General features: G+C 44.0%; 7 protein-coding genes across 22 annotated transcripts; 2 read left to right on the top strand and 5 right to left on the bottom strand.

The window, feature by feature from the left end:
• Positions 1-447: 447 nt before the first annotated feature.
• PTBP3 (polypyrimidine tract binding protein 3) lies at positions 448-58,571 on the bottom strand. 13 transcript variants are annotated; one of them, XM_075446884.1, is made up of 18 exons: positions 58,500-58,571; positions 56,622-57,663; positions 55,053-55,145; positions 54,056-54,105; positions 50,106-50,139; positions 32,838-32,913; positions 30,717-30,886; positions 29,685-29,831; positions 26,318-26,482; positions 22,434-22,544; positions 19,283-19,457; positions 16,077-16,148; positions 15,125-15,264; positions 10,802-10,835; positions 9,074-9,166; positions 8,325-8,541; positions 7,202-7,279; positions 1,431-6,544 (listed from the first exon to the last, which is right to left on the bottom strand). In XM_075446884.1, exons 6-18 carry the CDS (start codon positions 32,860-32,862, stop codon positions 6,412-6,414), a joined length of 1,560 nt encoding a protein of 519 aa, XP_075302999.1. In that variant the 5' UTR covers positions 32,863-32,913; positions 50,106-50,139; positions 54,056-54,105; positions 55,053-55,145; positions 56,622-57,663; positions 58,500-58,571; the 3' UTR covers positions 1,431-6,411. The 13 variants fall into 13 exon arrangements, with proteins under 13 accessions (XP_075303006.1, XP_075302999.1, XP_075302997.1 ...); XM_075446882.1 differs by lacking the exon at positions 54,056-54,105 and having other exon boundaries at positions 56,622-56,734; positions 57,465-57,663; XM_075446885.1 differs by lacking the exon at positions 54,056-54,105 and having other exon boundaries at positions 56,622-56,734; positions 57,478-57,663.
• A 34,853-nt stretch (positions 58,572-93,424) lies between these two features.
• Positions 93,425-112,027, bottom strand: HSDL2 (hydroxysteroid dehydrogenase like 2). Of its 2 annotated transcripts, XM_075411164.1 has the most exons (11): positions 111,945-112,027; positions 107,471-107,634; positions 106,970-107,068; positions 106,730-106,844; positions 103,916-104,019; positions 102,857-102,955; positions 97,718-97,912; positions 97,175-97,246; positions 95,477-95,665; positions 94,832-94,960; positions 93,425-93,724 (listed from the first exon to the last, which is right to left on the bottom strand). In XM_075411164.1, exons 1-11 carry the CDS (start codon positions 111,959-111,961, stop codon positions 93,612-93,614), a joined length of 1,296 nt encoding a protein of 431 aa, XP_075267279.1. In that variant the 5' UTR covers positions 111,962-112,027; the 3' UTR covers positions 93,425-93,611. The 2 variants fall into 2 exon arrangements, with proteins under 2 accessions (XP_075267279.1, XP_075267280.1); XM_075411165.1 differs by lacking the exon at positions 106,970-107,068.
• A 13,591-nt stretch (positions 112,028-125,618) lies between these two features.
• KIAA1958 (KIAA1958 ortholog) lies at positions 125,619-201,007 on the top strand. Of its 2 annotated transcripts, none has more exons than XM_075447186.1 (3): positions 125,619-125,800; positions 163,232-164,500; positions 186,990-201,007. In XM_075447186.1, the coding sequence occupies exons 2-3, from the start codon at positions 163,345-163,347 to the stop codon at positions 188,033-188,035; spliced, it is 2,202 nt and encodes a 733-aa protein (XP_075303301.1). In that variant the 5' UTR covers positions 125,619-125,800; positions 163,232-163,344; the 3' UTR covers positions 188,036-201,007. The 2 variants fall into 2 exon arrangements, with proteins under 2 accessions (XP_075303301.1, XP_075303302.1); XM_075447187.1 differs by lacking the exon at positions 125,619-125,800 and adding an exon at positions 126,675-126,755.
• A 34,323-nt stretch (positions 201,008-235,330) lies between these two features.
• Positions 235,331-248,270, bottom strand: INIP (INTS3 and NABP interacting protein). 2 transcript variants are annotated; one of them, XM_075446894.1, is made up of 6 exons: positions 248,177-248,270; positions 247,801-247,977; positions 247,290-247,376; positions 240,396-240,498; positions 237,782-237,872; positions 235,331-236,006 (listed from the first exon to the last, which is right to left on the bottom strand). In XM_075446894.1, exons 3-6 carry the CDS (start codon positions 247,312-247,314, stop codon positions 235,911-235,913), a joined length of 315 nt encoding a protein of 104 aa, XP_075303009.1. In that variant the 5' UTR covers positions 247,315-247,376; positions 247,801-247,977; positions 248,177-248,270; the 3' UTR covers positions 235,331-235,910. The 2 variants fall into 2 exon arrangements, with proteins under 2 accessions (XP_075303009.1, XP_075303010.1); XM_075446895.1 differs by having other exon boundaries at positions 247,860-247,977.
• Positions 248,271-260,037: 11,767 nt separating this feature from the next.
• SNX30 (sorting nexin family member 30) lies at positions 260,038-314,273 on the top strand. Its single transcript, XM_075411225.1, has 9 exons — positions 260,038-260,247; positions 281,169-281,357; positions 287,500-287,610; positions 292,693-292,851; positions 295,172-295,367; positions 296,001-296,200; positions 302,391-302,477; positions 307,305-307,457; positions 309,070-314,273. Exons 1-9 carry the CDS (start codon positions 260,086-260,088, stop codon positions 309,127-309,129), a joined length of 1,317 nt encoding a protein of 438 aa, XP_075267340.1. The 5' UTR covers positions 260,038-260,085; the 3' UTR covers positions 309,130-314,273.
• Positions 314,274-315,297: 1,024 nt separating this feature from the next.
• Positions 315,298-322,073, bottom strand: SLC46A2 (solute carrier family 46 member 2). The gene is made up of 4 exons (XM_009941194.2): positions 320,990-322,073; positions 319,290-319,373; positions 317,245-317,401; positions 315,298-315,742 (listed from the first exon to the last, which is right to left on the bottom strand). The coding sequence occupies exons 1-4, from the start codon at positions 322,056-322,058 to the stop codon at positions 315,685-315,687; spliced, it is 1,368 nt and encodes a 455-aa protein (XP_009939496.1). The 5' UTR covers positions 322,059-322,073; the 3' UTR covers positions 315,298-315,684.
• Positions 322,074-334,633: 12,560 nt separating this feature from the next.
• LOC104335458 (PALM2-AKAP2 fusion protein) lies at positions 334,634-565,221 on the bottom strand. Its single transcript, XM_075447212.1, is given in 13 exon segments — positions 334,634-338,285; positions 344,872-344,910; positions 348,338-348,516; positions 357,288-359,679; positions 452,708-452,790; positions 485,539-486,243; positions 491,013-491,114; positions 499,624-499,645; positions 500,231-500,345; positions 549,711-549,841; positions 564,844-564,924; positions 565,061-565,131; positions 565,134-565,221. Coding segments are annotated over 13 exon segments (4,101 nt in total). The 3' UTR covers positions 334,634-338,192.
• Positions 565,222-576,716: the final 11,495 nt, after the last annotated feature.

Below are 576,716 nucleotides of genomic sequence, written 5' to 3'. Positions count from 1 at the left end.
AGCTACTTTTTACGTTTTTTTTAAATATTTGTGCAAATGATACGAACTTGAATCATAAGGCTAGAAAAGAGTACAGCACGGTGAAAGGGAAAACAGAAGAATTCTCACTGATGAGGCCCCAAGGCTTGAAGTCTCTCATCCCCATCTCAAAGAATAACACAGTCTTCAACTGCTGTATTGGCTCAGGGTTGTAGAACAGATTTTCATCCTACTGAAAATGAGAATTTCTACACAAAGTTTAAGTGCTGCTGAACTTCAGCGCTTGTGGAAGATGTGCATTAGTCATCTTAAAATAGTTATGACATGAAAAGATTTTGCTTAGATGGCCAGGTCTAAAAGGAAAAAAAAAACCCCAACCAGAAAATAAGACAATTATTATCTGCCCAATTAAAAACCCAAAGCAAGAGACAAGAACACGGGAAGATTCAAGATACTACAGCTGTAATGACATTTATTACAAGGCATGCCACAACAACTAAACTTAGGGAAAGAGGTATAGATACCGAGTAATCAGGAAATACAATAACCTAAAAGAAACACAATATACTGTAGCATGAACAAAATCAAATTAACCATGCACTACATAGTCAGAAAATAGGTTTCTTTAATATTACATCTTCTTTTCAGTTTTGAGTCAACAGACATGGAATCCTTTTTATGCAATGCCAAAAGATACTTTACAAATAAAAGCTGTTGCTTATTAAAATACACAAGACAATTGTTTTTTAATATAAAGACATTCTACACTTCCATTTGTTCCCCAAAACACATTTTGCAAGGTTTAAAAAGACCCAAAACATGATGTTACAAATATTTACAGGATTTTCTTGTGTTAGATGAATATTTTTGTAAACTGAAAGGGAACTTTTATGAACAGATCATGTAAAACAAGGGAATGTCAACAATTCTTACACATTCTTTGAGTGTCTTGAATACAGTACTAGAAGTAGTCCGTTAACCTTTTGCCTTATCTGACACCATTTGTTTCACATTACAATCTCATTTTCATCCACCAAGATGGTTTCATCCACCAAGAGTCGTCTCAGGTAAAGGCCACTTTGCACTTTTTTTTTGGGGGGGGGTTCCCATCAGAAAGGAGCATGAGAGAAAACACAGGTTTTCCACAAAATGTCTCAGTAAAACCAGGAGAGCCAGTCTTTGGTCAGAGTGAAGTGGCGTTCTGATGCAAGAATCGGCATGGTTAGCAACCTTGGTCTTGTACTGCTGCAGTTCTAGTGTGAACTTTTGCAGAAAGTGGATAACATATTCAAAAAGAATTGGAAAGTGCTTAAAATGAACGAAGTACACAGGCGATAGCTTTCCACTCATGAATAATGCACAGTGTCCAAGAACTGAAAAACAACTTACAGTGACGACATCAGTCATCAGTCTGCTAATGTAAAGGCTTTCTTCATCGGTCAAGGGCCTTCACCTTCGGAAGCATTGAATTTCCTTGGGACTTCTCCAGGCACAACATGTTATTACTAATTGAATTTGGAAATATCTGGGTTATGCTTGGATTCCTGCATATTGCAGTACAAAAGAAAAAAACATGCAATGGTAAAGGCAAAGGGATAATTAAATCTGTATTGAAACAGCTGTAATTCACTTCTTGTATAGTTAGAGGACAACATTCATTTTTAACAATATAAATATACAATTTCCAGGGGAAAAAAATATTTATTATACTTAAGACAGCAATAGATATGAAAAAACCCTATACGTAAAACTACTGAAGGCACATAAACTTTGGTCCAATTTTGTTCCCATCCTCCATCCCTCCACCAATAAAACCCTGAAGTTAAATACCTCAGAAATTTTCCATTCTCTTACAACTCCTAGCTGTTAATATTTGTTTTGAAAAGAGCAAGAAAACAGTCTCGTATATAGCAGACAAATCTTCAGAAGACAAAGTTAATTCAAAGAAAAAATTCTGTGCGATCTGACCAGTATCCTTTCAGCACAATGGTAACAACACTAAGTCTGCTCTAGTTAACAACATACCAGGCCAAAAGGTAAAGGCAAAACAATGTTTTCTGTAAGCAGTTGACCTCTCATTTGAAAAACAGCAGTATGAGCTAACAGTATACAATGACAAATAGTAGGTCCACAGCTCTTGTAAAAAGAGAACTCCTCATGTTTCTGCTGACATCAGTTGGAGGAGTGCAAGATATTTGATCACACAAGCCACACTAGCAGTATTATCAGCAAAGGTGAGTAGTTTTCTCAGCATACAAACACAAGTTTGCCATCTGTAATCAGAAAATGTCATACAAAGGCAAATCTCCTCAGATATGTGGAATATCTCAAGTGTAAAAAGGACCTCAGTCTATCAGTGCACAAAAAAGTGCAACTGACAGAGCCAGGAGACAAGGCAAACAAGTCAAATTATGAATCAAAGATTCAGAACTTTGTTCTGATGTTGAAAGACATTTGAAGAAATTCAAAGATGCAAAAGTTTTATCATTATGCAACAAATCACAGGTCATTTGAAAAGGCACTAAGCTGCTCCTGGGTTGTTAAAAAGGCCTTACTACACTTTGAACCAAGTGTGCATCCACCAGAAAAAAATGGAGCTAGAGGTAACCCAGAGGTGATTTGTGGACTTGACACATATATAGGCAGGGAACTCTATCCTTAACCATTTCCAGTACCTGTTGTCAGGATATAACCACTAGTGTTTCAAAGCATAAGTTCCAGGTTACACTATGCACATTACCAGCTATTTAATGGATTGTTTAAACAGAAATTAAGAACCTGTATTAAAGAAATTATGAACCTAACTCTAACATTTTAAGGCCACAGTACAGAGAAGACGGAGCCAGAATCTTCCTGGGAGTTGCAGGGTTAACAGGACAAAAGGCAACAGACATACAATGCAGTATGTTTAAAGCCTAATTACGTATTAGGGAAAAAAAAATCACAATGAGGGCACTCAAGCATCGGAACAGTGAGAAGAACAGAGAATTTGTGAAATCTCCATTCTTGGAAATACTGAAAGCCTGACTGGTCAATTCTCTGAGCAATGGCTCAAAGCTGGCTCTAATCTGAGTGATAGGTAGGATTAAGGCATCCAGAAATTCCTTTCCAACCTACATCATTGTACAATTCTGCAGAATAACCCCATTTTTCCCAAATCCTGCTCTTTTCAACAGATATCAAGGGGTCTGCTCATAGACGGTTTAGAGAATCAAGAACTGAGATGCAACTGTACTTTTGCAGCCAGGCACTAATAAATCAAGCACTAAGTATAAGAACGATGTCTTTTGTCCTGATCCTTCACTAACAATGCATTATGACAAACAAAGGGTCATGGTTTTGCTTTTAATTATTCAAGGCAGAATACTGAATGAGATAAAGTAGCCTTAACTAGTGCCTTCATTCTGCTACGGAAACATTAAGATGTACTGTTAGTTTTGACGCTTGTCTGCTCTGCTTGTAAAAGCAGCACCTTTAAGATATACACAATCTAAAAGTAGCTTGATAAGACTATTTCAACTTCAGAAGCAGAACAACAAAGGAGAATTAAAAAAATATATGATAAACATATTGCAAAACCAAAAAGCAAATATTATAAATATCCACCACCCAGATTTTTCTTAAATGAAAAAAATTGTAAATCTCTGCTAACTTAAACTGTAGGCATCTACATTTCAAACTGCAGTCCAGAGCTGACATTAACTATACTCTAACATTAAGTTAAAACCGATAAATTATTCCTTTATCGTTTTGAGAGAATGTCAGAGGTCCTCTTCCCTTTATCTTTGATTAAGCTTTCCCACATTCTGCTATCAGAGTCAATAAATTAAAATGCATGTGATTCGCATGTTTGCATACACATATAACATATTACACAGTCAGTATACATATACTGCTCCTGATATTATATGTGCCAATATTAGCTCTCACATTTAAGGTTCCTTTTTCCAATGTTAGAGTTACATTCAGATCTAATATGATTCCTCTACTCTGTAGGTGCAATTAAGAAAAGTGACAAAGCATATTTTAAGGATAGTGGCCTAGTAGTATCAAACTGATTTATGTGCAGTAAGCAAGTAACATTCCCAGTCCAGCAAGATGCAATTTAACTGCTATCTATGTGACTGCTAACGAGGTAAAACATAGACATGAGTTAGAATTAAGTATATTTCTGAAAAGTGGCCTATGGAAATGAACAAGCCTGCTTACATCTGCACTTTGCTAAAATCATAAGCATGTAACTTTTTAATATGGTGCTCTTGGACCACACAATTATTTATTTTCATGAATTTAAGAAAAAAAAAAAAGGTTTCAAACTTCACCAAACTGAATTAGCTATTTCAGAAGGGGGAAAATGGAAAGGCTATCTCAAATCCCAAACATAATATTGTCTATTATTTCTAAGCCAACTTAACTTTCCAGTAAATAGTACATTCCGAATATTTCTGTATTTATTTGTGTTGTACAGCACTTCTTATAGCTACATACGTATTTAGTCAGCATTTTATCTACTGTCAAATAGCACACTTCTGTTGCAGTGTAAAGGTCTGCCACCATTTTTACTATGATTGGCTGCTGCACCTCTAATTAATTTACATAAATTAAAAGAAGGCAAGCTAGTATGTTGCTGATTTTGTAAAAATAATTCAGAGAGAAAACTTTAAAAAGCTTGCTCCAGGATATTCAATTCATACAGGAAAAAATAAAGTGAATGAGTGGCAAAACATTACAGCAGAAACAAATTCTGTACTAGTTAGAAATAAATAAATGCTGTGTTTGAGACGAATACCTCTTTAAAAAGTAAATACTAGAAAGAAAAAGATCATAAAATTAAATTTAACTTTTTAAAATACAATCAGAAGTCACTAAAGCTCATCTGTACTTTCAACACCAAAACTAACTGCATCACAGCTCATTCTCCAAAGAGAAATGGGCACTCAGCATCAAACATTTTTTCACACTTACAAAGGAAAGAATGATAGCTCTTTATTTCTTGAAGTTTAATACTGACAAAAAGATGCAGGTACCCAAAAGAGAATATTCTGATACAGCCAATGTCTCTCAAAAAGTTAGATGAAGTCCAGAAACTGGAGAGAATTTGCTTTTTTGCCTTTCTATAAATGTATATTTTTTTTAGTGCATTTTTAGTGGGTGCAAGATTTTTTTCAGTCAAGTACTGGTATGAGACAATTGCAACCAGGTAAATTTGAAGAATACCCACACAATTACGCAATGAATTAAAACCTCATATCCACCTCTATCCAATCTCCATACCAAAGCACAAGAGACTAGAATTCAGAGTATTACTTAATCGAAAATAATATTTTGAAGTATCAAGGAAAACATTTCTAAAAACACGAAGAAGATAATTTTCACAAAGCACACAATAAATTTTTCAAGGTACTTCAAATAAAACTCTAAGCTATTGTATCATAAGTACATAGTAAGGCACATAATAAGAAATTAAGTAAATACACAGTAATTTAAGTATTAGACATTATAGTGTTAAAAAAACCTCTTGAGGTTTAATTTTCTGACGCTAAAGATGACCTTAATAAAAATAACTTCTTAAAAACTTGTCAAACTTCCATAGACCTGAATATTTTCCATAAGATTGTAAACATTTTATTCTTTAAAGAAATGTAAAAAATTCTTTGAAATCAGGACTATTTTCTTGTCTTATTTTCTCCGAAGTACTATTACACAACATCACTTCATAGTAAAAATAAGACATCAAACTTCCATTCCACAGTTACGTCAAGCTATGTCTCTGATACCACATTTTGAAGAAGCTTGTCAAATGTCTTTTACTCCACAGAGAGAAGGCACTGCCTTTTCTCTAATAATTTAATCCATATGAACAGCACAGACTTCTTGTTTTTTAAAAAAGTTATTTGTAAAGATTTGCCAGAGTATGAACACACACCCTGGTAACATAAATACTATTTAGAAGACAGTCACAGTCAGTGCTTGATTTTCTTCAAGAAATCCAAGCACTATTTCACATTCAAATTAGTGTTTAATCTGTGTAGGTTTACCATTTTGTTAGAAATATTCTTTGTTTGCTATATTGTAAATTGTAAATTGTAAATGTAAATATTTGGTGTATTGTAAAATGTCAGTTGTTAAGTGTTTTGTAAGGCTGATTTTAAACAAAAGCTAAAATTATGTTCTCACAATATGATTTTAAGTAGGAAATTTGATGATAAATATTGTTGCTAAAGTGATTTCACAGAATAATCTTTCTATGAATGAATATTAAACTTTGATGACATACTGGCAGCTAAAATCATAAAAAATCATCACTTAATTCTTTGTGTATGAATGAGCTTTTTCTTTTAAGAGACAGAGCTGGTCACAGATGTTTCAGTCTCTATTTGAAGATTTTACTAAAACTGTCATGCAGTCTTAATAGAAAAGTTCATAGAAAAGTCAGACTGAAGATTTTGAGAAGGAAATTCGGAGGTGATGGTTTTCTCCAAGGTCATGATTGTGAAGCTCAATGAGAGCGTGAACTGCTTCTTCCACAGAGCCCAGCTGAATAAAAGCCATTTTGCAATCTTTCCTGAAGTACAACAAAAACCATTATTAATCCTAACCAGATTTTCATTGCACTAGCCAACACAGAAAAGTGACACAAGTACTTTTTCAGCCACTTCACACACACTAAACACTTGAATAGTGAAAGAATCAGATCCAGTTATGCACCTGTTAAAATAAGGAGATAACAAAACTTATACAAATTTTGCAGATCAATGGCCATTACACTGCACTTCAAAAAACAGGGTTGAAATAAGGCTTGAAGACCTCTAAGAAGCGCTTGTATTGTCCATATAGATGGGATTATTCTAGCAGGTATGATCATGCTAAAATAATGCTGCCAAGCAACCTTAATGTCTGTTATATGACTTTTTACATATACACAACTTGTGTTTCGTTTTAAAGAAGGCAGTATTTACTTTCTTTAAACTTATCTTAATTTGAACACAAGGAATTTGTCAAAAGGCTGAATATTCTTCATTTACCTATGCTAACACAGTAACCCATTTAAAATTGTAAGATTAGAGTTATCGTAAAAATTGTCATAGCTATACAGCTTTTGCCTATAGATATACGCACATGAAATTCTGCCTAGAGTAAACACACATGGAATTTTGAAAAAAAAGCAATTAGACATCTTCCAGGATGAAAGCTTGCTCAGCATTTTTATAAGAGAACTTACTGGAAGAATCGGAAGGCTTTCACAGTAGATCCAGTACTTGCAAAAAGGTTCTTCAGATCATCAACAGTAACAGAAGGCCTATTTAAAAAAACAAACAAACAAAACCAAAACAAAACCCCCTCAACTTGTAAAAGAGCACAGAGTTCTGTAATAGTATCAAAATCTCAATTCTGGCTTCTACATTAAATCTGAACAGTAAACTCTATGGATCAAGCCATGTCAACACTTTAGCCCAAAGATCTTGGCTTTGATACTAAGATTTAGCACCGCAGGGTGCTACAAAAATATTTCAGATACGCTCTACTGGTTTTCACCCTTCCCTATTCCTCCCTCAGTTAAATTCAGACTGCATAAAAATCACTGAAGATCTTAACTGGTACTTTCAGAAATACCTTTCATCTTGTGATTACTGATAGTGTGCTTCACATATTTTTACTTTTGAAATTTATCTGTTTTACTCAAAAAGCCATTTTCTAAAAGTGCCTTGCATTTGTTTTTCTTATTTGGACAAAATTCCATAGTTTTCCCTCTTCCCTCCCTGCACAGCTGCCGAACAAAAGCAGCCTGTAAAAACTTTTACTTGGCTGTCACTCCACACATTGTCAAAAACCTTCTAGATCTGAAACAACTTTTTTTCCTAACATGTTTCCTAATAAATGTTTTTAAAAACGTCTTACCCTCTATGTAAGAGGTCTGAATTCTGCAGAAACTGTTCTTTAAAAAGTGTTAAAATGATTAAAAAATGTATCGACATTAAATAACAATGCCAATGATGAATTTGATGTAATGTAACTCCAGTATATTATCTCAAAACCCATTCTTTAATCTTTGCAAGAATTTATAACAGGATTTAATACATGAAAAACAAAAGCATATTCTCAAGAAAATGTAAACTGTTCTAAAACTTGTAAAGCAGAGCATTCAATCAGTTATCCTCTTTGATAACAATAACAAAGTGACAGTTAAAGGATTCATTTATTGTTAATTACACAGCAGAACAACCCAAATTCTCAGGAAATTGTAAAAGGCCAAGGAAATCTAAAGGTTATGTCAGACTTTGTAACTTAAGAACATAACCTAAAAAAAATCACATCTAGATACTAACACACACGTGGGTACTCACGGGATGTTGGAGAGATGCAGGGTGGCAGATGGAGGAAAGATATTTTGGAAGTTCTTAGAGCCAGGCTTCTTAAAGCGATGTAAAGGGCTATTGCTATAGTCCTTTGTCAGACCTTGGTCCTCTTGTCCTTCACGAGGAAGTTGAACTGTATGGTATTTTGAAAGAGTAGCATGGAGGACCTTTCCATAAAGCCTCTGTCCATTCAAGTGGCTGATAGCTAACCAGTGGAAATATAATTTGAACAGGAATGAAGAGAGGGGAAGGAAAAAGGATTCTCTGAATAATAATCTTGTCTTCTATTTTGTGTTTATTATCTAAATTTAAACCACAACTTCCGTGTTTACCAAGTGGGCTATGTCATAACATTACATTTAAAACATGTATAAGGATGTAATACAACCTCCAGTCTAAATGCAACAAAAATGCAAAACAACTTTTCAGTAAAGAGCAGTTGATTATTCTTAAATAGCTAGATATAGTATAAACTACAGGAAAATTTTATGATGTTTTATTTCTGACATTTACTAGGTTGAGATTCACAGGGGTTTTTTTAAACCACTGTAGGAAAATAATGTGTTTACATGAAAGCAAACAGATCATTATCAACATATACAAGAAGAAGTTTGTATCTAATAAAACATCACAATGATGGATTTAATTTGTTTATGCTTGTGACTGACAGGTGGCAAATTCCACACCTCTATCACACTCACGTTAGTTTGAAGCATAGCTGCCTTAAAAATCAGTACCTAATTGAGCCTGGCTTGCATCTGCCATCTGAACCAAAGCATTTTCTTTTTTCTTAAACATGATCTTCACACGATGCACATCACCATACACACCTGTAGAAATCCAGAAATGAAATTTGGGCAGAGCATTACTACAAACAGTACAAGGGCAAGTCTGTTTCTTTTGACTAACGTCAGTGTTACAAAGAATAATCACCTCATTAAACAGGTTGGTTAGAATATTAGTGTGAAGGAGAGCTTTGAATTTTGTGTATTATTTTCTGAGGCTCAGAAATGGGTGGAAAAAAACAGGATCTTAGTCTTAAAACTGCATGCTTATATTCAGCTTTTAAATAGTGCAACAATGTTAAAGTCCTCTTCACAGAGGCATATTAAAATATTATTATGCCAACAAATATTGTCCTCTGCAACTAATGTACGTGCCAATTCTGTACTCCATTTCCTCTGATGAAATCTTTGTTTTTTCATCTTACTTTGCTTTCCCATTCTTTGCAGTAAACAAATCGGACCACACACTAAAATTCTCCTGGCACTGTAACCATTTTGCCTTTTTGGTACCTGTGACCTACAACTACTGACTCAAATTTTTGTCATTTTAGAACCAGTGCATCCTCCTGTGTGTTTTCTGGACAAGCACAGAACAATGGATCTTGCATTAACCAGCATGTGTCAATTGAAAAGAATTCTAGCCCTTGTTGTGGGTTTACACGGCAAGGTTTTGGTAGCACGGGGGCTATGGGGGTGGCTTCTATGAGAAGCTATCAGAAGCTTCCCCCATGTCTGACAGAGCCAATGCCAGCCAGCGCCAAGATGGACCCGCCGCTGACCAAGGCCAAGGCGGTAGCACCTCTGGGATAACATGGTTAAGCAAAAAAAAAACCGTGCAAGGGCATTTTGCAGCTGGAGAGAGGAGCGAGAACTCTGCAGACACCAAGGTCAGTGCAGAAGCAGGGGGAGGAGTAGGGGTTCCCCTGCAGCCCGTGGAGCAGACCATGGTGGGGCAGGCTGTGTCCCTGCAGCCCATGGAGGCCTACGGTGGAGCAGATTTCCACCTGCAGCCCAGGGAGGACCCCACCCCAGAGCAGGGGAGTGCCTGAAGGAGGCTGTGACCCCGTGGGGAGCCTGCGCTGGAGCAGGCTTCTGGCAGGACCTGTGACCCCCTGGGAAGGACCGCCGCTGGAGCAGTCTATTCCTGAAGGACTGCACGCTGTTGGAAGGGCCCACGCTGGGGTACTTCGTGAAGAACTGTCTCCCATGGGAGGGACCTCACACTGGAGCAGGGGCAGAGTGTGAGGAGTCCTCCTCCAGAGAAGGAAGGAGCGGCAGAGACAACGTGTGATGAACTGACCACAGCCCCATTTCCCTGTCCCCCTGCGCTGCTGGGGTTGAGGAGGGAGAGAAAATGAGATGTGAAGTTGGCCTGGGAAGAAGGGAAGGGTGGGAGGAGGATGGTGTTAAGATTTGGTTTTATTTCTCATTATCCTACTCTGATTTGATTGGTGATGAATTAAACTAATTTCCCCAAGTCAAGTCTGTTTTGCCCGTGACAGCAATTGCTGAGTGATCTCTCCCTGTCCTTATCTTGACCCTCGAGCTTTACATCGTATTTTTAATCCCCTGTCCAGCTGAGGAGGAGGACCGATAGAGCAGCTTGGTGGGCACCTGGCATCCAGCCAGGCTAAAGCACGACACACTGTAGTTTCTCAAGATATATTTGATATATCTTACCAAACAGGATGAAAAGTCCATGCGGTGTGATGACCTGTTTGAATGATAAAATGAATATATTATTTTTAAAGCCATGTAAATAATCTATTCCATAAGTGCATAGTAAACAAAAAGAGTGGAAGAGATAGTGCCCAGTAATACATAAACCTATCTCTCCAAAAGCTATACCCTGCAATACCTATGGTTTATAGCATTTTTCCTGATACATATTTGACATGCACATTTAAAATATTTAAACAACCTAACACTTCAGCTCATGCATTTTCAACATTCCAGACTCAGCCTTTCATGCCGAAAAAGTTAAGTAGCTTAATTATTTGAACTAGTCTTCCCAAGCTAGCAGTTCATTCCCTGAAAAAATAGACATTTGCTACACTAGACACAGCAAAAAGCATTCAAGAACTCATGTGTATTTTCTAAACAGTAGACAACACCTAAAAAACTAAAAAGTTGCTTCAAAATGTGTTTGCTTTGCCTTCAGTTTTGTCCCCATTTCTGTACACGACTGTGACATCGTAAAGTGATACACATACCATTGAACTGTTTATGTATGAAGCATATAGAAAGTGGTATTTAAATTCTGTTGGATTAGAAGCTGTGAACAGGAAGCTAAATATTGAACGAAATAATTTTCTTCAGTGATTTTTAATGAAATCCTTGTGTACCAAGCTCCCCAAGCACCAAATAAAATAATTTAGCCACTAAAGCAGCCAGAACTTACTCAACTGGGATAAAGGTTTTGCCAGTAATAGGTACCAAAAATACTTGGCTATCAGAAGCACTACTCACACTCTCTAGCCCTGTTCCTTCTCAACTCACAGCATTTGAAACGTGTACTGAACTTACCTAAATTATCTGAAAACCGAAGATATTGCAGCCTAAGTGTAAGCCCATACCCTTTTATGAAGCATACCCCCCCAACGAGCAAGACTGTCAACCTGGTAGCAATGGATGAGGAGAACACTGAGGTACTCAAAAACTTTTTTGCCTCAGTCTTCACTGGCAACCTCTCTCCCCTCCCAAGCTGATGGACCACAAGATGGGGACCAGAGGAATAAAGTCCCTTCCATGTGAGAAACATGAATGTACATAAGTCTGTGGGACCTGACGAGATGCATCCCACAGTCCTGAGGGAACTGGCTGATGCAGTTGCCAAGCCGCTCTCCATGACATTTGAACAGTCATGGCAGTCAGGTGAAGGCCCTGGTGACTGGAAGAAGGGAAACATTCCGCCCATTTTGAAACTGGGTAGGAAGGAGGATGCTGGGAACTACCGACCTGTCAGCCTCACCTCTGTGCCTGGGAAGATCATGGAACAGATCCTCCTAGAAGCTGTGCTAAGGCACACAGGCGATAGCCAGGATGGCTTCACCAAGGGCAAGTCCTGCCTGACCAACTCAGTGGCCTTCTATGATAGAGTGACTGCATCAGTGGACAAGGGAAAAGCAACGGATGTGATCTATCTGGACTTCTGTCAGGGCTTTGACAAAGTCCCCCACAACATCCTCCTCTTTAAATTGAGGAGATATGAATTTGATGGGTGGACTGTTCAGTGGATGAGGAGTCGGTTGGATAGTTCGCATCTGGAGGGTAGTGTCTCAATGTCCAGACGGAGATTGGTGACAAATTGTGTCCCTCAGGAGTCCATATTGGGACAGGTACTGTTTAATACCTTCATCAATGACAGACAGTGCCATCGAGTACACCCTTAGCAAATTTGCCGATGACACCAAGCTGAGTTGTGCGGCCAACACACCTCAGAGACAGGATGCCACCCAGAGGGACCTGGACAAGCTCGAGAAGTGGGCATGTGTAGACCTCATGAGATTCAACAAGCCCAAGTGCAGGGTCTTGCACATAAGTAGCAAACCTCAGTATCAATACAGGCTGGGGGATGAAGGGATTGCCCTGCCAAGGAGGACTTGGGGGTGCTGCTGGATGAAAAGCTCGACATGAGCCACCAATGTGCGCTTGCAGCCCAGAAGGCCAACCATACCCTGGGCTGCACCAAAAGCAGCGTGGCCAGCAGGATGAGGGAGGGGATTCTGCCCCTCTGCTCTACTCTTGTGAGACCTCACCTGGAGTCCTGCGTCCAGCTCTGGAGCTCTCAGCACAGGAGAAACATGGACCTGTTGGAGCAGGTCCAGAGGACGCCACAGCAATGATCTAAGGGCTGGAGCACCTCTCCTATGAGGGCAGGCTGAGAGAGTTGGGGCTGTTCAGCCTGGAGAAGAGAAGGCTCCAGAGAGATCTTATTGCAGCCTTTCAGTATTTAAAGGGGGCTTATCAGAAAGGTGTGGACAGACTTTTTAGCAAGGTCTGCTGCAATAGGACAAGACGTAATGGTTTTAAACTAAAAGAGGGTAGATCTAGACTAGATACAAGGAAGAAATGTTTTACACTGGCACAAGTTGCCCAGAGAGGTGGTAGATGCCCCCTCCCTGGAAACATTCAATATCAGATTGGACAGGACTTTGAGCACCATGACCTAGTTGAAGATGTCCCTGCTTATTGCAGGGAGATTGGACTAGGTGACCTTTAAAGGTCCCTTCCAAACCAAACCATTCTATGATTCTATGATCAGTATTTGGTAATAAGGAACAATCACTATCAATGTAAAATTTAAATGCCTCTATAGTTTACCCTTCTGACCCAAATATTTTAATTCAGCACAGACTTTATTTAAAGAAATTTCTTAACAAATGAGACTGCAATGTATCTTCTAAAAATTATTTTTGGAAGACAAAACCAACTAATTTAAAAGTCATGAGGGAATGATCAAACACACACTGAAACCCCGCAACATGAGAGAAATACAAATGGAAATACAGTCAAACAGATTTTCTCTACGTAGAAAAAGAAGTGACATGGCTAGGGCAACCATTACTGAAGAACAAGTGTTATACAGTTGCCAAGAAACGTATTTATAGAAATTTGTATTTCCAGCAACCAATGTTGTTGTACATCCTTATTTTTTACCTTTTAAGAAGTTGAGCATTATTTAATGCCTTTATGCTGCATTGTGGCACAAAATTCTACATAACTACTTCTTACATTTGATTAGCATTAAGTAAAGCAGCAATGTCCTAAAAATAGCTTTGACCTTTGCTTCACATATGCTTATTCTTAAAAAACACACTTTTGAAGACTCAAAGAATAATCTCGAATAACCAGCAGCAGAAATCACATCCACAGCAACCATCAGAAATTTACTGATAAGATACATGGAGAAATCAAAGAAAATTTGACTTGTCTTATAGTCCCAATTTGCAGTGTTTCTTTGGGTGCTTCCAGTGGAATTCAGCTATTAGTACAAAAATGGAAAATGGCAATTACTTAAAGATTAAAGAAACTGGTAAAAAATTTTTTAAACCTCAGTAATATGAAAATAACATCAATTTTGCCAATAACTCCTGATTTTATCATTTTTATGGTTAAGTGAATCTAATGAGTGTGTAAAACAAACAAGAATTTTACATTGCTGTAATACAGCTGCTTATCAACAGTCAAGTAGAATTACATTTTAAATCATAGAATTGGTAAAGCTTGATTTTTGTTATTCTAAGAGAGGCACATTGCTTTTGATTAAGGACAGATCAATGTGTAACAGTACTAAGCTTCTAGAACAGTCTATGTCATTTCCACTGTAAAAATAACTGTCCAAGTTGTCCTTGGCAATTTTACTTCCAACATATGAAAAAAATCTGTGTAGTACTATGAAAAGCGAATATGCGTATTTACTAGCTTTTAAAAATGGATTGACTGTGATGTCAATAGCAAAGTGCACCTGTGTTCTTCCTCTCCAACCTGGGAAAAGCTGCAAAACTAGAAAGATCCTGTCAATATTTTGAAAGATACTTCATTTGGCATGCTTTAATCTCCTTTTCTCTTCCCTCCTGTTTCTCTAACTACTCATGTTTTGTAACATGATGAAAAATTCTTTGGCTTCTCTAATGATAAAGTAGCACACACAGGAGTCATATTAACAGAGATACCAGTATGTTTAGTCTTAATATATGTTTTTTTACTCTTCAAATATTTTTCATATCTGACCATAGACTTTTCTCTAATTAGTAGCTACACTGAAAACATAGGTTTCCTAAATAAAGTAAATTTTGTTAGGAAGCTTTTCACTGCTGACTGGAGTTTTTAAACCTCATCAATATTGCAAAATATTTAAAAAAAAAAGAATAGAGCTGTCCTCTTTTTTTGTATTCTCAGCACAGAGATTTCCTCTCCAATTTCTTCTGCTAATGTCAATTTGCAAGAAGGATTCTGGCAGTTGGTACTAGCTGATACTTGCAGCAGTTCCACCAAACATACTTCAGAGTTGAGGTTGCTGACCAGCAGAACAGAATTTCCTGGACCACCAGTAGCACCGGGCATAGTAATCTGTCCAAATGCTGAAGATGTGGTGATTGCAAGAGAACCAACTGCTCCAGGAACTGATGGAACTGAAAGACCTGTAATGGTATTAATAGCATCACTTGACATTTCAAAGTGGAAAAGACATTTTAGCAGACAAAAGCAGATTACATTTGGCAAAAACACCAATATTCAATAAAAAAATGCTTTTAAGGAATTTAGTTATTCCTAGTATCTGCTCAACAAAGCAGGAAGCACTTCCCCTGCAGAGATGAAGAAACATTCAGCTACACCAACAGACCCAAAAGGGGACATAAATTGCAGCTCAAGAGAGAAGAAATACAATTTAGAACAGAATTTTATCCTGTGCTAGAAAGGAAAAGATCACTGAGACTAGAAGACTATGTCTTTCTCATTGTATATCCACAAAAGGGGAGACTTCCTGCTTTAGCTTTGAAATGACACTGAAGTCTTATAAGTCTTAGAAAAACAGATGCTTGGAGTTTCTTGTCTTGCAGGTAATCTTTATCATGGCATTTAATTTCACAGAATCACAGAATGGTAGGGGTTGGAAGGGACCTCTGTGGGTCATCTAGTCCAACCCTCCTGCCAAAGCAGGGTCACCTACAGCAGGCTGCACAGGACCTTGTCCAGGGCGGTCTTGAATATCTCCAGAGAAGGAGACTCCACAACCTCCCTGGGCAGGATAAACTACAACGGCATATGTTTTTTATTACAGACAGTAATTTTACTGAATAATATGAGAAAGAGAATCAGAATGTCTCAAATGAACACTGTGTTTTGACTGCTATATTTGAAAATAATTTGCTCTGAACAGAGGTGTATTCAGATAGACCACTAGCCCCAAACGCAAACACCACGTTTTTATAAAATAGAAACTTATCAGCACCTTGAGCAAAATCCATGGCTGGGGCAAACCCAGCAGCTCCTACATATGATGGGAAGATGACATTTTGGGTGCCTAGAGAGAGCAGACACATCTAATTAAAACACATTTAAAAGTTTTCAGAAAACAGGAGAGACTGTGGCAATGAGAATCAGCTTGCAGTGTTGCTATTCTGACTTTAGTCCATTATCACACCTTTTATAAAACATTTGGGTTAAAAATTCTCATTGAAATCTGAGATTCTATGTTTTACAAAGACAATTTTCAGCTACCTTTGAAGGTAAATATTCCGATCAGCCTCAATGTCCCTTTCTAAAATGAAGTCAGGGCAAAATATAATTTAGACAAGGTTGAACAGGGAAGTACAGCACAGATTAGTATCATTTAAAGTCAAGACACCTGTGGTGCAATGTTCAACATTTTGTTCACACAATGGAAATGCATTCTAGAAATTTTCTGGAAGTAATTACACTCAAAGACATTTTGCAATGACAAGATACAACTATTTCTGAGATATTTCTAAAACCACTAGGGGCTAAATAATACAAGCAACTACAATGAATCTGAGGTTCTTGAGCTATTGAGATGCATAAAGTACACATATTTTGCTTTTTAAGGAGATGTACTTTCCCAGCTTGTATTATTTCATAGATAACCACTGCTTTTTATGGCTCTCCTGGCAACCACAAGCATTAAACAAACTTGCAATAGCAATTTATGAAGAGTCCCAGCCTCGAAGATAGCTCAGTGATTTTCATATTAGTGTATGGAGTTCAGCGCAGCTTGGGGCAGCACACAAACTTGTGTTCTAAGAGGCAGTTAGACAGAAGCTTGAGTCATGGCTTCTTTCATGGTAGCACACTAGATTTTTTTTGATGGGGCATGCGTAATCAGCCCATACAACCTGCAATCCTGGCAATATGTCAGTTTCACTACTCAAAACTCCACCATTGACTAAAATAGCTACATTCACTAACAGATAGTTATTGACAGGATGATACAATACTGTAAGAACTATCAGTTAGGAAATACAAAAACAACAAATGAAACAGACACCACAGATCAAGTATTCATAAATACTGCACCACATTACACCTCCTCTTATCTGTAGCAACAAAGTGTCTTTCATACAAACAACTGAATACATTTATCACACCAAAGCAATTCATTGCGCTCTTGAAATGCATGAACTGGTGCACTACACTGACAAGTTCTGGCAATATAGGTATTAATCACTTATTCACAATCCAAGAATGGTAATGGGAAATATTAATGAAAAAATAGATGAAGCGCTTCTATTCTGCCAGATAGGACCTGCATGTTGTACACTGATACCAAAATCAGGCATGTAAAAATTGTTAAACAGAGCTAATGCAGAAAGAGCTGGAATTTTCTGTTGCATTTTTTAATGTGTAAAATCATATGCTTCATGGCTAGCTTTCAAAGCAAGCTAATTTATGTATCTCTGCTTATGCTCACTGGACAAGGGAACTCTTTAAAAGCAAAACATTGACAAAATCTGCTTGTTTATAATGCAGTATCTTTTCCGCCAAAACAAAAACAAAAAAAGAAAAAAAACAAGTTTCAAGAGCAGTTCAGTTTTGCTATTAAGATAATGAAGTCTACACAAGAAACAGATGTACTATTCTGACAATTGCCCACTCTGTCTTACAATTCTCCACCAAAACTACGTCCACTATTAATAACATAGGAAATGTAAGTGCTGACCTGACTTCCAATATCTTTTCCTTGTCTCAGGCAACTGAAGACTATCAGAACATGCCTATGGCAACATATGCATGTTGTTACCACTGACAGAAAGGCTAGAAGCATGCTTCTCCCAGTTTACAGCTATTTTTTTTTAAAGAAAAATATCTATGCAGCTGCTTCACTGTGACTGCGCTACAAACAAATTTTGATACAGACATCAGACTCTTCTTTACAGCATTATCTCTGATGTTCTTATTGTTACAGTAAATGTCCAGAGTGAAAATGAGATTGCTAGCAATGACAAGCTTGGAAGAGTGAGGAGGAAGGAAATGGAGAAGCGTTCATGTGTTATCCTCCAAAAGCATGCATACAATGTTATCTCCGCCCTACAAGCAAGTTTGTCCTTAATCTGATCTAATTGTAATGTTCCCTTTCATTGACCTTTCAGATTCTGTAAGTCTAATTAATCAGAACATGTCAGATTTATAACAGCGTGTTTCCATGAGGCTATAAGCCAAATCTCCCCCAAATTTATAAATTATATAGTACATTACTCAAAAACAATCAAGAAAGTAGAGAGTGCAACTCACTTACTCTAAGCCAACTATCAAAAAAAACAAACCAAAACAATTATCTGCCCTAGCTATCACAGAAAACTAAAGGAAAAAATTGAATTCTTCCCCAGTCCTTGCTACTGTTGTAACCAACTGGATGGCACTTAAATACCCATTGAACAGCTGAGACAGTTCTTAGCTGTGTCTTATTTCTAATGGTTGCTGTTAGACAGAAAGAAAAATAGCTAAAAATCACTCAAATTGCATTGTAAGCACTTCTGCCAGGTCATCAGATTAATCTGTCTGGTGATTTGCATTATCACCAAAGTTGATTAAATGACCATGCTTGTGCTATTTATGCCAGAAAGGCTTCTCCAGTGTAGCTTCAAGCAGACACTGTCTCCTTTATGCTATGGAAATGACTTCTAAAATTCAAGAAAATTTCTAAAATTTTATTTTTAGAAAGTGACTACAAAACAAACATAAGTAAGTATGGCATTTCTAAGTTTCTTATGGTTTTGTTTGCTACAGCAGGCAGTTATCCTAAAATATCAAAAAATAAGAGCTAACACCCTTAAAACACTTATTTTCAAGCAGCTTTAGGCAACCAGTGTCAATTTTGGATGACTGCCATTGATCGTTCTGATATGCAACATTTACTATACTATCTGTACCAATGATATAATTTCAGAGCATTTTACAAATGCAGTTTTTTTGACAACACTTTGAATTTGCCTAAGAGAATTCCTTATGTTATAGTTTCAGATATTCATTTATCTTGAGTAGGACTTTCTGCTTTCCATACAAACTTTACTGGACCTAACAGACAGAAATGAATGCAAAATGTACCCTTCTATGAACCTCAGATGAAGCCAGAGCATAAATGCAACAGAAAAAGCATAATGATCTTCTTGTGTGTGTGTCACTAACAGTGAAGTTTCTTACCAAAGGCAGCAGCTGTGGATGGCTCCATGGGTGGTTGGCTATCACCAAAAGGAAGGTCAAGGCGAGTGAAATCTCTGCTTTTGTCGTTGTTGTACTTTACATTAAGGCTAGATAACTTGGAGAAATCAATACGCAGAGTGCAGCATGCAGTGTAGATACTTTGGCCATCGAGAGCCTGAAGAAAAATAATTATAGACAAAACAGACAATGGCAGCTACCGCTGTAATTTTATGTTATTTCCACCCCGCAATTGTATCCAAACAGAAATTCATCTTCTAAGGTGCTGCTTTTAAACACCAAGTAGACAATCACATGGCCACTATCCTTACCTAAACATCCTGTGTAGCGTACTAGTGTAGTCCACTGATTAGTAGGTGTCATGTCACCTTGTGCCAATGGACAAAACATAGCTTTAAGCATGACTTCTCTTTCTAGCTGTGCTTCTAATCTGACTTGTCTCCCATTCAACACACAATAACAGATGGTAGTAGCAATAGTAATTTGTAGTTATTTATTGTATGGAACTCTTCCTTACTTAAGAACGTGAAGGGTCCAGAGCACAAGTCCTGTGAAGAGTGGCTGAGGGGGGTTGTTCAGTCTGGAGAAAAGGAGGCTCAAGAGAGACCTTGCTGCTCTCTACAACTACCTGAAAGGAGGCTGTAGCGAGGTGGGTGTCCATTTCTTTTCTCAAGCAAAAAGTCATGGGATGAGACAAAAGGGCCTCAACTTGTGCTAGGGGAGGTTTAGACTAGATATTAGGAAAAATTTCTTCACTGAAAGGGTTATCAAGCACTGGAACAGGCTGCCAAGGGAAGTGGTTGAGTCACCACCCATGCAGGTATTTAAAAGATGTGTAGATATGGTGCTTAAGGATAGGATTTAGTGCTAATGTTAGGATTTAGTGGTAATGCTAGGTGTACAGTTGGACTCGATGATTTTAAGGGCCTTTTCCAACCTAAATTATTCTATAAAATCCATCTCTTTAAGAGTAGCCATGCTCAGAAAGATCACTGAAGTAGTTATTTTTCTGCCTATACCAGTCATAAAAGAATCATGATGGATGAATGGGCGAAAAAACCACTCAAAAGACGGGGGTTGGACTAGATGACCTCCAGGGGTCCCTTCCAACCCAAAACTTTCTATGATTTCTATGATACTGATTTGTTGCAATTATTTAGTATACTCTAGACTGAAATTATAATTTCTGTGAAATCTTTAAAAAGATATAGTTTATTACTAATAGTGTTCTCTAAGAACAGACAAATTGGTAACAAACAGGCTATAATCCCATCTACCTTTATTAATTTCCAATATGTACTTAATGAATAAAACACATTGTGAATTTACTTACTAGACTAAAGTGCAAATAGCAATAGATAAATATTCTGTGCCTTTAATATTGAAGCTGACAATAAAATCAACTTCAAGAACAAAAGTAGGGTAAAGGTTCCACTCACTCTAGTCTTTCAGTAATTTTATGAAAAAAAATGAATGCTAAATACCACTTAATACTTAACAGAATCTATTCTTCTATATACCTTCTATGGGAACTTTCTAATTGATTTTATTTATTTACTGCTACTGAGGTGACGACATAGGTTAAAGAGAAATACAAAGTGCTTCAGGTTTAGTTTCAAGTTAAGTATTTTATTTTCTGTATTTATGTTTTACGTCACAGTTCAAGTATTATAACGTGATGATTTATCACAGTGCTGTCTCTTCTGCAAAAACGTTCAAGGTCTCCACTCTCGACATTTAACTATTTAACTACTCCCCACTAAGGAAATCAATAATATTTTCTAGAGATTAAAATATTTAGCTATCATATGGAAACTAATTCTAAAAGTTCTTTTGAAAAAAAGTGTATTGGGTTTATGGGGGAAGGTTTTCGCAGTTGGGCCAGCTGCTACCCCTCTGTGGGAAGAGACCAGAGGCTGCTGCGTGCTGGACAGAGTGCGTTCCAGTGAGCTCCAAAACAGGTTCACTGTGGCCAAAAGCAGAGCCAGTCAGAATACTGGTGGTGCCTTTGTGAGAACACATTTACGAAAGGGTAAAAAACACTGTGCAATAGCTGAGAGAGAAAAGAGAGAGAATTATGTGAGGGAAACCACCCTGCAGACACCAAGGTCAGAGCAGTAGGGGGAGGAGGTAGGGGTCCAGGTGCCAGAGCAGATTCCTCTGGAGAAGATCATGGTGGGGCAGGCTGTCCCCCTGCAGCCCATGGAGGCCCACGGTGAAGAAGATATTCACCGGCAGCCCGTGGGAAGGACCCACATTGTAGTAGTCTGTCAAGAACTGTATCCCATGGGGAGGACCCACGCTGGAGCAGGAGAACAGTGTAAGGAGGAAGGAGTGGCAGCGACAAAGTATTATGGACTGACTGCAAGCCTCATTCCCCATCCCCCTCCACCTCTCAGGGGGAGGAGGTAGCAGGATTGGGAGTGAAGCTGAGCCTGTGAAGAGGGATTAAGGGTGTGGGGAAGGTGTGTTTACTTTTGTTTTTATTCCTTACTATCCTACTCTATTTTTAAGTGCCAATAAATTAAATCAATCTTCCCTAAGTCGAGTCTTTTATGCAACCTCCCTGCCCTTATCTCAACACTCAAACTTTTAAATCTATTTTTCTCCCCCTGCCCAGGTGAGTAAGGGGAGTGAGAGTAGCTCGGTGGGTGTCTGGCAGCCAGCCAAGGCTAACCCACCACAGAAAATGTACCTAAAGTAGGTAAGCTCTTCTTCATTACTGGGAATGTGCACTTTAAAAATCAGGGTACAGGTGGTTTGAAAGTAAGAACTTTAAGGTGAAAACATTGATTACTGTAAATTTTTCACTGAAATTCAAAACAAGTAAAACATGTAACATCCACCTAAGCTCTGCGCATTTAACTACACTGCTATTAGTACTGAACTTCATCAAAAATATTCCATTTAGTCTGAAAGGCAAAAGACTTTTTGGTCAACTACAATTACCACCACTCATCACTACTGACAGCTCTGATTTTTGTTTTGGTGGACTCATGCAGGTCTTGGTGTGTGTGCTATATGCTTATGTTTGCAGTTGTTGATAAAGTGTTATGATCAAGCTACACTGACGTTCCCCATTTATCAGGGGGGTGAAGGGAGAGGGGAATCAAGCTGAATACACTATATTTACCATTTTGGCATGATATGCATTCATTGAATCAGCATACTGTAGTAAAGCTTGGAATTGATTGTTCTTAGTGAAGGTGACAATCTTCATGACAGATCCAAATTTAGAGAAAATCTGAGAAGGAAAAAGCATGGACTTTGAGAAATAATGAATAATTCATGCCCATTAAAAACTAGCATTTTAATACTTCATATACATTTCTGAAAATTCTTTATTTTGTGAAAGCTGAACAGAAACTGAGTGAACTGAAATTTTGTTTTAGGTGTAAAAAAAAAATTAAAAAGAGGCTACAAAAGATGGGGAACAAGGATAAAATTTCCTTAAAGATCTAGTAATAGCTATTCAACTAAGAGCAGGGAAGGCCACCCCAAAGAAACATTTGTCCAGTGTTTGTAGAGGAACTGTGGATAACCAAACATGAGGTTTGAGAAATGGACTTTCACAAGTCAGTTGAGATGGGAACTGCAAACTGCTTTTCAAGGTATCCACCTTTACATTCTCTACTTCAAACAAATTCTGCAAATTTGGTGACCAAAAATACATCTTAAATAGTTGTCGTGCCTAGTAATTAGTTACGCAGATCCACTGTCCAAACTAGAAGACAAAGAAGGAAAGAAGCAGGACAAAGACCCAGTTTGGGACCGACCCCTCTAATTCACAATTGAATTGTATTTGATTTATTGCAAATGTAAGCATTGCAGAAAAATTTTCAAAGGTTGAAATTAAATATATATACACTCAAAATGAGAGTATGCACTACATGAAGGTGTCTAGACAAAAGCAAAGCCACAAAGAATGCAGACAAAAATATAGAATCATAGAATCATTAAGGTTGGAAAAGACCTCTAAGATCATCAAGTCCAACCATCAACCCAACACCACCATGCCTATTAAACCATGTCCTGAAGTGCCACGTCTACACGTTTTTTCAACACTTCCAGGGATGGGGACTCCACCACCTCCCTGGGCAGCCTATTCCAATGCCTGACCACTCTTTCAGTAAAGAAATTTTTCTGAAGATCCAATCTAAACCTCCCCTGATGCAACTTGAGGCCATTTCGTCCCATCCTATCGCTAGTTACCTGGGAGAAGACACCAACACCCACCTCACTACAGCCTCCTTTCAGACAGTTGTAGAGAGCAAGAAGGTCTCCCCTCAGTCTCCTCTTCTCCAGACTAAACAGCCCCAGTTCCCTCAGCTGCTCCTCATAATACATGTTCTCCTGACCCTTCACCAGCTTCATTGACCTTCCCTGGACACGCTCCAGCACCTCAGTGTCCTTCTTGTAGTGAGGGGCCCAAAACTGAACACAGTATTTGAGAAGCGGCCTCACCAGTGCCAAGTACAAGGGCACGATCACTTCCCTACTCCCGCTAGCCACACTATTCCCAATACAAGCCAGGATGCCGCTGGCCTTCTTGGCCACCTGGACACACTGCTGGCTCATGTTGAGCCACCTGTCGACCAGCACCCCCAGGTCCTTTTCCACCAGGCAGCTTTCCAGCCACTCTGCCTCAAGCCTGTAGCGTTGCATGGGGTTGTTGTGACCCAAATGCAGGACTTGGCACTTGGCCGTCTTGAAACTCATACAGCTGGCCTCAGCCCATTGATCCAGCCTGTTCAGATCCCTCTGCAGAGCCTTCCATGCTACCATGCAAGTGCAGAGAAACTATGTCCAAATTAACAGCAGAAGAGGAAAGGTGAGTTTGGGAACTACTAACAGTTTCAGAACAAACTGTTAGAATCAATGCAAAATCAGGAAAGCAGAACCCCCCAGACAAGTACTAAGCCTGGAATGGAAAGAAAGGCCAGAGATCAGGACAAGCATCTCTTGGAAGCCTATTAGGCCTAGAATCATGGATACAAGACACACTGACCAAACCCTTTGTGCCCAGTTTTTCAATCTCTCAGAAACAAAGTTCTTAGACTGCAATCATCATTTTGTGGTAGAAGACAGAACAGAAACCTTTTTCACAGCAATTTAAAATTAGCCATTGAGTTCCAGTTCACAAAGCACTTCCCCTTAAGAAAGGCCTAAATACAGCTTCTGAACATAGGCTTTTCCATGTATATCCACAAGACTAGACAGCTCTTTTTCAAGATAAAGTTCAATCTATTCCTGTTTAGTTTTAAACCTAAACCTCACTGTATATATAATTTTTTTTTTTCTCCAAAGAGAACAATGAATATTCTGTTTCTTATAATAAATATTTTAAGGGGAATTGTAATAAAAAAGGGTTAGCTACTTGACAAGCAGTTATAACTTACAAAAGGTAACGAAATGTTTGAGTGACAGCTTGCTTGCTAGTGTTTCATATGATGCTACACTTACCAGTGAAAATTTTCATTTCTTCTAACGTTACCACACTTCTAAAGTAATGCTATGCTATAGCTATCAGGCACAAAGTGCTGTTTTAATTAGAGGAGACTGTACCCTGCTAAGAATTCCAAATAAGCTTCCTTTTCAAATATTTCTTAATTTTCTAGACCTATTGTGAAAGTAGTTGAGTGAGGGTTATTGGGTAATTCAAAGAATGAAAATATAGTTCTGCTGCACTGAAGTAAACACTAAATCAAATTCAAGTAAATTAACGTGAATCTTCTCTTCCACTGCCTGCTTAGTAAAAAAACAAAAGCCAAAAAAATTCCCCTTAAGATTACATCCAGGAATTGCTATTGCACTATTAAACTTGTACAGGTCCCATAACCACACAAATTTGTTCTCAGGTTGTTCTGAGTGCATTCATAATCCCAGTTCACACAGTATTTGAATGAGCTCAATATTAAGTGAACAGTACTCAAAGATAAAACAAAAAGTTTAGACCAGTGAAACTGCTACATCAAAGTGACAACTGGTATACTAGCTAATCAATATCATGCAGGGGAGATACAGAGAAAGAGGAAATATTAAGAGGTAAGAGGAAAAATAAAGTGTTGATAATAATTAACTATTGTTTCAGATGCTAGCACAGCAGCAAAAACCTCACAGGGACTGAAGGTTCTTGTAAAAGCATCCCAATTATTCTAAACGGCATTAGTTCCAAGAAAGTCGTATTTGGGGCATGTTTTTAATTGCACAAATTTACTAATAGTTACAAAAGCTTCAAGTATGAAACCCTTTGCAATATCTGAAAAAAAAATATCAGCACATCCTTCAGGCACAAAGAAATAGTCTCCTAAAGTTATTGTTTTTAAACTTATAGTTCTCAACAACACAGCACAAACCCTAGTAGGATGTATGGTAATGTTTTTCATAGCCACAGCCCACCACTGCTCCAGGCTATCAGAGGCAGTTAAAGTAAATGGCATTCTAACAGTTGATGAACAATCAAAAACATTTGTCCAAGCAACTATACTTGTATATTACATCGCTTGCATTGTATTATAAAAGGGGGCATGGTGGTGTCGGGTTGATGGTTAGATTCAATAATCTGAGAGGTCTTTTCCAACCTTAATGATTCCATGATTCTATGAATATAAAACCCTAAAATATAATCCAGACTATAAAAGTTACTCAGTACAAAGAGTGCTAAAATACTGGTCCACAAATTGATAACAACCACTATTTCATTAGCTCATTATCTGGGAATAAATTACAAATAGCACCTCAAGTTTGTTGCTGTTTCCACAGAAACCAAGGAACTGAAAGAAATGAAAGACAATATGAAACGCTGAGTACAGCAGCTCTGTTACCTTTGGGTTTTTTATGCAAAACTGATGCAAGCCTAGATCCCTAAATTGCCACAAATAATTTCTAAGTGACAGTCCTCATTCAAACAATTAAGTATCCACAAGTACTTTAAAAATGAAAAAAAAAAAAAGTTAATGGATTTACAGTGGCAACATTGGAACACATTTTAACTACTGTTTTAGCAAACCTCATTACCTGATACAACCCTTCTAAAGTGACAGGGTAGAAAAGATTTTCAACAATGATTCGAAGGACAGAACCTTGACCTGGAAGGAACCCATGTTCAGCAGCAAAAGCATTTGTAATAGCCAGGCTTCCAGACTGCAAACCATTCACAGCTTGCAGTGCAGCTTGGGCTCTCTGAAATCATGACACAGTAGAGACCACAATTAACTTACACACATACAAATTACTGATACCTAAAGAAAGTTATTTTACAAAGAAAATAATGTAAAATGCATTTAAAATGCAACTTTAAAAAAAACATACTCCCTTTATCTGATTATTGATTCAATTTCCACTTTAACAGGTAAATCATACCTCTTCCTTTCTTTCCCTGTCCCTAAAAGAAGTCAGATCATACTTTCACAGAATTATTTACTTTATTTAGTTAAAGCGTTACTACTTTGTAATGCCATATAGATACAAATTTGCTTTGATTCAGTAAGCTTTTGTCATTCTAGAGATTTTGCAGCAAATCAACATGATAACAATATTGTAATAGACTAGCAACCCCTCAGTGTACCAAAAACTATTTGCTCTGCTTTATTAGTATTTCTTTCCCTTCAGGAACTAAGTCTTGCTGTGGATAAGCGTAAAGACCCATACCCTGCTCTTTTTTCTAAGCCAAGTTATCAAGCACAAAAAACACCTTTAAATCTGACTCCTCAAACTGCCGCAGCGGGACTTTGGAAGTCTCTACGCTTGTTTTTGATGAGCTTTCCTCAAAAAGGTCTTCCGACTACCTGTGAAAGCACTATGGAGAAATGTTCCTTTCCAAATGCAGTGTTGTGATTTTAAGTCATGCCTCAGTAACAGGATTTCCTTAGAAGATGGACTAAACATGGCACATGGTAAAGATGTCACACAGTTTCAGAAACATATAACCCTGCAAAATAATCTGTACTTCAGGTCTCAGCCTAGGCACTAGGTCAGTAATGTAGAGTCAGCTGTTCTGCTAGGGTCTCTAAAATTTAAATAAAACTGAAACGTAAGAGTCATATGTGCAAAAAAAATCTTTTGTAAGTAAACAAAGTGTTTTTTATAGAAGGAGACAGCAAGTGTCATGCACTGAGTTGAAAATACTCTGAGAAACAGATACAAGGAGTCTTATTTACAAAAATGAGTATAGTTTACTTGAGGCTGCTACATCCACAACATCCTCAAAAAAAAAAATCTTTTTATTTATTTGTTTTTGCAGATAACAAACCAATCCAGCAATCTCGGATGAGAAAAGAGACAAATAATATTTTTCAGATTAACAAGCTTGCAAGATGTCAGTTATTTTTGTCAGCACAAATTAAAAGTGAGCACTGACTTTTGCCCCAATCACTACTTGCAACATTCTTACAGCAAACAAAATCGTGATACAGACATCACATTCTATAAATTCATGTATTTAAATGGCAGGTCAATTGCAATTCATCCAGGAACCCAAAAATCCAAATGGATTTCAACTACAATATGCTTGTTTGAATACTTTGATCTTGTTATGCAAAGAGTATTTCTTTGTTTAGAGATCAGGATTTAAATCAATCATCTGCAATGTTCAATTCATATTCTTAAGAAACCAATTTTTTTGTTTACTTCAAAAATATAAGGAAGAAATTAATTCCAGTGTTTGGCATGAAGTTACACATAAAACCGATGTTTTATCAGTGAAAATATCCATTTTATCAGATCTAGGGTTCTTCTTAGAATAAGCAGACAACATTTAAAAAGCCAACACTATAAAGAATAAACCTGAACAACTTAAAGATGATGATTTCCTATTCCTGAGTTTGGTAAGCCCTTGGAACAGTGCCAACAACACAAATTCTACAAAAGCAGGTTACATGACCCTTCACAATAACATCCGTATCTGACAAAGTAAAAAGCCTCAGAAGAGCTCCTTTTATGGCAGAAAGTGGTTCATCATGTATCAGCTGGGTTTGGTCTTCCATGTGTTGTTCAGATAGTATCTACAGACCCATGATTAGCAATTAACTTTAAGAAAACACAAATATATGAAACTGAAGTGGTATGTTTTTTGTGGTATTCCTGCTACTATATTATGGACACAGCAAGAGGGGAAAAAACACAAGACTAATTATTCACAGAGAAGATTTACTGGAGAAGGCATGATATTTTCTTCATATTCTGAAGCACTGAGAGTTCTTACCTAATGTTAAAACTTAGGAAGGGCAAAAGTTCTTTCAAAACATATTGTAAGCAAATATTTTTAAGTAGTGTAGAATATAATAGCATGATCACCTACAGCAGGGTTCTTAGGACTGTTTCCAGTCAAGTTTTTAATGTATCTGAGGATGGAGACTCCACAACCTCTCAGAGCACCCCTTTCCAATGTTTAACCATTCTCACAGTAAAAAAGGTTTTTCTTAAGTCTGTATTTGAATTTCTGCCCATTGCCTCTTCTCCTGTCACTGGGCAGAGCCAACTTCATGGGGTCTTTGACTTTCCTAATCACATCCCTGCAGGTTCAGATAATGCTCTATATTCCCCCTGGGTCACCTGTCCATGATTCTACCTTTTCTATGCCTCTTGTTTACGTCTGAGTTCAGTGAGGAGCTCCTTGTTCATCCAAGCAGTCCATCTACCACCTTCACTTGATGTCCTGCTCATCAGGATGAACCATTCTTGAGCTTGAGCTCCTCCACAGTAATTTTACAGATATTGAGAAGTCCCTGTCTGAAAGAAGTTACTGCTTAGATAACAACAGATAGAAATAATAGCTATCAGAATTTGACTATTGGTGTATGGAAAGTGGTCTGTTTATTTACTAATGTTGTGGTTTAACCCTGGTAGGCAGCGAAGTGCCACAAAGCTGCTCAGTCACTTCCCCCACAGTAGGAGGGGGGAGAATCGGAGGGATAGAAGTGAGAAAACACATGGGTTGAGATAAAGACAGTTTAATAGGTCAAGAAAAAGCTGCATGTGCGAGTAAGGCAAAGTAAGGAATTCCATTACTACTTCTCATTGGTAGGCAGGTGTTCAGCCATTTCCAGGAAAGCAGGTCTCCATCAGACATAAAGTTTACTTGTGAAGAAAAATGACATAACTCTGAATGTCCCACCTTCATCCTTTTTCCCCCAGCTTTCATTGCAGAGCACAACGCCATATGGTGTGGGATATTCCTTTGGTTTGTTGAGGTCAGCTGTCCCAGCTGTGCCCCCTCCCAACCTCTTGTGCACTCCCACTGGCAGGGTGCTGTGAGACACAGAAGAGGCCTTGATGCTATGTAAGTGTCACAAGCTACTGTGAAGAAAATTAACTCTATCCTAGCCAAATCCAGTACATAACTCACGTGCAATTCTATCCTGTTACATGGAAATCTTATACTTACAGCCTGATTAGGTAGATTGTCAGTCTTAAGTTCTCTGTGATTGGAATACTGGATATAAACAGGCTGACTGTGGAGAAGAGGTGTAGCAGCGCTGTAGTAGTTCACCATAGCAACAGCAGCTTCTTCAGAAGCCATTTCCAAAAATGCCTGCAACCAATACACAGCAGTTATCAGTGGTGTTGGTTTTTTTTGTTTGTTCAGGAGAGAACAAAGCATCAAAGCACCATTTATTCCCAATTCCACTCTCACTAGAAAAAGATCACAGGAAAGTCCAGTACTGATTTGCTCAGCATTAAAATGCATTTGTGAGTGCATGTTTATTGGAATATTTGATTTAATTTGTGGGTTTTCTTAACAGGCTTTACATTGTAAGTACAATAAGCCATTAAAGAAGAGGTGGAATAAATATGGCATATGGGAAGCAATGTTCCTAAGAATACCACACTGCTAATGCATGTATTAGATTCCTGAATCCAAGCACTATCACCTAAGCAGCAGATACACATACTGATTGAAAAAGTAGGAACAGGACACTAAATAACTATCAGTTCGTGCATTAACCCAGTTCAGTGCTCCAGAAAGTTTTTGAATGAATGCCTATTATTTTTAGGAATTCAATGTTTATTCATGATGTGAACCACCCCATCACAACAAAAAGAATTTTAAAAAACCCAAGCAATTTATTTCACATCAAAAAGTTAACATGCATGTTAATTATTTAATCAAACAGGTTGTTTCAAGACATATGTCTACATCAATAGTAACAATGTAGTTCTTTACCATCTATACACTCTTACATAAGGTGCATATAATGTTTAGCAATATTATTAACAAGTTACTAGTAAACGTACATTAAAACCTTCAAATAAATATCAAGACATCCTTTTACATTTGAAAATATGAAATCTTGAGCTATCAATGAAATATTTAGACATTGTTGCAATCATTTCAGCCAAATGTAATACCAAAAGGATCATAACATGAACCACATCTTCAGCCTTGCTCTTAACTGAAACGTTGAAAATAACATACCTGACTTTTTCCTTTTAGCAGCAGGAGGTTGGTTACTTTGCCAAAAGGCAGGCCTAAGGAAATTACTTCTGCTTCAGTAACATCATTTGGAATTTGACGAATATGAAGGACACGTGAAGGGGAGCATGGCCATCTGTCTTTTTTAAATTTCTTCTTGTCAATCCCATGATCTAAAATATTTTAGGCAGGGGGATGGACAAACAAACAGGACAAACATTGCACAGTATGGATACCAAAACCTGAAAGAGATAAACTGCCATCTCCGCACTGACATCAACTTATCTATAGCTCTTTGAATACTAAGAAAGGACAGTTCATATATAACCAAAGGACAGTTTGAGAAGCCCCCTTCAGCTGTTCCAAATCTCCACTGCAAGGGCACTGTGTAGTGTGCCTGTTCTGCTTTGGTATGGGTTTGTTTGTTTGTCTGTTTATTTTCCTGTTTTTTGTTGTTGTTGTTGTTTTGTTTTGTTTTTTTAAAGTCTTACAGACAGAGAGGCCAAAAACTTCTTCCCAAATGCCCATGTAACTTATTTACAAAATATTAGTTACACAGAAGTGGGGCAAGTAGTAATTGGGAGGTAATGTATCCTTTTTTTTTATTACTAACTTATCTAGCTGCATCGTATGTTTCTTAATTAGATTCAGATGCTACCTCAAATTCTTTTGTTTCTTAAAGAAATTCTGCTGTCCCACATGACTAAGTTTTAAAAAGTCTTTGAAAAGGAGAGACAGCAGTGAGGCATGAAATGCGTATGGATTCTGAAGTCTTCCGTTTTGGCAAATTGTCTTTTTTTCTTTTTTTTTAACATAAGCGTATTTGGATCCTGTAACAGGTAAGTGACCAATGGTTACATTTCAAGGAGATGACTCGGAGTCCTTGAGAGCACTTTAAGCAGAACACCACATTTGTAACAGGCCTATTGTTCTAGAAGCTATCACGATGGAGTAATAACTTAAAGTAGTAAAAATAAAATTCATTAGCCAAACTGCAGATCCCTGTAAAAGATTTGCCTAAAGCAAGCTACAGAGGCTTATGAGACTTGACGGAAAAAATATCCTAAATGGAGACGAAAGACAGCATATTTGACAGAAATTGTATTGAAGTCTAACTTCATACCACTTAAAGGAAGAAACAGCATCCTTTTTTCACTTCTGTGCCACAAACAGCTTCACCATAGCAAAAGAGATAGCCTTAACACCTCGTGTTGCATTTAGCCTTCCAAGGAGAATAACAAAAGACTAGGAAAAAATACCTGTATGAGCTGGGTAAGTAATTTCAGATTTTGCTACAGGTTTTGGATACAGTATAAGGCTGAGAAGGGTCTCACAAAAGTCGTTCTGTGTAAGGATCTTCACAGAGGATTTTTTAACTAGTAGAATTTTGTGAAACTCCAGTCACAGAATGGTTTGGGTTGGAAGGGACCTTTCAGATCATCTAGTTCCAGCCCCTCTGCCACGGGCAGGGACACCTTGCATCAGTCCGGGTTGCTCAAAGCCCCGTCCAACCTGGCCTTGAGCACTGTCAATGAGGGGGCAGCCACAGCTTCTCTGGGCAACCTGTGCCAGGGCCTCACCACCCTCACAGTAAAGAATTTCTTATATCTAACCTAGCCTCTTTTAGTTCAAAGCCATTACCCCTCGTCCTATCACTACATGCCCTTGCAGAAAGCCCCTCTCCAGCTTGCTTTATTAGATGTTAGAAGTTAGCTGATCTAAGCCCCAACCATGGCACACTCGTAAGCCAGTTTAAGTAATTTCTCTGCCTGCAAAACAGAAAAATCTGTTATGCATTGTTTTTTCCATCAAGAAATTTAAATGGCATCATGTGCTCTGCACGCATTCTGAAAAATGTGCACACTTATTGGGGATGAGACTTCAAGACAAACAGAAACACATTAAATGCATATTAGTACCAAGCTACAACAGGATATATGACTATTAAAGTCTAACAACTCATAGATAGACTCCAGTGGCTTCACTGCTGGAGTCGGATTACAGTTCAGGCTTTGTGAGGATGCTCATGGTGACAATAAAGAATACAAAAAAAAATACATTCACAGAGTAAACACACACTGATGAAGAAGAACTGTGATAAAAATATTTTTTATGTATACCTACCTGTATCTGTAGTAGAATTGTTCATGGTAAAAGGCCTATTACTGACACCAGAAGAAAAAAGCTCCTCAGGTCCACGCTAAAAAATGAAAGACGAGATTACTAGTAAAAGCTGTTACAGAGAAAGAGCTTCATATAAAAGTGCAACAACTCCTCTAATTCGTTCTTCCCAAGAACACCCGCTTTCTGTACACATTACCCACTGTTGCTGTGGACTTGTTTTTCAGGAAAAAAAAAACCCACCAACTTTTCCTTCTGTCTCAAGATGTTAGCAAGTCCAGCTGTGTTACACTTGCTACTCCTCTTATTATTTATCCTACTACAGTTTACATTTTAAAAGATCAAGAATAACAAATTCTTATGAAAAGAAATGATCTAGCTGCAGGTTCTCGGTCTGCAACACAACATTGCTTCCAGATATGAGTAAACACACAGTCACACAGTTAAGGTCAGCATTTGTGACTAGACACAATGGACTTTGAGCAAAACTAACTAATTTGATGGTGCATCATATGTATTTAGAAAAAATACTAAAAATCAAAGTGTGTATGCTTTAGGAATACTGACAATTTGAGGCTCTAACTACTAATAGAGAAGAGTTTGAGCATTAGAGGTTCTTCACTCAAAAAAATCAGTGCCCACATGCCAGTTAAGTCTGTTTACTCTTTAAGACTGCTCTAGCATACCAATCAAGCACCAGCTTCAAAATGCCAACAAGAAACAAGGTACCACAACACCTCTGAAAGGCAGTTCAGGTTCCTGAAACTTTCAGCACAATCTTCCATAAAAGCATTTTCATTAAAAAGTTGAGACTAAGGGAGTGGTTCTATGAGATGGAATAAGCTGATCCAAACAGCTCCTCACCACTTTGGTGGAATGAGAGGTTCCCATTGCCCTTGCCCCAGTTCTCCCACCTGCTCATTGTCATGAGCTGTTTTTCTTGCAACAGCTCTGGCACCCAAGAGATTTTCCATGACATGACTCAATCCTCCAACCTGCCAGCACTCTATGCTGAGTTAGGTTAGTTAGTTTACCAGCTGAAAGAGGGGTTGAAAAGTGCCAGGATCCAGTGCGAAGAGAGGGGTAGGGACATCTGAAGAGGAAACAGGACTAAGACAGCACCCTTTTGGCGGCAGCAAGCCATCATGCTGACTTCTAGTGGCTGCGGAAGTACCACTCATAAAGGACTGGTTTATAAGCTGTCTGTGCTTAAAGAAGCAGTTTGGTTCTTTTCATCCTTGTAATCAACCATGTGCTCCTGCTGCTTCCCCAGTGTTATGAAGGTCATTCACAACACAAAGCTGTGCCCAGGACAGCACGCTAAAAAACCTTTTCAGCCAAATTTACCTGTTCTTGAAGCAGCACAGGTGTGAGCATAGGATGGAGGAAAACATGACTCTGTGTTCATTGCTCTCTGGCAGCAGCACAGACTTCTTATTGTTAGCTGTGAAACTGCATCTTAACAGTATATTTAAATGCAACATCTAATTATGGCAAACACTGTGCAAAATGATTTTTACATTAAAAGAAATAAAAAATCTAAAAACCATACTTTAAAGAAACTCCAATTCTAATTGTTTTCAGTTGCCACCAATGAATTCCATTTGCAATAAAAATATAGGCTAACATAAGGAGCAACTTACTCAGCTGAACAACAGAGTACACCATACACCATCTAGCCCAAGTTATGCTTCTTTGGATGGTTATATTTTTAATTAACCTTGTTAAAAATTGTCAATGAAATGGTTACTAGACGTCTGATACATATCACATTCTATGTGGACAGATACTGGAATGTAATTAACATCCAAAATCAGTATTAATTTTAGGTCATTAGAAGTACCTTGAGTATACCAGCATCCAGGTATTGAACGCCTAAAGACCATATATTTATTGTAAAATGCATGTCCTGATAATTAAAAAAAAAAGCAGCAATGTGTGCAGCTAGTAAGTGGTAGAAAGTATTAAGGATGGTCTTTTATTAAGCCAAACCTTCCTTTTATTTACAAGAGGGCAGGAAAAAAGACCCACTACTGCTGTAACTCCCGTCAGAGGTAAAGCACTTTCAGCTTGCTTTTTAACTTCTAATTTATTCAACAGAAGAAATCTATGCAGTTTTCAAGAAGACTGTGAAACAAACTTGGTGTTTAACATGGCTGACTCTGGCAGCAGCTGCCTTTTTTGAAGAACTTCTAGCTCTTTTGTGGTTTCACTATAAATCCTTGCCCCAAATACATCTATTATTATTTTGGCAGATAAGTTAACTTCAAGCACTTAACATGTATTCTCACAATTTCGTATTTAATTTTATATGCATCAATATAAAAAAAACACAACAGAGTTTTTCAGGAAAAAAAAAAATTCCAACCTCTTCTGTTTTTAAAAGCTGTCTTTGTTGATTCAACTCAGGACTCAAATAAGCATCTCAGTGCAGAAACCAGAATCTACTATATTGACAAGCTGTTACACATACATATTTCATGGAATTTATAGTTAAAAAAAATTATTTGTTTTCAACTTAAATTTTACTGCCTGCATCAGTAACTTACAGCACTAGATACTTTGTAGGTTTGGCACATGAAAATGCAACTAATAAATTTGCTACTAATTTCTAGGCAAAATTCTTACAGGATATCACAGAAAATATTAATTAACTATGAGGATTTACAACAGAACACCATGATGAGCAGATAGATCTTAAAAACAAGTATCAAAGACCAGAACATACTACCATATATAATACAGAAAGTCTATAAATCAGCCATAATCTGAAAGATAATTCGGCTTTCTCAGAACAAGTTCTAATACATTACAAAAGAAAATGTATGTCACCTTCTCAAGCAGTATTCCTCCTTTCTAGCCCACCCCACCATTACAATTTCATGCAGCAACAATATTGTTTGTGGGCTTGTGCTGTAAACCAATGAAGCAATTCCAGGTTAAAATGACACATACACATAGAAACACAATTTAGGTGGCTGCAGCGATCTGTATTACAACTCTCTGTAGAACTGCTCTGTATCCATACAGCTGAAGCTGTAGCTCACTGCAGCACAATATGAACTGCTCTGGGATGGGGGACTAAACCAGCTTCAACAGGAGAAAAACGGTATCACAAAGTTAAAACCTTCAGTCATGACACACGCCTGTACCTACACTGATACATGATTCAATCACCATCTCCTAAGACAGCTCCCTAGATTTTGTCTTTCTGCTGACAACCATTAACCTGGCAATACACGAGCCAAAACACAATGAAAGCTCTTTTAAACCCCAAGCTCATCACCTAGTCAACTGTTTTAATTGGTCTAATAAAAGCCTATCAAGGCTTTGAGCCTCTTACGACACAGGGAACCATCACCATTACAAATGTATAACTGTCTACATATCTTCCATTTGATACAATGAGGATTTTTAAATGAATGTACTTTTAACTGTGTTTATGTTAAAAAAACAATAAAACATTAAATCAAGACATCATAGAATAACTGGTCTGCCAGAGTCATGCTAAGTGTAGAACCCTTATTACAAAACAGTTTCTTTTACAAAGGCAAATGCAGGGTCCTGCACCTGAGGAAGAAAAACCCCATGCATCAGTACAGGCTTGGGGTGGACCTGCTGGAGAGAATCTCTGCGGAGAGGGACCTGGGTGTCCTGGTGGACGACAGGTTAACCATGAGCCAGCAGTGTGCCCTGGCTGCCAAGAAGGCCAATGGCATCCTGGGGTGCATCAAGAAGAGTGTGGCCAGCAGGACGAGGGAGGTTCTCCTTCCCCTCTACACTGCCCTGGCGAGGCCTCATCTGGAGTACTCTGTCCAGTTCTGGGCTCCCCACTTCAAAAAAGATGAAGAGCTACTGGAGAGAGTCCAGCGGAGGGCTACAAGGATGGTGAGGGGACTGGAACATCTCCCCTACGAGGAGAGGCTGAGGGAGCTGGGCTTGTTCAGCCTGAAGAAGAAAAGGCTGCGAGGGGACCTTATAAATGCCTACAAATATCTGAAGGGTGGGTGTCAGGAGGATGGGGCCAAGCTCTTTTCAGTGGTGCCCAGCGACAGGACAAGGGGCAATGGGCACAAACTGAAGCACAGGAAGTTCCGTCTGAACATGAGGAAGAACTTCTTCCCTCTGAGGGTGATGGAGCACTGGAACAGGCTGCCCAGGGAGGTTGTGGAGTCTCCTTCTCTGGAGATGTTCAAGACCCGCCTGGACAAGGTCCTGTGCAGCCTGCTGTAGGTGACCCTGCTTCGGCAGGAGAGTTGGACTAGATGACCCACAGAGCTCCCTTCCAACCCCTACCATTCTGTGATTCTTACAACCACAAGATTTTGACTATACTTTTATTATTATTTGAGTGGTCCACGGAAAAGCTATCCCAATTTATAACTTTTCATACCAATACTGTTACATACCTACTCATACAACTAAAGCATATTTATTTATTATAACATGGCCCCTGGAAGGAAATGGTATAAGAGAAAGGCTAGGAACTCCACTGTTTCTGCAGGTGGATGATCAAGCTATTTCTGAAGTACAAGAATGCTATAGAGATGCTTTTCAGCATCTCATAATTTATCCAGCAGTATAAGCAATAAACCTTCTCAGTCATCAATTGAAAGTAAAAACAAACCCAAAGCAAAAATGTTCTAGACAAGTGCAAAGATAAATTGACACCATGACAGTTCTCCTGCAACTTGAAGTACAATGTGCACGTGTTGAGGATATTCTGGATTAGTGAAGAAGATGATATTTACTTCATCAGTGTCTTCACACCCCTGTTCACAGTGAATTCACAAAAAAATGACAGCATTCAAGTTTGTGAAGCCCATCTCTTCAATCTCCTTCTTTCCCAGGTAGAGCTGAACGAGATCTTTTTGAAACACTTTGTGACAAGAACTGTTTAACGTGGTGACAAAGATCTACTATGGTTTGCTCTGCTAAGAAGGTTGGCAAGGCAGTGAGTGCTAAAAAAGTCCACACAAGTTAGGGTGACCTAGGTAGTGTGTTACAAAAGTCTTACTGAATCTTTCTACAGAGACTAGAGCGTCCTACTGTGCCCCTAGTTTCTCTCAGTACAGAAGTTTTCAGTTGGCTACCTCTTAGTTATTCCCTGTTTATGTCCAGCTGAGGAACAGTCAGAGCAGCCAAATCCTGCCTACAAAGCCTCCTTGACCCCCTTCCCTGCCTGCAGTTTATAGATGCTTAACAAGCACTTCTTTCAGCAGGGATGTCAGCTTACACTGCCCTTAGGCCACCACCACTGCTCCAGTCTTCACAGCACAACTGCCCGGTATGAGGCAGTCACTTCCCCTAAGTGAGCTGCTTGTGTCGGTTCACTGTGAGGCCTCACAGGCAAAGGTGAAGAGGCACGCAGGACAAGCAAGCACAGCTGCCAAACCTTTCACTGATAAGTACTTCTTCCAGCAAAAAGCTACACTCACAGAAAGCAGCATCACAGTTCTCTTTGAGTGTCCACTGTAGCAATTACATGGTGAATGTTTATTCTTTCAGACCTGTGGAAATGTAGGCAAGTGGAACTGTTCAACACAAGGATGGCTACCAACCCAGGGCTGGAACACCCTCCTCTGTTCCCTTACTCATCCCATTTTTCCAAACACATTAATGATTCCCTAATTGGTTAAGACTGCTTTTTCTTAAACCGTAAGTCTTTCCACCTCTCCTATTTCATGACCGCATTTCTAGATTTGTGTAGGATTATTAAGGGGTGATAGGTAAGGTGAGTAGACCACCTTACAGCTAGTTCAAGTTTATTCCTTCCTTTAGTTACTGAGTAGGATTAGAAATCAGTTGCTTGGAAAGCACAATCTGATTTTGGACATGTCTTCAAAAACAGGTAAAATTTACAGTGACAAGTAACCAGTCCAGTAAGGAACCTCTATAAAGGTTAGCATTCAACAACAGGTTAATGAAACTAATTATTACTCTGTATCTACCACGGCCAATTTCCCTGACTAAATAAGGCATATCACACAACCTCAGACTACAGCAACAGATGTCTTTCCTGAGATTACTTAAGCTGTTCTACGATTTTTAAATTGCTGATGGTAATATATGTAAACGATTCTGCAATTCAACTATAAAAAAATGCTGCACTTATAGCAAAGAGGTATAGCAAATATCTGAATGTCAACTAGTCTGGGTTTCTAAAGTCTTTGCGAGTCATACATAGTTGGAAACAGGAGGGTAAGTCTGGCACTCTAAAATACTTCTTTAGAACATGTCTATTGGTCGAAACTATGGCAGGTATTTATTCAGCATTAATTCTGGAATCAATAAATCCCATAACTTTTTAATTTTTAAAAGGGCTGCGTGTAAAAAAAACCCCACTTTTTTCCAAAAAAAAACTTTCAAGTGCAGTATTTTCTTCCTCTCTTCCTTGCTAGCCACAAATTCTTCAGTACAGTTCAATTAATTACAAATGGGATAGTCTCAGAGAAACTTGTATTTAATCTGAAATACGTACTGTTTGTTTTCCTAGGATACAGCTAGGCACCTTTATAGACTATTATTTCTAAGCCTTTGGGATGCAACACATGTGAGGCATGAAACTTCATCAGACTTTGACTAAAAATCAATTAAGAAGCATCAAACTCCAAACAACAAGTAGTCTAATTTTACACAGAGGGGGTGGGGGAAAAATGTCGCTCTGACAATTAAAGCCCTGAAGTCGTATTTTGCATGTATTTAGTTTCATTACGGCCACTTAATACTCCTGTTTACCCCTCACTGTAGTAGCAGAAACCAGAAACCCAGTTACTTGTTGTTTAAAGAATTCAGGTTATATTTAACTGAACATTTTTTCTGCTATTAACGGTAGTCGCCAACTACAATAACAGAAAAAGTGAAAATGTAGAATCTGAAAGGACCTCAACCCCATGCCCTAAATACGACCTGAGCATTCCTTCTCCACTTTGCACGCATGCTAAGAATTTTATTCTTTCCTTCTCCCTAAAATGGTACGGCAACTAAATATATGCCAACCATGAATACCATGAGTTCTCATTAAGCAACAGGGTCAGGAAGAATGTATAAGTCATTTTGTCTGCTTGACTCACAAGCATTTGTCTAAGAATATCCAAGGGCCTAGTAACAAAAACCCCTTCGTGAATCGAGAGTTACTCAGTCATCATTTGAACTAAGTACAAATTTTTCTTTCATATAACACTGTGTGATTCTTCTTTCCTAAATATTGGTGAAGACATACGCAAACAATGTGAAGGCATGCAATTTAGCTACTTTAGTTAAAATATTTTCCTAAGAAGGCAAACTGCTGCTTTCAAATTTTAGAATGGAGAGTGGGAGAAGGCATATTAGTTGTCTGACTCATTTAATTGCAGAATCGAGTCTTTAAAAGATGTTGTAAATACTACTTAAATGTACCAAGAAAATCTGTATCTAACAATGTTACTATCCCATATACATAAGACTCTTACAACATTTGATCTGATGGATGAAACAGAGACAGATAATTGAACAGAAACCTAACAACTAATTCAGACTATAATTCAGAAATAACAGAAATGCATTCATACTAACACTGGAGATGAGTTTTCTGATGCAAAATCTTCAACAGAAGTAGACAGAATCACAGAATGGTAGGGGTTGGAAGGGATCTCTGGGGATCATCTAGTCCAACCCTCCTGCCGAAGCAGGGTCACCTACAGCAGGCTGCACAGGACCTTGTCCAGGCGGGTCTTGAATAGCTCCAGAGAAGGAGACTCCACAACCTCCCTGGGTAACCTGTTCCAGTGCTCCGTCACCCTCAGAGGGAAGAAGTTCTTCCTCATGTTCAGACGGAACTTCCTGTGCCTCAGTTTGTGCCTGTTGCCCCTTGTCCTTTCACTGGGCACCACTGAAAAGAGTCTGGCCCCATCCTCCTGACACCCACCCTTAACATATTTATAAGCATTTATAAGGTCCCCTCGCAGCCTTCTCTTCTTCAGGATAAACAAGCCCAGCTCCCTCAGCCTTTCCTTGTAGAAGAGATGCTCCAGGCCCCTCACCATCCTCGTAGCCCTCTGCTGGACTCTCTCCAGTGGCTCCTCATCTTTCTTGAACTGGGGAGCCCAGAACTGGACACAGTACTCCAGATGAGGCCTCACTAGGGCAGAGTAGAGGGGGAGGAGAACCTCCCTCAACCTATTGGCCACACTCTTCTTAACGCACCCCAAGACACCATTGGCCTTCTTGGCAACAAGGGTACGCTGCTGACTCATGGTCAACTTGTCATCCACCAGGACACCCAGGTCCCTCTCCACAGACCTGCTCTCCAGCAGGTCAGCCCCAAGCCTGTACCCATGGTATAGGACCCTGCACTTGCTCTTGTTGAATTTCATCAGGTTACTCTCTGCCCAAGTCTCCAGCCTGTCCAGGTCACGCTGAAAGGCAGCACAGCCTTCTGGGGTATCCACCACACCTCCCAGTTTGGTGTCATCAGCAAACTTGCTGAGGGTACATTCTAACTCTTCATCCAGGTCGTTGATGAAGAAGTTGAGTAAGACTGGGCCCAGTACTGACCCCTGAGGGACACCACTAGTTACCAGCCTCCAACTAGACTCAGCGCCGCTGATGACAACCCTCTGAGTTCTGCCATTCAGCCAGTTCTCAATCCACCTCACCGACCACTCATCCAGCCCACACTTCCTGAGCTTCCCTAGGAGGATGTTATGGGAGACAGTGTCGAAAGCCTTGCTGAAGTCGAAGTAGCCAACACCCACGGCTCTCCTCTGATCTACCCAGCCAGTCACGCCATCATAGAAAGCTATCAGATTGGTCAAGCAGGATTTCCCCTTGGTGAATCCATGTTGGCTGCTCCTGATAAACCTTCTTTTCCTCCACTTGCTTAGAAATGACATCCAGAACGAGCTGCTCCATCACCTTTCCAGGTATGGACGTGAGGCTGACGGGCCTGTAGTTCCCTGGGTCCTTCTTCTTGCCCTTTTTGAAGACTGGAGTGACACTGGCTTTTCTCTAGTCCTGAGGCACTTCTCCTGTTCTCCAGGACCTTTCAAAGATGATGGAGAGTGCACAGCAACAACACCTGCCAGCTCCCTCAGCACTCTGGGGTGCACCCCATCAGGGCCCATGGATTTGAAAGCTGCTCTGTTTAACTAAGACATATTTAAAAATTATTCAGTCATTGCATTAGCATTCCAGTTCATAGGTAAACTGAAAATATGAGAATGTACATATTACGTCAGTCCAAAAAAAGCTAACATTTCTAACAGGTGATACCCAGGAAAGACTTCAAGAAGAAAACAAGTGTACGACAATATTTGCTCAAAATATTATCCCAGAACCACACAAACCTATATGCACACAAACACAAGTTAGCTCAAGTAGAAAAAGCCACATGATACATATCCAAATGCAAGAATAAACATTAGAGATACGAACAACATATTAAACTCTTAAGTAAATGTGTTAATATAGTGTATTCTTCACAGTAATGATTTACACAACACAAGTCAACATCTAAGTAAAGGAAGAAGCATAAGTGACATTTATCTTCAAAACAATTCATCTGTGCGCAGAAAAAAATCATTTTAATCATGGTTTAAACTAGTCATTTTAAAACAACCCATTCTGAATGTCAATCAAATTTCTTTTTAGGGGAAAACTAACACCAATAATCAAATAACATATGCCTACAGCAGAAGTCACTGCAGAATTCACTGACTTCTAGACTGCCTTCCCAAATCATATCATAGATAGTCTCTAGAGAATAAGATTACATTACTGTACAGACCAAGCCCCAAGTAACAAACCTTAATATTTCTGGGACATACATTCCTTAGGCATTCCCTACAGGTTTTGATCTTCTGAAACAGATTGCAGGACTACACGATACAGGGATACACAGAAGATCAGAAAATGTTTAGAGATAAGGTTTTGTCTACTTATACAATACATGCATGTTTATCTCAATATTTTCGTAAAACGTAATTTCAAGCCCGCAATAATTCTAAGCGACCATTTTAACAAATGGTAAGTTGTTTTTCACAGTATGATGTGTGGGGAAAACCACACTTCTCCCCTTTTCAGAATACTAACACAATCTCCAAAATATTTACCAAAACCAAAACAAAAAGGCAGATGCTATTACAAAGGCTCAGAGCAAACTGGTAACAGTTTCAGCTTCATAAAACATAGATTTTGAAGTTCTGTCACAGTTAAGGTCAGGACAGATCAAACGCATTAGTCAGTATGCAACCACTGGTTTTTTATTCCTTCTGTGAAAGAGTAATTACTAATGCAAAGAACACTATAAAGTGTGTTGTTCTACAGAACACTACAGAAAAGTGCTTTTCACTGCTTCCCCCTTCCTTGCTGAAAGGAGCTGTGTGTACCTGAAGGTCAGGTTTACGGGCCTGCAACATCACCCTAATTACCTGGGTGATGTCAGCTCACTAGGCCACAGCATGTTCCTGCAACACCTCAGCAGCACTCATTCATCTGACAATAAGTAGTAGGATGTTACTCGCATCTTAAATTAACGCCTTCTGCAACAGTCTCCAGATCTTTATATATACAGGACTGCAACAGCCACAGTTAAGATTACAAGTGCTCCTGACAGTATGACCATGGGGAGAGCAAGGAGGTAGAACAAAGCATTAGTATTTGGACTTCAACCAGAGAATATGTCTTCACGATGTGTTTCAGCTGCAGTGGCTACACTGTGAGCAGTCTCAAGTACATTCCCACATCGATGCAGCACTTTGATTTCTACCTCCTGGTGAGTGTCTAGGTACTCTAGAAAACAAACATCATCACCCCCAGCTGGCGGGGGGCAGAGTCTCCCCTACTGGTTGTTCACCAAAGCCAGTTCTTCTTGGAAAGCGGCACAGGAGAAATCTTATGCTGGCAGGGCTGATGGTGTGAGGCCTTTCTCAGCCTCTCGGGGATGAGAAAGGATGAGGAGCAAGGAGCAGAGGGCAGTAACAAGGCCAGCAAACAGTGCCCTACCCCACAGTACCTAAGCAAGGCAAGCAGGGCAAGTGCAGGCATGGTAGTCAGGTTCAAAATCCAGATCCTCCATAGCAGCAAGGCAAGTCCACAGTCAAGCTGGGAAGTCAAGATCAGGTCCAGCGAGCACAATCAGCACCAGACACAGCACAGCTGCAATCCCACAGCAACAAGGCAGGACCCAGGTCAAGCCACAAGCCAGTTTGTGGGTCAGGTTCTGGACCAACGAAGTTCTCAGCCAGCCACAAGCATTGCTGTGATGGAGCTGCAGACAGGCACACACAGGACACAGCCTGGCCAGCATCTGAAGGCATGGGCCTGGGCTGAAATAGAGCCCATGGGCAGAGGGTGTGGGTGGAAGGCCCAGGCGAGGCTCATCAGGGTCATTAAGACCTTTTAGGGTACTCAGGGGCACAACAGTATCTTTATTCCTCCTTGGATTCACCTTCCCAGGTGGCTAACTCCTCGGTCATCCCTGACTGTCATTGGACATAGACCCCAGCCACTACAGCTCCCAGTTATACAACTCTAAGCTACTGGCACTCACATCCCAGCACTGTAATTGTGAAGTCAGTTGGTTTTCTGCTACTCCTCATTTATAATCAGTGTTTAGATCGCTATTTAAGGGTTATGAGGTTCCAGTTTCTCACATCATTAGCGTTTTCGAGACTTTTCAGCCCTTCTAGCAGAATCCACAGCAAGAACGACCTCTTCACATGGATGTCAGGAGAGAAAAAGTAAAGATACATGGCTCAGAGCGCAGCCACACAGCCTTGACTCCTATTTCTTCACGCTGCTCCTTAAGGAACACACACTGCTCCTCCCCTTCTCCCCCCAGGAAGCACAGCGTTATACCATGGATGCCCCACACAGTGTAAGCAGGATTTGCAACGCTTGCTGTATACTGGGAGGTGCTGAATGATGACAGAAAACAGGGAAGGGAAAAAACTTAAAACTCCATTTGTTACTGTTTTACATATTTCAAGGTGTTAGTGCTATGTTATATACACTACTAAAACACCGTATCAAGTAGGAATTAGTGTTATCCTACATCAAATACTGACACATCATACTGAATAGCAGCCAGCATTACCGCAGGTATGAGTTAGCATCCACTTTGTACACTGTTAGCGCACGTCGCATGGGAGTACTAAGTACACTTCCCGCCATACCCCTGGCTCGTCTCCTCCCAGAGAGCTAGCCCGGCAGCTCCAAGCGCTCTCAGCTTCATGGACATCCAGACAGCACCACTGCTGTACCATCTACTTTTCACAGTCCAAAACTGCCTTCAGATCCTGCACCTGACACCTGCTTTTTGTGAATGGCATGGTTTAGGTCAGGACAGACTAAACACTGGCATTAATTAGTATGTAATAACTGGATTCATGTGAAGGAGTGTGGCTTTTTTTTTTTTGCCTCTGCAAAAGTGTGATTACTAATGCAAGTAACACTACAATGTTACAGAAAAGTGGTTCTGCCTACTTCCCCTTTCCTTGCTGAAAGGAGCAGTGGGCATCGGAAGGACTAAGGTGCTGAGTGTGTCTCCTCCAGCCATACAAGCTCAATCCTGGAGGTCCTCCATGGTCAGGTCTCCCTGAAAACAGAGGACAATACCTCGACCCTTCAGGGTGAGATGGATGATGTTTACAAAGGGAGAGCATCTTCCAGATTGTTTGATATTTACATGTTGGTGGACCTCTTTGAGCTGTTACTTGTGGATTGGTGGAGTGTGTCACTGAGCAAATATTCCTATGTAAGTTCAGTTTGACCTTAATTACACCTTCATTTTTTCCCATTACCTACCTGATGATGCTTTATTTAACCAAAGTCCCATCCTTAACACCTATGTAGCAATATAAGAGAGGTCAAACTGTGGACATAAAAGATCACTCTAATTAACCAAGTCAGCTCAGGAGGCCAAGACATATGCTAGCTGTGGCTCATGAACCGGCAATCAAGAAAAACTAATTAGTACAGATGCTGAAATTCCATGAAATCTGCACACGGAAAACCACAACTATTTATCATCTTGAAACTCCTATGTGGATTATTACAAGCAGTAGGCTACCACACAGGTATTCTGTTTTCTCTGAACTACGCCTGCTGCTACTATTCAAAGCTGCTTCGGATTTACCATATTTTACAATTCTTACACCAAGTCTTACGATATTCCTTCATTGCAACTACAGATGAATATAAACAAATAATACATGGCATGAAAACCTACAAACATTTCATGGACTTGAGACTATTTGAGAAGAAATCAACTAAGAATACGTTTTCCACAATTTCAATGTTAAACAAAGCCATCAAATGGGAAAGAAAACATTAACAAAATATTCCTTTCTATACAAAGGCACCACCAATTTTCAGTTATTATAAACTATCAATGACTACTCTCCCTTGAACAGAATTCCAGAAAGATGAATTCTTGTTTAGCATTCTAAATCTACAAATGCCCTTTTGAAGGGTCCAATATTACAATAAAAAACAACTTGATTACTAAATGCATTAAAATGATAGTCTGTCAAATTGGAGGCCAGAGATACATCCCCAGGAAAGATACTTCAAATCCTGCTCTCCTAGTGATGATACCCTACAAGACAACTTGGGGGACTCCATGCTGGGCTCAAACATGCAATGGAAGACTACCTACAGAAAGTAAAGTCTGCCTCTTCCACCTTCTGCGATAGTGCTTATATGTAGTAGAAAGTGGGTTTGGTATCCCAGGTTTACTGGTTTAGTCGGTTATCCCAAGTTAATCCTCTTTCTCCCCTTCTCCTGGAAGTTACCCTGCAGTTGTCTTTACAAATTTAAGAGTGAAGCTCATTGTTTTTCACATCCAAGAGTCTACAAAGGACTTCAAATATATACATAGACTTCTACTGGACAGTTGAATTAATGTGAAAAGTTATTAAGCAACATTTTCAATTGTTAAAAGCACCACTACCATTCCCATTTTTTGTAACATGGAAAATAATAATCATTGATAAAAAGCTAAGAAATAATATTCCCTGAGCCATTTAACTTTTCAGCTGAAGGTATTTATCCACTTTAAAAGAGTTAATCGTTTTCAGAGAACTGCCTAGCTACCCTAGTAAGTTAAAATTCAAGTAAAATAGACTCAGCATGTTAGTTTGGGCTCAGATGAAGAAAGCTCTATGCAGACTACCAACACAATGAATTTCACAGTCTCTAATGCTCCTGGACAAGATCCTTGACATTTTAAATAGAAACATCAACTCTCAAGGTATTCTAAATCTGGAAGTATCATACAGTACACTCCTCTGCTTTGTATTATGACATAAACACTGAATTTTCTACCCCTTAACGTCTGCAAAATTGTGTAAGTGTGGGAGCAAGAGAACAACAGTAGGTTATTCCACAGAATTGTTTTTCATTTGTTTTCTCTTCTATAAATAATAATTTGCCTTTTACTCTGTACCTTGTGATAAAAGCATGATAAAACCAGTCAGGACCACAGCTTGATAAATATATCATTACCATTGCTTTCTGTTCCCAATCCTGGCAACTACTCATGGAGGCAAGTCAATATTAACTTCCACTTTAGTTTTTGCTGCCTTTAACAGAATGACACACTTTCCTGTTTCCCACAGATTTTGGAACTACTGTTCATGTAAGACTGTTTTAATGGTTTGACATACAAAGCAAACTAAGGACAGATTAACTCTCATCAATTTACTCCTAGTACAGCAAGTAGAATTCAGCCGTGTTCTGCCACTATTACTGATCTGAAGGACAAGCAAAGGGAAACTATTATCTGTATCTGTCACAGAACAGCATCACACAATCTCAGGAACTGACTTATGACTCTTTTGTATCACTATTAGACAATATATATGGGATATAAGACCACACATGAGGAACCAAACAATCCAAAAACCAAAGGAGTCTCAAAATTAAAAATGTTAAGTAACAAAGTGATCTGCAGATCAGTTTTTAACATAGGTTGTTCTCCCCTCCCTGACAGATTGAATTTATATAATAAAACAAGTGTGTTCTGTGCACTGCAGCATTTTCTTTTTAAGAATATTTTATTAGGAAATATGACTTCAGAAAATTCAGCAATTCGCAGACTCCAGGAGGGACAGACATATTACCAAAAGCCTCTTCCACACTTCTTACATATGCAACACTTCACACGCTAATTCAGCTTTCAATAAGACTGAACAGATTCATTTGAAAATAATTAATCTGAAGGTCAGAATAACAATTTACATCTTGCGCATCTGTGTTGCTTCCGTTTCCGGTGTACTAATAGTGCCTATTCATACTTCAAGCAACTAAAACAACACTCATTAAAAAGTTAATTTCTCGAATTTATTGAGGTGCATTTGCATTTAGAGAAAATAATATCCTTGTTACTGCAGCAAAGCAAAAAGGTTTCTGGTTTGTACACTAGGAGAACTGCTAAGCGAGCATCACCAATATCAAAGACGTTTACTTCTTCCTAACCATACTAGGGTCTCAGTATAAGCATAGTAAAATGTAAGGTCCAACTATTGCTTCACTAAGTTTGCACAAATGTGTGTGAGCAGGAAAAGTGAAAATGACAAATGACACCATTTCTGCATCAGAGAAGTTTACACTCAAATGACAAGATGGTGCAGAACTGCATTGTAACCTACGGTACAACAGGAGTTCACAGCTGAAGTTGGCATGAGCCAAACGTAGGTATCAGTCTAACAGTTTGCTGTTCACTTAAACCGAACAATAACGTGACACATCACAGACTTTTCTGACTACATTTCTTTTATTAATAAGAGAAAATACATTCCCAGTAATGCTAAGTCTGCATCCAGATGTACAGACATCTTTATACTTCCAGCTGTCATAATTAAGACTGACTACTTCAGAATTTAAAATAGGATACACCCTTACTCAATGTGTCAAATCTGCATTTTGATGAACTAAGTCCAAAACAGACATCACAACCAGATGCCACAGGTCAGAACACTGTAACTTTATATACTTTGCATTTATGCTGGATCCAGGGCAAGAACATAAGGAAACAATATTTTCCTCTTGAAATTCTGTATGTCCGTCAATATGCTATCTGAAGATGACAGGAAGTAAATAATTAACTTATGAGAGAAATTACAAACTCCCTATAGCAATCATGCCTTTCTAGAGATTCACTTACTACAGAAGCTTTTCTCCTCTTCTAGATTCTTTGCTCTAACATATGATGTCCAGACTGTTCAGCTAAATTAGGTACCTGGGAGAGGCTGCAGTACAGCAAGGGCAACAAAGCAGTAAAATCAACTACCATCAACAAAAGCAACCTTGAGCATGTCATTATCAAGAGCTGTAAAATTAGTGTGGCAAGTTAATTTTTTTAAATGAACATAAAACTCATATTTTCGTTCTTGAGGTATTAAATACCTCCAATTAATATGAAGGCTTTAAAATCATCCTAAAGGACAAGAACACATACACAACTGTGAATGCTCCAGAGACCAAGCAGGCATCGTGACACAGAAGCAGAGGTTCCTTTCAAACTGTGCATCAAAAAGAAGATGACAGCTTTTCTTTGTAGTATCCCCACTGATCTACGATTTCCAATAATGTTGTTTTCTGATAGTTTAAATACAAACTTTACAAGCCATAAAGATTAATGACTATGCCTCCTAGTTAGTCATATATGAAGCTCAAAATTTACGTTTTCTTCATGAGTTAATACTGGCTTTTTGTTTCAAGAGAAAGTTACTTCAACATGTTCTTTTGAAATATATTCCTTCTTCAAACAATCAAAAGGACACTCAGCACAATCCCTACTAAAATCTTCATCCTAATTCTTAATAAGCAATTGAAGGTGTGGGCATGTGTGCAAGTGAACACTACACAGAATGCAGCCCTGTACAATGAGAACATACTTTGCCTTAAGCTTTTTTCATGTGAAATCACAAATGTATCTGTACGATGTCACCTTGTGTATAGTTTTGCGCCATTTTATACTTTACTATGCACAAGTCAGATCTCTACATGATATAAACATACAGTAACCTAAATGAACTACTAGTAAGCCGTTTCTTTTGAATTTGGGCAGAAGAAAATTTACTAGCCTTATAAAGTACAAGAGTGCTATTACTGGATAATCTGGTTAATAATTTATTATTATTAAAGGTTAAAATTGAGAAAGAAATACAGCTAAGAAACAGAACAAAAATTAGAGGCTTATGACTATCAATATGGTATCAGGATAAAACAGGAAGGGTTATAATAAAAGTAACAAGTGTATGCAAAACGCCATAAAAAGACTCCTACCTTTAAAATGACCGCTAAAAAATCTGCAATGACCCTGCAGGGAAAAAATTGAAGCGAGAAAATGGAAGATATTAGCAAATTATTGCAAAGGTAATGGTAAATAAGCTAAAAGAAGACAGAAAAACATTGTTATAAAAGTAAAAATACAATGAGTTGTAGATTTTTTTTTCTTTTGCAAAGGAAACAGTTTAACAATGAACAGCATGGAGAAAAAAAGAAAAATACTACCAAGAATACAATAACAATCCATAAATTATGTACAAAATTTCTGTATGAAACACACCCTTTTTACCCTTCATTTTTAACCCTAGCTCCTCCTGAAAACAGAAAAACACATAAACAGGATTCCAGGATACAGTGTTTATCAGTAGCAATACTCTGTAGCATGAAAGGCATCTACTTTTGCTACTTCGACTTCTGTTGTTCTGCAGAACTAAATATACCTAACTGTAACTTAGTTTAAGAAAATAGTATCTGGGGAAAAAATTCTCACTTCCCGTGCATTCAAAAACCAGCATGGATTCATAGGCAGATACCAAAAATATTTGTCTCTTAGCTGATCATTTAATTTAAAAACCTGAAACTACTTTTTCTAACTTGCAATTTTTCAGAGCTTTACAAATTGTCTAAAAAAAAAAAAAAAAAAAGAAAAACCACACCCATTCTCAGTTTAAGCATAACACTCATTTTGGATTATTTGCCTTTTGAGTATTTAATTTTTGGTTTCACATTTCAAGCTTTTATTCACAACAACTAAAGCCAGAAATTTTTTATTTTTTAAAAGGAAGATTCATGTTCTCAAATAATCACATAACTCCAGGACTAAAAGCTCTAAGAATTGCACTCTTGAAGTCAAGTGGTTGGAAAGTAATAAAAGCCTGCATGATTATGTACATCACATAAACTAAATATTACTTGAATAAGCTCTTATCCTAACAGATGAAAGATTTGCTTCAAGGTCAACAATAGAGTATAATACGTCTATTCACAAAATGAATTTTCTATTACTACTTAATATCTTCTAGGAAAGCAGTGCTGTATGCAGGAAAAACTGGTCACACCTATGATACCTACAGTTCTTGTCCTCTCCATCTTATCTGTGTTTTGTTTCCTCCCCCCTTCCTTAGCAATGTTCCTTATCAGTTTCTCAATGCACGACACTTTCTTATGCAATGGTCTCTGTTCCTCAGCCCAACGCTCATCTGTTGGAATAATTTGTAATAAACTAGCTACTTTAAGAATTATCCTTTAGATTAAAGCTTCAGTATTAAAAGCCATACTCTCAGATGGTCTGGAGACTCAGCAGACAGCACAGCATTAATATAAGCCTATTTTTGCTTACATCCTCCCCTGTATCCAGAAAGCCCACGCCTTTCATTTAAGTGAATGCTCCAGCTTTTCAGTATATATGGACAAGCTCTACTTCTTTCTTTTTCCCTCTCCTAAACACCACCAGTCACATAAAATGAACTTTTCCCTTCAGTTTTACTTCACAATAATACACCCTCTAACAGTCTTAATTTCTTCCATCTCTCAACAGAATGCACAAGTTAGTTGACAAAATAATGATTTTCCCTGATCAAAGTATACTGTGATTTCGCAGTAATACTAAAATATTTTTACTATTAAGTGTGACTTCTTTAATTTCAACCCTACCTTTCTGCTTACAAACATAGAACCAGCTATGGGAGAAATATGATTCTGGGAAGAAAATCTATGAAGCAAATACAACTGCTGAATTTTATTAATATTTAAATCCATGCATCTTGTTAATACTGTCCGTGTTTTATAAAATACTGGTAACTAAATGAGTTACTATCTTTGGGAATTGTACCACTTTAAATTAGATTGCTTTGGTTAAACATCAAGTTATTAGCACTCAGTAGTCTACAACCCAGTTTTCATCTAGGCTTGGATTGCATGTATTGAGAACTCTGGATCCTGCTGAGACCTGGCTTTTTTCTTGTCATGTGCTATGAGTCCCTCTCGCTACCTTTTAAGGTACACACTGAAACAGCAACTAGTGCTATGATAAAGAGCTCCTCCAAGCGAACATTGTCCACAACACGCTAGGCTACGCACGTCATGAGTGTGTACTAAAAATGTCAATTTTGTACACAAAACAGATAAACCCTATAGCTCCAAAATAAAGCTCACAAAAATAAAAAACTCCCAATGAATCATAATCTTGTTCCTTGATGATTCGATGACAAAGACAGTATTTTTGTTATTACTGTCCATTCCTCAGCCCTACAGAGAGCAACCATTAGACACCAAAAACAAGCCACAGAGCGCAGATGCAGTAGGGGAACACAGCATAGACTGAACAATCTTTGCCTTTACATAGAAGTCCCATTAGTGTATATGCACATAAACATACACACATACACTTGAGACTTATTTTACGTGATGGTAGGACAGAAATTGCCTTTAGCAGTGCCATTAGCAAACCAATTTCCCTACAGAAAGTATGTTACAGGATCCTGCAGATAAGACGTAGCAATAAAAAAATTATTTTCAACCTACTTTTACATTTTAAAAGCACTTAAATTCATTTCTATACATTTTTTTCTATTTAGAAAATATAGCCACCCTACATACACAAGCTCTATTTCAATAAATTAAAAATCATGTACTAGTGGATAAAGCAGCATTGTATAGAATAATAGGAAGTTCTACATAAACTTGATCTTCTTCAGTGACAGACTTACGTAACACTTCCAGACTCATGACAACTACGACAACTCAGTTTCTGAAGCAACAAATAGCTGCTTTTAATCTGGAAAAAAAAAATCTAGAACTGCACATGATTACACACACTAATTTATTTTTTTATCAGGAAGTGATGCTTATATGCATTGACCCTTCTTTAAACACTACTTTAGCTTATGTCTTAAGTTGACCTATAAGACTGGACAATGTATGTAGTTTTGCCACCCATACCTTCACTCACACTTTGGTACCCCATCCCTATAAACACTCGGTTTTCTGGAGGAGAAAGACCAAGGGAAAAAAAAATAAATTAAAAAAGCCAGACAGCTCAAGAGACTGTAGATGTCTGCGGTTTGTACTCACCTTCTGAAACGGAACACTTTTTTAAAGAGTGTTTTATTACATAGAAACAAGTTTGCTAGCACTGACAGAAATCAAACGAAAAAGGAACAGACCACTGACTTTTGAGTTCAGGAAGTCTCCTCCACAGAAACCAAGTTTTGCATTCCACCACATCCAATGTCTTATACTGTGCACTGAATAACTCCACAAAAAAATCATTACAGATATCAAAGCGACTGCTTTGGGAGAAGACAGGTAACTGAAATAAGGGGGAAGGAACATATATGAAGCTACAGTAATTTTCCTGGTAACGTAAGATCAGAACAAATAGCTTGTCTGTATACATGGAGCAAGAAAGAGAAATTAGAGAATAGAAAACAGAAACTTGTGAACTGACAAACATAAAAAGAGTAAGAAAATTAATGCACTATAGCCAGTAGTAAAATGAGAAAAATCAAGCAACAAAAAACCCACAGAAATGGAACCAGAAAGAAAATCCTGATAAAGTTGAGCAAAGCTAAGCAGTAAAAGAAGGCCTGACAAAACCAAGAGGGATTACGTGTAATTTCTGAATTAAACTAAGTCTCCTGGCAAATTTACAAGTCTGCAAAATACTCAGATATTACATTAATTTGCAGTGGTCTTTGGGGTCAATGTGGCAGCATGCATTTCACAGTGACTGCCCAAGAGTACTGCAAGTTCTTCTAGCCTAGAAAATGTTATGGTTAAAAGGCTGAAGGCATATGGAATCATAGCATCATTTAGGTTGGAAAAGACCTTTAAGATACGTGAGTCTGTATCTCACAAAGTGTTGAAGCGTAGTTTACACACTCAGATACAGTCTTCCAAGTATGTTGTCACAAAGGACAAGTGCATAAACATGCTTTGAATCCTACCTTTAAAGACGTCTCTGGCCTTTTCCAAAGTATTGCAGTCTAGGAATTGTCTAGTAAGCAAGAATCAAAAGTTGGAGCAATATTCTTAAGAAAAGCACTGCAAGGTGCAGTAGAACAGATCTGCAGTGGCCTGCTCCTCGTTACAAACGGAAGTTATTTCACATCTTTTTCACGTGCCACGGCACACACAGATACCATGCCACCGACAGACAAGAAAAAAGGGTTGCCAGTCCCTGATTTCTTCATAAGGTCTGATGCCAAACCAGAAGGCACAGTAAGATTTGATTTCTGCCTATACCCAAACTGTGTTTGGATCACCCTCAACCCCATGGCTAACACAACCCACCTCCCAAGGATAGTAATGTTTTGTTTAAATGGTAAGATCCTAGGAGGGAGTGCTGACCCCACCACACACTTGTGCACAGTACACACTCTTGCACAGAGTGCAAGTATGCAAACATCATTTTGATTCCTTTGCTTCTGGTATTCACTATTGAGATAGAATGAGCTGTCTTCTCCTTGACTTTAAATGCCACTATAATACACCATGTCTTTTAATGAATGAGAATGGTAGCAAGTTCAATTACTTGTAGTACAGTGTAATTAAAGTTAATTGCAAAGATAACAGATTATTGAATCATGTGAGCATTCTGGCTTTCACAGGAAATTTAGGGTGTGGTTTCCTGGTCAGTTCAAGCCTATGTCAGGCTGCAGTGAGGAGAGGCAATCCTGTCCTTCCACACCCTTGTGTTTTCACAGCTCCCCCTGCAGTGACTGACAACTTCAAGGCAGTATGGTACCAGAATAATTTACTATGCAGTTGACTCACGACAATTGCCACACCACGAGGGAGGCACAGATGCATGCTGCTGTGGAGGGTGCTGTGCTTTTGGCAACAGTCCTGAGCTTGAAGAACTTTAGCTAACAAGGGAACAGCAAGAGCAGGGAAGAGTGGTATCAACACAAACAGACAAAATGCTTTCTGCTTTTCACCTACCCACTCTGCAACACAGTGTCAAAAATGCTGGCTCTTACTCCAGCTTAAAAGTCACATCCACAGACAGGAAAAGATAGGCTCTCTTCTCACACGCTGAAATGAGGAAGAAAAAAAAAAAAGTATCTCAAACGTAGTCTTCCATAAAGATCAGACAGCACAAAATGAAATTAAAAGTATGAACGATATACAATGGTAAAAAGCAGAAAAAACGAAAGCAAGAGTGGAATTCTGTGTGACAGTGAATGAGTGCAAAAGAAAAGAATTAAGAAGTGCTCCTTGAAACTGTGGCTCCAGGCAAACTTTTAGTACGTAACCAACTCTTGTCCTCACGCTTTGATTCAGTATTATGTTTAATCAGGGTATCCTTTAATAGAAAGTCAACCTAGACACACTTGTGCTTATCACTTAATACCTTCAGAGATGCTTCAGCTAGCACAGGATCAGTTCTACAGAAAACTTCGTAAATACCCCCTGGTAGGACTCGGCATACTTAACTGCTAATCTCTCCTCCACAGGGTACCTAAGCAGATCAATTTTCTTGATTATAGACCAAATAAAATAGATCATCCTTTGACAACTGGTAAAGAAACAACAAGATTGACTTATATTTTGCTATCTTCATGTTTGCAAGCGTGTCAGATGATTCCCATTTCTCATTATATCAGATATTAATAGCAAACAAGTTTTTTCAGTGAACAGCAAGCTCAAAAGTGTTGATAATTCCATTCATGCTAGGCCTGCATTAGGTATTTTTCACAAGCATATAACTCAAACTGGGTTAGAAACAGATATTGATGGAGGAACTACATACAGGAAAGCGTAAGGTACGTAATTCTACTCTATGTAGAATACAAATCCGAAAAAGGCTTGTGAGCCAGAAACCTAAGGATAATGATGTGCAAGTGGCTGATGTCTGTTTAAGAGCGTTAAAATTATCTTGCAGAATTCAGAAGCCTTGTTAAACCTGAAGATTTATTCTGGTACTCGAGTGGCTGAATTTAACTTGCAAATACAAATTCAGCTGCTCTGTTTATTGTTGTTCCTGATTTTTTCCTCTTACTAACCCACACAGAAGCCACTAACCTCAGTTAAAGAAAAATACACATCTGTTTACATATCTGGGCTGCCTTCTTTAGTCTAAAAAAAATTACAGTTCTTACCATTACTAGTTTATTTTAATCAGTTTAACTCAAATCACATTTTCCTCCAAATGCAATAATCCTAAATATAGAGCCAATTTCTTTGCCACAAAAGAGTGACATCTTTACAGCTTTCTAGAGAATTTTCCTGATCCAAATAAAAATGGTTTCTCTGTGTTTACCTTTACGTATTCTTATCCCCACTAAATACAAGTTTTGGATCTAAATTAGCCTCAGTATCCCATACAAACAAATTAATCCCTGCATTTAATTTCCATATTAGGGCAAATGAAGTGTAATTTTACTTCTTTTACTCTTCCTATCTTGAAGAGTGTTTAACAAAAGTCACAAGCTGATTTATGAAAAGTTTTAACTTGTTTTACTTCAAATTCTTCATGCTAGGGCAGTTTTAACCAATCATGGTTACAACCTTTATGAAAATTAAAAACCGAACAGATGGCAGAAGAAACTCCTCATACTGGTTGAAAGAGAGCAGGGAGACGATACGAACAATACACTCAGTTTAGATAGCAACTCCACAACCTAAAAGAAAAAAAAAATTGTGTTTTCAAGTGGATTAAAAGAAAAATAGAATTGTATGTTCCTCATAAGCACATTTGACAAATTAAAAAAATAATTCTCACTCCAGTGACAACTTTCTTAATTTTCCTTTGAAGTTTTTAAAAAAGTAGTTTCAAAGCAAATGTGCAACAAATGCTCATCACAGCAAAATCACTCATTACATTTTTTAATCAAGTTCTCCAAAAAGATACTTCCTAACACTATTTGTTTTGTGATTATCAGCTTTCATACAAGTATTCTTGTCATCTGGCCTTCCTACCAAGGCTTCCACCACAGCAGTGTTAAAAGATGTCAGAAAAGTTTGGGCTGCACTTCTTTAAGTCATCAGAAAGGAAAAAAAAAAAAAAAAAAAAAAACATAAAACAACAGTCTTCCTAACTTCTGTTTCAAAATTCCTAGATTTCAAGAACAGTTAATATTTTACAGGTCACTGAGGTAGAGGATGCACTTTATGTTAGGGGTATCTGTGTTTCCGCATGAAGTTAGAAGCAGTAGAAGAAGCAGTAGAAGAAGAAAAAGTATTTTACTGACATTAGGCATAATTAGTTTCCTGGGATAGCTGAATTTCCCAGCACGGTCAAACTTCCCCAGCTTTGGATTTTGAGATACCAATAGGCAAAGGTAAAAAACACCAGCAATCACGTTTGCACTGAAAAAGTGGTGAGGCAAGTCAGCAGTACACAAAACGTACCTGGTTTTATTACCTAGTTTCAAGTTCAGAAACTTTATTAAGAGATACCGGAGAAGTCAGTGTACACCCTGCTACCCCGGCAAGGGGAGCGCAATACTCCAAACTTGCTGGAAATAACTTTTTCTCTTCTGCCGACCACTTAGTGTATAAACTTCATCACTGCAACAAGTTACCACGTACTCAAGGCCTTCGGTGAGGTCTACAGAAATGCATTTGGGGCTATGTCAACAACCATTCTGACCAGTGATTAACTTTGCGGAACAGGCGCCAACCAGCCCACTTCCACCGCTGCCGACCACCCCCCACACCCCCCCGGACCCGAGGCGCAGAACTTCCAAGCCACCCCACGAACTTCCCGTCCCCAAAAGCCCCCGACGGGGCCGTTTCACCCGTGCAGAGGTGTAACCCCGCGGCACGGCCACAGCCCCGCCGGGCAGCCCTCCCCCAACCCCGAGCCCGACCGCCGCGGCCGCCCCGGCCCCCGCTCCCTGCATCGGGGCGGGGAGGACGCGCACCCAAACCCCACCGGGACAGGGGAAAGGAAAAAAAAAAAACCAAATAAATTAAAAGAAGGAAAAAGGGATAGAAAAGGAGAGAAACCCGCGCGCCTCGGATACCACAGAGCTCCCGGCGGCAGCGCGCGCTCCCTCAGCTCCAGGCCGGCCGCGGCTGCCGGGTTCCTCTTTCCTGCAGTACCTGGCGGTGCGGCCCGCGGCAATATCGCCTCGGGAGCCCGGCCCCTCTCCGGTACCCACCTTTCCCTCCGCCGGGGGCGGGGGTTACCTCCCCCGGCCCCCCTCTCCCCACCCCCGGCGCCGCAGCGCGCCGCTCCGAGGAGGGAGGAGGAAGGAGCCGGCCCGGCCCGGCCCGGCCCAGCCCCCCGCCCCCGGAGGCCGCGCCCCGCCCCGCCCCGCCAGGTGAAGCTCTCAGGGGAACGCCGACCCCCGCGGTAAACAGTGGCCGCGCACCCCCTCAGTGCGGCCCGGCCCCGGCGGCAAGGGCTACCGCGGCCCAGCCCCGGCGGCAGGTACCAACCCGTCCATGGCCCACCCGGGGGCAACGGCGCCAAGCGCGCTTGACAGGCAGCGGCCGCCGCCGGGGCCGCCCCACCCCTCCGCCCCCGCCCCGCCTCTCCGCCGCGGCGCAGGCGCACTGAGAGGTGGCGCCCGGCGGAGGGAGCTGGAGAGCGCGCGTGCGCGACGGCGGGCGCGCTCCCGACCCGACTTCTCTAAGCCGCCGGGCGTTCGTCGCGCATGCGCGGTGCGGGCTCCGGGCGGTCTCACTGGGTGGGCGGCGGGTGGGGAGTTCGAGTCCTGCGTTGTCTCTCAGGTGCCGCTTTGTCCTCCTGCCCCGGGGGTCCTGGGGAAGCTCGGGGAGGCCGGAGGCCGCTGGCGGGGGAGAGGGATTTCGGGTGGGCCGGCTGCGAGCTGAACGGGTCCAGAGGAGGGCAGCGAAGATGATCTGAGGGCTGGAGTACCTCTGCTACGAGGACAGGCTGAGGGAGTTGGGGCTGGAGAAGAGAAGGCTCTGGGGTGACCTTACAGCAGCCTTCCAGTACCTGAAGGGGCCTACAGGAAGGATGGAGAGGGACTTTTCACAAGGGTGTGTAGTGATAGGACAAGGGGGAATGGCTGTAAACTAAAAGAGGGCAGATTTAGATTAGATATTAGGAAGAAATTCTTCACCATGAGGGTAGTGAGGCCCTGGCACAGGTTGCCCAGAGAAGCTGTGGCTGCCCCCTCCCTGGCAGTGTTCAAGGCCAGGCTGGATGGAGCTCTGAGCAACCTGGTCTGGTGGAAGATGTCCCTGCTCATGGCAGGGGGGTTGGAACCAGATGATCTTTAAGGTCCCTTCCAACACAAACCATCTATGATTCTATGGTAGCTCATCCTGTGTCACGTGGCACGAATTCGCCAGCTTCAGAGTGGGCTGTTGCGTTCTTTAAAGGCGGTCAGCTCGTTTGTGTTCGAGCTGGTTATGTGGGTTGTGGAATCACTGGGCCGCAGGTGGGACAGCAAAGCGTGCATGAGGCCTGGGGAGCAGGGCGGGGAGCAGCGGAGTGGCGCACAGGCCCCTCTGTGTGAGGGGGCTGCCTGCAGGGTGAGGGAGTTGCTCCTGTGTCCTGTTTGCTAGAGGTAGGAGCCCGAGGGCTGGGAGGCTGCAGATGCCATGCGGCTGCCAGGTGAGGTGTCTGCATGTCGTGAGGCTGAACGGGTGTCTTTGTGTAGTGCGGGCTTTAAGGACTTCCCTGAACTAACCCCTTCTCTGGACTATGGCATTAAAGGAGTACGTAGCCTCAATCAAATGGGTGAGAGTCATAAGACTGTTCTTGGCGTGCTCAAAGTCCTGTGGCTCTGATAGACTTAATCAGGAAAGAGACCTGCCACAGTGTTCGGGATAAAGCTGGTTTTGTATTGTGCCTCTGGAAATATGAGGTAGGTCAGTTTCTTGTATCACTCTTGACACAAGTCATCCAAGAACACAGGAGAAGAGGCAGCTTCAGTACAAATGGGTTGAAAAATCTGCGTGAGCTGTCAGTGCTTCACATGATGTGGAAGCTGTGATGTGGAAGTGTGAGGGTTAGAGGGGGACAGGGGATAGAGAGTGGCCTTGCTGGTCTCGCCACGAAACCCCTGCCTGGAACAGGAAGGTTTAATGTGTACAATAGGTGTCTTCATTTTGAGCTTGGTAGATTGTGACAGTTGCTTGTTTGACTGATGCACAAAATCACCTGAAAATAAAAGCTGAAAGGTAGTGAAGACAATATAATACTAGAAGAGCAGAATTTCATGTGCTTTCAGAAACCATTTACAGTATGGTGCCCTTACAACGTGAATCCTTTGACACAAAGTGGGAAAAGGCTTGCGTTTGTATTTGTTCAGTGCCTAACACAATTACAGTACATGACAACATCCTTCATAGGAAGCAATGGGATTTGTTACACATTTGCATCTCCTGGAGTTCACTCAGTGCAAGACATAGCCTGGCACACAGGCTTTTGATGATTACAATTCCCTGTCTTCTCTGCCTTCAGGTAACGAGAAAATATTTGGCAAGTGAACCGCAAGCACTTCCTGACAGGTACTTCCCGGCTGTGTCCTGTCACCTGACAGAGGGTATTTGCATTGAATGTGACAGGACATGCTTTGAGCCCTGCTACAGGGAGACCAAGTGGAATGACTGTAGGAAGCAGCTGATCGGTAGCAAGTTCACCAAGTACTTGACCCAATCCCTGCCCACATCAAGGAATGCCTGGGAAAATGAGTGCTTTGGAGTTCATGGGACATGCACACCGAAATGGAGGACTGGGTTTGATCAAAGACTGTAGGTTGAGAGTCCTGTTATCTAAAAATAAAGTGAAACTTTTTCAGCTGAAATTTGTGAAGTCTATAGTGTCAAGACACTGCTGTTTCTCATCCCTTTTCTCCTTTTCTCACTCCCAAACATGGTAGTGTAACAGTTCGCCTTTGGTAGCACAACTACCAGAGTGGACAGGTCATACACTGTGTTGGGGAATTAACCTGACCTTAAAAAAATAGTTTTTTGAAAACTAGGTAATTTGTCAACCAGGTTGGTCCCCTAATGCAAGTCAAAAAGTGTGTGTATATGCTGTGTTTCTGGTTTGGGACTGTTAGGGCAGGAGGAAAGAAAAGCATCTTGTAGGCAGAGGGAAATTTCATTTCCCCTGTGTGCCTTGAAGTTTTTGTGGTTTTGCTAGCACAACCTTTAAACTCAGCCTGAATTCTCTAATCTAGGAAAAGTTGCAGTCTCAAGTGGAAATTGTGAGGAAGTTGTGGTTTCATATGGTTTCCACCTTAGACCAGGTTTTGGTTTAAAGGTGATCATCACTTGCAAAAGAAATGAGGTAATGAGTGTGTTATTTGTTTTAATTGGTTGATTTGCATGAGTAGATTCTTGAAAACAGCAGATTTTGTTGAGAAAATAGGAGTGCTTAAAAGTTTGCTGCTGTTCCTCCATGAAACGCAGGAACAAGACAAATCAGGATGATCAGAAAACCCCACCCAACATATTGACAGCTGAGGTAAGGTTAGAAGTGCTTTGGTGAGTATGCATTTGAAAAAATTAATTTTAGTCATAGCACCAGAATCAAATTTGGTTATATTTAAATGAGTTATGATGAGAAAAGGAGGGGAGAATATATATATTACTATATATTATGTATATTGTAAAATATAGGCATTGTCAGAATATACATACACACATATGAGAATATACTGATATAGCCAATATTTTCAATATATTAGAATACATATTATATATGTTAGTAATTACATATGTATTTTTATATAAATATAAAATTAAGAATTTTTTGAATCCTTTGAAAGATCTTCTCTTTAGAAGTCAGATTGTGAAAAATGCCTTATAGTTTCATCCCTCGCATACGTGTTTCTTATTAGAAGTTACATATACAATGTAATTTTAAAATACTGTGATGGTTTTGCTGTAATTGGTTTGTATACTATAAAAATAGAAATAAATTTATTTCACCCTTAATCTAGACAGTGCTGCTGTTGAAGAATGCTTTTAAATTAATTTCCAACTGCAATTCACAAAGCCAATAGAAATTTTGGTAGATTGTTATGACAGAAAAAGAAAATAAATCCTTTGTGATAGGGCCTGCAAGCTGGTTGTTAACACATGCAGGGAACAACAGAAAGGGAGAAAAATTTAAACATTCTGTTCGTGGGAGGGAAGGAGTGAAGGTGGGAGAGATAAAGATAATGTGAGGGAAATCACTTCTAGGACTCAAACTTGGTCTTTGAGAGTTATATTCCTGCTTTCCCTGTGATGCTTTTAGTAGTTTGTTTTCAACTGGTCCACTTATTTTACTCATTCTTTTCTTCTTGTTTCCCTGGTTGGCTGTGTCTGTTCCTTTTTTGCATTTTTCAGTTTCTTTGAATTGCGTTCTTCCTGATCCATGCCAAAATTCATGTTTCTGGCAACTTTAGGGAAGGCAGTGGAGTTGTGCTGTCTATAAACTAGGTGTGAGTGATTGTGTTGAATGGATATTTTGTGTTTCAGCTGCCTCTTTGATAAGGACATATAACTGAACGATGGTCTTGTTAACTTTAAGGAGCTATATGGTGTAACTTAATTAAATAGAACTTCAAGCAAGAACAGAGGTCTGTGTGCACAGATCCAGTTATAGCATCAGTCCCTGGGTACACAATAACTAGCCTACTCAGCATACAAATAGGATTAGACAGACACAACCAGTCAATGTGATCTATTCTAAACAAATGATGTTTATCTGTTTTCAGCAGCACAGCATTTTATTGAAAATGACTTGTCTTTGAGATTATTCATATCAGGTGAACACCTATTTTTCTCATTCATCTCTTATTCTTATTGTCCATATTACTAATACTTCCTTACACCATGGAAAAAAAAAACCCCAAAATCGGCCTGTTTTTCTGTTCTGTAATTTTGTTCCATCACACTAATTGCACAAACTCATTTTGAAATTTAGCTGGTCTGTTTATCACAGAGGAAAACTTTCTGTAGATTCTTAGCACTGAAAACATTTTCTCTTTTCTGATTACAGAATCACAGAATCACAGAATAGTAGGGGTTGGAAGGGACCTCTGTGGGTCATCTAGTCCAACCCTCCTGCTGAAGCAGGGTCACCTACAGCAGGCTGCACAAGACTTCATCCAGGCGGGTTTTGAATATCTCCAGAGAAGGAGACTCCACAACCTCCCTGGGCAGCCTGTTCCAGTGCTCCGTCACCCTCAGAGGGAAGAAATTCTTCCTCATGTTCAGACGGAACTTCCTGTGCTTCAGTTTGTGCCCATTGCCCCTGTCCTGTCACTGGGCACCACTGAAAAGAGCTTGGCCCCATCCTCCTGACATCCACCCTTCAGATATTTGTAAGTATATATTAGGTCCCCTTGCAGCCTTCTCTTCTTCAGGCTGAACAAGCCCAGCTCCCTCAGCCTTTCCTCACAGGAGAGATGTTCCAGTCCCCTCACCATCCTTGTAGCCCTCCGCTGGACTCTCTCCAGTAGCTCTTCATCCTTCTTGAACTGGGGAGCCCAGAACTGGACACAGTACTCCAGATGAGGCCTCGCCAGGGCAGTGTAGAGGGGAAGGAGAACCTCCCTCGTCCTACTGGCCACATTCTTCTTGATGCACCCCAGGATTCCATTGGCCTTCTTGGCAGCCAGGGCACACTGCTGGCTCATGGTTAACCTGTCGTCCACCAGGACACCCAGGTCCCTCTCCGCAGAGCTGCTCTCCAGCAGGTCCGCCCCAAGCCTGTACTGGTGCATGGGGTTGTTCCTCCCCAGGTGCAGGACCCTGCATTTGCCTTTGTTGAACGACATCAGGTTCCTCTCTGCCCAACTTTCCAGCCTATACAGGTCACGCTGAATGGCAGCACAGCCTTCCGGTGTGTCTGCCACACCTCCCAGTTTGGTGTCATCAGCAAACTTGCTGAGGGTACATTCTAACTCTTCATCCAGGTCGTTGATGAAGAAGTTAAACAAGATTGGGCCCAGTACTGACCCCTGGGGAACACCACTAGTTACCAGCCTCCAACTAGACTCAGCGCCGCTGATGACAACCCTCTGAGTTCTGCCATTCAGCCAGTTCTCTATCCACTTCACCGACCACTGATTAGGTCAGTTTTTAATTCTTGCACAAAATCAATTTGTAATCTTCAAGTCATATTGTTCCCATGTGCTGTAACCAGGAATGCAACATTCTGTGTATGCTGATTCAGTACCGAAAGCAGACACAGAACCCTCGGCTGCAGACCTCTCAATTTCTTCACTGGGTCTGATCTGGTATGACTCCCTACCGTTCTATGTTTTAGTTTACACATCAATAAGACAGAAATTGTATTTATTATGAAACTCAGGGAAATTAATTTGTCTGGGAAAGAATATGTTTAATCTTTTCAGTACACAATTTAGGACCACCTTTGCTCTTCTGTTGGCAGGTTAACTCCAAACATCTACTGTTAAGTCATTTTAAACAAGACACATAATTACTGCGAATTGTCAGCTTTCATTATTATCTTCCAAATTGTGTTCATCTTAATAAGTCAATAGTTTAGACATCTTTGTTACATTTGCTTCTTATTTTTGCTGTCCAGATATATCAAGTAATTACTGTATGAGTGCTAACTCATTGGAATAGACTCATTACCATATGTTTTTAAGAAATTTTTTTTACACAAATTAGTAGTTAGCAGATAAAATGTTTTCTAAACTGCTTTTTATTTAATGGGAAAATATTACGTTCTCCATTTTATTTAGCTCAGATTTACTCAGAATAATTTGATACATATTGTCTTTCACATAATTCTGCTATTAAAACTTCTCAGGTTTTTGTAGGATGTTGTGTGTATGTATGCAGATGTGCTCAGTTTCTGGGAATCAAATCCAGTACAACTTGTAACAGGAAATTCTTTGTTTAGTGTCCTGGAAAAAAACAAAAGGTTTCTTACCAGGGTAGTTTTGACTAGGATGTTCAGCTTTGCTCTTACTTGACATCACAAGGTCTTCACTACCAACTGTAGCTCAAGAAATAACAGTCCTAATTAAACCTGACCATTCCCTGCAACTTGCCAGCTCCCCAGCTATTCTGACCTAGCTATTTGTAAGGTCACTCCACAAACTGGATTAAAAAAAGTAATTTCCTCCTCCACCTTCTTGTTGGGGTCAGTCCTGTTGGCCAAAGTGGGGATAGCAATTTGCAGTAGTGGGGCAGAGCAGACGTCTGGAGACAGCAGCCGTGGACTTTTGGGCCAACCAGTGCCTGACTTACCGTGTGCTGATACCCCTGACAGCTCCTAGTAGGGGATGGCCTCTTCACAAGACTGCCCACTGCACCGTGGCTCAACAATACGAGTTGCTTCTTTAGCTCCACTGGTCTCTTCTGTAGAGAAACTGAACAAGATGCTTCCTGTGAGCAAACCAATTCCATTGAATGAACCATTCAAAGTGACAATTAGTTTTTGTGATCTGCCATTCCAGTTTCAATGCCTTTCACAAAAGGAGCCTCATGCATTGCAGAAACTGGGTGCAGAATCTTAGCAGAATTTTACTGACGATGAAGAAAAGGGAGAAGTTGTTTTGCTAGGCTACTAAAAGCTGTGTTTATCACAATGCTAAGTTTAATTCAGATTGAAATCCCTGTGTAGCCACAGGTCAAAAGCAGCTTTTTTGTTGTTTTTTCCCCTGAGAGAGAAACTTGACAAATTTCTGTTCAGCTAGTAAGTGTGAGAAAGTGTTAAAATACATGTGCTATTGCAATAGTCATACATTAGGTTACTGCTAAGGAATTTAGTTATAGCTGCTTCACTATAAAGTCTGAAATATCCTCGTGTGGAGAAAATGTTATTGTAGTTAGGGCTTGGCTACCATCTGAGATTACAGTTCATCTCCTGATTTCAATGCAGGATCATTCTAAGACCACAGTAAACCTAAACAGCATTTGTTGACAAATGGCAACAAATTAGTATTTGTCTATCTCATAGAATTGCTACAAGAATGAACTAACTAAATCATCAGTGATGGAAACAACATAGCTGACTTGTTAACTACAGCCCCAAGAGGAGAGTATTGCACTAATTTATTCTTGCTGCAAAGGTGTATAGATACTTTGCAGAGATCCAAGTCACAGTAGGTGGCAAAATATCAGGTGAGGACAGTAATAGGCTTTGGCAAAATTTGCGTTTAAAGAGTGTTAGGGAATGGTGTGTGATGTTTAGGAAAGGCAGAAATGGAAACAAATTTTGTTTGTGCCTGTTGTTACCAAAGTTTAATTTGTTACCAGAGTTTAAAGTAAACTTTGAAGCAAGATCTAGCAAACTTGGGATGTAAAATTATGCTCTGAAATCCGTATTTTTTGCATATAAATACAACTGCCACAATGTGTAAAACTGTGAACATACCAACCCCCACTGAGGTAAAAAAATTACAGTTTTAAAGTAAATATTGGGGATTGGACAGTTTAGAGGAAACTCAGAATGCCACCCCAAATCCAGGTTTAAGATCAGAGGCAGCCATTTGAGTCACAGAGCAGATGTTCAGGAGATGAAAGACAGCCACAGAGTAAGAGCAGGACTTACTGCTTCACCTCCTTAGATAACCGTTTTTCATTGCTGATAAGACAGTGCCAAACACTTCCCATTGTGTTGTCCTGTGGGGAAAATAACATAAAATTGACTAGGATCCCTCCAGTGAGTATGGAAGCAAAGATCTAATTCTTAGTCCTTTTCATTGCCCTTCTTCCAGGACCCAGTCGCTATGAATCTTGGGTATGTATGTAACACATCGCTAATCTGGTGGTTGTTTTGGGGGTGCGTGTAAAATTGTGGCATGTTCTCAATCTAGTTCATAATACATGCATGGAAACGGTCAGTGAATATTATCCATTGTTTCTCATTGCATTTTTATTATGCTGAAGTGAGTTACTCACTGCCACCATTTACAAACCTATTTAAAGTTACTAGATGTGGCAAAGGGGAGAAGCATTCAAGGACTTTTATTAAGGAGGGCTTCTGGAAGCAGAAGGTACTGCTCAAGCTCTAAGGACAAGTGGGACTCTCTTAGGAAGCCAAGTTTCATTTTTTCCATGGGATGGTCAGGTAGCTGCAAGAGGAGGCTGGTCCCAAAGACAGGTGAGAGGAGAGCAGCCACAAGGCTGGCCAGGCGGTGGCCTCGGCAGCAGGGCGCGGTCCCATGGCACCAGAGGTAGGTGAGCAGAGCCACGTGGTGACTGCAGCAGGTCCTATTGGCAGTCTGGTGAGCATCAGGCAAAGAGGTGATAACATACCAGGTCCAAGGTGAATCCAGGAAATCCAAACGATTTGGATACAGAGCTAGGGGCAAGCGTACCTAAGATGTAGTTCAGGCAGGGACTGAAGGCCCAAGCGTGAGGTTAAATGGAGGCCCTGGTCAGAGGGTGTAGGTAGAGGCTCTGGGAGAGGCTTGGCCAGGCAACCAAGGCCTGTTTGTCTGCTAGGTTCCTGACAGGCACTTACTGTGTGTGGCCTTTCCCGATGACTCTGTGTAGGTCAGAGGCAGAAAGAAGATGGGATATCGAGATGAAGAGAAGCCAGCAGAAAGGTGAAGAAGTGATGAATGGCTGTGTGGAAGGAAGATAATGGTCAGAGCTTCCTTTGGGCAGAATGCTGGAAAAGCAGACGTTGCTTTTGGATGAAGAAATATTCCCACTTTTTTTTTCCCCCCTAGTGGGATACAGAGTGATGTGAGCATCTTTTATGCAAAAATATCACCCCAAGCCCTCTAGATAACACTAAAACACTCCGACTCATGTAGTCCCTTTTTTCCCCAGATGGAAGTGGTTTGACTTCGTGATTTGCTTTGTTTTTGAACAGTACTTACTGTCATGATGTAACTAATGAAAATATCTTGATGCTGTAATATCTCTTCTAATACTAATGAAACTGAATGTTGGAGATCAGCTGGCCTAGGATTTCTTAGTTGATTTGGTTGTTGACTGAAGAGAAACATGGGTGTTTTTTTTTTTTTATCTTGCCTATTATAACCATCTACTTTTCAGGCCGGAGACTAATTTATTGTACTTACATCTTGACATTCTGTGACCTGGGTGTCTGGTATAGCATCTATTCAGTTCAGTAAAGCTGCAGACAAATTGTATGACTGTTTGTCATTCAGTGTTGAGAGAGTTGCCCTCTCTCTTTTGAGTACTCTTTTCTTGAAGTCTTGACATCTAGGTTTTCTCAATTTTTCATCAACTGAGGCCACTGCTGTGCCTAATAATGGAGAAATGATCACATCTTTTCCATAGAGAAGCCTTTGTGCTTCAGTGTGGCAGCAGCACCGCATGGGTGTAATACCTCCTCCAGATGCCTTCCTGTTACAGCTTGACGTAACGTGTATAATAGATTTGTTAGCACCTCCAGGTGCCTTTTTGTTACAGCTTGACATAACAGTACCCTCTAGTGGTAAAAATTATTTATTTATTTTAGCCAATGTGGAAGTGCCAGGGAAACAACAGAGCTTCCAAGATGGAAGAGTTTCTACTTGCACTTCTGTGGGTCTAAATGGCCTTTAGATTCTAGCCTAAGCTGAACCCCAAAGCTGGTTAGGCTGCTGCGTGTTGCAGCTTTTGGGTGTTTGTGTCTTTTATTAGGTCACGGTCTAAATGCCTAGAAAAGTCCTCAAGCACTGAGATCACAACTTGTAATTTTGAGCTCAGTCTCATGCCTCTTCCATTGGAAGAGCTTTTAATTGCTGCTGGTAACAGTTGGTACGCTAGAGTTAAACCTAGGCTTTCTCCCGTACACCAAATTGTTCATAAGCTCTGCTGAACGATCTTTTCATAAGCCCTGTCCCCTCTGCTCAGCAAACCATCCATATTCCTGGTAAATTTACCAGGCTACATCTGCTTACATGAAGATATGTTTCTATTCATCGTTCTCTTCTGCTTTTTTTTTAGTAACTGTCAGGTAAGCAAGAAAATTACAAAGTGAATATGAGAAGTGGAGTTCTTTTGCCTTCTAGGCCTAACTAGAAAATGATATGAAAAAGGTGCCCCTAGTTTTGTTGAAGATTGCTTCTGCAAGCTCAGGTGAAGTCCAGCCTTACAAACACTTGACCTAGTAGGGCTAAAGAGAAGGTGACAATTTGACTGAGGATGAAGTGAATGTGGGGAATAGGAACTGTCCAATACAGATTTGGCACAGCTTTTAGGAGAATGCCTTTCCACTCCCTTTTTTCTTCCTTAATCACTCCTTTCCCCCCCCCCCCCCCCCGCCCCGTAGTTGTAAGGAGTGGCAAATCAGCTCTGTGTTTGACTGTGTGAGGGAGCTTTGGTATCTCTGAGATTGCTATCAAAAGGTGATCACCATTTGTCAAAATCATAGTCTGTAAAACAGTTACCATTTAGCAGCCCTGTTGTTAATGACTGCATTGTTACTCTGCTTTTCCATGTACCCACCCTCTTGCTTGCCTTCTCTTTAGGATGCCCATTCTTAAGGGCAAGGCTAATCATGCGCTCTGTGCTTGCTCAGCAACCAGCCCAGTGGGACTCAGCCTGTAGTATATTACAGATGAGCAACAAGAGCAAACAGAATAGAACATGTCATTTGGAAGGATCCTACAAGTATCGTCTAGTCCAACTGCCTGACCATTTCAGGGCTGACCAAAAGTTAAAGCCTGTTATTAAGGGCATTGTCCAAATGCCTCTTGAACAGTGACAGGTGGGGCACATCAACCACCTCTCTAGGAAGTCTGTTCTAGCATTTGACCAGCCTCTCAGTAAAGAAGTACCTCCCAATGACCAGTCTAAACCTCCCCTGATGCAGCTTTGAACCATTCCTACATGCCCTATCACTGGATATCAACTACTCATAAGATAGTGAAATAATCTGTCATACTCCTTGAAGACTTATATTTCTCCTTCTTCCAGAGAACTGTATGAAGACTGAGAAACTTCATCAAGCAATTGCAGTAAGCAGTCTCTTCTTTATATGTTTCTTGTAGCATTTCTTGGTGTTCTTTCTTCCTGACAGTTCAGAGTAGCAATATCTGATGAGTATGTGTTCCCCATTGTTTTCAAATACAGGCATCATTTGATCATGGTATGAAGGAGGATGATCTGCACCTTGTTTTAGTTATACTAAATGGTGGAATACCAAAAGCCCTTTAGAATCTGAAGGAATAAAATCATAGCATCATAGAATGGTTTGGGTTGAAAGGTATCTTTAGAGGTCATCTTGTCCAACCCTCCTGCAGCGAGCAGGGATATCTACCATTAGACCAGGTTGCTCAAAGCCCCGTCCAGCCTGGCCTTGAACGCTGCCAGGGAGGGGGCAGCCACAACTTCTCTGGGCAACCTGAGCCAGTTCCTCACCACCCTAATCATAAAGAATTTCTTCCTCATGTCTAATCTAAATCTACCTTCTTTCAGCTTGAAGCCATTGTCCCTTGTCCTATCACTATATTTCCTTGTAAAAAGTCCCTCTCCAGCTCTCTTGTGGGCCCCACTCAGATACTGAAAGGCTGCTATAAGGTCTCCCGGCAGCCTTCTCTTCTCCAGGCTGAACAGCCCTAACTTTCTCAGCCTTTACTCACAGCAGAGGTGCTCCAGCCCTCGGATCATCTTTGTGGCCTCCTCTGGCCCCGCTCCAACAGCTCCATGTCCTTCTTGTGCTGGGGGCTCCAGAGCTGGACACAGGACTCCAGGTGGGGTCTCACCAGAGCGGAGCAGAGGGGCAGAATCCCCTCCCTCGACCTTCTGGCTACCCTGCTTTTGGTGCAGCCCAGGGCACGGTTGGCCTTCTGGGCTACGAGTGCACATGGGTGGTTCATGTCCAGCTTTTCGTCAACCACTACCCCTCAAGTCCTCCTCAGTGCTGCTCTCAATCCCTTCATGCCCTTGGCCTTGTTGAACCTCATGAGGTCCACATGGGCCCATTTCTCAAGCTTGTCCAGGTCCCTCTGGATGGCACCTCATCCCACAGGCATGTTGACCACACTACTCAGCTTGATGTCATCAGCAGACTTGCTGAGGGTGCACTTGATGCTGCTGTCTATGTGATTGATGAAGATATTAAAGAGTACCAGTCCCAGTACAGACTCCTGAGGGCCAGCACTTGTCACAGATCTCAATCTGGACACTGAGCTGTTGACCACTACCCTCTGGATGCAACCATCCAACCAATTCCTCATTCACTGAGCAGTCCACCCATCAATTCTGTATCTCCAATTTAGAGAGAAGGATATTGTGGGGGACTGTGTCAAAGGCCTTACAGAAGTCCGGGCAGATGACATCTATAGCCCTTCCCTTGTCCACTGATGTAGGCATTCCATCATAGAAGGCCACTGGGAACGTAAAAACAGTGGCTTACTGTAATCTGCTACAGACAGAGTATGAATTTACATAATGCACTGAATGACAGTCATTTTAGTCTGACTTCTTGTAACGGTAGTGCTTTAAGCACCAGAGCCCCGTTCTGCAAGACTTTTGCACAGAGACCCAAGGGTTTAATTCAGGGTCTATGAGATACTGGGTCAAAGTTATAAAGGGTTCATTATTGAGCTGGGGACACTGGACTAGCTCCGCAGATGTGTTGATGTACCTACTTCTGGTTTCAAATTGTGTTTTCAGATGGTCAGTTGTAGCAGTGATGAATTTCCCTGTCTTTGAGAAGGCTTTAAGGGGTATTGTGTCAGAACCAAGTTAATTAACTGGAAGTTCTCCTTGTATTATTGTTGTAAGAGTGGCCAAGAAATACTTGGCATGTTGCCAGGGGGGGAGAAGAGGGCTAAAGCAAAGGTAAAGCTACAGTTGTAAACCAAGAGACAGGGATGAAGGGTCTACCTTAATTTCTTATGTTCAGGAGGGAACACCTGGCAGCCATACAGTATTTTTTCAGCTGGTTACTTATGTCTTTGGTTCTGTGCTGTCAAGAAGAACAGCGCCTCTGTGATTTATTAGACATGCTCATTGCTGTTAAATGGAAATGAAAAGTATGTCTTGAAAACACAAATGGAAGGGAGTTAAGCTATGGATGCTACTACTGATAATTTTTTAAACCATTTTGTCCATTTTACGTACTGTGCAAGTTCCCTCAAGCACATTCTGCAGAAGTGCCTTCACAAATTGCATGCAAACATATCTTAAAATTTCATCATTCTGGTTGTTGCACAGGATAATAATATTTGTCTAAATCTAACCACATGGGGGGAGGAGGGAAGCCAGTTAGTGACTGTTCTAATCATTCTAAATCTACACAGAAATGCCACTTTTCAAGGAAATAATGTAAGAGAAAATGCCTCTTAAAAAACTCAAGCCAGAGGTCATAAGATGGAAGAAACTATTGAAAGCTTTTCTAACAGAAATACTGTTTTGAAGAATATTAAATACTAATTCATGTATTTTTTGTGAGAATTCTTACTGCTGTCATTTACTCGGGTTATATTTGTGAGTATTCTAAAATTTCAATCCAGTTAGTCCACATATTCGAAGCAGGAACTTTGTGCAGGAAAGAACAGTCATAGGTACAGTCAGGGCAAATCCGACAAGCCTAGAGTGGATTTACTGTTCATCTCAAATCAGTTATTGCTTGCTATCCACCCACTCATGTAAAACCCCGGAAGACTGATGTGCACACATGCTGACAAAAAAATTTGTTTTAAAAAGTTAATATTTTCAAGCCACACACTCCTAGGGTCAAATGCAGATTTCCATACATTCAAGAAGTATCACTGAACTCAGTGGGACCTCCAGCAGCTGTCACATGAGCAGGACTGAACATGTAGCTGGCCTGTTTCCTTACCGATAAAACTGACTGATTTCAAGAAGATGGGAGTGTCACAATACTCTGTGCTTCACCTCCCCCCAGAAGGCTTCAGACCAAAGCCAAACCTGATGTGTAGTGAGCACCCTTCTTAATTCCTGTTAATATAACCTTGAGTGGGAACAAAACCAGGAGTGCACTATCACAAATTGTGACTTGCACTGTTTTGTCTATCTCTTGCCGAGTTCCCAGAAGAGAACTGGACCAGTCTCAACGGTGCCTTGAGGCAGAGCACCCTAGACAGAGGTGTGTACAAAGAGGTGGTTCAGGGTGTTTCCGATGCTCATACAGTTTTGGAGTTCTTTTACAGAGGTTGTAAGAACGCTGTGAATAAAAAACTTTTGAAGCTCAGGTGTCTGTATGAAATGTGATAGGACATACAAATGTGATGCTGCTTTTGCTAGTGATTCTCTGCATTGATCCTCGAGCATGACATCAAAGGCATGGTCAGACATTCTTATCCCTATAAAAGTCATATTGGTTGAAGGATGGAAGGGAGGGGACTTCTGCTTCTTAACTGCCCTTCAGCCATCTATCTTCCTTTCCTTTCAATATAAAGCTGATTGTCTGTATCTCATGGACAAAGAGATAATGAGAGTAGAGAGAAACTGAGGTTTTATTTGTTTGGCAGATCTCTCTGAAAGTTCAAAGCCTAAGGTGGGCTTTAGAGCACAAGTTTTAAACGTAGTACCATTTAGGGGAAGAAGTTGTTGAGGGTATCACTGCAACTGAGGGAGGAGCCTTACTAAACCTCAGCATGTTAAAATACAACCTAAGCATGCGACGTATTAATTTTCTAAGGGTCTGTACTTCACCTACTCACATGAAAGGTATTCCATCTTTAAAGCCCTGTAAAACAGTAAACCATGGACAGATATACTCCACGACACTCCCTTCTTCCTAGATATCAGAACTACAAGATAAAAGTTGCAGAAAGTAAATTGTGAAATGGAAGACCCTTATCCTGGTTACAGCAAAACACAGGAGGGTGCACACTTTTAGGCTCCTGAAGTATTTCTCAGGTGGTTGGAGACAGATTCATCCACTAACTTGCTCCCTGGGTGTGGGCACCAAGAACTGCCTAATGCATACCCTGCTGTGGCTTATTTCTATAGTCAGTTGTATGGAGCAGCAGGCACAACACAGCAGTGGCAGCCCTGCTGCCTGTTATTATTAAGTAGGTTTCCTTGGCTGTACATGTTATTTGAAGTTGCAAGCCCTATTTTAAAGCTTTGGAAAACTCAGGGTTTTAATATGTGGTATCTTTATTTTTTGTTTAAACTTCCTTTTTCCAAAGAGACACTAGTTCTCAACCTTTAATGCTGAACATTCACTCTATTCCAAGATTTACGTCCTCCTGGACATATTAAAGCTGGTGTGGTAGATGATCATAACTCCTTTAGAATCTTCATACCCTTTGCTAGAAATATGGCCCATTTTCACAGATGCCTTTCCTAAAACCAGTGGGGAACGAGGTCTGCCATGAAGAGTTTACAATATAGATAGATAAAATAAGGTAGACATACATGCATAGAAACCATTGCCCAAGGTCACACAGCTGAGCTGGAGCTGAAACCTGACAGTGTCCTCTCCACCTCATACACTGTCTCGCGTGCCAGCTTTGCTTAGTTTCACAGAAATGGAGTTACCCATTTGTACTTGCTTTGAAATGGCTTTTCTGATATACCCTTAATCAAGAAGTGCATGGTTTGTCACAACTCTACTTCTCCCCATTGCTTACAGCATGACAAATGCTGAAATCTGGCCCCTTTTTCTGTGCTGTTTTTCACCTGTTCTGAATGCTGCTTCTGTTTCACTCCTTGCCCGTCCTGTTGTCAACATCCATACTTAGGAAACCAACAGCTAAATTGAGCTTTCTGAAGAAAATTACGAGAGCCACACTAGGATTCATTGCAAGGTGTTTAAAGAATGTGTAATTTGTTCTGCAGATACAGCCACCTGTAATCTCATGCTTCAGACTGCATTAAAATAAGTTACAGTAATTAAGAGTCTGCACGATCCAAAGTTGTGAAGAATCATTTTCGGTAGAAGTAAGCGTGCCTCATTTTTAAAGGCATCGGGAAACGGAAACACCAAGTTTTGTGCTTGGCACAGGCGATCTGCCCCTGTCTGGAGTTAGCTTCAGCATATCAAATGAAAGAAGAATGTACCAAAAGGAGTCTTTGTAATTAATCTTCACGTTTACATTGGCCCTTCAGTTCTTTGTGTGCCTGTGTATGTGAATGTAAAACGGGGAGGCTACACCTTAGTTAATATGTTATCTAGTGAGATTTTGGGGTTTTTGTCAGCTTAGCTTTTATGGTAGTGGTACTTACTGGTAATTTATTACAGACTTATTAAAAAGCTTGACTTTGAAGAAAGTAATGGCTTCATTACAGTTTTTTTGTTTTGCTCTGCTATGGGCTTGTTGGCTTCCTTAAAAACAAACTCTTAAGATCTGCATCAGTGAGATATCAAACAGAAATAAGAAATTACACTTGGACATTTGGCTTAGTCACACACTTTTCTAGCCATCTGCATTTAGATTGCTGTTACAATTAGTGTTCTCTATCTATTAACTTATTTAACAATTAGGACTATAGGCTAGCTACTGCGTTTACCTTTTTTCCTTGGTTTCCTGTATGATACATATGTATGCTAAAGTATGCAGAATCCACAAACTGAATACAACACACAATCCTCACCACTGCTTCAACATGGAAATGTAGTTGAAATAGAAATAGCCCCATAATGAGACTGCCTGTTACTTGGGTGTGATCAGCACTGAAAAGGTTTTGCTGACATGAACAATGTAGATAAAGAAGGAGCCTGGGAAGCTTGCTTACGCCCATAGCTGAATACAGTTCAGTTAAGCATAGCTATACCGGCAAATAATAAATCCTTTTGCCAGTGTACGAGACTAGCTAACTGTAACTAACAAAAGGATTATCGCTGACATGTCTTGCTTGCAAGCAGGAGAGAAGGCTTCCTCTCAGCTTCATCAGCAGAGGTTTGCATTGCTGTTACAAGGAGAGCCACAGCACAGTTTATACAGTACCAGTTACTTTTTAGCTGCAGTTCTAGACATAATAAAGCAGAGGACGGAGTACAGATTCAAGGGCATTTGTGTTTGTTCAAGGGCAGCTTCCTGTCCAGCCACAGGTCAGCAATTCAGGAAGGGGCCTAAGGTGGATCTGGGAGTCTGTCTGCAGGCCATATGGTTTCTGACTCTGTTGAGGGACTCCAGGGGTAGCTGTCAGATTGCTGGTCCGATTTCAGCTGCTTTGCCTGCTCACTGCGGTTTTATAGTAAGACTCCACTTATCTGTTGGCGTGAGACTAGTAGTAAAGACCTGCTGACTCCTGTTGTCTATCACAACATACGAGCTGGAAGAAAACAAGTTAACTGCTTCTGAAGAAAACTTGTTTCCTTGCAGAAAACTGCAGAAGAGGTCTGTAAGCATCCTGTATCAATCACCTGAGGAAAAGGGAAATGCAGGGTTGTGAAAAGGAAGGAGCCAAACTATTTGCTTGCTTTGACAATTTTTAGCATCTCTGGCTGGGTGGAGAGAAGGGAATTCTGCTGCTTAGAAGAAAGGAATTCAGCTTCCAGTGAGCTGGAAGGAAGGATCCTGCACTAAACAGAAGTTTGGGGGGATTCTAATGGTTTTGGCTTTCCTTCTTGAAATTAAAGTAACTATGTGTCTAGAAGCACTGAGCATCAGCTTGTTTGCCCGTGCGGGCCTGAGGTGTTTGGAAGGGTTTATGTGTGAACCTGAGGGTTTCAGTTTTCTGCAGTTCTTGGAAATAGCATGTTTCCACCAGCAGTGGGAACTGGAAGAGCTTGGACACAGCCAAACTCAGTGGACAGACAGCTGAACGTCAGAATCCAAATCTCAAGATTTTGTGAACAACTAACGGGTAGCCTGGGGAGGATGTACAAAAACCTGAAGTCTGAGAGGTCCCAGGTTAGAGCCTGGAAGGTGATACTGGCTGAGAGTTCAGGAGTGTAGTGCCCTGACAGCGAGGTGGTGAATGGCCGATCAGGGGTGCTGCCAGGTGCTGTCACAGGCCGTACCCGTCAAGTCCCAGCTCACAGCTCGATCCCCGTGGGCAGACGTCTGTGCCTGCACAGTCTCTGACTGACATCATTGCATAGCCTGAGGCAGCTTTTTGTTACAAAAATAGCCACTGCAGCCAGTGGATACAGGCTCCCTTTGGCTTAATGAGGAGTAATATTTTACAGTCCTGTAGTGTCAGCCAGGTAGCAAAGAAAGCTCTTTTACCAGCTTCTCCGGGGGTTTGGGATTTCTTGTATTTTTTTTTTGCTTCATTTTTTTTCCTTTGTTTTCAATTAGTTTTAACACCCATTTTATTACCTGTGTTTGCAGACTGATTTTTATCAACCCAAGCATGCGCAGAAACACCACGGTAGTATTTCAAAGCATCAGTATTAGAACATCTTTATGTATAACATTTTCGGTTTATTTTAGTGAGGTTAATTACTAATACTTATGTAAAGTTGTCCTGCTCAGTTCTGATCCTGTGCATCTGACAATACTTGTCTTTCAAATTTGTTTCTCGTGCTCCAGTAAGTATTTCTCCATAAAGGATATTCATAGACTGAAGTCATGGCTCCAAGCATTAGCATCACAACTTTCTTCTTTTGCTCTGTTTCATTGTGATTTATTATTAGCTGACTTCCTGTTCAGAAAATAAATTATTTTGGTTTATATTTGACACAGTCATCCTAGTACTTGATATTATTTCAGTGTGCTAGTGCAGCCTTTATGTTTATTCTAAGAAACAAGGTTTCTTAGTTTCCCTGGAATTTCTCTTCTGTTGAATTTCTAGCCAGATTTTCTTTCAACCTGCTTGGCTTATACTCTTACTTTGGAAAGCTTTATTTTGGGGATTTTTGTTGGGGTTTTTTGTTCTTTTTTTTTTAATAATGTTCAGATAACCATTGCAGTCAGTTTAGAACCTATTCTCAGAATTTTTCTTTGACCTGTTTATTAGAATACCACATAACTCAGAAGACAGTCGTTCTGATTGCTGGCACATTTCCGTTCTTTTCCCTTTGATCTATAAAAGAACTGTTCTGTAAGCTGACCTCTCAGGCAATTGGACGGATCAGGAGGCTGAAGCTGTTGGCCTCGCCTCGTGGTAGTGTTCCCAGCCTTAGTTTTCTCTGGAACTGTGGTTGGAAGAGGTGACAGTTATGTGGATGTCTAGCAGTAAGAAACATTTGGCGTACCAAGCAGTGTTTTGCCTGTCATTTTGGAGAAGTTTGTCTGCTATTAACAGGATGCATCTCTTATTCTGGAAACCCTCACTTCTGGTGAGCCGTTGTTCAGCTTCTGCAGGGCTGCTGCACAGTCCTCTGATGGCTGTGGGCACTTCACACACAGCAGTGTGTGTCTGTGTGTGTGTGGAGGGGGGTGTTTTCCTTTGCAGTTGCTTGTTCTCACTCTCTTCTAGGAAAAAATGGAACTGGTACAGCCACTGCTTGCATTTCTCTGCCAAATGCCTTACCATGCTAAGAAGATTAGCTTTATTTGCTTCAGCTTTGCATGCTCACAATGAAATTAGGCAAGTTATTTCAGTGACAAATGTGAGGATAAATTCTATACTGACCTGTACTTTGTTGAATGGAGTTACTAATGGAGTCACTGATTGATTTACACAACAATAGGACTACTTGGGATAACTTTTCAGCATGGAATATTCCCCTTTATTTTTACAGAGTGAGTAGGAAGAAAACATTTGTTGATGCATCGAAATTAGCAAGGTCTGATATTCAGAATCTACAGGAGTACTACAAAGGAGTGCCACCTTTTGAAAAAAAAAAGATAATTATGTTGAAGATTGACTAGTTTACTGATCCTGCAGTCTTTACTTGTGCCTTTATTTTTATTCTCATTCTCATGATTTGGAAGACTAAGATTAACTTGCATGTATACATATATATGTATAGCACACACAGCACCAAGGTGGTTTACTTTTTTGCTCACTGAGTTTGACAGGTTATTGAAGTTTGTAGTGGACTTTGTCTTGCCAAAGTCTGAGTTTCACTTTCAATGAGGGATTCTCAACAGCTTCCAGGACTGGATCTGAACAGGGCTGAATGGTTTGGTAGCTAGCAAAGAGAAGCTTTCCTTTTGCAGTGTTCCATTTGAAGCAGTATAAATGACACCAAAACTCCATTAATGTAACTGTTACCTGATCCCTGCTGTTGTATGCTGGAGTGATGAGGCTTTGAAAAATGCATCAGCTGAATGAAGACATGCAGAATGAAAGCCTTTGCATCAGTGTCCTGAAGGAAACGGAAGAAAGAACCTGCATTTTGCTCTTTGTACAGCAAGTTTGGTATTATCAGTGTAAATCTGCAGAGGTACAAAGAGACATGAGGAAGGTCAAAATGATAAAGACTGGGTTACTATATAAGCTAAGCCTCTAGCAATAAGTGTTCTCATTCATTGATGACTGACTTAGGGCTGCTCTGAGTTATGAACATTTGTGTGTAGAGAGTGACTCAGTACCTAGTCATAAATTGTAAAGGATTGGTCTTCCATCTGCTGCTCAAGGATTTAAGAGCTAGATGGGAAACTTCCAGCACACTTCATACCTATGGCAACTTGTTCAGTCACAGACTGAAGCATAATCCTTACATGTCTGTTTTCACTGGGTATTAACTCAAGTGACTGGCACATAGACAGAGACAGGCAGGAGAAGCCAGATTGCGAAGTTGCTGAACGGTGCTATACTTGTCACTGTCTATTGCTTCAATGTACGAGACTATATTTCGTGGTTTGCAGAGATGCCCTGCACTGAGATGATTCTTGTATGGCATTTCCCCAGTTAACTGCAGAGGCTGTTTTTGAAGAGCTGTGTCTGTCCTTTAAGAAACATAGCATTGTAGAACCATAGAATGATTTGGTTTGGAAGAGACCTTATAGATCACCCAGTTCCAACCACTCTGCCATGGGCAGAAACACCTTCCACCAGTCCAGGTTGCTCAAAGCCCCGTCCAACCTGGCCTTGAACACTGCCAGGGAGGTGGCAGCCACAGCTTCTCTGGGCAACCCGTGCCAGGGCCTCACCACCCTCACTGTAAAGAATTTCTTCCTTATGTCTAACCTAAATCTACCCTCTTTCATAGAATCATAGAATGCTGTGAGTTGGAAGGGACCTTTAGAGGTCATCTAGCCCAACCCCCCTGCAGTGAGCAGGGATATCTGCAACTCGACCAGGTTGCTCAGAGCCCCATCCAACCTGGCCTGGAATGTTTCCAGGGATGAGGCATCAACCACCTCTTGGGGCAATCTGTGCCAGTGTTTCAGCACCCTCATCACAAAAAAATTTCTCCCTTCTATCTAGTCTAAATCTACCCTCCTCCAGTTTAAAGCGGTTACTCCTTGTCCTTTCGCAACAAGCCCTGCTGAAAATATTTTCCCCATCTCTCCTGTAGGCCCCCTTCAGGTATTGGAAGGCTGCTCTAAGGTCTCCCCTCAGCCTTCTCTTCTCCAGGCTGAACAGCCCCAACTCTCTCAGCATTTCCTCACAGCAGAGGTGTTCCAGCCCTCGGACCATTGCAGTGGCCTCCTCTGGACCCGCTCCAACAGCTCCAGGTCTGTCCTGTGCTGAGGGCTCCAGCACTGGACACAGGACTCCAGGTGAGGTCTCACCAGAGCAGAGCAGAGCAGAGGGGCAGAATCCCCTCCCTCGACCTGCTGGCCACGCTGCTTTTGGTGCAGCCCAGGGCATGGTTGGCCTTCTGGGCTGTTGTTGCAGTTTGGCCATGGCCAGCAAGAAAGGGCCACGTGGTCACACATTGCCGGGTCGTGTTGAGCTTCTTGTCAACCAGCAGCCCCAAGTCCTTCTCCTCAGGGCTGCTCTCAATCCATTCTCCACCCAGCAGGTATTTGTGCTTGGGATTGCCCTGACCCGTGTGCAAGACCTTACGCCTGGCCGTGTTAAACTTCATGAAGTTTGCACAGGCCCACCTCTCAAGCCCGTCCAGGTGCCTCTGGATGGCATCATGTCCCTCCAGCGTGTTGACCACACCACCACACAGCTTGGTGTTGCCAGAAAACTTGCTGACAGTGCACTCAATCGCACTGTCTGTGTCACCAACAAAGATATTAAATGGCACTGGTCCCAGTACTGTCCCCTGAGGAATGCCACTGGTCACTGATCTCCACTTGGACATGGAGCAGTGGACCGCAGCTCTTTGAGTGCGACCATCCGGCCAATTCCTTATCCACCAAGTGGTCCATCCATCAAATCCGTGTCTCTCCAGAACGAGGGGGAAGTAGGTGACAGAACAGTTCAGCCTGCAGGTTGTCTGCCTGAACAGAAGATTCACTATGACTTTAATTTGCATTCCAAGCTGTATAAGGGCCGAAAGTCCCTGTGAGATTCAGAAAGTGAAATGAAACAGGGGCTGTGGGCAGCGCCCAAATAAGAGAGCTGAGGTTCAGCTGGAACATTGCGGGCAGTCATTTGCATCCGCATTGGAAGGAAGTTGTGTCAGCTGATATGCAACTGCTGCAGTGCGGCACCCAGCCCATGGAAAGAAAGCTGGGTGTGTTCTGCAGCTGCTGTGCAAGCAGCGAAACGAAAGTCCCTGATGCCTTTGCAGGAGGGGTGGGGCAGGTAACTTGGAATGGGAACCTTCTCAACCATCCAGGATTAGGAAGCAGAATTTACAGGTTGTTAGCAAATATTTGAATACATTTGAACGTTGAGATTATTGAAGTTCTTTTCTGTCAGAGAGAAGTGATCACAAGGAAGATTTTTAAAATAAATCATCAGTGTTCGATTTCAGGTAACTTAGCACAGCTCTTGGAAGTGTCATCTTTCAGGCGACGGCTGCCTTTACCCTCAGCAGAATGTGCGTAGTTAGTCTTTACATAAACTCTCATGACCTTTTTTGGTATTTTGGTGTAAACAACCCCCTTGTACACCCCTGATAGTAGTGCCTATTCTTTGCTCTGTCTTGCCCCATAAGGCAATTCATTGCCTTTCTTGTTTTCTCAGTTAGGGTTTGCACGGCAGAGATCTTAGACTCTGCTGCCATCTGAATATGGGGAGGTGCCCATGTCTCCAGCCACAAAGCCATGCCAATGTGGCAACAAAGGGAGAGGGTTCTTCGTGTGCTGAGAGCAAGGTTGATGGGAGTGCACCTGTCTGAGTTCAGAAAGCCTGTGGTTTGAAATCAGATGAAATGGACTGATTATGAGAAATCCCTCAACCCCATTGTTGTCTTTTGTGAACACCTGCAGTAACAAATCTGCCACAGAGGAGACACCCAGTCAGTCATGGATGGTGACCCCAATGACAGGTGTACTCAGAGAGACTGGAAAAGCAGTTCTTCTGTCCAGAGGCCTCTTAAAGGGCCTCTTCAGGGGCTCCCTCCTTTTCTGAAACACAGCAATGAGATTATCTGTGTTTTTTAAAAAAAAATGTGACAGAGTAATGCTTTGATTCAATGCATGGTCTGTGTGGCAATAAATCTCTCCTAGGACCATCAATATTTTTGTTCCCAGAAGGGCAGTGTCCTGGCAGACAACAGCATTGCACATTTTTCGGTTTGTTAGTTGCCTCTTTTTAAAAATTTTTTCCTTTGCCTTTTAGGAACATAATTCACGGTAGTTATTGCCAAAAGAGTAACAGCCTGCAAAGTGTCTTTGCTGCACTCTCTTTCGAAGTCCCTCCCTCACTACAAAACACTCAGCATTTATTAACCTGTTCCTGCACTGAAAACCCAGTAACCTCTGAATGACCTTTTCTCACCCTCACCCTTTAGCCAAGCGCAAATACACTAATTTGTCCACATGTTTCCACTACTGTGTTTATCAAGGTTGAATAAACCCTATAGAAGTCCAAAATTAAGAAGAAATGGTGCATTCTGTAATAGGTGTCAAAGATACTACATTTTCATCTTCTCCACTGGGGCCAAAGATGTCTGCTGACAGAAGGGCTAGCTGCGGCTGAGCTGCAAGTTTCTGTGCCATAGCTCAGCTCTTAGCTGAAACATTAGCTTAATATCTGACTCTTCATGTAATATTACCTATAGCTCCATTTCAGGGCTATAGTGCGTGAAACCAGAATGTAATTCTCAGTCAAATTCCAGAAACAGTGTAATGTATGATATTAGTGAGACAAATACTGAATACAGACAGAAAACACCATAAATAGCGGCATTATTGAAAGTTAGATAGTTTTAAAAGCAATTGGTAAATCCAGCAATATTTCTCGTGCATGACATTTTACAGATTATTTGCATTACTCCTCTTTTCTAGCCCATGACTGAAACTGTCTGCTAACTGTAAAATCTGAATTAGTTTTCTTCAGGAGTAAAGCTAAAGCTTTAAGACAGCAATTAGGCAGGTATCTCTGTTTTTGATGCTGGAAATCCCGCACAGACAGGATTTTGCTTTCAGTATCCCTGCTTAATAGCTTGTAACTTGCCACAGCATCACTGCAGAAACAAACCACCTGTGAGCAAAATAAACAGTGGGTCACATATGAAGTTTCTCTTTGGTTCTAGCTTTTAACATGACTTTGTCTTATTGTAAGTAAATGAATCACAATGTCTTCCTTTTGAAACCTTTATACTTCATAATACATGTTTTAATTGTAGTTGTTAGTCATACTTTGGCTATATTAGCCCCGTATAATGCCTAATTAATTCAGTACTCTGATACCTATCTTCTCTACTGCTGTGAAGTGTGCACTGTTGAAATTTCGTTGTTGTCAATTCCTAAGAATTGAGAAGCTTTGATTTTGGAGTTACCAAAGAGAAAACCACACACAGAACCTTTAATGAATCAAATACTTATTTGCTGCATGTGATTAGGATGCATCACAAGAGTCCATTATAACTTGCCTCTCAAAATTTTCACACAGAGGTCAGATAGTCTTAATCCTTTTGCCCAGGAATGAAGGAGGAAAGCATTGTACCCTCCTGCCTGCACACCTGCTTGAAGGCCAAGGATGCAGCAACTTTGATAGCATTACACTGACAATTCGTTCAAAGATGTCAACAAAGGAGTGGGTTTTTTTAAATAGACTCTAGTTTGAAAATGTTAGTGGAATGTTTTGAAGAAAGAAAGTAGCCTTCCCTCATGCTTTCACTCCCTCACTTGGATTTTCTCTTTGGCTGAGCTGGCAGCTAAACTTTTGTATGAAAGCCAAGGAACAGATGAGGTAAAGTAAGAAACTGGAACTCTTTGTCCAAGTATCAGAACAATCTGCTGCAGCACTACACTTGTGAGATTCACCTTTTTACAACATGTATGAATGACAGACAAGATCTGCAGCGAGAACCTGAGATCAGGCTGTCTATTTTGTGCCTCTACCAGATGCTCCTGAGGTCAGCAGTGGGACAAGTTGTACTCCGCCTGTTTTCACGAGTAAACGGCCTTGCGTGTGATAAAGGTTGCAGCAACCAGAACAAAGTCGATTGTGGCCAAGTGCCAGCTTTGTTAATGCAGTTCTCATTTCACAGAAATTTCTTGCTGTACATTTAAATCAAAACCATTCTGCTATGCAGCACATTTTTACAATCCATTTGCCTGATGGAACTGCAATACTGTTACACAGTAGCCTAGTAGAATTGCATAGGAAATGGCAACTGTTAATGCTTTTTCAAAATGTAACCGAAGAATATCATACATGTGAATTCATAAAACCTGTAGGAGATATAGTTGTCAAGTTTCTAAGTTTTAAGTCTGATAGAGGTTTATCCCAGTACAGTTCCTAAGAACCAAGCAGTTTTGTTATATTTGTAAAGTGTTTCTTTACTCATTATTCAAAAGATAAATGCTTAACTTTATGAATCCTTCCAGTGTCTGCGAGATGTTTGAAAACACTGGAAGCAAAGATGTACTTAAGTGCATGCAGGATTAGACACCATGGATGTAGTCTTCAGTCTTCTTTGTACAACTTGGACTTTCCTTATTTACTCTGTCAAAATAGAAAATCTTTATTTAAAACTTTTAAAATGAAATAAATAGTTTTGTATTATTCTTTCCCTACAAGCTTCATGTTTTTAGTCTATTAAAATGAGGCAAAACCAAAACACTTATCAGTATATCTTGCTTAAAACTTCCACGTGTCTTCAAACCAATGTCTAATAGGTGCTGAATGAATGTAACAAGATGTAGCCAAAAAGAATATCCATCTTCTGTATTCATCACTGCTTCACTATCAAAGTCATACCATTGAATGTAGCACCCATCGCCTGGCTTCAAGCTAATAATAATTAACTCTCCCACTAATTTTGAAATAATGGAAGGCTTTCCATTATCTACTGATTAGTAAGAAACAAGGAAGAGACTTTGATGTCCTCCCCTTGGAATTGTTGTAATATTTTAGCTAAGCCTCCTGACCTGATTTGTAACGGTTCAAGTCAAGAAGGATTAAAATTTTCTCATAATTGAAAAACAGTTCTATACTGCTAGCTCCTTTTGAGATTCTTCTCTTATCTCCAAGGTCAGGTAAAACATCAAGGGATTAGAAATATGCTCTGTCCATGAGATAGCTCAAGACGACCTTGTAGTGTTCTCCCACATAAAAAAGTTCATTTATTTCTTCTTAATTTAAGCAGTGTTCTCAGGCTCAGAAGAAAAACAGCACAAACAGCCTCCAGCAGCTTTAAAACTGACAGACCTTACCTAATTTTCAAGTTGTTTCAGCCATCTTTCACTTCTTTCTGTGATGGGTTTTAACAACTAATCTTTTTGCAGTACACTGTTGCTCCAGAGTGGCTTTCTCTGCCTGTGACAGATTTTTTAGATTTTCATGCCTCGTGAGCTATTTGCAAGATCCACTTTCTGTTTTCCTTAAGTAATCAAGAAGGATATCTTCTGGAGATTAATTCTCTGCCACTGCATTGTTCTCATTATACTAGCTGTTTTTGCAGCGGTGCACATGTGAAAGTATGGTCTTGGGGGTATCTTTCTGTCTGTCACGGGTCGGCATCCCTAAGCTAGCTCCTAATGAAATCAGGCTGTGCCCTCTGTTCCTTTTGTGCTGTCCTCTTTTTTTGAATTGCTTTTATTATTTTATCCAAGTGATCTTTCATATTCCTGTCGTAGGTAAAAATCCTTTTAGTCTGACTTAGTGCTTGAAGTGACTGCTTTTTGAGCACGAAGTTATTACGTCTGTGCTGTTTAGAATACATACAGAGAAATACCATATGGTGTATATTTCCACCAAATGCTGGGTGAAGCCAGTAGAAAAACCTCCACAGATTTCAACGGGGTTTATCTGCGAGTGCCTTGCTCCCCGAAATACTCCAGCGAGCGCCTCATCCTTGCTACTCACACGCACCGCCACGTGGGCAAATTCTGTATCGTTCCCTCCTCCTCCTCGTTTTCCTGCCTAAGTCACTGAGAACAGAAGCGTCTTGCTGTCCCATCGTGGAGTACTCTAAAACATGGAGAGGATCTCTGACATTGAAAAAAAAAAATTATTAGTGTGAATCTCTTAGTCCACGTGCTTTATTTCTCTAGCCCAGCGCTGAGACTCAAAGGTTTTGTAAATCCATGTAACTATCTTGACTTGCACAGCATGGTCAAATTAGATGTAGGAACATAAGAAAAAGGGTCTTGCCTCTAAACACTGCAGTCCTGCTCTAAACAGGAAGATCGAAGCAGCAGGCTTTAAAGAGACGCTGATTTCAAAATTCCCTAGAGAAGAGAGAAAATTCTTTGGAAGGGTGTATTACTAACACACAGTCTTACTTGGTGAGGGAAACTATTTCACGTCAGGTCAGGCTTGTGCATTTTACTTGCGCGCATGATGGTCTGTACGTATCATACTGTACCACAGCACACCACGACATACCATACCATAGCATATATTCTTTGTTATCATAGAATCACCATTAAGGAGAAACTGCTGGAATCATAGCAACAGCTGTAATGAGGTTCCCTGCAATTCCCATTTGACAGCTCTTCAGTCTTCTGTCAGTTTCTGAACCTTTCATATATCACTATGAAACTTCATTTCTCTTGATCATCAATTTCTTTTGACAGACTCAGACTTTAGAGTATGAAGTGTGTAGAAAGATGTTTCCAGTGCAACAAAATTATTGCAGTCCTTTTTTAAGGATTTAAAAATTGTTTGAAATTCAGAGTGCAGTATCTTGCAGTGATGGAAAATGCGGTCCTTAACTAGACAATTAATTCTGACAGAATTCTGTATTTTAGCTGTACTTATCCTAGCTCAGGATATTTGTTATTCCACGTTTTTGTTTGCACGACAATAATCGGAGGACACCTGCAATTAAGGCAACTGTTTCTGAGATAAAAATAACTGACCTTGATACTAATCACTCCAGTGTAACAGAGGCAACATGGGCAGTGCTGTAGGTTAGAGGTCTCAGGACAAACATGCGCAGCTGAACTGTGAAGGAGACACTGAAGGACAGTAGGTGGTAGGAATGTTCTTCTAGAAGGACACAGCAAATCCTACAGAGTGAAACGTTTCGCCCAAACAGTTTCATTTCTTCATCAGAGTCAAATCTTACACGACTAAGAAAAAGTAGGGACTTCTTTGCTGACTTCAGATAAATCTGAATCACACATTCAAGGAATATCTCAAAATAAACTGGCAGTGTCAGTGTTAAAGGTGTGTGAACTCACAGTAGGCTTTCTGTTCTGCACCAGGATCCATGTATGACCAGCTTTACATCTTCATCTTCAATTGTTTATTTCCTACTGTTATGAGACAAAATTTAACGGTGTTTTTCTACTGTTTTGGTTTTGTTTAGAGTTTGGTGCGTTTTTTTGTTTGTTTTTGTTTTTTTTTACTGTGAACAAAGTTGTAGAATTCATATGGCTTAACTCTGAATAGAAGGGAGATAATTTTTCTGGTTGGATATCCCATTCTTGTTCATAGCATGACCACACAGTTCTATACCAGCACAGCTCTGCCACAGGCACAGGCAGGACAGAGAAGAAAATGTGGGAGGGGGCCAGAACTGCTTCCACTGGCAATGGAGAGTGTTTATTGTTTGTAATTTGCCTGTTGACCTTAAACACAGAGGAGGGGGCAATTTAGCTAACAAAATCACAGAGTGCAGCCCTGGCACTTGAGAATATCGACCCTATCTCCAGGAAGTGCCCCAGTCTTCTGTTAAATTTGCTCTGTGTAGATCAGAGCACCCCAGATCATGTTCTCCTGGAGGATCTTCAGAACACCACAGGTCTCTCTGAGCCCATAAATACACTTTCCATGACAGAGAGGCCCTCATAATGCCCAGAGTAACACAACAAGAGGACCTGACAGCAGTGCTTTGTGCCTTCTTCTCTAAGCCTCTCCATATTTTTGCCTCTACTCAACATGATGCACCACTACGGGCTGCCAAAGTCTGTGTTTGCCTATGTGTGAAGCAGCTTACTCCCCTTTGTGAGAGCATTGAACTGTTGAGTTGTGGATGCTTACACAGAGCAACGGTGATCACAGATAGTAAGGAGGAACTGATGACATCAGCTGGCACTAGGCTGGCTACGCTTTGACATGCTTAACCAGACCTAAGTTAATTTAGGGGCTGGAGAGAACTTGTAGCTGTATGCAAAATATTCAAACTTTTTTTCCACACAGAAACATTTATTTTGAAAAGCCAAAACTGAAGCTACTTTAGATGAAGAAACAACTAATCCAGATTTTCGTTGAGGAAGGGTGGGTGATCTTATTTGAGACACCTGATAAAATTCAATTTCAGTAAACCAGTTTAACCAGAAGTGTTAGTGGAGATATATATTACCACTGTCTTCCCATGGATCTGGTCTATTTTATTTATCATCTGCATAGCAGAAGTGCTTTGTTGTATTAGAGATAAAAATGCATAATACAGTGCTCTTCCCTGTGCTCCAAAGAAACAAAGAGTCATTATGTTTTCTAGCAAATCTAATTGCATGAAGTATTCCTAACACCATACTCACAATTAATGTTTCCAAAAGAACAGCTAAACTGTAAGACAAGAGCTGATACTAATATACATTGGATTAAATCTAATCAGCGAGTGTAAAGGATGCTCCTCATATAAGAGAACTTAAAACATACTTAAGCTGACATTTTCCCTTCCTCCTCTATTCTGAAAGAACGCTTGGGTCAGTCAAGGATATTCAAATACCCATAACTTTTCCAGGAAATGTTGGAGTATGGTCTATAGGCAAAAGAGAGAGATAGGATTATCTTTGAGCACACACACTTGACCAATGCCAGTGCAAGAAGTGAAAAAAAAAAGGGCCACAAGCAAAGGAATAGAGATCAGATATTTGAGTCATCAGTACAGCAAGATTTCAAACACTCTTTTTGAAATGAATGCAATTGTGATTAAATAAGGTCTTTGTTTTAGGAATTTTTCTAAGGTAAGACACAAGGAAAAAATGCAAATGCTTGATATGGTAACTAGGCTCCTGCCTGTACTTACATAACTGAGAAAAAGAAATAATAAATACTAAAATGAATCATGATAAACACTTTGGTAATAAATTAAATGTGCTAGCAGATAATTTACTGTAACTTACTCATGAAACTGCCTTGTTTTTTCCCCTTTTGGTAACAGACATTAAACTTTACAATATGCAGTACAATTCTTTAACATTTTAGTCATTATGAGCTGAAAATGCAATCCTGTTGTGTTAAACAGACTCTGTGTGTTAGGTGACAGCACCAAATAGTGCTGGCTATCGAAATAGCTGTTCCACAGAAGATGCTCCAGAGGTAGCTGCCTGGCTGCCTAAAACACCGATGGAAGAAATTTATTCCTTTTTTGCAAATTCCAGTTCTAAAAAATACGTGCAATCTTCTATAATTCAGTTAAAAGCCCCGAGACTGAACTATCAAGAGCTGTGCCGGTCAGTTTGTCTCTTCATTGCCTGCCTCTGACCTGTCTGTGCCAGCACTGCTTTGGAGGGGCTGGTGGGGCTTGCGGAAAAGAACGGGTACCACCCCTGGAGGGGCTGTTGTACTGCTGAAGGCATTGAAGATGCATCCACGTTCTCCAGAGTAGATGGAAGCCTGTACTATACACTTGCTGTGATTGGTGTAATGTCTGTTATACAAAGTAGATATATTTCCAGTTAAATGAGCTTATGTAAGTTTACATCATGAGAAAAAAAATATCTCTTATATGGAAAAGGCACGTCAGCTCCCTCACATGGAGGGAGGCTTACGATCCTGGCACAGAGCTGTTGCAGGCAAACCCTGCGTTCCTCCTTACTGGGGCTGAGTGGCTGGAGAGAACCTGAAGGAGAGTCGTGCCAGAAGATCTTCTCAGCAAAGCGGTTTACCTTCCATCTGTGCAGGACGGCAACCTGGGGAAAGCAAGCAGCATGAAGGACCTTCAGTTGTGAGGTGTTCAGACAGCCCTTGGACACTTTGGCTTGGTCACGCATCGTTCATGGAATCACAGAATCACAGAACGGTTTGGGTTGGAAGGGACCCTAGAGATCACCAAGTTCCAACCCCCCTGCCATGAGCAGGGACACCTTCCACCAGACCGGGTTGCTCAGAGCTCCACCCAGCCTGGCCTTGAACACTGCCAGGCAGGGGGCAGCCACAGCTTCTCTGGGCAACCTGTGCCAGGGCCTCACCACCCTCACGGTGAAGAATTTCTTCCTAACATCTAATCTGAATCTGCCCTCTTTCAGCTTGGAGCCATTGCCCCTTGTCCTAGACTATATTTCCTTGTAAAAAGTCCCTCTCCAGCTCTCTTGTGGGCCCCACTCAGGTACTGGAAGGCTGCCGTCAGGTCTCCCCGCAGCCTTCTCTCCTCCAGGCTGAGCAGCCCCAGCTCTCCCAGCCTTTCCTCCCAGCAGAGGGGTTCCAGCCCTCGGATCATTGCTGGGGCCTCCTCTGGCCCCGCTCCCACAGCTCCAGGAACGGCGCTGGGAACCGCCAGCCTCCCCTCGCTCCGCGCCGGGCCCTGCCTCAGCCGGGGCCGGTCCGCGCCCCCGCCCCGCCTGGCTCCCACGGCCGGGCCGCGCCTCCCTCCCGGGGCCGCCCCTCCCCGCCGCGGGCGCTGACTCCTCTGCCCCCTGCCATCGGCTCCCCGCGACCCCCGAGCCCCTCTCAGGACGTCGCTCGCAGGCCGAAGGGGAGGGCAGCAGCCGGCGGTGGAAGCCGGTGGCAGCTCTGCTGGGCGCAGCGGCGGGCGGGCAGCACGGCCCGGGCAGGGGGGGTCGGGGCTCGGCGGGGCGGGTGGGCGGCCAGGGCCGGCCCCCCAGCCCCCGGGACGCGGGAGAGGGACGCGGGCCGGAGGTGAGGGAGCGGACGGGCACAGCCGGCCCGGCAGAAGGCCGACGGTCCTGCCACAGGCGCTGGGGCGGCGGGAGGTGAGACAGGCCGAGGCTCCAGGGAGCGGAGCGGGCACAGAGCCCAGCTCGCAGCGACATTTCCCGCACCCACGGAGAACGGAACGGTGCTGGGAACCGCCAGACTCCACGGAAGACGACAAACAGGCGCCCAGACATCTTCAAGGCCAACAGGCTTGAACCGCAGCACAGAAAACAAAACCTTTGCTGTGCTGCAGGCAAAATTTGTTCCCGATAGTTACTTCCGTACCTAGTTTTTCAAGATAAGGCAGCTTCATATTTGGGGAAAAAGCTGTAGTCCAAACCTCAACACCCCTGAGAGATCTTCAAAGGGCAGACATTCAGATTCACTACTACGAATTGTTTCCTGGTGTGCAGTTCTCACAAAGGCCACCAGCCACCACTGAGCAAGGCCAGCAGCAAAATTCTCATTTTGTTTCACGCAGGTCTCTATCTAATCTCAGGCTGGCTTATGTCCCCCGACCTGGCTGCCCCCGCTTTCCTCTCCGCTGGGGTGGCCTGCTCCCCAGCCACACCCGCCTGTACACAGGGCTGCCTTGGTTTGCTGTCCATCCCGCTGGGACAGCGGCAGCCTGTGCATCAGGCCGTGCGTGTGAACGTGAGAAGATCTTTCCTGTGTCCCAGCTGTGGGATCTGGTACCATTGTCCCTTCAGACCACACAGCGGAGCTTCCCAAAGGTTCTGTCTCTGGCACTCTCCACTCAGCAGAGTCTACCTCAAACCCAGGCCAGCACAAGCCACAGCTGACAGCCACTTTCTCCAGGTCAAACAACCAAAGCAGCCCTGAAGCGTTATTTGCGCTGTTTGGTTTTTTGCTGTAGGGGTTTCTGCTTTGCAGAGAGGCAGAGCATGCACACTACTTCATTGTACTGCAGCATCACGCGAGCGTTATTGCACCACCCGTTCAGACATTCGGTCTCCTCCAGAGGACTCTGGTTTCCAGTGCTGGGTCTTCGTTCCCTCCCATTCCCAACACAAGCCTTTGCTTCCACATCCTGGTGCTGCTCCCCTTCAGCTGCAAGGACTGGCACCGCTCTGGAGCTGGCAGCCAGCGGCGAGGGACAGAACGGCTGCCAACCCGGACACCGGGATGGGGGTGGGAAGCAGACAGTGCCTGGAGAGGACTGAAACCTCTGGGCACGGCCCCTGGGGCCGGCAGCACTGGGCCGGGGGCAGGCAGGGCTGTAGAGTGGGGACGTCACGGGAAGCCCCGGGCCAACAGCCGCACTGGTGGCTCAGCCTCGGCCATGCAGAGCTCACTCTCCAGCAGCTCAGTGTGGGTACTGGACTGGCAACAGTCACACAACCCAACAGAGCTGCCCCTTGCTGCACTGCCACCCTCTCCCTCTGTACCCCAGCCCCTCTTCCCTGGTGACAGCGGAACCTATCTTCATTTTTGCCAAGACCTCTGAGACTGCACAGAGGTGAATCTGACATTTTCTGTCTTACTGACAGAACTCAGCTGCCAAGGAAGCAGTAAAGATGCAACCTTCACGATACAGGTCATAAGCAATTTTAGATGAGCACATGCGTTAAAAGCTTGTTAACTGTTGGACTGTTAAGTGAATTAAGAAATAAATTCTACGTCTTGCAAGCTTCTCAGCTTGCTTAAGAGACTCAAATGCCCTAAACCCTGGGCAGTTCTTTTGGGCACAGTGAGTAAGCATTGTAAGAGGTTGGTGCACCTGGCTTTGCAGAGGCTGTCAGACAAAGCTGCAGACCATGTGTGCACTTGCCAGCTTACAGAGCAGGGGCATGTGTGCTTTGACGAGTGAGCTTCAATCCTCACCAGCCACAGGGAAGGAAGGGGAAGTGGCTGCCTGCAGTGATGTACGCTAATCCTCATAATGCTACGTGAAGGTGTTGTGGAAGGCAGCAACTTGCCTGGGGCAGCTGGGGCACAGGAGTGTGTGTGTGTGTGTACCTGGCACAAAAACACCCCTTGCATATCTCTCGCTATGTCTGTGCAGCCCAACTCAGTGCAATACAGAGGTATGAGAACTGATGTAGGTAATCAACTCAGGAAAGCAAAAAACAGGTATGTTCATTTACCAGGTGTCATCAGGGCCCTGCTAAACTGACTATATTGCTTCCACTTCTCAGCCAGCTCAGGAATCTGCATGGCGCTTCTATCACAGAAACAGATCCGCACGGTGGCATTTTCTCCCCCCACTTTTTTTATGGGATAGGTGTGCAAGCAACTATGTGGGAAAAAACTCACTTCACATGTCCTGCATGGGTCCAGAGGAGCAGAAGTAAAGAAAACACCTGCAACCTAATATGTGTATTCTTAAGAAGGAATATGTTTAATCACAAACACCTTCTTGTCTTAATCAGTTATTTCTTCTCTAAAAATCTCACATTTTATCCATACTTCTCATACTGCATCAGAGCAAAATGAGGACTACCATTTTAAAACAGCATTGCAGTCACATATGAAAGGCCACTGTTCTGCCAGAAGGGTTTCCCCTCACAGCTTAGAGTTAAGTTGTGTGAGCATCTTCTCGAGCTTTATTGCTAGTGCCATGTTACCTTTAATCCTTAATTTTCCTGACATGAAGGCCAGGGTTGGCTTTAGTTTACCTAAAAAGGAGAAACGGAACCATCAGAAAAGGAACTGGAGACAGCCTGTCCACAGGAACATGTAATGCCACTACAGCATGATCTAGCAGGTATATTGCTACCCAGTTCTGCTGTAAAAGCAGTGCGTGTTTAGGAAACACAGATCAGAGATGTGCAGAACAGAAGTCCAACAGATTGCAGGATATCTTCTGCAGCTACACCCGCTGCTACAATTTCGATACCCAGTTAATAAAAGCAGTAGAAGCTTTTCTGCCTTTCCGGGTCACAGAATAGAAGAGTTGAGAAAAACCCAAGAGTTCTATCCTGCACTTTCACTTGAGATGCAAAAAGCCGAAAGCTCCTCCATCCCAGGACCACAGACAGAGCAGCCTGTCTATTTGCCCACCAGCAGAAGGTTCTCTGGGCACCAGTGCCTGCATCTGCTCTGGCAAGTCACAGAATCACAGAAGGGCGGGGGTTGGAAGGGACCCCTGGAGATCATCCAGTCCAACCTCCCTGCCGAAGCAGGGTCACCTACAGCAGGCTGCACAAGACTTCATCCAGGCGGGTTTTGAATATCTCCAGAGAAGGAGACTCCACAACTTCTCTGGGTAACCTGTTCCAGTGCTCCGTCACCTTCAGAGTGAAGAAGTTCTTCCTCATGTTCAGACGGAACTTCCTCTGCTTCAGTTTGTGCCCGTTGCCCCTTGTCCTGTCACTGGGCACCACTGAAAACAGTTTGGCCCCATCCTCCTGACACCCACCCTTCAGATATTTACAGGCATTTCTAAGGTCCCCTCTCAGCCTTCTCTTCTTCAGGCTGAACAAGCCCAGCTCCCTCAGCCTTTCCTCACAGGAGAGATGTTCCAGTCCCCTCACCATCCTTGTAGCCCTCTGCTGGACTCTCTCCAGTAGCTCCTCCTCTTTCTTGAACTGGGGAGCCCAGAACTGGACACAGTACTCTAGATGGGGCCTCACCAGGGCAGTGTAGAGGGGGAGGAGAACCTCCCTCGTCCTGCTGGCCATGCTCTTCTTAACGCACCCCAGCACACCACTGTGCTTCTTGGCAGCCAGGGCATGCTGCTGGCTCATGGTCAACCTGTCGGCCACAACGCCTCTGTCACTCACCTGTGAACATTTTGACAAAGTCGGCACTCGACATGCTCATAACCACATCGGCCGTCACGGGGGGCTTTCCGAAACCAGCGCTCCCGCCTTCGGTTTTCAGGTCAATATACCACGTGCCACCTTCGTCACCTGAGCAGACAGCAAAAAGAGCTGCCACGGCAGCGAGGAGCGCTGTGCCCTCCCTCCTCCTCCCCGTCAGGCGGCCGCTGCCATGACCATGTGGAGCAGCTCCACGATGCCACATGTGCTGGCAGTGCTCTGCGAGAAGTTACCGCTTTCCCCACGCTCCGCGTGCCGGCAGCGCCGGCCTCCGGCAGACGCCCCGCAGCCCCACGTCGTGGGGGCCGGGCAGCAGGGCCCAGGGGCAGCTCTCTTTAACGTGGCCCGGCCAGCAGCCCTGTCTGGCGTCAGCCAAACCCCGCGCGGCAGGGCCAGTGCAGTGACCACACTGCCGCACGCGCCCGAGCAGCAGCAGCTTCCTGCGCCTGCTGAAGGCAGCCCCGAGGGCGAGCATTGTGCCCGGCGGAACACAAGGTGGGCTGGTTCGGGTCGGCTTGGAAAGCTGGGAGAGCTCCTCTTTGAAAACACCGAGCGCCTTTTGCTAGCAGCGGGAGCACGGGAAGGTTCTGCGAGCCAGGATCTTACCAGACAGCTCAAACTGGAAGACACCCTGCGTACTCCTCACGTGCTCCACACTCACTGCCCCCTGGATAACTCGGAACGTCTCTGCAACGGGACTCGGCGGCTTGGTGGGAGCAGGTTCCATGTCAGCCTGAGCTCCACCGGGTCCTTCACCCTGGGATCCGCCTGATCTCTTCTCCTCTTGGGAAGCACCTGCAGGAGAGAGACTGATTTTCTCTTTCGGATGCAGAGCACTTGAAAACCACATACACATCAGAAACATGCGTCAAGAACTCCGTTTGAACAGATCCCAGCTCCACAGCAGGGAGAATGAGCGCTCTCCCATTTCCGGATCGATACCCAGAAGGGATGTGCCCAGCGCCCGCGAATCTGAACAGGGGTAGAGCACTAAAGGAAATTCTGCAACACGTTTCACTTTCTCAGACATCAGAAGAAACGTGAAAACAGAACCACAGCAAAATTCTGACTGTTCACCGTTCACTACAAATGCTCACACAGCGCACGGTTTTCTAACGCAACCCACACGCTCCCAAAAGGCAAATCAGCGTCTTTAATGAACACCACCTGCACCTCAAGGTACTGCTGTCTTCTTCATCTTGCTCAGAACAGGGACATTTTCAGGAACTCTCCTGAAAGGGCTTCTAAGCTGTAAATCAATGCACGGCTTTAATCTGCCTTTTGCTCCACTGCCGGGAACACGGCCATTTACCAGCAAAGGGCAGCACTGGCAACTCACAGGGCTGGCCAAGATGAACTGCCTCTGAAAGCGTTGTCGAAAGTCTCTCAGGTGTCCTAAACAGTTTGCACTACTCTGTGAGTCCCTGCTTAGTAACCTGCGCCGCGAGGCCCAGGGAACACCACCTCCCACCCCGGCACAACAGTCCCAGTGCCATCGCCCAAATGGCATTTCCAAGGGAAAGGGACTGCGCAAACTTTCCCTCCTCCGCCCTGCTCTTCCCCCTGTTCTGGCACTCCTGTGAAACCTGTTCAGCATTCTCAGCTGCCCTCCTACCTGACACACGGTAATTCTGCAACAGCAACACCGACGCTTTTCTGGGAAACAATTTCTGCGTTTCATCTGAGATTGTAAGTCATGCAAGTCTCATCTAGGAAGCCACAGAGACTGGGTTTTGGCTAAATTTATCAGGCGAGATCACATGACATCCCTGCGGTATGTGCTGTTTGGCATTGAATTTCTTTTTCCAGCAATGTTTACCTGTGAACTTCCGTAACTGATGCTTTTCTAAAAAAGACTTCTCCATTTCATCTAAGAGATATTTACATTGTGTAAATTGTACAGGTTTTATCTAAGAAGCAATGAAAGCCCCACGTTGTGTTCTTTTGTACAAATTTAGCAAAGCAAATGAGAGATTCCTGCAAAGTGTGCTGTTTGCTACTTCTTTTTCCAGCAATATTTACCTGTGGCTTTCATGCTACCACAATTCAGATGGTTAAAAAAGGATTCCTCAAAATAAGACACTGATTCTATGCCACAGAAGTCTGCAGGAGCTAACATTCTTGCCCTAGCTTCAAGTACAGAGTCATTTCCAAAAAGCATACTCTTCAAATGAGAAAAGGGTTTTTGCCACGTAACTTCACTGGAGTCCAAGCTCTTGGGAGAAAATAAAAACCAACTTCAGATAGAGAGGGCATTCATTATTGTCAGAAATTATCAACTTCCACACACAGTGCTTTCCCTACCATATCTTTCTTGTTTCATGGCTGTCATGTCAGTTTCAACATCCAAGAAGAAGTCAGGCATCAGGGGGTGACCTGAAAGGGAGGAAAAATGTTATAGTAAGTCCAAGTAAGGTTGGACAGCACAAACAGGAATCTGTTTTGTATGAAGCTACAGCCAGGTTTGTAAGTAAGTAAACTACAATTTGAAGGAAAGACACAGCGTGAAATTCATATTTAGAGTTTGGTTCATTTAAATTCTGACACAGAAGCCTCTTAAAATTACAATGAAAAACATTTGAAGAAGAAAAAAAAAAAACTACCTCACTAGCTGGTAAATAGTAATATATACATTACAGTGCAAGTATATTTTCTTTTCATTAAAGTATTTTTTTAATTTGATAGGCACTTGCTGATTAGCATCTCAGTGGACTCATATGTGCTTCCCAGGAAGGCATCTTCTGAAAGCTGAGGCAAAGCAACTTTTTACAAGCCAATTTAAGAACCCCCAGAAATGAAACTATATTAATATTCTCCATACGGCCTTCCATCCTGACTGTGATTTACCTGGTGCAATTGCATAGACATCAAAATCTTTAACTCCTTCTTCTTTCAGCAGAACTTCATCAATAATGAAGTTCCCAGTGAAACTTTTTGGTTTTGTTAAAATGCAGTATGCAGCGTCTGCAAGGATGTCCGTCTTCCTGCACTGTTTTTCTATTCCAGATCCTCCCAGCATATCCATAGCAGCTGTATGTATGGCTAGAAAGCGTGGAGGGTAAGAAAACAAAGCTTTAACACTGACAACATGAAATTCCCATTTCTCTGGCAAGTACACAAACTTTGTTTTCCTTTCATGCAAAAGGAAACTGTAGGAAGACAAAGCTATGAAATACTACCAATCAACAAATAATTCTCTACAACCACCAGTAAAAACCAGAAAACTACTAAAGGAACCAAACAGTGGAATAATGGGCAGGACTTTTCACGACATTCACAGCCCTCTATCCCTTTATCAGTACCCTCCCCCATGGATTTCCTCCAGGTTATTCAGGACATGACACACTAACAGGACAACTATTTTTCTCAAAGTGAATGCACGATACATCAGTATTTCCTTTGGTGATTATCACACTGAAAATCTTGATGCTTAATTTTAGCCTTGTAGTAACTCCCATGAGATACCAATCCGTCCCTCCTAAATTAATGAACTCAAATAACGTGTTCATATTCCACAGAAAGGCTGTGTTACACCCAAGAATAAAACACAGGTCTCCTAAGCTTCTGTTTGTTTTATTAACCAATTCTAGTAACTTCTGCACCATGCCACTAGTCTTCTTTACGCTTCCCCCAAGGGAGCGACTAACACTGTGGCATGTTCAAGTCTAAGTCTGTAATTTGCTTTTCCAGGCTAAGATATCCACTTAATTTTTCTTTCATCCTGTCCCACAGACAGGCTGTTTTGTTGTAGGTTTTGGCATTTGCCTTGTTATTATTTTCTCCTCATACAATTCTACTTCATTACTTTTTCCCATCTGCTGTTTAAGACTCAGTACTCTGCCCCTCAGTTTTGGGATACACTTGCAAATCCTCTCCTACACTGGGGGCTGTCTGGTCCTGGAGGGAGAAGGATAAACCTGACTTCAAATCACTTTTGTCCTCCTTTCAGTGTTTCCACTCCACATACAGTAACAGCAGCTTCGATGCAGAACTGATCCCAACATCCCTCAAAGAGCAAATAATAGTGACTGTGCAGGACACCCCTGTCTGAGCTGGACCATTCACCTTCCAAAGTAGGAACTGGCAAAAAGCATGGCGGCCTTCAATGCTGACCAGGGAGACCCTGTCAAAGTGTCTTCTAGCAAAGCGCAAGAGTGGGTAGATGTCCTTGTTACCTCCCTTATTTTACTCTTCTGTGGTGAGGATTAGCCCCCAGGTTTTGTTTTCCTTTGACCAATCTTAGCTTCTTTTTTTCAAATCAACTGAATTGCTATAAACACGCACCTAAATAAAAAGTGGTGAATCGATATACTGTACATACAGCTAGGCCTCCCACGTCTTTTTCTCATTTTTAAGGATAGTAAATAAATTTGCCTTTCTTTGGTCCTCTGAAATGTGATTTGTCCTGCAAGATTTTTTATTTTTTTTTAAATAACTACCAACAGTTCAGAGAATACTTCTGTCAAATACTCTGATGAAATTTACCAGGTTCTGTTGGCCTGAGTACATTCCACTATTCTGAGGGTTCATTAACCTGTTCACTTTTCCTGGCCCACGTTTCTGCCACTTCTCTGTTAGTGTCAGCTATTCTTCTTCTGTGGACAGTAAGCCTACATGCACAGATTGCAGCAAAAAGGTTTTAAACAGGGACTGCCTCCTAGTCCGGCTGCATATTGTTCCGCCTATTTCATATAAAGTGCTCTGTTTTTTCTCTAATGCACACAAAGTCTTCCACTGCCGTCCCAGGATACCTCCACTATTCATACTCACTCTTAGTGATGGGATTGCCCCTTGCCCTTTTGGCAGGCTTCCTCTCTCACTTTTAGACAAATGGAGAGCTCCTGGCACCTTATTACCTTCATACTTTCACTGTTTCAGGAGATGTATTAATGAACAGATACTGCCATTCATACTAGCGCTGAAGCTAATCATATTTGTATGAGATAACAGTGGATTTTTAAATAAAGAACTTTGCAGCTGTATTTTAGATACTGTGGAAGTCTGTAACTCTGTCTTTCTGGTGACCACAAGAAAGCAGTTAACTTCTGTACTTTTGGCAGATAAACCTTTCGAAATAACATTTTTTCTACTGGAGAATTTGCACATTATTATCCTCCTTTATACTTGAGGGCACATCAGTTTTTATGGAGGCATCACCGATTTATACAAACTCAGAGAGCTTATCTAATGTTTCAGTCTTAAACCGAATGATCAAGAGTGGATTCAGCAAATACAAAGCTGTCTGCACACCTTTGACTTTATTCAAAGCTTAATTACTTTTTAATTACTTTGCAGCATCCCACAGAAAGAAATCTTTATTAAAAAAGCATTAATTAGAATAAGCTGTTGTCATGTGTAAACTGAATCTTCCTGCAGTTCTACTCCTCATGTTCTGCAGGTTCCTGAGGGGAACAGGTATTAGGTGCCATCTGTAATAAGTGCCAGCTTCTGCAGTGTTATCCTCTGACTCATTTTAGTGGGTACAAATATGTTACCAAGGTCCCAGTGGCACTCTAAAGCACCAGAGAAAGGTGCTACTTTCTTTGGCTGGGGTTTCCCCTCCAGTAAGAACGTCAGATTTTATAGAAGTTTAATCAATACCATCATACACATCCTTCAATACCAGACCCTATCTCGGACACTGGTACTACACTGACATTTGGAATGCTACAGTATATGCAAACACTGGACAGAAATAATGTATTAATCTATGCAACATAAGACTTCATATCACTTCTGCCTATGAAGTTAGCCAACCCTCTGAAAAACTTGTGAGTGGGCAGACAAATTCTCCCAGGTTGTTTTCCCTTGCCACAAAAAACAGGAGGCCAAATTACTCAGATGTGTAGGGGAAAAACCTACATCACAAAATAAAGACCTAGCGTAACCAGCTGGTCTCTGCAGGAAGAATTCTTTAGATTTCAACAGTATGCTGGGACCCATAAAACCACTGACTCATTTCCACAACAGTAGTGGATATTTTCTCCAGTGTATCCACAATCCTAGAGAGAAGGTGTTGAAGAATCAGAAGGCTGTGGAGGATGCATGTAATGTTCCTATCAGCATGTAAATATGTGCATTTACAAGACACAGGTAATCCTGTAACACCTTTTGCGTGAGAAAACAAGTCAAATTAGTGATGTTGTCTGCAGCTTGATACCATGTCTTTCTGTCTGAATGAGATACTCTGGATTAATTCCTTTATTGTCCCCAACTCTCAGACACAATTTACATTGCTTAATCACTCAGTAACCAAAAAACACAAAATGCTAAGACAAAACATCACCTCTGCTAACAGAAAACCAAATAGCTCCTACATACAGGATTCTGAGGAGATATAAAACATATTTAGCAGTGGCATTTTAGGGACAAGCCAGGAGGGATGGGCATGAGGTCCGGGGAGCTAAAGGCTTTAAGTACCAAGTTTCATGGCTCTATTCCAAAAGACAAAGATAGATTCTGGGAAATCTCCATTGAAACTTTTCTGAGGTTTCCCTGGAGCACTCAAGAAGCAAGTATGTGGAAACAAGTACATGTTTCTTCTACCTCTCTCGGAAAAAAAAATTTAAAATATATGAGACCCCCAAAAACTGAAAGGTGCGCTTTCACTTCACTGCCAGGAAGGCAATCCAAACCCTGAAGTTACACGTGCAGTTGCCTTCAGTACACCAAAGATGAAGAGCTTATCTTCTTCAAAATAGACAGTACAGGTTTTGTGATGATATAATTATAATGAAAGATATAATTACCATCCAAAAACTCAATCCTTTACCGAAATATTTCTATGGGTAAAACTCATAGTGTGGGCAGACTTATAAAGCATCCATTTACTGGGAGAATTTAGGATGCAAGCATGCAGACCAACAAAAAAGGACCCGGTCTGTCAGACGCACTAACCCTAGTGTTCAACTGAGTATCACCTAGGGTATTTAAGCAAGGACACTCAGCCGATTTTGTCTGAAATAAGTAAGTTTTGCTCATATTCCTCAATTTCGAGAAAGGAAATCAGAAAGCTTCCACACTAGAAGTTAAAAGATGCATACAACTCCTAACAGGAAAACACTGAAAAGCGTCTGGGTACGAACACATCTTCCACGACAGCACTAACTCCAGAACAGGACTGTGATTCATATTTTTATTTCCTCTTCCTTCCTTCCTTCCTTCCTTCCTCGCTCCCTCCACTAGTTAAGAGAATAAACTCTGCTGCTGTAATGTTTCATAACACAATAACTGGGCCCACACCATTAAAGGGCAGAATTACCCTCCGCCTTCACTGATTTTAACATCAGCATCATTTCTGCACACAGATGTATTTGGGGTGAAGAGACTGGCCTCTTTGGCAAACAGCTGACCCAACCTCAAAGAGCAGCCCAGCTCCCCACTGACCGACAGACAATAAATTGAAGTTAATGCAATGATGGAGCATTGAGGTGTTTTTCTTCCCTAGAGCTCTTTAGTTTAATGTGACCTGCAAGCAGACGGTTCTGCGAACAACTGTTTGCTGGCCCACTGCACCAAAACTTCTAGAACAGGGTTGTTTTTTTTAATTATTTCTGTATTTGTATCTGTATTTATCTGTCAGTTCCATCTACGCCCTGGTAATTTAACTAGCAAAGTATTCTGCAGAGTAGTACATACACAGACATTTAATACTCACTAATGAAAGCATGCTAACACTTTTGTGACTCTGTCCAAATCAAAACTCTGGGTGCATGAGAACAAGCACAGACAAGCCAGATACTACACAGATGCTTCAGCCAGGCAGAAGGATTGAATGGGTTGCAAACTGGCTGAAGATGAGTTTGGATCAAAGTGGCAACAGTCTAGTGAGAACTAGGAATGAAAACCAGCACGTACGCAGGGTGAACAAAGAATATGCAAAAGAACTGCTCAGTCTCCTGAATCAATTCCAGAAGAAGTCTGAAGTATAACCAAAGTCTAATAAACAAGCTGTAGAAGACAAAATACAGAAAAAAAAAAAATCACCTGTTTTAGGCCATAAAGCATTGACAGCAACTTCTCCTCTAAATTCTTCTGCCATTCCCAATACACACATGGACATCCCATATTTACTAATGGTATAAGCTAAGACAAGAGGTATAAAAAAGATTAAAATTTACACTCTATCAACAGAACTTTAATTATGACAGAAAGAAAAACCACATTATTTGCTCATAAGGAAACAAGTTTTTGCAGATAAAACAGTATCTTTCTAGAGTTGAAATCTTCCCCTTCTCCCCACCACCCCCAGCAGATCCAAAGTGTCTGCCATCTTTTCATTACAAATAAAATGACAGCTACATGTTTTGACAAAAAAAACTAACTGAAGACTAGCTGCATGGTGATATTGTTGTACTTTTTATACAAAGCACACTGACAAGAGTGGTCAATTTTTTCAAGAGGCCTAAGGCATACTAGCTGCTAACAACCAAGCTCGTATTCAACAGAAAACAGGCGGAAAAAAAAGAAAAAGGGTATTCTAAATCCTTGTCATCTATCTATTTTGAGAAGGGAAACTTTAGGGGGGAAAGAACTGGGACTTGCTGGAGGAGTTTAACTTGACAAGTGTCCAATATCAAAAGGGTTTTTCAGAGTTTTAAAACGAGCAACATTAACCTCAAGACAAAACTGAGTCCCCACCTCAAAATTAATTTCCATTTTAAAAGACATCATTGAACTTTACCTCTAGTAAATAAAATATGAAGCTGAATCGGTAAGAAAATAGATTTCGGGTTTCAATCTCTATTTGGAACAAAAGAAATTTTGCAGTCTTAAGAACTCCCATGAAAAAGCACAGACTCTTACCTTGAAACCATTCTTGAAACTGTAAAGGACATTATTAGGCCACTAAACCTGCACTATGTTTTCCCACAAAACCATTTCTTTCGGGTTAGGTACAAAACACCCTGGGGAACCGTTAGTGCCAGTCTGTATATAGTGCTGAACATACAAGACCTAGCATTCTGGGCTGGCACTCCTGCACATTTCACCAGGTATTTACGTGGTTTGCAAAAAATAACAACAAAGGCACTGAATGCTACTTACCACAATGATTTTTGAACCACATGGGATTCAGATTCATAGGTGGGCTGAGGTTCAGGATATGGGGGTTCCTACTCTTCCTCAAGTAGGGAAGGCATGTTTTAGACCTGAAAGAAAGATTCAGACACGCCAGTCACCTCTTATTTTATGGAACACCTATAATTACAGAAAAATCATACTAGCAGACTAGTATTTTCATTTTCATGAAAGTCCAACACTAAGCTGCAACTCTGCCCTTGTATCAATTATTCAACTTTACTATAAAGAACAACAGAAAATATCTGTCCTAGCTCACTTATTTGAGGCCTAATATTCATTCCTGCTAACTGGAGCACATTCCAGATGCTCAGAAGCTATAATCTTCTTGTAATAGTTATGATGGGGGCAACAAAACACTGCGAGGCAACAGAATCACAGAATCACAGAATAGTAGGGGTTGGAAGGGACCTCTGTGGGTCATCTAGTCCAACCCCCCCGCCGAAGCAGGGTCACCTACAGCAGGCTGCACAGGACCTTGTCCAGTCGGGTCTTGAATATCTCCAGAGAAGGAGACTCCACAACCTCCCTGGGCAGCCTGTTCCAGTGCTCCGTCACCCTCAGAGAGAAGAAGTTCCTCCTCATGTTCAGACGGAACTTCCTGTGCCTCAGTTTGTGCCCATTACCCCTTGTCCTGAAAGTGACAAGTTGTTGAAGTTGTCCTTCAACAAGTGAAATTAACAGTGCAGAGCCTAATTCTGTCATAAATACATTCTCTTCTGATCAAATACCTATTTCTTCTTTAAAAACACATTAAAGAAATAATACTGTATAGCAAAAGGCTATTGCAAATATTCCAAGCAAAACTGAAAACCTATTCTCTGCTGACTGAAAGAATTACTATTTCATTCAACTTAGAATTTACACCTTTTTGTAAATTGTAACTTTTACTTTATAGAAACCATCACTTCACTTCTAGCACTAGGGTACATGTTTGCATTTGATCTCTGCTGGAGAATTTTTAATCAAGCTTCACAGGGAGAACAGCACCACAGTGGACTACGCTACTGACCTACTATTCACACATTTCAACAGGACCTGCACATACTTGTTGGCCACGGAAGGGACACCTTCAACTGCTAAATCAAAGTAGTGAAGTAAATCATTTACCACCTGCTTAAATGTCCTGGGGTCTCAACTCTCTTCAGTGGCAGTGTGTCAGGCTCTCTAACAGACGTCTCAATTTCTTAATGCACAGGAACCAAGACTATGTCAACAGGTATACTCTGTAAGATGGGACATCCTCCCTACCTTCTCCAAACAGACAAAAAACCCACACTTTTTTTTTGTTTTTTTTTAGCTATTATAACTTTCTCAACATTAAATTGAAAGCAGATCTTTAAAAACGATGAACAGAAGCAACATACAAAGCAAGGGGAAGAAAAGGTTGAAATGCTTCACTAGGTCTTCCCAGCTGACAGTTGTAAAAGTAATGACAAAGATCATTTGTAATTTTCCTTGAAAGGCATTAATCTTTCATACATTCTTCCATTCACAGCAACACAGAACCCACTTTTTAATCTTTTGAAGGCAGAGTAGCAGCCAAAGGAAAGGTGACTTTTAAGAATTCTCCATTAATTTGGAATAGCTAGAAGTATTGTTGCTGTTGGGAGGTGAGGGGGAAACGGAGCTTGCCACTGGCAATACAGTGGAATACATTCAGAGATTTAGCAAAAGATATCCACAGAGCGTTTTTGGGAATGCCAAGCTCCAAAACCAACTTTCCTTTCCGACGCAGAACCGCTTACACTTACAGCCTTTCAAAAGCAGACATCGCAGAGTGGAAGCACAGAAACCTCACTTTGCAAGCAGAGTCTTTCGCTCTTCCACCCTCCTTCTTCCTCCATCCAATCTATGTGCTATACACGTCTCCCTAATGCAGAAAGCTGCTATTCATGTGTGTTCTTACACTAATGGAAAATCCCTTCAGTGATTCTTAGCAAAAGAACACTAAGGAACATAATCATAGTATCTGATAACCAGATTCATCTGCACAAAGGAGAATGACAGACACTATGCTAGGTAAAACTTCGATACAAAAGCTCCTGATCGCATCAAGTAACAACCAAATTTAGAGAATCTGCATCATCCTAAGGGCTTTTTTTTTTAATACAACTCCATCAAAATCAAAGTTTTCATTTTAAAATGGAGCAACTTCAAATGATGTCCTGTAAATCTAAAGATGATCCCACCTACTGAATCCATTTCAAAAAAATGAGCAAAATAAGGACCACACGAACTGTGAAATCAAATCTTGGTATGGAAATTTAAACAAATGATAGAATTGATGAGCTGAAAGTAGGTGGAGAACACTTTAGAGCGTTTACATCTTTAACATTTCTCTTTTATCTATGGTAAGTTATCTAACATCTCTTAAGATGAGAAAGACGGTTATGAGAAGGAAGCTCACAAACAAGGTGTTGCACTTGATGTAGGCAAAGAGTTAGTCATTTTGGTTGAAATGAAAGAGCAGACAGAATTTAGCAAAACCAAGCTGAAGCTTCGTTTGAAATAAGCTAGTTTCTGCTTCCTACCTGCACAGAGGGGCTTGTGAACGCCTAGTGACTAGAGTAAATAAGGTTCTTATTTACTCCAACTTGCAATTAACTCTTGCAAATATTAATTTCAAATCATTTGGCCAACAACCGAGCAATTTCCTGTGAGCACATGTACAATACTTGCACTCCAGCTCTAGGGCAGCAAGACACAATTTCTCAGACAAACTGAGATAATATCACACATTTTGTTACAATTACTTTGCTTCCCTCTCTCAGCACTTACGTAAGGTAGGTTCCTCGTACATTGACATCCATCATCAGATTGACCTTCTTCGTTTCCGTTTCCAAAGTGCCAGTCAAAGAGATGGCGCTTGCATTGTTCACCAAAATATCAATCCCTGGTTTTAAAATAAGCCATTTCACATTAGCATATAAGACAAAAAGTACGAGTAAGGCAGGAGGTTCTTTTCTCTTTTTGTTTGAACAATCTGCCTGTTAAGGTCTCCCCCACACCTTAGCATACCTCCAAAAGTCTTCACAGCTTTCTCCACAGCATTAATAATTTGCTGTTCTTCCCTCACATTAACGATGCATGGCAAGGCCTTTCCTCCAGCTGCTTCAACTGCACAATTAAAAAATCAAACATCTAAAAATGTGCTGTCAGACCAAACAAATAGGATGAACCTGAGAACCTCCCATTGGGTGACACGCTTCAAGAAGGCACTGAAAAATTGCTCTCAAACTGCAACCTTTTTACACATTGCATAAAGAACAGGGAAGCCAAACCCAAATCTTAACACTGAGAATGTGTATGGTACACACATCTGAGTTAACATAGCATTTTCACATTTATACACACACATTACAGCAACATTTTTGGTACCTGCCAGCACTCCTGGGAAGCAAGAGAATCACTGAGCTTCTTTTATTAAAGGTGAATCGGAGCTAAGAGAGACGTGACAATTCAGCTAGGGCATACACCCAGCCCAGCACCTGAAACCCACCCTCACTTCTCAGAACTTACTCTCTGCTGCAGCAGTGTAGATAGTCCCTGGAAGAGTAGGATGAGGCTCGGCTGTCTTAGCAGCTATCACAATGTTTGCACCATCCTTGGCAGCTTTCAAAGCAATGGCTTTGCCAATGCCTCGGCTTGCGCCCGTGATGAAGAGAGTGCATCCTGCTAGTTTCCTAAAGTTGAAGGGGCAAGTGGAGGATAAAGAAGAGGGACAATAAAGCAAAACCTGTAAATCATTGACTTTTGACACTCTTTGAGAGCAAAAGTAATTAGTGCAGTCTCACAACCAGACAAATGCCTTCATCATTTTACTGAGAAAGCAGCCCCTAAATGCAAAAGGAACAGCTACCGCTACAGCAAAGTACAGTACCACTGAAGGTAAGACAACTCTCCAAGTCTGCAAACACTATAAAGCAAGAAGGTTATACAGGCCACCCAACTACATTTCTCCCCTTTTGCAAAATGATCCAACACACATTTATAACAGAGCTGCCACGTTCTCCAACAATGCAAAAAGAGTAAGTTGGAGAAACAAAATCTGAGTTTCTGATGAGACAACACACCTACACAGCTCTCTGTAATTTACTAGTCACAGCCCCCTAAACCCAAGAAACTGCAGTGTCAATGTAGTATAAAGTTCAGAACCACAATGCTAATGCAGGGTGTTACACACAAGTGCAAAACTTGATTTTCAGAAATGACAATTATTTCTTTTAAAGGTTTTACACTGAACTCAACAGTTTCTCGTTTACTACATTTAATCTAATGGGTCCCCCCAAAAAATGGGTCCAATGAAAATCTTTAGAGAAACTATCAAGTTTCAGAGTGTGAGAAGGATGTCTGGCTTACATAAACAATGTCACTGAATTTTTGAAAAGCAAAATATCAACTCCAGTTCAAAGCACTCTCGACAATGAAGCCTCTTAGACCACAGTTTTCCATATGAAGGAACATGCATCTCAGTGTTCTGCATAAAGCTTATGTTGTGTTCCATAACTTAGTGGAAAAAACCAAGAGGTGCAAGTTTTCAACCCCACTGCATATGAACTACATGCTACAGCAACTTCACTTTTCACTCACGTCACCAACATTATACACCAGACTTCAAGCTTGCACTAGTTTTCCTGTCAGTCTGAGCCAGACTTGACTTACTACTGTTTCTCCAGGTGTCCTTTTCTTGCCTCCAATCTGAGAGCATCCCTCTCCAAAACACTCTCTAGTAGGGCAAGAACTTTTAGAAGGCAGAAAATGGGGATGGAGCAGCGAGGGGCAGGGATCTTCCCCTGCAGTGGCACAGTTAGACATCTGCGGGGTCCCAGGAAGTCAATGAAGCCCTGCAGATGCCATTTCAAACAACCTTCCTCTGCAAAATTGGGTCCCAGAGAGGTACAGTAAGAAAAATTTTAAAACAGCACTGCGAATCACAAAACACTGCTGCCGAGAGTCAAGTCACATGCACAGAGCAGAAAGTTCATCTCTACAATATGCAGTGAGGCTGTAAAACTCAGTCAAATAAGGCCAGAATCTGTCTTCAACCAACCCGCCTGAGGTCAGCAGAATTCACCTTAGTCAGGGAAGAGGTAAACGGGGTCTACGAAGAGGCAGCTCTGGAGCAGAAAGCAGCTGAGGAAAGCTGGCAGGGCTTCAAGCCCCTCCAGGGGCAAGAGTGATCCATTCAGGCAGACCAGCAGATGTACCAGGAGAGTGGCATGGCTACACAGGGAACTCGTGACTCAGCACCCATGTAAACAGGTCACACAGGGAGCAGGAGCAAGGACAGGCCACGAAGGACAAATGAGAAATATCACCTGGGCATGTGGGGTGGTGTCTGGAAAATCAAAGTTCACCTGCAGCTGAGGCGTGTGAAGGACGTCAAGGGCACAGGGGCTTCTGCTGCTATGCTGGTAGCAAAAGCAGGCCCTCTGCTCAATGGGGTGGGTGAAAGCAAGGCTGCCAGCAACATCTCTCACAATACTGTTGCATCCAGTTTAAGGTATTCTGGTCTGGACAGCTGTACAACCCGACAGGCAAAAAACCGATCGGCTGGTCACGTTCAGAGGGTGATGGTTAGTAAGCCATACTCTGCCCAGAGACCGGTAACAAGTGGGGTACCACCTCTACTCCTGGACCAGTCCTGTTTAACATCTTGATCAACAACTGGAAGATGACAAAATGCCCTGGTGGTGGATGACGACTGGTTCACAAGCTTGAGGGCAGGGCTGCTATCCGGAGGGTCCCCGACAGGCTAGATGAACAGGAGCCTCATGAAATTCAGCAAGGACAGATGCACGGTCCTGCACCTGGGATGAAATTGAGTCCCCGCAATGACACAGGCTGGGGACTGAGCAGCCGGGGAGAGCTCTGCTGAAAAGGCCTTGGTGGACCTGGCAGAGAGCAAGGTGAACATGAGCCAGCAGCGAGCCTGGCAACAGAGGCCAGCCACATCCTGGGCTGCAAGGACAACATAACCAGAAGGTCAAGGGAAGGGATTATGACCCTCTGTTTGGCACTCACAAGATCACACTTACATCCTGTGACGAATTTTGGGTCCCTCAATACAAGGTAAGCACCGACAAATGGGAGCAAGTTCCATGAAGAGCAACAGAGAAGGCTGGAGGCTCTGCACTTGTGCGAGAGGGCCAGTTCAGCCTGGAGGACGGATATAGTGGGACCTAGTGGCAGCCCCTCAATACCTAGCAGTGACTGATGAGATGGAGCCAAGCATACATGCTGTGGTGCAGTGCAGGAGGACAAGAAGCAACAGGCCCTTTCGAAAAGAAAGAAGAAAGGTTTGAACTGGAGAGGTTAAGACTGTCCTCCCCATGATGACAGTCAGGCAACAGAGCAGGCAACGGAGCTGTTCCCAGCCTTGGAGGTGTTCAAGATTGAAACGGACAAAGCCCTGAGCAACACTGTTTGATCTCCCAACTGACCTGGCTTTCAGCAAGATGTTGGACTGGAGACATCTCAAGCTCCCATCCAACCTGAACTATCTGATGATCCAATCTGGAAGAGCCAGCCGTAGACTCAATTCCTTTTCACAAATTATTACTCTATTCAAAATGTCAGGGAACATATCCCATTCACTCCAGTTACGCTCTCGCTAGTTGACCCCTCCAGCACTCCCCTACACTGGCCAACACCCTCAAGTCTTTTTTTTTCTCAGCTCAATGGCATCTCCAGCCTGCATGAATCTCTTTTTTCTCCCTGGGCTTACAATCACCCCTGACTACATTCACTCTCTGGAGCTCCCTTCCTTCAATTCTATCCCTACTGCCCACAGAAATAGTGTTCACCAAAACAAGCAAAGCCCTACTAGCAGGAAAGACTTATTTTCACTTCATCCCCCTTGAAACACTAAGCTGACTTCATACTATCGCTCACACTCCCTTTCTTTTTTTTAAACATTCTTGCTGCTTCTTTAATGTTACTTCTAGCCGTGTCTCACTCAAGAAGTTTCATTTATCCACTGCAAGCTGGTGTGACACCTTCCACAGATGCACCAACCTCTTATAATAATTATTCCGTATCCCCAAAAGAATTGTCCAGAATTTAGAACATTTTAGTCTCCTAAGCAAGCTGAGCAGCTTGCAAGTCTTAAAATCTATTTTGTAATTCGCTTAGCAGCCCAACAGTTTGCAAGTTTTTAAAGCCTGCGCTCATGTACAACTGCTTACGACCTGTATTGTGAAGTTTGCGCCTTTACCGCTTCCTTCACCGCTGAATTCTGCTAGTCAGGCAGAAAATGCCAACTTCACCTCGGTGCCCTGCAGTCTCAGGGGTCCTGGCAAAAGTGAAGGCAGGTTCCTGCCTCGCCAGGCACGACTGCTGACAGAGATGCCTGCAGGCCACGTCAGAGACACTTTTTACAGCTCGCTTACAAGTATGTTAATAACAATCCTGTTTATAACTTCCAGTAACAAATAACACCAACTTATCTCCCTGGCTGCTAGCAGTGCCGGCTCTGACGAGAGGCAGAATTAAGTCCCTACGCTGGACGACAATCTGACTGCCAGGTAAGAAGGTACTGCCTTGGAGCAGGAGAGAAGAACAGTTGAATGTCTATGATAAAGTCAGACACACCACCCCGCTGAGCTGCAGGCCGTCCAGTAACTCCTGCCATTGCGAAACGCTGCGCTCAAGGACGCAGCCCAGCGCTGCCCGCAGATCCACAGGCCTCTGCCAGTCCCCCCTGCCCCGTCCTCTCCCGGGCCGGCCGCAGCCCCTCCGCCGCGGCAGCCCTCGGCCCGGCCCCGGCGCTACCACCGGAGCCCGGCAGGGCCGCGCGGCCCCTGAGGGGAGCAGCCCGCCATTACGGGCGCACCCGCACCCTCCGGCACGACGAGCCGGTCCGCGCCGCCCCGCCACGCCCCGCCGAGGGGACAGCGACCCTCGCCCCCAGCCCCGCGGCTCTGCCCGCAGCCTGAGGAGCGGTGAAGGGGGAAGGGGCGTGGAGGGAGAGCGGAGGGCTGCGGCGGCTTACCCCGTGTTGGGCAGCATGGCGGCGCGGCTGCGGGCCGCCCCGGGGCGGGGAGCGAGACCGGCGCAGCCGTCGGGACCGCCCCGCTCCGCGCAGCCGCCGCGGCGGGGAGGGGCGGCCCCGGGAGGGAGGCGCGGCCCGGCCGTGGGAGCCAGGCGGGGCGGGGGCGCGGACCGGCCCCGGCTGAGGCAGGGCCCGGCGCGGAGCGAGGGGAGGCTGGCGGTTCCCAGCGCCGTTCCTGGAGCTGTGGGAGCGGGGCCAGAGGAGGCCCCAGCAATGATCCGAGGGCTGGAACCCCTCTGCTGGGAGGAAAGGCTGGGAGAGCTGGGGCTGCTCAGCCTGGAGGAGAGAAGGCTGCGGGGAGACCTGACGGCAGCCTTCCAGTACCTGAGTGGGGCCCACAAGAGAGCTGGAGAGGGACTTTTTACAAGGAAATATAGTCTAGGACAAGGGGCAATGGCTCCAAGCTGAAAGAGGGCAGATTCAGATTAGATGTTAGGAAGAAATTCTTCACCGTGAGGGTGGTGAGGCCCTGGCACAGGTTGCCCAGAGAAGCTGTGGCTGCCCCCTGCCTGGCAGTGTTCAAGGCCAGGCTGGGTGGAGCTCTGAGCAACCCGGTCTGGTGGAAGGTGTCCCTGCTCATGGCAGGGGGGTTGGAACTTGGTGATCTCTAGGGTCCCTTCCAACCCAAACCGTTCTGTGATTCTGTGATTCCATGAACGATGCGTGACCAAGCCAAAGTGTCCAAGGGCTGTCTGAACACCTCACAACTGAAGGTCCTTCATGCTGCTTGCTTTCCCCAGGTTGCCGTCCTGCACAGATGGAAGGTAAACCGCTTTGCTGAGAAGATCTTCTGGCACGACTCTCCTTCAGGTTCTCTCCAGCCACTCAGCCTCAGTAAGGAGGAACGCAGGGTTTGCCTGCAACAGCTCTGTGCCAGGATCGTGAAGCCTCATGGCTTCAATGAGCTCTGCTTCAGGGAGCTGTTGTGCCAGTGCAGAGAGCTACTGGTTTCAGCCATGCCCGCACAGCTATGTGCAGGAGAACGCGGTACGTCCTCCTCTCTCAAAAACCAACACTTTAACTTCGCGGGGCTGGGTATTTTGCCCATCAGCCTTCCGATTCCTGCAACGGCTGCCATGGCATCGCAGCAACACCTCCCCAGCTGCCCCTGCCGCCTGCCACTGTGCTGCCGTGCCTCTGCTAGTGCCCGGCTCAGCCAGCCCATTCCCATCGCCAGCCTGCACCCATGGCTGTCCCACCTTCACCCAGGGATGGTGACGAGGAAAATGCAGCCATGCAGAAGAGGGTAGCGAGAATGGTCCTAGTGAGCGAGGGCAGCTGGACCCTGAGCGTCCTCGAGATGGTGAGCAGATACTTCAGGCCAGCAATTGGCTCTAGACACACTGCATCTCCTCCAGCTGACAGCCCCAGAAAACTTGCTTCTGCCCTCCCAGACTCCAGTGTATTTCGGTGGCATCTGGCATTTTACCATCACTCAAGTCTTAAGCACAGTTTTCAATGATTATAGCTCAAAATGAATATAGAAATAGGTAGAAACATCCATTTTTTCAGGTGGAAAGTGAGGAAAACCACTTGTCCGATATCAGCCAGCACACCAAGGGCACAGATCACTGATACTCCTGTCCCGTGGCCTGTGTGGTAGCATTCCTCCATCTGTTCACGGTTAATAAATCTGCACCCTAATGAACAGTGCTGTTATTTCAACATATTGAGAAGAGAATTTTTAGCAGAAGAATCATTATATTTAAAATATTTCCCTTAAACACAGTCCTATTTGATTGAAATATTAAATAACATTTGGACACCTAACAACAAAGGTTAAGAACATTTCTGGGTGCACTGCTACTGGAAGTGATGTCTGAACTTGTCTCAAACTTTAAGAATTTATTAGAAATAAATAAGGAGGGTGGAGAAGAGGTGTGCAGAGGCTTTTGTCTAAGTGTTTATTTGTTTTTATTTCTTAGTATTTGTTTTTATTTCTTAATAACAAAATAATTAAATATTTATGTTAATTTATAATAAATTGAATTGATTTAAATTCCCCAACTAAAAACTCATTTATTTGTTGCCCAGACCAATGTGTATATTACTACATACGAGCTACTGACAGTTTCTTGTCTTCAGATGTGTTTCTTTGCAACTTCAAGAGCCTTCTAGTTTTGATGGTAGCAGTGAAGACAGAAAGATGTGGTAGGGAAAGCACTGTGTGTAAAAGTCGATCATTTGTGATGATAATGGATGCCCTCTGTATTTCAAATTAGTTGTGTGGTTTTTTCTCCCAAGAACTTGGACTCTATCCAAGCTATCTGGAAAAAACCCTTTTCTCATTTGCAGAGTATGACTTATGGAAGTGGCTGCAGAGCCTCTGTGTATCACCTTCTGCAGGGCTTGGAAACTTTCATAGTTTATAAAAGGGCCTTATTCTGAAGAATCCTTTTTTATACTGAAGTTCACAGGTAAACATTGCTGGAAAAAGAAATTCAATGCCAAACAGCACATACCGCAGGGATGTCATGTGATCTCGCCTCATAAATTTAGCCAAAACCCAGTCTCTGTGGCTTCCTAGATGAGACTTGCATGACTTACAATCTCAGATGAAATGCAGAAATCGTTTCCCAGAAAAGCGTCGGTGTTGCTGTTGCAGAATTACCGTGTGTCAGGTAGGAGGGCAGCTGAGAATGCTGAACAGGTTTCACAGGAGTGCCAGAACAGGGGGAAGAGCAGGGCGAAGGAGGGAAAGTTTGCGCAGTCCCTTTCCCTTGGACCTCTGTGGGTCATCTAGTCCAACCCTCCTGCCGAAGCAGGGTCACCTACAGCAGGCTGCACAGGACCTTGTACAGGCAGGTCTTGAACATCTCCAGAGAAGGAGACTCCACAACCTCCCTGGGCAGCCTGTTCCAGTGCTCCGTCACCCTCAGAGTGAAGAAGTTCTTCCTCATGTTCAGGTGGAACTTCCTCTGCTCCAGGATGAGCATGTGTCCCACCGGCAGCATCATGAGCACACGGGTAGGCATCCCACTGCCTTCCCCTCGGAGTCCTTAGGATAGGTGGGGTGGTGGCTGTGCCGTGGGGTGGGTGCTGTGGGACCTGGTGATGCTGAGTATTAGGGATATTTGATCCTGGCATCATGAATGTTCGTATCATGCCATTCCTGGAGTTTCCACTGTAAACAGACGTGGGTGAAAAACGTGCCAGTCTGCTGTGCAGGACGAGACCTACAACAGGTGCTGTAATGGAGGAATTACTGTGGGTATTTGCATTCTGCAGAGGATTTTTACATGAGGGCAGAAATGTGTTGCTTTTAATCTGTTTCTCTGTTCACAGCTTTTGAGGCCCGTAAAAATGAAGTGACTAAACAAACTGTGACTGTTCTGTTACTACGAACAACTTGAGAAAAAAACTACAGGTTCTCTGGGTGACAGCCTCAGTTAACAAATGAAGAAAACAGCCCTAAGACCTCTGTAAAACACAGACCCTATCTGCACGCTGCTGGCAGTAATGAACAGGACCAGTGGCTCGTCGTACTGTGAAGGACATGTAAGCCCATGCCGCACGTGCCCAAGGGCTCTGCTCCCATGTCTCCCCTTGCACATCTCCAGCCCAGTTCCAGCTCCTCTGCTTGCCCATTTCCCCGCATTCTGACAAGACTTGCTAACAGGCGTCAGTAACTTTTTCTACTCCTGGCAAGGTTCAGAGGTGGGACAGGATGGGATAAGAAGGTTTGCAGCAACAGCAAGATCTGTATCTGTGCCTTGCAGCCTCTCGCCTCCCTTCCCTTGCCTCTGGTACAAAGTCCCTGTTCCGAGCAGGAGTGAGGGTGTGCTTCTCGGTGAAAGAGCACCAGGACTTCTCGTACTTGTTTGTGCCACCGAAGTAATCGGTGAGACTGTAGTGCTTTCTTGATATGAGACTTGGTTTAGAATAACATTAGCCTGAATGCTTAAAACTTGGACAAAAATTTAAACCACTGAATATAATAGTGTTGCTTCACCTTAGTTCTGTGTAGCATTCTATCCTAGAACAAGATGTTGCTTTATATAGCAAAGTTAAGCAAGAACTAACTAAATATAACTAACTCAAGCAATAATACAAAGAATCAGTGTTTTTTACTGGGGTGTAGCTGTTCCTCTGTAGCTCTGCTTCCCGCCATTCCCACTGGGGGCTGATGCTGAAGAAAGGGGAGGGGACCTTGCCAGCTGTATGGGGACAGTATTGTCGCACCTCTGGAGACAGGTTTATCTGCACAGAGATTGATCAGTGGGGTCCGCACATCAACTTCAAGTTTCCACAGGGGAAAAGGAACAGAAAGAGAAGGAAGGGGGAAACTGCCCAGTGTCCAGCCAAGAACTGAAGCAATGGAGCCCCCAGAAGACGTCCTTCCCAGTGCCAGCAAGCGGTGAGGATGAGGAAGGTGGCTATAACTGTTCTGGTCAGGCTTTCTCCTCTGTTAACTCTGTGCTCGGCACTAGGACCCAGCCAAGCTCCCTCTTGGTTGTTCCTGTATATGGTGCTGCCAGTGCTGACAGGATCACATTTAGTCAGCCGCAGGTGGTGCACACCGGTCACTCCACTTTGTGCCTGTTTATGGCTGGCAATGCTTATGGGGTATTTACATGACTATTACCTAATTTTCTATTTGCTAACTCTTGTTTTTCCCCTAATGTAAATGAAAGTTACAAAACGGGTAGAAAACGCAGGGGGAAGAAAGAGGGGATTCTCAGACTGCTAGCAATCGCTTTCCATGAGAACATATTATAATACTGAGATCTGCAGGTGGAAGGCCATGAGAATAACAGCACAAAGGCGACAGCTAGGAAGCAGAAGGGACAAAGACTGGTGCGGGAGCTCAGGTGAAAGGCTGCAGGGCTGCAGGTGAAAGGCGGGCTGCAGAAGGGCGCACAGAACGCCCTTGGCATTGGAAAGGTGAAGGCACTTGTGCACGTATGTGTGCCGCAGTTGACGTGTCTGGCGTTTGCTGTTCAGTGCTAAAATAGGATTTACACAATGAAATTCTGATTACAGGATTGGACCTGGGGGCCCACACGTTAGAATTTCACAACCAAGGAGGCAGGAAAGTGCTCGCACCGTTTCTGCACTGCATGGCTAAGCTCAAGCTCTGCGGTTAAGCTCAGTCTCTATGCCAGAAAGAAAAAGTGGGTTCTGTTAAATTTCTTAAATGTGAACTGTAACTTTAAGCTTGTTTCCCTGTTCTTACTTTCTCCCATTGCTGGGAACCGCATGGCATGAGCGTCAACTCTTAGAACATACCTGTTCATCAGTGGTTAAAGTTTTAGCAGGCTGCGGCATGACTAGCATATCGTTATCGTCAGTTGCAATCTTTGTCCTAATGGTTGTGAGTATGTGTGAGATATGGTATTGGGAGAATAAACAGCATAAAGTCAGCGTACAGAATTCTGGATTTTTTTCCTAGAAATACAATTCATACTCCATAAAAAATACTGGGTCCAGAGAGATGTTGTCAGCTATTTCTTTATAAGCTAAGAAGTTTTTCTGCTAAACAATTAAACGTGACACAGGGCAATTTTGTGATCCAGACTTTAACATAAAAACAGAGTGACTGAGGTCACATCTATTCATTGAAACCCAGATCTCTCAAATTTCTAAGTTTACCAGGCCAAAATGGAGAGAATAAAAGAATAAAGTGGTGGTCTTACCCAAAGCTGGGAGGAAACAAGCCCACCTGGCTCACTTGGTTAGTTTGTCAGAGGAATAAATGCTCCTGTGATGCTGACAGCTGAACATATCCGAAGTAAATAATGCCCCATCTTCATGTTTACCACCTTGGCTGCTGTCATCTTCTTTTCTTTAAAGAAAAGGAGAGCCCCCAAAGACATGACACACACGACACTGTTGTCAGCCTGTTACCGGTGGGCAGTTGCATCAAAGGCTGGAAATGGCCCCAGGATTTCCGTGGTGGAACTGAGAACCAGACCCCGCACCCATCCAGCTCTGTCATCGCAAAGCTCTTCCCCACCCTCCACCCTTTTGTCGTTGCGCTGTGAGCTCTGTAAGGCACCCTGTCAAAAAGCAGGTCTGCCCTCGCAGCCTGGCGTTAAGAGGGGAACAAGAATGGACGCGCTGTGGGTCTGCTACAGTCTTCATATGTTGATTTGTAGAAAGCCACCCCTTCTCTGAACCCAGGAACTCACAGCTAGCAATGGAAGGGGTGAAGAGCATGACCCAGTTACGTTTTAAAGCCACTCTTTGTGTTGTAAAGCACATTAGGGAATAACTTCAGGCCAAAGGCTGGAGACCAAGGTTTCATGGTTTCTTAGACATAGAAAACAGCCCATTGTCCTTATCCTGTATACAGAAATTACATGCTGTACATTCTCACTAATGTCAGCCAAATCTCCATCCTATAATTAGCACATACTTACACTGCCAAGTCCCCTGCTTGCTTTCAAGTGGGTTTCTTGTTGAGCTGTTATTATACATTTTTACCATACTCATTATTCAGGCTTTTGTTTAAATTGCTCTGCTTTACCTGTGTATTTCTCTCATGCAACAGCTGACACTCACCTGCTGTTGCTACAGGTATGTCCCATTCCACCAAAATCCCTGGTGTCTCTGCTGCCATTATGGGTCTTCCCAAAACAAACAGGAAGCTGCTATCAAGTTAAAGAGGAAAGGGAGAACTCCAGTCCCGTCTTCTTCTGCCTCAACTCTTTCTTGCAGACTGCTGCTCCAGGGAAACTGTACAATGTATGCAGTTCATCAAGGCTTTCTCTGACTCCGTTTTTTATTTTCCAGGTTAGTCTTTTTTTGCCTGTAAGACATATATGTCAGCCACCAAAAGCAGAAGTAATTTTCAGTTCTGAAAGAAGCTCATTCTCTACATTTTTAAAATATTGTTGTAAGAGCTCTGTCTTCCAAACAAACAGCAAAGAAATGGGAAGCTTTTCTGTATTGCAGCAGTTCATGTTCTGTCTGATTTACACACAGAAAGCATTGTCAGCCTCATTTGTCCTTCCACAGGAAGAAGCATCTGAAACTGCTTCCTTTGTGTAGTAAAAGTGTACTGAGAGATGAAAATGAGACTTCTTGGACTCTCTGAAGCCAAATCAGACAAAAGGAGCCTGGAAAGTAAACTAAATTAAAATCCACAGGAATTTCATACAAAGCAGAGTTGTGTGGCAAGAGCTCTGCAAAGGCACAGACTGGATCCTCAAGGGTTATTTTGGGCCTCTGGTGAAGTAGCATAGGACTTTCAAAGGCATCTTGGGGGCTGATCTTCCTGTGCCTTTTTCTGTGTTACTACTGTTAGTTGCAGTCTAGTAAGAAATCTAACGAAGGACCAGCAGGGTTAGTTCTGCTCTGACAGGCTCGGGTGTGAGTGTGAAGCAGCCTCGTGATGCCCACAATGACGGGGCTTGTCTGCAGTGCTTCCTACAGCATCATGCACATGTGAAGCAAAGCTCATTGCTGAACACAACAGTTTGAGGTCTCGGCCAGGAGAAAACAAACAGGTACCTCTGTCAGGTTGTTAGCTGCCCCATATGGGGCAACAAGAAAATTCAGTGCCGACCAAAAGGCTGGGTGTTTCTCCTGGGCACTACCATCTCTCTGTACACTTTTGTAAGCTGTTATCTGTTTCGCATTTCATTTCTTACTCACTTTGATCTTAACTCTGACTTCAAGCTATGTGTTTTGCCTTTTTTTTAAAGTTGATGGCTCACTGCAGTGCTAACAGACCCAGTCACTGAGTTGGATGGTCCTTAGCACTGGTACTTATTCCCCCATGTTCCTTTGGGGTGTCCAAAGGAACATGCGAGTGCCCCTGTGTGTGCCATAGGCTGGGCTGTGAACCTCCAAAGGGACTCTACGAAGGGCAGGAGTCTTCCCTTAATCAGTGACTGCTGGCAAAAGACAAAACCTTTGCAAGTGCATTGTCACGGCTGAATCTCTGCTCCTCAGATTGTCCCACGCTGCCTTCTACTCAGGAAAGTTCAGGACACTCCTTGCCTGACCATCCCTTTTAATTCAGCCTGGTGTTTTCTACAGGACCAGACAGACGCCTGCTTGAACACTTGCGTAAGCCTGCCTGCCCCAGTCAGGCAGAGCAGTGTTTGCAGCACCCGCCATAGCAGTCCACTGCAGGCGCCTGGAGCAGAAGACCACTCTCCTCAAGATTCCCTGTTCGAATCGGGCTCCTTATGGGCTTCTGTCCCCTGTTACTGACCCAGAGGGAGCACGCCTTCCTCTCGTGTAGATGTCTTTAGCTCTCTGTGCCCTGGTTTCTCACCTGTGGAGCAGGGATTTAGGGTCAGCATTAAAAGCAGCATTACAAATGCTGAACTGCTGTCAAGCAGGGTGCAACCAGATGCTGTGGTAAAGCACCGGTAGAGCAGAAGGACCACGGTCTACCAAAGGTGAATTTGTTATGAAATAATCTCCAGAAGTGACAGAAGTGTTACGGCAACACGCAGTGTCCCCACAAGTAATTTCCGGACTGGCAGGTAAGCAAAGGGCAAATTAACTGGCAGTGACTTGCTTTGAAATATTGTGTGTATTTAATTACAGATGTTCCAGGAATACAGATATGATACTTCACAGACTCTCCTTTTAAAAACTTTCCTTACATAAAGAGAAGGTGTGGGAGTGTGAGGGAGAAGATGTCTGGTTGCTCTTCCTCTTTAAGGATTGCTCTTAATCGAATGGATCATGTTGTGATGCTGCTTTGCCATGCCTTGGTAAATGAATTGATCTTTCAAACATTAAATTTCCAATGTTTTCTGCAGGAAAACTAGAAAAACCCCAACAGACAAACATCTGTTTCACTGCTACATTCTGTTCTCTTTATCAGCAATTTTCCAAGGAACTTCCCAACAGCAGCATCCCTGTCCTGTCCCGTGTGCCGCTCCCTGACAGTGCCGGACAGCTGGTGTCCACAGAGGTGCTCTCAGCCCGCTTGATGGTTTTTATTCTGGTCCTGGCCACACCAGTGTAGCTCTGCTACACTACTGCACACGCAGGGATACAAAGCCCTCCACACAGACCATGGGAGCAGGGCTCTGCCTGCTCGTTCGCTGACCCCCAGCATGGCAGGAGAGTGTTATAACCCCCCACCTCCGCTCATCACACCAGTTGTCTGCAAGTCAGACCGCTTGCCTTCCTGTGGTTAGGGAGCAAATTGCCGCCCACCTCGCTGCCCTTGACTTCTGTTCCCCGTGGCTGGGTCTCTGGAAGCCGCACCTGCCCCGCAGACCCCCCCCTCTTGCTCTGCCTTTCTGGAGCACTGATGTCCCCCCAGGGAACCCACCCCTTGCCCAGCCTGTTAATGCTGACCTGCAGGCACCTGTCTCTCACCAAGCCCTTCCATCCAGAGAGGTGCGTGGGTCTACCTCGTGTTTAGTCCTCTGAGAGGGGACTGCAGGAGCGCTCCAGACCAACACATGGATGTTTGGGGTGGGAAGCTGGCTCCCCAGATTTTCTGCGCTCGTGTCTTTGACCCAGCTGGAGGCAGTCTTTGTGAAGATCCAGCTGTGCCTGCATGCTGGAAGGCTGCCTGCAACAGGCCTCCCTTGCAGCGGTTCTGCCAGGCATTGCAGCTCTTCTGGGACCTCCCAGATGTGACTCTCTCCATGCTCCAGCTGACTGATGGGGTCAAATCTTGCTGGGGTCACAGCAAATGAAGTCTAAAAAGGAAGACTTCTCATAGAATCATAGAATGTTTTGGGTTGGAAGGGACCTTTAGAGATCATCTAGCCCAACGCCCCTGCAGTGAGCAGGGACATCTTCAACTAGAATGTCTTCTTTTAACTCACACTGCTGTCTCCAGGTGCTGCCTTTTTCAGCAAGCTACTGGCTGTGCAAGGAATTTTTCCTGATTCAAAAGTGGTTCTAGCTTAACTTCATGCACTGCAGGAGCTAGTTTGGTCGGGCACATGTTCCCCTTTGAAAAGTAGAGCAGAGCATTCCTGCTGTGATGAGACACTGGTTCATGATCTGCATTTGGCTGGTGCTGGCCTCGGAGGAGACACGCCAGTGGGAACCCACGGTGAAGGGATGCAAAAGCCTGGTGTGGCAGTGGCCTGATCCTGCCCCTTTCCCTGTGGTGCAGCCAGTCCTGGTTAAAACATACGTGTGGTCAAAGGCATCATTCTTGGCCTTTGTCTTCTTTCACTCTCATCCCAGCTGCCATTGTGGTAGGTCCTTAGCATATGGCCAACCTTCTGCAAGACCAGAAGTTCCCAACCTGTTCAGCACCTCCCAGAGCAGCTTCCCTCCCGCTGGGAGAGCTGGGGGATTTCAGAGGGGTGCTGTTTTGCCTTTGTGTCTCAGCTGGCAAAGCTTCTGGCACAGGGTCAGGCTCATGACCACTGAGAACGTATGTGCGCGCTGCACTCCCTGCTCAGCTGGGCAGGAGTGAGCAAGCACAGGCGGGCCACAGACTCCAGGGATGTGGCTCATTCATTGCCTCCTTGCTGCCTGGGTCAAATGCGGGGCAGAGCTGAGCGGCAGAAACAAAGCTCTCGGCGTGAACCCCAGCTCAGCTGCCCGTCCCGCACAGATGGCAAACAGGCCTGTGCCTGTGCCACTGAGCTCGGCTGGTACCTGTCCCCTCTCACAGAGGACGTCCTGGGACAAGCCAAGCTCCACTCTGTTACTGCTCGAAGGGTGTGGTGCTGGAAGGATACTGGGGAAGCCGAGTGGGTTTGTAACGAAGCCACACGGTCACCGGGCATCCATGTGTTCTCTGTGAGGTGGTGGCAGCTGTCACTCGCCGTGACCGCTGGACCACTCGTCAAGCAGACAGGCAGGCGCTTCCCAACAGGAGGGCAGTGATTCCTTTCCCTCTGGTTTGGCAACTTGTACGTCCTATTTCACAGCCTGCTGGCCCAGCTGGTCCTTCCCTGCGGCAGACTCAGTTCTTGCAGGGTCTGGGACGCTTTTGCCTTTGCCCACTGTTTTTGGCCTACTGGTGGCACTGGTGCTAATGGGATGGCAGGTAACCCAGCCGGCTGCCCAGTAGTTTGGGAGGGAAGAGCACAAGCTCTCCGCTGAGCACCACGAGCAGTAGCTTCCCTGGCACAGGGGCCCGGAGCGAGCAAATTCCTCCTGGTCACACAGCCTGATAGGGCTGATAAATGGTCATAGCACAGATAGGTAAACAGAGGTTATGGAGTTGCCCAAGGTCACAGAAGAAAGTCTGTGTTAGGTCTGGGATGAGGATGTGATACGCCTTCTTCCTCAGCCCACTGTGCTGGCGGCAGGACCCTGCTGCCTCACCCCAGCATGTGGACCATCTATGAAGAGATGCTTAGCACCTCTGGCAGGTGTCCGTGCCAACAGTCAGACCTCTGCCTCCATGTATTTGATGCCAAGTGAGGAACAGGAGGAGAAACCACCAGCAACAACACCACCTCATGGCAGCCGTCCCTCGGCTGCGCAGAGGCAGGGCGGTCTGTCTGTCCATCCGTCCGCCCATCCTGCAGTGGCCAGCACTGTCCTGTCGAGTCAACACCAGCAGCTTTCCTTCCCGGAGAACGCCTTGCTTTCGCAGGAACACCAATGCACACTGGTCGCTGCCCTTCCAGTGCAGCTACTAATACAGACAGTGAGCTAAAATGAGTTCATCTAAAATTGCAGTTCTGTGCTGAAGTGCGGGTGACATTGCTGGGCTAGCCGAGCTCTTCAGCAGGGCATATGATAGGAACCAGAAACCTCTGATGCAATTACAGCCCTGTGTATAACACTGTGATGGTAATAGGACACAACAGCCAGGCAACTACGTCAGAGGTTTGAGAAGTATTTTCAAATCCTCTTTTTAATTAATGGGTGCAGACACAGCATTGATCTGGTGCTGCTCCTACCAATGAAGAAGTGAAGAAGGAGTAGAAAGAGGCAAGGGGATAAGGTGAGAGGAGGGCAGGTTTGGAGGCTACTCTGTCCTGCTGCCACAGAAGAGCATGAGAGAAAAAAGAGAAAAGCAAAGAAAAAGCACAAAGGAGTTGGGAGAAAGGAAGGAGAGATCAGAAACGAGAATGCAGAAGCCATATAAGTGAGACAGGTAATGGCGTTCAGGCTGTGGCTTGCAGACTGCTTCCAAGCGCTCTGCAAAGTCGACTGCAAAAATCAAATTTGTGTGCAAGTCAGTGGCCTACAGAGATGTTATGGCCAGCAGTCGGGTCCTCTGCTGCAGAAAGGAGCCAAACCAGAAGACTGAAGACTATCAGCGAAGAGCAAGCCCCTTTTGTTGCCTGGCCGCACATGATGTGCCTGGTGTTACAGCCTCCAGAGACGCAGAGTGTTTGTTTAGCAGGCAGTTCTCATCCTCAGGAATTCCTCATTGATATAATTTGTGAAAACGTCGCTATCTGATCTTGAAAAGACAGCTCAGCAACCCCACCTCGGAGGCAAACAGCGTGCTGGTTCGAGCCACTCGACCCGCGCAGCCTCTGCCTGGGAGGTGCGTGCAGCGGCGGGGGGGGGTGCTGGGGGTTAATACCCCTGGAGAGCAGCCCATCCCCGCCCCCAGCACCAGCCTGCGGACACTGCGGAGCCCGGGAAGGCCGTGGTCTCATCCTCAATGCTGCCAGCACTTTGGCGTCAGCTCCCCACACGAAAAGGGAGAAGGTGTGGGAGCAGGGCGTCACGTGTTTGATCACTGCGGATGGGGGCAGACGCTCCCTTCGCTCCCCCGAGTAATCACTTCTTCCGTTTAGGCTTCTCCATCTTTGGGGGTCTAACAGTGAACCCTGACAGCATTCAAGGCCCCCGCGGAGTTGCAGTGACATCTCACCAAAAGCGACACGAGCAGAAGGGATGGCGACCTTCCCCAGGCGAGGTTAACACTGCTGCCAAACTCCTCTGCTGCTTCGCAGGCGGACCCGGGAAGAGCAGTGTTTTTGGCACGAACACCCTTCCAGATTGCCTCCATTACACTCCCGCGTGAGCGTCGCTGCCATCGCAGCTCGCAGCACGCATTAGCCCATTCCAGTTTCGCAGACGTTGGCACGGGGAAGAGGAGGAAAGGAAGCCCCCGGGGCGCGAGGCAGCCGGCCTGGCAGGCTGACGTCCCCCCGCAGCCGCCAGGCCTGTCTCCTCCTGGGGCGAGGCGACGCGGCGGGGGAAACCCCAACGGGGGAGGCGAGGAGGGTTCGCCTCGCGCGCTGCGGGAGAACCGGCACCCGGAGCACGCGCCACGAGCACAGGGCGAGCCTTCCCGCGGAAAAACCCCCGGCATGAGCCAAGGCGGAGACCTGCGGTGGCCGGCAAACCAAGGAAAGCCGCAGTTTTCCGCGAGGGGCACACCGCAGTTTTCGTCGCCCCGTACGCAGCGTGCGTGGGGATGCACGTGCCCCACGGGAGACCTACGGCTGCGTGTGGCACAGGCGCGGCGGCAGCGCACCGCGCCGCTGTGCCCGCGCACGACCCGCGAGCCGGCAGAGCCCCTCGGCACCGCTCCGCCAGCGCCCGCCTCCCCGCGCCTCGGCCGCGCAGACAAAGCACCGCCATTTCCCCGCTCCCACCGCGAGGATGCGGGGGGGGCGGGGATGCGGGGGGGGGCGGTCCCGCCGCCCGGTGCCCGGCGCGGGGCGGCGCGGGGCGGCGCGGGGCCGGTGCCGCCGCGGGCCTGGCCGTGCCCTCGCGCACTTCCTGCGGTGCGTGCGCGCGGTCCCGGTTTCCGGCCGCTGACGGGAGCCGCCGGCGCGGAGCTGGGCAGCGCGGGAGGAGGGAGGAGGGGGAGGGGCCACGGCCGCTCCCCCCACCTCCCCACCCCCGCGCGATATCGCGGTAATCCCCCCATGCGATACAGGCGATATTGCACCGCCTCCCCGCCCCGCGCGCCCGCGGACCGGCACCTGCAGGTACGTGACCCGCCCGTCGCCGCTGCTCCCCGTCCCGCTCTTTGTGCCCTCAGTGCGCGGGGGCAGCCGTGCCCTGACACCCCCCCCCCCCAGCACGTGAGGTGGGGGGGTCGGTGTTTGTCACGACGTAGGGAGCGGGGTGACACTCCCCCCCCCCCGCCTTGCATCCTCTTGTAGAAAGAAAAGCGACCCTTCCTGCACCCCCCCTCGGGCTGAAATAGAGGGGGGAGGGGGGCTGCGGTGTGGAGACCCCTGGGGTCTGGCCGTGTGGTTTGGGCGCCCCCTCCCCGGGGGCTTCACACTCCCCCCCCCCCCCCCCCCCGACACCTCCCGCGGGAGGGCAGGGGAGCGCCGGGGGTCCCTCTCGCCCCCCAGCCCCCCGCGAACTTGGCCTGTCAGCGAGGGGAGCCGGGAGGGAGGGCTGGAAACTGCGAAAGAAGCCGGGAGAGGGTGGTGAGGTGCAAAGGCAGAGAGCGGGAGCGGTGGGGGGATCCACTGAGCCTTGCGCGGTTCAATTCCGGCTGTCAGAGCGGGAGCCGCTTCCCAGCCAGAGGAGTGGCTGTGGCACAGACCTTACAGCCCCCCGCCCTCGGTTTTCGGGACCCCCGGGACGCGGCCGGTTGCTCGGCAGTACGAGACGCGGAGCGGGGGCCGTTTCCATCCAAGTGAATGAAGATCTGCTGTAGAAACAAAACCGCACACCGGCTGAAAACGAAGTCCTCGAGCGCGCCTGGCTCTCGGCGTCTGGATGGTTAGTCCGTGAAGTTTGCTCTCGCCTGCCTTCTCCGCCATTCCCCCTCTGTCCTTCCCAGAAACAGAACCTCGGTGCCGCAGTGCTGGAGCTGCGATAGATGCGCGAGCTGGACAGCGAGCTGCGGCGACAGTGATGGCTTTCCTTTTTTCTGCTGATTTGGAGAGAAATGGGACCAAGCCCTTAGTGCGCCTGTGAGCAGCGGTGAGAATTTGTGTCAAAATCGAATGATTACATCCCTTTGCTACATTCTGGATGACAGCTTTTCGGGTCAGGGACGAGGCTTGTTTTTCCTCACTCTTTTCCTTCTTTAAACAGAGTGACCCCAAAAGGTTTTTTCAGGTCAGGAGCAACCGGTTCCTGTTTCCCCCGGCGGCTGCTTCTGCTCCCCTCCATGTAATTGGGAGCTCAGACGGACAGGGCTGTGCTCGCGTGGTACTGCAATTAGCCTAATAACCCCAGCCAGCACCGCGCCGGGGCTGCGCGCCTGCCCCACAGCACGCGTTCGGGCTGCTCCCAGCCGGCTGGCATTGCCAGCAACATCTCCTCAGGGCAATGTTGTCTCAGGCTGGCTTTTGAAACGTCATTTTGGGCTTGGCTAACCCTGTTTTTGCCCGCTTCTGAAGCCACTTTGACAAAGGTCGAAGTTGGAAGTCGCACGGTTTGTGCACTCGCCTGCTGTCCTGGGCTGAGCCTGGCACGCGGCCTGGGTAACTGATATCCAGCAAAAAGCTGTTTTTCAATCTTGTGCTGAAGTTGATCAGCTCTTTGGAGTCCTTTACAGGTAAACTGATGAACCAACCTGAGAGTTTAAAAACCAAATGAGTAGTGAAGAGGTAAGGATTGGCAAAAAGATACTGTGTGAACTCAGTATTGACAGAAAGCGTTCAGGGGATAATGGATGGTCTTATGTGCAGCGTAAAGCTTGTTGTGAGAGAGAGAGTTACTCAGTGGAGTTACTCTTCCTGGTGTTGGCAGTAACTCATCTCCAGAGTGACACATGTCGTCTTCGTATTCCACTGAAACAGCTACGTTTCCAGTTGGTAACCGAAAACTTGTAGAAACACTGTGACAGCTCGAGTACTTTTCTTGCCATTGTTAGCAAGCTGGTTTGTTTGTTGGTTCATTTGTGGTTTTTTGGTGTTTTTTAAGTAAATACCTGTTGATGCTGCTCCTGTACTAGTGCCTCTGTGCGCCGGTAGTCTCTGTGCTACACCGGGAAGTTTCCTGTAACTGGACTTACTGAACGTTTCAAAAGCACGCTGTAGTTCTGCTTCGTTCACGCGATGAGAAGAGGTTTGTGGTTCTGTAGTCGCCGAGCTCCCGACGCGGTAGCAGTGTGCCTGGCTAGCAGCTTGCGCCTGGCAGTCACCAGGCACGCCTTCGTTAGGCGGCCACCAAACCTCGCCTCGTGGCCACGCACTCTGGCTCTGCAGAGACTCCCGGGGTTTCGGCAGCGCTGTCTGCTGCTATTTTCGGTCTCCCCCTCTTCCCTGTTAGTTACAAAAAGCAGACAGGAGAGGCCCGAAGGTCTCAAGTGAGGGCAGACCTGTGGTCCCAGCCTTGGCACACGTTTCCACGGTGCCACTGGTTTCCCACATCCGCACTCCGGGAGCGATAACCCATCCGTGCACAGCTCACAGAGGTGGTGTGAAAATTAACTACTGTTTGTAAGGCACTTCACAGAAACATATATGGCAATTAGTCTTCTCGAGGATTGTTAGGCATCTGGTAATTCAAGTGTAACTAGCTCAGGGTAAGGCTCTGCTTTCGAAGGTTATTGCTGCACACGTTCCTGCAAAGTAACACAGGGCGAGACGAAGGTTAGTGACTTAAAGCAGTGCAAATTTTTATTGGCTTTTCTGGTTCCTTTTCTCTGAAAAATATTCAGAAAGGAGTGTCAGTTGAAGTCAAATGTTTCCATGATGGATCTGCGTAATAGCTCAGAGGAACTTGACGACTTACACCTTAGTGCTGGTAATAATGAAGAGGACCCATGGAGCACGACTGCTTCATCTTCAGTTACTTGACCTTGGCTCTGATTTGTTGATTTATGAACTTTATTTACTGGCGGGGTTGGTGAATTCTCTTGCAAGACAGAAATTACAGCGTGCCAGCCCTCTCTCGTTTCCATGGTAATGAGTACATGGCACAGATTGCCTAATGAGACCCTTGGCTGGCCACTGATTGTCTGCATTTTTCTGGTTTGGTAGTTCTGGGCCCTGAAGTAAATAAAAGGTCTTGTTCACATGACTGTCCAAACTCAAGTGATCAAAACAGAAATAGAAATAACAGAATAAATGTCTTCAGCATGGTGAGAATGTATTGTAATTCAGCCTCAGTCATATGTACATGGGTGGGATGTAAGCAGATAACTTTCAGTAACGTGTCTTCTCTGAGAAGGGTATGGTGATAAAGGACCTGTCCCAGACTTCGGGTTCAGTTTGAGCTTGTGTGGCTGACTGACATCCGTGCAAAGAATTGAGTTATTTTGCATCATCTGGCAGCTATTCCCAATTACAGGTGTTTTCCACATTTTATGGTCTGCCCAGTTCTTGTTCCAGTCTTTGTGTTGCTGGAGAGTTCCTTCATATTGCTCCATTCCCTTTTCTTATTTATGGTTTAGCAACAGGCAAGATCTGCAAACTTCTGTTCACTTGACTTGTGTTAGCTCAGAGACATCACGAGTCCTGTTGGACCCAGCCATCTTTGGGTTTTAGTCCCGTGAAAAGTTACGGGAACAAAAGTTTTCCTGTAAGTGCGAAATCACAGGATTAGGTTCATGGTATTCACAGAGTGAGCACTGTGATCTTTTGCAAGTTTTTATTTCCACTGCAAGAGTTCAAAGTAATTATTTTACAAAAACAGTTACTGTACCTAAAATATTTTACATATGTGGTTTGTAAATAGTACCTAAGATAACTGAAAGAGATAAGGGGAGGGTATTGGTGCCTCTACCCTTTTCTCTCCAGCTTTGTTTATTTCACTAGTTTCCCACCCTTTATTGTATGGTCTGTGCTATTATTTTCCTCTGTGATCTTCAGTAAAGTGAGTGTCTTTGGTCAGTGTGGACAATTGGGCAAAAAAAAAACCCCAAATGTGTTTTCAAAACAGAAACATAAACACACAGCAGTGGGCAAACATTCAAACGCACGTGTTGCTTAACTTTGGCAACTGAACTAGATGGGAAGTACTTTTCTTTTCCTGAATAACCAGCACTGTAGTTTGAAAGCTTTATAGTTTAGTCTCTTCACCTGTGAACAGCTGCATCTTAACGAAAGAAATAGACAAGAAAGGTATCCATGATATAATTATCCTCTAGAGCAATTTTATTCAGAATATGTGTAAAGCTGGCAGCAACTGGATGTGGTAATTCCTTATTTCAGTGGGTCGTGGGTTAAGGCTTGAGAGAAGAAAAAAACACTGATGGTCTAGTAGTTTACACTGAAATTCTTTATTTGCCCAGCCAGAAAGCAGCCTCTAAAAGGCCTGTGGTACTTCACTGCGTATTAACCCGTCTTGCCTTAAAAATTGCTGGTTGGTGTGACAAACAGAATAAAACCAACTGGAACAAGTGTCAGGTTAGAAATCTGTCTTAAGGGGAAAGGTCCAGTGGAAAGCTGTGAAATGGTGAAGAGCCGGACAGCGCGTCGCGTTTAGGCTCCCGATTGCTGATCGTCTGCATTAGTTATATAGGTAGCCGCATTTTAAAGTGGTGTTCTCCCCTGCATGGAGGTGTGCTGGCCTGCGAACAAGGCAGCTGCGGTTGTTAAAAGCGGTTGTTGGGTTCTGCTGTTTCAGCTGCCAGTGCCAAATGCCATCCCCTGCCCCTGCACATGCCCTCCCCAACAAAAAAAGCAGGGTTTCTAGTATGCCTCTGCTGAATGCAACCATTTATTTTTTGGGTGTAAATTTCCACGTGGTCGAGGGCTGTGGTTTACAAGCTGTTTTGGGAAATCACTTAACAGTTTGTCCAGTAGTGTCCCAAAATAACTGCTCTTATATTTTATAAATATGGAAAGATGCATCATATATACACATGTATATTGCACAAGTATAAAATTACTCTTATTTATAAATATATATGTGATGTATAATATTTGTACTACATATCAGTAATTAATGTTGATGTTTTATTATGAATTTTGTATTTAATATATTATAATCTCTTACATTAACATGATATTTATGTTTTATTGCTATTATTATGCATTATTATTATACACATTCTGCTCAATTCTGTAGTCAGATGAGAGAGAAAAGATGGGTCTCACAGAGAAGGTGTCTGACTTATGGGGTGAGGTAGCTGTGGTTCTGCTGCAATCTGTCCTGCTCCCAGTCCTATCCAGTATTTTCCTGAACGATACCATGGAAAGAATAACGCACCTCCCTCCGTATTGCACCTGCATGGAGCACGGGGCTGGAGGAGCGGCAGAGACATGGGAGCACAGACTCGTGTTTCAAACTCATCTCAGCAGGTTGGAGATCTGGGCAGGAGATGACACGGTGTGAGGTGTGAAGTGCAGGGCTCTGCTCTGTGGTAGGAGGAGGGGAATGCTGGAATTGCAAGCTGGGTGGCAATTTTTTGGCCAAAATTCTTTTCAGCAAAAAAAGAAGGGCCCTGCAGAGGGGAAGAGAGTAACTTTGCTCCATAGCCAAGGATGGGACAGGAAACAATAATTTTCAGCAGGAGGCAAGCTCAGGGCTAGGCGTCAAAATGTGCTCTCTAAGAAAAAGGCTCACAAAGCTCTGGGATAAGCTATGAGGATGCTGCCATGGGAATTCCTCTCACTGAGTTTTAAATGAGTGTCTGTGAGCAGGGAGAGAAGAACTATGAGTCTGCTTAGGAGGAGCCCTAGTTTCTAGTGACTTTTCTTTCGTGATTAATCCCCTTGACTATAGGAAGTTCTTCTCTAGAACCAGAGTATAATGGACGTTTCCCAACAGGGCTGAAGAAAGACAACCAGAAACTCAATTTTTTTTTTTAATAGGAAATAGAGACAGGGAGTGGGGAGAAAGGGCACCTACCTGAAGTTGTGAGTGGCTGCAAGGCACCACCTCGGAATGCCGGAGCAGCATGACCCGGTGCGATGTGTGAGTGATGTCAGTGGCATGAAGAGGAAAATGCCGTGGCGGAATGAAGATGCTTTTCAATTGGCATATCTTCAGCTTTGTCTCCGTCACGATACTGATATCTCCCTAGAAGTAGCTGTGATGCAGGAAGGCGCTTAAACAGTTAGGAACTCCCTCCGTTTTTTGGAGAGCACGCTGGTACGGTATTGACACCTGTCTGGGCTACAGTCAGATGCTTCCATGTGGTTGTGCACAGGGAGTTTCCAGAACAGCAGCCAAAATTAGGGAAAGCTGAGCTTTTGGTATGCACTTGGTGTTGCAGTGCTTTTTTAGCTTTTCTGTTTGTCTCCTCTCCTTAAACCTGAAGCTGCAGATCGTCATGTCAGTACTTCTGGTGTCTCTGCAGTCTGTGGAGGGAAGAGGATGTATTTATGTCCCGTGCTATGCGTTCTCCTGAAGCTGTAGAGAAAACCCTCATCGCCGCGTGATAGTTTGCAAAATCCGCTGCAACACACCATAAGGAGCCAGCACATTTTGGCTGGTGACACTCCAAATGTCACAGCTCAGAATTTGCAAAATATTGCAGAATGAAACAACATTAATGAACTCTTCTCAAAACGTAGACGCTAACACTTCACAGAATCACAGAATCACAGAATAGTAGGGGTTGGAAGGGACCTCTGTGGGTCATCTAGTCCAACCCTCCTGCCGAAGCAGGGTCACCTACAGCAGGCTGCACAGGACCTTGTCCAGGTGCGTCTTGAATATCTCCAGAGAAGGAGACTCCACAACCTCCCTGGGCAGCCTGTGCCAGTGCTCCATCACCCTCAGAGGGAAGAAGTTCTTCCTCATGTTCAGACGGAACTTCCTGTGCCTCGGTTTGTGCCCATTGCCCCTTGTTCTGTCACTGGGCACCACTGAAAAGAGCTTGACCCCATCCTCCTGACACCCACCCTTCAGATATTTGTAAGCATTTATAAGGTCCCCTCGCAGCCTTCTCTTCTTCAGGCTGAACAAGCCCAGCTCCCTCAACCTCTCCTCGTAGGGGAGATGTTCCAGTCCCCTCATCATCCTCGTAGCCCTCCGCTGGACTCTGTCCAGTAGCTCTTCATCTTTCTTGAACTGGGGAGCCCAGAACTGGACACAGTACTTGTTTTAAATCTGTGAGATTTTGGTGCTTGCTGTTGACCTGGTTTTGCACAGAAGATGCCGATGGAACCATTCAGTGGAATGTTTTCCATTCATGAGGATTGTCGCTCTGCAGCAGTCTACAGTCTATAGTCATACCAGGTCATGCCACTCTACGCTGTGAGGTTAAATATCTGCTCAGATTTTATTAGAACTGCCTTTTTTTTTTTCGTGTTTAACTAGGAAAGTGAGTATTTCCTCTCTGAAATTTAAATTTTTTAGCTCTGTTAAGGGGAAGAATGATGCCTGGCTTCTATTTTTTTTTTCTTTCTTTCTTAGTTGAAGAAGTTTTTAACCTTCTTATCTAGGGGACCTAATATATGCCTATACATATCTCACGGGTGGGTGTCAGGAGGATGGGGCCAAGCTCTTTTCAGTAGTGCCCAGCGACAGGACAAGGGTCAATGGGCACAAACTGAAGCAGAGGAAGTTCCACCTGAACATGAGGAAGAACTTCTTCCCTCTGAGGGTGACGGAGCACTGGAACAGGCTGCCCAGGGAGGTTGTGGAGTCTCCTTCTCTGGAGTTATTCAAGACCCGCCTGGACAAGGTCCTCTGCAGCCTGCTGTAGGTGACCCTGCTTCGGCAGGGGGGTTGGACTAGATGACCCACAGAGGTCCCTTCCAACCCCGAACATTCTGTGATTCTGTGATCTACAACTATAAAATCAAGGGTGCCTTTTTAAAAACTGAGCTCTTCCTCATATACTCTGTGTTGAATTTTTTAGACTCAAGATGTAAACAATTATCGTGCAACAGTAAACACATTTGAAACTATTCTGTAAAGTGCTTGGCATAGTCCATGCTGGATGTGTGAATCCTAGCAGTTTTAGCAGACTTCATGAGTGTTGGCAACTTAATGTTAAACCATTCAGCTTTAACATTTCCATCTCTGGTTTCCAAAAATACTGACAACTGTTGTGGAACCAAGCCAGGTAAAAAGAAGTGTTGTCTTTACAACAAATGATTAAACATTATTTATCCACCGGCAGGTTGATAATTTCCAAACCTTCTATATTTCAAGTTATATTTCAATGTGAATTCTCCTTACAAGTTCAAGACTTGTGCCCCTGAGTCGAGACATGTGAAAAAACCTCATGCAAATAACTTGTGTCCAAAATCTTTTTTGGTTAAATCCTGTGCTCTGTACACAGCTTTGCTTCGTAGCGGGATATAGCTAAGAACCCCATAAATGTCATGTTTTCACTGAACTGAATGTTATGAATTAAACAAGCGATGTAGGACTCCACCCACTTGGTCTGACCTGGTGCCTGGCGTCAGCCTAAAGATTGGTCACGCTGCTGAGTGTTTGATGAACAGGCAGTGTGATTTGATTGACATGATGGTGGCTGATAAAGATTTTTTGGCTGGGGACAGCTAGGACAGATATTTAGATTTTACATATCTGTCTTGATTTGAGGAAGAGAAGATATTTATTGCAGGGTGGCTGAAGAAAGGCAGAAAATTATATATGCAATGTATATAAATCCACAGTATGTAAATTTTTTTCCCTTTGTCTTACCGTAGATAGTCTAAGGGCTCAGTCCTGTAACAGATGTTATGATGCAAGCCAGCAAAACACAGGTGAATGATCATCCCAGCAACAAAAACACTAGTCAGTTAATGCTTGCAAATTTTAGTAGATAATTAATTTCCATGCATTTTTTTCCACTATATTTTTTTCCCAAATTGTCTGTGAATGTGTCTCCTCTTCAGCTAGCTTTTTTGTCTGGTTAGATAATCTATTCTGAAATAATGAGACTGATTTCAGTATGGAAATGTAGAGCAGCCCTTCTTAGTAATGCATTCACATGTATGAAAAAAAAGGCTGGCAGAGAAGAAAATTAAAAATTTGTAAATTTGGATTTGCAATTTCTTTTGGACTGCAAGAGAATACATTGTACTGAGCATTGCAAATAGGCCCTGTTTTGGAACAGCTCCATGAGACAGAGTGGAGCATTACTGGAATACAGCATCAGGCAATTTATGTGGAGGGTAGTTATTCACCTGACCTTTTATTTGCAAGAAACGTTCCACACTTAATTGAGCTCTCTTCAATATGCTGCATCTGCTTTAATGCACTTTGTTTACTGTGTGCGTTTGAACAGTCTCATAAAGGTAGCAGGAATTTGTTTTGGTCTAGCCAGGAGTCAAGGAGAAATAGTGTCTTGGAGCCATATAGCAAAGATATGCATTATTAACCATTGCAATTTATTTTTTTGTGTGTATGTGTTAACAATCAGTACTTTCCTGTTGGATAGTTAACTCTGTAAAGCTAAGTGACCTCTTTCCAGTCAGGCATCTCTAAAACTCACTTCACCTCTACTGACCTCCTAGATACTGATTAAACTCTTTGGCTGTGTTTGATTAGCTTAGTTTACAGACCATTTAACTGGTGCAGAAGTATTTACATGGGATAATACTGGGAAGATTAAGATGGGGGAAGTAAAAACCTGGAACCACTTCAGCAGGTTTTATGAAACAAAGAGATATGAATCCAGCGTGTGTGTGTATTTTATATCTCAGGGCTTGCCCTGCAGGTTCAATGGTTTATTTTTTTTCTGGAGGAGAAGTTGCTCTTGCTTCATCAGTGGAAGGCAGTGATTTCCCTCACGGCAGCAGTTCTGCTTGTGGCCGTACCCTGTTGTGGGTGCCCTGCCCATGGCTTTGAGATTCACACTGGGCACGAGGAATATGCTTTCTAACACGGTAAGAGAAGAGCAAATTGCTCTGTGTTTTACTTCATTAGTATTGATGTGCTACAGCTGTCCTAGGACAATTAAAAAGTGGAAAGTCCGAGTGAACACATCTAGACTGGGCTGTTTGGTGACTTTCCTTGCTGCCTCCACCTGGTGAAGTTCACTGCTTGCCTGCACTGTGCAGTGTTGGAAGACAGGTTTTCTTGTTCCCACTGGCACAGCTGGGGTGGATTTGTAATATTACATTATATCCATCCTTTTCATCAAATGCCCTTTTTTCCACTCCTAATGGCCACTGGGCAGTGATCTTCACTGACGTGTTCCAAGGGACTTGCCAGTCTTTTTATTCCTCTCTCGTTTTTTTGGCAGACTGTAGCTCTTCAGAAGAAATTGCGATGAGCAGTGCGTATTGCCTTTCCTGCGCAGGTCATTCTTCAGGAGGGACTTGATTGTGCCTCTCAGTGAGGAGGTGGAGGAGTATCTGCATGTGGCTCTTGAGATGCCTATGTGGAGGAGGGAGCTGGAGTCTTTGCTCAAATGCAGTTTTGCCCTGGCCCTCACAGATGTCATTGTCAGGGTGTTGAGACTGGGTTGGCAAATTGAAGGACACACTTGGTTGCCTTGATGGTACTGTACAAAGCTTCCTGTAAAATTAATGCAGCCTTTAGGTCAGGCAATAGGTGTGGACATTCTGACTGTGCAGAGGGACCAGGGCTTTTGTGTGTACAAACCTACCCTTCCTCTGGGTTTTTTGTGGGTTGTCCATCTTGTGCAGTGCACAGTCTGGAGGTCCAGTGACTTACCTGCAGTCTTGCATGGGCTTTTTGTCCGTGGCTGATGTCCCAGTAAATGCGCTTCTGGGGACAGGTTGAGCAGAGGTCTGCAGCACGGTCTGGTGTGAAAGCTTCCTCCCAGCCAAATGGTGACTTGGGGTGTTGGACCAAGGCCCCCACAACTAACGCCAGTGCCCTCTGTCAGCAAGGTACTGCTCACACGGTGGGAAGGTCCGCTGTGCCTGTTGCATACCACTTTTGCGTGAATTAATACCTGCTCTCCAGGGTATGAGGTATTTTGTTGAAGCTTTATTGAAGGTCAAGTAAATTAAGTTGTATAGGTCATTTTCATCTGCTTGATTCACCTTTCCTCTCTGTTTAATGACTACTTTGAAGGACTCTTACAGCCATCAGGGGCCTGGCATTTTCTCTCATGACTCTTGCGCAAGCGTGATCCTATCCGGTTGCATTTAAGTGCTGTGCTGCTTTTGATTACGCTTTGCCTGTGCAAGTCGCTTCCTCAAAGATAGAAGTGTATCACTTCTACTGTATTTATAATTATCCTATGAGGAATTCAGAAGGATGTCAAAGGAAATTTTCTGCTGATGTGACATGCCGTTTCAGAAACAATGTCTTGTTTTTGTTGTATGTGGGGTTTTTTTTGCTAGTTTCAGGGGACTGACAAAATAAAACGGCATTACCATTTTTTACGTGATTTGACCCATTAGATTGTTTGGTAGAAAGTATATGAGTAGGCGGCAAATTGAATTGCTTTTACATTTTCAAGACACTTAAGATAGAAAATAGAAAAGACAGCACTAGATAAACATGCTGCATATATAATGATATTACTGCCAAGGAAATTTAATTCAGTCTTCAGTGATGGGTTTGGGCAGATGTGTTGCGTTCATCTAGAGATAAGGTAGTACATGCAGCGCAGTCTCAAGTAAGTAGGAACAGAATGAAATTGATATTTTGCATTAGTTGTGTGTTATTTATTGTATCTAAGTGCACAGCAGACACCTGATACTACCACCATCTGCCTGGTGTCAGATACTGCGTCCGCATGTGGAAAGGGTGGGATGGTGCTCTCTGGACTTTCTGTACAAGAATTGACTCAGAAAAGCTTCTATTTTGTAAGCACCTACTTTGCTAGTGCTTTTCTGGGTAATTTGCTTTCTTTGCTAAGGCTGTGGTTCTGTCATTAAAAATCAAGATTTGCATTAGGAGTTGGGCACCAGTGCATGGTGGTCCTAGTATTTTGTCTCAAGACAGTGAAAAGCATCGGTTATGATCAGCTCTTCTAAGAAACCAGTATTCCTGTGCTCTGAGGGTAGGAGACTGCAGGAAGACAGTTTTGGGATAGTTCAGTGTCAGAATATACTGTGAAGGGCAAGAAAGTCTCAAGTTTTGAAACAATAGTTTGGCTGAGTGCTCTGAAGAGGTAGATGTGAGTAATATCCTTAGATGGAGAATGAGAGAAGGGGGAAAACAACGTAAAAAATGCAGGGAAGTTTCCAGCTGTTTGAGTAGGAAAGAAACTGATGGAAGAAACTATCTGGTGTACCAGATAACCTCCGTGCTGTTTAGATGGGTGACGAGGTGGAACTCTCAAACTTGAGTTTGCCTCAGAAGTGACATAACTCAGGACTGGTGCTTCCGGAAAGAGCTTACCATGTTTTGGCATAAATCCATCACGGGAAAACCGAGTTTTGAATCAATTTCTCTAGGCAGGAGACTGCAGTACGCTCCGCAATGGTGTGGTCAGCAGTGGTCTGCCTTGGTCCTGTCCGCTGTCCATCCAGCTGCCCCTGAAGACCCCAAGGAGGACCATGTGAGCTGCCCACAGTGCGCTACCGTTTGCACTGCAGAAACGTGGCTCCCATTTTACGGAAGGAGAAACTGAGCCAGGGAGACCTGGGCTAAAGGGTGTTTTGTTGCCGAAGGGCATTATGTGCAGTCAGAGACCTTAGAGCTCCTGACTGCACCCCAAGATGAGAAACACCTCTGGGGTGATGAGATGGGATTGCCTTGCTCTTCCCAAGAGCACTGCAGTGGTTTTCCTGCCTGCCTGTGAAGGGATGAGCTCCAGAGGATGAGAAGATGTCGCAGCGCTGGGCTCGAGCTGTGCCATCCTGCTGCGTCTGCCTCGGAGTTTGGAAAGGTTTGTGTTTGAACAGTCCACCTTCCCCAAGGCTGGATGCAAAGAACAAGACCTCTGTTTCTTAGGTTTTTTTTCCTAATTGTATATCTGTTTTTTTGGCTAACCCGGCAGTGTCAGGTTTATAATTAAAGGAAAACAGCCTGTTCACCACTGACACCCCACTGCTCCAAAATCAAGGCTGTTACCAGAGCACAAAACCACCGTGATCCGGTCCCTGAGTGGTGACCACAGGTCTGGTGGTCTAACAAGTCAGAGGGGCACAAAATGGGGAGAACAACCTCTACCCTCACATCTGCACCACCAAGAGCAGCTACATCCTTCTACAAAGTCATGTGAAAATGACTTCTTTTGAGGGGGAAGTGTGTGTGAGAGGCTCGCTCAGCTACGGAGGGGGGCAAAAATAATGAGCAATTCATTCTGGTAAATGCACAGCTCCGCTGAGGAGTGTGATGTGCTGCAGGCCGAATGAAACCTGCACTTCTCCAGGTGGAGGGGAAACGTGCTTACAAAAGAAGGTGCAGGGGTAGCTTGTGGTCTTAATGAGTTCCTGAACCACCATGGTTGTCTTCGGGCCATGCCCAAGGTCAGAAGCAGGCTCAGTCCTGCGGGGTTCATGCTCTCGGGCTGTGTCGTGGTGGACACGTGCAAAAACAAGGGTAAAGGAGGGGAGACGTGGATGAACAGTTGCAAACCAGGCTGCACCTGGACAGCACTGTGAGCTGTCCTGGCAGTTTAGCAGTAAGCTGCTCCTGTTAATTTCTTGGCTCTCACGTCAGCAAGGGCTGGGACTGTGGTAGAAATGAGAGACAAAATACCCTTCCCCACAGACTGGGACAAAGCAACAGGTTTTTCTGGTCAGAGGAGGGAACCACATTCAACAGTGTCTTATTAGGGATGATACCTTAGCCAGTGATACCGTGAGGAGAAAGGGACTACAGCTATGCAGCAAAAAGACAAAATATTGGCGATGGAAGAGCTATCCGGTGCTGGCTGATGCTTGTCAGGAAATGCAGCTTGCTGTGTGTGGTGCGTGTGGACCTCATGCACGCTGCTGCGCCTGCAGCATGCAAGCCACCAGGCTTGCCTGTGCAAAGCAATGTGCCTGCATTTTGCTGACAGAAACAGAGTTTTTTTGCCCTTCCTAATGGGATCCAGTTGCTTGTTGTGCTAGGGGTGCACAGAGTAACCTGGTCAGATGGATGGAATGACCGTGCATAGCCTGGGGCCAGACACAGTGTTTATTCTGAGAAAATCTGTTTTATTCTGGTTTGTTTTGTGCTCGGGAATTCCTCTGCAGTGCCTGCTGGGGATTGAGTGGGCTGGGAGTGGGAAGTTGCAGACTGCTGGGGAGAGCAGTTTTTCAGGAACTTTTGCTGCTGTAAATGAAACCCATGCCCTGCATGGCTGCCAGCTGCTGCTTCAGAGTTAACAGAGAAGGTTGTCTAGAAACTGCCATAAAGGGCAATCCTTGGTTTTCTGTGGTAAGCGTGGTTTGAGAAAATAGACAAGCATTGTGAATTTGGTTTTACAGGCGTCTGTGCATGTGCTGCTCACCAGGAGTGCTCCTGACTGCTCCCTCTCTGCTGCATGGCTCAGAGAGCACACACTGCTCCAGCTCTTGCACCCTGACCAAAACCCCCCCCCGATTTCAAGATGGTGCGGACTGTCGCACTAGTGAGATACATCTTGCTTATGTTAACCTCAGTGACAATGCAGTTTAGCATGGCGTGAGTGGGGAGGTGCAAGGATGATCAAGTGAGTGCCCTCGTTGTGCATCACTCAGGGTCTGACATATGCCTGGCAACTGGGAGTCCCACTTGGCTGCCGTGTGCGTGGCAGCAGCACGTGCTGTGAACGTGCAGGGGCTGGGTGGAGCTGGTGAAGTTGAGCCAGGCACAAAAGCTTCACCTTAACCTTCCACCAGTCCCTCTGGACTGGCCTGGATGTCTCATGTATTTCTCCATGTCCTTGTGCCTGATGGTAGAACTATTAGTGTTGTTGGGGCAGTCAGATGCTATGAGGAGGCATGAAGAAAGTTACGGGCATACGTGAGCCTTGCTGAAACTGGCAGTCAGTGTTTGAGTTACACAGCTGGGTAAAGAGTGAATTTCTTAATAGCAGTTGTTAAAGTTGGTCTTTAACTTTCTGTGGAAGCACTTGTTAAAGCAGAGGTGGGTGACAGTGTTGCTCTGTTTCATTTGTTTAAAATACATGTGTGTTTTGGGTTTGGGGGGCTTTTTGCTGGCATTCATTTCTTAAGTCAGTCTTTCCCTAATTGTTGTGGATATGTGTGGCAGAATTTTGGTAGCAAGGGGTCTACGGGGTTGGCTTCTGTGAGAAGCTGCCAGAAGCTTCCCCCATGTCTGACAGAGCCAATGCCAGCCGGCGCAAAGATGGATCTGCTGCTGGCCAAGACCGAGCCCAGCAGCAATGGTGGTAGCCCCTCTGGGATAACACGGTTAAGAAGAAAAAAACCCTGTGTAAAAGGGCATTTTGCAGCTGGAGAGAGGAGCGAGAACTCTGCAGACACCGAGGTCACTGAAGAAGGAGGGGGAGGAGCAGAGGTTCCCCTGCAGCCTGTGGAGCAGACCATGGTGGGGCAGGCTGTGTCCCTGCAGCCCATGGAGGCCCATGGTGGAGCAGATCTCCACCTGCAGCCCATGGAAGCGACCCCAAGTTGGAGCAGGGGGATGCCTGAAGGAGGCTGTGACCCCGTGGGGAGCCTGCGCTGGAGCAGGGGCAGAGTGTGAGGAGTCCTCCCCCTGAGGAGGGAGGAGCGGCAGAGACAACGTGTGATGAACTGACCGTAACCCCCATTCCCCGTCCCCCTGCACCGCTTGGGGGAAGGAGGAAGAGAAAATCAGGAGTGAAGTTGGCCTGGGAATAAGGGAGGGGTGGGAAGAGGGTGTTGTTGAGATTTGTTTTTGTTTCTCATTACCCTGCTCTGATTTGATTTGCAATAAATTAAACTAATTTCACCAAGTCGAATCTGTTTTGCCTGTGACAGCAATTGCTGCGTGGATCTCTCACTGTCTTTATCTCAACCCACGAGTCTTTCATCGTGTTTTCTCTCCCCTGCCCAGCTGAGGAGGGTGAGGGACGGAGCAGCTTGGTGGGCACCTGAGTCCAGCCAGGGTCAACCATAACACTACTGTTAATTGCTGTGTCAGACAATGAATGTTACTGGCCTCAAAAGTATTCCACAGGTAGCAGAAGTGAGATGGTTGTTTTTACAGTGTGAAACTAATAAATACAGAACAACACCAAAACACGGAGCCCTGAACGGTACCGCTGTAGCGGTCTCTGGTGCTGTCTCCCTCTCCCCCCTTGCCACTGGCCCTAGCGGTCTCCATGCGTTGAAGGTCAATGGGAGAGAGGGTTTCTTCTGCACGTCTTGGGTCTTTACGGGGTTGGCTGAGGTATCACTTCTAGTTGCTGGCACAGAACCAATGCTGCCTGCCAAATGATGTATGTGTCCAACATGCTGCTGTCCTTCCTGCCTCCCCCCCAGCCCTTCTTGCTGTATCCGTTGGATTGGAGTCCAAATGTGAACAACCAGAAGCTTTACCTTTAAATACCTTTTTTAAATGGCTAGTTACCAAACACAGTGCTCTTAGCTATGAAATGTTTAACTTGCGCAGCTGTGCTGCAGAGAGGCAGATCTTTTGACTCTCCTTTCCCTATTGATCATCTTTCGAAAGTGTACAGCCAAGAGATTTTAATTTCTTGTCTTTTTTATCTTTGGCAGATTTATTCTCATGCTGCACAGCTATTCTAAACACAGGCGTTTCAAAATGCTCTGCAAGGCTTTATTTTTGTTCGTATCCGCTTTAGAAGTATTCCTAGGTCCGTTTTGTCCAATCTGGCAGTAAGTAGGTTAATTTTCCCCTGACTTTCCTGACTGTTTTGCTTGCTGTAGTGACTGTAGATTTAGACTCCAATGTAGTGTGGTGCTGGTGCAGCTGGCAATGAAACCTGATTTTAACAAAGGTGGCCGCGCCTCCAAGAACCAGACTGAAGACTGTACTTTATGTTTTTAACTAATTTGAGAGCAGTAGACAGAAAAGATGTTAAAAGGTGGAACAGAGCTGTGCAGTTTTCTCTCCTGGTGCTGCTGGGCTTTATGAAGCTGGTAATGTGGAGCTTGCCCTTTGCCAATATATTTTGGGATGCCCAAACTTCTCAGATGTCCTCTGTGTTTTGTAAAGCCTTTGAGGGCTTTGTTTCGGTGTGGTTGATTTCATGGACACTGGCTATTGTAATTTGGTTACAAACAGGCATGGTTACAGAAGTGCTAGCATTCATGCCCCACCAGAAGCGGCATTTCAGCACCTGCGTTTCCACCCTAGCGAAATAGTTAAATTTGGGCAGGTGATTGCAGAGAGATCAGCTTGTCAATATTGTAGATGGCATAAGGAAAAAAGATGTTTGTCTGTCCCGCGAGACTCAGTGTGGTCATCTGTTGGGTGGGTGCAGCAGCGTTTCTTTTTCTGTCACTACAGGAAAGCATGGGTCAGCAATTGCTTCCAACCTTTTGTCTAGCCAGGACAGGGGCATTTTGTGAAATGCACCCTTTTGTGTGGCACGCCAGCCAAGTCCCCATGCAGGGGGCTGCTTTGCTAAGGGCTGGTTTGCGGTGGTGTTGTTGGCTTTGTGCCTGTAATGGGACTCCGGCTGGAGGTGCCAGCTCGCTCTGACCCTTAGCGAGATCTCAGTAGACAAATGCTATTGATACCGTAGACTGAACTGGCAGCTTCAGTAGGGATAGGAAGCGGAACACAGCCGGGATGCTGGCACTTTTTCGGTGATTTCGGTGATCATGCTTAATCTGCACTCCCATCCTTCTGTTTGGTGCCAGCGTGCACCTTTTTCTTGCAGTTGGGCAGGTGGAAGTGGCGGGGGGGAGGACAGGGATGGCCCTTCAAATCCGGTGGATCTTGTTTTCTCCTGCCTTGCATGTGGCACAGTGGCTCTTGAAATGCATGAAGGTAAAGGTGACAATGCTGTCAGTGTGAAGCAGGGGTGAAATTCAGCTCAAGGCTTCGATCTGGTGTAAGGCAGGTGGGAATTGTCCCTCTGGCTTCTTTCTCAGGTTACTGGAGCATGGAGTATGGATATTGCAATTCGCCGCAGCGTGAGAGGACATCTTGCCTTGACAAAGTCAGAAGAAGTGCTATCCAGAGAGAGGTACCAAGAACATCACTGCTGAGTTTGGTGGTAGTAATTTTCACTATTCTCCCACCAACCTTCTCTCACTAGGAATAGTTTGCAATTGGAAGAAGGCAGCCATGTTTGCAGACAGCTCAAGAATGGTGCAAGGAATTAATGCAAGAATACACAATACAGATTTTTTTTGTTTGTTTTGGACTTACTGTACTACTGAATAATCAGCAACTCTGGCTAGAGATGATGCTGTTCAAGTGCTTTGCCGAAGAAGTTTTTTTGGAAAAATATCAGCAGAAATTCAAGAAAGCTGGTCAGGGCAGTTCAGTACACTTTTAGCCCCTGTATTAATCTCAGCATGTTCTTTTTCACCCTTTCCCCTTTTTGTTTGGTTTCAAATTTCTGAATAAGAGCCAGCATCATTTCTCAGTATAATTCCAAAATAGCCTTTCTAGGTTCTGCTTTCTTCCTCCGAGCAAGACATGTCCAGATATCTGCTGAATCTCTGTGAACAGTTATGTGTATCAGTCCTGACTGGCTTCAAATGCAAACACACCCATTCATCCAACTGTGCCATGGAGTATCTAATGTGTGCATGTCCTTGCAGAAAATGTTTACAAAAAATAGATTAGTAGCTATATATCTTAGAAAACTCTATGTTCCCTAGACTGCAATCTTCAGTTATTTTTGGTATGTTTTCCAGTGTTTGTCATTAACTGCTAATAGGTTATTCATATCTGGAGAGAGTTAGAAGAAATTAGGTATTGATGTCTATGTCCGTGGAATCACTATAGAATATGACACTTCAGCTGATATTTGTGGGATAAAGGTTTATTTTTTCTTTTTTGTGAATGACCAATGGCTGTGTATTTTCTACTAACTCTGTTCAAAGGCTGGAACAAATGAAACCACAAGAAAGAATTAGTTGGAAACACCGTCAAGTTGATATAGTAAAATATCTTCTGGTATCTTTGAAACCTACTGTGTTTTAAGAAATATTTTGGTTTGTTGCCTGTCTTTTAATTGGCAAGAGAAGAGAAAGTCTGGAGTAACACAGATGGAAAGATTTCTATTTTTGCAGGTTTTTTTCTGTTATCTTTGGAGAGACTAAGTAGTTTATCTGGATGCATTTCTTGAAGGAGGTTGGTGGCGTGTTTTCGAGGTGTATACCTGAAAAAAAATTAGTATCCTGTTTGTGATTACTTTTATTCAGCTGTTTTTGTTACCACGCATTCTGTATAGGGCCATTTCTCAGGCTAATCATGAAATGAACCAGTATGAGGAAAAATGGGTGAGTTTGGAAGGAATTTCCTCAACTGTTTAGTACAATAGATCCAGTACTAATGAAGCATAGAAAGAACATACTTTAATGAAGTGGTGCAATGAGACAATGTAACAATACATGCAACAAGATGTTAATGTTTTTTCTTCTACACCCCCTTCCATTTTACTGGTCACAAGATAAATAGTCTTTTATTTGCTTTGCCAAACATTTAGCAGTGTAAGTAGCATGTTGTTCTGAACTCCGGTTGTCCACAGGCTACATTTCTGTTTTTGAGTCTCCAACAGGAAGTAAGTGAGGGTTCTTGAGACTCTTGAGAGTCCTCCATCATTCTGAATGAGGCGGGTGTCCTGGTGACGGAGGATGCGGAGAAGGCAGAGCTACTGAATGCCTTCTTTGCTTCAGTCTTCAGTGCTAAGACTGGCCCTCAGGAATCCCAGGCCCCGGAGGTAAGAGAAGAAGCCTACAGAGAGGACGACTTTCCCTTGGTCGAGGAGGACTGTGTGAGGGATCGCTTAAGTGATCTGGATGTCCACAAATCCATGGGCCCCAATGGAATGCACCCACGAGTGCTGAGGGAGCTGGCGGATGTCATTGCTGAGCCACTCTCCATCATCTTTGAGAGGTCCTGGAGGACAGGAGAGGTGCCCGAGGACTGGAGAAAGGCCAATGTCACTCCAATCTTCAAAAAGGGCAAGAAGGAGGACCCAGGAAACTACAGGCCGGTCAGCCTCACCTCCATCCCGGGAAAGGTGATGGAGCAGCTTATCCTGGAGGCCATCATGAAGCAAGTGGAAGAAAAGAAGGTTATCAGGAGTAGTCAGCATGGATTCACCAAGGGGAAATCATGCCTGACCAATCTGATAGCTTTCTACGATGACATGACTGGCTGGGTAGACGAAGGGAGAGCTGTGGATGTTGTCTACCTTGACTTCAGCAAGGCTTTCGACACAGTCTCCCATGATATCCTCCTGGGGAAGCTGAGGAAGTGTGGGCTGGATGAGTGGTCGGTGAAGTGGATAGAGAACTGGCTGAATGGCAGAACTCAGAGGGTTGTCATCAGCGGCGCTGAGTCTAGTTGGAGGCTGGTGACAAGTGGTGTCCCTCAGGAGTTAGTACTGGGCCCAGTCTTGTTCAACTTCTTCATCAACGACCTGGATGAAGAGTTAGAATGTACCCTCAGCAAGTTTGCTGACGACACCAAACTGGGAGGTGTGGTAGATACACGAGAAGGCTGTGCTGCCATTCAGCGTGACCTGGATAGGCTGGAAAGCTGGGCAGAGAGGAACCTGATGAGGTTCAACAAGGGCAAGTGCAGGGTCCTGCACCTGGGGAGGAGCAACCTCATGCACCAGTACAGGCTTGGGGTGGACCTGCTGGAGAGCAGCTTTGCGGAGAGGGACCTGGGTGTCCTGGTGGACGACAGGTTAACCATGAGCCAGCAGTGTGCCCTGGCTGCCAAGAAAGCCAATGGGATCCTGGGGTGCATCAAGAAGAGTGTGGCCAGCAGGACAAGGGAGGTTCTCCTTCCCCTCTACAGTGCCCTAGTGAGACCTCATCTGGAGTACTGTGTCCAGTTCTGGGCTCCCCAGTTCAAGAAGGATGAAGAGCTACTGGAGAGAGTCCAGCAGAGGGCTACAAGGATGGTGAGGGGACTGGAGCATCTCCACTACGAGGAGAGGTTGAGGGAACTGGGCTTGTTCAGCCTGAAGAAGAGAAGGCTGAGAGGGGACCTTATAAATGCCTACAAATATCTGAAGGGTGGGTGTCAGGAGGATGGGGCCAAGCTCTTTTCAGTGGTGCCCAGTGACAGGACAAGGGGCAATGGGCACAAACTGAGGCACAGGAAGTTCCGTCTGAACATGAGGAAGAACTTCTTCCCTCTGAGGGTGACAGAGCACTGGAACAGGCTGCCCAGGGAGGTTGTGGAGTCTCCTTCTCTGGAGATATTCAAGACCCGCCTGGACAAGATCCTGTGCAGCCTACTGTAGGTGACCCTGCTTCGGCAGGGGGGTTGGACTAGATGACCCACAGAGGTCCCTTCCAACCCCTGCTATTCTGTGATTCTGTGATTCTGTGATTCTTCCAAAGTTGTCTTTTGTGCAACAGCCGCCAGTGCCTCTGTGTGTAAAACATGAATATTCTAGGCTTTCTCTCTGTTTCTTAATCATGTACCTTCCTAAATCTCCATGTTGTTCATGCCAAATTTTGCACTGATGTTAATAAGAACAGTGCTTGCTTGAGAACACAAATTTAGCTCTTTTGGCCAAAGCTTGGAACTTGCCTGGTTTTTAGACCCTTGGGGTCGGATTTTATACGTGTTTACATATTTATAGAGATCTTTGAAAATCCCACTCAGTGCTTGTCCATCCTTTTGATTACGCAAATGCCTCTAAGAACTGGGGCCAGCTAAGGTCAGAGGGACCTTTTCCATGTGCATATGTTTGAGCCTCTGTAGCTCCAGTCCCACTGAACTCAGACATGCAGGCTTTCCGTGCAGAACAGCCTAGGTAGGATCCTGAGATCTCCACATCACGCTGTGGCCTGCCACCTGCTTTCTCCATCAAGAGCAGCAGCAGGTCAGGCTTCTTGCCCTGTGGAGTTGCCACCAACTCCTCACCTGTGTGTAGGTACAGCATCATGAGGCTTCCATCTCTTTGGGAACTTCTAGGGAACCCATATCAGTAACCTTAAAATGCAATCTGTTTTAAACCTTGATTTAAATTTTAGGATAATCCAAATTGATCAGTTGTTTTATGTTGGAGGCAGACAGCTAGAAATGTGTCCAGAGATAATAGAAAAATTAGCACATAGTTGGGTGGAGCATTTCTAATTTTTTTTATTCCCTGAGTGTTGACTACAGGATATTACCCAGTATTTCTTACTGGCTTACATTTGAATGCAAATCCTTGCTTTTACTGACTCATCTCTAGGGCAGCTTTTGTATTACTGTTTTTTCTACATCATGTCAAAGTCTTTTCTAGGAACTTTATTAGGGACTCAGCTGCATGTGATCTGTTATGCACAGCTGGGTGTGAGCCTGTTCATGGAATAGTCTGCTGTCGTCATGTTTCTTGCATTTTTTCAAGTCTGTTCTTTCTTGCAACTCTTTTCTCCAAGTTGGGGTGTTTTTTTTTTGAAGATTTTAAAAATAAACTGCAGGGCAGGACATCAGTCTGATGCCAGTAGTTTAATTATAATGATAATTGTTGATACTTCAAAAAGCGCACTGTAAAGAGTTTCAGAATGTTTGTCTTGCTGAAAATTAAGTCCTTGGAAAATCATTTAACATCCAAAACCATTTCTGTGTTAAAAAAAGGGGGGAAAACCTAAGCCCTTGCATTCTAGTATATAAAGTGGAATCTCATCCTCACACAGAAATGCTGAGTTGCTGTGATTGTTCTAATTTTCTACAGAAACCAATCCCTCTGTTTTGTGTAGATGGTTAATAGTGTGGTTTCACTGGCACTATTTAGCCAAATAGTGCATGTTTCCAATATTGCCATAGCTTCACTATTGCAGTTTCCCTTAGTTTAGAAAGCCCTGAATTGAGAGGAATCCTACAAATAGAAAATACAAATGGAATCTGGCACAGTAAAGTCTTTCATCGACAGAAGCTGCTTGCGTTTGCTTGTGAGGAATAGCATGGTATAGTTAATTTGTCTGGGCTGGAGCTGAAGGCATTGGTTTTCCACTGAGAAGATGGGACAGTTTGGTCTTCATAATTTGTGTGCAAGTCAACGTTAATATTCCTGTTTTCTTTTTAGTAAATTATGTGCAGACTTTCTCTCAATACAATTTCTAGGAAAATGAAAGGCCAGGGAAAACATTTTGCCTTCAGGCTGTGTGTGCTTCATTCTTCTCATTGTAATTCTACAATTAGAGAAGGTACATACACTTCATTGTAAACTCAGGAAATTATGTATTTTAAAGATTTTCACAATGCGTGGTAGGATTTCTCCATTAAAGAGTGATTGTGAACTGCAAGCTGAGGCAAATGCTAGCGTCTTTGATATAGTGCAGTTTTATATTCAAATCATCCTGAGAAATGGTGTAAAGAAAGATGCAATTTTGGAAAAAGTTTTAATAACACAAAATAACCAAGGCATGAGATGTAAGCTCCTTGGTAGCTAATTAAAAGCCAGGCTTTTTTTCAAACACTCAGCACTTCAAAATCTTATTCTTAATATACTTTTCAGAAATTATTTACCAGAAAATGTGTTCTTTCTTCAAAAATGTCTGTTGCTGTATACAGAGCTAGTAAAATGTGAGAGATGACCAAGATATACATGAGTCTAAAACTCCCTGCCACGTTTTATTAATCCTAATGCACAGGCATCTTCTAAAGTACTCCCCTGAGCTGTCCCATTGGTTGCAGGTAAAGCAGTGTGTCACCATCATATTTACGCTGACATTGCTGTCGACAGTTGTGTTGACAGGGCTTGTAGCAGCGCTGTGAATACCAGGTCTTTGCCCCGGCACTGTTTCAGCAGAGCTGTTTAGCTATTAAGGTGTTGGCTGGATGCAGAGTTCTTGTCGCTGTCATTTCTGCCTCCTCCCCAGAGCAGCTTTTATCCTCAAGGCTCTGCATCGAGTACTACAAGTACTGCAAAGTCCCTGCTTGGTTACTGCAAGACCCAGTTCTGGCAAAAGCAAACCAGAGACGTGTTCCGTTTGCTCTGGAAAGCCGTGTTGCTGTTGTCACACTCCCAAAGCTTGCTCTGAGTGAGGATGCCAGCTCTTCTGTGAAGCATAGCTTGCAGTCATTAAAGCGGAGGTCAGAGTTTCTAGCACTTGTAAGGGATGCTGGATTGAGAGAAATGGAGCAAGAGGTCTTATTCTTGTTTCCTGGAGGCTTGACCTCCTTACCACACTTCAGTCCCAGTCTGAAGGCTACAGGGGTGGCTTTGGGCTTTCATGAACTGTTGGAAATTCCTGGGTAAAATCTGAGCCTGCACTAGAAATCAAATAGCTCCAAAAAGTCTGTTTTCCAGAGCTGTAACACACCTCTATAACTGTGTTTGAGCACAGCTTGTGTATTTACATGACTTGCAAAGCTCTGGAAAGAGCTTTAGAGAAGAACCCACAAGCAGGCAGTGCTGTATGTGGGGTAACACACTCATGCTGAGTTCCTCAGCAAATGTTGTTGGAACCAGAGGATGGTAAATCACTTGTCCTGCTGGTTTTTTTGTTTGTTTTTTTAATATTAAATTTTGATAGACAAAATGTGAACTCAGCACAAGAGAATCTGGGTTACTACAGGGATCAAAGGACTGGTGACTCAGCTGAAAAATGCCATCTATCAAAGATAATGATACAAGAATTATATGAGTTTAGAGGCATATTTGAATCAGTTGTGGCTTCCCTAAGAACAGAAATCAAAATTCACTCATCCAGGGAAGTGGCTGCAGTGACTTTATTCCTTGGGCAACTCCAAACATAGACATTTGGGCCTGGTTCAGTGACCGCTGAGCTCCATGGAGTCTTCATCTTGGTGGGTATTAGGTCAAGCTCTCCTAAGCAAATTTGATGGTGAATAGTTTGGCTGCATCACAACAGCTGTTTCCTTCTGTGCAGCGCTGGTCCTACTTGTATTCAAGGAAATAGCAACAGTGCAGCGATAAAAATGTCAGAGCTGGAAACCTTCATTTTAATTTTGCTGTAGAGAGACATTTTGTGAAAAGGATGGATTGGGTTTGAAGTTGTGGAAAAGTTCAGTGTCAGACCCATTACAACCTCAAAGGAAGGTAGAGCTGAATTCAAACGAGGGGCAGTTGCATAGCTTTCCATGGGCTTGTATCCAGCATGGATTTTGCCCTGATCTTCATTCTTGCTACGTCTTCTCCACTGTTGCTAGCAGAGAAAGCCATGAGTGCAACTGAAAATGTTTGCTCTCTCCATGCTTTTGCTGTGGAGAACTTTCCACCATTACAGGAACGAATACTGGAGTGAACAGTGAGTAAAGTCACTGTTTCTTGTAGGATGATGGAGCATTGATGTTTTTCAACACAGGATTTGAGGTGGTCCAGCTGGTGATTCATCTCCTAGCTGCAGGGGGATTCTGATGCTTTAGCAGTTCAGTAATGCGGGACTTGGCTTCTGGGCTCAGTTCAAGGACATGTAAAACCAGCTGTGTTTTCCCTCCATCAAAACTCCGCCATTTTTAATAGTGCATCAAAAATTGTTACATGGGAGCAACCTTCTGAAAACTGATTGGTGACATGAGATGAAGACTTCAAAGTTCATTTCTATTCTTTTTCCCTCTCCAGATTTGGAATTTAAGGTATAGCCAGAAATAAATCCACGTATGTGTACTGAGCACACAGTTGTGTTCCTTCAGTGGAACACGTACATGCAAAAAAAAAAACCCCAAAAACAACAAGCCCCAAACAGTTTTGCAAGTGGGTGCTTATTAATTAAATTCTGATGTGGAGATGCAACTTGAACTGGAGCTTTGAGGCAGAGATGGTGACTATACAGGCAAGCTAGATTTCACCAGGGATGGAAGCAGCTACAAATGATGCCCAGCATTGCGTGGTGGTGAGGTGAAACACCGAATCTGAATGCAGCTCACAGAGCGTAAGTAGAGGAGGAGATTATTTCCATGTCAGGTCCCTGCAGCTTGCCTCAACCTGTGTCACTAACCTGGAGGCACACAGTGGTCACCAGATAGGTCATCTAACAGTCTGTAAGTCCACAGAATTGCTAGTTCTAGTATTTGCTTTCATTTGTCAGCCTGAAGAAACACAGCTTTCAAGCCAGGGTGCAGAGTCCATCTCATCTCTCAGGTCTTTGCTGCTAACCACAGCGAGAAGTGTCTGCATTGACAAAATGAGTTATGTTTCACTGGGGCTTTGAGAGAAGGTTTCAGGGGTGCACTTGCTAAATACTGAATTGAACAAGTGGGATTTATCTGTCTTCCATGTTTACACTCTTCAAGCACTGTAACTATGTTTACACTATCCAATGCTTTCAAAATCCTGACATCTTTTCTGGATTCAGCTGTACACTGCTCAGTTGTAAGCAGTGTGGAGGGTTAATGTTTTACTGGATTACTTTAGTGTTAGAGAGCTTCTGGGAAGAGCATGGCAGAACCTGTCTCTTATGGGATATGCAAGGAAGATGCAAGGTAAAAGAAGTGTAGCACTGCCAAGTGCTTTGACTTCTCTAGAGCTGGAGGTGCTCAGCAACTTCCCAGATACATTTATGAACTGTAGAAAGCTCACTTTCCTCTCTGACATGTTGCTTGGAAGGAACATCCTTCCTCAGCAAGAAGAAGCAGTCCCATGCATTTCTGTACTGTTCTCTGATGATCCTGTTTACTGCAAATGAGGACAGCCAAATCAGGCCTATATTCTTGAGGACTGAAGCTCAGGACTGGGAAGCAGCAGCACAGGGGTTGACTTGGCAGAGGATTTATGGTAAGGAATTAACGTGTCTGAGCAGTTATCAAGAGAGTCACAGTGAGCTGGGGGGAGTGGAGTGAGGAACAGGTCAGTCGGAGAAAGCTTGAACTGAGATATTGGCATCTGGATGAGAAGAGAGGTTCTTAGGTGACAAGATCATGCTCAGATTTACTGCACTGTTTGTTTTGCTCCCTTTTCACATGCTTCTCTTCTTGGTGCTCTTTTGGTCCATCTGTGACCCTTCAGCCATGCTGTGGCAGAGCAAGGCTCACATAGCTGCTGATTAATGGGCACTGAGGAAAAAATATGAAAATAGAAGCAGTAGTGCTTGTAGCACTACATTTGGATTAAGGATCAAGCCCCGAAACTGTTCCTCAGTCTGTTCCACTGTCAATAGATGGATCATTTCATTTTGTGAATGAGGCAGGCTCTTGGGAGGCTCATAATCCTGTGGAAGTCTTCCACGTGCAAAGGCAAGGAAACCCCCAAATGCTCTTTCTCAGACAGCTGAGGGAGTTTCACCAGCAAACAGGTTTTGCTGCTTTCCTTGGGCTTGCTGTGATGACAGCTGCAGTTGAAGGCATGCCACCCTCGGCAAGGAGAGCGTCTTCCCTGAAGACTAACCATCAGCTGAGGAGGAGCTGCGGTCTCGTGGAGCAAGTGTGACAGACAACCGTGAGATTTTTCTGAATGGAGAACAGCACTACTTGCTTAGAAAGATGTGTGGTTATTTTTTCTTCCTTCTTTGCCCTGCACCCCTACGTTAGGAAAGCATTCTTGGTGCTGCTCATTGGTGATAGGAATGATAATTGTTCTTGTGGGTGGAACCCTGGCCTGCTTATTCAATATGAGAGCTCCTGCTGACTTCAGAAAGCACAAGATATAAGCACAGAAGCTGTGAGACACACAAAAGAAGGGTGCTTGTTACACATCAATGATTGAATTGATATAAAATTTGGGATCAGCCTAGAACTGTGGAGGTGGAAAATTAGCATGAAGGTTTTGTTTTGTTTGTACTGTACATCCCTATTTATTTCTAAATCAGTTCTTACAGAGCTAAAAACGTGAACAAATAGTATAAGCTAACATAATTTGGGAATAGTCAGTGATTTTGTTAAAGTGAGAGGTTATTTTTCCCTTGAAGACACCAGCTGGAGACTGTACGAAGTTGATAAGGAAACAAAGACAAATGAGCATAGCTGGAGGAATTATTCTCTAGTTTAAGGATATATGACATTGCCAAACCATCTCACAGGCTTGCAGAACTTGCCAGAATTTGTGAGTCTTTCATCTGTAATTTATATCCTTTTGCTTCCTGGAGATACATTCAATTAAAAACATGTTTTCCCAAGTAAAGGGAACCACATGCAGTTTGTATCAGAGATAGAGGTCTGCCCCTTTCCTCCATGGTAAAGTGGGAGACCGAACTGATTCGTACCTTGCCTAGAAGTTGTCATTATTTTCTACATGCTTTCTTTCTTTCCCTCTCTACTTCTTGCTTCATAGTCTTTCTTTCAAGCAGAAAGTAAATTGGATAACATTTGAGTTGACTTGGAAATTTTGTACTCCTGAAATCTAAAATTAGAGAAAATGCACTGACCTATTCCCAGACCTTCTAGTTTGCTGGCCTGTTTTTAATGAGTGGTTGTCCATCGCAGTCCTTTGACAAGTTGATGACATCCTTAGCAATATCAGTGAAGAAATCAACGCTAGGACAAAGAGACTGAGCTTTAACTCCACTGTTGGTAGCAGTTCCCTCATAGGAGATAGCGGGGAAGGTAATTAGCAGTGGCATGATTTTGGGTGCTCTGTTGCATGGCTGGGGCCTCTGGTATCTGGAGACCGCTCTCTTGGGGAGGCAGCAGCTCCTGCTGAGTCTGCTTCAGCCTCTTACTTTGGGAAGCAGAAATGCTGCCTGTGATCCTGGATTGAAGGCTAACAGGGTCTATGGGACCACAGCAGGACCCTGTGGGGACTGCAGTACTGCTCTTCCTTCTCTGGTGAATGAACACTTGGATTTCTGCTGTTGTTGACTTCAGTCCGTTAGCAATGTTAAGCATTTGGCTTAAGAAATGCTAATAATAAAAGAAGCCCTGATACTGTCCATTGGCTAAAATCTTCAATGAGATAGATGCTTACTCCATGGTGGCCAGACCTCGAATTCACAGTGCTCTCATTCTGTTGGCTAGCAATTGTGCTTCCTTACTCCTGAGAGCAAAGATCTTTCAAAAGATCTTGTATGGGCAATAAACAAGAGCAAAGATCTTTCAAAAGATCTTGTATGGGCAATAAACAAGAGGAGCTGGAAGCCATTATACAGCAGGACGGCTACGACTTGATCGCCATCACAGAAACGTGGTGGGACAACTCGCATGACTGGCATGCTGTCATAGATGGCTACAGACTCTTTAGGAAAGACAGACCAACAAGGAGGGGTGGGGGAGTTGCTCTATATGTGAGGGAGCAACTGGAATGCATTGAGCTTGGCCTGGGGGCAAGTGAAGAAGGAGTTGAAAGCTTGTGGGTTAGAATTAAGGGACAGGCTCACACGGGTGACATTACGGTGGGTGTATACTATAGGCCACCTGACCAGGAGGAGGAGGTTGATGAGGCCTTCTACAGGCAGCTGCAAGCAGCCTCACAGTCACAGGCCCTGGTTCTCATGGGGGACTTCAACCACCCTGACATCAGCTGGGAAGACCATACAGCTAGGCAGGCGCAATCCAGGAGGTTCCTACAGAGCATCGATGATAACTTTCTGATGCAAGTGGTGGAGGAACCAACAAGGAAAGGCGCGCTGCTGGACCTCGTGTTAACAAACAAGGAGGGACTGGTGGAGGACGTGAAGGTTGGAGGTAGACTCGGCTGCAGTGACCATGAAATGGTCGAGTTCAGGATCCTGCGTGGAGGAAGCAGGGCGATAAGCAGGATCAAAACCCTGGACATCAGCAGGGCTGACTTTGCCCTCTTCAAGGAGCTACTGGGAGGAATCCCGTGGGCCAGGGCTCTCGAAGGCAGGGGGGTCCATGAGTGCTGGTCGCTTTTTAAACAACACTTCTTCCATGCACAGGAGCAATGCATCCCCCTGAGAAAGAAATTGAGCAAAGGAGGCAGGAGACCTGCATGGTTAAACAAGGAGCTTCTAGCGGAGATCAGGCAGAAGAGAAAGGTGCATAGAATGTGGAAAGAGGGACAGGCCACTTGGGAAGAGTACAGAAACGTAGTGAGAGCATGCAGGGATGCGACGAGGAAGGCCAAGGCTCACCTGGAATTGAAGCTGGCAAGGGATGTCAAAAACAACAAGAAGGGCTTCTTCAACTACATCAGCAGCAAAAGGAAGGCTAGGGACAACGTGGGGCCGCTGCTGAATGAGGAGGGTGTCCTGGTGACGGAGGATGCGGAGAAGGCAGAGCTACTGAATGCCTTCTTTGCTTCAGTCTTCAGTGCTAAGACTGGCCCTCAGGAATCCCAGGCCCCGGAGGTAGGAGATGAAGCCTACAAAGAGAACGACTTTCCCTTGGTCGAGGAGCACTGTGTGAGGGATCGCTTAAGCGATGTGGACGTCCACAAATCCATGGGCCCTGATGGAATGCACCCACGAGTGCTGAGGGAGCTGGCGGATGTCATTGCTGAGCCGCTCTCCATCATCTTTGAGAGGTCCTGGAGGACAGGAGAGGTGCCCGAGGACTGGAGAAAGGCCAATGTCACTCCAATCTTCAAAAAGGGCAAGAAGGAGGACCCAGGGAACTACAGGCCGGTCAGCCTCACCTCCATCCCGGGAAAGGTGATGGAGCAGCTTATCCTGGAGGCCATCATGAAGCAAGTGGAAGAAAAGAAGGTTATCAGGAGTAGTCAGCATGGATTCACCAAGGGGAAATCATGCCTGACCAATCTGATAGCTTTCTACGATGACATGACTGGCTGGGTAGACGAAGGGAGAGCTGTGGATGTTATCTACCTTGACTTCAGCAAGGCTTTCGACACAGTCTCCCATGATATCCTCCTGGGGAAGCTGAGGAAGTGTGGGCTGGATGAGTGGTCGGTGAAGTGGATAGAGAACTGGCTGAATGGCAGAACTCAGAGGGTTGTCATCAGCGGCGCTGAGTCTAGTTGGAGGCTGGTGACAAGTGGTGTCCCTCAGGGGTCAGTACTGGGCCCAGTCTTGTTTAACTTCTTCATCAACGACCTGGATGAAGAGTTAGAATGTACCCTCAGCAAGTTTGCTGATGACACCAAACTGGGAGGTGTGGTAGATACACGAGAAGGCTGTGCTGCCATTCAGCGTGACCTGGATAGGCTGGAAAGCTGGGCAGAGAGGAACCTGATGAGGTTCAACAAGGGCAAGTGCAGGGTCCTGCACCTGGGGAGGAACAACCTCATGCACCAGTACAGGCTTGGGGTGGACCTGCTGGAGAGCAGCTCTGCGGAGAGGGACCTGGGTGTCCTGGTGGACGACAGGTTAACCATGAGCCAGCAGTGTGCCCTGGCTGCCAAGAAAGCCAATGGGATCCTGGGGTGCATCAAGAAGAGTGTGGCCAGCAGGACAAGGGAGGTTCTCCTTCCCCTCTACAGTGCCCTGGTGAGGCCTCATCTGGAGTACTGTGTCCAGTTCTGGGCTCCCCAGTTCAAGAAGGATGAAGAGCTACTGGAGAGAGTCCAGCGGAGGGCTACAAGGATGGTGAGGGGACTGGAACATCTCCACTACGAGGAGAGGTTGAGGGAACTGGGCTTGTTCAGCCTGGAGAAGAGAAGGCTGCGAGGGGACCTTATAAATGCCTACAAATATCTGAAGGGTGGGTGTCAGGAGGATGGGGCCAAGCTCTTTTCAGTGGTGCCCAGCGACAGGACAAGGGGCAATGGGCACAAACTGAGGCACAGGAAGTTCCGTCTGAACATGAGGAAGAACTTCTTCCCTCTGAGGGTGACGGAGCACTGGAACAGGCTGCCCAGGGAGGTTGTAGAGTCTCCTTCTCTGGAGATATTCAAGACCCGCCTGGACAAGATCCTGTGCAGCCTACTGTAGGTGACCCTGCTTCGGCAGGGGGGTTGGACTAGATGACCCACAGAGGTCCCTTCCAACCCCTGCTATTCTGTGATTCTGTGATTCTGTGATTCTGTGAAAATGAAGCAGTGCTCCCCCTTCAGCTGACAACGGAGTAACAGCCCAGTAAGTTTAGCCAGGGCAGAGAGACTGAAAACAAAGAGGATTTAAAACATTCTGATCTTCTTTTGCTAGCGGGAGAAAGCAGAGCCCAACACACAGAGGTTTTGGGCCTCTGAATGTAGAAGCTGATAAAACATTGCTTCTCCATGAAAACACTTAAAAGTCAGTTTTCAGCTGTTGGTTTGCAATCCATGATATGTAAAAAGAGTAAATGCAGCGTTTTTTACACCTGTCTTTTAAAGTTTTAGGATTCAGGTTTTAGAGTTTTTATACAGCTGTGAGATTAGAAAGATTACTTTTTATTATTAACAAAAGTAATTTTTGTATCATATTCTTACTTGAGAATCTTGGGCTTTTAGAAAATTCTCAGTAGTATCAGCCTTGGGGTCATGTCCCAAGAGTTGGTTAATGTAGACATGGCTATACTGTTCCCTTGAACAAAAATCAGAGTGGAAGTTCCTGAAATGCTAATAATCAGTAGTGGTAATAGAATTTCAAACATACATTGCTGTGATGCAAGTTAGTCTGTGTCGACCTGTCTAACATTGCCCTGGGAAGGAATTCTGTTACAAACTGCCTGTGAGAGGACAGGATCCAAACAAGATTTAGTGCCTTCTTTACAACAAAATGCACCTGTCACCCTCCCTGAGCTGTAGGTCCACCAAATGCACGTTCCACTGTGTAGATGCTGCTGGAGGACACCCACTTCCCACTGCACACCTCTGCTTCATCCCATTTTTTGTATCCAGTTCCTTCACTGCAACCTCACCTTTGGTGCCTCCTTTCTGGGGGAGCCACATCACAGATTTCCCCATTTGTCCTGAAGAACCTCCCACAAGGTCTTAACTGAAACTCCACTGCACCACTCTCATGCACAAGAAGGCTAAGGAGGAGAGGTAGCTGAGGTAGCCAGGTCTTTGCTCCCCACTGGTGTTTGTTCATCTCTGCATGGGATAAAGGAAAGGGTTCATGGTGGCCACAGCTACCGACTGCTGTTCCTGCTGGAACTTGCCTAGTGTCTGTGCTTCTTCAGGTCATAACAAAAAGCCTGTTCCTACTGCTGTGTGTAAAATCAGGAAGAATTTTGTCTGCATGAAACTAGCTAAGCCAAGTCCCATTTTAGGACATGAAAGAGGGGTGCTCTTTAGAGCCTGCTATTTTTTATTACCCTTTGGTAACAAAGTAGATCTTCTGTGGCGAAACCCTGGTTCTGGATACAGAAAATACTCGCTTTCCCAAATCAAATGCTCAGTTCCGGTTAATCCCAAATCCAGTTAATGCATTAATGGATCTCAAGGAATGGTTTTGCAACAGTAACACTTTTCTGGCATAGCACGTATTCTGCACACGTTAGTCAGTACAGCGATCTGTTGTAAATGAGGTTGTGAAAGCTAAACAAGACATAAAATCGGATTCTTAATTTAGTGTCCAGACAGCTGCAGTGAAATTCCAGCACCTAGACATACTTCACTCTGAAACAGATAATTGCTACACTGAACTGCCGAGAAGTGTTGTGGAAGGTTGAGGCTTTGCTGTCTGTAGGGCAGTTAAAATGCTAGTGTTATTCACACGGAAGCTATAGCATGTTTTTGCCAGGTACTGTATGATTTCAGAGTATACATGTTAGCAGGTTATTAAGGGAGAGTCATCTTATCTTGCCAGTCTGAATGAAGGACTTTTGCAATCTTTAAAATGTGATTTAGCAAACAGGAGCAGACTGTCTTGACTGAGCAGACAAGGTCCCACTTCAGGAAACTGGGTAGATGATGGATTGGCTGTGCTTTCTACAGGATGAGTCCCTCCCTGCCGAAGTGCCATTGTCAACTTCTGCTGCATCTGGCGAGCTGAAGACACACTGCTTCTGAATAACTGATGTCTTTGGATTTTCAGCCCTGCATGAACAATCTAGACCATGGCAGTTGACCTGACCTCCTTTTCCTATGGGCAGAACAGTTCTTCAGCCAAACTGGGCTTTCTGTCTTCCCAAGATACGTCCCTGGTCACGCAGCAACTGAGCAGCTCCGTGCTTTCCCACAGCTTTGCACTGTTCTAGCTTCTGACTATAGCCCTGACTGTAGCTCTCCCTCCTTTCCACTGTTTACTTTCCAGATTGTCGTCTTCGCCTTGTGTGAGTATGGTGTTACTTTTCCCATCTTTTGGTGTTGCTTCTGTGGCAGAGTGCATTCTATGTCTGTATCTTTGAATAGACCAGTCAGCAGAAATATGGATGCCCTGCAGTTATTGGCCCCTCTCAAGATGGACAGTGTATCTTTAAAAGGTTCAAAACAAATAACCAAATATAATAAGAACTTTTAGATGTTTAAAAGCTGAATATTTGAAAAGAGGAGCCTTTTCCAGTGCCTAAAAAGGCTTGCATTTATACTGCACCGAGGCACTGGTCATGCAAGGAGCTTTGTATTGCAGATGATGCTGTGAGATTTGCACCATTGCTGGGGTTTCATGCGGGCCATGACAGAAGCTGGAATTTGAGTTATTGTAGCAGTTTTTCTCTGTGCGTGCACCCTGGCTTGAGCTACTGCAAAAACAAGCTTGAATCTTACACCATTTTAACTCTGTTTCCTAATGATGTGCTGCTTGCTGTTCATCCGTTATCCAGGACTTCCCTCCATGCCATGCTTAATTTCAAAGATGTTGGAAAAATAGATTAAAAGTTTGCAAAACATCTAGAAATTCCCATGCTGGCTCTATTCTTGACCCCACAAATGAGGCGCAACACCTGGGTGGGGAGGAAGGATCATGGTAAGCCTCATGGAGGGAAGTGTAGGCAGTGCTTTGGCGTTCTGTTTCCAGTCTTGCTTTGCACAGGTCACCCTTTGCCTGATGAACGAGAGTGGGTGGGCAGGGATACGCAGGCTGCAAAACCATTGGAACACAGCCTCCTTACCTCCCTTGTCACAGAGCAAACATGGTTGTCTGCAGCTAGCTGGCAGTGACTTCGAAGAGCAAGAGAGCAGGCAGTTACTAATTTGTGTTGGGTTTAGGGAAAGCATTCTCCAGGGGCAGTTAGCCACCGTGTGGCTGTCTTTTTGAGCCATGATGCAGGTCATTTTGCATCTAAAAATGCCTATGTAGCAGAGAACAGGGAACGAAATGAGGCGTAACATTGGCGTGAATGCTGCATTTCAGTTTGGAAAAATGTAAAGGGCTTTTCTGCCTATATGAAAATATAAGTGAGATGAGAACAACAGGAGCTTCAAATTTTGCAGGTCGTGTTCACAAAGCACAGGAGGGAGGAGGTTAGGGAGAGCCTCCAAACAGACCTGCAGAAGTGAGCCGAAGTACCCTATTACTTTTAGCTGTCTGAGAAAGTCACCAGAGGTGAATGCTCTCTCATCAGCTGTATACAAAAAGAGAAGCTCAGACTTTGCTATCATCTGGCAGTGCTGCAGTTTCTTTGATGTCCCTGGATTACTTTAATGAAAAAAGTTCCACTTAAGAGATGAAGAATTTAAGATATATTTACCAAATTGAAGTTGTATCAAGATGTGATGCCTTGTTTGAAAAAGTGACCTCTAGCAAGTAACACCTGTCAAGACAGGAAACATGGATATTGTTAGAGGAATATAAACAGACATTTAATCCTATTAATTTAGCTGAGCAGTAAGCTCAAAACGTTCTCAGCCCAGCCTGTGCCCAGCAACCACGAAATTTTGAGTTGAGCTCTTTTGTTACTGATTTTCTCCAGCAACTCAAATAACTTTCATTTTTAAAATTAAGACAACAGTGTAAGGAAAGAGAGGCTGTCCAGTTCTGTATTAACAGCAGTGCGGACGTTGGGTGAGGGCTGTGTGTTGGGGTCCATCTGTGAAGTTCTGACTTTCTTACAGAAACTTTCTTACTCTCTGGAGTCAGAGTTACCTGGACCTGTTGAAGTCAGCTAAAGCTTCACAGTTGACTTAGATCTATTTCAGCCATGGTCCTCGAGGGTCTTTACAGTAGGGGGTAAATAATTTCCCACTTCAGAAACAGGCTACTGAGGGGTCCAGTATCCCAGCAGTGGGATCTGTCTGAAAACTGGTTTGTGCGATCTTTCTCAATGTGGTCATTGCTCTAGGATTGTACAGACATTTGACTAACTACATCTCCTTTGGTTGTGGTTTAAAAAAACAAATGTTATTGCAGTAGTTAAGTAATAAAATGCCTGGATGACAGGAAAATGGGCATTGACTGCAGCTTAAATCTGGAAATGTGTGGAGTACAGAACATAATAAGCAAAATAAAAGTTAAAAAATGATTATTAACAGCAAATGTTCCTGTGAACAACCCCCTACAGTAACAGATGATTTAGAGCCGAAGTGCGAGACCAACAGACATACACGAACTGAACATTCCCACTGCAACCTTAATTTTTTGCCAGGGCCCTGAGGGCACCCATGGGTCTTAATGGCACTGGCACTGGTTCCAGACTTACTTTATAGCCATGCTTATATACTGTCAGAAGCTTACTACTCAGGCTGTTGATTTTTCATGCCAGATACCTTGGCGAACCAGAACCACTCAGGGAAAAGAAAGCTACAGTCCAAGAAGTTATCTGTAAACAATTTCAGTATTTTTAGCTGAGTTATATTACAATTCCTTGCTCTTCTTTGTTTACTGAAAGAATTGTTAATATTTAAATTTACTTTTTTTTTCCCTTCTTTTCCCCTCTATCCACTTAAATGAATGAAGCATCTCCTGCATCATGTTTCATTGTCTTTTTTATGGTGATAAAAGAAATGTGGATCAGACAAACAACTGCAAAGTCTCCTAGAAAGTCCTGGTACCGAAGTCCTGAGGAGGGCTTGCAGTCTTGTGTGGGATGAGACCTTGCCTAGAAAGTAGCTGCACAGTGAGGTCAGGAAGCAGTTTTTTGGCAGTAAAAGGTGAACATGTGATAGGTGTGTATTTTTTATGTTTGACCTGCAGTATTGTAGGATTCATGGCTTTGACGCCAGAGGTCCATGCCTTGTGTTGCAAGCTTTTAAATAGTTCTGATGAAAATGGCGAGTGTTTGTCTTGAACAGAATCAGGAGTTAGATCTGGGAAAACAGACAATATGATAAAAAAGCAAAAGGTTAACTCGTGGAGTTTAAGGAAGATTACAACTTAAACCTTGCAGGCCCTTTAAGCTTTTCTTGAGCCTTTGGATGACTGATGACTGTCAGTATAGCACAGTGAAGGGTGGACTTATTTTTTCCTTATATTGAAAACTAAAGTTTCTGGCCTTCATTTTTTTGCCTCTCAAATTCAGTGGAAAAGGAGATATTTGATACTTTTGAGAAATGTGCATAAATGATGTAAAATATCATAAAGTTTCATCAGGTGCAGAGGAAATGTCTGAGCTGGTGCTTGATTGCCACCCTGGTGTTCAAGATGAATTGTATGTTTTAAGATTTTATTTAAGTTTCATTTCGTGAGTATGAAGACACAATCACTGTCTTTTGGGCTGCATTTGCATTCTGTCAGAGATTTCAGTTTCAAATTATATTGCCACTGATACTGAACTGGCTTGTTTAAAAAGCCATTTAATCTTATTTAGTTGTGTATTGCAGTGATATTCCTTCCCTTGGGTTTAACGGCAGATTTTTTGCAGGCAGAATGAGGAATGAGGCCGCTTAAAAGCAGGCGCTGTTTTGAGAAACGTGTTTTGGAGTGCATGAGATGAGAGTGAAATGGGTTTTTCTGAGCTTACAAATGTTTCACTTGCCCGTGCAAACGCGGTCTTGCTTTGGGAGAGCTGAAGAGCGGGGTTTTGCTCTCTGTTCACAGGCGAGCAGCAAGAATGAGCTTGGCAACGCAGGACCACGAGTGCCAGGACACTGTGATCTGAACTGCATCTTCAGCTGACTTCCTGGTGGCGAGGCACCCTTGACCCCTGTACCATGGAGGACTGCCTTCACACCTCCTCCGAAAACCTCTCCAAGCTGGTGAGCTGGGCCCACAGCCACGGGACCATCTGCAGCCTTATCCCCAACCTCAAGCACCTGCTCTCTGAGGGGGCCCACGGCAACCTGACGGCCATGTGGGGCTGTAGCGCCGGCCATGCCTACCACTGGCCCCTGGCCGCCACTTGCCGGGCCGGCTCCCAGGAGCGCGTCTGCTTCCAGGACAGCCGCAGCTTCAACTCGGACAGCCCCAGCATGCTGGGGGTACCTTCGGAGGCGCAGGCCAGCCCGCTGGAACGCTACCCAGGCCGGCCAGGGAAGGCCAAGCTGGACTGCACCCGCACCCGCGACTCCTGCGACTTCTCCTACTGCAGCGAGCCGTCGGAGCTGGGCGAGCCCGTGGAGGAGTACGAGGATGAGGCCACCCTCTTCGACATGGTCTGCGAGTCCTCCGTCACCGACGAGGACAGCGACTTCGAGCCACACCCGCACCGGGCCCCCACCGGCCCCCGCAAGCGGCCGGCTGCCGGCCTGCCCACCGCTGCCCAGGCCCACTCCGCCGACGAAGGCGGCGGTGAGGTTCTCCTCAAGAAGATCAAGCAGGAGCTCCCCGAGGACTACTACATCGTGGCCAACGCCGAGCTGACAGCCGGCGCCGACGGGCCAGCCCTGGCCCTGACGCAGATGTCCAAGCCCAAGCCGCAGCCCCAGGCTGGGCCCTCCTGCCTGGGCTCCACCAGGGCCCTGCCGCAGCCGGCTGCGGGCCCCGACCCCGACGCGCAGTCCCTCTCCTCCTCCCCCCCGGGCCCGCCCCGGCTGGCCACGCAGCGGCTGCCCCGGGGACCCCTGGCCTCGCCGGCGCGGGGGCCAGGCGGTGGCGTCGTGCCCGCCCTACAGGTGCCGGCCACCAGCTCCAACGCCACCGCCGCCACCGGGAAAGCCATCAGCATCCCGCTCTCGGCCCTGCAGCTGCCCGGGCAGGAGGAGCCGCCGGCCGCTGAGGAGACCCTCCCGCCTGCCCCGCAGCTGGCCCCAGACGGCGAGGCGGACGGCTCGCCCTTGGTGAGCACCGAGCCCGAGGTCAGCTCCAGCCAGCAGCAGCCCCACGCTGCCCACGCCGTCACCGCCGAGGCGGCAGCGCAGTCGATGCCAGGTAGGGCGCCAGGCGGGAGTTGAGGGGCCACAGTGTTTTGGGGGTGGCCCCCCAGGCGCAGCTCGGTGAGGGGGCGGCCGGGGAGGAGGTGCCGCTGTGTGCCAGGGGGCCCCGGTCCCGCCGGCTTGTCAGTCGGCAGATAGAGAAACCCCCTGGCTTGGACAAGGGTTTGGAAGACCTCAACTGAGCAAAGGCCAGGAGCACCCCTCAAGAGAAAGTGTACTGCTGCCGTAGGGAAAACGCCTGTTTTGGACAGGTTTATTGGTCTGTTTTGGGTGCAGTTGTGTCACGGGAGAGGGTGTGCAGCCACCTCGCTGTGTGCCTGGGGTGGGGAGGACATAAAACCCAGCCGTGCACTCTTTCGATGAACCTGAAAGAAGTGGTCTCAGCCAGCAGAGCCTAGAGCTGGGAGTCGTGTGTTGCCTTCACCCTGTCAGAAGAGTGATGTCTGGCATCAAGACGCAAAGGAGGGCATGAGGAGAGTACCTGGAGAGAGGTTTGCACTTCTGTGTATCTTTATTAAACGGTTTCCCTGACCTGTACATCAGAGCAGCCTGCAGAGACGAGAAGGAAAACCACAACCTTAACCATGAAATTGATAACACTTAAACCTCGAGAGAAAAAAATTATTTTTTTCCCTGTTCTCAGTGGAAGTTCTCATATCCCGTGTCCTTAATGCTTTTCATCTCCCACTGCTGCCAAAGCACTGAGAACTGGCACAGACAGGTCAACTTATCAGATAATGTGCCTGTTAGAGCAGTGTACTTCTGAATTATTTTCCTGTGTGCAGCATAACTCAGTGCTGGCCATAGGTCTTCTGGAGGGGGAAGGAAATCTGTTTCTAGCGCAGACTCACCAGCTCCCTGTGGACCTGAGTGCGGACAGTGCTGGCTTTGCTCTTCCAGCTGGTGAGTAGTGCCATCCTGGGAGGAGGCAAAGGCAGGAGCAAGTTCTCCATCTGCTCTCTTGCTGGTTCAACCTAGCATTGTCTGGTCAGACAGAGCAGAGCCAACAGTGGAGGGGGAAAAAAAATGTCTATTTGCGGTCCCTGTGGCAGCTACTGTAAGCGTGAAAAACAATGACTTTAACAGCCTTGGATGATAGTTCGACCTGGACACCCTGAAACCTGAATGAATGCTAGTAAATCTATTATTTGGCAAGAGCCTGCAGATCTCGTTGCCGTATGCAACAACGGGCAAAGTTAAATACCCAGTTTTGCTACATAAAACCTCACTAAGCATTAGAAATTAGAAAGGATGATAATAGTCTTAGTTACAGCAAAGCAGATTCTTCTTTGGGACCCATTTCTGCGTGGCTGCATCTATAAGATGTTACTTTGCAGTAGTCCTGTCAGGTAACATCCCTTCTGGAAACTGCCTTGCAAAACTCTGTTTTAGAACTGACTCTGTCTCAAACTTGCAAGCTGGGACAATGGAATACAAACCTGGGTAGAATTTGCCCATGGAGGTGTGTGTTATCTGGGAGAGTGATTTACTTTCAACAGTTTCATTAAAAAACCAAACTCTTTCAACTGCTTTTGCCAGGTCCTCAGAAGCCAAACAAGGTCAGCAGTTGTTACTGCTTAGGGTTAAACCTTACAAGAATGGACACAGCACCACGTTTTCAAAATTTGATAGTTGCCAGAGCAGGGTTGGCCCTTGTCAAGAGCCTTACTGTGAGGACAAAGTGGGACTGCATCTGGATTTACACCAACTGCATGAATCGCCCTCAGAACCTCTTAGCACTTCTTGCATAGGCAGCAGTGTTACCTCAGTGTGCTGTCCAAATTCCAGTTCAGTCAGTTACGTGATCAGCACTTAAATTTCTTGTGTTGTTCACCAAAAGTGTTACACAGTTCCTCTCCTCTGCCTGGTTTACTGTTGTTATAATATGCTGTTACTGTAGTCAGAGGTAGCTGCATTTTAACTAGGGTAAAATGATTGACATACAACTAAAACTTGATACGTCAGTAAAGTCTCAAATTCCCATAGAGCCTGCTCCTTTGGGAAAGAAGTGCTGGCATGAGTAAATCTTCAAGCTGCAGAAAAATGGGCAATGTCAGCAAGTGAATTTATTACAGGTACGTAGTTCTGCACAGCAGATTCTTGCAGATAAAATGTGGAGGTCCAATTAACGCCTAGAGTAGGGTGATGTACAGAGATTTGCTCATGTACAGAGATTTTGTTAGGTTGTCTCTTAATAGAGAAATGTACTAGAAGTGCTGTATGATATATAAAATTTGACCATTATTGAACTACAAGAGGATGTTTATCTAACCTTTTCAAAAATGTTTCTGTCCTAAACAGACAGAAACAAGGATGAGTATAATTCTGTGTAAAAAACAAAAAAAAAGGAGGCACTAAATAATTATACCAAGGACCCTTGAGCTTTTGTTAGTTTATAGACTTGGTCGATGCTTGACAAGCAAACAAAGGTACAGTTGAAAGTAAGGAGGGAATTTAAATTCTGCCTTGTCCCCTACGAAGCGTTGCTTAATTTTAAAATAACACGTGAAGTCTTGTCCTGGTCCTGTTAGAACTGGTCATATGTTTACAAGGTCTTTGCAGGACTAAGGCCTTGAATGATAAGTTATGATTGAAGGGTGCAGAGCAACCAGCAAGAAATACTACTTTGAGTTCTAGCTGAAGTCACAGAATCACAGAATCACAGAATAGTAGGGGTTGGAAGGGACCTCTGTGGGTCATCTAGTCCAACCCCCCTGCCGAAGCAGGGTCACCTACAGCAGGCTGCACAGGACCTTGTCCAGGCGGGTCTTGAATATCTCCAGAGAAGGAGACTCCACAACCTCCCTGGGCAGCCTGTGCCAGTGCTCCATCACCCTCAGAGAGAAGAAGTTCCTCCTCATGTTCAGACGGAACTTCCTGTGCCTCAGTTTGTGCCCATTGCCCTTTGTCCTGTCACTGGGCACCACTGAAAAGAGCTTGGCCCCATCCTCCTGACACCCACCCTTCAGATATTTGTAGGCATTTATAAGGTCCCCTCGCAGCCTTCTCTTCTCCAGGCTGAACAAGCCCAGTTCCCTCAACCTCTCCTCGTAGGGGAGATGCTCCAGTCCCCTCACCATCCTTGTAGCCCTCCGCTGGACTCTCTCCAGTAGCTCTTCATCCTTCTTGAACTGGGGAGCCCAGAACTGGACACAGTACTCCAGATGAGGCCTCACCAGGGCACTGTAGAGGGGAAGGAGAACCTCCCTTGTCCTGCTGGCCACACTCTTCTTGATGCACCCCAGGATCCCATTGGCTTTCTTGGCAGCCAGGGCACACTGCTGGCTCATGGTTAACCTGTCGTCCACCAGGACACCCAGGTCCCTCTCCGCAGAGCTGCTCTCCAGCAGGTCCACCCCAAGCCTGTACTGGTGCATGAGGTTGTTCCTCCCCAGGTGCAGGACCCTGCACTTGCCCTTGTTGAACCTCATCAGGTTCCTCTCTGCCCAGCTCTCCAGCCTATCCAGGTCACGCTGAATGGCAGCACAGCCTTCTGGTGTATCTACCACACCTCCCAGTTTGGTGTCGTCAGCAAACTTGCTGAGGGTACATTCTAACTCTTCATCCAGGTCGTTGATGAAGAAGTTAAACAAGACTGGGCCCAGTACTGACCCCTGAGGGACACCACTTGTCACCAGCCTCCAACTAGACTCAGCGCCGCTGATGACAACCCTCTGAGTTCTGCCATTCAGCCAGTTCTCAATCCACTTCACCGACCACTCATCCAGCCCACACTTCCTCAGCTTCCCCAGGAGGATATCATGGGAGACTGTGTCGAAAGCCTTGCTGAAGTCAAGGTAGATAACATCCACAGCTCTCCCTTCGTCTACCCAGCCAGTCATGTCATCGTAGAAAGCTATCAGATTGGTCAGGCATGATTTCCCCTTGGTGAATCCATGCTGACTACTCCTGATAACCTTCTTTTCTTCCACTTGCTTCATGATGGCCTCCAGGATAAGCTGCTCCATCACCTTTCCCGGGATGGAGGTGAGGCTGACCGGCCTGTAGTTCCCTGGGTCCTCCTTCTTGCCCTTTTTGAAGATTGGAGTGACATTGGCCTTTCTCCAGTCCTCGGGCACCTCTCCTGTCCTCCAGGACCTCTCGAAGATGATGGAGAGTGGCTCAGCAATGACATCCGCCAGCTCCCTCAGCACTTGTGGGTGCATTCCATCGGGGCCCATGGATTTGTGGACATCCAGATCGCTTAAGCGATCCCTCACACAGTCCTCCTCGACCAAGGGAAAGTCGTGCTCATTGTAGGCTTCTTCTCTTACCTCCGGGGCCTGGGATTCCTGAGGGCCAGTCTTAGCACTGAAGACTGAAGCAAAGAAGGCATTCATTAGCTCTGCCTTCTCCGCATCCTCCGTCACCAGGACACCCGCCTCATTCAGCAGCGGCCCCACGTTGTCCCTAGCCAAGTCGCATATCCTTGCATTTGTACCAGACACAGCTAATAGTTTTCGGGCCTGGTAGTCTTGTATGTCATGAAATTTTGAGTGAGATTCTCCATGAAAGCAAAAATCTTGATGATATATGTTAGCTTAGGCCAGTTTAAGCCACATCATACTTTCGGACTAGTTTCTCTTTCAAACATCTCTCTTCTTTTTTTTTTTTCCTTTTACTGTCTTTAATTAAACCATGGCAACTGAGTGTGTAAGCAGGGACCGTACAAAGGTATTTTTGTGTCTTAAAAGTGAAGCAGCATCCTAATGAAGATTGAGTGAGGTTAGACACTGATTTCTGTTGGGTTCAGGTCTCCATCTAAGCATTGTGGAATATACTGAATTATTTTTGTAAAACTTCAGCCCCAATAACTGGACATTAATCTGTGAATTTTCAGTTTGTTCTTTACCACTTTATTAACAAAGCCTTCAACAACATATGTATGTACTCTTCAGTCCTGTTTTTCTTGTGGAAAAAATGGGAGGACCTATGTCTGATAGGAGAGAGATATTTTTGCAGTGATGGAGAGCAGGGAATTTCTGCAATTTCTGCTTCGCAAACAGCCACTTTTCTCTTTTCCTTTTACTAATACTTGGTCTATTTTTTATGTCCAAAAAACAGCAAGAGCAAGGTAGGTCACATCAGTGGAGACGGAAAATGAGTAAGAAACATCTTTCGGTTGCAGTACAGGCAGTCTAGAGAAATTAGTGACATTGGATATCTGAAACCATGAATGGAAAAGATTTGGTGTTATTGCAGAAGGATATGGAGGAAGACTATGACTCAGAGGAGGATAGAGCTTATTGTGTAGGAAGGCGAGTTTTGGTTCTCAGAAAGGTAGGACTTACTGCATAAGCAGAACTGCTGCAGTATTTATGAAGAATACTCACTTTCCACCTGAAGACTGGGGGTGAAGTTGTGCTTTGGTTCAACAAGACAGTGCAGCAAGACATCTCTGGTCCAACACTAGTCCAACACTATTGTTTTGGTTTCGGCTGCCGCCGGCAACAAAAGCGCCACGCGGCCACCCCTTCCCCCGCTGGCATGTGGAGGAGAATGTAAAGAAAGAGGCAGAAACCGGTGGGTCGGGATAAGGGCAGTTTAACAGAAGGGCAGCAAACAGAGGGAACAGGAACAACAACAGTACAAATAAGGAGAAAATAGGACACAAACTCGCACAACAGACCCGCTCTCCCGGACAGGACCTGCACCGCGCGCTCCCAAGCTGCAAGAGAGTCCCTGCCACGCTGCCCGCCCCCCCCCCCCCCCCCCCGAACCCAGCATGACCACCACATGGTATGGAACACCGAGCTGTGTTTTTGGCCAGGTGGGGTCAGCCCCCACCCCCCGGCTGTGCCCCTTCCTGGAGTCCGGTGAAAATTAACCCTGTCCTGGCCAAACCCAGGACAACTATAGATAAAGGAGCAAAGAGTTCCATGAGGATACACTAAAAAGATGTCAAATCCATATGTACAAAATGTGCAGGATGCAAAGAGTAGCGAGTAGACATTCAAAATAAAAAATCCTGCAAATAATGTGACTAGGATTGTTGCTTCTGTCAGAGATGTGGTGAATCATATTCCGTGGGTACCATCAGAATGCCATCATGCATATCCATTGCTGAACTCACCGGGCCGCTGGGTGATGTTTTACATGTGCACGCTTTTGCAGAGTTTGGAAGGCAAAGAGGTTGTCCACAAGCACCACTGCTTTTGTAGTTAGCATGCCACACACTCTTGCTCTGCTGTGTTGTTGGCGGTTGAATGAGTTCTGTCATGGATGATGCCCTGATCTGTGCTGAGGGCAGCAGTTAGCTTTGCTGACTGATGTGTCTGTTCCAAGCTTGTCCCCATTCTGTTTTCTGTAGCTGGTGTGTAAGGACCCCTGATGAGATCACCCCGGTGATCAGCTTAGCCTGGTGACCCGAGCAGAGACCTAGTTCTGGTCCTGTGCTCTCATCGTGGGAAGGTATGAGCAGGGATTGCAGCCTTTCGTGATTGGCACCTAATGTGGGTTGACTTTCACTCTGCTCTCAGTGTGGACATCCCTGTCAGTTCCAGGTGTTCATGTAATGTCTCTACCTGAAAATGACCATTGTAAAATGAAGTGCATCTTGAAGTTGATGTAGAGCTTTTAGGTGGAATATTTTTAGGTGTCTTTCTGCAATCAAAAGAAATAGTACCTCGCTCTTCTCCCACCTTCCACTCCCCAGTTGTGTGGGTTTCAGTGAAGTGGGAGCCAAGATCCTCGTGTGATCATAAGACTCATGGATTAGGAGCTGTTAAATGAGCATCAAAATGTTACAAGACTAGAGGAGAAAGAAGGCCCCCACATCTCATGAATTGCCAGTTTTGACTGGGTTTAGTTTAAACTCCTGAATCGCTGTTTACACTGCAGCAAAACAAATGTGTCAGCTAGCACATTCCAAAGAAGTGCAAACAAGAAAATAATAATGCCTTTTTTTAGAGGCTTATAAAGCATCAGCCATACATAGAGAAAGGCCAAAGTAATTCCTGCTGTAATTCTGCCAAGTCTAGTGGAACTGTGCCCAGAATGAATGTAACACAAGGCAAATAATCACGTCAAAGAAACTGACAAAACTTTATTTAAGCTCTTCCAAGAAGACTCAAATAATTGCTGATCCATCTCTGTATTTGTAAGTTACATACAAAGATTGATGCCTTTTGGCTAAAATGCTGAAGCCTCCCTCCAGGGACATACGCTGCTGAATGCCGTCAAACGAACAACTAAATGTATGTAGGGGTGAAACAGTCTCTTCCTCTTTGTCTTGGACTAAAGAGTTCAGAGTCCGCTGGTGACACTTTAGGTCCCATAATTGGTGTCTATTCTTGCTCTAGTAGCCGAAGTAAAAATAGTAAGTGCTGAGATTACAAAAAGCATAGTACCGTTCTTTTTTTTTTTTAAGTTGCAAGGGCCTGGCTTGTTTAGAAGAATAAAAATTAGATCATTATAGTTTTAATCATCAAAAAAAGGAAGCTGGGGAGTTGATTAACCACCTCCTGCACTGCCACTGCCTTCTGATCTTGCATCATGGATTTCCCAGCCCACTCTCACCCTTAATTATCTGTGTCCAAAGGCTGTTAAATTATAAACTAATGTTCTGGGGGCTTTATTCTAGAAGTACTGCTAATGAGGCTGATATTACTTATCTTTACAATATTGTAAGGGAGTTCTGTTTAAAAGCAGGACAGTATCATAAAAAGGACACATTCAGCCTTGGTGAAGTAGTCATTTGTTTGCTTTTATCATCTGGGTACACAGCATGACAATGAAATTTAAAAAAAAATGAAACCATAGTACAAATAATTCTAATACAAGAGTATATTCTGTGAAGCTGCTCCTACAAGAAGCATTCATCAAGTTATTGATTCTTGCAGGAGAACACTGAGATGAAGACTCGTCAAGTTTTACAACATCTTCAGATTTTCACTGTACTTAAGAAATGTGTTTATCACCATTTCAGTATTCCACATGTATTTTCTTTAGTGGAAATTTCTTCCAGACACAGAAGACTCATGCCAGCCTCTTTGAAACCTTGAAGACCAGCAATGGCCTTGTCATGTAGAGGACGATCTTCCTGATGTCCTAAATATTTATCAAAGTGGCTATGCACACAAGAGATTCGGCTGCTGCTTTTCTTGATGTCAGGGCTTGTTTACCCAGTTCACGACAGACCCCCTCCCAGTGGAATTACTTGCAGCATGCAGAGACTTCTCCTGGCAGCAGCGTTACTGGATATATATACACATTTTGGAGGAAACCGTTCATAAGTATTCACGCTGAAAGTAGGTTGGTGTGGGAGATGTTTAGGCATGGGCTTTGAGTTGTATTCCTGCAATAAAAGCCTATTGATCGTCTGTAACAGGTGAGGAATGGTAGTTTCCATGCAGTCTGTGGAAGTTGCTTGCCTGTAGCTCGGAGGGAGTTGAATCCGTACCCTCAGAAAGATCTATTGCAGCCAGGCCCCAGTAGTTTTTAAGGGTTAATTCTGTGAAGCATGCCAAATTCAGCTGCCAAAGAGTCAGGAATATTCTCTGGGGTTCTGAATAGAGGAATTGCATCACTGAGAACTATTGACACTGCATTTAAATATATATTTTTAGTTCAAAGTACCATAGCACAAACAGCGTGAAGTAAGATGGTGTCTCATATCGGAAGAGAAACTGCCCGCTTCAATGAATGGTTGTGTTCTGGAGCATCACTGCTCATTTCAGACTGAGAAATGTACCCTCTACCCCGTTACCTCAACATGAAAGGCAGTAAAGCAAAAAATAAGAAGCACAAGTCAGAAGTAGAAAACAATCTTTTTTGCAAGACCAACATGATCTAGGCGCTATGCTCTCACTAAAGGCGTCTTGAACAGACTACTGTTCTGTGCAAAGTGCTGTGTATTGTGATGCTGGTATGTAAAGGAAGAAAATAAGGCCTCTGTTGGTTCCAGCTCTCCTGAAAACGACAACAGTAACTGGTCAAGTCTGTACTGAACATCACTTTATTTTTAGGAAATAGATTATTTGACATGGTGTTTTTGACCAGACATCTGTTTTCTTTGTGTGGTCTTTGCAATTGCTTTGTTTAATTTTGGAGCTATTTTCATGTTATGATTTGTGAGTCTCGAAGTAAGAAAAGAGAGGCAAGGCAGGATCAGATTGGGATCTGCAGGGGAGATGAAGCACAGCAGTCATGAGAGACACTGACCCTGGAAAGGCCTCAGACATGCACTTTCCTTTTGCACTTTGGGTGGGGTGCTGGAACGGAAAGAGAATACAGGACTTGTCAGTTTAGGTCAGGACACTTTCTGAGAGTGTTTTTCTACTTTAGATGAGGCTGATACTTCAGTAAATATATCTGCAGAAGAACTACGTCACATGTGTATTCAAGGTCTAAGCTTTTCATAGCAGCAGTAAAGCTTGGGAAGAACTGTTTTCACCTGTATCCATGATGGGAGCATGCCATTTTTGCATAAGCTGCTGTGTGAAGCCAGCACATGATGACTTCTCATTTCTCCCATTTTCTTCGTACCTAAATTATTTCCCTTTTAGTGAATCTTGTTCTGTCATGTCATCATCTTTTTGTGCTTGCAGTGAGCCTAGAACCTGCTTGAGCATGAAAGAGATCAGTGAAAGTTTCTGAGCATATTTTCTGTCTAAGCAAGAGAACAATTTTGAATACAGAAATTCTTGTTTGAATTTTTCCAAAAAAGAAAACAGAAGCATGATGGTAAATATTTTATCATGGCAGGCACAGAGCAGTGCTTGCTGAAACATCTGGATCCTGGAAGCACTGAAACATGCTGAAATCCATCTTTCTTTGATAAAGTATGCTTAAATGAAGCATAAGCCCATGCTGTTTGCAGGAAATGTTGAACCAGGGTATGAAATGAGAGCCTCAAGTGAAAGAAACTGAAACGCCTGCTTTCCCTGATGAATCTTTCTTACAGGGGCACTGCATGGTCTGGTCACACAAAAGCTGCTATTGATACTGGTTGTTCTGAACAGCTTGAATGTGGCTAGTGGCCTCTGTGGGACAGGTGGGCAGAGCTGTATTTTCATTTCCCAGAGGAGTCTGGATTTGTCTGGAGCCAAGCAATGCTGCCCAGCAAAAATGGCAGGATGCTGCTGGTCACATGAACGTTGTGTTAGATGCAGCAGTTCCCAGGTCCTGGCTGTCACCGAGTCCTGCCTATGGTGGGAGCCAGGAACAAGGCTTCCTGCATGCATGTCATGTAAAAAGTGGTGCTGAGGACATTGCTGAGTCTGATGAAAGCTTTAGGTTATGTGCTTAATTATACATTGACCATTAAGTGCATTGGCTGCATCTTCTAACATATACCTGTTGCTCCCGTTAACTTTAATTAAACAGTAAGTGCACACACACACACACACAGAGAAATTCAGTATGTGTTCCTGTTGATTAAACTCAGGATATCTGTAGACTGGCAATGACACTGTGGTCTGTTGTTGCTTTTCATTAGAGAGGTCTTCATGAAGAAAACATAACCTGAAACCATATAACTATGGATTAATAATACTTCATCTTCTGCTTCCTGATTTGTCGGGGGGGGGATAGAAAAAAGCTGTCCTTCTGTTTTGTTCAGAGAAGGAAAAAATTGGTTCTGAGCTATTCTGACCCAGGCACATCACCCCAGTGCAAAAGCTGAATGTGCTGTATTACTGAATTATTTCAAGCACAACATGGCTGTACCCTAAGATCAAGCCTGTGAAAGATAAAGACATTCTAAACATATAATGACTTAGTCCATCTTGCTTCAGTGTTCTGTTTACACTCACCTCTCTCTTAACTGGGTATCTGCCTAATCTCTGCATTACTGCTGTGGCTGGCAAGGATAGCAGTATGAATGAGCCACAGAAGCATGGATGTTTTTGTATGGGAAAAATTAAATTTTGTCCACAACTTGGAGCACCCTTCTGATTGTGGTGAGCTCTGTCCTTCAGTGATGTGGATGTGCCAGGTTATGGGGATTTTTTTCTGTCATTGACTCTGGGGAAATGGAGCTCTGCCAGTTGTTTGGAACTTGCTCACTGTTGCTGACTATACATCCAAGAAAACAAATTAACAGACAGGAAAACTATTCTTGGTATTACAGCGTAGCATTTGTGCCTGTAGGCTGATGTGTGCTTTGCTTTTTGCTCACAGATTTACATTTCTTTTTCTCTCTGTGTAAAGAAGTACCTTTTGGCCTCTGTTTCTTCTCCCCCGATTTCAGACAGCCCTCAGAAAACTTATGGTTTGACACACAACTTGTCCCATTTACCATTTATTTGTACGGTTGTTAAATACATCAGACTGTTTGTTGTGCTAGTGCATGATAAAATAGCCATATATATGCAAAACATACATCCATAATTATATTCATTCAACTATACCCCAGGTCACCTCTTACATGAATTAGTTGTTGTCAGTTTTGGTATGAACTGATTCAGTAGCAGGGGAACTGTGATTGTTCATATCCTATACAGAAGAACAAATTATTTTAATGGAAATAACAGTAAAATCCTGACAGGAAAATTCTGACAACTTAATTACAGAAAAGAAATGATAACAATATTGTGAGCAGCAGAGAGGTGTGTATGTGTGTGTATGCGCTCTGTGTGTGTACAGAGCTGGAAAAAATTTGAAACTCTGCAATTTATTTAAAGAGACTTTACTCAAGTAGAGCTGCAAAATGTGACTAAACATCTATTCAATTAAATTACAATAAAGTAAGTTTAAACATGTATTCAAGGACAGAAATAAATAAGTTGTGCCATGAACAATGGCCTGGTTCCTGATGAATGCGCATTCCTTATCTCTTTGTCTCCTCTCTGTGCAGAATTTCCAGCTGCTCCTGTGCCTCTTGGGACTCCTTGTCCTGGCAAATGCCTGGAGGTGCCGTGGCTAGTCAGGAGCAAAGTGCGTGCGCTTTGGTCAGCCAGGCTGTGTGAGCAGCTGCCTAGCAGAGTATCTAACGCCTGAGCTCTGTGGCCTGGCCCCGAGTTGGCATGCATCCGTGTCTCTGCCCTCTGCCCAGCTGGTGGGTCTTCCCCAACCTCGAAGGATCTTTACCCCTTTGAACTTCCACCCTTTCCTTATATGGTGAGAGCTGTGTTTGCAAAGGTTAAAGTGAAGTTCGAAGGTGTCATTTTTTTTGGAGTATGAGGAGGAGAGGACTCTCAGCACAGGCTCAAAACAGAAAAGCAAGCTGAAAAATCCATCTTAGGAGCTGTTTCATTTGAAGTGTTGCAATTCATCCTTTCTGGAGAATTGTGTAAAGAACTGGTCCTTAAATTCTGCTCCTTGGTCCAGCGAAGACAAAGGAAGTATGTGTGGTAAAGGTGTGCATTGAAATTAGTTAGGCAAGGTTGTTAAGTTGTGAGCTCTTCACAGAGTTTGTGCCCTTGATAGCTTGCTTCACTCATACTGGAGTGCAGAAAGGTAAAAGCAAGTTAGATTGGTTGGGCAAAACCGCCAGCAGAGAATTTCAGCAATGAAACTGCAAGCTCAGTAACAAGGCAATTTGTGTACTTTGCTAAATTAAAGATGAGGGTGGAAGAAAAGGTACTGAAATGCAGTTCTTTGGGATCCATGTGCGGCAGTCTGTGTTATCAGAAGGCAGTGGCACAAGCTCCTAACACGTTTCCTATTACACCTGCAGTAGGCAGTTCAGCCAGAACAGAAAAGGGTACTTTTTGATTCACTAACAATGGCAGTTTAATAAAATAGAAGGAGAAATGTCTGCCGTCTCTAACAAGCAATACATCAATGAAGCGCTGTCAGCCTGTGTAGAATGCTCCACAGCACGATTTATTATGTTAATTACAGTCATGTGGGCCTCATGCTCTTAAGTCTGAAACTGCTCACATTCCCAGCTTGATTTAAGAATGTGCTTTGGCCAAGACTTAAAGTGCAGCTTATTGTGATTAGTGTAATAAAATATTTATTACATACTCCTTTTCTTTGTTTCACTGCTTGTTGCCCCAGTTAGACTGCCTCATTCTGAAACAGTGATATAAATTAGATTTCAGATGATAAGGATCCTCATCTGTTTTTAATCTCTCTTCAGTGTTGTTCTTTCTTTTATATCCTTTTGTTCTGATTCTCCCTTCTCTCCCTCTCGTCTTGATTTCACTTCCATATTTCCTAACAGCTGCTTCTCTGCCTGGAGTGAATAAAAGGCAAGCAAACTTCATAGCCGTGTCACATCCCTTCGAGACCACTCACATTGCTTTCTCAATTATGCTTATTAAAGTTAGCTCTTAAATGCAATGACATTAAAACTGGTGGTAGGCTATAGCTGAGAACATGCTATGCCTCTGGTGATGTGGGGTGGCATGTAAAGAGAAGACTAAACTGTAAGGGGATACAGGTTTGTGTCCGTTTCTCATTCTTCTTCCACAGGGCTTGCAACTGCAGACAGGCACAAAATTCTACAGTGCCAAGTTTTCCAAAATGCCATATAAATTTGTAGCTGTTCTTTTGGGCAAACCAGCCCACTAGTTAAATTGCTGGCTGACCAATCAGTGCTTGCAAGGTCTGTTTACACATGTAAATCTGGCTTTCTCTGTATGGGCACGTACATTTCCTTATGGAAAATGTAGTTTCTTGTTTTTCTTATATAAGAAAAGGGCTTTTGCCCTAAGAATTTGGGTTTTTCCCCTAATGCTTCATTAATTTTTAAATGATAAGCGTAATTCAACAAAGGAGGTAATTCTCAAGTCATTTGTTTTTCTCTCCTCATTTTGCTTTTTTCTTCTTGTTTTTTCTCTTAGCAACTTTTGAATCGAATCATCTTATACATATAAATGTTACTCAGTTGTGTCCCTCTTCTGCCTTCTAAACATGTAATTACTTAGTCCAGCTGATTTCCACATTTCTACATAAGCATATACTTAAATACAGGGACCCCAATCCAGAAAATATGCTTTGTTGAATTCAAAACTTATTTGTGAGAAAAACAGATATTCCACTGAGGATTTGTATGCAACACTTTGTGGACTGATGCCAAGCCAGCCAAGTTCTCTTGGAAAATGAGTGCATTGCTTCAGCCGTGCATCATCCACCTTCCAGTTCTCAGGGCAGGTTAGACAGTCACCAACATACTCCTTAAATTCCTTCTGCCTCAGTTCATGAACTAAATTACGTGCTTTGAAAGGGCAACATTTCACCATGTTGCTAAAAAGACCTGGGTAAAAAATAATTCTAGTTTCCAGAGTTAAGTATTTAACCTGATGAATATCATTGGTAGAAAATGTCTCTCGTCTTTAGCCTTAAACTGAAATCAGTACTTTGGGTTTTCTAAGTGGAGTTAGCCATAAATTGGTTGGAAATTATTAGAAGATTATATGGCTGAATACAAAGATGCGCACTTAACATAAAGCTGACATTTGCTTCACATTCTAGGTAATATTTTGCCACTTACCAACTCCAGCAGCACTCCAATTTTGCCTGACTTTTTTAACCTGAGCTCTGACAGAGGAGCAATTATGTGTTAGAAATGAACATGGTTGAAGAAAGGTTAGTTATTTTGGAAGGAAAGTGGGTTCACATTTTTTTACAAATATTCTAATATTTTTAGGTTTGCAGTATAGAAGACTCCAAGCATGGCTTTTATATCCTCCACCTCTATGAAGAGTTGGGTCCATGAACCTCAGTCAATTATATAAAGGACCAAAGTATTTGCTTTTATAGATCTCCTGTAAAGGTAATAGCTAGTGTGGGAATAAGAGAGGGATGAGGTAGGGCAGGTAGACCTGGAGCTGGTTCCACCCTTGGTTATAATCCAGGTGACTGACTTGGAACAGGGCAGCTAAAATGGCAGACTCCAGTCCAGCTGGGAGTGGGGTACGTTTTGCCTGGATATCACCTAAGTACCAGATAGATGGGTTTCGCCAGTGCTTTTGCAAAGTATCTTCTGCTTCTGCTGTTCTCCATGCTGTGGCCCAGAGAGCCACTGTAGCCTCCTGCTGTGGGGTGCTGCAGTGTTGGGCAAGCCTGGGAGAGCTGGAGTTGGTGTATTTGTTCCTGCCAAATGAAGGTGGGATCTGGGTAAATATGAACGGAGTAGCCCCACTGCCGGGGTATGGAGGAAATGCATCCCATTTAGCATTGCAGTGATTCACACCAGTGCATCACAGAACAGCTTCAAAAAGAGACAGGAAACCGTACAGCCATGTACCCCAGAAGTACCACTGTAAGTGTTCAGTGGAAGAAGCGAAATGTGGGATAAAACTAGTATACAACACTTATCTTTTCCACTAGCCCTGACAAAACCAAAACCAGACAACTAGATGAAGTGAGGGTCATCCTTGAACAAATAAAAACATTATTGATTTAGAAAATGTATTTTTAAAACTCTTGTGTTGAAATAGCTCAGATGTCACGTACAGTCAGGTGGAGAAGAAGGGACACTTGTACAAATCGAAGTGCCCAGAGTGCTGCTGTTTTGCACCATTCATTGGTGACTGTAGTATCCACTGTGTAAAAGTTTGATCCAATCAGTGATAGAAGGATGTAAATTCTTAATCCCTTGTCACAGCTACAGATTTTCTGTCATCTGAGGATCATGCAGTAGTCCCATTAATACTAATGTGAATTCTATTTCTGGTTTTGCCAGCAACCAAACAGCACCTTGTGTCTTTTCAGGTTGTGATGAGAAAGTAGTGAAAGTGAATGCAAACTGAAAACCTCTAAAAAAAGCACTAGTGTCTGAGCAAGCATCCATTTATCAAACCATTTTGTACCTTGCAAAAAATGTACACATGACTAAGGTTTATTTTAGTGACTCTTACTTCATGGAGGTACCAAGGTATAAATATTCCCATGATCATTTGCTTGGAATCTGTGTCCTTTTTTCTTTAATGGAATGTAAAGCTTTTTCATTATAGAATAGTAAAGTATTTCACTGATAATTTTGTTGGAGGAGGTTAACTGAATAGAAGGATTTTCTTTCTTTGCCAGAAATCATAACATTTTTCATACATGGATTTTAATTAATAAATTTCTATCATGCTGAAGATTTTGCGTGATAATGATAGCCTTTTCTGAAAATGTTGACTACACAGTTTGACTTAATGTAGTGGAAGTAGGGAACTTCAATTGTTAAATGTAATTTAGTAGCAACATTAGATGGGTAGGGCAGAAATTAAAGAAAAAGTGCAGGAGCACTTTCTTCTACTTCAGTAATCTGCAGCTAACAAGTTAATCCTTTGATCCTGCAGATCTCAGAAGCTGTTAGATGTCAAAACCTGATGAAAGTCTCCAGGCAGTCGCAGGGTTTTCCCGTCTCTTTCGACTCTGACTCACCAAGCCTAACCTTAAACAAGTATGATCATTATGGCACAGGAAGTGCACTTTATTTGGCCTTTAGGACTTCCTAAAGAAATGGTTATAGTTGCATGTGAAATAATTACATTAAAATGTGTATTTTTGGCTTAAGCCTATGACTGCTCTGCGTGTGTAGGAGTTGCCCCAAGGAAGTTAGTCCATATCTGACAGTAAAAGTGCCAAAAATATAGTGCTCCAAGTGTTTAGCACTCTGTCTCTTAATCTCAGGGTGTTTCTGTGAATGCTCAGAGGCACTTTTGTGGGGAAGACCTCTTGCTCTTACCCTCACCCCCTCTATTTGGCAGCAAGGCAGGAGAATGGCTTTCTCTTGGTCATGCCTGCGATACAGTGAAAACCAGCTGCCAGCTTTCTAAGATTTGCATGCAGAAAGAGGATTGATATTCGGGGATGCTGTGGTGCGACGGTGGCATTCAGCCACTCCTGGTGGGAGCTGTGGCACTGCTTCCAGAAGGGCACGTTTGTCAGAGTGTCCCCCCGCCATCCCACCATGGCTTGACCATACCTCCCGTGCCCACTGCAGTCATTGGCTTGAGAATGTAGTTTGCCTGCAGATACCTTCTTGAAACAGGAGGGGATGGGAGAAAAGAAAGATGTGAGCAGGCTGTGGTTTGCATTAATGTGGTTACTTTAACCTGTGGCCATGGCCCATAGGTTGAATGTCGTTGCTATTCAAGAATTGCAGAGCAGGGGTGAGGGACAACCTGCAAAGTGCTGGGGTGTGGAGAGAGAGCGCTTAGCTCTAGTGCAGGAATACGTGGTGCTTCAGGTGCGATTGACTAGGCTTTTTCACCTGAAGGAGAGCATTTTGATGGAAGCAGGTCTGTTGCAAAAGCACTTTCCTAGTCAGAACACAAATGGGGCAGAGAAGACTTCAGCTGGTGGTGTGATTACCACCAAAAATCCCATCTTACTTCTAATGTACTGCTTCTGAGATCTCACTGCGTACCTCAAGGTAGTCAAAAGACAGTTTGCAATAATAGCTCAGTTTCATGACTCCCACTAATGTTACCAACCCTCTCTGAACATTAACAATCTGCATCTGTCTGTTGTGAAAGCAAGTGCCTTTGCCCCCGCCACGCATAATTACAGAGGTTATGTCCTTTTCAGGGAGTTTGTGTGTATGTGTGTGAGCTAAAGTAAAAACAACCCTGAGTTTGATAACTCTGCTGATAATGTGAAGTTTTGGCTGCATTAAGATCAGATTATGAAGAGATCAGAAGACAGCTGTTGCTCTGTGGGAGGGATCATCCCATGGTTGCAGGCTAGCCTGGGACACTCGGCTCCCACTAGGTTGTCTGCTTAATCTCTGCCAGATCACTTTATCTCTTTGGCTACATATAAACTGGGACATCTAAACTACTTGGCACTTTTTCAAACACTTACTTGGGAGTTTACCCCAGATCCCATAGTAACGTGGGTTTTACTGACTTTTTCTGCCACGTTCTGGTTTTCTTGGAAATGAAACTCTGATGTGGGATCAGATAGGAAACACAAGAGCTCTAGCCAGGTCCTTTGTGCAGTGATGCAGCTGAGGGGGCAGGACCTCAGGAAATGTATCTCCAAGTCAGTTTATTTTTTATGTTTCTGCTCCTAGTCTGTAAAACAGGGGTAACAGCACTACAAACTCCAAAGCTTGTGTTATGACAAGAAGAAGGCATTAAGGATAGCTTGGCCTGGTAGATCAATGATGACAATAATTTCTGGTCAGTTGGTTCAGACCGTTTTACTAGCTGAGACAAATTAGACCATAACATGAGGGTATCTGTCTTCCTGCAGCCTAACAACAGACACCTACAGAAGACGGTAGGAAAGGTGCAAGTGTATGTGACACCTCCCCACTCTCCTGTCTGCCAGCAATTTGCACCTCAGGGCCTTCCTGATACAGAGGTGTTCTCTTGTATTGAGGAGCGCTTTTGTGATTTTTTTTTCTGTGCTTTTGCCCAGTTTTGGAACTCATGCACACTGGAGTTGATGATACTGGGAGCAGTGGAGGCCCAGGAACAAACAGGTTTACGTTTGCAGTAGTCAAAGAACTAATGTACATCCCCACCTGTGTTTTCAGTAGTTTCCGGCAGTACCACAGAAAATTAAAAGAAAAAAAAAGTAAGCCCTGGGCAAAAGAGCCTTTGGTCTCTACTCAGTAAGATGCAGCAAGTGAGACCAAGCAAACATCTGGGAACTGTTACATTGGAAGCACTCCTGCCTCAGGACAAGAACATTTACTTTGAATACCCAGACCCAGAGATGAAGTCTTGTACCTCAGCAGTTCACCAAGCTTGTCAGATCCTTACTATAACATACCTATTTTCAGAAATTCACTGTGATGGCGCTTGAGTTGCCTTTTAGTCTTGAGTTCGTAATGGTTGAATTACTGCTATATAGCCTTTCTTTATCTGTCAGTCTGGGTGGATTTTTAAGGAACAAAATGACATTACTCTAGCCTAATCTTCTCTGAGGCGGTTGCAAGGCCATGTGGCTAGAGCAGAAGCAATCAATGCCAAATATTCAGACTGCAGTAGGGTCTTTAATTCTGTTTCTGCTTATTTCCTGTAGGCAAAGTAGAGATGTGTAGAGTGGATGGGTTTGTTGTAAGTATTTTACAAGGACCATTTGCAGGCTGCTCCCAGAGGATAATTTTTGTGGTCTCCTTGTCCCATCAAAGGTTGTACGGAAAGGATGCAAGGTGCACTTGGTCTTCAGCACTGTTTCATTGGTGATCCAAATGGCATAATTGTACTGGGTCTGGCTTTCTTCATAGCCGCCCATACCCTGCCATGTTTCGGATTTGTGACTAAAACAGTGTTAATGACACACCAGTGTTTTGGCTGTTGGTGAGCTGGACTTGCACAGTGTCAAGGCTTTCTCTTTTTCCCACTCTGTCCCCCCAGCAGCTAGGTCTAGGGTAGACAAGAGGCTAGGAGGGGACACAACAGAGACAGCTTACCCAGACTAACTAAGAGGGTATTCCCTTCCCTGTGATATCACGCTCAGCAATAAAAACTAAAGGGAGAGGCTTTTTGGGGGGAGTGGGCATTGCGCAGACACTGTCTGGGAATTGGTCTCCTTGTAGGAGGTAGCGAGTGATTGCCTTTGCATCACTTGTCGGTTGAGTTTCTTTTTGCTCCTCAGTTATTAAACTGTCTTTTTCTTGAGTCATGGGTTTTCTTGCTTTTGCTCTTCCTATGGTCTTCCCTGTCTCTCTGAGGTGGGGAGTGAGCAAGTGGCTGTGAGGTACTTACGTGCTGACCAGGGTCAACCCACCACAGTAACAGAGAATAAGATTACGAAAATAGCAGAAAATGCAAAGTTTGGTGATATTAAAAGTGTGTCTGGATGCAATTTATGTCTCTATGGTAGTTGGAGACGATTGTATGGTTTCTTTCAGCACTATGTAATCTCCTTGGTTAAATGAAGAAGTAAGACTGTAATGACATGAAGAATTATGTCTCCTTCCTCAGCTATCCTAGGCTATAAAGAGCTGTCTTAGTTAAGTTAGGCTCAGCTGCATCATCTGTTTTTGCTGTGGATGAAGAGTATATGCAGATGATGACAGCGGCTCAGCTGTCATCTGATGACTTTGACTGTCTCAGACTCTGTCCTCTGGGTCTCACTGCCTCCCTGCATTCATCCGATGCTATGAGATATCCCTGACACTTGAGCAGTCTCACAGGAAGAGAATAATCCACTACCACGGCAGGTTGGATTCACAGTCAGCATTGATGTAGCTCTCCTGATGTGGCTGGATGTGAAGCTGACCCCATTATCTTTAACATTTCCCGCCTGCCTTGTGGAGTAACACACCACAGCACTGCAGGAATGCAGTGTTTCTGGGGTACTGTTTCATTCATGCAACTTTAGGAGATCTTTAATTCAGCATGGGTTTTATAACTGTTAGCTGCAGATGTGGCAATTTCCTTTGCAGATTAAGGAGAGATGCCGTAACATAAATGACTGACTGGGTGTCACTGCTGTGTTGTGACAGGCTATCCTTTAAGAAGTAGTGATTGATGAGATATATAAAACCAAGCCATTATATGTGCTGTTTATATTGAAACAGTACTTACAATGTGGGCTGTGAGTCAAAGCACTGATTACTTACACAGTGCTATAATAAGTGGTGGTGGGTGCAGCGAACAAGCTACTAGAGTAAGTGTTTCTTTCGGAGCTTCAAACAGCATTGTCTCTTTATTTCCAGCCTGCATCTAGCCATAATAAAAGGATCTACCCTGTGCATTGCCATGAGATTTCACTGCAGGCTGCTAGGAACTCTTTGATACAGACACCAATATTAAAACCAGTCTCTGAAACAGACTGGTGACCCTTTCTTTTTCCTTTCTTTTTCCCCTTGACTGCAGTTCGAGGAAATCTCAGTGCTCTGTTGGCAGCATTTTTCATGGCTGCAGAAGCCTCCAAAGGCCTCAGCTGCAGAACCCTGCTTCTCTGTGCTTTGCAGAGGGTTTGAGGACCCCCCTGAACAGGTTTCACTGAGTGCTGTGGATGCAGCAGATGTCTTGCAGTGAAGACACAGGATCTGGTCCCAGGGAAAATAATCTCAGCCCTGTTTCTGACCTGCCAGCAAGTCCTGGGGCAGGTTACTTGCTGTGCCTCTGTCTGCAGCTGTGGTTTGGGCTGAATTCTTTTCAGGGTCACTCTCTAGATGGGTGGAAGGGGAAGCTGCCCAGCTGTGCACCAGCATTTCTGCGCTGCATGAAACATTGCAGGTGGGCTAGAGCCACCTTCCTTCCCCTGCTACCTCCCCCGTTAACAGGCTTAGAGGGAAGAGTGGGCATGAGGAGCAAGCGTCTGAGCACTGCTGCAAAGCATGGGTGTGCTGCATGGCCTGGCATGAGCAGAAGGGCAGTGGGAACTTCACCTGGTCTCATACTACTTTGTGGTGTGGTGTGTATGTTGGGTGAGAAACGCCTGGCAAGTGTTACTATGGCACTGCTGGAAGAACACCAAAATGTATGGGGTTTGCAATGAGACAGAACAAAAAAGAACTTGCTTTTTTTGCCCTCTTCTGCTTAGTAAGTGAAAGAGAGAGAAAAGAATGTTCCATTCACAATTACAGAGAACAGTCAAATCATTGAATTTTTCCTTCTCTGCATTTGCTGTTCATTTTCTGAAACTTTTAAGCTTTGACACATTCATAATGACAGTTCCACCTATGTGCTTGTAAGCTGTATCCTTGTAAAGACAGTTTGCATATGCCATGAAAACATACCTTAAGTATGTTATATACATACCTTAAGTAAATATATACCACTTACATGTAAAAAGCTTATCCTTTTTATGCTCATCTTATGATCAGCCTGAAAATCATCTGTCAGTAATAACCATCGTAGCAGTAGCGTCGGAATATTGTGGTTTGGTATGTCACTGATTCTAAGGACCTTTGTGTATAGCCTTATAGAGCAGTATAAAGTTGTTACCAGAATTTGATTCTCTGCAAGATGAAAAGAAATGGTCACAATTGTACTTCCACTTTCAAGGTGCAGCTTGATTATGTGGAGACTGTATAATCATGTTTTATTTCCATGTCTTCTGATGTGAACATATTAACTATTAATTTTATTCTTGTACATTTGTAAGTTACACATTGCTGTGCAGTAGTTTCACCTGCCAACTCATTTGTTAGGATGTGCTGCATTATTTTTTACTGTACATTTCTGTCTATATTTAGCTCTTTGAAAATGTGTCTGATTAAAGATATTTTTTACTGTCATAAGTAGTTATTTTTGTAGAAAATAATTGGAACCAGTACAACCTCTGGTTTCACAAATGAAGCAATTCAGAATGGGCTTATTACTCGGATTAGGCCCTACACATAGCGTTAGGACCCACAGAAAAACCTTCTACCTTGCATTTGTTCTAAAAAGCAGATTGCCTCCAATCCCACTGTTTTCCACAAATCTCCATGCACAAAACTGTGCCCCAGTGTCATGAGGAGCTCACTTTGCTTTTGTGCCATGCTGTAGTACATCATTTGTGAAACTGAAGTTGGCTTTTCAGTCATGTGACAGGTATGTAATGATGTTTTCCAGTGCTCTTTGTGAAATTGATTTTAATTTTTTTTTCCTTTTTTTTTCCTTTTTAAGGAAATTTGTTTTAGGGAAAAGTGTGTCACACAAACTCACTTCTGCTTTCTTTTGTCTTTCCCCATCTCCCTCCTTCAGACCAAGATGAGAGAGCAGCAGAGCTCAGCAGGGAGCAGAACGAGAAGACCATTCGCAGCACGCAGACGGCTCTCCGCAATTTCCGAGAGTTCCTCATCTCCAAGTACCCCTCTGAGACCAGGGAGATCTATGTCATCCCCTGCAAAGAGCTTGATGCCTACCTTGCTTCCTTCTTTGTGGACGCCAGACAAAAGGATGGGTCTGAATATGAGCCAAACAGTCTGGCCAACTATCAGTGTGGGCTGGAGCGTTATCTCAAAGAGCACAGGTATGGGTACAGTATTACGAGGGATAAGGAGTTCAAGAGGTCCCAGGAAGCTCTAAAGCAAAAGCAGATGGAGCTGAGGTGTAAAGGAAAAGGAAACAAACCACACAAATCCATGAAGCTCACCTTTGCTGATGAGCTTATCCTGCGCAAGAGAGGCTTGTTGAGCAGGTACAATCCTGAAGGGCTGCTGAACCTTGTCTGGCTGAACAACACTAAGGCATTTGGACACTGCACAGGTTTCCATGGGTCCACCCTCAAGTGGGGAGACATCCGGCTACGGGTGACAGAGACTGGCTTGGAGTACCTGGAGTGGATGGGGCCAGACAACGGGGACGTCAACGCCAAGAGCAAGAGGGGTGGGACGGACTCCCGGGTGTACGCGACCCAGCACTCCCCACAGACCTGCCCCGTGCAGGACTACAAGGAGTACGCCCAGAGGAGGCCGCCGGCCATGCGCTATGAGGACGCGCCTTTTTACCTCTCCATCAAACCCGTCGTCAATCTGGCCGCGCTTCACTGGTACAATTGCCAAGCCCTGGGGAAAAACAAGCTTGCCAAGATGGTAAAGACAATGTGCGAGAAAGGCAACATCCCAGGCAGGAAGACCAACTTCAGTGTCTACCAGAGCTGCAGCACCCTCTCAGAAGCGCAGAGCAACCAGCTGGTGCTGATCTGCAATAACTTGAGCCAGCAGGCTGCCCAGTCCATGGCGAGCCACTCCAATACTGGCAACTTCATAGTGTCAGCGTCCTATGACTCTTCCTCTGACACGGCTTGAAAGCTGGATATCGCCTGAACACTGTTTTCTTTTCCTTTTTGTTTCAAGCATTGAATTTGTGCCCAATAATACGCATCAACTGTGATTGTACACTGTCCCCCCATAGCCCTCTCTCCAGTGTTAATTCACTTTATAAAAATATATAAATATATAATATATTTTTCTTTTTACAGATAAGTCAATACAAATAGTTTAGTATTACTAACATGGTATTTATAGTGTTGATACATAAATGAAAGGTACTTATGGGTTATAATATAAATGCAGATTTTAAAAGGACAGAAATGGTTCTCAGGCAACAGAAGATAGACTGGAAATACCATTTTTAACATGCCCACACCAGTGAGTGTAAACCCCTAGGGAGGCTTACGTAGCAGTTCCATTTTAAAGCATTTTTTCAACTTCTTATTTTAACGTGACCTCCCAGAGTGGAGGAGACAAACTTATCACTGGCTGCTGCTTCTTACCTGCTGGCTTATTTTTGATCAGCAAGAGGAAGAAATAAGAGATACATCAATGTAAGTTTATGAAACCATTTACAACAATTTTTGTCTGTTTTTTATTTTGTTTCCTGAGGCTCATTTGTGCCAGATGGGGAAAAAATCCTGAAGTCAGCTAAAGGCGGTTTTTAACTTTTATTTTTGTTGATTATTTTCTGTGATCAAAATGTTGCTGGTCTTCACACTAAAAAGTATTGTTTTCAACAATATGCAAAAGTATAATGGCAAAACCACTGTCATACACATAATTTTAACTGTTTAAACACGGGTTCTTAGTATTTTGTCACTGTGTATACTTAATGTAAAATCTACTGACTTAGAGCCACTCTTTCAGTATTCTGGGGAATGCAACAGTGCAGAAAAATCCACAATCTTATCCCAAACTGTACAGAAAAAAATGTGTCAAATATGTCCTAAGCCATCATTTGAAACCCACAAAAAAATAGCATAGAGAGTGCAATGAGAATTTCGTATTGACTACAGAAAATTAAAAAGCTGGGAAGTTTTAAGTGCTGGAAAAGAAGTTTAAGTCAGCTACGCATAATCTGTTTCCATTGCAAACAATGGAAAATGTGCATGTGAATCTGAAGGCAGAATTTGGTCCTTAAAGCCTTGAAATAATAAGTGTTACTGTTCCAACATTTGACTTTGCAAAGTAATTGTTCTTCTTCTCTAAGTATGAGGAAAGCACTAACAAATTCAGTATTTCAGTGGACAGTTATAGTTCTTGACCTTTAAAATGATGAATGGTACTTCTGAAGTAATTCAGCTTAGTTTATGTTCCTCTAGGACATCCTAGGGCCATGATGAGGCTTTGGACAAGTCAGGTGGGGTGATCTAATGGCCACGGAACCCAATGAAAGGGTCAACCTCAGCTGACTTCCCATGTGTGTTGGATCAAACTGTTACTGAGGGGCTTTTTGTTTTGGTCTGGGTTTTTTGTTGTGTTTCTTTATGTGTTTGTTTGTCTTTATTCCTTCACATTCCTGCCTATCCTTCATATTCTTTAGATCTGCAACGGTGCAGTGTCTTTAATCATCACTAATTCCAAAGAAAGGGTAAAACAAAGGTAGTAGACAGAAATAAAAATAACCCACCTGGCACCATTTAAAACCTGTTTTCTTTGTTGCTAGGATGAAATGTTCCTGTGTGCGAGGGAGGTAGCAGAATGCCTGCACCTCACTTAAGCCTTATTGAAGGTCTGTTTTGGGGATGGGGTAGGTAGCAGATGTGCCGCTGGAAGGTCTAAGAGCACAGATCTCCACAGTAATAAACATCTGTCCTCCCGGAAGCTTTCTGCAGGTGACACAGCCTGGCTCTGATCTCTGTGCTCTGCACATAGCAAGGTTGTACAAAGTCTGGGTTTCCTATGCGCTGGCTGTCCCAGGGTCTTGCATGCCACAGCAGCATGACCACCATACCCGCAGCCTCTGAGTTACTGACCGCTGTCTCTCAGGGCTATGAGGTGGGTGGTCGATTGGCGGGCACAGTCGGTCGTTCCTACTGCAGAGCCATGTTTTTGTGGCTCATGGGGCTTGAGACCAAATCGTGACACTACTGAACTGAGTGCAGGCTATGTCCATGGCTTTCAGTGCCATGGCAAATCGGACTTCTAGGTGAAGGAGAGGGAAGCACACAAAGACTTTAGGTGCAGCCAGCAAAATGGTTGCCTAGCTGCCAGATGAGGCCAGCCATCAGATTGCTGCTTGCATGGCCTTGCCTTTTCACGGCAGTGCTTTTCATGTGACACGGTTAAAAATAGTTCTGCAAGGCCAGTGCTGCTCTCTGTGGGATTTCTTTGCTGTTTCGCACTGAGGACTCATGCAGCTGCTCTTAGTACGTGCTGGAGTGCGGGGGGGTCCTGTGCCAAGGAGCTCCCATGGAGTGCCAGGTGGGAGCTCAACTGTGAGGCCAACCTCTAGGAACATCTTTGATCTCTGTTTCTCCCCAGTTGGCACTCATCTCAGCACTTCCCAGTGGCAGCTATTGCAGGACCTCACCTACTTCCCCATCTTGCCTTTCCTGTGCTGCAACATGAGCCTGGGTATCAGCTGGCCTTTGTGGGCAGCAGATCTGTGCTTCCCACCCCTCGTCCACTGCCCAGCCACCCCTCTTTGCTGGGAAGAGCTGCCTTGAGCTTGTAGGGGAAAGAAGCCTCCCCAAGGTGTGACTGTCTCTTGTCTCTCCTCAAGCCCAAAGAGGCAGGAAACCAGACCTTATAACCAGATTGCTTCTCACACTATTATCAGGCTCACAGCTTGGCAATGGTTCACATCTCTGCAGGTACAGCTTAGGCGTGGTGCTTCACAGTGGGGTATTTTGGGTGGGCGATTTAGTGTGGTAATTCCACCATTCTCCTTGTGTCCAAGGAGGCAGATCACTGGCTGCAGATGTGCCGTGATGCAAGCAGGTCTTTGAAGTGCTGCTTCACATCAGTGCTGTAATTCAGCCCCAGCACAGACCTTGGCTCCATTGGCAGGAGCCAAAAATGCTCGGAGTGACCCAGAAGAAAGATGTGCACTCTTGGGTTTTGAGCTGGGAGGTCATAAAAAGCGTTTCCCATGACTTCTTGACTCCACATACTGTTGAGGTTGGTTGTACTAACGTCCAGCCCACATGCTGGGTGAGGCAACGTCTCTGGTACCCTTGGCTTAGCAGGGCACATCAGCAACTCTTGCTTGTCTGGTTGGGGGATAAGAGGTGGAGTAATGTGTGCTTATTGCGAAAGCCTCAGTATTGTAGGGGTGGTTTTGTTCTGCTTTGTGACCTCTCCAGTAACTCCAGCTTCGAGCTGGTGCTGATGGCACATTGCCTGGCAAATTCTGATGGGGCAGCCCCAGATAGACTACTTGTTGAAGCAGTTAAACACTGTGGCCAGAACATGATAGCCAAGTAGTATCATACTCCAAAAATAAATTTAGTAGCTTTGAAGGGCATTTAGCACAACTGTTAGCCAGTCTTTATTTGTCGACAGTTGCAAGGAATTGAGTGACCACAGCTTAATGAATTACCATTTGAATTAAGGCCCTGGGAGGGTTGTTAACCCACTGGGAGGGAGAATTCTGATTTAAACCACTCGTGATTTTGTCTCATGCTGGCGGGAGATAAAATGTCCCTGTCACTGCGGCTCAGCTGAGAGGTGACAACTCAGTTGCTTGTAATTGTCTCCCAGTACTCCGACCGAGGGTGTCCAGCCTCCTCCACCAGCAAGTTACAATCTCACTGCGATGACGTGCAGCTTCCCTGGTGCTCAGACATGGCAGCGTGGCCAGGGGCTAGTGCTGCCAACTCTTACAAGCCTTCCTCTCTGCCTAAGCCAAGGACTGGAGTCTCCTACCGTGGCTCTTGATACCGAGTACCTTTTACCACGACACTAAAAGGGCAGCTGGCGAAACATGGTGCTGCTCCCTTCCAGCACAGCCTGCTGGCTGGAGGTTGGGTGGGTGGCTTACAGTGAGGCACTGCGGGCGCGGGCTGTGCTCCGATGTAAAAGCTGGGCTTTTGCCCCACAGCACAGGCTGTGCTCTCTGTCAGATGGGGGTAGCTGGCTCCGAACTTGGACTGGCTTTTCTCCTTTCTTTTTCCCTTCCTTTTTTCCTGCCACTCACCTTTCTTTGATCTGGTGTTAGACCTCTTCATTGAGTCATTTCGAGTTGCTAGTCCAGCAGAAAATGCAGCAGAAAAAAGGGGGAAATCAGATTACTGAGTTGAATCTGCTCACAGATTGAGGTGCAGAGGCGGTGGGGGAGGCAGAGGAAGGTGTTCCCCTGCCAGTATCACAGTCATTAGCCTGGCTCAGCTGCTGCAGCCTTGGAAACCCAACAAAAGGGTATTGCAGACTGAGACCCTTCTGAATCATTTGCAGGCATATTGGTTGCCTTCAGAACCATCTACTGGCTTTTGGGACATTTGCTCAGTGCTACTAAGAGCAAAATTTGGCCTTGAATGTAAGAAAGAGGCAGATTGCCAAAGTAGAGGCCTGCACACAGTGTGAAGGAGTCTGCACCAATGTTGGCGCTGACTTTCCCACGTGGCCTTCTCACGACACCAAACTGAGAGTCAGACATGGGGATTATACGTGGACATCACGGGACTGATCTGGATGCAGCTGCTCACAGCACCTGCGCTTGGATCTGTTCACGTGATTGCACATTTAGCTGGGCAGAGCTGTGGGCACTTGGACGGCTTAGGCTCTGTTTTAGTAGTCACTCATGCATGTATTTATGATATTGTTGGTTTGCACAATGTATATGTATTCTTGCAGGTAGTTGGAACTGAAGTCTTTGATATCTGGGTGTTGCAAACTGCCTGTTCAATTTTTGAAATGTGTATTTATGCAACAAAATGTATTTTTAAGTGCAGGAGAATGAAATACTGTTATGAACTACGTTGTAGACTAAATTACAAGGGATATCTAAAATAACGCTACATACTTTGTTCATTTCCATAGTGCAATAATTCTATGATGGTAGCATCCAGGCTGTTGACGTATGGACAGTCTAACAACAGAAACAGTGTCTCTGTTGCACATTCTCCTTGGTGAAGAATATAAATGCTTTCGAGCTTGTTTTTGTTTTTAGAAGCTGCTGTGCACTGGTATTCAGCCTACAGCACAGCTGGCCTCTTAGAAGGCTGTGTAGAGAATGAAATGCAAGCAGCACGTTGTACTGTTGTGCATGCTTGTCTCAGATGTTTGTGACCAGATCTTGTTCTGCTGTTTGCGCAAGCGATGTGAGGTGGGAAGATGGGGATCAGGAAGAGCAGATGTTCTGTCCAGATCCTGGGCTGCCCTAAGGTCTGAAACAGCCCTAAAGGAAACTGGGATTCCTGTTGCACTAGGCTTCCTCCCTGTCCAGCTCGTATTTGCCCTTTCTTGTCAGCGTGTCTGAGTACATCCTGTAAGTGCATTGACTCTCCTGAGTAGCACACGTGGTGCGTGGGCTCGTCATTCCTCCTGACAATAAGCTGCAAGTGACTGTGATTGACTGGTCTTCCCCATCCCCGACATCCCTGCTCCTCTCACCATCCCTGATCCTCTAATATTCTCCTGTCCTGGTGTCTGCACTGTGGGGCAAGGGGACTGCTTTGTGCAGGGTGGCTCTTGGCTGAGAGCTCCCTCCCTGCCTACCAAGTGACCTTGTGCTTTGGGGATAATGCGCTCAGGGCAGAACACCCCACGTCGGGTACGTGGGGTTTGTGGGATACTGGATGCGAGCACTCTGGAGGCTTGCATCTCTTGGGCTGGAAGCACTCTCCTTCTCTCTTCTGCTTTTTGTGAGAGAGCTTTCAAATCATGAAATGATATGAAATTCACTCCTGTGTAAAGGACCAGGCCCACATCTGTGTGCTGTTTGTCCTCCCACTAATGTCCTTAAAATGAGACTGACACAACTGGTCCTCCACAGTACATAACTCTTAGGCTTACTCCATCATGGAAATCAGTTCATCTCACGTGGTGCGGGCAGCAGGGCATTGGGACCCCCTGACTCCCTGAACTCCCAGAGGCAGTGTGAATGGGTGGGAAGGAGGAGAGCTTACAGGACACATAAATGTGGCTTGATTTGCCTGAAATGAGCCAATTCATGTCTCTGGGTTAGGGTGGAAAAGGACTTGGCTGTTCACTATGAAACGTGATGGGAAGTGCGTCAGCACTTCCTAAGGAGGGTTCTTTGCTAAAAGTCAGTGTGAAGAGATGGCTGCTTTGCCTGTGGTGAGTTGCTGCACTTGTTTTTAAGAGAGAGGATGTATTTTATTTTCTTTCTGTGCTTTCATGTGTGTGCTGAATCTGCACTCTCAGTGCTGAGGAGGAGTGTGGAGAGAAGGCAGTCCAGCATAAAGTATGGCTATATTCCTAGCCAAAAAACTTGAATTGTACTTTCTGATTGTGGTCCTCATGTGCTGAGCATGCCATGGTGGCCAGGGACAGTGCCATATCAGCTGGTTTCTCCCAGCATATCTGGTGGCTCTGCACAGACCCAGCGTGAGTGTTGCTGCACCACTGTCCAAAAACCGAAAGCCTGGGGGTAGCTTGTCAAGGACATACCTGTCTGCCCTGCGTCTGCGAGCCAAGAAGGGGGAAGACCCTAAGCACAATTTAATGATGGTGCTTTCGCCATGGACAGCGTGTGACGGACACATGAGGCTGCGCCGTATCGCCTCAAGGGCTTTGGAAAGCTAAGGGCCACCAGGGACATCGCTGCTCCACCTCCTTCACAGCAGCGTGACTTCAGCTGGCGATGGAGTTGCCCTTCTGAGGACAAGTCCGGTTTCTTTGAGCCCCCAGCAAGTTGCGTGGTTGCACTGCTGCCAGCTCCCCTTGTGCAAACCAGGTGCCAGCCCCTTCGTCCTCAGTACACTGCCTCTGGCTGAGGCGCTGCGAAGCTCTGCTGAAGTTGTTCTCCAGCAGCACCTTGACCCGTCTCGAAAGCAGCAGAGACGCATTTACAGTGGTGAAATACCGGAAAGGCGAAAAGCCCCACAGCTTAGAGACACCTGTGAGCTTGTTGAAAAGTTTGACACTAGCCATTCACTGGAACTTTCAAAGCAGTGGTGATGTTTGAAGCTTTAATTCCTGTTCTGATGGGTGAAAAAAGTGGTTTGGCACGCAATTTGCTCATTACATGAACTGATGAGTTTTAACATAGTGTCTAGAGTCTCTGTCTCAGCTCAGGAATTTATTTCCTCTGTCTTCTCACTGAAATGGTTAACTTTAGTTGGTCATGCACATGAAATTCTATTTGTTTTATTACACCAATGCCATTAAATGAGCTATCCGTGCATTGGAAATGGACTTACTGTTTCAAAAGGATTAGGATGCTTTTGCCTAATCTTTTACTCTTGTTCTCAGCATTCATTACACAGCAGTCATTAGTATCTGAAAAAATAGTACCTTTTCAGATTTCAGTGTGATCTTTTGTAATTAATAAAAGATTTGTTCACAGTGTTTAACAGACTGGTGAGGTAGGTGCTATCATTGAAATTCAGTGGGATTGACTTTCAGTGGGAATGAGAAGAGGTATTTAACTCTTTCACAATGCTTCAGGAATCCACCTTTGTGTTTTTTGGTTACTGCTGTTTTATAGAGTCCATAAGTGTCAAGAAAATAACAAAACAGCCAAGTGAAGGGAAAAGAATCCAGAAAATGCAAAATGTTTTGGACAAAAATATTGTATTATTCTTACACTAGAAAACAAAACTCTTAGAATTAATTTTACAGATGTTATCTTTGCCAATTCAGCTGTTATTTTTGTGAACAAAGACTATTCTTTAACATTCCTCATGCCTATAATTTGATCTGCTTTCTGAAGGCTGTAATCTTTCCAAGACCGTCCTCCTTACCATTATAGCGTGTTCTCAGCTGGTCTAAACTGGGTGTAGCCATAAGCAGTCCTGGTCTGCCCCACACTGCTCCTTCCCCTCTACTATCACACATTTAATACACTTACTGTACATCAAATTTCCATCCTGAAAACAAGCGAGTGTAGGAGACATACTTCAGCCTCTCTATCTTCAGCAGTGGATGCAAAGTATAGATCCAGAAGGGAAGGCAATAGTAACTGTCTTCAGAATGATTTTGGTAATTTCTCTGTAGGAAGACAAATCTTATCCTAGTGATTCTGAGGCTGAAGGTGCACCAAATGATGACTGCAGAGTAAATGGCTTTGTGGAGGCCTTTGTTTTCTGCGTGGTGCTTATGGTTCAAATCTGCCAAGGTTTGCTTTCTGCAGGAGCTTTCTGTGTGAGCAGCTTGCAGGACTGGGTTCCTCTGTGCAAGGCTGGGTGGTGCTTGGGTGTGAAATGCAGGTGCAGAAATATCCAGAGCATTCAGGGATGTGCAGACAAAACGTGACGTGAAACATCTTAATGAAGTCTGAAAGCTGTCAGGGGAAGAAGTGGTGAGAACCTGGTTTTGCTTCTGTTTATGGCAGTGCCCCCAAGCCAGGTGGTGCTGCTGCTGGAGAGGATTTGGTGCCAGTTCTGCAGAGCACGGTGAGAAATGCATGCCCGTGCCGCTTGCTTCCACCCAGCTCCGGCTGTTAGCTGCACTTAGCTGTAAGTGCATCACTGGCCCTGCTGGGACAAGTGGATCTGAAGTATGCAGGATAGGACATCGTCTGGCCGTAGTTGTGTTGTCAGTGTTTGGGTTTGTCTGCGTGACCCAGCTATCTCGGGGTCATCTTGAGACCTGTCAGGGTAGACCAAATTGTTCAAGATTGGAAGAAAAAGAAATGACATTATATCCAAGTGTGATGAAGATAGTGAAAAGGCAGTGGGGTAGCCTGGCAAACACAATGGAATTTTTTGTCTCTTTTTTTCTAAAGAAGGCAAGCATAATCCTTATCCTTTAATATCCTACTTATTTTACACTGGAATTAGAAAATCTTTTCCATTTGTTTTAATTATCTGCTGCTTTAACTCTGCCTTTGAAAAGAATTTTTGCTATGGCAACCCTTGGTCTCATGGTGAGCAGTGCTAGGGAGAAACAGCTAAAGTAAGGCTTTTATCTTTCCCTGCATGCAATGTTTAATCTTGCTAATCTTTTAATGTGAATGTATTTTCTCTCATTTTGCAGACTGACAAGAGTAGCACTGTTTCTCCCAAAACAGCAGCTGAAAAATATTTTGCTTAAACATAACCAAATTTCTACCTAATAATGTGAATTCTCCTGTGACCAATTCTTTCTCAGTTAAACCTCTCTCTAAGGCTGACTTCCACTCACTGACTTCAAAGACAACTCAACTTTTTTAAGAACAGCTTGTAAAAAAGTAGATTTTGTTAATTCTTGTTTTGTTTTATAAGAAAAAGATTCTCTGTCTTGCCAAATAATAATAACAATAATAATAATAATTCTATGCATTGCGTGATTCAGTGATGTTGCTGTTGAAATTTTGCATGTTTTCTAGATGTTCTGACAGTTGTATGTTTATGTGGTATTTGTAAAAATGCTAACCATTGCTGCTATAATCACCACTGTTGTAGGTAACTGAAAACTGTACTACGAAGCTGTGCCAGTTAGCAGGTTTTTTTGTGTGTCATGGTAAAACTGCATTCTGCTGTTCATTTCCTGTTTTAAGCCAGTATTTAGTGCCTTCTGTAGAAGGAATCAATATGTTGTGGTAGACGGGAGGTGCCAAATTTGTAATAACTTGTTCTGCACAGATGATCACTTACCAGCTTGAAGCTTAAAAAAAAAAGTAAAAAAAAAAAAAAATCTTGAACTCTCCATCTTTTTTTAAAACGTCTTGTCATGAATTTTCATTTGGGAAAAAACCCTTTAGTGGAGCTGAAAAGAAGCCATCTTCCTCACTCCACCTCCTGCAGCAGCAGTCTGCCAACTGTGAATGTGAGGGGTAGGAGGGAGTGCGTAGTACCCAAATGTTCCTGTCGCTAACGGATCCAGGGATTGGCCAGGCGCGTTCAAGTCACTGCAGAGTGTGTTAAAACGCCATTTAATGAAAGTGATCCACTGATTACCATGAGAAACTGTTAGCTCTCCTAACAGTTGTGAGCCTGCTCCTGTAAACAAGTGTCAGCCTGGTCAAGTGGTAGATTCCAGTCCCTGTTCCACCTCCACTGAAGCCACACATCGCTGCCAAATGAGGCTTGGATGAAATTCCAGCCCAATATCTTGGGTCTCGTTCTTACCAACTGCTCTCATGGCAGACAAGCCCTGTTTAACAAAATTCTGACATTGCATTTGCAGTTCCTTTTCCACCCTCTGCTTAGAATCTGGCAGTATAGCAAATAGCATATGCATATGCATTCATTTTGATTTTGATAAGATTTTGACAGGCTGAAATCATACCATACTGTAAACAGACAACAGAAACAGGCAGGAGGGTGATGCAAGATAATAATCTGTCTTGTGCATTTCCCAGCCACCAGGCATGGGCAACTGTACCTAGGCTGTTCTTCAAAATAGTGTTTGTTATGGAAAAAAGGTTAATCATTGGTTTTCCATCTCTGCTGAGAGATGAAAGCCTGTTACATGTCTTGAAAAGACTTTTCAGATCAGAATACCAAGTTGCCAGAAAAACTGTATAATGAGGAAAATAAGAGTGCATTGAATTCATGCTTACAGGTACTAGTCTAAAGCCCTCTCTGTTCCCCAGCAAGACAATTTACAGCCCTTGTGATGTAAAATACTTCCAAAAAAGAAGTTTATGCCAAAATTTTCAACATAGCTGATCCTTTTTGTGATATCCAGGACATTCACAAAAAGCATATTAAAGGAGGAAGCCCAAAACCCACTGAAAATCATCCCATGTAGTAGGTTGCAAGTCAGACCCCCACAAATTGATGAATTTGAAAACCCCAGCTGAAGATCTAAACCTGCCACAGGTGAGAACGATGCTTAGAAGCCTTCTGCAGCACTTCAGTTCCCATCTGCTGGAGGGAACAGGGCTCTCATCAGAAATGTTTGGCCCTTCTATTGTCCTTTAAAAACAGGTAGCTTCTTCAGGCTCCTTCTGCCAGATCAGAAGCCAGCTGAGACCAGTTGCAATGTGTTTCTCCCTTGTTTTGCTTGTCTGGTAGCCATTTACACATGAAGACACGCTTCCACTAGTATGAGTGAGGAGTTTTGACTCCACAGAACTCCTGCCTGTGTGGCCCCAATATTAAATATGCAAGATGGTCATACACAGTCTTACTCCCTGTGTTTCTTCTATTTATAGTTAGATACGAGTCTCCAGTTGCACTAATTGTCTTACCAATTGGTCTTCCTAGCTTCTTCTATGCGTTGGCCCAATTGAAAAAAAATTGCATCAGATTCCTGCAGCACAGCAGCTGTTTTTTCCCCATCTTCTTCTCTTCTGTTGTGAAGCTGGATATATCTGCTTATCTTCAGCTTAGGTTTGTATCAGCAAAACAATCAATATGCGTTGTTTAGCACTTTGAGCGCTGGAAATGCAGTTGTGGGTCTACAGGTCCAGACCTGGCATTAGGGTTTAGCCTGCTGCCTATGGCGTGCAGAGTCTCTAGTGGCATTTGTTTGCTTTTCACCATGTTTCACAGGTTTTGAGACACAAACTAGCTGATACTAATGGTGTGCTGGTTTAGATACCACCTTCCAATCACTGTGATGCCTTCAGTGTACATGTTGTCAGTCCTGTAATTGCTCTTGTAATTCCATTTTGTCTGAAGTGCGTGATGTTGCAGAACAAGCTTTCTTTTTCTTTTTTTTTTTTTTTTTCCCCAGAAAAAACCCATAGCTTAGGCTGTGCTGCTGAAAGGAGCCAGGGGAGAATTATCCATCCAAACCCCAGTGGAATTTGGGGACTTAGTTTTTTTAGACCCTTTTGCAAGCCCCAGCTGTAATCAGCTATTGAAGGCAGATATCCCAGCATGAGCAGCGCTACATATCTTCCACTCAAAATGCAGTTTCCTGTACACAGCGCCTGTTCTTACACAGATTTCTTCCCCCTACTCTTGTGAGATTATATGTACAATGGTTTATTACGGAGGAGTAGTATGTTGATGCATTTTAATGCATGAAGCTTTGCAAATCTAGAATATCTGAGGGGAAGGGAGAGATTACTGGATCATTTTCTGAAAATGTAAGCAAAATTGTCAACTACAGTCCATTTTCAGAGCTACCTATTCAACCCCATTGTCCTCAAATTACCTTCTTTTTGGAGTTGCGTAGTAACCTGAGAAAAACCAAAAAGCCAAAAGACTTCACTGCTGTAAATGAGGAAAGATTTGGTAACCTACTTTGAGCCCAGATCGCCAGCTGGGTTTCCAGGAATGATAATCTTTTTATTTGTCAGCTGGAGAAGTTTTGACCCATATGGGTGCCATATTGCTATTTCTGCAGCATATTTTTAAGAAGCAAACTTCATACAGGTTAAAGTCGTTCACAGGTGAAGACCAATATGGTCAACAAAGTTGTCTGTCACTTCTGCTGGTTGAAAACTGTTTTTTTGTTGTGGGCTGTTTAGTTTTTTTGCTGCAAGACATTCCACTCTAATTAGGATGGAGTAAACAAAATGTATGTTGTACTGCGGTCTGCCACACTTCAGTCAGATGTCTCCTTTAAAAATGCTCATTTAATGTTTGAGTACAAAAGTGCCCTCAATAAGGAGAAAGTAAAACCAAGAGGTTGTGTGTTTTTTTTAATGGTGTCTGACTTTCATCCCTTGCTTAGTTGTCAGATAATGAGGCTTTTGAAAAGAATGGATTCAGTTGTGCGCTAGTTGGAGTATGACATTAACTTCTACTGATCTGCAAATTCCTGAGATATTCTGATCTTTATTGCACTTCAGCTCCATTTGTGTTCCCTTATAATAATCTTTAAGAAGTCTGGTTCTGCTGCATTAGAGATTGATTTCACTGTCCGTACAATGTTTGCTACTATTGTAGTGTGACTTTTTATTTTCATTTTTTACGATTTATATTGGTACAGCCTAAACTCCCAGAATTAAACACCACTTAAAAAATAATCAAGATAGTCATTGATGTCTGTGGTAAGTGCATGCTTTATTCAGAGTATTTTGTCTGTAATTAGGTGTAGCAACCACGTCTCATGTATTAAATAAACTGTCTTCTGCAAAGTTGACTGCTTTCTTGGCATTTCAAAGCATGTTGCATGAAAAAAGCACAGTTCGCTCTCATGCTTTCCAAGTACGAGTGTTAGCATAGCTGGGAAGTTCCCATGGACCTGCGATGCATTTCGATGAGCAGAATGCAAATAGGCTTACCAAGAAATAGTTGCTCTCATACCCTCTTTAACTTCTGGGGTTGTGTTTCAGGAAAACATAGAAACAATTGCTGAAGTCCTTCCCTGCTCAGGAATGTACTTACAATTGAGCCTCACTGGAACCATGTGCTCATTTAATCTCACTTCAGTAGGACTGAAGGCCTAGCTCCCAAGAGCTATTTTGGATTAAAGACATTTTCCTGAGCTTGATCTGGTTACATCAATTCCATGGCACAGTTGGGCTTGAAATTATATATTTTGCACTTAGAATTTCAGCAGTAAGCTCTGCTGTCCACATAGTTTTATTTTAATGTTCATCTAGAATAAAATTAAATGTGCATCCGAGCATATGCATCTTTTAAGACAGTCGCTTGTCAGGTCTGAATTTTCTCAGTCCAACAAGTGTTAAAATTAAAAGACAAGAAAACTAAAGCTAATAAAGCCCCGGTGGTGTGAAAGAGAGCCATACCGCATGGAAAAATCCCTTGAGAGCTCCAACAAAATTCCACTGAGCTGCTGTTCATGGGATGGCAGCTGCATTGGAGATGGTCATTGTCTCAGGTTCTGCCAAAGGAACAGGAGAAAAAGGAAAAAGCCAAATCCCTCAGGGGACTGCCATCCAAGGAATAGCAATGTGTTTGTGTTGGTGTTAGGACATCAGTGAAGGACTGTAAGAGCTGAGTGACTCTGGGTGAGGGACAGAGGAACATGATTTTCACCCGGTGTTCTGGGACTGCATTTCCATCACCTGCAAATTCCGCTAAATAAACCCCTTCTTGCTGCTTGGTGCTAGTGGTGGGACTGTGTGTCGTTGCTATGCACAACAGCACTTAAAAGGCATTGTGTCACAGGTCCTGCCGTGGTCCCAGTGACAAGTGGGAAGAAAAAACAGAGGCCTTTGGATGAAGAGACAGAGAAGTGAGGTGTGGACAGGTGATGGCCAGGGGCTGCCACGGGCTTTCACTGTCTGTTGCAAATGCACAGTGAACCTGTTGGATTAAACTCTGTCTCTTGAGTTAAGCCGCCTTCACGGAGGTTGAAATTAATGTGCTTTCCTTTGGTCTGAAAGTGAGTATGCAGGTGGTGAGTAATGGTTAATGTGGTTAATGCAGGTTCAGCTAAGCAAATTGGTAAAGTTCAGAAACTTGGCTGCTTTCATTTTTCCCTTTGTACACTGATTTAACCCAGATCGCCACTTTAAGAACCGCCATGCTTCCATGGCCTGTGGGATAGCTGCATGCCCTCTCCTCCTCCTCTCGTACCTGAGGATAGCCAGCAGCAGCGTGCACACCTTATGTGCAGTATTGCAGGGTTCAGGCCTTCTGGGTAGCTAGGCGAACAGCACTGAGGAATTTGGCTCGGGAAACCCTGAGTGCTTGCCCGGGATGATCTCACCAATGTGATGGAGCCTCCTGTTTGCCGCTGAATATATCTGAACATTGTGCTCGAGACAGAGTGTCTTGACTGTAACTGATGTAGAAGTCACTCAGGGATGTTACAGCATGTTGCCTCTTCAGATAGTCTTCAGGGACTCACAGAATCACAGAATGGTAGGGGTTGGAAGGGACCTCTGTGGGTCATCTAGTCCAACCCTCCTGCCGAAGCAGGGTCACCCAGAGCAGGCTTCACAGGACCGCGTCCAGGTGGGTTTTGAATATCTCCAGAGAAGGAGACTCCACAACCTCCCTGGGCAGCCTGTGCCAGTGCTCTGTCACCCTCAGAGGGAAGAAGTTCTTCCTCATGTTCAGACGGAACTTCCTATTCTCCAGTTTGTTCCCATTGCCGCTTGTCCTGTCGCTGGGCACCACTAAAAAGAGTCTGGCCCCATCCTCCTGACACCCACCCTTCAGATATTATAAGCATTTATAAGATCCCCTCTCAGCCTTCTCTTCTTCAGGCTGAACAAGCCCAGCTCCCTCAGCCTTTCCTCTTAGGAGAGATGCTCCAGTCCCCTCACCATCCTCGTAGCCCTCCGCTGGACTCTCTCCAGTAGCTCTTCATCTTTCTTGAACTGGGGAGCCCAGAACTGGACACAGTACTCCAGATGGGGCCTCACTGGGGCCGAGTAGAGGGGGAGGAGAACCTCCCTCGACCTGCTGGCCACACTCCTCTTGATGCATCCCAAGACCCCACTGGCCTTCTTGGCAGCCAGGGCACACTGCTGGCTCATGGTCAACTTGTCATCCACCAGCACACCGAGGTCCCTCTCCACAGAGCTGCTCTGCTGCAGGTCCGCCCTGAGCCTGTACTGGCGCCTGGGGTTGTTCCTCCCCAGGTGCAGGACCCTGCCCTTGCCCTTGCTGAACTTCATCAGGTTCCTCTGCGCCCAACTCTCCAGCCTGTCCAGGTCTTGCTGAATGGCAGCACAGCCTGCCGGGATATCAGCCACTGCTCCCAAAGGAGATGGCAAAGTGGGGTCTGTAACTTGCCGGTGGTTTGCTTTGTAATAGACACCAAAGATAAATGGAAATTGGCAGCTATCCCTGGAAAGATCCGCAAGATTTCATTTTAGAGTAGCCTGATGACTTACTATCTTACAACCTTCACTATTGATAGCATTGATTCGGTCTCAAAGAGAATAATTAGGGAAAAAAAAAAAAAGACGGCTATGTCTAAGAAGATGAGGCTATCTGTATATGGACACTTTGTTCGCAGGGCCAAATTCCTGCAGGTACCCAAGAGAGAATACACACACAAGATTGGCAGCACATGAGACATGCTTATTGCTTCTCCTCTGAAAGCTGTGAAGAAAAAATACCTGGAAGAGCTTGAAGACAAAGTCCTGTGTGTAGCATGATTATTCACCGCAGAGCTCCTCGTGTACTTGCAAGTACAACATTTTTAGTTATTCCTGTCCCATGCAAAATAGCAAACAGAACAGGACTGGAGAAGAACCTGCTTCGAAGGTATACCCAGGGAAAAGCAGGCAGAAGCATGGAGTGTTGAGGAGATGGGATGCTGCTCACCATGGAGCCATTAACCCCATGATAGAAGATGATGTCATTCATCTGCACGTGGAAGGAGATTTCTGTGTGTCTGGACCTTGGTGAGGGACACTCAGAAACCTTCTTGGAGCCTCAGGATGGCTGGATGTTCTTGTGTGCAGAGGGTTGCCTGAGGAAACTGTGGAGCAGACAAACTTTGCCCATCCTACAAAACCAGACAGCTAAGCTGTATCCTCTGCAGTGGCATCTGCTGTGGGGGTATCCTTTCCACACCACCTGTGTCCTTCAGCCTCCTGGGTCTGGAGCCCTTCTGGATTACACGCCCAGCCAGTTACATGTTGTAAAATGTGATCACCGAACTGCTCAGCAGACCAGAAATTGGTCAGGCCACGTTAGGGCTGTATCAGATGCCTTAGGAGTGTCTGGGTGGCCTGTAAACAGCATCTAAAATCCATGTTCTTTCTGGACAAGTGGTACCTGCTAGGAGCCTGTGATACGTGTCAGCATCTTCGCAGCATGGGGTAGCACAAAAATGAGTAAAGGCCAGTTAAAAATCAGTAGAATCTGTGGATTTTAGGAATATCCAGATGTGGCAGAGATCTTTGTCTTCTTTGTTTAGGATAGATGGGTGGGAGATCAGTATTTTTGTTTCCATAGAGGCAGGATTAGTACAGTCATAGAATCATAGAATCATAGAATAGTTTGGGTTGGAATGGACTTCTAAAGGTCATCTAGTCCAAACACCTGCAATGAGCAGGGACATCTTCAGCTAGATCAGGTTGCTTAGAGCCCCGTCCAACCTGACTTTCATCCCAGTGGATGTGGACCAGTCACTTAGCTTTTATGATGCAGTGCCACTGAGACAGTACCTGCTAACTTGCAGCATAAACAGCAGCAGGCACTCTGTGAGGAACTGCCTTTGCTGTGGGGGGAGAGTGCAGAGATGTAAAGAGAAAGCAGATCTGAGACCTCACATGTTTGGATGGCATCTTACTGTCTCGCCTGGAAATCCTCCTCTTCTTCCCTCACCAAACACACACACACTACAACTCCTGACAACTCCTGACCTCAGCATGGAGCAGAGCATTAGGTGTCTAGACATTTACCATGTGCGTTTCAGCTTAAAAGGTCCGGAATGGAGCACCTACAAACCATCAGATAATGGAGCAGTTGTCTGCACAGACATAGGGTGTGTGCATGTTTTGGCAAGCAATGACAAATGTAACTGTTTTTTTCCTGTATGGTGTATCATCTCAGTGACAGAAGTTTGGCAAGAGGGCTTGTGCCTGTGCAGATGGCCGTTTGTGTGATTTTGCAGGGTTTCTGCAGGGAATGTGCCATCGAGTGAACCAAACACAAAGATGACTTTTTCAAAGGAACCATCATTAACGAGGCATTCAAGTGCTGTGTATTCACATACATAGCCCGCATCCCCTAAAGTGTCATTTGAAAATAAGCCCTCATGTAAACTGCAGGAAGACAGAGGTGAAAGGTGTATTAGGGGTGAGGGAGCAGGACTCTGCGATTTAGGTGCAAGGTCTTGTCTGTGTTTGTTCGTTACTCATGCCGTACCTAGAGCAGTACTGAGTCAGGACTTGCTTGCTTTCGCAGGCAGCCTGTGAGATACACACACAAAAATGCAATCTCATAGGACTTGACCCAAAATCTGCAAGTGCTGGTGTGATTATAACCCTGAGCACCAGTGTCTGCATGGCCCTGGTGGGTATGGGATGTGTGCTCCTGGCCACTTATTCTGTCTGACAGGTCCCAGGGACAAGTCCTGTCTGCGCTTGGTAAGGGTGTAGGTCTTGTTAGTGTCTCCTGGCGGTGTCCCAACACCTCTATCAAGCATTCCATGAGGTGTTCAGACATCACTTAGAACTCTTAGAACATCGTCTGGCTGCTGACAGGCGATGTTGGGCAAAGAGACTTGTGGTTTGGTATGCAGCCGCTGAAGTCAGCGATGAAACCAGGGTGGGAATTCCCATATCTTTAAACAGAGCCCATGCACTGGTGTGCTTTTGAACCAAGATCCCAGCCTTTTCCAGGACTCTTCCACACTGTTCGAGAATGAAAGAGATAAACTATTTTCTCCCAGACAAGAGAAAGCAAATATTCATTATGCTGATTAAAAATCCCAAACAAACAAAACAAAACAAAACAACAAAAATACCCAAAAAACCCAAACAAAAGTAAGGATGGTCTATTTCCTGCAGGACTGCAAAATTGGGTAATTCTTGTTCTAGCCTTCTGATGATACAACACCATTACAGATGGTAGCTGATACATGCCTGCAACCATGACGTTATTTTATTTCATTTCATTTTTTTATGCGAAGACTCCTTTGCTGCAAGAATTAGCGCTGCACGCTGCTCACAGTAGCCATCACTTTCTGGTTGGACTACACTTTCAAGCCTTAGAGGAACTCATGCCAATTTTTGTAGTTTCTGAGTTTATGAGGATGAAGTGTCTAGTGGGAAGGAAAGGAAAAAGTGATACAGACCTTAATGGGCATCGCTGTGAGTAAGGTATGAACCATCCCTGAATGGCCACCTGTAAATCATGTTCTGGTGCTGCATTGGACCCACCGTCCCAGTTCAGGACTGAAGTAGCACTGACAACAAGCTGTTGCTGTTAGCAGTCTCAAGTATCAGAGCTCAGTTCAAACCAGATGCCCCAATTTTGAAAATCTGGAATTTGAGAAACCAGGAACTATGACTAAATTTCAAAGCACATGATAAACCCTGCCTTGGGAAGCCAGACGGAATCTAAGCCTCTGTCTTCTAGTGGAGTTTGATAAATTACCCGAGTGATACTGTGATTCAGGAAATGGCCACCACGATTTTCAAACCAAGGCCTGTCAGAAGTTAATTAATCCCTGTGGGATTAATTGCAGTATGAGAACTTCAGTGAGGCTGGTGCTGTTATATCTTCCAGGGCAACTGGCATTGTATGGTTAGGCTTGTGATTTCAGTGTGCTGTTTCCCAAAGTGCTCTTGGTGCTCTCAGGAGAAGTCCTTGGGTGAGCCAGCAGTGTGAGATGGTGGCAGCTCACGAGATGGCAATTTCAGAACCAGAGTTGCAAACAGCCTGTGGGGAAATGTGGTGTGGGGGTGAATGTTACCGATCCATGGGCTTGGCAAACAACCATCCTGGGAGGTGAGAGGCTTTATGGATAACTGACCTAAGATTTGCTTATTGGTAGGGGACAAAGAGTGCCTGAACAGTCACTGCAAGAGGGTTGTAGCAAAGCCTGAGGGCACCAGAGGGCAAATGCTTGTCACAGAACAACAGAATGGTAGGGGTTGGAAGGGACCTCTGTGGGTCATCTAGTCCAACCCTCCTGCCGAAGCAGGGTCACCTACAGCAGGCTGCACAGGACCTTGTCCAGGTGGGTCTTGAATATCTCCAGAGAAGGAGACTCCACAACCTCCCTGGGCAGCCTGTTCCAGTGCTCCATCACCCTCAGAGGGAAGAAGTTCTTCCTCATGTTCAGATGGAACTTCCTGTGCCTCAGTTTGTGCCCATTGCCCCTGTCCTGTCACTGGGCACCACTGAAAAGAGCTTGGCCCCATCCTCCTGACACCCACCCTTCAGATATCTGTAAGTATACATTAGGTCCCCTCGCAGCCTTCTCTTCTTCAGGCTGAACAAGCCCAGCTCCCTCAGCCTCTCCTCACAGGAGAGATGTTCCAGTCCCCTCACCATCCTTGTAGCCCTCCGCTGGACTCTCTCCAGTAGCTCCTCATCCTTCTTGAACTGGGGAGCCCAGAACTGGACACAGTACTCCAGATGAGGCCTCACTAGGGCACTGTAGAGGGGAAGGAGAACCTCCCTCGACCTGCTGACCACACTCTTCTTGATGCACCTCAGGATGCCATTGGCTTTCTTGGCAGCCAGGGCACACTGCTGGCTCATGGTTAACCTGTCGTCCACCAGGATACCCAGGTCCCTCTCCGCAGAGCTGCTCTCCAGCAGGTCCGCCCCAAGCCTGTACTGGTGCATTGGGTTGTTCCTCCTCAGGTGCAGGACCCTGCATTTGCCTTTGTTGAACCTCATCAGGTTCCTCTCTGCCCAACTTTCCAGCCTGTCCAGGTCACGCTGAATGGCAACACAGCCTTCCGGTGTATCTACCCACACCTCCCAGTTTGGTGTCATCAGCAAACTTGCTGAGGGTACATTCTATCTCTTCATCCAGGTCGTTGATGAAGAAGTTAAACAAGGCCGGGCCCAGTACTGACCCCTGGGGGACACCACTTGTCACCAGCCTCCAACTAGACTCAGCGCCGCTGATGACAACCCTCTGAGTTCTGCCATTCAGCCAGTTCTCAATCCACTTCACCGACCACTCATCCAGCCCATACTTCCTCAGCTTCCCTAGGAGGATATCATGGGAGACTGTGTCGAAAGCCTTGCTGAAGTCTAGGTGGACAACATCCACGTCACTCCCTTTGTCTACCCAGCCAGTCATGTCGTCGTAGAAAGCTACCAGATTGGTCAGGCATGATTTCCCCTTGGTGAATCCATGCTGACTACTCCTGATAACATTCTTTTCCTCCACTTGGTTCATGATGGCCTCCAGGATGAGCTGCTCTATCACCTTTCCCGGGATGGAGGTGAGGCTGACCGGCCTGTAGTTCCCTGGGTCCTCCTTCATGCCCTTTTTGAAGATTGGAGTGACACTGGCCTTTCTCCAGTCCTCGGGCACCTCTCTTGTCCTCCAGGACCTCTCAAAGATGATGGACAGTGGCTCAGCAATGACACCCGCCAGCTCCCTCAGCACTCGTGGGTGCATTCCATCGGGGCCCGTGGATTTGTGGGCGTTTAGATCACTTAAGCGATCCCTCACGCCGTCCTCCTCGACCAAGGGAAAGTCATCCTCTCTGTGGGCTTCCTCTCTTACCTCCGGGGCCTGGGATTCCTGAGGGCCTGCCTTGGCACAGGAGACTGCTGGCGACCATACAGCTCATCATTTCCGTGAGCATTCCAGCCTGTCGTTAGCGGAGTTGCCCACCTGATAACTCACCACTCAGAGCTCATGAAGCCGCTGACTAGAGGAATTTCGACCCAAGTTCATGCCACCTGAATGGAAAGAAGTACTCTTTTTGTCCACTGACTATTTGCAGTGTACAGAGGAAGAGACAGTCCCTTCAGTTTGTGAGGCCTCTGCCCCTGGACGGGCTTGCACAGCACTGTGTGTTTTTCAGATGTGCCCTCAGCGTAGCATGCTTTTTTCCAGCAATCTTTCTTGGAGTCTTCAAGAGGAGACCCTGGGCTGTCAGGGGTCTGCAGACTGTAGACTGAGGACTCGTGTTCTAGAAGTGTCCAGAGCTCAGATGATCAGACAAGACGCTTACATTGTTAGCCTGTGCATCATGCATCTATTCAGCTTTCCAGCTTGTTTTGCTTACAGTGGGTTCTTCAGCTGGATTTGTGCAGTTCTGTTACTTTTTATATGCTATAGTAACAGCAAAAGCTGCGACAGTAGAAGCTTCTTGTTAAAATCAGCTCTTCCTAGTGTGCAGATTTACACCTCTGGAGCTGCAGTAAGAGTCAGCTGTGGCTGCAGAATTGCAGGTTAGAAGGAGAAATCCAACATCTCCCTCCTCTGGAGTATACCACGTCTTCCCTTTTCCTGCCGCACTGAGATGGTCTCTGAGGGCATCACTAGCTCAGTGCATGGATGTTCAGAGCAACCTTTCACAGCTAACATGCATTGGACTACAAATCCATTACCTGCAGCCCTGTAAAAAGTAGACTTTAAGTATAGTGGATATAATAAAATTATAGTGGTATCATAAAAATGTATTACTCTTTCATAAAGGATATTAAGTGTCTGAACATCATAAAAAGGTTCTCCATCAATCCTGTACTTTCAGTTCCTGCCTGTGGGGCTGAGGCTCTCCTTTTAAGAAACACTGCATGTCTTCACCTAACTCATGGTATTCATCACGATGCACCTGCCTTTGGTCCACTGAAGCAACAAGGGCCTGATTCTGTTGTGCCTAACAGGGAGTAGAAAGTGGGTATGAGTGGAAAATCCTACTTGGTTAGCATTGCCTGTCCAGCTTGCGCAGATTCTCGTGGTGAAGTGACACACCAGCAGCACAGTCAGGCTGTATAGGAATAGGACGAGTTTTTCCCCTGCTCCTGAGTCAAATAACAAAGGAAAAACCTTTGCCCTTGTCATCCTCCTGCTGTTTCTGCAGCAAGGTGAAAGATGCCGTGTTACTCCCTTTCTAGTACTGGCTGTGTGTGGCGGTACATTTTCAGCTTTATGGCAACCTTAAGGTGACCTCCTGGTGGTGTCTCTCGTGCCGCACCTGAGTTTTCAGTGCACAAACTCATGGGAAATCATCAGGGAAGTGCTGTGTTTCATCTTTCTTAACTTCCTCACGCTTTGTGAAAAGCACTGAGTTTCTCTTGGCCAGAAATGGTGGCAGCATGTCACTAGGACAAGCTATTTTTATCTCCTTTCTTTATTTGTTTTCTAGCATATTCAGCTAAGCTCAACAAGTTTCCCGTATTTTTGATGATGACCTCAAGTACCTGTGTATCAGTGCTGTGAGCCCCAACACCACCAAGGCCACCCTCTGTGCTCTTAATGTGTGGAGACACTGGTGCATGACCAAAGGACTCAGATTACATGGACATCACTAAGCTCAGAAAACTTAGCAAAATACCATTTTTTTTCAGTGGTGGGAGCCAGGACCCCTGGTCAAATAAAGTTATCGTGAAGTTTCAAAAGAGATGGGTTTTCAGACTTCTTTACGTCCTTGTGGTCTTGGGGACCTTCCAAGTTTCTGTTAATAAAGCTGTAACCTTTTCTAGTTAATTCACACCCTGTTGCCTTTATGGTTGAGCCATAGCTTGGAAACCCAGGGTGATACTAAAGATTCCGATGTACGTGACACTTGCGCACAACCTTGGCCTCGTGTTGCCATGAGACAAGATTTCCTGCTGTTGCCCTAAGGACACTGCATGATTTCTGCTCTCAGAGCTAGCCAATGCAGTTCAGGGTATTTGAGGACTTTTCTCCAAAAATCAGCTCCCAGAGAAGTCAGTATACACACCAAAAATAGGGACTGTGGCTAAGGGGCGAAGTACAAAAAGCCCCACTCACATTTTTATAGCTGAATTTTGCTCTTAGGTTGATCTGAGACATTGGCAGGTTAAAGCAGCCTGACTGGCAGCCTGACTGCAATACTGACATCTCATGGCCAAAAGAAGAAGCTGCTGCTGCTTCTCCTTTCCTTCTTCTTCGCTGCCTCCTCCTCATCCTCCTTCTCTTTCTCCTCCTCCTCCTCATTCTTCGCCTGAAAAATTTCCGTATGTACCATGTTACTGCAAGAGTACAGAGTATTACACCCAAGTGGTAGGTCACGCGTTTCCACAGAGCCACACTTCAGTGTGACTGACACCTTCATTCACTTCAAAAAAGCCAGGAATTTGGCTCCTTTCTTCTGAATCTGGATTTCCACAGCTCGTGCAGAAGTGGTGCCAGCCAGTGAAATGCATCTGTCTGTCTGAGCATCCTTACACCATGCGGTTTCATTGCATCTCTGTTGCTTAGACAACCATGTAGCCTCTTCCCAAGACTCTAAGGCTGCCCAGAAACAAATTTCTGGGGAAGTGTGGAAGCTGCTTCAGGTTTCTTCAGACAGAGCATGGAGAAGCCCTAAACATGTCTTCCTCACCAGTGATGCATTTCCTTCCCACAAGTACCCTCACGCATCTTTCCCCTTCCTCTTCTTCCAGATCCCAGCAGTCAAGCTCAATGAACTCCTGGAGGACTTTTACGTCACTGTGAAGAAAACAGGTGGGTCTGACTTTCCAGCCACATCCCTCCATGCTATCCAACGAGGCCTGGACCAGATCCTGAAGAATGCTGGTGCTGGTTTCTCCATCACCAGCAGCACCTTCAGCTCTTCGACCAGAAAGCTCAAGGAGAATCTTAAGGTCCTGAGCAAGGTTGGGATGTCTTGTGCTCGCTCTCACAATATTGTCTGCTTCTCCTTTTCTGACGAGGAAGAGATGTGGAGAACAGGATGCCTGGGGGACAACAGCCCCGTGGCCCTGCTGTCCACGGTGGAGAAACACAACAGCCAGTACCTGAACACGTGAACCTTACAGGAGCACGCAGTCTCAATGTTTGGCGACACTGAATTGCTCAAAGACTCCCAGAGCAGGCTGGTTTTTGCCAGAATGGGTAGCGTGAAGCAAGAAAACGAGGTGAATGCAAACAGAGCGTGCTACGGCCGTATCTACCACAAGCACGCAAAAGGGCACAAGCTCTGCCTTCTCTACAAGTACGTGTATGTACACCAGCACCCGATGCAGATGGAAGCCAAGTCTCCCTTCTTCCTGATGGCCTGGAAGGAGGTCAGAGACATGGAGAACGTCTAGTATGAGGAGCAGAGGATGGGTCTTCGCTCCCTCAGGGGTGTCATCCCCAAGCTGGGGAAGAAAGTGAAGCTGGAACACTGCGAAAATTTTACTCTGTCTCCTTCACTCAGGCTTGCAGCAGGTTTGTCCCTCTTAGCTCCTACCAGTAACTCTGTCCTCTGTCTGCTCTCACCAGCCAGCATGCCAAGAAAGTGCTTCACCCAGTAGCTTTAGTGCGATGTGAACAGGGTGAGTGGCTTTCAAACAAGAGCAAAGAGTGGAAAGCTAGGACATTAAATTCTTCCTGAGGAGGACTGCACGTGGTGTGGTCCAATTTTGGGGATGAGTACAGCCTTGTTCTGAAAAGCAGGAGGGCAGTGGTCTCCTTCACCACTGCAAGGTCTTCCAAGCGAAGAGGTGGTGGAGAACTTTTTCCTCATCAGAGGTGGCAACGTGTGTGTATCATGGATTTTCCTCCTTAGCAAGCGTAGCTGGGAGAAAGGAGACTGAGTTTTGGAGACCAAGAACTCTTGAAGCAGAAGTGCCTATGCTTTCTTTCAGAGCTACTGTAGAAAAGTTACTCTCTTGTGAACCATGTTTTCTGATGGTTCACAGTTTTCTCCAATTGTTTGGGGTATTGTAAATATATTTTTCAATACATGGGCATTTACACTGGATCTGTAGATATTGCTAGAAACTACTGTTGGCTTTACCAAATAACAAACAAACAGACCAAATTAATTATGCCATCTCTGAAGGACAGCATTTTCAGGCAGCTATTTATGGATGGTGAGCACTTAACTCAGCAGTTTGGGGCTGTCCGTGTTCTGAGACATCTTAAAGGGGGTTTATATCAGAACTCAAATTCTCAGCATCTTTTGAAAATGAAAGCATTCTAAGGTATCTCAAGTCTGGCATCTGGGTGATGTGATTTTCAAAACCCAGTGGTCAGCTGTTAAAATAATTGCCTTAAACTTCTGCAGCTACGGTTTGGTCCACTTTCTGTTGAGAGGAAAACTTCCTTTCAGCTGGGGCTGTGGAAAGCCTTTATGTCACAAAAAAAGAAAACCTGAAACAGAGTTGGAGACGTGCAGTCTGCTTCTGTTCTAATGGAAAGATATGGCTGTTTTTTTCCACTGGCTTGCAGGGCTGTGAGAGGGTTGATGATGTTTACTGAGCCCACTATACAGTCATAGATTTTTTAGTACACCTTGGAATCACATGATTGTAAAGGCAAAATAATGATATTTAGTTGTACTTTTTTTTTTGAAAGACAGCTTCTCCCTGCCCCAAATTGCTTGAATTCATTTTTTTAAAAATAGTAGTTTGATTGGTAGGATCTCTATGTTGTGAAATATAGTATTGCTCCTGTCTTTTAAATGCCTTTGCACAGCATTATTTTAATTCTAAGGAAGTAATTTGCTGGATATTGAAACACAGAGTAACATTAACTTCAGCAGGGGAAACACCTGCTAGGAAAAGCTGCCACTTACAACCCTCACAGGCTGTGGATGTTTTTTCCCACTGTCAGGGTGTTTTTTTAAGAGTCTGACCCTGGGAAGCCTTTGCAGCCTTTGCTGGAGGAGGCTGAGGATGTTCAGGATTTCCAGACAAGCTCATGTGACAGAAATGGGAGCTTCTGCCTGAACAGGGTTTCATGTGTGCATTGCTCCCAGAGGAAAAATGCCGTTTGTCATTGTTTTCTTTTGTTTCATGGGAGATGGTAGAGGGCATTCCCTTTTAAAAAATACCGTTCTGGGTCCTGCAGAGCAAATCACCAGTTAAGGCTGAGGAAAAGCAGAAGCTGGGCTGCGATAGGGTTTATTTATCTTTGAGGGAGGCAGAAGAAGCTGTTCTAGCACAAACCATTTTGAAACCTGAGTGCACCCAGAAAATCAGACTCTTTGTTCAGTAACTAATCAAGGAACCTGTGCTGACCTGCTGGACCTCCTCCTGCAGTCATTGCCACTGAGCAGTTCCCAGGCTGGGACCTTCTGGCGGCTGTTGGCAGTAAAAGCAGTCATGGTGAGTTTTCCTTAGGCACAAATAGGAGGTACAAAAGCCCAGTGGCTGTGCCTCTAAGCTCTACAAGTTTTCTGCCCCAAATTTCTTGGCTCAGTTGATGTGGCTGTATTTGGCGGGTCAGGAATGCTCTGTGGTGGGCTCCAGAGTCCTGGCCTGTGGCAGCATGGGATGGAGGATTTCCTAGAGAAGACCTCAGCTCCCTTCTCTGCCCATGTGCCCAGGGGAAACCTGGCACTGCAGGAGAGGTGGGCACTTGCCTGGCTTCAGACCTCTACAAAGAGAGCAACTTGTTGCATATATTAACAGAGGGAACATACAGAGCAGCAGGACTGGTTGCTTTAAGGTGTGGTCATACGGGCTGCTGTGGTTTCTCTCAACGAATGCAAGCTTCTCCCTGTTCCCTCAGCAGTGTCAAGGCACTAGGAGCAGTAGCAGTTACTAAACAGCACTCCTCTGTGCATGTTGCTTGTAAGAGTCAATAAATATCCACGGAAAGCATTGAGCTTCTGTCCAATATCCCAAGCAGGAGAATAGATCCTTTTCCATGTTACTGTGTGTGAAAACTGAGTGAATCCCCAGAGTTAGCAGGTATCATAAAACTCAGACTGCGTTGGAGTTACCCAGTTTGTTGTCCTGTTCTTGTTCTCCTGCAGTAGCATCTGATACCACAGGGAAATGCTCACAGTGCATCAGAGTATGATGAGTTTTGGGGGTTTTTTTATAGTGACATAAAGTGAGTGAAAAAGAGAAAGAAAAAATGTTGCTGAGTGCTTTTGTGGACAAGAGTTGGTCGTGACTTTGTCTCACAGTATGTCTTACTGCTTTGTCTGATGTCCTTGAGTTTGGCGATTTGATGTCTTTTTTCTCACTTACAAGCAGTGCTAGTTCTGAAATAAAAGCAGTATCACCTTTGTAAACTGTGGAACCATTATGAACTGAACTGTTATGGAAATTACTTGGATATGAGGAGAACCTGTGGTGTTTAACTGTCAATTTTTGTCAGAAGGAATATTGTCTGTTATCCAGATTTCTTCATACTGATGGTCCTTTTTTTAGTAGCAGCTCCTCAAATCTAGGATCCCAAAACCTATGTTTTGTCTAACAACATTTAACTCATTTGAATTCTTTGGTTCAGCGTGTAATTGTCTGTATTTCAGCAGTGGTTAATGTGCTCTAATGAGACCAGCATCATATTAGTATGTTAGTTATATATGAAGCAGACAATTTCCGTTGTGAAGCAAGTCCTACCAAAAGGCAAAAAGACAAGGCCAAAAGAGGTGTGATATGACTTGCCAAAGGCCACAGCATGAGTCAGTAGCAGGGTACGGCTGTTGTCTCAGCCACGTCCACTTGTGGCATCCCTCATCTGCAAGCCTATTATTGGTAATTAATAAGGTAAATCAGGATACATCGAGAGCAGCACTTATCTTTTTTGACTATTGACAAATAATCAAATGCTGCAAAGGACAAAGAAACAACCCTAAATCTAAAATCTACCCTCCCTCAGTTTAAAACCATTACCCCTTGTCCTGTTGCAACAAGCCCCGCTGAAACGATTGTCCCTGTCTTTCCTGCAGGCCCCTTCAGGTACTGGAAGGCTGCTCTAAGGTCTCCCTGGAGCCTTCTCTCCTCCAGACTGAACAGCCCCAACTCTCTCAGCCTTTACTCACAGCAGAGGTGCTCCAGCCCTCGGATCATCTTTGTGGCCTCCTCTGGCCCCGCTCCAACAGCTCCATGTCCTTCTTGTGCTGGGGGCTCCAGAACTGGATGCAGGACCCCAGGTGATAAGACTTGAGGGCTTATGATTTTGAGGCCTTTGAGGCTTTTCTGCAATGTGTCAGGTTAGTGCTCATAATTGCTCATTATGTTGGAAGATGTTGGCACAGCTAAGAATGACCACGATTGGCATGGGTTAAAGGGGGCACGCACACATCTCCTTATCAGGGTGGGGCTGTGCACTTACGCACATTATAGCAGACAGACACGGTGTTTAGTTTTAACATTCTTTGTCATCAGGAGGGATGATTAATACAATGTCCTCCGACAATCTTGTGTGCTGGGGAGGGAGGCAGACATTCCTGTAACACAGAACAGAGAGCTGAGGAAAGTCAGAGCATGTGTTTCTATCTTCATGTTGAAATGTGTGCTCCTGACAGCTGAACTTACAAGGGCATGGAGCCAGCAGAGCATCTGGCATGATGCATTCAGTCCACTTGGTTTAAGCTGAAATTAAATGATATTTCAATTTTGCTCCAAGAAAATGTTTTTCTCAAGCCAATGCAGGAAATACATTTAATTCAGTTAAGTGTTCCATTCTTTGGCAGATCTTCAGTTGCAGAGAACGTTGATTTCAGACCTTATCTGCTCAATACTATTTAGTAAGTCACTAAGCTTTCCTGAAAAACAAAGCGAACCCCAAATGCCACATACTGCAGTCCTGAGCCAGGCCGTGCAGAATTACACTTGCACATGGGCAGAGTCCGAAGAACCTTGCATTGGTAAGCCAACCATGTTTCCATGGATGCAAAGATACTGCAACATCCATAGGACATCTCTGGGTCATCCCATGAACCCAGTTTGAGCACGCTTATGCAAGGGAAAGACAAAACATAAACTAAGCAGATCTGCAGATCACCAGGGCAAAATGAGGGAAGCAAAGGGAGATGGAGAGTGGCAAGTCCTATACTCACATCTCCATGAAAGAGTCTAAGGCACAGGAAAATGCTACCTAGAAAAAACGCTGCTTGGAACGACACTCAGGCCAGGGAACAGGGAAATACCTCCCAGCCTCAACCAGCAGACCCAAGTCCAGGTGTCGGAGGGCCTGCAGAGCCACAATCAAATACAATATGCTAACTATTGAATATATTTCTGCTCTGAAGGAAAACCTTGCCTTGAACTCTACACCCCTCTGAGTAATTTGTTTGCTAATAGAAACAAGAGCTCTTATTATTTGTGCTAATGCTAGGGTGAGAAAAGCAACTGGGCAATGGTGCACAAAGAGGGAGGTGAGCAGACAGTCAAGAAGTGGAGAGAGATAACAGATGGCATTAAGGAAGAGATGTGGGTGCAGGAAGCAGATCAGAGAATCACACACCATTCCCAGTGGTCCCATGACCAGAGGTCCCAGAAGGGAATGGAGTGTGGTCAGAGCAGCCCTTCCCAGAGACACCACATGAACAAGGGATGGAGAAAGCCTTCCAGAGAAGTCTGCAGAGAAGGTCTCTGCCTGGTGGAGCCCTCAGGAGGGCTGCAGCATGGCCAGTCCCTGGGTGAGCCTCCCATTCCTTAGGGTCTTGCCAAGACACTTCAGACCCTATCTGAAGGAGTCTGATCTGACTTCTGTAGATATGTATGGTGGATGAGGTTGCTTTTGCTGAGCTTACTGAAGATGTTTGTGGGAAAACAGAGCCTGTCTGGGGAAAAACAGTGAGAGGAGATATAAGTAATGTCATTCTGGAGCAAGAGAAAGGAAGTTGTGCCACAGTGGTTATTCTCAAAATAGAGCTTCTCATACCTAGTTAAAGCACAATCCCGAAGGAAATCGTTGGCATTGATCTCTCAGGAGCTTGGAGAAATCTATCCCACATCTGCCAGCTGAGGTCACAGCTGTGCTGTAGTAGCTGGAGAACAAGCTGTTGCGTATGATCTTGCTTGAAGAAGTCCCATAGACAATTCCGGACTATTTTCTGTGCTTTTGGGCTCTTTCTGCCTCCTGGTGCTGCTGGTGTGGAAGAAGAATCTAGCTGGAAACAGTCCTGCACAATGTGGCTGGAGCTGTTTAATCTGGGGCTTTTCAATGAAGCTATTGCTTTTTAAACCTTACTCCCAATTTGTCAGTGCATGTTGGTAGCAGCTCAGGGTGAGGCCCAGCCAGCTGGGTATGAGTTCATGGGGTGAACTTATGCTCTGCTTGAAAGATTAACCCTTACCCCTGTCCTGTTAGGGTCTCTCACTTTGCTAGCAAAAACTGACCAAGACTTCCAGCATCTTGCCAAGATCCTCCTTGCTCTGTGTAGGGAGGACAGGACCTCACCTGATTTCCTGCAGTCCAGCTGTGCTGCTGCAGAGCAGCCTCCTTCCCGAGGGCGAGATAGTCACCGAGTTGGCTCGAAGCCTGCCGAGCACCCTCCTCAACAACAGCAGGGTCTGTTGATCTGCTCCAGCACCTTCTGCTTTTCAGGGTTACCATCTGCATCGCTGGGGTGCGGCTACACCCACGAGCAGGGAGAGCGGCTGTGGACTGGGGAGATTTCTGAGGATGAGGACGGAGGAAGCTGCTGACAGAGGCTGGTGAGGACACCATGACGTTTGAGCGGCTCCTCTTGTATTGTGTTGGCTATTGTAAATGTGCACAGACTGAAGGCCCACCTCATAACTGCTTTTCAAAGCAGTGGCGTTTTCTGGGAGGCACTTGCCCGTGCTTTATGTTATTAAGGGACAACATCTCTGTTTTAAACACTGGCAGATATTATAAAACAAAGCTGTGATGCTTGGGATAGCAGGTCTGAGGGGCAGGATCGCTGTTTACGTGAGCAGAGGATTCACTGTGTGATTACTCTGCAGTTCATTCAAATACAGCAGAGTGGGTGGGACAGTGTCGCCACAGGGACGATCTGTTTTGTCTGGCATCAGTGTGACACAACACACAAGCTGAGTCAAGCTGGGGGCAGAGCCTGGAGGAACATGCCACTCCTTCTTTTTCCTTTCCTACTTGGTCACTGTCGTGGTTTAACCCAGCAGCCGGCAACAAGGACCAGACAGCTGCTCGCTCACTCCTCCCCCCCAGCGGGATGGGGAGCAGAACGGACAGAAAATAAAACTCGTGGGTTGAGATAAAGACAGTTTAAGAAGACAATAAATGAAAGAATAATAATAATAGTGAATATGAATATGCAAAAAAAGCACTACACAATACAGTTTTTCTCCCTGCCTGATGACTGTACAGCCTGTCCCCAAACAGTGATCGCAGAATTCTTGGAACTCCTGGAACTTGCAGAAAGCATGGATTTTGTGGAAAGAGCTCAGTGAACTCACAGAACTTGCCAAACACACAGAACTCACCAAGCTTGCTCATCGAGCAACTGATGTCACCTACCTGGACTTGAGCAAAGCATTTCACAGAATCACAGAATCACAGAATAGTAGGGGTTGGAAGGGACCTCTGTGGGTCATCTAGTCCAAACCCCCTGCCGAAGCAGGGTCACCTACAGCAGGCTGCACAGGACCGCGTCCAGGCGGGTCTTGAATATCTCCAGAGAAGGAGACTCCACAACCTCCCTGGGCAGCCTGTGCCAGTGCTCCATCACCCTCAGAGGGAAGAAGTTCTTCCTCATGTTCAGACGGAACTTCCTGTGCCTCACTTTGTGCCCATTGCCCCTTGTCCTGTCACTGGGCACCACTGAAAAGAGCTTGGCTCCATCCTCCTGACACCCACCCTTCAGATATTTGTAGGCATTTATAAGGTCCCCTCGCAGCCTTCTCTTCTTCAGGCTGAACAAGCCCAGTTCCCTCAACCTCTCCTCGTAGGGGAGATGCTCCAGTCCCCTCACCATCCTCGTAGCCCTCCGCTGGACTCTCTCCAGTAGCTCTTCATCTTTCTTGAACTGGGGAGCCCAGAACTGGACACAGTACTCCAGATGAGGCCTCACCAGGGCAGTGTAGAGGGGAAGGAGAACCTCCCTCATCCTGCTGGCCACACTCTTCTTGATGCACCCCAGGATCCCATTGGCTTTCTTGGCAGCCAGGGCACACTGCTGGCTCATGGTTAACCTGTCGTCCACCAGGACACCCAGGTCCCTCTCCGCAGAGCTGCTCTCCAGCAGGTCCACCCCAAGCCTGTACTGGTGCATGAGGTTGTTCCTCCCCAGGTGCAGGACCCTGCATTTGCCTTTGTTGAACCTCATCAGGTTCCTCTCTGCCCAGCTTTCCAGCCTATCCAGGTCACGCTGAATGGCAGCACAGCCTTCCGGTGTGTCTACCACACCTCCCAGTTTGGTGTCATCAGCAAACTTGCTGAGGGTACATTCTAACTCTTCATCCAGGTCGTTGATGAAGAAGTTAAACAAGACTGGGCCCAGTACTAACCCCTGAGGGACACCACTTGTCACCAGCCTCCAACTAGACTCAGCACCGCTGATGACAACCCTCTGAGTTCTGCCATTCAGCCAGTTCTCAATCCACTTCACCGACCACTCATCCAGCCCACACTTCCTCAGCTTCCCTAGGAGGATATCATGGGAGACTGTGTCGAAAGCCTTGCTGAAGTCAAGGTAGACAACATAGACGGCTCTCCCTTCATCTACCCAGCCAGTCATGTCATCGTAGAAAGCTACCAGATTGGTCAGGCATGATTTCCCCTTGGTGAATCCATGCTGACTACTCCTGACAACCTTCTTTTCCTCCACTTGCTTGATGATGGCCTCCAGGGTAAGCTGCTCCATCACCTTTCCCGGGATGGAGGTGAGGCTGACCGGCCTGTAGTTCCCTGGGTCCTCCTTTTTGCCCTTTTTGAAGATTGGAGTGACATTGGCCTTTCTCCAGTCCTCGGGCACCTCTCCTGTCCTCCAGGACCTCTCGAAGATGATGGAGAGTGGCTCAGCAATGACATCCGCCAGCTCCCTCAGCACTCGTGGGTGCATTCCATCGGGGCCCATGGATTTGTGGACATCCAGATCGCTTAAGCAATCCCTCACGCCGTCCTCCTTGACCAAGGGAAAGTCGTTCTCTTTGTAGGCTTCTTCTCTTACCTCCGGGGCCTGGGATTCCTGAGGGCCAGTCTTAGCACTGAAGACTGAAGCAAAGAAGGCATTCAGTAGCTCTGCCTTCTCCGCATCCTCCGTCACCAGGACACCCGCCTCATTCAGCAGCGGCCCCACGTTGTCCCTAGCCTTCCTTTTGCTGCTGATGTAGTTGAAGAAGCCCTTCTTGTTGTTTTTGACATCCCTTGCCAGCTTCAATTCCAGGTGAGCCTTGGCCTTCCTTGTTGCATCCCTGCATGCTCTCACCACGTTTCTGTACTCTTCCCAAGTGGCCTGTCCCTCTTTCCACATTCCATGGACCTTTCTCTTCTGCCTGATCTCTGCTAGAAGCTCCTTGTTTAACCATGCAGGTCTCCTGCCTCCTTTGCTCAATTTCTTTCTCAGGGGGATGCATTGCTCCTGTGCATGGAAGAAGTGTTGTTTAAAGAGCGACCATTTGACAATGTCCTGCACAACATCCTTGTCTCCACACTGGAGAGACATGGTTTTGATGGATGGACCACTCAGTGGATAAGGAATTAGCTGGATGGTCCCACTCAAAGAGTTGTGGTCAATGGCTTGATGTCCAAATGGAGACCAGTGACCAGTGGCATTCCTAAGGGGTCAGTACTGGGACCAGCACTGTCTAACGTCTTTGTTGGCGACATGGACATTGGGATTGAGTGCACCCTCAGCAAGTTTGCTGATGACACCAAGCTGTGTGGCATGGTCAACACACTGGAGGGACGGGATGTCATCCAGAGGGACCTGGACAGCTTTGAGGTGGGCCTGTGAGAACTTCATGCAGTTCAACAAGGCCAATTGCAAGGTCCTGTGCATGGGTCAGGGCAATCCCAAGCACAAATGCAGGCTGGGCAGAGAACGGAGTGAGAGTAGCCCTGATGAGAAGGACTTGGGGGTGCTGGTTGACGAGAAGCTCAACATGACCCACCAATGTGCACCTGCAGCCCAGAAGGCCAACCGTATCCTGGGCTGCATCCCCAGCAGCATGGCCAGCAGGGCAAGGGAGGGGATTCTGCCCCTCTGCTCCGCTCTTGTGTGACCCCACCTGGAGTCCTGCGTCCAGCTCTGGAGCCCCCAGCACAAGAAGGATATGGAGCTGTTGGAGTGGGTCCAGAGGAGGGTGGCAAAGATGATCTGAGGGCTGGAACACCTCTCCTGTGAGGAAACGCTGAGAGAGTTGGGGCTGTTCAGCCTGGAGAAGAGAAGGCTGGGGACACCTTACTTCAGCCTTCCAGTACCTGAGTGGGGCCCACAAGAAAGCTGGAGAGGGACTTTTTATAGAGGCATGGAGTGGTAGGACAAGGGGTAATGGCTTCAAGCTGAAAGAGGGTAAATTTAGACCAGATATAAAAAGTAAACTCTTTACCATGAGGGTGGTGAGGCACTGGCACAGGTTGCCCAGAGAAGCTGTGGCTGCCCCCTCCCTGGAAACGTTCAAGGCCAGGTCGGACGGGGCTTTGAGCAACCTGGTCTGGTGGAAGGTGTCACTGCTATGGCAGGGGGGTTGGAACAAGGTGATCTACAAGATGCCTTCCAACCCAAACCATTCTATGATTCTATGGTTCTAGTCTATGAAGGTCCTGCCCTCAGCCAATCCCCACTCACAAACTGAGCATGATGTCTATGGTATGGAATATTTCCATTACCTATGGATCTCTGTCTGTCTGTGCTCCCTCCCAGCTCCTGCACACCTGCTCATGAGCTGAGTATAAGAAACTGGAAAAAGTCCTTGATTTCATAGCAACAACTGAAAACATCAGTGTTACCAACATTCATCTCATACTAAATCCAAACCACAGCAGCTACTGGGAAGAAAATTAACTCTATCCCAGTCAAAACCAGGACAGTCACCTTGTTTTTTTTTAATGAAGGATGCACCTCAAAAAACAGGCATTCATGTAGCACATGAACAGCTGTTGACCAGCTGTAAGTCGCATCTGAGCAAAGCTTAAAAGAAAATAGGTGACAAACAGGAGATGACAAACCTGTGTGCTGAAGCTGGCATCAGCTTCAGAAGAAAGCTGTTGTTTGTCAGAAGCAAGGCTTTACTAGGGAGAGGTGGTCCAAGATGCAACTCAACTCTTCACTCTCCAGACTGAAGCCCTTCTGACAGCGGCACTGAAAGCTGTGTGAGCAGCTGTCCTGCACACGTCCATTGGGTGCACCACGTCTCTGAGCCAGATCTTTTGCTCCCCAGCGTTTCCCACCACCCCTGGCCCCAGGGGACAGCCCATCTCTGCTCTTCAGCGACTGCTGGGCACTGAACTGCTCACAGGGCTCTGGAGCGAGCACTGGCTCTATGCGGAGGATGCAGAGCCACTCCAGCCAGCAGCCCTACTCCTGCAAGGAAGCAGCACATTGCCTTGCCTTTGGGGCTACCATGGGCTGGGGCTCCTCTCACTCTTCTCCCCTTTGAGCAAAGCAATCAAGTCCTTAATTTCCCATCTCAGCCACACTGGGACACTGCTGCCTGGTTTTTCCCTGGCTGGAGTCCCTCTGGGTAACAAGTGTTTCATCTGCCTCCCACCGTGGCCTTGTGACTGGTATCTTCCTTACTGAGGCAGTGTCGTTTTTACGGCCTGATGCAACCCTGGAGCATCTTGATTGACTCTGGCCATATCTATTGCTTCATATCCGTGCACATCACAGCGCATATCTCCCCAGCAGTGCTGGCATCCTTAATTTTTGCCAAGTCAGACACCACCCTGGGATCCAGTAACATACATTCCATGCCAAGGCGTTGCAGCCTTTCTCATCAGGCACTTGATTATTTTCTGACCTGTTACAGAGGTTAATGACATCTAATGGTGACCTCTGCAAGGACACTCGTTACTGCAGACTGCCAGTCTGGAGGCCAGCCTGCAACATGAACATGTTCACTGTATCACACCATATAAAAACCTGCCTGGCTACTTAGGTGTCATTTATTTAGTTATTACATCTAGGGATACAGCAGCTGAGAGGAAAGCCAAATGACAAGACAAGCAGGTGGTTTTTTTACACATTCAGGAGGAGATTCACTTTTCCCATACCGACAGCACTGGCTTTTGCACTTGGTACTGTTTGTACTCCTGATGTTAACTTGCTTTAATAAAATCCTGAAATGCCCCTTGCCTACCTTAGACTTCTATAAAAATCCTATTACAGCAAAATATTTTCACAGTTTCAATATTGCCTTCTTGTGCTCTTTGTAATGCTAATCTGCAACACATGAAGAATCACCAGCTTGGAGTCTTCAGGCTCATCACAGTGAGAAGTATGACTTCTTCTTTGTAGTGCTGGTCCTAGGGGACTGCTCGAATAGCTGGAGTCAGTTTCCTACCATGCTCTGGAAGGTGGTCTGCTTGCCTACAGCCTGTTTCAGCCCTGATGGGGGCTTTAGCTGCTGGGCTTTTTTCTGAGCCTTTCTGAGCACTGAACAATGTGGCATTTCATGATTGCTCACCGAGACACTCGCAGGAGCTCTGAATGTGCTCCACCCAGCTCCAAGAGCTGTAAGAAGCCTGTGGTCCATGCAGAGAGCTCTGACACCAGAGGCACTGTCCCCAAACCCATAGCAGCAGAGGCCTGGTCTTAGCCACCTCCTGTGACACAAGTGCCTCGTGGTGTCTGCAGGGGAACGGTGAGTTTGGTATTTGGGTACTCCGGCAGGGCTGAGACCTGCGTGCTGACTGCCAAGGGGCAAACCGAAACCAGACCTAGGGCAGCAGTGGGCAGTAACCCAGTGAACAAACGCAAACGCACTCCTCCTTCCGTCCCCTGCTCTAGACTGGGACAAAGAGTGACAGCAAAGAATACCCCAGGTACACTCAGAAGTGGGGCTCTTGACCTGTTTTTGGTGCAATTCAGAGCTCTGTAAGCAGAGTCTGAAGAAACTACCATACATCACCACAGGACTCGTTTTTCCCTGGGATAGGTCATAGAAGCACAGAATCACAGAATGTTAGGGGTTGGAAGGGACCTCTGTGGGTCATCTAGTCCAAACCCCCTGCCGAAGCAGGGTCACCTACAGCAGGCTGCACAGGAACTTGTCCAGGCGGGTCTTGAATATCTCCAGAGCAGGAGACTCCACAACCTCCCTGGGCAGCCTGTTCCAGTGCTCCGTCACCCTCAGAGGGAAGAAGTTCTTCCTCATGTTCAGACAGAACTTCATCTGCTTCAGTTTGTGCCCCTTGTCCTGTTGCTGGGCACCACTGAAAACAGAGTTTGGCCCCATTCTTTGTCCCAGTGCTTTAAATGGAAACACACCCTACGGCTCACACCAGGGACTTCATTCCCCAGAGCTGCATGCAGCAGCAGCGCAGGATAATGTCTCAAGGAGATAAGCACACAGTGCTGCTGCTGCTTGCAAGTGCTGTTCAGCTCGGGGGGCTTTTTCAATGGGATGTTAAAGACCAGAAGGGTAGCAGGGATAAATGCTGTGAGAAGCTAAAGTGCCTCTTACCTCAACACCTAGGCTTTGAATGTGACTCATGACTGCGTCTTGAGGAACAGTCTGGGACCACTCTTGGGCAAGCAAGGGTATTTCTAAGCTTCTTTGGAAACCAGTACCTCAAGTCAGGTATGAGGTGTCTAAAGCATTGCTACTCAGGGCCAAAACCACTTCAAAACAGTTTCTTGAGATACAAAAAAAATATGCCATCTTTGGAGGCTTTTGCACTCTTGCTCTTCTGGAGTTGTCCCCCCTACAGAAACACTCTCAGATCTCTTCCAGGAAAATTCCGCTTTTTACCTTTTCATCTAGGATGCTTTTTTAAGTGCAGATGATTGAACCTCATGAAGAGATATTAGAAAATATTTGATGGAAAAAAAAAAAAAAAAAATGCTGTTTGAGGTAGTTTTCCTGTTGTTCAAACATGCTCCAGGACAGTTTGTGATGAGAGAGCAGTGCAGACAAGAAGCTTAAAGGTGTGTGATGAACAGCAGATCTATGTGTGTTCAATGAATACATCACTATTGCAGCGATGTAAACATATACATCTGCAGTGCACTGTACGTATTCTGCTTCACAATTGATCTGGAAAGCATGACTAAAAGCTCATCCTTCCATAGATATGAGAGAACCTATCAACTGTAAAAACATGCACACGTTTCTACAAGCTGAGATGGGGGGGGACGTGCAGTAACAAGGATATTGGTGGTGGTGGGGTGTGTGTTCATTCTTTTTGAGGTGCCTTACCCGGAGATCTGCTGGGCCCAGAGAATGGGTGAAATCCGATGAGACACTGGGCATCTTCACCACACACTGAAGAGAAGGCAGTTGATGGGCCATTGGTACAAGCAGGTGTAGATACGGTGTATATTGGTATATGGACATTTGGGTTCTCACCTGTATTCTGCCAACACATAACTAGATAACCTCAGCAAGGCACTTCCGCTTTCTGTGACTCGGTTTCTGTTTCTGTTCAGGGAGGCAAACAGCTACTGCTTCATAATGTTCTTCCACAAACCTGGGGACAGAATGACATCAAGGAGGTACTCCGCGCTTGGAACACTCTGGTTGCAAGGAGTGCTCCACGGAAAGGTTAGACATTCCCACCTTTCCCCTGCCACGCCAGAATAGAGCAGAGCACCATGGCATAATTGTTGATCATCATCTGGCTGCTAATGAGAGTGAAGTCTTTCAAGTGATTTACCTGCAACTGGAACCCCCAAGTCACCAAAAGATGATTCCTCCCTTATCTGAGTTTTGAATTCTTTTCACTTCCAAACCCAGACACTGAACACCAAAGAATTAAGGGCCCAGTTCCCACTTGTTATGTGAAATGCCAACATTGTGAGATGCAGGAAAGCTAACATTTGCTGGTAAACAACGCGCTACACATCAGACTGGTAAGAACCGCAGCAGTGATTCAGTGTTTTGCTTTGTTCCTTGTGAAAATGGTCTCAGTTTTGAAAAGCTTTCATATTTATGGGGGACTGCAAGGTGCATTTTGTAACTCACTGTAAATATTATTTACGGGGATACTTCTGGAATCAGTTCAGCTGCCAGGTAGAGGGCTGTATAAATTACACTATACTACATGTGTTAGAAAATCCCATAGGTATATTTCCTTCTGCCACTTGAAAACAATATTGCAGGAAATAGCTTACAGGAAAGAAAAACAGAGCTGAGCAGGGGGGAGGAGGCCAGGCATTGGCTTTCATTGCTGTTTAAGTATCAAAAGCAAGGAAGAAACTGATACTGACATATCTACCTGGAATGCACAATGCATACTGAACACATCATAGAATTGGGAGGCACTGAACTGTCATCCGACAGAGATTTGTGTCCTGTGAGCGAGGGAAAAGCCCTGTATTAAGTCCATTTGGGTGTGAACTAGTGAGAGATCTCATCTCCTTTCAGTTTGGCATTATGCTTGTCCTGACCATGCATAAAAATACTTATAGCACAGGATAGGCATTTTCCTGACCTATCTTTCTCAACCTCCTCTTTGGAACTGATCCTGTCATAATGAATACTCTGGGCTTGGAGCAATACTGGCCTTGTTACCTTGTGGGTCCAGCTCTCACCCGGCCTGTGCAAAACCCAGGGTCAGGTCCTTGTTCCAATGATTATTCCACCATTTATCAAAAGGGAAGGAGCTCCATCAGAAGAGATCAAGAGCAGACTGCCTTTGTAAATATCTGGGCAGTCCTGTGGTGCAGGGGTCAGATTCAAACCCCAGACCTGGACAGAGCGGGGCAGACTGCTTCTGGGTGGTGAACTTTTACCTCTGGGGTTTCTTGTTGCCTTCTGAGATGGTCTGACAAGGACCAGCACAGAATAAGCATATTTTGAAGTCCAGGAGCTTCCTTGGAAAGGGAGAAGTATTCCTCACTCAGCCGTAACCATCCTTTTGCATTTAAGGTGACATTTGCCCTTCCCAGCAGCGAGATGGAGTTTGAGGCTGTCTCTGGGTAACAAACGCACCAAATTCTCTCCAGGGCCAAAAGGACGGAGGTGCTCTCACACGCACAATGCAAACCTATGCTGGAAAGGTAGGCACTGGCATCTCACCTCGCAGCCCCCAGGCCCACAAGAGAAACCTTTATCCAATTACCGCTCACCTGCTTTGCCCCCTTTTTCTGACCCTTACAATCCAGCAGCAGAAGAAAGTTTCTGTGTTGCGCCAATTGCCTTCCACGGGGTCAGAGCCTGGGGACGAGGCAAACTGCCCACGCGAGGTCTGTACATGCTCTCTGTGGGTACGGGCAGGGAAGGCTCACATCCCCTCACCTTAACCTGTGCCCCAGAGAGCTCTGGACTGAGATGGCTTGATGTGAGCTTTGTCAGGTGGTGTTGGTGCTCACCTAATCTGAAATTCACCAAAATCAGGTAGCATCCCTCACTCCTGCCACCGGGCTTGGCCTCAGGCTGGAATCGGCCAGCATTTCTTTTGACTTGGCTTGCCAAGCTCTAGACAATAAAATGTCACTCTCCAATAATAACAGAACTGATTAAGTACTGCAAAAGACAACTTCCTTGTCAATGAATCTGGGTACATCAGGGTCATGCTGAGCTACCCAATAGTGTCATGAACCTTTCTGCAGCTGAATGCACTCTCAGGGCTCCCAAAAGTAACCTTCTGGTCCGTCTTCTTGCATGTGTCAAGAAATGTAAGCACATCTTGTTTAGTACTGAAATAGAGAGCTTCATTAAAGCACATTTGCTATGGTGTAACAAGGTAGCTAAGGTAAGGGATATTGCAAGGAAGGGAGGCAGATGGGAAGGAAGAAGTGGAGTTGGAGGAGCAACACAACATACTGAGTGAGATGAATGTGTATGCAGGGGAAGAAATGCTAGTACTGATGGGTGTTACCCTAGAAAGTCTTAAGAAAATTCTGAAAAGAATTCCAAAGGTCTAAAAGGGCATAATAAACAGGTCAGGCAGAATCAAAGACCACATTAGCACAGAAAGGCTGAAAAGTAATAACCACAGGAGCAAGAACCACCACATTTCCCACCTGCTTTAGGGCTCAGTTGCTGTACTGAGATGTCTTCAGCCATGTGCTGAGGCAAGCAGTTTGCTAAGACCTGGAGAATATCACCGAGCTGGAGTTTTAGATAAGCAACCACTTGTTAGATTTGAGACTTCCCACTCTTAGATGGCTGACTATCACCTGCTGCCCTTAACATGTGACCAGACTGCATCACCAGAAAGCTCTGCTGAGTGGTGCTGGTGTCATGCTCTCTTATGATGTACTGCAGCACCACTGCCCAAAGCCTCATGTGGGCATCAGGACATCGTCCTGGCAGGTCCCTCTGAAACCCTGTCTCCGAGTTCATCATTGGACTAAGATACAAAGTAGCATGGGGGATATTACTATAAACGAGAGTAATTTTTTTCTGATTGCACTAGGAATGCTCAGCTGAAACGAAGACCAGTAACAGAGGCTGAACCAACAACATCTGCCACTATAAATGACTTCCTGTGCTTAGCAACCCGTCTTATGTCGGGACTCTGCTGTGCCAGGTGATGAACAAACACATCAACGAAAAGCAGTCTATCCAAAACAACACGATAATCATCTCATTTGCTGACAGAGCAAACTGACTGGTTCAAGATGTTAGACGTGAAAGTGATTAGGCCTGAATCTGCCAAAAATGTTCTCTGCGCACATGTCATAATGGGACATATACCCAGGCTCAGCTCAGAGGGTAAGTTAGCCTTTGAAAACCTCAAAGTCCAGGGAAGCAGGCGATGCTCAGAATGGAGCAGCTTCAAGCCAAGCCAGTACAATACACCTTCGTTTGGATGGGACAGAAACCGCCCAGTTCTTCGAGTGGCTGCCAGGGCTGCTGGCACTGCAGCGTGCCCGCCAGCCAGGGGGTACACAGGTCAGTGCAGGGCCATTCTGCTTTCCTTGGCCTAACACGCTATTTGCTAGGGCAGAGTCTGAAAACTAACTGCTCTTGGTATGTCTCTCCTCAACAGGCTGTAACAATACATAGCTGCAAACACACAGCCCCGCCAACCCCTGTCCCAGCTGCCAGCCAGCTGTGCACAGCTCTCGCTGGCAGAGAAACATGGAGACAGCAGCTTTGGCTTCAGCCCACATCTGGCCATTCCCACTTCCACTTGCCACCCACTGACCGATGCAGAAAGTCTACGGTCATCCAGGCAAATGGAGGCTCTGATTTACTTCTACCTATGGCATGACATGGTGGCTAAATCCCAGCATAATGGGCAAGTTTATTTGGTCACTGTTTCAAAGAAGGAAGCACACTTGCCCTTGCTTCCAAACACTGAGTACAATACTGCTATCTTTTTATCACTATCCTCCCTGCCCAAAATTTCAAACATAAAAGGCCCAAACCCTGACCTACTCTTTTGTCTTCACCATCTGAAGAAAAAACAAACCCAAGCACTGAGCTATCCACAAAAGCAAAGGCAAACCGGAAACCAAAGAGTTCAGCACCTTCTAGGAGGGGGAGATGAGCCAGCTGCTCGTCTGGGATGCAGTGTGATCATCTCCACATGATGCCTCACACCTGCTCACTAACCAGGAGCTAATCCTGACAACTCCACAGGCTTTCTGGGCACCTGCAGGCGTTGTTCTCCATCTGCAAAACTGAAGATAACAGTAACTTCATTCACCTCGTGAGGATTCAGGTAACACACTGAAAAAGCCTCTGAAGATGCAAAGATGTCCATAAATCTATATATATAGTTTACAATGAGACATCTTTCCCTACTAAAAGAAACTCACGCTCTACCAACCAGTAATACACATATGCTAATATACAGTGCAACATATACACATAGAGAAGGCAGCATGCAAGCTTGTGATTTCCACTTTTAAATGAACTAGTACCCCACCTGGGAGCAAAATAAGGTAGATTTTGAACAACTTCCAGACACAACCTGCATGCCAAAAGTAGCATCCACTGATACTGAAGTATCCGGATTGGAAGCCTTAATGAGAACAGGCTGAGAACTGTGACACCACCTTTCATAATATGATGCCTGAACAAAGCTGGCAGAGTGGAGTAAATGAGGAGAAGAGCCATTTCCTCACCAGTAAAGTATCATTTTTTTATAATGTCCCACTGCACTAATCAAGTTTTCTCCACTTGGTGCATTTAAGCTGCTTTCTTGCTCTCTGGAAAACTTGTATTCATGGAAGGAGTGTAAAAGTCATTTCCTCAGGGAGGTAAGTCACTTGATTCCTTCTACCAAGAACAAGAACCTGGAAACAAGGAGAAGGTGTTGTCTTTGTTGTAAAGACTCTGGGGCAAACTCTGTGGTTCCAACAAATGCCAAAACTCACTGGAGCTTTTAACCCAACAGCATGTCAGATCCACTTTGCCCACTAGTCCTCAAAGTCACTGTTCACTTCCGAAAGCTCTGTACAGTGTATTTTAACCCAAGGATTCCCTACAGCCTTCAAGTGTGTTTCAGAACACACTGATTACCAGACTTCCCAGGCACAATGGTGTTACTAGCAGATGTTACAGGATTTTCTCCATGCACTAGCAAAACATAAATCAGGCACACAAAGCTCCAGATGAGAAGACTCTTCCAGCCGGGGGCAGACAATCCGTCCTCCTCTCTCCACCTCCTCTTTCAGAGGCATCTGTGCACACAGACCACCCAGCAGAGAGCTGCCTCCTATTAGCTTTTCCCTTAGGATTCATGTGTCTTTTTGGTTACTTCTTCCCTTGGACATGGGAATCAGCTTCAGTTTCAGCACAAGTCCATAGCATGGTGCAGCGATTCTGCCCTTCAAGAAAACTGGCTATTTGAGCTGGTTTGACATGAGCAATCATCAGTGCCACAATTTTGACCAACAGGAATCATCCAGCTGCTGTCTCGGACATCCTTCTGCTTTTGAACAGACCTTCAAGCAGACACAAGGTGAAAAAACATCCCCTGCATAAGACAGCTATTCTTAGCAATGCTTCTTTCTGGTGAATACACCAAGTCCTGTTTTAACTATCATAATGCTTAAGAGGACGCATTGGGGTAGTCACTGCCTGCTCAAGCATCTGTGACTGTATGCTGCAGCGTTCTAGGCTCATCGTTCTCCTTCAGCCCTTGTGCTCTGTACCTGAAACACTGCTAACACAATGAGAAGTCACATCACAAAAAGTTCTGCACTCTGAGGCACAGTTGTCTGCATTTCCTTCCACCAATTCAAGCTCATGTTCCCCGTTACCCGGTTGACAATTGGTACCTTCCTCTTCTTTGCTTCTGAAGATGGGAAAATCTGGCCTCTTCATGCATTTCTACAAGGTTAGGTTCAGAGCACTGACCTCTCTGCTGTGCTGCAAGGCAATAAATGACATCCAGTCTCAACTGACACAGGTGGTCTAACAAAAGACTAGAGCCATCCAAAGGGTCTACCTCAGACAGGACTCCTCAGCATGAGCAGAGTGGTACCCAGCTGCGTTCACAAGACTTCCAAATTACAGCTAGTTTTGACTGCACAGGAAGGCAGAAATAGCTTTTAGCCATTTTAACTGATTGAACATATCAAAGCAACTAGGAAGTTCCTGGCAAGTGACATCAGGGGTTGTAATTTCTTTCCATTAACGAGGGTCATGGAGTATTCTGTGTTCTGATGTAAAGTGCAAAGTCCAAATATGCCAGATACTATTGATTAGTTTCATACCAGTGCTTCTAAGAGATCAGTAGAGTGAAAATACTAAGAAAAAATTGAAACTAAAACCCTGTAGTAGCATGAAACCACATGGTGTTCTACAGGTCAGGCTTTTCGTGTTAAAACTGAACATTTTCCAGAGCCTACAATGATGGGGAGATGGTGAGCATCTTTGGAAAACAAGAAAATTTTTCTAGTGGAAGAAAAAGACCACAGAGCTAAGAATAAAGAAGCTGTGGTTCAGTTCTTTCAGCACTTCAGTTCAAGATCTTTGACTGCTTTACCTCATCTGTTCTTGACAGATTATGACTCTGCCATCACTAAGAAAGTCCAACCTCACTGTGTGTTAGCCCTCAGCTACCTGATCTGTTTAGTGTTAAGACCTACCCAGTACCGTGACCTGCTCTCACCCCACCATCCAGCTCTGACATGGACTCTACACCCGCCACCTGTGATGAGTGGAAAGGCTGATTACTACTGTAGCAAATGAAATAAAATGACTCTTCAGTGATTACATGTGTTAAGACACTTTTAGGTACACAGGTCAGTACAAGCCTTCTGCTTTTATGTGATCAAGTTAATGGTTACTGCCAGAAGCAAAACATCCCAGACACCTCTTGGTTCAGTTATATTCTAACTAATAATTACTTCAATTTGAACATGCAATTCCAACAGGATAAAAGATTTTGCTGAAATTACTGTACAGGGATAGATTAATGGTTTTCATACTGATTAACAGCAGAAAGGAAAGAGTAAGAGTGGCAAGAAATCGATGTATCTGACACTAATTGCTAGAGTCTGTGGTTTCTAAGATAGCAGCTTCCATATATAGCATTTGTATCTTTGACAGTTAATTATATCTACATACTTCACCAAGTCTCTCACAATTACACAGAATGATGTAAGGCTTTATAACTTAAAAATATTACAAGGGCGGTGTCAATTTTTCTCCTCTTTCGAATACCTCCATCTTTGAGCCCAGGCCCTGGATTTCCAAACGCAGATCTTTTGATACCTGAGATCAAAACAAAGTCAGCAAGTTTAACTCCTTCAGTGGAGCAACTATAGCTTTCCAAAGAAGGATCTTTACTGTTTGATTGCCTGGATCATATGCAGTCTGTGCAGCAAGACTGAGAGATTTTATCATTCAATCTGCTAGCACAGAGGGTCTGTTTCTAGTGAAAACAGACATTCTTTTGCCACTTTTCTCAAGAGAAAAAAAAAATCCTTTAATGTTAAAATGCCTAAACTTTTAAACTAAAATCTAAAATCCAAACTTTGATACATCTGCTTTACCTTCTTTGCCTTTGTATGCTTCCAAGCTTGGACTGACTCACAGCTGCCTCTTCTACACAGAGATTTGCAGATCTTTTTCTTCAAAGTGTCTAAGGTACTCTGCTCACACTACAGAATAATGAGTAGTCAGGACAGCTTCATGGTGAAGCACTTTTGGTAATTAAAAAGCCACACAGAGCCAACCACTGAAAACAGAAATGACAGTACTCCTTTCTGTATCGCCCAGAAAAATCATCATCATTCCCTTGACACACCACATCAGATCCCTCAAAAAAAATCACATGGTATGAACAGTCCATGTTACAGTTGGACATCTTTAAGCTCTATCAGGTCTTCTCCACAAGATTCTCTTTCTTGAAAATGTTTCCATATGCTACAGCTTCTGCAAGGGTCTGTACTCAGCTGAGGTATATGAAAGCAGTGGCATTTTCCTCACGCCTGCACCGACCTCTTGGCCCTTGCTCTGTCTTCTTACTCACGAGGAATGGAATTGTTAACAGTGCTTACAGTTCAGTAATGCTTACTGGGTTGGAGCAATCCCCTGCAGATGGAAACAGGATACCCTAAACATCACTAAGGAAATCTGTAGACTACACCCCTGGAAATCTCATGGGATAGCTAAGTTTCTGCAAAGGAGAGAGCTGCTTCAAATGGGCACCAATTTAACAGATGCTTTCTGATTTCTCGTTCTCACCTAAGTTCTCATTCTTTTTGTTTTCTAAAACTTGCCTCCATAGGTAAAGCAATCAATGCACTACTATAATTGCATTGGTAAAGCTGTGGACATATAAGAACATGTATGCAGGGACTATTTTTCACCCTTAGTTACTTAGGCATGGTAGCACGATCACAAATCCAAAATAATTTACCTTAAGATCAACAAATATCCCTTCAGCATGGAGTTGGAATTGGTTACCACAGATAAAAACAGGAAGGAAAAAAGCAAACGAACGAAAACACACAAAGTATTGAAAGAGGTATGACTAGCAAAATATGTTTCAAACTCAACTGTCCTTGCAGAAAATAATTTCCATCTGAAATGTCCACAGAAGTTAAAAGACTTCTTTTGTCTGTTAAAAGACTGTTTGAAACAATTGCTTTTTTCCCCCACTTTAATTCATTTTCATGTTTCACAAAACAAAATAAGAGGCAGGCACACTATACCTAAGGACCTGAGACCAGATGATACTACAACAGCAAATAGTACACTAGCAATGTTCCTACGTACAGAAAAAAAAAGGCTCACTGATGCACTTGATAAATTCATGTCTGTTTTGATGAAGAAGAGTAACTTTTGTCTTTCATTAAAGTCAAATACAGTACCTATAAACAATAATAAGAAACACAAATGCTGACAGAGTGTGCATCTCTTGATGACTCTGGTTTGGACATTTATTTAAAGGAAGCACAGAAACAGGGAAGAGCAAGCGCTATGCACTTCACACACCACGGAAGTCTTATGTCTGACTTTGACCTGACAGAGGAACAGAAATACAGCATAAAAATCGCTGTTCAACAACATTGCTTTTTTATCATTGGAGCTCACACTCCCAAAAGGCAACCACAAAAATCCAGAAAAAAAGTAGGTTTTAAGGTAAGTAAAGAAATTAAAAGGTCAGGCAGTTCCTGCTATGGACAAAAATCAGACCTTGCAGTTCCAAGACACAACATTCCTCATTCTGCCTCAAGTCGAGGTAAGACAGGAAGAATAAGATTTCCAAATGCAGAGTCTTGAGTTATGAAGTATCCTGAGGAATGTGCGTGTGCGTGCTGGAAAGAGAAAAACATTTGTTAAAGTGTAGCTCCCTGCAGCACTGATATAATTCAAGACTTCACAGCTTCTGCAGCATTAATTATTTATTTCTCCCAGTCTGCTCCTCAACTCTGGTAGTCAAATTCAAAACCATCATTTTATATCAGCCACATCTGAACAGGGCCCACCAAGGGAATTAACTAGGCCATTTCCTGCTGCTCCTTTTTCAGCAAATACCATGGAGGTGGGGAGAGTGGGAAATGAACTCCTGATTGCTCTCCTTTGCCTGGACACTGTGCTTCCACTGCCATCTATAACCAACTCACAGGTCTTGGTTTGTGACAGCTGCCACATACGACTGCCAGAAGCATGCGTTAGTAGTGTCACACAACCTGAGGCTACCTGCACAAGAGACATGCGACCAGACGCACTCCTGTACAGCACGGGACAACAGCATTCTGCTCATGTCATGTATATATGCTTGTTCACCTGAGGGCAGCTGCTGCTTACGGCTCTGGACCACCTTTGCAAAATCCTACATAGCCCTTCCCAGCTCGAACACTAGACTCCAGTAAGCTAGATGGCCCGCGTATTCCTTCCTTCCACCACTAGAGAAAAGCCCCAGTGGGTATCAGATTTAGCCTGAGCCAGCAGTGTGCCCTCATAGTGATAAAGGCTAGCAGCACGGTGGGCCGCATCAACAACAGCACAACCAGCAAGTCAAGGGAAGCTACCCATGGGGCTGCACTTGCGATTGTGTTTGCCTGGAGATACAAGCTGGAGGTAGACCAACAGAGACGGCTGGGTGCTTGGCTGGAGCTCTCAGCATCCAAGGGGATGGTGGGAGGACTGAGCTTCTTGTAAAAAGACAAAGCTGAGGGGAGATCTTAAGCTGTTTTCAGATACCCAGCAACTGGATGCAGAGAAGACAGAGCCAGACCCAGAGTCAAAGGCTGTGACAAGTCCATGACTGGAGAGATTCAAAACTTGACTGGACCACACACTGAACAATCCAATACAGCACTGCTGTCAGTTGTGCTTTGAGCAGCACACTGCACCAGAAACCTCCAGAGGATCCTTCCAGCCTACAGTGTTCTGTGATCAACAGTACACCACACAGAGCTCACTTCTGCTCCCATTCATTTAGGAGAGGCAACACGTGGCCTTTACTGGGTAACAGAAACACAACAAGGCATAGGATACATGAACAGTGTTGCTAGTTCACATCTCAACATTTTTCCCATTCTGTGCCCGCTGCCAAATCATGCTGTCTAGAGTGCCAGGAAGGCAGGTGGCTGTGTACTGGCTTTCCTGCTCAGTTTCCAATTTCAACACCAAAATCAACCTCACCCGACGTAAGCAAAATAGCAGCAAATCAAAGCCTGTAAATGTACAAGTAAGTTTTCCACATCTTTCAACCCTGTCACTTGTACCTGCAGGGAATTTATTTGGCATCTACTCAGATTCAACCAAGGAAATCCGTGTGGCTAGTTCTCCCTATGCTTCATGAGACATTCAGAAGTACGATGAAACTGATTCTTGACTGAGGTATACAAAACAGCTATGATGATATTGTAGGCTACATTCTTATAACCATATCGAGGGAGAATGAGTCAACAGATTTAAGCTTTCATCATAACAGAAGAACCTTCATTTGTGACAAATACAGAAACATATGAAACCTAACCTCTGAAAGCAGCTTTTCATTTTCTCTAGGTGCAGGACTGGCCTCTGAAGGGATGCAGACCTACAGCAGAGCCAGGCTAAACTCTACCTGACTGTATCAGCTTACCTGCAGTGCAGCCTTCTGTTGTGCTGCGATGTGCTGCTGCTCAGCATGATCACGGAAATCCTTGTTCAGTGGTGACCTTCCAAGTGCAATGCTGCAAAAAAGCACAAGATGATACATAGCACAGAAAAAAATGTGTCATTGCCATTCTTGCCATATATTTCACAACTTCCACAGCTGACGATTTGACTCACAGCTTGACATTTGCTAACTATTGTTTGGAATTAATTTTTTTTTTAACATAACAGAATAAAGGAAAATGGGAGCGACCATAGCTGTATCATTTGACCTAGCATAAACAACCGATGCCAAATGAAACCCAGAAGACTCACAGTCCTGAAGCCTATTGCGGATTTTGCTCATGGCTGGCATCCCACTGAAGTCAGTGGAACCACTGGGGTGCAACGTTAGACAACGTCAGCAATTTTTAAAACAACAGCTTTGTGTTTTCAACTTTAGTCAGTCACTCAGTGACTGTCCTAAACAACTGTGATAAACAGAAGCACTACCAAGAACTCTGCAGTCTTCCATATGTGACCGGTTCTTCAGCAGGTGGGCGGCAGATCACTGCTTATGGTAAAGGAGCTTCCTATTGATGTAACTGAAGCAGTGATCCTCTGATGATAGCTTAGAGTACCTACTGATTTTGCGCATCTCAGTGCAGCATATGTTAGGTTTCAAATTAAAATTCCTAAGTAGATTTTCTTGGCTTTTACGTCTTAAGACTTGTCCACCTTGCTAACCAAAAAAGAGGCAATAAAAAGCATGACTTCTTTTTTCCCCAAGTCTCTACAAGTAACATGATCAGCCATCCTCCAGACAGAAATCAGTGAGGACCACCATTAGAGCTGTATTACAAGGCAATTCACAGCTACCTCTGAAATTGACTACGGAGACTGGTGCTGAAAGCCCAGCTCTCCATAGCCACAAAGACAAAAGTATGAAAGACAACAAGGGATCCAAGCAAACTCATCAACAGAGCTTTCCCAGCGGCTTCAATGTCAACAACTGATTTAGTAAGTCAGTTTTTCAAAAGCGGCCATACTCATTAAAAGATCTTGAGTCAAATCTACGCCTACATGCATAATGAAAGCTAAGCAGCAATCCTCTGAACAGATTTTATGACAAATATTAACATAAGCTTCACTGCTGGAGAAAAGTACTACTCAGTTTATTTAAAGCACAATATTATCACTTATGTTGAAGATATTTTGCATTTAATTCTGTACCCTCTAATTTTTCAGTATGATTTCTCTAGATAATCTTAAGGCTTCATCATAAGCTGACACTTTTCAAGAGGTCTTCTGTTCTTGGATAGAGGATTCCCATATGTCGAGACCAGAAATCAGCTAACTCATTCATCCTTACGCTGACTATGCCACTGCGTGCTTTAGGTACATTAAGCTTTTTTCTGCCAGTTCGCAGAATTTCTGTGGTCTCATTTCTGACAACTCTGTGGTCCAAAACCTGCCACAGAACTGTGAGCTTCTCAAAAATCACACATCCGCCCACCATGCCAAAGCAGAGAGATTGACTGCTGCTTTGTAGGTTCCCTCCCACCTCCACCTTCAGAATTAGTACATTTAAAATCTGCTCACTAGCATATAGTGTTATTTTTCCTTAAAGAAAAAAGAAAGCAAACAAGCACTCCCAGAAACTCCACAGACTTGAAATGAAGTATGGACATACTGTTGTCAGGAGTCAGGGGATGTTCATAACAGTATGGTATTTCTATTTTCTTCTCTAATCAATCATTTTCCTTGAATAATAACTGTATACAGAGTCACTCTGAGATCTAACTCACGCGATTTCAAACATTCTGCATGCTTTTTTTTCAGTATGAAGGTTAAAGGTGGCCTAGAATCTCCTTGAAAAAAGACGTAGGCAGCACTCCGACTGTATTCAGAGTATTTGACTCTTGTACAGATAGCGCACGTAACATACTGTGTCTAGAACATGGCACTGCAGTCACTTCATGCTAACCCAAAAGTTCAACTATCTGATTTCTCCACGTGAAGCAGCATGTGATTTTCTAGTTACTGATTTATGGCAAAAATCTAATCTTTTTGTTTTAAATGGGAGAAATCCCAGTGACAGCTCCCAAACTCAGATTAGATTATTACACCTTATGGTGTAGAATCATCCTGCGACACAGTGTCTTTTACAAGATGACCTGCAGTAACATAAACTGGCTTTGTCATGCACACTGGGAGTTTCAAGGATAACTCGCTCCCTGCCATCACTGTCTTCCCTAAACAGATAGTACCCTGAACTAATGGTCTGCTGCTTCCATTCCTTAGGGCATTTTAGCTTAATAATTAAATGCTTTCTCAGTGCCTGCTACCTGATTCTTCTTTAAGGTTGACTTTAATACAGTTTAGTAAGTATATCTGCTTCTCCCCTTCTCAAATGAAAATTATGTAAGCCAAAATTCAGGGTCTGTAAACAATTCTAAACACTAGTATGTTCCTGAAGTGCAAGGTCTCTCCGGCTGGTTATTGAGGATGGTCAGAAAACACTCCTGATAAGTGTTTATGACAGTTTACAGCTCACTTGCTATTTTTTTTTCCTTTGATGTAATCAGTGATGTCCAAACAGGTCTAAGAACACAAAATACCTGGCTCCAGGGTGATTTGTGGAAGACTGGTTTTGCATAAGTAACTTTCTCTTCTCCTTGTCTAGTTCTGCCAGGATTGCAACCCTATTTTTATTCTGGAAACCTGGTGGGAATGACAAAAAATATTAGAGATTTACTTGATTTTTATGACCCATCTCTAAACTTGTGGAATTAAAAGTCCCCATACAATATGACACTACGATGAATACACTGATCTTCAAAGCTTTGCACCCATCTGAAAGGCTATTATAAAGTAAGTTTCATTTTTCCTTTTCTCATTTTACAACATGAAATAGCTTCCTTAAACCATCATACATATTAATACATTTTAAACTACAGGTTTCTAACTCATTAGATCCTACCCCTTCCCAAGCCAGCTCTGGAGCTATAAACAAGGTACATGACCAAATACTTGCCTTTCAAAAAAAAGTAAACTTACCAGGTTCTATATTAAAATGCAGTTATGGAACATAACAATTCAGTGATAATAATGAAAGTATACACTCACGGGACCTAATTCCTCATGCCAGTGAACCCAAACTATAATACAAGTTTTACATACGTAACAGTAAGAATGAGAGGACCACTAAGCTTGAACACATGCTTATATAAAAAAATTACAACCTTTTATTCAATCTATGCAGAAAGGTTTTAGTTTTAACATACTGATGTCCTTACATACACTCACTATCCTTTTTCTGAGTATGACCACGTGGAGCATGACCACAACGCCGGAACAGAGAAGCAAAATTAAACTCTCTGGACACAATACGAGAACATAGCCTTTATTTGCTCTGTACATCATTCTCCCAAAGGGACCTTGTGTATTAGAGATGGGGTCAGGAAGCAGAGTGACTAAGGGAATTTAGAAAACCCCTAAAGCAGCTGCTATTTGTGTATTTTCAAAGTTGTTTTCTAAATGAAAACATGGCAAAACTGCTGCACTTACACAGGACTCTTATGGTAACGGGTCTTATTGCGGCCACCAGATAAACCAGATACTGGACAACAGCAGGGACTTGTGTATGTCTGTACAGCACAGCCGAGGACAACAGCTACAGAGCCAACCCTCACAGGCCTCTATGCCACTAAGTACACTCCTCATGTCAAGAATATACTTTTTTTAATCTCTTATTTTGCTGCTGTTCTATAAATATCAAGCCACTACACTGTCATAAAAAAGTAAAAGTCAAGTTATCTCGTTTATTGCCTCCACACAAAAAGTCAAAGCCCTTCCCATTGGAAACCGCTACATGTTGTGCCCCCACCCCCGTGCTGAGCGCTGTTGTAGTAACACCACTAAAACATGGTAGCTCACCAGCTGTTAGGAAGGCCAGACACGGTAACTCTTAAGGGGATTACCAGCATGTCGAGGTAAAATGATTTCAAATGTGTTTTCAGTAGCTGCACTCAAAGTTCATCCCCTTTGAGAAATCTTCTGTTGCTGCTCAGTTACGTAGCCCAATACTCCTTCCATCAGCGTGGCTCAGTGAAGGAGAAAATTATCAGGCAGAAACCTTCAACCGCAAATAATAATTTGCATCCGTATTGCCTTGCTATCAAACCTCACTATTTTCTTTTACTACGCCTAATGTACACACCTCAGTGTCTCAGAGTTCTTGAAAGGAGCAGAGTTGCTTGATTACATTTTATTGTGGTTTTACACAAGATCACCCATAACCATCTTTACTGTTGTTAACAGATTTTTAAATTAAATTTAATTGCTATTTTCCCATCTGTTAATCTCTCTTTCCCACATGACATTAGTTCCACTTAAACTCTCTGTTTTGCAAGCGTATTGATTCAGGTCTTTGATGCTTCTCTGCTCTTTAGGCATTGTACACTATCTTTTTTTGAACACCCTGCACTTGGAATGAGTTTGAAACATTAAAACACAGCTGAATGGGTGCTCTAAGAGACACAAAGGCTTGCCAACAAGTGAAGATTCAACATTTCCGAGTTGAGCTAGCCCAGACCTTACTTTCCTATAAATTCTGGAGACAATGCTGTAGCAGGACAACTGAAGAAATAACTCTTCTGAGTCTGAGCTAAAGTAGTCATGTCTGTATGCTCACTCTACACGTTTTCAGCCAAAAGGCTTAATACTTGACTCAGTAGCCTCTTGCTAGTGATTGTTTATGCCAAAACGCATAAATCCAAATGCATGTTTGGAATTCAGAAGATACAGTGATTGAGGCAACAAGAAGGAGACCACTTTTTAATGCAAGTTCCTGTCAGCTAAAAGATAAATACTGAATATGCTTTCATTTATCATGAAGCAGATGGTATGATTCAGAAAGGCTTGAGATGTGTAACAATAAAATTTTAAATGTTGTTTTTAAACTGTGATCAGAAACTGTGCAAGATTACTGTCGTCCATTTTAGTATGAGTCTTGCTACAGTATCATTTGGCAGAAACTCTAGAGGGATTCAGAAGAAACCCAAGTATTTTTTCTTCTTTCTCCTTTCCCTCTACTACTAACGTTTAAAAAAATGGTAGTATTTTGATCTGAAATTCAGACAGAGCCCATCAGCAACCTGCTGTACTGAAGAAGTCAATTGTTAAAGACAATTTGTTAATGGTAAGTAGAAAAAAGTCTACTTGAGGAAACTGAGCAGGACATCCAACACGTACATGCTAGTGCTCCCCAGTTGAGCACCCTGAAGTTCCTACAGGTATTTTAAACTTTTTTAAAATGTGAAGCAACCTGTTCATTTTAAAGTTAACAGTGGAGGGGGAGGGACATGAGAAATCCATTTTAGGGAGAAACTCTGGCATCCCTAAAAAATAACTCATCATACCTGGCAAAACATAAGCAAGACTTCCACTTAGATTCTCCCCTGCCCAGGATCTCAAAGTGCTGCCATAAAGACCAACCTGAAACAGCTACAGAAGTTTCCTACTTCAACCATAAAGTAATTTTTCATCCATAGACTTGATATCTCTGTTCTGCTTTCAAGTACTAAAAATGTGAAATGCAAAAAAAAAAAGCCATCCTTAGTATAGACCGGATTCTCACCTGTGAAAGGAAATGTAGATTTTCAAACACAGCAATTTCTTAACAAAGATTTAAGTTTAAACTTCCCTTAACTGGGATGAGTTGCACTACTATTTTGAGTTTGAACAATAATATTCTTGTCTGCTTTGCAGACACAAGAACCTTGACACAAAATGACCCATTCAAGGCGGTTAAATAGATTACTGGCAGTGTCAGATGTCAAACTGCGCACCTGGATCCTCAGACTACTCTCTAAAGCAGCAAACTCAGGACATTTAAAATTTAAACCTGTTCTTTCTGACACCTCTGTTTCTGACATAAAGCATTCAATTATGTGCTCTTTGCAGGAGCTAAAAGTTTACTTGCATAATGTTTTGCATTTGAAAGGCAGAAAATCAGAAAAGGTTGAAGCTTTGCTGAGTGACACTGTTAGCTTTAAGAGCTCCCAGCAAGCTTCACTCTTTAACCTAATCCTAACACCTAATTCTGCCACCCCACCTCACTGATATCTACATCAATTAGTTCTACTACCTAACTCTGCATGGCAAGAAATAGTATTACCTTTATCTATTTCAAAGTTCTTACTTTTCATCTCACATCTTTTCTCTGATCTGTTGGTTGCTTCAAATTCACAGTATGTGTAATTTTTTTCTAATAGGCATTATTTATCATTTAGATGTGTAACAGCAGAAAGGAGCCCTCCGTCACTTTGTGTTCAAGATACACTTCTACCTGGAAAAATGCTTCAAAGGTGGAGGTGTACTCTAAGCTCTGTACGTTAAAGAGCACTATCACTGCTCACTGTTCTGCCTGCTCAATTCAGAAAGCATTTCACAGCAATTTCTTTACTGAAATGCATGTTTTCATAAATGATAGGCTTCATGAAGTGAGGCAGCAACCTCTCAAAAAGCAAAATCGAAACAGCTTACTAAACACACAGCACTTGGGGAAAAAGGATGGAGTAACTGTATTTAGATTTCCTCTCCAGCTAATGACTACTGGCATCACTAAACTTCAAGTAACAGTCTGCTAAACATCAATACTTTTCAGTAACAATACACATCTGGATATGTTTTCATATATATTGTGTGACAACAAAATAAAAGGCATATTAGTAATTCAGTAAATTAACTTGAATTACTGAAAGATGTATTAGTATTTTGTCTGTCCCTCCAGAAAGCAGCTACATGCACAGCTGAATGTAAGTCATTGATTGCTTTATGGCCACCACGCTCTCCAGGGAAGAAGTATGCTACAGCCCTCAAGTACCACGCCTGCACACAGATCAAACTCAGATACAGAGCAGCAAAGGTTGTAGATGATGACACTAATTCAATGCAGAGCAGCACCATCTTCCTTTTTAAGAGACTCGGTGAACCGAATGCTAAATCTAGTTGCTCTGTGTTACTGAATGTGCTCTCATACCTTTAGGCCAAAAGGATAAACAACTGCCAGTACAGAAAGAGACCTTGTAGAACTGCTACAGGCTGAAGCTTAGAGTTCAAGAGCTTAGTTCCTCCACTGTACCCAAATTCATCTTGTCAGAAAAGTAAAGTCCTGCCCGAAGCAGTACCTGTATTTCTTCCACTTTGTGGGGACCTAAGGGAGAGTTCCTTCCTCAGCACAGCCACATTTTTCTCATCTCAGAGGGCTTCCACTAGGAGAACTCACACATGGAGTCTTTAATTTAGTAACACGCAAGGTATGCTCTGGCCTTGCTGTGTACAAGCGAAAGCATTACAACAGCAGCCTAACACATGTTATGCAAGTACTGCAAAGTATTGCTGCAGAAGCCATGTATTACCAAGCACCTGAAAGTAATTTCTGTAATTTAGAAGCCGACTTTTCTCCCTTCCTACCAAAATGTATCACCCTGTTCTATAAGTTCATCTTGTGGACAATACACAGCATGCTAAAAGCTTTTCCATTCCTTTTAAATGCTGTAGTCAGTCTCATGCACTCAGTTCCGTGTGGTACTAATGGCCTGAAATAAGGCTTTCATTCAATTCTATTTGGCTTTGCTGCACTCATACGCAGATCCTCATCTCTGAAATTCTAATCAAGAATGCTTTCCTAAGAGGATAATGAATTAAAGGAAGTCCAGTCCACAAAATCTTAACCTTTGTAGTCCGAGTCTGCAATTAACAGAAACCTCAGTTAACGCCTGGGAAAATACCTGGTACTGATAAAAGGGAAAGAAAAAACTTAGTACAAAAAAATGACAAACACAGTCTACCTGTGTAGAAGGCTAATGTTTAATTCATCCTTACAGTTCCATCTGAGTAAGTGCCACCATTCATAACCCTTCCAGTGATTGTTTCAGTAAATCCCTATTCCTTTTGTCCAAGAAGAAGGAAATCAGCGAATGAAAATGCAGCATTTGTCTCAATCATTTCACTATTAAACTGCATCTGGCCAAGATAAAAAGGCATTTAACTGTTGTTCATATTTACCTGTTCCTTTCTAATTCTCCTAGATATATATTTTTATAGGCTCATTTGGGTGATCAAACTTGACAGCGTTTCTTGCCTGCTTAGTCCAAATAATTTTCATATGATAATTAAACAGTTCCTTTAGTGAGTCTCTAACAGGTACCTCAAAGTATAAAAGCAGATTCCAAGGCTCTATTAAATTATAAGCCTCTGGAATTTGGAGGAAAGCAAAGGTATTGTGGCACTAAAATCCCATTCTACTTCTCAGTAACTCCACACATTTAAGGAAAGGTAGCTTTTAACTCTCTATGACAACATCCTATTCCTTGCAATGATGCAGACTTGGTATTCATAGAATAAAGCAAGATCTACCATTACACACCAAAAACTTCTTACAATTAAAATTTGCAAACAAAAGATTATCTGCAATCTAGAGTACTCTCCTCTCTCTTCACAGAAGTTCAACGAGCATTCCAAAAATTACCTTCTTTTCATCAAATAGCAAGTAAAATCTGTCTTTTGGACTAACACATTTTTTCTGTGTTTGTTTTGAAAGCAGAGAGCCATTGGGAGGGTGGGGGAGGAACCACACAGGTGATCTGGTACCTATTCAGCACTTCAGAACTAATTACAGCCAGCTTTGCGGGACTGCCCAGATAAGGACGCTCATACACAAATGTGCATGAAGAAGCCTCAAGTTGCCGGGAAACCAAATTCTGAATTCAGTTCTCGTAACCACTAACTGAAGAGCCGTACCCGAGAAGCTTCTTTCTTCTCAGTTCTCCCACAGAAGAGCAAAGCCTCCGAGTTCCAAAAAGATTTCCAGAAAGCACCTCTAGGGGGCAATTTAAGACCCTCCTTCAATTTACCATGGGACCCCACCCCAGCCCCCAAGAAGACATGTGCCCCAGCTTGGTAGATGGACCATTTCCATGTCTTGAACGATTTTACAAAGGCAGTTCAGATGTGTCATCAAGCAAAGAAACCTTTCATCAGAGCTAGCATGATGATTTTATTTGGCTTTTCCTCCTAGGCCTGGCCACTCGCTATCTACCTTCGACAGCTGTTACTGCCTGGGTCTTGCTGCTGCCATCATGGCACGGTATATATTAGACTTCAGGCTGTTCCCTGATGCTGACCGCTGCAAGTCATGTTCAATGCCAAGCATCGCAAGTGTCTGAAACACGACTCAGGAAACAATCACAGCACCACAGGCACTTCACAACCTGAGCATGAAGGAATGCACAGTAATTCAGAGCTCCCTAGCCATAAGTGGTCCTTTCCAACCATTTAACACATTGTGACTTCTCCAGAAGGCCTGCTCACATTCTGCTATTTTCAGCCCCACCTTCCTGCCTCTGTTCCCCTTATTGCTCTTTCTATAAACTAAACTTCTGGGTTTGGAGACTTCACTGACGTTTAACACATAGACCTTCCCCTTGAATACTCAGATTAAAACCTACCTTGTCCCGAAGGATTTGCTGCCATCCTTCAATTTTCAGCCCTAGTTTTATTCAGCTGCAGTTCAAATCCTTTAACCCCCAAAATATCTGCAAAACAGGCACAATACAAGATAAACATATTCCTTTAAAAGAAAAACTTGGATTTCAATCTGCTACAGATTTCATAAATGTGGCAACTGTTACAAAGCATAACCCAAATACAGCATGTCTATTACTTAAAATATATAATGCTATTACAGTGTTCCGATTGAAATATTTAGCTTGAAAAATCAAAGAGTTGTGATCAATTCTTTTTCAGACTCTAGTACACTAAGAATAACCTTTAGAGTAATTCTGGAGGTATACACACTTTTTCCTAACAGACCTCCTTCCTGACAAAGTATGTCAGGCTACACTTAAGAACACTCCTTAAATGCTAAAGGAAGGCCTCAGTTGAGGCTCCAACTCAACAAAACGGATTAACTGAGGAAATACAGTGAAAATCCCGGCCACGAGGCCTGCCGAAGGTTACCGTCCTCTCACAGCTGTAGCAAAACAACACGGGCTGCCCACTTCTCGGCCATACGTCACCTCGGGCCACCATCAGCTTCTGCTTCCATGCAGGTGCCGGGCTGCGAGCGCGAAGGCGAAGGGCTCCAGCTCTGCCGGGCGGAGGGCAGGGACGGCAGCACCGAATCCTGCAGGAAACCTGAATGGCGGGTGCCGGTCAGAGCTCCACGGGGGACGAGGGAACCGTCACATCCCGGAACTGCCGGGCCCGAGCAGCGACCCCACGCCCCCCGCCTCTGGAGCGGCCCCCTCCCCGCCACCGACAAGGGACTGGCTCTCCCGCCCTCCCCGCGCCGGCGGGGGTGCACCGCCCGCCCCGGCCCTGGCCCGCGGCCCACCTGCCCGGAGGCTCCCCGGCCTCCCTCCGCGCCCGCCCCTAGCTGCAGCCCAGCGGCCTGACCGCCATCCCTCCCCTTCCCCTTCCGCTGGCTCTGCCCGCCGCAGCCAATGAGCTCGCCGCACATGCTCATGACGCACCCACCACGCGACGATAACTCACCCCACCCACAGGAGGCGGAGACGCGCTACATGTTGCGTGTGTTGACGGACAGGCCTGGATGGCCAGTCCGCTTCAAGCGGGTTGAGGCGGCACCGCCCCCGCCTCGCTCTGGGGCTGCCCCATGGTCTCTAGGCAACGGGTGGCCGCAACATGGCGGCCGGGCTCTGAAGCGGGCGCTTCCCCGGGGCTGCGCGGCCTGCGCCGTGCGGGCTGGCTGAGGGGGTCCGGGGCAGAGGGCGCGGGCTGGTGCATGGCGAGGCCTAGCTAGGGCCCGGCCTGTTTCAGGCTTTAAACTGTGTTTCGGCGTCACGGCTGCGGCAAGGGGCGTCAGCCTGGCTACGGAGGGAGCACGCGTGAGGATCACCCTGGGGTTACTCCGAGGGGGTTTCAGGCATCAGCGTCCTTAAGGGGGGGGGGGGGGGGGGGGGGGGGAGAAAGCGGAATGGAAGAGTTGTTAAATTCTTTTATCACGCCCACGAGTTGTAATTTGAACGCCGCAGGAATGATTATTGGGCATAAATTCCAGAAGAGGTTGCGCATTCATGTTACTAGTGAGGCGTTTTATTTTCAACATGTCGAGTACAGCTCCATAAATGAGTGTATCCTTTCTTGAGTGGTCAAGCCTGGCCTGGAGGATAAGCCTTTATCTTAAACAGCAATCTGTGACTTCTATTTCATGGCCTTGAGGTTAAAATACTTCAGCGTGACTCAAACCACGCTGAGCAGTGGTTTGAACTGTGGCCCTTAACAGCTGTACCTCTGATCATACATGAGTAAAGTAAATTATTTAGAACTGCAATAAATAAATACTGTAACAGGCTGCAAACACATGGGGCTGACACTGACCTCTGGCTAGCCAAGAAATCAAGTCACATTGCCTACATTTGTATGAGGTTTTTTTTAACACAGTAAACAATTTTCATGAAATAAAGGCCTTTTTTTTTAGAACCAAATTTAAAGGTAAGTACAGAAAATCAGTTTTTTTAAAATGAGTCTTAGTTCAAGGTATCTCTAGTTAGATGTGCTTTTACTGCAAGATATTACACTTTCTAATACGGAGATTTTGGTGGTGTACGTAACAGGCATTTTGGAGCAAATGACCCTTACAGCAAGGGGGATTTTAGATCTGGTCGTCAAACCTTCTGTGCACTGCAGAGCATTTAATTTCCTCTGCTTCCTCTTCCATCAAGTCTTAGAAGTCCTTAACTTCATCACTTTCCAGGCTTACAGTGGAAACTGTTAAACTGTATTAAACAAACTGTATTAAAAACTACTGTTGTACTTAACGCTGGAATTATTTACATTGGTAAGAATGTGCACAGGGTGATCGAAGATCCGGTAGGAAAAAACCTAACAGTACAATGTATGCTGTTAAGCAGGTATTCTTTATTGCGGCGCCGGGCACACGGCACACACCCCAGACACCCTGTTGCTTCAGGTTAAATACAATCACACATGTAAATATTCATTATATTTCTAGGAACTAATTAGCATATATCTGTTAGCATCTTTGGGTGGTCTTTGGGGGTCCCAAGATGAAGGCCCATCCTCTTCATCATGCTGTTCACTGATTGACATTCGTTTCTGTGCAAACTCAGTTCTAAGATCACGTACATCATGTCCTTCAGGGTGTTTGGCTCTGGTGTTGTTGCCCTCTTGGTGCCTCCTTATCTTTGTAGCTTGGCGCATTTGCCCTCCCAAGGCTGAGCTGTCTGGAGCAGAATTATTTAGGAGTCTCTTTTATCCCACAATTATCCCAATTATTTGCTGAGAACCAAGACCACTTTTGTTTCACTTAATTATTTTCTCTAATGACTAAGTAATAGCTTGTGCCTGTGTCCTTCCACTACATTCCTTAATGAGAAAACAGGGATTAGTGTAACGGTTACATCGTTAGATCACTATGCATGCAGGAATACAAGTTACAGTACTAAAGACTACTAAAAATCAGAAAATATTAAGGTTTTTTGTTATAGTTTCACATTTCTTACAATCCCTTCTATCAAGGGTGTACACAGTGCTGTATGCCACACTACTCTGTTCGCTTGGACAACCAAATACATACAGAATTGTTGAAGGCAATTAACAATTTTTTAAGACCTTCTGCTCCATCCAGCTACATTAGATGTTGTAGAAATAAATTACATTTTTGAGAGTGTAAAGAATGTATAAAAATCCTATCCGTATCTATAACAATTCATTTGATTTAAAATAGTGTGCATTAGTATTATGCATACATGTTCTCTGAGATAGGGAATGTTCTGCTAACCAAATGTGCTGTCTGTCCATGCATTTATACTTTCTTTTCAAAGCCTCACTAAGTGTGAAAATTGTAAAACTGAACAAATTTATGTCTAGAGACTTGCAACATACAGATTTAGAATTTGGTTACCTAGATTGTGTGCCTGGTAAAACCAGTTTCTGGATGTTTGTGTATGTTAATGAAAACCCAAACCAGCACCTGAGCAACCAGCAAACATCTGACAATCTCAGGGAAATTTCTGTTTGCTTTAAAGCTGTATTAATTAATACTGTGAAAGGCAAATATTGCTGCCTTTCCCACACATGGCATTATTGTCAACTCTTCTCTTTGCCTGAACAGCTATTGAGCACCTTCCCTCCTTCTGATGTTTTGGGGTTTTTTTTAATTTTTGTAATTTCTCATTATGCCTTGAGAAATGTCATACCTGCATCCCCCCCCCCCTCCCCTTTGAATTAGTCTCTCCTGGATGATCTGCAGTCCATTTTACTAGATGTCTTGCTTGTAATCGGTAACTGCTGAGAAGCATTGAGAGTGAAGAGCAGCGCAGCACCCAGGCTAATAATCCTGCCTGGTGCATTTCTCTGTATTGTCATGCCACGACTGAGGATAGAAGTGATTCTGAAAAGCTGCAGTTTGAGACTGACAGGTTTTAGCTGCTGGGCTCTTTGACACAGCTAATGCTGGTAAGAAGAATTAAGTAGTCGACAGTGGTTGTGGGCTGGGGATCGAGGAAGAAAGGTAGGAAAGGAGGAGGTAGCAGGGCAAGGAGCAGGAGTCATCAGCAAGGAAACTCAGCTGCAGAAAGGCTGGGACTCATTAATTCTGCAGGTCTGTACATGTGTGATGAAAATTGATCATAGTAGTAACTTTGAGCATCTCTACAAAAACATGGTCCTTCCTCAAGTCAAGTGATCCTTTGGCTGTTGAAGGAGTTTCGTATCAGTAAATGAATTTCCTCCTTGGGTTGTAGAAACAGGAAGGAATGTAGCCCTTGAAATGAATGGGGTCTGATCTCTCATGTATCAGAATACTTTAATTTTCCCTGAAGTTCCTACTCTTCTTCACAATAATCAAATAAAAAAAATAAAATACAGCATTTGTAGTGTGTCTATGGGAAAGTCATTAAAAATCTTCATTAAAAATCATTAAAAAACATCGAAAAAAGGCTCTTCTTGAACATTGCCTCATAAATCTAACCATGCTGCTTCTTGAGCCAATAAAATGCTGGCTTTCAGGCTGGCTGTTATTGTCATCTCAGTGTAGAGGGAGCTATGTATCTCCTTAAATAAACAAAAGCTGGGTTAAATTGGTTATGATACCGAGTGATCATGAACTGCAATATTTCAAAATTGCCATGGGCAGTTGTGTTCACTGCAGGCTGCTTGCAGTTGACAAAGCTGAAGTAAAACAGTGATACTGTCATATATGCTTTTTTTTTTCCCCCCCCGAGTGAAAATGGTCTGTGCGGGATGTCTCCCTGGCTTGAGCCAAGATCTTCCAGAACGGTGCTGTTGCTTCCAACTGCAGTGCTACTCATACAGATCCATTCTAAACACTTTCTTTTATTTCTGTGTTTATTGTGCATGTCACAGAAAAAAACCCCAAATAAACAAATTAGAATGTTTTGAAGACTCTTTTAACATTTTAGTTTGATTACTTTTTTATATCCAATTGCTTCAAGATACTGTATCCATAGTTGTAGTCCTTCCCCACGGTTGGACTTCTGATTCTTTTTTGATAGTCGTACAGCACAGACTTCCACTTTTTATCACAAGTGCCCTGTCTTCCCACAGTCCTGTTTATTGCTTCGCCATCAAACTTGACAGCTTTGAAGGCTTTTGATGCAGCAAAAGCTTGCCCGTTAGCTTAGATGTGTGCATGAATAGAGCTGTTCACTTGAAAGCAATCCGATCTCTGTACAGAGTCAACAGGCACATGCGTAAGATTTAACTGGGTCGGGTCAAAAGCTCCTCTCTTTACTCTGCAGTACAAGACGTGAGCTGTAGTAGCATAGGGAAGGAACGACCTTTTCTCATGAGATAGCTGGTTTTTAATTTTTTTTACATCTTCTAGAATGGTCTTGTTTTGTGCTAGTTTCATATGTGCTTATGTGCAGACAGACACAAAGCGTTATCCTCTCCAGGGAAAGCACGAGGTGGGAAGACAGAGCGGTCAAGGAGAGGCTGTCGACAATGGGGAAAAAAGGTTTTACCGCCGTTGACCTGGCAAACCAGCGAAGCCTGACAGTCTGGCTGGTGTGGCCTCCAGCCTACCTTATTGTTTGTTGTCTGTACTGTCTGGAGTGTGCTATAGAGAAGAATCCTGTAATTTAGGCTTTAAATAGAGTACTTCATGAAAAGCATGTGGGTTTTACACGTCTGCTCTAGTAAATAAATTAAACCTGAAGTTAGCCTCCTGCTATTCATTGTAAACCCTATTGCCATTTTAGGTCTCATTATCTGAACAAGAAGATACATTATGAAAAGAACGTTCTGAAACAACTGAGAGTTCTTTTCAGGCTCACACTGAGCACTTACAAAGCCATCTGCCATTATAACCACATCCTGAGTGGTATTGTTGAAGTACCTGGCACTCCAGGTCAGAACAGCAGTAAACCACTGGTGCTGCCTATCTTTAAATTTGTAAATGGGTTTTCCTGCAGGTGACTTTCTGTTTTTGTTATGGAGTTGCTCTAATCCTGGCTTTGAAGAAAAACACTTCACCACCTAATATTGTATTGCTGCCACATAGTATGTTTGCTGCTCTGTAATATCTGTCAACTTATTTTAAAATTAGGAATTGTATTAAATAAGAAAATGTTCTTTTTTAGGGGTTTAGACAGGCAGTAGGGAAAGCACCTGAGTCAGAACCCACCACCAAACTGCTTCTATACCAACAACTGTAGGTATGTCTCGCATAATGCAGCTCAGTAGCACTGCATAGAATCTCTTCAAAATTCCTTTTCTTGCTTATGCTGGTCTATGTCCAACCCTTAGGAAAAATGACAGGAGATGCAACATACACAGAATGATCTCCAGTTGGTGCCAGAAATGCTTAACTGTAATATATATCAGCTCTGGGTGAGAAGATACAGCTAAACAGCAGAAGTAATAATGAGTTTTTAATGGAGGTGCAAGAGTATCATTGAAAAGGCAGGACGAGAAGCCAACCTGTACATCCTTCCCATCTATTTATCCTAGTAACAATCCAAAGAGGTAGCCTGTAGGACTTTCATTTCGGTGATACAGCGGCAGAACTATTTTCCTCAGAAGAAACGTGTGAAACTGGTGACCTTTGTCTTGAATTGGTGAGATTCTTGATCCCCAAATTGACCATTTCTCTTCTTGCCCAGTTAGTATTTTGTGCATACCTATTCTGTGGTATCTTGTTTGTCAGCTGAAATGTTAGGATCGTTAGGATTTTGCTAGGAAAGCGTGCCAGTTTTTTCAGGTTAACTTGGGTTAAGAGGTGGTCACTGAACTGCAGTCTCTCTTCAGATTTTAAATCTCATTGTGTGTTTTATTCTGCTGGTTGCATGTTTCATATGCTGATTCTTTTTAGCTTGGTCAACGTTTAACAAAAAGAAAACTATCAATAAAAATGTCAAGGAAAATATTGCAGTCATAAAATTATACCGTCACAGTTGGTGGTATGGAGTAGGAACTGGAGAATGGAACATTTCCATGTTTTTAATCACTCATAATTTCTTAGCACTATTATTTATTCTTATTATTTCTTAGCACACTTATTTATTTCAGTGCTGCTACTATTAGAAAAACAGACACTTTCCTTCCTCTGTTTTTGCCGTACATTCTTGTGCCTGCTGCTAGAGCTAGATGACCCACATGCTGATACATTTAGAGGTTTTCTATTTATGTGTGGAAAGTTTCCTACAAGAAGTCAGCTACGTAGCGTACCTTCTTCTGTTCTGTTTCATGCACAAGAGATTTGGAGTCATTTATGGCCACTGTTAATAATGCATGACTAGTTACAGAATCACAGAATCACAGAATAGTAGGGGTTGGAAGGGACTTCTGTGGGTCATCTAGTCCAACCCTCCTGCCGAAGCAGGGTCACCTACAGCAGACTGCACAGGACCTTGTCCAGGCAGGTCTTGAATTTCTCCAGAGAAGGAGACTCCACAACCTCCCTGGGCAGCCTGTTCCAGTGCTCCGTCACCCTCAGAGGGAAGAAGTTCTTCCTCATGTTCAGACGGAACTTCCTGTGCCTCAGTTTGTGCCCATTGCCCCTTGTCCTGTCACTGGGCGCTACTGAAAAGAGCTTGGCCCCATCCTCCTGACACCCACCCTTCAGATATTTGTAAGTATATATTAGGTCCCCTCGCAGCCTTCTCTTCTTCAGGCTGAACAAGCCCAGCTCCCTCAGCCTCTCCTCACAGGAGAGATGCTCCAGTCCCCTCACCATCCTTGTAGCCCTCTGCTGGACTCTCTCCAGTAGCTCTTCATCTTTCTTGAACTGGGGAGCCCAGAACTGGACACAGTACTCCAGATGAGGCCTCACTAGGGCACTGTAGAGGGGAAGGAGAACCTCCCTCGACCTGCTGGCCACATTCCTCCTAATGCACCCCAGAATGCCATTGGCCTTCTTGGCCGCCAGGGCACACTGCTGGCTCATGGTCAACCTGTCATCCACCAGGACACCCAGGTCCCTCTCCGCAGAGCTGCTCTCCAGCAGGTCCGCCCCAGGCCTGTACTGATGCATGGGGTTGTTCCTCCCCAGGTGCAGGACCCTGCATTTGCCTTTGTTGAACCTCATCAGGTTCCTCTCTGCCCAACTTTCCAGCCTGTCCAGGTCACGCTGAATGGCAGCACAGCCTTCTGGGGTATCTACCACACCTCCCAGTTTGGTGTCATCAGCAAACTTGCTGAGGGTACATTCTAACTCTTCATCCAGGTCGTTGATGAAGAAGTTGAACAAGGCCGGGCCCAGTACTGACCCCTGGGGGACACCACTAGTTACCAGCCTCCAACTAGACTCAGCGCCGCTGACGACAGCCCTCTGAGTTCTGCCATTCAGCCAGTTCTCAATCCACCTCCCCGACCACTCATCCAGCCCATACTTCCTGAGCTTCCCTAGGAGGATATCATGGGAGACTGTGTCGAAAGCCTTGCTGAAGTCTAGGTAGACAACATCTACGGCTCTCCCTTCATCTACCCAGCCAGTCATGCCATCATAGAAAGCTATCAGATTGGTCAGGCATGATTTCCCCTTGGTGAATCCATGCTGACTACTCCTGATAACCTTCTTTTCTTCCACTTGCTTGTTGATGACCTCCAGGATAAGCTGCTCCATCACCTTTCCCGGGATGGAGGTGAGGCTGACCGGCCTGTAGTTCCCTGGGTTCTCCTTCATGCCCTTTTGGAAGATTGGAGTGACATTGGCCTTTCTCCAATCGGGCACCTCTCCTGTCCTCCAGGACCTCTCAAAGATGATGGACAGTGGCTCAGCAATGACACCCGCCAGCTCCCTCAGCACTCGTGGGTGCATTCCATCGGGGCCCATGGATTTGTGGGCGTCCAGATCACTTAAGCGATCCCTCACGCAGTCCTCCTCAACCAAGGGAAAGTCATCCTCTCTGTAGGCTTCTTCTCTTACCTCCGGGGCCTGGGATTCCTGAGGGCCAGTCTTAGCACTGAAGACTGAAGCAAAGAAGGCATTCAGTAGCTCTGCCTTCTCTGCATCCTCCATCACCAGGACACCCACCTCATTCAGCAGTGGGCCCACATTGTCCCTAGCCTTCCTTTTGCTGCTGATGTAGTTGAAGAAGCCCTTCTTGTTGTTTTTGACATCCCTTGCCAGCTTCAATTCCAGGTGGGCTTTGGCCTTCCTCGTCGCATCCCTGCACGCTCTGACCACATTCCTGTACTCTTCCCAAGTGGCCTGTCCCTCTTTCCACATTGCATGGACCTTTCTCTTCCACCTGATCTCCGCTAGAAGCTCTAGTTCTAGTCAAGGTACAAGAATTTGCTCCTAACTCTTAATTTTTCAAATGCAAGTCCTAAAATGTTTTATATTCTGCCTTTTTGAAGTTCCAGCTCTTGAAATCAAGTGCATAACATTGTCATCTTCCATGTAAAAATCAAAAACAAAAACAAAAAGGAGGTTTCTCTGATGGTTGAAGAGGCAGCTAAAAACTCGCCTCAGTCTGTAATATAAACTTGCAGAAAAGACAGCAAACAAAAGGCCAGCCAGTTGTACAGATTTTTCAGATTACAAATTTGAAGTAAGTTTCATATAGTTGGAGATACGATTTAAGATTTTTTAACTCTTCTGATTGTCGGTATCATAGTTTGCTGCTGAAGGTGTGTATCATTGTTAAACCTAGACTGCTGCCTATACAGATATTTACAGACATAGTACTCACTGAAATCAGAGGGAGAGAGGGAGATAGACATCTGTCTTTAGTGCTTAAGAGATTTACAGATACCATGACCTGTCCATTTGGTTTCACAAAATGCACGTTATTATCAGGAATGGGTTGAAGTGAACATTTATAGTGAAGTGACCTAGGGATCTATATAGGACAGACCTGCTCAACAGTTAACAATCTTGACTTTATAGCATGCTGTGGTGTTAGAATTCCAACATTTAAACACAACTATCATAGTCAGAATTTAGGAGTATCACCAAAATAACCACCAGGCTTGTCTATTTTCCTGTCCTTCTACTAGTATCTTACGAACTTTTTCCAACCAGACTTCAGCTTGCTTGTATTCACAGATGCACAAATATTCCTGTATTTTGCATATACACTTAGTTGATGGAAAATGTTTCTAAGTAGTTTGTGTCAGATAAAAAGACTAAGGATGACGTGTTTCAGCTCCAAGCAGAAACCATCTAGGTAACACTGATAAATGTGATTAGTAAACAAAGAGGCATATGTTGCGTGTACATACAGTATTCACATGGAGCTAGACCAGTAAGTGAATCACTGGAACTTGGAACTTCATCCTTGTATGCAGGAAAATTGAGAGGTCACCTCGCATCACTTCAGAAACTAAACATATGACTGCCATAGCAACAAACATTACCTGAATCACTGAATCAGTCATGCTGGAAGGGACCTAGGGAGGTCTCCAGTCCTATCTCCTGCTTAAAGGAGCGTCAGGCATGAGATCAGACCTGCTGAGAGCTGTTGCCAGTCAGGTCTTGAAAATCTCCAGGGATGGAGACTGCACAGCCTCTCTCCACGCAACCTGCTCCGCTACTTGGCTGTCCTCAGGGGGAAAAAGTTCTTCCTAACACCCATCAGGAATTTCCTGTTTCAGTTTATGTGCTTTGTCGCTTCTCCTCCTGCTGTGCACCTCTGTGAAGAGCCCAGCCCCATCTCTTCCATCCCCTCGCCATCGGGTACTGGGGGCTGCCGTTAAGCGCCCTTGAAGCTGTGTCCACTCCAGCCAGAAAAAGCCTCTGCTTGCAGGGCAGGTGCTCCAGTCCTCCACCATCTCGGTGCCCTCCTCTGAACCTTCTCCAGTTTGTCAGTGTCTTTCCTGCATTGAGGGGCCCGCAGTTGGACACAGTGTTTCTGGTAAGGTCTAATGAGCACCAAGCAGAGAGTGATAAACCCTGCCCTCGACCCTGCTGCCTGTGCTGCTCGCTGGCTATGCAGCCTGGGTACTGTTGGTCATCTTTGCTGCAAGGGTGCACCAGGCTTATGCTCGACTTGATGCCCACCCAGCCAATAGGTTTAACGAGCAGAAGGTTGTCTGCACCTGCACAGCACTGGAATGTCCCCAGGCTTCCAAGTTTTGACAGTGTTGGTGTAAGCGTCCCTGACAGGCTTCCCTTGGAGCAGGGTCTGAGCTGGAAACACAGCTGGGTGAGGGTGCTTCAGGGTACAGGTGGGAAGAGCTGTTGGTAAGTCACAAGCCTTTGAGATATGGCCTTTCACAAAAGTGGAAGGAACTGGTCCCTGAGCAGCACGGCACAAGCACGAACCTGCCTGCTGCTCTGCCACGATAGTTTCCACTCAAGGTTCGGGTAGTCTGCAGGAAAGCTGGGGTGTATGTATTTATGCTGGCTGATTTGTGTTGTTCCCTCTTCCTGATAGACAAATAGGTTGCTGTTTCTTAAGTGTAATAAAGAAGGCATATTTCACAGCCTGTTTCACACTGGGGCCTGGGACTTGGCTGGGGCTTTTGCTTGTTACCAGAGTTCAAATATTACATAATATTGAGTAGTTATTTATAGTAAGGATTGACTTTTTCCGTTGTTTTTTTTTCCCTGTGATAAACAGCACTTCGTTTTGTGATGCAGGTGCAGAGTGTTGCACTCCCGCGTTTGTGCTGCTGCGCGGCATCTGGCGCCGACACCAGTGAAGCTGGCCAGCGTCACTTGGGGTAGGGGTGCTGCCCTTTCGGGCTGCGCTCCCCCGGCAAGGGTTAACCACCAGCAGGACACCCACAGCACCCGCGTCCTCTTTGGCCGCCTCTCTGCCCGGGTGTCTTCATGCACCCGTGTGTAGCTGTAAGGGACTATGACAGTCTCGCAGTGACCCAGTAGCACATTACTTTATTACGCCTAATTGCCGCTGAGCAATCTACTCACAAAGAGTAATTTGTCAGGAGAATGTAGCTGCCTTATCTGCCCAGGGAACATCTTACACCAGACTTAGGATTTTTCTCCTGTTCATTCGTTATTCAGCAGTCATCAACACTTATCTCACATTGTTAGCTGCGGATAGATCGCTGGATTTTTGTAATCGACAGGTGCCGTCAGACAAATCCGCGTGGGCCCTTTCTGCAGGACTCGATACACCTTTGAGTTCATCTCAGCTGATCGCGAGCAAGCCTGAATTTAAGGTTGCCTGAAAAAAACACAAAACCTCCTCCACACAGGGTCAGAGTAAAACTTCTCGGTGTGTCTTCTTTAAAATTCGTTTTTTCAAATATTAAAAAAAAAAAGAATAATCCCCCGCAATGAGTACCGAGCAGCGTCCGCAAGAAGCGTCATTCCCCCCCCCCCCCCCCCGCCCCGGGCGCGAAGTGGAAGCCAACACACGGCCCCCGCCCGCCCTAACCACCGGCTCGGCGGAGCCGGGCAGGCCCCTGTACCCACCGTGTCGCGACCGGTTCCCTTCCCCGGCGATGAACCGCCCCCCGGCGCCGGCCCCGCCGCCTCCCCGCCCGGCGCCCGGCCCGCCCTGCCGCCGGCTGGCACCGGCCTCCCCCCGGGGGCGGGTCCCACCGCCGCCACTGCCCCGCGCTTCCGCTGTCCGGCCGCGGCAGGGCGCGGGCGGGGCCGCCTGAGGGGGTGGGCGCTGCTCCCGCTCCTCCTCCTCCTTCTCCTCCTCCTCCTCCCTCCTCCTCCTCCTCCTCCTCGCAGCGCGGTGGCGGCACGCAGCCTCCGGTCGCGGTCCCGCTGCTCCCCACCGAGGCGGCGCGGCCTCCGCTCCTCCCTCCCTTCCCTTCCCCTCCCCTCCCTCCTCCTCCTCCTCGTCTCGGTCGCGGCCCGGCCTCGGCGCGATGTCGGGCGCCTCGGCGGGCGCCCCCAAGCCTCTCCCCTCCTCCGGGCCCAAGTCGCTGCGGGAGATGCCGCATCCCCTGGCCACGTCCAGCAGCGAGGAGATGGGGCCGGCGCTCACCCCCAGCCCCGACCTGCTCCTGCCCCGCAGCATCGCCGACAAGGTACGGCCCGGGGCAGGGGGGTCTCTGCTGCGGAGGGGAGGGAGAAGGGCTGGCTGCCTTCTCCCCCGCCCCGTCCACTTCCCCGGGGGAAGCGGAGCCCCAGGCGCTGCTGACACCCGTTGCGAGAGCCCGGGGCGGGGAGGGGGCTGCAGGCGCCGTGCCCCCCTGTGCGAGGGACCGGCTGGGACCTGGGAGGCTGGGTGTTTGCTGCTCGCGCCTTCCCGTGGCCCGTACCCTCTGCGGACGCGTCTGAGCGCTTCGCAGCTGCCGCCGCCGCCTCGCCGTCCCCTTCCCGCGGCCCTGGCGGGGAAGGCTTGGAGCCGCCGCCGTTTCCTCGCCGCCGAGCTTGCCGTCAGCTTACCTGTGGTTGTGGCTTCTCCGCGGCCGTGTGATGTGGGAAGGATGCTGCCGCCGGAGTGCCTGCCCCTGCCTCCCCTTCCCCAGCTCTGGCAAGGACCCTGGCGGGCTGGGTGAAGTGCCTCGCCCCGTCTGCGGGCCTCGGACGTGGGGCGATTCCTGGGTGAAGAAGCGGCAGCGGTAGCACAGACATTAACTGCTCTTGCGGGGACCTGGTGTCTCTGGGCAGGCTTCCCTGAGGCGCCTTGAGGCAGGGTGTCCTGGACCCGAGGACTGCAAGGGGTGAGATTGGTCTGAAACTCGGTGATGAGCAGGTCTGGGGCAGCCGGGGTGCGTACGGGGTGTTGCGGAGCTGCTGGCAGCAGAAGATGCTTCCTCTGGCTGTTTTCCTGGGGAGCGTGGGGCGGCATCGGGGCGGAACGGATCCACTAGCCCCCAAAAGCCTGGGGGCTCTGTCTGGTCCCATACTCTTCCGCGCTCGAGGGCAGTGAGTCGAGGTAGCCTGGCCTCTTCCCTTTGTCACCTCCTGCTGCCCTGTAACTGAGCTGTGCAGATTCAGCACTTGCTCCTGCCCGTGTCAGGAGCCCTCTGCTTGGGCGTTTGCCCCCTGTTGCTCAAGTGAGAAGCCAGGCTTACCTTCCCTCTGGGAACACAGGCCTTCATCAGAGAAGTTTGTCCAAGAGTTGGTGGCCCTATGAGAGAGGGGGGTATGTGAGTAAGGTGGGAGTAGGAATTGCGGGGTTTTTTGTCCCGACAGGCTGGATTTACCCACGTAACTAGGTTGCTGTCTGACCAGTCCTGTACTGTACTACTGTTGCTGTAGCAATAGTAGGCAGCTGCCTTCATGGGTCTTCTCGCAGCTCAGGAGAGCGGTGGTGGTGCTGCACTCGCTCTTAACACTGTCTGTCCACACTGCTGTGTAGCTGCTGAGGAGCAGCTCACACTCTAGAACTTCTTTCCTCAGCTGTATTAAAGAGCTTTTTTTTGCCTGTGGACCACAAGCAACCTCCTTTCCTCTTTACTGGTTTGAGGTGTCTGAGAAGTGTATCACCATTCGTGATAACTTAGGAGCAGAAATGCCTCTCTAGCCTCAGGCTGTGGTCAGCTAACTTGTCAGTAGAAGGGTTCTTGCCCAGTTTTTCTACCAGGAACGCAATGAAGTCCATCTTCTAGTACCTGTAGGTATTACTGGCCTGTTCTAGGCACTTGGCAGCACAGGACTACGTCAAAGTGTAGAGCAAAAAGGGGCTGAGGCAAGTGATTTCTAGGCTTAAGAGCCGTTCTGTGGTTGACCTGGAAATGGCACTAGGGTAGTGAGCCTTACAGAATAAAAGGATTTCCAGTAGGAAGAGAGCAGTGTTCTTCTTTTCCTTCTAGCTGAATTAGCAGAAAAAGCCAAACATCTGATCCTTCTGATGGAAGGAGTCCAGCAGCTCTGCTGCGTGAGGGATGTGCCTTCTTCCACTTCATACCTGGTGTGCTGGCAAGAAGAAAATGAGTTGACTGCATTCCCCCCTCAGGAAAAACTTCAGTGAACAAACACGTGTTACTAACTTTAAGGCAATAGTAAACTTCAACTGTTTGCACTGTGTATGGAGTAGTCTAGAGAACAAGTATTGTAAGTGGAGGTAAATGGGTAAAACTGTTTTAAGTGTTTAGTATGTCTCTTGGTCTTATTCTCTGGTGGTGGGTCATTCATCTCTTGAAAGGCTTGCTCACTAATCAGCTAACAATGTGTTGATAGCTCCTATAGCTGGATAACAGGGGGAGGTCAGTATTCAAGTCTGACTTAAAGCTCTGCAGCTGTTCTTCATTGATTCCTGAATAGGAGCTGCGCTTGTCTGCGCTCTTTGCCTTTCCAAGGGCCTTTCTGGAGAGTCTGGTGGAGACTGGCACTGCAGGAGAAGTTTGGGTCGAAGTCTGCTGCTTCGAAGTGTCTCCAAGTCAGTAAGCTTCTGTGAGGACCACTGTCAGTAACCAGGACTGTACGAGGACATCCCTCTGCCAAAGGGATGATAGTAATGGCTGACCCATCACTGTGAACTGGGTAACTTGCTTTTTCTGGGGGGTTCTTACCTGCTCTGAGCAAATACTTCCAACACACTGCTGCAAGATAAGGGTATCTAAGGCTGAAATCCTCTGAGGGAGAAAGTGCAGAAGTAAGGGAAGCGTTCTGCCTGTAAAGCAGTGCTTCAGTTTCCACTGCCACAGATGAAGTGGTTGAACCTCTGCCATCAGTGCTTATCCTGAGTCAGAGGAACCTGGAGGACAGGAACACTGTGTGTCCCGTGTTGGTTTTTGATTCAGATATGGGAATAACCTAGGAGCTTAGACCCTGTCTAACTTTGAAGTCTCATAAACCTTTGATTGCTGTTTAAAAACAGCAGCTAATGCTACTAGAGCATTAGGTCATGGGGAAGGGAAGGAAAGCCACCTGTGCTGCTTTCTATGGCTTCTCTGGTTCTGAGGCCCTCTAAGTTGACTGCTCTCAGGTTTTCTGAATCCTATGAAAAGAGCTGCAGAGCTCTCATTGTCTGAAATAACATTTTCATCCGGACTTGTAGGCGAGAGCTGTTTTAGGAGCCAGGAAACCTTGACTTCTGAGCAGCATCTAACCTCTTAAATGAAATGGACATTACTGGCTAAGTACTTGGCTTTCACAGTGATTCTGCAGCAAACGTAAAACACTTGAGTTGTAGATTCTTGTCTCTGAAGCATTTCTGTACTGGCCAGATCTTCCTGTAAAGATCTTGTTTCCCTCTGATTGCCTAAAACATCGTTTGTCCCGATACCTGACCACCATCAGCTTTCTTGACCTTATTCTCCTTTATCCTTGCTAGCCTCCAAATAAGGAGACAGCTAAAGCAGAACCTAAGCAGTACTGACTTTTTTTTTTTTTGGCCATCAAGTGAGAGGAAAGCATACAGGAGGAAGCAATCCCTCAGGGTGCATGGCAGGGTCCGTTGCAGAGCTAGTTGTAAAACTGAGTTCTTGCTCTTGTGCAGAGCTCTTGGAAAGCATGCAAGCTGATTGAGATCAGCTTTTCAGAGCAGATCCTCTGCAGAGGAATGTAAAACAAATGAGGAAGTGTCTGTGTGGATTTCTGTCCTTTATATTTGCTTTAAAAATAAAGAAAAGGAAGTTCTGCTTGCGTGTGACTACTTGACTCCAGGTCACTAGTTTGTCACTTTCGATAGCGAATCTGCTCTGTGCGCTAGGACAACTGCTTTGACACTGAGGAGAAAAGTCATTATTAATGGGTTACTGGATTCAGGGCAGAGGTGAGAAGTAGCTGGTGTTCTGCTGTGTGATTGGACCCAAATGGTTGTAGAAGAATGCTGAGACTCAGGATGCAGCCCCACTGAGGCTGTGCAGACTTCATAGCATGCTACTAAGTGTTGAAAGTGCCAGGCTGTGCAGAATTAGGAAGTAATTGTTCTGTATGGCTTATTCCTGCTGTCCTCTAGCCACGGTTCTTGTGGTCCTTCTAGACTTGTGATGTGAGAGTGTCTTCCTAACAGGGTGATGTTGACCGTTCTTGCCTTGAGACTGGCAGCTGGTAGGGTCCCGACTTCCAGTACTGATTTGGAGCCTGTCACTCCAAAAGCTTTTGTATCCCACCTGTCCTAGGTCTCAGACTCCCCTGTCCTCTTTCAGACACTTCTGACTGCCCGACACTGTACTTCTGGCCAGCTACCTGTAACCTGTTCAGCTTTTCTTCTTTGAAAATGGGCATGCCTTGAATTTGGCTCTGTTGATGCTGGACAGCTGAAGTGAGCTTCAAGGCTATTTTACAGGTAGTATGTTAGGCAGAGCTGATGTGGAATACAAGGCTTGCAATGAATGCATAACGAATTTGCTAAATCATGGAGATGGATGTTAAAATTCCTACTGCGAACTTCTGGTCGCTAACTGAAAACTCTTGCTTGCATGTGATCCCTTTGCTCATCTGCTTCCAAACCGCACCGTGGTGAACCTCTAGGCCTGTATTAGCACCTGATCAAGTATAAATACTTGGTGCATTAGCTGGAGTGCTGTTACTTAGTGCTGATATTCTGGAAGGGAGCCTGGCAGCTCTCCAACAAAAAATATAGTGAGAGTCTGGAGCTCTACTTCCAGCCTCCTTAGCTGCTAGTTTATAATTATTGCTCTTAACTTCATCCACCCACAGATGAAACCAGTTTGCAGTATAATCTGAAAGCTTAAAATAGATCTGCCTGAGCTCCTACAAACCTCTTCCTTCTGACTAAAGGAGAGCTGTTAGACCAGCATCATGTATTGTTCTTGAAGCAAGCTGGAGGTAAATTCTCAGTCCTGGGAGAGACTGAGGACTACAGAAAGTCAGGAACTGAATTCGGTGAACTCATGAAATAATGTCAGTATGGATTAGTTGATCTCTGTTCCAATCTACAGGAGCACAAAACTGACTATCACAGAGAAGCTGAGGCTGGAAGGCACCTCTGGGTATCTTCTAGTCCAACCCCTCGGCTCAGAGCAGGGTGAGCTAGAGCAGGTGGCCCAGGACACCGTGAAGTTGGTTTCTGGGTGTATCTCTGGGCAGCCTGTTCCTGGAACTAGTCACCCTCTAAGTAAAATTTCTTTCTCGCGTTGAAGTGAAACTTCTGATATTTCAATTTGTGCCCATTGTCTTCTTGTTGGATTCACTGAAAAGAGTCTGTCACCACCTTCCGTACACCCTCCTATAAGGTATTTATCCGTACTGGTAACACCGCCTGAGCTTTCTCCTGTCCAGGCTCTTGGACTTCTTTGCCAGGAGGCATGTTGTTGGCTCGTGTTGTTGTTGTATCTCTTGTGTGTGGTACGGGGATTTTTTGTGGGTGCATTGTGTGTTTTGTTTTTTCTTTCCTTCTGCCAAGCTGCTTTTCAACCAGTCAGCCCCCAGCCCGTATTGCTACATGGGGTTCTTTCTGCCACATACAGGACAGTGCATCTCCTCATGTTGAAATTAATGAGGTACCTGTCAGCCTGTTTCTCCAGCCTGTTGAGGTCCACCTGAATGACAGAACAGCTGTCTGATGTATCAAGCACTCCACCTGGATTTGTACCCTCAGCACACTTGCTGAGGATGTAGCTTGTCCCATCATTCAGGTCATTAATGAAGGTGTTGAACAGTAGTGGCCCTATTACTGTATGCTGGTGTACTCCACTAATGACTGCTCTCCAATTGGAATTTGTGGGATCATAATGCTTTGAGTCCAGCAGTTCAGCCAGTTTTCAGTTCACTTTGCTGTATATCTGCCTACCTCATACCTCATCAGCTTATCTAGGAGGATGTTAAGGGGGACAGTGTTGAAAGCCCTCTTGAAGTTGAGATGAACCACATTGAAGCTCTCCTCTTGTATACCAGGACAGTCATGTCTTCATAGCAGGTGTTGCATTCGTTAAGCATGACTTCCCTGAAGACCATGCTGACTTCTCATCGCTATGTCCTTTGTGTATTTGGAAATGGTTTCCAGTATTTGCTTGATCATCTTCCAGGGATAGAGGTGAGGCTGGATGGCCCACAGTTTCCTATATCTGCCTTCCTGAGGACTGGAAGAAACGAAATGTCACTCCTGTCCTCAGGAACTTCCCCTTGTCACCATAATAAGTATAAGATAATTGAAAGTGGCATTACAGTGGCATCATCCAGCTCCTTCAGCACTTGAGTCCATCTCGTCATGGGCTTGTGTCTGTCCAGTTTGTTGAAATGCTCCATGACCTGGTCCTCACCAACTGATGATGAGTTTGCCTTGTTCCAGACTTTCCCACTGGGCTTAGGGGCCTGGAATTCCTAAAGGCTGGTCATCTTGATAAAGACTGAGACAAAGAAAGCACCGAGTATCTTGGTGTTACGTGTATCCCTTGTCATCAGATCCTCTGCCCCACCAGGACTGCATTTTCCTTGTTCTTCATTTTGCTGCTGGTGTACCTGTAGAAGCCTTCTCGTTGCTGTTCTCATCCTTTGCCAGATTCAGCTCTATCCAACTAAACCCATCCCTGCATGCTCAGACAGTGTCTGTGGATTCCTCCTGTGAGGAGGTCAACTGTGCCTGCTGCTGCCTTTTTATGCTTCCTTATTATATTTGAGTTTAGTCAGGAGCTCAGTGTTCATGCATGTAGGTCTTGAGCCACCCTTGCTTGATTTTCTGCTCATTGGGATGGACCAGTTTTGGGGCTGGAGAGGTGATCCTTGAAAACAAACTGGTTCTCCAGGACGCCTTTCTAGGGCCATGTGCCTTCTTCCTACCAGATCTATGAAGAGGCCAAACTCTGCTCCCTGGAAGTCTGGGGCTGTGATCCTGCTCTTTGCTTTGCTCCCACCTCTCGACATCCCCAACTGCACCAGCTCATGGCTGCTGTGGCTGAGGCAGCTTTGTACCTTCACATCCCTGACCAATTCTTCCTTCCTTGTAAGACTAAAGTTCAGCAAAGCATCTCCCCTCATCAACTTATCAATCACCTGTGTGTCAGGCAGTTGCCATTGATGCACCTCAGAAACCTTCTAGATTGATGTCACCTCTGCTGTGTTGTCCCTCCAGCAAATATCATTGTGATTCAGGTTACCTGTGAGGACCTGTGAACATGAGGCTTCTTCCAGTAAATCCCTACCCTTGTCTGCAGAAGTGCTTGAAGAACACAGGGATGTTGTTTTTCACCTAGGACAGCAGGATTGCTAGTTTAGTTGAACTGCCTTCTAACTGTTTCAGGATTCACCTTTTTATGAAGCTGTTCCTGGTTTTTGGAAGATCCTGTGGTTCTCTTTGCCCAGTCACTGCACTTAGTGGGGAGGTAATGTTGCACAGTAGATATGTGTGAAGTCGCTGAACCAAGGTTCTTAGGTACAGACACTTATCTGCCACTGCTTCGTAAGTGGGCCATCAGCTCTCAAAGGCTGAGCCTAGCTGTAGTCTTATTTAAGGGAACTGCTGTCTCCGCCTCCACTGTGTGCATGTGCCTGCATCAGGCAGCTCTTTTCTAGTCTCCTGGTTGAAAGAACTGATTTAAAACTAGCATGGCTTCTGGCTTGCCATCAGTGCTCTGCCCACAGCCAAACTGCTGGCTGAATCCAGTTTCCCGTCGCTCGCAATGGTGGTAACTAGAACTGCTTTCTCTAGCTATTTCATCTCTCAAACTCATGATGTCACTTGGCTGGGTTAATACCATGGTATCTTACTGAAGAGCTAGAGTGCTTGTCTCCTTTTTCTTGTAGCGGCTCTTGGGTTTGGTGTAGAAGCACAAACAGCAATGCATAGGTTACAGTTGCCTTCGCGTACAGAAATAGGATTTTATTGGTAAGGGTGCTTTAATGGTATCTTACAATATAGGTGCTCTAGTACTGTCGTAGGACTGTACTCGGTGGTCTCTGTATGATCCACAACTTCCCAGTACAGTCAGTTTCTCTGGAACTGACAATTCCTGTCTATTCTGGAGGGATAGCTAGCACTTAGCTTGGGACAAACATTGCATCGACATAACTGCCTTAGTGTTGTTACTTTTTTAATCTTTCCATCTGGTAAAACTGAACATAGCTTCTACTGTTTAACAGTAATATTAACTCCATTGTTCTTATCTCAATGTAATGGAGGGAGGGGAATACTTTGAGACTGAATTCGGTGTTGCACAGCTTTCATAATCTTTTCGACAGGATTGCTTCACACTTAATGAGGCAGTATTGAAAACAGATATTCAAAACGTGCGTAGAGGAACTTGGTTCTTCAGTTGGGTTTCAGAAGGGTGAGTCTTGGCAGTAACTTGTCAGCCATGATGGAAAAAGTTATGCTTGGTGGTCGGAAAGAATCCTCCGGGCTGCCTGTGCTGGAACGCCTCAAACCTACCCAAGCTGCTGGATGCTCTCCCAGCTCCTTCGTGGGGAGAAGGGGATAACCAGGCTGGTCAAGAAGCTCTCTTCTTACAGCTGTGTGGGCACATCATTCTCCTGTTGGTGCCCCGGGGGTTTGTGATAAGCTTCAGGCAACATGTCCCTGTAATTAATGATGGAGAGGCAGAGGATAAAGGGCGAGGCTTTCCTATTGACACGCTGTGATCTGGGAGACATCGGTTCCTAGATTAACCTGCAAACTATTGTCTTCGTGTTTTCTAGGATTGTGGACTGCCCTTGTGGTACCTCAGACTGTCTGGCTGCCACATTAGCTAGTCTCTTCCCTATCCAAGTGGAGAGACTGATTTTGGTAAAGTAGGTCGGGAGACAAGACAGGAGCTCTTACGGTGCAGTGAGGTGAGACTCAACTCAGTACTGCTACGTGAAAATCTACGTGCAGCACCTAAACTGCATCTTTGAGGTTGTAACTTGCATGTGCTTTCAGTCTGCAGAAGACAATACACCAATTTAAAATGGCATTTGATCCTGTGTATTTCTTGGAGTTAATCTCACTGAGGTTTATTCCCTGACGACCTTGAGCAAGATCTTAAATGCTGAGCTGTACTGACTCTTTAAGCTGTGACTGGCTTGGCTGCCTGAGCCCAGATTGCTTGGAGTGAGGTTCTAGGCTCTTGTGGATGGGGAAAACTGCTCCCATCACTAGGATGAAGTGGGGCAGAAAGCTCCAAACTCCCACCTTGGAGGTGGTGGCAGCTGCTACCCTGAGGTAAAAGCTGAGTGCATTTATGTTTAGTAAATTCTTGAAAAACTGGGGGGAACCAGTTTCTTTTCAAATTACTAAGGGCAATAACTGACAGCAAGGTAGCTGCTAGCAATACTGCAATGACTGACTGCGGATGGAAAACAAATGCAGTGAGTTGCAGCTCTTCTGATGAGCTGGCATTCCCTATGCTAGTCCAAATTAAATGGTTTTATTGACAGATGAATTTATGGGACATGTTTTATTTTCTAAATTGTGGGGCATGGTGAGTGGAAAGGTATTGCCTTCAGCTGTAGGTGATAATGCCAAAACTGCTGACTCTGAACAAAGTGTTTCATATGAAGTATCTGTCTGAATAAGCATGTAGGTGATGGGTTAATGGAATGAGGTGAAATTGTTGTGAAAATGAAGTCAATCCAAAATTCCTACAATAAGCAAGGAAGGAGCTCAGCCAAGAGGTGTGTTTAGAGTGGTCCTCAAAGCATAAGTTCCTGTGGAGAACATCACTGTCTTACAGCCACGTTCAGAGCTTCTACACTGCTTCTTCTATGGAGCATTAAGCAGTAGGTAAGAAGTTACTCTGGAAGTGAAAGTGGTGGTGTGTCTAACCCCTGAAGATGGGCTACTTCTGGACTCGGGTTTGTGGTTTTCTGTATCTTAGGTTGAAGAGATTACTAGTGTGTGGGAGCAAAGACATAACGAAAATGTGTAGAACCCTACTCCCCAGGAAAATGAACAAAATGTAGATAGCCACTAGCTTTACTTGCTGCTGGATGATACCTTCAAACTGAGGTGTGCAGACCCTACTGTGAGGATGACAAGCTCTCTGCCTGCCTTGGAAAAGGATAGTTGCAGTGGTCTGTGTGTAGTCTTATTAGTGATGGCATGGTTTACAGCACTGAAGACATGCTTTGTTCTGTGCCCTAACCTCAAGCTGAATTTAAGTCTGAAAAAACCCATGCTTTTTTAAACCACCCTAACACTGCATATCCGATGAGAGTAGCTGATAGCCTCTCCAAGCCAAAATACAAGCAAGGGGTGAAGCTTCTTTCTGTCACATTTACCAGGAAAGCTGTTACCATCCTGGTTTCAATGCCCTGTCCTCATGGGAAAGTCTTGCCTTACACTGCTCGAGTGGAACTTGCTGCATCCTTCTGAAGGGCCTCCTGAGGTATAAAACCACCTGTCTTCAAGTCTGTCTGTGTAGTTGCCCTCACTTTTCCAGTGTGCTTGAATGATGTGTTGTGTTCCTTGAAAGGGATATGCTGCAGTGCAGGTGTTGCTCAAGGGCAGAGAAGCTGCTTCCCCCTCAGCGAAGCAGATGGTGTTAGCAGCAGCTACTCTCTGCTAGCTCAGTGGTGAAGGTGCTGATGTGTGGGAGTGGTGAGAGACTACCCCAGACAACACTCAAACCCGTGCTTATCCGAAGAGAACTGAGAACTTTGCTGTAGCTTTTTAGATGCCGGTATAAGGCAAAATTGGAAGTGAAAATCTTGGGTACTGCCAAGAGGAAGCTGTGTTTTTTGAATTGTTGCCAAGAAAAACCCTGGAAAACTTTAATCAATACCATTCATTGCGAGCGATCAGCTTGGCCCCTTCAGGATTTGTGTGCTGACTAGCTTGCTCCTGGATCAGTATACTCCACTTGAAGCCATGTGTGCCAAACATCTGTATGTGCCACAGTGGCTGTCAGGAGCCTAGGCCGTATAAATAAAGGGTGTTTCTATAGATTAATTAGTCTGTAGGTCTTAGGCTTTGTTTCTTCCCTACATCAGTCTCCACAGATAGTTTTCATACTGTGAGGAAATAATACAAAACTGCTTTTCCTCACTTGCTCTCCTTAAAGCAGCGAGTGAAGCGTGTGTGACTGTTTTTTGGAATTTTGTGTGTACTTTACACCTCTGGGAGCAAATGCTTTTCTACTGTCTTGTTTATCAGTAAATGTGATGGAGGTCTATCCCTTACATTGCACCTGCATAAACTAACTCTTGAGAGCTCTTCCAAGAGCATACTCCTCCAGCTCTTCCAGGGCTGGAGATGAAAACATGAGCTCCCCCATTCGAGTATCTCTACCTGCTTTAGTTGCACAGTGATATTTTGTCAGTCTGACTTGCTCTCATGAAACCTCCACTGATCTTCCATGGGGAAATGCTAACATGCCGCCTCTAAAAGAGTGAGCAAGAGGAAACCCTCATCTTAGTGCAAATAGAAGTGTATTCTTTCTTGTTTATATGAAGTATTCACTGGGATACTATAGTGCTTTCCATCCCTTTGTCATCTCTCTCCTTCCTGTTTCTTCCCTCTGCTTCTCCCCAGTCCTTTTAAAAAAATATTACTGTTTGCTCTCAAAAATGTCTCGGGCAAATTAGCGCTTCAGTGACACTACGTGCCTAGGTAAGTGGTGCAGCTAAACCTACTTCTCGAGCACGAGCAGGAAAAAACTGCGGCACAGTATGTCTGGAGAGCTTTAACACGGAGCTGTATGACTCTAGGAGAAAGCAGTTTAGTTTGGACAAGCTTAACAAACTGTTCCATCTGTAATCAGATGTAAATCTGATTTCTTGGATTGGGAATGACTCCTAGTCACATGCTGGATTCAAGTTTTCCTGCTCATGGTCTGAATCCTGGCTGCTGCTTTGCTGCTTAGAAGATCAGAGCACAGGTTCTGAAAACGAAGCCTGAAAAAAAACAGTGGGTGTGTTAGGCTTGTTCATTAACAAGGTGCTCTTTAGCATGTTAAAATGAGTTAGGTTCCTGTGCACACAGCTGCAAAACCCTTCTGGTAATTCAAGTCTTAGACAATATTCTTGAAACAAATTCCTTGCAGGTGGACGTGGAACTGAGCTAGGAGAGCAACTGGAGACTTGACTCAAAAGATCTGCATTTTTCTAAATATTTCTGAAGGCACCTAGCTTCTGCCTTTTGTGGAGATCTTTGAGCTCTGAAGATAGAGTGGAGTAGGTGCCTGTTGGCCTTCTACTGAGAAATGTAGAAGGGAGAAAGAACCTGTAGCTCTGCTAAAGGATGCAAATCCAAGTGTGCCCAAATGTTCGACTCTCTTGCTTTCTTTTGGGTCACATGCACTTTTCTACTACTTTCCACAACTTAAACATAACTGAACTAATCTTGCTGGACAGTTGCCAGGCTGGCTTTTTTTCTGAGGAAGACAGATAAAGCTTTCTGTGAGGGCTCTAGTACTTTGTAAACAGATGCAGAAGCTAATCTTGTGTCTGGGACCGTTGCTTTAAAGAGAACAGTTCATCCTGTCGATGTGTTAAAATACCTCTTTGCATTTAAAATACCTTGCCACAGTAACGGAGCTATAAGATGTGGCAAGCATGCAGTTACTCCTCACACTTTCTTTCCTGTTCGAAGGATATGGGGAAGTACATCTCGGGTTAGTTAATAAGACAGAAGTATGTCTTATCCCTTTACATGTTGCCTAACTGATGTCTGCTCCAAATAACAATCCATTTCATTTGCCAAATGCCTGGCCCCCAAAGCTTTTTGGCCTTTTGTGCACAAGTAGCACAGTAACATGATTTATTACTAATATTGAAGGACTTGCCTTAACTGCTGTAAAACATCTGTGAGATGCCACTCCGCATTTTTAAAGTGTAACCTGAACCACATTTAGCTTTAGTGTGATATTGCACAGTTGGCTTTTCAGATTAGGAAAAGAGGCCACTCTCTTAAGGACTCTGTGAGAAGACAGACATACAGCCAGACTGTGTGAACAGATGGTCCAATGTGGTAGTTGATGCCTTTTTGTGACATCTCCCTTTACCCCTGTGTGCAGGGAGGCTGAAACTGAGCTGTGTTGTAGCAGAGTCAACATCAGTTGTTGTAGAGCTCATCAACAAGCAAGTGGAGGAAAAGAAGGTTATCAGCAGTAGTCAGCATGGATTCACCAAGGGGAAATCATGCCTGACCAATCTGATAGCTTTCTATGATGGCATGACTGGCTGGGTAGATGAAGGGAGAGCCGTGGATGTTGTCTACCTAGACTTCAGCAAGGCTTTCGACACAGTCTCCCATGACATCCTCCTAGGGAAGATCAGGAAGTGTGGGCTGGATGAGTGGTCGTTAAAGTGGTTTGAGAACTGGCTGAATGGCACAACTCAGAGGGTTGTCATCAGCGGCACTGAGTCTAGTTGGAGGCTGGTAACTAGTGGTGTCCCTCAGGGGTCAGTACTGGGCCCCAGTCTTGTTTAACTTCTTCATCAATGACCTGAATGAAGAGTTAGAATGTACCCTCAGCAAGTTTGCTGATGACACCAAACTGGGAGGTGTGGTAGATACCCCAGAAGACTGTGCTGCCATTCAGCGTGACCTGGACAGGCTGGAAAGTTGGGCAGAGAAGAACCTGATGAGGTTCAACAAAGGCAAATGCAGGGTCCTGCACCTGGGGAGGAACAACCCCATGCATCAGTACAGGCTTGGGGCGGACCTGCTGGAGTGCAGCTCTTTGCAGAGAGACCTGGGTGTCCTGGTGGATGACAGGTTAACCATGAGCCAGCAGTGTGCCCTGGCGGCCAAGAAGGCCAATGGCATTCTGGGGTGCATTAGGAGGAGTGTGGCCAGCAGGACGAGGGAGGTTCTCCTTCCCCTCTACACTGCCCTAGTGAGGCCTCATCTGGAGTACTGTGTCCAGTTCTGGGCTCCCCAGTTCAAGAAGGATGAGGAGCTACTGGAGAGAGTCCAGCAGAGGACTACAAGGATGGTGAGGGGACTGGAGCATCTCTCCTACGAGGAGAGGCTGAGGGAGCTGGGCTTGTTCAGCCTGAAGAAAAGGCTGCGAGGGGACCTAATATATACTTACAAATATCTGAAGGGTGGGTGTCAGGAGGATGGGGTCAAGCTCTTTTCAGTGGTGCCCAGTGACAGGACAAGGGGCAATGGGCACAAACCGAGGCACAGGAAGTTCCGTCTGAACATGAGGAAGAACTTCTTCCCTCTGAGGGTGACGGAGCTCTGGAACAGGCTGCCCAGGGAGGTTGTGGAGTCTCCTTCTCTGGAGAAATTCAAGACCTGCCTGGACAAGGTCCTGTGCAGTCTGCTGTAGGTGACCCTGCTTCGGCAGGAGGGTTGGACTAGATGACCTACAGAGGTCCCTTCCAACCCCTACCATTCTGTGAGTCCCTGAAGACTGCAGCAACAGAGGTGGGAGATGGCGTTATTGCTCTTTGCTGAAAATGCTCTTTTGCAGGAAACGCTTCTGTGTCCACATTCTTGCTCTGGTTAGTATAACTGTGACTTATGGGAAAACAAACCACAAAGTAAATAATACATCCTATAAAACTTGGCTGTTAGCCTCGGGAAAGAAGTGGGAATCCCATGACCTGCATGAGAAGGCTTGGGAGGTGCTTGTGTCAGTCATGTAGTGTCTCTGTGAAGCTTGTTCCAGTGTTTCTCTGTCCAGTCAGAGTGCAAAGAAGCACTATTCCAAGTATGGCACCTTTATAAGCAAGAATGCTTTTATGTCTTGAATGTTACCAAACTGCATGCAGTTACGATCAGCTGCAGCATCTGAAATTCTTATTTTTTCAGGGATGCCGAGGAGTCTGTCTCCATGCAGCTCTGACCTTCAGAGCAGAAGCACTAGTTTAAGTGATGAACTCTGGAACAAAGTCATCAGACTCATGGCTTGGCAGCATGCTGTACTCTTGTCACCTGTTTAAAATATCCTGAGAGCAAACTGATCTAGTCTTTATCTAGTGTTTTTCTGATTAGATGGGCAGAATACCAGTGGAACTGTAGAGATAAGGCTTGGCCCAGGTGCAGTATGCATGCCCCATTAGAGTAGGGGTTTTCTACCCAACACTGCAGGGTCTGCAGGCTTGCTGCGTAATACCCTCCAGGGCTAGCAGGTAAAAATCTGGGCTTGTGTCCTCAACACCCATCACTGTCCCCCCTCTGCTGACACATTTCCAGGAAAGAGCAAGATGAATTGCTTCTGATTTGAGCTTAGGCTATATTGCTTTTAAAGTAGCCTAAGCTTTGCAGTCTGATTCTGGATGATTAATGTAGTGGAAAACACTGACCTCTTCCGAGGGTGTAATCTTGTTCCTTGTGAGTACACCCACGCGTGTTGTACTCTGCTTTCCATTACTGGAGAAGGATGTCAGGATCTGGTGTACACGTAACCACTTAACCTTTCCCAGGAGGGTAGGTCCAGCCCTAGGAGCTGATTCTCACAGTTCTTGTCAAACAGCTTAGCACTGTCTTGTGTGTGGATCGATGTGGAAATGTGGTACTTCCTCCTGGGAATGAATACAGGTTTTGGAGTTCAGCTGTGGGTGTGTGGTGGTGTTTTGTTTTTTATTTGTTTAAACTTGTAGAGCAAGACTGCCTTCTTATCCTCCTTTCCCTACTATGTCCAGAGCACTCTCCCTTCTTTGCAGTCTGGATCCCTACTTCGGTCACTCAGTCACTCTTGCCTTAAAGTGTCTGCGCCAAGACAAGTGCAACAGAGAGGGACGTGCAGTATCTCCTGTCTACCTCAAATATGTGTGGGGAAACAAAGATGACCTGTAGTAAAAGAAGTGTGATGCGGATGCCTGGTAGAGAATGAAACTGAACATGTATAAAGGGGAAGAAAATGCCCCTTGCTCTCCAACTGAAGAGAAGTTTAGGTATTTGTCTACAGCTGGTATTGGATAATAGTCTTGTGCAGAGTGAGATATCGCTTTACAGATGCTTAGTGAGATCTTTGAATAGAATACTATGCTGTCAGTGACCTAGACGGACTGGAGGACAGAAAGGTGCTTTCTCTTTCTCCGCAGAGCTGACCTGTGCAGGCCAGTGACAGAGAACTCTATAAACAAAAGGTGACCTGCTTTCAAAACATGCTGGGGTGAGACAAGTAGTGCTCTGAATACGTCTGTGAAAGCTAAGTTAATGCAAGCTTTTATGGTGTTCTTGAGAATAGTTACATCTAAACCACTGTAGTTTTCCAGTCGTGAGCAGCAATTCGGCTATGGCTTACTGTCGTGTACTGAAGGTAGAGGTAAGGCTGTTGCAGAAACCAGCTACAGTCATGTGGAATTGTTGTCCCCTCAACATGACTATACCTGTGCTTATGTCTGTCTGCGAAATGGATGGCAAAAATCAACGGAATGCCTTGAAACACAAGGAGAAAGTACAGCACTCTGAATTTCAGAATCAAAGCAGTGAGGCTCTGGGAGTAGTACAGGCCTGGCTGCAAGGTGCCCAAGTTAGGCAGGAGTATTTGGGGTTAAGGGCACCACTTGACTCAAAACAGCAATGTTTCTAAATGTCTCTTACTGTCATCTAATCCTTGTTGAATGAGAGTAATGTGCGTGCAACATCAGGTGGTTTCAGGCTAACCCTTTCCAGAGATGAGCTTATCTGTGCTGGGAAGACCCAGCTGAACCACCTCTTCCAATTACTTCATGGACTACTGCTTAGATAGCAAAGCTGTCTGGTTAAGCTGTACACTTGCTAAGGCAGGGTAAGTGAAAACTAGCATTCAGTTTGTAGAAGCCGTGGTATAGACTAGCTGCACTTAACTCAGCAGGAGACAGCAGAATCTTCACTTGACAATAAGCCAACACCTGCAGAAACTTAGACACTTTTTTAGCCTTCATTGGTTGAATCCTGGAAGCTTTCTCTGGTGTGTACTGCCCCGTTGGGGTAGGCTGCCATCCAGAAGACTGAATACCAAGGTCCTGAGGTTTTACTTCATGTGGATCCAAGCTGCTCTGTAAATGCAGAGTCTTGGAAAATCTCCTGAGAGAATGAAGGAGGGGGAGGATGACATCAGCTGGAAACTTCCCAACTCATTTTGCATCCCACATGCAGACTTCCAGTTTATAAAATTCAGCTGAATTTTCAACTTGGATGAATTGAACTTCTTGATAGATTTAGTGTCTGTTTCTGGGCAGGCTAACTGGTAAAGGTGTTTGGACTGCATAATACAACAAAAGAATGTGAAGGTGCTTCCCTACCAGATCGCAGCCTGCACAGTTGACAGGGCTCATGCATTTCCAACACGGGCGGTTAGTTCCTACTTGTCCTTCACTGTAGGAAACCAAATGTGTGCTGCTAGAGACATCTAATCTCATGTACCCATAAATCTGTGTGTCTTGAAGAATCCTGCAAACTCCATAGGAATGTGTGAAGTGTCTGCCTGTAGGCAGCTGTACAACTGTGTGCAGAAGCCTACTATGTAAATGGTAGATCATGAACCTGAAGGTCTGAATGTCGTACTATTTCTGCTGTAGGTTGTGATCCAGGCCTTGCTAGACCTTCGCCTGACCTGGTTCTGCAGGTACCAAAGCTATGAGGCTGGCCTGAGAAGGTGAGGAACAGAGGCTGAGGATCTTTGCTCTTTACTTTAGAAAAAGCTTTGAAACTTGAGGAAGTCTTTATGGATACTCTCTAACACGGGAATGTCTTGACGGAACCTGTCCTCCGTTCCATCTGCCTGGCTGCCAGATGCAGGCTCCCCTTCCCCCAGGTGTAGGGCTGCTCATAATCCTGGCAGCCTAACTGTGCTGTGATGGAAAGGTTCTTTTTCTGTGAAGAGCTTTGTGACCAGTAGGTACCTGCTGGGACTTGGCCTGCGCTGATCTCTGAGAATACGGATGGGTACTTAAAACAGTGGATGAGCAGTGGCTTGGTGCATGAAGGTAAAGCTGATGCATGAGTCCCTGGCATTGAAGTCAGACTATTATATAAAACAATACTATAGAAAAATAATTAATACTAGTCAGTATTTCAAATGCTTGTGGGTATAACTGCACTGACAGGTAGAAATGCAGAATGCTGCAGATCTCCTTTCCTGCTAGGCTCTGCAGGACATGGTTCTCTTCTGTGGTAAAAGTAGACTAGAATAGATGATGCTTGCTTCCCCAACTGCAAAAAATCCCCCAAGCCCCATGGAAGAAAGCCAGTGCCAATTAACATGATGAGGAGGTACTCTGCTGAAAGGATTACAGCCGGATGCAACGTAGATTGCTAGGCCATCTGCTGACACTTCAAAGCCTACCTCTTTCTAGCAACTGCAGAAGACTTCAGCAAACTGATCCTGCCTGCTGTTAAACAAAGGTTCAGCAGTCATAAGCATTGTTCCTTGTGCAGTTAACTAGGAGGGCTCCACCCATTAAGAAGGACAGATAGTTAGCTTTGAACTTTGCCGTAAACTACGGAAAACTACCGAAGTAGCAGGGCGTGATGTCAGCTGTGGCTGCCAGGGAAGGGTTCTGCCGTTGCAGGTGAGGTAGTATAGCACAGTAGTACCTTCAATGTACACATCTTCTGTCCTTCTCCCCATCGCCAGCTAGCAGACATCCTGCTCCTTACCAGATCTGGTCTAGAAGCTTTGCTTGATCTCAGTGTAGGCTGTTTCATCCAAGGATGAGATCAGGTAAAACTATCACAGCCTTTATTTTAAGACCTGAGACATTCCACAGGATGCATGACTGCAAGAACACTCAAGTAGATTGAAGTGGATTCCAGCCTTCACAGACTTCTGCTCTGCTTAAAAAGTGCAAGACATAGTAGTATGATACTGTCATCTCCCAGCAGAATTGGTGAGGAAAGTTGCTAACTTCATGCAAGTGGCTGCAAGTTCCATCTTTGGTCCTTCCTCCAGTTGTCTGGACACCTTGATACAGAATTCTCTTATTTTAAGCAGATTCCATCATATTCTTTAAACTCTCTTTTGGAAGGGTTTTGCTACAAGCTTTTGACATCTCCTGCACAAACCAGGCTTAAGCTGTTTCTGCAAGTTAATTCATTTCCATACTGGAAGCTTAGAAGTTGACTGGCTGCATTTCTGGCACAGCATGTCTTACAGTAATGCTTATTGCACATGGGCAATGAAGAGCTGTCTTTTCCTTTTGGAAACAGGAACATATTTGTCTGCAGCTACTGTGGTGTCCCAGGGTTTGCTTTGCTCTTTACTCGGCTCAAATTCTCCTGTCTAGCTGAACTGCAGATTTTCTGAAGCCATCTCCTGTTGCTAATCTTATCCTGTCTTCTGCTTATTCTGTTTGTGTAACTCCGGCAGAACTCCTTATTTGCTGAGTTATTGTAGCGTTGCTTCTTCCTGATGTACATGCTCCTGCTATATTGAGTCCCGAGCCAGGTACTTGTGTGGTTCAAGCTGTCTACCTCATACGTGAGCTGGCAAGCTGTGCCATGCTCATCCTGCTCGTCTGCCCTCTTAAGAGAGTATTTGAGTGCCTACCTCCCAGTTCTTGCTCGCTTGTGGGAATCTCTCATCTCTTGGCAACTACTTCTCAGCATTAGCTGGGAGAATACATCTAGCATCTCTGTTCGTAGACAATTGTTTAGATCACCCCTCTCCTGAAATGTCTAGGCTAAAGCATTATTCTCTCTACCTCATAAGGAAGTCTTCCAGGTAAAGAGCAATACTACCACCATTCTGCAGGACTGCAACAGGCAGAGGGCTGTCTGTAAAATCCCAGTACTCCCATTATGGGTTTGTGACAAAGACTGGTAGGAACTTAGCTCTGTTTCTAGCTGTTGTCAAAGGTAGACCTTCATAAGCAGCTTTAACTTGAAGCAGCACCTGAAATTCTGCAAACCTTGAACAGAGGAGGACTTCTGTTGAAGACAGGGACTACCCTCATCCAGCTGGAACATAAACCACAGTTGCATAAGGAATACTAATGGACAAAGAGGATCTTAACCAAACAGGATCGCTTTGCTAAGATTAGACGCTTCATTTAGCCACTTAAAAACTGTGTGAGCTGGGGCTAAGCAGTAATTCTTAAACACTTCTAGTTAATGTGCTGCTTAGATGTAGTGGTGTTGCTCTGTCTGGCAACCAGAGGAACCTTCGTCCTTACAAGGGAGACACTGTATGTAAGTCTGGTCCTGTGCAACTAGTTAAAACTAACGAACAAAAAGCCTCCTCTCTTCTCTGAGAAGAGCAACCATGGACCTTTGGGATTCTCTAATACTGTTGTCTTGTGTTCCTACATACTGTACAACCTGTGACATGCTGTCAGCTCCCTCTGCTAGAAAACCAGAGCAGAGAACACATGTGAAGTTGCTGTGATATTTATGCAAAGAGGAATAACCACTAGCTGTATGGAATAGTTGGTCTATATCAAAGTGTGAGACTCAAAGGTGTGGGAATCTACCAAGCTAGCTATAAAGTTTTGGGTGTCTTTTTTTTTTTTTTCCCTGCTGCTGAGTCAGCTTCAAGGAATTAGACTTCCCAAACCCATGTATGTCTTGCCCTGAAATAGCCGTATGCTGGTTCTTTTAGCCTCTGTCTTCCCTAGGTGCTGGATGATCCTCTTAGACTTGAGAGGATGGGAATGGGGACCTCTCCGAAGAAAACACAGTGTTTTCAGTGACATTAGGAGTCCGAAAGGGAGGTGTGCATAGACACTGGTGTTGGAGCGTGTCATCTGTGATTGTCCTGTAGTGCAGTGATGCCACTTCAGTCTCTGACTGCTGTCAACATGTTTGGAAGTTCATGGGCTGGATGGGAAGCCTCTGATACAAGCATGCCCGCCTTCCTCTACTACAGGAGTCTCCAGAGGTGAAGGCTGACTGCATTCCAGTCAGCTGAACTGTTGCCACTTTGCCTGAAGCCTGTCTTATAAGCAGGTCTCTTGATTTGCCTAGCTGTTTGGTGTTCAGCATCTCGGTTCAGTCCCACCAGGAACTGTTGGTTCAGCAATACTCCTGTTTCCTCATGAATAAAACCGAGGTTGCACCGTACTAAGGAGAGGAATGGTGGTAATGTACTTTCTCTTCAACTTGTGGAATGTTAGAACAGCCTGGTGCTCAAAGCCCAGAGCTTAGGGGATTGTCTCGGAACAGGGCGATCTGTGGGGCTGCTGGAATAGAAATAAATAGCCCTGGTAACATACCAGTGTGTCTTTGAGAATACTGTGCTTTACAGTGGTTCTGTTCATTTACTAAAAACTCGCTGTTTTTTCTTCTCCAATACAGGATCTCAGTCTACCCAATGGCACACCTGTGGACACTTCTAGCCCAGCCTCCTCCTCATCTCTCCTCAACAGACTGCAGCTGGATGACGACTTGGATGGGGAAACTAGAGACCTCTTTGTTACTGTTGATGATCCCAAAAAACATGTGTGCACAATGGAGACGTATATCACATACAGGGTTACTACAAAGGTACAAAGCAACATCCACCTTTCCTAGTCCTCTTTTTTTGGGGAGTTTTTTTAGGGCATGTCCTGGATGTCTGTGCCTTGCATTGTATTTCTTTATATAAGAACTTACTGTCTTTCAGTACCTTGTGAATGCAGTGAAGGTGTGACTTCTCTTAGCAGAACTGTTACTACTTCAGTATGTGAAACTATGCAAAACTTATAATGTGTCAGCTTCGATTTTTGTCTCTGACTCTTAAATAGAACTGTTGGTAAACTTGCAAGGCCAGTTTCTTTCATTAACTTGAAAGTTTGTTCATATAAAGTAATCTGACACCCATTTGGCTGGAGTTACCTACCCTGAAGAGGAAAGTGCCTTGTAGTTGATTCACTGTTAATCATCTCACACTTTGTGTCTATGCTTTTCTGAAGTGCTTTAAGCTTGTTGTTTTAAGTGTTTACCACACTTCTTCTGTCAGCCACCTACCTAAATCAGAATTTTGATCATCAGCTGTAAACTAGCTTCCTTGCAGTTGTTGGTACAGAAGGCTGTCTAGCTGCTGCTGAAACTAAATAGCCTGAGAATGTTACTGCCTACCGAAAGAAATATGCTGGAGATTTTTTCAGCATGTGTTGTAGTTTAATCATTAATGCAGTCTAATTACATTAGTAGGAAGAGTGGTGTGAGAAGTCCACTGCACTCACAACTGGAACATTGATTTCTCTTAACTAGCTCATTGGCATCAGCTACTACGTAATGTTGACATCTGTTTTGGGCGCTTGTAGTTACCCAAGGCAAAAAAGTGTTCACTAACTTCAGTAGGAATATACTTGATCCACTTGTCCAAAAAGATTAACATTCCTCTGGCCTACTTACATGGCACTATATACTGGAGACACTATTTTCCTTTGAGATTAGGAAGCCTTTACAGGCCACAGATTTTTTTTTTTTTAAATGTCTACTCCAGAGTTCCACTTTCAGGCTGCATAGGAGAAAATGTGGTTTCTCTGAAACAGTGACTACCTCTACTTAATGTAGGCCTGTCGTTTTTAATTGCTCTAAGTGTCTTAATCTTGCAGGACTACTAGAAAATACTAAAAAGTACTGTAGGAAGCTACTGTTTGGAGCAACACAGCCTTCAGCTGGTGTATAATCAGAAGGAATAGGAAGCACAAAATGAGATGCAACTTTCCACAGGCAAATGGCTAATATTGGCTGAAGTTGTTTCTCCCTTAAATTAAAACCTGATTATTCTGTCAAGATAAAATATCTCTACCCAGTGGCACCCTAATAATGTTCCTGTGTTCGTACAAGGGTTTCCTTCCTTCTTAAAGCAGAACTCTGGAATGTGGGTAAGGTTTTTTTTGTATTTAGATCAGATGTATTGCCAAACAGTAGCTTTTTCAAAAATAATAAAACCCGCATCCTGTACCTCTGATTTTTGCGTAGCTACCTACCTGTCTGTTAATATTTGTTTTATTTGGGATCTCACTATTGCACATAAATCTGCTATGTCATAGCATTACAATACTATTGTGAAACAGTGCATAACTTATTCTTATCAATCACTACGAAAGCCTCACGTCTTTGGGTTTATTGTTGTAAATGTCTGGCTAGCCTCTAGGGTCAGCACCTCTAGCACTATCTACCATTGTTTTAAAAAAGAGGGTTTGGAAGACTAACAGTATTAATAATCTGACTCATTCTTACCATACAAACAAGGCCTCTTTGATGCCAAGCTAATTGCCCAATCAGCCATTGTAGCTGAAAGCAGTAATTAAACATGGCAAAAAAGCTGTGCAGCAATAATCCCTAGACAGCAAGCATGAGGAGTGTTAATGCTTGCACCTCCAGCTTGTAGGTCAAAGTCCTACAGCAGACTGTGCTCTTGTCATCAGTGTAAGGACATAGCTTCACACCACTTCCCTTGTAGCCTTGCATGAGAGAGGTTTGAGAGCTGGCAAGGGGTGAAAGGGTCTCTGGTGGCTCTGGATGAGGAGGCATGGATGCTTTTTTCTTTCTCCACTGAAGGATGCTACTGGAACCTCAAGGGTTTGGGTGAACATGGGTCCTAGAATGAGTTATGCTGAAGACTTCCTTGCTGTAAAAAGCAGCATCACTAGGTAGAAGAGGGGAATGTAATTGCTAAGTGCTGTAATGTGTGCTTGTGGCTGTGACTGAGTGTAACCTGACCACAGTCTTGTTTTTGTGGGCTTTTTCTTTCTCTAGAAAGGTCCTTTACTGGAACAGCAGTAAAGAGAATGCAGTATGCCCGAGATTTCTCATCTACTTACAGCTTTGTCAACAGGTGATGGTGACTGAGGAAGGGTCCAAAGTATTTGGTCCAAAACAATGGCTTGCAGGGAAGCTGAGAAGAAAGCTTAGAGTTTACTTGGTCTTGCTTGTGCCCACGCTTTCACAGCTTCCTAGTAAGAGCCAGGTAGCATTCCCCAGCCTGTCTTCTGTATGAACACATTTGAAGAACAAATGGGAATCCCCAAGATAATGGGGACAGTGATTCAGACCTGTCTCTCTTGACTATTTTATACCCTGTTTATGTCGTGCTAACAGCCGTTTTCTTGTATGAGGAGGTTAGTGAAACCAAGAAGGTGGGCAAAACTTGTGGTGGCACTTAATTGGTCTTGGCTATGATAATTGAAGTGTCTCGGGTGTTTCTGATGATACACGTTTGTGCTCTTCAAGATAGGCTGATGAGCACTGTAGAGGGATTTTATCAAGAAGATATTTCTGAGGAGGGAGGGGGGAAAAAAAGCTTACCCGTATGTCATGTAGTCGTCTCTCCTGAGGGAAGCGTAAGTAAGTGTACTTGTAACCTCACTTCTGTTGTACTTTGTAGGGCAACAAGGCTGCCTTCTATGCCTTTTCCCACGGAGGTCTGAACAGCTGTGTGCCATTCCTCAGAGTCGTGCAGTTGCTCTGCAGGCTTGAAAGGAGAGGCTTTCAAACCAGTCAGCACTGAAGTGGAGGTCTTGTTTTCTTTTTCCTGTCTGTTTCCTCCTGCTTCCAGTGCGTGCATTGGGTAGATGACCTGAGCATGTGAAACAGCTTGATCCCTAGAGAGGAGCAGGCATGAGTGCTATGATCTTTTTTTCAAACAGGCTAAACTGAGGCAAACACAACTATGAACTACTAAGAACACCGATCTTGCTGCCTTCCCCCCTCTGCCATTCTCCTCTTTTTCTAGTTGAAGGTTTTGTCCAAAACTTAATGTGGTGGGGAATCCACCATCAGGTATAGCAAGTAAGAGACTAGAACTAGGGTACAGAAATACTTTCACATAGTCATCACAGGCTAGCTTTACATTTGGCTGCTAACTCCTTTCAAGGAAGACAAGAATCTTACACAGGACCAAGACTTGGTGATTGCCTTAATATTGCCTCAAGACGAAACTATTCCAATAACAGAGGTAGAAGTGTCTGTAACCCTGCTTGCTTTCCAGCAAGTAAAACTGACCCCAGAGTACCGCAGTGCTGACCTAGTGGAAATGTGCTGGAGTCTTCAATAAAACCCTGGAAATGTCTTGCGCATTATTTTTGGGAGGTTGGGATCTGCCACATAAGTTTCTCAGCTTCCTTTGGGAGAGACACATGTCCTTGCAAGATGAGATTTATGGATCCTGCTAAGAAAGCAGGAGGAATTCAACTGTGTCAAAACCAGAGACATTTTACTTGCTGTCTCTGGACAGTGGCAGGACCCTCTTCCCTTTTGTGTGCAGTCTGGAAAAAAATAACTTGTGCTAAGCTAATGAACAGTTTGATCTGAGATCCAAATTCTTTCAGCATTAGTGAGGTGTCATTAAAACCTTGAAGGGCCCTTATGTTCTGTCCAAGTAGTCTTTGAAAAGCTTATTTGCTGTCTAGATTTGACAGCCTGTAGAGCAAACACTGAAATGCTGATGGCTGTTCATGTATTTTCATCTGCCTTCCTCTGAGGAACAAAACCTAGTATATGGAAAACTTTGCAAATCTGCTTGTGGTGTAAAAGCAGCAGGAGCAGCTTGCTGGAAAGGAACGGTAACTAATGTAAAGCTTGTGCACTGGGACTTATCCTGCTTTCCTACTTCTAGACTAAATAGTACCAATAGAGTTTTCTGTGACTGTTAGCAGAATACTGGTTAATAAGGTTCTTGGTGCTAACAGATGGGAGGCACTAACTTCATCCTCATGCTACAGGGCATCTGTAGTGTGTATACATCCTGATTACTATTGTTCACTTACTGTCTGATCTTTCAAGAGACCTTTGCCCAGTGACAGCCAGTTCACAAAATCTCTCCCTGCTACTAAATCATTACTTTTAAATTTCAGGTTATCTGCTGCAAGGCTGAGGTGTAGCTGACCTATTAACAGAACAAAGCAGTTGGCACCAGTGGCTGATGGGGGTTGTCTACAAGTGCATGAATTATCTTGTTCTGGTGTAACGCTGTTCAGTCTCTTACTCAAAACTAGTGAAAATGGTTCATACAAAGTCTCAGAAGTTTCATTTATAGTGTGGCACTCCAACATGTTAAATAAGCTGGTGTTAAGCTGAGAGGTAGCTGAGTAAAGCACAAACCCGCAGTGGATATCTAGGTCTTGGTAATCCCTCATCTAGAATCACAACTGCTCCATTGGTGAGCATTCATTATGCTAGTCCATGGACTGATGTGTATATCTCTTACTACAGCTAGCTGGTCAAAGGAGGGAGGAGGTGAGCTTGATTTCTTCCTTTTTGTCTCTGTGCCTTGTGTTTCTAGAAACCAAACCATTTCACAGGTAATATCACATTAGCATGCTGTTTACAGTATACTAGAGGTACTGTTCTGTCGATAGTGTGTTAAGTCTGCTGGTTTCCCACTAGAAAGAGATTTCTGGCACAGAACTTGTACAGGATCGCTGGTGGGGATTGGTGGGAGTAACGTGCAGTAACCAAAGAGTAGGAGCCATCCAGAGAGCAAGTGAAGAGGTGGATTGCATTTAAAGGCTGAAACATGTCTCTTTCCAAATATGTGACAGTTGCTCAGTCCGCAAGTAAGTATAAAATCGCAGCTGGAATTCAACAGGAGGTTGTAGGGGCTAGGAGTAGCGAAGCGACTCAGTGCCAATTCAAAGCTAGGATAGCTGTTGCATTCCCCAGAACACAGTGGGTTTGATGTCTGGCTGTAGACATGTAGTGTGCTGACGCTGCAGCGTCACCTTCATTGCAAGATGGTCTTCATGCTGCAAGTGACTAAGTATAGCTCTGTAGGCTTCCCTGTGAGCTGTGCTTCTCAGTGGGATGTAGTAATAGCCATCTACCTTCCAATCAGGGCTATAAAAATACTCTTTAGCAGAGACTCCTGGTTAGTACACAGTTTCAGTAGTGCTTTTGGGCAGTTGCAGTATGTGTTGTGCAGTCAGCTTTCCAGGCTATGGACTGTTTGAGGGCTGGATAAAACATTTGCCAGCAGTTTCTCTGCATACTTGCTTTCTGTCTCAAACTTGTAATGGTAAGTTTAACTCCTTACCCTAAAGAATGAAAACTTTAAGTTTTTAACTTGATATACTGGTATCTGTAATCAAGCATACACAAATGTAATGTAAACAAACTCGTTTCTTGCTCTCAGAAATCAACAAAAACAGTCCTTTGGCAAACCCAGCAACAGCTTATCTTTTAGCTTAATCTTAGCCTTGCAGGAGTGTAATAAGCCTATCACTTCTGCAACATGGGGCAGTTGTGCAACATTTTTTCACCCACAGTTAATGCACCTTATAGAATAAGCAAGTCCAAAATCTTTGCTTTTAATTCTGGATGGCTAAAATAGTTTTGTCCTTGGAACAAAAATCTCATAGTCTTCCCTATGGACTTGTAAATGCTGAGATTTAACATGGTGCACAGTACTCTCCTTCCCATAGACTCTTTGCGTAGAGTGTATCTGAGAGGAACATGTAATGAAGTGTGAATAGATCTTAAAAGCATATCAGCTCTGAGTAATCATTTTTCTTATTGCTGGCTTTCCCACTGCTTGAACGGCCAGAGGATCTTTCTCTTGTGCTGGATGCAAACTCGATTTTGGGGATGGAGTCCCTGTGCAAGGCTTCTCTAGCCTGACCCTTGCCAGTGATGGCTGTTAAGCTCTGAAGTGAGAGGTTTTGGTGCATGCTAAGCATATCCTGTTCTTCTTTTCCAGACCACGCGAGCAGAGTTTGATCTGCCAGAGTATTCTGTCCGCCGGCGGTACCAAGACTTCAACTGGTTGAGAAATAAGCTGGAAGAGTCTCAGCCAACACATCTCATTCCCGTAGGTAGTAAGCAAGAATCTGCTATTAAGGACAGTTATGTGTCTGTCTTCCAAGGGTGATATTTTGGTGATACGTCTCTTTAGATTTAAATTCAGTACTTTATTCTCTTCTAGTGGTGTGGGAAGAGCTTCCTGTTCTTGCCTGATTATGAAGCTTAGACTTTTCTTGGTTGGCACACCTGCGAGGTGAACTTGGCAGCCTCCTGTAGGGTAATATGTTTGGTGACTACGTTTGTTGTGGCATAAATGGAATGCACTTCATCTGTTTGCTCAGTTATTACATCTAGATTTACAAGTATCTGAGACTTACGAAAAACCTGCATCAAGTCCTAGTCTCAGTTTTTTAAGATGGCCTTTTGAGCTGGTTTTAAAGAGTATTTTAAAACTATTTGTGCTAACACTTAATAGCACAGAGTTACAGATCTTAGCATTTGGCTTGGTAGCTATTGCATGCCTTCAGTAGGCAGAACTGCAGCCCTACTTGTTGCTGAAGCTGGCAGTCTGACCACCTTATGTGATACGAAGAAGTTGATACTGATATTCAGCAGTCTGTTTTTCATGTTGTGTGTGATGTGAAATGCTAGAAGCCTGAGGTCACCACTGTCACCTCTTTTAAGCAAAGAAATTTAGAAAGGCCTGTAGGAGGAGAATTGTTGGGAAGTAGCAACACTGCTAGCATACCTTAGCTTCCCCACCTGGGATGGGGGGGAAAAGTTTCTCTGCTCTCCCTCCCTACAGCAAGGACAAGGCTATGTGAGAAGTATTCAGTTAGGCTGTTCAGGGTAGAGAGCTATTTAAGTCCTTAATTTCTCGGGGACTTGCCTCTAAGTAGCATAGTAGCTCAGTCTCTCAAAGATGAGAAATACTTCACAAAACCATGTGACGCCACTGACTAGCAGCAAATATGTTTATTGAGGGGGTAGGGAGAAGAGAGAGAGTGAGCTTGCCGGGGTAAGGTGGAGACATGAGACTAATGTGTTAGCTGCTCGGACCTTCTTTTCTCTCTCGCTGTTTTCTGAACAGCTGGAACTTTTGAAGTTAAGCTTTTACAGATTCTTGAGTGTACTAACAGGCTTCCAGTCCGGCCTGAAGGCTGCAAGGCAATAAATAATAGTTGAGTAGCAGAAGGTGAGTCACAGCTGGCGAATTAAGCTGCTTTGCTGTGGCCTGGAATTCGGTGCACACAGAACAGAAAATTTGGCACAAGTGGCTCTGACACTGGACATCAAACCAGCAGCAGAACAAGGCTATCTCTAAGTGCCTCTCTTCTAGAATATGTGGAAGCAGAAAGATGTGCTGCCCTCTTTTATCTGTCTATGCACAAGCTAGCAGTTACAGGATTTCCCATTAATCTCCTCCATGCACTGGTATGGTGGGGAGATTGCTGAATGCTTTATGTATTTATTGCCTAGAAGTAGATGGGGGAACAGAAGCCAAAGGCAGTTGCAGGTACACTGTGACGCAAATGTATTCTGAAAGGATGTTTCAAGCCAATCTAAGAATATCTGTATTTGTATCTGGAGATACTGCAATCCCTGGAGACCTTCTGTCTAACAAAATACCAAAAGGGGGTGGTCTTTCTAATCTCAGTGTAGTGACTCTGCCTAAAATCTTCCTGTAACTAATGATGTGTCTTCTCAGTGCAGTGAGTCATGACAGCCTACACTTAGAAGGCCAAACTAAACAGAATATGGATTCCTATTAATGTCTTTGGTAACTGACTTTGTTTTTACTTTTTAAAAATGATCTGAGACATTCTAATCTGTTCTTCACAACAACATTAAAAACGCTCTCAGATCTGTCTCTAGACTGGAAAGATAAGCATAACATGGCCAAGGATGTTGTGATGATGAGGATGGTGATATTTGGATACTTGAAGCCATTTCTGATTTCAGTGAAATCTGCTTGAATGTCACAGTGGGGAAAACTAGACGAGTAAGTTGGAAGACTGTAAGGTAGATAGGTAGCACAGAGTTAAAGCAGAAGACCAGTTGCTACATGTGTGTACTGACTACTTGGGATGTGCCTTCAAAGGCCTAAAATGTGAAGAACTATAATTCCTGCTATAGCTAAAACCAGGTTAAATGGTAGAAGTCTCTGTAATAGAGGTGCACCCTTTGTGGGTCTCAAATTCTCAAACTTTAGTGGTTATTCAGTGCCAGTTTGCATGTGTTTGGTTGAACTAGTTTTTTAAACTAGTCTTCCAGCTTGTCCTTTTCCTCCTGTGTATGGTGCTGAGGTAGTGACTTTCTCAAGTACAGAGTCCTAGCTAAAGTTTACAAAGTAAGGGCAGAGAGTTTCTTCCTCCCTGAAGACTACTGCACTAAGCATTCTTCTTCTGAAGAAGTCTAACTAGAATGTACCTTACGCTGGTGTAACTAGGTTGACTGATCTGAATGTTAAGCATAATAAGTATTAAATTATCAGAACTATAGTGGTCAAAACGTAGCTGTGTTGCAGCGAAGTCATGCTGGCTGGGTTTTTTAGGAGCTGCAGCCTCCACATGCATCCGTCATCAGCTAGGGTATGGTGAGAAAGGCATATGCATATGCAGTTTTTTGCTTTGATTTACTTTTGTCACAAATTTTGGGTGACAAAGACGCTTTGCAGAGGAGAACCCTTGTTCTTGAATTGGGTGAAAATGGCTGTCATTGCTAGCCTAAGAGTAAGTGGATTATCTGTCTGGGTGGACTGTTTCACAAGAACAAAATGCAAAACACAATTCTAAAACTTATATTAATCTTAGAGGCCATGCTGTCCAGAGAGAACAAAAGCAGATCTAGTGGTAGAGTTGAGACTAAACATGCTGAAGCTTGAAGAGTTATCTTCCATCTGAAGCAGTACTTTAAGGTCTGGAGTCTTAAGTGTAACAGGAGGGACTGCAGAATTAGCAAGTCTGGAGGCAGACTTGGGCATACATGTTAAGCTGAACTGCAGAGATGGACTGGTGGAGTTGAAATAGGACTAAGATGAGAGAGGGTATGTTGGCAGACCTCTATCACTTACACGAATATGCTCAAGTATGTTGGCTATGACAGATGACTCAGTGTGCCAAGGGCTTCAGGAAGGCTCCAGCCTGATCTTCTCTCCTTCCGAGGACTGGAGAAAAGCCAGTGTCACTCCAGTCTTAAAAAAGGGCAAGAAGAAGGACCCAGGGAACTACAGGCCCATCAGCCTTACCTCCATCCCGGGAAAGATGATGGAGCAGCTCATTCTGGAGGTCATCATTAAGCAAGTGGAGGAAGAGAAGGCTCTCAGGAGTAGTCAACATGGGTTCACCAAGCGGAAATCCTGCTTGACCAAGCTGATAGCTTTCTACGATGGCATGACTGGCTGGGTAGATGAGGGGAGAGCAGTGGATGTTGTCTACCTCGACTTCAGCAAGGCTTTCGACACTGTCTCCCATAACATCCTCCTAGGGAAGCTCAGGAAGTGTGGGCTGGATGAGTGGTCAGTGAGGTGGATTGAGAACTGACTGAATGGCAGAGCCCAGAGGGTTGTCATCAGTGGCGCTGAGTCTAGTTGGAGGCTGGTAACTAGTGGTGTCCCCCAGGGTCAGTACTGGGCCCAGTCTTGTTCAACTTCATCAACGACCTGAATGAAGAGTTAGAATGTACCCTCAGCAAGTTTGTTGATGACACCAAACTGGGAGGTGTGGTGGATACCCCAGAAGGCTGTGCTGCCATTCAGTGAGACCTGGATAGGCTGGAGACTTGGATGCAGAGGAACCTGATGAGGTTCAACAAAGGCAAATGCAGGGTCCTGCACCTGGGGAGGAACAACCTCATGCACCAGTACAGGCTTGGGGCGAACCTGCTGGAGAGCAGCTCTTTGCAGAGGGACCTGGGTGTCCTGGTGGACGACAGGTTAACCATGAGCCAGCAGTGTGCCCTGGCGGCCAAGAAGGCCAGTGGGATCCTGGGGTGCATTAGGAGGAGTGTGGCCAGCAGGACGAGGGAGGTTCTCCTTCCCCTCTACAGTGCCCTAGTGAGGCCTCATCTGGAGTACTGTGTCCAGTTCTGGGCTCCCCACTTCAAGAAAGATGAGGAACTACTGGAGAGAGTCCAGCGGAGGGCTACAAGGATGATGAGGGGAGTGGGGCACCTGTCCTGTGAGGAAAGGCTGAGAGAGCTGGGCTTGTTCAGCCTGAAGAAGAGAAGGCTGCAAGGGGACCTTAGAAATGTTTATAAATATGTGAAGGGTGGGTGTCAGGAGGATGGGGCCAAACTCTTTTTCAGTAGCACCCAGCAACAGGACAAGGGGCAATGGGCACAAACTGAGACACAGGAAGTTCCGTCTGAACATGAGGAAGAACTTCTTCCCTCTGAGGGTGATGGAGCCCTGGAACAGGCTTCCCAGGGAGGTTGTGAAGTCTCCTTCTCTGGAGATATTCAAGACCTGCCTGGACAAGACCCTGTGCAGCCTGCTGTAGGTGACCCTGCTTCGGCAGGGGGGTTGGACTAGATGACCCACAGAGGTCCCTTCCAACCCCTGACATTCTGTGATTCTGTCATTTGCTGTGTCAAGCCTGCTTGTCTGTATTTGCTCAGTGTGGTGCTGTTGCTAAGATAATCAGCTCCCATAGAAGGGCCGTGTACAGGAGCTCTAAGTTGTTCAGAATGGGTGGGGGAAGAGTAAGTAGAATTGTTACATTTTCTGAGTTTCCTTGGGCTGCGAACCCTTGCTTCAGCATCGGGGTGGATGTATGTGTGCATGTTGCTGTAGTGAATAGTGTGCAGCTCTGCTAGCATCTCCCTTAGAGCTGGAGCTTCGACATGGATAGCAGCAAGGGGTAACACCCTAAGCTGTGCTACAAGCACTCAGTATGTGTACTGTCCGGGCTTCACTGGTGTGCCTCTCAGCTGAAGCCAATAGAATTGTATATAGTATTAGGCCAGATGACCTGAAGGGTGGTTCAGAGCAGGGCTTATATCCTGTGTGATGCATGGTTCCTGTTCTTGTTAGCAAACATAACATTTCAGTTCCTGTTAAGACTGGAGTTTGATTGCTTTGAATATTTCCAAATAGCAGAAGCAAGTTTCTGGTCTTTTGAATCTTGTGCATTTTGCTTGTCTCTGACAGCCTCTTCCAGAGAAGTTTGTGGTGAAGGGTGTTGTCGATCGCTTTTCTGAAGAGTTTGTGGAGACGAGGAGGAAAGCATTAGACAAGTTCTTGAAGAGAGTAACTGATCACCCGGTGCTTTCTTTTAATGAGCACTTCAATGTGTTCCTCACAGCCAAGGTAAGACAGTAACTTCCAAGCGCAGTCGTTGACAGGGACAACGTAACAGACACCTTTGCACTCTTTTGAAATGAAGGTAAAAAAGGCATTAATAAAACTACATGTACAAGTCAGAACGTCCCCTGAAATACCAGAGAGTTTTTGGGACACTGAAGGTCGTGTGTGACAGACCCCCGTGTGTGACAACCGTATGGGTTCCCTTTGCTTGAAGGGAGGGGAGATCTGCAGACCTACAAGTTCAATTCTCCAGACCTACTTGTTTTGTGTCCCTGTATCTAGAACATGCTCCTCTGATGCAAGAGAGGTTCAGAATTTAGAAAACTGTAGACTTTATGAAATCCTCTTTCAGGGAGGAGGGAAGTAGGGGAAGAGGAGACATCTCGTGCGCAAAAGCTTGCAAATTTCTTGACTCTTTTCTCGTCGGTTCCACACTGCTTGCCCTTGTTGCCCACAAAACTCAGTGTTGAAGACCTCATTCTTGTTTGTTCTTGGTCAACAACTTCATGCTCATCTTCTGCATGACTCATCCAGCAACGGTGCAATTTTCTTTGACTGTGTTTTGAACTGCATTTTAAATAAGACTAGGAGGACCTACAGTCATGTTTAGGTTTGACCTGATAAGTGAGGAGAGCTGTAAAAGCACAGCTTTCTAATGTCACATTATGCTTGCTCACTCAGATGTGACACTTAATCTGAGTTTACTTCAGGCTTGTGCTCTGCTTGCTGGTAATCTGAGACTCAATCTCTAGTTCACTTTTATTTCCCCACCGTGGTGAGTTTAACTGCTGAAACAAGCCAGAAATGCAGAATTTGTTTAACACCTTGATAGTTAAATGTCAAATAGCTTTGTTTTGTTTTTCAGCTGTCAAAGCATGACGCAACTTTCTTAGCTGCTTAGTCATCTTCTCCCACCCCTGCAAAATGAATGGCGAGGGCTTTATCCTCAGCCCTGGGTAGGGCTTGCCTGGAATACAGAGTGTCCAGGGAGGGTGAGGGAAAAGGACATGTGTTCTTCTGGCTGTCGGTGGTGTTGGAACTTGCTGTGTTGCAGCAGAGAGGTGTGCTAGGACTTCAGAACAGAGTTACTGCAGAAGGTTGTGAGACCACCTTCTGGCTGAAAAAGAGAAACGAACCTTTTTTCAAGTTCCCTGTTTGAAACAGTAACACACCAGAATGCTTGAGAGAGCAAGTGGATAAGTGAGTTAAGGGGTCATTTTCTGATGCGTGCTTGCAGGTAGTGCTTAGAACAGGTGGAAGGCAAGAGTCAAGGAACTACTGCATTTAGCTGAAAATGTAGTTCACAATTATAGTAGCTCCTGAGATGTCAGGTTCTCTTAATCAGACTTATGTTTGACTTATGTATGAGTACTTGGAAAGAATACCATAGTACATGTTTTGAGGAAGGCTGTTGTATTTTTTTTTTAAAGGATGCTTCAGCTTTTAGTCTAGTCTATAATACCATGTCTTGATTCTTGACTCTGCAGGTCTACTTGATTTGACAACATCTGTCAGGCTGTGTAGGATAACCTAGTTATAGCTCTTCAGCCTGTTGTGGAGTAGTGACCCCTGCTGGAAGGAGTAAAGTGCAAAATGAACGGCATTTTAGCTAACTAAAAAGTTTTCTGATGTACTGTCAAGGTGAAACCCCTGAAGATTGTAGATAACAAGGTTGTTAACACAGGTTGTCTGAATGTTGGTTTATGCAAACATGTAAAGCCTTGATAAGGAAGTTTAAGCTTGCTGTGCAGACAACATGGCTATGTGTGACCAAGCCTTAGCTGCAGTCTGTCTTGCAGAGAAGCTGTGCTGTTTTTGTGTACTGTCTTCACCTACCTCCTATCTGACCACACAACTGGTGTGAGGAGGCTTCTGACCAAACAGGCATGCAATATGTAGCTCTGTACCAGGTCATGAGAGGCCACTGGTGCATTTGCGTAAGACTAGTATTGTGGGCTAAGACTTAAAAGTATGTGTGGGTGAATGGCATGAACAGTATTGGTGGAAACAGAGCAGTTAATATCACTGCTTCTCTGGTGACAGTACAGGAACATGGGCAAGTCTGGCCATGTGCAAAGGTGGACTGCTTACCCATAGTGTACTTCATATTATTCTCCTGGATAGCTCATCTCCATTTAGAGGAAAGTGTGCTCAGCTGTACAACTTGTACAAAGTGAGGTTTTGTCCAAGGCTGCATGTCACGTGTAATCTCTTGCCTTCACAAGATTTCATCTTGACTTGAAAGTATCTTTCACTGTATTAATCTTCCAACATGCAAGTGAAATATTTCTAAAAATTTGGTTTTGTTTTTTTAACTTCCTAGGATCTTAATGCCTACAAGAAGCAAGGAATGGCATTGCTGTCAAAGATGGGGGAGTCTGTCAAATATGTCACAGGAGGTTACAAGTTAAGAAGTCGGCCACTGGAGTTTGCAGCCATTGGGGAGTATCTAGACACATTCTCTCTAAAGCTTGGTACCATTGACAGAATAGCACAACGGATTATCAAGGAACAGTTGGGTAAGAACGCAAGATGCTCTACCAAAATACTTCAGTCTGAGTGCTCTGTATCTTGTTCTTGTTGACGGCATGACCAAGACAACTTATATCAAGGATTCTGGCTTGTAATGAGCCACAGAGAGCAGAATCTAATGCCTCCTGCATATATAAAGCAGACCCAAATCCTAGCACACTATCTTATGCTAGCTCAACTCTCCAAATATTTTTTTAAAGTCGCTCTTGTTATACCAACCTACTTTCTTACTAGAGCATTTTTGGAAAGACTTTTGGGAGGGGGAAAAACTTGTAGATTCCGTCTGGAGGCCTAGATGAAGATAACCTTTACAGGCCTGTTTTAGCAGAGCCAAGTTTTATATACGTTTAAAAAAAATGTCTTTGGCTACTGTACAGATCCAAATGTCTTTGTATTGGAAGCTTGTAGGAGTAGTCAGTTAAGCAGGAGGCAAGTTGGACCTGTCACATGTGCAGCCATAGAGCTATATCTGTTAAGTTGCTAATGCAACACATGACTTTACTGCTGGGGGAGTTAATGTTTGCCAGGCCTGGTGCGTAGTTTCTCCTGTTGAATGAGAGTGTTTGCAGATCCTTGTGCCTCACTCTTTGCTAATCTGCTTTTCCATCTGCCTCTTACAGAATACTTGGTGGAACTACGGGAATATGGACCTGTTTATTCAACCTGGGGAGGGCTGGAGGTTGAGCTTTCAGAGCCATTGGAAGGGGTGTCTGCCTGCATTGGGAATTGCTGCACAGCTCTTGAGGAACTCAGTGAAGACATGACAGAAGACTTCCTGCCTGTGCTTAGGGAATATATATTGTACTCGGAATCGATGAAGGTAGAGAGCCCTGTGGCAATGGACACTATTGTTGTGTTTGCATGGAATGATATATCAGCAAGTTCATTCTTTATAACAGCAAGAAGGGCTGGTGATGGGAAAATTGGGGAAGTCAATAGTACAGGAAGTAGGAGAATGGTTGACAGCCGGCTGAACATGAGCCAGCAGTGTGCCCAGGTGGCCAAGGCGGCCAATGGCATCCTGGCTTGTATCAGAAATAGAGTGGCCAGCAGGAGCAGGGAGGTGATCATGCCTCTGTACTCGGCACTGATGAGACCACACCTTGAATACTGTGTGCAGTATTGGGCCCCTCACTACAAGAAGGACTTTGGGTTGCTGGAGCGTGTCCAGAGAAGGGCAATGAAGCTGATAAAGGGTCTGGAGAACAAGTCTAATGAGGAGTGGCTGGGGGAACTGGGGCTGTTTAGTCTGGAGAAGAGGAGGCTGAGGGGAGACTTTATTGCTCTCTGCAACAACCTGAAAGGAGGTTGTAGCAAGGTGGGTGTTGATCTCTTCTCACAAGTAACAAGTGATGGGATGAAGGAAATGGCCTGAAGTTGTGTCAGGGGAGGTTTAGATTGGATACTAGGAAAAATGTCTTTACTGAAAGAGTTGTAAAGCATTAGATCAGGCCTCCCAGGGAGGTGGTGCAGTCCCCATCCCTGGAGGGGTTCAAAAAGCGTGTAGATATGGCACTTCAGGATGTGGTTTAGTAGGCATGGTGGTGTTGGGGTGATGGTTGGACTTGATGATCTTAGAGGTCTTTTCCAACCTTAGTGATTCTGTGATTCTATTCTATGATGTTTTCATAATCAAAACAAAACTAGGTATGTTTAGTAGCAGGGTACTGCATGGGTAGCATTATCTATCCGCCCTGGTATTCAGTTAAGCTAAGGTCAGCAATGCTAGGGTGCACACAGAGTGTTGAGGAGTAGCTCCTTCATTCGAGTGGCAGGTGGCCACATCCTGTGGCTGCCTGGAATCTTCATGCTGAATTGTTAGAAAGTCAGTTGTGGCTCAGCTCTTCGTTACTGGGTCAGTGCCTGCCCTTTCAGAAAAGGTAGCGTTAACAGCTTCTGTCACTTGTATATAGCAGGGCTGGGTGTCTCCTTTTGTAGCCATGTGTCCAAATCATAGAATCGTAGAATGCTTTGGATTGGAAGGGGTCTCTAGAGGTCATCTAGTCCAAATGACAGACACTGCTTCCTCTCATCCCCACACCTTAGGCAGGATGCTTGTTGTAAAGTTCTGTTAAGTTCTGCACACCAAATAACTGCTGAAAGGTGGTGTTCTGTGACTCTTAAGCTCTTTAAGAAGTTGATATCGTAGTGCTTTTGCAGAAGTAATAAAAGCTACTTCAATACTTCAGTTTTTATTCTGTTAAAGGTAGGGAGCATTGGCGGTTAATCCCATTGCATGGGGAAAAGAGTTACTGAGTTAATTGCACTGAAAACTGAAACGAAGGACTCTAGTTCGCCTGTTAGAGCTTTTCGCTACATGCCCATGGTACAGTGTGTATTAACAGTCCCTCTGTAGGGTACTAGACAGACAGATTCCTTTTGAGGACTTTCATTTTGGAACAACCGTTACAAAGCTATGGGATGCACTTATTCACAGATCTAATAGCCTGTTGTATAACTACAGTCTGACATGATAGTCCTTCTCCATCTTAATCTTAGTCATCCTATACTTTTCAAACTGAGAATTGAAACACTTACTTGCAGATTTCTTTTCCCAGCTTCAGATGGCTATTTGTATGGCTGCTGTCTTGCCTGGATGAAATATTCCTGCAGAAGGCTTTGTACTAATTTCCTGAGTATATCCTGTGCTTTTGTATTCATGGTATTGATCTCAGCGTGAATGAGGTGCATTTTCTTTATGGGACTATTAACACTCAAGTATTGCTGACACACCTTGGGCTGTAACTGGAAGCCTTGGCCCAGGGTGTTCAGACTTACCCATATTCTGTAGGAAGTGGGGTGTGTGTATACTTACAAATAAACAGAGCAGGAGGCAAGTGGTTAAAGCTTGTAGCCCAGAACATTTGGCTTTTGATGCTACAAATGCCATGGGCTATTGGGGGTGGCATCTGAAGTGGTGAGCTGAATTGTCAGAGGCGCTTTTCACAAATGTAGTGTAGCAGAGGAAAACTTCTTTTCGGCCTGATTGTAAAAGGGCTTTTGTCAGATGATGGCAAAGACACTAAGTACAGTCTCCAAGCCAACAGGTAGTCTAGCTGCAAGTCTTTAATGCTGCCCTACCTGTGGTAAGTGGTATTTAACTGCCTGAAGTAACTCTTCAGCTGAAGAAACCCTTGCATTTTAGCTTGATTTTTAGACTGTTGACTTTCTAGTGCCCTAAAGGATTCACTCTTCTTGTCAGTTATTCTCTAGTAATGGAATGACCATACTCATTGTTTTGGTGCTTTAGAACTGGTTGCATCAAGAAACCACACTTGCAAAATAGCATTTAATAGCAAATAAGGTTTATGCTGCTTGGTGTCCAGCTTGGGCATCTCAATAACTTTGTCTAAAAATCAGGAATAAAAACTATTGCTAGCCAAGGCAGACCATTCCTATTTTTCTTCCCTCCCAAATACCGAAACTAAAATTTCTCAGCTCATACAGTGCAGTTTTCTTATGTTAGAAATTATCAGTCTGTTGCGATTTCTGTGGTAAGCAGCTACAGAACCGTCTTCCCAGCCTCCGTAAAACTGAGTAAGTAACTGTAAAGGAGGCTACTCTTGAAGTGCGGGAGGCTTTCTGCTGGAAGGGCTGTCCTCTTCACTAGCAGTGCAGTCCTGTTCATTGGCTGCTATGAGGCCCACTTGTGAAATTAAAGTCTGTTTTGGTCTTTCAGAGCACAGCTGTTGAACAGGGTGATTGATGGAAGGTACTAGGAGTTCAGTGCAGCCTTGATAGCTTTCTGTACCTTGTGTACCCCAGGTATAGGTATGGGAACTTTGACCTAGCTAGAGATTGCTCTACAAATCAATGTCCCTCAGAGTAAGAACTGCCAGGTATCTTCACTGTTTTAGAGATGGCTGTCACCTCAGTGTCTTCAGGAGCACTGTTATATCTGGGATGGGGCGGGGGGGGGGGTGGGGGGGTGCAGCGGTGGCATTGCAGCCCGAGGGAACTGCACATACAGAGGCAAAGCCCAGTAGTTCTGGCTGAGAAAAATACTGACTGATGCCAGGGAAGGCCTGTCTCTGGGTTCGTTTGAAAGATTTGTGTGAGTGGGGAGAGGCTGGCACTGCAGGCTTCAGTTAAAATGTGTGCTGGTGGTGTCTAGGAGAGACCTTTTGTAAAACACAGGCCATGTACAAGATGACTAGACACCATCTCGAATCCCAGTACAGTGTGGCCCTCGCCAAGCAGACGTGCAGTACCACATATTTTGTGGTATGCTGGTGTTCCCCAGGGAGGCAAGTGCAGAAGACGAACTCAGCACTATGTAATTCAGTGCTGATATTAAAATGTTCTATGAACTCTGTATGCTTAACACTGTCGGAAAGGCTTATGAGATGATGCGATCCCCAGTTGTGTGCTTGGACATGACTGCTAACGCATGTTTAAAGCAAGCACCACATGAATAGCTAACTGTTTCTCTATAGCTGTGCAGTAAATAAGGATCCTCTTGTGAGGTCTAGTTGTAGTAGGAAGCTGTGTGGTGTGCAAATGGCATAGGATTGCAATTTGAGAAAGGAGGCTGATGGCACACTCCTGAAGCTCCTTCAGAGATACGGGCCAAGGTGAAATGTTTCAACTAAATACAAGATGGAGAAGGACCTGCCTCACTGAAAGCAAGCTAAGTATTGTTTGTACAGGCACTAGTGGCTTAGTTCTGTCCCCAAATGGCTGAAATCATAGAATCATAGAAAGTTTTGGGTCGGAAGGGGACCCCTAGAGGTCATCTAGTCCAACCCCCCTGCAGCGAGCAGGGACACCACTAACTAGATCAGGTTGCTCAGAGCCCTGTCCAACCTGGTCTTGAATGTTTCCAGGGATGGGGCCTCCACTGCCTCTCTGGGCAACCCATTCCAGTGTTTCACCATGCTAATGTGGTTGTGTGATGGTGTTAGTTTCTTCCAACTTCTTTTGTTTAGTTTTGTTTTGTTACTATTTTTCTCTCTATGTGAGGCCTTAACTAACAGAAGTATTGCATAGGCTGTGGTAAGTCTGGGGATGTTGGTATAGAGCTGTTCAGAGAAGCTGCTGAAGCATTAATGCGTTGATCTACAGCTGAGGAGAGATTGCCTGGAGGTGCCAGAGGAAACACTTCCTTTCACATACGGGACAAGTGAAAGGGAAGGCAGTATTTTTCGTATCACTGACCTGTCAGCAATTAATGGGTATTTAAAGCTGTATTCAGGAGCATACTGTTAATGGTCCGCAGTGGATGGACTTGAGCACTAAGGGAGAAATAAGACAGCTGTCCTTTGAATCTAGTCTGCTGATCACGGGCCGTCAATCACTGGCTACTCCTGGTACAGATCCAACTCACTCCACTAACTCTGGACACCTAAAGACTGAATGCAATTGCTGGCGGCAGCTGTTTTTCTGAGAAGTTTCGGTTGACTCAGGTTCAAGAGGCAATACAAAGTAGAAATACCTGTTAAATCTCTCCGGCTTTTGTAGGATTGGTAACCTCAGTCACTTAAGGGCGATTCCACATAGTTCCTTAGATTCTGAAAGGAAGGGGAATGCTGTGGTTTTACAAGCAAACACAACCAATGGCATGCTTGCTTGCATCCCTTTTGGAATAAAGGGGAGAGTTAAGCTGCTGAAGGTGAATTTTTCAGTTTTGCCCTGGCTTTTTTTCGTAAAGCTACAGCAACTTTGTGGGGTGCCATTCCTGTTTATCATGATCTGAGGTTTGTAATAATATTGATGGCAACGTCTACTATCTCTACTCTAGAGCAACTGCACTGCTGACCTTCCCTTGGCTTAAGAGGGAGGAGAGGGAAGATCATGATTAGTAGGTACAGTGTTTGCACATCTTTAATTAGGAAAACAGATCTTGGCTAGACTGTCTCGTAGAGCTCTGAGAACTACTCTTTTAAGTAGATATTTCCGCAGGCAGAAGTGCATGTGACTAGTCCTGCTTTACTAGCCTTGGATGAAGGTGTTAAAATGACTAGTTACCTCCTTCTGTCCTAGTGGGACAGTGCCTTCTGGGTGACAGAAGGGAAGACTCAAAGCATGAACTGGCCATGCTGGCCGCAAGGCAAGTTCAAATTTACAAGTGCCTCAGCAGTGAGTGTTGGTTGACTTCCCTCAGAGCATTTTTAGTAATAACTTTGCATCAACTGAGTTATAGAAAATTATTACTTGTTTCCTTGTGAAGACTGAAGAAGTTGCCTACTCTTGCAGCCACAGAACTGCTTATTTTTTAGTAGTATATTCTTAAAAAGACTAATTGCTGTGTTTGTTTTTAAATTGTAAGACTATAGTATAACCTTAGTGGAGATCCTGGCTTGTGGATGTAGTACGAGATAAGGGTAGCATCTTTTGCTCTCTGTTCTGAGAATACTCTGTCAATCACATATTTACTGCTTGTGAACCTCACTCAGGTGAGTGAGTCAGTGCTTTTCACATAAATTGTGCTTTTCATAATTTTCAGTTTTTTGATTAAACCAACAACCAGACACCCTCTCCCCCCAAGTGATGTAGAAGGAAAGCTTGCTTTTGTTCTAATATGTGAATATAATAGCTTGCTATATAAAGGACTTTGAGGAGCCTTTGCAAGTGAAAAGGGAGATGTAATACCTCTGTGGTGGCCTTCCTGTTGTCTGTCAGCAGCTTGAGGATATCAGGAGCTTTGCACTAGTTGTTGACAGCTCTGATGCTTTTGTTTATATCCTTTTCATGCTAATAATAGGTCAGCTGATGAAATGAATTTACTTAGTCAGGGTTGTATTCATGGTTACATGACAGCTTATATCTTGCATGCCTCCAGCTTGTCCAAAAGTTGAATTTTATCTGACTCTGCCAGCTGCTGGAGAGCAAGTGCTCTTTGTTTTTAAAAGCTACTCCCTAAATAACTGTAAAATAGGACAAAGTCAGTCAGAAAGTCTAACTGCAGACTGAGTTAGCACTTAAGCTGTGTCACTTGGCAGTTTCTTGCAGGCTGGGGAGGAAAGGAACAAGAGGATCCCTCTCACAGCTTTCTATTCTCTTGCCTGTAGAATGTGTTGAAGAAGAGAGACCAAGTTCAAGCGGAGTATGAAGCAAAACTGGAAGCAGTAGCCTTGAAAAAAGAAGACCGTCCAAAGGTTAGTACTTCCAACTACTCTACAAAACCAGCTTGCACTAAGATTACTTCCTGAGAAGAATGGAGAAATGGAACTTGCTTTGTCTGGGCCTGGCAGCTTCTTTGCAGTATAAGCAATTTCTGACAAAACAGAAGTTTGTTGGCAAGCTGGTGTGAAGTAAAGACCTAGGTATGAACATACATAACATGCCAAGCAACTTCTGCACTACTGATCTCCCACCGTTCAGAGCAGGATGGCTCTCACCTGTGTAACACTTGAACAACAGCCAGCAGTCAGTTGGCGTGTTTAGCGATGCGATCTGAAGCAGTGGTAGAACAGTGCCTAGTGATTTAGAAGTATGTCAGCTAGCTGAGTTAAGGTCTTAGCCCTGGCACTGCTGAACTGCATTGTAGGACACCTGTTTTGACTGTGGAGGGAGGGCTCTGTGTTCTGCCTCTTCTGTTAGGCAGCTCCTCCTGTGTGATGCTGAACCATACGGCAGGTGTGATGGGCTTTGGCTGGGCTTCGTGCAGAAGCAGAGCTATACACTGGCGTGCTTATGCTGCCACCTGCTTTCTGCATGAAGCCATCTGTGAGAACCCTGTCTTAAACCACTTTCTCCAACAGTGACAACAGCTTTTGTTCCCTTCCTGTGCTTGGGGTGTCTTGTTCCTCTTCATCTGTGTGTTAGTAACTAATGGATGACTTTCCAGTATTAGGACTACTGTAGAATAATCTTACAGGAGGTCCACATAATGTCTGTAAGAAGCAGTAAGAGCACCAGAGCATAGAAATGCAAACTAGTATTTTTCTGATTTTGTGTCTGTTATGGACTCTACAAATAGTAGTGTCTTGGGCATCTTGTGATGCTCTTGTATTTTGGTCTTTTGCCTGCCCCGCTGCTGGCTGGTGTGGTATGTACTCCTGCTTCTTCAGTGTAGCTTTGTAGAAGCAGGTATTCTAACAAGCTGTAGATAGGATGGAGAGAACTAAAACCAGCATATCCAGCAAGGCTATTGAGGTTTTTAGGCATTTGACTTTATCAAGATTTTGATGTAGTGGAACTGTTGAACTTTGCTAATCTCTCACCTCTCAGTGGGATTGTGTAAAGCACAGCACTTAAATAGCTGTCCAAGATTTTTTTGAATACTTATGTCTTCTGTCTAGAGTATAAGCATACCTTTTGGCAACTCCTTATACCTTTTTTCTAATATAAGCCTTCTGTGTCATTTACAAAATGAAGTTGAACAAACTAATAGAACTCCTTGCATGTTCATAACGTGCTAACTCGTGGTTTTCAGATCCTTTCTACCTGGAGGGAATGTCCTTGTCTGTGAGAGCTGGTAGCTCAGCTGTGGCTAGCAACACATCTTTCATTCAGTGAGGTCTCTTGGCTATGACTTGCTGGAAAGTAAAAGCAGTCAGAGGGTTGTGAGCTGGGTTATGCAGTGAACAGTATTTGTGTCCCTTTTGGCACATTTAGCTGAAGTGGCAGAAATTATGTTATGTTAAAAAACCTAACAAACTAAAACAAAACTTTAAGGGAAAAAAGGCCTACTTTTGGATCATGAAAGGAGTGCCTGTCATTACTTGTTAATCTCTTCCACTGGAGGGCATTCTGCGACTGTACACATAATCAAACTGGCTTCACAAAGCTATGTTGGTGTCATTAGGTTGTTCTCACATTGAGATGATCAGCTTAGAACTTGGTGGCCTATAAATGCAGAAGGCTCGTAGGGCTACTGCAAATGTCTGTCAGCATATACTGCTCAGAATGCTCAAGTTTACACCAAAAGCATAGTGTGTGTGGTGTTTTTTAACGCTAGCACAACAGTATTAGGGCAGAGTCTGCAGCCTTTCTGTCTGTAACAAGTACAGTGGTGAAGTGCTGCTTACCCATTTCTGACCCATGCTGGAGCTGGTTTTGAAGTAATCCAACCAACGTAGTGAAGCTCAGGCGTTGGTTTCTGATTGGTGGGATGAAGTTCACCTCTGATGACCTAACTCATTCTGTTTGCATCAAGGCTTTGCAGTGTGGTGATCTATGGGAACAGTAAATATGGCAGTGCAGGACTTGAAGTAGAAGGTGAGAATCTGTATTTACAGGAAAAAGAAGGCTGGGCTGGTAACATTATATGGTTCCAGAGAACTAGGACGGTGGAAATGTCATATGTAGAGGTTAGTTGCCTAACAAATGCTGGATTCGTTGTGCTTCAGGACCATTTGTTACTTGGTAATTATGCTGTAGAGGAGTTTTAAAAAAGTGGATATGCTTATGCTGCCAGCGAAGCCATCTGCACTTGGCCACACTAAATTGTAGACGTGAGGCATACTTAGAGGCGTACTTAGACTCTGGTCACTTCAAGAATTATGTGAAGAGGAATAGGTGTAGGTGAAGAACTTCTTATCATATAATGAGGTGACCAGACTCCTGAATATACAGTTTTACAGTCAGTTCTTGCCTGCCTGTACATATCTTCTCAGTTTAAATTGACTCATTAAAATAGTGGTGGGCACTTCTAGAGTGTATTGGAGTTTGAACTAGTTGTCACTTGGTTTTGGGACTGGGTTTTTTGAGCTACTCGAGTAGCTGAGAGCAGGGATCGGTAAGAAAGTAGCAGCTTCTCCCAAAGTCCAATCTTCTTTCTTCTCAGTTCCTAGTTGCTAGCTAATATTTAGTATCTCCACTGGTAGCAGCAGATAAAAGCATCAGTATTGATGTTTCAAGGTATGCCCAAATTTGATGTTAGAACTATAGCCTCTCATTTCATTAACCTTGCAGTAGATACAAACTTCTTGGAAGTTGTTAATTAACTTAAAATTTTGTTTCAGCTACTGAGTTGCAACTTCTGTTCTGAGAAGCCGCAGTTTTGGAAGAAAAGGTGTTTAAACTTCTGAACAGGACCGGTGCATGTGCAGGCACTGCTTTTTCACTGCTGTTGCTTCTTAATTGGAGCATACGTGACCCATTTGCTGACCACTAGGTTGTCCCTGTAGCTCTGAACTCGTACAGCGCTCTCAGCCTTGCCTGCAGGAGAACTGGCTGTGAGAAAGAACAGATTTTTTTTTTTTTAATAGCTTGTGGTTTCAGATCCTGGCAGAAGAAGCAGGAAGCTGGTGAGTGCTTAGAAATTAACTTAATTGGGTTGGGAAATCTTATGTGGTTTTGCTTCCAGACTTTGACTCCTGATGGCCTAGCCTTTCCTGTTAAGACAGCAGAATACTTACAGATATGACGCAAGGCATACTTGCCTTGAGAGGAACATCTTCTACAGCTTCCAGCCACTGACTTGGTAGCTCTTGTCTGAAGCCTAGAAGAGAACTTCATGTCTTGAATTGTAGCAGAGTGGATTCTTTAGCCAAAAGTATAGTGCTCAGAGGGTGGGGGAACTGTGTAGCTACTGAACCCGCAAGCTGCCTGTATTGTAAGTCCAGTTGTGTGGATAAGGGGTATTCAGATCCCATGAGTATGAAGGACGTGCTTCTTGTGTCTCAAACAACTTTATTGGAGAACAGATCTAGGACCTTCTCTGAGTATTAGTTGGAATACTTCATTGATTGGCCCTAATCCATATCCTGGAGAAGACCCAGAGTTGATATGTTTCTATCTAAATTGTGTACCTTGCCAGACTTCAAGGTAGCAGCACACCTCTAACTTCCTATATCCGTGAAAAACTTCTTGCATAGTACCTTCATCCTTTTCCTTCATGTCCTTCAAAGAAAAAGGGAATTTCCTGAAAATATCAGGTATGACAAGAGCCACTACAAACTTCTGCAAATGTTCTTCGTTCTGCCTTTTGCCTTTGTGCAAGTTACAGCTTCCAGAGCAGAATTTCACTACTTCTGTTGGTGCTAGAGCTCAGAGCTTGCCTCTTCTGAGGTCATGGGCTTAGTCTGCATGTCCTTACAGGCTTCTTGTCTGTGTGGACCATGGAGCACAAAGAGAAGGGAGAGAAAGGTGTTCATGGCTTTCCTGTTTGAAGAAACGTTTCTAACTTGTTCGTTGTAGTTGCCTGTTGGTATACATGATATTAGTTAAAACATAGGCAAAGAACACCAACTTCTTTGGCCGAAAGTGCACGTACCTTGAGCTCGTGACTACTGTCATAATCCATTTAAATCTCTCCCTAGGCTCACAATAGGCTGTCCTTCAAGATTTCTCCCACTGCGTATGGGTGATTATGTGTCCAGTGTTGAGCCCAGAGGCCCATGAGCCAATCCACAGTGCTGCTCATCAGTGCCTTGCACTTGCATTTTTTTCAGGCAGCCTGTAAGGTTAAAAATGGAAGCTAGAAAATTAGAGGCTTAGGAATTTTATTCTGCAGCCATAGCTGATCACTGCTGTTTGTATAGTACAGTCATGAGATAACACTGAGTTCTCCTATCCAGCTCTTTGGGCAAACGTAATAGTTTGTTGTTTCATACTCCCTAGTGTAAATCGAGAAGTGCAACTGCGAATGGGAAGGAGGAGAGAAAGCTTGCTCCGGAGCTGTAGTCAAGCTGCACAGTTTGAGAACTAGGAACTGAACACCCGGTGCTTACACCAAATGGTTTTCTTCTTCATGTGCCTGTAGCAAGCTCTTACCCAGCCTGGCTCAGTATCTGGCATGGAGATGGACGAGAACAACTGCCCACCACCTCAAACTGCAGAGATCAAATTAGGCAGTCTCGTCTCCTTGCTAATACAGAATCGGGGTTTTTCTCCCTGCAGCTATAACTGAGTTTATTCTGGGTAACTACTGGGCTGTTAACTTATTCTTTCCTCTGCAGCTTTGCTCAGCAAGGTTGGAGTTAATTCAGAAGTATAGCACTCAGTCACAGTTTCAATCTGCATTTCTTTTGCTGCAGGTACCCACAGACGTTGAGAAATGTCAAGACCGAGTAGAGTGTTTCAATGCTGACCTGAAAGCAGATATGGAGAGATGGCAGAACAACAAAAGACAAGACTTTAGGCAGCTACTCATGGGGATGGCAGATAAAAACATCCAGTACTACGAGAAGGTATGTGGTACTGCTGAAGCATTGGCAGGAATAAGAGTAGATCATTTTTCCCTCAGGTTGTGAAAATTCTTCAGGATATCTTCTTTCTGTCTTGAAGAACATTGCACATCTAAATCATTTGTCTAGTGCTATGGAATCTGCTATTTGTCATCAGCTTAGTGTAATCTGTTGAGTGGTTGGTCATGCTCAAGTGATCTGCATGAGACTAGCAGCCATTTGCAAGGCAGCCCTGTAACACCATTTCACCCTGGATGCTTGTCTATCTTGCATTCTTGAATTGACCAAATTACTGGGCAGCAGTAGTGGTGATGAAGACCACCAAAATTGTAATAATACCAGACTAGAAAAAATGTTGATTGTGCCTTTTATGAACCAAACTACATGAGTTAATGTACATCCATGGATCCATACATAGATTACACCTGGTATGCATAAATTATTCTAATCTGGCCCCTTCTGCATATTTCTGTCTCTTGTATGCTAGTCTTGGAAATACCTAGTCAGGTGCCTTTGCCCTGTTTCAGTTGGAGCAAAATATCAGGTATGAGAACGGAGATTCAGTGGCAGATTTTTTGAAGTGAAAGGGCCTTGACATTCAACTGCGTATGCTGTCAGTCTAGTTTTCCTTCATGTTAGAACAGTGCTGCCTAGTGCAGTGGTTGATATATTAAACACTTCTAGGCTTATGCACGGTGACACACTTCATCTTCTTGCCTATTGCTTATTTCCACATCTACTTTACAAATTTCTTCCTGTGCTAGGTTACCTCCCCGTGTATTACAAATGTGCTCTTCCTTTGACTCTTCCAGTGTCTGTCTTGTCAGTAAGTCATAACAAGCCACACGGAACTTGCCTCACCCTGGTCTCCTAAGACTGCTGTAGGCTAGGGGTGTTAAAGACTCCACTGAACACCCAGCAGTGCCCATGCAGTTGACAGTTAAATCTGTACATCTTAGTTTTGCTCTTAGCTGCAGCAAGGAAGCTTTTTGGTAGGAACGTATGTAATCACTTCAGGATATACAACTACAAATACTCTGTGCACCTTCAGTACAATCAGCAAGATTCGAAGGAAGACGCTTGACAACAATGACTTGCAGATAGAAGAGCTGGTGATGAGTTTGCCCATTCCCAATGTTTAATAACATGTATTCCATAGTCTGTATTTGTCCAGTTTGACTTCTGGGCTGTACGTGGTTGAAAGAGAGTAATGATAAACAGCACAAGGATTGGCGTGAGTGTACATGTCTGGGGAAATGACTCCAAAGCCTGGATTGACTGTCTAATAACCCAGAAGCTAGACTCTGCTTTCATTTTACTATACCAGGCACTACCAGTTTGTTGTGCAGTGGAGTCAAATCCCAGAGGTGTACTGGAGTACATTCTGTCTCTTAACTGCCTTCCCGGAATGCATGGATTTTTCAGATAAGGTAGTCTGTAATATTATGTCCAAAATTATGTCATTATGTCCAAGTTGGCCCTCTCCCACAGTCACATGACAAAGCTGTGAATTTCTACTAGAAACAGTTTGTCTGCCTAGCTGAAAGCTGTGATGTTCTTCAGTTTAGAAGAATCTAGCTTGATATTTTTTAATATTTACTTCTTCTTTCTTCAGTGCCTTACGGCGTGGGAGTCAATTATACCACTATTGCAAGACAAGCCAGAGACCAAGTAAGAAGTACCTTCATGGACAGTCTAGCACTTCTATGCTCAGTACCACTAGACATACTGGAACTGTATGAAGGACTCCTTTGTCAACTTAACTGAAATGACAGCTGCACTTAGGCTGGAACAGAAACTCTGAAAACTATTTGAATTTTTTTCCTCACTTTCTGTGTTTAAACTGGGGTATGTTTCATCTTTTTTGAGTTATCTTGAATGGTTCCTTCTTTATCCTATGGAGTGATTGGGGGTTCATAGTGAAAGTGCATGGGGATCTTGATAAAACTTACCTCTCTAATCTGGAAGGAACTGATGAGTGGAACACTAAAAAGATGAAAATAAAACTCTACTGTGAGGTGCCAAATGACATGTTTATTACCATTCTCTTTTGTTTGCTAAGAAAGAAGATAATTACTCCTATGATACAGTACTCCTTAACCAATCCTTATCCCTTTTTTGGATGGACAGGGAAAGGCTGGAAATTAATATTTTGTGGTTTGCTACCGCCCACATGCTCCCTCTGGATAAAATGGTTTCTGGAGACTTTTCTCTGCGGGAGTTGGGCTGGTCCTGGGCAGAACATACCAACACCACCTGCTGATAGTCTGTGATGCAAGCATGAACTGTGGTTTTTGTGAGTGTGGCATGCTGTTGGTTCATACTGAGTGTCTTTGTTTACCTTGGTGATTATGAAGTAACGTCAGTTGGCTGAAGTATACTTGTGTCTGACTTGAGGATCAAAATCAGCCTACCTGCAGGAGTGAGTTGAACAGCGGCCTTTCAAGACTTATGGGAATGGTGAAAGCAAGTATGAGTATTTAGTGTATTTTTTCCAGAGCTAGTTCTGGAAGTTGCATGGTAGAATTCTTTTGGTCCATGCTTTAAATTTTCTTTTTTCTGAGCTAGAGCCACTTTGGGCTTGGTCCCTTAAGGTGCCTGCTGTAGTAAAGGTAGAACTCTGCTTTCTCTCCCTATGTTTTGTTTTTTCAGTAGCCAAAAAGTGTCAAATACTTGCTTACACCAAGCATCATTGTGTGTGAAACTTGCCTTAAACAGGTTGATGAGGGTAGGTGGGTACCCGGTTAGGTGCACATAGTGTTCATACCTGTCTCTACTGAACCACGCGGCAAGTCTTTTAAGACTACTTTTGGTACAGATCTATTTTCTTAATAGTTTTTATTGACCTTTAGAAATGTAACAGCTTCTGCAAGTCGCTCTTTTTCCCTTTCTTTTGTAGTCCCACCTCAAGTAAATGCCTGCTTGGTGTTAATGGCCTTAGGAATGCTACCGTGATTCCCAGGGTCCCAGAGTCTTGGTTTAACAGCATGCAGATAAATCCTTTTTAACCATCCTAAGTGAGGGGTGTTGGGGCCAATATCAGTGTGATATTGGGATTTGGGGGAATATCTGAGTGCTTACTGCTAAACTTGAGTGATGACTTGATCTCTGGCAACAGTCTTGCGAAGAATCTGAGCAGTAACTGAGTATGTGCAACCTCTGTGTTCTCCTGTGATGACATACCAGGTTCTAGTCTAGTTTGAAATTTATCCCTGCATAAACACCAAGCATACCTGAAGCCCCTCTGCTCAGCTTGGTGGCTTTATAGCGACTGTCAAGATGAGTTACTGCAGCAACATGGTAGCTGTCAGGCTAGTGAAATAATGCTCTCTGTGTGCAAAAGTTAAGTTTAAGACATTTTAAGAGGTCTTCCTTCTTGACTCAGTCTCCATTGACAGTTCTGTGATACTAAACAGACGACACTTTTTGGTTTAAGCTCACAGTTTGTCAATATACACTTATTTGGTGTGAATGAGAACTCTGCTTTAAGACGCTGTTAGGTCCATAATGACAAACTGCTTTTGTGCAAGGGAAGTGCTTAAGGGGATCATCTTGAAACAGTAACCAAGTGTTTTCCTCAATCTTTGCCTTCTAAAATAAGGACTTGTATAACATTGAACAGTCCGACCTTCAGGATTACAGTTTTCCCTATTTCCCATGAACTGAGATCAACATACTTTTTTGGGCTGGTTCCTGTGCGGGAAGTGGAATTTTGTAGATGAGTCTGCAGCATCACTGGGAGTCAAGCAAAATGTAATTTGAACTAATATTTGGACAGTCCTCCCTTTGCCTTATGAAAAGATAGTGCAAGGTGAGTGGAAAGGATGGTGGGTTTTTTACTACAGGTGAGTAGGTTTTGTCTGATGCCTTACAACACTGAGGTCGTGTTCTCTCTTAGATTTATGTCAAACTGATGTGGGTGTTGGTTTGGGGGAATTTATCAATTGACATAACAACTGTTCATAAGAAGCATAATGGACAGTGGGGAGTACCAAGTGGAGTTCAAATCAGCGTATAACTGTTGAGGCTGGAGCTGCTGAAGATCAGCTTAAATTTTGTTTAATCTGATGCCACTGATTCTGCAGCATGGTTTTTAAACTAGTGCTCATCCAAAGTATGTTTCAATTTAGATATATCCCTTTCTGGATAAGCTGTTGAAATGCAGGCACACTTTGCTCTTCCCTGTTGGAGTATGTGTCTCTGTGGCACCTGCAAGTTGATCTGGAGGAGAGGCTGGAATATACACCTCAGGCTGTGGGCGCTAACAGGATTTCTTACACTATCTGGAATGCCAAAACATCCTCTGGAAGAACTGCTGCAGTGTAAGAAGGGTGTGTAGTGGTGGGTCTCTGAGCTCCTATGGGCTCTGAGGAGTCTTGTTGTAAAGAGCTGTTGTAAATCACTAAGTAACTGTGGAGAGAGCTGTGAGGTGTGGGGAGGATCCTGACTGTGAGGTTTGGGGTGGCGATGTTGAACAGGAGAACTACAAAATAGCAGGAAACTCTTGTAAGATATAAAGAGTGACACTTGTAAAGAGGGCACTTATTAACTGCTGTTAGTGGGAGGCTGAGATCTGAACTGTTAGTGAAACTCTGACGTGTTATTCTGTAATCCTTATAGGACAGGAGTCCCTCCTTTGGATCGCCCAAACTTCAAGTGTGAAAAGTAAAAGGTGTTGGTAAAGCAAAGCAGGGATAGTGCAGGAGCTTCATCTTTGAGTATCTTCTTGTGTTCAGTCACTTAAGATCACCCTCTGCTCATGCAGTAAAATTATGTCAAAAGTAGTTGCACCCTTTCTATGAGCCTATGTAACATGTGTGTCCTTCAACAGTCCTTAAATTAGCCCGGTTTTTCTTGTTCCGTAACCAGACCAAGTTTTCTCTGAGGATGCATAATTCAAAGCTGTCCTAGTTACTTGTAATTTGTGGGATGTTTGTTTCTTCACTTAACTGGAACCAGCACAATAAAGCAAGCATGGAGATCTTGTTTTCATGCTTGGTAATGAACTGTGCATTGTTCATATGTATCCTTACCACATTCTGACTCTTGCAATAAACATAGGTGTTGAAACGTCACGGCTTTTTCAGGTGTCCACTGAAAAAGGGAAAGGTAAAAGGTGTAGCCTGAAAGACACGAATTCTTCTTCTGTTGCAAGTTGTATCCAAGAATAAACTATGGATTCTTTGCTGAAGTCTACTTGGATTTTTCTCACACTGGCACTTGTGCTCAGGATAGAGTAGTGGGATGACTGGTAGAAGGAAACATCGGCAAAGCATGAGTGGCAGAGACAGTCCTGCAAAGGTACTGTGATGTAGCCTTGCAGCAGTGGCTCTGTGTGGTCTGTTCATGATGCATATTGCTTCAGGTGTTGGTCCTGCAGGTGCCAAGGTCCCACCCCACCAGGGACTGTTCAGTGTTTTAACAGGAGCCATGCTTTTGTTAAAACTTGCATAATTTAGCTGAGTATGCTTAATGTTGCAGACTGTTTAAAATCCTGGTGCTGATAACCACTGAGCAAAACTGCATAGACTAAACTAGCTCATTAGAAGTTCAGCTGTCTTAAAGCTAGAATGGTTTTTCCCTTGGTGTATTAACTTTTACTACAACAACAAATAAATAGGGAAAATGGGGTCTTTTTTTTAAGGTAGGGAACTTGCTACTACTTGCCAGGCTTTTTTTAATTTTGTAAAATAAAAATGGGGATCACAGGAATAACCTTGCCTTCTGGCAGTGTGAATGTTGCATTTTAAACTCTTTGGGAGTGCTGTTAAACAAGTTCTATGGAATAAAATGGCAATGCTTAATTCTGTGCTTCGCACTTCAGAGTCTTTTCGGGGTATCTGATGTGTACAAGTACTCAGTAACAAACTGGGCTAGTTTTAAGGTTGCATGGCTAAGGCATCGTGCTTGTGCAGAAAACAGTTCACTTTCCAAAAAAGGCATAAGTAGATCACGCTTATGTAAGTGGTATGCTAAAATGGTAAAGGCTGGCTGGTGTCCTAGACTGCTTTGAAGGCCTTGGTACTCTGTGCTTTGAAGCTAAACCATTTCCTTAACTCTGCTGCTGGGATATGTATCCATACCCTCAGATCCAGCAGCAGGGTTGGGGCCGGTGCCACATTCCCACTGCACAGGGAGACGACCGCAGAGGGGACAGTCTTACAACAGCCAAAGGGCTTTTGTCTTCAGTATATGAAAATAAAGCAGCACCATCCTTCTCTTTTCCTCTGTGCTTGCATCTTTGTCCCTTGTTCAGGTTTGGAGTGCTGGGCCATGCAGGTGAAGGCAAGATGGCTGTGGATGGAGGTGGACCTCATTCCCTCCCACCCCCCCACCTTGTTGACGGTGTCAGTCACTGGGGACCAAAATGGTGCTGCCTTACTGCCCTGACTCTTCCACTTCCAACCTCTGTAAACCCACTTGCCGGAACTAGAGTCACTGTTCATACTGTTAAAAACCGAAACGAAAGCTGTGAAAAGACCTGTCTCTGTGTGAATTAGCTAGTAAACAATGTGAAAATGGGAAGGAGGTTTTTGTTTCCTGCACTCGACCAAACCTGGCAACTGTGCTCTTGTTCAGACTCACGGGCTATGAAATGTTGTCTTGCCTTCTGGTGCTGGCATGTTTCTATACTCTTTCATATATCTCTGTATAAATATACTTTGTGCATTGTTTACTATGAAACTAGTATTGATGGAGAAAAACACTTTGAGGTAAAACTGTTTGTAATTCTCTATTAGTGTGTACATTTTTTTAAAATGCACCGTTTGTTTACCTCAATTAATTTAATGGAATGGACCAATAAATGTATTAAAAGATGACTCCTTTACCTAGAATATAAAGTTTCTTTTTTTTTTTTTGCAGCCTTTGCCATTGAAAAGATGTGTGCACTTATTTTGCTGGCCAGCTCACTATCTTACTACAGAAATACCCTTCCTTAAAATCTTGTTCCACTGCTGGTTTAACTAGAACTCATCTGTAGTAAATCTGGTATTACTTGAAAGTGAAGTCTGGAGCTGAGGAAAGGTTGCAAGAGTGTGTGCGTGGGGGGAATGGGTGGCACTAACTTCCTCATGATAGGGGGTTGCGTAGTGAGTAATCAACTTCTGCTTGCTGTATCCCTGGCTCGAACTGAAGCTGCTTGATGTGTGTCCAGATTATATCAGTTAGTGAAGGGCTTTAACTTGCCTTTACTTAGTCCAGGAGCTTGGAAGCCACTTAATCCTTGTTAATTAAGTTAGCATGTAAGTAGAGGCATAATTTAAGCCCTGATCCCTCTGGGGCATGCCGATCATCTGAATCATGTTTGTATTCAGCTGACAACATCTCGTGCCAGTCTCTGTATTATTGTATGAGCTGGGGTAACAAGGTAATTATTACCTGGCACCGCTGTCCCTACACCTCCGAACAGCCTGTAGGAGTAGTGTGCTGCACTTGCCTGTTCTTAGCCTGTTACAAGAGTAGTATGTCTTGGTGGTGTGAGTTGAAATGCCGGTATTGGCTCTTGAGTCACAGCTCTCCTCCCATGCACTCTGTTAAAGCACTGTCTGGGGACGGTGCTACTGCTGCAGATGTCAGGGGTGTGAACATCTGTTTGGGGGTGTTTTATTGTAGGGATTACTAAAAGTATCTTAAACTTACTTTTTTTTTTAATTGTGGTATTTCTGTATTTAGTGGTCTTCTGCATAACATTGATTAGTTGGGCTGACACATCTTCCGTAGCAGTTGCTGGAGAGCAGGTGTGTCCTGCTGATGACCACGTGCATGCAGCTTGCAGACCTGTGCTTTGTCAGCCAAAGTCACAGACCTGCCCTGAGGTTTCTGAGGGAACAGATACGGAGGAACTGTTGGAATACTGATCCTCTGCTTTCCGCTTCTGCATTGAATGATGTGTCCAGAAACGCTGTTTTAATTTCTGCCCTGTTCTTGCCACTCTGCGCTATTGCTAATGGGCCTAGAAGGAAAGCAAAATGCTCTGAAGACTGCTGGTGTGCAGTAGCCAATGCTCATACTCTGCGAGATGATGTACTGCAGCGATGACAAGGCAGACTTCTTTGTCCTGGGTGAGCTCCGTGGGTGAGAGGCCGTGGCACGCTGTGAAGTGGAAACATAAATGTGATGCTTTGTGTAATGATGATAACTGTGGGGACTAATGCTTGGCAAACGTTCCACTTCGGTAGCTCACAGAATTGATAAAGACCAAAAGGTGCTTTAGCTGGTACAGCCTCTGTCACTTGGTCAGAATCTGAAAGGAGCCAGTGGTCGAACGTTGTTTGATGGCCACGATGCTGTAAAGAGCAATAAAAATGCAGATTACAAGAGAGCTAGCAAGCTACGTCTCACACTGCAGTTTGCCTTTCCCCCATCAATTCTTTAGCTTAAACTTTGCTGGGGGGTCTGGATCTCGCTGAGTGCTCATGTGATTCCTCTCCAGGATTTGCCAGCCTCTGCGTAAATTACTCTTGTGTATAAGCAATGACATTAGCACCACGTGTCATCTTTCAGATTTAAAGTCCTAATCCCTATGTTTATGCTGATAATGTTGATCACTTCTGCTTGGAGAGGGTGTGTTAAAAAGTAGTTGAGTAGCTAGCAGTGACTCGCTGTTAGACAGCAGGGTTGCGCGTAGGAAATGAGTCACTCGTGTGTCTGGAAAATCTGAGGAGGAAAGCAGAGCCAGGGGAATGAGAAGTATGAAGTAGCCTTCCCCACGCTCATAATCCTGCAGACACCAGGCGTCCGATGTTTTCACAAGCCCAGAAAGCCTTCAGTGCTCTGGGTGAGGCAGAGCTGATGGGATATGAGCTTTCCTTAGTGTTGCCTTTTCTTTCTGTCTGTAACACTGAAATCAGTATACATAGTGCCTTTAGACTTTCTGCTGTAATTTTTTTTTTAAATTACAGCAAAACTTGGCAAGAATTTTGCCTGGGGTCAGATGTTAGCATTAGCCTATCCATTACCTGCCTTATATTTGAATGAAAATATCGTCGTTGCACGGATTAAAATACTGACAGTATCACAATTCATTTTAACTTCATATTGGAAGTTTTCAGTAGTGCAAGGAGCTGCAGGGTCTTGGGGAGGGGACAATGGGCAAGGTGAGATTTGGAGGGAGATCATTCAAAAACTCTGGAAGTGTAGACGGAGATGCAGTTTCAGCTTTCTCTCTTCAAATTAAGCTGCTTTTGTGCTTAAAACTTGTTCTTGAAATGGTACCTCTCAGTCACTCTGTAGCTGTACAGTTGGGTAAATTCAATGGATCAGAAAAATAACCATTTCCTTCACTATCTGGTGATGGTTTCTCTTTGAAAGGAACACCTGAGGGACACTCAGTTTATTATTTTCTGTCACAATGAGTAAGTAACCTGCCATGGATTTCTTAAAAAATGTTTTAGTGTGTGTAGGATTATTCCCTCATTCTACTTACTGTTATTTTTGCAATAGCAAGCACTACATTTGTGCGAAGGCTTTGTCCCTTGGGATTATCAGCTCTTAAACTCTGAAATATTCCTCCTACAGCAATTCATGTTACATTAAATAAAAAGATTTAAAACATTGGCTAGATCACTTGCAAGTTCTATTGTTTGAATCTCCTTGATATTTGTCAACTCATTTCTGCAAGATTTTTGTTTATCTTTTTCCATTTTTTTCCTTTCAAATTCCAATTTTTTTGAAATTTAATTTAAGATTACTAAAAATTTAATTTGTTTTATATGCTTTAGACCTAGAATCAGGAAGCATGAAGAAAATACAGCATGTCCTTTTGGACAAAACCCTTCCTATTCCTTACCTTAAAGGGAAGAGGCTCAGGCAGCCAACTAGAAAAGACAAAATGAAACAGAAGCCGCTGTACCAGTTCAGTGTGTTTTGATAGATCTTGTTGTAGGCTGTAGATGTCACTACTCCTGTGATGACTAAAGACAACTGCAGCAGGACAAACACCTTACCTGTAAAACAAGAACAGAGTTTCTTACCAGGGAGAAAAAGACCAGCTCTGGTACCTCCCTGCCGAATCCAGGATCTCCACTGTGTGGAAGAGCAATGTGGTCATTGCTTCACAAGCACCAGGTGGCATGATTTTGTATCTGCTGCTGTCCTAGCCCAGAATTAATCATAGAGTCATAGAATCATAGAATGGTTTGGGTTGGAAGGGACCTAAACGATCATCTGGTTCCAACGCCCCTGCCATGAGCAGGGACACCTTCCACCAGACCAGGTTGCTCAGAGCTCCATCCAACCTGACCTTGAACGCTGCCAGGGAGGGGGCAGCCACAGCTTCTCTGGGCAACCTGTGCCAGTGTTTCACCACCCTCATGGTGAAGAATTTCTTCCTAATATCTAATCTAAATCTGCCCTCTGTTAAGTGGCTTTTCCGTCTTCTAGGCAAAAAGATCCAACTAGAAAACTGTCTGCTTAAACTGTCAAGGTATAGAGGTAGCTGCTTCGAAGAGCAGCAGTAAACTGGGCAATAAGTGCTCCTTCCCTTAGGAGGCAGAGAAGTAGTCTTGGGCCAACATCTTCAGGACAGGAGAGACTTTAGTCAGGGTCTGCTTCTGCCCTAGGCCTGAAGAGTGGTCCACTGCGTTAAAGTGATGATAATGCCTGAAATGGGGAGGTGCGTGTGATTTATATGATGTTCCAGGGAGAGGAAAGGCAGAAACTGAATCTTAGTTGAAACAGCTTTTTTTGCTGAAGTGCTGTTTCTGTCGTGGTAAATGGAGGAAGGGGAAGCAACCCAGCCCTGCCGGGATGTGCAGACTGGGAGCAAGGTCAGCGCTGTGCTGCCCTGACAGCCTTCTCCAGCCACACAGCACCAGTGGCCACCACCTCAGGAGACAACGCTGCTACCAGGAGGCAAGGGCTGCTCTGCTGCGTGGTCCTGCTCGAGGTCCTGCTGCAGTCGGGCGCAGCCCGTATGGCTCATGGTGGAGGTTAAAAACAACATTATGATTAATAATAATAATGATTAATTTGGGGTGTGAGCTGCGCCATTTGTGGCAGGTAGGTGGGTTTGCTACAGAGCCCATTGTAGGTGCACAAGCAGTAGGAACGAACTTGGTGACAGAGCAGCGTTGTGCTCGTATCACAGAAGGGAAAAGGATGCAAAGGGCGCCTGTGGGGACAGGTTTGGAGGAGGCACGAGCAGTCATGGGCCTGAGGTGCTACTGGAATGCAAGTCCAGTCCTATCTGTTGTGTCTAAATCCAGCCCATTGGGGTAAAAATGGTAGCCTTCGATATGGTGTTGTAAAATACAAATATTTTACTATTTTCTAATCCATTTTTAACAGAAAATAATTTCTGCTCCTGTTTACCAAAAAGGGGCAATTTTTATGCAAAGGTTATCCTTTGTTAGTTAAATCGTGGCCTGACAGGAACAAATTGCCACCTAACACTTGGACACATGTTTAGAGAGCATAACTGAAAAAAGATGAAAGAAATCCATCCTTCCCAAAACTGAAAGTAAAAGAAACCAAATACAAATGGTGTGAATATCATAGTGCTTTGACCCAACGACTTGCTTCTCTTGGTTTTCCCTGGAGTACTGTTTTTTGAGCAGCATCTCAGATATTTTCCCTGCCTTTGAGCTGCACGCTGATATTAATCTCTTGAAGCACATGCTGAAAATTTTGTGGATAAATGATGATGCAACCGATATGTTTGGATGTGACAATCTTTTCCTGCAAGTTTCTCTGCTCCTCTGCTGTGGTACCAGCTGTTCTGGTTTTATTACACAAAGCACAGATTGCAGCAATAACTTACCGTTCTCCTTGTACCTTAGGCTGAATGGAGGTATTTGAGGGTTTTTTGATTGGTAAGGTAGCCAGAATACTTACCATAGGATGATCCTTCCACATGCTTGGACAACATGGACCTGATGGTTGGTAAGGGGATGAGGGCAAAGAGCATCACTGCCCGTGCTGCAAGGCAATGGATACGTAGTTATCATCAGTACCTGCTCCTTGCCTTGCAACATGACAACCACTGATTTTGAAGACTGCATGCCTCTGGGTTGGGCAGGGCCTTTGCTTCCCCTATGCTTGTCCCTTGAGTACCAGAAAGAAGTACAAATCTTTGGTAGGGTTGTAGGTCCTCGCTTCATTCAAGTGAAGGTGGATAAGCCACCTATTGCTCACACTATGAGAGGTACTTTGCCCAAACCAGCGTGGTGTCTTGGTCTCAGCCCAAAATCCCAGCGTAGATGGGATATAGCACTGTTCTTTGAGATAGTGAGGCTAATGATTTAAGTCTAACCCACGGAGAGAGCACCCCATGCTACATGGCCTTGTCTTTAATAGTACTGTTATTACACTGTAGCTGTTCTCTATCTCGATGCATCTTGCTTGCAGTATTTTGGGCTTTCTCTAGTGTGGAAACTTTCAGGGAGCTGGGATTACCTTCCTGTCAGCAGAACCAACCTCAGTGAAGACTTGGTCCGTGTCTAGTGTACTGAGGTGCTTCTGCAATAACAGGGAATAAGCATCCTGCACCCTGTGTAGCAGCATGTGTTCATGACAGACTTAATATTAAACAGGCATTTTTTAATTTTTATTTTTTATCCATTCTTCCTCAGCCTGATTGCCTAAACAAACAAAATATCTTAAAAGTATCACTCAGTGTTTGGCTTAGTACACAAATATAATATCCTACAGTCTTTCCCTTTAGAATAACTTTTATTTTCAGTTTCTCATTCCCTGTAGGAGCAGACTGAAAAATCATTTCAGGCCATTTCTCTTAGATCTTTTTCTCATGTTCAGAAGCAAAACCTCAAAGCCGTGCAGCACACAATCCTGTGTTTGTCACATAAGAATCATCCATCTCACTGCCACAATGGATGCAGTTCTTGGGTTTTGTTTTCTGTGTTCCTGCAGACGCTACCTCCCAACAATAAACTTGCCTTTGCTTCATCATGGGTTGCTGCCCCATCTATTGTTACCTGTCTATTGGTCATTTATACATAGTCTAAGATTGTACGCTACATTCTCATGATATTTTAGTTGCTAAAGCAGCTCCAATGTTTCACTGTTAAGTTTCCCATTGACTATAAATGCCTTAATATAACAAAATAAATCACAACTTAACATGTTCGCTTATTAGGAAACCTTTGCCAATTTATTTCTATTGTAGCCTTAAGCCTTACCTGACAAGAAGCAAGTTCTTCCCACAAATGCACCAGTGCAGTCTGACTAGTACAGGTAGCCAGCAACAGTTCCCACTCACCTGTGGTGTGAATACTGTTCCCTGCTCAGATGGCCAAGTGATGAATTACAAGCCAACTGGCCCTAAACTAAGCCTTGGCAGGAGTATATGCCTCCTTTTGGTATTATAGGATGCTGAGTGTAAGGGGTATGAAGTGAGATGTGAGGAGAGGGGAATGATAATGAAGCCCTCTTGGGAATTGCTCTTGTGATGGTCTCCCGAGTTCCCTGCTCTGAAACTCATGGTGAAGCAGAGCAAAAGCCCTTCTCCTGACACCGAAACACCCCAACCCCTTTCTCAGGGTGCACTTGCTCGTGCAAGCGGCCATTTGACTCACCAATGTAGAACAGGAACGTCCACCGCACGAAGGCCATGATGAGGATGCCAACACTGAAGGACGTCACTCCGATCATGATCATGGTAATGTCCCTCAGGTATTTGGAGAACACAAATACCCCCAGGAAGCTGGTGATGAAGATCACGTACCCAGCAGCATTCCCGTGGCCTATCTCCACGGCATTCCAACTTAAAGGCTCCCTGAGCAAGAAGAGTGGGAGTACATTCATTGCACCAACCACCGCAAGGTCGTAGAGGATTGCTGCCGCAAACAGCGTGATGATGATGAGTTTCGAGGGGGATACTGGAGCGGAGCTGCTGCTCGCTGAAGGTTGTGAACTCCCTGTTGCTGCTGCTTCTTTGTGGGCTGGCAGCTGGCTGCCCACCTCCTCTGCACTCTTGGCTTTGGCTGGGCAGGAAGCTGCTGGCTTGGGGACTGTCAGGACAAAAATGCTGTAGAGGAGGCAGAAAGCATAGCAAGCAATGCTGCAGCCCACCAGCACAGTGCCCTCTCGATAGCGGTCACTGAAGCCAACAAAGAGGTAGCCAGACGCCATGCTTCCCAGAAAGCCAGCGAGGCCATACACCAGCTCAATAACAATAAGCCGCAGAGACCTCCTGCCCTCGGAGGAACCCAGAGATCCCAGAGCCATGACGCCTGCCCAGAACGTGGTGAAACCGCCTGTCAGCCCATTGAAGGCAGCAGCCCCGTACATGACTTCAATCGGCCAGCCCAGCAGGATCAGGAGGAGCAGAAGAGTTTTGGAGCCCAGGTAGCCGAGAAGAGGGAAGCAGATGGGGATCTTCCGATGCATCCTGTCCCCTAGCTTGGACAAGCCATAGGCTGACACCAGCGGGCTCAGACCCAGGACTAGGTTGTAGATGATATAAAAATTAGAGACAGCCTTCTGCTGAGCATCTTCCAGAGCATGGGAGGGAGCGGTGGCATTGGTCTGGTTGTAGTAGTTCTTCACCACCAGCAGCAACGCCGTGTCGTAGAAGGCACTGGCCACTTGAGAACCTGCAACCACCGGCTCAATCCATGTCCTCAATGCCGTCACCCCCACCATGCTGCCGATGACTGCCTCTTCTCGTTCAGGAAGATTCACAGGAGGAAACGACTCTTCAGAAGTTCCGCTCTGGAGGCATGCTTGGAGAGGAGCAGCGGAGTTAAAAACAAAAGGTCTGCCAGGCTGCACAGAGCCAGACAGTTGTGCAAGAGATGATCTGGCTGGGAGGATATCTGCACCTCGCCTTGCTATGTATATGCACGCATGCACATTCCCGCGCTGCTCTGATCTCCAGCTCACGCTGGAGAGGCTTTTGTAGAGCCGGAGAACGCCCTGCGCTCGCCGACTGCAGCTGCTCCTCTTCCTGGTGTAGTTTCAGCAGAGGTCAGATGACCCAGGGGATTTTCTCTCTCCCAGTTTAGGAAGTGAAAATGCCCTGATCAAGTAATTGCTGCAATTTGGGGTGGCAGTTTGTTTTTTTTGTTTGACATGCTTATTTATTTTTTCTTTCCCTTTTGGCATCCTTCACGTGTCAGAGGACTCTCAGGGGGGGTGGAGGGGCAGGGGGTGGCTGTGTGCTTTTATGTCAGGTAATTTGTGAATTCCCCTTACCACCAGCTCTTTTCCCTTTCTTTCACACAAAAATGTTGTTGGCTTTTTTGCTCTTCCCTGCTCCCACCTGCCCTGTTGCTGCATTGTGCCCCTTGTGTCACTGTTGTTTCAATAATGCGGTCAGGAAATGACACCAAAGAGAAATTAAAAGGGAAAAAGCCTATTTTTGGTAAGCTGCTTCCCACGGCTGCCACTCTGCCTGCTGCATCCTTTGGCTTTACGATGTGGGAATTCCCAAGGGGAGGAGAAAAGTCCCAATTTATCCAAAGGCACCGGCAACGGCTGCGCTGCAGCAATCAGCCAGCCGAGCTGGAGGCTGGGGTGGGTAAGAGACCACCTCCAGCTCAGCGTTTTCCAGTCCCATCTCCTCAGTGCAGCGGCCGCAACTCTCCGCAGGTGCTGATGCCCCAAGCAGCTTTGCAGCTTGAAGTCAGCCTTCGTTTTGCTGCTGCCCGAGGGGGTCAAGCCAAGCAACCCACCCCAAGCGGCTCGGGGTCCCTGCGGGCACGCCGGTGCGACAGGCCAGAGGCACAAGAAGCTCTTGGAGCAGGGTATGGCACAAGCAGGCTGCCAGCTCCAGGGAAGATGCTTGCAGTCCCAGCTGCAGGAAATACTTGGAGGATATTTGGCATCCTCAAAAATGCTAACTTAAATGATAATGATCTCATTCTGCACTGGTTTAATGAATTGTAACAGGCAGAATAACAGTCTGTTCTAGGAAGATTTATAATGATTGCTTTAAAAAATAAATTAATGATTAATTTGCAAGAACAATGTTAAAAACTCCATCTGTTGCGCTCTCTATTGATTCAGGTGACGTTTAGTCAGTGCCTGTGTACTCATGGCTCGAAAGTTTCATGTTTTCACTCTTAGTTCTGTTGTGCAATAATTTTTGTTACACGTTTCAATTCAAGGAAAAAAAGTCCCAAGAACTAACAGGGAAAGGAGTGGGGAATTGTCTGCTGGAATGATTTACTGCTAGACAATTTCAGTTTCGCCAGAGAATTTGTTTTTCTGTCAGGCCAAAAGACTCCTAGCCCTTTGTAAAATATAATGTGGGTTGTTCCAACAGTTGGCTTTTTTCCCCCCAAGATTTTCTGCAAAAGGTGTCTAGTTTCTTTAGTTTTTGTTCAGAAGTGGGACAGATCTTTTTCTCCAAATGCTGGAACATTTCCAGAGGATGGAAATTCCAGACAGCCTTACTAAGAATTCCAAAGCATCAGCCTGTGACCAGTTCAAGTAACAAGCGCAACCAGAGGAATTGCCACGTTTCACTTCACCCAGGGAGCCCTGTCTCTTCCACCAGACATTAGAAGGAAAGATAAATGACTTTGTCCCATTCAAGCTTCAATTTGGGACATTAGTTATCTTGGTGTGCAGAAGTATGTTACAGGCACTGAGCTTGAGAGACTCCAGATCTGCTCAACTCTTAAATAAGGGATATTTTTCCTCCACACTTTGTTGCCTCCACAGGCTGTCTGGCTTATTCATCTGACACTCTTGACATTTAGGTGATACTGTGTTATGGTTAATGCTGTTCAGGCCTAGATAGCTAATGAACTGTGCTAAACGCCATTAGTGATCTCATGAATTACGTACATATTTCCAGGATATTCTGAGTGTCCATTCGCATTAAATGTACTTTTTAGAACTAGTTCTTATAGAAGGATGTAATTTCATGTCAGTAATTGCAAATAGTGAGTGCTAAAGTAAGAGTTCAACGCAGGGTCCAGAATATTTCCCACTGCAAAATACTTTTCATGAACACCATACTCATTTGATGCCACAAAGACTTCAAAATTACTATTGTCTAGCATCAGCTTTTCCATGGGGCCCAGTTCTCAAATTCCTAACATTTATAGGGACATTTCCACCCACTTTGAAGTACGTTCATGTGGCATAAATACAATGGAGCCTTAAGAGAGTGGCCCTTGACGTTTAAGAAAAATGTGACTACAGAATCAGTGAGACTAGTCTAAAAGCAAAACACATGTTGTTTTAGGTCATCCCTCTCTAGAGTTGCCTGGAGACCCACTAGAAGCCAGGTCAGCACCATGTTGCACCAGTTCTTGGGGATTTCTTAGTCTGGACAAATAAAGGTGTTTAATGTCTCCCTGTGGTGTTATACATTCCTGCGCAGTATTGCTTATTCTTTTTTTTAAATAATTTATGACAGTTACATCACTTTCTGAATAGGGTTGCTGTAGGGATTTCAGTATGCTGGGCCAGCTGGGCTTGGCAGGTACCAGCATTTTGGAGCCTGGTCTTTTTGGCACCCAGGACTGCAATCCAGCGTGGGCATGTACACTCTCTTCATCTCCCTTGCCCAAGCCTGCTGATGGTATCTGTGATTTGCAGTCTCTGGCTGGCAAGGCATTTTGTCTCTGAGGTGGTATATCAGCTCCGTAACTCCTCCTCCTCCTTGGTACGTGCAGATCATCCTGGTGCACACTGTGGCTTTGTAGTGGTGACAAGGCAGGGAAACATGACTGGGGACTGGGAAATGCCCGGGTGTGAGCCTGGAAGGAGCTGTGGTCACATTACAGCACCGGAGAGAGGGAGAGCTGGTTGAAAACTCTAGGAAGAAGCAGCTAATTCGGTGATGGCCTATTTTCCTTTGGAAAATACAACTTGGTCATAAATGACCACAGACTGTAATGGCAGGCCGTGCTCTTACTCTGGTTTGGGAGGCTGGCTTCCTCACCGGCAGGGGTTTACTTGCATATTGCCCCTGCCCTCGCAAGGCGCGTGGTGCTGGGGAGATGCAGGGGGAGCGGAGGCTGCACGGAAAGGCGGGTGCATGGGGCAGGGGGATTGCCTCCTGGCAGCTGCTGCATCACAACAGGGATGCGGCGTCCTGGTCCTGGGCAGTTGTCCTGTGAGATCTAGAGCTGCTGATGGGAGATACTAATGCCTGGATGTAAAAGGCCACCCCAGCAGCCTTGTTTCTGCAGCTCTGGAAAATGATACCCAGGCTGTTGGGACACTCATGATGGTGGTACCAGCCTCTGTAGCACAACAGCTGGTAGATCCACCATTGCCATAATAAAACGCAGGACGATGCCATTATGAGTGCACCTTGAGGTGTCTCAGACACCAAGACCCCTGGTCCAGTAGTCCGACATTCAGGAGGCACAGCACCACCAGACGTGTTGAGATCACCTATGAGGACGTCTGCTCTCCTCTGCTGCTCATGGCAGGAAGAGGAAGCCCTGGCCACAGGCAGTGCAAGCACATGGCACCTTGTTCCCCTATGCCTTGAGGCCGATCCCATTACCCCACACAAACAAAGCCCAGGGTGGTGCGCAGGCTGCAAAAGAGCTGTAGAATGGATGGGCTCCACAGAGAGACCCCACGGGGTGCACTGATGTGAAGCACAGTGAGGAGGGGGGGACCCCATGCCAGCGAAGGGGAGGTCCACCAGCCTTCCCTTGGAAGAAGCTGGCGCTTCCCACCACTTTGAGAGCAACATGAGAGAGCAGCAAGGATCTAGAAACAGCAGCACTGTCTAATTCCCTTTGGGACAGACACTGGCTGACCAAGCAGCTCCAGAAATCTGCATTATCTTGCTATGACCCCCAGATGTCATGTTTTTTGTCTGTTTTCTCATTTAACCGTTTCCTACTCACCTGGTTGCAGTCTCCTGTGGGCTGGAAAGACAAAACACAGCTTCCTCGACACACACACTTTTTGCTGAGTTGGCTTCTTTTTTCTTTAGCTGGAGGTATTTAGGCGATTAATAGTGCTGACAGCTAACTGTATGCCTTAACATTAATCCTCTCCGTGGAAGCAGGAAAAAAAGCCTCTTGCGGTACCTGGTGTCTGCCTGATCAGCAGGAGCACAGAACAAATCCTGCTGTAGTTCTTCGATAAGCGCCAGATAATCTTGGTACTAAACGACTTTTTTTGTGTGCATATCCTCCTTTACATTAATACTCATGTCTTTTTTAAGTTTTTGTCAGCATATATGGGTTTGGCATAGAAGCATTGCAGAGTTCAAGACTGTGCAGGCAGCAATGGACTTGAGAAATGGGATGAAACAAACTGTCTTAGAACTACAGCTTAAGCAATCATGTGTTGAATAGAGAAAAAGCAGACAGTCTTGAAAAATGAAATAACCATAGCAAAACCACGACTACTAAAAATTTCACTACAGAATGAACTACAGTCACTCATCTGTAAAAACTTGTTTCAGGACCAAAAACTGCCCTCCCCTTCCCAAGTACTCTCCAAAGCTATTTAGACATAATTTTGACTATCTACTTCACATTTTAATTTTTTATATAGGTCTAGAAACTTTTATGGCAATGGTGAATGGGTACTGAAAAGCCTAGAAATGCATTAAAAAAATAAGTTGGAGAAAAGGCATTAAGGGTGAGTAAAAGCTCTGTAGAAGGAGCGTGTGAGTAAATTCGACATAGGCTTTATGTGATTGGAGAGGAACTGTGTGTGAAGTGTGGACGTGAATTAGAGGAAGACTATACGCAAAGCATATAGGATAGGTTAAAGTGGCAGAATAAAGGAGGAAAAGGCAATAGTAAGCCACCCATCCTTGTGGAGTGAGGAGGGGTAAGAAGAAAAGAAGAGCAAGGAAAAGAGGAGCACTAATTTTTGTGGACCGATAGGGCCTTTGCTAGATAAATCAAACCTAGCCAGGTACCATTAGATGGAATGAGTATCTCTCCATAAGCCTGTGGCTCCATGGAGGTAAGAACAGCAGCTGGCAGAGGACATCAGAATAGTGGACAGAAAAGGAGTGAATCCACCCCATTTTTCAGGGTGAGAGGTGTAAACAATCAAAAGCATCATAAATGCTTAAAGACACAGGCTCTGCTTTGTCCTTTGTGTAAGACATAGCGCTTTGAGGAGAGGAGGGAAGGTAAAATATTTATTTAAACCTTAGCTCTTCTGGAGATACCCTTGCCTGGTAACCCAGCCATTTTCACCTGACTGATCTCACGTTAGCCCTCTGCATGGCTACATTTACGTTTTGAAGGCATGTAAAGCAAGCACTGAAGCCATCACCTGCAGTAAGCCCTCGGTGACAGCCACCCCAAACATTCAGAGCAGGCATTTGGTAACTCCTCACAACCCCTCTCTGTTTATGCTGCCGGGCTAGGTCCTGAGCACAGAATTTGGCAAGAAGGATTAGCTATGGTTTTAGTCACTGGAGTGTTTAAATTTTCCAGGCTATTTTATGCACAACATCCTGTCAAACACATTTACCTTTTTTGTTATAAAAACACCAAGAAATCGTATACACAACCCAAAAGCTGCAGATGCTGCTGTTGTCTCAGAAACCTGGGTTCAATTACCTGGTGTGCAGTACGCCAATATACACACAGAGCAGAGGTATTTTATTGCATATTTGTGCAGATATGGGTGTCTGTCCCAAGACAGCACACCTCATTCACAAACTGACAGTCATTTATACACTTAACATTGCCATAGTCATCTTCCTAATACATACGCTTTGCTATTCTGGTAAATGATTGGCTGAAGTCTCTTCATCCAACATGTAAGGTGGTACGCACGCTCAGTTTCTTCATCTTGCGAGTCTGGGGTATAAATGGGGTAGGCGGTCCATGAGTCGGTGGTCGTGATCTCCCCCTGCCGGAATTACCTTTCCCCTAGCGACCTGATTCTTTTGGCAATCTCAGGAGCTTTTCATAGCCCCTTAGCTGTTCTTATGATACATCACACTCTGGTTCTACTGTGGAGGTGCATCCTTCTTGTGAAACACATAATGCAAAATCCTCTTTCTTAGTTTCTACAGTTAATTTTTAAACTTAATAAGGGTAAGGCTATACAAAAATACCTACAGCAGCAATAGTCTGGTTAATTGTCATTTCACAATTTTATTCCCTTTTTTATTCCTTAGTATAACACTGTGGTACACTCTTGTGACATTTATGAAACTTGTCACTCTTCCCGTGTGGCAGCTCTTCCAGTGCGGGGTGTTTATCGAACTTCTGCAGCTCAGAAATAGAAAACGCAAGAAACTCAGTAACAAGGTCCCAAACGCTTTCCTTGATTACAGAGCACCACCTGCTCAGGGCCAGGCAGGCGCTCCATGGACCACTTGCAAGCGCCTCAACGCAGGTGGTGGCGGCTGCTGAACCTAGCCCAAGGCGGTTTCGGGGTACGAGGTTGCATGGCAGTGCCCTTCACTGTTTGTCTCACCGAAAACACTCCCCAACGCCGGCTGAGGACTTCCAGGCAACCTGGCATCACGAGGCACAGAAGATAGCAGGGATAACCCTGTTTTTTAACATCTGCCGCAGCCACGCCTGGTTAATTATCCATCTTGCAGCTTGAGGGTGGGGACACTTGTTTGGAGTTGGCAGACTGGAGAGGTCCCTGGGACAGCAGGGAAAGGTGCCAGCATCCTCGATGAGGGTGGCTGGGAGGCAATGGAGGACCGTGTCCATACCCACTTTGCTGCAGGGCACTAGTGGAAAACGGCACCAATGGGGTAAGCTTCTTCAGGCGAGAGAGCAGAGGTGTGCCTGGGTGGGCAAGCTGCAGCCCCAGTGCTGGAGGAGCCCTCCCTGGAAAGCAGCAAAGGCTGCTGAGGCTCTGCAACCCCACGCAGAGGTGTCACCTCCACTTGACACACAGGGGAGATGTATCTGGGCTTCTCCAGGCCCACAATTCTGCATCACACAAGGTGCTCTAGGAGAAAGCTCCAGGCTCTGGAGAAAGCTCATATAGACAGGGCAATGCAGTCTCTTTGCATGCTACTCAGGAGAATTGTAGCGAGCACCCGCCCAGGCAGCTAGGGAATGAATGGCCTTGACAGATTTTGTGTATCCTTAGGACTCCAGTATGTGTACAAAAACACATTAATGGGGCTAAAATATTGCGCCTCTTCTCCTTTCTCTGAAGAGTCTTGTTGTTTCTGCAGGGAATTTTTTGAGTCGAAGACGGATAGCAGGTGAAGGGTACCAGGGAAACAAAGTCCAGGAGCTTTGCAACAATACAGCTGCTTCTGACTTTTTCCAGGCTGCAGTCCTTCAGTGTCTAACAAGCATGAATAAATATATACAACTGTAAATTTTAAGCTGTGTGGCATGACAGCTGCTGTTACTGGTGTTTGCTGTTCCCTTGCCCCTTCATTTCAGCACTCTGTAATATTCAAAGCTTTACTGAGCTAAGACTTTGCTTTTATGCCCCATTGTGTAATTGCTAAAATGCCCATACTGGTCAAGAGCAACACTGCTTCTTCCCACTACAACCCCTGCATCCCCCCAGCAAGTTCCTCCGAGTGGTTTTGTACCTCCTGCTAACTGCACATGGGCAGTGGGGAGACGTCTCCCAGCCGCTTTGCCCATTTCAGTGTGTCTTTGCACTGTGCGCCTCGGTCACCAGATGAGTGCCAGGGATGCCCATGAAAGGAGGACTGCCAGCTGCAATCACCTCCCAAAAGCCTGCTAACATCTGACGAGCTTCCCAGTTCCTACAGAACCAGAGACACTCTTGTTTGCCAAAAATCAAGAGGACATAGCTGAGGGCTGTGTCAAGTGTGTGCTCTTCCCTCCAGAAGACCTTGCTTTTCTTGCTCTGCTGTAGATGAGGTTGCTTGGCTGCTGCAGGGTTTGGGCCATGCACAGGTGATGTGGGCTCGTGCCTCTCATTGCCACGTGATGCATTTCTGCACCACCACTTTCCAAGGGGCAGCAGCTACCCGAGTTCAGCACCTTCAGGGAACTGGTGTTGGATGTCAGCCTCAAAGATGCCAGTGGGAACTGTTACCAGCTAACAAGTTATGTGTGGCCTTGAGCTTTCAGGCACCCTCTGCAAAGACACATAGCCAGGGCAGCCTAGGGCAAAGCAGGCAGATGCCTACAGAGTAAACTGAGAGAGTGACCTCCCCGACTTTTAAAACCACGCTGATTTAATATGTCTATACAGGAAGAGAATAAGAGATAAAGGAAGATTCGACAAAATTAAGCCCTTTGGGACACTGCAATGCTGTTTTGATCCTTTAGTGCTGGGCATCTTGATAATAAATTCCTTGGAAACATCCTGCAAAGCTTAGACAGACTATATTGACTTATCTTTCAATTCATAAACTCAAAGAGTCTGCATGTCAAGAAATTATGGGGCTCATGAACAGTGATATCATTCAGCTATTTCTTGAATCCCTTCTGCTGAAGACTGACTCAGCAAACAGTGGCCAAGGAGGACACCCGAGCTGAATCTTGTCCTGCACCGCCATAGTCTGGACCTGGCAGCATGTGAGACTCATGCTGTAACTGGCAGAGTTTTTCATGTGGTTTCCAGAGATCTTGGGTAAATATGCTTTTTTTGCCATACAGCTTCCATCCCTGCTCAAACATTGTCTCAGTGTGCTTTCAGATGTCTTCAGAAATGGCTCCCTGCATGAAAAATTCCCATCAGCAAGATTTTCCCCTATTTATCTTTCTGTCTTCTGCTGTCTATGCCACTGCCCTCTGACCTGTTTTACTTCTCTCCCTCTCCCTCCATTCCTGCCAGAAATTTTCACTTTCCTTATACATAAAGTCCCCACAACTTGCAATTAGCTTTCTCTTTAAAAAACAATCCTCTTCACCTCATACAAGCTCAGTTTGCGTTATCTGCAGCACCCCATGGCTGGAGCTTGGCACACAGCATTAAAGAAAAGCTGTAATTATGCCCCTTTTGGCATGAGTAATGCAATCAACAGAAGGTTTTTGTTTCACCTGGCTTTCTCCCAACACCGTTTCAAGTCAACCTCACTAACATACCAGCGTCATTTTATAGTGCACTGACACAAACCCAATCCATGGGCTTCCAGCTGAGTCCAGTGCTGTGTAGTCCTCAAAGAACAAGGTCCTTAGAGGTATTTAGGTACCTAAGTGCTTTGGTACGTTTGGATCTGGTCCACTTAAGGTTTGTCTCATGGGTCTTGGTTTATCCATCTTCCATGGGGTGTTTTGGCAAAGAGTTGTAAATCCAGTTAAATACCTGAGGAGAGGAAACCAGCCTGGAGGGAGCCTGGCTGGAGGCTGACTGAGCCTTGCTGTGGTGATCAGTTAGGGACCTGTGGCTGGGGACTTGGCCTGATCGAGGGTCTTCTCCGTTCCATGAAGCTCATTGGAAGCAGGGTGAGATACCCACGCTCATGGGAGACACCCAGCCTTGTTGCTTGAAAACAGCCACATTTTGGGTGCAGATAGCATCATACGGAAACCAGAAGGGAACAGCAGAGGGCAAGGAGCTGGAAGGGAGCAGTAAAGGGTAATGCTGTGAAAGTCTGGGTCAGTGTTCGGCTGGTGCTGTACCCCAAAACCGCCCTCCTAGAAGCAAACAAGCCTTACCAGGGAGTGAGCAAGTGCCCTACTTTAGCAGCTTCCTTCTTTCACTCCAATTAAATAGGGCTGAATACTTTCTGCCTCCTCCATGCAATGCGGGGGTGACAAAGCTGCCTGGCAAGTCAATTCCCATTGTGTATCAGGAAACTCCACCTTTTTCCATGGAGATGATGCTTCTCAGAGACCTCAGCTCTTCCCTCCTTTGTAACAACTGGTTATTTGTTTGCAACACTTCTGAAGACTTGCTTGAATGCTGCAAAGTACTGCTTCATGATGGTTATGTCATTATCCATGTGCTTTTGCTAGCATTTTCCTGGCTTCTTGTGTTTCAGTTGCAGCCTGAGGACTTGATGCTCATTCTAAAGTAAGGCTGAGAGAGTTCAGCTTCCCCGGATGCTGCAAGAAGAAGTGCTTGCTTGGGCCATTGGTACAGAAGTATCCCACCTCACTCTGAGCCACAGCCTTATGCCATCAGTGGCACCCCAAGGGGGAGGGCATCCTTCTGGGCTGTCTGCTGCAGCCCAACATGAAACCTTGCTGTCTTTGTGGAGCTGCTACCAGCCCCCTACTCTTCCCCCCTGCCCTGCGTACACCTTCCCAGCCAGCAACTGTCCCCAAAGCAAGAGTTCAGTGCAGCATGACCCCTTGCGAAGTGTTTGTATGCTCAGCCACAGCCTTGCACCAAGCTGCTGCCAAGGCAATACAGAGTTTTCAACCACTTCCAAGAAGGGCAGACTGGGAGGGCTGGTGCACCCCTGAAGCTCGTACAGGAGGGGGCATGCCCAGGGCACTGAGTGTGCCTGCTAAGACCAGCAGTGTTTTCTGGGGTCCCCATCAGAACCGTTTCCATCTGAGAAGCTCATGAGATATGCCATGGCTCTCCTCCTGATCGTTTGCTGATTGCAAGAGGGCTTGCTGTCTTAGTAACACAGGTGCCATCTTAGTGGGCTTGGCACTGATAGGGCTCTGAGACTGATGCCAAGGCATCAGTCAACATGTCCATACCAGGTGCTGGCCGCTCCCAGAATTTGGCTTCCAGGGGACATCCTTGGAAACAAAAGTCTTCCCATGGTCAGAGCAATCCACCCTCCAGATGTCACTGCTGCAGCTCAAATTCCCACCATGCAATCCTGCCCCCGCAGTTTATAGCAATACAGAACGTGATGAAGTAGCTTTGCACACTTTTTTTCTTTCTTCATTGATTTTTCTCGCTGCTACTGCCACACTCTGGATTGGAACAAGGCCCGAAACATTTCTAGCTCCTGGTGGCACACTGCCCTGAATTCACTGCAGAGGTAACACATGCCTGCGACTGAGAATAGGAGCTCTCACACTGACACCATATTTAGTGCTTACTGTAAAAGCTTTCTTCCTGGAGACCCCATTGATAAAACAGTGGGTTATGGTGCCAGTTACTCAGGGCTCAGTCAGAGCTAGCAGCAGATCCTGAGATATGGATGGCGTTTGGGGGTTTTCCCGTTGCATCTTGGGGGTTTTGTTTGTTTATTTTTGAATTATTTTTTTTTCCCCTGTGCTACTGCTCACATGACAGATAGCCTGTGCCCCTTGGTCTTGCACCACACTAAACACTGTGATGCTGTTCAGTCTTTAACCTGGGGAGGAGTGCAGTGCTGGACCCACACATTGCTAATAGTTTCCTGGCCTGCCCATCCTAGTCATTTCAATAACTAGAACACATAATTGAAAGTCACCTTCAGTCCATGCTAATACTTGTAGCTCTGGTCCTGCCTAGCCCTGTCCCTCCCCTGCTACAGCTTTTGGTGCTCTGGCTTGGCTTCCTTACACTACAGAACCTGTTTGTGGTTTTTGTTTTAACCTCCTGTTCCCAGTCTCAACTCAAAACACTGTGTAGAATGTTCTTCGTCCTTTTAAAGCAGTTTAACCAAACCTGCCTCTGTGGAGGATAGACTTTGCCTCTCCATTTGCTTTCCCATTGTGCTGAGGACTCTTAAAGCCACCTACAACTACTAGATGTGCAATACCCTCACCTTATATGGGACTATGCCAGAAATGATGGATAAAATGGCTCTTTTATACTCCTTAACTACTTATATGGGATAAGTAGTGGGATAATTATATGGGATAAATACATGGGATAAACTGGCTCTGTTATGGTCCTTAACCTTACACAGGACTACGCCAGAAATGATGAATAAAATGGCATATTAATAATCCTTAACTACTTTGTAAAAATAGTCTAAAGCTTAGTGTATGCCATTTTGGCTATGCAATGGGGTTACAGGGATTTTATATGTCCTAAGTGGGTGTTATTAAACAACTACCAACAGCTGGTAAGAGCAGAACGCATTGCAAAAATTCCTGAGCTGCTGCCACCCACTGGCATCACTGCATCAGTTTTGCAATGTCTAAATGCTCCCCCCCAAATGTCCAGTTTCCGCTTTTAATTCTCACAAAACCCAAAGGAGAGGTCTAGAAGGAGTGCTCTGGCATCAGCAGGTGACACAACCGAGTGGAGAAAAAGAGATTTCTCTTGCCTCTCAACAAACAGAAGCAGAGTCAAGTGGGGGGAGACCGACTGCCTGGGGAGGTGGGAGACAAGCCACTCTCCGCCAGCCGTGTGCTGCTTGCGGGGTACACCTTCCCACAAGAGCGTGAAGAAACAGGCAGCTTTATAGAAACACAACACAGGTTTCTGTTTTAATGAGAAAATAATTATATACTTGCATTGTAGGCCTCACAGTCACTATAAAACAGAAGCAGGATAACATTTAAGTGGTTAACATACAGAAAGCCAGGTATCGTTGAAACTGGTTGGTAAGTCATGACAAGGATGCTGCCTGTTGTTTGCCAAACACGTCAATGCTACTGTATTTTCCTTCAGATAATGTCAGTACGGAGCAAGAGGAAGCCCAAACCGGCAGCTTTTAAAACAAATTGTTCAGAAAACCTGCACTGTAATCCCAAACTGATTATAATCACAAATGCTAATGCTTAACTATTTTCTCAGTACACAGTTTCATTAAAACCAGTCTTTGCCACGGGAAAGGATCTGAGCGTTTCTTTTGTGGAGACAGTTAACTCTGCAATAGTGCTCTTTTGTTGCATTTGATATAGTTATATATAGATAGATATGTATTACTGGCGTATACTTATAAACACCTAAGCTTGGTAGCATGCAAATGAAATAACAGAGGCAATTAAACTGCATCGCACCCGTGTTACCACAGCACTGCATGTGTGCTGCTGACTACGAGTGTCCATAATTTCTGGAAGAGAAAAACTCTGCTGGGTGGAAAGTTTGACTGTCCTGGATTGATACATGCAAATACTTTTGTCGCAGGGGCTGAAAGCGAATGCTTCGAGCGCAGAGGACTCCTGCCTGGCCTCTCCCCACCACCACATCCCCTTTCTGGGGGAACAATTTCATTTTCACTTCAAAGACTGAGGGGTGATTGTGGCGGTAGGGGAGGATGTGGCAAAGCATGAAGAGATGTCTTGTGATGGGTGATCAATGTCACTGGCTTCCAGTCAGAGAGCAGGAGGTAAAAACAGGCCTCCAGGCTAAAGAAAATAAGGATGCAGGTTCCTGGGAAGGCAACTCAAGGCTGCCCCGGTTTCAGGGTGCAAATATTGGGGCAGAACTCTGTTTGGGACCATCGTTTGGTGCAAGACCACCTCACCGTAAGTCCAGGGGCCGTCTCCTCTGCTCAGGAAGCCCCCTTCTCCCAGCCTCCCTTACGGTCTCCCCAAGGGTGGAGGGAGCCAACAGTCCTCTCGGTGCAGATGCGCAGAGCTCAGGGACGCAGGTACACGACGTCTGGCCTCAGCAGAGTGCTGCATTGGTGGCGTTGCTTTTCCTACAGTTGTACGGCAACGACCCGATCACAGTCGTCAATCGCAGTTGACTGCCAATTGCCACGTCTGAACAACGGGTCCACTTCATTAGGTACGTAATTCCTTCATAGGCACGGTGCCTCCCCATGCACCTGGGTTTGGAGAGCATCCTTGAGATAAACTCGCTGCCCTTATCACAGTGAACACTCAGTTCAGCAGGGTTTTCTTCTGTTCAATAGCACTTAGGGAGGCAATTCACAGAACTAACAGGTATATGTAATTGTTATTTGCTACAGTTCCCTGAAAACAGGCCTCAATATGATAGTGTCCATGGATAGAACTCACATGCTGGAGGATCTGAAGTGGTGGTGGGGAATCATTTGGTTGCAAGCTCTGTGTTTGTTTAAGAAAAGCACCAGAAGTATGTTCACAGTATTGGTACTCATTTTAAATGAGCTCACTGTTTCAGGAAAACACAGCACAGCAGGTCATGAAACCAAGGAAAGGCTTAAGGGAGAGGACCAGTATCCTGACTGATGATTTTTTAAAAAGATGTCAAAATAATAATTGTTTGTTTATAAAAAAGACAGACTGTTTTATATAGAAAAAAGCTCAGTGTCTTTTTTTCTGTCTCATCCCAAACTTGTTGGTTTCTAGTCCAGAAATTATGGTTCCCAGTTGTAAAATTTTCCTATTGTATTGCTTGCGTGAAAAGAAGGAGTAAACCCGCAGCCTCTATACTACATACAAATACAAAGCACAAGAATAAATACCACATTTCTTTTCCTAATTGTCAGCTTACAAAACTGGTCAATACTTTGCAATTGTGACTCATGCAGATACTATGTTGGGTCAAATTTTAATATCACAAATACTGCATTAACTCAGTGCCTTGTTTTTATATCCCCTTTCAGAAGAAAAAAAAGAAATTAGCACTCAACCCTATAGCTGATAAACAGCTTTGGAGAAAATAACCAGAACACGTGCTGCCATACACTTTCTGGTATGTCAGCCTCACGCACATGCCTGCACACACACGTGCACACACGCACCCACACGCATCCCCACACGCACACACAGATCCACACTAATCCTTCACTGCTGATCCCAAGCCTAAGGAGTAACTAAAGGCTCTATGGTTTGCTCGTAGCACTGAAAACACTGACTGAATGGTAAAAATAATGTTTTCTTCCCTTGTCTGCTCCTCCTTGCTCGCTCCTTCCAACTCATTATGCCCTTTAGCATTTTTGTTGCCTGGAAACGTGAAGACTTCCACAAAGCACTCTACTTCAAAGGCTTTTTATGTTGTATAAATATAGTTGAAGACGTAACTATCTTTCTTCTTTATTTCATACCTCTTTGTAGGCCAGAGTCTGGCTTAGTTCAATTATTGCCTCATTTAAAAACTAAATGTCCTTTATTTGTATCCCTTTCCCACTACCTTTCTACATCAAATTACCCATCTTCATAGGTTTTACACATATGCCATTCATTTCCCTCCCCACCATCAAAAAATAGTTGTCATCCGCTAAATACAGATTTTCTATTTAGAAACTTTGTTATGTAAATATGCTCTGAGAACCTGGAGCTCAGGTGATATTGCAAGCATAAAGGATCCTAAAGCTAAGGTAATCCATTTGGCTTAGCTCTCATCCCCATCTATTCCACTCCTAAATTGTGATGGCTTGTGTTTGCAACACAAGGACTGTTTTTCTGAGTCTACTGGATTGTACATTTGCAGTAACTGCCTCCCTGTTTGGTGGTTTTTTTTTTCCTTTTAAACAAATCAATTACTAGAAAGGGGAGCAGAACCCACCACCCTAAAAAAATCCACCCCAATCCCAAACCAACCCTTCAGTCCCCTCAAACAAACAGCAACAGAGGGCAATATTGTTGTGTTTTGTGGCTGGACAGAGTACGCCAAAGGAACGTTGATGGTCTTGGTGCGGTGGCTGTGGGAGGCGAAGGAACTGCAGGAGGGTCCAACGGGAGCTGCTGGGGGGACAGTGATGACAGGGGCAAGGCAGGGCTGTCAACTCAGCCAGTGGGAAGCACGAGTGTGAGCCCTGGCTGCAGGCTCCTCCACGCCGACCTCCCACCCCATGCCTGCAGCCTCTCCGGTCTACGGGGACAACCGCCCCTTGTTCCCCCCCAAGGGCTCCCACCCCTTGCACCCTCCTCATTGCATTATTTTAGAGGGGTGACGGAGGGACGGAGAAGGGAGTATTTTCCAGATGGGTTTTTTCCTGTTGTTATAGGATTGCCAGGAGTTGGATCCTTTCTGTGTCTATGTGCATCACTGAGTTTGTTGTGTATATAATAAATATTGGACTAAAATAAAAAAGCTGCTGCTTTCGTGGTGTTTTTTGTGGCTTTTTGTTCTTTTTTTCTTCCTTTCTCTCTTTTTGGTTTCAGCATGCCTGGTTGCTGTCTTCACACTGCAGCGTGGTTATTCGTCCTCCTCCCGGTTGGCATAAATGCCGGCTTCCCAACGCAGCGCCAGAGCACTCTTTCTGCGGTTCACCCTGGTCGCCTCAAGGACCTGGTCAGGAGAGAAGGGGAAAACACAGAACATCACTCAGCTGCCCACAGACCCTGTGCCAGGTGCCCTGGCCGGGCGCGCAGGGACCAGCCGGGCCAGCCCTTCCCGCAGGGCTCCCAGTGCCGCACCTCAAGCAAACCAGGAGCACTCATGCGATGAAGCACTTGCTGATGTGAAGGTGAGAGGGATGGCACACAAGAGCAAAGCCACATCACGGGAGGACAGAAGGGGTAAGTGTGGTCTGGCAGCATCCAGCTCACTTCATAGAACCATAGAATCATTAAGGTTGGAAAAGACCTCTAAGATCACCAAGTGCAACCATCAACACAACACAGCCATGCCTGCTAAACCATGTCCTGAAGTGCCACATCTACACGTTATTGTGAACACCTTCCAAGGGATGGTGACACCACCACCTCCTTGGGCAGCCCCAGCTGCCCCTCACCAGCCCAGCTGCACATTGCCCCGTCCCTGCCTGGGGAAGACAGTGGACACGGTCTTGGGCCTCTCCCCAGAGGCAGCTGCACATCTTCAGGACCAGGAGCCAGCAACCACCCAAGGCTGCTGTAGAGCTGCATGTGCAGCCTGGAAAGTGGTCTGCTGCTCATTTCAGCACGTCATCCCCGCAGGCAGAACTCGGCAGCCCTCCCGGTATCTTCTTCTCCTGGTCTTTGGCTTCCAGCTACACCAATGGGAAAGTCGACACACTGTGATCAAAGTGCTCTTGGAGTGAATAATCACTCCACGCACATGGGAAGGGAGGTTTAGGCAAGAATGACCTGCACAGCCTGCAGAGTCTGGTACGAGATGGACCCAGATACTTGACGTATTTTTCATACACACATACACATGCACACACAAAAACAATTAACTAAAAAACTAAGAAACAGTTTTACTACATGTTTTAACAAGGTTAAAAAAACCGACAACAGACGAAACCAGAAGCTGTTATTGTGACGTGCATCTGACATGCTCCTCGGCAAATAATGCATGGCAGTGGGTGTTTTCCTCCCAGCAGAGTGAGACATGAAGGGGTCCGGGGCCTTCTTACAGAAGCACATAGCAATGTTATTTTCTGACCAACACTGAATAACAGTTCCATGACCAAACAACAAAGCTGCCAACGTCCACTGCCCTCAATGTGTTTTAAACCAGCCCTGCCCATGAGAAGTAAACTTCTGAAATATTTTAAATATATTTAAAATAATTGTAAAAAAAACACCCCAACAAATACATGACTGTTCACTGAAACAATGCCTGCCATCGCTGGTCCCTAATGCTTCCTGCAAGCTGCTCCACACGTTCCTTGACTGCAGCAGAGTAGCTGGCCTTTTGAGAAAGGACGATGTATTTTATTCTTCTGCATAGAAAGTCAGATGCAGTGAGGACTTCAGTCTTGGCTGGAATAAAAATAAATATTTGAAGACTAAAGAAACTGTTCTTTCAGCTTGTGACAAGCTGTGGTTGGAAAAGTACACAAGTACTAGGGGCTCCTGTACAGGCAACATTGGGAAATCAACTGTGAACTATCAGCTGAAACTACAGGCCACAACTTCTGCATTTTATGCTAAGACCCAGACCTCCATTCAGGAGCTGAAGGTAGGATGGAGTTTGGCCAGCTTTACTATTTCTTTGCCATCCTAGTTTTTTTGTGAGTAAGGCTATGAACAAGCCAAAGAACTAAAGGCAAAATCCAGCCAACAGAGACAATTTTGAGATAAAGATCCGTCTGCTTCCTGGTACTAAGGGCTACAAGGGCTACAAAGCCAGTCCAGGTCCACTGGAGGGATTTTTTGGCAAAATTTTCCCCAAAATCATGCTTCCTCTTTTTGCAGAGCAACCACTGTAATGGGGCAGCAGGGCTGAGCAGTTTCTGTCTCACCCAGTAGATGGCAAATGTGCTCACAAACCTAACAATTCATCAAAAAACCCCACCCTGAAATCAGTAAAAAAAAAATCCTTCTGAGACATCAGCCTTTAAGCAGCGTGCTGGAGCTACTCGTGCTGCAGGGATGACGACCTGTGGTTTGCGATTCTGAGTGCCCAAACCAAGTAAAGACAACCAAACAAAACAATGGAAAGGCAAAAGTGGGGACTGGGTGTCAGGGTATCATCTTATTATCTTCTCAGAATAAGAAAAGGCAGTGGCTTCTCCAGAGTTAGCAATGAAGCAGAAAAAAAACCAGTGGGTTTTTTTTTTTAGATGGTAACAGGCAAATACTGCTAGACAGGAGACTATTAAGACCAGTATGGGATAACGATTGTACAAAACACATAAAATTACTGTTCTTCCCACAGGATATTAAAATTTACTTGAAAAAACCAGCTAATTCAGTATAAATTTCAAACCAAAACTGCCACTGTCACAGAGTAGCGGTATATTTAAGGTCTGCTGAATTTGGCCTGTAGATTCATGCCAACCGAATATAAAATTGATTTCACATAATTTACAGCAGTTTGCAGTCACTATCTTCCTTGCTGTAAATCACAACGTTGTGATGGTCTCTTGTGACGGCTTGCAACAGTCAGGACCCTCAAACTTTGAAGATTTCTGCTTTGGATCAGTCAGCTGATCTTTGTCTTGAAAAATGGCAGCCAAGTTTCTTCCATTTATCACCTGTCTCCAAACGTGCCCAGAAGCTTGTCTACTTCTTCAAACGTTGCTGGTTGCTCCAAGCAAAACTGTTTCGAGAGTTATGTCAGAGGTACCGTGAGAGCACTGAATGTGGTCTCAGCCTTTGCAGCAAAACAAGTACTGGTGTCTGGCTTAGTACTAATAAACAAGCCCTCTAAATACTAGAGCGGATACTAATAAGTTAAAGGTCCTTTTGAATAGTTACTCCAGAATTATTCTTCTAATCTACTGAAAAGAGTGTTTGACCTAAAATAACACCCATTTTCACTAGGCTGTGTCAGTTTTACACCCGCTAGAGGAAACAATGGGGTAATTATAGCATGCAACTCGAATGACTGAGTGGAGAATCGGGACTCCTCAATGGAGCACTGAATTCACAACCCAGGAAGCTGCTTGCTTAAAATAGCAAATGATCTCCATTTTAAAATATTCTTGGCAGATAGCAGGGCGGTCTGCAGACCCATCACAAGTCCAGTGCCAAGAGGCTCTCCACTGCAAGTCGAAGGCAGGAAAGTCTTTTGCTTTTGTTGTTGTGGCCGTTTTGAGGGGTCTGTAACACGCCGCATTTTGGCGATGTTACAAAATGCTACCTCAATGCTTTCTAAAGTGTCCTCCCTGATGATGCTCCACATCAGCTCAGCGGGTGCAGGCACGGCAACCCAGGCAGGGCCAAGCTTGGGTGGTCAGGGTGTCCTAAGGCAGCCAAGCACATAACTGTACACAGAAGGCATATACCAAAAATCAGAAAGACCATGAAGCAGACAGTTCACTCAAGCTTAGGCTGAAGAACTGAGCTGGCTATGTCCTAACGGTAAGGCCACGTCAGTGAAGAAAATGTGATATGTCTTCTTTGGGAGAGGCGATTTGACTACTAGCTGCACTAGAAGAGGAAGAATTTGGAGAGCAGGGGTAGGTGTGAGGGAAAGACAAATGTACCAAGATACACAGGGCTGCAAAAACTGTTCTTCTCCACCCACTTTGCAAAATATTGTTTTGTGGATCTTGTGATTGCAGCTCTGGGGTCTTACTAAGAATTGCAGAGGGCTCTTTCCTGACAGATTTCTTTTATTTTTGAGGATTTCAAGAAAAAAGAAAAAAAAATTGAAACAGCTATCACTGTCAAGTGTAACATTAATTTATTTCTCCATCCTACAGATGGAGACTAACCTGTCCTGAGCTTCCCTCCAACAGATGTAACAATAATTGCTCTCTTACTGGCAACAAGAGAAGAAAAAGCAAAATACCGATATGCCTTAGTCCAAAGTATATTTATCCCCACCACTGAATGAAAGTGGCTACTATACAGTACAGGCTATTTTTTACTGAACAGTAGCAGCAAAACTGATGTAGAAGATTAATTATTTTTCTGGGTCTTAATGTTTTATTAATTCTTCCCATTTGGAAGAACTAAAAGCAACAAAAGCAGAAAATACAAAGGTCTGGGCATCTAAAATCTACCAGTACCACGCAGGAAAGTCACTGCACAAGACGCCTCCTTGGAACACATTGTGCACAAGGAGCCAGCAGAGCAAAGGCAGGGACCAGGCTGCCTGCTCTCACAGACGTGAGCGTTCCCTCTCAGGAACAATAAACCAAGTGCTTTAACACAGAACTAGAACTACTGAGGAACAAAAACCATCTATGTCTCCAGTATGATGGTATTTTCTTTACTGTACCTACTTTTTGCTGTTCCCTGAGCACACCAGACTCTAGTGAGCAGAGTGAAGAGCTGGGTATCTGAAACAAAAATGTGTCTACCTGAAGCAAGACAGTAACAGTATAATACTGCTACTGGTCAATATTAAAACACAAACTGTGCACTCTCTGCCATCAAATCTAATATGTTGGGTTTCTGTTTAGTAAATCACAAATTTTCAGCAGTAGCCTTTAGTACTGCATAAATGTCACCTTACTGCAGTATCTCCTACACAATGATTGATATTAAGCAAACTCAGGCTAATGTCCCATAAATTTGAAGATATGTATAGTTGTAAGGACAAAAGCAGAAGATTTTGAGGATAAAAACAACCTATATATGTGCAGGCATGTAGTTATCTGTAGTCTGAAACAGCAGACGGATGTGCATTCAACACAGGTTGCTGGAATTTGGAAGTGGTAAAACCACATCAACGTAAAGAAGCAGGCTGTGGTTTGCTGCACATGGCTTAACTTCAGCAGCTACTCTACCTTGCTGGGGGTTTGCTGCCGAGCTGCCAGGCTCACTGCATGCAAGCCCCGGTTCCCAGCCCGTGCAAGCACAGACGGGTCAGCTCCAGCGCTGCTGACGACGGTTAAAACTGAGCCAGCTGCCTGCACCACAGTGGATTGCGGAGGGCTCCGGTAGGGGTCCGGAGCCACAGCTCAGCTCTAGGGTCAGCAGAGAGTAGGGGGGCATCGTGCCTTGAGCCTTGCTGTCCTCCTGAAACAACTGCCCAGCTTCTGCTAAACATGTCCAGCGAGAACCAAGCGGTTCCTTCAGTCTGAGGCTTAACACAGGGGATTAGCCAGGTGGCATACCTGCATACAGAATCGCAGCGTCCTACAGCCTTTTTCATCTCTAACCCCTTTACCATCCACGCACATTCGTTTCCAGCTCATTACTCCTTGCATCACTATCCTTTTACAAGGCAGGCACACAACCCTTCCCAGTAGAAGGCCAGGGGCTGGGCATGTAAAATCCACACCTGAGCTTCTGCCTCTTACACAACACCAAACGCTCTGGTCATTACTGACTGTTCATAAATTGTAACTCAGATTATTGTGCAGGTATTATGGGGGAGAAGAGGCCCAAGCTGTGTTTAAAACCCAATCTCTGAAAGTCTACTGCTTTTATACTGATTAACACTCTATAAATGCTCTACACAAAGATCAGTCACTGGCTTGTACCAGTGAGATAAAACACACACTAAATTTTTTAATGGATAGGAAATAGCATAGACTTGACTTCGCTTTACTCTCCAGGACAGAAAGTGTTCATATACCTGTCTTGAGGTAGCTGATGTAGTCAAATACATTATGGAATAGGGAAACAGTGAACAGTGCATGTTCATAAAAAAATGCTGATGCTGGATGTATGAATGCCAGTCATTACCACAATCTGCGTGCGTCTCTTAAGAGAAGTCCAGATTTACACATAAGTCTGCACAGAAAATTACAGGCAACTGAAACGCCCACATTATTGAGCACCTTGTTCCTAACAAACATTGCAAAAGTGTAGTTTGTATCAACTCCCAGCTCTTACAATAGTTGCATTTGGCAGAGTCCAGCTTTGTAGGGACAAGGACTGTGTAAGCCATTGCCTTGCTAACATACCAAATGGCACTGTAAATACCCTTTCTTTAGCAGGTCTGGGTTTCTTCTACTCTGAGACCAACACTGGTACTAAGTTGTGGGACCGTGATCAGTCATCACATCACAACACACAGGGACAAGGACAGGTTCACAACATTCACCAGGCCGAGGCCGTGCGCTTGGATCTGATCTTCTTCCACAGATGAAAGGTTGGTGTGTGGATTCTTTAAAAAAATGCTACAGATTTTGACAGTGCTAAACACACTATAATTGGAGACAAAGGAAAGCCACAGCAGTTTCACTCAGCATCTGAGGATGCTTAGACTGCATATTTAGCTTTGCTATCTAAATGGTAACAGGGATTAAGGAGAAGTTCTTATTTTGTGCCTCAGGATTGCTCCAGTCCTGGGCAACAGCTCCCATCCCTTAATTACAACCCCTCCAACTGCAGAAATTGTAACTAGAATCCAAGGGTTAGAAAATCAGTCACACAAATATTTGTTGATGAGAGATAAGAATGAATATCCCCCACACACATTTGCATCCTGGTTTTGATATGGAACAGCACTGGCACACAGCATGAAAATGCAAACTGCAGCAACATGCACTTAGAATCACCATGCAAGAGGAAGCAAAAATAAATAAGCAGTTGAAGAGTACCTCAGAAGTAACCTTGCTAGACAGTAATTTACAGGTGTACTGGTAGGAAGGGAAAAGACCAGCATTAGTACATTGAACAAGCATGTTACAACCAGGAAACAAGAACAAAATAAAGAAACTGCAAGAACTGGCACGTCCCAGAGTATGGGATTTCAAGCAACTTGGTGTCATGTAAAAAAAAAGAGATTAGTCAATTTGCTGTTTTTTTAATGACATTGCTTGGCCAGTCTCCGTCTTGTTTACCATCAGTGCTTGACCTGTTTTCTTGCTGCTGCTTTTTGTCTTTTTCTCTCTGTTGAAACCTCTGCTGTAGCACATCCTCTTTGGAAGAAACTGCCCCCTTGTCGGAGCAGTGAAATTCTTCCAAGATGCCCTTGATTTGCCCTCTGTCTCTGAAAGGCAAAACCTGCAAGCCCCGGCCAGAGCAGCCACGTTGTAGCCACTGAAGCCAGACACAAAACAGATAAAACGGGAGGCAGTGATGTTGAAAGGAGAGGCAGGGTAGATGTCCTACTGAAACCACCCCCCTGCCTTTTGGTGTGTCTTGTGCAGCGAGAAACTGAAGCTCTACACGTCAGCACTGCCGGTGTGCTCAGTGTATGAGGAGGAGTTTCCATGGACCTCCCATTCTCTGCAATCCCATTTAGGAGACCATGGCCGCTGCTCTCTGCCCCTGCAGCAGCATGGGCTGTGTTCAGCCTTGGGTGCCGCAGCACCCCGACTGCTCCCAGTACCCGAAGAAGCCTCTGGTTTCCCTCACTCACAAACGGCAATGCTGAACAATGTTCAGCTCTCAGGACTTCATGCCCCAAGTGGCAGCTGCCTGTCTGATTGTCAGTTATGCTCGTTCCCTCACTGTATTTCATATATTTTTTAAGAAAAGGCTGGTGATATGCTCTTATGTTTCGTTAGTTACAGAAATCTTTTTCCTGAGCACAGGGACAAATGTCTTCTGCTGACAAATCAAAGCTATTTGTTGTTTAAATAATTACTGCTTAGCCTGGCACGTAAACTGTTGGCTCAAATTAACAGTGGTACAAGTGCAGCACTTCTTATTTGAATTGTCTTTCCCCTGTCAACGCTGAGAGTTGTTTGCAAAAGGAGAGCGGAAAAAGGCAGGGAAGAGAAGCAGAACACTCCCGCTGGTCCAAGGAAGCTCTCCCTCGGCTCTGCAGGACACTGCCCTCTAACAGGATTTTAGTTAGGCAGCAGCAAGAATGCGAATCATGTTTGGATGTGTGCAACGGGCAAAGAGAAGAGGAGAATGACAACAAACGGCAGCACTGCAGGACTTCGGTGTGCACTGGGGCTCTGTAAATTCACCGCAGTCTTGACAATTCGTCCCAGGAAAGGATCCATCCCACAAGCTGCCTGACGGGCACCACTGCTCCCGCAGTGCTTCTGCGGGCGGTCAGTGCCTGGGCAGCTTCAGCCGCAGCGGGCAAGCCGAGCTGGCACCCAGCACACACCTCTCTGCTCAGACACCGCCCTGACCAGCGCTGCAGTCAGGACTTCAGGGCGCACTTTGAACTGCGGACGAGACCATGCTATCGTGGCCAGCCTGCTTTCTAGGGGATGCATGTGCAGCTCTGGCAAGCACCTGAGAAGGTGCACTCAGGTGACGGAGCAGGGGGAGTTAGGTCCAGTGACATCTTCCATGTCTTCTCTGTGCTATGACATGCACGACAACTGGCCTGTGACCATCACAGCTATGGGAGAACATTTCAGCCACAAGCCACTGCTTTGTGGGCCGGGCAAGTCACCTTCACTCTTCACGGGGGTGGAGGAAAAGCGCAGGGTGAGTACCAGTTGAGTGCCACCTCGTTAGCACAGCAGCCGTGCCGAGGTTTCGAGCCACCAGACTGACAGATGCTCACTGCAGGACTCCCGAGGACCGGTTCTGGATTGCACAGGAGTTTTATGCCCCTCTGGTTTTTTAGAGTTCCTCCTGACCTCTGCAAAGGGCGTGAGGGTATGGCAAGTCTCCTGCAAGCCTCTGAGCACCCTTCAGGGAAAGAGACCCTCTGGGAAGATGCCAGAAGACAGCACCCACCAGAGCAGGTGGAGCCACCCCACTTCACCGGGTGCTGTGGGGAGGGAGGGGGAACCAGAGAGCAGCTCCTTCCCAAGACGTGGCCTCAAGATGTTGCTGCCAGAACAATGCACACTCCTGTGTGCAGCTGTCTTCCCCGTGGCAGCTGGAGCCTGATGGACAATGAGATTGTGTTTTTCAACAGCTTCAGTAGAAGAAGGGACCAGAAAGCTTCTGGTGTGCACTGGAAATTCATCTGCTTAACATTTTGAGTCAGTTCTCCTACTCTGTTTTAATTAACCAGCAGAAATGCAACGGGACCCCTCCATATTGCATTCCTTTTGATTTTAAGTATCTTCTTCTACTGTGCAATATTCATCAGTGATGGTTAAAAGCTGCCAGACTAGTACAGTACTCATGTTACAAATCTTCACTTACTTCTATACACCTAATGAGACTCTACCTTTAATGAACGTTATAGAAAGCAGTCTGTCTGGAGCATGAAGCTCCTTGGTGCCGGGGTCATTGTTCTGACACCTCTGGGAAATGCCTGGAGGACTGCGGCTGCTTCAGCAAACACATAACAACAACCATCTCCATTTAAGCATTTTTATATGGCACTTTTATCTCACTACCTTTTGCACTCAGTGCCCACAATAAGACTGAGTCTGAAAAGAAACACCTCATGCTCTGTTGGGAATCAGGTTGTATAATGGCTGCACCTGAATATTGGTACTTCCAGCTATGAGATTCATAGCTCTTCTTATTAGCGCCTCCAGTAAAGAACAGCTTAATTGGGTTAAACTCTGCTACAGTAAGGACTGAAAAGCAGGTACTCATTTCACAAACTGAAATTCTGGCCGGTTTTCTGTTTGTGTGGAAGAAAGACAAAAAATCCAGGAGGAAACAGCACGCTGCCTGTGGAAGGATCCAAGTTCATTTCTGAGACATTCCCAATCCTATTCTGCAAGGGTTGGTTTCTATGGAAGTTATCCACTTGGTTACACTGAATCCTAAGCACACTGGGATGGGACTTTGGGAGTCTGTGAACACAGGCATGAATACATGCTTGATCCACAAAGTTCAAAGAGCCACTACAACAACCCACTGGAGGGTCTTGGGGATGTGTGAATTAACAGAGTCCGTTAATTTCAGAGCTGCTACCCACTGCCCTTATTATTAATCAACTCAACTAATTAAAGAGAAACTTAATAAAAGTTGCATTTGATATGTGCAGTGACACTCCCTCTCCACTGTCCCTCATCCTTCCATTTCAAACACACTGGCCCTTACAATGCGTTAAAATCCTTACACACTTGCAAGGTGTTCTGAGCAGATTCTTGGGAAATAAATATTTTTGTTGTCTGAACGTTGGTTCTTGCAAGTCACGGTCTCTATCGCAGAGCAAAAAGTGAAAAGGGGAAGTGCACTCACACTGCTGTCGTCCATCCTTTCTCGTCTCTTAGTTTTGTGTGTTTCGTAATCCTCCATGAGGGTCTGCATCAGATTCTTGGGTCGCTGGGCTCCCGCAGGCTCCTCAGGCGGCGGGTCAGATTGCAAGACGGGGCCTTCTGTGGTGGGGGATGGAGGAGGCTTGATCTTCTCTATCTTTCCTGCAACAACATGAAAAGGAACAATCCTTTCTAAGCTAAAGGACTCACAAGTCGTTTCCAAAAGACAACAGTTGGAGAAGCATTTTCAGCAGGGTTTGAATGAAGAAAGAGTTTGGAATTAAGCTTATGAAACAACCTGGTAAATCACAATGGTCATGGGGTTTTAAAACATTCTCCCTCTTCCTGAAAAACACTGCATGAAAACACTACAACATCTTTCCACAAAGCCTAGAAGAATTACCAAATGATACAATGCAAATTTAATGCACTACTATTATTTACAGTAGTATCTGGCTGAATTACCTCGTTCCCTCTTACACTACACATTTCAGTGATCTGGACATGTTGGTAAAATTCTGGAAAACTGCAATATGATTTTTTTTTCTGGCTGGGATTACACAATGCACAGGATGCCATCGTTGTACGCTGGGGACCATGTGCCAGATGTCCAAAGAAGGAATCTTGCTGCTGGCTTTTTATCTTCTTCCAGTGTTTGTTATCTGCTTTGTAAGCGTGAGTGTCTTTGGGTTGGTCCCTGGTGCTACTCTTCACTGCAGCTGTCTCCTGCAAGTCGCAGAGGGTGTTCTTAGAGGGAGACCTGCTGCAGAGCAGGATGGGGTCTCCGTTCCACACACCCCTCACTCAGACCGTGCCCTGTAGTCTGCTGGTGCGAGGAAAGTTGGCAAGAAGTCAGGCTGCTCTCTGACTGAGCCAGTTTCACCCAGGGGAGCCTGTTTCAGGCAGTGACCTCAGCTGAAGAGCTGGGTAAAAGGCAGGCCAGAGCAAGGAGACCACTGCTATGAGCTGCGGGAGAGCTCAGGGGGTGGACAACCCATGCTCCTCTGGGGACGACAGCCTGTGTTTCTCATCACCAGGCACTGATCCCGGGATAAGCCACCTACGCCGTCCTGGTGGTAGGAATGATGATGATGGTGGCAGGTGGTGGGCATGGGAGTATGGTGCAGGGGTCCTCAGCTATGACAGCAGAAAGCAATGCTGACCTAAATTCAGCTTCCCTTTCCCATGGCACGGTGGGTCTTTGAAGTAAGACAGTTCAATGGACGGGAAAGAAAAAAAGGAGGAAAAAACCTGTCCCAAAATCCTTACAAATAAGTGAAGTAACCAGAAGGATTATGCAGATTTTCTTGAAACTACCTGTTGCTGAGACACATGAAAACCCCAGATCCTCCTCCAAAAAGCATGCTGACAGTGGTAGCCACTAGAGAGCAGCCTTGAAACTTCCTGCAAGTATCCGCAGGATTTATTGTTGAAAGAAGAAATGAAACCTGAATTGAGAGTGCAGAGGTCTTTTACAAGAAATCCCCTTGCAGGGCTGGTTTCGTTTCTGACCACTATGGAAAAACCCAGCATCACTAGTTTCTCGTTACAGGCTTAGATTAAGCTGGTCGGTGCAGGGATGAGGCTGGAATTCGTCTGCCCTACATCACCGCACCAGAGACAGGAGGGGAAGTTCCTATAGGCCCAGGTCCTCCTCTGGCTTGCACCAACACCAGCTCCACAGATAACTAGGAGCTTAGCTGCCAAAGCAGGGGCCAACAGCAGGTCCTGAGCCATCCATGACAGCTTGGACTGCTCAGCAGGAAAAAGAACAACTGTCATCTTGCCTATTAGGTCCAGTGGGTAAAAAAGTCTGCTGAAAATAAAAGGTCGGTTTAAAGGTCAGATATCTTGCTGTTAAACTTAATGTTTACACTAATACCTAACCGCCTTGGACATATGCAAGTAATGCAGGAAGAATGAGGCTCCTGCGATGTCCGCCGAGCTTTTGTGCTTTTCCCCAGTGATGCAGACCATCACAGGATCCTCAGACCTACAGAGAAGCCTCACACCTGAGAAGTGCTCCTTCCACTCCCCCTGGAAAACAATGCAGACCATAGGCTTTGGGGATCTGCATTTTGGGGATCTGTCTCTGAGGAGAATCACCCTCCCTGGACGGAGGACCCATCAATTTCTGTATTGTAGCAGCAACCCTGCAGCAACACACAACTGTTCTGGGCATGCTGGGCAGTGTCACCATGAACAATGTCACGGCTCCCTTTTCAGAAATACAGAAGCCAAGGCAAAAATGAGATTTGCCCACCGCAAAACAGTGGTTTGTTGGTTTGTATCCACAAGAAATTATGCTTATACAACCATTTTCTCTGTGTAATTGTTTGAATGACACAGTTTGTTTTGAATTGTTTGAACTGCACTGTAATTTTTTGAATTACAGCAAAAGCTCAGGAATTCACAGTGTCATTTCAACTACTTTTCACAGAGGAGTGTTTCTTTAAAGTTCCTAAAAATTTTGTGAGAACAGGTAGGCAGGTGGAAGAGAGATCCTACCAGCGCCAACAGCAGCAGAAAGGCAAGCAACCAGCACAACCATCAGTGAGGTTGTACTTAGGTGGCGGAGTGTCTGAGGCTTCAGGGCTCTCAGAACAACCACAGAAAAACTCCATGAACCTGATGCAGAGCTCCAGCCCAGCACAGACCTATTCTGCCAGTTCAGACTGTGTCAGAAATGTGGCTGCGTTCATTTTCTTCCGGCAGTTTTTCATCCAGGTGCTGTTCTCAGGCAGAAGAGTCATTCAGCATGAAAGCATCCGGAGACACGATGATCACAGACACTTGCTACTTTCTGCAGTCCCATGCCCACACCTGATGCACACAGACTCTGCTGGTGGTCCTTGCCCAAATCCAAGCTCAGTAACAGAGCAACTGTGCTCTGACTCAAATGGAAACAGGGTTACACCTGTAGCATACCAGCAAAAACTGCACCCTGATGGTCACACTTGCAAGTTAACAGTAGTTATCAGCAGTGTCTTCCCCTCCAGGGGAAGGTAGTATCCTGAGGTCACCTTTAGAGCTGTTGCAACATACCTAGTACAGGCTATAGCATCCCAAATCTTCACCTGCACATTTACATTTTTCTCTTTCAAGGGGACTCAAAAAAATGTTCTGTGGCTTCAGTTCTGGTGATGGCTCCCTCTGCTCTCTGGCTTCAGGGATCTAGTAGGCAGTTCCTGGAATTTGATTTCTCTTAATTTCCTGCCTCTTGTGCTATTTGGGGCAGGCAGGAGCTGCTGCTTTGGAGAATGCTCTTTCCAAGCCCTGGGGAGGGAAAGCTCAGGGAAGGGGCAGCTGCTGCTATGTCCCAGTCTGGTGGCTGCAGGACATCACCTGACACTTCTCTGCAAAATCAAAGATGTGTAAGAGCTGGGGACAAATTAGCTTTCTCCTAAACAAAACCTCTGCACAGCTCTGGGAAGCAAAAAGGGTGGTGATGGTGACTTTTCCATCCTTTGGAGCCTGACGGATGTCCAAGCACTCGCTGCAAGCTGAGGAAGGATGCTCAGCTGATTTGCTGCAATGTCAAGATGAAAGAGTGACCAAGGGGAGGCCGTGGGACAAGGACCTGAGCCACCATTAAGTAACCAGCAGGTACCAAGGGCCATCATATAGTGTTAACTATGGTACAAAGGAGATGGGAAGAATGGAGGGCTTCACACAAGTGAGAGCAACTATTTTACAGATGCTGTTGCCATTTTTTGGACATCTGCACAGCAGAGAAAACTTCTCATAACAACGTATTTCTGCAAGAGAGATTGTTTTCACAGAATCACAGAATAGTAGGGGTTGGAAGGGACCTCTGTGGGTCATCTAGTCCAACCCCCCTGCCGAAGCAGGGTCACCTACAGCAGGCTGCACAGGACCTTGTCCAGGTGGGTCTTGAATACCTCCAGAGAAGGAGACTCCACAACCTCCCTGGGCAGCCTGTTCCAGGGCTCCGTCACCCTCAGAGGGAAGAAGTTCTTCCTCATGTTCAGACGGAACTTCCTGTGCCTCAGTTTGTGCCCATTGCCCCTTGTCCTGTCGCTGGGCACCACTGAAAAGAGCTTGGCCCCATCCTCCTGACACCCACCCTTCAGATATTTGTAGGCATTTATAAGGTCCCCTCGCAGCCTTCTCTTCTTCAGGCTGAACAAGCCCAGTTCCCTCAACCTCTCCTCGTAGGGGAGATGCTCCAGTCCCCTCACCATCCTCGTAGCCGTTTTAGGAGACTAGTCTGTGCTGGAGTCAGGGGATAGCTGAAGTGTGTAAAAAAATGCCCCTCTGGTAATGTGGAGCCTCATTACCGTCCAGGTGAAAGGTGAGCTTCTTTCCTTTTCTTGAATACCAGGTAAGCAACATGAATATGCAAGCACACAAACAATTAAACATTAAAAAAAGAACTTCTTGAAGATCCTCTCACTTCATACACATTCTCCACTAGGGAGGGAATAAAAGAGCAAATGACAAATGAGCTGGGTTAGTATGCTGTTAAGGCACTCCTGGAGGTGTTCAGTGGACAAGTGATGAGAGCTTCAGAGAAATCCTTGAAGAGAATAATGAACTTTGCTTTTTTCATACTAGTGCTTATGAAGGAGTAAGGAAACAAACCTTTCATAAACTCAGAGACTTCATTTCTACTCTAGCTTTTCTCAAAATTTTCACTTTTAAAAGGGGTTCATGCACACATATTATATCTGATCCTTATTCTTTACATGTATACAGGGCATTAAAAATTTTGCAACGGCCACAAATATTAAAAACATCTAGCCCTAAAGTTTCTGCTTCTCTTCCCACTGTACAAATAGTAGCTTCAGGCTGCGGCTGAACCTGAGAAGTTTCCTTAGTGTAGGTATTTACTAGTGAAAAACGAAAGTGGAAAATGTTTTTCTGGCTGAACTGGCTCCTCTGACAGAGGCTTATGCTCCACAGCTGTCACTCAGGAGAAGAAAGCAAGGAGAAGAAAGAAGAAGACAGCACACACACCTCTCTCACTACTTGGAAGGAACAATTACCTGAAATTTAAAGTTACCTGATCACTTGCATCTCTAAACCGCGACTCCCCCTCTGGGCTTTTGCCATCCACTGAAATCTCTCATCTAGTTCATCAACTGAGGACAACAGAAGATGACTGCTTGCTGGGCAGCTCTCCCAGATGTACATCCAGATGGTTGTGAGTGCCTGCAGACAAGTTCAGGGAGCACAACATGCCTTGTGCCTCATCTGGCAATGCTTTGGTGACAAACACTAAAAAGCCTGATGTGGCAACTTCAGGAAAGCCTCTCCCAGGCACGGCTTCTTGTGTTAGGGATTTCCCTATGCCTCGTCATGAGACAGCAAATATTCACAAAGGGTTTCTCTCCATCAGAAAAGCCTTCACTGAACGAAGACCCCTCATCTAATGAATTTCACACCTCCTTTGATGAACAGCATTACTCAAGCCAGGCACTACAGGAAGTTAGACATAAGTTCTTCATAGTTTAAGTACTTCTAATAAAAGGAATATGCGAATTACACCACCAAAAGTATGCTGGATCCTCTCGTATTCTGTCTTGTGCTCACTCATCATCTTGTTCAAATAAACTATCAAACAGCCCCAGCTGCTCTGCCCAGGAGGGATGGTGTACCACCCGCATATTGTAGGAGAAAAACACTGGCTTTTATGCAGCTGCTCAACACCTCGCCAAGTGCAGCAGGTGCTGCCACAAAACAACACAGGAAATGTTCAAAACAACACAGGAAATGTTCAAATTTATATACAGCTCCACAAAATATTTTGGGATCCACGATGACTCTCCATTTAGCCACGTTCAAGCACTATTTCAATCTTTCTTGGGCTTCCTCATGTAGGAAACCCACCTTTTTGGAAAGGATTTCACATAGGTTCTTCCCTTCACCTTTCCAGGAGCACCCTGGAGAAGGTCTTGTCCTGTATGCACACAACATAGTCATCGTTCCACTGAATTGACTCTGTGTCTTGCTCCAGTGATCTGAGATGGGTTAAAAGGCTGCTTCAAAGCACCGCAAAGAGCTTTGAAGGATACTTTTTAGCAATATAGAAGCTTAGTACCAGGAACCATGTTGGCCCATGCTGGGTGGCTGGCAGACACCAAGTTTAGTGTTACCATCAGTTGTATGAAAGTTGTATGTCAGGGTGGTAAAAACCGCCTGTTTCCTATCTAAAGTAATTAGCAGTTATTTCACACATACACCCACATGAATTGTGTTAATCTTCCACACTTCAGTCAAATTAGCAGTTCACTGCAGTCCTTTTTTTGTGGTTTGTGTTTCTGCTATCTACATAACGATGGTTCAAAGCAGTGAAGGAGGGCAAGTATCACAAATAACAAGGGACCAACCAGGGGTCCTCCTAAAGCTACTCTGCCCAGTCCACCACCAAAAAGCAACCTCACAGGTAGGCCATTGCTAGTTACGTTAATTACTGCACCCCCTCAAATGAGTTCAAGTGAGCTTACACTTCCTCACTTCAGGATAAGCAACATATTTTTCAAGTTTACACTTGACCCCCTAATCCCTTTCTGCTGAGATCTCATGATGTTAAAAGCAGAGTTCCATTGTTGGGAAAGACAGTTTGGTGACAGAATTACCTCTGTTTCTTCTTTTCATTATTATTATTGTTGTTGTTGTTGTTATTATTATTATTAATTATTCTGTGTGAAACTAGATATTCAGTTTACAGTCTCAGCCATGCTCTACAGCATATTCCTTACTGTGTCTACCACAAGTAGATTTTCTTTTCTGATCTGTAAATTAGGTCTGTAACTCACCGCAATGAAGATCTACGGCCGGATTTTGTTGCCTTTGCTGAATCACCTAGCCTCTGTTTTTGTAAATATTTAAAAGATACTGTAAATATTAAAATAAAAACAAAGTTGCTGCAGTCTTCCAAGGGATTGCATGGTACCCCTTCTCTCTATTTTTAAGGATGCCTGCAACCTTTAACTGCAACACAGCTGGCTAGAGGGACAGCAAGGACAAGATGAGGTGAGGATATGCACCCTGCAACCCCAAGGGTCCTGAGCTAATTTCCACCAGCTGAGAGCTCTGCTGAGCACATTCGCTGTTTGGAAAGCACCAAAAGTAGAAGATTTAAGAATGACTTTGCAACACTCTTTGTGGGTATTTGATCAATGACATCCTTACACATTGCCACACACTCACCTTTTCCTAGAAATTAATTCTTTGCCTTGTCACCAGCTGCAAATTGCAGCAGCTTGAGTCATTGGCTAATAGATTCCAGTTTTCTTTCTTGAACATACGGCAGTTGGACATTTAAAGGAAACCTTCTGGAATGATTCATTATAAATGTAAGTTTGTAATTCTCACTAGAATGTAATTTACAATGAACATTTTAACATCAGACACAAAGCAAATGCCTTGTCGTGCAGAGAAATAAGAACAGGCAGAAGTACACTGTCTTCCCAGATCCTCCGTTAAAACAAGCATTAGTGTCAGCAGCCCTTCCAACATCACTTATGAGTAAAAAGCAACCATTATCAGCCTCATTTTGAGCACTTGCAGCTACAGATGATCCTGTTCTTGAAAGTGGTCATGAGCACACCTTTACACGACGAGTCCTCCAAGCTGAGGTCTACAGTGCCCTATCTCTCACATCTTGTCAAATATTGCTCAAAACACCTCAGTTCATGGAGGCATCCTATCAAAAATGCTGTTCTATAGGAGTAATAACAATAGCACTTCAAAGAAATTATCAACATCTGCTACATTTTTTGGCAAGAAGCACAGGTTAAAATCATCCTCCTTGCAGAAGAAACAGAACCAAGTAGTATCTACTTATGTGCTGCATAAGATTCCAAGTTCAGAATTAGGCTGGGTAATGGACTAACTCCAGAGCTTATTCGAGTTTGCCATGACTTTCAAATGGAAAGGGTCACCCTGCACAATTTTTGGAAGCATCACTGCCATAGCTTTACGCCATTGAAAATATGTATGGAATTTAAGGACTCCAGGTAAAATTAGTACTTCTTCACAATGATCACTGTTAATAAAAACTTCTACGTAATTTCAAAGCATATGCAGGTCCATACTCATAAAAATCACTACACAGAAATAAGCCTGGCATGTGTTTCTACTTTTTTTAAATTTCTTTTTCTATGTTATATTAAGAAAGCATGAGTGTTTCATTTTATTTTTTGAAACAGGGAAGGAGGAGAGAGCTATGCTCTAACTGCTGTAAATGGCACCACAAGGACCCAGACGCTGATCAGTCAGAGGAGGACGTCTACTGAATCTGTTAAGCATTTTGTTTGTGATGCCTGTTAATTTCAGTAGTGAATGACACCAGCTGAAATATATGGCAACTCACAGCTCTGGAGATCTTTTTACCAGAAAAAGTTCATTAAGAAGACCAAGAAATACCTGAAAACAGAAAGCAAAGCATACACAAAAAGAAATCTGATGCAAAACCCCAAAATCTGTAGATCTCCACTACCTTCACACTTTCTTAATGATGCGCAAGAGAACAGAAAGCCTGTTAAAAATGCTTTCTATATTTGTCTTTCAAATAGCCACACAGCTGCAAAAACCGCTGCTGTTCTTCCTTGTGATGATCCTAAATTTCAGTGGGTGCTCTGAGCAGCACAGCCACAGACATGTCACGCTACAAAGTGGTCGGGGATGAATAGAACACAGTGTTTCCAAACGATGGTCAGCACGGTATGTAAGTTACTTCTGTGCTACATTTGGGAAAAAAACAAAAACATCCACAGGCATGCTCACCGACAGAAATTTGGGTTGTCCCATGTCCTCCTCCTGCCTGCAGTTTTCAGGCAGACGAAGCCAGGCCAAACCGCCTGCCCCCTGCAAATCGACGTACTCGTTCAAAAATGACATAAAACTGAATCTGACCTGACCCTTCAGTCCTGTTTCACTTCCCTTCTGATGCGTCGGGCTCTTACCTGGTGCCGTTTTGTAAGACACGGTTCTGGTGGGCATGGGTGGTGCGGCCTTCGTAATAGGGCTCGGTACCACCTGCAGACCTTGCCGCTGCCTCTTCAGCTCCTCTTCTCGTTCCTGGGCAGCTCTGATCTCTTCTTCTATCATTGACAAAGTCCTCTGCTTCCTCGACCGTAACTTGAAAGGGCCGACGGTCACTTCAGGCTCCTGAGTGGCCAGGATGGAGGCGGTGCTCCTCAGCTCAGCTGCCTCTGAATACTTGCTGAAATAACTGACTTCGTGCCTATTTTCCTCCACAAGGAATGGCTGGCTGGCAGAGTAGACAGGCGACTGCTGCAAACTCTTCCCTTCCCTGAGTCCTGAGTCTTCCTCTTTTGAAGTCTTTGGTATGCTGTCCCTTTTTTCTTGAACAGGTGAAGACACCTGGGGTGGTCTGAACATTGGGTTCTGCTGCTCCTTGGAGGCTGGAGCTGGCCTGGTGGTAGCTGACTGCTCTTTGACTGAGATCTCCTTCTCCGCTGGGATTTCTTCTTCCTTGCAGTTTGCTTTATCTGCCTGCTCGGCTATGGCTTGTTGGATGGCGTTTTGAACCAGCAGGCCAGCGTGGTACTCCAGCTGGTCATCAATCAGCACGGAGTCTGCCAAGGCAGAGGAGGGCGAGTCACAGCCAGGGTCGCTGAATGACTTGGAGATGCCTTCACCCCTGCACTCCGCCGGAGTGTCAGCCTGCGGGGTCTGCGGCAGAGAGAAATCAGCCAGAGAGCTTTCCTGCAGCGCGCTCATGGTCTCATTGGAGGCACCACTGTCACTGATGTTATCCATGCTGAAGTCATTGGAAAGGGTCTCCAAGACGGTGGTATCCTGAGACCTGACAGACAAGTCATCCAAACCGGAATCGAGCTCCTCTGGAGGGGAAGAGGCGCTGGCTGACTTAGGGAACTGGTCTAGCATGCCCTGTCCATCATCCTTCACCACCGTCAAGACTGCTCTCGCACTCATGAATTCTCCATCCTCCGCCCACAGTTTTGAGGCCTGTCCAGCTCTGGGGCTATCACTGTATGGCAACTCTCTTACTGGGTCAGCAGTGGTATTCTGAGTGCTTGTATCATCTTCTGAGGTACAGGAGACTTTCTGTGCTTTGACAACAGTGGCATTGTTACCCTCAAGCTGTCCTGTTGGCCCACACACTGAAACGGGTCTTGTCACAGAGGACAGTGGCCTGTCTACATGCGGAGAATTGAGGCTTTTGTAGAAGGGTTTGATGGAGAACATTTTGGGTGTACCTGACCGCCTTGGTGGGCCCTGACCGTGAGATAGACCTGAATGCTCCATCAGCTGGAACTGCTTTCTGGCAGCTGAGAAGTCAATTTGCTCTGTGACAATATCCTCTTTCTTGACATTGACTGGTTCTGGTGGTACAAAAGAGCAGCTGATCTGTTTGGGGGATGGTGGTGTTGCACCTTGCTGCTGCTGTCTCTCCTTGCGCTCCTTGTACTTCTTGTGGGACTCCAGATGCTCTTCATCCAGTTGAGCCTCCAAGGTCTTCTCCTGGGGAGGGTTCCACCATTTGGCGGCAATGTTGGGGTTTTTCTTGACAGCCTGGCTTTTAATGAGTTCCCTTCTTTCCTTTTCAAGTTCCATCATTTCCTCCGATGGTCTCACTTTGCGGACCCTGTATTTTTCCTTCTCTTCCTCATCTTCAAAGAGCTTTGAGGGCTTTTTGTCTTCATGGAAGGCCCGTAGTTCAAACTTAGCCTCTTTCTTAAGGGTTGTAAGAGTTGTTTCTCCATCCTTAGAGGATCTTCTAGAACTGTTTGAAGAAGTGGGACTTCCTGGCACCTTCAGACTTTCTCTAGTGTCTTCCTTCAGTCCACCCAAGGAATGACCATTAGATTTCAGGTTCTCATGTGACATGCTAGCTTCATGTGGTTCAACTACTAAGGGTGCCTGCTTGTTGGCTACATTTTCTTCCCTTTCACTGGGTACTGAATCATTATGGACATTAACAGATGCTCCTGAGCCATCCATAATGCAGACTGCACTTGGTTCAGGGGAAGATGTCCCATTAAAGGTATTATCTCCAGCAGAATCGCAACAATTTGCCTCCAGCACTTCATCTAGGTATCTGATCTCTTTAGCAACTTCGCTGTCCAGAGATTCGTGCCTGTCCTCAAGTCCGTTGTGGCTGGCAGCAGGGGAAAAGAGGTGGGTTGGATTGTCTACGGTATGTGGTGAAGCCACTGTGGTGATGCTTTTATGTTCAGAAACTGGAACTTCAATTTCCATTTTCTCTTCCTTTGTAGCAAGCACAGTAGCTGGCTCCAGGAAATTGGCACAGTTTTGGTCCCTGTTTTTTCTCAACCTGATGTCATCCTCAGGGATTCTGGAAGATTTCTAAAATAAGAGAGAACAAAACTATGATGAAATCCTAAAAAGCAACATTTTATTTTATGCAGAGTAAACACCATATGGAAAGCAAATCCTAACACTTCTTAAACTTGGCATTAAAGCAGCCTCTCAGATTATGGGAAGGCAAGGCAAATCATTACCACAAAACCCAGAGAAAGATACCTTACTGTAAGCTGGACAAGGCACTAAAACAACAGACTCTCATTTAAGTATCTCCCATCTGCTTGCCATCCTCACTTTGTCGTTATTTCATGCTTGTGTCCTGGTTTGCCACTAAAAATGAGGTTTGGATTTCCAAGTTATTGATGTCTTGGCAGTTCAGGTTCTTTAAAAATTTGCACACAGAGCACACAACCTCTATCATTTTTGGTATTTTAAAAATGCTTTCTACACCTGAAGGAGATCTCATAATGGTTCTACAGACGAAAAGTATTACCATTCCTGTTTTGCAGAAACAGACGCTAACATGCAGGAAGAGTAGGCGATTCATCCCTGGTTAGGAAAAAGGATGGGGCAACAGCACGGAATGTTCATTTCTCAGTGGATCAATCCTGGTCATCAAACACAGGGTAGAATTACACAGCACTGGAAAGACATGGGGTCTTTCTCCAGCCCACACGGAAACCCACACACAACTGGACCTGTGAGACAGGAAGCATTTGCAGCTCCCACGGCATGAAGACCAACACAAGGAGCATAACAGCGACCAGAGTCATGGTCTTCTCCCTCTCACTGCTTTGATCTGCAGTGCAGATGCACTGGATTCATATTTCTCCTTGATGTGTTGTTGCCTCTGCTCCCAAGGAGGATATTGAAAGCAACACTATTATGTTCTGGTATGGGCAGATTCTACACATCAAGCAGCCTACTTAACTTCCCATGAGTAAAGTCTGAAGGAACTTTTGATTAAGCTGGTAACATGTCAATGAATTTCTCAGTAATTCTTTACTGCTGAAAGGCAAAAAAAGGAAACACCAAAAGAAAAGAAGGCGGCATTTTCAACATTGTTCTTCAAAAAGAACTTGCTAACTCTTCCCAATTCCTGAAAACCAAAAGTGGTGCATCTATTTATTTTGACTAACATTTTAAAACGGGAACTTGATATCTGAGGTCTCTGGCTCCCTTTCCATGTTTTTCTATAGCGAGGCATGGGCTTGGGAAACAAACCACACTGATCAAACCCTGTGAACTCAGTGGCCACTCAACAAGGGCACCATTGTCTGCTAGTCACCCCCACCCTTGCTGTCCCTTATCTTGCGTGCTATTAATACAGACTGCAGCAGAAGATGATCAGCTAGGAGCACAACGGAACTTACCAGCAACCTGAACAATCACAGTGCCTCTGGGTTTACATAGACAGTAAAATGCATTTGATACACCTTCAGGAACAACAGCCAGCCAGCCAGAAGAGCTCTTTTTCTAAAAGCACTTTGAAGGAGTTTTCTCTCCAATTACACAGTTATACACAGTTGAAGACAATGTTGGCTTAATTCATTAGATATTTTCTCCTTAATTGTGCTTAAACATCAGGAAAAACCTTCAAAAACAACCAGCCAACCAACCTGCTTTTGCCTATATGTTTTACTTGACATACTTCACTAGTTCTACTTGTATTTCATTTTTTCCTGAACCTAGAAACTGTCCAGCTGATTTTTCTAGCAGTGCTTTTCCTAAAGCATATTACATTTTTCACTATTTAAATATCTAAATGTGGCCAGTTCCTTCTTCAGTTCTATTAAAGACATATTGAAGAAACCAGATGTCCTGCAAACAAATACAGAACAAGCAGTATAAAACGTCCTTACTTTTTTTGAGTGGACACAGCCGGAATGAAAGAATAAAATTTCTTTTAACCGGAAAGATGAAGAATTGCTCTTGATTTACCTGCAGAGCTTCAGGTATCATGACACAACAGGTATGCAGGTGGCAGGACTATGACTACAATAACTTTCTGATATTTGTGTTTAAATGTCCCCTGCCTGACTTGCTAGTGCAAAATGGGGGATGTTGCTACCCAGAGCAATCTATGCAAAGGGACATAAGCATCAGTGCAGGACTGCTGGCTGTCCCATGTCACACAAACCATGAGTATGCCATCATGCTCCTGCTAACCTGCTTCCACTCAGACAGATCAAAGCCACTAGTGACACTAGTAGCTAACTACGTGTCCATTGTAGCCGCAGGAACACCTCTCCAGCGGATGCAGAACATCAGGTAACGAAGCTGTGCACCCCAGCCACTGAAACCTACCTCCCTGCAGAGCCAATCCAGAGCCCAAAGGGCCCCCCAGTCCGGTGCTTCTAGTGCCTCCACGCCATGGAGCTCGGAATGTTCCGCCCAATTGTCCCAGAGAACACATTGGCTACAGCATGTCTACTTCCATTGCTGCTTTAATGTATGAACCGTTTCAGATCATACCATATTTGCGTATAAGTTAGGGAACAGAACCACTGGCAGAGTATTTTAGCAATTTCTTAACAAGTAAGAGCCCATCCTCTCGTCATAGCTGCAATCCATAGCTCACAATTAAGGCATACACATGTAACTGCCTAATCTGGGCATGCATTTATGATAGTATGGAACTCTGCAAGTGCATACGTCTGTGCAATTAGTCTGGCACATGCAATTATGTACCAAGACAGACAATTATGCAGTAAAACCTGTGAAGAAACACTGCTACTTATGGGAGGGAGCCTTTCTTTGCCAGGGATTAGTAACTGAGCAAGGAGAAGGGCTCCCATCAGGGCAGAGAAGCCAGGGAGGAATGACAGAGGAAAAAGGTACAGTTAGAAAAACTATCCAGTTTTTCCCTCCAATACATTCTTGTAGAATCTGGGGAAAATTTTGTGAGGTCATGGCAATGAGAGTACGTTCCAGACACTCCTGTGAGGAGGAAGTCAATCTGCTGATGAATTACCTGAAGAAGATAACTGAGGTCACAAGGACAGAAGCATCTGACAAAACGTAGCTTTTCAAGACAGTCTGGGCCACAGAGCCTTTGCAGGACAACTGGCTGGGTATGAGAAAATCGCACAGGTTGGGATGACAGCACCGTCGGTAGGAAGAGGCTTGGAGGAGGAAGAGGGCGGTGGGATGCACACAGACCCCCTGCCTCAGCTGCTTGGCAGAAAGAGGCGAGCTTGACAGGGGGCTGCTTTTGCTCCTTGGTGATAAATATGTACCAACAGCTTTGTATTTGCTGCCTACAGAGAGGAGGCTTTTCAAAGCCTGCACCATTACAAAGGCCTGTAAATGGGAAGAGGGCTGCATTCAACCCTAATTGTAGTCAGCAATACAGCGTTCACAGTGATTCCCATGCACCGCTCCTCTAGACCTAGATTTTCCAGAAGTTACTGTTACATTTACACAGTCTCTGAATGTGCATTCATTTCTGTTTAAGTCAAGGTGCAACTGGGTAATTAGTGTCATTTCTACAATGCTGCTGCACTTTAGTAAACTGCAGTTATTAGCAGTGTAGAGAATTATTAGCATATTTCCTCCTTGGTTGAATTCTTCCCCCGCAAAAGTGTAAGTGTTTGGGCAATCAACTCTTTTAGAAGGAAAAAAATGTGGGTGTGCTACTAGCAAGACGCAGCAAATGTATTGCCAGTGCCTTCCTTTGTTTGATGCAACGCAAAATGTGTATGACAAGTGGGAGGCAATCCTTCAGAGCCACATCAACATTCTTCTGAAGCAGCGGGGCGGGGGGTGAGAGGAAAAGATTAAACAACTGAAAACATTTAATGGTTTAAAAAATCTATAACTCAGTTTCCTCATTGTGGACTTCTACCAGTCACTCCAGCCAAGTTTCAGGGCAGCTTTTGGTGCTGTCAGTCTACTGGCATCGTTGACTTCCCACTTCTTCAGGTTTCATCTTCCTTTGAAGATGTCCTGTACTGCACCTGCTTCTGCTCCCACTGCCTGATGACTGAGCCAGTGTTTTGTTTGACCCTGTTTTGGTTTCGGCTGCCACTGGCAACAAAAGCGCCACGCGGCTGCCCCTCCCCCCGCCGGCGTGCGGAGGAGAATGAAAAGAAAGAGGCAGAAACTGGTGGGTCGGGATAAGGGCAGTTTAACAGAACAGCAAACAGAGGGAAACAGGAACAACAACGATACAGATAAGAAGAAAACACGACAAAAACTGACCCGCTCTCTCGGACCGCACCGGCGCCGCACGCTCCTGAGCCGCGAGTGAGTCCCTGCCGCGCCGCGCCGCCCCCCCTCCCCCCCGGAACCCAGCGTGACGTCACATGGTATGGAACACCGGGCTCTGTTTGGCCAGGTGGGGTCAGCCCCCACCCCCCGGCTGTGCCCCTTCCTGGAGTCCGGTGAAAATTAACCCTGTCCTGGCCAAACCCAGGACAGACCCTTCCCCCTCTACTCTTGGATCTAACTCTTGGGCCCACTATGCCTCTAGAAGTATTAGTAAAATGGAGTAACGTAGAATCACATTTGCTCATGGTTGACTGGCTAATCCACGTCTCCCTGCTGATGTCAGTCATCTTCTCCCTCTTCACCTGCTGTCTCGGTCTGCCTCTCTGCTGTCTCCTTGCAAAGGAGAAGGAACCAAATGATGGATTTACTAGGGAGTTGACTCTGGCAAACTTTCAAGAGAGCATCTGCTTTCATTCAGCTCATCCTTTTGAAGAACACAGTCACCATCTGCATCACAGATGGGAGAGAGTCCCAAGCACTGCAAAGATACAGAAGTCACCTGCACCTCCGTGCTTCCAGATGGCCACCCTCTCCAGGGAGAAAACCCCTACCCAACACAGGTATTTCTCAACTCTTGCTAGCAACAGCAAGCATTGCTTTAGAGAAGTCATTTTCTGTAGAAGAATGGTATGACACAGAAGTGCTGCGGTTCTTAACAAGAAAAGCAAAAGCTGAATCGTACAAGGTGCTAGCACACATCCCTCACAGCTCATGCTCACTACCATACAACAGGTGCACAGAAAGGTGCCACCATCCCACCCCATCCCAGGTGGGAATGGCAGCCCAAACCAATGTGACAGCTCCCGTCTCACGCCGGCTGGTGCACTCCCTCCCTCCCACAGCAGGCTCTCACAGGTGGCTGCCACCCCACCCACCTCCAGAAACGATGTGATCCCCCTCTTTACTGGAGGGAGAAGAACGCTCCTGGTGGGAGTCTTTGCAGAAAGCAGTCTAAAGAAATGGGTCAAACACTTAGTGTTTTGGAAATCTCCTGTTCGTGTGAGCCAAGAGAAAGCAGCAGCAGAGGAAAACCCTTCAAAAAGATCCTGGAAATGGAGAACAAAAGGGATGCAGCTGATGATGATGATTGGGTCTCAAGGAAAGGAAGGGGATTTCTACTCATATTACCTACAGGAACCATGTCTTTTTGTTAAAAAAAAAAAAAAAAAGGGCCCAAACCAAAGTGTTATCTTCTGGTTCTGGCTCCTGTGTGAAAAGGTCCCATTTTTCCATACAATATTTTTACATGGACTCCTAAGGGTTTTAAAAATACTACGGAAAGTGTTGTCCAAAAAATTTACGATTTTTCACTTAATGAAATTGGATAAAATTCAAGTTTCAGAACCCCCCCCCCCTCAAATCCTGTTGCCAAATGTTGAATTTAAGACACGTCAGGCACACGCTGGCACTACCGTGAATAGTTCCATTCAAAATCCTAATTGCACACAAAAAGCAAAACCTGGCCTGTTCCTCTCACAGTGCAGTACACAGTGTCTTCAGTAAACAGACGGAACCCATTTCTGATGACTAAAATCTGTTAGCACCAAGTGTCACAAGTGATGTTCTCTGTAAGCAGCTCTCCATGCTCTTCAGTGACTTGTCTAAGGTAGCCAGACAGTACAAAAGGCAAATTTTCTTTACGAAAAGCTAGTTCATCTCCTTCTAAGCACTTTACAATTCACAAGAGTACAGTTTAAAAATCAATGCAGCTTCATACTATCTCCCCTTAAGAAGCATGGGGGGACTCTTTTGGAATGCAGGTAGTAATAAGGGATGTGGGGATACAGTGCCCAAGCAAGTGGCTACTTGGAGAGCTTGCTGTGTGATGTTTTCTGCGTGGTTTTCTCCTTTCTTTTGTCTGTTTTAGAGGAGGAGCTGTGATTGCCTTTCCTCAGAAAGCACACGTGAAAGGCTTTGCAATATTCTTTTTCATTCCAGCTGAGCCACAGGCTTCAGCTTCCCCATGTGATACAGTATAAAGCTCTTTTATCAAATCAAAGTCCAGTCTTCTTTGGCTGCTGTAAAAAATTAAGGATGGAAAAAAATGGCTCAAAAATTATGAATAGCTTGTGATGAACATACACTGTATGGTAGGTTATTTTAATGATGAGCACATAATGAATGATACTGTATTTTTCCAAACGTGTCTCTATAGCTCCAGTATTTTCTGTGCCCTCAGTGACAAACAGCTGAAGATTTTCCTGGGGAAGCCAGGATCCACCTTTGGAATAATGCTTACTACTTCCCAGTAACTACAAGGTATGCAAACTGGAAGCAGTTTTCTACAGATAGGAAGAAATCCCTGAAAATATAGACCTGGTCTCCCTGTGAAGAATTTCCAGGCATAATGACTGGATTTCAAACATTGCTACAGGGGCAAGAAAAACAGATACATTCCTTCTTTAAATTAAATGCTTGTGCAGCTGTTGTAAAAAAAACAACACCACAAAAGGCTAACTACTTCTTACGAAATATTTTCATTCCTGCAGAGAGCTGTAATTGCATGAAGAACCCGCATGGACAAAATTATTTATACAGAAATGAATATTTGGGGACAAAAGGCTGCTGACTTCTGAATGAAGAGAAATACTACCTCTGATTAAGAAAAAGTATCACAGAGGTTATTAAACGGTTACCTAGCTGGCACTAGGGAAAGAAATACATATTTAAGTGGTGTAGACTCAGATAGTACAGTGTGTGGAGCTGGTTAGCTTTGCCGTGAAAGCTCTGTTCAGTTCCACAGTAATCAAGATGCAAATCTGAAATTACAGGAAGCTGTGATTAATCTTTCATTCAGAAGCTGCAGCACTGTTTAGTACTGCCATACTCCACTCCCCTCACTTTCTATCAGCATCCAGATCAGAAGACTCCCTGAAGAGCTCCAGAATAATGTTTCATAGAAGAATCATAAAATCATTAAGGTTGGAAAAGACCTCTAAGATCATCAAGTCCAACCATCCACCCAACACCACCATGCTTACTAAACCATGTCCTGAAGTGCCATATCTACATGTTTTTTGAACACCTCCAGGGATGGGGACTCAACCACCTCCCTGGGCAGCCTGTTCCAATGCCTGACCACTCTTTCAGTGAAGAAATTTTTCCTAATATCCAACTTAAACCTTGCGTATCTAATATCCAATCTAAACCTCCCCCTAAACCCCCACTCCTTGTTTCACACACATGGGGAGAACCGGGAGCTCCTAGTACCCAAGATATCAGTAAATTGGTGATAACACGATTTCAGGTACAAGAACCTGCATTCAAAAGACCATCGTCTTGTTCTCTGCAATGTTGGCTTCTTGTAATGTAGGTCAGCCAGAAAGTGCAACTGAATTAGAGCAGTAAATGCATCTCATCACTCTCATCAGTTCAAATCCCACTCCTGATGCTCCTTTCACTTCTGAATTCATTTCTATCTCAAAAGAAAGATGCACAATTAAGTATTATTTCTTCTATTGCTTCACTCCGTTCCCCAGGACAGAATGACCAGAAGAGTACACTCTGTGTGAGGGCATGGGAAATAAACCAGTGCTGCAGAGAGGCAGCACTAGACTCAAGGTCAATATAAATGTATTAGTGTGTTAATCAACCACAACACCACAGATGGTTAGTACTTCTTAACTTTGTTACACATTTTTCCTAAGGCTTACTTTTCCATGACTTGTCTCTAAAATCTGTCTTTGCTGAAAAAAGAATGAATGCTTCCAACAGCTGGGAAATTTGATTTACAGAGCATGTGGTGCTAAGTCACTTAAAATGGTAAGTAAGATCTCCTGGAGCAGTCTCCAATGCTACCTAAGGAAGTGCAACAGCTTGCTGGAGGAAATGAAGAACACTGTGTGCAGCTAACACATCAGGAGTGTTATACAATTAGAAAATTGTCCACTACCTGGCAGGGAATACAAGGTATGATACAACCCTTTAGGAACAGAAGGAGAGTTTCTTCACAGCTAAAGGTCACAGGTGAGGTCCTGTACCATGAGCCGCTGCACTCGCAGAGTCCACTTGGATGGCCTCCCCTCAGTCAGTGCTGCTGTATTTGAGCTCAGAGCTCACGTCTCTGTGTCTCTGTCGTTAGCAGCACTCCCTCACGTCCAGCCTCTGCTTTGATGTGAAGTGAAAGTGGAGATAACCCAACTGAATAAGGACAGAAAAATGTTCAGCTTAACAGAGCACCCAGTATAGGTACTGAGTTGAGCAGAACACAGCTTCCGAATGTATGCACGAAAAAATCACAGTTTCACCAAATGCTGCAGTTGAAATCTGCCCCGACACAGTTCAAGGATGGAACAATCGCTCTGGTAAAGCATGATCTAATCCCTGTGGGGAGGGGAAAGGATGCTAAACTAAGCCTTGCTTTTAATACTCTCTAACCCGTCTAGATAATGCCAGCACAAGGAAAGGGTGACCTTTACGGTCACTTGCGTGAAAAAAAATGATACAGGGGGATTTCCAAAATTCCTTAGTCTTTTCATCAGGGGTGGGAGATTCCTGTTCCATTTAAAGAATGGAGCTACAACCCTCCTCTGTAAATGTGAGATTGGGAGAAAAATACTGGCATATTAATCATTTTGGTGCATGAGAAAGGGACCTCCTGAGGAAGGAATTTGGGTTAGGCAGGGGCAGGAGGAAGGCAGTAAACGGAGACAAAAGGCCACATAGTTCATTCGTTCTCTGAACAGATCTTGCGGCTGCTAGGAAAACTGTTTTACTGTATTGCAGGAACAGAGATAAACCTGCCACAAGCACACAAGTAGGCTTTCTGATATGTATTAGTATTAAAGTCTTCTGCCACTGATTCTTTCACTGGCTGATACAGTTCTGTAAATCTTTCATAAATGGCCTAAACTGCATTTTCTGAGCAAAGACACATCATCTCCCTATGCTGGAGCTCTTTCACCACTTACTTTCAAGGGCAATATAGCAGGAACTGAATGCTTTAACTGAAGCAAAGCAGGAACTGAACGGTTAAACTGAAGCAAGCAGCTACAAACCTTTCCAAACAGGCCTAAACTAGATTATTTTTCACTTTCTTTCACTTCTCTGCTTCACAAATGCCAACTGTCGGAGATCATACTGCTTTTAACTGTTTCCTAAAGCCAAATTAATACTTGCTGCACTTCTACAAGGCATGGCTGTTGAAGATCTACTAGAGTTTGACAGTCAGGAGTGATGCCGCAGGGAGGGATAAAGGAACAAATGATGTTCAGAAATGTGGAAAAAAGACTAAACATCTATCTCTCTTCGAGAGCAGAAGGTAAAGAATTATTATTGATGCTTCGCTTCTATCCGTAGGACTTGCTACAGCTGCTCTCATCCGTCAGGTTAAGAGCCATCACAGCAAAATCTCTTTAAGTGAAGGTATGCCTAGGTAACTGTGAGGGGTGCAGTGCATCTCACCGGATGGTAGCCTTCTCTGCCTGGAGCACAAAGAGCAGGACAGAATTTACTTCACTGCAGGCAGTGAGTCTTGGGAGGGTTAGAGTACCATGACTGAACTAGCCAGCTGGCTTGAGCACTCTATGGATTGCCTTCCCAAGAGTTTTTCAAGGAAATGGGGTTATTTTAAAGCTAGAGATCCCCATCTATAAAGAGAGTCCACACAGTGGCTTAAAAAGATCCCAGTTTATACTTAGTTTTACCCAAAATGTATTTGAGGCTGTTATCTCCAGACTCGGGCAAAAAACAGATCACTGGAATATTATCAAAGGAAAACTGAAAGGATATTAAGAAAGAGGAAATCTAGCCTAGTCCTTGCTCAAAAATTGCTTGAATTGAATAAGCGGAGAGGGGGAAAATATGATGGTGATCAAAGGATATAACTGAAGTCTCTGCCAACAGCTGTGTTACGCACACAAGTGGGGAGAGCAGACACTTCCAACAAGAGTCTGGCACACCTCCTCCCCTGAGCCGTGCTCTCCGATATATCACCACACTCCGAGCCCATCAGGAAACCACCACGCAAAAATGCTTTCACTCCAGTCCCCTTTTCCAGAAACACGCCACGGTGAAAACAGCATTTGGGCTCCAAGCTGCAGGTTTTATTCAGAAGAGCCAAAACCTTGTAACTCCAGCGGACAGCAAGTTGCAGGGCTCTTCCTCTAAGGGCATGCACGTAATTTTAACTTTCTGGACACTGTACGTAGAAAAATACCCATTCAAAGACACATACCCGCAAAATGAAAACCGCTGTCGATAAATGGTGAGTCCAATGTAGCCACGATGATCAGGGGACTTTGACTCAGCATTTCAACAAACAGCCAGCAAACAAGTAACATTTAACACAAAAAGGCAGCAGACTAGCAGGTCTACAGAACGGTTTTCCTAGGAAGACGCCAAATGTGTACAGTTTCTAAAAAGGAGGATGTTGCTAAATTCTCCACATGCCATTGCTGTCCCCAGGCTATAAATATGACCTACCATGTGAGTCAGGCATTGTAAGCATTTAGCAACTTCATCTCAGCTTTGCTCACAGCACACACTAAGCACTACCGTCATCTCCCTGTCTCCTGCAGGAGAGTATTTCATTGAAAGTGAGACTTGGATTGGATTTTTTTCTAATTCCTTATTTGGAAAAAAGGCAGTTGAGAAATCACGGGGAATAAGACATTCCCTTTCAGCACCTACTACTTCCCGTTCCTCTGCCCCTGCTCCCCTCCTCTCTTCCAACCAAAGACTCATTATTCCTTCTTTTCCTGCTGAAAAGCCACTGATTAAATGACCTACAGCACATCTGGACTACATTAGGATATTATTTGATTAAGGCATTCATCACTTGCTTTTTCAGCAAGCAGAGAATTAAGATAATGGTGGGGGGAAATGGTGCTAACTGAACTGGCTATTCCAGCTCAAACTGCTCTACTTGAAAAGTTGGATTGCTCCAGTTTCTCAGTTGTGGGTTTTCTTTTTTCCTAAAAAAAAAAAAAAAAAAAAAAAAGATAAACGAACAGAAAAAAAATCCAGAAAAATTAAATGAGTATTGGATAACTCATTTAATGTTGGCAAGATGATTTTAACACCAAGTAAGCTGTTACATCAAGGCGTGCTGTTATGTGTATTTCTCAGTTTGCTATCTGATAGGAAATGCTTGCTTGGAGTTATTTTAAACAGTCATAAAAAGTCTCCCCAGTAAACTGCAAGCAGCACCTCACATTTCTGTACAAGCAGAAGTCTGACACATTCCGGGTCAAGACGCCTTAGGGCAGAGGGGGAACAGACAAAAATGGCTTACCCAGATCGGCTCAAAAGACTATTGTTTACTAGTCCACCATGCAAGCAGTAACTCAGTTTTCAGTATTTGAAGTGACTGCATGAGACTTCAGTAGGGAGTCTGTGCACAGAAAAGCCCAAGCGCAGGCTAGAAGGAAAGATCATGTCATTTGGCTTTCAGATACTTTACCCTAAAATATTCTTCCTCATTTCCCAGGAGCTAGAGAATGTGCTATCCTGCTCCACGCACTGGGGTACCAACCAAGTGTCACAGTGTGCATCAAATGCCATAGAAACCAGGGATGCTGTTGCTGCCAAATGTGACCGCTCACAGTACTACACTTAGTTTCCCTTCAGTGCTAAACAGCTAAAATATGAAGCTGGACAGACACCCGTAAAGCCTCTTTATCAACTGACGTTTGCTTTACAGCGTCAAGAAGGATAACACACCTCACTAGTGGGAAACACATCCCTCCAGAAAAACTAAAGAATTCAGCCAAAAGGCTTTGCAAGTGCTGCCTAAAGAATATAGATACTGAACACGTGAGTGGTTTTCCTAGTTATCACATGCCCAGGATATACAAAAGTATCTTTTATCCCTAGAACCAATATTCTACTGTACTACACACAAGAAGAAAGCTGTAAATTTCAGAAAGCTCTGCCTACTGTTTACAATAAACAGCCCAGCCACACAGCGACGAATTCCCCAGCCATCACAGCGAAAAATGGTATTTTTAATATTCTTCCCGCTATGGAATTATAAATGCTCAACAAAGATACAAGTCAGAGGTCAGAAATCTTAGCTTACCCTTTCTCTCTTTTTCTGTTCCTGTAAACTCTGAAGCAAACCCAAAAAATGTCGTTTTCCACAGCAGCCTTCACTTTTTTTGACTCTTTAAGTCAAATTCCTTCCCCAGCTCGTTACAGGACTGTGATGTCATAAGCTGAGGGAGGGCTGGTTTAAAAAAAAAAAAAAAGACAGCCCACATCCTCAGCCCATTCACACAAAGAGGCTGTTCTAACAGGAAAATGCCAGTTCACGCAACTCAGAACCAGCACGGCTTCACTTAACCTGTAAGGGAGCCACCTCCTTAGAGATCCCTTCAAAATCATCATGCTGGCAACAGACCGACAGACCCGTTTTCAGCTGGCACAAGCAGCGATTTACCGTCGTAGGTTTTTCGGGTTTGTTTTTCCCGGGACACCCACCCCCCACCCCCCCCCAAAATCACAGCACGTGGCTGGCTTTGTACTACAAAGGAGCAATTACACGAAGGGGTGCTGTGAAATACACAAGCTCCAAGCCGTCATTAGCAGTAATTTGTACCTACTAGGAAACAAAAAAAAGGATTGACTGTATTCTTTCTACAGGAGAGGCTTAAACGTTAACTGAAGTGCTTAGGGCACCTTTGGTAACCTTCTGTTTCAGAATACTCGGCTCAGGACAGCGGTCTCCAGCCTCTAGAAAGATGTCAGCCACACGGAAAACAACTGAAGACGGGGAACATAAAAAAAAAAAAAAAAAAAAATCAAAAGCGAGGGTGACTGGGAAAAAAAGCACAGTGTTTTCTACAGCACAGTACTTGTCTGCTGCCCGTGGGCTAGTGACATTTGAGTACTCCTGGACTGGGTTTCCTGGAGGCTCAATAGTTAAAGCTAAAAACATTAACTATGCTGACCAGGCATCCCCTGTGAAGGCCTTCTGGACTTGGGGTTAAAATGGCTTGAATTTAGCATCGCACACGTTGCTATAGATGACATAGCTGAAGTATTGGAATAGCATATTTTACTCACCAGAAGAATTATCTAAGATACTAATCTGCTTTCTCACTAGTCCTAGGGCATCAGGAAAAGGAAAGCACAGCCATCCTCTACCAGCACAGATGAAAAAGAATAGCAGTGGTATTTCTGATGTGAGAACCCTTGAAGGCAGTGGTAGCTTACTTCATCCGATGCTCAACCACCTGCCTGAGCCATGTTAAATGAGGCAAGTCAAGCCTCTACAGTTTTAAAATGAGTAGGTAAGAAGCTCCTTGTCCCCTGTTGAATGAATCTATGAAAACAGAATGGAAGTAAGGTTCTCACAGGAAAAAAAAGACATTCAACATCTCTGTCCCGAAATAAAATTAAGAGTGGCTTTGGTGAGCCTAAAGTGACAGGAGATACTGTCTGCTTTCATATACCACCTCTCATACAGTCTGGACAAAGGCAGATATTATACTACAGTTAGAAGTTTTCCCATATTAACTTTTTTTTTCACTTGGAACACCGAAGAATTCTACCCTATGAAGAGGGATAAGTGCCTCACAGAGAAATTAAATTCAGTATTAAACTGTATGGAGTTAAAATACAATTTCTATAGCTCTTTATTGATCAGATATGAAATTCAAGTAACCTGCTTCACCTGTGGTCACTGAAGGAGCAGAAGGTCACAAGATACTTACCTTATGTACTCTCCCTGCCACCAAGTGTCTAGGGCCCCACATGCCCTGGAGGTCACTAGAGGACAGAGCTGTAACTGGAGCACTACCCAGGTCTGCAGGAGATGGTGCTCGAGACACTTCTTTGCTACAGACTCACAGGAGTTGCCAACTTGATGTGCAAATGTTTGGTTTTCATTGAAACCTAACAGAGTTGCACTAGAAAACAGCTTTTTTTTTTTTTTTTACGTTTCTCATACCAGTTAGTTTTGGAAAACAGGAATAACAAAATTTCCTTAACATATTGGTATGTTGCAAGAATGAACTGGGCTAGCCATAAAGAAGATCTTGTGTACTGTACAGCAGTATAGCTTAATAGCAGAGGCAGCAGATACACGTGATTCAACCTCTTCTGCTAGAGCTGGCCTCAGATAAACAAATAACCTTTTTTTCCCATCAGGAATTCAGACCCACCATTACAGTCAACTTTAAATAAGTTCAGTTTTGTCTTCTTTTTTCTTTTCATTAAAGCCTTAGTCCCTTCCAATAGAAGCTCAAGTTTATTAAAAAAAAAAAAAAATTTAGTACACTGTTGAAATCAAGAGCTTGAACAGAAACTTGAATTGGCTGAATGATCAAGAAACAAATAAAAATGCCAGAGTTCTATCTCAAAGTGGTCCAAGAATACTTTTATATGACTCCTCTCAACTTCTTTAAGTGCAAAGGTTCTTGAGATGCCTGCATTTTAAACCACCTCTCCTACATGATGGTAAACAGTAAGTCCCTGGGCTCTCTACATCATGCCCTACTGAAGGGAAGTAAGTGTACGAAGACTGAAATGCGGTGGAGATTCTGTATGAGTATCGCAGATCCACTGAACAATCTGCAAGTATTGTCCTCTGGAGACATCAAGGGCAAGATTATAAAAGACAGAGTGATGCTGGCCTCAGTATCTGAGAGCATTTCAAAGTGATTTACCTGTTTCAGGCCTCTAATCTTCCGAATTTGCAGCACAAATGCACATTAAAGCCAAGGATGATGGATTTTGCACCTAAATCTGTGTAGATGAAAAGCTAGTGTGAGGCAGGCAACTCCTATTTTTGGCTGCAGATCTGAGGATCCTCAGGTCTGCAGCCAAATAAGTCTCTCAACCACTCAAATAAAAAGATGTAGGTGGCACCACATTCACTGCAAGGCCCTTGTGACTCTGAGAAACTTATTTAATTCAAAGCAGCCCTCCTTTGTGAACCTTCAAGATACACAATGAGGCACTGGATGTGGGGTACAGTCTATGCTATGAGCATTTCTGGGAGAAGCCGTCTCAGATTTTAGCTGCTGGCTGCAGCTTGTGGATATGGTTAAATAAAGCAGGGACCATAAATTCTTCAAAAATGTGTCAGAAACAGAAATTTGCTGCGTTATACCTCCTGATCAAGCAGTAACAAAACTACAGCAGTCACATCAACTCCAGCCCTTCCAGCCACCTCAGCACACAGACCTTCCCACGCTGGAGATAACTGCACCACTTCAACCACAGGGTCATCATTACAACCTGCTGCAGCAAAGTGGTAATTCTATTCTGGAAACTTTCTTGGAGGAGAAAAAAAAAAGGAGGTGCTCCTTTTTATGGAAAGTGAACACTCTGCCTGGCTTTCTGAGCCTGTTGGACTAGCACCCTTATATGACCACTAAATTCAAGATGTGCAACAGCAGAAGAAAAAACAAATACCAGATGTATTCCCTCACCTCCTTCTGTACCTTTTAACAGTACATATCTCATCAGAGAAAGTGTTATCTCTCTCCTCTGTATCACAGCAAAGCTGCTTGCACACAAACGAATGTCTTATGGGACCCGAGCCACCATTTCAGCTCGTTCTCTTCAAACTGTATTATCTCCACAGATCTCTCTGTCTGTGACTGTAAAATGAAGAGTGCCTCACAAGGCTGCCTGCTGGAAGCAAAACTGGTGCTTGAGCATGCAACTGCTAAAGCTTACTAAACATTTTAAGGATCTCTTTCCGATTTCTAGTACCACCTCTACAAATCTATGCTATCATGCCAGCAGAGAAATAAATACAAGTGGTGAACGTTTGGAGGATGTCATGTTTAAGGGATCTAGAGCAAAACAACAAAGACACAGGAGATATGGTAAGGCTTTTAATGCCAGCCCTGTCACTGTCTGGTTCGATGGTTTTTGGCTTTTCAGTGAATTGCTCCATTCTCCAGTCTTCCCTCCAGGCAACGTATTTCTGACTTCTCTGCGTGGCCCCACATGGTGTGAGGAGATGCAGGGAGCACTGGTCAGGAGAAGGGAGGCAGTTGTCTGTGCAGGTGCCCATCCACCCATGATGCTGGTCAGGTCACACCTGCTCACAAGCCAACCTTCAATTTGCGGCAGAGAGGGCTCACAGAAGCCAGGGAAGCCAATCTGACAGAATTCTTTCTTGCAACAAACACTTTTCAAAAACAAATAGGTTTCTTGGATATTTCCTCATGTTTAAGTGGCTATTTGATAACCAGCAATTACAAAGAATTTAATCTGGTGAGCAATCTTAATTGTTCTTCCTCCTCCTTTCACAGAAATCACATGCTTTAAACCCAAAGGCCACTTCTATTTATTTTATGAGAACAAATTGGCTCTGTCAGTTTAATTTCCCCCGGTGCTGTAACCAGACCTCCTGTTCTTCTTATAATCACAGCTGAGATGAGACAGAAATAAAACCAATTTCTGAGGACAGGCTGCATAGACAGCTCGCTCACAGCTCAAACCTCTCCTTTCCAGAGCAGACCCCCTACCCGACACCCGCATTTCAGACAAAGCCTGGTCTGCCACTGTAGCAGCAGGAGAATAACTGCTTGGCATGAATTACCCAAGGACAGCCACTGAAAAAAATTTCCGAGAGGAAATTGTCACATTAAACCTTGATGGGAGAGCAGAGGGCTCTCACATTTCACTAGTGCTTTGCATCTTTTGGGCAATTCGCAGTGGGAGGGTGCAGTGCGGTCGCTTGCTGCTGCCTACCTTCATAGGGGGAGGGACCAGGACAGGCTCTGTCACTGCTTGCTGTTGGAACTGTGTATTCTCATGATGGAGGAAGACTACAGCTTCTTCTTCTGCCTCCGGTGTGTACTTGTACTCGCATGAATGTCTACTCACGCTGGCAGCTGGACTGGGTAATATAAGTAGGACTCACACCTTGGAAACCTTTAACACGAGTTTGCGTTCAAGCCAACTCAAAGAATACCTAGAGGCCCTCTCTTGCTGCTACTTGGATTGAAATTAATTTCCAAGGTTAAAAATGGTCTTCACCCTTCTTATTTCCCATGCTGAACAGGTAGAACTTCTTAGAAGATGTGTTCACACTTGACTGCTCTGAAAACTAGGGCTCAGGGGCATTCTCCATTCAGAGAGAAAGCGTCACGTGGCATGGTTACTACTCCCAGCATGGCAAACATAAAATGCCTTGTCAAAATTACAAGCGCTGGAGCCATAAATGCCAATCAGCTGGCAGCGCAACATTTCATGAAAAGACGATGGCTGGAAAAACAAGTGAGAAAGGTCATATAGCATCCCACTTACTTGTTTTCATCATATACTTACAGTTAAGATTTGGCTGTTCATATCTACTCTGGCAAGCAAACAAGGAATCGGAAGTCACAAATTACTTAGGTTTGTTGCAAGCCACACATAGGGGGAAAGACTTCCTCTCCCCTCTTGTCTTTTCTCCACTTTTTCTGCACCTCTCAAAAGCAGTGGCTGATCTGCACGTTTTTGTTGTGGGTGCTGAGTTGGGTGAAAACAACACTCCACAACCTGTGACAGCAGACGTGACCACAGCCACCCACTGCCATGTGGCCGTGTATTACAGTCACTGCACGGTCAAGTTCTCACCTCTGCTCTTCTGAGGTTTAAAAGTCTAAAGCTCATTTCAGCATCCCTCAGTGGAGAGGTATGCAAGCAGATGAGCTTCTCCTTAGTGTTAAAGGTGAGGTAACTCAAGCCGGCCTGACCTGCACTTGCCACAAGAGTAGGAAGCCACTTTGCCCTGCTGCAAGCCATCTTCAGCTGCTTCGTGCTCCCATGTTAGGTGTGCATGGACACCAAAGGGGTTACTGAGCAGTCCTGTGTCAGCTGCCCAATGGGAACAGTTCTGTGCCTCCCTGTAAATGCAAGGTGATTTGAAGAAGCTTCCTCTGGACTGATTTTAAACATTGTTAGCGTTTGAGATGAACTGTCATCCTACATGCTGAGGCTGTTTCTCAGGCCAACACAAAAGACAACACAAAAAAACCCAGCTCACAACAACCCGAGTTAAAACAAGCCATTTATTGTGGTAGCAAGGAACGCGTGCACAGTGTTTGCTTTGATTTGTTTAGATAAGGTGGCTGGAAACAAAGATCCTTGGGAATTTTGAAAAAGCTAACAGAAAAATGTTTATTTTACAACAGAACAAAATGTTTAGGTAACTCCCAGTCTTGCAAGTCAGTTTAATGCCTGTTTTCTACTCATTCAGCCTAAATCTAAGAGTTTTAACTCTGGTGACATCTTGAAGAGTTACATATCCAGCACAGGCAAAACAGAGAGGATAGTTCAGGGTTATGGGAGTCAGGATTTCTGCAGTGGAATCAAACCTTTTCCCATGTTTATAGAAAACCTACTGAATCTTGGGGGAGGTAGAGGTCTGAAATCAGAGTGCAAATCCTTCAGGTTGTCTGCAGTTCACCTGGGGTTTCAGAATAAAGTCAGGTATTATCAGGAGAGTCTCTCATTACACTCTGTTGAATATGTTAAATAAAACAGACTTCCAGCAAGTTCCTCTAAGCATAACCGGAGAAGGTATGTGGTTGTTGCAGACACAGGGTTGCTGTAGCTTTGAACAGACACAGTACTTTAGCTAAACATAGACAGAGAAAATCAGAAAGGAGAAATCCCAACCCTCTGGAAAGAAAAGAACACTTGGTTGCAATAACGGCACCCACTGCTATCTGCCAGCTAGTAAAGGAGGCCAGCAGGAGGCACAGGGCAACTTATCAACATAAACTGAATATGACAAGCCTATTACAAACAAAGAATCAACCCTACAAAATGTCAAATAGCCCCAAGCTTAGAAAGGATTTCAAGTTGCATTCAATGCTTCTTTTGCTGTAATTACTCAGCTGTTATTTCTTCTATACTTAATATTGGCAAATGTGAAAACACACTTGTATTACATTTGATTCGTTTTATTAACAGGGTAGCTGCTTTTCTTAATAGGGTAGTTCTGTTTATTAAACAACAATAACAACCATGAAATTACTTTATGGCAGGGGAAAGACCATCCAGACTCCTCTTCCCTGACTTCCTCCCTCCCACCCCAAACCCTTAGCCCCCTGCCCCTCACCCTCACCCAGCACCAGCAGAGTGGGGTGTTCACAGGGAATCCTGCACAGCGGTGAGATGATGCTGACCACCTGACTGATGTTAAGTCTCTCCTCTGACAGGCAGCAACTTCCGAGGCTAAACTTCACGAGAGTCCAGGATTCAAAGAACTGCGTTTTCTTTGAAAAACAGCCGTACATAGCTTAGGAGGTACAGGCAGTCTATTCCTGGTCTAAAAACCCAGCTTAAGTTTATTTCACTAAAACCTTTCAGAAATCCATAATCTTGCTTTCCTATAACTCCAGAAAGGTGTGGCAAAAGCAAACACAAGTAAGATGTCTGCTGGTCACAGCTGAAATCTTAGACATACTCCTAATGCCAACAGAGGGTGATGCCATCCATCTAGGCATACAGACAAAGATGACCACTGTGCTGCATATCAAGTGAGCAACGGCATATCAAGAAATGTTAAGTTATCTTTAATTTAATTTAACTTTTCCAGTAGTGTTACCACGAAGATTGTGTAGAGGTACTGGCTTATCTTCCTAGTCATTACAAATTTGCTATAATGCTCCCTGCTATAAAATTAAGCTTCACTGAACTGATGGAGGTGTGCAAAAAGACATAGATATGACTGCAGTGCAACACCCTGCATAAGTTCAGCGTTAAAACTTTATTCATTCTTCAATAAATTCATCAGTGCAATTAATCAATTCGTCTCTAAGCAGGTGAAACTGTGCAGGTGAAACTGTGATATAACATGAATTCTGGGGCTACAGGATCCCTCTGAAATTCCACTGCCTTCTGAGATACAAAAGTCAACGATAAGGCTGAACAGGAGAAAACAGAAATGAGCTTGCCAGCTGTAAGTGCACTGAAACAAGCACGATGTTCCACTGTAAGCATACTCCTCCTGATGCAATAATATTTTCTTATTTAAAAAAAATGCTGGGTTGGAAATATCTGAACTGCCTTTCGCACTTTGGAGAGGGAGGTGAAGGAGAATGCTGAAGGAGCTTTTCCGTATTGGGACAGAAAAACCACACAAAGACAAGAAATTTCCAAGCAGCACAACTTGTCCTAGGACAAGGCAGATGCTCAAAGTTCCCATAATCAGAAGAAAAGGCAAGGCACTCTGAAAATCAATACACGTGCATACAGGTTTGCACATACTTAATCCTTAAATGTATCTGAGACTACAAAAATCGTGTGCAATGTAAATAAAAGATGTATCATACCAAAATCTTGTTAAAGAGAGGCTATGCATATCTTTTAGTTCTGGGCTAATTGATTAATTCATAGAATATGTGGGAAAGCCTTTTTTTAACTGTGTGAGAACATTACAACATGATTTCTTGATGTCACTATATTTTTTTTTTAATTATTCTTTTACAAATTCATTTCTCCTCATTTAAGGACTGATGACGAAGAGCTCTCTGTAAATCTGTACTCTTGTATGAAATGCAGAGAGCTTATAGGACTGTTCCTGATACCCTATTGGACTGTGTTGCCATATTTGACAGTTTATTTTCACTACAGTTTCAACATAGAGAGCATGAATTAGGTCCTGGATACAGAAATTACAGACTGTTAGGTATTGACAGACCTCAAATCTTACTATACAAATACTATGCTGTTGGTTGAAACAGCTTACTAACCTCAAAATTATCTGAGGCAACTGCTTATCTCCCTTTCCTTTTTATTTTCTTTTTTTTTTTTTTTAACAGTGTTGATTTTCCTTCACAGTAAGACTTGTCTTCATCTTTGTGACAAGATGACATTGCAACAGTTGTACATGCACTTGAGCACACATTGTGAACTCAGTGTGCATTTTTAAGCTCTCCCTATATTGCTAATCCTCATTGTCTCTGTTTGCAAGCTCTAGCAAATGCAGTTGCAGCAGTCTACATTTCTAGAATCAACAGATGAGAAGAAACATAGTGTCTCCCTCGCTGCTGAAGTCTGCCCTGCAGGCACTCTGTCACATCCACTGCTGCAAGCTACATCTTCAAGCTACATTTATTAATAAAGATATTCACTACTGACAGAAGACTTGCCAACTGTGTGCCAGACCCTGAGACAACAGTCCATGACATAAGTCCTCCCACCATTTCTGTCACTTAAAAGGAACCTTCTCTCAGGCAGCCATGAGCATCACAGTGGCTCTGAGGGGGAGGCCTGGCAGAGACCTTTTCTGCTCCATCACTGCTGAGAGAGAAATGGGAGCTGCCTCCTGGAGATAGGAGAAGTGGCAATGATGAATACCCACATAAAGATGTGTGTACCAAATTTCTCTTTCTTGAGCTTTTTGCAAAATTTTTTCTCTTCCTTCTACTGGTTTTTGGTTGTCCTTAAGCTTTCTCTTCAGTGTCACCATCTACTTACATCTTGGTAAAAGAGGTCATGCTAAGTGCATCAAGCCACATTCCTCCCGTGTAGTACCTTGTAATTGTGAGATCCCTGTGGTTTGAGCTTGTTCATCCTGCCTCTGCTCAAACTGACTTCTGCTGAGGTCCTATGTAAGGAACCCAGTCTGAACAGAACCCTGAAACAGAGCTCATTAGCTGTCCAGCAGTCCTCCTGCTTGGCATTTTCGCATGTTCATCTACAATCTGGGGTAACGTATCAGTCTCTAAAACAACATGCTGTCTCGCACTCTCGGCAAAACATCAGCACTGAGACATTTGTTTTTAATTCCCTCCTCCTATTACAACAACAGCAACAATAAAATCAACCCATAATGATTTCTTGGGCTCAAACCAGCTGCTCAGCAAATTAAGGCTCTAACAACGAGAAGGATGCAGGGTTTTGGAACGCAATTGCAAATGTTGTACTAGACTGTGTCCCCCCATCTGCAGCTGAATTTAGGAGCAGTGAAAAGCCCTCTCTGGCAGCAACACACCCGGGAGTCACAGCAATCATACCTGCATGGAGAAGGAGCTCATCCCTTCCTCTTCCTGGCATTTTTATATAGCTAAAGGGAAACAGAGAGGGAACAGCCCCTGCTGTTGGAACCCACTGTGGGGCCAGAGGATGACTTTGTGCTGGACTTCATCTCATGCATCTATGCATATGCCAATACATGCTATCTCACGGCAAATTTTAGGTCTGGGGAAAGCTGCCCAACTTGGAGTGTCTTCTCAGCCTGTATTCCTGTATGACTAATGCAGCAGTCTGCACAGAGGCAGCTGGAGAAACATGTGATGGCACTGCAATTTCATGCATTAAAGGATGCAAGCTGGACAGCGTAGGCACAAGAAGAAACCCGTAAAGCCTATCTGTATTTCTTTTGCTGTTACAGGGCTGATGGTCAGAACACCAATTTGCATATCGCTAGTCCCACCATACGAAAACCTCAAACCATGCAGTAGGTACCCAGGTGCTTCATAACACGCCAGGATATTATCTCAATTTTACAAAATTATCTAAATCAGTATTTTTTAAAATGTCTTCCATTCTTAGGAGACCACCCTCCTAGTACATTTTACCACGAGTGTGGAGGTTCAGCCTTCAATTCTCTCCAGTAAGGCAGCCACCAAACTGGGATAACCTAAAACTGGGGAATGCTTGTAAAAATAACAAGCATAAGCAACGTGTCAAATGTCTGACTCATGGCAAGGAACCAAACTCCAAGTTCAATGCCTGGGCATTAATGCCTGAGGTATAAGACTGCACCCGAGATGCTGTAAAGGCTCGGAGACGTCTCTGCTGCATTTTACCTGGAAGCTGCTGGTGAACGGCTCTGTGCCAACACCTCCTCTCCCTCCAGTGCAGGAAGTCCTTCCCTGCAATAGGATAAACTGCGCCAAAATTTCACCACAAAATTGTAACATGGTCCAGGGTGAGATGCAGAGCAGCTTCAAACTCAGGTAGGAAGGGCTGGATTACCATCCTGTGAATTACTTGTGGAGGACCAACCATGAAGTTAAAGATAGCCATCAAAGGAGGAAACCACATGACTCATGGCTCTGTTCTTAGATTATTACTCTAGCATGAAACTCAGACAAAATTTGGCCGCTTTGAAGCTCCTCCCACGTTCCTGCACACAGATAACCATAGGGAAGGGAAGGATGGTTGTCAGTAAGGTTTATGAGCAATTTCTCATGACAGCCGTTCTCTGTCCACCAGAGGAAAAACTAAACTCCCGTGCTGGCATCAGTCCTTTTTAGGGTTTTATATTGATCACTCTTCCTTCCACAGAAGGAACAGCTACCCGTGGAAAAGAGCAACAGCGTAACTGTGGGGGGGACTCCATGGAGTGTCCAGTACGGTCTGCCTTTCTAGGGTCACAACTTTAGACCAAGTATTAGCTTCACTTTTACTTTTATTGCCACTTTTTTAACTGATTGGTTATTAAACAGGGGTTTAACTTGCAGGAGAGGGTTAACAGCAAGATTTCTTTTGCATTATTAACAGTTACTGTAGAAGCACTGGAACTGTAATCACTTTTAGGCTGAAAGCTAAGTTTGGACTACAAACTGTCTATTTACTTCGTGTTTCCCTAGCTCTTGTCTAAACAGGATTCTCTGGTCGTACAACAGATTTGGGACAAACCTTAGACGTTTTTACTTTCTTAGGAGCAGCCACAGGGCCAGCGGAAGGGTCTGGGGCAGTGGCAGCTGCCAGCTGAAGTAGCCATGTGTCCCTGTGGCATCCTGTTCAAAACTCCTTCCCCTTGCCCAGAACTCCTTCCCTTGCCATAGGCTCCTAAAACATGCTTAAGCACCTAAGTCTATTGCCTCCAGGTGGCTTCTCTGGTTTTGATGCAGGAACTTAATAACTGAGAATGCTGGGAAAAATCTCAAACTGATTTTCATACAACAAAAACGATACAGTCCCCCCCACCCCAATTGACATGTTAGTTTTGGTGTTTCCCTTTCTGACTGACAGGTTAACAAGAACTTTCTCATTCAGAAAGAACTTTTATGGGGAAGATGCATTTTATTTTTCTTTTTATGTGCTTTGCATCTCACTAAATGACAGACAGCAAAGTTGTGTGTACTCTATGAGCTGAATATCATTTATCAAAATTGACACATTCAAAATAAGGCTGGGACCTAAATTTGTTATCATAACTAGAAAAATAAATACAACAGCTAATCTCAAAACTCAATTTGTATTCTTTATGATGACTTACAGCTGGCAGTCCTCATCACGTGAGATCTGTGAGCTATAAATAAACTTAGCTTAGGACAAACGAACATTTTTTACTCGCAGGACTTAATGCATTACAGTGTTCTGGCAGAACAAATAATAACACCAGACCAAAATAATGTCTCATTTTTAATGAAAAAACAAGGCAGTAAAGCAGACCTCCAAAAAAGGAAATCTCTAATCTACAAGTGCAAGTATCCAAGCATGTCTCCAACTCTTCTCATTTACTTTAATGAGAGGAAATCAGGCCACCAGAAGTTTACAGACTAATGCAATTACAGGGTGGCTCAAGAAGCACTGATTTGCCTGTTAGCTACAACATGTAAGATAAAGCTGTGCTAACAGTTCTGGTTTTCCTTTCACAAAGCTGAATGCCCACCAATCAATTAATCGGAATCAGTGTTTTTCATGGGGGAAAGTAGCAGTCAGTTGCTGACAAATACATGAATGACTATTTCTTACAGCTATTTTTAAGATCCATTAACTAACTGAGTAATTGGATTTACCTATAAATAACAAATGCATTTTCATCAAATAGCATTTAACATTTCTTACATCACAGGTGAAAAAAAAATCCTCTTAGTAGGTCTAGTATTAAAAGGCAAATAAAATTAAACCCATAATCATAGCACCACTTCAAAATCACCATGAACTTTCAACAATCCTGTGAGTATAAGGATACAAATGCACCATTAAAAAGTCACTCACTGAAGAAAAGCCACTTGAAGAAAACCAAGTTGTTTTGCTGTTTGCAAGTGGGATGAACGTGGGAAACAGCCTCTCTTCTGGAATGGTGTGCGGCAGCTTGCATATGGACAACAGCAGAGAGCTGGACCAGCTCCAGATGTATTGAAAGCAGAGCTCATTGTTTTTTGGAACCACAAACACTGCAGACCAGTCACTTAAAAGAAAAATGCTGGAATGCTGGTGCTTGAAGTTAAACTCCCAGATTCAGTTCCTGACACCTTAAAAAGTGGTATCTGGGGCTGATACATCTCGGAGTTACTGATTCGTATACATTCAGATTTAAATGTTGAATTTCAGGTGTTCAACTTTGCAAGTTTGGGATTTGCCAAGGCCCCACCAAGGCTAATCTGATTGCTAACATAACTTCCAATGCTTGAGAATCTCAGATTCTGAAAGGAAATGTGTTCAGTGCTACTTAATTTTCATCAAAGCCTTAATACGAAAGTAACCCACACTACTTCAAACGTTTGCTGATGGCTGAATTTAAAAAGCCCACACCACAATCCAAGGACTGATGTTTCTCCAAACCAAGGACAATTATTATTCACATTGCTGACTAGGAGGGGAAGTACCCAGCTTGCAAAAGGATAATTCAACTTGACCTAGGTAGGACCTGGGTGGGACCTAGGGTTGTTCTGTCAGGGCATGGAAAGAGCATGCTGTTCTTCCACCCAGAAACAGTTCTCATAGCACCCTGGTAGTCTGTGCATTGGGCACCATCTTTCTTGGCTACACCTTCCAACTTTAGACTCTGCATAGACATGCATAAAGAAGTATTTAATATTATGTCAGCTGATAACTTCCAGAAACACATCTGGACAGAGCTTCGTTGAGTAAGTCAGCTAAGCAAAATTTACCCAAAGGTAATATATGCCTTCAGTTAGGAAACTGTGAACATCTCAGCAACTGACTAAGTAACAACCTGGTTAATGTGCTTATAAGAGCGTTAGCACTTACATTTCTTCTTACCAATTAGTGTGGTCTCAAAAAAGGATAAAGAAAAGATCATCGCTTTCTAAGGCGATGCGACAGCCAGCTATTAAAAAATCACGGATGAAATCTGCAGCGTAATCAAGGTTATGTCTTCAAAGTCCAGCTCACCCAGACTCAGACCTGCAGATTGCATCCTGCCACCACTCTGGTTCATACATGGAGACCTTGCTCCCGGTTTTGGCTGAAGTACCATTCTGGGTTAGTGAGAAAGGCTGGAGTCTACGTGGCTCCTGGGTTCTCTAAATCTGCCCGTTCTTCAGCACGGGATGCACGTGACTGCTGATGGTCCTCATCCAACCCGAAGGACGAGGATGCAAGGCTCTGATGTCAACATGTATTTCAATTTTGTAGTGGAAATGGTAATGTAAATGCAGCCCCAAACTATGCCAAAACTGCAAAAGGAACTCTAACCAAGACACTTCACCTTGACCATTTCATCAGGAAACCTGATTAATGCTCAGAAGCTCTCGGCACAGCCTAGATGTGGACCTCAATATACTGGACTATCCTAGTTTTAACACAGCAATAATAATCTGGTCACAGCCTCCAACCAGAGCTAAGAAAAGAGGTGGACACATGAAGGTAGGGTGCAGTATCAGGAGACAACAAGGTGAAAGTGGCATGAATGAAAAGCAGAGGCCACGCACACCCCACCAACATTACTATTCCCAGCCACAGGTGTGTGTTGGCATCACAAGAGTGAGACTTGGAGGAAGACACTCAGGACACTCAGAAGGTTTTTTTAGGTGGTTAAACAGACTGTAATTAAAGCCGTAAATCAGAACTTCTTCCAAGCCCACAAGTTATGCAAGGAAAAAAAAGCAATCACTCAACAATCTTCAGACAAAGCCAACTCCTCAGAGTAGAAAGGAGAAAAAAACATTCCTGTCTGCACTGGGGAGTGTTCACGGAGACCCAAAGTAAAATAATGTGTATCTTCTAACAGGAAGCTCTTAAGAGTGACTATAATTAATGAAGGGAACAATTTAATACAGTCTCTGATGAATGCTCCCTTGCAGGACATGCGAAATCAAAACTGGATGTTTTTCTAGAAGATAAGCTGTAATCCAAACAGAAGTCAATTTAGGGAAATCCAGTGGTCTGTGTCACAATGCCAGTCATAACGTGATTACACCTGACTCTTTAAACCTTATAAACCACGAATATAATGAGTCATGAATACCAACAGTACTGTTCCTTCCTTCAATGAAGTGTCTGGTGATATGGTGCCTGGATGTGGGTGGGTTATGATTTATGATGTATTTTACTGTGACTTTGCTCAAGAACTTTTTTCCCTGATGATTGCCATGGCTTGGAAAAGTTCTTCTTCCAGGAATTATGATAAAAAATTGACTTCAGCAAAAGCTCAATTCTTTATCCTGAAGTCCAGGTATGCCTTCCCAGCACAAAATAAGCAAGGATTTTCTAAAGGGAACTGGAGCCAAGTTTTAATTATTTAGAATTTATACCAAAATGGCCCAGAATAATTTATGAACACATCATCAGAATCTGGTTCTTACTACTGCCAGAAAATGGCTATGAAGGTACATAGCAGCATGCTTAAACATGTAGTTACAAATGTCTTGAGAATGGGCTCTGAAAGTCTTTCTCAGTGAACGAGGACAGTGAATGTGGTGGTCAGCTCAAAACAGATTAAGACACTTCTGTTGGCCAGCTGCTGGTTACCGGTAAGGAAACCTACTGATACTATCACTCCTGCTTCACCCAGTCGATCATTACTACCTTTTTTCTACGTTCTCCGGTCTTTTAACTGAGGCCTCTACTTCATACAAGGCCTTCCTGTACCTTCTGTCCCCAGATGGACTGGTCTGTTTATCCCTTATTTTCTCCTCCCTCAGTTTCAGGTTCTTCCATTCTTCCACCATTTCTATGGTTTGCTGCCACTGTTATTTCCTTTCTGCCCCACTAGTGGACAAGTGGTTGGGATTCCTACACAGGGTGTTAAGATCTAAATCCTAAATCCTAGCTGAGCTCCTGTATGCATGATATTCTGCAAGACGTTAAGCAATTTTTTGATGTTTGTAGTAAGCTCTGCGGATGCCTGGAGCTCCAGTTTCTTGGCTTTTGGTTTCCTGATTTTTATTAGTATCAGCAAAATTCATGCTTTGATGCCTAGATTATGCCCTGGGTTTACTCTGATTTTGCATTCAAAAATTACCTAGCAATCTCCAAGCTGACTGATGCCGGTATACCGAGGACAACATTTCTCAGTTGCCCAACAATGATCCTAGCATCAAAGTAGATCTATTTTACAGTGAAGAAAATAATTAGAAAAGTCAAAGGGCATTAAGGCCTTGTGAGAAATACAGGTTTAGGTTCTGAAGCGCACAGTTAAAAATTATGTTGCTAAAAATTAGCAGGGAGTATTGTTACAACCTAGAAAGTGAGGAACTATGCAAAGAGTCAGGCCTTCATGTTGTTGAAGATGCTTCTGTAAATTAGATACTGGGGTCCCAGATCTATTAATTCAAATTAATGTGTTTTGCTTATTTGCATTTCTTTTATTTTGGAACAAGATTTCTTGGTTTGATATTACTGGGCGGCTCAAGGGTAACCAGGTAAATATCACAAGACTTATGTGTGGGACTCTTAGACTCAGTTAATTATCTTTCATTTGCCTGTATTTTTGCTTTCCAACCCCACTAAAAATCTTATTTTAAAATTTGAATTCTTATGAGGTTTAAATTCTAAGATATAAAATATGCAAGAAAACAGTAGCTGTTTAAAAATTCTTTTTTTTTTTTTTAAATGGAAATGCAAATAACAATTTTTCAAAAGAAAACTGAAAATGTCTTCTGCTGCATATGCAGCCTGGACACATCACTCACAAATACTTAAAGGATAACCATTCAAATCTCATTCCCACAGTCTCCTCTTCAATCTATTAAAAATGTAACGGTTTGCTCACTGGTCACACGAAAACCAAAGGGTGGTGAGAGCTTCTATACCTTGGGCAGATGTGTGTTGCATGGGGTCAGCATTAAAAGACTAAAGACTAAGAGGGAAAATGGAAGTTGAAGAGAACTGGGAGCACTTTTGAAAGGCAGAATTACGGGCATCATGTAGCAACAGAAACAATAAGCTGGAAGTGGTTTAAGTGCAGTTTGTAGCAGAGTGACTACCAATAGCAGAGATAAAATGACCCATGTTACTATAATAATGTGCGCAAATAGGTATTGCTAGCATTTGATGGTACTAAACCTCCCCAATTATACAGCAATAAAACTAATTCCATTTGCTAAGACAACATTACTAAAGTCCCAGAAAGCCAAGAAATGCCATTTAAAAGCACAAAAATGTAGATATATTGTCCTTTTAATTTTCTTCACACTTCTTAACCCCCCAGAGGTCAGTCTGACTTTTTTCCCAAGCTTTCCTCTGCAACCAGAAAAAGTTAGAAACTTTTCTTTAATTATTTTTAAAGCAAGCTGAAATTCTTCTATGCTGCGTCAATGGCACAAACTGAGAGTTTCAGAAAAATACTACCTATTCAAACACTCAGAACAGCACCAAAAAACCTGGCAGCACAGAGAAGCCAGAACCACTTACATGCAAGCAAGTACCATCCAGCCACGCTGGATGCTCATTGCACTTTCCTCTGTTTACTTTGTAGGACACCGAGGATCCTGTACGCTGAGAAAAGGATTGGCAGTACCTGATTGAAAGCTATGCAATCAGTCATCTGCTGCTACCATATAATGTTAAGCGTAAGTCAGCTCCTCTTGGATGTTTTTGTAGTTATTTGTTACCAAGACAAATTACTGGTCTGAAAACACCCCTTCAGTTGTAAGGCAAGATGATTGTTTTTCACTGTGCAGGGCTATTTATTTGCCTGGGAACACAGGTTCGTATACAGGCTGGAGAGTTATGTTAGATATCGCTCTCCAGAGCCTCCTTCATCTGAATCACTGAGGACATAATGGGAACAGTTTTGGTTAGGTATAAAAATTTACTTGCTCTCAGTGCTGGAGTTAATAGGTGGTAGTTGGAATCTGGGACCTGTCAGCGAGGAACAGATTTGCATGTAATCATAATTTGAGCATTTCTTCCAGATCTTGCCTTTACCACATCACCTAGTAAAGTACTAAAATCTAGAGATGGTAGAACAAACAGCTGTTTGTATGAAGGAAAAACACCACCCAGCCAAGCAGAATGCTCCCCAATGAAATTAAAGGATCACATCTATCTTTACCAATAAGACCTTTCCAGTTTTATCTGATCTTAAATCCAAAACGATTTAGTGCAAACATACAGCACTCAACAGTTCATTAAAATTCAGAATGCCAAACCTGACAGAGCAACTGCAGAACTCTAATGATTTACAGTCCTTATTTGTCTCCTGTAAGGCTTATGATGTCCTTTAGTCATGCACCTGCAAAAGCTGTGCCTCTGCTTTAGGGAATTTATGTTCCTGCAGTTCCTCCTTACTTCCTAAGGGCTGAGGACAAATTACAGCTTTTTAAATGAGCAGCATTCATTAAATTAAATTACTAGTAACACTGCACTGCCTGAATGTGCCCCTAATTAGTCTTAGAACATTTTTGCTATGTACCAAGAGAACAGAGGTGGCCCTGCCTTTTCACTAATCATGTCTGTGCTATCTCCAAAGCCCCTAGCAATAATCTTTCACAAAACTTCTCCACTTTTGGTATCACTATAAATAGTACCTTCAAACTACTGTCACATTATGTTCATACACCCAGCCCTGCACCAGTTCAAACCAAGGAGAGTTTTGCCATTGACTCAGCAGGAGCAGACTGTAAGCCTGAACGTTGACCACAGCTTTCATGCAAGTCAAAGGTGAGCTGGACCGTCTTCCAAGTGTGAAATGCTAAATGGCCATTCTGGTTGGACCGCAGGTTTACCTAAGAGCAGAGATGAAATGCTGTAGCCTTCCTCCAGAAAGGTCAACAGTATACTCACATCAGCTGTCTAATTAATATGATTTAATAAATATTAATGTACAACAGTGCCTGCATAGGCAAAAGGTAATGTGAAATTTATCACTGGTTTGACTAAATTAGCTCATTGCAACAGAGAAATGCAAATAACTTACAGAAACAAATATTTATATTCAACTGTATTATTTGTTTTCAGCATGTACCAGGCAGAACTACAAACCGGGGGCTACGAACAGCTTCCACATCGTTGCCATACTTGAGGTTTCAAAGCATCCTAGCACTACCCAGAGAAAGTCCTGTGGAATTCACACTTTCTGAGCACAGCATGAACTTCCCAGCTTGATCCTGGACAGCCGTCCATGCACATGTGTAATGAACGCCTGGTATGTGGACAGCAGGCTATGACTTCATAGCCTGGCATAGCCATAGCAGGCATGACTTCATCCTTACGGGGTGCAATATGACCTGTTAGGGGAAACCATCTCTCTCTGTTTCTGAGTAAGCAATGAAGGAAAGAAAGCTGAAGGCATCACTTACTTCAATGAAGTGGCCATCTGCCCGATGGACTTCAATGAACAGAAATACACATATCCTTGTTTGAGCTGGTATCACAAGCACAAGATTGTGCTGCAAGGACAGTAAAGGTATTTAATCTTTCAACCTTTTTGACAGAAAGTGGGCACTTGATTTCATTTGATGTGAGTGTTCCCCAGGCACCCTATTTAATTTTTGGCTTAGGCAATACCCTGAATTAAGCCCAGAGACTGCACTGCAGCCAATGCTGGCATTCTGCTTTCTGACACCTTAATGCATTTGGATCCAAACATACAAAATTTATTATCGTTGCTCTAGTACTTGAACAGCTCTGCACTGCGTATAATTCAGTGAAGAATGCCATGCCTTCAGGGATCCACTGGACACACGGCCAAATTTTCCTTTCATCTCCAGCTTCTGGTAATATATTGGGTGTCTTATGACTGCAGAGCTGTCTATGTTAAAACAGAACCAGGACAAAAAAGCACTTCATGGACTTTCTGAATATTTTTTTTCTGTAATGCTTGATTAAGACACCAGTGGAAGAAAGAAGGGAGACTCTTCTACAAAAACACAGTGTTTAGAGACACGCTAATCGTGAAAGCCAGTACCACATACATTTCAATTTGTATTTATGCAGAAGTAAGTTTTCATAATATAGTAAGGGATAGTTAAAAACGAAAACCTGTGCTGAAGGAGATCCCACAACCATCCCAGAGAGCCAGTTCTCGGGGGCACTTTGTACAATATCAGCACTTGAGAAGTCCTGGTGCCACCCTTTTGACAGTACAAAATCCCACCTCTATCCCAAAGAAGATCACATAATGACTGCTAAGTGATCTACACAATCTGTATAGTGTGGATCCCTTAAGATAAAAGGATTAGAAAGGGAACAGTCAAAATGGACTTAGCAACAACAAATGCAAGCTATCCTTGTACAGAGAAACAGCTGTGTATGCAGACCTTGATCATTCTGTTTCCAAGGACACACCTTCTAGATATACTGATAAAAAAGATCAATCTTCAAAAACCATAAAAGCTAGTGAGATGCAAGTCTTGGCAAATTGTAAAAACAAAATGATACAAACAGCATTTTAATTTTGATTTGCCTCTTCTGGGAGGGGTGGGGGCGGAAAGATGCAAAGCAGGGGGTAGTATTTAGAAGCCATATTTTTCAGTATTCCTTTGCAACTTTTGAGGCTAGAAACCTATTTTCAAAAATTAAATGTATTTCTGGCATTTGGCATTTTTGGAAAGAAAAACCATACCAAATATGTTGAGAGTTGTGATAAAGTCAGGAGAACTGAGGAAACGTAATAGGTATTTTTGCATTGCAAAGTAACTCTTTCATATTAAATGCCATCAGAGACCAGTAGACTGCTTTCACGGAAAAGAATACCACAATGTACTGTGAGAGTAAGTGTACAAATAATGACAGACCAAGCTGATTTAAATTTACACTTTTCAGATGTCAATCTTGCCTGCAGTTGTTCTACTGCTACAGTTAATTGTTGTAACTTCATGGGTCCTCAAGGCTAACGGCCTTGAAGAAAATCCAATTTAGAAGACAACTAACAGGTATTAAGCAACTAGAGGGACTCAGAATCGGAAGATTTGGATTTCATTCTCCTATCTGCTGCTGACTTGCTGCATGACCTTGATAAAACAGTTAATTTATCCAGGCTGCAACCCGGTCTTAACATGCATTTCCTAAGAATGTTATGAGGTTTAATTAATTAATTGGTGCCTATAAACCTTTCAGAAGCCTAAGGACAGAAGGATGAAAATTATTAACAGTATTTTCCTACATACAGAGGTACAGGGTGACATGTTTTCTGTATGAATACAAATGCAGAGCCACACAAACATACACAACATGCTTTCTCATAACTTCTTCTGTCTTGTTCCCTCACGTAACAGCAATATGGAAATACACAATGAAGGAACAAAGACTACATATCCCTACAGATCCTTAATTGTCTGCGTAGGTAGCTCTGCCTCCTCTTTACAGCACATTCTTAACATTACAAATTATGCTTGTTTAACAGCATTATGAAAATAAGTTGTTCTTACCCTCAGCCCCTGCTCCATGGACAAGCAGAGGACCTGCCAGGGTGCTGTGTACCTGAACATGTTTGGCCCCTCCTGTAGATAGACTAAATAGCAAAAGGCACGCAAGTCTCTCAGGTCTCCTGGTTGCTCTTCATCTGAGGGACACTTAAATTGAGAGAAATCCTTTAGCTGTACTCTTCAAGTGCCCCCCGAGAAGACTCTAAGACAGCGTTACAGCCATTACACTTGCACCCTGAGGAACTGAATAACTAATTCAATAAGAGGCTTTTTTTCTTGGGAAGAGCTTAGCTCAAACTCAATTAGCATAAATAGGATGATAACCTTTGAACCTCCCACTTCTCTCAGAGGAGCCGATGGTGGACAGCACGTCACAGCAGCAGTGCTCCCTCCCCTGCAGATCTCGGGTTTGTTTGTATTTCCACTGCTGGCATTCATCGCTGCTTCACAAGTCCAGAAGGAGCTATCAGAGACCATCTGTAGCTTTGCATTTTTTACTTCTGCTATTATCTTTTAGCCTGGCTCCAAGGAAATCCCTTTTCCTCCTGTCAGGAGGGTTTCCCCTACCCTGTCTCTGGCATCCTGACCTCTACTTGGCAATCGGCATGATTTTGCTGAATAAATTAACACAGAAGCTGCTATAACACTCTCATGATAAAACTGGTATAGTAAATAAAGTTACCACCCTAGATGAGACTAGGTTTTCTCCAAAATACACTGAAGTGAGCTCTTTGCAACACTGGAAATACAATATGCTGCAGCCTTGTGGTTAAGTTTTCCTTAATGGATTGTCAGTTTTTCAGTCAGAAAACAAGGCCTAGTCTCCAAGAGATTAAACTGATAGAAGAGTAAAGCTCAGTTATTTTCTACATTTATGTTATTTCAGTGATGAACTGAAACAGAACTTCCATGCCTTATTGCTGCTCAGAAAACGGTGGGATGCTGTATGCGTGCCATGGCCATGTTTGCTTTTCTTTAATGATAGTTGTTTGTACTCCCAAACTATCACGGATACAAATCCAGCCACACAGATAAAGTACCTAACTCCTCCTGGCTTTTTTTTTTCCCCTTCATTAGAGGAAGAAGAAGTAATTTTAGATTTATATCCACTGAAGTCTGACTCAGTGATCCTCAGTATTTTATCTCCGGTACTCGTACTGCTGCAATCCCACCCAAATAAATTCCATGGATGTAGGAAGAGACTGGTCTCTACAGCTACTTATAGCAGAGAACTGAAGCGCCTGTGCACATTGCTGCTCACCCATCAGCTTCATGTACTGGAAATAGTCATAACAGTTCTGCAAGTCCTACTGCAGCACATATACCACCAGAAGCACTCTCACACCATTGGTGGTTTTGTTAAAAAAAATTCTCTGAGAAAATATATCTCCTTACACACATTTTGTGTTACTTGATGGTGAAGTGATAGCCATGAAAAAAACGTGGACAGGTACTAAAATGCTGATTTCACCAAGTAGTTGGCAAACAACAAACACAACTGAGCAGTTGCTCAGCTGAGAAGTTTGCTACTACATCCGTATTTGTTGCATATACACCATTAACACGGATGTGGCGCCAATTCAAAAAAATGTAAAATATATAACCATGGGAGCAACTCTCTTTTCCTTTATCTCTCTCTGTGATACTTCTGAAGTAAATTTTGGAAGCAAGAAATGACTTTGCTTATTTCTTCAGTAGCTGAAAGTGATTTAAGCCAGAACAAACCCAGGTACCATGGCTAATATTTCACCAATTACTATGTTTTTATAACAACCACAAGAAGAGCAAATGACAAATCCTGTTCCTCAGTGAGAATCTGGACATGACTGTACCATGGATTACAGGAGGACTTAGGTTACAAACACAAAACAGATGAAGTGCCTTCTGCTGAAGTAACACTGAGCTACTTCTGTATGACCACGGTAGAAATGCGGATTTTAGTGAGAAATGGCTATTCCACACATCCTTTAAACCTTCCTATGGCCAGATATGCAGAGAACTACTGTGGAATGGAAACAAGCCTGTCCACATGCATCTTCATCTTATAGCCTCTTAATGTCTTCCTTTTTTTGTTAATGGTTGTGTGGCTTGCTCGTTACCTACATGGTCTATATCACAGGATTTAATTCTGAAGACAAATGAGAATATAGATATGGAACAGATCAACCTAAGTAGTAAGATACGATTCTGCTGAGTTAACAGTGAACTAAATCTGCCAAAGCACCTGAAACCTAAGAGATCCCCCTAAAAATCCTAACAACAAAAACATTTTGGCCTCATATAGGATATTACACAAGCTTATTCAAAAGAAGACTTTGAATCTTTGATTTTCCTCGTAGATTAACTGAGTGCTATTGAATAGCTCGGAGACTGCTAGCCAAAAATACTGTGATATCTCAGCCATATTTAGGACAGTTAATTAACTGTAAACAACATATTAAACCTACTTTTCATCTTTTGCATTGAGAAATATTCCTACAGGTAAACAGTTAAAAAGACATAATCTGAACTTTTGTGACCTTGTATCTATAGAAATATAACCTGCTTATTTTCTGCAAAAGTTCTTTTTAATGAAAAACCCAGGACTACTAAAAACAGCTTCCACCCATAGCCAATTTTAAATGAGAGACCACAGAGCTGCTGATGTCAGGAAATTATTATAAACACTTCCATACTAAAATCAGAAATTTAACACAATTGTTGACTTGCTTTGAGGGAGAAACAGCAAACAAATAGATACACTAAAGGGAAGCCTCAAAGAGATATGACTGTGCCATCCAAGTGGGGGTCTATTGATACTGATGGTACGTGCTAATGAATGCCCACTGCGCCTGAATGCCCATCCTTCCTCCCTCTTACCAGAAATCATTAACACCAGGGGAGAGCTTTCCAGGACTCAGTCAGAAATCAAAATACTAACACTCACAGCATTTCTCTCCAGCAGGTCGTTTTCAGAAGAGTTAGAGTTGAAATCTTCTTTGAGAAGCTAGGCAAGATTTACAGTAGCGATGCAAAATGCAATCGTTCCTCACAAAAGAATGCAGAGCACATACCAATAAATATCACACCCACATTTTGTGGTTTGTGTTTCTCAAGCAAGGGTCATTCGACTTCCTGTGGGACTCCAACAGCACAGGATTTACCAGTGCTGCCTTTCTACACCTCCTTTTATTTCCCAATAAATACAAAGCCTTTGGATAAGGTTAAGAGCTTACTCAGGCTGATGAAGCCATAAAAGTTGTCTTCCAGTTGTCCATGAGTAAAGGAGATGAGACACTGCATCAAAGAGATGAAACCTCCTGCTGTGAAAAATGCATGTGGCTAAAATACCACACTGGAATGTATGAGATCAAATCCAATCCCAGGCTCTGACGTCTTGGGAAAAATCACTTAATCTCACCTTGCGTTTAATCAGAAAGGTGTATTTTGCAAGTTGTGTGCAAAACGCATGCTTATAAGGACACTTGCTAATTTATTTCCTTCTTTGAAGAATGCAGGAAAAACAATCTTTCACATAAAATCAGGGTGCGAGGGAAGTACCCATAGTGTACCTTTTTTAATTTTGGTATTCAAATAATCCAAAAGGAGAAGACACCCAAGATTTTCAATTTTCATTTTACTCCCCTTTACAATGGTTCAATGCATTTTCCTGGTCTCTCAGTCTTCCACCGAAGTGCCATGTCTCATGTAGCAGAGTGTATTGCAGATACAGCCCCAGCAGCATGAGGAAGATCTTGGCTCCCCTTCCTCTGCTCACCACTTGTGACATTTGACACCAACACATTTGAAATTTCCTGAAATGCCTTTGGTTTTGTCCATGCTATATGGAATGTGCAAACACAAAACTGTTGTGAGACATAATGCATCACTGTGCTCTGGTTTTCCCTCACAAAAGGTAAAAAACTGGATTTGTACCTGCTGTGGATGGCATGGAACATGGCTATATAGGAGCCAGAGGCTTTCTCCGTCCTGGAAATGAGCACTCAAAGACTTCAAGTGATTGCAAGGTTTGTCAACAGCAAAATATATGGTGTGACGATCTGAAATTCGGGCAAAAGTACTTAGGAATCTAATCCTGCCTAGTCTCAATCTGTAGTTACACAACTTCATGCGCACAACACTGCAATAACAAGAACTGCAGGACTGAATAAGAAAGCCCATGAATTCAGCCTGGTGAGCTCCTCAGGAAAGAGTGACAGGTATTTCTAGTATTTGTTGCCTTTTTTTTTTAAATTATTATCATTTTTGCCACTACTCTTGTGGTTCTGCTGTACTGCTCCTCCCTCACTCTGGCAAGAGTCCTCCTACAGGAACAAAGACCTGGGCTTCCATTCCTACCTCCTGCTTGGAAAAGAGTGAGCTCGAAATTTTAAAGCGGCTAGTCTCTACATCTCCTGATTTAAACTTATCACTTTTTTCATCTTACCTCTTCTCTTCTGTTGCACATGATTTTATTATCCCCATTTTATAAATGACACAAAAGATGAGATTAGAAGTTGTCTCTGTCACCAGACAATCGATGCAAGAACTCAGACAGTACACCAAAAATAGGCAGTCAGCAACATGAGAAGCCTGTCTTTTCCCTCACTACAAGAAAGACATTGAGGTGCTGGAGCGTGTCCAGAGAAGGGCAACGAGGCTGGTGAAGAGTCTGGAGAACAAGTGTTATGAGGAGCAGCTGAGGGAGCTGGGGCTGTTTAGTCTGGAGAAGAGGAGGCTGAGGGGAGACCTTATTGCTCTCTACAACCACCTGAAAGGAGGTTGTAGTGAGGCTGGTGTTGGTCTCTTCTCCCAGGTAACTAGCGATAGGACGAGACGAAATGGCCTCAAGTTGTATCAGGCGAGATTTAGATTGGATAATCCAAAGGCTACGCATATTTCCATACACAAATGAAAAAGCTTGGAAAAACCAGGTAAGTTTTATCTGGGGCCTGGATGGGACAACTGGAGCATGCTAACCTGAAAAACACCCTGGGGCTTTGTGGAAGAAAGTCAAGTTATCATGCACGTGAGCTGATGCTCAGGTGCTGAGCACAAAAGATTGGTCTTGTTTCTTCTTTTGGTCAGTCTAATAAAAGATATTTCTTTTTTCGACAAAACCCATCTCTCTTGTTGCCCGGTAAACCTCTGTGGATACAACATTGCCACTATTATTAAACGTCCATCCTCCTAACAAAAACATGCCATCGCTGGGAAAACACAGTGAGTAGTGATGACAACAGCAGCTGATACTTCGTGGTCCGAGGAGTAATACTGTAAGGATTATTTCAAGAAGAGTGTAGGCAAGAAGTTGCTCAATACCAAACAATTTTCTCAATACTTAGAAAAGCTCATCCCATCAAGAGAAAAAGCCTTTATTCTGAAAAAGAAAGGTTAAAAAAAAGCGCTAACTAGGTGACTGTGGGCTGGACTAGTGTTGTCTGGAAAGATTAGCTCACATAAACAGCAGAAACTTGAGGAGGACCATTCTCTAACTTCTGTTTGAAAGAAGCAGCAGTAAGAAAGTCTGTAAGAAAAAGGTACTCTGTCCAAATGCTCTGCAACACAGCTATACAGGAGTGTGGCTCTTTTGACTACTTTTCTCAGAAGGAATGCATGAGATCATGAAGACTAAGATCTTATCAGCCACCGAATGCAAAGCGTCCCTTGAATACATCATTCTATGCACTGCATACAGCTAGTGATGATACAGAGGCATGACTTATTTTCACGATACAGAAAATGACATGGCTTGATGAAGATCTGTAAGAGCTTACCAGCATGTTTTCAAATAAATCCTGCCACCAAAAATGTATGAAGAACACATTTTGCAAGCTGCAATCTTGGTCTGGGATCTCAGCAACCTGTGCTTTTTAAGCATGGCTCAAAAGACGCGGAATTAAATGGGTACCTAACTGTACAGTGCAGTGAGCTTTGGACTGGGCTCATTCACTGGTATTCATGTGTCTCTCTCTAAGCAGGAAATCCTGAATTCTCACTCATATTCTTTTCAAATCAGATCCAACTGCTGCTTGCCCACCTTTTAACCTCTGAAAGACCAAAAGCCAAACACTTCTACAAGTGGGAAGGATGACAAAAATCCTGAAACAATTAGTAAAAGAGGAAACTCCTTTAAATTCTTCACTGTAGCCAGGATTTTGTATCTATCTATCTATCTATCTATCTATCTTCCTAAGTCAGTACCTCTGAGAGCCCCAGTATGAAAAGAACAAGAGGAACACATCTGCATCAGAAGGTAGTGTGGGATGGATGTAAATTGACTGTCCTGACAGATATTGAACAACTGCCTAATGATTCTCCTTCTCAGCTTTTCTAGGATGTCCCTAGCTAAGTATAACGCCAGACCTGTCCCTGGGCTGCCTACACAAGTGATTATACTCTAATCGTGAAAGTGCAACCTCTTGTGGTTTGGCAGAAAATATCACAAGCACTTACATAACCACAGTTAGGATCATGTGTGACATCACCATGGAAAAACAGCCTTTTCATTAGCCCAACAGCACTTACAATGGTGCTGGCATGGTGGTTTGATACTGATATAAGGAGAACAGGCAGCCACAGTCGCACAGCAGTGCAAGCCAGTCCTAAAAGAGTTTCTGTAATCCCGATCACTTCCTCCCTGACCATGCTGGTTTTGGTTGTCTGTCAGGTAACACAGCTGACAAGTAATCTCAGTAAAAACAAAAAAAAAAAGTGATGCATGTCGAGCTGGATTCAACTTCCAACTGAACAAACATAAACATCACCTGGCATAAATTGGCACTGCAGTTTCCCAAGCACAGTGTTTATCTCAGGCGCTCAGCTACCAGCCACCAGCTAGGGATCCCCCTTCTAACCCTGTGAAACTTGCTCAGCTCACAGTTTGAAGTTGTGTTTGTGTACAGCTGAAATCCATGAACATGATTTCCATTTGCTGTACCTCAGGCTCCACTGCAAAAACTGCTGCAGGAACTGTAATAAATTGATGTTGTGAATAGACTGATGCAAGGAGGAAACAAGATCTCCTGTGTCATGCGGTCCCATCACCTGTTATGGCAGGAAAGTATGTCAGCTCATCCTCTCTGTGAACTTATTCAAGCTCTATCTTAAAAACAGCTAAGAAAATTTGTCCTCACTGTCGCAATGGAAGTGTTAGTCTGATCCTTAAGTTTGTATTAAGTAAGGCTTCTAGTTTCTAGTCTACATTTACTAATAATGGCTAGTTCATCCTTGTTTGTTCTTTTTCCAGTACAGACCAGTTGGTTTAGTAAGCTGCTGCCCTGCTTGGTGTTTCCTTCCCTGGTGCATATATAAAGTTCTGATATATCCCAGTCTGCATTTTTCTAGACTAAACAAGCAAAGCTCCTTTAATCTCAAATTGCATGCAAGGCTTTCATCTCCCTGCTGTCCACGCAGACCCCCATTGCATCCACTGCAGTGCCCAGTCATATTTTTGGAGCATGAGTGGCCAGAAATGCACATGATGTCCAAGGTTGAGTCTTACCAGCAGTGTCTACATCGTTGTTCATGTGTCCCTACCCCTTTTGCAAATGCGTTCAATGGTACGTATTCATAGCTGGAGAGGGCAGAAATCCTCTTTGTATAACCACATAAGTATAGACAGCCCTCAGGGGACTCCCTGGGTACACAAGGAAGGTATTTACACAGAAAGCATACGGACAAAAAGCGTCCGTGACACAGGAGGTGCTGGCAGGCGAGTGACAGTGCAGGACATGCTCACAGTTGTGCTACTCTCATCCAACAGGATTACTCCAGTTAAAAGATGACAACAGCTGCAGGCAGATGGGGCACTTCAAATACAGACGTTTTCTCCAAAACTGGTAGCGGCAGCAGCAACAGCTGTGCTGGAAAGGCAACAAGCTAGTGTACCAAGAAGCCCAGAAAGTGTGTCGTCCTTCCCGAACTGTCTTATACCCGCTCTCCTCAGACGGGCTGACACAATTTCTTACACTCTATTTGTCTTCCAAGCTCAACCGACACTGAGCTAGTGAGTGAATGATTAAGCACCAGCCCCCGATACTTCATGCCCTGGATACGATTACCAAAGTTACAGTGCCAAGCTAAACACTTGCAGCTCATTTCCTTTGCACGGAATGGCATCAGAAGGGAAAAACGAAACAGAAGATGCTCATGCAACCGCTTTGTTTACGCAGGAGAAAGTTTCAACAGCCCAGTGGGGAACTTGGGGAGAAAACCCCTTCTCCTTTTACATTGTGCTCTTTCTGATGCTTCGTGCCTGAGCATTTCGTACCACCACAGCCACAAAATCAATCACCTCTCAGACTACCAGTTCCCAGGCACTGCCCCGCCAAGCTTAACTGCAAAATGCAATAAATAATAAATAATTGTCATAAATACGGATCCAGGCCTCCCTGGATGCAGCACCAGACAACTCCCCGCTACCAGTGCCAGCCCCTGCTGCCTCCTGACCCCCCACCAGCCCCGTTCCTGCCCGCACCCTGCTCCCTGCTGCGTCCTGGCCCCCCTGCCAGCACCTCCTCTGCATGGCCGAGCATGGCTTGGGCACTGCTGGCACAGAGTCAGGCGTGGGCGAGCGCCGCTGACGCCATCCACCAGCATTCGAAGGCTCTCTGCCATGTTGATTTCAGGGCTGTGAGGCAGAGAAATCCACGCTGGCCTTGCCAAGGTTTAACAGAGGTTATTCATGCGTTGTCAAGCGGGTCTCGGCGCTTGCAGAAGACGGCCCCTTGGCATGCTTTCTGCTGGGGCTGGGGAGCTGGGTATGGAGCAAAATTTCCGCTCTCATCTGCTCACTCGGTCTCCCCCTCTCTCCTAAAACTTCTCATAAAACCTACATGTAGGTCTCATGTGCGTTGACCTTTTCACTACAAGATCTCCAGGAACGGAAAGAGGTAAAAGGGAAAGACGCAGTCCCAGCTGGAAAGTCCCACGCAGCCCCGGCCCCATGAAGATGTTCCTGTTCACTGGCTGTAGGAAGAAGTTCACCAGCCATACGGTATGGTTTTATTACAGCTTCTGTGTTACATTTACTCTTTTTTCCTAGGCATCAGCAGTAATACCACACATATTTGTGCCAGCTAATGTGTTGGATCAAATAATTCATTGGAGAAAAAGCTAGCAGTGTGAAACATTAGCCTGCAACTCACCTGCTTTTCCTTGGAGCAGCTAGGTTTTGCATCCATATGCAAAAAATACAAAGTAAATAGTCTCTAAACATAACTTGGGTATGTCTGAGGAGCAGGGACCAGCTCTGCTCAATCCAAAAATCTTAGAAACTTGTAGCGTGTTAGCCTCACCTCTCCTAAGTCCTTTGTAACTCCTTCATGGCTTCTTCCCACCTTGTTCTGAGCTTTCGTTTTATTGCAAAACAGCGTCTTTTCTTGCTAGGTCCTATCCTTCCTGCAGCGAGCTGCCACAGCTAATGGCCTGTGCCTTGCTCAGGTCTTCGGAAGACATGCTCTGTCTCCAAAGGATGTATGCAGGCCCTGCATCCTCAGATAAAGACCACTGCAGAACCACTGGTGGATAAGAAACAAGGATCTATGAATTTGCCCCATGGCAAGGCTGCATGTAGAAATACATCTCAAGAAGAAGAGATACGATGACAACACAAGGGACTTGGCAGCTTGGTTTTCACAGAGGTAAAAATCAGCTGGACAAACATCAATAAAAATACAGCCGTGTCAAATTCTTCCCTGTCATTTCAATGAATAACCATTCCATTTACTCAACTCTGGTCAAATGTCGCTCCAGTGTGTCAGGTATTTTATGTAGCATTTTGATGAATGCTCAGCACTGCCCTAGCCCACCCGGGTCATTTCTTCATTTTCTATCAATACACAAAGACTCATCCTATTTTAAATCTCAACAGCTACAACTGCCTCCCATCATGTGCAAAGCACTCGACTGCCTTAGGGCACACTCTTTTCCTCTAATTCTCCAGTACAATGATTCTTTTCTTCTGCCTTTTAGCCCAATCCCTTTAAAAATGTAGAAATTTTGTAACAGGATTTATACAAATCCCCTCATTTTCTGTTCATTAATTAGTTATAATGAAGCACCACTTATATACAAGCTATGAAAAGTTACTGCACTGCCTCTTGAACCCCTAGAGAAATTCTTACACTTTCTACTTTAGGCAGAAAGCCTAAAAACCAGACTAAAAAACCTTCTCTGACAATAAGTATGGATGCCTGCGTGTACACCTTCTGCTCCCATCCGCTGACAGAGGCTCTGAGACTCTGTTTTAGCAGAGTAAGTAGCGTCACCCACGAACAGTGTTTCCAATGTGCAGCACAATGTGAGTTTTCTTTATGGCAACTTAAGTTTTCCCTTTATGGCATCGTGCTTAATGAGTGTCTGCCCAGAGCAGAGGGCGTTGCAGCTAGTGAAAGGTTTCTGTTATGCCAGATGTCACGGCTGTAGGGCACAATTAGGGGAAATAACCTTTGCAGGGGGAGAGGAGGAGGCAGAAGGCTGCTGTGGTGCACGCACCCAGTAACATACAGATGTCTGTGCATGCTCACACACACGTGTGTATGTCTGTACTGGTGCACAAAGAGATCTGTTCCTGCCGTGTGTGGTTTCTGGTGTGGCGGTATGCACTTACTGTTAACAATAACTTCATGTTGCTTGCACAACATTTCCCTTCGTGCCTGCCAGGATGGATAAAGACTGCTGTTGCACAAGAGTCTCACTTAAGATATGGAGCATTGTCAAGGATGAAAGCACTCCAGGCATTAGCAACTGCCTGGAAACGCAGCAGTGGGACTAATTCCGTGACTAATGCCATACCATGATGCCTTTGCAGCATCATTTGTTACATGCTGCTTTTTTGCTCGCACTGAGTAGCCACAATGCACTAAAACAAAATATCTGCTACTGGTATTTAACTGGTAGCCATATGGTTATTGCACCAGCTCCTCCATCCAGCTGGCTGGGTGTGCAGTGTGGAGACTAGGAGTGGCTATTCATTACACAGCCACAAAGGCTCCTTTGGCTCAAGATACTGAGACCAGCTGTGCCTTCCGTAGATGACTGTTAGGGCTGAAACGCTGTCATTTGAGTACATGCGAAGAGAGATATTGATAAATTAGTCTAAAATCCGAGACACAGTTCACAGAGGTTGCTTCTGTGCATGCAACAGTTTTGGGCTGAGGTATGATGTTTGCAGGCCTTTTTTATCACTGTGTGCAGCTGCCATTCGAAGTGATGGGCATAACACAAAAAGAAGGAAGATCTGCTAGATTACAGCAATTCAGATAAAGAGACTGATCTTATCTGACAACCACTAGCATTCAGGTAGGATCCAAACTTCCCAGACTGGGTGGTGCTGTGTATGGAGAGATACTCTTGTCCTTGGAAAATAGCTGCATTTCACTTCAAGGTATTGTCTCAGGCACAAGGCTAAACAACTGCTACAGAACCAATACATGAAAGTCAAGATTCCTGCAGCTGATCACTCAGCTAGAAGTATACGCTCATTCAAAACTAAACACATGCATTTTAAAATAATCATAAAGGTTATTCATCACGTAGATGAATTATGAGGTAAATACAAGGTATGTGATCTGGCTTTCAGTTAAAAGGTTACAAACAAGAAAAAGGTCAATTCACTCATTTCTCTCCCATAATCTTAAATGCAGCACTGCAGTTTTGTCAGCTGCCCATCCATCTCTTCAGCCTGTTTCTGAGACACTCCTGCCCTCATGCAGAGGGAGAGTACGTTGTGTGCTCCTATTACTGTTGCCATTGGTAAGGAATGCAAAACACACTCCTCTTTCTACCTTGTGCAATTTGCAAACAGAAGCAAAGGACAGGTGAGAGTCAAAGTTACGTGGAAACAGATGCTTTAACTGGAGCACCTTTGGATTTAACGAGCCAGGGTGCTGCCTGCGAGTGGCAGCCCACCTCTTAGGGAGTCAGAAGCAACACTTAAAAGGAAACCCTGACGCTGTTTGATTAGTATTGTTTAAGAGTGCCTTGTTGAGCCAGAAAGGAAGCAGTTATTTGGTTTCTAAGAGCACCACCAAAAAAATACCATCAAAACAAGATAAACGTTGCAGCCTGAACAAGTTTCTCAGCACGTAACTCCACCTAGGAATTTCTCTTACGAAATTGGGCTCTCCCATGCTTCCAGGTCCACCCTCTGGGAGACACCCAGCTTGAGGAGCACACTTCCACTGCTGCGCCACTTATGTGAATGGGCTTTGTGGAGGTGTGTGCGGATTCGTATTTATTGTAAAGCCCACACACCGGGCTCTGACACCCAGACGGTGCCTGAGCCAGCCCTTGCAAGCCAGGACAGGGAAGAGTGACCTTGGAGGCACAAAGCCTCTCCCTCCACAGGGTTCATTTGAAGAGCCCTCCTCACCCCCCAGTGCTCTATGGGAGCTGTTCCAGGGGACTGGGTGGGAAACAGTCCGGCATCGAGGTGTGCCAAGCCCACCCCAAGGCTATCCTAAAGGCATAGCAATATTTCCACACCCTCTCCTGCCCACCCACTGCTGTTCCCTCGCTGGAGGTCACAGGCTTCCCTCCATGCTCCTTTTACACTGCTTCTAGCAAGGTATTCTCCATGAAGCACGTCTTATTAGCGATGCTGCATACAGCTGCAGAGAAATGCAAACTTTTTGTCGCTTAACAGATCTCTGGTGGAATCAGATCCACAGATACGAGCTGCCATGCATAACATAGGCTACCAATGCCAGCTTGTGAACAAGACAATGAGCAGCAAGCAGCAGGGAACCAGCCACATCTTTAGAGACAGTAAAATTATCCTACTGCCACCATCTTCCCTCTCTGAGATGCCATGTCCCAGCTTTTGCTGTTTCTCCAGTGGTTTCTCCCCTAATTCAGGAAACAAGCCCCTTCCTGAAAGACCGTACAACCCCATTTTATGTACACTAAAAGCCACAGGCAGAGATCATCCCCAAACTATTTTTGTGTTTCCCTTTTCCATCTATATTTATTCTTTAAACAGTTGTGGCTTCGTTTTAATGGTGCTTTACTTTAGCGCCTTTTGTATCGTGTGTGGCAAAGGAAAGTCAAGGTCAGTGCAAGGCTGCTTCATATAGTTAATTGAAACACTTTTCTATTACAGTCAAGCAATAAGATGTCTGCCATCAAATGGTGCTGGTGAGAAAAAGCAAGAAATGGAGGTACATGAAACAAGTCACTGTTTGTACTTCTCTTGGAGCACTTCTCCATGGCTGTTGTTGAACCTAACTTATTTCCTTATTTCTAGTAGCTTAAGCACGGAAATCTTCCTGGGAAGGAAGGCTGCGAGAACAGCTTCTTTGGATCTTCCTCTTAGATTTACACCTTACTCCATGGGAGAATAATTTCAAGGGTCTGGGATGCGATGGATGTGCTGGTGACGACTTTCCCTGCTTCCCTCTGGAGGTTCCGATTAACGGGCAGAGGCAGAGGGAGGGAGCTGAAACTAGAGCAAGCGTCTCAGGTGTGGAAGAGCCAAAAGGGAACAGAGACAGCAATCTCCCTTCAGAGATGAAGGCTGATGTTAAGACTGTGGAGGTGTATCAGCAGGGAAAAATGGAGCAAGACAACTAATTAAAAGACGGTGTTCCTAACATTCAATTTTGCCATGTATATAGTCTTCACTAAGATATTAAAGCATTCTAGACAGCTGGAGAGAAGCCTTTGCCATTGCGCAATTCAAGTTAAAACGAAACAGAAAGTGGGGAACATATCCCACTTTACGTTTCTTGGCTGAGCCTTATCTATTTGTGGGTTTTATAAATTTTTCTGACAGTCTCCCTGCTGTGGTTTTCCCTGATAACTGCTGGGGCTGAGGAGACCAACAGCTAGGCCAACCTGAGCAGTGACACAGGTTCCTCAGCTGCCTTCCAAGTTGAGAACCAGAAGGCCAACCACCTAAAGGGTGGGTATGGCTATGGCAGATCATCTTGAACCCCTCCAGGGAAACCTGTATGCTTGATTACCTCTCTGAAATGCCTGTACACCACTGTACGTAGCATGGGGAATAAACAGGAAGAATGAGATCTGTGTGTGGTCGCAGGGCCATGATGCCGTTGCAATTACAGAGGGACAGCTCGCATGACTGCAATGCTGTCATTGATGGCTATGTACTTTTTAGGAAAGACAGGCCAACAAAGTGAGGTGGTGGAGTTGCTCTTTATGTGAGGGAGCAATTGGAATGTATCAAGTTCTGTCTGGGGGGTGGATGAAGAACAAGTCCATAGCTTATGGGTAAGACTTAAGGAACAGGCTAATACGCGTGACACTGTTGTGGGTGTTTACTACAGGCCACCTGACCAAGCAGAGAAAGGCGATGGGGCCTTCTACAGCCAGCTGAAAGGAGCATCACTATCACAGGCCCTGGTTCTCATGAGGAACTTCAACCACCCTGGAATCTGCTGGAAAGACCACACACCTAAGCACACACAGTCCAAGAGGTTCCTGCAGAGCATTGATGATAACTTTTTGACACAGGTGGTGGAGGAGCCGATGAGGAGAGGTGTGCTGCTGGACCTTGTGCTGACAAATAAAGAAGGACTGGTTGAGAATGTGAAGGTTGGGAGCAGCCTTGGCTGCAGTGACCATGAGATGGTGGAGTTCAGGATCCTGCATGGAGGAAGCAGGGCAGTAAGTAGGATCACAGTCTTGGACTTCACAAGAGCCAACTTTGGCCTCTTCAGGGACCTACTTGGAGGAATCCTCTGAGTCAGGGCTCTAGAAGGTAGGGAGGTCCAAGACAGCTGGTCGCTATTCACTCATCACTGCCTCCATGCTCAAGACTGGTCCATCCCCATGAGTAAGAAATCAAGCAAAGGAGGCAACAGACCTGCATGTATGAGAAAGGAGCTTCTAGCAACACTCAGTGGAAGAGAAAGGTCTATGGAATGTGGAAAGAGGGACAGGCCACTTGGGAGGAATACAGGAACGCTGTCAGAGCATGCAGGGAAGTAACGAGGAAGGCTAAGGTCCACCTGCAAGTAAGTCTGGCAAAGGATGTCAAAGACAAAAAGAAGGACTTCTTGTAGTACATCAGCAGCAAACGGATGACTAGGGAAAATGTGGGCCTGCTGCTGAATGAGGTGGGTGCCGTGGTGATGGAGGATACAGAGAAGGTGGAGTTACTGAATGCCTTCTTTGCTTCAGTCTTTACTGCTAAGGCTGGCCCTCAGGCATCTGAGTCCCTGGAAGTAAGAGAGGAAGCCTGGAGAAAGGAAGACCTTCCCTTGGTTGAGGAGGATCCGGTTAGAGACCATTTAAGCAAACCGGACACCCACAGATCCATGGGCCCCAATGGGATGCACCCATGAGTGCTGAGGGAGCTTGCAGATGTCATTCCTGAGCACTCTCCATCAGCTTTGAAAGCTCCTGGAGAACAAGAGAAGTGCCTGAAGACTGGAGGAAAGCCAATGTCACTCCAGTCTTCAAAAAGGGCAAGAAGAAGGACCTAGGGAACTACAGGCCCGTCAGCCGCACCTCCATCCCGGGAAAGGTGATGGAGCAACTCATCCTGGAGGTCATCATTAAGCAAGTGGAGGAAAAGAAGGCTATCAGGAGTAGCCTACATAGATTCATCAAGGGGAAATCATGCTTGCCAAATCTGATAGCTTTCTACGATGGCATGACTGGCTGGGTAGATGAGGGGAGAGCCATGGATGTTGTCTACCTCAACTTCAGCAAGGCTTTCAACACTGTCTCCCATAACATCCTCCTAGGGAAGCTCAGGAAGTGTGGGCTGGATGAGTGGTCAGTGAGATAGATTGAGAACTGGCTGAATGGCAGAACTCAGAGGGTTGTCGTCAGTGGCGCTGAGTCTAGTTGGAGGCCTGTAACTAGTGGTGTCCCCCAGGGGTCAGTACTCGGCCCAGTCTTACTCAACTTAATCATCAGTGACCTGGCTGAAGAGTTAGAGCGTACCCTCAGCAAGTTTGCTGATGACACAAAACTGGGAGGAGTGGTGGATACACTGGAAGGCTGTGCTGACATTCAGTGAGACCTGGACAGGCTGCAGAGTTGGGCGCAGAGGAACCTGATGAAGTTCAGCAAGGGCAAGTGCAGGGTCCTGCACCTGGGGAGGAACAACCTCATGTACCAGTACAGACAAGGGGCGGACCTGCTGGAGAGCAGCTCTGTGGAGAGGGACCTGGGAGTCCTGGTGGATGACAAGTTGACCATGAGCCAGCAGTGTGCCCTGGTTGCCAAGAAGGCCAGTGGCATCCTGGGATGCATTAAGAGGAGTGTGGCCAGTAGGTCGAGGGAAGTTCTCCTCCCCCTCTACTCTGCCCTAGTGAGGCCCCATCTGGAGTACTGTGTCAGTTCTGGGCTCCCCAGTTCAAGAAAGAGGAGGAGCTACTGGAGAGAGTCCAGCGGAGGGCTACAAGGATGATGAGGGGACTGGAGCATCTCTCCTATGAGGAGAGGCTGAAGGAGCTGGGCTTGTTCAGCCTGAAGAAGAGAAGGATGAGAGGGGATCTTATAAATGCTGATAAATATCTTAAGGGTGGGTGTCAGGAGGATGGGGCCAGACTCTTTTCAGTGGTGCTCAGCGACAGGACAAGGGGCAATGGGCACAAACTGAAGCACAGGAAGTTCCATCTGACCATGAGGAGGAACATCTTTCCTTTGAGAGTGACAGAGCACTGGAACAGGCTGTCCAGAGGGGTTGTGGAGTCTCCTTTTCTTGGGATATTCAACACCCACCTGCACGAGATCCTGTGCAGCCTGCTGTAGGTGACCCTGCTTTGGCAGAGGGGTTGGACTAGATGATCCCCAGAGGTCTGTTCTGACCCCTACCCTTCTGTGATTCTGTGAGACCACCGTTTGTGGCCATAATGAAAAGAAATGGAGGACATATCAGCACAAACATTTACTCCAAAGGATATTAATGCAAAGTAACCTACTGTGCCTGGCCTTCATACATATTAGTGGAAAAAAACCACAGAAAATATCTTCCTGATTATAGTAGACTCTTAAACTTGCCCATGAAGTAATAGACTGGATTATTAGCCTAATTAGATTATGCATCGTGTGGCTGTGCAGTTGGAACTGCTTGGCATCTTTTTGTCTCCTTAAAGAGTGTTGCTCAGAACTCAGCATGGCACCATATTCATCTAGGCCACCGTTTTGGGGTACCCCAGTTCTTTGTCAGTGCATGAGTGCTGGAAAGGATTTGACTGAGCTGATGCAAATGCTGAGCACATCCCTTCTGTAGGCAGAGTGGGCACTGCCCAAGTCACTGGAACAAGGGGGATGTGTTGTCCGCAGGCAGAGCAGGCATGCAGCAGACAAAGGCAAAGCCTTTAAGAAGATGTTTGCATCGGGGAGAGTTCGGGCAGTATGCTGTGGCCCCATGTTTTGCTCATATCATCTTCTGCATAGTGGCTAATTAGCTGTACACAAATAGTGGCAGCCTCTTGTGCAGCTGCTCTGTGGTTAAGGATGGCCTTAGAGCATCATGCTGCAAAGGACAGGGACTCGTGAAATGCTTTACAAACAGCTCAGCCACCTGTTTGGGAGAGGCAGTAGATACTTGAAATTGTAAGCAACCAGCCACATAAGGTAAGTCCTCCAGTTCCTCCTGACACTTTACTTACCACACCGTTGTTACTTCTTCCTGACTGGCTTATCAGGGTGAAGGACTTGGACAGCACTTTATCACATTTCATAATGACTGTTATCACCCCATGCTGAGCACAACCTCAGATCTGTTCAAAAGGAAAGCTGTTTTCTTCTACTCTAAAGCACAATTATCAAACAAATAGTAATGCAAAGGGAAGACTGGTCATTTGCACTGCATGAACCAGGAGGACTCTCTCCTGTGTTTATAGGCAGCAGCTGGAGACGTTGTTACTCCTCTCGGCAGGCAAGCTAAATTGTGCACAAGGACAGGGGTTTGTCCCAACTTAAGCAGGAATAGCTGGGTGCATCTGGTGTGACAGAGACCTGTTTGAGGGAGAAACACCAAATGCCATGCCCCAGGACTCCCAGCCAAGCCTGCTGAGAACCTGTTGGCCCATCCCCATTTTTCTCATTCTTTGCTGATCTCCCTACCAGGACTGTTAATCCCTCTGATTTCACTGACCTACTCACTGCTTGGGCAGAGGTCTCCCTGACAGAAGTAAGAGATGCTGTCTGACGTATCTTACAAGCACTCTGGGAGGAATTATTTTCAAAAGCACCAACATAATCCAATTTTTCCTGATACCTTAATCACAGTTTAACTCATCAAAACTGGGTGCAGAACTTCACCTGACTTTAGTGGGAACAAAGCAAAGGCTGAGACGTTTAGCACCTTTGGTAAACCCACACCCCATTTTACACAGGAGAAGCAGCCAAAGGCAATAATGAATTCCAGAATGCCTGTGGCACTCCCGCGGCAGATCCACCCCCTGTTTTTTTCAACATGAAATACACACCTGAAGCAAGATCCTAAAGCCATGCCTAAAGATCTACCAGAAAAGGCAAGAGAGGATCCAAGTAGCAACCCTACCTCCCCTTGCGTGGCTCCTTTCAGAGGAGGGATTCTGGTTTGTTAACGTTGCAAAAAGGACAGGAGGAAGGACCATCCGTGGTAAATAACAGCAAGCACACAAGGTTTGCTGTCTAGGGTTGTCCTTCCTGCCCACACCACCTCCTTCAGTTAAACACGGTTGTGTGTACTGAATTATCCCCAAAGGATATGCAGTGTAAAAATGCTAGCCCTTCCGTCAATCCACAGACGTGTGACTGACCTGTGTGACTGCCTGCAAGGTCAAAAAAAACTAGGGAGGCATTTTTAAAGTGTTATCAAGACATTTTAATAGGTTCATGACAAAGTAAGTCTATTTTGACACACAAGGACTGTTCTCAGTGACAGCCGCTTACTGTTCACTGTTCTCATACTGCATTTCACCTTCAGCATCCTCTATGATTCCTTAAGCTCCATTAAAAGAGTTTACTATGCATATATTACAGTTATATTAGTCAAAACAGACATTTTTCATGTACCTTAAAGGAAAAAGCATATGCTGTTTTAATAAAAGAATATATTCAAGAGGGTAACTGGTATGAAAATAGAAGCAGACGTTCTTTAAAAATTATGTGACGTAACATATGAGATGAAAGTTCTTACTTAAAAGAGTAACTGTGTGCATAAAAAACTGAATTATTACTTTGTTTATATTAAGCTTATTCATGGACACCTAGTGCAAAAAATAATCTAGGAAAAGGATGGGTCTTCTTAAGACCGTTACTGCTTTGAAGACACAGAACAGTATGACTAAAACAAAGTGATTCTGCAGAAAAACATTTATGCATATTCCCAGATGTGGTTAGGATCTTGAATCAGTTAGATTAAGAAGCCTAAATGACAAGTCTCACTGTTTTTCACAAATTTGCCAGTTCTGCTAGGAAAATACTTTCTGTGGTTATTTTTTTTTGTCTCTTCTTCTCTTGGGTCATAGCAATATTAATACTTAGATCTAAGAAAATGTCATCTCATTTCCTCTGCCCCACTTCCAACTCCTATCTTAACAGCACTGCCTTAGGAGAAGCAAGTCCAAAGAAGACAGGAGAAATCTTCTGCCTGTCCTTGAAGCGCACTTGCTGATCTTTCCTGCCTGCCCAAGTGTTTTCATCCACTTTTTCTGAAGCTGAAAGCGGTATGAAACAACTGACTGACTTTTTTCCTATCTCCTCATTTTCCTCCTTGCTCATTTTACAATTTCCATCTGCCTTAGACTGTACACTTTGATGATGGTGCGTCTACTTCAGAGCAAAAAGCCCTTGGAACCGCCAGGGAAGCTAAAGTGAGTGACTGAAGCACAGCACCACCTCCCAGTGCATGGGGTGGGAAACAGGAACGGTCTGAATCTTTGTATCTCAGAAGAACATCCATAAGGACAGACTCTGATCTATTGTTCCTCAAAATGCCTCCCCTGCTTTGAAGGTCATTTCAACAAGGCACAGGTAATCAAGTAGCCTCTGAAACTTCCATGCTTCGGTGCTGGTACGTAAGTAGCTTTTGTAAATGATTTATTATTTCTTCTGGCACACTTCTATTCAAATCCTTTACCTGGAAGGAGGCGAGCTATTGTGTAATACATTTTTAAATCTTGCATAACAAGGGACACATACACCTCTCCTGACCAGGAGGAAGCACGGAGCTCAGCTCCAACTAGTACTAGCTGATACGCAGATGCTTGTGAATATATCCTTCCTCTAGGATAACAAGCTAATGGAAGCATTTTCTCCCTGATTTTCTACAGAATGATTTTCAATGGAAAACTGCTTTTCTAAATCTGTAAATGAGCCACAATCTTGAAATGCAAAAAGGTGTCCTCTGTGCTGGGAACAAAGACTGAAATTAAACGCTGGCTGTGATCTGTCTTGCCTGAAAGTTCCCTGGAGAGGACTATTCGGTATGAATTAAAAGCCTGGTAATTTGGTTTGATAGCTCAGCTTGGGTTTTTTTGTGCTATCACTTAGCTTCTTCCAGAGTCAGATACACTACAGTAAAAAAAATTATGATATGGACAATGACAAGAAGGCTAAAGATGCTCATAGAAGAGATTCCAGAGAATTCAACGGTTTCATCAAGCCATACGGACAACCTTCCACCTCTCCTTTGCCTGGGCCCTCTGACAGCAATTGAAAGTATTTTTAAAGTTTCTAATATTTCAGTGTCTGATTGGCAGTATTGTTCTTGCCTGTTTGATCTTCATAAGACACAGGAAGATGAGCCTCACTAAAAGTGATACTCTGAATATAGCAAAATAATGTTTAACTCTGGTGTTACCTGAATTCAACAAACCACTTCTTGTTGGATGAAGCACTGCTAGCAAGTTGGCCTCCTCCCAGAACTCTCCAGTACACCATCATTCCACGTGTCTTTTTGGAAAAGGTAGCCAAGAGACCCAGTGTACCATCCCTAACCTGCGAAAAGCATAGTTCCCACCAGCCCACCAAGTCTCACTTCAGAAGACCAAATTTTCTTGACAGAGGTCTCTAAGTATATATACCTTGATGTCTCTTGCACTGCTTAAGCTCTTACCTTACTATGAATCTTAGTCCTCAAAGTTACTTTCATCTCCTCTAGACCCTGCTGTCATTGTAACTTACTTTATGTTGCCTCTCACACACTGAACAATCCTCCAATGAAGTACACTAGCCAAAACATTCTTCACTTCAAAAGCTCCTGGAAATTTCCAGTTATTCCTGCCACAACAGTCCTTCATTACACCAAAGCAATGAGCAACCAAAAACTACTTCTGCAATGGCCATTTGAAAAAAAAGAAATATTTCACTGATGTTTCTGCCTGTCTTGTGTGAACCTTTAGTGCTGGTAAGCCCTATGGCATGGTGATAACACATGTTTTCTGATGTTCTGTCTGGGAAGCAGCTGCAATGTACCTATGCACCTATGCACCACGCAAACATGCAAAATACAACCTTTAGCCTCAGTTGACCCTGAACCCTCCTCACTTACAAGCCCAGAACAGTATGCATCACATAATGTGCACTCTGGCATGCAGAGGGAATATATATTTGCTCATACAACGAAGGACATCTAAATTTTGGTGGTGCGATGGGCAGACTTCCAGGTAAGTAGCGGCGTATGATCCTCTTGTGATCAACACTAAGCTGCTCATCTTAATTAACTTGTCTCACCTCTTTTCATTGTATTCTTACCCCTGTCACATTTTGGATGCGTATCTGGGCAGGTGAAAGACCACATAAGCATCTCCTGTCACCTAACTTAAAAGATTGAAGAGGCAGACATGCACACAGAACAGAGGGATGAGATCCCTCCATTTTGTGAATGAACAGTGTGCCTTGTGGTGTGTGACAGGGAAAGAGTCTGTGGTCCCCCTGGATAGCAGGGTGCAAATTACCAGACCCATTCACCCATCTGAAGGGGAGATGTTGGCTGTACAGTGCCATGAGTGCCTCCAAAGGAGGCATCACACCCCACTGTTACTTGAAACTCTGGTGCTTGGGGGCCAATCTTGACTGTTCCCTCTGGTGAATCAGAAACGTTCAGGCTCTCCCTGTTCAAACCACTTGACCTGCCATGCACCCCATCTTTTGCACAAAGGGTCCACTGTAGCGTAAGTAGACTATAGTAGCAGCTGCTCTAACTGTTGATGGCATTTAGTCAACCCTGAATTAGTAAGAGATTTAAGGGCCCTTTCAAAAGCGCTCCACTACCCTGGAAGCAGGCACCAGGAAAGCACTGCTCTTGGTCTGCCAAGAACAGGTGTCATATTTGTTGAAAACATCTCAAAGGCAAAAGATCCATTAACATTCTTGCACAAATCCAAGTTTGCTCTGTTTATAAAACCCTTCTGAAAAAAAGAATAACAAAGCAACCCAACCCCACAGGCAATTAAGTCCTGCCCAAGGAGACATTTCCATTGCTGCATTTTTTTGAGTGATCTAAGAATAAGAGAACATTGAACAATTTAATGGACTTTACAATTCACAGGTGTAAATCTAATGTAATAGTCAGGTCATAAATCCTGACAGCACACGGAGAGCAACTAAGAAAACATGTTCCATATGAAGAGTCCGAAGTTACCTGCTACAAGAAAGTGCAGCAGGTTTTATCTTTAAGGTCACCTCAATGACAAATTATTCTATTCTATTTAAAAAATACCCTGTTTGTTCCTAACCAGGCATAAAATTTTATGCAAGACATATGCTTTTACTAGGCCTTAAATTAGAGGAAAATCATCACGTACATCAGGACTACTTCAGGAATATCTAGAAATCAACAGCGTGTAGATGTGAGTGGTGTCTGTGTGGCCAAGTTTAGCCCTCCAAAACCAAAGTGTGCAACTCTCAAGTATGCTAACAAGAGCTGAGTGTGCTGTATGCAAAAGCAGAACATAGCCCAGAAGCTGTAAAGGTAATACTATGGAATAAAATCAGGTTTATAGTATTAAACGTATGCAACCAAATGATTAGTGGAAAATCCAAAGGCAAAACATTTTGTCTTGACCTATTTCTGTTCTCAAATGAAATTCAAGAACTCCTTCTGGGTGTATCTTTAAGTTAGCTTAGAGATCCTAGCCATATGCCATAGCTCTGCGTCTCCTATTTCAAAGAACAATACAAAATGTGCATGACAGGACTTCTGCTTAAAGTACCCCAACAGTAATTCCCACCTCTAAATGGTGCATAATACTGTACTTTAACAAATGTTTCCCCCTGGACTGAATGACAGAGGTAATGAGTGGGAATTACCTGGGAGGTCTATATCATTGCCTAAAATAATGATAATATTTTGCTGCTCAATTCTGCTCCATAAGCACACTGAAAATCTCCAGTGCATGTTCACCATTTGTCCTATGTTACAAGCTGCCCTCAGTTCATGTATCCTTGAATCAGGAGCATGGTGCAATTTTATCTGTTTGAAGGACACTTCAAATGACAAGACAAACAAGTATTTCACTAAAAGAATGCAAAGAAGATTAAAATACTTCATGCACACCAGGTTAATTTTGAATTCTTCATGAAAAGTTCCAGGTTTGCTTTCATTTTAGACTGTTGTCACTGGCTCTACAGCATTTTTCCTGTTCCAGATTTACAGTCATGACTCCTCCAAGAGGCTCTCAATGTTCCTCTGAAGGTTCTTCAGGTGCTGAAGGACATATATAGCTTAATTCTCTCAGGGCCCTCAGGTGTATTAGATGCGAAATTCATCTCTTCTAAACCTGCCATGCAAAGCCCGTGCATCACTTTTCTTGGGGTCTCCCAGCGCATAGGAGGCTGTTTGGCGGTGGGGTGGGAATGTCCATGCTGTGTCCCACTCTCTGCAAGCACTGAGAAACATCAGCAAGCTCATATATGGTCTGCCTGCAATTAAAAGATTAGCCTTTGTGGTCAGTGACCTTTCTTGCTTAGGTCAGATTCTGTAGTGGATGATGTTGGATTAATTACAGCAATACATAATTACAGCAGCATGCCAAGTTGGCCAAATGTAGACTCTTTATGCTGCAGTGTCGCTTCTGTATCTTTGTTCCTGTAAACTCCAACCAAGCCATTAACCATAGAAGAGATAGGTTGATTAAAAAAACACAGTAACTCACATGGGATTTCCATCACAAAATATGCAGTGCCGTGCAAATAGCTAAACACACTGAGATGAGAGCCTCTGTCGCTTGATTAGTAAGAACAGGTTAGCTGCTGGGACTGCAGGAAAATGAGGCATGACTTATCAATTACTGATTTTCTCCCCCCATCAAGTCTGTGTTCATTTAAGTGTTTTTAAGGACTGTCTTGCATTTTGGTGAAGAAGGAGGTAAAGGGAATTCAGATCAGAAAGACTATTAATGGTACATGGAATAGTCACAGTAGAGACAGATAAAAAGAAAACACAATATTACTATTCTCCAAGCCACGAAAGGCACCTAGTTAACAGAGTTTTTAATTTCGTTCTTGCTACTGAATTAAAAGTGGGATACACAAAAAAAAATCTGGTTTTGCTTTTGCAGAATCTCACAGATCAGATTCTAGCTTTTAAAAAACTAACCAAAAGTATCTCTCATCTTGCTTCCTCCATAACAAAGCTGCTGAAGTTGATGAGATTCAGACAGATGTCACTTATTTGCAATTACTTCACTATCAAAGTAATGTACAAATTATTTGAGACTTGCAAAGACTGAGCAATTGGGATGCTGCGACACAAGAAAGTCAGATTGTGAATCACTGTATTTATTAATTTTGCCAGAGTTCCTAAGAAAAAGGTCATCTGAGATAAGTATTTCTAGATTTATTTAATCTATAACTAGTAAAATAAAAATGTTCCAGAAAATATACGTTTTATAAGTCCTAAACTTTATTAAAAAAAACAAGAAAGAAAAAAGATGGCAAGCTGTGCAGGAAGAGAGCAAACTGTTTTGTGTTTGCACAATACAAAACACATTTCTTTGAGCCCAACAAAAACATAATATAATTTCCTCTGACAGGCTTTATCTTGTATATTCCCATATATGTAAGGTGATTTTTTTCCCGTTTATATAATCAAACAAAATTATTATTTTTTTTAAGTTTAGAATAGTCCTTCTTCTGGGAATCAGAGCTGAACAATGTAGGTGGTACACAGCACCATAAAGGCACATGGTAATAACAACAAAATTCCCAGAGAAATGCAACAGGTGATATTCCAGTTCCAATGTAGCTGACAAGGTTCTGCCATTAATGGAACTAGGGTGAGGGATTTATCCAGTATTTCTGCTGGTCTCCGGGTTTGTGCAGCAAGTCACAGCCACAAGAGTTGATAAGTAGGGAAGCTGGGCAGGTCCCTCCAGCTCTGGGCTCACCTGTTTCTTGCCTCTGTGCCTCTTCAAAATGAAGTGATGATATTTTTACAGGGAGGAGAAAAAAAAGCTGATACAGTATTTTGCTTTTAAAGCCTGCTTTCTAAGCACTCAATCATAGAATGATACTGAATCATAGAATGGTTTGGGTTGGAAGGGACCTTATAGACCATCCAGTTCCACCCCTCCTGCCTCGGGCAGGGACATCTTCCACTAGAGCAGGTTGCTCAAAGCTCCATCGAACCTGGCCTTGAATGCTGCCAGGCAGGGGGCAGTCACAGCTTCTCTGGGCAACCTGTGCCAGGGCCTCACCACCCTCACAGTAAAGAATTTCTTCCTTATACCGAATTTAAATCTACCCTCTTTCAGTTTAAAGCCATTAACCCTTGTGCTATCACTCCATGCCCTTGTAAAAAGTCCCTCTCCAGCATTCTTGCAGGTCCCCTTTCACATAGTGGAAATCAATCTTGAACTTCCCACTCTCAGCTTCATACAAACAGACATGTAAGTCCAGGGGATGAGAATGAGAGGCTCAGACATGGCACAGGTTTGCGTTTAGTTTGGGACTGAAAAGATAGCCTAGCACTTAAGTTCTCCCAAATAATAAAGATCATTAGCTTTAATTTTATTTTCTTCCCTCATCAATGGTTACAGCTACCATCCTCACTACATTTAGTTGCCTTTATCTTCTCTCATAAAAAGCACATAAGATGGAGAAGTGCCTCTCTCAGTCTCAGACATTTTTAGAGCAGGACTGTGCTATCATTGTGCCTTGCTGATAATCCTCAAATCTATTTCTTGCAGCACTGTTAATGGAACAGCATCCTATTTGTACGAGGGCAGTTTTCAACAAAAGCAGGATCTGCCCTCTGGGATTCATATGCTCTCACTTTAATTAAAAAGAAATCCCATTAAAACTTGCCACTGCCACAAGTGAATTAAATTAATTAAAAAAAAAATAGAAGACAGGAACAAAACTGTTTTCAGGAGGCAACTATTGCAGCTTAAAGCCATACACTTTTAATAGTATCAATTGCAACTTGTGACTTGGAAGTATTTTCCTCAGGTCTGAGGAAATCCACTGAAGTGGCGTAACAGCAAGTAACACTGTGCCCACCAAATCTACCCCAGGGAAAGGAATGCTGCCTATTTTTAGGTCCAATTCACTCAAAACTGCACACATACTAATGATAGTCATAAAAATTTTACTTCCAATGCAGAAACTGTTTAAATATTTACTTCCTTAAAAAGAAAAAAAAGAACAAACTCAAAAGCAGAATAAAATTTCTCTACCTCAAAATCAAATCACATTTGGGACATCTTTGTTTTAAAGCTTTCAATAACTGAGGCAGGATGCATTTGGTTTCAATTTCGTACTACTAAGGAATATGGGTTCCTATTAAGGAATATGTTGTGGATGAACTTTGCAAGGGTGTGCAACTGAACTAGGTGAATGATGGCAGAAGATTAGACACACATCAAGTTCCTGCCAGCTCTACTGATTGCTCGGTCCTTCACCTGTGGCTGAAGAACCAAAAAGAGATTGCAGATAGAGGGAGAACAAAAGGGTAGACAGCCAGGCTCTGCTTCGGTGGCTCTGTGCAACTGCACGGCTGGTAGTTGCAAGAGACCGGTGAAGGAAAGAATTGCACTAGCAATAAAACAACAGTTTTTAAACAGCATTCAGTGGTCAGGTTGGGGTGTAAACCTTAGTACTTGCTGGGCCAGGTGTGTGAGCTGTTCGGGTAAGCAAGCAGCCCTCCCCGGGCCGAGGCAAAAGGGAGAGAATAGACATGTCCCTGGAGAGGAAGGCGCACTTACTGCTCGGCTCACCCCACCCCAGCCCCAGCGGCCATCAGGGATGTGGGAGAAGGTTCGCAGTGTTCCCACTGGAGCACAGCCCAGCGTGAGGTCACGATGGGCTAGGAAGAGGTCTTCTCTTGGGTCCAAGGGCAAACTCAGGCTGATGTAGGCATATCTACACAGGGCTTCGACCCTGCAGCCACTGGTGCCTTGCTCATTCCTCCAGCTGCGATGCTGGCTGCGCCGAAGCAACCACAGCCTTGGTGCAGGACAACATATTAACTTAATTAAGCAATGCCTTGACAGCCATATCTTCAGTGCAGAACATGATATTAGCTTAATTAAGCAATAAATTACTAAACCATATGAAAGCTGTGACAGTGGTCCAAGCTCTGTTGCATTATCAAGCAGCTGAATAAGTTCCCCCCTCACTTTTGTTGTGGAGCAAAGAGGACATAGCAGGGGTGGGGGATGTGGGAGTAACCTCTTCCTTTGCATCACTGAAAGTGGTTGTTTGGAGTGGGAAGATGCTGTTTACACCATGGCAGAGAGAGGAAAACCTCTGGTGGTGGTTTCTGAGCTGGCTCCAGATTTTGCCAGGTCGAATGTCAACCCTCATTTACTTTTCCACATCCCTCTTGAAACCATGACCACACAGCTTCATCTCTCCCTGCTCTGTTCAGGTAGCCAAAAAGTATTGCCAGCCAGCCCTATTTCCAAACTTTGCTGGCCTCTTCCAGTAAGGAAAAAGCCACCACAGGAGCACTTGCATTGCCATAACCCACCCACCCCTTTTCCAGCTGTTAAGCTTCCTTATAGACCTCCTCCCTGGATAGTGGTCTACATTCAGTTATCTGCCGTGGCCATTTCCACGCTCAGCTGTGCTTCCCATACATGCTCTTTGTGCTAGACTTCCCTGCAGGCAGAGTAGGTGACTTCCAGGGTGATCCTGAGAATCACAGATACCATTTTTAAAAAGATGAGTACACAGAAGGGGATTAAGAAAACCCACACCATGCAGTATATATGTGGAGAGAGATTCACTAACACAGCAGAACAAAAAAGCCAAGCAAAAGAGGGTGCTACCTCCAATTTTTGTCTTGGCTGAATATGAAGTGCTCTTCAGACTAGCCAGAGGTCTTAAGGACTCCAAACTTTATGACAGTGTCATCTGAAAGGTTGCCCAGCTGTCCTTATCTTCAGGTGGAAATCTTCTTTTCACATCTCTCTTCCAAAACCTATGCAAACTACTGTTCCTTAACATACCACTGAAAATAAACAAATACTGGCAATTAGCCGCAGTACCAACCCACTGTGGGAAGCAGCAGGCGGCAGTCCTCTCACTCCGCCCCTCCCACTCCTGTCCATGCACTCTGAAATCTCCCACATTTTAGGAAAGCTCCCACCCACATGGAAAAAAAAAATCATAAAAATATGGACTGCCCACTCTTGCCTTCCTAGGCATGTCTGTTTTTTCATCCTTATTCCTGAACATATTCATGGTCAAAACCTGACCATGACACTGGCACATACAGCATTTGTCAGAATCACTCTCACCTTGAGAGCTCTGCTCTTGAAGTGAAACAGACTTCTGCTTACCTCTCTTAAGGGGTAAAGAGGATAAACAACAGAATTCTGGCAGGACAGTGGTTTTCCACGTGGACTATCACTGTTGCAGCAGCATTCATGACAAAATAGGACAGTTACGTTAGATCTGCTCTTGTCAGTGCCTCCCTCCCTGACAGGGCTGCTCATCGGATTTGGGTGGTGGGCCTGGACGCTGGCTGGGGTCACAGCAGCATAACGGACAGCAAAATTTGACCTGAATAATCTTTATTAAAAACGGCAGAGGATCCCCTGTGCTCCGCAAGACCCCGAGAGGGCTTGAAGGGACATGAGGCATGCTTGCAAACTCACAAAAGTTTGACAGAGCAACAGAAAGAATTCCTGTTGGTTTTCAGAGGACTGTCTTCATTTATGGCACACCACAACTCTTTTCTTTCTCACCTTACATTAAGGCAGCATTAGAGAGGGAGAGAGGAAAGCAGAGGGGGTCTGTTCATGCTTGCCAGAAGGCACAATCAGAGTCCTATGAACAGCAAAAGAAACATGCTATTATCACTCATTAATGGATTAGGAGACATACATGATCGTTTCTGTAGAGAATGTGGATTATGGACCATCTGTTGATCTGTTTCACCCTGGGTAGCTCATGTGAGCATTTCTGATAGGCATAAGGCTGGACAGCATGCTCAGGCTGCATTCCTTGACTGCCTTGCTCCCCGTGGAGACACAGCTCATCTGGAGTGTGTGACATTCCCTAGCATCCCGTGCAAGTCAGTTTTCATTGCTATTAGCTATCCCTTGACTGCTTGAAATGACAAAAGGGTGTTTGGGGAAGAAGGTGTGAGCTTCAATCCTGAGGATTAGAACTTGGCAATGTTGGACCTAAGGGAAAAGTTTTAAACATGCACAGGAGTGTAAGGAAGCACAACCTCAGTCACGATGTTATTTTCTGTCTTCTGCAGATAAAGAACCAACAATAGGAAAGCGCATTTTGAGAAGAGCTGGCTATTAACAACTCCTTGCTCTTTCAAAATGTTGACTTGACCAAGAAAGCATTTCTGTCCTGCTAATGCCTTTCTCTTAGATCTTCTCCTTCCTTCTGTCACCCAGTTGTTCAAGTCTACCTCTATGCTGATATTTCAGTGAGGTTCTAGTTTTAAGCAGTGTGTACAGGTGAGTTAATTCAGACCCAAAGACTTCAGGCAGCTTGCCAAAGTCTTGCTAATTAGTTGGCTGAGCAAGGAGTATGTTAGCTTTATAGCAGCACTTACAGACTTAGGCTGTATTAACAAAAAATGCTGCCATGTGAAGCTGGAGGGTGTACAAGGTAAGAAACCTCTGTGTAAAAATAACAGAAGATAATTCACCGATCAGAAAGACTCCAAGTTAATGGTGATCAGACCAAATCAAAGTTTTATGACAAATGGATTCTGAGCAAGATACTCTTTACCAACTGAACTAGGGAGTATCATTTGAAATTCAAGTGAATGCAAACTCAGATCTGATTTCAAGGAGAATTTCCATCTGGAAAAAATGTGAAGAACTGCTGGCAAGTAATGGATGTATTGAGGGCTAGTAAGATTCCGAGCTGGAAAAATTTATGCATGATAATGGTGAAATTTACAAACTGCAGAAGATTAAATCTAATTGGACTTGAAGCTGCTGATAAAAAGCCTTAAGTTTCAAGGCAAATGGCAAATGAAACTGTATTTGAGTAGAATCCTTTCCATCACTGCATTATTTCCCTAACCGAGATAACTGCTGAAGCTACGACATGTTTATGAGCCCTTACTGATTCAAACTTGTGTCGTTCACTGCTGTACCTCAGAGATTTTCAATTGCTTTTGTGCAGTGCTGTCCCACATATTTTCCATTTAGCTTCTGTTCACAGATGTCAACCTTTAAGATTTTTTTCCCCCTGCATGTTCAATACTGTCCCAGTTATGCATCACTAGGGAAATTTCAAAAATTTTCCAGTGAGTTATCTTAAATGGCTAAAAAGTAGTAAGGGTCATATGACACAACATTTTCTGCTGGCTTTAGATTCTTCCTATAAACTTGATCAGGCTCATTTTCTGATCTAAAGCACCAACAAATTGATCAAAAGCAGGAGCAGAGTGGCCCTAATCAGATTTTAGACCAGGCCACCTCTCTCTCTCTCTTTCCCCCACCTCTAATTTCAGCTTCTAATCTTAAATCAGTCATGCCATCTATATGGCAATGGCAATTAAATCCAAATCTACCTGAAATCGACAGAAAACTTCTTGCTGGCTTCATTGTTCTCATATAGTCTCCACCGCCTGGCAAGACCGCTGGAAACCCTTCCAGAGCAGGACATACCACGGGCACTGTTTGTTAGGCAACTCTTTCATTAGCATGAAACAGGCTTTAAAGAATACGTTGAAATGGGTATTAAGTCAAGGAAGCTATAAATGCTGCTAACCAAATGTTTGGCACACACGTCCCTTTCCAATTATATGAGTGCTCTGAAGACACAGCAACGTGGTGCACCACGCACAGATACTTCCAAGTCATCTGCACCTCTCCAGTTAAAAAAACCCAGTCAGCATTCAACAGCAGGCACACAAGTAAAAACAGCTGTATGAAAAGACATGCATTGACATGGAGATCCCTTTACAACTTTGCTTCATGTGGTCAGCTTTATGAGAATGATGAGGTAACACAGAAGTAAAGTGTTTGGGAAGGAGCCAGAAGCCACTCACATTTTGGGACAGTTATCCTCTAACAAGGAAATTAAGGGGACACTTACTTTGAAATTAAGTAGCCCTTGTAACCTCCTCCTGCAGAAGCCCTTGCAAATTGCTGTGGTTAAATCTTCTCCGAGACTGATTCAGCCTCAAAATCCTCATGCTTCCGTACTTAGTCTATTTTAGGTGACCTATCAGTACATGCAAATAAGGTAACTAAAATACACCAATCTGATAATCTAACATATCTAAAAGGCTAACTTCTGGTTGTTTTTAGTTGCATACATTCATATTTTTGCAGGATATAAGCGATGTTCTACAACTTCTATACTAAAACCAGCATCTTGAACTGAATGTGCCATATTCCTTTAAACTCCTCTTCAACAGATCAAAGCATCTGGTAGACAACAGACATGCTTAGGAAAGCTGTAAGAACTAAGTACAAGGTCTTCTTAAGTCACTGTTGTCCGATGTGCCTCTAGAGAGGCTACTGCAGATTTGAAATCTTGCCCTACCACAGCTCTGCTGAAACGGGATAAAGCCATGAACCCCCATTCTGCATTGATTATCACCGCATACTGAGCCACGGGCCAGGCTAAGAAACTGAAGGGGCTTTGGATCAGCCCACGCTACCCGCTTATGTCATCCTTGCACTTTTCATGGTAAGCCAAAAACCAGTGAGCAGGCAGGTGACTACTGCCCCATGAGTGAGTGCAGCTGTGGCACACCGCATTCTCACCGCCTCCCCACCCATGTCAGCTGGGGTTGCATGATTCAAGCTAGCAATTAAGAGCACAAAACAATTATTCTTCCTGACATCATCCCAGCCTCAGACCGTGAGAGCTTCCTTTTGCCCTGCCTCTGCCTCACTGCTTCCTCCAACCACTTCCCAGGCTTCATCTTATGACATTTTCAGGGTGGAGTAACACAAGCTCAGAACCACCAAAAACGCTGTATGTTTTAAATTATTAATAGTTCCACCTATGACCAAGGAATACCCAGTTCTAGTAATTCAAAAGTCTGGATAAGCAATAAGCAATATGCCTGATCCTGCCCTGCTGCAATGGAATAAAAGCTGGTAATCTTTGAAGGCTCCTTATAACTTCTCTGACCTGCAGAGGGGATATAGTTATGACTTCTAAAAGTATGCCCAGAAACAGTGAGAGTCAACCTAGGAGGCTAAAATTGAGAACCTACTCCACATTTTACATCCTGCTCCTCTTCATCTGTGGAAGAGGAGCTGACTTGTTACCTGCAGTCAAACCAAGACTTGTAGAAAATTCAGCCTATCAATAAAAACCATTAAATAATGTTTGAAGTTTAAATTTTGCTGAAACTAGTAAGCAAAGAGACAAAATGATTTTGTTCTTTGCTGGGAATTGGCAGCCCTGTGGAGCCTATCAGTAGCAGTGCTGTCTACTGAGCAACAAGCTGTATCGGCTTTCTTTATTCTCTATTTTGTCCACCTAAGATTTTGGGACAGAAACTGTACCTTATAAAGGGTTTATATAATTACTTAAATCCAATTTCCAATCTTAATTAGGGATGCAACGATGAACTATTAATAATATTCAGAGCAGCATTAACCTACCCCTGCTATTTCACTTGAATGGTAACAGGAACTAGACCATCAGGGAAATAAATTAAAGATGGTCTGAGTTTTGAGAGAAATGTCAGAACAGGAGCTTGGGATCTGCATTCCTGCAACAGCTTGTGTCTGTGGGAAATCCCATGGGTACAAAGGAAAACAGGAAAAGGTGGGATGGTGGGCCTAGTCAGTCTGATAAAGTAAAATAAATGCACAGGACATCACAGGATTCAGCCCCTGCTGCAGAGCGTGTGCTTCAATAAAAGTAACTTCAACACAAACTAAAAAAGGCTAGTGTCAAACCTAATACATACAGAAAGGGAATATACCCCGCCCTGCTACCACTCTTAAAGAGCATTTTCCTATTGCCTTGATGGGAGTCAGGCTGGACCAGGAATTAATTTCTTGCAGCAGGTGTCAGAGGCCAACGATGGTTTACTTGGTTAAGAACTCTCTAATAAAAAGCCAAAATGCCAAATACATAATCGCTACTAACTGACAAAACCAAGTTGTAGTCATACTCCTCAGAAAAACCACAAGACTGCACCCTGCATGGCTTTAGTGTTTTGCCAGAGCAAACTCAGTTATCTGCTGGAATAAGTATCAGACTGCTTCATAAAGTGCACTGTAAAAAAGATTTCATTTTCACTGAACTATGAAATTAGCCAGAGGAAACTCCGAGTCTTCAGGAGGGCATGTCTTTTGTGGAAATTAACTGAATGGACTATGTTTTAAATTAAAAACAAGCAAAGAACTAATTTTTCTATTCTGAATGGAATTGCTGAAACCTTTAGAATGACAGTTGTATCTTTAAAAGTCTTCACTAAAATCACATGATAATATCCTGAGGAAAACTAAAGCCTTGCTACTTTTTTCCCTCTCAACAATATCAGTTTACAGCTCAACAGCACAAGGGTGGAGGAGGAAATTCCTTTATTCTCACCTTCCAAAAAAAAAAAAAGTTCCTTTTCAACAAGCTTTAGTACAATGAGTTTGTCATCAATTGTTTGCAGGAAACATCTCACATTTTTTCCTTCTATGCAATGAGTTTGATCGCAGCAGGTTGACTTCATTGTATAAAGAAAAAAAAAAAGCCACATACATATGAAAGGCAAAGGAGAGGCAAAAGCCATGGTCACATAAGAAATCAGAAATCCCACCAACCTCAGTAAAAGTACCCACACAACGCTCACAAAAGATCCAGACAATGTATAAACACAAGACCAGAGCAATCTGGATTTAAAAGCGAATAAAGGCATGTGCCACTTCACCAAATAACATTAACTAGTGAGTAGCAGGATCTTACTCCATTTTGATGGTGTGCCAAATTTTCCACCACAAGGGAAGAAAAAAACAACAGCACATAGGCAGCATTCCCACTATGAGCCTGGACTAACAGGGATTCCTAAATATCTTTTTTTATTTTGGTTGTTAAAAGGTGCTGTGAATAAATCGTTTGGCTTGCAGCAACAATACTGCAACATGCAAGAGCAAGAATTTAAGAACAAAAAAAATCTTTACTCTTACTAGTTTCCTTTAAGAGGTTTTCTCTAGTGAAAAGCTATTTCTGATGCTGCTTCTCTTGGTAACTTTACTGATGGCGAGAAAACCAACTGCTGCTCTTGCCTGAAAATAATCAATGGCAATGCAGTAAATCCCAGATGTTTCAGAGAAAGTAACACTTCAGAAAGAAACAGAAGGCTGAGCCTTCAAGGTATCCTCCTGGCTTCACGTTCCGGATGAGTGTTATGCATGCCATGTATACATTGCTGATGTTGAAAATGCAAGACCCAGGATATATCAGCGAAGTGAAAAGACTTGCCTGGTAACTGCATTCCAGGAAGGCTTTTGTAAATGTAGCCAGTACTGCAGGAGTAAAAATGTAATTCAGTCAAGCTCATCTAAGGTACAACTGGAGTAATTCTGTGGTGTATCAGACTGAAGGACTGTCACGGTGACAAGGGTCAAAACCTTTTTCTCTGCTGTACCACCACATCTATATTAACTCTCCAGCAGCTGGGGCAGTTACTGACATTCGCTGGTGCACAGCTGGCAGCAGAATTTGGTTCAGCTGATAACCTTCTCATGGGTTGTCCTACTGCTCCTGTCACACATGACCTCATTTTTTAAACACACAGCTTATGTGAGCAAGAAACTTCCAGTATCAACTGAACACTCAGAGCGATTCCCTGCACAAAATGAACGAACCTTCCACTCAACCTCACATAAATCAGACAGTGACCAGAGCTGAGAAGGGTTTAGGGTGTGTACACTTTACTCTGGTTTAGTCCCTTGACACCCAGTGCCAGGAAACACTTCAAAGACAAACTCATGAAACACTGAAAGAACAAAAGTTTTGAGGTGACTGCAAGACAAGAAATAGGTTAAAGGTGGAGGGAGAGGACACCTTGCCCTGCAGAACAAGAGACTGAGGATGCTGGTGTTCAGGAAGGAAAGGGGAGACAGCATGAAGGTGACCTAGACTGGGAAGTAGGCTGGTGGGAGAGCTGCTTGCTCTACTGAGCAAGGACGTGAGCCACCACCACAGCCCTGGCCAAGCTGACTCCCGGTCAGCCTGCTCCAGGGGAATGATGTTACCCCCGTCTCCGCACCTCCTTCCCATCACAGGCTTCAGAAGAAATAGGACCCTGCACTGCAACCCCAACGGCAATTATTTTTGTGTTGTTATCTTTGTAACAGCCAAACCAAAGAAACTCTGGCAACACTGTCACAGACCGCAGGAAATACTAAAAGTGACTAATAAGGTATTTCTCTTTTCATCTGTATTAGCAGTGAGGAAGACCAAAAAATCTTCTCTGGCCAAACCATACCCACTGGCACTACTGAAAGCTTGGGCTTTGGGTTTCAATGATTTGGTGTTTTGGAGGAGGGGTAGCTTTTATCAGAGCTTCTCAGAGAAGGGTATAAACCTCAGCATTTGAACAACAAGAACAAAGGCTCCAGCAAAGTCATTCTTTCAGACTCTTCTGATCTTTACAATACACTCTAAATCTAAATGTTTTTGTTAGTTTATAACTCTTCAGCCCAGGAAATGTACTGAAACTTTAAAGATTAAAAATAAAAAAACATTAGAGTTAACAAGCCAAAATTTGTTATCAGTGAAATGGCTCTTCAGTTAAATAAGAGAGGACTTTCTTTACACATTCCTTACGGCTTCTTGTAAGCTGAACAAGAGAAGAATTTGCTTTCAGTCTCCTTATAAGACTTTTTTTCCTGTGGAGAAATTTACATCATCTATAGCAAGCTCCATATCAAGCCCACATAATCCAAGTAAATCTGAATTTACTAGGAAAAGTAAACTTCAAATATGGCTCTGCAGCATGAATTATTACTGTTTGCTGTTTTGCAGCTCACTGCTGTCCAGCAGCAGAATATACACACCAAATCTGTTTCACCAGCCCAAAATTAACCATATTGCCCAGCATCTAGTCCCAAACATGAAATGCAACAAAGCAGTAGAGGCCTGTTTCCATACTGCCAGCTACTTAGAATCATAGAATCATTAAGGCTGGAAAAGACCTCCAAGATCATCAGCTCCAACTGTCAACTCAACACCACCATGCCTGCTAAACCATGTCCTGAAGTGCCACATCTACACCTATTTTTAAATCCTCTGGGGATGGTGACTCCACCACCTCCCTGGGCAGCCTGTTCCAATGTCTGACCACTCTTTCAGTAAAGAGATTTTTCCTAATATCCAATCTGAACCTCCCCTGACACAACTTGAGGCCATTTCTCCTTGTCCTATTGCTAGTTACCTGGGAGAAGAGACCAACACCCGCCTCACTACAGCCTCCTTTCAGGTAGTTGCAGAGAGTAAGAAGGTCTCCCCTCAGCCTCCTCTTCTCCAGACTAAACAGCCCCAACTCCCTCAGCCACTCCGCTTAAGACTTCTGTTCTAGACCCCTCACCAGCCTCGTTGCTCTTCCCTGGACATGTTCCAGCACCTCAATGTCCTTCTGGTAGTGAGGGGCCCAAAACTGAACACAGTACTTCAGGTGCGGCCTCACCAGTGCCAGGTACAGGGGCACGATCACCTCCCTACTCCTGCTGGCCACACCATTCCTGATACAAGCCAGGAGGCCGTTGGCCTTCTTGGCCACCTGGACACACTGCTGGCTCATGTTCAGCCGACTGTCGACCAGCACCCCAAGGTCCTTTTCCACCGGGCAGCTTTCCAGCCACTCCTCCCCAAGCCTGCAGCGTTGCATGGGGTTGTTTTGACCCTGCCCAAGTGCAGGACTGGGCAGTTGGCCTTGTTGAACCTCATACAGCTGGCCTCGGCCCATCGATCCAGTCTGTCCAGATCCCTCTGCGGAGCCTGCTTACCCTTGAGCTGATCAACACTCCCACTCAACTTGGTGTCATCTGCAAACTTACTGAGGGTGCACTCGATCCCCTCATTCAGATCATTGATAAAGATGTTAAACAAGACCGGACCCAAAACTGAGCCCTGGCAAACACCACGTGTGACCGGCTGCCAACTGGATTTAAATCTGTTCACAACGCTCTGGGCCTGGCCATCCAGCTAGTTTTTTACCCAGCAAACAGTACATCTGTTAAGCCATGAGCTGCCTTCTTCTCTCTAGCAGAATGCTGTGGGAGACAGTACCAAAGGCTTCACTAAAGTCCAGGTAGACAGCATCCACAAGGTCCTGACTAGGAGGAGCCTGAGAAATTTTGTCAGCATGACCTTCCACAATGGGTTTTCTCTGGTGCTGGAGCCCACCACCATGTTCTTGAGGAATGAAACCATCAAGAAACCACAATATCCTGGCATCCTGCCTAACAAAGTGAAGTCCTCCTGCCGTGAAAGTCGGTTGCCTTTTCTTCTGTAAAAAATTAAGGTATCCTAATTCAAACTCATGTTTGCCACAGTAAGAACTGCAAGCCCTGCACAGTCTCGTTTTTTATTTCTCCCCCTCCCTGCTGCCTCCCAAGGAAATCAAAGTATTCATTAGATCCAACAGCTAGAAATAAGATTTAAATGGCATGATGCATTTCCAGTGCAGCTGCACTCTGACAGATGGCTGACGCCAGTGGGATGCTGGGCACTGCACACATGTATGTGCAGGCCTTTTAACTACAGAGTCAGTTCCCATCCATAAAACTGAGCCACCCCACTGTGCACTGCTCTTACACTCCCGCTAAACTCACAGCCCCTCGCCACCTAAGAGCGTGTAGCCGAAGGAGCTAGCAGAGCACCCGCAGAGGTAACTCTGCATTTTGGTGTTCAGATGTTCACTGCTCACTCCCCCAGTCTGGACCAACAGCTACACCTGTGCCTGGAGGACACAAACCCTCTAAGAGAAGGTGTGAGCAGAGACTGGAGGTGTAAGCATCTGCAATGAGTAAAGCACTGAAGAATCAATCGCACAACCTGAGCTCAACCCCGCTGTCCTCCAGAGACCGTGCACTGTAGTGTGAGTGCTGTCAGTGTGTCACAAGGCTAACATTAAGGCAAAGGCAGCTCGTTACATGGGTAGAAGTGCTTTCAGTCTTTAATTATCTCAGATTCTCTTGCATATGCAGATGAATAATTCTGGCCAATGCAACTTGGCCACCGCTTTAAATGCCATCTGGCTCTTGACTTAATGAACACTGGCATAAGTAACCTCCCCTCACTCTCCTCCTTCCACACTCACCACTAGTTTTAATAGAAATTGAGTTTTTGATATGACAAGAGTTTTTAACATGTTTTTCTGTTTTTTTTTCCTCTGGGTTGCTTACTGGTGCTTAACATGATGACAGACACCCCAACTGTAACATCTGCACATGCAGGATCCCAGTTTTGTTTTCCATTCTGCAAAAACATGTCCCACAAGCATGGAAGAGGAATGCTTAAAAAATGCCATGCACATGCTCCTCTGCCCCCACAGACCTACATCCGTGGCAGCTGGTGATCAGCTGGCAATACCCTTTTCACCTGTCTTAGAAAGTCCCTGTTTCAACAGTTCACTCTGCTGAGAACATAGGGTGTTGGCTTGATTTCCCTTCAGAAAGCTTCTGATAATCCAGAGTCTTGGAGCATGCAAGAGAACAGTCCTATCATCCTTTTCTTCCAGAAAGAAAACAGGTTTCCAGCAGGAGATGGTTTAATACAAACCCTACCCAGCTTGTTACAGAGAAGTCATGTCCTTTACCCAGGCCAGCAGGATACACTGATTTGCCAGCGTCAACAAGAACAGCAGGCAAGACATGCCCGAGGGCTGAACTTCTGGGTTTCCCACATGTCCCACAAGAAGCAGAGAAGAACAAAGATATTATGCTGTCAAGTCGCTGCTACTATACAGATGAAAGCCCTCTCCATGAGAGGCCTGGGGAATGAATGAGAGGCAGAATAGCCTAAAAACATTTTATTCAGAGCAGAAAGCATCTGATGACATCTGACAAAAAGACATAAGCAAGGAACCCCCTACAAGAAACAGTAATTCTATCTCAGACTCTTCAGCACAGCTGATTCTGAAAGACTGGTTTATGTACCAGTCAATCCCAGTTTGGCTCAATCACCATACACTACTTGGGATCCAGCCATGACACTGTCCACCTTCATACCTTCACCTACCTCCAAGAAATCAGCATATCCTCTGTGGAATAAACTGCCACTCAAAGCTAAATTCTGGGAAGTCCTGCTTATGTGCTAATAGTTTCACAAACTGGCTCCAAGACTCTCTAAATATGCCAGTAGCTGTTGTCAGCTTTCCAGTGACAACTCCAAATGTGAATTTTTTCCCCCAAGGCTGATCCTCCTAGAAATTTAAAAATTAGTTGAGCTTCCTGCTGCTATCTCTAAATTAATTAGACAGAAAAAGATTTTCAATAAGTTTAAGGGCTTAAAATATATCCTGGTCAAAAATGTTGACTATTTAAAAGGTATTTTTAACTTAAAGTGAGAAATATTCCCTAGAAATCTCTGTCAATATACATGCTGATCCACTGTACCATGCCACTTCTGTTCTCATTACCGAGTTGATAAACACATTTTATACAGCACAATGAGCATAAATCCCAGCCTTACAAATATATCACCCCAGAAAGCCAAACAGGCAACAGGATAGGGGTGTTCAAAGCACACATCAAAAATGCTGTTAAAAGGCCTCATTTTCAGAAAGCGCGTCTCTTCAGTCTATGCTCTTTTTTTCAAAGCATTTCGGGTGGAACAACCCAAATTCCCAAAAAACTCCCCAAAAGTCTGGCTGCTGCTTTGCTTCCTCAGAAGGAATCTCCCCAGGGATTCAGAGGGAACTCACTCAGACTCAAGAATCAGGGAGGAAGAACACGCTTGCATTGGCAAGAACATATGTGAAAGAAGCTAACAGGTCTTTGACATTTCAAATTAAACAAAGACAGGAATTGAACCTAAAGAGTATAAGTGAAGGTACAAACTATAGGCAGCCCAAAGATAGTGATGGGAAGCATCATGGAGACTGGGAGCATCAGATGGATGCAGGACAGACTCAGGCTCCTACTAGATGACACAACAGCATCTTAAGCCAGCACAAGTTCTTCTGTGCTACTCTTTAGATCTGACTAAATGACCAAAGCAGTTGGTTTGATTAAGCCAATTTCAGTGTATTCATTATATGCACTGCTTTCAGAACAGAAAAATACACAATTGCTGTAAATAGTTTTACACTTGGACTGGATAATGGATTGGTCTCACTGCTCTGCCAAGCTCAGCCAAGCCATGTCAGAGCAACGCTGCTGGGAACTCAATGTGGTGCGTCCCTGTGAACAGTCGAAACAATACAGTGTCAAGACCTGAATGCATTTGAACTCTTGTGGTTGCATTTCCTCCTCATGCGCCTGGTCCTTCAGCCCTTACTTGAGACTTTGGCTGGCCACAGTCCTCCTCTCCTCGGTGAGAACAAGCTGTGCCAATAAAACATGTCTTGAAAACATAAGGACAGCTGGAATATCAAATCATGGCACAAACCACGATGGTCTCTTCACCTTGCACGTACTTTAACTGTTTTAAAATCAGGTTAAGTGACTCTGTGGATTTATTGATAGTAGCTCCCATACCAGCATGTGGGTTCTCAAGAGCACTACCAGCAAAACCTTTTCTTGCAGGCACTCTTGGGGCTGGGTAGCAGGTAATGGGGAACTCTAAAATTGGAAACAAAATGACCCATTTATGAGGAAAGTTGATAGAATAATATTTAAAGATTTGAGATTGGCTTCACATTGTCTTTCTTACAAAGCTACAGAAGCACTGTGATAAATTCCTCATGGAATAAAACTAGAGGTTTGTACAAAAACTGCTAGTTCAACCCCATGTCCTTTAACAAAACTAATATCTTCCTCTTTATTTGTGGTAATACTGCAACCTTTATAAATAGATTTATACTTATTGAATTAGTTTGACAGTGGGGTTTGGTGCAGGATGCTAATACAGGTGTACATTTTAGCTGGTTCCTATTTCTGGTCTCATGTCTTCCTGAAGCCTGCCCAAGAATTTTACTAAAAAAGAAAGGGATCTTCTTAAAAGTGAAGTTTTTTCAGGGATGGGTGGATCTGGGTTGTATATTAACAAGCCTATTAGGGAATTATTCTCAACTGGCACTACTAAACTTGCCCCACATTTAACAAGACACAGAAACAGGGTACTCCAAGGATGTATACAGATTGAGCTGTACTTTTCCCTGGAGTACTGGAGAAAAAATGGCTGTTACTAAGCTCTACTCCAACAATGCTGGTGCCACTGCCCCAAATAATGAGGCACCAGACATCCACCTGAATTCTTGGATTTACTGGATAAAAAATAGCTGTGATGTCAAATATCAGTCCCTGAGAGGAGCTGTTAGGAAGGAAGCTAAACGTGTCCTCATATGCATTTGCACCTAGGCCCAGTCAACAGAATTGTCATACTTACTAAGTTACTCAGTGATTGAGGCAGTGGTGGTTGCAGTTTTAGTGGTTTGTTTTTTCCGTGCTATTTAAGTCAGTACAATTCTAATGTGTCACCAGTTTAAAGGTATTTTACAATTATCAAGGCAGAAGATAGTTTTTTCCTCACTAGTTCAGTAAACTGGTAACATTAGCTCCTAGAAAAAGAACAAATGACACAGATATAAGCCACCTTTTACTGGCAGTACCACACCCACTACATCCTTAAAAAGTTTTCCTGATTCATGGATACATTATACATACAGATGTTATCTAAAGCAATACAAAAACACGTAGAAAAAAGCTGCTAATACATGGAGAATACTTCCTTTCCAAAATACATAGAGTGATGTGAATTTAACAATTTACACACGGAAAGTTTTCTGCTCTTTTTCCTTTTTAAGACCGAGAAAAATGGAGAAGAGGGAAAAATATGATGCCCAGAGCCACAAAAGACACTAGTTGAATCAACAGATTCTGGAAAAAAAATCCAGATCTTTGCAAGCATCCTTATCCCCTGGATCATGATTCCTGTCTTTAGTCAATTAGATTAAGCTGGAAAGAAAAATTCTAAAAAGAACAGGACACGCATTCATGATTCAGTAGCACATACCAAAGTTTTCCCAAGGGCTTATGCAGGTCTTTTAAAGTAGTATTCCTAATCCTTCTGAAGATGCATATATGTTTTGAAGGGAATGTTTTAAATGCATTGTTTTTCTCTGTTATTAATAAGGGATTAAAGAAATCCTTCTCTCTGATAAAAAATACCCAGAGAAAATTCTCACTTCTGCAGTATATTGCATGAAAGTATCACACCAGGTGATATAACACTTGAGTATTGCTACACCTAGGTATTTTTACCACCTTTCTGAAGAATTACTCTAAAGGCACAGTTTTGCTTTCTCCTGTAAACCCAGCATCTTACTGTCATCAAATAAAAAAGTGAAACTCTGAACTCTCAGTAATTGTAAACTTCAGTCAAAGGATCTCTTTTCAGAATTAAGCACAGTGTGACTTACATTTGTAATGGATTACTGAATATTGTTCATCACCAACAATAAGCCCATAATTGATATCGCTAACCCAGAATTTTAATATGAGAAATATATCCTCTTTTTTGTTAATTTTGTCATAATAGCAGAACAAACAGGTATTGTGAATAAGATTATTTGGTAGATAAGGAATGACAAAATCTAGATTTCTCCAGTATACAATTTTGAACAGTAGTTACAATGTGATTTTTTTATAAACTACGATGGGTCCTCCAGTAGCAGCTGAAATTACAGTTTCAACACACTATGCTCGAGTGAAGAGTGTAAAATCTCCTTGAAGATCTCACAATGTATAGAAGAAAAAGGAAGAAACTAGTTGCACTTTACAGATGGTAAACTTCTGTACTGAGGATTGAGACTTGTTTTTCAGGAAGGAGTGAGATACATTTGTGGTCTCCTAAAGTTACTGTGTGCAATGCATCTTTTTAAAGCTTTGTACACATTTCAGTACTGATTTACCACGATTCTCACTTGATCACAGGAAACTGTATTGGAAGGGTCCCGAGATGCCATCTTCGTCAACATTTAAATTCCTGCAGTCAAGTACGATGGCTACGCTGACAAGTTACCACCAGGCTATTTTAAAAAATCTTCCCAGTCTGAGATACATTAGATGACTGACTCTCTGGAAGCACCTTCCACATTTCTTGGACCACAGAGGTAGTTTACACTACTGACTCAAAGTGGACATCTCACTTTCAGACGGCTGAGATGAAAACCAGGTCTAATTGACCTACCCCAAGACAGAGGAAGACTGCAAGGTTTGCTTCCTCATTTAAGATTAAACCACAGAATCATTCTCCAGGTCCCCCTTCATCAAGCTGCACTGTGGAGTATATTCTTAGCAGCAGAAGAATCCCAGATAAGAGAGTTCACAAGAGGATGGACTTTGCTCAACTGCATTCATCTTGCCATGAGTAATTAGTATTTATCCTTCACGAAGATGGAACGGACTGATGTGAAATACTTTTTTACCAGAGCAATGCCACTCAAAGTCTTACAATTATTTAAGCAGAAATAACTTAAAATTTTGGAGGAAGGAAAAAGAGTACCATTTTGGCCTACAGCTCAAAAAGAGTAACATAAATTATAGATAAAGCTGCATTTGCTGGCATTCATTCAGTACTGCTGTTATATTTCATAATTAATTTTACAGACCTGTACTCTAGTGGTCTAGGTCAGCAGTCAATTAAAGAACATTCCTTTACAGGACAAATGCAATACTCAAGTAAGTGAGCATCATCATAACTAAGCAGGCCAACCTTTTTTTCTCACGTAATTTGAATGCCAAAACTATTCATATCAACTTCAATGGACTTGCTCCTAGTAGGTGGGAGTACTGGAAAAGACTTTTCCTCAATGGATTGTGAGTCCAGAATTTTGCTAGGATACCCTCGTTAACTTTTGACATCAAAACAATTACAAAGAATCCGCCTGGAAACGGGAAGCCAGCAATGATAAGTAGTATCAAAGTAATGCAGAACTCAAGATGGACTTTAGGCAGCCAAACAACAGAGCTTAGATGAGAACCAAGATGTGCGCCTTCAGCAGACAGCTAGGAGAGACAGCTGCCAAAGCTTTTCACTTTTTCAAAGGTGGGGGGGAGTAAAAGAGAGACGCTTTTGGCAGCTTGAACAAACCTGTTTACCCCACAACCACAAATGAACTAACTGCCGGTCAGCTGAAGTCAGAACTGCCCGAGAACCAGTACTGCAGCACGTTGACCAGAGAAATATCACGCTGTGAATGGTAATAATAGGGACAGTTCTAGATGTTGCATTATGTAGCTTTTCATGTCTTGTATAATCGCAGAATCAATAGTGCTTGCTAAATCAGCAGGTGTTTCCAGCAGCAAAAGTGAGTTCTGCAGTTTAGACAAGACAAACCAGGCATGAAATAACATATCCCGTGATCAAAGTATACATTAAAATGCTCAGGATTCTGCTGGGTATACGTTTCATGCTGTAAGCCATACGATCCTGTATCCTTCACTTAGCCAACAGTCTGAAGTCAGCAGGAGTACTGAGTAATTTAAAAGGACTGGGAAGTTATGCACACATCCTCAGCACAGGAGCTGCACATCAACAGAGAAGGAAAATAACCATCAGCTGCCACAAAAGCTACTTCTTATCAGCACTATTATGAGACATCTATAAATATGTCTTAATTTACTTAAGAGCTCATCTGGGACCTGTACTCTTTGGACAGGTCTTTGAAAACTAAGGCGAAAACCAACATGTCAGTCATCTGAAACCAATATCTGTATGTAACATTTTAAATTTGCACAAACTTACAATGGCAGAAGCTATCAAAGAGCAGCAAATGGCCTGGCATTCACATACAAAATGAAGATAAACTGAATAAAAAACGCTTAATAGTGACCAGTCAGAAATACTTCTAATGAATAGACTTACACAAACAGAATTGTGGCTACAACTTTATCCTCTGCTGTATGCAAGGACATAAAAGCTATGATCTTAAAATACATGCAATAACTTGCACTTCGTAGGAAAAAGGTCAAGTACTACCACAGGTACTGATGTATACACATGTTCCCTGGTTCCTGAGGCTGGTGACACCAGAAAATGTAATTGTGAAAGTGAAATAAATCCCTGTCAGATACGCAAAACCTCTGCAAAACACTTACACAGCATGAATACAAATTGACATACCAGAGCTATGAGACAATGCTAGAATCAGAGGATATCATTGCAACGTTGAACTGTTAATCACACCTCAGAATGAAACGGCACGCTTATTTCATCGGTAAAATCGCGACCAGGGGATCTGCTCTGTCTCTTCTAACATTAGGCTGGTACTTATTGCCCTGATGGACATCTTTGAGAGCTGACAGGTGATTCATCTTAAGACAAAAAACAAACTTCAGTATCATGACTGCTCTTTCTGGCTAATGGTTAGCGTCATCAGGAACCGAACGTTCCTATCCACAGTAGCTGCCTGCCTGCCCACCTCAGTCATAATTTCAATAACTTTTTAGGCAGAGACACCAACGTCTGAGAAGTTTACGCTGCAGTGGTCCCAAGTGGAACCCCAATAAAAAGAAATAAAATATTTGAAACTCATGCTTCACTGAGTTACTGAGGGGGTATAAAAATAGAAAGGCTTGGAACAAAGATACGGGAGATTTTCAGTTCAAAAAAGGGGAGTCCAGGAAAAATTGAGATGGCCATGAAAAAAACATGCTGATTAAAGAATAATTACGTCACGGGCTCCTCAGGATTTCACCAAACCCCCTCCACGCCGCCCCCCCGCCTCTCGACCCTCCCGGCTCCCCCCCTTCCCCGGAGGGCTGCGAAGACCCCCGGCCCCCAAACCGGGGAAGTGCCGCCCCCCCACCCGCGGACATCGCGGGGACGCGCCCACCGACCCGGCCCCCTCCGCACCCCCCTGCAGGGGGACGTATACCCGTGGGGGGGGGGGGTCCGCGGGCGGGAGGCCGGCGCGCACACCTCGCGGGGTGGGCGAGGGCAAGCGCAGGTCTCCCCCCCCCCCCCCAGCATCCCCTCTTCCCTCTTCCCTTCCCCGCCCGGCGTTCTCACTCTCCCTTCGCCTCTCCCTCCCTGCCTTTCCATCCTCCCTCCTCGCCTTTCCCCTGCCCCTTCCCCGCACCGCTGACGACCCCCCGCCCTGCCCCGGCATTTCCACCGTGCCCCACAGCCCGCCGAGGGCCCGGCACCCGCCGGAGCCGCAGCCACCGCCTCCCTGCCTCCCTCCCTCCCTCCCTCCCTTCCCCGGGTGCCGCGATCCCTCGCTCACAGACGGACGAACGAACAGACGAGATACCTCTCCACAGCGGCACGCAGCCCCGGCACGTCGGGTCCCCCTTCCTCCTCCACCTCCTCCTCCCCGCCCGCCCCCTTCGCCGACGCCAGGAAGCAGGGGGCAAGGCCACCGCCCGCCCCGCCCCGCCCCGCCCGGCCCGGCCCGGCCCCGTTCCGCGGGTCGCTGCGCCCCGAGCGGGGGATCCGCGCATCCCCCCGCGTCCCGCTGCGCTCGGGTTACCGCGCCGGCTGCCGGCCCTCTCCGGTTACCGAGGGCCGAGCCCCGGGGGACGGCGGGGGGATGGCGGGGGTGGGGGTGGGGGAGCAGCGCGGGAGATGCGCGAAGCGGGATCTCCCCGCCGCTGGCGGCTCCGGGGATTTCCTCAGGCGAGGGTTTCGGGGTGCTTGTGCTGCTGGTTGGGGTGTTTTTGGTTTTTCTTTTCTTTTTTTCCGGTTCATTGGTGTGGTTTGGCTTTTTTTTTTTTTTAAATACAAGCAGCGGAGGTGACTTCCATGGGCTTCCTCAGCAGGCTCTGGCAAGGATTTCCATTGGTCTGCCACCCCTCCCGTGAAGAACCTCCGCCTTTTATTTCACATTTCAATACGAGCTTAATTACCTCTTCGGCTCCACTGTTGGAGACGAGAAACAACTCCGAACCCTCTCTTCGGGCTGGTCGTGGGCTGGGTTTGCAGACCTCCACTGCAATCCTTTTGCATCGTTCCTTCTCCTGGCTGAAGAGCTGTAGGTTGCTCATGGGGGCCTTTGTCACCCATGACATGATCGTTCTTACGATCCTTGGTGCCCTCTTGAACACCATCCTGATCTAATAGATCCTTTCTGAGATGAATAAATATGCGGTATTTAAGACATGGGCAAACCATGGATTTGTATGGTGAATCGTAAGAAATGTCATACAATGATGTTTTTCTCTTTAATGACATTTTATGAGGAAGTTTTGAACACAGAGCTGATGTTTCCATGGAACTGTCTGTCACAGCCCTGAGATTTTGCTCCTGCAATGGCCAGCTCAGAGCCCACAATTTTACATGATTATTTCTCCATGTGCATCATTTCACGTTCACCTGCACTGGATTTCTTCTCTTGCCCAGTCAGCCTCATAGTGTCCTTGTGTAGTTCTTCACGGTCTTCCTCATTATTACTGAGCTGAGCAAAATAATACCACAGATAAACTTTGCTATTTCACTCCGTTCCCAGGTAAGATACGAGTGTGCTGAACAGCACAAGCCCCAGCACTGAGCATTGCAGAACCCCACGCCATCCAGCACCTCCCTCCATTGTAAGAAATGGTCGTTTATCTCTGTACTTTGCATTTTATCTTCTAAGCAATTACTGAGCTATACCAGGGCTTTCCCCCTGGTTGCTATCGCTGCTTAGTCTCCTTAAAAGCCTTTGTCAAGAGCCTGTTAGAAATCCAGTCAGATATGGAAATTAGATCACCATTATCCACATTTTTGTTGACCCTTTCAGAGACCCCTGAGAGGTTTGTTTAAGGCAGGGCTTTGCAGAAGCAATGTTGACTCTTCTCAGATAGATTGCATTAATCCAGGTGTCCCTTGGTTCTAACCCTATTAGCAACTCTGTGTTGGCGGAGTACAGGCACAAGGTTTGAAGACCTCTGGTTCTCCAGAGTCTGCGCTGGGGTTTCGTGTCACATTTGCCACCCTCCACCCTTCAGGTGCCAATGTTTTGAAGGGGAGGTCACATGCTGCTGTTGATAACTCAGCTGCTGCATCCTCGGGTGAGAACTCAAGGACACCGATGCTCGCACACAGGCACACTGAATGCCACCACAGTGAGAGAGGCTTTAAAAGCTGATGGAGTAAGGACATAGACGTGTCTATACATAGACGCAGACTCGTACGCTGGTGTTATTAATGTAAGTCAGACAGTATCTTACTAACTATATGTGGCCACGACCATCTTTGCAGATGTGTGTGTCCGAAAGCACGTGAAGAGCGCGGTACGGACAAAACTCCACCAAGGTCTTTGACCCAGGGAACTGTTTGGCATCCTCTGTACCTGCAGCCGCCTGTTTTATCTCGCTCATACTTTGCTGTAAATTCTCTGGATCAAGGATGGCCTTTTTTTAATGCATGTTTTTCACTTGCCACTCACATCTGGCATGGGAAGGAGGAAGGGGAACCAGCTGTAAGCAGGGATATTTCAGCTGCACCGCCCAGGAATGTTCTCAGGAATGCCTGCAATTCAGTTACTTGCCCAAAGATAGGACTCCCACCCTTTGTCCTCCTAGGACAGGGTGCAGCTGTGCGGGGCCTGTGCTGGAACCGCAGCAGGGCTCCCTTCAGCCTGTTTGCGGGGAGCGGGCAGGGAGCAAAGGCAAGCTGCCCCTCCGACACCTGGCTGCGGCAACTGTGCGTGGGTGTGCGCTGCTGCTCACGCCCAGCAGACTGCCCGCAGGACCAAGAGCCCGTACGCCGGCCGACAGGCATGGCCATCCAAATTGTGATGATGTGGAGCTACAGGGGACAGAGAGAGGAATAGGAGCGTGGTGGTTGCGTGCCTTTTGGATGTTTTGCAGGTCTGATCCTGTTTGTTGGGTTTTTAGAAACTTCAGCTGCTAGAAACAGAGTAAGCCAGTTATCGTGAGGAGTGGAGGGAGGAAAATAAATTAGTCTTTTTCAGTTGCAGAAAACTACAGAACCATGCAGAAAGCTCCCCTTAAGGCCTCAGAAACATAATTAAAATAAGCATAGTCCAGTCTCATGCATTTTGAAGGCCTCAAGTTTTGGAGACTGGCAATGCTGCACCATAGAGAAAAATCTGTGGTGTAGCAACCTCGGATGTTACACTGCCAAAGGGAGAACTTCAGAGCTCCTCTTCTTGGGTTCCCACCCTCTGCCCTTTTGTTCCAACAGTTACCTTCTGCTCCTCTCCAGCTTGCTGGCCTCATACAGGACTGGACTGAACTGCAAGACTGCAGCACAGGTTTTGTTCTGTTAGATAAAGCAATATCACAGACGACACAGGTACGGTTTGCATTTTGGTGTTTTGTTTTTTTTTCTTATGACAGGGATGCATTTACTCAGTATTAATTAGGTAGCACATGACTAATACACCACAGAGGAAATCAAATGCGATTTCACTGTGTATATTTTAATGTGTTTTGCCTATTGCTTCTAATTTGCATTTTCAACAGTTACAACAGCAGAAGAAAATCATGTCTTAAAGTTTTGTTTAAAGATGTATTTTGTTAATACTCTGTCATTTTTTTAGGGTATTACAGAGGGCTTCAGGTAGGGGGAAGAAGGGATTAGTCTTTGCCAGAGTGCAGTCTTCGCTAATTTTTACTGTGAAGTTAAAATACCTTTACCTAAATAATGAATTGCAAGATTAGTTGGTATTCTTCTAAAAATTCTGAAAGTAGGAGGAGTATTAAGATCAGCCACATTAACCCAGTATTTGCCAACAACAGCAGTCGTTTATAACTCTCAAATGACAGTCGCTCGCCTGTCATTCCCTTTCAGGCCTGCTTTATGTGCTCTGTGAACTGAAAAGGGATGTGTCACCCCGAATATTGCCTCATTCCTCCTCCAATGACTGACCAACATGCATCCCAAGGCTGTGCTGAACATGTAGGAAAATCCGACAAAAAAAGATCTTAGGACTAGCGTGACATCCTTGGGAAAGCTAAAGGAAGTGCAACGGCGTATCTGAACTTCTGCTTGTAGGGGGCTGCAACACTGAGGATGTTTTTCTACACGCACAGCCTCTGGAGAAGAGGACTAGTGCCACCGGGGTCAGTGGGAACTGCGGACACTCAACACCTCTGACAACTGGGCCACGTGCACATATGAGACCTTGTTATTACACAAAAAGGCTCGTATTTCTGCTCTTTTTTTCTGTGCCACACAAGCTGACCTAGTTTACAGTCTGCCTCTGTACAGATGCATCCTCTTCCACGGGCAGAAAGAGGACACAGCCGTTGCCAACAAAGAGTGCCTGGAGTTAGGAAGGGGAAGAGACACAGGGCAGCTTGGGATGGGGAGGTAAAGAGAAGGAGGTGAAAGACAAAGATGTTTGGAGGAGAGGAGAGAGAAATGGGCAAAGAAGAGAGCAAAGCGGTATCCATATCTGCTGCTTCTGCTTTATCCAGGAGGCAGAGAAGTTGCTCCAAGGCTTTACTTTGGGACTTCGTCAGTATATTGGAGCCTAGTTTCAGTGAGGCAGATTTTTTTATTGTTATGCAGCAAACGTTCAAATAGAGAGTAATTCAAAGGGGATACCTCTTCCTATTAGGAAGAAATTCTTTCAGGCTGCTGTTTTACAGCCCAGCACACTGTTCTTATTCTTTGTGAACTCCCACAGATGCTGAGAGCAGTGCAGAATAAAGAAAGGAAGGAAAATACTGTGATAATGATGCTGGATACGTCAAGCACTTTTATAACATTTATAAAATGAAATGCGGTCATGAAAGGTGATGCTTGATCTGGTAGCCTCCACACTGAATTTCACTGAGTATGAAAAATGAGTTTTGCTTGGGATGCAGATTTTGAAGTGTCTTAGATTAGCTGTCAGAAATTTTGTGATTAGTTTAATTTTCCTTTCTGTGTGGTTCTGGTTATTTCTCTGACTGCAGAATAACATGCAGATGAGCTGGATGAGGGAATGCACTGGCTTGCAGTCATGCATGCGAGATGAAAATGGTATTTCTATGTATTCTCAGTGCATTTATAAAACTAATGAATGCAGAGATCCATCAGTCAATTAGCGGAAGAGCTGTGGGAAGTTTGGAGGTCACATTCATAAATGCTTTATATTCAGTACAGGGATGAAATGTGGAGTATTACAGAGGCAAGGAGCTGCTGGTAGGGAACTGACTGGAGATCCCTGTTCTATTCCTGGAGTTGCTGATGACATGCGATGTGACAGAAGGCAAGTCATTTTCCCTGATTTGTCTGTATGGGTTGATGAATTGTAGGACAGAGACTGCCTGTTAGTGGGTGTTTGCAGAACGTAACGGGACCTCAGCTGTGGTTAGGGAGATCAAATACTAATGTATTACAAACTTAAAAATTATTTTTTGAAGTTATTCAGCTGACTAACAGGCTCAAATCTATTACGTGGTGGAATAGCTTGGCAAGATCTTTGTCGGCATCTAGCTACATGAGTAATCTCATTGACTTAAATGTGACTTCTTAAGTGAGTAATGTTTTAGTACTGGCTCCACAAACTGTCTTAGTCATCATCAGCTTACAAACTACGTGCGTAGCCCTGCCAGCACTTAGCACGCAGTGTAATGTATTTTTTACTGCAAGCAGCTCTGTCACAGGAGTAATACCCAGTAGTAACTGTGTAATCTACGCCCACGTGAAGAAGTTACTCTGTTCTGCAGTTGCAAAAACAGCCAAGTTTCACTGGCATCGTCTTCTCTTTGGTTCGCAGGAACTTTTAGTTCCCTTTCACAAGAAATCCAAAGAAGTTTTCAGTACCTGTGGTGTTGTAAGGAAGCATTTTTTCATTGCCGCTCATGGGGATACCGCTGCGTAACTGACTCATGGCTCTCCTTCCTTCTTGTGGAAAATGCAGTCATTGCAAACCTGGAGCCGTAAGGTTTCACTTAAAGCTCTTTACAGTCTTAGCTCAGCTAACGTTTCTGTTCTGATTACTCCTGCCTTGTGTTAGTCCCTTTGTACCCTCTTCCACAATACCCCCTGTTTCTTTGCCTTACTGTGGGCTTTGTGTCTCCTTCAGTCTGTTCCTCTTCCTACGTGCAGAAAAAATTCTCATTCAGTAGTATCCCTCTTTTATTCTACAAATCCCTCTTTCAAGTCTGCTTCATCAATAACATCAACATAAGGCAGTCCTGAAAGATGGCTTGCCTGTGTCCAGCTTGCCTGATTGAGCCTGAACATCCTCAGGGGCAGGGACCGTATCTCTATGTATTTTCTGAATTAGTGCATGCATAGGAAGAGCCGTGTCACTATAGCACTACTTGTTACCACAGCATTACATATTCAACATTTATATCAACTACTGGGGCAAGATAGTCACAGAGCACAGTACTTCAAAAATTATGGACAGTTGCATACAGTTCCTCCAACTAAACAGGCATAGCAAAAAAGATGTAAAGAGCAATCACTATTTTAGAAATAGGGAACCTCTGTAACTCTTCTGTATAATACTTGAATAGCATATTCTCACAAAGAGCATTTGTCTGTGAACTAAAGAGCTTGATCCAAAGCCCAGTGGAGGCTGTTCCAATGCATTCAATGAGCTTTGGATTAAGTCCTTCCTGTGGAACAGATGCATGGTTTTATTCACTACCACTAGAACAATAAAAATGACAAGACAAAGAATAAAGATGTCTGCAGAGAATAAAGCAGTGTTGTCCTGCAGCAGCTTAAATACATTAAGCTCTACAGATAAGAGAAAGTCCTGCAGAGTTAGTAAAATTGTTTGTGTAGCCTGTTGACAAAATATACAGTGCAGAAATGTTTAAATACCTACAAGTAAACACCCAAACACAGTGCATTTCACTGAGTATTCAACTTCCCAGTATTTGAAAGGGCTGAATAATAAATGTAACTACAAATTCCAGTTGTCCAAATGAAGATAACACAGAGATAGTTAGTTGCCATTAATCATCAAAACTGCAGTGGAAGAGAGAGATGGACATTTTTTCATGCCATGGCTCTTAGATGGTTCCAAAGTGTTTGCTGAGACCTGGACTAGCAACAGGCTTTCCTTTACTAAGTTTATCTCATTTAACAAAATTATTTCTTATCTGGCCAGTAGATGTTATCAAAATGTAAGCAATAATGAGTGTTGAGGAGCAGAGACATTTGCCCCTACAGGAAAAACTGGGGCCAGAGTCAGCTCAGGAAAAAGGGTCCAACAACAGAGATAAGCAACTATGGGAGACATAAGAGATTAGACTGAAGTAAAAAGAAAAATGGGAACAACAATTAGCAGAAACTAAGCCAAGTGGGGACCTGGGACTTGCAGCAGAGACAAAATACGAAGAGAAGTGAGTGAGAGGCTTTCAAGAGTTCCAGGTAGATCTTGCAAAGAGATCTAGTGGGAGAGAGAGAGTGAAAGCAGCAAACAGGCTGTGTTTTTGAAACACCTACATGGTACATGGTTTTATGTAGAAAGTAGAAACTGGGAAAGGACACTGGGTTAGGAGAGGTTGCAGTCATAGCAGAAAAGACCCTTGTCATGAATACGTGGAGAGACAGCTGGATTTTGAAAGAGCTGAAGAACTGGTGTGGTCTAGTGCAAGAAAGTGTGATGAGCACAAAAGGACATTACATTACACAAAAATTTTATACCGGGAAAGAAAGAAAGGAATAAAAAGCTGATGAATAATACTACACAAAACTATTTCTGTAGCTATTAAAAATAATACCATTTAAATTTTACCTGCTTATATGTACATGTTCCTAACTTTCTCAGCTTACAAGTACCAGCCTCAGAAACAAGTCCGTATTCTTAACGCTCATACATTTATTTACCAGACAAAGATAACACAGTGCTTACTTCAGTTCCAAACATTAACTAAATGCAGAAAGGCACATTTCGTCCTGCCATCTTTTCCTGGAAGGTTGCCACAGGTGTGCTTTGACAATTATGGAGAAGAGAAATCCTTCTGTCTTTGCTTTTACTCCTACAAGTGGAAACCTATCAGCCTCCAGGGACTGAAATCCTTACTACACAGAAGAACAGCAGGACTCTCTTGCCATTCTCGTAACATTTCCACCTTTATGTTGCTACAGCCTTAATGAGCACTCCTGGAAGTTCTTGATACCTTTTAATCTTCTGAGTTTTGCACATTGAAGTACAAATTTTCAGCAGCTGAGCTGCCTTCTCCAGACATTTTACCAAACCCTCCCTCTATTCAAGGTTGGATGCTTGTTCCTTCCAGCACTAGTGCAATGGTGTTGAATGCCTCCAACTGGGATATGTCATTTGCTTCAGGGTGGATGGCAATACCAGAAAAGAATAAGTGAGAAAACCAAGCCTACGTGAAGGTCCTTAGAAAGTCAGAGACAAGAGGATAGTATTCAAAGAAGAAATTCTTTGCCTCATGATAAAGCGTTCTTCTTCCCCATCAAATGACAATATCACAGTTTCCTAAAGAAGTGTCCCTTTCTCGTATTAGAAAGAGAACAGACCCACTGACTAAACCTGTGGCCAGCTGGAAGGACTGTCCCTGCAGTAAGCTGAGGTTGTTGCTTCGCTGCATTTTCCGATCATCGGAAGTTAAATCATGCAAAATGAAACTGCAATGAGATGATATGACAAGCTCATTATAGGACTGCTAATTAAAAATGCACAGTATTCTGCATGGAAATCCAGCTCTGCACTATGAAACTGCTGTGCATTTTAATGTCTAACCTGAATACTGCTGGAACGGGCAATCTTATTTGTCTTTGGATATGAAGGCAGGTGGGCATGTTTTACACAGGTGCCTCAGCTTGACAGTCTTATTACTTTGCTTTGACTGTTCCCATGCAGAGCCACAGAAACAAAATTACAATCCCAGTGGTCAAACACAATGGGTCTGATTGCTCTGAATGACTGACGATCCTCTGGCTTCCCTGACCAACGTTTCCTGCCTCTGTCATGATACGAAGACTCCCTTGAGAGCAATTAGCAGAGACCATAATTAGAGATGAGCTCTTAGCTGTGTGCTGTGACATGCAGTTCAATAACTCAGATGGATCCTGCTCTCTGTTACCCAGCCCAGCTCCACTGACTTCAGCACGAGGTGAGCTGTGGCCAGGACCTGGGATGGAGAGCACGACCTGGGAAAAACAGCGATGAGAGCAGGCAGGAGCCAACCGGGGAAAGCGTCAGCTGCAGAAAATAAAGTATTTTATTCCTTGAAGCTGGTTTGTACTTTGCCATGGATTTTTACTGCATAAATGTCTGAATTTCAGCAGCACCGCTCCATGGCTAGCATGGCAGTGAGATACTTCCTAAACTGACTGAAGGGTCAGGGAGGAAGGGATGTGAGGCTATGCAGGCTTACGCTTTGAAAGATGACCAGGAATTTTTGCTGTCTGGCCCTACATTCTTCAGATACATCACTGTGCAGAAAGAGCATCTCCTTTTTAAACTGCTCCAGAGTGCTGAAACTGTCAAAGCCTCTGTTATTTTCAGTTATCTGTAAAGTTTTCAGCCACAGTGCATTTGTGGCAGTGGGGTGAGGGGGAAGATGAGGGGAAGAGATTGCATCCTGGGTCTGTTTGGATGTTTTTGTGTTTAACCAGCTGTCCAGTGAAATTAATTAATCTTCCCAGAGTTTCCTGGGCTCACTTAGGTTGTTTGGTGATACAAGCTTGCATAAAACCAATGAAAAAGCAAACTGGAATTCTATATCTCTGATAAAATCATCCAGCAAAATAACAGCATCCTTTTCAGTGCAAAACCAATTCTTTCAGCCTGCTGCTGATCCTTTTATGTTGAAATTTGGAGTTGCTCACCAAGATAATCTCCCAACCTCCTGTACAACAGTGTTGCAGAGAAGCGAAATGGTGTATATGTACATCTTCTTCCTAATTACAAGTCAGCAGTAATGATGGTGGAAAAATAAAGAAAAACAGCTGCAGTTTACGCTACTCCCACACACATACACATTCTCCTTTTAGAGCAAAAGCTGCAAGAAAGGTTTGGTAATAGACTACATGGCATTCTGAACCTGCACTCCAAAAAGAGCTGCAGGCATAACAGAATGTGTTTTAAACACCACAATGAAGAGGCAGTGTTTTGCTATTTGCAAGAAGGAAGAAGCATAAAGAACTCCAAGGTCATTCATAAACTTTGGCTTGTTCAACAACAGGTCCAACTTGGCTAGTTCTGAGCGCATTACATGGAGCGATATTTTGGGAGGACCGTATTTTCTTCTCCTGTAAAGGGGAATTACTTTGCTCCATTGCTTTACTTCAAGTGTAATATTTGTCTATTGATCCATAAGCCTGTCTTCACTGGTTGTGGACATCATTACCTATTAGATATAAGAATTTTCTATACTTTATTGAAACCTATGGAATTATCATTGACTTGAACCACACAGCCAAGAGAATGGTCTGGACCTAAGGGAGGCTTGTTGCCTCTTGTTTCTACTTTATTAAAGTTGAAGTGAACTTTATGATGGCCCAGGTCTCCAGCTGGCATAAGTAGGCTGTTGAAAATAAGAGATATGCGGATTTCTATCTCCTGATTTCTATTAGTTGAGAATTTACTGTCTCTTGGTATCATCAAAAAAATATTGCAACTAGATCTGCACAGATTCTTTTCAAAGTTAATCTAAAATTAATGGTTTTCTTATATGAAAGTAACATTGCCCATTTGGCTGTTTTGTGATAGAAAGGACAATTGTTCAGGGTTTGTCTCTTTCAGCAAATGCAAGCTCAGAAGAGTTTATATCCAACTGCTCCATATAGTCTTCGCCCCAAACACCAGGCTTCTCTCTTCCACAAATTGTTGGAAAGTTATTAAAGAAAATTTGAATGTTTCATCAGTTGCTATGACTAAATTAATTTTCTTCCATGCTAGTAAGGGTACTCTCATGGACTTTATTGACTTCCCTGTGCTAGCATTTTGCTGATTCTGCTCACGCTGTGTCAGTGGCAGCGTTGAATCAGCCTCCCTCTTAAAATGTTCTGCCATTAAACCTCCTCCTTCAGCGGGGGGGTGTTATTAAAAAACAGGACCTCTTTTTTAAAACCAGGGAAAAAACAATGCTAAGTCAGGTTTTGTTCTGCATGGTGTTACACTCCCAAGCATTGGAAGTACTGTGTTATTAAAACAAATTGCATTCCACAGTCATTGAACATTTATTCCCCACTTCTTTAAGTATGACCCTAACTTCAGCCAGAGAAAGTTAGGGACTGATTAAACTCTAGCTCAGAGCTTTCCCAGCAGTCCTTCGGGTCCTACTTGTGATACAGGAGCTGCCACAAAGCAATAGTACACTGAGCAAAGCGTTGATAGCAACCAGCACAAAATACCTGGGAATGCCTGTGCAAGTCCATGCTGCAGCTGCAATCTGAATGATTTAAATGTCTGATTTAACCGTAACATGAAAGTTTCATTTTGGCAGCTTTGCATTATCAGTTTGAACTTTACTTTTATTGTTGGTGTTGTAAATTATTTGCCTAAATAATGGTGGATTCTCACTGACTGATAACCTGTGAGGGCATGTTGATTTCCTGCTTTATATAGACTTTACCTTAAATTTAGTAGTTGTTCTTGACAGAAAAGAGTATGAAATTCTGTGCTATCTTGTCCATTCTAAATTGTTAAACATGTTTAGTCAGATTAATATTCACTGTTTTGTTTTGGGTTTTTTAGAGTTCATATTCGTCCAGCCTCTTTTGGATATTAGTAGAACTTAAAATCTGTGGGAAACCTGGATTTTGAGAAAATGATTAATGTTTTTTTAAATGGTAAATGAATCTAGTAAATATGATAAGAAAAAATCTAAGCAAAGGTGTTCAAAACATGTTTCGCATTTACATTTTTGTCATGAAAATTTTTTGCAGGTGCTGACCTTAGGTGAGTATTCACCATGGTCTTAAAGCTAGCTGATCTGAGCTTCTCAAACCAGCTTTTACTCATAGATCAGAAAAAAATATGAACTTACTGAATTTTTATCCTTAAATGCTTCTCTGAGCAAAGAGTTAGTTACTGGACTAAATTTAACTAACTGTAATTTAAAAAAAAATCGTCCTTTTTTATAGTTGAAGTCTGAAACTTCTGCTTCACCAGTTATGCCTGAATCAGTTTAACAGCCTTGATTACTATTTTAATTTAATTTAAAGAAATGCAAAAGATTAAAGTGAATTTAGGCATTAACATGAGCTTTGTATAGCTAAGTTTGCATCTTTATTTAAAAATCCAATTTATGACAAAAACTTATTGGAGAGGTCTTTAGTTTTTAACATGGTTGGTTTTGTCTTTAGATATATGTGCTTCATGCTCAGCAGAGTCAGCAGCCCTGAAGATAAATGTCTTGGCCCTGTAGGAATTCACTTGCCCATTCACTGCCTTTCCACTCCTGACATCTTACCAACAAATTCACTTGCTGCTGTTAAAAAAACATAGCTGCACATGATCACACCGAGAATGACAAAGAAATAGGAATATCCCATCACGCCTTTTCCAGCAAAACAGTTTCCTTGCACGTGCCACCCAACCACACCAGGCTGCCAGGCGAGGGCAATGCTTCTCAAGACAGTTGCCCTCATGCCAATGAGCTGCTCACGCGCGGGTTTCCAGCAGACGAAAGGAGGTGGGTACCAATAACTGCAGAGGGGCCTGACAAGAAAAGAAGGTGCAAGGGAAGATGTGTGGAAGATTGACTGATGGTAAGGAAGGATCAAGCATTGGTTTGACACCACCTTGCAGTGAGCTGCCAGAATTTTCTAACCAGAGATCCCCCAAGAGATGCACTTTCATTGAAGGTCCTCTGAATCCCAGCCGTTGCACCAGGCTTTCAGACATTTAGGAGGAGACCCTGCAGTAATCACGCAAATGCAGTTTACAACAATGGGATTTGCTGTGCAAACTCCTCCCACCACTACAACCTCCTTGCAGCTGAAGATGTGGCCCATTCCACCGAGCGTGGGGTGCCTGATATCAAGTATTACTTTTGAGTGCAGTGCAGATCCCTGTGCTTCCCACAAGGATGCGGTGGGAGGAGACTTACCCCTGCACCCTCCTCGGCTTCTACACTTTCACAGGAGCACGGTCCTGGCGGGTCCCTCGGCAGCACATCTGATCCTTCTGTGCCTACAAAATGAAAGATATTTTATTGCCCATGGGAGAATATGAATGACTGCTTTGCTTGGATCCATTTCTACCAGTCATGCTCTGTCGCCAGCCTGGTATCTCATCAGCATTGTTAAAGAAAGCAGAAAGGGTAAAAAACAGTGACTGCAAAATATCTTTGCCATCTGGGGACAGCTCTGTGCTGTAGTGAGGCAGCCACCACTGCGAGAAAATGCAGTGAATACTTAGCAGGTTGACACAGCACACCACGGGTCAGTAAGGACACACTCAACTACAGCCCCTGCAGTGACCATCCCTATCCCTAGGGTGGTACCGGGGCAGCCCTGGTCCCTGATGAGGTGGTGGAATAGCCCTGGCTGCCAGGTCCAGCCTTGCCACCCCCAGGGAGACACCCAGACACTGATTGCTCTGTGCCTGCCCGTGTTGCTGTGCTGAAGGTGTGCCCGTGCTCACACCATCCCTGGGATGAGCTCATCCCATCTTGAGGACAAGCCAGAGGACTTCCCAGCACTTCTGTGCATCCCAAGGGAAGGGTATCTTAGAGCATCTAGGGCCCTGAGATCATCTTGTTAGTGAACACTGTTCGTCAGCCAGGCAGTGGTCATCACTGCTTATCAGGTGAGGTCAGGTTACAGGTGCAGCTTGCAGGGCATGGTGCGGGCAGCCAGTCAGTCCTGTCTGGGAGAAGAACCTCTGCAGTTTCATTTCTACATCAAGCTTAAACCTTGAAGAAGGTAAGAACATATCTGCTGTGTTCACCTGCAGGAACGATCTTGTTTAAGCACAGCTAGCCACAGACAGCTGTTTGATTGCTTTTGGAATTTCCACAGCAATGGCAATAATTACAATAAATAATGGTGGATTAGAATGAGATCAAATTGGTGAATATTTTCTAGACTGTGAAATTAAATTGTAGGGGTTACATGATCTCCTTTGTACAGGATAAAGATGTATAAGGTTTTATATATCATCTCCAGTAGTACTGCTGAATGTACACACTCACACTGAGAATACTTTGAATAACGTTCCGTGCGCTACCTTGGCACTGTGCGCACCTACTAATTTTGTAATACGTCTTGTGTAATAATAGAGCTTGAAATGGCTCTGCAGTCTTCAGTCAATACAAGAACAGTTGTTCATGCCCTCTGCTGCTACTTCGCTCTATAATCTTGAGTGTGTCTTTTCAAACCACTACTGTTTCTGTATACTCTACTGTTGTGTTATGATAACTTATGCAAGAGGATCTGTGCATCAGAGATGCCCTTTGTTTTTTTGTTGCTCCAATGGACAGTGGCACAGGCTAACAGTGGTAGCTTGAGCTGCAGTCTATGTATGGATACAGGGAGGCACTGACTACACATCTGTATCTTTCTTTCTAACAATATTGGCTGTTGAGTTTTGCTGCTTTTTAGCAGCCTCAAAGAGACATCTTTTTCTCTGGGGGAAGAATATGAAAAAGTGTCCGTACAATTTATGTGCCAAAATCCTGTAGGTGCTTTTAACTTTTTCCAGCCCAGGTTCTTGGGAGCGAGCCCCTCCTCTTCCCACACGCTGAGCTATGGTGTCCATGTAGTCCCCAGGGCTAACAAGCAGCCCCCAGCAAGGTTTAGAGACTGCATTAAAATCAATGCAAGTGCATAATAATGAAATTAGGACAACAACAACAAAAATTGTTGTGCTCTCAGCACTCTGGAGAAGTCCACAAAGGCAGAAGTCTATTCCTGTGACTGCCGCAGGATTGATCCCTCCTTTGCATTCAGCTCTGCTGGGGTTCCACTATAGCATTGCTGCTGTGGAAGTGGTGCTGCAGAAAAGGCATCTAGTTTATTCTGTCCTGATTTCTCTTTTCTACTGTTTTTTTCTTTCCAGCTCAGTTTGATACTTTTCTAATTTCAGGCCAAAGGACCTTCCTTGTTATATGTGTGTAAAGCATTTCAACATAGTGGTTGTCTGGTTGTCTACTGATACCTATATGCTCTCCTGCTATTCAAATACAGGTGTAAAATAGAGTTGTGTGCCTTTTTTTACCATTTCACTAAAGCCTCCCTTCATACTCTGGCCCCTGGGCATCTTTTTCCGCAGCGTGTTTGGAAGTGAGAAGCTTTCAGCAAGTTGTCCTTGTGTGGATGCCTCTGTTTGCATTAGCAAGTAGCTGTGCAGTAGGGGTGGATCAGAGGATTGGAGCAGTTGGTGCTGACATCTCTAGGTCTACATTGTAAGTATTTCCAGGGTTTAATGTTGGACTAGATTTAGTCTGATACCTTGGTCTGAATGTTATCACAGTGTCAGAAGGAGTAATACTTGATTTGAATATTTGTGTTTCCACTAGGGTTTAAGAAGTATTCCATGTGACCCTGCAGAAGAGTTTCTGATTTGCTTTCCTCCAAAAGGACTCTTGCCTGTGGCTCAACAGTCTCATCACATAGTGTGAATCACCCCACATGTGAACCTGTTGCAAGTGTGGTTGAGGAAAGAGGGATGATTTCACTAAAAACCATACTACTGTTCTCTGCCAAATTGCTGATGTATATGCAGCCTATGCCCACTAAGAAAGGACAGTCTGGTGACTAGAATGCTAAATGGAGAGGTGGGTTGCCCATTTTCACACCTGTGCCACAACTAGTGTTCTGCATAGCCCTTGGTAGGCACTGGTATTGACTTAAGTTTTCCACCTGTAAGTGATATTCCTGATTGAAAAGCAACATATGAAAGATGAAGAAGAGAGCATTACAGTGGTAATACATGTACTTAACCAGAAAAAAGGTCATGAAAGTCCAAGGCCTAGAAATTAATACACATAAGAATAGGATAGATTTCCTCCAAATCTCACAAACTTTAAAATGCCGTAAGCCTGAGTGGACTTCATCTCCACACTCTGTATTTGGTGACAGGCCATATCCGCCATGGTGTAGACCTCTGACTTAATCTGCATGAAAGACACGGCAATTTTATAAGCACCCTTGGATTAAAAACAAAAAAAATCCCAAGCATGTTCACATCCATGGACATATGGTAAAGGCTGCACATGGTACCAGTTCATGCTGCCATTAGCACAGCTAAAGTTTTGCATCTATTTTCTGTACAGCAGTGATGAAGTAACTCGACCAGAACAGCTGCAGAGCAGCTCCATCAGCACTACTGGGGCTCAGTGGCTTTTCATCCACCTCTGTGCATGCTAGCTCCACTTCTGTGTATCACTGTGCTGACTTCTATGTTTCCTTTTATTTGCTGTTGATTTCAGCTGTGAATAGGGTTTGACGGGTGACAGGAGTTTAACAATAAAGAGGACTGGACAATATAACAGGAATGAAGCTGAGCTAACAGTCTCTTTCCTTAAGAGACCTACCCACACAGACTTGGGAGAGAACTCAAGGTGCAGATAATAAGAAGGAATTTGGGCTCTCAGCTCACCAGCATCAGCCAGGAGAGAAAGGAACAGATGTTGTCAAAACAGGAAGGATGAAATTGAAGTGTAAGAGGCAGATGCCCCATTCCTGGTGACGTAGTTGGCAGTGAAAGTGCAGAATATGGATGAAAAATAGAGGTACTGATGAGGGGTCTGGAAAACTGCTGTGCACACACACTCCATGCTCTTAAGAAGCAAGGGGAGACTTCAGGTGTTCATTCCTGAATGTCCTGGGTTTGGCCAGGACAGGGTTAATTTTCACCGGAATCCAGGAAGGGGCACAGCCGGGTGGGCTGACCCAACCCCAACCTGGCCAAACAGAACAGGGTATTCCATACCATGTGCCGTCATGCGGGGTTCCGGTGGGGAGGAGCTGGGGAGCGGGAACTCACTCGCGGCTCAGGAGCGCGGGTGCCGGTCCAGTTGGGGAGAGAGGCTCTCTGGGCTGTGCGGTTTGTGTTGTGTATTCCCCTTATGTGTATCGCTGTTGTTCCTGTTCCCTCTGTTTGCTGTTCTGTTAAACTGCCCTTATCCCGACACACCGGTTTCTGCCTGTTTCTTCCCATTCTCCTCCGCACCCCGGCGGGGGGAGGGGCGGCCACGTGGTGCTTTTGTTGCCGGCGGCAGCCAAACCAGAACACTGAATCACAGTTCTTTGTGGTCAGCACTGTGATCATGCGGGGAGCACCTCTGCATTGGTTAGCAATGACCTGGGGCAGTACACTCATCTCAAGGGTGCTTGCTCCATCCATCTCAGTCTGTCAGATCCTTTTGGTTTCTGCTCTACTTCTGTAGGACTTGGACAAAGAAAGGAAACTTTACGGTGCAATTCAGGTACCAAAGTATGTGAACTTTCTACAGGGGCCCACAACTCCCTTAGAATATCCTTCACAAATGCAAAAATTACCCAGAAACCACAGACTTAGAGTCTTAATTTTTCTATTTGTTTTAGGAACAGAGAGCTCTGTGTTTTCAGCATATAGACTCCATTGCTGTGTTTTTAAGCTGGTGGGAAACAACTAGGAGCCCTGTACCATACAACCATTAATACTGGGGCAGGCTGCATCCATCTGAAACCTGGCAGCCTGCATGCTTTCCCAAAAAAACTGGTGTGGGAAAAGGGCAGATTGTAGCATAGGAGTAGCAGAATCAGGAAACACTTTTAGTGCAAAGATTTTTCTCCTCAGAGGAAAAGGCAGATAAAGCACTTACGGGTATTCACCAGGAAATCTCCTGCAGGGATCAAATTTTGCTAAATCAAGCCTTCTTCATTCTCACATGATAGTCATTGATACCTGCTACGAAAGGTTAGGGTATAGTCAAATGTTCACTTCCATGGCAGCTGGAGTAGTTTAAGATTTATTATCCTTTTCCACTGGGACAGGTTGTTTGTGGGAGCACTTTTAGTCCTTTTCAGAGCCAAGGCAGGTTGTACACGTGTTAAAAGGACACGTTACTGCTCCCAGTTTGGCCCTCTCTGCCTGCTCGAGGGTGCTGCCATCTCAAATCTACTGGCTGGTGTGTTGCTCACCGGAGTGCATCCTGCCTTATTCAGATTGGAACGAAACAGGCCAGCTCCAACCACATAAATCCTGGATCATCGCTAAACTGGCCCATTTGGTCTTGAAGAGGCCAAGGAGGCAGTTTATTAGAGCAACTATTTTCAGTTGACTTGAGCCACAGGGATTCTTGCTGTTTCTCAGTCTGCTTTCTTTCAGCTATGTACAACTTCTCATTAAAAATGAAAGCCTAACTATGTCCTCGTGTTGCTATCTTGGCAGGGCCCAGCTGAGCCAGCAGACAGATGCCATGTTAAACTACAAAGTAGAGTTTGTCACCAATTATTCCTGCGAATAACAAAAGGTGATTCTGAAAAAAAAATCCTCAGAGAAGAAGAAGGAGAGAAAAAAAGAGACACAGTCTAGGAAAAAAGACCTTTCAGCAAAAGTGCTGATATGTTTATTTATTGAACCACTAAATGGCTTGGTGTCTTCATGGAGTTCCAGACTTGGACAAGTTACACATCAGCATGAAAACAAAGGTATAACTTAAGCTGTGAAGAAAACCAACCATTTATCTAATTTTGCGCTTAATTTTCTTTAATGTATGCTATGTTTAGGCATTGCATCCTTGCTATATTTTGAAACAATAGCAAGGAAACTTTCTTACCCTTTTAACTATGCTTTAAGGGCTCACCTCCAAGAGTTAAGAAAATATTTTGGTCTCAGTTTCCATAGAATCTTCAGTCTTAGAAGAAATATTACAGAGAGTGCTGTAGGTGCCACTTCTCATGATGTGCGTGTCTTTCTGATAGCAATTCTCTTAAGAGCACTAGCTCATTCAGTCTGTTTTTCTGCATCTGATAGCAGTGTTATTCACCGGGGTGGATGCACAGGTTATAGAGCTAATGGCACAGTTTTCTTTTGTTGATTTGCTTTTCTCTTCTAAACAACTTTTTTTTGAGCTTTCACATTGTGATGTATTTTGGACTTAAATACAAATAAGGCAAAACTCTCCTTACTAGGGCTAGCAGGAGGAAAGCCACACCTACTTATGCCCCATTAAAAAGGAGCCTTGGCTGATGTTGTTCCTCAGATGGCATTGTTTGGATTGAGACCATGCCAGAAGCACTGTGCTGCATCTGTACTAATAATACGTGTCAAAGGCTTAGTCTCCAAAATTCAGATGCATGTTTTTGTTGCAGATATAATCTGGTACCATTTTGGGAAACACCTAAACAGGCTTGCATTGGTGGTTGCGGGTGGAGTAGTTAAAGCCATTGCAGATCTCTGTTACTGAGATGGATTAGCTCTCTTCAGCTCAGTCAGGCTTGCAGGTGTGATCTGAACTAGCCCAGGCGAGCAATACTCTGACCTGGCTTTTGCATGCTTCATTTGTATGGGAGGTGTAAGCACCTTGGGAGAACAGCTATATCTTCAGCTGTTCACTATGAGGTCATGCAACACCAGTCTCAAACTTTGTCCCCTATTTCTTTCAATGAGGAATTTCTACATACCAACATCGTTTCTGGCGACCAGCAGAGATGAACTAATGTTGATCCAGGTTGTACATGCATTTTCTTGCAGATTTAACTTTGTAGGCAAAACCCTTTCAGTAGTTAGTTGCAGTAGCTTAGGATAGCTGCAAGCATGCTGTGAAGTTCAACATTTCTGCTATGAAGGAAGCAAAAATCCCTCAGAACCATAATCTACATATATTTTGCAATGAAGCCTTAAGTATAGACCAGCCCTAAGGTTAAAGCTATTCTAAGAGAATGAGATTGCAGAGTTGCTTAGAAAATTACTCCCAATCTCAGCAATCTTGTTCACAGTAAACAGTTTATGATGCAATTGAGGGAGAAACACTGAAGTTTTCGAAGGAAAAAATGTCCACAGAAAATAAGCTAAAACTCTGACATGAATTGGGAGGCATGAGGAAGGGAAAAATTGTGAATTTTGTCTTACTCATAGTAATTTGCACTGGAGTACATTCTCTTATTGGGTAATGCTAGGTAAGTGTGATGTCCTATCATTAAAAGAGCAGATAGCCTTCTAGCTTTGCCTAGATTTAATTCCTGTATATGGCAGCAGTCCAGCGAAACAATGAATTCATTGCCTTGCACAACGGTTTAAAAATAGCAGGGAACTGCTTGAATGATACAAAGAAGGGAAGTGCAATTGACTTATACAAATTCTTTTTAATCATGAAATCTCAAGCTCAACCACAGAAAGAAACCATTCTCTATGGCAAGAAAGAAAAGCCATCAGTTACACAAACAGTGCTGGAAATGCGTGTCTGTAATGCACTGAGGGAGACGAATAGCTTGTGGTGCTCATCTCACTGCACCTGCCTAGAGGATTTCTTGCCCCAAGAAATGCGCATGTTTAAATACCATCTAGCAGATGAGCTGATAACCCTCTCAGTAGAGCCAACAGAGGACTGCAAGAGCTGTGTCCAGTTTGCTTAGCTACAAAGTGAGACAGTTTGACCATTTTCATCATGCTAATCTTGCCCACACTGAAGTAGGTGAGAAAGGTTAGCCCTTCTGTTACCTGGAGTTAGGCCTGCAACTGCATGCGTGAACAGTGGCGAGTGCTACATGCATATCCAGAAGATGCTACGGATGCATCTCCAATAGACAAAAGTGGTGTGTATCCAGTTAAACCTAATTCCCACCGGTGACTTTTAGTGGCAGGCAGGACATTCCGCTTTAGTGGATACTACTGCTGAAGTAAATGGCCATGCCTTTGCAGTGCATCTGGTGGGGATGGGAAGAAGGCAATCTTCATTTTTCAGCAAACTGTGTCTTTAGATGACTCTTCCAATTATGGTTTTCTGCTGTTCCCTGTGGTGAGAAACCAGTCTGACTCAACAGGGTCAATCTTTATATGTGTCAGATTGCATTACTGAGGAGAAGGAGCGACAATCATACTCTGCTGACACTTAGCTGCAGGTAACAGAGTGCATATTAGAGGACCTATCACTGTCAATTTTTCTCTCACGCCTCATGGTCTCCTTAAAGGTGACATTTTGGATCTGCTTTGCATTTGGAGGTTTGACAAAAATGGCAGGCTCATCGAAAACACGGTAGAAGTGACTGAACTGCACGCATCCACCTAGTGGGTTTAGAAATAAACAGGTATAGCTTTGTCTGAGAAGCCTCCTTCCACACTGCTAGAAAAGTGATGCTGCACGATTTTCACAGTCAAACCAGGAGTTAAACAAATAAAACAAGGAGGTTTTACAGCATAAAACTCTGAAGAAGTATTTCAGTCCTTAATGCAGGAGCAAGACCCCTAAGTAGACTGAGAGTGGGCTCATCTGCCTGATTAGATTGTAATTGTTTAGTGCCAAACTGCAATGAGGCAGACCTAGCCCAAGCTGTCTGGACTGGCCTGATGTTTCACCTCCAATTTTCCATACTTTTGAGTTAAGATTGTACTGTCAGTTGCTTTGAAGAAATGTGCAATTTTTCTATGAGATAACTGTTTATCTACATTTTATTGCAAAGCTAACTTGCCAGTTTTGCTTGGCAGAAGATGGTGTTAATTAATGCCTGCTCACTGTCTTCTGTTGTGGTAAAGACTAACATGCTAGGTATGAAAAAACCCACCTCAACCCCACATTTGTACTAGACAAACGTTAGTGGAAATCTTGTAAATTCTTCAGCGGTGGAGTCAAATCTTGCTCTTCCCTAGACACACGCGTGAGAGGTGAAAGGTGAGGGTGAACTGGTGTTATCACAGCAGAAGCCAAGACACTGCTGGAAAGCCATGCAGTGCAGGAGAGTGGACCCTTTCAAGCCAGATATTTAGTTCACCTGAGGTTGAGAGTAGATCTGTTATCTTGCAAGAAGAGATCCAGAGCACTGAACAGGGTTAGTAACTGTACAGTCAAATTAAATCACTGCTTGATGCAAGGTTGACATAATCTGACTTTTAACAAAAGGATATCAGGGATAAGATCCAGATATTTAAGAATGAAGACACCTGTCTTCACCTAAACTTAGCTGTGCTGCATGGTAATCAGTTTCAGTCAATTCAGAGGGAGTACTTATAGAGTAAGTTGCTGCTCAATTAGAGAAGATGCATCAGCCTCTGGCCTCTGTGGATAAGGGTGGCAATCTTAGAAAATGACATATAATTAGGAAAAATTATAGTGTTTGCTTTCAAAATACTATTTGTTTTCCCAGAAAAGCAAACCAACAGGGAAACATAATAACCAGATATGGTATATCCTCCTCAGTTATTCACATATCAGCTTCCCAGAATTAAAATAGGTAGTGAAATGTTTCATTTCCCAGCCACAGCATTCAAAAGAGGCATGTCTTGCTGGTCAAAACTCCAGTCATATTTCTTATCCAAGCCATATGCTTGAAAGAGTTCAATAAAGGATTGTTTGGCTCTCTAACAGAGGAAGAGATCAAGTGCTTTGAAAGCAAAAGCCAAACTAAAAAGAAAATGAATTATGATTTTGATGTCATGATATTGGGATATATTTTGCACCTAAAAGTTTTAATGTTTAAGGAAAAATCACAGTTAGTGCTCAGTGTCAAATGATGCCACATCCATCACCTTCCACCCAATACTCAGGGCATTATGAGAAGTATAACAAGCTACATTTCATACATACTTTTTGAGTCCTGCTGCACAGAGATAGGTGAACTGGATGTAACTTTCCAGGCAGTCCCACACTTAGGGGACGCATGCAAAGATGGCATCCTGAAGCATAAAACCTGTATTCTGCCTGGGAGTCCCACCAAACCTCTGCATTAATAAACATGATGAGAGGTGCTTTCTCTCTGTACTTCCTAGATGAGCACATGCCAGCCATGTATTCCCAAGGGGACAGGATCCTGGCTTTGTTGTCTCTCAGTTCATCAAAGTCACAACATGTGCCCCTTAAAGCATTCCCTGCTGATGCAATGCAGAAACTCTGACTCTTGTGTCCACGGTATGCTAAACATGACTCTTCAGGGGTAGAATAAACAGTCACGGCACAGTCCAATTAAGTAGTAAGAAAATGCTGGTTGACTTCTGCAGACTCGTACAAATTATCATCAGCTCAGTTCTACTTGTTCTCTCTCTCTGCTGTTTGTCTGTCCCATGATGTGCATTGTCTAAATTTGAAATTAAGAACATTCCTGAGACAATGAATGTCTTAAGTACTTGCATTCCCCAGTGCATCGAAGAACAGCTAAGGCTCAGTCTTCGCCTTTGGTAGCTATATGTTTGCATTCGAGTTTTGGGAGTCTCATGGTTTTAACTTACAGCACCCCCATTGCCTGCTGGGGCAGAACTTCTGTGCAAGGCAGTCCCATGATGCGATAGGTTTCCCTGCCTGATGAGGCAGTCCATCTGTGCAGGCTACACCAAAGTGGAAGCTGATGCATGTACAGTATGTCTAACCAGGGAGTTTTTGCAGAGTTTGAGCCCTGAGCCTAGCTGGGGGCATGTTAAAGCTGTGGTAAAAAACACCAATCTCCTTTTAAAACATAGCTTTTGTAGTGTATGTGCGTCTCCCTTTATCTGTCCTGTTTCTTTGGTTCCCTCCAATCCTCCTTAAGATGAAAAGTGAGGAGTGTAAAGCATCTTCCTAAAAGAACTGTCTACCCTGTTGAGAAAAAGCAGCGTAGAGTCTGTACTAGGGCACCAATAAACATTTTCACAGCTCTCATCTTGACGATAAGCCCATAATACCAGTGGAACAGACCGTGAAGAAAGCATAAAATTACATCAGGGTTTCAATTAAGTTTCATATTACATGTAACTCAAATACTTATTGCTTCTGTGCTAGAGTTATTACCTACTTTAATAAAATTCTTAACTGTTGCATTTTAGAGAGTCAGCCTGCCCTGTAGAGAGATTCCAGCTCTGACACAAACAGAGATCAGGAAATTTCAAAAGATTTAAGAGTAAGCCCTCAAACATCAGGCTGCACATTCAAACATTTCCTGCTGAAATCTAGTAAGTTTCTTGTGAAATTTCTAGAAATTAGAAATGTATTAGAAATCCTCTTTTTGAAAGCACCACAGTCCTTTCATGTCCAGTCTTGCCTGGAACATGAAACTGCGGAAACATAATGAATAGATAAGAGGTGGGTTTTGGTGTTTTCTTTTTTTTATTTCTTAAAAAGACAACAAAATGACTTGATCCTCAGCAGTTCTCAGTTTGTGAATAATTCAATCTGAGTTTAAATTAAGTTCATGAATGCTTCTTCCTTTATGCAGGCTACTCAAATACTCTCTTCACAACTGGCACCAAGTAACACACAAAAATAACTGTCATGCTTGATTTATTTTAGGTGTGCGGGTAGGTTGTTTGGATTTTCCACGTTCTGTTTCTGAGAACAGCAAGAAGTCCTCTTCTAGCTCAGTAAAAGACAGTTTCTAAGCACAGAAGAAACACCTCACTGGACCAGAGCAATGGTCTTTGAGAGCAGCAGTAAGAGACTTCTTACAGGGAGAACGCCTGCCCCCAGACTGTACCTCCAGACCTTCCCCTATACTTCCTCCAGCATCCACAATCACTAGATCAGGGATGTCGTTGGACACATCTCTGCCTTGTCCCTTTAATAAGTTTTCTGGATCTGTTGTCCATTGGTTTGTCAACATGGAGACATTTATCTATCTGTTTTGGGTTTTTTTCTTCTTTTTTCTGCATAACACCATCATCATCTACTTGGTATGTGAAATACCATGTTTAGCACTACCTGATGTGGGCAATGAATCCGTGTACAGTTAGAAGTTATCATTTGCTCAACAGTTGAGTAATTTTGAATGTCTAAGATATGAAAGCAAAGGGATTTAATGCTCTGGAATTTAAACATTCACAGTCTGAATTTCAGGCCACCTTAAAAGAACCTCACATAGTATCCAGAAGCAGAGGCAGTCAAAGTAGTCATAACTTTCAGGAATTTTAGCCTCTAGCAATGTTTGTTGTAGAGAAAGGATCAGCAGAGTAGGTTCACATTCACTGCTGACACCATATTTAAGAAGGAATTAGGTTAGCAAAGAAAGACAGATGGCAAGAGCAGACAAGACAGTTTGAGACCCAAGGCCTAATTCAGCTTTGACACAGCTAAGCTGAGTGGCCATTGAAGTCAATGAGATATTCAAGTGTTTGTATCAGGGCTGAATGTGCTTCCCTATGTTTAGTACAAAGAGTTCAATAGTTGAACTCAAATAGAAATTTTCTTTGTTTGGAAAACAAGCAGGGCCATATGAAATTTTCAGTGCTGCCCTAAAGCCTACACTTTAAAAGCTAATAGAGTTTATGAGCAGAGATGTTTCCTGCATAATGCAAATACAGTTCAGAGACAGTTCCTGGCCTAAGGCTTTGTATACACACAATGGAAATAAACAGATGGAGACACAAGCAGAGGCTTGTTCAGTGCAGCCTAAGTGGAACTGGACTATGAATCCTTGTTCCCTGGATCTGAGATAGGTCTCTAATTTTGGGGTTTCTACAAGAGTCACTGCTGGGTGCCCAACTCTGCTAAGAATTATAATGGGAAGCATATTCATTCACTAAATAAACATTTGGAAAATGAACACGGGAAACTAGTATTTCACCATTTCTGCTTTTCACTTCTGCCTTGGTGCCTTCAGCTATGGAACACTGGAGAAACAATGAAGAGAGACTAAAAGGGTACCAAATAGTCTCCCTTCGTCTTCATATGGGGGGCTGCTCACCTTTTCCTTTTTGATGGATCAGTCTTTGCCAAATGGCTCCTAGTTTGTGATTTGTTGTTTTATTTTGGCTATAGAATGAAAAGGTAGATCTTATCCTGGTAAAATGGGATATTACTTTGCATTTGCTGCTGTGTGATGGCATCTCTGGCTCCTGTGTGTTAAGGCATATTGAATGCCCTGCCTGCCTCTGTCAGGGTCCTCCTGCTGAAGAATCAATGACTCAGATAATCCTCACTGGAAAACTGTGAATTAGTTGAGACTGAGTTACCAGAATGTTGCAGAAAATTGAAAAAGAAGGGAAAAAGAGAAAGGAATACACCACATTTTGTTGTGTTTTTCTGCCCTCAGCAAACATTGTCAGAATGCTACTTGTAGAAGAAAGCAGTAAAAGATGTCTCTCTAATGGAACAGTCATACTTCCACTGTGTAATGCCATGGCATTTCCATATTGTCCTGGATGTGTGCACCAGCCCAAAGTCAGCCATAAGGCAAAGGCAGGTAATCTTTCTCCTGCTCTGTGTAAGCACACTCTGCAAAAGAGCCTGGTCTATAAAATAAACAGAACTTGCCTCCTTACCTAACAGCTCCCAGTTCCAACGGTGCACACGTAGCAAATGCTTTCCTCATGGTGGTTTCTAGGTCATTGCTAAGCAGAATGTTAGCTGATGGGATGTAATTGCACATACAAGAGTTTTGGATCTGTGATTGTTCTCACCCTGGGCACAGAAGGACCCTATGTGTGTACGGTTTTTAATGGGGCTCCTAGCAGCTGAGAAGCAGAGTTTCCTGCCTGGTAGCTTTTCTGTCATGACTTGTCCTCCATGTAGATGAAACATGCATACGTGGTAACAGTGAAGAGCCACATAGGCATCAGAAAATGTTTGTTTCTGAGGAACTGACTGGGCTTCCCACATCACAGGCAGCCACTTCATTTCCTTCCACCTCAGTTCCTCATTTTTCGTAGATCAATGATAGCACTTCTCTGCCTTTAATGGGATGCTGTGAAATTTCGCTACATTGAAGACTGTGAAGCGCTCAGATATGGCAGTGTCCGAGGCTGGGTGAAAATGTTATTAGCTATGCTATACCCATGCACTGGGTCAAGGAACTTAAAACTGGCAACATCACAAAGATAGCTTTTATGTGATGTAGCTGCACAATCAGTTTTAATCAGAAATACACAAAAACCAGCCTCAGTCAGAGACAGCAGAATTTCAAGAGCTTGTCCCGGTGGGACCCAGACAGGATGTCCTAGTATGCTTGTCTCTGGAGATGGGTATCATCTGCTGTCTTTATATACTGTGCCACCATTCTTTGAGTCTTTCAAGGAGGAGAAATGGAACTATTTTATTGCTTTCTTTGGAGTTTTTTACCAGCAAACTATATTGTAGAACCACAGGAATTTAATCTAGTTCATCTTCCTTCTAATCCTAAGAAAATATTTGGAACATGACTTATTTTAATGCAAATATTCAGGAGTGATTTCAAGTGTATTTCAAAATACCCTGCCTCCTATTCCACAGAACAGTCATAAGCCACTAACTCTCATGTTGAGGAGCCGTCTAACTTACACTTATAAAATAATTTTACCTTGTCTTAAAATACACATTAAATGTTAAAATATAGCTTGCAGCATCTTTTGTACTTTAATAGCTAAAGACCATTTCCATTCAGTTCTTCACTTACCGCCTAGAAATAATGAGGAGTATTCCACAAATACATAGCCTGTTTGGGGCGTTCGTAAAATCAAGTGTACCAAGTCAGTTGCACAAGGCACACAAGGTACAAAGCCAGATGCTATCACTTTGCTATTAGCCATATTGAGTTGTGCTTAAACTAGTTATGATTCTTGAGGGAGATCTAACTTTACTCCTTGGATTTATTACTTCGCCTGAAAATAAAGATTATAGTCTCCTGGAACCAAATATTATTTCCAAGAGAAATAACTAAATTGCCCTCTACCTTACTAATACATTCATTCACAGTACTGTACAAATGATAATTTTGATTCAAATACAAATCAAAAAGAGGAACTCTGAAAGAAGAAGAACTTGTACTAAACCACACATCTTTGCTGGTAATAAGAACTAATCCAAATGTCATCCTATCTTTTCTTCAGACAATCTGTACTTTCAGCAGCCTTTGAATTTGAGCTTGCTGTTCTCAAAGCTAGGTATCTACAGACTTCACTGCAAAATCTTGAAGGTGGGTCAACGAATCACATGTGCAGAAGTCTGTACTGGCAGAGTTTTAAGAGTAAACAAATGCCAAGTAAAGTTCTCTGCATACCTACAGTAGGCTATCCCTTATGGTTGTGCTGAATATTCTTTTTTTTAATATATTTTTCATAAATATTTGATGTCCAGACTGAACTCATATATCTCTATTAGAGTAAAGGGATACACTACACTGACTGTATTCATAGAATTATAAATGCTTTTTATATTGGGAAGCTTTACAGAATATTCAGTCACGGCAGCAGAATAGACTTCTGTTTTAAACTTAATCTACCTCCATTGAAAGCAGGTATTTGTAATACTAGTACATTGATTTAAAGTTATGGCTTCTGTATAGTACGTCCTTCCATGTAAATTTTTTAGGATCCAGGCCTGCAGAGGTTTACACACACAGATTCATTGTGTATCCTGGTCCCAAGAAATCAAAAACAAGACTCCCATTGACTGCAGTGGAGCCAGGGCTCCAGCTGCTGCTTCCAGAGAGGGTAGTACTGCACAGCTGAAAGTTTACCAGAGTTTTGTAAGATGTAGGGTCTGACGCCAGCTTTTTGACATGACACATCAGAACTTTTTGACCTTTGCCTTATTCTTGCCACATTGTGGGATACTTGTGATATATTGCCAACAACAAAAAGTGACTCCTGTCTCGGTGAGCTTGAGACTTTATAGCAGCCTTCCAGCACATACGAAGGACCTACGAGAAAGCTGGAGGGGGACATTTTAGGAGGTGATGGAGTGATAGGACAAAGGGTAATGGCTTTAAATGGAAAGAGGGTAGGTTTAGATTAGATATAAGGAAGAAATTCTTTACTGTAAGGGTGGTGAGGCCCTGGCACAGGTTGCCCAGAGAAGCTGTGGCTGCCCCCTCTCTGGCTCTGTTCAAGGCCAGGTTGGATGGGGCTTTGAGCAACCTGGTCTGGGGGAAGGTGTCCCTGCCCATGGCAGGGGGGTTGGAACTAGATGATCCATAAGGTCCCTTCCAACCCAAATTTTCTATGATTCTGTGAGATTTGATAAATTTGAAAAACTCAAAGGCAAATACTAAGAAAAGGATGCACTGTTTAGAATTAATACCAAGTCTTTTCTTCATAAACTCAAGCCTGTATTTGTTGTGTCAGGAAAGGGCGAAGTTGTCTGCACACACATGAATACACACACAGACTTACACACAAGTCATAATTTCTGCAAGTATAAAACTATTCCTGACTATAAGGTCTATGATCAAAGTCAGCCCAGTGCTGAGTGTAGCACAAAGCCAATGTAATCTTTGAGATTGATTGGAGCCTTCAAGAGAAAACTGACAAGGGCTGATCCTGCCACAGTGGTTTTCCATGGAGAGTTTATTTTTAAACCTAAACAGAAATTGGGAGGGAAGTTCACATCTGGAGACCTGAATGTTATAATTTTTGTTTTGGCTGAAGCTGACCTTTTGGTTTGGGAATTTGTCTAGATCAGGTCTGGATGTTCTGTGTTTGAAGTTAATGTTACGGAGGCACTTGATCTTTGTCTACTCTTGTGGTTAATAGTAGGTATGATGTGGACATAATGCTCTGTAGAGCACAGCCCTGCACAAATGACGTGGGTGGATCCACACCAAACCATGGGTGCTGGCTCACCCATTTTCTGAGGTAGCCTGGACCTAGGTCTAGCTCTAAATCACATGTCTGTCTCTCACCCTTGAGCAAAACATGGGCTTTGGCTAGCCCTGAAGTTCGGTGTTGGCTTGGCTCCTGATCGTTGTGGGGTATGCTTCTCTCTGCTCTGAATTACAGGGACAGCAGACCTGTGTTTGGGCTGTGGTAGTTCTGACCTAAGCAAGGCTTGCAATAGGCTGCGATACAAAACAAAAAATTATCAAAATTAAGCTTTCCAGTGTGTTTCCCAAGTTTACTTTTGCCTGTTGACTTTTTGTTTATTGCAGACTAGATGATGTGTTGGTTGCTGTCAGGAAAGAAAGACTCTGATTAGTAAAGTGGCATGAGGTCTCCCTGATGGGCCTGCCAAGCAGGCTGGAGCCCAGACCCCATGTTCAGCATTAAGGCCGTGAAGAGTTGGCTTCTTGTCCACTCACAGTAAATTGTGCTGCCTGATGCTTTCCTATCTTCTGCAGAGCAGAAAAAATCTACAAATATGATTGAATTGCCCCTTTTCTCCTCTCATGGGAGTCCTTTCCACCAGTAGGTCTGGTTTCTCCTTGACTGACTTGCCTTCAACTCAGCTGAGGCTGGCGATGTCTGCCATGCCTTGCCCAGCTAGGCACTTGTCTGTCTTTGCTCATTCCCACTGCAAGAGTCAGAGTGGGAATAGAAGTGTGTTGAACTACAAAAAATCACCAATCTACAGCCTGCTGGGGAGTACTGATGCCACTTTGCCTCAGTAGAGAGGGAATCCTGTTCCCTGCCAGTGCCAGGGGCAATTTTCTAATCTGTCCTCTTCATATGATTAATCAACACGAGCCTTGAATTATCTTGCGGTAATATTGACACTTACACAGCTCCAAGTGTTTATGTGGACAGAGAGTGCCAATTTACCAAAACACACAGGTTTTATGCAAGAGAGGATTTCTCCTTAAGGACAAAAATTAACTGAACAGAGATAGAAAGTCTGTCTTGGTAACTCCATTATATTCAGTGTCAATTTTTCATACTGACACAGGTAGAAGCCACCAGAACTGCTTTACAACCTATTGGAGATAGCCCCTGTAAACACCAATTAATGCTCACATTGCTATCGTAAGATGCACAGTGTCTCCACCTGAAAAAATAGACAGTGGATATGTTGAGGGAGAGAGCTCAGGTGACTTGAGTAAGGGATGCAGAGACCAGTGCCTTTGAGCAGTGACCAGATCTGAAGAGTTTCTGGCTTTCAGGCTGTGTTCTTCTTTCTGTAGTGTGTCTTTCTGATTTCTTCTCACCTCTGAGACCTCTCTGGAGGGCTAGGGGATCTGCAAGACATTTTTTCACTGTGATGTTTTTGGCACAAACTTCTTATATCCTTGCTTCAACCTTTAATACCTGATTTGATTTTCCTTACTTTATGCAGCAGAAGTGAGAAAGGGAAGGTTTATTTTGGGATCAGACATTATATCTGGCTTGAAGTTCTTTTTCCTGCAGACGTCAGTATTGCTTAGGTTTTTCATGATGCACACGTGGCACTGGAAGAGTGATTTGTGTCCAGCGGAGGAGAAGTCCAGCAATAGCAATTGCTCTCCATCAGTTGTTTGTTCTTGAGAGGCTTTAACATCTGTTAAAGAGCATGCTAGTCTTCATGTGCATGTCAATGGATGTTAGACCAGAGTCTTCCTTTCTGATGTTATGAGCAAGCTGGATCAGAGCACTCTTTGCTTCAGAGACATCCATGCAGTACAGCAGAGCTCAAAGGAGTGCTGGCAATGATGTGTGCAGCTGAAGGGCAAGAGGAAGAAGGCAGGTGGGAAGGGAAAAACTGAGAGCTGGCCACAGTTAGCAGAGAAAGGAGCATCGTCAGATACTGACAATATACAGCTGTGGGTCTGTTGCCTGTGGCTACCTCTTCATTATCACACACACTTGACTTGAAATTGTAGTGTTAGCCCTCCAGGCTTCAGCTAAGAGTGCTGTGCTGCCTGGAGCCAAGGGAATGTTCCCCTTGAATTTGAACAGCAAAGTTTCTGGAAAAAAATTAGCTCTGAGAGAATGAAATCACATTGAATTCCACTAATAATGTTGGATAAAGAAAGTTGAAGAGGATGTTCTGGTAGTGTCAAAGCAATATTTTTAACGTATTCCAAATGAGATATGGAGGTTTTATTTTTTTTAATTTGGTTTTAATTTGTTGGTTTTTGGGTGGGTTTTATTTTTTTGGAAATGCCTCCAGCTGGCACTGAAACTTCCAATTTTGAAAAAAAGAAGTTTGTTTTCAAACAACTGGTCAAATTCAGAAAGTTTCAGTTTGAGTTTAGCATGGTACAATCCCCTGCTCTGCTTTTGATAGTTAATTTTCACCAGTGAATCAAAACAATGCTATTTACTCTGCTCTAACACTAACAATGTGCTCAGCCTACTTCAGACAGAAGAGCATGCAGCAACAATTTTTGCCTCTTTCTCTTCCCTGCCCAACACAATCCCGGCTGCCCGTGCTCTATAGGGGCCACATATGGTTGGCTTCCAATCCCACTAGCAGTGGAGGGCCAAGGAAGGTATCTCTGCAAAATAAATGTCTTGGAAGAAAAGCTGTTAGTTACATGGAAAGCAAGACCTTCACCACTGTAGGTCAAGCCAGATGAGTTCATTTGAAGTGCAGAACTGTATTTCATTGCTACCTTGCTCTCTGCCTGATACTGTTTAATAATCCTGTTCTCCAAAAATGGTGTTTGCTTTATAGGACGGCTCATCTGAGGGAGTCTTCTGCTGTTCCCTGTTATCTGGGGCTTTGTGAAGAAGTGCTTAATAAAATGGGATGATATGAGCAGATACGTGGAAGTAAATGTGGCTACCCATGTTATTAAGATTCAAGCACATGGCTGGTCCTTTTCTGTTCAGACAAATGCCATTCCTGGCAATTCAAAGACTAGTAGAAGGGCTGCTTTTTTCTCCAACTTATCTTTTACAGGTCTGTTCTCTGGAAATATCCTGTATTTTTCACTGGACATTTTTTTTCTTGCCTAGCTGAACAACATGGATTTCAGCAATCTGAATCACAGTAAGTCATTAACTCAAGTGCTTATTATTGAAAAATCTATTAGCTTTTCTACTAAATCTTCTGGCCAAACTTTTCTTGACATAATTGTACATAGTTGAAAATGACTGAACAGATACAAGGAAAACCAAGGCTAGAAACTGTGAGGGAGTCAAGTGCTTTTATAGTGGATAATATTGGTACAAGCCAGATGCCCCAGGCAGTGTAACTGGAACCTTGACTGCCATTTGGCTCTCGCTGCTGTAAGCAGATTTGCTATTTGAAGTTCTGTCCACAGCAGAGCCCTTACTGAAAAGACAATCTTGCTTGTGTTCTGCTTATTTTCCTTATAAAAGACAAAACAATTGCTTCTCTAGTGCTGCTGGTGACAGGTGGTACACTTCTGCAGAGTAAGATGGGCGTGCTTTCTTTGGTATCTGGATCAGAGCCTGTGCTCCCTTCCCTGATTTTCTCTTTCTGGGACTGGTTATTTACAGCCTTAAATCTCTTTGATTCTCAGGGACCGATTTTTTTAAATATTATTGCATCAGAAAGGGTTTTTCAAACTCTTTTCAGTACTTTATTTCTTGTGCTTTGTGGCAAATATCTGCCCTAAGTGACTTCTGCTGCAGATACCCTGAGTTCACAGGACTGACTCAGGGCATAAGGTCCTGATCCTGAAAGCACATGTGGATTTTTTTCTAAGGGGCTCGGTGGCTCTGCTTATAGTATTTACAGCTGTTAAGCTGTGAAAGTTATCCTTTGACATCAGACTGGATTTCATTCCTTTTAGTCTACAGATTAGAGGAGGACCCTTCTTGATGCTGGATGAGAGAAAAGAGTTGCTTTCCTTTTATTTCTACTTTCACTTACAGCTTTTAAATACTCTGAACACTGTCTACAGCATTAAGCCCTGATATTTCCTCTGCAGGAGTTGTAATGAGTAGACAAAATGGACACAGGCAGGCTACAGCCTCTGTGGTAGGTCCTGGATTTGTTTATATTTGGCAAATGTTTGGCACATTGTGAAGATAAATAAGTAAAATAATCACAGTATTTCCAGCTCTCTGAATTCTGAATCCTGATGTATAAAAGAAGTGAAGAAAATAAACAGTGTGTAATCTTTCAGTAGCTTTTCCACATGTCTTATTATCATTTCCTCCTTGTATTCAACAGTGCTTAAGAATATTGTCTGTAGTCTCTTAAATGCTAGAGAAAAGAGGACCCAAAGTACCACAGCTCTGCAGGGCTTGTACATGCAAATATTTTCCAGATCTCATCCTCAGCCAGGAAGCCCAGACACTAGTGTTTCACTTCGTGTCACTTTTAAATGATAACATAGGTGCTCTCCAAATTGCTTAAGTCCATTAGCTGGAGATTCAAAAAGGACCCTAATTTGCTAACCCCCTGACGACCTGTAGCTTCAGCAAAAATTCAGACCGAAAGAGCAGCAGTGGAGAATTTGCAGATGTCAGCCCTGTTCTCAGTGTGCAACTGCACGTCGTATTTAAACAGATTCATCACTTTACCCCATCTCCCTACTAAGTTAACCTTATGTAATAATAAAAAGTTGCCTACGTTGGTCAGCAGAAGGAAGCCTTTATTCTGTCTCACCACAAATTTGTCTATGAACCCCTGTTTCTCTAGTGATAAAGATGCTTCTATAACTTAGTGCAGTATGTTAAGAAGAAAACTCATACCATGTAACAAAAACTGAGCAACTCAACAATCTGTTTAAACAATTATCAGGGTTAAGTAGTCTCATTTACTTTAAATCGAATTATATGTGTACCACACTCAGTGAAATAAGACCTTCTGCTGGTATGAAACAATATCCTTTCTTTCAAGCCATAAAATACTTACAAGCCACAATGCAATGTTGTCTAGAGGTAACCACACCGGCTACAGATCAGTACAGTTATTTAGCATGAGGCTATGCTCAAGTGAATAGATAGCCTATTTCTCAGCAGGGCTAATTAGCTAAACCAACTCCCCCTGCCCCCAAAAGCTACCATATTGCTGCCAGTGCTGGAGCAGACTCAGCTATAGCTGGAGGGAATCTGTAGCCAGTGATGCATTACACACTATGGAAATACTCAAAAAAGAAGCTGAACTGGTTTGTCATGTGTGAGAGTGACCCATTTTTTCATTTGTCTCATTTTTTCTCTCCACCTGTTCACCTCCCTTTGTTCTCCCACTTACAAGCAACCAAATGTGCTACTGTTACACCCATTTTTCCCAAATCATGGCAAACACGTCATTCCCAGCAAATGCCTGACTGCCGTGAGTGGCTAATTTTAACTGCAATATAACCTATTTTTTTCTGGTTTGGCAGTGTTTTTATAAGCAAAACCTCTCCAAAGCCTGTAAAAGTAAGCAGACATTTTGTGATGCTGTGTACCCAGAGTATGCCCCACATGCTTGTAGTCTTGTGACATACACTAACAGACACATCATCACAGTCCTATGAGACATGGCAGGGACAATTATCCTAAATTACAGATGTAAAACTAAGATGAAGATACTTAGACCCACGGAGGTATTTAGGTACCTATGCTTCCCATCTAAATCAAGAGGACAACGTTGTCTCTACATACCTTTGTAGATCTGAAGATGAGGGACTTTTTGTGAGGTCATGCTGAACCATGGGTAGCAGCAGCAATTGGAAATGTTTCCCAGGACGTGGACCAGCATCTTTATGATTGCCTAGTGAGTCCAGAGAGCTTCCTTATACTGCGAGGAACTGTGGCATATAAAAGGCAGGAGCCAGTTCCCTTCCTTCTGATGCAACAGATTCCCTACATCTGCAGGCCAGCATCTATGCAGCAACACAATTCCTCCCTACACCTGATTTGGAGTAACCCAGTGTCTGTCTCTGCCACATGATTATTCCCTCAATTCTTTTTTGGTTTCTGTGCTGGGAAGTTCCCTTCTCCAAGTCTGATACAGCAAACTCTATATCTACTTCCTTGTCCCATCTGAGAAGGTGGTTGTTGTCAACTAGACACGTGACGAATAAGCAGGTAGTTTTTCTAACATGGGTAAATGTGGATGGTGTTTTACGCAGCTGTGCCATATTCTGTGGTTCTGTAAAATTCTTTAAGGACCAGCCTGTGTTTCCTCCATGAGCAGCAGAAAAGGTTCGTACATGACTATGTGCAGTGCAATGGACATCTGAGCAGACCTTTTGCAGCAGATGGGGAATGCAAATGGAGGTCTTGGGACCGAAAAATTGTTATTGATTTCTTGTCCCTTATTTATCAGTCATTCCTACAGTTATAAGCCTTAGAGGTTTCTTCCTGTAACCTCAAAAATATTGTAGTGTGAAGCGCAAAGTGTTGCTGAGTTGGTACGAGTTTTAAGAGCTTGAGGGCAGATTGCGGGCGTGCTTAGGAAAGTAAAGGGCTTCTGAAAGTGAGCTATTCCACTTCTAACTGCAAACTACTGAAACACCTTGAGTGTGGAACTTTCAGAGTAAGTGCCTGTCTTCCTTCTGTTAGAACTACCAAAACAAAGGAAAAAGAACAAAAACCTGAGAGGGCTGGCCTCTCACATGCTGAATAAGTGCTTACTCCGTTAAGTCATTGACCTCCAGGGAACCACTCCAGAAGAGTTTCAGGGGAGTGCTACACTATCTCGCTAGCTGCTAAGCATTTTCTTTCTACTACATGCTGTGGGAGATGGGAGGGAGAGGGGGAAGGGGGAGAGAATAAAGTTTTCACTTTTCCCTAGAGATTTAGAAAGGGAAAATGCATGGAAATATTTTGTTTCTGAAACTTTAGTAACAACAGCAATATGAAAATTGTCTAGTCTGGTTTTGATGTTTTCTTGGATGACTCAGTTTTGTGCAGTGGAGGAGTTTTCATCTGAAAACCTTCTAATGGCTATACAATTAAATGAGGTGGAATGAAAATAAGAGTATGTCACAGGCCACGGTATACGCACCAGCAACTGGAATATGTACCTGATGTGTCCAAGTGTCCAAGCACTAAATTAGTTGCACATGATAATGCCCTTGTTATTTCCTGGTCTTCACACAGACACTTCAGCTAACTCAGGGTCATGATCCTTTTGCCATATTAACTCCCTTTCTGCATTAGGAAGGTCTTCACAAAACCAAAGAACTTTAAATAATGATGATCACTTCTCTCAGATGAATGAATTCTAGTCCTTTGGTGACAGAAACATACCAGGTCTCCAGTCATCCACAGAGTCTTCTACAACAGACAAAATTTACTTTCTGCCACTCAAATGCAAGTAGGAAAGAAAACAACTTGAAGCCCCATCTACTGCAAAACTTTCAGGACTAAATTATAAAGCAGCAAAGCAGGGCACATGGCCATTTGCCCTTGTGTGATGCTAAAACTTACCACATTGCAAAGGCTCAGACGTGTGTGTCTGTATGCATTTATCTGTATGACTACTGGGTGAAAGGAGTGGAGGGAAGGTGCTTAGGTATCAATGGGCTGCTCATGGTGAGTTTCTTCACAGGCTGAGTTTCAGCTGAATTTTTAAATTTCGGAGAAGGAGGCTTATGATGCCTGGCTACTTTATCCATTCTATCACTGTTCTAAGCTCAGGTTGGTATAACATCTGGGAAAAACACTACACAAGAGTATTTTCTTTTTTTCTTTTTTTCCCTAGAAGTCAGACCATGGCAAGGTTCTTCCAGTCCTGAAATACATAAGACACAGAAGAAAACAGCACATTGTTTATTTTAGCAGTCCTTAAATTCTTTAATGATTATTTCTGGGGAATTATGTATGCTGTATGGAATACTTTCCTCAGCTGGGAAGTAAGTTGACCCAGGACATAGTGCCTTGCTGGCCAAAACCAATCCTTTATCTTCTGCAAATATGAAAAAATGCCATGTTATCCTAGAGCCACAGGGTCCGCAATATGGTTGGCAAAGTACCACATGAGAAGGAAAGGGAAAAGAGAAATGAGACAGTAACAGGTACGATGAGTTAATGTTTGTTGAAGCATCTAATAAAAGTAACAGCCAGAGCAGCAGGGCACAGTGGTGGAGAAAAGGGAAAAAAAACCCAACTGTGGAGTTAGTACTTTAATTCTTTTAGTGAGAGAGGCAGCTCCGGTGTGGTACATCCTTGAGATCACAGAACATCTTGAAGAGTGGTAGTTAGAGAGGAACACAGTAAAAAGACACAGAAGTGGGCGCAGTGAAAAGGCAGATTTATTTACTAGTAATACTGTACAGAGAAAAAAAAAAGAGAGAAGCCACAGTTACAGCATGGCTGTTGCTGGCAGTGATCTTGGTTTTTTATTTTTGTTTTTTTGTTCTCATTTTTTTAATCTGAAGAAAAAAACATAACAGTCAAAAAAGTACACTTCAGGTTACAAAGTACAGCAGCTATCCCCAGCAATTCTAATCCAGTGTTAGCACAGCAGTTTTTCCCCAACATAATGGGATTTTATTTACATTAGCTCACAAAGAAAGTGGGAGACGAAAGCTTAAAATAAAATCTCAACCACAACCTACATTCACCATAAAAGCTGCATTTTGCACAACATTTTCTTGAACCCCTATAAAGAGTCATTCATCTAAGGAGTGAACGTAGTTGGGAGGGGCAGGAAACCTTCAGAAATGTGTTCTTTGCCTTTGTCCTGACCTGCTCTTTCTTGCCTACCTTTGCTGCACTCACATTCAGTGGCCACTGGAAAAGCAAAAAGCTTTCAAATGCATTTATCTCCTGTATCTGCCCCAAAGTAGTGCCTATAGCCATACTTCCAAAAGAACGGGCAAGACTTGAGCCCAACATCAGCAAGCACCTTAATCATAGATACAGGCCAGTCTTAACATATCCTCAAGGCTATCCCTAACCAGCACACTTCAAGTGAGTGCTTAATATTAGTGGAGCTTAAGCTCTGCGTTCAATTGGGACTTCATAAAGTTGCACAAAACTGTCTTTATTTTCTAGTTTGCCTGTCTCTGACCAGCACGTTAAATTGGAGGGATACCAGTAGCTTCTTCGCAACTCATTTTACTGAGAATGTCTTTGCATGCTCGATCAGTCTGTGGGGAAGTTAACATTTTCTCCTGGCTCCTTCACCCTGCCAGTAGCAACTGGAGAATTAGGAGTTGGCTTGTCTTCTGCTCCTGTAAGTGGCTTCTGGATGCTGATATTTTATGCACTTGGGCTTATCTAGCTCATACTGGCTTGGGGGCCTTACTGCATTCCTACAGGAATGGCAAGAGAGACTAGCAGATTTACCTAAATAGTAAGATTTTAGTGGAACCCACTGTTTGGGCAAATCATGGGATGTCAGATGAATAGATAGTGAGAGTGTTCCTCTAGTATCAAATCTGCCCCAGGAATCTAGTAAAATGCAGGAAGATGTCCAAATGCTGAGGACAGGACACCATCCTTTTGTTTTGGGACTCATTCCAACAGGCCTGAAGTGAGTTTTCTAACTCCAGTCTCTCTTTTCTTCCCTGTCTTTGTTCATAGGAGACCACAAAAAGGGAAGCAGAGAGCGGAGGGAAAAAAAGAGCAGCTGAGCAATGGTGTCCAGAATGAGAGCAAGTGCAGAGACAGGGGACAGGCAAAGTCTGGAGCAGAGGTGTGCAGAGGGAAAAATTTGGAAGAAAAACTTACGCTGCCTCTTTTATATTGTATTTTTGTGCAGCTATGAAATTCACCCCACCTTCCTCAGGCACTGGGATTTTTGAGACCTCACCGGGGGGTTGTTTGCTTTCAAAGGAGACCATACTCTAAACCCCTCTCTGCAGCAAAGTGCACCAGTTTCACAACACCATCTAAAAATCTATCTAATTAAATGAGAAGACACAGTTAAAGCAGCATAAGCCTTGCTTGTAGCATATTATTTAAAGACCAGACCCTATAAGCATTTAAAGACCAGACCCTATAAGCATTTGTGCATGTGCTTAAATTTCACTTATCTGGGTCATCCCATTAAACTAAAACAGGGCTGCTTGGGTGTCTAATTTTATGCTCATGGGCAAGTCTTGAGGTCTTATAGACCTACTGAATAGATACGCAAGGTCTAAATTCAGGTGAGAATCACAAACATACCAATTCAAGTTAAAAATGTACAAATATACCTGAACTGGTGAACTCAAGTTACTTGGCTAATTCTAAAAAATTAATTGAGTTTAGTTTTTTTCCAGTTTCTGAAGTAGATTAATTCTTAAAACAAACCCCCAAATCCTCCTTGGAGAATAATTTGGCAAACAATTTCAGGAAAGCTTTGCAACAAAATAACAGCAAAACTCTTCAAAATAAGAGAAGCTTTTGCAAACTGGAAGAAGGGGCTGAGAATTCTTCACAAGTTTGCTTTTAAGAAAAGTGATCTATTCCTAAACTTCTGAACAGCCTAAGTGGAACCACCACAGGAAAAAAGCTATAGATTTTGCAAGACTCTTTGAACCCATGAGGAGAAAGGCTCGGTTTTATAATGCTTTGATTTTTAAATACAAGTGGGACATTTTTAAGAACTTCATGCACCCTTGTCACTATTTACAAGCTAAGTTATTATTCTAAATTTATATTACAAGTTGGATTTATATTCTCTTTGGACTAGATGACAATCCTTTTATATTCTAAACTTAATAAATTCAGCCATTTTATACAACTTTTTTACATACAAAAATTACAGTCCACATTTTTGTAGGGTATTGTAATAGCCTGCGACCTCTGATTAAGCTCAGAACTAAAGTTTACTCGTGCTGCCCGGAAGGCTCATGAAACATAATCTGAGCTAATCCTAAACTTTCTATTAGAGAGAACTGGTGGAAACTGAGTGAGTGTAGAAAAAATAAAGATGCCATATCTCAGCCTGTGGGAAAATCCTCAACTTTGTCCAAATAATGTTGGTCTACTCCTTCCAGTGGCACCATCTCTTTAATTTTCAAATCTCAACTTGGATAAAGCATGATAAAGTGAAAAAACATACAGTTCTCCTATTTAGCCATATCTCTGTACTGAAAGTAGATAGCTATTGCCTACCATGTTGGCTTTCTAGATAAAGAAGTTTGTCTAGCTATAGAAAGCATGGGTCCACTTTTTCTGTGAAATAAATTCACTTATTTAGCTGTGTTCATAGCACGTATATTGGATTCTACTCTTCTAACTTAACTCTTTAAAAAGTGTTGTGATCCTGCTTCCTGGAGAAAATTGTGGTTAGGTCTACAAAAGATCCCAAGAAGCTGGGCATTGTCACAAACATATGAAAAAGTTCAAAGGCTCAATGTCATGGGTAGAATGATATTCAGAAACTCAAACCCCATTTAGGGCTTGTATATCATTACAAAAATATTTATTCCTTAAAAAAATATGCAAATGTAAAATACTACATTTTCTATTATATCCCCACTTATTTTCCAAGTATACCATTTGGTTGTTGGACTAAATCAAAAGGCAAGAACACCTTTTGTTTCTGTAGCAACTCTGTATGCTGTCTTTCTGCTCTGATGAATTTGTTGTATCTCTACAATTTTATTTGGTAATGAACTTAGGTAGAATGGCAGGGGACTAATATATTAGGTATCAGGGCAGTCCCATTTAATATTTGCTCATGAATACCACTGCTGTGGTAGCAATGCTGACTCAGAACCTGATCCGACCAGATGCTAAGCACCATTTTGTTTTGTGTTTTTCTCAGCAGAAGTAGCAAACCTCAGAATTAGCTTCTAGGTCACACCAACTTGGACAAACTCAGCAGTGCATAAAATTGGTACAGGTACACAAATAACACCCAAACTACACCCTGTGATAATCGCTCATACCCTGATCTTGCAGACACCTCCACACATTCCTCCTGTGAGTAGTCCTGTTGACTGAAATAGGTCTACACACAGCAGAATTAGGCATATGCATTTTTGTTTGCAGGGCTGAGGTCTTCTATTGCACTGGTAGAGGTACGCTTCATGGAGAAGGGCTTATGCACACTTCTCTTGCTGGGGATTGAAAGATAATGTTGTGTTTATACAGCTTTGGAATACAGCCTGCACTTTTTGGGAAAAAATAAGGAAAAGAAAGATACAAAAAGAAGAAGGAAAACCAAGAGTGCTAAGGCAAACTGTCAAATGGCACATCATACCTACTTTGTCATTCATTTAGATAACATCACAAAGGCAGACCAGAGGAGTTCTGTAAACATACACCATACAGTACATCAGCCACGGGAAATTAAATAAAGAAAACAACCCTGTAATTCTTTTCTTTCTGTATTGATATTCTTGTAATTGAAAGAGATTGCCTAGCCACTAATCATAATGCTGTGTTTTCTGATTTATGTTTTTCTTCTGTAAAAAAAAAAAAAAAAAAAGAATGGAAGTAATATGTAGTGGTTTGCAAAAGAAACAGTCCCTGAATGCAAACACGGGACAACATGGAAAGTGGGTTCATAGAAACTTAGAAAATACAAAATATAAAAAAGTCTCGTAGGTTACTTTTTCCCAGTCTAGGAAAAGACACTGAAAAGAGGTTTTTTTTTTGTTTTTCTTACAAAAGTTAAGGCGAGCAGTTTGTTGTGGTAAAATGCTATCATGTAACCAGTTTCTGACTCTACTGTTTTGTATCCCCTCATGCTGAAACTGAAAATGTATGTGTGATGGCAGAAGTTAAACAGACATGAAAATGCTTAAAACAATACAAAAACACCTTCCCATAATGATCCTTACAAAAATCTCTCTCTGCTTGACCGTTGAGCGGACCTCTGCTTTCACGCCTGATTGTGCATGAATTTCCACAGGCAGCTTCCTGTCTGAGGGCGATGTGAAAACCGACCCCTTCGAAGCCCAAAGCAGCCCTGGAAAACCAGTTTACATTCATCAGCCTAGGCTAATGCATTTGAATTTCTCCGTAACTTGGCTGCAGGCTAATGGCTAGAACGGGCACGCCGATAGCCAGGCACGGTGGCTGCTGGGCTGCTGCCGTGGCGGAGGAGGATGATTGGAGTAAATGTGTTTCAGCCAACATAGCTAAGGCCCTCCAAGTTGAGACCGATTTGCTCCTGTTTCGTGTTTTTCTTGACCTCAGACATGGAACCGCCTTTGACCCATAAAGACAAACCCTATGCAGACAAGCCTTCAGCTTTTCTGGATCTTTTGGGGCCCATTAACCATGGAGTTCGTATGAACACATAAAAAACACTGGCCTTCCTAGGCACTCAATGTAAGCTACAAGTACTGAGCAGTAGGTATTTGGCAGGTTTAAGGTTTAAGGCTTGTGCTCTACTTCTAACCACTAAAGAGCCACTTCTGGACTCTTGTGTGCCACCATCTCCCCACCACGTTGTGCCTCAGATGGTGCAGTGGTCTCAGACACGTTCTGGTCCCAGGCTCAGCAAACATCTCCCAAATCTGTCCGCTAAGGGAGTCATCCCCAAAGTGCTGCGTCTGTGCTGAACCAGAAGGTCATCTGGCAGGGGAACACATGGCTGAAGAGATGCATGGACAGAGTGGGTTAGGGTAAAGACCACACCCCAAAGTTGCCAAGCAGAGGGCTTTGGGAAAACATGTTCACAGGGGAGAGGAGCAGCAAGGGAATAAAGATTGGGCTGGGAAGACACCGGGAGGCCAGAGTGGCCATGAAGGCGGCATCACGCCTGCAGACAGAAGGGTGGTGAGTAACGAAACGACTGGCCAGGCCAGGAGGAGATGTCTGGAAGATTTCCTTCTGAGTGTTACTGATGAGGTGAACAGACCCCAGACTGAGAGAACTATTGCAAAGCGCGCCTGGCTCCCGCAGTGCTCACGGAGCAAGGTTGAGATGGAAAGGGCTTCATCCCTTGCATTGCAGTGCTTTGGGGTCCTAAACGTGTCTGGGGACACCCTCGCCAGGCCACCCTGGGGCTGAAAACGCAGGGTCTGGTTTTAAGAAATGTTGAGATTTGTAAATGCTTAGCATTTCTGTGAAAAAAGAAAAACCCCATACAACCCATACAAAAAAAACCACAAGACACAGGTTGCAAGTTTCCAAGCAACAGCCACCAGACCTACTGTCACAATGCAGGGCTCAGTGGCCGTTACGCTCTTTGATAAAAATTAACCACCTAAGCCTGAGTCAAGAGATGATGTGCAGAGCTTCTGTGGGTGAGTTTGGTCCTTCTCCCATTGAAAAGCCCCTAGGGGAGGCGGAGGAAGAGTGTGGAAGTCTATTAAACATGGTCACGGCAGCAGATACGGCGGCCAGCAAAATTTCTGCAGGTGTCATACAGATGTGGCTGTCTTTTCCTACACTCCGCTTGCTTTTTTCTTCTGTCACCTGAGCAGTGGTGAGAAGTTACATTGACCAGCTCCACACTGACAGCTCAGTGACCCAATGCTGGAACTAACTTTTGCATTTTTTCTGTGTGTATGTTTTCAGTGTGCCTCATATTACCACCACTGTGAGCAAATGTCTTTTTTACTGGCACAGAAAGAAAAGAGTACAGAGCAAGAACTGTTTAACTGGATGCTCTGAACTAACAATTAATGCAGTATAAGCACCATCCAAGAAAGAACAGAAATATCATAGGAACCACCTCAGACTGAAAAGAGGCTTTTTGTTGTTTTTTTTTTTTAATTTTTTTATTTTGTTTTTCAGTTGCTGTTATTGATTTTTAAAGACTGATAGTTTCAAAGACACTTCAAAATAATCTTCGACACCTTTAAAAACTATCAGAAAATGTAAATCCTGATTTTTAATCTCACTTGTGTAGTTATAAATCCAGACTAACTCCACTAGAGTGAGTGAAGCTACACTTAAGTAAAACCAGTGTGAGACAAGAATCAGGCTCATAATATCTCACCGTGAAAAAGCTGGCTGCTTTTTCATTGTAGTCAGAAGAATCAAAGGACCAAGAAACAAGGAAACATCTACTGATTTTGGATGCCTTTGCCTTTTTACATTTTCACCTTGAGTTGTTTTTAACAGGCCTGATTTTCAGAGAGCAGATGAAGAAAAATTTACTGGAAATCAGGCCTCTTTTAAGTGTCCCACACCAGAAAGTGACGCATCCAAAACCACCAGCAGTTTTTGAAAATATTAGCCTTGAGGCTGCAGGATCTTCTCCCAAAACAACTGCTCCACCAAAACTCCGGTGGGCCTGCACGGGAGTTTCACCTGGGTAAGCAGGGCAGGATCAGCCCCATCATCTATCATTATGCAGGTGCACTGGAGGTACACCTGATGAGAAATTATGCTTCCCTAAGAATTACAAAATAAAATTCTGGCCTTGCCCCCATTCCCAGCACTGAGAATTTCACCACTGAATCCAGTGGGAACAGGGTTAGACAGTGAGAGAAGTTCATTTATATTCTAAGGAAATAGATAGTATCTCTCATCTACTGGAGTTCAGCAGGAAAACTTCGTGTATAAACATTGGCAGAGTTACTGAAAGGCAAGTAATTAGATCAGTGACTCCATTTCTGTTGGTGTGACAGCTGCATCTTTTTCATGTCAAGTTAATTTCAACTGTAATTTGGGGAGATGAAGTACGCATACAATACTGTAATCTGGAAGATTTATATAAGGCAAAACCATCATTCATACATCTTCTAGAAAGAATAATCAATGTCCACATTTGGTATCACCAATAAGCAGAAACGGCTGATAGGTTTTTCTGACACCGCAAACTAAAATGGAAAGTTACCATAAACAAAACCATGAGAACTTTTTGGGAAAGACTTGTCTGAGTTTTAGCAAATTAAAACAGTAAAATTATCTCAGCCTTCCCCACAAGAAATAAAAAATAAGATCTGTAAAATAATGTTTAAATGTGATTTTTCTTAAAAGGAGAAGCAATACTTTTTAAGGCTCTCATATCTGGCTGCTGTGAAACTCAGAATCCCACAAAATCCTAGGAATCTGATCAAGCCTGCCAGATATCCAGAGAAAATGTAAAAAGTGTTTTCATTATATATATATATATTATATATATATAAAAATCAAAGAAATATGAAAACTTTTGTTCCATTTCCCACTTATCTCTCACTCTGCAATATTACGGAAAAAAAACCCCCAACAACCAAAAAAAGAAGCAAAACCCACCCCACCTCCTCCCCAAATAGTACGTCTGATGGGAAAATAACCATGCGTTCCTCTTCCTGAAGAACTAGAAAGCAAAGCAACCCAACTGCAAGGCAATGGAGGCATTCACTTCCAGTTCACAGTATTGCAGTTAGAAGTACAGTGAGGTCTAGGTAAGTGATGGAGCAGGCGCTGCCTGGAGCGGGGAAGGAGGTGATCACATGACAATACAGCATTGACAGCGCTTTTTCTTTTGTGTACCTGGGGCGGCTTCCAAGGGCAGGCTCTCTTCCTTCCCCTCAGGAGAGGAGGGCTCTGTCGTGTCTGACAGGGGCCTGCCAGAGACCAGCTCAGCGGCATTCCCGTCCATGGTGGAGACATCTGTCACTGTCTTCTCCCGCAACGACTTCTCGTCATCTTCGTCGATCAGGACCAGCTCTGCCTTGATGGTCTCATCGTAGCCTAGTACTTTCTTCGTCTCCTCTTCGTCGTCGATGTTCTGGTAGCCCATAAATATCATTGTCACCGGCTGATCTGTGCTTGCCTCCGGGGCTTCGCCACCGCCGGGTTTGTCTTGGGACTGAGGGTTCACAGCATGCCCTTTGCTGGGTTTGTGTACCATTTCCAGCTTTGCCTCCTTGAAGAGCATTTGCTCCTTCATATGGCTAAGGTTTCCATCGGCTACCGTATTTCTGTCTGACACAGTCATTGTTTCATACCCTCCTTTTACACTTGATTGTCCAGCTTTTTGCATAAGTTCATCTACGTCCTTTGAGCTTAATTTATGTACTCCATTTTCTACCACTGTGCCACCAGAGTGAACCTCATAGACTACCTTGGTACCAGCATCATAGACTTTGAATCCTCTTTGATGGGCCTCATCTGGGCCAACAGGTGAAGCAGAGACAATCTTGGTCTCTCCTGTCTGTTTGTCTTTCTCCACATTAATTTCCATGGTGCACAAAGCTTGAATGAAAACAAGAGAGGAAGTGCATGTTACAACAAAAAAAGCCAGTGAATGGTTAATTGCCAAACAGACAAAGAAAACTACCATGCCCCTTCTCCTACCTCCTGCTTCTCAAGGGCCAAGCGTTCTGTGTTAGAGGTGGGATGTAATGCTGTGGACAGAGATAGTTACAGCTTTTTTTGCAGCTAGAGGCTACTTGCCCTGTGGAAAATGGGACCTAGTCTTCCAGCTCATGCTATGTGGAGCTGTCTCTAATCAAATAGGAGCACCAAGAGCACTTGGGTTAGGTGTAATTTAGACAAAGGAGGTGACAGCATGCAGGTTGCCCTCAACCTTTCCATTCTGACCTTGCCTCAAAATTCAGAAAGAAACTCGTCTCCATGAACATCTCTACTCTCTTTTTCTGCTCTACCATCAAACTGCCACTTAGCTGGTAATGAATTTTTTTGCTGCAACACCCAAACTGTTTTATTATCAATGCTTTTTCCTGCTTAACTCTTTCATCCGTAGCAATCATAACATATTAGAGAGGTGAAGAAACATTGTTTGCCCCTGTTCTACAGATGAGAAAACAAAATCACACAGGAATGGGATAATTTCTCTCACAGATGCATGGCAGGGCAAGTGTCTCAGCTCCCTCACCAAGGCATCAACAGTAATCTCTGCTTGCACATTAAGAGAATGTACATAAAGGCCAGGAAGTGCTCCCTAATTTGTTTGAATTAGACCCTAAGCACCATTTCCAAAGTTGAAGAAAAAAGTAGTAATGAACAGATTTTCAAAATGTCATGAAACAACAGGTAAAAACAATCATGTAAGGGATGCTGCTATCGAATAGCAAAGAAGCTTTTCTCGCGGTTAAGAAGGACGCAGTAACAAGACGAAAATTGTAGAGACCACACAGTAGGAATAGACAGGCAGTCTACATTGCTTTAACACCCGTTATGAGATACGATGGCATCTTACTGGACAGCTTCTCAAAGATAAACATACAAAGGTCTCACGGATTTTCCAGAAGTGGTCATCTGTTTAAGCATTCCTTGTATGCAGATGAAGACATTTTGGCTCCTGGACAGACATCCACAGACACTTAATTACAAATTACCACAGGCAGTGACAAGTGCTTGTGAAACTTACGGTGACCATTTCCACCAATGAACCTCAACGGTGTAATTGTGCTTTGTCTTAGCTGGGGACACCACAAACTGATGTGCTGGCTTTTTTTTTTCCTGACATATTTTCAAGTGAGTACAGAATATCCTTGCCCCAAGAACCAATGTAGCTTGGCATTCTTGTATTTAAAAAATCATGAATACAGAAAATTACTCTTGCTGTAGTATATTCCCTCAGCCTTACTCTTCACACACAGTAGATTTTTTTTAATGTATCATTAAAGCAAAGTGTTTCATCCGCAACAGGAAGTTTATCATAATGTGCATCATGACCCCCCCTATAGCTCTAAACAGAAAATTCATGTATTGCAGAGTGGGTCCGTCCTTGGCCCCAGGAAATGGTCTCCTCTGTCCCCAGGGAGTGCAGTCTGGTAGGCAGCCCAGCCAAATGGGAGTCTGGCCATCTTGCATCTGCTGAGACCTTGGTTGGCCCTGACAGGGCTGGTTAGGTTAAGTGCAATACCACGCAACCACCTGCACTGAGCCCAAGGATGGAGGTGCCAGTGGGTGAAGGAGCATCACTACTTCTGAGGGCAAAGCTTTGCTGAAGGCTGGACTGGGCTGCAGAAGTAGGGATTTCACCTCAGCCACTGCAAGATAGGGGTATATCCCTAAGGGCTGTGTTTTACCACTGCTTTGGGAGGTTTATGGACTAGCTGTGTCAATAGCTGTCATGACCAGGAGCACAGGATGCCCATTTTCACAATGAAGTAGGGATAACAGTTCTCTGATGTCCCCCTCCCCTCCCCGTGCTGGAGTTTTCACACCTGACCATCGCGCAGCAGCCAGGAGGAGGCTGCAGGGTGGAGAGCTGGGCTCTGCTCTGAGGTGTGTACCAGGACGCTGAAGGGCAGATGGCATGGACTGAAATGGGAGATTTGGGCTGGAAATCAGGAAAAATGCTGCTGCCCCAAGGCCAGTAGCAGTTTAGCCCTCAAGTAGGTAGGTCCGAGGAGCTGTGGCAAGCTGCATCATGGTGCAGCTCAGAGAGCAGCTGACATGAATCACTTGTTCGAGACTGTCTCAGCCCAGGAGCTGGTGGGCAAGTGTGCTTCAAGACTCATGCAAATAACTCTGCCCCGAAGCCTTTAATCCAGCTTGTAAAGGGTGATGAAATAAAAAGATGGAGGTGCCACCACTCACTTTCTGGAGTTTGTTCCCTTCTAGGTGCAGTTTCTTGAGTGGGAGGAGAAAAGGAAGAGGAATTTTGTTTATTGGCTTGGCCGAAGGGCGTTGGGTGAGTGGGCTCTGAACATCACTTGACCTCGCCACGGCTGCTCAGTCAGGTATTGTTCAAAAACTGCAAACATTACAGTAAAAAACATAAAAGTAGGGGTTGGCTGGCCTATGGTGCAGATGCTAAAACTGATGCACTGTCAGCTTTTTCAGTGGCACTCAGCTGAACTGAAGCAAAGCTGAAATATGAGGGAGAAACAACACATCCAGAAAATCACCTGTGATGGGCAGAAGTTTCTGATTTGCCCTGAGCACCACAGTCCTGCAGAGAAGGCACTGCCAGCTCATCGACTGGCCCCCTGCTACCTTCTTGGTGAGAAGCAGGGTCCTGAACTCCCTTGGAGCTCCTGTGCTTCTCTTCACCTTTGAAAAATGACATTATTGTCTGGGGCATGATTTTGCAGTAAAGGCTGCTGACTTGCCTGTGAAATGGTTGAGTGGCACGTTATTGCATGTATTTTTAGTGCAGAAGAGGGTGCCATCTGCCAGACCCTCCCTGCTTTAATGAACAAATTTCATTCAGTAGTGTGCATTAAAAGAAGGCTTGTATAATGTGCCTGAATTCAGAAGCAGAGAGGGAAAAATCTGATAGTTAAATTATGTGGACCTGGCCATATGTAAGAAGAGTTGCAAGATACATGTTTTTATCTATGGTATGGAGTACTGATAAGTAACAATATTCTACTTAGTAGGAAGACTTTGGGCAACAATTTCTAGCACTGCTTTTAAGACTGTCCTACTGGCTGATCTTATCTACAAAGTTAACAAGTGTGGTCCTTATGTATTCTATGTTTGGCTAGTTTGCTTAAGCTTTTGCCACTGTCAACATTTTCATTTCTTTTACCTTCATTTCAACACCAGTGTTTTTAAGATATTGACACAACATGCGGTTTACGACCTGCCCCAGGGATGACATAAGTGAGTTTCTTAGAAAGCTCTTCACTAGTGAAATGCATTGCCATGGGAGAAGTGAGGTGAGTAACAGAACCTGGCTTATCTGCCTGGTGCGTCATGTTCATTGTCTGCAGCAGAACCTAGCAGCCCAGCTTGTCAAAGTAGCTGAAAATCAAACCACTGTTGATTTCTGAAATGTCTTTATTTAAGCAGAGCTTATTTACTGCAAAATGTGCTCTATTAATACAATACAAAACTATCTGACAATAGAGTTGAATCTGAAAGCAGTACTTGAAGATGACAGCCTGTATTCACAAGTTTTCTGCACAAGTTTTAATTACAGTGTAACATAAGGCAGTGCTTCACAACAACAAGATCCCAACGTGCAGATGATAGGATCTGGCTTCTGCCTATTACATGGATTCAGAGGCTGTTCTTTTAAAAAAAATCTTATTAGGCTTTGAGCTTGTTTTAAGACGGATGCTTACAGTCTACCTCTGAGTACATACGCTGGTGCCTTTCTTTAAGCTATTGCACACACATGATATTCTTACCAAGGACTACATGAACAAGGCTTTTGGGTTACTGAAAGAATGAAAGAAATTACTGCATTCTTGGTGTTCCCAAAATGGCACAAAACACACAGGGAAAAGCTTGCTTTTAAGACAGATCAGGGTAAACAGTGGTGGAAGGGAAAATTTTGGAATGGCTTGCAACAGGACCTCTGAACAAAATGATATATCCTGCAGCTGTGTACAATGTCTTAGCTGCAGCCATTGCTTTGCTATAATTGACCCATTCTTCAAGTAAGCCACCTTTCATTCCCACTCCTTGGGACACCCCTGAAGTAGCCACCAGCAATTTGGTCTTGAGATAGGGAATACATTGTTGAGAAAAGCAGCATCTTGAAAATAAGAAAAGCATACAGCTTTTAACAATCACCTTGTTACATTGAAGACACATAATCAATCTGAAAAATAAGTGTTGCAAAATTCTCTGTATGACTCCAAGCACAAAACACGGCGTAATTCTCCCCACCTTTTCCCCAAGAAGAAATAATGATATACAAAGAAGTATAGAATGACATAAAAGTTTGAAGCATATATGGGGTCTTGTGAGTGCCTGTCTGTCTCGTTCATCCTAATGGGAACTGCATGGGACAAGGGAGGAGACAAAACTATGGGCTAGATACCATGTGTTTGTATCAGCAGAGATGGAAAGAACCGAATGTTTCCATGCAAAAAAATTTGACACGTTTCCTATGCTACTTGTATGTAGTTCAGCGACACTGTTTTGAGAGTAGTTATTGCTGCTCAGAAAGCCTTGACTTATTTACAAAATACAAATCAAGTGGCATTTCCTGGCATTTAAACAATATCTGGACACCAGACCCATTAAGGTAATGTAACAACAGAAGTTCATGGCTACTAGACTGGTATTGTAATATTTTGTTCCTTGAGACTTACCAGCTACTCTGCTTGCTCCGTCCCGCCCAGGAACAGGGTCTGCTGATCGTGAATAGAGGGTTGGGAGTTCAGGGATCTGGGAGTAAATGTAATTTACTGCATCTGGTGTCAGAGAACAGGAAACAGTTAGATTCGTGCTACGAGCCCCAGTGGTTTCATTGCTTAGACAGCAGAGCGTTGTCAGCCCTGAAAATAGTCACTGGAGCTTTGTTCTAGATAATTGGATCAAAGCAAACAAAGTGCAAAGTCACTGTCGTGTGATTGGTGTTCAATAGACTAGCTGAGGCAGGAGGGAATGGGTCCAGATGACTCAAACCTTGTGTCAGTTGAACACATAAAATTATTTGTCAGGAGGTTCTCGATTTATCAAGTCTGTGACCTTTAAAATGGTAGGGAGAGAGGGGGAAGGTAAAGAAGAAACCTAACGAGATACCCAGAATACACGACATTTCAAATAGAAATTTCAAAAGCCTAAAATTGCTAGTGTTGACTGAATGGGATAAAAAGCCAGGTCTTTTGCACTGGTTGTTTCTGATATTATTGAACTGGCATCTGGCTTTTTGTTCTTAAAAACAAAATTTAGCTAATAATGAAATCAGATATAGATGCTGATAGGGTGCCTGTTGTGAATTTCAGTAGGTGTTAAGTGCCCACCAGTTCTGCAGTGCCATCATTCACTAACAAACCCTGAACTAATAGCAAGCTATCTTAAAGGACTTACTTGTTTTACTTGAGCTTATGTTTGTTTAGCATAAGCTGAATATGCTCTTTAGAAAAGACGGTAAAGAAATTTGCAAATATTGACTGGGAGAAGTTTTTTGGCTGGTTAAATATGACAAGATAGCATATATCATTCTGCTTAGGATTCAGTGGCTGAACTAAAAGCAGAGCTCAGAGGAGAGATGTGCAATTAACTGACTTACAGTGCAGGTGCTAAACCAAAATGAAAAAGAAAAAAGAGAAAAAATATCCCGTTATCTCCTAACAATTGAAAATATTTTCAGTTTTGTATGGAAACCTAAATATTCAAATCTAAGATCCTATCTGGTGTGAAACAGAGCATGCTTTTTCCTCCTAGGGTACTTTGCTGGTTATAATTTCACTTGTTGAGCCCTTGGTATGGCCTGGTCCATGTGCAGGACCAGGGAAGGAGGCAGAATCTGCCTTCCTTGAAGCCTCTTGTTATTACAAGCAGGTGGGACAGGAAGACCAGCGCAGACCATTAATGTGCATTGGTGAAAAGAGAGAGAAAATGAAGTGTCCCATTGTAGACTGCTTGACTGCATGTGGTGAAGGGGGATTGTTTCATCATGTTCCATATGTGCCAACACACATCCCAGAACAAAACCCTACATCTGGTGGCATCCTCAGCAAAGACATGATGTGCCACCTCTAATTCCAAAGCCTGCTCCTTTGGCAGGACAACTGGGCCTGGTACTAATGAAATGGTTTTATGGCCTTAACAGTCTGCTGTAGCTGCCAGTGCTGCTGCGTGCAAGGACGATAGTAGTAACAGTCCCCAACAAGACACTCTGCCCCTCCATGGAGCAATGCAGGTGGCTCAGGCAAGGAGGTGCCCCATCATCCTTCCCGTATCAGAGGAGGATAGCACCGAGGTACAGTGTAAATTCATTCCAGATATCCAGGAAGTTAGTATGTAAGTTCAGTTGTAACAGGTGATTTGAAAAAAAACTCAGCCAGGGAAATATTATTTTATTTCATACTTCAGTGGACAAAAGGCAGTCTTGGCAAATGGGCTTTTTTGTTTTCAATATTTACTGTTTCTTCAAAGTTTTTTATTTTTAGCAGTAAAGCCTAGGAGAAGTAATTGCTTAGAACAGCTGACTGAGCAATGGCCAGCAACAGCTGCTTTCTTTTGCAAGGTTTCTTGCCTCTGATGAGAAATTGGTACAATGGTTAGTGTTGTTATTCTGAGAAATATCACCAGCAAATGAGCAAGCCATTAATGAAAATTGAAGAAATTTCTCTGAAGAAAGAAGCAGGGACTGTGTTTCTGGGGCAGAATAACAAGGCACTTTGTGTGCTGGAAATGGCAAAAATTTAGTAATTATTCACCCCATAAAGTGTACTGCTGGAACAGTAGCTTCAGTACACTCTCATCCAGCAACTTGAGTGACAGACCTATCTGTCCACACATGGGTGTAATCAATGCAGACTTGTAGTGCTTAATTAACCATCCTTACTTCTTTTGCAGTCCATGAGAATAAATAGGCATGGTTAGGGTGCATTTTTCATCCCAGGGCACTGCAGGAGCCAAAATACAAGTGTTTGTTTTTCCCCAGGGCCTGTACAGGGAACTGAGCTGACCATCCTGGCAGCTAGCATCACTGATGTCTAGCAGTAAACAAGATCAGTTGTACAGCTGGATGGTGGAACTCTCACTTGGATGCTGTGTGTGTCTGTGGACCTTAGTAAGTTGGGGCTTTTTGCTTTAGAAGACAATACCTCGGTACGTGTTAGGTGTTCTTAATATTAACTTAGTTTAGAAACTTCTCTGGATGTTACTTAGAATAAAATATTAAAAAACTAGCCTCAGGGCTCCTGACCTTCTCTCATTATTGTCCTGAGAAGAGAACATTGTGGTGGGGGTGGTGGGGTTAGGGTTCTTGGTACTTTCTTCTGAAGTGTTGGTGCTATGTGTCAGAAATCGGATGCTTGACTAGAATAAGTTGGGGCTTGGTTAATTCTGCCAGTTCCTGTCTTGTCCCCCCACCCAGACAAAATGAACCTGTTTGTTTCCCTTTATCTCACTGGCAAGAAGGTCTGTTTCATTTAGCACCTTTAAAAAGGATAGAAGAGATTAATTTTAAAAGGAGCAAATGAGAAGGAAGAAAATTAGCATTTCCCTCCCATGAAACATAAGACAGAACATAAATTAAAGCATTTGAAATGACCACATTCAATATCTTAGTTACAACCTTTGATGAGTTATTAACATCTAAGGATGCCATAAAAGATGTACTGTGGCTTTTGGTACTACTTACAACAAACTGCAATTTAGGACTATGGCACTCTTACATACTCAGGCAGACAAGTGCTTGGGAAAACATATGGGGCAGATAATCCTTCAAGGGTGCTTACACAAAACTAAACCTTCAGAACTGCTCAGAATAGCTCCCACGCAGAGGCTTGTGGCCAAATGTCAGGCGAGCTCATTTTCCACGGGCTGGCTTATCTTTAAAAAGTCTGCCTACCACTAAAATTAGCGGTAGGTCTTCTGCAAACACTGGCTCGCAGGGAAGTGCTGCTCCACCTGCAAAGCACTGTGGGGCTCCACAGCGCTGTATCAGAGGGACCAGAGATTACAACCCTCTCCCTTATGTTTGTAAGACCATGAACAGAGGTTTAAGCAGGAAGCTTTGCTAAAAGCTGAATAGCCTCACTCTGACTTTGTGAATCATGCTTTAAACTAAAGAACTTGGAAGGTAGAGGTTGCAGTTGACACCTGTATATCCATAAGCAACAGGGTAGATGAGTGCACCTCCCAGAGCAGTAATGAATGCTCCCCAACCCTTTCCAAAGGCAAGAACCCTAAGTTCAGCCACCTCAAGTGTGGTATACCAATGTATGTGATCTGGGCAAGAAGCAGGAGGTACTAGAAATCTGTGCCTAATCTGAAAGATGTCATAGGAATCACAGAAACTTGGTGCGAAAACTCACATGATGGGAAGACCACAGTGGATGGTTACAGTTTCAGAAGGAGAGGAAGGGAAGAAGAGGAGATGGAGTTGCACTTCATGTGAAAGAGAAAGTTGAGTATATAGAGGAGAGCTCTGGAGACCGTGTCAGTTCTACTGAATGAATGCCTTTGGAACAAGATTAGAGGGATCATCACCAAGGGGGATCTTCTGTTAGGTATCTGTTACTGAACTCCCAGTCTGGATGACGAAGCCGACAAAACCTTACTTTGGCTGCTCAAGGAAGTCTTGGGCCAACAGAACCTGATCCTCATGGGTGGCTTCTATTACCCAGACATTTGTTGGGGAAAAAAATTGGTGCACAAGCCGTACATCAGGTTCCTGGAATGCATTGAGGACTGCTTCCTGACAGATGCTGAACATGCTGACTAGCAGCAGCACATTGCTAGATTTATTGCTCACAAACAGAGAAGGCTTACTTAACACCACAACTACAAATGGTAGCCTTGGATACAGTGACAACAACATTGTGGAGATAAAGATCCTACTGAGCACACTGAAGACCGGTAGTAGGACAAAGACCCTGAATTTTAGAGGAGCCGACTTCAACATGCTCTGAGCCCAAATGCAATGGATTCTATGAGAAGCATCCATGGAGGGCAAAGGAGCTTGTGAGTGCTGGGAGTTACTCAAGAGTGCTTGATGAAAGCACAAGAATGGTCCATCCTCTCTGAAAAGGGAAAGGAAGAAGGCTGAAGAGAAGACCACTGTAGCTTAACGATGAGATTTAGGTGTAATTAAAAGCAAAAAAAGAAGCATACTTTAGAAAGTATGGAAAGGCAGCCAAATAGCCATTGAGGACTGCAAGAACCTTGCTAGGGCATGCAGAGATGCAGTTCAGAAGGCTAAGGCTCAGCTAGAACTGAACTTGGCCAAACATGTCAAGTACAACAAGAAAGAGTTCTTCAAATCTGTGAGCAGTAAGCAGAAGCACAGGGAAGACAGAGGGCCATTACTAAACAGGGCAGGGAAACTAGTCTCTAACAAAGCCGGTAAGGCAGATGTTGTCAATACCTTCTTTGTCTCTGTCCTCACTGCCATAGCTGGACCTCAGATCACAAGATCAAGTAGATACAACAACTCATGCGTTGTCCTGCCAGTAGTGAAGGATGGGCTGGTCTGTGGCCTCTTGCAAAGGCTCATCCCACTGAAATGCATGGGTCTGGTCACAACACCCCAGTGTGTTAAGAGCAGTGGCTGACATTGTTGCAATGCAACTATCTATAATATTTGAAAGTCACGGAGATTGGGGGAAGTCCCAGGTGACTGGAAAAGGGAAAATGTCATACTTGTCTACAGGGAGGGACCAAAAGAGGATCCAGCAAACTAGAGGCCCATCAATCTTACTCCATTCCCTGGGAAAGTGATGGAATGAGTCCTCCTAGAAACTATTCCAAACCAAATGAAGGAGGTGATTGGGAAAAGCCAGGCTGGATTGACCAAGAGGAAATCATGACAGACTAAGATGATCACCTTCTACAACAAAATAACATCTTCTGTTGACATGGGGAGAGCAGTGGATGTTGTTTACTTGGACTTCAGCAAAGATTGACACTGATTCCCACAGCCTTCTGGACAAGCTGGCAGGATACAGATTGAATGAGTGGTCTCTGAGATGGGTGGGAAATTGGCTAACAGGCTGTGCTCAAAGGGTGGTGGTCAATAGTTTTCACTCAGGTGGCCAGAGGTGCTGTGATTATGGCAGCTATAGATGCAGATCAAATTAAAAAATTACTTAAAACCCTACAATTGAAGAACAATCGCTGATGAGTTTTTATAGGACATGTGGAAAGCACTCTCCAAGAATCTGTGCTTGACTTCTCTGACGACTTGCGTGTTTATTTTGTTGTTCGGCCGCACAGCTTATGAAGATCAGAGGGAGAGAAAACAGAAGCTCCTCTAAGCAATGTGCTGGGAACTAAACAACCCAGGCCAGGTTTCCAGAGCCACATCTTTGCCAAATATATGCTAAGACACACCAAATGAAAACGGAGGTTTGTGCAAACTGTAGAATTACTGCAACTGAGGCTTCTGTATATTGACTGAGGTAGCAGCACATAGTTTGCATACAGATGGCTAAATATTGCAGAGGATGACTTCAGCCCTGAGGCAAATTCAGCAGTCAAGGGAGCTGCATAAGAACTTAATGTGGCTTTATTTTATACATACATTGAGCCATAAACATATGCACACACAGAGTAAGAGCTCTTTCCATTTATTCACAACGTGCATGCAGCATAGCACTACAGTGTGCCTAGTTTTGACTGCAGACCTGAGCAGCAAGAAACGATGTCAATCCTAGCATCATCTCAGCCCTTGTTTAACGGAGAGCTCTTCAGTGACAATCCACCAAGGAGCTGGCAGAAGCATGACTGCATGTGACAGGCCCCCAGCCCCCAGCCTCAGCATTTTTGGTCTGCTTTCTCTCGCGCGGCAATCTACGAAGGCAACGTGTGTTCCTACCCTGGAAAATGTAGGGTTTGTGTTTATTGTGCATGGATGACTTCAAGCTCAGAAATGCTCATTGCCAAGTACAGCCGTTTTGTGGGAAGGGTGGGAAAGACACAGATAGTTACTTGATCAGCCACCAGTGCTCACCACCTCCTCTCCTCTTCCCTCACAGCCTTCACCTGGAACCCTTTGGACTCTCAGCTCCCTATAGTTGTGCTTTCTGCACACTCAAAACTCTGTCACCACCACATATATGGCACAAAAACATGCACAGGGACACAATGGTAAGATAAGACAGTTTCTGTACCATCATCAGGTTTAGAATGAAGAAGCAAACTAAGGTGAGGTTTATGGACTTGAAATCTTTTGGGATGTGGCAGCGGCTGAAGAAATTGCCCCAATAAGTTGGTGTTGGTTTGTGTCTGTGTTTTACACAGCCTTCCAGTGTTATCCAATGGCTCCTGCCATTTTCCTCTGCAGCATATGCTACGGATGTCTGCCAGACAGATGGCTTATCTGCTGCAACAAAGCAAGTCCTACATGTTTTTAAAGGAAGGAAAAATGTATGTTACCAAGTGCTTGCAGCTGTCCACGTACATTTTTTCTCCCTGCTTTGATGAGCTACCCTCACAGACTGTTGTCAGAGAGCAGAAAACAGAGGACCTGTTTGGCTTTCACCATGTGGAGATGTTCAGTCACATAGTACCCACAGCGGGAGGGCTAACAGGACAGCTTGTAGCCTTGGTCATCCCTAGGGGAGCAGAGTACGGTACCACCTAGAGTATGACCCAGGCCCACCTCAGCCCACAGGGACAGACTGTCAAGAGGATGAGGCAAGATATATAAAGCAAAGTGGTCTGGAAGAGAAGAGGTACTGGTTAACTTAGCTGTATCCCCTGCTCCCTCTGCTTGCACAATTATTCAGAAGTCTCTCTCTTGTCTTTGGTGTGATTTGCCAATTTCTGTTACCCTGTCACGAGCTGTCCTTTATTCCAGCTCTGTCTGTGAGGATCCACTGAAAGCAGGCAAAATCTGGAGAACAGTGAGGCTCCCCTTGAACCCAATAAAATACCACATTGCTACAAGAAAATAAGTTCAGGGAAACTACTGCTTCATTATTTGCTAGCTGGGGCTTCCTTTGGTTCTCATTTTATCAAAATGTACATGAAGAGGCAGACTGCATCTTGCAGGAGTCATAAAATCTCCTGCATACTTTGGGTGCTAATTCCTGTAGGCTCCATTCCTCTTTTGGAAACTTACCATGGTGAAATTCTGCATAGATACAAAATATTTGCCATTCTGAATCTTTATTTACTTTGTCATAGCCAATTTCAAATGCTCCAGGAGGAGGAAGGAAGAGCAAGTTCTTACTATGGAGCATCCTATCTGGGACTTTTTTTTTTTTGACAACTGGATTTAACGTAAAACTTGAATTACAGAGCTAACAGCAGTGAACTAGATCTGTGAGTTAAAAAGATAACCTTCTTACTATCTCATATTAATCCCCTCAGAAAGACTCTCCCCAAAACTGCTCCATGTCAGCTCACTTACTACATATTAATCTTCCATTGTGTCCCAGTGCTTTAATTTTAGGATCATCCTGCATATTACTCATCTGTACTCACAGTACAGTTGGGCATGGCTTTGTCAGCAGCTGGAGGAAATAGTCGTCACCAGTGTTTTGCATCTTGTCAGTTCAAAGACACGTACTGAGAATGAGAGTCTGGAGCACAGGTTTATCTGCAGATGGATCAGCTTAATATCCTTCCTGGGTCCTAAGAGTCCTGGAGATGCACTACAAGGCTCTCTAGCTTTCTGAGAAGCAACTACATTATTTTCTCACTCAGACACCTAAATTTATAGCTCAGCTTTTGACCTGATCACACATAGTGTGCTGCTGAGTTCATAAACTGGGAATTATTACATCTTCATACACCCATGTGAGGTTTTCCTTCTATAAGAATCATCATGCAGTAAGTATCATTCATCAGTGAAGTAATCTAATTTCAATAGCTGTTCCTGTAGATAATGAATAGTCCTCTGTATTTAACTGTTTACCAACAGAGCATGTACGCGTACAATGGAGTATTGGAGATTGACCACAGTGAGGTGAAAAGGAATCTGCAGTGCAGGGCTATCATGTCGTGAGAGGGTCAATAACACAGAAGTTGTATGATGTCTGTTTCAAGTCATCCCGGCTGTTCTGTTGTTTTGTGTGCACATAAGAAGAGGTGGAGCTCTACCAAAGGAAAAGTGTTTCACCCCAATAGTGCCATTTGTGCTTGCACTATAGCAACACCAAAGAAAGAGGTAATGGTTCTAGCAATAAATCAGAAACACACAATGAAGAGAAGAACCTCCACTCTGTAAACCTGTGCAACAAAGCTATGGTAACAACTCTTGTTAAACTGAAGGCTATGCAATAATAAAAAGGCACTTACCACCATCCTGGAGTGAGAAACTCTGTAAAGAGAAAAAAATGATTGGTTAATTTTTTTTATATTTTGAAGTTCTGATTTTTATGCTAGGCTTGCTTTTATGGTTCTTTGTTATTTTTAGCTGGCTAATTGGGGATGTGGCTCCTCAGGTTTAGGTACCATTAGAGGTTGAGGGAGAGGGACATGGCGTAACTGAAAGGAGAACACTACTGTTTGTTGCAGGCTGTCATGTTTGGAAATGGTATTTGTGGCAAATGCCACTATACCTGGGTGCCACTGGGATCAGGGAAGTTTGATATGCCTTCCAGGATCCTGCTGATATCTTCCAGTGGGGCCGTAAGCTCACATGGTTTCCTTGCAGTTAAGCTAGGTAGACAGTCTTTGAAATTACTCTGCAAAAAAAGCTGAAGTGGGAAGGGGAAATCCGAATAACTCAACCAAAACAGATCTGACACCTCTATATCTTTTCTAGTCTTATTCATCCTGGTTTGAGCTAAGTGCTACGCAACCGCCCTCAATCTTCCCATAAGTGCATGAATTACAACTGCTGCTTTCAGACAGTGCTAAGAAGGTAGCTAGGTTTCAATCTGTGCCTGAGTTTTTCAAATACCTTTTGCAAATTGTCGAAGGATTTCTCAGTCTCCTTTAGTTTCTCCAGAATTATTTGTTCTTTGGCAGATATTTGGGATTCCTCACTTTCTAATTTCTGTATTTCTTGTTCCAGCCTGTGGAAGATGTAAAGACACGCACATACACACAAAAATAAAACATGTAAAAATTATTTCAATGAGCCATAATTTCCTTGTATTAATTAGAATCTCAAATGTCATCAGGAAAAATTTTCACTCTTGTTGTTCACAACTGCTTTCCCAGCACATGAAGGGGACCTGAATTATTTGTAAAACATACAGATCTATTTAAGAGAAAAACAGTAATTCTTTTATTATCCACTTCTGCAAAAACATGTACAGACTAACTGAAAGTATACCTTTGTAATTCTTCCCCCCAATTCCTATAACATGGCTCAGATATGCAATTCCATTTTAGAAATCATGATATGGTATATAACCATAGATAAGTAGTAGTAATTAGAGGAATACATGTCTTCTAATGTTTCTGTGCTCCAGACAAGGAAACTGGAAATAGTTGGAAGCTGGCAGTCAACCAGTTGTGTTAGAAGTTTCTCATGAACCAGTACTTTGCCCACTCCTGACAATAACCGTTAAGGAAGCCGAAAGCTTTGGATATCCATCCATGCTTTCTACTGTTACTGCATGATACTGGGGACCCCAGAGAATTAAGGTAATGAAATAGACAGGCTGCTCATAAAATAAACTTATTTTGCTAGGCGTTAAGCATTCAGCGCTCTTGTTTCTCATGTCGAGACCTAATGGCACTCATTCCTTACGATGTGTTGATTGTGATTTGGGATACAATTTAATCAGGGTTAGGTTCTCCATTACTTTAACTCAGACCTCCTTTATTGATATGATTTATGCAGGTGCAGGAATATTCCCTCTATCTCTATTTTTATGTATACTACCGTCTTTATTTACTCACTTGTGAACAACAAAAAAAAATCTGTAATATGAGCTAAGATGAACACTTTGAACAGCAGTAGTTACCTAAAACTCCCTTTGTCTTCAGAAAGAGCTGCAACTGCTCACAGCTCATTGGACCGTATTTCTTTGAATGTGACAGATCAGCATTGCCCAGTACTTTCCTAACCCACCGCCGCTCGCTCTTGCCTTTCTGCTACTACTTCTCTGCTTCTCAAGTGAAGGACCAGGGCACTGATCCAAGCTAAAGGGACACATTTTTGCTCTTTCCCAGCCCTGCTCAGCACAGGATTTCATTAATGATTTTTCGATCACAAGGCAGAGGGCAAGGACAAGGTGACAGTGAGCAGGTAGGGAGGAGGAAGGGAGAGATTGCTCCTTTCAGGGACTTGACAGCTTAAGTTGCTTGTGAAATTGATGTGTTTAAATATAGATGCAGGAGTCTAACTTAAGGCACCCACCTGGGAATTTTTTTCCCTACTTTCTAATTGTGCAAGGATGAAAGATGTGTGGCACTTGCTGATAACGATTTTCATTACAGGGAGGCAAAAGTGTCACAGCCTGAAGTGGCTGCAGACGGAAAAAGGCAGATTTTCCTCTCCTGAAGTACATGAATACCTAATAGTCTCATATTCGTGGTGATTTGTCAAACCGCTCCTCGTACGTGCACCATTTTTTGTGCAGCAGTTCAAAACTATAGCAGGTTTGTCATTAATTGTTTGGTCATCCAGAGAAAGTGTGTTTGTAATGTATGCACATTTGCACTTGCATATCCACACCCAGCGACTGATTGGATTCATATTTTCTTCCTTTGTGGCTACTCGCTCTTTTGTTTTTACTTGTTTATGTCTCTTTTATTCTCCCCTCCACGTTCAGTTCTTCAGTTTCTGCTTCATTCATGCCAACCTACACTCACCATCAAAATTAGTTGGGCAGATGCAACATTAGCTTACCCTGTTTCAATAAGACATCTTGTCTTTTTTTTTTTTTTTCCCTGAATTCCTTCTTCAGTTCCTTTAGAAGTGATATTAGCAACAACTTACTAAAGAGGAAAGGGATAGAGACAGAGCTGCCAGGATTTAGAAACATGTGTTAAGCTGGTAGGGACACAGATTTCCTATGTGACACTGAGTAAGAATGCACACAAACTCGTCCTGTAGGTGCAAATTGCCCTTTTTCCACTGAAATCAGTGCAGGCAGAATGAAAGTCTCCCAGGCATTGTGCAGAATGGATCTGAATTCCCAATCATGGCAGGAAAAATACAGACCATTCAGCCAGAATGTACCTGTTACACGGCATATGGGTCATATACCAAGTGTTAATATCCACAGGAGGTTGCTTTATATCCTTTAGCTCAATTTTATACTAGTCTCGTCTGTACTCTCTAGGCTTAAAGGTTGAGGTAATGTTGTTGAGGTACTGAGGTAACAGAAATACTGAAAGACACAGTTTCCATATGAGCTGTTCTACACATTCATCGGTAAACCACCTGGGCACTACAGACCTTACTGGAAATTTTGGGCCTATAGTCTTCACTACTTCCTTTGGGCTGCCTTTTTACACAGGGGCCAGCAATGCAATAATTAAATCCTTTATTTTTTTAGTGAGCTTCATGTTATCAGAATTGCTGAGTGATAAGGACAACTGCCTGCTTTTTTGGTAACAAGATACAACAGAGACATGCAAATTTGGTCTGAAACCCAAAATGCACTAGTATCACATCTGTTTCAAGCAACATGCTATATAATGGTTTAAACAATAATAAATCCATTTACAGTGCACATGTACGTACATATACAAAGTGCTTACATTCTTCCTGTGTAAACCTGGTAAATATTGAATAATATCCTTTTCTTTTAGCCCAGTTTAAAAAGGATGTTTCTTAATTGTCATGTGACACCTGGCAAGGAAACCTTATAATTCCCTTGTTCCTGGCTTAGAAAATTTCAGGCTGGTTGAAAGACGGTCAAAACAATGAAGCCAGTTAAATAAACAAGTACAATATCTGGAGCGCTGTAGGGAAAAAAATAAAAATGGAGATGTGTAAAACAGACTGTTAGTATTGATGCTTATTGGCCTAAGAAGTTATCTGATCGCTGGGATTTGCTAAACTATTTATACAAGGAGAAAAAGTGGGTCAGGTAGTCCAGAGCTGCTTTGGCATGGTTATGTTTTTTTTCAGTAGATGTACACAGAGGCCGATTTTCCTGAATATCGCAGAAATAAACAGCAGAGATTTTGCTGCTCAGAAAGCCAAGCCTGCCTTGCTGTTAGCCTGTCTGTCCCACAGCTTTCTGTAAACGATGGCTGCTATAAGCACCTGAGGGTGTAACAGGATTTTCAGGGGGGGTGAGAAAAGCAGCCCGTGTAAGCCAAGCAATCCTCCTGCTCATGTTAACAGTGCTGTGCTGCTATGAAAGGGAAGAAACTATGAACAGCAGAAGGGATGTTGTCTCTTGGACAGTATTTTGCTGTCATTTGAGTGCACCCCATTTGCTTGGTTAGTAAGATGACAAGCTCAAAGGAAAATTCAAGCTGGGGGTGACCTCGGGAGGTGTCTAGCCCAACCTCCTGCTCAAAGCCACGAAATCAGACCAGGATGCTCATAGTTTCTTCTAGTCTCGACTTGAAACTCCCCAGTAATGGCGGGGGAAAAAAGGAAAAAATTAAAGATACTCATAGGCTTTCTCTTTTATAGTCGGTGGCTATCAGATATGATGCCTTGCAAAATTCAGACCAGAACCTCTCAGTACTGCAGGGGAAGAGGATGCATCAGACTGCTAAAGGAAGTCTGGTCTGTGGATTTGGTGGGATTTTGACCAAACCAGGAGGCCACACAAGTGTAGGCAAGGTGGGCAGTGGGGTTTCTGAGAGGACAGGAGGTGGAAGCAACAAATGACCTTTCCTGCAGAGATGCTGGGATCAGGACCAAAGGAGCTGTCAGGTAGCACAGAAGACTGTTTAATTTATGTGTCGAAAAGGGGAATTAAGAAGAGGATCTAAGAGATGAAGAGGCAGAAGGAGAGGTTTTGGACTGTGGTATGTGTACATGTGCATTTATGTTTAGCACTCAGCACCCAACAAACATTATATTTGGATATAGGGTCTGTTTTGTGTTCCAGTCTGAAGGTGATTAATGCACTTTCTCTAGGCGAAGATTTCCTCTGTTTCCCATGCTTAGATGTTGAAACCCACAGACTTGGGCTGTCATTTTCCTCTCCACTGAAAGGCAGAGGCTTTTCTGGCACAAGGTGCTTTTACCTTGACCCCAGGAGGGACCCCAGGCATGATCTTGCAAGGCACTCACACAGCTAGTGCAGAGTCACACTGCTTTCCAACAGGAGCACACAAATCCCAGGTAAGCAGAACTACGCTTCCTCTATCCAGCTAATTAACGCTGGCAGACACATGATTTCTAGAGATCCTACATTTGGCTTAGCAGCGTTTTATTTCTTGGGGTGGGATGATAACAGCATTATTAACAGGGAGACGGCTGCAGGTTTATGGACCAGTTTCTTTAGCCTGTACTAGCTCTGTGTGCGGGGTTGCACCTGAGGAATGCTCATGTACTTTCTGCAGTGAAGACAGAAATGTAACTGAAGTTCTGTCTCCAGCATACATGTCAGTGGAAAAAAAGAACATTCATTAACACGAATAAGTAAAATACACAAGTATTCAGAACTTAAGAGAAAAACAGGAAAGACCTAATCAGAGTAAACACTTGAAGGGAAAAGGCGATGGATGCTTATGTAGAGTGGGGGACGGTTCAGCTGTAAGCTGATTATTTTGCCATTGCTTGACTGAGGCCCTAAATCACCCTGATGTAAAAGGCACAAAGAAGCCATGGACCTGGATATTACTAACTAATGACAGGTCTGTCGGAGCTGAACATCCTGAGGTGTTATAGATGGTATTAAAATATCACATTCCCACGCAGAGAGCTGCAACAAACCCTTCTGATGCTCACTAAGCAGAAAGTTAAACACTAAGTTTAGGGATAACTGGGCTTTACCATAGGGATGAAATTGCTCTCTGCACAAGCTGTGCCATCTCAAGGATCTTGTCCTCATGAAACTTTTGACCACACAGCAAGAACAGAACTTGAAACTTGACATGCAGCATCCACCCTTCTGCGAGCACAGAGCCATGTGCATTTTCCTGCTGTGCAGAAGAGTGCTGGCAAATACGCTCCAGCGCGTGGGCCTCTCGTTCCCACTTCTTGGTCACTGTACAGGCTTTTTGGGGCAGCAGGGTACCTGTTAGCTCACCCAGGCTCAGAATAATCTTGGAAAATGAGGTGCAAGGGAAGAAATGAGTGACTTTGAATTGGGGTGGGGAAAGGGTTCTCCCTGCAAGATGTGTAAGTCTTTCATTTAGACTGTTTAAACCAGCACAACCGGAGAAGATATAGGGAACTGTACCCTAAATCCCAGTCCAGCACCTCAGCCCTTGACATGCTTTTTGTACCTGAATCAACTGCCAAGAACCAGCCACCTGGCTGTTAACCAACACGCCTAAGAAACTGGAGTGTTTACCTACATGCCACAGCGATGAACAGTGCCCTTCGTATGCTGCAGAGGAGGGGGAAATCACTGTCTAATACTTGGTTTAGTTTCCACATTGGATGAGTTTTCTTAGCAAACACTGGCAGTTGTGCCAAAGCCAGCTGGACCATCCACACACAGCCAGTGCTGATGGCAAAAAAACTGCTTGATTTCAGCTCTGTTGCAGCATCTCAAATGGGATTCGAGAGCTGAGTAATTCAATGCCTCTTAGTTTAGTCTTTCTGCAGAGCTCATCCTTTTTGAATGGCTTGCCCTCAAAGAGGGAAGCTGGCAGTGCACGTCTTCTGATTTCCAAAAAGCTGTTGTTTACAGAGTGCAGCTGATAATCGAGAGCGGCAAACTTAATTAGCATCTTTGAAAAGGCAAAACCTCCGTGACTTGAAAGACTGGGAATACATTATCACCAATCAATGCTTGGAAATGAGATTCAGGCACGATACTGAAGGAGTTGCTCTGGTAATCTGTATGAATCTTCCTGAATACACAGGAAGGGAAACAATTCCCTTCACCAACCGAAAGTTACAACCCAGTATCAGCTGATGAACTGGAGAAGAGAGGAAAAGCTCTCTCTTTGCTGTCTAAAGTAAATGTGTATACACACCTGCATAGAAACAGAGATGTATATTGAAACTTTGCATCTGCCTGGTTTAGGACCAGGCTAATCCCTGCTGGTTAGACAAATCAAGGCTAGTGAGTTAAGCACTAGGCACAGGATTTCTTGAGCTGAACATGATGGGATGCAAACCCCAATTATCATTACCCTGAGTCAGTTAGCAAAACATTGCCCGCTCGAGGTGTAGAAGGCTTAGTGCTGAGGTAACACAAATGCTTTGACCTGGAATTGCAGAAGTTATACAACTGAGTCCCTTTCCTTGCCAAAGCAACACCATGTTTGTGTATTAATTTTTCTCAGTGGTTTGCCTGATGCAGCGTTGAATCTCCCAAGCATGGGGACCTCCAGTCCTCTCTCAGGTGACTCTTCCTCCAGCTACAATCGCTTTTTCATGACCTGCTTTTTCTCTATTTTAGAGAAATGTTATCTCATTCCTCTATCATCTTCCCATATCACCTGAACACACAACTTCTTTCCCCCACAGAATTTACAGGCCACACTTGTTTTTGGACTTTTACAAGCATGAGTCTTCCAGGGCCAAGTTCTTCCAGTCCTCTTTAAATGGGAGATGTCTCCAGCCTGGGTGAGATTGCAACCTTGAAAACTTCCCACTGCTTCGGGAAAGGGCAGATCACTGACTGGAAATCAGTGAATCACTGATCCAGTGCCTTGGAGGATTGCCCATATGGCAGAGGAGCACGTGGCTTGACCCTCCTCTGGGCAATGAGGGACAAGAATGGAAAAAAAAAAAGCCCTGATCTGAACCCGGTCCCCTGGCTAGTGACAAAAGAGGTGAAAGAGCAAAGAGTCAACTTATTTTCTCCCTGTCTGCTGATACCAGAGTGTTTGGATCTGAAAGCTCCCATTTATGCTCCTGACCAGGCTTCAGGTAGGACCTGGCAGATCTGACCGAGTCCCTTTATTTCCCTGACCAGCCAAGTAAAGACCCTGATAGCTTAACCTGCTCTGGCAGAGTGCAGCTATGCACATGAAAATTCATTTATGTTTAGCAACAGATGCCAGAAGCTCAGCTGTACAGTGGACTGCGTTATTTATGTCTTGGGAGAGGTCCAAGAACTGGAGGGAGAGCGATCAGTGGACAACTGTTGAGCGCTAGTTCTTCCATAGAGCAGCAGCGCTGGCTACTGCAGCGTTACCCAGGGTTGGCATGGATATATGATCAAAATGAACTCATGATCTTATGCAACACCCATACCACAAGCTGCAAAGGAAGGAGGATGTCTTTATGCAACTCCTATACACACCGGTATATTGGAGATACGCATTCAGTTACCTAGAAGCATTTACAGGGAAGGTAAAAAGAAACAAAATTATTCAAAGTATTTGCCCTGAAGAGATTTCAGCCTCCCATGGTCATTGCAGGGAGAGTGGACTAGATGACCTTCAAAGTTCCCTTCCAGCCCAAACCATTCTACAGTTCTGTGATTCTATGTCCAGACTGGGAACACACCTTTCGTCCCTGATGTACAATGTCAGCTGAGAGGTGAGCTGCTGCAGGTCATGGGGAGCTCAGGGCAGAGCATGACACCAAATTTACACCCCTCGGGTTGCAGCTGGATGGCCATTAGGATACCCTAGCATCCAGCTGTTTCCAGGTGGGCTCCATAACCTCCACGTTAAGTGGCTGTCCACAGTGGAAAGTTCAGACAGACACTGGCTGTTGGTTTTCTATCCTTACTGAAAATTACAGCTGCTTATAGAGGGGCCACAGCACAAATGCAATAAATTTCTGCAAGCTTGGAGTGCCAGCAGTGCCACATTGAAAAGCAAAACATGTGGGAGACTGGGTTTAAAGGCAGCGCTGTTGCCTAGGGCTGGAGAGGGCGTGTTGTCTTCTGCCTGGACCTCAGGTCACTACAGCTTTTTGCTCAACTAGCTGCTCTGGGCTCCTGCCTGCGAGACCTGGGAAGGTGGTCTCTGTGTTTCTGTCTGCTCTTCCCAGGGAGCTGACGAGGGTCTTGCACAGCGAGTCTTGCAGAATACAGCACTCCTGTCCCTCTTGGTCACACTCTTTCCCTCATGTAAGCCAAGAGCATTCACTTTTGACTGTCCAACCAACATTCATATCTGTGGTATGGCTCTTTTGTCACCTTCACTAAAAGCTGCATTTCTCAGTAAAGAGGTCCTCAGAGCATGGAGGATCATGCTTCACATGGGATCAAGACCCTTCCTAGCTTCTAGGATGAAGGATGCGTGTAGCTTTATAACTTCTACAAGTATTATAGAAAGGGGAAAATCTAAGCATCAGCTGCAGCAGATGGGAACAGTAACACTTCAGAGGAGAGAGTCCATGTGTGCTCACACTGCGTGGTGTTATATATAACATATTATATATTATTATTTATATATAACATGACATGTAGTATGTTATATAGCTATAAATCCCTAAAAATTGTGACTCACCTTCTGGTGCGTTTCTGCTTGTCATAACCACTGGGAAATGATGATATGGCTGCACGAATGCGGCTGTTGATGTTGAGAGATTGACTGCTATAAGCAATTGCTATCTTGTTAGTACAATGCAATTTTCAATCTGTGTATAGGAGAACTTTCACCTAAAAGGGCCTGAGCAAAAGTTCATGAGTTCACCCGAGTCAAAAGTGTTAATGGGTTTTGGAGTCACTTGGTAATATTTTTTCCGCTGTCTCTTTCCGTGAGCTGTGTTTGTGGCTCTTTTGCTCAGAGAAGTGTGAATGCAGAGGGATGATGAAACAGGAGCCATGAGCCCGCGCAGTGCACAGCGCTCACTGGGCTGTGCTGATCTGCAGCCCTGACTACCCAGGGTGAAGCAATGATGTGGGATGTGCATTACTCAGTCCCTCCACATGGAACACCTGGAAAAGCTGTTTTGACAGTGCCATACAAATACCAGCAAGGATACATGTGTCCAAACTTTCTGAGGAAAAAGAAAGTCTGGAAGAAAGTCTTCCATTTTACAGAGCTAGCAACTGACCGAACGGAAAGACTCTCTGTAGCCAAACTGCACACAGCAGACGAAAGTGTGTGTGCTGCTGGTTTTTTCATTCTGGATTTTTTTCTGAACTGCATTTTTTCTCTTTTGCTCAGCTTGTAGTGATAATTCTTTCCACTTGTCTTGGGCCAAAGATTGAGATTTTTTTCAATCTCAAAGATATAAATATTTTTGATATAAATATTTTTCTTCCTCTGATGTACCTATTACTTAGATTATCTGGAATGGATGCTAATACAAAGTAGCAGTGGTTACATCAGCATTTGCTTTTTTCTTTGCAGTGCCACATGGATCTTAGCAAACTCAAGATCATTGTTAAGATAAATACTAGAGCAGTGAAAAAAAAAATTCACAGTCAATTCTAATTTCCTGGCTGTGTTGATAAGACGCAGAAGTTCCTTATTGCCACGAAGATGTGCACCAAAGTTTCACTCTGGGACTCATTGCAGGTGTTGTGTTTCTTCTGAAGAAATTATTTGAAATGATGAACTGAGATATGCTATAGTATGTCTGTTCTTACTGTTCACACAAGGTGTTTTGGTAAACACCAGCACCAAAACCACAGTAGTATCAGCCTACTAACGCCCATATAAGTCATTGAGAAGATCAAGGGATGTTTAAGAAAAGTATATACTAGCTGTTCATACATATGTTAGGTAAATTACAGTCTAAGCCTAACCAGGAATACCTGAGAGCACATCTGAAAATGCTCCAGTTTGTGGATTTGCCGTAATACATACATGTGTAGATACATGCACATTGAGTGAAAGACAAGATTTTTCCTGGTACAGACAGCATTTTTTTCCCCTCATTGGTATCCCTTCTCTTCCTTGGGTTCCTGCACAGATTATTTTGACACCAGACTCCAGCCGAGTCTCTTTCCTCTGCTGAGGCAGAGCACTAACTCCATCCAAAGTCAATGACAATTTGTTCCTTACTGATCAAAACCCAGGGTTTCACTCCTTGTGCATTTCCCATTTGGGATGTTTTGAATCCCACCCTGCCCCCATCATGTGTGACTTACAGCAGTTTCGGAGCACATGCAAATAACTCCTTCATATGGCAATCTAATCATCACTGAAAAGGTGCTGCAGTTGTTTACTAGAAAAGCAATGTTGATATAAATAGCAATCATGGGCTGGAGTTGCCTGTTTTAGCCCTGCTGTAGCCTCCGGCAAATCACTTTGTCTCCATTTCCTCATCTTGATACAATACATTTTGCCAGTCCTATACAGTCCAATCATACACCAGACTATGCTTACCCCTCGTAGATCTGTTAGCTGGTATTATTAATTACAGATATTCACTGTGCACATGAGTTTTCTCTGATTTTTGTTTGACTTGACTCAGATTTGCTGCTAAAGACTGCATGGACTTTGTAATGGACTTCTGATTCGAACAAGGCATTACCTATATGCTTTCTGCCGTGGTGGCTCAAAATGTGCTGTTTCAAGGAACATGGTGCTTACAAGCCTACTTGATGGCTTAAGAAGAAAGTGCTGCCCAGCACCCATCACTCTGACCTAAGGTAACCCCCTTGATTGATCAAATATAGTCTGAGAATAATACTAAAATTGAAAATGAGCCCCAGAGAATCCAGGCTGTTGCACTGAAAATGTGAAAACCCGAACAAAGGTATTATAATTGGTGTGATAACACTTTCTCTGTATCCTGGCTGTCATGGGGCTGTGAGAGCACAACTACCTTACTGCCATGGAAAGCTGCAGCTTACAGGGATCCCACCTGCCTCCCTCGGACCTTCTTTAACAAACTTTTTCTTGCCTTTATTGTTGTGTTTTAGTAACTGCCTGAACCTGTAAGTGCCCTCTGAAGCCCTTGATGAAGGATTTAGATGGGTATGTGCAGCTGACAGTCAGTGTACCTCAGGCACTGAGCTTTATTAGGTCCTTTCAAAAATTCCCCATATTATGTGCCCCTCACAAATACACAAATGCCTTTCTCTGCACTTCTTGCCAAGAGTGACTTTGACAGCAGGGACACAAAACGAGCAGCGGGGCAGGAAGGGGAACACCCAGTAGGAGCTGTTAGTTGTTTTGTTTTCTTCTTGATGCAAACAGTTTCTTGGATTTGAACTTTGTGAATTTGCCCTCTGCTGTCATTCACTCACGGGAACTCACAGTGCATTCTTCCAGGGTGAAGGCTGATGCGAGGCAAGGAACGTGTCCTGTGGGAACGGACAGAATCTGCATCAGGAGCAATGAGGGATGCACGAAGCTGCTCCTATCCTGAGCACGATGACGGCAAGCGTCCTGATCCTGATTCATCCATCTGATCTAACTTAGAGCTTTTGTGTTGTGTTTGTTTATTTATCTGTGCTTGGCAGCAAACAAACCCGTGCCCCAGAAAGCATTGGAACAAACATGGCTTCACTGGGGAGAGGTTTTGCCTTGGTGGGATAACTCCAAGGTTATCCAAAGTGCTCCTGCCGAGGCAAATCAAGCCAATCAGGAAGCCCCCAGAAATGTGGGCTGTGCTCCGTTTGTTGTTTCCACCCTTAGACATTTCCTGCTATTGTTCTTGTGATTTTCTCTGAGTGTCCATGGGGCTGGAGGGTGGTGCTGCTACCGCTGGCAAGGGTTTTTGGGAAGGCCACTAGTCATCTCTGGGCACATGGAGAGCTCTTTGCTGTTCCTTTCACAGACTCCCAGTACAAATTTCCAGCACACAATTGCAGGGATGTTGGGACTATGGTGGCAACTGCATCTCAGTGAGCAAAGCAAAGTGCCTTTTGCCACTAGCCATGCTCAGCTGGGCAATAATGAAATCATGTCATGAAATGATGAATGAAATTCAGCTCATGAAATTGCTGAACACCCCAGAAGAAGCAGAAGGTGGGTGGGTGGAAGCAGCAAGTCCACAGCATCCTGGGATTCATTGAGAGCTGTAGAAAGCTGAGGAAATACAGACTGTACTCTAGAAACTGTTTGCTCTAGTTGTATCTCTTCCATTCAGAGCCTGGTTTTCTCTTGCCAGGAGTACAGGAGGTCAGCTACAATGGCCTAACCCCATCACACCATTAGAGGACCAGACGAGATATAACTATCCAGGTCTCCCAGGGACAATGCCTGTATCTCATTTTTTTAAATCTCTGAGTTTCATAATGATGTTTTTCTTTCATCAGATGTATCTCATGAGTTTCTACCTGCAGCAGGAAGGACTGAGAAGAGCTGGGTGCTGCACTCCCCGTGCTCCAGTCTCAGCTGGAAATCCCAGCAAACAGTTCCTAGTCCCCCCATGACCTGCTCAGGTAATGATGAGCACATGTTTGGTTTTCATCTACAGTGTAAGAAAACTTCCTGTGCTGTGGAGAAATTGTGATTCTGATTTTGTGCTCAGGCAGCATCTGTAATTCTGCAGAGAGATCCTTGGAAGTGTAGTGTCATTTCTGAGCTGTACTGGTGAACAGAGCCAGCTACACAGCTGTGTGAATGAAGAAAAAAGTGGAAAACTTGCTCTGAGATTGCTTGGGGCTTACTTTTCCAGCCCTTTGCTCCACATTACCTAACATCAGCCACACCTGAGTCATTGCTGTACAATCCCTCACAGTGCTGGAGTGTGAATTGAAAGAAAGGAGAACAAGTTTAATAGCATGACAATGCCCTCCTTTTTATTTTCCGCGATGGATCATAAGCTTCCCTTACTGCCTCATGGAAAGTTGTAACGAGGCACAATTTTAATTGTGGGAAGCTGCAAAATTTGTCTTGACTTTGTGCTGTGTGTTTGTGGTTGGAGTCAGCTGACGGCTTCCTGCCTGCATGGGTCTCGGACGGGTGAAATTCTTGACCCCTGGACTTCCTAAGAGCTGCAGAGCTTCCAAGTCAGGATAAAGCAGACATCTGGGCTGATTTGGTGCAGGGGAGAGAAAACCAGCCAGCAGAGCACCTGTAGCCCAGGATGGGTTAGAAAAGGCATTATTTTCCTTTTTAAGAGAGCATTTAAAAGTACGCCTGGGTCTACAGTTTGATGGTTGGCCTGCAGCTGGTGATGGAGCATAGCAGAGAAGCAGCACAGGACTGCATTTCTGAGGGTAAATATCATAGAGAAGAACCTCAAAGCCATCTAGCAGTGTGGTAGCCCCCTAATTTTTAATAAATTACCTTGCACTCAGTTCATTATTCTTTCTGCAACAAGCTGAGGAAAGTGAAGTGTAGCCTGATGGGTTCCTGGCTATGATCCTGGGGAAGGGCTTGTTGTGAGAAGCTGGTTCACCTTCTGTGGTTTCAGTGGATCCCGTGACTATGCAAAATGTCCTCCCAGGGGTCTCCTCGCCTGTGTGAACAATCCCTGTGCTGGGATGTGGTACTGAGGGATGGGGCAGCAAGAGGAGTTGTTCCACGTCACATCTCTGGAAATTCCTGCTATGTAACTAGGGAAAAGAGACTAGCGTTTTGCAGGACTTTCCCAAAGTCTAAATGGTTTATTTTGTCTGGTTTTGAGTCTCACAGTGATCTTGAATTTCAAGGATCCTGGCCTGGAGAAAACCTCATTTGAGCCTTGTGAAACCCATGAACATTCTTGGTTTTACCTGTACGATTGAATCCCTCGTCTCATTTCCGTGTCTGCTATGTTTTCTATGTTGGTATTTGAGCAAGGCATTCAAGTAAAATAAGCTCTTGGAAGAACTGGCAATAGTAAATGTGAGACTGTTGTGAAAATCTGGTCAGGTTTACAGCACTGACAGAACATTTTCATTTGCTTTGTCTAGAATTTCACAACAACGTGAGACCAAGGGCAACGACTTTGCAGATGCCCATATTATTGAGAAGGCTATGTCCCATTTCACAGTTTATTTCATGGAACATGGGAACATGGGCATGGGACATGGGAAGTTAAGAAATTACTGACTAGTTTTTAAGCTACAAAACATGCAAGTAGGCACCTTCAGGGATTTACAAAAAAGCTTAAAAGACATAGAGATTCTCCTGAAAATGGGAGGCTGGTACTTCTGAGTTGATCTTCTGTTATTTCCTTGCCAATTTGTGTACAGTTCTGAACACTTTTGCAGCTTTATTGTTTAAAGGGGCTTCATCTATGGATGTTTATGGTTGAATTGATAGGGCAGTACACAACAGAGCCGTACTCAAAGTGTTGAATCTAAACAAAGAGATAAACAGGCATTAAACTGTAGATATGTACATGGTTCCAGTAGTTTGAATGCATGAACTGATACAATTGGATGCAAGCACATGTTGAAGTGTATCTCTGACTCAAGGCTTAAAGGGCAACTGCATTAATCGGCCGAAGAGAGTTCAAAAGTAGGAAGGTTGTCCCAGTGCATTGGAATGGGCTGACTAAGAGTGAAATTAAAATAAAATTCCTTGTTTGAAATACAGCATACACACTGAAAGCAAGCAACAATATTCTGGGAGCTGGAACGGCATCAGCTTCATTACAACTACCACTAGACGAGGGCAGTTGGAAGTTCAGGCTATCAAGATGACCAGCCAAAGGGCTGGCAGGTTAGTCAGCACCAGATGGACACCACCAGCTGTCTAAATGCTTTCTCGCTCATTTGCGATTGGCCTCATTTGTGGCTGAGCTCCCTGGCTCTGCCTGCGGTTCTTAGCTCTGCTGTTGGCAGCCCCCTTGGCATACACTCTGCAGCCAGCGTGCAAGCTCCCGTCAGTGTGGCAGTCCCTGAAGGAGCTGCGGGAGTTATGGGTTTGTCAGTCATGCCCTACTCTAACAAAATTTGCTTCATTAGCAGTGTGAAACACCCACGGCACCCTTTCTTTCCACTCTCCTTTACTTTTTTCATTTTTTCGTCTTCTCATATTCGTGTCAGCTGTTGTGATCAGTCACAAAGAGGCACTTTGTGATGCTGGTACAGGACTGCTGATAATTGCCACCTTACACGATGTTTACACTAAGAAGGAGCAGTCTAAAAATGCAGTTTTGTGCCAAAAACAGCCCTGCCAGTAACCCTACCTGGCTTCTTCCCAGTGATCCAAATCCAAACTGAGTTCTCTTGTGGCCTTCTGCCTATAGGACTGCTCTGGTCTCCGCTCATTTCCCCACTGCATGCCTCCTGCTATCTGTTTGGGACTTGGAGTACTAAGTCCAGAAAGTCCTCTTGCAGAAAGTCCTCCTACATTTCCGTGTTCCTGCCTTCTTCACTGGCATATCCTCTTTGGGAAATATCAAAGTCTCAAGGCCAACAAGGCCTTTTAAAGCTCCATAGCTACAAAGCAAGGGAACCTGGGAACACCCTTATGCTACCGTCCAAAAACTGTGTGGATTGATTTGTAGAAGGACATGAACCACAGTTTAGATGAGGAAAGGTGAGTTGGCTAGTTTGTAATTGTTTTAGACAGCTTGAAGTTTGAACTTAAAGATGACAGGAACATCTACTTGCATTGGAAAGGCTGGTCATGCAACAACCACCGATGTGAAGGATCAGCAAAGGACATGGTTGTTGTGCCACACAGAGCTCGGTGGGCACGCTGGAGTTGCAGAGGATGGATCCTGCCTGGCCCTGCACCACAGCTCTCACCATCATGTTTTCACAGCATTATTTCTGCTTGTGGTTGGCTCAGAGGGGTGCTACTGAGAAAGAAAGTAGCAACCATTTCCAAAGGTTCCAGCCAAACCACCTCACCACTGGCTTCCTGGTGTTACAGTCAGGTGGGAAAGAAAGCAGAGGTGTGTTGCTGCTTTTGAACAAGTTGGTGCGGTTACAGATGTGAAGAGGTACAACACTCAGCAAAAGAAGATGAAGGACAAAGGGGGAGAGTTGTTTTCTCTGACAGCATGCCAGCAAGAGCTGGGGAGACCTATGGTCAGTTTATCATGTCCATGCACATGATGTAGGTCGTCATAGATGGGTTATTTTCACCCAGAATCACAAGTTTAGCTGTTGTAGCTTGTCCAGCTATCCTGCCATCCGAGAGGCAGAAGATGACTCAGTGTATCCTGTCTGTGGTCACTTAATGCTCTGGGAAGGTGGCTGAAGTTGTACTTTACTCCACATTTGTGGAGGGCTGGTTGTGGACTGTGGCTTATTACCATGGCTGATGTGGAACATGATAAGGTGATGTACTCTGGTAACTTGACCATGACTTTGAGCCCTTCCTCTCTTTCTGTTTCAAAATCCTGTCCCTGAAATCAGCACTGCAGTAAATACCTGCTTGACAGGAGTGCTCCCAAAGACTGGCCAGGGGGGAAAAAATACCGCAGATAAATGCAACTTTTTTAGTAGAGAGTGCTAAATGTGTCCAATACATCTTGCACAGCCCATAGCTATTTTCTCTTTTCTCATTTCCCCTTGGCCCTCCCTAGCACATTTTTCCTTTGCTGAGCCTTGGCTCTTCCCATAACATTTGTGTGGAGTCGCGTATCACAGTGTAGGAAATGCTTGTTTAGCAGAGTTTTGTCCCCTAATAAAAATAATACAACAAAACTTCAGATGTACATGTTAAATACACTTCAATGGACAAAGGGAGCGCTGCAGAATGCCCCCAAATGCTAACCTTCACTTGAGCTTCTGCACCGGTTTGTACAAAGAAAGTAGTATTATCATGAAGGTCACATACTAGCTTCCCTTTTGGCTGTGTGCTATGCGGCTTGTGTCGGTAGCCAGAAAGGATTCCTCTGCAGATGGACTGATGCTGCCCGGGGGACAGAAACAGGTCTACCACAGCGGTGAAGAATCAAGAAGAGGGGTCCAGGTCCAGCTATTAAAAACCCAGGAAAATAATAATAAGAAAAATCCCTGCCACTGCACGCACAAGCAGATTTTACAGGGTGGGATTGCCGGAGGAAGCGTTTCTCTGCAGTGTATGGGGCCATCTAGTGAGCTCGGTCATCATAGCAGCTCCGCGCTCCCCGTTGCTCTCCGTCCTGATCGTCCCCAAGGCAAGGCTTCACACGCTAGCTGCCAGCAAGACACACGCACACACGCGGTATTTTCCACTGCAAGGTGAAAGCAGGAACACCACTGCAGGAGGTGAGAGGATGACATCAGAAAGGGCACGGCTGATGCCATGGAGCTTGGCACGCTGGGCTTCTGTGGGACATCAGAAACACAGCTACACAGGCAGTGGAAAGGCAGCGTGCTAGTTTCCACTGAATCGTGTCCTCAGCTGCAGAGCTGGTGGTGACAAGGGAACTGCTGAGACAGAGGACATCACAGCAATTGGGATGGTGATAAAACCTTGTGAGGAGCAAGGAGAAATTAGTTCCTCAATATTCTGTGGTGGTTTCCCTGACAAACACCTGGTGAGGTGCAATGCAATGGGAAAGTGAAGTGTTAATAATTTTCAGATCTCAGAGAACTGATGCTTGTGTTTTTCATGCTGCTGGACTGACAGTCTTGGAAGGGCAACTGCTGCAATGCAAAGCATTATACCCACAAACTTCTGTAACCGGTCTTCGCCTCTGAGCAGATTGGACTGATTGCCTTGGGATGAACACACAACAAGTTGCACTGGCCATTCACTCTCCTGCATCTCCTGTGAGGCTGCCAGATTGTGAGAGACGCAATAAGCATCTGCGAACTTCGGTAACTTTTTGTGGCTGCTCGAAGAGCCCTTGAACATACCTGAACCCATGGCTGACTCCGCAACCTAAAGCCAGAATCATGCTGTTCTGCTACAAACTGTGCTTGTTCAGCCAGGAGTACAACGCTGAAGAAGAGGAGGACGGGACAGTATTTGGGCATTTCAGGTGCCAGTATGTGACTGCTGCGTCCCAGTGATACTTTCCAGTGTCAGCATAGATGCAAGTTTTTTTAAGCAAGTTTGTCTAGTTGCATTAGAGATAGCTCAGAAAAAGAGAAGGGAAAGGTTGGAAGATCCTAATTTGGCGAATGTCAATTTGATCTCATTGAATGCTGGGAGCCAGCTGAGCATGTGGTCCAATAGTTTATCTACCTTCAGTAGAATGGATGCATTCACTTTCTCCTCTCGTGGACACTTGTTTGACCTGCTTGGATCGACTTCAAGGGTGAAATCTGCTTGTCCACCGGCCTGTCTCTGGAACAGTTGTAAACCTGGAGCTTGTTAATTGTCACACTGACAGACTCTTCCCTGTTCACAGAATCACAGAATCACAGAATCACAGAATAGTAGGGGTTGGAAGGGACCTCTGTGGGTCATCTAGTCCAAACCCCCTGCCGAAGCAGGGTCACCTACAGTAGGCTGCACAGGATCTTGTCCAAGCGGGTCTTGAATATCTCCAGAGAAGGAGACTCCACAACCTCCCTGGGCAGCCTGTTCCAGGGCTCCGTCACCCTCAGAGGGAAGAAGTTCTTCCTCATGTTCAGACGGAACTTCCTGTGCCTCAGTTTGTGCCCATTGCCCCTTGTCCTGTCACTGGGCACCACTGAAAAGAGCTTGGCCCCATCCTCCTGACACCCACCCTTCAGATATTTGTAGGCATTTATAAGGTCCCCTCGCAGCCTTCTCTTCTTCAGGCTGAACAAGCCCAGTTCCCTCAACCTCTCCTCGTAGGGGAGATGCTTCAGTCCCCTCACCATCCTTGTAGCCCTCCGCTGGACTCTCTCCAGTAGCTCTTCATCTTTCTTGAACTGGGGAGCCCAGAACTGGACACAGTACTCCAGATGAGGCCTCACCAGGGCAGTGTAGAGGGGAAGGAGAACCTCCCTCGTCCTACTGGCCACACTCTTCTTGATGCACCCCAGGATCCCATTGGCTTTCTTGGCAGCCAGGGCACACTGCTGGCTCATGGTTAACCTGTCGTCCACCAGGACACCCAGGTCCCTCTCCGCAGAGCTGCTCTCCAGCAGGTCCACCCCAAGCCTGTACTGGTGCATGAGGTTGTTCCTCCTCAGGTGCAGGACCCTGCATTTGCCTTTGTTGAACCTCATCAGGTTCCTCTCTGCCCAGCTTTCCAGCCCATCCAGGTCACGCTGAATGGCAGCACAGCCTTCCGGTGTATCTACCACACCTCCCAGTTTGGTGTCGTCAGCAAACTCGCTGAGGGTACATTCTAACTCTTCATCCAGGTCGTTGATGAAGAAGTTAAACAAGACTGGGCCCAGTACTGACCCCTGAGGGACACCACTTGTCACCAGCCTCCAACTAGACTCAGCGCTGCTGATGACAACCCTCTGAGTTCTGCCATTCAGCCAGTTCTCTATCCACTTCACCGACCACTCATCCAGCCCACACTTCCTCAGCTTCCCTAGGAGGACATCATGGGAGACTGTGTCGAAAGCCTTGCTGAAGTCAAGGTAGATAACATCCACGGCTCTCCCTTCGTCTACCCAGCCAGTCATGTCATCGTAGAAAGCTATCAGATTGGTCAGGCATGATTTCCCCTTGGTGAATCCATGCTGACTACTCCTGATAACCTTCTTTTCTTCCACTTGCTTCATGATGGCCTCCAGGATAAGCTGCTCCATCACCTTACCCGGGATGGAGGTGAGGCTGACCGGCCTGTAGTTCCCTGGGTCCTCCTTCTTGCCCTTTTTGAAGATTGGAGTGACATTGGCCTTTCTCCAGTCCTCGGGCACCTCTCCTGTCCTCCAGGACCTCTCAAAGATGATGGAGAGTGGCTCAGCAATGACATCCGCCAGCTCCCTCAGCACTCGTGGGTGCATTCCATCAGGGCCCATGGATTTGTGGACATCCAGATCACTTAAGCGATCCCTCACACAGTCCTCCTCGACCAAGGGAAAGTCGTCCTCTTTGTAGGCTTCTTCTCTTACCTCCGGGGCCTGGGATTCCTGAGGGCCAGTCTTAGCACTGAAGACTGAAGCAAAGAAGGCATTCATTAGCTCTGCCTTCTCCGCATCCTCCGTCACCAGGACACCCGCCTCATTCAGCAGCGGCCCCACGTTGTCCCTAGCCTTCCTTCTCCTGATTTGTTGTTGAAGCCTTGACCTGCAAATGTTAGGATACCAAATTAGCTTTCAGTGTGTCATTGCTAGTCCTAACGAGCATGAGTGTGCAGCTCTGGAAGCCTTTGCTATTTCAGTCTGTATCTGTGTGTGTTTACACAGGCTATGGACAGGAGAAAGAAAATATGATTATCTTTGTAGCCCTGCAGCCCAGTAAATACAGTATTGTCGTTGCTAGTAACAGGTCTTGAGCTTTGTAGTCGCGTTGCAAGGCCCTTAGGACTTGTCAGGCTCTGTCTACACTTGCCTTATTTATCTCACTTCTGAACATGTGTGTATAAATGTATGGTGTAGCTACCATTTTCCGACAGCAGTGCCAAGCAGCTTTTTCTGTAGAAAGAAATACTTATGACTCCAGAGTAGTGATTCAGTGCAGAGGAAGAAAAGTCTGATGTCACAGCTGAAGCCTGGAAAGAGGGACACAGGGTGCTGCGAAGAGGAGGATACGGTGGGATGACAAGAGACGGGGCACAGGCTGGCCCTGGAGACCCCATGGCTATGAGCCAATTCGCAATGGTCAGATAAAGACATGCAGACCTAGAGCCGGACAAAACTGCTTTAGGAGTAACAAAGACAGCAAAGAACTGGTATCAAAAGCACCATGGCCAGCTGCAGGGGATTCTGCCCCTCTGCTCCGCTCTGGTGAGACCCCACCTGGAGTCCTGCGTCCAGCTCTGGAGACCTCAGCACAGGACAGACCTGGACCTCTTGGAGTGGGGCCAGAGGAGGCCACAAAGATGATCCAAGGGCTGGAGCACCTCTGCTGTGAGTAAAGGCTGAGAGAGTTGGGGTTGTTCAGCCTGGAGAAGAGAAGACTGCGGGGAGACCTTACTGCAGCTTTTCAATACTTAAAGGGGTCCAATAGGAAAGATGGGGACAGATTATTTAGCAGGGCCTGTTGCGACAGGACAAGAGGTGGTGGTTTTAAACCAAAATATGGTAGATTTAGACTAGATAACAGAAAGAAATTCTTACAATGGATGTGGTGAGGCACTGGAACAGGTTGCCTGGAGAGGTGGTAGATGCCCCATCCTTGGAAACATTCAAGGCCAGGTTGGATGGAGCTCTGAGCAAGCTTGTCTAGTTGAAGGTGTCCCTGCTCACTGCAGTGGGGTTGGGCTAGATGACCTCTAAACATCCCTTCCAACCCAACTATTCTATGTTTCTACAATTCTATCTAACATATATAATACAAATATATAAAGCAAATTTATATCTAACTTGGAATTACAGAAACATGAAGAAAGATCAAGGTATAAAGGGTGTTAGAAAATGTATACAAATATATACAAAGCCTCAAGTGGACTCAAAACTAAGGAGAAGGAAACCATCAATGTCTACATCACATTCTGCCTGACAATGGGAAGAAACCCTCACCAGCAACATAATATTTGCCCTGATGAGGAGCTTGAGACACTGATGACTTGCCATACCTTTTATGTCTCTCCAGGACTGACCCAAAGAGGTGGTGGAAAAGTGACTGTAAGAGCAGAGAAAGGGACAGGTGCTAGGTAGTGTAGGCCTAACAGTTGCAACAATCATTCTGGAGACCTTTTATATATTACTTCTTCTTTTTCTCTTCTTATAACACTTTGACTGAGCCTAAAAATAATACTGTTGTTAGATTGGTAGGATTTGATTACCTTAACAATCAGTTCCTGGTCTTGCATAAAAGGTGTGCTTATTTTTCATCATAAGATATTTGTGAGTGCAACATTATCACATTGCAGATGGGAGACAGATATCTGCCTATTTCCCAGCACTGGACTCTCTTTCTTGTTTTTTTTTTTGTGATCAGATGGGCTTTGGGGAGAATATTCAGAAGACTCTTTGTTCAAGGGCTAATATCTCCACAGTCAATTCAAAGACAGAAATAATGTTCTGGGACTCAAATTTAAATTTGTTTTAAAAAAATCCTGAATGCTGTAACAATACAACTCATGTGAGTTTGATGTTATTGAAAGTGACAGGAAACATTATTTCACAGTCTATACAAGAAAGACCAAGCCACACTGAAATGCCAATTACGGATCAAGGTTGGGTTGCTGGGTCTAGATTGCTAAACTAGAAGCTTGGGAAATAGGTTCAGGACAGTGTGAGCAAGTAGAGGAGGAGGAAACTAGTAGGCACTGCATAAAAATAGAAAGCTTTTCAGAAGAAAGACAAAACAGACCTCTTTACTATAGTTCATTTAAAAATTTGTTCTTTTTATAGATTATGTACTGTTTAAGCAATGCTTCCTTGCCCATTTTTTTCTGAAATCACCATAATTTTGTAGCAAAACCAGATATTTAGAATCAGCAAAGTGTTAAAATGTAACTTTTCTGCAACAAAAAAAAAAACTCCACACTTTTCTGTCTGTTGAATTTACCGGATGATTTTGATGTATCTCACATGGTACTTCTCCTTGTATTTAAGGAAAACAATTGCTTGGCTTGAATCAAAATTCTAATTTTCTGCTTCTTACAGTGTCTTCAGTCTAGGAAGGATGTTGCACAGATGTAAGAGTTTCAGATATGCCAACTCATACAAAAAGGCTATGTCATTCTTTAAAAGAACTTCAGGCTGATATTTCAAAAACCTGAAGCAACTGTAACGCGTGAGACCAAAATTTCTTATGGAGCTTTTCCTGATTTAGAGAAATACTGTTACAGACTTATAATTGCAGTAGTATTTGCTACACGAAAGCAACTTTCTTTTATTACATAGTAATGAGAAAAAAACACCTTTTGCATCATTTCTATGAAAAAAAAACAGGTTTTTGATTATTTCAGTGGAGGATGGATACTTTGTTTTATAGATTTAAGACTGGAACCTATGATGTAAAATTAGTATTATTTGCATGCAAATAACATCCAGATTTGTTCTCAAAGTTTTTTTCTTCTTGTTCCACATATTTTTTTTCTGGAAGATTTTATTGCTTAAATTCATTCAGGTAATCCGTCAGTTCCTTAAGCAGAAAAAAGTGCTCTGTTTCTTTAGGAGTCTGAATACCCACACTCATGGATAGAACTGTCTGGGAGACTGTAGCATACATCTCTCTGTGGATGGGCACACATGGACATCAAAATCTGATGGCAGATTTTAGGAAGGGAGACCTCTCTGGCACTGCTGCCATAATTTTGTGCAAATTTATTCTAGGTAGACCTGCCTTCTTAATATTCCTCTAGCTAGTATTCACTGTAGGATGAACAAATGCAAGCAACCTTGTCATCACACCAGAAAAAAAGAAAGCATAAAACATGGTGTTTGGTACAATATACTTCCAGTATTGAACAAACGACTTTTGACATCAATCTGTATAAAACTTTCTTCCACAGTCCATGCATACATCAGCCTTTCCTAGCAAAGAACAAGACTTTCTCCTTTAAAATGTGGCAAAAAGAGAAAGCCTGTGGTTTCATTTTCCATTGATTACATTCACTGAACTTCTTTGCCCTGAAGCATCCGTTTGTGGGTACTGTGGAAATGTGAAAATAGAAATTACCTGAATAACAGATGGCATCTTTTCTAATCTTAGTGAGATGCCAGCTGCCATTGTGTTTCACCAAATTAAAAAGAAGACTGCAAGCCACGGCCCTCAGTCTGCTGTGCAGGGGAATATACATCACCAGGCCAGCAGAGCCTTCTTTGCTATCCAGCTAGTCGGCCAACCTTATGATTTATGCAAGTTACAAACCCTCGAACAAGCAACGTTTCCACTAAGGCATCAAGGCAACTACAACTGGGATGACTTCTCACATGATGCCTTTCACAGAATCACAGAATCACAGAATAGTAGGGGTTGGAAGGGACCTCTGTGGGTCATCTAGTCCAAACCCCCTGTCGAAGCAGGGTCACCTACAGTAGGCTGCACAGGATCTTGTCCAGGCGGGTCTTGAATATCTCCAGAGAAGGAGACTCCACAACCTCCCTGGGCAGCCTGTTCCAGGGCTCCGTCACCCTCAGAGGGAAGAAGTTCTTCCTCATGTTCAGACGGAACTTCCTGTGCCTCAGTTTGTGCCCATTGCCCCTTGTCCTGTCACTGGGCACCACTGAAAAGAGCTTGGCCCCATCCTCCTGACACCCACCCTTCAGGTATTTGTAGGCATTTATAAGGTCCCCTCGCAGCCTTCTCTTCTTCAGGCTGAACAAGCCCAGTTCCCTCAACCTCTCCTCGTAGGGGAGATGCTTCAGTCCCCTCACCATCCTTGTAGCCCTCCGCTGGACTCTCTCCAGTAGCTCTTCATCTTTCTTGAACTGGGGAGCCCAGAACTGGACACAGTACTCCAGATGAGGCCTCACCAGGGCAGTGTAGAGGGGAAGGAGAACCTCCCTCGTCCTACTGGCCACACTCTTCTTGATGCACCCCAGGATCCCATTGGCTTTCTTGGCAGCCAGGGCACACTGCTGGCTTATGGTCAACCTGTCGTCCACCAGGACACCCAGGTCCCTCTCCGCAGAGCTGCTCTCCAGCAGGTCCACCCCAAGCCTGTACTGGTGCATGAGGTTGTTCCTCCCCAGGTGCAGGACCCTGCACTTGCCCTTGTTGAACCTCATCAGGTTCCTCTCTGCCCAGCTTTCCAGCCTATCCAGGTCACGCTGAATGGCAGCACAGCCTTCCGGTGTATCTACCACACCTCCCAGTTTGGTGTCGTCAGCAAACTCGCTGAGGGTACATTCTAACTCTTCATCCAGGTCGTTGATGAAGAAGTTAAACAAGACTGGGCCCAGTACTGACCCCTGAGGGACACCACTTGTCACCAGCCTCCAACTAGACTCAGCGCCGCTGATGACAACCCTCTGAGTTCTGCCATTCAGCCAGTTCTCTATCCACTTCACCGACCACTCATCCAGCCCACACTTCCTCAGCTTCCCTAGGAGGACATCATGGGAGACTGTGTCGAAAGCCTTGCTGAAGTCAAGGTAGATAACATCCACGGCTCTCCCTTCGTCTACCCAGCCAGTCATGTCATCGTAGAAAGCTATCAGATTGGTCAGGCATGATTTCCCCTTGGTGAATCCATGCTGACTACTCCTGATAACCTTCTTTTCTTCCACTTGCTTCATGATGGCCTCCAGGATAAGCTGCTCCATCACCTTACCCGGGATGGAGGTGAGGCTGACCGGCCTGTAGTTCCCTGGGTCCTCCTTCTTGCCCTTTTTGAAGATTGGAGTGACATTGGCCTTTCTCCAGTCCTCGGGCACCTCTCCTGTCCTCCAGGACCTCTCAAAGATGATGGAGAGTGGCTCAGCAATGACATCCGCCAGCTCCCTCAGCACTCGTGGGTGCATTCCATCGGGGCCCATGGATTTGTGGACATCCAGATCACTTAAGCGATCCCTCACACAGTCCTCCTCGACCAAGGGAAAGTCGTCCTCTTTGTAGGCTTCTTCTCTTACCTCCGGGGCCTGGGATTCCTGAGGGCCAGTCTTAGCACTGAAGACTGAAGCAAAGAAGGCATTCATTAGCTCTGCCTTCTCCGCATCCTCCGTCACCAGGACACCCGCCTCATTCAGCAGCGGCCCCACGTTGTCCCTAGCCTTCCTTTTGCTGCTGATGTAGTTGAAGAAGCCCTTCTTGTTGGTTTTGACATCCCTTGCCAGCTTCAGTTCCAGGTGAGCCTTGGCCTTCCTCGTCGCATCCCTGCATGCTCTCACCACGTTTCTGTACTCTTCCCAAGTGGCCTGTCCCTCTTTCCACATTCCATGGACCTTTCTCTTCTGCCTGATCTCCGCTAGAAGCTCCTTGTTTAACCATGCAGGTCTCCTGCCTCCTTTGCTAAATTTCTTTCTCAAGGGGATGCATTGCTCCTGTGCATGGAAGAAGTGTTGTTTAAACAGCGACCAGCACTCATGGACCCCCCTGCCTTCGAGAGCCCTGGCCCACGGGATTCCTCCCAGTAGCTCCTTGAAGAGGGCAAAGTCAGCCCTCCTGAGGTCCAGGGTTTTGATCCTGCTTATCGCCCTGCTTCCTCCACGCAGGATCCTGAACTTTCACTTGGAAAATACAATGACAATGGCAGTTTTTGCAGGTGTTGCACTTCCCGTTCTCACCTGTATCTCCTCGGTTTAAAAACAGCTAGACAGATGATGCATTGGTATCCTATAGCATGGAGGAGGCTATTGTAGCTGTCGTCAGAACTAATCATGCTGTCCAAAACAGGACGTTGAATCTTCCAGCTGTAAAAGTTATAATAGGGAAGAAGCTGTTCCATATGTGGAGTTGGCCTATGAACTGGCAGTCTGTGTTTTAACCCTCTTGTGGTTACAGTGATCTAGGAGTCAACCCGCAGGCTCCAGTGAGACCAGAGCACTGGGAAGGATGCGCAGCAGGCAGAAAGCTCATGTTAAAACCCTGGAGGGTAATAAGAAAGTTATAGTGGTGATGTGAAACCTTAGCCTACTGTGGGGCTGCTGTGTAGTAGGGGTTGTCAGGGTTCCCCAAAGGATGGAAGAAAATGTTAATTAATGAGAATTTTAAAGAAATATTTTAAAAACAATACATTTCTAGAGGTCTGACAAAATGAGCTCTCACATCTGCTGAACACAGTTCAGTGTAATGTTTGTTGATATTCTGGTCCTTGATTTCCACCAGACTTTTATCTTGACTTTTGTCACAGTATTTATAGGGAAGAAAACAGTCCAGTGTCAAGATGGGTAGCTTTTGGGAAGCATCTCAGTTCAGTTGATTTTATTTGCAGAGTCTTCGTGTTGGTCTTGGTTTGTCAAAAAAATTTTGATTAAGGAACACAATTAAAATATGTTTAAGCCTGGAAGAAATGCTGTCATGACCTGGGACCAGATACAGCAAAGCCATGCCAGTGTGATCTTTGCCTGCAGACGGGCAGCGGGGTATGGCTCTGCTCTCCCTCAGGGCTGGAGCAGCAGCTCTGTGCTTCTCTGCAGCCTGTTCCCACGCCACACTAACCGGTAGATGACCTGTGTGTTCCACATCTGAAAATAGATGAAATGTACAGCCTCGTTCCAGTTTTATCTGAGGATGTGAGGGACATAAAAATACATGTCTGCAGTAAACCAGAGCCTTCCCAGGGACACTTGCTAATGGTTGCAGACAGCTGTCCACTCTGCGGTGGGATCTTGACATTATTTCATGGAAATTGGGGAAATTGGGTTATATAAGCCTCAGTATTTTAGTTAACTCTTTGTATTTTGGAGACTCCAGTCGGGACCTAGTATCTAGCAGTTAAAAAAAAAATGCATTCAAAGAGCACTTGTGACATGACTACCACTGGAAAGCAGGTATGGGGTCACACTGCTGACAGCCCTTTCCACATGTTCTCAGAAGGGGTTGTAGTGAGAAGAACCTATTTTCCGTGCAAGAAATGTTCTACGACTTTGCTCTTCTCACTTAAAATGAGCACCTGGTGGAGGGTGAAGTGTTTAGACAGAAGACTACCATGCATAAAAAAAATAAAGACACGGAAACGGGAGGCAGGTAGTTGGACTCTTACGAAATGTGACCTGGTAACATTTGGGTCACAGGAGCCTCCAGAGAAGGCAGACACCTTCCCACCCAGGACACGTCATGGAAACCTCATTTCTGGTTTTCTTGTTCACATGCAGACTGTGGGACACATTTGCCTGACAGCCTTGAAAATGTGTATATTTCTTCTGTCCATGTTTGAGACACCACACATTCTCAGACCTCTTCAGCTCATGCTCAACATGAAGCATGGCATGAGAGGTTTAAAATCTGCTGTTGGGCCAGGACAGAGCAGGGAGCAGAAGTCATCACTGAACACGAGCCCTGTGCAGATTTCTGTGGAGGCATGTAGCCTTGCAATGCTTGAGTGGCTGCTGAGCGGACCTGCCCCGGCTGCACTGCTGGAGGCCACAGTGCTACGGTGGCACAAAGTTAGGAATGCCAGACAGGTGTTTTGGGACCTGAAAGGCAGCTTAGTGAACAGATGACTAAGGGGCAGAAGGAAGAGGAGCGGCGAAGCGTTTCCGTATCCTCCGCACTGCAAGGTGGGATCAATCACAGCTACACTACTGTTAAAAGGAGAGGGAACAGACCAGCCAAGAGGCACCATGGTCTCTGGCTCCAGCAGTAGAAGACTGGGCTGTGCTTCTGGCTTCAGCACTGACCCCTCCAGGGTCCCTTTCATGAAGGTGCCCGTCCTGTCCACACCAATGACAAAGGTTCTGGGGCAGGACTGCCTGGTGCTGAGCATGTACAGTGCCAAGCGTGCCAGACCAGGTCCCAGTGAGGGGCGTGCTGTGCCGTGGCTGCTGTGACAGCCACAAAGCAGGATGAAGGAATGGAACTGGCAATTTGCCTGTGACAAGATTAGCAATGCCATATAGGTTAGGAAACTAGCTTAATAAATTCCTTGTTGCCTTGGACGTTTAATGTGCTGTATCAATAGCAGAGACTGGAAAATGTTTCTGGCATTTCTCAGCAGAAATCTGGAAGATATGAAAGGAAGAGGTATAACAAAATACCTCAGGGAAGTACAATACTCATAACATCCCTTTGTATGGAGCAACTGCTAGGCCAGAAAATATATCTGTTTAATTCTCCTTGCAGGTATAATGTGATAGATAGCTCTTAAATAATTATGCAGCATTCGTATGCAGTATTGAGCAGTGGTTTTTTTCCACTCTGGAAATGGCTTTATATCTGCCTGACCACGGATTATTTTTCTGTCTTTGTTTCGAAGTATATACCATTTTGACATTTGTGGGGTTAAAGGACACTAGAAAATGACGGTGTGGGGTTGACGATTTCCCCAAGAAGTATCATTGCTTTGGAAAGACTTGACTTAATTAAACCATAAAAATAAAGTGTTTATGGGCATATATCCATTTCATGATAATCTGACAGGAGATTATCTTAGTGTTTTGTTTCTGTGAAGCAGAAACATCTGCTTTTTATGTTACCATTTAAACTATGAACAGATAAAAGTGTTAAAGTGGCAATGTTGATAATGTTTCAGTCTTACCAAAGTAAATGTTTTCAGAAGATCAAACACATACTATTAATTCCTCTCTTTCATAACCTTTCTGATAAACTTATTTTTCACCTGTATTTGAGACAAATTGAAATTTCAGAGTCTTGGAATTTTCTGTAAGATGGATATTTTAATTTTTGACCCATTGAAGTCATCACTTTATGCTACAATTTCATTTATAGCTTCAGCTTTTCATCATCCTGCTCTCCAGGGTCCACAGAGCCTACAATTTATGCCTTCTGTTCCTCTTCACAGATGTCTGTTCCAACTCTAACAACAAAAGATGAAAAACCACAGCCTGTTTCAGACTAATAAAACAATGTGAAATTATTTGGAGAACAAAACTGAAGCTCTGAAAGCAAACCAGCAGATTTATTTATGTCTTCAAATAAGAACTCTGAAAAAAGGGACTCCAACACAGAAATATTTTGCCAGCTACCAGGCAGAGAGGGAATGGAAAGAAATCTTCATTACATTTCCAAGCAGTTGTATAGGGAGCTGGCAGGATAGTTTGCACCGGTAGTCCATTCAGTTCTGTGCCTGGCATTGGCTGTTTCCAGATATTTCATGGGAACGTACCAAAAATTCAGGGTCGACTTGCATGCAGGGGAGTTTCTTCTTTACTTGCAGCCCAAGAAGTTGGCTTTGTCCTACACTGTAAGAGCGGACAACCTTTCCTAAATACTAAATTACACTGTAAATCCTTGGAGACCCTGCCTTGAATTTTGCAAAATACACCACTGTGGTGAATCAACAAATGCAACAAGCTGACTGTTAATAATGCATAAAATTGGGGTTGCCCTGTCCCCACGTATTTAGTTTCCTGGTTTGGATTTCACAGTGTGTCTTTTGCTCTGGTAAAAAGCAGTTTCTGCTCTCACTTCTCTGTTTTGTTTCCATATAATTCTGGTACTTCCCTTCTCCAAGAGGATTACAGAATCATGGAAAATTGCAGCTGTCACCTTTACCTCAAGTAGCTCATCAAACCACTGCTAAGCCCCTTCCTAAAAGTGCCCAGGAGCAGAGATCCGTCTGTGGCAAGTGGCAACCTACTTCATTGCTTCACTGTGCTCACTCTTGGAAAAGGTTTAGGGGAAGAGTGCTTGACTTTGTCTTCAAGGTCTGGTCTTCTGGCAGTTTAATCCAACTTCTCTTGTCTTTGGAATTTATTTGTCTCATCTTCATAGCTATTTTCAAACTAGTTGCAGATGTTATCGAGTCCCTGTTTCTGTTTCCCTAAATAATGTTAGTTTTCTCTTGCAGATTGTGGACCTCTGTGATCAGAAACATGGAGCGAAGTCTGGGAGGAGGCTGGATGCAAGTGCTGAGCCCCAGAGGCTCGGGAGAAGGGGTCTGGCAGGTCCTCGATGGCAGGCTGCATTGGCTGAACTATTGCTGCTCCTGATGACTGTGACTCTGACCTCATCTTGTAGACCTGAAGCGACAGAGATTCCATGGCCTCCCCAGTGCTTCACTACCTCGACTGCTGGAAGGATTTCTCTAACGAATTTTCATTGCCAAAACTTAATGTCAGTAGTTGTTGTCCTTTCTGCTGTGAGCACAAAGAACACGTTATTCCTTTTCACTGCAACGGATGATGAAATATTGGAAGACCTACTCTCTGCATTAGACTGAGCAGTCTTTCCTTGTAGACCATGTACCCTAACCACTTCCACTTTCTCCTCCTGATTTTCTGGCAGTTCACATCGTAATTCCAGTGCAGCACTCCAACTGGACATTAATCCAGCTGAGACCTTATTAATGATTAGCAGAGGAGGTTTCTTTTATGCCTCATTACCTGCTTACCAATGTATCTTTACAGTACAAAATCCTTGACTTATACCCCGCTTCTTGTTTACTCTAATTCCCACATCCTTTTGAGGCAACTGGGCTGACAGCCACAGCCCACCTGTCTGTGCAGTTGGTTATGCCTGCCTAAAGGTAAAATTTTGCACTTGTCTTCTACTGCATTTTTAAGACCAGCTCTGGTTTATAATCATCATACTGTTCTTCACTGTGTGCCCCTAGGTTTGATGTTGTCTTCGAGTTTAATGAATAGATCGTCTGCTTCTATATTTTCTTATCACCTAAGCTGTTAATGAGAAGATTAAATGGTGCAGCATGAAGTCAATCAAAACTTTTTCCTTCAATTTTGGCTAAATAGTTTCTTGCCAGTGTTGTATCTGTGTTACAGAGTTTTGTCCAAACCACATTTCTACTGCTTGATTATAAAAGTTTCAAAGTCTCCTTACTGTCAAGATAATTGGCATCCTCAACCAACCTGGAGTTACAAGGTCTGCTAGCTGCCTGTCAAGGAAGCTTGTGTATCTTGACAGGCCTTATTTGATAAATTCAAGTTGCTTATAACTCACTGTTTTCTTCTAGACAGCTACAAGTAATTCTCCAAGGCCTGAAGTTCAGTTGGTATTCCCCAACTCCTCTTTACTCTGTCCCATCGGTAAAGCTAAGCGTGACATTGCAACAAACCTTTCCAGTGAAGACTGAAGTACAAAAAAAGATTATTTTTTAATCAGTGTTATCTATTGCCTTTCCTCTCTGTGGAACAGCAGATCAACATTTTGCTGTGCTTTCTTTCTACCAGTAACGGTGCCACAGGATCATTTCCTATTACAGTATAGGACACATTATGCCTCTGCCTTTTTGGGTTTTGTCCTTACATGCTTTTGCAACTCTATTCAAGTTATGCTTAGCAATCTGAACTATTTTCCATTTTCGGTGAACTTTCTTCTTTCCTTAAAACCAAGGAAAACCAGTTATTTAGTACAGTGAATCTCTTACCACACCTCTTGCCTTTCCTCTGGGACAGTTTGTGCTTTTATGGTCATTTACCTGCATATAACTCCTCCACCCATCAAAGACTTCAGTTATGAATTGTATTCAGTTTACTGAAACCTGTCTACCCCAATCCATTCTTTTTAGTTTGCTTTTCCACTCATAAGTCACAGACTTTGTCATTTCATGATCATCCTAGAGGCTCTCTAACCTTTCCATTTTGGGGGGTCTTGTCATAGACTAAACACTCTGATGTACAATTCATGAACATCCTGTTTCTGCATAGTTAGCTAAAAAGACGAGTTCAAGCTCCAAAGGTTTGCTTTCCTATGCAAGGTAAGGTTAAGACAATTAAGACCTTTTTTTTCTTTTTTTAATAAGCAGGATTTTAAATGACTTGCTCTTCCTGTAAGTGTTTCTTCTACTGGACCTGTCAGGAGATGTTACTAGTTAGATGAATTTGAGCATGGCGAGTGAGTCCCAGAATCTTTTCCAGTATAACTAGGGTATTTTAGAAGCTTATGAATAGGAGAAAATTAAAATGCAAAAGATATTCCTTCCTCAGTCAAACCATGGCTTCGTTTTAGCTAAGCAAACATTGAAGCTACAAGAATGCTAATCAATTTGGGACAGAAAGAACAAAGAATTTCCTCCTGTTCTGCAAATCTACTCTCCCACTTATTTAAAAAATAGTGTCACTTGGAGGATACCGAGGAAAAAGAGGGGAGTCAGAGAAGAAACCTATGCTGAAACAAAGGACGTAATTTTGACATCTCCTGATTCCTTCTGGAATTAAAGAATCACCCTCATACCATCCATTTTTCTGAATTAATAGGATCATTCTGTGTAGCCCAGCTCTCTCCAGACATCTTCACACAGGCTGGGCTATGCCCGAAGCCCATCACAGTCCTCCTCAGTGAGCACGGACGACATGGACAGCAGATACAAGGGTCTGCATTGCCCCTGAGTAAAACTCATGAGTGTGAGTTTGCAAATCCTCCCATTCAGGATCCCTGGGACAGAAGGAGGCAGAGAGGCTAGCGCTAAAGCCTGGAAAACCTTCTTGCACTCCTCAGCCCCTGCACTGCTGGAGAGGGCAAGAGCATCCCTGCCCACAGCCCAGGGGGAGACGTGGGTAGGGAGGGACAGGGAGGACCACACCACCAACGGGTGTGGAGAGGTGAGGAGGTGTGGAGGGAAAGGAGGTGCTTGCTATGGAGCCGTACCATGTTGCTGTTCAGAGATAAAAGGGGTTTCGGCAGTGAAAGAGGAGTGCGGGAACACAAATGTTGCCTACAGACCTAGCTGTCTGCCTTCAAGGCTGCCCGTAAGGTAGGTCACCTTACTGAGACGTGAGAGGAGAGAAACCTGCAAAAAGCAGCTGTTTCACACAAGCCCTTCGAACTGAAATGCTGAAGAAACTATCAAACTCTTAAAAAATATAACAATGAAATAAAACAGAAACTAGAGACTGAGCAGGAAGGGAAAAGATGGTACGAACAGCAATTAGGAGAGAGGAAGCTGTGAAAGCTGTTAAAAACTGGGCAAATTTAACAGCCTTGAGAGCTATAATTCCTTGCGATTCACCCTACCAACAAGAAGTTAAATCCACCCAACTGCAGCCAAAAGGGAATGCCTCTCTGTTCCTTCTCGTTCCTCTCATATGTCCTGGCTGGTGGGAAGAGAGGAGGGACAATGCATTTTTGCTTCAGCAGGGGGGCTGGACTAGATGACCCACAGAGGTCCCTTCCAACCCCGAACATTCTGTAATTCTGTGTGATTCTGTGATAATATTTTTCCTCCTAGTGAACAACTGGCGCATGTCCTTAGGCTGTGTTTCAGACATCTCACAAACAGTATCCACTGCATGAAATCAGCCTGAGCCTGAAAAGCAGAAGTGCAGCTTACTACTGCAGACTAGCTACTTCTAAAAAAAGCAGCAATGGGAATTGCCAGAGCGCTTTTGGTGATTTTGAAGGTCATGCTTTTTCACGTCACCTTGGTTCTCCTTGTAAAGCTATTTTCTCTGCCTGCAAAGGTTTCTCAGCTCCTTCTTGAAGGTAATTTTTCATCCAGCAAAAGCTGGACTCTCACTCTCCAGGAAAAGCCGGAGAAAATGGAATTTTCAAACCCCTCGTTATGCAAACCCCCTCAGCACAGTCTAACAAAAAAACCCACATGACTCAGCATCCCTGGGGCAAACATCACACACTTTGTACACTCTGGGCTATTTCCCAGCTAGCATGCCTCCCACGGTAGAGCCAAAGCACTATTATATGTTTTAAAGACACTTTCCTGTGAAGGAAAGAAAGTCCTTCAAAGAATTACTTAAGATTGGACCATGTCCAAAATACATATGTTTAGATGAAAATAATAGTTTGTTCTGAAATATGCAGCTCTACATATTGTTCTTAGTATGTACAATAGTGAATCATAAAACAGGAAAATTAGGTAAACCCAAGATGTTTTGTGTCCTGTTTTACTGTCTAGCTACTGTCAGGGAAAGATTCCCTTGCCAAAAATTCAGATTAATGCAATGTAAATTTTTGAAAGGGTTATTTTGCCCCAGATACCTAGGGGAGAAACTGGTACATTACTGGCTACTACAGCTTCTGAGAATGTCTTTACCAAATTTTGTACCAAATGGTAAAAATTTTCACGTATTTCAAAGCATACTTGAACGAAAAAGCTCAGATCTCCATAGCACATTCAGTTCTTTAATGATTGTTTGTTGAAAGAAGGTAATTTATATTTATAAAAAGGAGTAAAAATCTTGCCAACAACCCTTTTTCAGCTTTGTTTGTGCATAGTCTTTTAGGCTATGTATATATCTAATACAATGACAAGCAGTTCAGCCAAAGATCACTAAACACAATCTATCACTTTCCTAATGCAACACTAGCTACCACTGTTCCTTTCTTTTACTGCACTGAATCCTTTTCAGCTCAGCAGCATGAAAAGCAAAGACCAATGAAGAAAGAATCACCTTTCAGAAATGCTGGGTCATTGCATCAGGTTTTTCAAATGTCTTCTCCTTTGAGAGACGAGGTGGTTCAGCAGGGGCTGCTAGGGTGGAAAAATATCAATATATTCTTCATCCTATTCAAGACGCCAGTATGATCTTTGCAGTCTGTATTAATGCAGTAAGTGTTACGACATGCCACTTAATGAAGCTGTGAAATGATTAAATACCACTGCCCTTAATGAGAAAAAAGACATTATCAGGATAGGTAATTTTGCAGTCACCCCGCACAGACACTACAAATGACAAAATAAGTACTGGAACTAAGGAAGAAATATCAGACGCACTACTTTGCTTCAGGCATTTTGTTTCACATCTGTTCCTGTGCAAGGACATTGTTGATCTCGTAATCTTCCAAAGGAAAGCTGTGTTGTCTCATTTGCAATGAGGCAAGTCTAGAAGAGCACCACTAAAGCACGCAAGTTTGTGATTTAGTCAGGAAAACCCAACAGCGCTCCTGTGCCATGTAAAGCAAACCTGCTGCCCAGGGGAAGTCTTGCGGTGCTTGCTGGGGCCTGCTGAAGTACAGATGTCTGCACCACGGAGCTGCCAGTAAGAGCCATCCTATTTATTTAATGTCTTCATTTGTTACGCACCATATTTAAGCAGGTGTTTTCACTACCTGAGAACGACAGTGCACTCTCCAGTCCTCCATTTGCACTCAGGAGGCAGAAAGTGTGAATATTCTGTTCTCCACTCTTCTCTGAAATGCTTGAAGAGAGAAATGACTGCCTACAAAATGCTGTGCAACAGCAGTATTCAGAGAAGTGGTGTGTAGCAACCTATACTGCAGGCAAGAATTTTGTTTGGTCTTGGGATTACTGGTAGACTTGGGCACCATGGGCCACGTTGTCAGGATGTGGCTCTCATGTAAGTTGCTTGTTGCTTGCAGATATCAAAGCATTTATCAGCTCTTGCATTCCCAGCGCTAAGAGGGGGGAAATTTGAGGCATGGATGAAGGGAAGGGCATTTCTCAGTTCAAGTTTAGTTCTGAAGTTCTTTCTCTCTTGTATCTGCCGCAACAAAGATTTTTTTGGCTTTCATGTGGTATTTCAAGCCTGTCTCTTCTGCCAGGGAAATGACACATTGATGAGAGAGATCAAGTCCTCTGTGTGGAATTTTGGATGACTCTTGCATGGTGGACATTGGTCTGATCTGCAGCGGTTTGATAATGTTTTCTGTTCATGCTCTGTGAGATTTAGATGAAAGTGTTTAACAAACCGGTAGTAAGACAGCAGTATCTCTCTGTTACTACTGAGGTTTTGGATTGCCTTAGGTCATATCATTTTGACTATACCAATCCCTGATAATTGGAGTTCTCTGGGTAGAAGCTGTTTACTAGCAACATTAAGAAATAAATAGCAAATTAAGAAAAAACAAATTCTCAAAACCCTTGTGTTGTTGTGTTGTGTTATGTTGTGAAGCCAACTTTTATTACTGGAACCTGTTTTCAATCCGTCCTTCCAGAAAACTTGTACGACTCTCAGAGACCACTGTACAGACCAGGCTGGACATTCCACCTGACACTTGATGCTACACAACCAGGAAGGACTTTCCTTGACAGCCTCAACAGGAAAACAGGATGATTTTTCTGTTACATAGCTTTAACTTGATTGATAATCCACATTTGTCAAGCTGATGTTAAGTAGTGAAGAGCGGAAAATTACGTGGCTTTTTTGTCTGTAGGGTTGTTGCTTCTGAAATTACTTGTATAAAAGATGATACAAGGGAGTGTAGCCACTGATGCCTGCCTAGCAGACTACTTCATGTTACCCACAGCCTTAATACCAGGATTTCAGTGATCATGTGAGTGACAGAACAAGCATCTGACTTGGTGGGTAATTATAGCCTTTGGCTGGTGGTAAAATATTTTAGGTCATGCCTAAGTGAAATTGCAGTTATTGCACATGAAGGAATTAGAGCTGAGGATCACCATGTTCTTGGCATGGTGACATCTTGCAGTTGTCTCATGCTGGACCCCATTCCTGGACACCACAGCTCTCCCCAAAAAGCTATCCCAACAGGGTAAGGGCTCAAAGGCATGAGGCATTCCCCTTCCATGTTTTGGGACATAAAGATGTTATACATGCAAAGCCTGTAGCAGCTCCATTATTTTCTTCTGCTACAACCCTTTCTAAAGTCAGAATGCTGTTATGATGGCTTTTTAAATTTTTTATTTATTTATTGTCTTTGCTGAAAATCCTATGGCATCAAAACTGGAATGCCAGTGTAACACATATGAACCATCTCCTCCTGGTCGGGAGTGATACCTTAAGCTTCTGGGAGTAACCTGTGAACAGTAGACTTGATTGTCTTTGCAGGACCAGATCAATGGCTGGCTCTGTGCAATGCATCTGGAGTTGCATTTGGAGGGTGAACTCGGTTCTCTGATTTTCAGCCAGGATGCTGCCAGCAAGACAAGGCTTACAAGCCTGGCTCTGCTGGTGACACACTGCTACTCCGCAGCAGCTGCTGCCTGAACCGTGTTTCTAAATTTAGGAGCCTTCTGCTCTTCTGAGCCCATTCCAGGTGCGCCAAGTCATAAAGCTCACAAACCATCAGACAAGTCAGAAAACACTTTGTTTTTCACTGTGACTTACTAGTATTTGATTTCCCCCCTCTATTCTTTTGGAACTAAGACGTTTAGCTTCAAAGAAAAACATCTAATTGCACACCAGGCTGCCAGCCCATTTCCTGATTGCAGTGTGGGTTCTTGTGAAGATCACTTGTATCAAATTCACTGTCCTGATTATTAAGTACCCTTAAATTTAAAGAGTGGAAAGGAGGCTAAAGAGGGACTCATAAAAGGAAACTGTATTTGCAATATTCTACATACAAAAAATAATATGCATAAAAATAAAACTGAATGGAAAACTTGTCATATAAGACTTGGGGCTCCAAGACTTAATTCAAAGTTGTTTTCTATGATCATATCTTTAACTAGAGTGTTACACACTCCCCCACAGATACACTCTCAATTCTTTACTATTACCAGGAACTCATGTTTGCTGGGAATATGTTTTACTCACATTTTGTGCAGTTAAGATTCTGTAGACAAGCTCATGTTTCCCAAATGGGTTTCCTACAAATGAAATGTCCTTTAAAACAGCCAGCTGTAACTCCATCATTCAGGGTATTTTCCCTGGGCTGCCATCAAAGACAACAAGGCCTGTGCTGGATTTGCCTTCTCTCTCTGGTAGCTGTTTGCAGAGAACATGCATTTCTCCTGATGTTAAAGATCTACGTTCTGATTTGATTCCACCACTTGATTACAGACTTGACTTATCTACATGGCAGATCACTCAAGCCTGGAAAACCCATGCTCTAGTCCATGCTTTTGGTCCTCATGTCTTTTCGTAGTCCTTGCTAGCCTCACTGGCTTACTTTATCAAGTCTTTGCAGCAAAGAATTTATATCACCGCGCATGGCATCCATTGAGCTGACGGACCCCATCCCAAGATCCAGCGGAAATCCAGGATTCCTGGATCACTGCATACAGAGAGTTACAGCAGGAGAAAAAGAAGCCACAAAAGTCAATGTTTCATCTGTTTGCATGGAAAACCATGAAATGCATTTGCCATTTTCGATAACCCTGTCCAAAAGTAATGTGGATTTAGCAGGTTGCAGATTTTTCTTCTTCACACAGATGAGTAGGTTAGTGGAAGCTACCACAACCATTGGAGCTGAAGCCAGCCCTCTGATTTTGTGGTAATAATGCTGCATTGTAAAAGTCTGCACCGGTTTCAGTGCTGCGCAACACAGTGTTAAGATACCTGAGCTAGCTTAGACGTCAGCAGCAGCCATGGCAGTGTACAGTCAGCCACCGAAGTATTTACAGAGGTGCTTCATCTTGCTACAGCTGCTGCGCAATCAGCACACACGTTCAGAGCTTGCTGGTGGATTTGGTACTTCATCGGTACCAGAGCCTATACGCAGTAGATGCTGCTGAACATTTTAAACTTGCTTGTCTCTGTCTTTTGCATATTAGAAAGTTATAGCGCAAGTTACACACCATAACTTGCACACACCACCCAAATACTACATTGCTTTTCTGATTTGAAATCATGCTGCTTTGAAAGTTAATGGTCGTGTGACAACCAAGAGCCAGATTTACTGACTTAACAAGAAGCACAAGTGCAGTCACAGTGTGTATCACTTTGTTCAGCAAAAGGTTGTTCTTTCCTTTCCCTAGAAGCACAGACCATTTGTCTTAATAAGCATCTATTTCTTCTTCACTGCAAAATAAAACAAGAACTTGAAGAATTTTGAAGAATGGAAATTGGCTCAGGGTATTTAAGTGGCACCAGTGAGGTCCCTTGTTCAACTTCTTCATCAATGACCTGGATGAAGAGTTAGAGTGTACCCTCAGCAAGTTTGCTGATGACACAAAACTAGGAGGAGTGGTGGATACACTGGAAGGCTGTGCTGCCATTCAATGAGACCTGGACAGGCTGGAAAGTTGGGCGCGGAAGAACCTGATGAAATTCAACAAGGACAAGTGCAGGGTCCTGCACCTGGGGAGGAGCAACCCCATGCATCAGTACAGGCTTGGGCCTGACCTGCTGGAGAGCAGCTCTGTGGAGAGGGGCCTGGGTGTCCTGGTGGATGACAAGTTGACCATGAGCCAGCAGTGTGCCCTGGCTGCCAAGAAGGCCAATGGCATCCTGTGGTGCATTAGGAGGAGTGTGGCCAGTAGGTCGAGGGAGGTTCTCCTTCCCCTCTACACTGCCCTAGTGAGGCCCCATCTGCAGTACTGTGTCCAGTTCTGGGCTCCCCAGTTCAAGAAAGATGAGGAGCTACTGGAGAGAGTCCAGCGGAGGGCTATGAGGATGATGAGGGGACTGGATGATCTCTCCTACAATGAAAGGCTGAGGGAGATGGGTTTGTTCAGCCTGAAGAACAGAAGGCTGAGAGGGGACCTTATAAATGCTTATAAATATCTCAAGGGTGGGTGTCAGGAGGATGGGGACAAACTCTTGTCAGCAGTGCCCAGTGACAGGACAAGGGGCAACGGGCACAAACTGAAGCACAGGAAGTTCTGTCTGAACATGAGGAAGAGCTTCTTCCCTCTGAGGGTGACGGAGCACTGGAACAGGCTGCCCAGGGAGGTTGTGGAGTCTCCTTCTCTGGAGATATTCAAGACCTGTCTGGACAAGTTCCTGTACAGACTGTTGCAGGTGACCCTGCTTCGGCAGGGGGTTTGGACTAGATGACCCACAGAGGTCCCTTCCAACCTCGAACATTCTGTGATTCTGTGATTCTGTACAATGAGAAGCTATTCCTGTAACAAAAAGCTCAGCTCACGTCATGCTAAAAGTGTGGGAAAGATAATTACACAGATGAACACTGGAACAGGAGGTGTTGAAGTACCTTACTGCAAGTCATGCAAGAAACAGGTGGTATAGGTAAGAGTTTAACACAGGTGTAATCCTTCGCTTCGTCCTGTCATGGCTGGTTTCTTCCCTTGAAGCAATTCCCAGGGACACGCTCTGCACCACTTACATTGTCTAGAGCTATGCAGAATGCAAAGTCCTGGTCCCTGTGACTCTGGTACTAACTTCAGATTATCCTGCTGACGTGCTCTTCCTGTCTAGAGGGTAGAGTATTTTTAAACACTTTTTATTTCAGTATGTTTTCCAGTAGAGAGGTGGTTACACAGGGCTATAATAACCTCTGTCTGTAGAGCTTGTTCTGTTTTAGTGTTCATACTTCTAGCTGGTAAAAAATGAATCCACGAAGGAGAGATTTTCTTGTGTAGCTGCATTAGTAAAAATGTTCAAATACAGAGTAGGCATAATTTCACAGTCTTTCACATGAAGGACTAACTGCATTTTCCTGGGCACGGGACAGCTGAGCACAGCGTTGTTCTGCCAGGTCTTCTAGATCATTTACAAGCTAGAACATGTTTTCACAACTTTTCGAAATCTCTGTCTCACCAGTGATCCAGTTATTCAGAATCAGTCAGGATTCCTGATTGCATATCCAGCCTTTCTTTGTCTTCCGTGGACCACCAGCTAGCGTTTGCACTTTTTTTTTTTTTTTTTTTGCATCAGAATTGACATATTGCAGCAGTTCAAGAACCCTGCGAGGAAGGTGACGTGATTTTCAGACTGCGGATTTTCTACAGAAGAGGCCAGGACTTGCGGTGCCCACTGGGTGTCTCCAGACGGTGCACCTTGCTCTTCCACTGACAGTGCCGCTACCTCCTGGGAGCTAGACCAGCCCTCCAGAAACACGCCCTAAGGACTGACTGCTCGCCACGCTGACAGGGCAGAGCCTGGGGTAACAAATGCATGATGCACCAGATACATAACTGATCGTTATCACCGACTGTTTGCACCACGGTAGCGCCCAGAGGCCCAGCGGAGGGTGCTTGTGCAGGGAGTAGCATCAAGGCTTGAAATCCACCCATTGCATTTGAGACATTTGGCTGAGGCTTCTGTACTCAAAGGAGGGAGATGCGCTTACACACGCCGTGGAAGTGATGCTCTTTCCTCACTGACTGCATGGGGGGGGAGGCTAAAGGAGATGATTCTATAAATGTAGGTGACTTATTTAAACTCCTGCAGTCATACAGGATAAGCTCAAGCCTTTGGGAGAAGGGAGCTACCAAGGACCAGAACTGCAGCAGTGTCTTCCCTGCCTCTCTGCAGGCCTGTGTGTGTGAATGTGCATACACGCTGCATGTTCTGGCCTTGTCAGACACAGACACGGCACAGAGAGGTTTAGCAGGGAAGAGGGAAGTCCTCTGATTTAAAGTGAAGGCAAAGTAATCACTCCAAAGCACCAACACAATAAAATCAACCCAGGCTGTTGCCTAGCTCTGTGCCTTCTCTTTGTAAATACAATCCAGGTTTGTAATCTCTTTCAAAACCGTGCATGTGTATGTCACACCCACACAAACATATCTTTCTTTTACAGAATTTCCACATTTTTATTTTTTTTCCGGCCACCAAGTGCTTTATGGACTAAATGTGTGTAAGGAGCTGTTTCACCAGGACTGCCCTGTGGCAGGGATGGCGTACAAGGAAAGGCAACAAATGAGCCAACTCCAACAAAGTTAAGCATAACAAGGAAAGGAATAGAGACTAGTCCTTTTTGTTCTAATCCAGGCAACTATCCCATCTGACCCATGATTAAGATTTAATTCAGATGTAATGAAGTCAACAATTCCTACTCTTTATGATAAACCACAATTTACTGCTTCAGGAAACCCCTGTCATTTCTAGTAGGCTTAAAAGAATTGTGAGGATCTCAGATGGCTTTACACACAGAGGGAGTGTGGTCATTCAACACATGTGATAAATACACACATTATGAAGAGATTTCCCCATCTTGCAAAGAGCGTAACACCGATAGTCATGTGAATTTTTTAGCTTTGAAATGTTAAAGCCAAGGAGGCTCTGAAGTTTTTCACTTGATATTCTGTCACTGTGTCTCATCTAGTATGGTAGCATAAACCCAGCCTTATGTAGAATATCCATGTTATTGAAAAGCTGCAAGGATTGAAATTGCATTTTTCTTCCTGAACTTGACCTAGAGGTGGTAACTGCCTACAAGGGGCTGTAGCATGTGATCTACTATATTAAAGGTTTGAATCTATTTAGAAACTGATGCTAATTTACAGTATGTTAGCTTGCCTAGAAAAGGTGTCCTTGAAAACCTGCTTTGGTCCAGAGCTGAATTTAAAGCTTAAATTTAAATTTAAGCCAGCATGTCCCTTCCTTCTTGAGGAACATGCCTCTTAATCTATAGCATACCAACATGCATGAAGTGTCAGAAGCACTTGAGGTGGAAATTCCTTGATATGTAAAGACAGGGCTTTGGAATTTCTTCTATATCTTGCTCCATAATTAGGCAAATGGATGTCTTTATCAAGGTTCATAACTGGTACATGTATTTGAGGAGAACAGGCATAGCTGGAGTGGAGGGAATCTGTGCTCAAATTGAACAGCCGGTCCTTTTGCTCACTTTATAAGCTGCCTAGGCATCATTGAGTAATTTCAAGCTAGCAATACCTAGGAGTTGTGGAAGATACTGAGACTGCTACTCCTAAATACAGAGCACCAGCCTTTAGGCAACTGTTAAAGCAGTGGCATGTCATTCTGGTATTTTAAGCAAGCATTGAGTTTCAGAATCAAGGTAGTAAGCTGTGTTGTTAGTTTTAAGTGTGTTTTAGTTTTTTTTAGGTGCTACATCTGTGTATATTATACTGTGTGTAAAAACCTCAACCCCGTTGTCACCCAGCACCTCTTAACTCATTGCTTTTCTGAGATCATCCTGCCAGTCCTGAGGAATTCTCGAATCACACCACAGAGTGGGTTCCTTTGGGAACTTGAGATTTCCCATTGTTGAGGCTTTTTGCCTGGTTTTCTTTTGGTCTTTGTTTTCCTAAGATATTTATCACATACAAAATGCACCCTAGTAAAAGCTTTATGGGAGGTGAAGGATGTGCTGTTTTGGAAACCACTGTCCTTAGGGGTTGCTGAAATTGGAATCTGTGCAGCTTCAGGAGATGAGATCTGATATTGATCAATCTTAGTGGACAATCAGACAGACGGTTTGGGGAGGAACAGATGCTCCTCTGCAGATAGCTTGATCTTCCCTCAGAAGGCAAGAAGAATTTGGAGAGGCGGCCTGGCTATGAGGAGATGTTTTTGCTATTTCACTCTGAAAGAGCTCACCCAAAGGAACTGGTCGTATGGGCAGCATGTGGGGGCGGACCAAGGACCTGTCTACAGCTGTGCCTGGCATGCTAGGTAAAACACAAAAATGCTGAGTAAACAATGTTCCCCATCATTTTCTCCAGCTGCCATCAGTGCGGAAGTTGCAAAACATTCATGCTCATGTGGAGCAGGCAAGTGGAAGACACACTGTTCTCTGCACCAACGTACACTTCAGCAACTGTTCATCACTCTCTAGAGGCTAAGACTGGAGGGAAATTGATGTGACCTTGCTAAGGAGAGGTTTACGGCTTCTCTGGTCCTGTCTTGCACTGTCCGCTCTAGGGGAGGTCTGAGCAGCTGGTTCTGACATCAGATGATCCTTCTTTTGAAGGAGTGCACTCACATCTGTCTTACATGCTCTCTCTCCCTGTGTCATGCAAAGACTATTAGTGACAGTCCCAAGAGAGACTGAGTTATAGTCAGAGTTCCCATTCTGAGATGTGCTACATTTTTATCCTGGGAGAAGAAGCAGCAAACGAACTTTGGCATCAGAAAGAAATGATAGAATGGACCACGCGAGGAGAAAAAGTGCTAAAGGTGCAGCAACCATGACAATCCCAGCTGAACCATGAGACTGTGTTTGCTGGACTCTGCAATGAGAAGAGACTTTAGCGTAGATCCTATCTAACACCAGAGATCTGTGAAGCACTGATAGTCTATTCATAGGACAGTGTAACAAGAAGATTTTATTTTCTGCTTATCAAACCAGCTTCGTGAGGGTTTTCTTGTCAGGGCCTAGCCCAGCCTCTCTGACAATACTCAAACTTGAGCATTTACACTTGGAAAGATTTGATTGCACTAATGGAAGAAGAGGACAGTTTTACCAGCTCTGGAGATTTTTTACTCCATCTTGGACCTGTTTCTAGCTAGATAAGGTCTTCTGTCTAGTACCTGGTAAACAGACATAGGTCAAGCACAGTAGACCAACAGAGACACTCACACAACCAAGGTATCTTTTGCTTGAGAGAGGTGGTGTCATCTCTCTTCCTCCATCACTGGTCATCTCTCTTGTGTAAGCTTACATTCAGCATCTCTCATGGTCCATTAGGTTAAGTGCTTTTCTTGGATGGAAGCTGTGCTTGTCTTGCAGTCCCTTTCATAGGCATCTTTCAGTTCAACACTTCTTTAAAATACTTTCCAAGGTTTTGTGAGCATAGAAGAACAGCAGCATTCTGAGATGGGAGCTTCTGGGAGGGAGGGATTGAGTTTATGCATGTATTTACTACCTGCCCACATCAGCAAGACTACAGAAACCAGCAACGACATGTGCTTGTCCCAGGAAAAACCTCATGACCTATGGTCCAAATCACAGACCTGCGCCTGCCACCTTTAACACCGAGGCTCTCCCTCCACACTGCACCACCATGGAAGAGCCTTCTCCTAGAGGTAACATGGCTGCAGTTCACCACCAATGTGCAGGAGGGTGAAACACTCCACAACCCCAAAGGACTTTTGCAAACTTTACGAGCTGGATGTGCTGACAACTGAGGACCCCTGAGTGAAGAACAGGGGATACACGTATACCTTGGCCGCTGCCCTGCATTGCTTCACCCTCAAGAGCTGCCACAATGCCAAAGCACCACAAGTGTTTGTTGCCTGTGTTTTTCGGGGATCCACCATGCACTGATCTAAGCTGTCTGCCTTGTCCACATGTCCAAAATGGCTGCTCTACTAGAGCAATAATTTGTTTCTCCTTGGAGGTGATGGGCACCTCCTCATCCAACGTGAACAGATGCACTGTTGATTACTGAAGGGATATGCCACTTTACTGAGCATTTAGCTCAAGGGGTTTCTTTTTTCCACCAGCACAAGAAGTCCAGTCCTGGTATCTCAAGCCAGTGTCAGTCATCAAGTAGGGAGATACATTGTCGCAGAATATTTCATGTGGGCATGCTACATGAAAGCTTCAGAGCAATGAAAACTTTTCATCTTTTGTAGTAAACACAGGCCACCAGTAAGTGCTATAATGTAACCTAGTAAAACAAAATAATTTTGGGAGCCTTTCAAATGCTGTGAAGGAACAGCAGGCTGTGTGCGGGCTGCTCTGCTCTATGAATGCTGCCTATTAATATCCAGATGTCGAATGCCAACTTTCCATTCACTGCTGCAAAATAACAGACTGTCATGTGGTAAAAATAACCATGGGAGGCATGCAACACATTCCAGCCCTTGTTTCACCTACACCACACTATCAGAAACATGTCTGTGGAAGTTCATTGGGCATCTGTATCAGTACTATCTAGAACAATAAGTTTCAGGTCTGTGATCTGGAGAATAGGTTTAAGGAAAGGGAAATGCTTTTCATACATGTTTTACTCCTTTGGTATCACTTACCCCAAATCTAAGGTAGCTGCAGAAAACAGGAGATTAATTTCTCACTGTGTGACAGTGGAAAAGAAACTCAGAAATGGTTGCTTTCCTCTAACACTGACCCAAGATCTTTAGGAGAACATGAATAACAAAACAATCTTTAAAGCTTCTCTATGACTAAGGACAGTTAGTGCCAAGAGATATCCCAAATCCATGTCTGGCTCTGCTCTGCCATCGATACATTGGCACCAGCAAACTTGCAGCTGGGTTTCAAACACTTAATAATGCAGCAATACCTTTCCATCCTTATCTCTACTGACAGATTTCCAGCCCACTTAAGACTCAGTGAATGTTGTCTAACGGGCCAAATCTTCCTGTTAAGTCCACAGGATCAACCACTTTTTAAAATAAATGCAAGACTCTGTATTTTATATGGGGCAGCATAAGTCTTGTTCTCAAGAATCACGTTAGGCAAGCAGGAAAGCTGGGAGTCCAGGACCAAAGCTGCTTGAACTATACTTATTCCTCTATTTCCACTTCACATTCTCGGATATGAACACTGCTTGTAGTGTTTATATGTTTCAAAATCTCTAAACATATTAAACTAATCCAAACAATATTAAACTAATACTAAACTAATCCCATATCAATGACCATTGTGTCTGTAGTCCACTGTTACACTGTTCATATGTCTGCATCTTGTCTTAGTCTTGTGCTCCCTGTTTTTTTAACTTGTATGTGCATCTTTTACCTCTGTGTCCACTTGTTGGTAATTATCAGCATAAGTGCATGATTGTATTTAATTATTTTTATTGTATTCTTTACTAGGGACTGTTCTGCTTTATTTCTGTTTTTGTGATGCAGACACTTTTTCAGTTGCTTGGCATGAAATGTATAGAAATGCTGACTAATGTAGGCATCCTTCTTCCAAATGCTTTTACAGGCAAGAGAGCTCATTAAATCATTACAATTACTCATGTCTAGGATATGCACGTATTCTTGCAAGCTACAAGCTGAAGTGTGCTATTTTTTCGTGTCATGATAACATGGAAATCTAATAAATAAACAGCAGTCTGTAGACTAAGGTAGAGATATTTGCCTCTTCTGGACAGCACAGACCCACATGAGCCCACATCCTCATTTATGAACATTAGTCTGGTCTCAAACACTACCTTTTTCAGTTTTCTATTCTAAGTGTTGCAGTTCACTCAGCTTGTCAGACTTACTGTTCAAGTCTGGCCTGCAAATAAAGATAGATACATCCCTTGTGCCATGGCTGTTCATGTAGTAAACTCAGGATTATGAGAAAGGGACCACCCTGAGTGCTTCAGTGTGAGCAGAAGAAATGGTGCTTTCTGTGATGATGATGGGATGCTCTGCTTCAAGAGGAAGGGGATGACTACATGTTCCCTCTTGTTAGAGAAGGGGCATGGTTGCTGGCTGCCAGCAGAGGCTGGACACTGGACTCCATGAATAAGCTTCACCCTGCTCCTAGAGCAAATGGAAAAGACTTTGCATATTTTCCAGCAGGAACAAACCCAGCACGTGTGCCACAAGACTCTCTTCACAGATGTCTCGATACTGCAGCTGCTCTGTGCTTGCGCATACAATGCAGTGTGACTCTAATCAATATGCAAGATCCATGGCACAATAGTCTTGCATTCCCCTGGCATCAGCTCTAGGGCTGGTCTTGCAGTAATTTTATATCCTTCCGGTGAACCAGCAGAGTCTGTCCTCTGTAGCCCTTATTGAGAGAGTTTGGACTGTTTCATGGTGGTCCCATTTGATAGTGCATAGTGCATTTCCAAAGGACCATTAGACCCCGGAAACATGAACATATGAAAGGTCCCCTGTAATCCTCACCTCTGTTTGTCTCCTGGGAATGCAGAGAGGAAATGTTGTGCACAGGAAGGAAAAAAAATCCTTTCAGGATGAGCTGATTCTACTTCACTCCTCCAGATAATACGCTTTACATCTCTCTTCTTCTCACCCTTTCAACGGCCTTTTACCTTCTCAGCCTGTCTTGATGGGCTCTGGATATGTCATGTTGTCATGGATGTAAATTGTAATTAGACTAATGACCTTAACCTCTACTGTCTTATCTCTACAGTTCGGGAGTAATATTTCTCCTTTAAACTAAAATACTTTTTTTACTGTCTTTGGACTTCCCTCAGAAAGATAAAAGGGAAGTGAAGCATGCTAGCGAGGCTGTCAAACAAATGCCCTTTGAACTCAGGAGTAAGAAGCTGACCTGTCATTTGACAGGTGTTCACAGCAGAAGAGAGCCCAGTAACTTCCAGATGTTCAAAGATTTTATTTCATGGCTGCAGTTAAGGAAGAAAAAAAACAAACCACAGGGGCAAAGGTTTTACACAGATTTCGTCCTACACTTCAAACTAATTAAGCAAAGCAGGTTTCATTGCCTTCCGCGGTGGTACTCACACAGCTAAAATTAACCATGTACTGATGTGTTTTACTGGATGGGATCAGAGTACTCAGCACCTTGCAGTACATATTTCTGAAGAGCAGGCCATGTATTCTTTCTATCATATACTGTGTTAATTTATGGAGTAAAACATGAGGTAGCATAGAAGATCTAAATAAAAAATCATTCTTGCCTTGTGTTATCACAGATGTAAAACAACCATACACATTCTCAGATCAGTTTTAATTAATAGCAATCACAAGAGAGAGACCAGTAGCATAAGACAACTCTTACATTCATGCTGATCTATTACTTCCACATAGAAGCCATTTAGTGTTGTTCCATCTTAGGGTAGGTCTGCTTGTGTATATCCCCAAAAAACCGTTTTGAGTAATTTCTCCAAGAAATTTCACAAGAAACTCAGCACAAGCCAAGCTGAGCTCACCAGATGCTAGGCTAATACCTCAATCTTTCGACTGTTAGTCCTATTTGCTTTTTTCTGTCTCTTATATATCTCCACTGACACATTTGTAAAAGCTGTGGTGCCAAATTTAACCAACTTATGCCCATTTTCTGCTAGCTGAAAAAACTCTAAATTCACGTAGCCTAAATGGCACAGGAAGCAACTCTGGAACTTGTTCTGTCATGGATAAAAGCATTTTGCTTATGAGCTTTAGGGACCATTGTTTGCAGCAACACAAAGCAAAACACAAAAATGAGGACAAAGGTCAACTCAGACTGCAATGGAAAACTGATAAAAGGAAATAATTCTAAGACCCAAACCTTTCTTCTGAAAGCGGTAGATATTTGATCTGCTGGTGGCGTCTGCTGTTGCATTTCAAAAAGTCTTTTGCACCATTGAGAGGTTAGCACAAAAGAGTACCGCCCCTCGTTGACCTGCTTTTGGCTGTAGGAGGTGTAAAGCAATGGAGAATCTCTTGAGTGTTGACCAAGTCATACACATGCATCTGAAGGGGCAACTCAGCCCTCCTTTTAGCTCCCTTGTGAGAGAAATCCATCAAAGTCCATTAAACGCAATGGTATCATGATGGCTTTACCTTGTAAACCACGGACATCCGGGAGACAAATTCTGGGCATGTTTGGCTTTATGTGTGCCTGCCTCTTACAGTCTTCCCTGGGCAGCTGCTACCAGCTGCTGCTAGACATGGGGACCGGCCGAGGAAGGTCTCTAGCCTTAATGGGAGCGGCTGTTCTTAGACAAAACAAAGGGAAACTGTCCCTACCTGTGTATGTTTTCCTCCAGCTTTTTCACCTTCAGCTCATCCTCTTCTGACTGCCTCCTTCTGGCTTCTTCCTCTTCTGCAGAGCCAGCAGGAATTCCCTGTAGCAGCCATTTTTCCCGAAGAGCTTTTGACTGTAAGGTAAAAGATCCCAAGCCTTAGGAGCAGATTGAACAAAAAACATCTGAAGATTGAGAATAAGCTGTCTCTGCTTCTGAATATTAGATTGTCCCCACTGAATTTCTGATTACTGCTTTGGACAGTCAATTTCAGTCAATCCATCAGCTGTTTATCCAGATGAGATGTCTTCCAGATTTAGGAGTGTCAGTTTTACAGTATACACTTAATTTACCATCAATGACTTAACATGAACTTATTTTTAGTTCCTAATAAAAAAAGAATTTAAACCACTCAAAATAGCCAGTCCTGCAAGAACTAAAATCTTTGAACAAAAGTGTGGATCTCTCGTGAATGATAAGGAACGTACTGGAAGGACTAAAATTATAAACTTCTTCAAGCTTTGAAAACAAAAGAGCAGTGTGCTCTAAATGTAATGTATTCCATGAAGGATAAAGTCAGTCTGCTACTAAATTAATCAAAGATGTGCTTTTTGGTTTATGCCATGGATGTGTCTCTATGCATTTACAGGCATACAGACAGACAGAGACCCACAAGTATACATTCACACAAGCACACACATCTCCTCTTAGCCAGACACAAATTAAAACAAATGAAGAAAAGTCTTCCAGAACCATGGGTAGCCCAGGACACAGCAACACTGTCGCGGAAAGCAGCAATAGCCTACACCCAATGGAAGAATACCTGGGAGTTTTGCTTTGTTTTCTACACCAAAAACATGGCTACAGCCTCACCTGGCCACTGTCTAATCCAGCTGCACCTCACCCAGCGGAGTTCACCAGTGGAGATCCACCAGTTGCAAGCAATTCTTTAAATAGCACATCAGCCTATGTCTCTTGTTTGGCCCAAATCCTGCCCGAGGGATGCAGCAGATCAGTTGGTGGACAGGACAAGCACCCATCAAACGGAACATCAGGACCCCAAAGCCATGAAGGACTTTACCCCTCATCAAGAAGAGAACTGACCTGGTAAAAAGAATGCTTAGCTGAGAGACCAACCAAACTAGCCACTTACAGTGACCAGAAAAGGGGAGCCTTGTTTCTGAATACGCAGAATGATTGGCAATGCTAGTTCAAGGAACCGGATGTGAGAGCATTATATCCTCTCCAGCAAAGAGGAACTAATAGGAAATCAGTTCAAAGAAAGTGTATTTCAGAGGCTGCCCAGACATGCAGTATCAGTCTTTCCAATGCCATGTTTGCTGCTGGAATGGAACCTGACTTGTGCAAACTATGTATAAAGGAGAAACATTCACCACTAAAAGCAGGCTTCAAACCCAGCCCAAAATAGAAAGATTTTTGACATGACAGACAAGGCTTACTTATTTTTTGATTGCATGTATATATAGACACAGTATCTATGCACAAACTATTCTTGTCACTCCATGGCCTATTTGGCATCGGGCACTTAGATTTTAATAAGGCAGCAGACAGAAAGCAATACAACACATACAAGCAAAACACACTTTACAAATCAATCCACCTTTCACTGACTTTAACTGTGCTGTGCACCAGAAGACTTGTAGGTGGATTTTAAGTGATTTCTACATGAGCTAGGTCTTCTGCATGACAGAAAAGGTCTTGTGCTCTTGTACCACATAGTTATGTTCAACAGCCAGACCCACTGACACTGGAGATGTACTTTACCTGGCTGAACTCAGTTTTTCTCATGGCCTCTGAGGTGTTAGTTCACAAAACATTAGGGATGGCTATCTTCTGCCACGGTTTCTGCAGCTTGCTGCTCCTTTAGCTGCCACTACTGTCTGCTAGTGCTTCCTGCCGCATTTTGTGGGCTGATAGTGAGATTTCTTGGTGGGACCTTTGCTTTCCTATTCAACCCAGCTGATTACTGCCCAGAAGTTTCATCAGCTCATTCAGGCCTAAGATACTATTGAAATGTCCCCTCAGCAGAGGACTCCCAGGTGATGACAGGTACCAAGGAAGGATATGAGACAGTCAAAGATGGATTTACAGGTCCTGAGGTGCTAAGCATTTAAAAACCTGTGCTTTGGCATTTAAGAGGTCTCAGTAGCACAACTCCATGGGTACCTTCTGGGTTAGATCCAGTGCAAAGCTGGTACGAAGGCTGACTGCTGTTTAGAAAATCGATGTCTTTTCTTTTAAAAGAAATGTGGCCAGTTGCAAGGGGACTATGTTGCTACATGCACCATACTCAACTGTGGTCTCAAATCTGAAATCCTGAGCGATACTCCATAGGAACAAAACCCCCAAGTTTCCAAAGGCGAAACTCTAAAAATGAAGGCAGTCTTCTTTCTTTTAAACCTGTTGTAGATATAGCCCCAGCAGTCCAAATAAAGCCTTTGGCAGAGTTCTGCTTGGATAGCACTGAAGACATTCAGTTAACAGTCACTCCTCATTTGCAACAGGAGGACAAGTAAAATCTGGGCTTTTTTCAATGTGCTTTTACGGAATCTCCATGCTGGTGCTCAGACAGGGAGAAGCCTGTCCCTTCAGTACAACTGCTGTACACCAAAAAAAGAGAGATTTTGCATAGCTTTTGTTTTGGTCTTTGTTTATATCAAAAAGTTAAGCTACAAAATCATATGATTTCTTTCTCTCAGAAGCCTCTTTTTGTGACCTATTAATAGCATGAATTTGAAACTGGAAATCATCAATGAGACTTTTTACACGACATATTTAGAGACAAGAATGCTATGATCTACTAAAGATCCTCCCTCTTGGGTGAAATGTCAGCATATTTTACCTAAAATAAGAAAGCTTGTAGCTTTGATGTTTTTGGCCCTCCTTTTTAAGATGAAAATTAAGGCATTTGTTAAATACTGCATTGAGGAATCCAGACAAGAAGATCCTGAGAAACAGAAACATTTGTAAGAAGCATTTCTTAAAATTCAGAGGGTCTATTTGCTAAGCTGTTCAGGTTGCATGTATTTATACACCCATTGCAAATACAATAGGCAAACACAGGTCAGGGGACCAGGCGCAACAGTCTTGCGGTGCAGGAAACATTCTCTCCCCCGCCAGATGACTGGCATAGTGCTGGGGCAGCAGGTAGGGCTGGAAGAATCTCTCATCTGCTCTTATTGCCCTTTCCTAGGGCATTTTCATCAGAAACCAGGGGGGGAGGCTTTGGCACACATGATGAGACAAAGGGTGGATAGGGCACAATAGGGAGGTGGTGGTGGAGCTGCGCTGGGTGCTTGGGCACAGCTCCTGGGTATGGGATAGTCCAGTGAGGCAGCTGGCATCAAGGCAGTCCAGCCAGATGCAAACCAGAGCCAGATGTGGCTTGGAAATAAATGACGGTTTGCTGCCATCTGTCCCTCACAGCTACAAAATTCAGGTTATGCTTCTTGAAAAAATGTGGCAAAACCTTTTCCCAGGAAGAATAGGAGGTATTTCTCAAATTTACTAAAAGGACAATGCTTGCATGAGGATGGAGCCCCGAAATAGCTAGCTGTATGAGTTACCGCTGCTTAACAAGGCTGTGCACTTCCTTTACTTGACAGTCTGTGATTAAAATGGCCACAAGCTAGTGTTTCAGCATTGCTTCTCCTTCACAGTCTGTTATGAGCTTTAACTCTCTACTGCATCTTGGAGCTTCTTCATACACCACAGTTGTGCTGTATGATTAGGCGTTGTCAAAATGACAGAGGGCTCCAAGAGTGGCCAGATACACTATTGTAAAAATACAGGTATTTGTACAGCTCATTCCCATACTGGAATGTGAATATGCTGTACTTTCAGAGGTCACCATTTCACTGGTACAACAGCTATGCTATGTACAGTTTGGTATAAGTATTCCTTCATTTACTGCAAGAGTACAATTTCTTCAGGGCTAAATCCTTCAGCAGAAATTAGATCATGTCATTAAAAAGGCTCACTGTTACTGGAGTGGAAAGGGCACGGGGCTTGTGATGCTCTAGGTCACCACTGTTCTCAGGTGATTTGGTTCCCTGTACACAAGTGAGATTGCAGAGATAACTGGCAGCTCTAAGTTTATTTTGTTCAAGCGTAGGAAAGCAAAGTGACTTTACTACACCATGCAAAAAGTGAAAAAACATGGCACAATTCCGTGAACAGATCATGGTGAGGACAGAAATAAGTGAACAGATGTTGGACAGAACAGAAAGAAATCATGCCAAATGTTTGAATGCAGTAGACACAGTGACGGTCGTAAATGTGGTGCACAGCTCCCTGACGTGCTCTTTATTCAAGTTTCATGCTTCAGGACAGTAAAGCCTGAGAGCTTTAAGTTGTTTACATTTAGTGCTAGCAAGGAAATAATGCATAGCCCCTCAAATGCACGTAGCAGAATTAATGCTGTATGAAGAAGAAAATCTTTACTTTCAATTCTGCATTGTGCTTTAATGTTGCATCAAAAGTTTAAGCATTGAGATACACTTTATTATAGCAAGTAAATCTTTTTAGCGCCATTTTCATATAACATTATGCCCACTACATACCACCTCTGGACTCCCTGCTTTTGAAAGGTGATTAATTCTACCATCAGCCTTGCTGATTTCGGATCTACTTCCATAAACATTAGTCATAAAGAACCACACTTTTCCAGTCCCACATGACGTGTGGCAGTGTCTTCACCTGAGGCCCAGATGCACTTGCCAGATTTGCCATTTGGCTCTTTATGACAATATAAAAGCCAGTTCTTGCTGCACTGCTACCTTTTGGGGTAGTTTCTTCAAGCAGTTTGCAGGGGTTTTTTTGTGTTTAGAAGTGGTTAGAGGGGCAATCAGTACTATCTCTCCTTGAAAGCAACGTTTTCTAAAGTGGATCTCTCCTCTGGCTGCCAAGTAATTTTCAAGGAAGCTGATCATTCTGAGGAGAAACAAAGGTCAAAAGTTGACACAAGACAGTCTCCTCCTGTAAAATGTGCCTGCTCTTGAGAAACACTGCTGGATGTGGACTATGCAAGGTAATGATACTCTTCTGTGCCATGCAAAATGGGCAATAATGATCCCTGGTGTAATTCCACTGAAATCAGTAGTGCTACATTATTGGCACTTTTACTGGAATCTTTGTCAAATTGAAGTTTTGTCAAAAGTCTTTGGGTTTTGAGGCTTGAAGACCACCAGACATAAACAATTTAGAGCTGGAATTATTTATTATTATGAAATTATTTTATCCCTACATGTGTTCATTATTTCTGTCCTGGAGAAAAGGTGAATGCAAGAAGCTGGTTTCTCATATTCCCAAATCTGCATGTAACCGGTCCATACTAAAAGAGTGCAATAAACCTCTTCCTTCACCTGGCAGTGTGAGAGTCAGATATTAGACCCAAACACTTCCATTAGGACACTAGCAAGACTGGCTGTATTTCAGATTTGCTCTTTGTGTTTCAGAAAGCTCCTTTGGTACGTAAAGGCTGAGTTTTCCAGGCAGATCTGGAGCTCTCAAAGCAGCAATGAGCCTGACTTTGCTGTCTGGCAGAGGCCTGGAGCCCCCCACCCAGGGACTGCAGCATTGTCAGGCAGCAGATCAGCTACAAGAAGGAGGGTTTCCTGTAGCAGCAGACGCTCCCAAGCATGTGTCTGGGTCGGTAAAACAGTTTGCAAGGAACACAAGTGCAAGAATGACCACTGCTAAAACTCCTCTGGGATTCTTCCTTTTTTATTTTGACCCTGTTCCCGTGGCCGCTCCAAACACTGCATTTCTTGCTTGCCATATTTTTAGGCAGCTTCCCCTGCCATCCAGCTGGCCCTCACCATCTAGTTCAGGTTACCCGGTGGGTCTGGGCCTGACCTGCTTGTGTGCAGCAGAATTGCCAGCATCACCCAAAAGGTTACCGGGATGTGTACTGAGATTATAGAAAGACTTGTTCCTTTGCTAGGCCTTCCCTTCCCTTCTGAAAAATGGAAAAAATCAATGTTTGCATGGCTGTAGTGTGAGCAGGCACACCACTGTTAAATGCCTTTAACTATTCATTAACAGATACACAAACGTAGGGAAGGGCTGTAGACATAAGCAGTATGACAGGCAAGTCCACCTCAAAAGAAGCAGCTCCTCAAAATGTATTCCTGCATGATGCTGTAGTATTTTGTTTTCTGGTAGGTGAACAAAAGAGTCTGACTCTTTTGCCCAGACTGATGCAGAGTTTTCCATTTGAGTTTTTAGTGCAAGAGAGTCTGCTTGAAAAACAGAGGAAAGGCGTGGTCCTCAGCAAACACAAAAGGTTTTACTCTGCTCTGCTGCAAGATGGATATGGCCTTGTACAGTGTGACTGGCCCTGGAGCAGAACAAGCAGCCATTTCCAGATTGCTGGTATGATCTTGTTTTGCTCAGCAGCAAAACTTTCTGTTGCCTTTCCAGTCATCTAAGACATTTGTTCTAGCCTAAGGATCACGTCTACATGATACAGGGATATGACTCAAGTATTGCCTAGGTTAGGGAATTAAGTTATGCTGAAAAGCTTGCAGTTCAATTGTAGTCTTGACTTCAATCACAATGTCATAGCTAACATAATTCAACAAAAAAAATGTCTGTTAGCTGGTGGAGCTTAGCCAGCCAAAGACTAAATAGCATGTTTATAAAGCAGATTAAATATTATCCTGTAGAGTTACAAGTCTGTGATTGTTATTCATTGTTCAAGAAATGAACAAAATATTTCTTAGGAATATCTTATGAAGTGATGTCTTCAAAATTTTTTTAAGAACTATAGATTTAGACCAAGAGTAGTAAACACGTTACAGCAGTCAGTTAATATGTATTAATCACACAGAACATTAAAACACACTAACTTTTCTCCAAGTGGGTTAAGACCTACCCACTGTGATTAAAAACCTTTTGTGACCAGGCATCGGAGACTGATGGCTTAACCTCTTCCAAAGTTTCTTCTCATCTAGGCAGGTACAGGCCACCATGTCACTTGCCTGAGTTTTCCCTTCTCATAAAACCCTTACTGCAGTGGACGCCCGAGCTAAGGATCATTGGTCCTCAGGTCTTGTTTCAGAGCTGCTCAAAAGTTTCCTGGTGCCTCCAAGGCGGTCTGCTCATTCAAGGGACTGGTGTCCTACCTGTCCCCAAGGACCCTGCCTCCTCTTTCCCTGCAGCTTCTGAGGTGAGTGAGGTTTGCTACAGCACCAGTGAGTCACTGGCCTGGGAGTGCAAGGGGTGTGCATGTGGGGAGATGAGTAAATAAATAGTAAGAAAAGTGAGTAAATAAGTAAATACAGGTAAATGATGGCCACTATTATGATAAGACACACCAGGAATCAAGGCAGCCAAAAGACTTTGCAGAGATTATCTTTCCCCCTTGTTTGTTTACTGTAGCTGGTACATTTGACAGCCCTTCAGCTCCCCTGAGTATTTATTCAGTCACTGCTCTTTCTCAAAGCACGCACTTGGCACAGCAGCAGAGCAGACAGGAATGTGTTAAACAGTGAAATGTGACTACAGAAACCGGTGAGGGAAGACCGAGACAGCTGGCATGGTTTGTGTTTGCTTGGGAAGGGCTAGATCCCAGCCGAGTGCCCTCTGGCACTCAGTGGTACCCTCAGTGGTACACTGGCAAGCAGATGTGAGGGCATGGCTGCAGCGTAAGCCATGTGCAGCCAGAGCTGCAGATGCACGGGGAAGGCATGTCTGTGGCAAGCTACCTGAGGGATGGGTATGATGATTGCTACAGCTCCTTCATGAAGGTTCCGTGCTTTGTCTGTTTAAAAACTCTCAGGAACAGAAGTTGCAGCTGTACAGATAGAGGCCCAATAAGGAATGCTTTGGGGGAAAAAAGTGCCAATTGTTTTAAGTCATCAGAGTAAGTTTCCCATCCATTAGCAAGATCACCAGTGTAAATATTTTGCGTGCATTGCTTTTAAATTCTTCAGGTCCCATATTTTATTTAACTTTGTAAACTAAGTAGACAGTTGTTTCCATACAAAGACTAAGAAGAAGAAACAAACCCCAAGTTCTTTCAGCTGCAAGGAAACCCACTGCAGCATGAGACATTGTCAAGACTCTGTGAGAGAAGACACAAAGTTTGCGTCTTTTTTGCTTAGATCATTCATCAGCCACAGAGCCCTGGTCTGTACAGACTAGTTTCACTGAAGGTGATCATAGGTATGGCCTGATACAAGGTAAGAGTTTCTAATATTCATTAAAGACTTGAGATCACAGTGAGACAAAACCCACTGATAAGATGAAAGATAACTCAAACATAGGCTCTTTTCTACATATATTTTCTATACATCTGGGCTACCAGAAAGTTCTGCTTGAAGTAATAGGTGAAAACAATCACGCTGTTACCTAAGCTAGAGAGTTGGAGTTTATTTCTCAGTATGTCTCTTTAGGAAGTCTATTTAAGATTTCAGACTTCTTCATGGAGGGGTGATAATGACAGCTCTGTCCAATTATTTGGCATTTTGCTTTGGCGAGATTAAGCACCATAAGGAGAATAAACAATAAACAACTACCAGCGGCTGCTGCAGAGAGGAGCGGAGGGATGGAGGGACCCAGGCTGTCCCAACAGGCACACACTGGCCATCCGGGCACACAGTTTGAAAAAGGGGATGCTGCAGTGAGGACACATGGTCCTCAGGATTATAGCCCAGCCTGGGAGCAGGTTTCCTACAAGGGGCATGGGATCTCCATCCTGGGCAAGAGTCCAAATGTAGCAGGATGAGAACAGGCAAGGAGCAACCTGCTTTTTCTGGCGGGGGCAGGAGGAGACCTCCAGGGTCCCATCACACATAAATTACTTTATGACTCTGTGAGAATATATCTGTTTCCCAGGGAATATTGGAGCTGGAATAAGAAATAGCTTCAAGTTAGCTGAAGTTTCTGGACTTTGTGTGGTTGAACTGAGAAAATGAATAAGGCTGTCTTGTACAGATACACACCTGAAAAGTGTTTGATCACACTTTCACCTCCTGGAGCCAGAAATGTAGCTATGCTTTCCTTTTCCCTGTGAGTACTCACTCCGTGTTTTCAAAGGAAGTAACTCATTGGTTTTGGGAGGGAGGGGAGTTAACTCTTTTTGCAGTAGTTAACAATCTGAGATTTTGAAAACTAGCAATCCTCTCCCCCCAAACAAATAGACTTTGTGAGTTATCATCATTACTACACAGCTGCAGTTGCTTTTACTATTATCTTCTGAAAGAATAATTTCCTCTCTGCATTCAGTCTGTTCTCAGCTTCAGTTTATCACTCCTTCACACATACAGACATCAGTCAAAAGAGGCAAAAAGAAAAGCTGTCTTTCAGAGATTTATTTCTTTTCTGGTCTTAAAAGTTCTTGTATTCATTGTTGTGAAAAGCTGGATTCAGGTCATGTGAACGCATTTCTGAGCACGTATGAGGCCATTAGGAGGAGCTGGGGTTGAAGAAAGCTGTAAACATCCTTGAGCTACTTTGACACAGTCTGGCTAAAAGGAAAACTGCTGGACTGGCAGTGACCTACTTGAAGGACCTTGTTACCAGTGGAAAGGTGAGTGCCAGTTTTGATGGGTTTCAATGAAGCCGTGCCTGTATGGGACACTTAGTTACATGGTCATCCCAGGATAACTCTGCCCCAGTTTGAAGTACAACTCACACAGCAATGCCTTCTTCCTGAATAAAAGCATTCACATACAGGGATTATACCAGGACAATTACTGTATACACAGCTGTGTGGCAATAACATGCAAGCAGATAAGAAACATGAGTTAAAGGACTAAAGCTTTCATCTCTTTGAGAGTAGCTGGCCTGGAGAAACTATTCTAGTAAGGTTGTAGGATTTTCACTGGGGATAGAGATTTTGTTTTCTGATTACTTGAAAAGAAATCATACAAGGATTTTTGAAATCCTTCCTTTCCAAATGCTACCTCCCAGCAAGGATATCCAAAGGTTTTGTACTCTGTAAGTAATTTAGAAAGATTAAGAGCCCTAAATCATTAGGCTGTGCAGCCCTATTCCTGCTCTCACTTCCTTTCTGGCCTAACAAATCTGAATTTCTCTTCTGGACCATAAGACATGCTAGCTGAGAGGCAGAAAGGCTCTCACTTCTCAGCTTAAATCCTGGTGTGAGGAGAGCTTCTTGGGATAAGGTGAGTGCCAGCCCAAACATGGCCTTGCACAGAAAGGGACAAACAGGAGTTCCCTATGCTCTGGAAACAGAAATTTCATTCCCGATTAGCTCTTAGCCTCCCCATGCCCCAGAACTGCATTTGGGAAACAGAAATAGCAGGACCTCCCAGTCTTGCAGTGGAGTGGTGGACTCCAGTACATTAAAAACAGAGGGTCAGCCTGGGACTGTCATAGCAGACGTCACATACCAGAAAGAATGCTCGACTATCAATAAGAATAGGTTTTGGGGGCTGTTGCACAGACCCTGCAGAGAATGGAGACTTCCATGACATCACCAAATATTTTTTGTGTGCTTGACTGAGTTGCCATTCAGTTTAAGGGTTAAATTACTTAAAAATCATACAGGGATTCAACATAAAGGAATAACAATACTTCTCCACACACAAAAGGTATCTGTTTTTCCACACTGTTGAGAACATTTATATATATATGGATAGATAGAAAGATAGATAGGTCTGTATTCTCCGACAGTGGTTATTTTAAGACTAGAATAAAATGAGGATAGCAATATAACTGTGGAATAATAAAATTAAAACATTTATAGGTAAGATAGCTTCAGCTAAAACCATACCATAACAAAATCTCTATAGCGTAAAAAGGCTTTCCTTTCCTTTCCTTCAGCATAAAGATACAATTATTTTACAGATTAAGTGTTCATGATCTGCAGTCTTTAAGCAGAAGATGTTAGCAAAAACAGGTCCCTCATAGTTATACCACTCCAGAAATAAAATTACTGTGGTAAATGGATTGTTTGTAATGGTTAACGTAACAGCAGAGAAGTAATTTTTCGTCCAATTTGGAGGTTTTGTGCTGTTTATTTGATTACTAGCTGCCACCAAACAGAGCTACAGTAAACAATTACAGAAATTATGTTCAGCTGACTACAGAGGCAGCCAGATCTTGGAAGAAACACTCCTAATCCAGACCTTAGTCTTTAGACTAGTCTTTAGATAGTAAATATCTCCATTAAAAAGGGCCTGCCCGACTGCTGCCTAGCTGAACAAGTTCTTAAAAACAGCTGTTGCTTGTAGGTTATCTCTGCAGTGCAACTAAGCACAAAAATCAATTATTGTCTTCCTCAAGAAACCAAATCATGTTGATAGATATCGCAGAGTGTGTGTTTGCACAAGGTGAATTTTGCCCACTTTTCTGATTTCAAACTACAGAAGCTGGTAACACCTCTAGTTCCCATGGGCGTGGCAAGCCCTGTTTGTAAGAGTATGGCCAATGAACTGCCAAAGCATGAAGCATCTACCTACTGTTCAAAAACAAAAAAAATCTTGTGTTATATAAAAGAAGAAGGATTATTTTGGGAGTAAAAATTAAAGTAGGTGGGAGGTAAGGAGAACTGCTGTACATTGCCTGTTATTAGAGGAAACCAGCAAGTTCAGTGTCAAAAAATCGGGCTTCAAAGCAGCTTTATAGCTTTTGCAATACCACGGGCCTTTCCAATGAAGCATCTGATTGTAACGTAGACAAATAAACCTTCTGCCTTCAACAGAGTGCCCTGACAGCCCTGAAGTAACATGTGGATGCTCTGTGCCCACCAACATCCCTACTTTCCAGTGATTCACGGAAGAGGTGACATGACTTTTACCGTCAGCAACAAGGAGATTCAGTTTTTAGAGCCTGCACTACTCTGAACTCTCTTCTGCTCCAGACTTTCACACTTGGAGGGTTTCACTTGATTAATTCAGAAGCTCAAACATACCATTAATAGCTGAGCCATGTTTTTGCCCTGAAGTCCTCAGCCATAAAGCCGTTGGCCTCATTCTCAGGAGCCTTTGGAAAACCTGTTGCCAAAGCCTTGTCCATGTTCAGTGCTGACATTTACTAACTCTAGCGTTTGCTGGGCTGTTCTGCCTAAAACAACAGGGCAGCAGTTCCCTATTTTCAGCCACGTATCTAACAAGGGAAAAATGAATGAACTGGTAGTAGAGTTAGGTCATTTTGCCAGGAGTCTAATTGGCATCAGCAACTTGAAAACTGTAGGTAATCCAGCACAAACATTTGCAACAAACTATTTCTATTAGATATTTTTCTACGTGAATAAAATTGTCTGAAATTAAAGGAACCCCTGTAGCTTTCAGAACCTTTATTAGGTAACCAAACATGCTATTTTACACAGTGTATTTTAAAAGGAAAATTACTCTAGCATTATGTAAAAATGAACCAAACCCATTGAATCTTGGCATGAATGTCTTTGGGTGAACTCAAGCTGTTACGCTTGTGGGATCAACCCAGATACTGCAGACACAGGATTAACCCAGATATTATTTTCAAAGATTTCTCCACAGCAGATTTTAATGAACACTGATATGACGTCCTTACACTCTACACTGACATCAATGACCACACAGCATTTTGAGTAAATACATGGGTTTCCTAGGCAAGCCTGGTCATTTTGACCTGATTTATGTCTTGCACAGAATTAGCTGAAATTCACATAATTCAGGAAACAAACCGTGTTCCACCTACCACTTCTGAAGGAAAATGGATGCACTTATTTTGGCCTGTGTGAGCCAGACTAAGGAGCCATCTGAGACTGGGGGACTGTATTCAAGGCAGACTTGGAGCCCCTGGCTTGCAGAGGATCAAAGCAACCAGGGTGAGGTGAGGGAGAGCCTTGGGGAGGTGATAGCTTTTCAAACAAACAAAGCCTGGCAAGCCAAATACTATTTTGGTCAGCACCCTACTAAGCAACAAGAACACTGAACAATGCATGAAAAGAAGATGAGGTTTGCTTGGTCTGTCTCCACAGAGAAAGGAAAATACCCTAAGCCAGTGCCTCTATTTTACTATCTTTTTTTTTTTTTTTTTAATTGAGCCCGGGGAATAGCTGCCCTCCTTCTGTTTAGGAAGGGCCTAGCAGCAATGAGGGTGTGCTCTGCAGTCCCAGGTAGACCTCTGCCATCATCTCATGCAGGTCTCTGAGCACACAGTTGTTTGGCGATAGAGCGAAGTGGTGCAGGCAGCTCCTGCAGCAGCAGTCAGTATGATCGCTCCAGTAAAAGCAACACACTTCTCCTCTGATGACAAGTGATGCCACTGAATGGAGAGGCAGAGAATCTCCTATCATACTTCGATGCTCATGCTCGCACCTGGCATTACAGACCTTAAGTCTGGCTGTGCTTTTAGCTGAGATAGCTGCCATTTTAAATTTCTGCGCCCTGATCCCCCCTTAGCTTCCTGTGTGATTACTGCTCCTGCTCCAGGCTGTGAGATAAATAATAAAGGGAAATAGTTAAATTTTATGTGTGTCACTCAAGAAATCCACACCGCAAGACTGAATCTCCGCTAGTGGCAATCAGCGTAGCAGGGCTGAAGTCAGTGCCAGTTTACACCAGCTGAGGGGCTGACCCCACTGCACCACCTTGAGAGGTTTTACTTTTCGCTATGAATGATGATAAAATCCAGTTTAGCAAAAACTATATCAAAATTGATCAGATGAAGTAGAGGATTGCCAGAACTGGCTTTCCAAAAGGCTCCGCTTAAAGAGTTTCCTGAAAAAGCATAATTCAGTTAGCCTGGAAACAGTTAACGTGATAAAGGAAGTCCTCAGCTTTGCAGCAAAAAGAAAAGAAGCAAGCGTTATGGAGGCACTGGAAAGGCATCTTGCTGCTCTGCTGCATCAGCCTACAGATGTCAGACGAAATCCTCCCTTGCCTGTAGTCAGTGGTAGCCTGAACAAAATGGCAACTCCTGTTACCCCACAGAAATGCAATCACATCATTGACTGACAGGAGAAAAGACAATGTGTGACATCCACAGATTTATTGTGAACCTGATGTAACAGTTCTGTAGGCTGCAATCAATTACTAGGGCTTAACCGCACCATGTTTACCAAAATGAGGAATAGTTTACAGAACATGATGGCAACGGCTTGGAGAGGCAGGAGAAGGATCCTGCCTGTAGCTGTAGCATAATGTGAAGTCTGGTCTTTGAGTGCTTGTGTGGACAGAGAAGATATTCTGTGCACCGTCTCCCCATGCAGGTGCACTGTTCAAACACACATGCACAGACTATTGCACAAGCAACCTAAATATCTTATTTTTCAAAACGCAGCTCAGCTCACTTGCTGCAAGGATGAACTTCCAGTCCTGATCATCTTTCTCAGATATTTTAATCGCTGAAATTCCTCGGGCTCCCCTCTGAACTAATCTAACGAGATTTGACCCACAAATATGCGCTGGTTACAAAAAGACTGCATGTATGTTTTTGTTCTTCTCTTTGCTATGCACAAATGTAAAGACAAAAGTCTGCTACTGACAAGATGGATAAATGATAGAAATAACGAGGATGTCTTTCAAATGGTGATGTCTGCAGCTGTCATGGAGTCCAACAGGGACTAGGTCTGCTCGGCACCCTGATAAATACCGAGGCGCCTCTCCATGTAGACATGCACATATGCATCAACACCCTCCCTGCATGTGCATACATGCCCGTTTTATTATGCCATGTACGCCTAATAACTTCATCCTACAATTAAAGCTTTACACACACACACACACGCATGCTAACCAACACCCCCTCTGCGACATACACACACACACAACCTAATGACAGGCACCAGAAAAATCCAATGCAGCTCTGCAGGCAGAAAGTGCTCACTGAAGCCATGCAGTGCACACCCAATCCACAGCGACTGGTGTCTTATCGTTGTGTATAATAAATAACAGTGGTTAATAATAACAACACTGCCGTGCTGCCTGCGCTCGCACCCTCCCGACTCCATGCTCCCAAGCCGTTTCTGCAACATGGTCCTGTGCATGAAACACACGGAATGAAAAGCAGGCAGGACACGATCACTGCAAGAGATAGGCTCCGGCAGTGAAAGCTGCTTCATGTCGGAGTGGGCTCTTCCCAGCTTTCAGACGTGTGATCTGCATGTCTAATAATGAACAGATTTAGTCAATCCATCGTTTCTGGCATCAGTCCCTTACCTTGAAATGCTGCAGCTGAAGTATCTGGTCCTCAAGCTGTTGTCTCTTGCCTTCTATTTCTGTCTGCCTTTTCCTTTTCTCCTTGGAAAAATAATTTGAGAGAGAGAGAGAGAGAGAGATATCTCGTCAGAGGAACGGAGGCTTTAAGGGTAGCAGATTCGTAAGAGCGTGTAAGCAGCCAAACACATCTGTACAGATGTCACCAGTCCCATTTCACCTGCTGCTCTGCCTGCTGGTATGCAAACAGCAGCGTCCTGGGAAGATGCCAGCCCCAGACTAGCCGGTCGCTCGCCAGCAGAAGAAATTCTCCTCGCTCACTCCAGGCAGCCGGAGCAGCAACAGAGTGCACAGTCCCAGAGGAGGGGAGAAAACAGGCATAACAGCTGAGAGAGAAGTTAAAGGGACAAAGATGTGCTTTCGCATTGGAGATGCTGGGCCAAAACCACGGATTGCATGGTGCAATTGTGTGACAGTAAGGCGACACAACGTTGGTGGGTGGCATCACGGAGGAAGGGAGCTGGGTTGCAGACCGTGTTTTTGCCTGGTGCGGTTGGTGGTAAGGCTTTCCAGGGCTCATCGCGGAGAAAGTGTTTCAGCCAGCTTGCACGGGGCTTACATGCAAAGTAAATGGGATGGATAACTGCCCCAGCTGGATTTGTTTGAAATTCAAGCCACCGGCACACACTAGTAGCTGGCCCTTACTGTCTCCCAGAAGCTGGGCTGACCGCATGGTGTCAAGGACAGCGCGGTCATATCCACAGCTGAGGGTTTTCATGGTCACGTTCATAAACAGCCACTCATCCGTGTCTGGGCTGCTCCCTGCAACAACCAGCAGACTCTCCCAGGTGTATCAAGAGGAGAACGACCTCCTTTTCTCCCCTGCAACACCTTCCTCTATCAACAAGTATCAACTGTTTGCCTTTCGTCAGTCTTCTGCACCATGTGGGGAGCGTGCGTCCTCACCCATCCCCAGCCTGCATAAGGTTCCCTGTTCTGGAGTTCTTTTCTCATTTGTGATTTTTGCAGCCAAGACAGAAGTACTGAGTAGTAAATGGAGGCAGTCAAATAAGTGTGACAGCCTCAGTATTTATTGGAACAACAGCTTTTATTCCTCACCTGTGAAAGCATGTTTTTGTTATTTATAAATTTCAGTAGCTGTAGAGTTGGTCCCCACAGTAATTTTTCTGTCTCATTTCTAGGTGCCCTACCAATCCTCTGGGAATTCTCCGCTTTTCAGGGATTTCAAACCTTCATGCCGCATCCTCAAGGGGCATATGATAAGATGCTGCCTATGCAGAAATTAATTCTTTATATTAGACCTCGAACCAGGGCATTTTGAGTGAAAGCACTGCATTTACAAGGACGATTAGGAATAATTTTTTTTTAATGCCAGGCTCACTCAAAACAAAGAAAAACATGGAGCTAGATAACTGTCTGGACCACTCCTGCTGAAGGGTGAAACATCAGAACAGTGATGGAGGGCTGGAGTAGTGAGCCCAAGAAGAGGCAAAGTAGTCAAATGGTGCATATGTCAAGCAGTTCTGTAAAACACTGCACACTTACATGCTGAGATTTTGTGTATATCTACATCCACACGCATGGAGTCCCACTGTCTGAAGTATGTAAGATTATTATTGCTGAACAGAAATATGCTACTGAAGTCGTTTTGGAATAGGAAAATCATATTTTTGGACAACTAAAATGTCACAAATTTTGCCTGTGTTCAGCTGAAAAATTGGCATCTCACTGCCCTGTGCACGCAGAAGATATTTTGGAATTGTGCACACACAAGCACACAGAAATTATGCAGGCACCTTTAAAAATCCTTCCTTATATAAAATTGATAATCTCTGAATCATCCATCCTATCACTCCTCCAATCCCCATCTCTCCCTTGGATTTTTGAATGGAACAGGATACTAGATGGTTCAGGCTTTTTTTTAAAGGGTTTTTTTAACCCAGCATTGTTCAGGGATCTCTCTTGCATTGTCTTCATTCTGCGATATGAACATTGTACTTTGGAGACTGAAAAACAGAAATTGTTCTTTGCTGTTTCCTGAAATAGCTGGTCAACCATGGACCGGAAAAAAGTAGTTCTAAAAACTGTTCCAGTTAATGGCCTAATATTCTCAGAATAAGGATATATCTGCCCTGTTTGTGTCAAGATGGCCACCTGACAGAATGTTTGGATTTCACAGATGCAGGCATTAACACGTCATATCCGACACTCCATAGGCCAGCATAAGGCATCTACTCCTTCACAGTTAACTGACCTACATTTATAAGTGTGTATATACACACATATATATTTATATATATATATATGTGTGTGTGTATGTATTCTACCCTTCACAAAAAACCTTACTAAAGCACATGATGGAAATCACCACAGTACCTCCTCTGACTGGTTGTGTCATGCTGTATAATGGATGTGACAAGACAGCCACATAAAACATAGATGGAAACTTCTTTCCTTTATGAGAAAGGGAAAGCACTTAGAGTATTTTCCCTGTAGGCAGCAACACAGCAGGCACTAAAACACTTGAACTACTTACTAACTAGTGGGCTTCTCTGGAGTTAAATTGGAATATTGCTCATGTTTCCATTTCACTGGCTTTCAGTCAGCCTGACTGCACACCTTTACCCTCTGATTTTGTACCACAGCTATGGCTGAGGAATATGACAGCAAAAGTGTTGTTTTTTTTTTTTTTTTTTAAATTGCATGAATCACAGCATCGGTAATTAGCTATGAGGACATTTCACCTTCAGGTCACTAGATCACATTCAATTTAGGTTTATCCCAGTCACTAAAGGTTGTGACTAATTTTATTCCTGGTTTATATGGGCGTGTTCTGAAAAAATGTGGTAGAAGACTGCAATGGTTGACAAAAATCCCACCAAAATCAGCATGTCAAGGATTTTAGACATGCAGTTGCTGAACCAGTCCCCACTCAAGCAGGCTCCTGATTCAGGACTTTACTGAAAACACTGCAATATAAAGCACGTGCTTACACCCGAGCACTTGTTAAGGCATATTTCTGTGTTGAAGCCAGTAAATGTTGCTCATTACTCTGTTCATCTACTTATGGATACCTTTTCTCCAAGTATGCCTGCTAAGTTACTAATTTACTAAGGGTGCTGGCGCCAGGAAAATAAAGTGCTAGCTTTACACAAACAGGTTCACTCTGGACAGCTTCATTGAAACATATATCCTCTTTTTTTCTACAATGCAGGGAGTAATCAGTCACTGCTTCAGCTAGTGGTTAACACTAATCATCTCAAAGAAGTAAGCCCCAAGAACATACCAGATCTCCTCCCCCTGGGCCAGGATGCATGGACGTCAAGCCATAAAGGGAAGGAAGGAGCCAGGAGGATGTTTGAGTATATACAAGATGACTGGGTTTTGTACAGTTCCTGCACCTTTTGAGGGAGGTAGTTAAAACTGTCAGCTGGGATGTCAAACACGTGTGCACAGCTTTAGGCTATTCTGTTTTGTTGGTTTTTTTTTTAAGAAGTCAAGAGATTATAGAAACTAGGTTGAAAGGAGGTGGAGAAAACAAGCACTGAAGCCAGTTTTACTGTGAATGTGTTAGGTTTAAAAGAAAACATTTGTGTCTATATCTGAGGTGTGCTCCTTTTTTAACAATAGATACCCATGACAGATGGTTACCCTTCCAAAATGGTAGAGGAGTACCATTTGGGAGGTACACCCAGGAAGCTCTGAAAATTTGGGACGTTCACAAGTAAAATAAGATTCAAACCTTACATCCCTCCCTTCACCAAAAAATACCAGGAAAATGTGTGAGTGAAAGTAATTGGTTTTTTTACTCATAGACCTAAATGACGGGAAAAGAACATAGAATCATAGAATCACAGAATGCTTTGGGTTGGAAGGGACCTTTAGAAGTCATCTAGCCCAACCCCCTGCAGTGAGCTGGGAGATCCTCAACTAGACCAAGTTGCTCAGAGCTCCGTCCAGCCTGGCCTTGAATGTTTTAAAGGATGGGGCCTCCACTACTTCTCCGGGCAACCTGCGCCAGCATTTCACCACCTTCATGGTAAAAAATTTCTTCCTTATATCTAATGTAAATCTACCCTTTCTCAGTTTAAAGCCATTGCTCCTTGAACATAGATCAAATGGCAAGGTTACTTACACCCTGAATCCTGTTCAATGAAAAATGAGATTTGTACTCGGGCGTTCATGCATGGATATGCAACATGCAAACTATAAATTTATTCCCTTTTCCAGGAAACCTGATTTCAGAAAGGAAGTAATTGCTGCTTGGCACTAACGGTGGCCAGTGATGCCTTCCTACTGCTAAAAACCAAACTAAACTCTATTTGATTGACCTCACTGGGAAAATACGTGCCCAGATCTGAGAGCAGGCTATGGTTTATGGTGCAGGTATCCGGGAGAACATGGCGGGAAAAACAAAAAATTCTCCAGCTCTACAAAAAACCCTGTGGGGATCTTGTGACCCTCAAGGAGATGGTCATCAAAACACTGGAGGAGCTACCACTAGTAGTTTCAGTGAAGCACTTTCCTGTTGGCTTCATCCTGCATGTCAAGCAACTGTCCAGCCCGCCATGGAGGAGCGGGTGGAAGAGGGTGAGCTTCTGCCAACTCAAAACAAATGCACCCAAAAATGGCACAGGTGAAGGAAAATTATAGTCGGCTTCAAAGCAAGGAAAACAGTTACAAAGAATTGTCTTCAAAGAATCACATGAATTTCTTCAGTGAGACATTATTTTCTCCACTCTGCACAGTTGGCAGATACTATTCCTTGTTTATTTAAAGCTTCCAGATTTTTAGTGAGGCAACTAAGGAAACAGAAAAGCAAAAGAGCTGCTGACACCTCATTTTTCTGTTGCCAGTTCAGGGACATCCAAAACTCTGGGGAAAAAGGAGCATCTGGGTTATGCTAATGATTTCAACCCATAGTTAGCATAATCCCCAGAATTTACTTCTCATGGAAACTGAAACTTTCACCATGGTGGTAGTTTAAATGAACATCATCACTGTGGTGACTTCACATCTCTCAGTAGTGAAATCAGATCCATAAATTTGTCTCTTCTTTTGTGGTTCAGCAGTAATGGTTCACAGGAAAGAAAATACTAAGAAAGGCAGAAGGCTAATTTTTGCCCTTGTGTTTCTTTTTTTTTTTCCACTTCCTTTTCTTTGCCCACCTGGTCGATTGTATTATTTTCCTGTTGTGTTTGAAGAGTGGGAAACTCTGCCGACAGCAACTATACCTACCAGTTGCAACGATGCAGCCCAGTACTGGCAGCACTTTTCAAAATGCAGTTCCAAGGATTTTCTGCTGTTGTAAACAGCATACAATATAAATCACAGCACCAGAAGGGGCAGGACACAAAACTGAAGCAGAGACACAGCAGAATAAACAAGTCTCAAAGGTTGGTGACAGGATGCCTGCTCTTTCTCGATCATCAATGCCCACTTACATTACTTGCTGCCAGTACAAGAAGACGGAGCCTGCCATCCTGCCAAATGTACCAAACTAGATCACCATATGCACTGGCATGACTATGCTCAACGGAAATCATCTTGTTATGAGTAGCCACACAGCCTCTGTAATTGCAAGCTGGAGGCTTGTCTGGTGTCCTGTTTCAAGCATTGGGAAATATCTATTCTTTCTGATTATGAGAAATTACTTCTCCTACAGTTCCTCTCCTACCCTGCTCCTAGCAGAACCAGAGTCTGTTTCAGAGTTTCAGAGTTTCAGATCCATTTTTCTCTGTACTTACACCACCAACAACACACAAACGTAGCTATTGGCTTTCCTCCTTTAGGCATTTTCCTGCAAGAACCTCTCTGCCTCAGTACCCTGAAACCCGTGGCCACCAGGCTAAGGTTTGTTTCACTTAAAACATGACCCAGGGACAATTTTCCTGCATCTGTATACTGGAATACAGCTTCTGAACTTCAGGAAACTGCGTTCCGTGCTCCTATGTAACATCTAAGAAGCTGCCACCCTGTTTCACTTTTACAGTCTCCCTGTGATGAAGACTTATTTCCTGAAGCAGATTCATGATTTCAAATGTCCTAAGGGCCTAGGACCTTGGTGGCTCATCTTTCTTCACCCCCTCCCTACCCAAACAAAGCAAATTGTACGTTGAAAAGTTCTAGGTGGGATAGAGGTTGTCACAGGAGTACATGATGTTGCTGCAAAGATTTCCATGTACGTTCCATATACCCACATATCTTATGCCAGACCTGCGCCATTTCCATTACTTCCAGCAACAGATAGGTTATTTAGGCATGAACAACTGGAGTTTCCAACTGCACAGGTGCAGCAGATAAATGCCCAAGGTGAGCAGGTGAAACCTCTCATAAAAGATAAGGGCTAGGTTTGGCGCTCTTCATCATATTTGCTCTTTCCATGCTTGTATGCACAGCAGGAAGCTAAGGAGAGATTCGAGACAGGTGAACGGTTAATGATCACATATGCCCTTAACCTCCTCTCTTGTGAAACTGGTTTAAACTGGAGATTGTTGTCATGAGGGTTGATTCCCATTAAACAGACAGCTTGCCACAGAATGCAAGAAATATATTGGCATGCTGGTTTTGGACACAGAATAGACTTCATTCACAGAGGCAGACCCTGGTCAGGGAGTAAGCAGGAGAGCCTGGAAGTTATGGAAAAGCTTCACTTCTCATTTATTGAACAGGGATTTTGCTTAGGGATTTGGACAGGCTGGATCGATGGGCCAATGTCAATTGTATGAGATTCAACAAGGCCAAGTGCTGGGTCCTGCACTTTGGGCACAACAACCCCATGCAACACTAAAAGTGGATGGAAAGCTGCCCAGTGGAAAAGGACCTTGGGGTGCTGGTTGACAGCTGGCTGAACATGAGCCATCAGGGTGCCCAGGTGGCCAAGAACGCCAATGGTATCCCGGCTTGTACCAGCAATAGTGTGGCTAGCAGGAGCAGAAAGGGGATCATGCCCCTGTACTTGGCACTGGTGAGGCTGCACCTCGAGTACTGTGTTCAGTTCACTACAAGGAGGACATTGAGGTGCTGGAGTGTGTCCAGGGAAGAGCAACGGGGCTGGTGAAGGGTCTAGAACAGAAGTCTTATGAGGAGTGGCTGAGGGAGATGAGGCTGTTTAGTCTGGAGAATAGGAGGCTTAGGGAGAAATTCTTGCCATCCACAACTACCTGGAAGGTGGCTGTAGTGAGACAGGTGTTGGTCTCTTCTCCCAGGTAACAAGTGATGGAACGAGAGGCAACAGCCTCAAGTTGTGTCAGGGGAGGTTTAGACTAGATATTAGGAAAAACTTCTTCACTGAAAGGGTTATCAAGCACTGCCCAGGGAAGTAGTTGAGTGATCATCCCTGAAGGTATTTAAAAGGTGTGTAGATGTGGCACTTCAGGACATGGTTTAGTGGTGAACTTGTCCGTGTTGGGTTTATGGTTGGAGCTGATGACCTTCAAGCTCTTTTCCAACCTAAATGATTCTATGATTCTATAAGGGGAAGGCACAATCAATTGCAGAGAGCTGAACACTGAAGGTGAAGAAAGAAAATCCCCTCAGGCCAGAAATACATTGGCTTTCATTCCAGCCTTGCATCCCTTTTCTCCAGTAGCACGTGTCAGAGAAGTTATTTGCTTATGTAGAAGAATGGGGTGGTTAGAGTGAGACAGATATGCAACTTAAGTGCTCCAAGTAAAGGAGCAAACCTTTCTGGTCTGCAGCCCACTTTCTTGCTGATTTTGTCACTTGCATGCAGAATAACAGTTCTTTCTTGGATGGAGAAAACACCCTTGCCAAATTAATTTTTTCCATTTCATCTCACACTTAGGCTATACTTGCATGATGTCGAAGGATGGGTTTCTCCTGTGTTGATCTGCTAAAGAAAACTGAATGGCTCTGTGTCCACGTGTGCATTGCCCGCAACTCAGGTTCAAGTAAGAGAACCATAATAGTCATCCTATGTGTTTCGAACACCAAAGGAGGAATTCACCCACATGGAGCACTGTAGGATACACTTGTGTTCAGGGCTTCTGAATATAAACCTTTCCTGACTGCTACAAGCCTACTGCCAATATCATACCTGACACTATGCAGGACAAAGCTGTCCAAGAGGAGCAAGGATCCCTTCTGGTGAAGACAACAATCCTCTAAAGGGTTGCAGCAAACATTTCAGCTGCCGTTATAACTATAGCTGCTTATAATTATAGCTCACTGGTCACCGAATTCAACCACTACAATGCACACAGAAAATGACTGCCTAATTAAAATCACCATGCATCTCAAACAACAAATAAAAGAATGACGCTGCTCCCAGAACAACAGGTCTTAATGAAAAATGATGAATGCGGGAAGGAATTTTCTTTTGAAGAACTCCCTCATTAGCATTTTTGGAAGGGGACACAATACAAAAATATCTCATTGAGAAGGTGAAGTGAAATCATTTTAGGACAAAACATGGTTCCTCCAATGTCCCACGGGGAAATTCCCACTTTGATGGAGCAGTCATCCCGATTTTGATGCAAGCAAGATTTTACCTGCAATATCCTCCTTTCACTGAATGCTACTGGGTCATTGGAAGGTCGAACACAACCCATGTGCATTTTTGACTGGGCCACCATCATGATGAGTCCTTGAAGTATGAAAAGGTTTAGTTGACTTTCCTTCTTTCTTCCCAAGTCTGAACTGAAACCGAACATTGGTTGAGATCCACAGCCATCGCTTCTGTTCGGTTGCTGACAGGAATAAAGCCACACTTTCCTATGCATTTACGGCGTGACCAGGGGTGTCAGGCTCTTAAATGCCTGCTGAGAAGTGAGCAGGGTCATTGCAGTTTGAGTATCTTTTCTGCAAGATGTGACAGTGAATCTGAGCTATGAGTGCCAAATCCCCTCCCCTTATAAACTCCACATCAGCATTTACTCCAAAACTTACAAGTTTTTACACTAGCCCTGAGAATGGGTAGGAGTTCAGGACCACCTTAGTACTGCAGCAACTTTCTCTTCAGTGTCAGAGATAATTCATCATTATCTCTCCCCTCTTCTCTGCCCTAGTGAGGCCCCATCTGGAGTACTCTGTCCAGTTTTGGACTCCCCACTTCAAGAAAGATGAGGAGCTACTGGAAAGAGTCCAGCGGAGGGCTACGAGGATGACGAGGGGACTGGAGTGCAGCATCTCTCCTACAATGAAAGGCTGAGGGAGATGGGATTGTTTAGCCTGAAGAAGAGAAGGCTGCGAGGGGACCTTATAAATGCTTATAAATATCTGAAGGGTGGGTGTCAGGAGGATGGGGCCAAACTCTTTTCAGTGGTGCCCAGTGACAGAACAAGGGGCAAGGGGCACAAACTGAAGCATAGGAAGTTCCCTCTGAACACGACGAAGAACTTTACTTCCAGGGTGACAGGGCACTGGAACAGGCTGCCCACAGGTGTTGTGGAGTCTCATTCTCTCGGGATATTCAAAATCTGCCTGGATGAGGTCCTGTGCAGCCTGTTGTAGGTGACCCTGCTTTGGCAGGGAGGTTGGACAGAATGGTCTCCAGAAGTCCTTTCCAAACCCTACCCTTCTGTGATTCTGTGATCAATTATTTCCGGAAAATGCTTGAAAGACTGTACAGAGCACGTTATTAGTATCAATCATGAGACAGACAGATTTCTCCATTATTCTGGATAACCCTTAATACCAGCCATAAATGAAAGGCAGCTGAACTTCATTACCTAGTGCCTATTACAGCTGACCTCCAGAATGTTGTGTATATCTTGCTCACACTGACCCTGTTCTACTGCAGCTAGACGGAAAATTCAGTGTCTTCACCTAGCAAATTATTTTTCTTCTTAGAAGGTGGAATTTTCTAGACAATGTTGCATAGAACAAATTCTGTAACTTCTGTTTTCTCTAAAAAAACACCAAAATTCTGAAAGAAGCTACTTTTAATGAACTGCTTTTTCCTGTATTTTTCTTAAAAATCTGTTTTTATTAAAGGATTTAAGCAGATTTTGATCAAAGATTTGATTCATGAAAATATACAATCAGGAGTTTTGTTTAGGCTGAGTAGACTGTTTATAGAAAACTAGTTAGTAACTCTCCCTACTCCCTTATTGCCACTAAGTGGCCTTGGTTTAAATCTGTGCTGTCCAATGTACATCCTTTTACTGTTTGCTGCTCCAAAGGAGAAAGACAGGATTTGGTCAGTATGGTCTTAATTTAATCACATTTCCACATCTCCAAAGAAAAGTGTGCATCTCTTTTTTACTCTCGTGTCCCATACACTCCTTAAAAGTCTTTTCATGCTGCTAAAGAGGACATTGAAAAGCTTGAGGAAACATCCCTGATTTCAGCAAGATGCTGAATGTGCAGAGAAACACCTATATAAGAGTGATCTTGACCTACAAGGAGGAGGAGCTCCTACTGAGGAGCTACTGAAGAGAGTCCAGTGGAGGGCTATGAGGATGATGAGGGGAGTGGAGCATCTCTCCTACAATGAAAGGCTGAGGGAGATGGGATTGTTTAGCCTGAAGAAGCGAAGGCTAAGAGGGGACCTTATAAATGCTTATAAATATCTCAAGGGTGGGTGTCAGGAGGATGGGGCCAGACTCTTTCCAGTGGTGCCCAGTGACAGGACAAGGGGCAATGGGCACAAACTGAAGCATAGGAAGTTCCATCTGAACATGAGGAAGAACTTCTTCACTCTGAGGGTGACGGAGCACTGGAACAGGCTGCCCAGGGAGGTTGTGGAGTCTCCTTTTCTGGAGATATTCAAGACCTGTCTGGACAAGGTCCTGTGCAGCCTGCTGTAGGTGACCCTGCTTCGACAGGGGGATTGGCCTAGATGACCCACAGAGGTCCCTTCCAACCCCTACCATTCTGTGATTCTGTGATTCTGTGATTCTGTGATTCTGTGATTCAGTGATATAAATCAGATGCTGATTGCAAGGTTATGACAACCATTAAGGAATTCCTAACTCCTGGGTTAAGTGAAAAGTAAATCACAAAGTTTTTAAGTCAAGACATCCAAATTGAAGCTGTGATTCCTTACGCTGGTTTCTCCCTAAGAAAGTGCCTGATGAGGATCTGTATGCATTATTTTTCACTTGGATTGGAAGCACCAAGACTCTTATTTCAGCAGAATTTGTTTTCCCTCTTTTTAAAGTTTAATTGCACATAAGACAGACATCCACACTTCAAGCAACTTTAACGTCCCCAGGACACAGCATATTAAGCGGGAAGAAGAAATTGGTTTTTTTGGCAGTGGAAGGGGAAAAAAACTGGTCTGGCTGGTCAGCATGGAGCAAAGGCCAAGACCCACAGGGATGACATCTGTGCTAATTCTGATACTTGAATCGTATCCAGCTTTTTGCTTGTTATTTTCAAAATAATGGTAGAAAAGACCCAAATGAAAGAATTAATACATAGAACTGTATAGTCTGGCTGGATTAGCCAATTATTTCATAGTCTCAGTGCCTCACTTCAAAATGTTTTTACTGAGGCTTCCTCCCTTTGCTTGCGAGCGTGGTACCTTGCTGCTGACACTGATGCTTTCGGCGCTGGCCCGTGTGGCACCACACTGGATCTCCCGGTGTGGCAGGGCTCTGCTTAGCAGCTGTACTGTACATGGCCCCTCTGCCACTGAAAAGTGCTTCTTGTCATTTGTGAGATAAAGTTATTAGCTCGAAACCCTTTTTTAATCTTTTGTCTAACATTGGTTGTGAGCTAAGGATACTCACATTGTCTGATGCCTGGGGATCTGCTGACGTAAGCTGCACTTGCTGGTGTGTTTGAGTCCTAACTTCTGCATTCAGGAAGGGAAGCACTGCCTTGTTTTGCACCGAAAAGCAAGAGGGAGAGAAACTTCCCTGCAAGCACAGGGGGATGCAGTTGAG

This window comes from Opisthocomus hoazin, chromosome Z (genome assembly GCF_030867145.1).
Source record: "Opisthocomus hoazin isolate bOpiHoa1 chromosome Z, bOpiHoa1.hap1, whole genome shotgun sequence".
Lineage (NCBI taxonomy): Eukaryota > Metazoa > Chordata > Aves > Opisthocomiformes > Opisthocomidae > Opisthocomus > Opisthocomus hoazin.
This window is presented reverse-complemented; position numbering and strand designations above follow the sequence as displayed.

Bases quoted from the DNA above. Each gene is read 5' to 3' on its own strand.
- PTBP3 (XM_075446884.1), bottom strand. From the start codon at position 32,862: ATGAACAATTCTACTACAGATACAG. The intron at 22,545-26,317 runs GTAATGAGGTTT...TTTCCTTCTCAG, and splicing joins CTTTAGAAGGGTTGTATCAG to ATTTTCTCTAAATTTGGATC. The intron at 7,280-8,324 runs GTGAGTACCCAC...TTTTTTAAATAG, and splicing joins CTGCATCTCTCCAACATCCC to GCCTTCTGTTACTGTTGATG.
- HSDL2 (XM_075411164.1), bottom strand. The intron at 97,247-97,717 runs GTAAATCACAGT...CCTCCCTTTCAG, and splicing joins TGTCTATGCAATTGCACCAG to GTCACCCCCTGATGCCTGAC. The intron at 94,961-95,476 runs GTAAGATCCTGG...CTGTCTGCTCAG, and splicing joins CTTCCAGTTTGAGCTGTCTG to GTGACGAAGGTGGCACGTGG.
- KIAA1958 (XM_075447186.1), top strand. From the start codon at position 163,345: ATGGAGGACTGCCTTCACACCTCCTCCGAAAACCTCTCCAAGCTGGTG. The intron at 164,501-186,989 runs GTAGGGCGCCAG...TCCCTCCTTCAG, and splicing joins GGCAGCGCAGTCGATGCCAG to ACCAAGATGAGAGAGCAGCA.
- INIP (XM_075446894.1), bottom strand. From the start codon at position 247,314: ATGGCAGCAAATCCTTCGGGACAAG. The intron at 237,873-240,395 runs GTATTTTGTGTT...GCTTTTTTGCAG, and splicing joins ACAAATCACCCTGGAGCCAG to CATTGCACTTGGAAGGTCAC. The intron at 236,007-237,781 runs GTAAGCTGATAC...TTCTCTTTCCAG, and splicing joins AACAGAAGGCTGCACTGCAG to CACGCACACGCACATTCCTC.
- SNX30 (XM_075411225.1), top strand. From the start codon at position 260,086: ATGTCGGGCGCCTCGGCGGGCGCCCCCAAGCCTCTCCCCTCCTCCGGG. The intron at 260,248-281,168 runs GTACGGCCCGGG...TCTCCAATACAG, and splicing joins CCCGCAGCATCGCCGACAAG to GATCTCAGTCTACCCAATGG. The intron at 302,478-307,304 runs GTTAGTACTTCC...CTTTTGCTGCAG, and splicing joins AAAAAGAAGACCGTCCAAAG to GTACCCACAGACGTTGAGAA.
- SLC46A2 (XM_009941194.2), bottom strand. From the start codon at position 322,058: ATGGTGGGGGTGACGGCATTGAGGACATGGATTGAGCCGGTGGTTGCA. The intron at 319,374-320,989 runs GTGAGTCAAATG...ATTGCCTTGCAG, and splicing joins GACGTTCCTGTTCTACATTG to CACGGGCAGTGATGCTCTTT. The intron at 317,402-319,289 runs GTAAGTATTCTG...CTTGTTTTACAG, and splicing joins TGTGGAAGGATCATCCTATG to GTAAGGTGTTTGTCCTGCTG.